The 417,431-nt window shown below is 41.3% G+C and overlaps 19 protein-coding genes, 3 long non-coding RNA genes, 1 other non-coding gene and 1 pseudogene across 62 annotated transcripts; 13 read left to right on the top strand and 11 right to left on the bottom strand.

Annotated features, from left to right (window-relative positions):
• Window positions 1-1,790: 1,790 nt before the first annotated feature.
• On the bottom strand, window positions 1,791-8,169 carry LOC111560912 (protocadherin alpha-1-like). Its single transcript, XM_023255929.2, has one exon. It carries the CDS (start codon window positions 4,669-4,671, stop codon window positions 2,254-2,256), a length of 2,418 nt encoding a protein of 805 aa, XP_023111697.2. The 5' UTR covers window positions 4,672-8,169; the 3' UTR covers window positions 1,791-2,253.
• Window positions 8,170-80,806: 72,637 nt separating this feature from the next.
• ZMAT2 (zinc finger matrin-type 2) lies at window positions 80,807-86,387 on the bottom strand. The gene is made up of 6 exons (XM_003980853.5): window positions 86,256-86,387; window positions 85,826-85,919; window positions 84,628-84,751; window positions 83,123-83,196; window positions 82,537-82,682; window positions 80,807-81,819 (listed from the first exon to the last, which is right to left on the bottom strand). The coding sequence occupies exons 1-6, from the start codon at window positions 86,271-86,273 to the stop codon at window positions 81,676-81,678; spliced, it is 600 nt and encodes a 199-aa protein (XP_003980902.3). The 5' UTR covers window positions 86,274-86,387; the 3' UTR covers window positions 80,807-81,675.
• A 732-nt stretch (window positions 86,388-87,119) lies between these two features.
• On the bottom strand, window positions 87,120-94,406 carry HARS2 (histidyl-tRNA synthetase 2, mitochondrial). Of its 2 annotated transcripts, none has more exons than XM_006927667.4 (13): window positions 94,132-94,406; window positions 92,615-92,689; window positions 91,980-92,099; window positions 91,766-91,861; window positions 90,919-91,044; window positions 90,704-90,811; window positions 90,349-90,447; window positions 90,068-90,161; window positions 89,297-89,424; window positions 88,964-89,203; window positions 88,663-88,779; window positions 88,301-88,447; window positions 87,120-87,914 (listed from the first exon to the last, which is right to left on the bottom strand). In XM_006927667.4, exons 1-13 carry the CDS (start codon window positions 94,237-94,239, stop codon window positions 87,855-87,857), a joined length of 1,518 nt encoding a protein of 505 aa, XP_006927729.2. In that variant the 5' UTR covers window positions 94,240-94,406; the 3' UTR covers window positions 87,120-87,854. The 2 variants fall into 2 exon arrangements, with proteins under 2 accessions (XP_006927729.2, XP_023111687.1); XM_023255919.2 differs by having other exon boundaries at window positions 92,615-92,767; window positions 94,132-94,401.
• A 90-nt stretch (window positions 94,407-94,496) lies between these two features.
• HARS1 (histidyl-tRNA synthetase 1) lies at window positions 94,497-108,196 on the top strand. Of its 4 annotated transcripts, none has more exons than XM_006927665.4 (13): window positions 94,497-94,562; window positions 94,925-95,014; window positions 99,396-99,515; window positions 102,356-102,451; window positions 103,109-103,234; window positions 104,137-104,244; window positions 104,401-104,499; window positions 104,731-104,824; window positions 105,037-105,164; window positions 105,258-105,500; window positions 107,021-107,137; window positions 107,311-107,457; window positions 107,789-108,196. In XM_006927665.4, the coding sequence occupies exons 3-13, from the start codon at window positions 99,423-99,425 to the stop codon at window positions 107,858-107,860; spliced, it is 1,323 nt and encodes a 440-aa protein (XP_006927727.1). In that variant the 5' UTR covers window positions 94,497-94,562; window positions 94,925-95,014; window positions 99,396-99,422; the 3' UTR covers window positions 107,861-108,196. The 4 variants fall into 4 exon arrangements, with proteins under 4 accessions (XP_006927727.1, XP_006927726.1, XP_006927725.1 ...); XM_006927664.4 differs by having other exon boundaries at window positions 94,497-94,658; window positions 105,258-105,404; XM_006927663.4 differs by having other exon boundaries at window positions 94,497-94,658; window positions 107,311-107,398.
• Window positions 108,197-108,511: 315 nt separating this feature from the next.
• DND1 (DND microRNA-mediated repression inhibitor 1) lies at window positions 108,512-111,317 on the top strand. Its single transcript, XM_023255905.2, has 4 exons — window positions 108,512-108,610; window positions 108,744-108,861; window positions 109,250-109,711; window positions 110,382-111,317. Exons 1-4 carry the CDS (start codon window positions 108,587-108,589, stop codon window positions 110,837-110,839), a joined length of 1,062 nt encoding a protein of 353 aa, XP_023111673.1. The 5' UTR covers window positions 108,512-108,586; the 3' UTR covers window positions 110,840-111,317.
• On the bottom strand, window positions 111,168-115,456 carry WDR55 (WD repeat domain 55). The gene is made up of 7 exons (XM_003980844.5): window positions 115,154-115,456; window positions 112,835-112,935; window positions 112,665-112,752; window positions 112,394-112,573; window positions 112,205-112,304; window positions 111,948-112,117; window positions 111,168-111,864 (listed from the first exon to the last, which is right to left on the bottom strand). The coding sequence occupies exons 1-7, from the start codon at window positions 115,342-115,344 to the stop codon at window positions 111,546-111,548; spliced, it is 1,149 nt and encodes a 382-aa protein (XP_003980893.1). The 5' UTR covers window positions 115,345-115,456; the 3' UTR covers window positions 111,168-111,545.
• Window positions 115,457-118,853: 3,397 nt separating this feature from the next.
• IK (IK cytokine) lies at window positions 118,854-129,698 on the bottom strand. The gene is made up of 20 exons (XM_006927662.5): window positions 129,559-129,698; window positions 128,945-129,011; window positions 126,765-126,857; window positions 126,357-126,416; window positions 125,366-125,533; window positions 125,081-125,195; window positions 124,618-124,688; window positions 124,373-124,419; window positions 123,389-123,552; window positions 122,756-122,864; window positions 122,412-122,451; window positions 122,033-122,252; window positions 121,857-121,875; window positions 121,305-121,383; window positions 120,771-120,851; window positions 120,459-120,516; window positions 119,615-119,703; window positions 119,344-119,452; window positions 119,143-119,177; window positions 118,854-119,055 (listed from the first exon to the last, which is right to left on the bottom strand). The coding sequence occupies exons 1-20, from the start codon at window positions 129,572-129,574 to the stop codon at window positions 119,028-119,030; spliced, it is 1,668 nt and encodes a 555-aa protein (XP_006927724.1). The 5' UTR covers window positions 129,575-129,698; the 3' UTR covers window positions 118,854-119,027.
• Window positions 128,943-142,492, bottom strand: TMCO6 (transmembrane and coiled-coil domains 6). Of its 13 annotated transcripts, none has more exons than XM_019833205.3 (14): window positions 142,358-142,492; window positions 140,533-141,227; window positions 137,820-137,932; window positions 135,502-135,617; window positions 135,213-135,396; window positions 134,856-134,960; window positions 134,568-134,653; window positions 134,218-134,334; window positions 133,882-133,993; window positions 133,578-133,764; window positions 133,338-133,432; window positions 132,787-132,954; window positions 129,559-132,541; window positions 128,943-129,011 (listed from the first exon to the last, which is right to left on the bottom strand). In XM_019833205.3, exons 3-13 carry the CDS (start codon window positions 137,838-137,840, stop codon window positions 132,428-132,430), a joined length of 1,305 nt encoding a protein of 434 aa, XP_019688764.2. In that variant the 5' UTR covers window positions 137,841-137,932; window positions 140,533-141,227; window positions 142,358-142,492; the 3' UTR covers window positions 128,943-129,011; window positions 129,559-132,427. The 13 variants fall into 13 exon arrangements, with proteins under 13 accessions (XP_019688764.2, XP_019688757.2, XP_019688752.2 ...); XM_019833198.3 differs by lacking the exon at window positions 137,820-137,932 and having other exon boundaries at window positions 140,533-140,693; window positions 141,081-141,227; XM_019833193.3 differs by lacking the exon at window positions 137,820-137,932.
• On the top strand, window positions 129,752-132,078 carry NDUFA2 (NADH:ubiquinone oxidoreductase subunit A2). Its single transcript, XM_003980842.6, has 3 exons — window positions 129,752-129,990; window positions 130,121-130,227; window positions 131,868-132,078. The coding sequence occupies exons 1-3, from the start codon at window positions 129,890-129,892 to the stop codon at window positions 131,957-131,959; spliced, it is 300 nt and encodes a 99-aa protein (XP_003980891.1). The 5' UTR covers window positions 129,752-129,889; the 3' UTR covers window positions 131,960-132,078.
• LOC123386130 lies at window positions 138,226-138,784 on the top strand. The gene is made up of 2 exons (XR_006599763.1): window positions 138,226-138,350; window positions 138,501-138,784. It is a non-coding gene; the product is annotated as an uncharacterized LOC123386130 (long non-coding RNA).
• On the top strand, window positions 142,041-144,191 carry CD14 (CD14 molecule). Its single transcript, XM_003980841.5, has 2 exons — window positions 142,041-142,285; window positions 142,375-144,191. Exons 1-2 carry the CDS (start codon window positions 142,283-142,285, stop codon window positions 143,494-143,496), a joined length of 1,125 nt encoding a protein of 374 aa, XP_003980890.2. The 5' UTR covers window positions 142,041-142,282; the 3' UTR covers window positions 143,497-144,191.
• An 11,767-nt stretch (window positions 144,192-155,958) lies between these two features.
• Window positions 155,959-168,818, top strand: LOC102900045. 6 transcript variants are annotated; one of them, XM_045060024.1, is made up of 15 exons: window positions 155,973-156,818; window positions 156,894-156,941; window positions 157,087-157,206; window positions 157,701-157,778; window positions 158,046-158,128; window positions 158,589-158,675; window positions 158,754-158,870; window positions 162,674-162,807; window positions 163,875-164,083; window positions 164,156-164,239; window positions 166,009-166,063; window positions 166,137-166,204; window positions 166,629-166,796; window positions 167,616-167,771; window positions 167,846-168,818. In XM_045060024.1, the coding sequence occupies exons 4-15, from the start codon at window positions 157,710-157,712 to the stop codon at window positions 168,005-168,007; spliced, it is 1,392 nt and encodes a 463-aa protein (XP_044915959.1). In that variant the 5' UTR covers window positions 155,973-156,818; window positions 156,894-156,941; window positions 157,087-157,206; window positions 157,701-157,709; the 3' UTR covers window positions 168,008-168,818. The 6 variants fall into 6 exon arrangements, with proteins under 6 accessions (XP_044915952.1, XP_044915939.1, XP_044915938.1 ...); XM_045060004.1 differs by having other exon boundaries at window positions 155,968-156,818; window positions 156,894-157,206; XM_045060003.1 differs by having other exon boundaries at window positions 155,968-156,941; window positions 166,012-166,063.
• A 113-nt stretch (window positions 168,819-168,931) lies between these two features.
• SLC35A4 (solute carrier family 35 member A4) lies at window positions 168,932-170,879 on the bottom strand. Its single transcript, XM_006927660.4, has one exon. It carries the CDS (start codon window positions 170,875-170,877, stop codon window positions 169,903-169,905), a length of 975 nt encoding a protein of 324 aa, XP_006927722.1. The 5' UTR covers window positions 170,878-170,879; the 3' UTR covers window positions 168,932-169,902.
• A 75-nt stretch (window positions 170,880-170,954) lies between these two features.
• On the bottom strand, window positions 170,955-173,357 carry LOC101095877 (solute carrier family 35 member A4). Its single transcript, XM_003980840.6, has 3 exons — window positions 173,174-173,357; window positions 172,114-172,212; window positions 170,955-171,502 (listed from the first exon to the last, which is right to left on the bottom strand). The coding sequence occupies exons 1-3, from the start codon at window positions 173,186-173,188 to the stop codon at window positions 171,305-171,307; spliced, it is 312 nt and encodes a 103-aa protein (XP_003980889.2). The 5' UTR covers window positions 173,189-173,357; the 3' UTR covers window positions 170,955-171,304.
• Window positions 173,358-173,565: 208 nt separating this feature from the next.
• APBB3 (amyloid beta precursor protein binding family B member 3) lies at window positions 173,566-179,511 on the top strand. Of its 4 annotated transcripts, XM_045060026.1 has the most exons (14): window positions 173,566-173,837; window positions 174,085-174,248; window positions 174,332-174,408; window positions 174,971-175,031; window positions 175,274-175,426; window positions 175,549-175,676; window positions 175,929-175,934; window positions 176,109-176,223; window positions 176,364-176,445; window positions 176,688-176,771; window positions 177,039-177,154; window positions 177,273-177,479; window positions 178,520-178,564; window positions 178,954-179,511. In XM_045060026.1, exons 1-14 carry the CDS (start codon window positions 173,789-173,791, stop codon window positions 179,188-179,190), a joined length of 1,524 nt encoding a protein of 507 aa, XP_044915961.1. In that variant the 5' UTR covers window positions 173,566-173,788; the 3' UTR covers window positions 179,191-179,511. The 4 variants fall into 4 exon arrangements, with proteins under 4 accessions (XP_044915961.1, XP_011280810.1, XP_003980886.1 ...); XM_011282508.4 differs by lacking the exon at window positions 178,520-178,564 and having other exon boundaries at window positions 177,288-177,479; XM_003980837.6 differs by lacking the exons at window positions 175,929-175,934; window positions 178,520-178,564 and having other exon boundaries at window positions 177,288-177,479.
• Window positions 179,070-186,089, top strand: SRA1 (steroid receptor RNA activator 1). Of its 2 annotated transcripts, XM_045060054.1 has the most exons (6): window positions 179,070-179,209; window positions 180,212-180,349; window positions 180,475-180,600; window positions 184,500-184,705; window positions 185,401-185,509; window positions 185,666-186,089. In XM_045060054.1, exons 2-6 carry the CDS (start codon window positions 180,325-180,327, stop codon window positions 185,863-185,865), a joined length of 666 nt encoding a protein of 221 aa, XP_044915989.1. In that variant the 5' UTR covers window positions 179,070-179,209; window positions 180,212-180,324; the 3' UTR covers window positions 185,866-186,089. The 2 variants fall into 2 exon arrangements, with proteins under 2 accessions (XP_044915989.1, XP_044915983.1); XM_045060048.1 differs by lacking the exons at window positions 179,070-179,209; window positions 180,212-180,349 and adding an exon at window positions 183,401-184,098.
• An 852-nt stretch (window positions 186,090-186,941) lies between these two features.
• Window positions 186,942-190,083, bottom strand: EIF4EBP3 (eukaryotic translation initiation factor 4E binding protein 3). The gene is made up of 3 exons (XM_003980835.5): window positions 188,679-190,083; window positions 187,445-187,618; window positions 186,942-187,296 (listed from the first exon to the last, which is right to left on the bottom strand). Exons 1-3 carry the CDS (start codon window positions 188,779-188,781, stop codon window positions 187,268-187,270), a joined length of 306 nt encoding a protein of 101 aa, XP_003980884.1. The 5' UTR covers window positions 188,782-190,083; the 3' UTR covers window positions 186,942-187,267.
• A 109-nt stretch (window positions 190,084-190,192) lies between these two features.
• Window positions 190,193-195,070, top strand: LOC123386110. Its single transcript, XR_006599685.1, has 2 exons — window positions 190,193-190,554; window positions 191,877-195,070. It is a non-coding gene; the product is annotated as an uncharacterized LOC123386110 (long non-coding RNA).
• Window positions 194,692-327,376, bottom strand: LOC101093912 (ankyrin repeat and KH domain-containing protein 1). 5 transcript variants are annotated; one of them, XM_006927658.3, is made up of 35 exons: window positions 326,941-327,376; window positions 297,991-298,144; window positions 292,161-292,317; window positions 290,669-290,816; window positions 289,796-289,943; window positions 287,728-287,961; window positions 285,265-285,359; window positions 267,887-268,124; window positions 267,466-267,657; window positions 262,019-262,128; window positions 251,394-251,450; window positions 242,211-242,298; window positions 238,805-238,932; window positions 238,461-238,604; window positions 237,066-237,168; window positions 228,333-229,091; window positions 222,548-222,693; window positions 222,286-222,397; window positions 220,700-220,845; window positions 220,040-220,182; window positions 219,040-219,253; window positions 217,078-217,253; window positions 216,618-216,780; window positions 214,291-214,386; window positions 213,702-213,818; window positions 209,627-209,801; window positions 207,496-207,952; window positions 206,870-207,016; window positions 204,416-204,565; window positions 202,642-204,254; window positions 198,303-198,479; window positions 197,003-197,254; window positions 196,302-196,477; window positions 195,442-195,606; window positions 194,692-195,174 (listed from the first exon to the last, which is right to left on the bottom strand). In XM_006927658.3, exons 1-35 carry the CDS (start codon window positions 327,229-327,231, stop codon window positions 195,115-195,117), a joined length of 7,731 nt encoding a protein of 2,576 aa, XP_006927720.1. In that variant the 5' UTR covers window positions 327,232-327,376; the 3' UTR covers window positions 194,692-195,114. The 5 variants fall into 5 exon arrangements, with proteins under 5 accessions (XP_006927720.1, XP_044915888.1, XP_006927721.1 ...); XM_045059953.1 differs by having other exon boundaries at window positions 195,442-195,555; XM_006927659.3 differs by lacking the exon at window positions 251,394-251,450.
• LOC111556920 lies at window positions 210,716-210,822 on the top strand. The gene has a single exon (XR_002736623.1). It is a non-coding gene; the product is annotated as a U6 spliceosomal RNA (small nuclear RNA).
• Window positions 283,620-284,915, top strand: LOC101094899 (annotated as a pseudogene).
• Window positions 327,377-327,501: 125 nt separating the features above from the next.
• LOC102899826 lies at window positions 327,502-362,294 on the top strand. Its single transcript, XR_002158729.3, has 3 exons — window positions 327,502-328,088; window positions 351,292-351,349; window positions 359,190-362,294. It is a non-coding gene; the product is annotated as an uncharacterized LOC102899826 (long non-coding RNA).
• On the bottom strand, window positions 353,318-367,224 carry SLC4A9 (solute carrier family 4 member 9). Of its 10 annotated transcripts, none has more exons than XM_045059979.1 (23): window positions 366,781-367,220; window positions 366,279-366,439; window positions 365,895-366,008; window positions 365,404-365,459; window positions 365,122-365,279; window positions 364,771-364,858; window positions 364,277-364,431; window positions 363,967-364,083; window positions 363,621-363,795; window positions 363,329-363,462; window positions 362,893-363,155; window positions 361,525-361,583; window positions 361,104-361,292; window positions 360,862-360,975; window positions 359,770-359,844; window positions 359,505-359,666; window positions 359,179-359,357; window positions 358,342-358,414; window positions 356,592-356,660; window positions 356,169-356,342; window positions 355,412-355,510; window positions 354,957-355,060; window positions 353,318-353,882 (listed from the first exon to the last, which is right to left on the bottom strand). In XM_045059979.1, exons 1-22 carry the CDS (start codon window positions 366,996-366,998, stop codon window positions 355,007-355,009), a joined length of 2,886 nt encoding a protein of 961 aa, XP_044915914.1. In that variant the 5' UTR covers window positions 366,999-367,220; the 3' UTR covers window positions 353,318-353,882; window positions 354,957-355,006. The 10 variants fall into 10 exon arrangements, with proteins under 10 accessions (XP_044915914.1, XP_023111581.2, XP_023111584.2 ...); XM_023255813.2 differs by having other exon boundaries at window positions 355,412-355,564; window positions 366,781-367,218; XM_023255816.2 differs by lacking the exon at window positions 359,770-359,844 and having other exon boundaries at window positions 355,412-355,564; window positions 366,781-367,216.
• Window positions 367,225-380,498: 13,274 nt separating this feature from the next.
• Window positions 380,499-393,401, top strand: HBEGF (heparin binding EGF like growth factor). Of its 2 annotated transcripts, none has more exons than XM_006927656.5 (6): window positions 380,499-380,846; window positions 381,034-381,207; window positions 384,263-384,440; window positions 389,854-390,009; window positions 390,809-390,899; window positions 391,885-393,401. In XM_006927656.5, exons 1-5 carry the CDS (start codon window positions 380,801-380,803, stop codon window positions 390,879-390,881), a joined length of 627 nt encoding a protein of 208 aa, XP_006927718.1. In that variant the 5' UTR covers window positions 380,499-380,800; the 3' UTR covers window positions 390,882-390,899; window positions 391,885-393,401. The 2 variants fall into 2 exon arrangements, with proteins under 2 accessions (XP_006927718.1, XP_003980879.1); XM_003980830.5 differs by having other exon boundaries at window positions 380,501-380,846; window positions 391,976-393,401.
• Window positions 393,402-417,431: the final 24,030 nt, after the last annotated feature.

The raw sequence follows: 417,431 nt of genomic DNA, 5'->3' as shown, positions 1-417,431 counted from the left end.
CTTAGACATCTCCTTAGGCAATTTAATTTAAAAATGTAAATAAGGAATAAAAAATCAGTAAGAAAAAAATTAAAATTAAAAAATAACCAATAACAATTTGTACAGTGATAGACTGTGATTCCCTCTTAGTGATAAACTGAGTTCTGGGTATACCTGGATATAGTTTTCAAAGCTTACCATTTGTCTGTAGTACAAAGGTAGGGGCCAGGCTTCTAGTAGGACAGATTCCACCTGACCAGTCATACTCTGCACACAAGTCCCAAGAAAGTAGTGAGTAGATATGAGACTCTAGGTAGGATGACTCCTCCCAAAAAAGGAGTTCCTCCTTATTTGCTCAAACCATTTCTTTTTCTCCGTAAAGCCTCAAATAAACATTTCTGATTCTCAGGAAATATACACTCCCTAAATTTTGAGGCGTATCAACTCTTAGCAGCTAAGAAGTTTACTGTAGAAACAGACTATCTTTAAAAGATTTCCCCACCTAACTTTTCAATTCCTTTAAAAGCAGAACTCAGATGAAAATGAATATCTGGCCTGTTAAATGGATAAGACCCAGATCACTTAGTGGAAGTTATTTCTACAATTCACCAATATCCACATACATCTGGGGGAAAAAAACAGCATATAGCTAAAAAACAAATAGAAGACAGTTTTAGACAGTTATTTCACCCCAACACATCTTCTTTTGAAGTGTTTAAATTCTTTTCCAAGTGTAACATTTACTTTTCAAGTTTATGTTTTAACTACCCAACACAGGAATTTCCAATTAAAATGTAGTCATTCAATATCAGTCTTTACTTTTTGGGAAAACTCCATCTTCATTAGTTATAGGGATGCTGCCAGGAGAAAGTGAGTGAGCTCACAGTTGTGGAAAATGTTATCATGGGCACAGTTTGGTGCCAGAGGCGGGTGGTCAGTCTCTGCACAGTGGGAGGCCTGTACACATTAGCCTGGTGATAGTGATACTGGGAAGGATGACTGAGCAACCCAGTAACATAACACCTGAGTTAGGGTACTCTCTACTTTTATGTAAAAAAAACTCCCACTACCTGGCCACCCACAATGTGATTTCGTAAATATTAAGATATTTTTATAGTGTTAAGATATTTTAACAAAATTGAAAGGGGGTTCTTTCCTCAGGGAACTTTCTATTGTACCTTAAAACTCTAAAGATTTTGCAAGTGTGAAATCTTTATTCCAAATCACAAGCTATGTGACCCCTGAAAGAAATATGTATCATGAGCAATTATTCCCAAGTGATGTCATGTGTTGTAATGATCTATGATAGGTATTTTTGGAAACTTTTTTTAATGTTTATTTATTTCTGAGAGAGAGAGATCATGAGCAGGGGAAGGGCTGAGAGAGAGGGAGGCAGGTTCCAGGCTCCATTAGCATAGAGCCCAACGTGGGGCTCAAACCCACCAACCACAAGATCATGATCTGAGCCGAAGTCAGACCCTTAACTCACAGAGCCACCCAGGCACCCCTGATAGGTATTTTTGCAGGTCCTGGCAATAAAAGATCCATTCAGGCCGCTTTCAAGTACAAGGAAATGTGGGGCGCCTGGGTGGTGCAGTCGGTTAACCGTCCGACTTCAGCCAGGTCACGATCTCGCGGTCCGGGAGTTCTAGCCCCGCGTTGGGCTCTGGGCTGATGGCTCAGAGCCTGGAGCCTGTTTCCGATTCTGTGTCTCCTTCTCTCTCTCTGCCCCTCCCCCGTTCATGCTCTGTCTCTCTCTGTCCCAAAAATAAATAAACGTTGAAAAAAAAATTAAAAAAAAAAAGTACAAGGAAATGAAAACCTTATTTATTCCCTGTTGCATAAACAGATAAAGACAAATGAATTCTTGATTGAAAGAATAATTTAGAAAACATCCAGATATACATATAGTCCTATTCCAATATATTCTGACAGAATGGATAGATGATGTAAATAGGAAATATGCATTATATATTCATACTCTTTAAATTTTTTCCAGTTATGAACTTTTTTAATTTTGAGAAAAAAATTACAGGTAATAAGTTTTCAAATTTAGCTTAAGTGTTTTTCAATCCTTCAAGGTCCTATTATTCATGAACAGATTTAATTATGAAAAAAAAACAAAATGTGAAAATAAGGAAATCATTTAAATTAAATTGTTCTCAGTGCAAGATGCATCTCTATTTCATACCATATAATGCACAATCGGATAGTGATTAAAAATAAGCAAATATGAATCAAAATAGAATCATTAACAAAGGAAATAGAACAATTCTAGAATCGATGGAAAAGACTCACCTTTCCTAAGTGTTCTGACTCTGAGGGTTGTTGTCTTTCATCTGCGGAGCCTGGAACTTGAGGTAGGCTGGGGCTGAAAGCCATGAGGTCGGTCTTGGGCGGACCCTCCCCAGAGCACACCCTCTGCCGCCTCTGCTGCGAGTACGACCAGCTCCCCACCGCGCTGGAACACACCAGCGTGGGCTTCCCCGGCCCGCACGCGCCCTCGCTGGGCGGCGCCGAGCACCGCAGCGCCACGTACAGCAGCAGCGTGAGCACCAGCAGGCTGGACACCGCGCAGATGGCGATGATCAGGTACACGTTGACATCCACCAGCGCCGTCTCCGCGCCAGCGGCGCCCGCCAACACCCGCGACGAGGCCTTGGGCGCCTGGCCGCTCTCCACCAGCGACAGCAGCACGGTGGCCGTGGCCGTCAGCGCCGGCTCGCCGTGGTCCCTCACCAGCACCAGCAGGCGCTGGCGCGGCGAGTCCGCCTCGTCCAGGCTGCGCGTCGTGCTGATCTCGCCCGTGTACAGCGCCACGCGGAACGGGCTGCGCGCGCCACCCGCCGCCGGCTGCAGCTCGTACGACAGCCACGCGTTGTAGCCCGAGTCCGCGTCCACCGCGCGCACCTTCGCCACCACGTGGCCCGCGCCCACCGACCGCCACACCAGCTCGCTCACGGCGCCGCCCGCGCCGCCCGCCCCAGGCAGCGGCAGCAGCGCGGGCGCGTTGTCGTTCTCGTCCAGCACGAACACCTGCAGCGTCACGTTGCTGCCCAGCGGGGGCACGCCCGCGTCGCGCGCGCTCACTTGGAACTGCAGCAGCTCCAGCTCCTCGTGGTCCAGCGGCTGCAGCGCGTACACCTTGCCGCTCTCCGCGTGCACCGACACGTAGCTCGACAGCGCACGCTCGCCCACCCGCCGCTCCACCAGCGAGTAGGACACCAGCGCGTTCTCCTGCGCGTCCGCGTCCCGCGCGGACACCGTGAAGATGTGGCAGCCGGGAGGGTTGTTCTCCTTCACGAACACCGTGTACTCGGCCTGCGCGAATGTCGGCGCGTTGTCGTTCACGTCGGCCACTTCCACGGACACGCTGGCCGTGGCCGACAGCGAAGGCGAGCCCCCGTCCCGTGCGGTCACCAGCAGCTCATAGCTCGCCACGCTCTCGCGGTCCAGGGCGCTGTCCAGCACCAGCGAATAGTAATTCTTGAAGGTGGACACCAGCTTGAAGGGGATGTGAGGCATCAGAGAGCAGGTCACCTGCCCGTTGACACCGGAGTCGCGGTCGGACACGGAAACAAAAGCAATGACGGTGCTGAGTGGAGTGTCCTCTCTGACCGGCAAAGACAGAGATGTGACTGCCAGTTGTGGAGCATTATCATTTACATCTAGCACTTTCACTAAAACCTTGCAGTGATTTGACATTGGAGGACTTCCTTTATCAACTGCTTTTACATGAATTTCATAAGATTTTGTTTCTTCATAATCCAGTCTACCAATTAGCCTAATTTCTCCTGAGCTGGAATCAATTTTGAAGTTTTTTTGAATGTTTAGGGGAACATCACTGCCAAAGGAAAAGACAATTTCGCCATTTACACCTTCATCGGCATCAGAGGCGTTTAATGTAGTCACTAATGTTCCATTTGCTGTAGTCTCTAATAAATGGATTCTATACACAGCCTGGGCAAACAATGGGGCATTATCATTAACGTCCAGCACTGTGATCAGCAGCTGAACTGTACCTTCCAGCTCTGGCTTGCCCCCATCAGTGGCCGTCAATAATAAACGAAGTTCTGGTGTTTCTTCTCTATCCAAAGATTTCCTCAATTCAAGTGAAAGTGACTTACTCAGTTCATCACTTGCCTGTACATCCAAAGAGAAATAATCACTGGGGCTGAGGGTGTAAGTTATTAGAGCATTGGTCCCAATGTCCGCATCAGCAGCACCCTCTATCGGGAAATGTGAATCCACCAGTCTAGACTCAGGAATAAATAACCTTTGTTCTCTCCCTCTGAAAACCGGTGGGTTATCGTTAATGTCCTTCACCTCCACCTCCACATGGAAAACCTGCAGCGGCCTGTCCACAATTACCTCCAGGTGGATGTTGCACTCCAGATTCAGCCCGCAAAGCTCCTCGCGGTCGATGCGAGAATTCACAAACAAAATGCCATTCTGCAGATTTACTTCCAGAAGGTCCCCACGGCCTTTGGACACCACCCGGAACAGGCGTGGTACCAGCTCTGCCAGCTCCAGCCCCAGGTCTTGCGCGATGCGTCCTACGAAGGTGCCGTGTTTGGCCTCCTCCGGGACCGAGTAGTGGACCTGACCACTCCCAGTCTTCCAGGCTGCGAGGAGCAAAACGAAGAGCAGCAGGCGCTGGGCTCCCTTGCCTCCTTGCCTAGGAAACAGCATCGCAAAACCACTACGCCTTTGGTACCGCTCTCACTTCAAAATCATGCTTTCTTTACTTTATATCTTGAATAATATGTCTCCTGTTTTTGTCTTCTCTCAGGCTGTAACAAAATGGAGCTTCCTCCCTTAGTTTTTGGTGATCTATACATTAACATTGACAAGACTTTGTGGTATACAGCGACATCATGTGGCTAATGCTGTAGATTGTAGATTCTTCATTGATTTCCAAAATAGGCTATATATTCATTTGCAATTCATTCAATGCAATCACTTTCAATTATGTCTTTTAAAGACTGTACACTCTCACTTAAGAGTATGTAATTCAATACTGTCCTTTAGCAGTGGTCACAAATATATTACAATTAGATTTTGGGAAAATCGAAATATGCACCAATAACCTTACATCTTTTCATTTAAAACAATTTATCAGCTCGTGTTTTTATTATTAAGTATTTGTAACTGAATACTGGAGCTTTAAAATAAAACACTTTGGCCACTAAAGTTCACCTTATTCTAGGATATTGTGCGTGTTAATTTTTAAAATAATATTACCAGGAACTTACTTATGATATTTTTAGAAATTTTTCTGAAATACATTTAAAATTCTTTCAGTGTTTATGAACAGCGACATCACTTTTTGATACTTGAAATCTTAGAATATTGAAATTTGGGACATTTTCCTTTGTTCTTGTTATATAACATCTAAGTGCTGAACTAATAACTTTTGCCTCTAAAAGTCATTATTCCAAATTAACTTAGTGTCCCTTGGATCTTTATTCCTATGTCAAATTTTCGCTGCACCTTTTTTTCTTATTAAGTCATTGTCATATGTCAATAAGAATAAAATTAACATTGAATCAATATCAAGTACACATATCTGAGAATATTATAATAATCTGTAGTCAAATTTTTAAATGTAAATCTAAAGTGAAGATTAGGTTTTCAGAAAAAAACTATTTGAGAAAACCCTATTAAACTTCTCTTTCAACTTTAGTGCAATTTATAATCAGAACCCCATAATTACATCAAAATTTGACTAATAAATGTGATCTGAATAAACTATCACAAGTTACTTTAAAAAGGATGGCCTTAACATTTTTACTTCAAGTACCATGGATATTTAAGGATATTAATATAAATAAGGATTCATATAAGTTCCTAATCAGAAAGCCTAAGTCACTGTTTACTTGATAATTAAAATGTAGATGAAACATGATGTTATTTAAAAAAAAACAGATTATAATTTTAATAGCAATTCCAATGTAGTAACTGCCTCATTACAAAGGTACAGGAATATAAGGTACATCAGTACCCTCTTATTCTTGAAATGAAGCAAATTCAGAACTTGATACTTTTTTAAATGCTAATAGATTTAGGCAATACTGTCAATATTTTAATGTACAAGGTAGTTTAATGTGGTATAAATTTCCTTTTATGCATTTTATTACTGTGAAGAACACACAGAATAATGCTAACTGCAATTTGCTGTCATTCAGATATTCCAAACATAAAACTGTTGAATTAAATATACTTTGTTTTCTACAGTTAAAAGCTTATTTTGCCTTTTAAAACATATCTATATTTAACTGAAAACTATAAATTATCATGTTTTAATGTTGGGAATTACAGTGATCTTTAAATATAATCTCAACCATAAGCCATATGGTAATGTTTCATCCTCTTTATTTTGATGAAAATTGTTGGATTTGAATATATTCTCAGTATAAGAAAAATGTCATTTACAATGATCAGATGACACTTAATTGAAACTTAAAAAATAGTTAACCATGGACTGCATTATCATGGTAGTTATTATGAAAATAAAAGGCTACATGATATTATGTTCAAGGAAAAAATAAATGCGGACATAAATGACTGGAAATTTTGTTATCAGAGAGAGCTGTTAAAATAGCAGAGTGTTTTCGTATATTATTGAGTTTAAGCTGGTACAAATTCAGAGTACTATAATTTAAGATATTAAATGCAATGTCCACAGTAAGCACAGAGAAAATAGCTACATCATCCAAATAGACCTATAACTAGTAAAAAGATGAATCAGTAATTTTTAAAAATCTCCTGACAAAGAAAGGCCCTTGCCCAATGGCTTCATTGGTGAATTTTACTAAACACTCAAGAAATAATACTGATCATTTTCAAGCTTTTCCAAATAGATAAAGAGGAAGGAACACTTTCTTACTCTATTAGGCCATCATTACCCTGATACCAAAGGCAGACAAAGACACTAAAAGAAAGAAAAACTACAGATCAACTTCCCTCATGAAAACTGATTCCTCCAAAAAAAATCCTCAAAAAAATATTAGAAAACTGAATGCAGCAGCATGTTAAAAGGATTATACACCATAAGCATGTGGGATTTATTTGTGGAGTGTAAGGATGATTCAGTATACATAATCAATGTAATAAGCCACATTAAGAGAATGAAGGAAAAAAAAACGCATGATAATCTCAATAGATGCAGAAAAGGCATGCGACAAAATTCAACATTCTTTCATGATAAAAACACTCAGATTCCTAGGAATAGAAGGCAACAACCTCAACATAATAAAATGCCATACATGAAAAACCCACAGCAAACATACTCAGTGGTGAAAGGCTGAAAGCTGTTCCTCTAAAATTAGGAACAAAGCAAGGAGACCTGCTTTCACCTTTTCTATTCAACAAAGTATTGAAAGTTCTAGCCAGAGCAAATAACCGCCCTCTCCCCCAAAATGAGGCATCCAAAATGGGAAAGAAGATGTACAATTATCTCTGTTCACAGATGCAATCTCATATATAGAACACCCTAAAGATTGCACAGAGAACTTGAAATTAATAAATGGATTCAACAAAGTGGCAGATACAAAGTCAACACACGAAAATCAGCTGCAACACTATACAATAAAAGTGAACAATTGAACAGGAAATTAAGAAAACAATTTCATTCATAATATCATAAAATACTTAGGAATTAACCAAGGTGAAAGACTTGTATGATGAAAACAACAAAAGCACTTTTTAAAAAAAGATTATTTATTTATTTTGAGAGCACATGAACACACGCATGCTCAAATGGGAGAGGCAGAAAGAGAGAGGGTGAGAGAGAATCTCAAGCAGGCTCCATGCTGACTGCATGGGGCTCAAACCCACGAACTGTGAGATCATGACCTGAGCCAAAAGTCAAAAGTTGGACACTTAACCAAATGAGCCACCCAGGTGCCCCAACGAAAACATTTCTGAAAGAAATTAAAGAATATATAAGCAAATGCAAAGAGATCTCATGTTCATTGATTGAAAGACTTATTAAGATGTCAATACAACTCAAAGTGATCTATAGGTTTAATGTAATCTCTATCAAAATCCCTATGATGTTTTTTGCTGAAATAGGAAATCTCATTTAAAAATTCATATGGAGGGGCGCCTGGGTGGCTCAGTCGGTTAAGCGTCTGACTTCGGCTCAGGTCATGATCTCGCAGTCTGTGGGTTCGAGCCCTGCGTTGGGCTCTGTGCTGACAGCTCAGAGCCTGGAGCCTGTTTCAGATTCTGTGTCTTCCTCTTTTTCTGACCCTCCCCTGTTCATGCTCTCTCTCTGTCTCAAAAATAAATACCTGTTAAAAAATAAAAATAAAAAATAAAAAAAAATTCATATGGAATCTCAAGGGACTTCAAACAGCCAAAACAATCCTGAACAAGAACAAAGCTGGAGGACTCATACATCCTGATTTTAAAACTTATTACAAAGCTCCTGTAATCAAAATAGTGTGGCCTAAATACACTGGCCTAAAGACAAACATAGACCGATAGAATAGAGATTCCAGAAATAAATCCTCATATATAAATAAGGTCAAATTATTTTCAACAAAGGTGTCAAGTCTGTTCAATGGGAGAAAAAAGAGTCTTTTCAACAAATGTTGATGGGAAAACAGGATGCAAAAGAATGAAGTTATAACCTTACCCAACACTACATACAAAAATGAACTCAAAATGGATCCACGACCTAAATATAAGACTAAAATTATGAAATTCTTAGAAGAAAATATAGGGCAAAAACTGCATGACACTGGTTTTGGCAGTGATTTCTTGAATATGATATCAAAGGCATAAGCAACAAAACAAAAGATAGGCAAATTAGACTTCATAAAAATAAAAAATATTTTCAAGGACTTACAGTTTCTAGTTCTGAATGTAAGGAGCTTGGAAATCACCACTCCATTTTGACAAGTTAAAAGCTGAACAGACTGAAAAACCAACAACTCTTGTTGGATGTGTAAAAGTTGGGTGGATGAGAGGACACTGGGAAAATCAATGACCCAAAGATAAGAGAGTCACAGGGAGATATAGGGAGTCACAACTTACTGGTACAGAGACTCAAGAGGAAAAACCACTGTGGTAATCAGTGCTGGAGTAGGGAAATCTGAACTATAATTGATGAATCACTGGAGACTTAGTATGGAGAAGTCTGAGAATTGAAAACTCCAGGGGGAAACAGTCATGGAATCGTGATATTTTGAGATTTACCACCAGGAACATGGACAGACTCCCATAGAGTCTGAAAGAGAAAAATCCTCTCATGCTTCTGGCAGTGGGAGCAGAAAAGGAACCATTTTGAAATATCCAGAACATTCTGCTCTTCTTATAAAGAGTCTCCGTGAGGGGAAACTAATTAATGAGAGGCTAACCTATTGAGTTATTATCAGAGCTTAAGTGTTCTGAGGGAAGGAAAATATTCAGCTCCAGAAGGCTCTAGCTTTCCATGAGGGAAAGGGAAAATACCCAATTCCAGTACACTGTAACCATCCTGTTTCACCTGGGGGTGGGGAGCAGTGAGAAAACTTGGGAAGTTCACAGTCCAGAAGCATATGCTCAATAAAAGATTGAAACCTGGGGCGCTTGGGTGACTCAATCAGTCAAGCGTCCGACTCTTGATTTTGGCTCAGGTCATGGTCTTGCAGTTGTGAGATCAAGTCCCACATATGGCTCCACACTGGTAGCATGAAGCCTGCTTGGGAGTCTCTCTCCTCTCTCTGCCCATTCCTCCTCAAAGTAAATTAAAACAAAAAGTTAAAAAGATTGAAACCTCATCACAGAAATGTAGAATGTCTCCCCTCTCTGCACTCCTCACTACCATACTATTACAGGAACATGATAGCAGTCTCTTCTACCCAGCACATCTGTCCAGCTATCAAGAAAAAATTACAAGACATACCAAAAGTCAAAAACAAAAACAAAATACAACTCCACAATTCGAAGAGACAGAATGAATATCAGAACCATATATGGCAAGGGCGTGTTTTAATTATCAAACCAAGAATTTACAACTATGATTAATATGCTCAAGGCTCTAATGAATAAAGTAGATGACAGCATTAAGGACAGGTGGGCAATGTAAAGAGGGAAATGGAAATAATAAGAAAGAACCAAAAAGAAATGCTAGAGATAAAAACACTGTAACAGAAATAATAATTTTATTATTATTGATTACATCTCAAATGTCTTTGATAGAATCATTAGTTGACTGGACATGGGTAAGGAAAGAATCTCTCAGTTAGAAGATATATAAATAGAATCATCAAAGACCAAAAAGGTAAGAGAAAAAAAGAATGAAAAAACAGAATAGAATATCCAATGATTGTGAAACAACTACAAATGGTATAACATATACATAATTGGAATACCAGGAGAACAAAGAGATAGGAACAGAAGAAATATTTGAAATAATAATGACTGAGAATTTCCCTCAAATTATTAGCAGACACCAAATCACAGATCTATGCAGCTCAGATAATTTAGGACTATAAATGCTTTTTAAAAATCTACATAAAGTCATATCCATTTCAAACTACAGAAAGTCACATATTTTCTGAAATCTGTGTCCTGAAAGAAGCCAGAAGGAAATAACACCTTACCCCTTGAGGAAAAAAAGATAAGAATTACACCTGACTTCTCAGAAACCATGAAACTTCTTTAGCATGATAAACAGTATCCATGACAAACCTATAGCTAACATTATACTTAATTGTGAAGGATTGAATCCCAGTTTTTACCCTAAGACTGGGAACAAAGCAAAGACCTGAACTCACTACTCTTGTTTAGCCTACTGCTGGAAGATTTAGCCTGTGCAATAAAGAAAAAAAAAAAAAAAAAAAAAAGAGGAGTGGGGGAAATAAGAGGCACACAGATGAGAAAGAAAGTAATAAAATTGTCCTTATTTACAGATCACATAAACGTGTACATTAAAATCTCAAGGAATCAAAAATAAATAAATAAATGAAAACTCCCAGAGTAAGTGAATTTGGCAACATCACAAAAAAAATAAGATAAACATACAAAATGAATTGTACCTACACATACTAACAGTGAAAATATACACACCAAAATTAAATTTGAAATATAATTTACATTCACATTCACTCAAAAAATATATTTAGGTATAAATGTAACAAAATATGTATATGACTTGTATTCAGTAAACTAAACACTACTGATTTTAAAAACTGAAGAATAAAATGGAGAGACAGACTGTGTTCATGAATTGGATGACTCAACATATCATAAGGAGATGAAAATTTTCCATGAATTAATATAAAGACAACATGATTCTTACCAAAATCCCAGCAAACATTTTCTGTAGCTATCAATTAGATTATATAGAATGGCAATGGAACTAGAATACCTAAGGCAACTTTCAAAAACAAGGAAAAAGGAGAAGGAATGAGTGTATCCTACTTTAAGACTTATTATGTAATGAGAGAAACCAAGACTATGTTATTGACAGATGAATAGACCTGTAGGTCAACAGACCAAAATAAGGAATCCAGAAATAGATCCATGAAAATGTGCCCAACTAACTAAATTTTGACAATGATGAAAAACAATTAAATGCAGAAAAGAAAGCTTTTTAATAAACAGTGTTGGAGCAATTGGACTTTGTTAGGCAATAAGAAGAAGCAGACGTAGCAGAGGAAAAAGGAGGAGGAGGAGGAGAAAGATGAAGAGAAGAAGAAGAGGAAGAAACCACCACTGTTGCCTTGACCTAAGTCTCACGTCTTATACTAAAATAACTCAAAATGGATCAGGAGGGAAATAGGAGGTACAGGACTCCAGCTATGGAATGAACAACTTGCGGAGATGAAAGGTACAGCATAAGGAATACAGTAATTTGTATTTTAACAGCATTCTACAGTGACAGATGATACCTACACCTGTGCTGAGCATAGGATAACATATAATTGTCAAATCACTGTACTGTACACCTGACACTAATGTAAAACTGTGTGTCAACTGTACTTCAACATAAACAAACAAATAAAATAACAAAAATGTGGTGGATCAAAAACTACAAAAACAAACAAACAAAAAACCCTAAATGGATCGTGAACATAAAGGTAAAATATAAAACACTAAAACTTAAAAATATATATACAGAGAGAAGAAAATCTGTAGCATCTAAGGGAAGGCAAAGAATTCTTAGATCTGACACCAAAAGCACAGTCTTTAAGAGGAAAAATTGATACATTGAACTTTATCAAAATTTAAAAACTTTTATTCTATGAAATGCCACATTTAGAGCAGGAAAAGAAAATCTACAAATTTTGGAGAAATTGTTGCAAGTACATATCTGACAAAGAACTTGTATCTACAATACATAATGGACACACAAAACTAAATACTAGAAAATCAAACAGCCTAATTAGAACCTGGGCAAAGACATTTTACCAAAAGTACACAGATGGCAAATAAATATGTGAAAATATTTCCAACACCAATAGCTATTAGGAAAATGCAAATTAAAACTATCAAAATGTACTAGCAAACTGTATCCAACAATACATTAAAAGAATTATTCACCACGATCAAGTGGGATTTATTCCTGGGATGCAGGGCTGGTTCAATACCTGTAAATCAATCAATGTGATACATCACATTAATAAAAGAATGGATAACAACCACATGATCCTCTCAACAGATGCAGAAAAAGCATTTGAAGGGTGCCTGGGTGGCTCAGTTGGTTAAGCATGTGATTTTGGCTCAGGGCATGATCTTGCGACTTGTGAGTTCGAGCCCTGTGTCAGGCTCTGTCCTGACAGCTCAGAGCCTGGAGCCTGCTTCAGATTCTGTCTCCATGTCTCTGCCCCTCCCCGTTCTATCTATCTCCATCTCTCCCTCTCCCTCTCCCTCTCCCTCTCTCTCTCTCTCTCTCAAATCCAAGTAAATATTTAAAAATTTATTTTAAGAAAAAAAACATTTGACAAAACAAAGTATCCTTTCTTGGTAAAACCCTCAAGAAAAGAGGAATAGAAGGAATATACCTCAAGGTCATAAAAACCATATACAAAAGACCCGCAGCTAATATAATCCTCAATGGGGAAACACTGAGAGCTTTACCCCTAAGGTCAGGAACACAACAGGGATGTCCACTCTCACTACTGTTATTCAACACAGTGTTGGAAGTCCTAGCCTCAGCAATCAGACAACAAAAAGAAATAAAAGACACCAAAATCGGCCAGGAGAAGTCAAACTTTCACTCTTCACAGACAACACGATACTCTATGTGGAAAACCCAAAAGACCTCACCAAAAAACTGCTAAAGCTGATCCATGAATTCAGCAAAGTTGCAGGATATAAAATCAATGTACAGAAATTGGTTGCATTTCTATACACCAATAATGAAGCAGCAGAAAGAGAAATCAAGGAATCGATCCCATTTACAAAGGCACAAAAACCCATAAAATACCAAGCCATAAACCTAACCAAAGACATGAAAGACCTATACACTGAAAACTATAGAAAGCTTATGAAAGAAATTGAAGACACAAAGAAATGAAAAACATTCCATGCTCATGGCTTGGAAGAACAAATATTGTTAAAATGTTGATACTACCCAAAAAAATCTACACATTCAATGCAATCCTTAGCAAAATAACACCAGCATTCTTCACAGAGCTAGAACAAATTCTAAAATTTGTATGGAACCACAAAAGACCCCAAATAGCCAAAGTAATGTTGAAAAAAGAAAACCAGGGCACCTGGCTGGCTCCGTCGGTTAGGCGTCCAACTCTTGGTTTCAGCTCAGGTCATGATCTCTCAGTTTGGTGAGATTGAGCCTCACATCGGGCTCTGTGCTAATAGCATGGAGTCTGCCTGGGATTCTCTCTCCCTCCCTGTCTCTCTTTCTGTCCCTACCCCACTCATGCTGTCTCTGTCTCTCTCAAAGATAAATAAACCATATATATACATCTATATCTATATCTATATCTATATCTATATCTATATCTATATCTATATCTATATCTATATCTATATCTACATAAAGAAAACCAAAGATGGAGTCATCACAATTTGAGACTTTAAGCTGTATTACAAAGTTGTAATTATCAAGACAGTATGGTACTGGCACAAAAACAGACATATACATAGATCAATGGACCAGGATAGAGAACCCAGAAATGGACCCAAAAATGTATGGCCAACTAATCTTTGACAAAGCAGGAAAGAATATCCAATGGAAAAAAGACAGTCTCTTCAGCAAATGCTGTTGGGAAAACTAGACAGCGACATGCAGAAGAACTGGGCCACTTTCTTACACCATGCACAAAAATAAACTCAAAAGGGATGAAACATAAGACAGGAAGCCATCAAAATCCTAAAGGAGAAAACAGGCAACAACCTCATTGACCTTGGCTAAAGCAACTTCTTACTTGACATGTCTCCAGAGGTAACGGAAACAAAAGCAAAAATGAACTATTGGGACCTCATCAAGATAAATAGCTTCTGCACAGTACAGGAAACAATCAGCAAAACTAAAAGGCAACTGTCAGAATGGGAAAAGATATTTGCAAATGACCTATCAGAAAAAAGGTTAGTATCCAAAATCTATTTTAAAAAAACTTATCAAACTCAACACCCAAAAACCAAATAATCCAGTGAAGAGAAATGGACAAAAGACATAGATACTTTTCCAAGGAAGACATCCAGATGGCTAACAGACACATGAAAAAATATTCAACATCACTCACCATCAGGGAAATACAAATCAAAACCATGATGAGATACCACCTCACGCCTGTCAGAATGGCTAAAATTCACAACTCAGGCAACAACAGATGTTGGCAAGGATGCAGAGAAGAGGAACCCTTTTTCACTGCTGTTGGGAATGCAAACTGGTGCAGCCACTCTGGAAAATAGTATGGAGGTTCCTCAAAAAATTAAAAATAGAACTACCCTATGACCCAGCAATTGCACTACTAGGTATTTATCCTAAGGACACAAAAATGCTGATTCGAAGGGGCACATGCATCCCAATGTTGATAGCAGCACAATCGACAAGAGCCAAAGTATGGAAAGAGCCCAAATGTCCATCGACTAATGAATGAATAAAGAAGATATGGTATATATATATACAATGGAATATTACTCAGCAATCAAAAATAATGAAATTTTGGGGCGCCTGGGTGGCTCAGTTGGTTAAGCGTCCGACCTCAACTCAGGTCACGATCTCTCAGTCCCTGAGTTCGAGCCCCACGTCCGGCTCTGGGCTGACGGCTCAGAGCCTGGAGCCTGCTTCCCATTCTGTGTCTCCCTCTCTCTCTGCCCCTCCCCCGTTCATGCTCTCTCTGTCTCAAAAATAAATAAACGTTAAAAATGAAATTAAAAAAAAATAATGAAATTTTGCTATCTGAAACAACGTGGATGGAACTAAAGTGTATTATGCTAAGCGAAATAAGTCAATTGGAGAAAGACAAATATCATATGATTTCACTCATATGTGGAGTTTAGGAAACAAAACAGATGAATGTAGAGGAAGATAAGCAAAAATAAGATAAAAACAGAGAATGAGACAAACCATTAGAGACTCTTAAATCCAGAGAACAAACTGAGGTTTGCTGGAGGGGTGTTGGGGGGGGTGGGCAAAATGTGTGATGGGCATTGAGGAGGGCACTTGTTGGGATGAGCACTTGGTGTTACATGTAAGTGATGAATCACTAAATTCTATTCCTGAAATCATTATTACATTATATGTTAACTAACTTGGATTTAAATTTTTAAAAAATATCAGAATGGCTGAAATGAAAATTGTGACATCAATGTAAGCAAGAATGTAGAGAAAGTAGCTCACTCATAAATGCCTAGTGAGAATGAAAAATACCACAGCCACTCTGGAGAACAGTTGGGCAGATTTCCTTTAAAGAAACATACAGGGGCTCTGGGTGGCTCAGTTGATTAAGCGTCCTACTTCAGCTAAGGTCATGATCTCATAGTTTGTGGGTTCAAGTTTCTATGCTGACAGGCTCTATGCTGACAGCTTGGAGCCTGGAGTCTGCCTCAGATTCTGCATCTCCCTCTCTGCCCCTCCCCCACTCATGCTCAGTCTCTCTCTCTCAGAAATAAACATTTTTAAAGATTTAAAAAAAGAAAACGTTTAAAAAATAATAAACATATACATATAATTGTACTCCTGGGCTTTTATTCTAGAGAAATGAAAACATGTTCACACAAAAACCTTTACAAAAATGTTGTTAGCAGAATTATTCACAGTATACAGAAAAGTGGAAACAATGCAGATATACTTCAGTGCGAGAATAATAAAACAAACTATGGTACATCCATATCATGGGATTGTATTCAGTAATAAACAGGAGCTAACCATTGATACATACAAAACATGGATGATTTTCCAGAGAACTATGCCAAGTGAAGGAAAAAACCTAATCCTAAAAGGTTACATAACGCATGATTCCATTTATGTATCATTCTTGAAATGATAATATTTTAGAAATAGATTACAGATTAGTGATTACAAGGGTTAACAAAGAAGTGGGTGTGAGTATAAAAGGGCAATCAAAGGGATACTTATGATGATGAAAATGTTCTGTATCTTGGCTATATCAATGTCAATGTCATGGATGTGTTATTGAACTATAGTTTTGCAAGACCTTACTATTGGGGAAGAGGGTAAAGGGTAGAGTGGATTATTATTTCTTACAACTGTACATATGAATGTACAATTATTTCAAATGTGAAAGTTAATTTAAAAATCAGGAGTGATGTCAGCAAAAACGTAGCCTAGAAAGCTCCAAGTTCTCATTCCACCACAGAAACATCATAAGTAAACAACAAGAAGCTGTCTGGGCCAACCTTATAGGAACTCTGGAAAACATTCAAATGTTTAGAGCAATCAAGCAAATACCCCATCAGTAAAAAGCCATCTTCAAAATGGTAGAAAATCTTTGTGTTTTACTCATCTTTGCCTCACCTCTTCCCTAATGGATCATTAAACTTACTCATGAACAGATGGCAGCCCACTTTCTAGTTGCCTCCCTTGAACCAGATAGAGCACAGCAGGACTTATTTGCAAGTTATTGGGTTTGCTGTTCTAACCTGCCTAGGTGATGCTGAAAGGACTGAAGGCACTTTTCTCTTTCAGGTAAATCAGAGTACAGGTTGGAAAAGTGGTAGGCACTGGTTCACAAAACTACAAAGTAAACTTGAAACCCCCAGACTTCTGGGGCAAAAGATTATGCATGGAGTCATAACAAAAGATCATCTGAGACCTGAAAGAGAAGCTGGAGTAAAAAAATCTTTTTATTATTTATTTTGAGAGGGAGAGTGCACATGTGCAAGTGGGGGGGGGGGGGAAGAGAGAGAGGGAGAGAGAGAGATAATCCGAAGCAGGATCCATGCTGTTAGCACAGACCCCTACACAGGGCTCAAACCCACAAACCGTGAGATCATGACTTGAGCTGAAACCAAGAGTTGGCTACTTAACCAACTGAGCCTCTCAAGCACCCCCCACCCGACGTTTTTTTTGAAAAACATCAAAATAAGTTCCTCGTATGAGAGAATTTAGAAAGCCAGGTGCATACCCAGGAAAGATGCATGCTCAGAAATGTCCTGAGAAGACCGTAAACTATCATCTTGGGTTGATCCCTAGGCGCAGAACAAGCCAAGACCAGTTAAGTGATGAAGAAGCACCTCAACATAGAGCCAATCTGGTAATACTGGGAGAGGTGGCTGTTCTCTTTTTTCCTCTTATGAATTTTTTTTGCTTCTTTCTTTGTTCATTTCAGCTCCCAGCATTCAAGGAATCTCTTTCAAAATATTAACAAAACATGAGCTATGAAAACAGAGACTTCAGTGATCACACTCGACAAGGAATAGTTTTTGAAAAACAGTTTGGGAAAGTCTCAAAGCAAAAAGTCTACTATAGCCTTTAGCAATTAAAGAACTATCAAAGTACAGGGAAAGGGGTACAACCTGATTTCTAGACTTAACACATAATAGCTAAATGCCCAATGTTCAAAAAAAAAATGGCAAGGCATACAAAAAAACAGTAAAACATTCAAAAGAACAAAATTAATTGGCAGAAATTGACTCAGAAAGCTCAGACGTTACACTTAATGTACAAAGACTTTAAAATAACTGTCTTAAATATGCCAAAAGAGTTGAGGGAAATGTGGACAAAGAAGTAAAAGAAATCAGGAAAATGATATATGAACAAAATGAGAATGCTAACACAAGGACAGAAATTACAAAAAGGAGCCAAACAAATTCTAGAGCTGAAAAATCCAATAACTAAAATGAAAAAAATTCATCACAGGGGCGGAACATCAGATTTGATTAGGCAGAAGAAAGAATTAGCAGATACCTGAAGACAGGACAATGTAATTTATCATATGAGGAACAGAAAGAAAAATTATTGAAAAAAGAAAAGTAGGGGGTGCCTTGGTGGCTCATTTGGTTAGTCGTCCAACTTCACCTCGGGTCATGATCTTATGGTCAGTGAGTTCTGGCCCTGCGTTGGGCTCTGCATTGACAGTGCAGAGCCTGCTACAGATCCTCTGTCACCTTCTGTCTTCCCTTCCTCCAGATTGCGCTTTCTCTCTCTCTCTCTCTCTTTCACTATCTCTCTCTCTCTCTCTCAAAAATTAATAACCATTTAAAAAAATTTTTAGAAAAGTAAGTGGAGCCTAAGGGACATGTGAGATACCATAAAGAATATAAATACTGCATTACTGGAGGCCCAGAAATTGAAGACAAATATAAATGGACAAGAAGATCACTTGAAAAAATGTCAGCAGGAGCCAGTACAGGGCTAATATTTGCTACCTAACTTGCTAACACTGCTACCACCCCCATTCTCTGAGTATGTTGTAGATGTGGCCCCCCCAGTATGCTCCTGGCCACAGCTCACTCAGGGTAGTACTGCAGGCCTGACAGCGTGCAAGCAGCCCCGACAGGGGACAGCACCACTCCAGGGTAACTCCTGTGCTAGAGAGAGAGAAAGATAACCACATACACCCGTACACCAGGCCAACTGTGGCCCCAGAAGTGGGATGGAGACAGAGAGACGGTCTGATTGAAGGGCCTACCCACAAATGAAAATTTCTCAGGGGACAAAACAGGGAAAACACCTTGCAGTTTTGTGTTACTGCATCTCTGGCAATCACCTGGTTTGACTCAACTCAAGTCCAAGTGGCCCTAGACTGGCCCAGTAACACCACAGGGACAAAAACACTGCCCACAACAGGCAAAGAGAGCCACTGCAGACAAATGGACTGAAAGAAAAAATGGCTCAGCTGCAAAAGCAGGGCATACACAACACACATAGGAGACATGCCTGAAATGCCAGTTTCCAGTGAACAGGGAACACTGCAATGCAAGGCACTACAGGATCTCTTATTCATAAGGCCATTACTTTCAAGCAAGAGATGTAGCTGACTGTCCTAACAGAGAAACAAACAGAGAGTTAGACAAAATGAAAAGGCAGAGGAACATGTCCCAAATGAAAGAAGAGGACAAGATCACAGCAGGAGACCTAAGTGAAACAGAGATAGGTAATACGCCTGATCAAGAATTTAAAGTAATAATTATAAAAGTACTCACTTAACTTGAGAAAAGAATGGAAGACATCAGTGAGACCCTTAAAAAAGAGATAAAAAAGAACCAATCAGAGAAAAAGAACAAAATAAATGAGATTCAAAATACACTAGGATAAATAAATAGTAGGCTAGAGGAAGCAGAAAAATCAATCAGCAACCTGAGGGACAAAGTAATGGAAAATAATAAAGCTGAGCAGATGAGAGGAAGAAAATTATGCAAAATGAGAACAGACTTAGGGAACTCAGTAACACCATCAAGCATAATAACATTTGCAGAAGAAAAAGAGAGAAAAACTTTTCAAATCTGGGGAAATAAATAGACATCCAGATTCAGGAGGCACATAGATCTCCCCATGAAATCAACCTAATGAGGTCCACAACAAGACACACAGTAATTGAAATGGCAAAAAAGTAGTGATAAAGAGAGGCAGCAAGGGAAAAGAAAGAAGTTACATTTAAGGGAAACCCCATTATGCAATTAAGGTCATTTCTTCAGCAGAAACTTTTCAGGTCAGAAGGCAGTGGCATGATATATTCAAGATGCTGAAAAGAAAATGTGTGCAGGCAAGGATACTCTATACACCAAGGCTATCTTTCAGAATAGAAGAAGGAATAAAGAGTTTCCCAAACAAACAAAATTTAAAGGAATTCATGACCACTAAACCAACCCTATAAGAAATGTTAAAGGGGACTCTTAGAGTGGAAAGGAAAGATCATAAGTAAGAGTAAGAAAAAAAGGAAACAAAAAAGCAGTAAAAACTAAGTATGTCTGTAAAACTCAGTCAAAAGACTCACAAATTAAAAGGTTATAAAGTATGACACCATATACCTAAAACTTGGTGGGGGAGAGGAGTAAAGAATGGGTTCAAACTTAAGCAAGCATCAACTTAATATGGACTGCTATATGCAGATGTAATCTACATCCCTAATGGTAACCACAAATCAAAAAAAAAAACAGTAATAGACATACAAAAATAAAAGAATCCAAGTATATCACTAAAGAAAGCCAACTAATCATGAGAGAAGAGAACAAGGGAAGAAAGTAACAGAGAAGAACTACAAAAATAACCATACAACAAGTAACAAAATGGCACTAGGTACATACCTATCAATAATTACTTGGAATGTACGGATAAATGCTCCAATCAAAAGACACATGGTGACAGAAAAACAAAAACAAAAACAAAAACAAAAACAAAAACAGTGGTGCCTGGGTGGTTCAGTCAGTTAAGAGTCCAACTTCAGCTCAGGTCATAATCTCATAGGTTTGTGGGTTCAAGCCCTGTATCGGGCTCTCTGCTCTCAGCACAGAGCCTGCTTCAGATCTTCTGTCTCTCTCTCTCTCTCTCTCTCTGACCCCTCCCCCCCCTCTCAAAAATAAACAACCATTTTTTAAAAAAACAAGGGACACCAGGGTAGCTCAGTTGTTTAAGTATCTGACTCTTGATTTCAGCTTAGGTCATGATTTCACATCCATGAGTTCCAGCCCCACGTAGGGCTCTGCATTGACAGTGCCGAACCTGCTTAGAATTCTCCCTCTCCCCCTCTGTCTCTGCTCCCCACCCCCATGATTTCTCTCTCTCTTTCTTTCTCTCTCTCAAAATAAATAAATAAACTTTAAGAAAGCAAGACCCATCTATATGCTGCCTCCCAGGGACTCGTTTCAGATCTAAAGACACATACAGATTGAAGGTAAAGGGAAAGACTAATAGGAAGATGGTGGTGGGGTAGAAGGACCCTAGGCTCTCCTCATCCCATGAATACAACTAGGTAACTATCAAGTCATCTTAAATGCCCTAGAAATTGACATGAAGACTGACAGAACAAACTCCACAACTAGAGAGAGAGAGAAATGGCCATGTTGAAGAGAGTAGGAAATGGGGAGGCATGGTTTAAGGGAGATACAGATTCTGGCTGCTGTGGAAGGGAGGGAGCCATGGTTGTGGAGAAGGGTAAGAGAGAGGGGAACACAGAAAAGAGAATGTTTCCCCATAGCAAATGGCTTTGAAAATCTGAGGGGCTGAATTTCATGAGTTCTTACAACTAGTGGAGCTTAAAGCCTGGTGTTTTAAAGGTCAGTGGGTTTGGCTGCAGAGCCTGGAGCCTCTTGGAGAAAAGGCAGACAAACAACCTGGGAGTATACATCATGAAAACAGTGATCTGAAGAGTGCCTGAGACACACATTGGACAGATTATTTGCTCTTATGGAGCATATCCCTGAAAGACAGCATTCACAGGGACATGGCTCTGAGAACAAAGGAGATGGCTGGGGCCATTTCCCTCCCCTTCCCCTCAGAATAAACAGAGAGCCACTTGTGGGAAGGAGCACAGTTCAGAAACTGGCTGCCTGACTTGCCTACATTAAGACGTACCCCCTGTACTTTGGTGGAATTGCCCTTATCAGTCACACTTACCTCAGTCTGAGCATGGCAGGCCTCTCCTCCCGAAGATTAGCACAAACCCCTGCCCACACCACGTCTCCTGACCAGAGAGTTTTTCAGGGCCTCAGTTCTGGTGGAAGTAGTGACAGATCTCATTCACAAGCAAACCAGAGCACACCTAGTTAAAATTCACCACATTTAGTACAGAGACCAAACACTGCCCACAGCAGGCAAAGTGAGGCTCTGCAAACAACTGGCCTGAAGGATAGAGCAGCCAGAACAGAAAAGCAGAGTGCATGCTGCACACAGTGTTGACACTCCCTAAAGCATCAGGCCTGGGCAATACATGATTTCTTCATACGGCCATTACTTTCAGGAAGAGATGTAACTGGCTTTTCTAAACAAAGAAGCAGGGGCACCCTGGGTGGCTCAGTTGATTAACTGGCTGACCCTTGATTTTGGTTTAGGTCATGGCCTCACGATTGATGAGTTTGAGCCCCACATCAGGCTCTGTACTGGAAGTGTGGCACCTGCTTGGGATTCTGTCCCCTTTCTCAATGCTTCTTCCCTGCTCATGCTCTGTCTCATAAAATAAATAAATAAAACATTTAAACAGAGAAGCAGACAGAGACTTAGATGAAATGAGAAGACAGGGATTTATCCCAAATGAAAGAACAAGACAAGGCCACACTCAGAGATCTAAGTGAGGAAGATAAAAGTAACATGCCCAATGGAGAATTTAAAGCAACAATCATAATGATACTCACTGGACTTGAGGAAAAATGGAAGACATTAGTGAGAACATTACCACAGAGATTTTTAAAAAGTTAAAAAAAAAAGAATCAGAGATGAAGAGTACAATAAATGAGATTAGAAACACACTTGATACAAAGAAAAGCAGGATGGAAGAAGTAGAGGAAAGAAATAATGATCTAGAAGACAAAGTAATGAAGCTGAACAAAGAGAGAAAGAACAATTATGCAAAATGAGAATGGACTTAGGGAACTCAGTGACTCCATCAAATGTAACAATATTTGCATTATAGGAGTACCAGAAGAAGAGAGAGAGAAGGGGGGAAAAATTTATTTGAAGAAATAATAGCTGAAAATTTCCCTAATCTGGAGAAGAAAACAAACATCCTGATGGAGAGACCAAAAGTGACAGTATAAAGGTAGGAAACACAAAAGCAGTAAAAATAAATATTTCTATAAAAAATTAGTCAAGGAATTCAATATTTATATGAATATTATATGAATATTATATGAATAGTATATTTATATGTGAATATTATATGAATATATTTATGAATATATATGAACATTATATTTGAATATATGAATATTATATGAACATATATGAATATTATATATGAATATATACAAATATATTTAAATATTATATTTATAATATATATGAATATTATATTTATAATATAGGAATATTTATAATATATTATATTTATAATATAGGAATATTTTTTAGCCATAAAAAAGGAAATCTTATCATTTGCAACAACATGAATGGAGCTAAAGAGTATAATGGTAAGTGAAATAAGTCAGTCAGAGAAAGACAAATACCATATGATTTCATTTGTATGTGGAATTTATGAAACAAAACAGGGGCACCTGGGTGGTTTGGTCAGTTAAGCATCTGACTCTTGGTTTAGGTTCAGGTCATACATAATCTCACAGTTTCATGGGTTCAAGCCCCATGTGGGCTCTGTGATGGCAGTGTGGAGCCTGCTTGGGGTTCTCTCTATCTCTCCTTCTCTTTCTGCCCCTTTCCCTACTCATGCTGTCTATGCCTCTCTCAAAATAAATAAATAAACTTTATTTTTTTTTATTTATTTTATTTTATTTTATTTTATTTTATTTTATATATGAAATTTATTGTCAAATTGGTTTCCATACAACACCCAGTGCTCATCCCAAAAGGTGCCCTCTTCAATACCCATCACCCCCCCTCTCCTCCCTCCCACCCCCCATCAACCCTCAGTTTGTTCTCAGTTTTTAACAGTCTCTTATGCTTTGGCTCTCTCCCACTCTAACCTCTTTTTTTTTTCCTTCCCCTCCCCCATGGGTTCCTGTTAAGTTTCTCAGGATCCACATAAGTGTGAAACCATATGGTATCTGTCTTTCTCTGTATGGCTTATATCACTTAGCATCACACTCTCCAGTTCCATCCACGTTGCTACAAAAGGCCATATTTCATTTTTTCTCATTGCCACGTAGTATTCCATTGTGTATATAAACCACAATTTCTTTATCCTTTCATCAGTTGATGGACATTTAGGCTCTTTCCATAATTTGGCTATTGTTGAGAGTGCTGCTATGAACATTGGGGTACAAGTGGCCCTATGCATCTGTACTCCTGTATCCCTTGGATAAATTCCTAGCAGTGCTATTGCTGGGTCATAGGGTAGGTCTATTTTTAATTTTCTGAGGAACCTCCACACTGCTTTCCAGAGCAGCTGCACCAATTTGCATTCCCACCAACAGTGCAAGAGGGTTCCCGTTTCTCCACATCCTCTCCAGTATCTATAGTCTCCTGATTTGTTCATTTTGGCCACTCGGACTGGCGTGAGGTGATATAAATAAACTTTAAAAAGAGAAACAAAGGGGAAAAAAAGAGACAAACCATAAAACAGAGTCTTGACTATAGACAACAACAGGTGGTTACCAGAGGGGAGGTGGGTGGGGAGATGGGTGAAATAGGTGAAGGGGATTAAGAGTACACTTATACTGATGAGCACTTAGTAATATGTCCAATTGTTGAATCAATGTATTATACACCTGAAATTAATATAACACTATAGGTTAACTATACTGAAATTAAAATTCAAAATAAATTTTAAAAGAAAAAATAATAGGCAAAAGTAGCTCAGATTTGATGGAAGACATGTATCTACAAATCCAAGAAACTCAACGAACTCCAAATGGAAACCAAAAGAAACACACACTAAGGTACAGTATAGTCAAACTGTTCAAAGACAAAGAAAGAATCTTGAATGGAGCAAAAAGAAGCTACTCAGCATGTGATGCTCAATAAAATTATCACCTGACTTCTTACCAGAAATCCTGGAAACCAGAAAATAGTGGGATAATATATTTACAATTTTGAAAGAAAACTCTGTCTCCCAAAATTCTCTATCCGGCAAAACTATCCTTCAAAATTGAGGGGGAATGGAAGACATTCGAAGATAAAACCAGGGGAGTTCATTACCACTAAACATGGCCTACAAGAAATGCCAAATATAGTATTTCAGATTGAAATCAAAGGATGGTAGGCAGTAAACGTTGAATTTGAATGAAGATCCAGCTAATGGAAATAATGACCATATATAAAAGTCAATATTATTGTTATTTTGGATAGTAAGTCCACCTTTTGTTTTCTACATAATTTAAAAGACAAATGCATAAAAATAATTTTAATATCTTATTAAGCACACAATATATGAAAATGAAATGTGTATATCAAAATATAAAGCAGGGGAGATAGAGGCACACAGAAGAAGAGCTCTTGTAAGTAATTGAGGTTAACTTGATATCAATCAAAACGAGATTGTCACCACTTCAGAATATTATATATAATCTCATACTCTCAGAGACAATACCTATAGAAAAACAAAAAAGGAAATGAGAAGGCAATTAATACATACGACTACAAAAGTCAACTAAACACAAACGAAAGTGGTAATGGAGTAAATGAGAAACCAAAATTTAAAAAACTATATGATATATACAAAATAAATAGCAAAGTGGTAGAGATAAATGTTTCCTTGTCAGCATACCATTATTCTAAAAGTAAATGGGTTAAATTCTCCATTCAAATTCTCCATTCAGCAATTAGCAGAATTGATTTTTAAAAACATGATCCAAATCGTATGCCGCGTACAGGAGATATACTTTAGACTCAAAGATACAAATAGATTGAAAGAGTAGGGGAAAGATAAATCAAGCAAACAGTAACCAAGAAGAAATTATAGTGGCTATACTTATATCAGATAAAATAGACTTTAAAGCAAAAATGTTACTAAAACTAAAGAATTATGTTTTCTATTATAAAAATTATGTTATGAATTATAAGCATATATCCACCTAACAACAGAGGCCATGCATATATGAAGCAAAGGCTGACATAATTGAGGGGAGAAATAAACAATTCAGCAATGGACAAAGACTTCAATACTCCACTATCAATATGGTATAAAACAACTACGCAGAAGATCAACAGGGAAATAGAAGACTCGAAGAGCAGTCTATACAAACTAAATCTAACAGAATTCTACAAACAACTCCACCCAACAACATCAGAATAAGCTCTTTTCAAGTACACGTAGAACATTCTCTCGGTGAGACCATATGCTGGTCTATAAATTAAGCCTCAATCTATTTAAAAGGAATGAACTCATAAAAGGATGTTCCTCTTTCATGGAAATGTAAAATTAATAACAGAAAGAAATTTGGGAAATGCAAAAGATGTGTAAAAAGTAAACAATACACTACTAAATAATCAATGGGTAACAGAAGAAATCTCAAGAAAAATAAGAAAGTAGTCTGAAGTAAATAAAAATATAGCATAATATACCATAACTTAGGGAAGACAAGTACTTATTGGTAATTATAACCATAAATTCTTTGACTCAAAAAGAGGCAAGATCTTAAATCAATAAATGAAAATTCCACCTTAAGACAATGAAAGAAAAAAAGAAGAGCAAACAGAAGCAATCAGAAGGAAAGAAATAATAAAAGATTAGAGTAGATATTGTTGAACAAGAGAATAAAAAAATAATAAATATCAATGAAACCAAATGCTAGCTCTTTATAAAGATCAATAACATTGACAAACCTTTAGCTTGAATGACCAAGAAAAAGAAGAGAGACTAATCAAATTACTGAAATCAGAAATGAAATGTAGAAATAAAAAAAGGAAAAAGAATGATAGGTTATACTATGAACAATGGTAGGCCAACAAAATAGGTAATGGAGATGAAATGGGAAAATTCCTAGAAAGACACAACCTATCAAAAGTCAAGAATAAATATAAAAATCTGAATTAACTTACAACAAATGTAGATATTGGGGCACCTGAATGGCTCAGTCAGTTGAGCATCTGACTTCAGCTCAGACCATGATCTTGCGGTTCTTGAGTTCAAGCCCCACATTAGGTTCTGGGCTGACAGCCAGAGCCTGGAGCCTGCTGCATATTCAGTGTCTCCCTCTCTCTCTGCCCCTCCCCCACTCACACATGGTCTCTCTCTTTCAAAAATAAACATTAAAAAATTTTAAATGAAGATATTAGATTAGTAATAATAATTTAAAAACCACCCACAAGAAAAGCCCAGAACCAGATAGTCATCTAAAGAAGAATTAATAAAGCCTACAGGGAAGGGGACAAGGCTGAGTCACCTTTAGGGGTCCAGGAAGGAAGTGTTTGGCCCTGGAAACCATGGCGCAATTTGGTTCAAGATTCTGCCCAGGATCTGCATCATGGCCATGTGCTTGCTCATCCCCCACATAGCCATTGTGCACATCCACAGGTTCACTAATGGGGGCAAAGAAAAAATGGTTGCCCATTTTTCAAAGGGTTTGGAGGGTATCAATTAAGGAAGCCTTTTCCTGATTGATGAAAAATAACGTGGTTATGCTCATCTACCCTTTCTAGGTTATGCAGTCTTTCAATGTAGTACATAATAAACAACAAAAAAGTAAAAAAAAAAAAAAAAAAAAAAAAAAAAGAATACAAATTATTCACAAACCTGGTCTAAAACATAAAGGATGGAACACTTCTTCGTTCATTCTATGAAGCCATTGATACCAAAATAAGACAAAGACACCATGAGGAAAAAGCCCTACAAACAACTGTCTCTTATGACTACAGAACAAAATACTCAACAAAATACTAGTACAGTGAATCCAGCAATGTTTAAAAAGGATCATGCATCATGACTAATGGTGATTTACCCTGGTAATGCAAAGTTGTTTTGTCATCTGAAAATCAATTAATGTAACGTTCTACATGAAAAAAAGACAAAAGCTTTGGATGTCTGGGTGGCTCAATCAGTTGAGCAACCAAGTCTTGATTTCAGCTGAAGTCATGAGATGGAGGCCCACCTCAGACTCCACACTGAGTATGGAACCTGCTTGGGATTCTCCCTCTCCATCTGCCTCATTCCCCTGCTCATGCTCACTCTCTCTCTTTTAAGAGGGAAAAAAAAAACTTTATAATATATTTTTTAATTATCATCTTGAAAGACACTTTTCTCTTTTCATTTTGGGATATGGAAGGTCCAAATAATAGCACAGAGATATAAGCATAACTATATGCTGAGGTATTCCTCAAAAGGAAGTATCAATTTAAGATGCATTAAGGTGGTTTTTGAAGTTAAGAAAAAGGAGGAGGAGGAGTAAATTTAAGAAATCAATGAAAGCTAGGGGCACCTGGGTGGCTCAGTCAGGTAAGTGTCCAGCTTTTGCTCAGGTCATGATCTCACAGCTCGAGAGTTCAAGCCCTGCTTGCCTGGAGCTTCCTTTGGATTCTGTGTCTCCTTTTCTCTCTCTCTCTCTCTCTGTCTCTGTCTCTCTCTCTCTCTCTCTCTCTCTCTCTCTCTCTCTCTCTGCCTCTCCCCCACTTGCTCTGTCTCTCTCTCTCAAAAATAAATAAAAACATTTAAAAAGATCGATGAAAGTTAAACATGGTCCTGGAGGTGGAGAGGGGTAGGGGAAGAGGAGGAGATCAGTAAAGGAGTAGAACAGGTTTTTGTGGATCTACAAATGAGGCAGTTTTAAGTTTCTCGTACTTTTAATTTGTTTTAGCTAAGGAATTATTTAGTGAGGCAATTTTAAAGTTCAATTTCAAGGTGGAAGACTCCTCATACCAATTAAAGAAAGCATGGCATTGGATAGCTCTTATCACGTATCTTGCATTCAGAAATTTTCTTAATATGAATCCTCTGAAGTTGAGTAATTTTATAGCCATGACTTAAGGCCTCTCCACAATATTTTATATTTATGTGGTTTTCACAGTATGAATTCTCCTTTGCAGGTTAGGGTGCCTTCCTTGACCATAGGCTTTCTTACATTCCCTACATTCATAATTCATCCCAGTATAAATTAACCAACACATATTAAGTTTTGGATTATAGCTAAAAGCTTTCCCACATCCCTTTAATTCAAAGAACCTTTTACCAATATTAATACTCTATTCTTAAGTAACCCGTTTTTGCATAATAATGGTTTTCCCACTTTTTTTTTTAACATTTATTTATTTTTGAAACAGACAGAGACAGAGCATGAACGGGGGAGGGGCAGAGAGAGAGGGAAACACAGAATCAGAAGCAGACTCCAGGCTCTGAGCCGTCAGTCCAGAGCCCGACGCGGGGCTCGAACTCATGGACCACGAGATAGTGACCTGAGCTGAAGTCGGACGCTCAACCGACTGAGCCACCCAGGCGCCCCTGGTTTTCCCACTTTTATTACATTCATAGGGTTGTTGGTTTTTTTCACCAATATTAATAATCTGATGTTGAGTTAGTTGTCTACACAGTAAAAACTTTATTAAATTTCTTACATTCATAAAGGTTTTCAGCAGTATGAATCCTCTATATTATAATAAAAAGTAAATAAGGTCTAAATATCTTTCCACATTTCTTACACTAACCAGTTATCTCACCAGTATGAATTCTCTGAATTGAGTAACTTCCCCATACACAATAAAAGCTGTCCCACATTTCTTACATTCATAAAGATTATAATCAGTATGAATTCTCTGACAGGAAGAAAAAACTGAATTAGGTCTAAAGACCTTCCCACATTCTTCATATTCCTGTGATTTCTCATCTGTTTACATTATCTGATGTTGAGTAACTTATCCACACACAGTAAAGTCTTTCCTCAGTCCTTACATTCATAAAATGTATCACCAGTATGAGTTCTCTGGATTGAAAAAAGAACTCAGTCAGGCCTAAAGACCTTCCCACATTCTTTATATTCCTATGATTTATCACCTGTAAGAATTCTTTAATTGAAAAAATTGTCCATATACAGTGACAGCTTTATTTTGTTTCTCCTATTCATAAAAAAAAAAAAAATCTCACCAGTATGAATTCTCTAATATTTAGTAAGGACTGAATTAAGTAGAAACATCATTCCACATATCTTACATTCATCAGGTTTCACATTAGTGTAAATTCTGGATGTTAAGTAACTTGTCCACACACAGTAAAGGCTTTCCCACATGGCTATTATTCATAACCCTTATCAGCAGTTTGAATTTGCTGGTTTGCAAAAAGAACTCAGCTCTAACGACCTTCCTACATTCTTTATACTCACAGGATTTCTCACCAGTATGAACTTTCTGGTAATGACTAAATTATCCAAAGAAATAATGACATTCTCACATTCTTTACATTTATAAATTTTCTACTATCTTTATTATCTATATTGGTAAGGACTGAATTAAATTTAAACATCTTCTCATATTCCTTACTTTCAATGTATTTTCCACCAGTATGAGTTTTCTTATGTTGAGTAAATTGATATTCATTACTGAAGGTCATTCCACATTCTTTATGATTATACCATTTTGGAGAAAATTTTCTCAATTTTGAAAAGGTTAGATTTATGACATTACTTATACAGAGTTTCTATTATGAATTCTGTTATAAAATTAACAATCTCATTGTGTGTCAATTTGACTGGGCCATGGAGTGCTCACATATTTGGTTAAACATTATTCTAGGTATATCTGTGAGGGGGTTTCTGAATGAGATTAACATTTGAATATATTTACATATATTTATATATTTATAAATATTATATATTTAAATAATAAAGATATATTTAATTATTTATATTAAATATATTAAAGAATAAATATATATTTAGTTATTATATATTTAAATAATAAATACATATATATTTAATCAAGAGAGAGCAAGCAAGAGAGAGAATGTGGCAAGTGTTAACAATTAACAAACTTAAATGAAGGATAAATGAATGTTCATTGTCTGATTCTTGCAAGTTCCATAGATTTGAAAAAAATACTAAGAATCTCACTATTTTATTTTCCCAAGTGCTACCAACATGGTCAAAGTCATCATAATTTCTCATTGGAATTACTGATATAGTCTCTTATCATATCTTTCTGCTTTTACTCTTTCTTCTCAGCATTATATTTTTAACATGGCAGCCAGACTGACATTAGCTATATCACTCCTGTCCTGAAAAGAAAAGTCCTAGATCCCATTTCACTCAGAGTACAAAGCAAAGCCTTACTATAACCAAGCTCAAATTGTCTGGTTCTCCCATTAACATCCTGTTCTCATTTACTACTGCACTAATGACCATTATTTTTCTGCTCTAATGACACCAGTCTTCTTGCTGTTCCTTGAACACACCAAGAACATATCTTCCTTATGGCTTTCCCTCTAGATTTCCCCCTTTTCCCCTCTGCCTGTAATGTTTCCCACCAACCCCCCCCCGCCCCCGCAAAAAAAAAAAACAAAAAACAAAAACAACAACAACAACAAAAAAAACCACTTGGCCAACTCTTTCAGCTACTTCAAATTTTTGCTTAAAATTAACTTTGTAATAAGATCTGCAATTATTTATCCTATTTAGCTATTTAGTATTGTGACATGTACTTCTATACCCCACACATTCTTGATCATCTTAATCTGTTCTACTTTGTTATGCCAAAACATAAATTATTATCACTTTATTAAACATAACTCACCATTTTCTTATTTATTGTTTGCCTCTCCTTCTTGTCCCTCAAGTGTTTGGCTTTTTTGTCTGTTTTGTTCAGTGATGTATACCTATTGCCTAGAGAGATGACTAGCATATAAAAGATGTTCTCTCTCTCTCTCTCAATATAGAGATAGATAGATAGATAGATAGATAGATAGATAGATAGATAAAAGATAGATAAAGTATTATTATCATGAAATGTATATATTCGTTTTGGCCTGAGATTTGAAAGAAAGTTTGCCAGGAATGACTCAACAGTTTATGCCTCAGCAACGAAGGTAACAGAGTTGTGTTCAGTTCAAATATGGAAGACTGTGAGAAGAGCAGATTTGTGAGAGAAAAATCAACTGTGTAATCAAGATATATGAAGTTATAGATGTATATCTGTCACTTCCAGTGGAAATGTTTACTATATAGTTGGATGTAGAAGTCTGTACTTTGAAATATGTAGAGTGGAGTTATAAACTTGAAAATTGTTGCCATGTAAACAACATTTAAAATTATGAGACTAAATGATATTGACAAAGGGATTAGTTCAGAAAAAGTAGAATATAGGACCTAAGGAATGAGTCCTACAACACATAATAATGAAGGATATTATTCAATGAAGAAACTATGGCAAAGCTAGCAGACAACAGTTAAGGATATTATAGTTGCAATGTCTAAAAAAAAAGCAACCATTATCTGGAAAACAAAGGAAAGCAACAACAAAAAGACAGGATTGACAGTAGTGATACAAACAACTGACTAAAATGGAAAATCAAAAGAAAATATGTAATTACTGCCTATGTTTTCTTCTAGGAGTTTTATGATTTCAAGTCCCACATTTAGGTGTTCAATCCATTTTTTAAAGTTTATTTATTTATTTTGAGGGGGGAGGGGCAAAGAGAGAGAAAGAGAGAATCCCAAGCAGACTCTGCACTGTCAGACAGTCAAACTGTCAGAAAATTGGCTGTTGTCTATCTATCAGTGCAGAGCCTGAGGTGGGGCTCAAACTCACAAGCCATGAGATCATGACCTGAGCCAAAGTCAGATGGTTAACCAACTGAGCCACCCAGGCATCCCATACTCTAATCAATTTTAAGTTTATTTTTGTATATGGTATAAGAAACCAGCCTAATTTTATTCTTTTGCATGTTACTGCCCAGACTGTTTATTGAAGAGACTGTCTTTTGTCCATTGTATACTCTTTCCTCCTTTGCTGCAGATTAACTATATAAATGCGGGTTTATTTCTGTGCTATTCTGTCCCACTGATCTGTGTCAAATTTTTGCACAAGTATCATATTGCTTTGATTATTACAGCTTTATAGTATATCTTGAAACTGGAAATAAATCTCTGTTACTTTCTAAAAACCTGTCAACTGTTTTCTTGGTCCTAAAGACAGACAACATCATGGAAAGAGAAACTGAAACCTCAGCTTTCAGAAGGAAGGACCAGAAATAGAGGCCCCAGAGAGTCATGGAGAGCAAGGGAGATCAGAAGAGTGACTCCATAAATTTGTGTATAAACTCATGGGCTCACCTCAAAGCTGTTTAGATGTTGCTCTAAACAGCAAACCACAGGGTTTAAAAGCTGAACTACATAGTAGACCACTATCCAGGTCCAATACTGATCACAGGGTGGAACAGTGATCACACAGGCCTTAGCAACACAACACAAATTTATTATCTTGCAGTTGTAGAGATAATAAGTCTGAAATAGGTTTCACTAGAGTAAAGTCAAGATGTTAGCATGGTTGTTTTTATTCTGGAGGCTCTCAGGGAAAAATCAATTCCCTTGCCTTTTCCAGCTTCTACAGGCCACCCAGATCTTGGCCTCTGGTCCTGTATAGCTCTGATCTGCTTCCATAATAGAATCCCTGACTCTATCTCTGGCCCTCCTGTTTCCTTACGAACCCTGTGATTACACTGGGCACACTCAGATAATCCAGAACAATGTCCTCATCTTAACATCACATCTGCAAAAACTTTTTGCGATGTAAGAAAACATAGTGATAGTTCCAGGTGTAGAATGTGAACATGTTTGGGAAGAGGCATTACTCTGCCTATCCCAGTTCATGTGTTTTACAGGGATAAAAATGTAGTGGGCTAATATGTGAATATCCTCTATTTAAATATTCATATTTTGATAATGATGCAAGGTGATTTTCTGGTCACAAATTAAGGGTGACAGGAAAATTTATTTTAAAATATTGATGCTTGAAAATTTCAGTTAATTTTGACAATTATAATGCCAGCTAAAAAAAGAAGCACTATTCCATAACATAATGTTGTTTATCTGTTGACTAGACATAGTCAAATATCTCTACTTTAATCTTTAGACTTTTGTTGCCATATGTATTTTAAAGTAACTCATTGCAATAGTCTTACCCAAAGGGTATTTCAAGAGTTTTATTCAATTACATGATATGGGATTGTCTAAAAACAAAATAATTTTGTCTTAGAATAGTGTATACACACACACACACATATATATGTATATATATGTATACACATGTATATATATAGTGTATACATTTATATACACACACATATATGTGTACACACACACACACACACACACACACACACACACACACACACATTTTTTCCTTTCTGTTTCAAGAGAATGAGATACTTTTTTTCTTTTTGTTGTCTATCAGCCAGGAAAGGCCATGGTTGATTCCAGGCCTAAGCCCCACAGATGATTACACTGTTTTCAAATGACTTAAAAATGGACTAAATAACTTTAAAATGGATTAAATTGTTTTGAGTCCACAGTAGAAGTCACAGAGAAAATCAGTTTAGTCAGTCTTGTCTAATTCCTAAGTATAAATAGTAAAGTATGTCATATAGTACATTGAAGAACTTTTTAAAACTTTTTTTCTTATCCTTAAGGTATCACTGTATTTTTAAGTTTTTATTTAAGTCTTATTTAGTTAACATACAGTGTAATATTAGTTTCAGGTGTACAATGTAGTAATTCAACATTTCCATATAACACTCACTGCTCACCACAAGTACACTCCTTAATATCCATCATGCATTTAACAAATTCCCCCACCCACCTCTCCTCAATAGCCATCAGTCTGTTCTCTATAGTTAAGAATCTATTTCTGGGGCGCCTGGGTGGCTCAATCGGTTAAGTGTCCGACTTCGTCTCAGGTCATGATCTTGCAGTTTGTGAGTTCGAGCCCCGCATCAGGCTCTGAGCTGACAGCTCAGAGCCTGGAGCCTGCTTCAGATTCTATGTCTCCCTCTCTCTCTGCCCCTCCCCTGCTCATGCTCTGTCTCTTTCTGCCTCAAAAATAAATAAATAAAACATTAAAAAAAATTTTTAATAAAAAAAGAATCTATTTCTTAGTTTGCCACTCTCTATTTTATCCCCTTTTGCTCATTTGTTTTGATTCTTAAATTCCACATGAGTGAAATCACATGGCATTTGTCTTTCTCTAAATTGATTATTTCACTTACTATAATATTATCTAGCTCTATCCATATCATTGCAAATGTCAAGATTTCATTCTTTTTTATGGCTGAGTAATATTCCAATTGTGTATATATGCCACATCTTCTTTATCCATTCATCAATCAGTGGGCTGTTTCCACACTTTGGCTATTGTAGATCATGCTGCTATAAAGCTAAGTGTGCATGTATCCCTTTGAATTATTTTTGTATTCTTTGGGTAAATACTTAGTAGTGCAATTGGTGGATAACAGGATAGTCCTATTTTTAACTTTTTGAGGAATCTCTGTACTGCTTTCCAGAGAGGCTGCACCAGTTTGCATTCCCTCCAACAGTGCAAGAGGGTTCCCCTTTCTCCATATCCTCACCAACACCTGTTGTTTGTGTTGTTGAACCGAAGAGGTGAAAGACCTGTACTCTGAAAACTATAAAACACTGATGAAAGAAATTGAAGATGACACCAAAAAATGGAAAGACATTCCTTGCTCATGAGTTGGAAGAAAAATACTGCTAAAATGTCTGAGTTACCCAAAGAAATCTACACATTTAATGCAATCCCTATCAAAATACCAACATCATTTTTCACAGAGCTAGAACAAACGATCCTAAAATTTATATGGAACCATAAAAGACTCCAAATAGCCAAAGCAACAATGAAAAGAAAAGCAAAGCTGGAGGCATCACAACTCTGGACTTCAAGCTATATACAAGGCTATAGTGATCACAACAGCATGGTACTGGCACAATAATAGACACATAGAAAATTAGAGCAGACTAGAAAACCCAGATATGGACCCACACCTATACAGACAACTATTCTTCCACAAAGCAGGAAAGAATATCCAACGGAAAAAAGACAGTCTCTTCAACAAATGGTGTTGGGAAAACTGGACAGCAACATGCAAAAGGATGAAACCATACCGCTTTCTTACACCAAACACAAAATTATTTCAAAATGAATTAGAGACCTAAATGTAAGACTTGGAACCATCAAAATCTTAGAGGAAACCACCAGCAGTTATCTTATTTGACATGGGCCATAGCAACTTCTTTCTAGATATGTCTCCTGAGGCAAGGGAAATAAAAGCAAAACTAAACTCTTGGGACTGCATCAAAATACAAAGCTTCTGCGGGCACCTGTGTGACTTAGTTGGTTGGACGTCTAACTTCAGTTCAGGTCATGATCCTGCAGTCCATGAGTTCAAGCCCCATGTCAGGCTCTGGGCTGACAGCTTGGAGCCTGGAACCTGCTTCTCTCTCTCTCTCTCTCTCTCTCTCTCTCTCTCTCTCTCTCACCCCCCCAAATAAACATTAAAACATTGTTTTAATTAAAAATAAATAAATAAAAAGCATCTGCATAGCGAAAGAAACAATCAACAAAACTAGAAAACAACCTATGGAATGGGAGAAGATACTTGCAAATGACATATTTGATAAAGGGTTAGCGTGCAAAATACATAAAGAACTTATCAAACTCAACACCCATACCCAAAAGTGAACAATCCAATTTAAAAACGGGCAGAAGATATGGACAGACATTTCTCCAAAGAAGACATCCAGATGGCTAACAGACACATGAAAAGATAGTCAACATCACACATTGTTAGAGACATGGAGATCAAAACCACAATGAGATATCACCTCATGCCTGTTAGAATGGCTAAAATCAAAAACACAAAAAACAGCAAGTATTGGCAAGGATATGGAGAAAAAGGAACCCTCACGCACTGTTGGTGGGAATGCAAACTGGTGAAGCTATTAGGGAAAACAGTATGGAGGTTCCTCAAAAAAATTAAAACTAGAACTACCCTATGATCCAGTAATTACACTACTGCAAATTTACCTGAAGAAAATAAAAACACTAATTCAAAAATATATGTGTATCCCTATGTTTATAGCAGCATTATATACAATAGCCAAAGTATGGAAGCAGCCCAAATGTCCACTGATAAAAAAATGGATGAAGAGATGTAGTATGTATATACAATGGAATATTACTCAGCCATAAAAAGAACTAAATGAGAAAAAAAAACAAATGTTATTAGCAACAACATGGATTAATCTAGAGAGCATAACAATAAGTGAAATAAGTCAGTCAGAGAAAAACAAATACCATATAATTTCACTCATATTGGAATTTAAGAAACAAAATAAATGAACAAGGGAAAAAAGAGACCAAAAAAAAAAAAAAAAGACTATTAACTATAGAGTAAACTGATGTTTACCAGAGGGGAGGTGGGGGACTGGTGAAATAGGTGAAGGGGATTAAAAGTACACTTATCACAATGAGCAGTGAGTAATATACAGAATTGTCAAATAATTAAATTGTATACCAGAAACTAATAAAACAATGTATGTCAACTATTCTGGATTTAAGTTTTTTAAAAGAATGACCAATGGGGAAAGGATAGTCTATTCAATAAATAGTACTGGAAAAAGTGGACATCAAAATGTAAAAAAGTAAAATTTGACGCCTATCTTATACTACTCACAAAATATTAACTCAAAGTTGATTAAGGATTGAAATGTCAGATATGAAATCATAAAACTCCTACAGGAAAACATGAAGGAAACCTCCCTGACATTGGTTTTGGTAATGATTTTTTGGATATGAGAACAAAATCACAAGCAACAAGAGCAAAAATCAATAAGAGGAGTTATGACAAAAGAAAATCTTTCTACACAACAAAAGAAACAATCAAAAAGAAAAACAGAAAGGCAATCTACAGAATGGGAGAAAATATTTGTAAACCTTATATCTTTTTTATTAAAAAATTTTTTTTAACATTTATTCATTTTGGAGAGACAGAGCATGAATGGGGGAGGGGCAGAGAGAGAGGGAGACACAGAATCTGAAGTGGGCTCCAGGCTCTGAGCTGTCAGTACAGAGCCCAATGCAGCGCTCGAGCTTACAAACCTAACCAGCAGATCATGATCTGAGTCGAAGTCAGACGCTCAACCAACTGTGTCATCCAGGTGCCCCATAAACCTCATATCTTATAAGGAGTTAACATCCAAAATATATAAGTAACTCATACAACTCAATAATTCCAAAACTAACAAACCATAAGAGATTCTTTTTTAAAGTTTGTTTATTTGTTATGAGAGATAGAGCAAGAGAGCAGGGGAGGGGCAGAAAGAGAGAGAGAATACCAAGCAGGCTCCGTACTGAAGCATGGAGCCTGATGCGGGCTCAATTCCACAAACCATGAGATCATGACCTGAGTCAAAATCAAGAATTGGATGCCTAATCAACTGAGCCAACCAGGTACCCCAGAGACTCTTAACTATAGAGAACAAACTGAAGGTTGATGGAGAAAGGTGGGCAGGCAATGGGCTAAATGGATGATGGGTATTAAGAAAGGCACTTATGATGAGCACTGGATGTTAGATGTAAGTGATAAATCACTAAATTCTACCCCTGAAACTAATTTTACCATATACGGTAACTAACTAGAATTTGAATAAAAACGTGAAATAAAAAAATAACAATAATAATTACAAAAACAGTTTAAAATGGGAAGATGATTTGAACAGGTATTTTCCCAAAGAAGACATGCAAATAGTGAATACATACATGAAAACGTGCTTGACATTGCTAATAATCAGGGAAATGCAAATCAAATCCACAACGACGTATCATCTTATACCTGTTAGAATAGCTAGTATCCAAAAAACAAACAAAGACAACACATAAACACAAGAAACAACAAATGCCAGCACAGATGTGAAGAAATGGGAACTCAGGGTAAGAATGTAAATTAATTCAGCCAATATTTAAACAGTATGGAGTTTGTTCAAAAAAAATTAAAAAGAAAACTACAATATAATCCAGCAAGCATTCCTGGGTATATTTCTGAAGGAGATTACATCAGTATTTAACAAAGATATCTTTGGGATGCCTGCATGGCTCAGTCAATTAAGCGTCCAATTTCAGCACAGGTCATGATCTTGTAGTGCTTGAGTTCAAGCCCCACGTCAGGTTCTGTGCTGACAGCTTGGAGCCTGGAGCCTGCTTCTGTTTCTCTGTCTCTCCCTCTCTCTGCCTCTCCCTGTCCATGCTCTGTCTCTCTCTCACACACACACAAATGAATAAACATTTAAAAAGATATCTTGGGGCAGCTGGGTGGCTCAGTTGGTTAAATGTCTGACTTTGGCTTAGGTCATGATCTCACAGCTTATAGTCCCTATATCAGGCTCTGTGCTGACAGTTCAGAGCCTGGAGCCTGCTTTGGATTCTGTGTCTCCCTCTCTCCCCTGCTCATTCTCTGTCTCTCTGCCTCTCAAAAATAAATAAACATCTTTTTAAAAAAATTTAAAAAAAAAGATATCTTCACTCCCATGTTCACTTCAGTATTAGTCACAATAGCCAAGACATGGAAACAACCTAAGTGTCCATCTGTGTGTGTGTGTGTGTGTGTGTGTGTGTGTGTGTGTGTATCACAAAAACAGGAAATTCCACTACATGCAAAAACATGGACAAAACTTGAGGGCATTATAATAGAGAAATAAGTCAGACAGGGAAAGACAAATACTGAAGAATCTCTCTTATATATAGAATATAAAGACATCAAACTAATAGAAACAGAGTAGAAGAGTGGTTGCCAGGGCTGAGGGGTGAGGGAAAGGGGAAATATTGGTCAAAGGATATAAACTCAGTTACGAGGTAAGTTCCAAGAATCTAAAGTATAGCATGATGGCTATAGTCAAGAATACTATATTATATATTTGAAAGTTACCATCAGAGTACAGCTTTAACGTTCTCACCATAACAATAATAACAACTATAAAATGGTAATTATGTAAGATGAAGGATGTGTTCACTAACCTTATTATAGTAAATATTTTGCAATATATACATATATCAACTCATCACATTATGCACCTTAAACTTACACAATGTTGTATATCAACTATATCTCAATAAGGCTAGAAAAAAAAAAGTCAGGAAAAAGCAGAGAAACACAGGTGTATGTCACAGTCCAGGAGCACAAGATCACTAAAGACTGAGATGCAATCATAGGATTATAGAATACTTTCCTTCTCCCCACAACATACTACCACATCAGTAAGGCTTCTCTAGAACAGAAGATCACAACTGAAAGAACTGCATGACTCAGACCTTATTTAAGGAGGAATATCAAGGGAAACCAAAAGACAACATAAGAGACAAAAACAAGCACATTAGAGGAAATTTTAACCTCTGACACCTACAGCTAGGTATAAAAATAGCTTCTATGTAAATCAAACAGTAAAAACAACATAACCACTATCCAGAATATTAAATTTTCACACAAAAGGCCTATTTAGTTCATTTTCTTTTACCTAGTACAACATGTCCAGCTTCCAAAAATAAATTTACAAGGTACATTAAAAGAAATAAAGACACAGACTGCAGACCTAGAGCAAGCATCAGAATCAAATTCAAACATGACAGAGATATTGGAATTACAGTACTTCAAATTATTAAGGGCTCTAATGAAAAAATTGGAAGACCGACAAGAAGAGATGGTAATATAAGCAGAGACATAGAAAATCTAAGAAAGAGGGGCGCCTGAATGGCTCAGCTGGTTAAGCGTCCAACTTCGGCTCAGGTCATGATCTCACGGTTCGTGAATTCGAGCCTCGTGTCCTGCTCTGGGCTGACAGCTCAGAATCTGGAGCCCGCTTCAGATTCTGTGTCTCCCTCTGTCTGCCCCTCTGCTGCTTGCACTCTGTCTCTCTCATTGTCTCAAAAATAAATAAACATTAAAAATTTTTTAAAGAAAGAAAATCTAATAAAGAATCTAGCTGAAACGCTAGAGATGAAACCCAAGTCAATTGTATATGTTTTTTTTCCTTAAAGTAAAAACTCAAGCAACAAAGCAAAATTTTCTCCAATTCTCCCAGGAAAACTTGCTTCCCACAGAGTAGCTATTTCAAATGCTGTAACACGATCAACTGGAATTAGAATCTTCCATGAATTTGAAGATGTGATGGGGGATAAAAGCAGCACAGGCAAAGCCTATCTTTAACAGAAACCAAAAAACAAGAATTCGAGATGCAAAAACCTCTTTCATTCCTCTTCTCCTGATAGACAAGTTTTTTTTCAAGCCATCTTTGTAAATGGCACTTAGATCTATAATGACTTTTGTAAGTATATAACATGACTCAGTACTTTATCTTCTGCTAATTATTTCCTTTTTTTTTTAACGTTTATTTATTTTTGAGACAGAGAGAGAGCATGAACAGGGGAGGATCAGAGAGAGGGAGACGCAGAATCTGAAACAGGCTCCAGGCTCTGAGCTGTCAGCACAGAGCCCAACGCGGGGCTCGAACTCACGGACCGTGAGATCATGACCTGAGCCGAAGTCGGCCGCTTAACCGACTGAGCCACCCAGGCGCCCCTGCTAATTATTTCCAATGATAGATGTAACCCTCGATTTCATGAAGTCAATTATGACAATTCACCCTGACATTTGAAGAAAAATCAGGTACTTAAGGATATGAGCCAGAATGACAGCAGTCTGTTATCAGGCTTGGCACTTCCAAAGCTCAGTAGAATCCATGTAATCACTATGTACATTTTATGTTAGGATTGTGTTTTATCTCTTGTTTAGATTTGGAATGCAAACAACCGTGACATTGTGTTTGGAGGTAAGAAAACTATTGGAAGTGTCTATTTTGAAAATATGAAGGTTAAAAGGTATATAAATATTCTAATTTACAAACAAGGAAATGCAGGGTGCCTGGGTGGCTCAATGGGTTGAGCGTCCAACTTTGGCTAAGGTCATGATTTCATGGTTCATGAGTTCAGGCGCCAGATCAGGCTCATTCCTGTCAGCACAGAACCTGCTTTGGATACTCTGCCCCCTCTCTCTGCCCCTCACTCGCTCGTGCCCTCTCTTTCTCTTTCTCTCAAAAATAAGCATTCAAAAAAAGGAAATTTTAGAAATTAATAACACTGTAACAGAAATGATAAATGATCATCAATAAGCTGGACGCAGCTGAGGAAAGAATCAGTGAGCTTGAAGATATGTCAATAGAAACTTCACAAACTGAAAAGCAAAGAGGAAAAAAAAAAGAAGTGAATAGAATATCCAAGAATTGTGGGACAATTACCAAAAAAATGTAACATATACATAATGGGCAAAACAGGAGAAGAAAGAGAGAAAGGAACAGAAGAAATAGTTAAAATAATTGCTGTGAATTTGCCAAAATTAATGACAGACACCAAACCGCAGACCCAGGAAGCTCAAATAAAACCAAGCAGAATAAATAGCAAAAACAAATCTATACCCACACATATCATATTCAGACTCCAGAAAATTAACAAGAAAAAGAAAACCTTGAACGAAGCCAGAGGAATGAATCAACCTTATCTACAGAGGAACAAGGGTAAGAATTACATCACACTTATCTTCAGAAATTATGTGTACTAGTTAGAGTTCTCTAGAAAAACATAACCAATGGTGTGTGTGTGTGTGTGTGTGTGTGTGTAAGGAATTGTCTTACAGTATTACTGAGGCTGGCAAGCCCCAAATCTTCAGGATGAACCAGCAGGCTGAAAACCAGGGAAGGGATGACACTACAGTTAAAGTCTGAAGGCCATGTGCTTGCAGAATTCACTCTTACTAAGGGGAAATCAGCCTTCTGCTCTATCTAGGCCTCCAAATGATTGGATGAGGCCCAGCCATATAATGGAAGACAATATACTTTCTTCAAAGTCCACTGAGTTAAATGTCAATCTCATCCAAAAACACCCTCTCAGAAATATCTAAAACAGTGTTTGACCACATATCTAGGCATTGTGACCCAGTCGAGTTGACATATAAAATTAATCATCACATCATGTGAACAAGAATAGAGTAAAATATTTAAAGTTTTGAAAGAAAAACATCCGATCAACCTAGAATTATGTATTCGGCAAAAGTATCCTTCACAAGTGAAGAAGAAATAGACTTTCTCAGACAAACTAAACACTGAGTGAATTTGTCACCCTAGATCTACCTTTAAAGAAATGTTAAAAAGCTCTTCAAAGAGAAAAAATAATGTCAGAAACTCAGATCTATATAAAGAAATAGAGGCATTTGATAAGGAATATATTAAGGTAAAATAATTTGTAAATTTTCTCATTCTTTATTTTTTAATGTTTATTTTTAAGAGAGAGAGGGAGGTAGCACGAGTTGGTGGGGGGAGCAGAGAGAGGAAGACAGAGGATCTGAAGCAGGCTCCACGCTGTGAGCAGCGAGCCTGAGGTAGGGCTTGGATCCATGAACCACGAGATCATGACCTGAGCTGAAATCAAGAGTCGGTTGTCTAACCAACTGAGTCATCCAGGTGCCCCTAAATTTTCTTATTCTTAATTGATTGCTCTGTTTAAAACCATAACATCATGAATATATTGGTTACAGCTTATAGATAAGTGAAATTAATGATAACAATGTTATTAGGGACAGGAGGAATGGGAAACACTCTTATATATTATACCTGTAGTTCCCATGAAGCAGTATATTTTTATTTGAAAGTTAAAGTAGAGCATCTTTTGTTGTGTCTGTTGTCAATCTGTATGTATTCTTCAGAGAAATGCCTGTTCATGTCTTCTGCCCATTTTTAAATCAGTTTGTTCATTTTTGGGGTGCTGAGTTTGATAAATTCTTTATATATTTTGGATACTAACCCTTTATACATATGTCATTTGCAAGTATATTCTCCCATTCCATCAGTTGCCTTTTAGTTTTGTTGATTGTTTCCTTTGCTGTGCAGAAGAAGCTGTTTATGATGAAGTCCCAATAGTTTGATGAAGTCCCAATAGTTTATGATGAAGTTTATGACGTTTATGATGAAGTCCCAATAGTTATGATGAAGTCCCGATAGTTTATATTTGCTTTTACTTCCCTTGCCTCAGGAGACAAATCTAGAAAGAAGTTGCTATGGCCCATGTCGAAGAGGATACTGCCTGTGTTCTCCTCTAAGATTTTGATGGTTTCAGGTCTCACATTTAGGTCTTTAATCCATTTTGAATTTGTTTTAGTGTATGGTGTAAGAAAGTGTTACAGTTTCATTCTTTTGCATGTTGCTGTCCAGTTTTCCCAGCACCATTTGTCTTTTTCCCATTGGATATTCTTTCTTATTTTGTTGAAGAAAAGTTGACCATATAGGTGTGGGTCCATATCTGGGTTTTCTAGTCTGTTCTATTAATCTGTGTCTGTTTTTGTGCCAGTACCATGCTGTCTTGATCACTATAGCTTTGGAATACGACTTGAAGTCTGAAATTGTGATTCCTCCAGGTTTGCTTTTCTTTTTCAACGTTGCTTTGGCTATTTGGAGTTTTTTGTGGTTCTATAAAAATTTAGGATTGTTTGTTCTAGCTCTGTGAAAAATGCTGTTGGTATTTTTGATAGGGATTACATTAAATGTGTAGATTGCTTTGGGTAACAAAGACATTTTAACAATATTTGTTCTTCCAACCCATGAGCAGGGAATTTCTTTCCATTTGTTTGTGTCATCTTTACTTTCTTTCATCGGTGTTTTATACTTTTAGGAGTACAGCTCTTTCATCTCTTGGTTAGGTTTATTCCTAGGTATCTTATGTCTTTTGGTGCAATTGTAAATGAGGTTGATTCCTTGATTTCTCTTTCTGCTGCTTCATTATTGGAGTATAGAAATGCAACAGATTTCTCCACATGGATTTTTTTTCCTGGTACTTTGCTGAATTCATGTATCAGTTCTAGCACAGTAAAGGAAACAATCAACAAATCTAAAAGGCAGCCTACAAAATGGTAGAAGATATTTGCAAATGACATAAAGGGTTAGTATCCAAAATCTATAAAGAACATACCAGGCACCTGGGTGGCTCAGTTGTTAAGCATCTCACTTTGGTTCTGGTCGTGGTCTCATGGTTCGTGAGCTGAAATCCCACATCAGGTGAGCTCATGTCCCACTTTGGGTGAGCTCCTGCCCTGCATTGAGAGAGCACGAGTTCCACATGGGATAAACATGGGCCCCACATCGGGTGAGCTCTGCTTCTCTCTCCCTCTCCCTCTCCGCCTCTGTTCCTCCTGAGATTCTCTTTCTCTCTCTCTCTCTCTCTCTCTCTCTCTCTCTCTCTCTCTCTCTCTCTGCCATTTGCTCACTTGCACCCTCTCTAAAATAAAATAAAATAAAATAAAATAAAATAAAATAAAATAAAATAAAAATAATTTACCAAACTCAACACCCCCCCCCAAAAAGTTAAGAAATGGGCAGAAGACATTAATAGACATTTTTTTTCCAAAGAAGACATCCAGATGGCCAACAGACACATGAAAAGATGCTCAATATCACTCATCATTGGGGAAATACAAAAGAAAACCATGATGAGATAGGACCTCACAACTGTAAGACTGGTTAAAATTAACAACACAGAAAACAACAGATGTTGACAAGGATGCAGAGAAAGGGGAAGCCTCTTACACTGTTAGTGGGAATGTAAACGGGCACAGCCAATCTGGAAAACAGTATGGAGTTCCCCAAAAAATTAAAAATAAGAGTGACTTGGTGGCTCAGTTAGTGGAGCATCCAACTCTTGATTTTGGTTCAGGTAGTGATCCCAGGTTCATGGGATCAAGCCCCACATCAGGCTTCATGCCGATTGTGGAGCCTGCTTGAGATTCTCTTTCTCTCTCTCCCCCTTGGCCCCTCTCCACCACTTGCATGCACCCTCTCTCTAAAAATTAAAAAAAAAAAGTTAAAAATATAGCTACTCTACAAGCCAGGAATTGCACTACTAGGTATTTACCCAAAGGACACAAAAATACTTACTTGAGGGGCCCCTGGGTGTCTCAGTCAGTAGAGTACCTAATTTTTTATTTTGGTTCAGGTCATGATTCCTACTTAACAGAAAGAAACCCATTTAGCAGAAACCCAATTAACAGAAACAGATAGGTTAAAATCAGATATATGGAGATATATGGAATCAACCCCTATGTCAGGCTATGTGCTGAGTGTGGAGGCTGCTTAAGATTCTCTCTCTCTCTCTCTCTCTCTCTCTCTCTCTCTCTCTCTCTGCGCCCCTCTTCTTCACTTGTGCTCTATATCTCTCTCTCTAATTAAAAAAAAAAATACTGATCCAAGTACCCTGATGTTCATAGCAGCATTATCTTTTTTTTTTTTTAATGTTTATTTATTTTTGGGACAGAGAGAGACAGAGCATGAACGGGGGAGGGGCAGAGAGAGAGGGAGACACAGAATCGGAAACAGGCTCCAGGCTCTGAGCCATCAGCCCAGAGCCCGACGCGGGGCTCGAACTCACGGACCGCGAGATCGTGACCTGGCTGAAGTCGGACGCTTAACCGACTGTGCCACCCAGGCGCCCCCATAGCAGCATTATCAACAAAAGCCCAATTATGGAAAGAACCCAAATATCCACTGATTGATGAACAGATAAAGAAGATGTGGTATGTGTATACACACACACACACACACACACACACACATACATACATTATACATATAAAATGGAATATACATTATACATATATATATATGTTATACATATATAATGGAATATTATTCAGCCACCAAAAATACTGAAATCTTGCCATTTGCAGCAATGTGGATGGAGCTAGAGTGTATTATACTAAGTGAAATAAGTCAAGTAGAGAAACACAAATACCATATGATTTCACACATATGTGGAATTTAAGAAACAAAAAACCAAACATAAAGGAAGAGGGAAAAAAAAGAGTGGGAAGCAAGCCCTAAGAACTCTTAACTGCAGAAAACAAACTGAGGGTTGCTGGATGGAAGGTTGGGGGGAGGTGGGGAGGATAAATGGGTAATGGGTATTAAGGAGGGCACTTGTTATATTAAGCACTGGCTGTTGTATGTAAGTGAACAATCACTAAATTCTACTCCTGAAACTAATACTCGATATGTTAACCAACTAGAATTTAATAAACATTTGGAAAAAGAAATCCAAAAAGAAAGTTAATGGTCTAAACATGCCAATTAAAAGATAGAGACTATTAGGGGAACCTGGGTGGCTCAGTCAGTTGAGTGTCCCACTTTTGGTTTTTGCTCAGGTCACAATCTCATGGTTTGGGAGTTCGAACCCTGCATCAGGCTCTGCACTGACAGTGTGGGGCCTACTTGGGATTCTGTCTTTCTCCCTTTCTCTCTGCCCCTCCCACACTTGTGTGTTCTTTCTCTCTCTCTATCTCTCTCTCAATAACTGAATAAACTTAAAAAAAAAATACAGGCTATCAGAGTGGATAAAAAACAAGACCAAATTATATTTTGTCTACAAGAAACCCACTTAGCAGAAACACACAGATAGGTTAAAAGCAGATATATGGATATGGATATATATATATATGTATATATATATATATATATATCCATATATATATATATATCCATATATATATATCCATATATATCCATATATATATATATCCATATATATATATCCATATATATATATATATATATATATATATATATATATATATATTCCACACTACCAGTAATCTAAATAAAGCTAGAATAGCCATTTCAATTTAAGACAAAGCAGATTTCAGAGCAAGGAAAATGATGAGGGGTAAATATGGGAATTAAACAATGAAAAAGTGGTCAGTTCTGTAAGAAGACTAAACAATCCTAAATGTGTAATCCTGAATGCACCCAACAACACAGCATCAAAACACATGAAGCAAAAGACTGATAGAAATGAAAGAGAAAATATACAAATCTACTATTATATTTGGAGACTTCAAAACCCCTCAACAAGTAATGGACAGATCCAGAAAAAAATAGTAAGAACACAGTTGAACTAAAAGCACCATCAATCAGGGGCGCCTGGGTGGCGCAGTCGGTTAAGCGTCCGACTTCAGCCAGGTCACGATCTCGCGGTCCAGGAGTTCGAGCCCCGCGTCAGGCTCTGGGCTGATGGCTCGGAGCCTGGAGCCTGTTTCAGATTCTGTGTCTCCCTCTCTCTCGGCCCCTCCCCCGTTCATGCTCTGTCTCTCTCTGTCCCAAAAATAAATAAATAAATAAATAAAACGTTGAAAAAAAATTAAAAAAAAAATAAAAGCACCATCAATCAACTGAATCTAACTGACATTCAATCAACTGAATCTGACACTTATAGAATTATAGAATATGTTATTAAACAACCACAGAATACACAATTCTCAATATCAAATAGAACATTCACCAAGACAGACCACACCCTGAGCCATAAAACACACCTCACCAAACTTAAGAGGATAGAAATCAGACAAAGTAAGCTCTCAAACCACAGTGGAATTGAAATAAAAATTACTAACAGAAAGCTGCAAATTCCCAAAGTATGTGGAGATTAAACAAAAGACAACTAAATAATATGAGTCAAATAAGGAGTCACAAAATAAATTTTAAAATACTTTAAACTAAATGGGAATGAAAATATTACATAGCAAAATTTGTGGGTTGCAGCAAAAACAGTGCTTAGACAAAAACTTATAGCATTGAAAACATATATTAGAAAAGAAAAAAAATCTCAAATCAATAATCTAATCTTCCACTTTAGAAAACTAGAAAAAATAAGAGCAAATTAAATCCAGAGTAAGCAAAAGAAAAGATAAAACTAAAATTAGAGTAAAAGCCAATGAAAGTATAAACCAGGCAAACCACAGATAAAAATCAATGAAACCAAAACCTGATTCGTCAAAAATATAAAGTGATAAACCTCTAACCAATCTAAGCAAGCAAAAAAGAAAGAAGGCACAAATTACTAATATTGGAAATTAAAAAGTCACCATTAGTAGTGATCCCATGGACATTGAAATGATAATAAATATAAACAATTCTATACCCACTAACTTGATAACTTAAATGAAATAACCCAATTTCTTGGAAGGCACAATCTGACAAAACTCATCCAAGGAGAAACAGATAAACTGAATAAGTGTATATCTTTTAAGAAAATTGAATGAACAATTAATAAACTTTGAAAACAGAAATCACCAGGCCCAAATTGTTTCAAATTTTACCAAAAATATAAAGAAGAAATGATACAAATTTTGTACAATTTCTTCCAAAAAAAAAATAGAAACAGAAGGAACACTTCCTAAGGCATTTTATGAGACACTTATTACTCTAATACTAAAATCACACAATAATATTAAAAGAAAATTACAGAAGACACAAAGAAATGGAAAACATTCCATGCTCATGAATTGGAAGAACAAATATTGTTAAAATGTCAATACTACCCAAAGCGATCTACACATTCAATACAATCCCTGTCAAAATAACACCAACATTCCTCACAGAGCTAGAACTAACAATTCTAAAATTTGTATGGAACCACAAAAGACCCCGAATAGCCAAAGCAATATTGAAAAAGAAAACCAAAGCTGGAAAACATGCAGAAAAATGAACCTGGACCACTTTCTTACACCATACACAAAAATAAACTCAAAATGGATGAAAGACCTAAATGTAAGACAGGAAGCCATCAAAATCCTAGAGGAGAAAGCAGGCAAAAACCTCTGTGACCTCGGCCGCAGCAACTTCTTACTCAACACCTCTCCAGAGGCAAAGGGAAACCAAAGTAAAAATGAACTATTGAGACCTCATCAAAATAAAAACCTTCTGCACAGCAAAGGAAACAATCAGCAAAGTAAAAGGCAACTGACGGAATGGGAGAAGATATATACAAACAACATACCAGATAAAGGGTTAGTATCCAAAATCTATAAATAACTTATCAAACTCAACAACCAAAAATAACAATAACAATAATAATAATAATAATAATAATAATAATCCAGTGAAGAAATGTGCAAAAGACATGAATAGACACTTCTCCAAAGAAGACATCCGGATGGCCAACCGACACATGAAAAAATACTCAACATCACTCATCATCAGAGAAATACAAATCAAAACTACAATAAGATACCACCTTGCACCTGTCAGAATGGCTAACATTAACAACTCTGGCAACAACAGATGTTGGTGAGGATGCGGAGAAAGAGGATCTCTTTTGCAAGAGAACGCAAGGGAATGCAAACTGGTGCAGCCTCTTTGAAAAACAGTATGGAGGTTACTCAAAAAATTAAAAATAGAACTACCCTACGACCCAGCAATTGCACTACTAGGTATTTATCCAAGTGATAAAGGGATGCTGTTTTGAAGGGATACATGCACCCCAATGTTTATAGAAGCACTATTGACAATAGCCAAAGTATGGAAAGAGCCCAAATTTCCATCAATGGATGAATGGATAAAGATGTGGCATATATATATACATATATATATATACATATATGTAAATATATATACATATATACACATATACACACACACACACATACACACACACACACACACACACACACACACACACACATACACACACAATGGAGTATTACTCAGCAATCAAACAGAATGAAATCTTGCCATTTGCAACTACTTGGATGGAACTAGAGGGTATTATGCTAAGCAAAATTAGTCAGAGAAAGACATATATCATATAACTTCACTCACATGAGAACTTAAGATACAAAACAGATGAACATAAGGGAAGGGAAGCAAAAATAATATAAAAACAGACAGGAGAACAAAACATAAGAGACTCTTAAATATGGAGAACAAACAGAGGATTGCTGGAGGGGTTGTGGGAGGGGTGATGGGCTAAATGGGTAACGGGTATTAAGGAATCTACTCCTGAAATCATTGTTTCACGATATGCTAACTAACTTGGATGTAAATTAAAAAAATAAATAAATACTTTTAAAAAAAGAAAGGAAACCAAAGCTGGAGACATCACAATTCTAGACTTCAAATGGTATTACAAAGCAGTAATCATCAAGACAGTATGGTACTGGCACAAAAACAGATACTCAGATCAGTGGAACAGAATAGAGAACCCAGAAATAGAGCCATAAAATATGGCCAACTGATCTTTGACAAAGCAGGAAAGAATATCCAATGGAAAAAACACAGTCTCTAGCAAATGGTACTGGGAGAACTGGACAACGATATGCAGAAGAATGAAACTGGACCACTTTCTTACACCATACACAAAAATAAATTAAAAATGGATGAAAGACCTAAATGTGAGATAGGAAACCATCAAAAACCTACATGAGAAAACAGGCAGCAACCTATTTGACCTAGGCTGCAGCAACTTCTTACTTGACTTGTCTCCAGAGGTAAGGGAAACAAAATAAAAAATGAACAATTGGGACCTCATAAAGATAAAAAAAATTCTGAGTGACCAAGATGGCAAGACAGCATGGAAGGTTTTTTTTTTTGTGTTTTTTTATGTTGTTTTTTTTTTTGTTTGTTTTTGCATCTCTCTTCCCTGAAATACAGCCAGATCAACACTAAACCATCCTGCACACCTAGAAAACTGATTTGAGGATTAATATAATAATCTGCACAACCTGAACCAGAGAACTTAGCAGGCACATGGCACAGAGAGGTGAACTGGGGGAGAAAGCTGTGGAGGGCAGGGAGCTGTTTTCGCTTGTGGAGATTGGACAGAGATGGGAGGAGAGTACAGAAAACATCCCCCCACACACACACCTGAAAGCAGCTGGAGACAAAAGAAAGAGTACACAAGGGACTGAACAAAAAAGGAAGAAAGGAGAAAGGAGAGGGTTTAAATTCCATTAAGACTCTATAAACAAGGGGAGTGCAGAGTCTGAAACTCTGCAGCTCAATACCTGAGGGTGCTCTGGTGGGAAGTGTGAATCCCCAGAAGCAGAGAGCAAGGTCCTTGGAGTCCTCAGGCAACAGGAGGAGAGGCAGTTCCCCTGCTGGGAGGACATTTGGTAGAGGCTGTGAGGCCTCCCCACAGGCAAAGGTCCCAGTGGACCCCAGAGAACAACCATATTCGCTGGTGCTGGAACAAGGACATTAAGGGGGAAGCCTGGTGCCAGATGTGTGTTGTGATTTTCCATAATCCCTGAAACACTGCTGCTACATGATCACGTTAACTTTTTCTGGGGCAGGCTGGGAACCAGCTGCAGTCTCTGGGCATCAGCAGCAGCATGGTCTCCCAAATGTTCCTGGGGACAAGCCAGTACCTGGTCATTGCTCAGTGAGACCCTCCCCCAGAACGTCTGAGCAGGTCAAAGCCACAGTCCCTCAGAAGTGAAGGGTTGGGAAACACAGCCACATGTGAGATAAAACTCAGGAGAAAGGTACTGCCTGGCAACCTGACAGCTTGGTCACACACAGTGTAAAAGCAGAGAGTGGATGGAAGCTGGAGACAAAGAGGGGTGTGTGACTGCTGGTCGGGGAGAGCAAAGAGTTGTGATAGTAGAGACTGGGTAGTGGGGTGAGGCCATTTTCAACCCTTTCGCACATGCACATGCACATGCACATGAACAGGCGCCACAACAATCCACCCCAGTAAGCTAAGCAGAGCCATCTAGTGGAGAACAGAGCCATTACACTAAGCCCCACCCAACTGGGCCAACATTGCTCTTTAGGAACAACACAAGTCTCTCTGCCTGCTTAGTATACAGACTATAAAGTGCTTCATAGTTTGACTTCTAGGGGAAACCAATGTAATTTCAATCATACTTCAGTCTGTTTGCTGGTACATCTATTCAATTTTTTTCTTTTCTTATTCTTGAATACAGAAAGAGAAAAAAATTTATTTTATATCCCATTTCTATTAAAATATTTTTTTAATTTTTTCTACTATATTTTTTTGTAAATTTTTCAAATTCTATTTTTTTACTTCCATCATTTCATTCTATTTCATTGTATCATTTTTTCAAATTTTCAAACATTTTCCTTTTCTTTTCCTTTTCTTATCTTTCCCTTTTTTCTGTAATCTACCAAGCTCCTTTCAACAACCAGACCAGAACACACCTAGGATCTAGCATCCTTTACTTGATTTTTTTGTGTTGTTTTTAATTTTTTATTTTTAACTTTTTTACCTTATTAATTCATTTTCTTCCTTCAAAATGATGAAATGAAGGAATTCATCCCAAAAGAAAGAACAGGAAGAAATGACAGACAGGGACTTAATCAACACAAATATGAGCAAGATGTCTGAACCAGAATTTAGAATCTCGATAATAACAATACTAGCTGGGGTTGAAAACAGATTAGAATCCCTATCTGCGGAGATAAAAGCTAGTCAGGATGAAATAAAACATGCTATAAATGAGATGCAATCTTTAATAGATGCTACAGAAACAAGTATGGATGAGGCAGAGCAGCAAATCTGTGATATAGAGTACAAACTTATGGAGAACAATAAAGCAGACAAAAAGAGGGACACTAAGGCCAAAGAGCATGATTTAAGAATTACAGAAATAAGTGCCTCATTAAAAAGGAACATCAGAATCATAGGGGTCCCAGAAGATGAAGAGGGAGAAAAAGGGGTTGGAGGGTTATGTGAGCAAACCACAGCAGAAAACTTTCCTACCCTGGAAAATCAAAATCCAGGAAGCACAGATGACTCCCATTAGATTCAACAAAAATCAACCATCAACAAGGCATATCATAGTCAAATTCACAAAATACTCAGGTAAGGAAAGAATCGTGAAAGCAGCAAGGAAAAAAAAAATCCTTAACCTACAAGGGAAGACAGATCAGGTTGCAGCAGACCTACCCACAGAAACATGGCAGGCCAGAAAGAAGTGGCAGGATATATTCAACGTGCTGAAGAGGAAAAATATGCAGCCAAGAATTCTTTATCCAGCAAGGTTGTCATTCAAAATAGGAGGGAAAAAGTTTCCCAGACAAACAAAAATTAAAGAAGTTGGTGACCACTAAACCAGCCCTGCAAGAAGTTTTAAAGGGGACTCTGAAGGGAGGAAAGATGGAAAAAAAAAAAGACCAAAAGCAACAAAGACTAGAAAGAACCAGAGAACACAACCAGAAACTCCAACTCTACAGGCAACATAATGGCAATAAATTCATATCTTTCAGTACTCACTCTAAACGTCAATGAACTAAATGCTCTGGTCAAAAGATATAGAGTAACAGAATGGATAAGAAAACAATATCCATCTATATGCTGTTTATAAGGGACCCACTTAGATTCAAAGACATCTTCAGATTGAAAGTAAGGGGATGGAGAATTATCTATCATGCTAATGGTCACCAAAAGAAAGCTGGAGTAGCCATACTTATATTAGACAATATAGACTTTAAAATAAAGACTGTAACAAGAGATGAAGAAGAGCATTATATCATAGTTAAGGGGCTTATCCACCAAGAAGATCTAACAATTGTTAACATTTATGCTCAAAATATGACAGCATCCAAATATAAATCAATTAATCACAACCTTAAAGAAACTGATTGATAATAATACCATAATAGTAAGGGACTTCAACACCCAACTTACAGCAATAGACAGATCATCTAAACAGAAAATCAACAAGGAAATGATGGCTTTCAATGACACGCTGGACCCGATGGACTTAACAGATATATTCAGAACATTTCATCCTAAAGCAGCAGAATATACATTCTTCTCCAGTGCACATGGAATGTTCTTCAGGATAGATCACACACTGGGACACAAATCAGCCCTCAACAAGTACAAAAAGATCAAGATCATACCATGCATCTTTTCAGACCACATGCTATGAAACTCGAAATCACAAGAAAAAATGTGGAAAGACAACAAATACTTGGAAACTAAAGACCATCCTACTAAATAATTAATGGGCTAACCAAGAAGTTAAAGAGGAAATTAAAAAGTACATAGAAGCCAATGAAAATAATAATACCACAGCCCAAAACCTCTGGGACACAGCAAAGGCAGTCATAAGAGGGAAGTATATAGCAATCCAGGCCTTCCTAAAGAAGGAAAAAAGGTCACATATACACAACCAAACCTTACACCTTAAAGTGTTGTAAAAGAACAGCAAATAAAACCCCAAAACAGCAGAAGACAGGAAATAATAAAGATTAGAATGCTATCAGAAATCAATGCTATCAGAACCAAAAAAATAAAATAAAATAACAGATCAATGAAACCAGAAGTTGGTTCTTTGAAAGAATTAACAAAATTGATAAACCCCCAGCCAGTTCAATCAAAAAGAAAAAAGGAAAGTACCCAAATAAATAAAATCAAGAATGAAAGAGGAGAGATCACAACCAACACAGCAGAAATACAAACGATAATAAGAGAATATTACGAGCAACTATACACCAATAAAATGAGCAATCTGGAAGAAATGGACAAATTCCTAGAAACATATCAACTACCAATACTAGAAACAGGAATAAATAGAAAATTCTAACAGACCAATAACCAGTAAAGAAATCGAATTAGTAATCAAAAATCTTCCAAAAAACAAGAGTCCAGGGCCAGATGGCTTTCCAGGGGAATTGTAGCAAACATTTAAAGAAGAGTTAACACCTATTCTCTTGAAGCTGTTCCAAAGAAATAGAAATGGAAGGAAAACTTCCAAACTCTATGAAACCGGCATTACCTTGATTCCAAAACCAGACAAAGACTCCACTAAAAAGGAGAACTATAGACCAATTTCCCTGATGAACATCGACGCAAAGAGCCTCAGAAGATACTAGCCAACAGGATTCAATGACACATTAAAAAAAATTATTTACCACAAGCAAGTGGGATTTATACCTGGGATGCATGGCTGGTTCAATATCCACAAAATAATCAATGTGATACATCACATCAATAAAAGAAAAGACAAGAACCACATGAACCAAGAGATGTAAAGAAACCATTTGACAAAACACAGCATCTTTTCTTGATGAAAACCCTCATGAAAGTAGGGATAGAAGGATCATACCTAAAGATCATAAAAGCCATATATGAAAGACCCACTGCTAATATCATCCTCAATGGGGAAAAACTGAGAGCTTTCCCCCTAAGGTCAGGAATACAACAGGGATGTCCACTCTTGCCACTGTTATTCAACATAGTATTGGAAGTCCTAGCCTCAGCAATCAGATTACACAAAGAAATAAAAGGCATCCAAATTGGCCAGGAGGAGATCAAACTTTCACTCTTCGCAGATCACAGGATACTATTTTGCGAAAACCCAAAAGATTCCACCAAATAACTGCTAGAACTGACTCATGAATTCAGCAAAGTCGCAGGACATAAAATCAATGCACAGAAATCGGTTGCATTCCTCTACACCAATAATGAAGCAACAGAGGAATAAATCAAGGAATTGATCCCATTTACAATTGCACCAAAAACCATAAAATACCTAGGAATAAATCTAACCAAAGAGGTGAAAAATCTATACACTGAAAACTATAAAAATCTTATGAAAGAAATTGAAGAAGACACACACACACAAAATGGAAAATATTCCATGCTCCTGGATAGGAAGAACAAATATTGTTAAAATGTGAATACTACCAAAGCAATCTACATATTCAATGAAATACCTATCAAAATAACACCAGCATTCTTCACAGAGCCAGAACAAACAATCTGAAAATTTGTATGGAATCAGAAAAGACCCCAAATAGCCAAAGAAATCTTGAAAAAGAAAACCAAACCTGAAGGCATCACAATACTGCACTTCAAGATGTATTACAAAGCTGTAATCATCAAGACAGTATGTTACTGGCACAGAAACAAACACTCAGATCAATGGAACAGAATACAGAACACAGAAACGGACCCACAAACATGGCCAACTAATCTTTGACAAAGCAGGAAGGAATATCCAATGGAATAAAGACAGTCTCTTCAGCAAACGGTGCTGGGAAAACTGGACAGGGACAAGCAGAAGAATGAACCTGGACCATTCTCTTACATAAAATAATTCTCTTTCATAAATAATTCTCTTACATAAAAATAAACTCAAAATGGATGAAAGACCTATACACAAGACAGGAAGCCATCAAAATCCTAGAAGAGAAAGCAGGCAAAAACCCCTTTGATCTCAGCCGCAGCAACTTCTTGCTCAACACCCCTCTGAAGGCAAGGGAAACCAAAGCAAAAATGAACTACTGGGACCTCATGAAAATAAAAATCTTCTACACAGTGAAGGAAACAATCAGAAAAACTAAAAAGCAACCAACAAAATGGAAGAAGATATTTGCAAATGACATATCAGATAAAGGGTTAGTATCCACAATCTATAAAGAACTTATCAAACCCCACACCCAAAAAACACAAATAATTCAGTGAAGAAATGGGCAAAAGACATGAATAGACACTTCTCCAAAGAAGACATCCAGATGGCCAACTGACACATGAAAAAATGCTCAACATCACTCATCATCAGAGAAATACAAATCAAAACCACATTGATATCACCTCACACCTGTCAGAATGGCTAACATTAACAACTCAGGCAACAACAGATGTTGGTGAGGATGCGGAGAGAGAGGAACACTTTTGCACTGCTAGTGGGAATGCAAAGTGGTGCAGCCACTCTGGAAAACAGTATGGAGGCCCCTCAAAAAATTAAAAATAGAACTACACTATGACCCAGCAACTGCACTACTAGGTATTTATCCAAGGGCTACAGGGATGCTGTTTTAATGGGACACATGCACCCCAATGTTTATAGCAGCACTACTGACAATAGCCAAAATATGGAAAGAGTCCAAATGTCCATATATGGATTAATGGACAAAGAAGATGTGGTGTATATACTCCCCCCCACACACACACAAACACACACACACACACACACACACACACACACACACACACACGTACAATGGAGTATTACTCAGCAACCAAAAAGAATGAAATCTTGCCATTTGCAACTACATGGATGGAACTGGAGGGTATTATGCTAAGTGAAATTAGTCAGTCAGAGAAAGACAAGTATCATATGACTTCACTCATATCAGGACTTTAAGATACAAAACAGATGAACATAAGGGAAGGGAAGCAAAAATAAAAACAGGGAGGGGGACAAAACATAAAAAACTCTTAAATATGGAGAACAAACAGAGGGTTGCTGGAGGAGTTTTGGGAGGGGGGTGGGCTAAATGGGTAAGGGGCTTAAGGAATCTACTCCTGAAATCATTATTGCACCATGTGCTAACTAACTTGGATGTAAATTATTAAAAAATAAATAAATGATAGAAAGAAAAAAACATTAAAAAAAAGAAAAACTTCTGCATGGCAAAGGAAATACTCAGAAAAACTAAAAGGCAACCATCAGAATGGGAGAAGATATTTGCAAATGACATATCAGAAAAAAAGTTAGTATCCAAAATCTATTTTAAAAAAATTATCAAAATCAACACCCAAAAGCCAAATAATCCAGTGAAGAAATGGGCAAAAGACATCAAGAGACACTTCTCCAAAGAAGACATCCAGATGGCTAACAGACACATGAAAAAATGTTCACCATCACTCATCATCAGGGAAATACAAATCAAAACCACAATGAGGTATCACCTCACACCTGTCCAAATGGCTAAAATTCACAACTCAAGCAACAACAGATGTTGGTGAGGATGCAGACAAAGAGGAACACTTCTGCATTGCTGGTGGGTATGCAAAGTGGTGCAGCCCTCTGGAAAACAATACGGAGGTTCCTCAAAAAATTAAAAATAGAACTACCTTATGACCCAGCAATTGCACTACTAGGTATTTATCCAAGGGATACAGGTTGCTATTTTGAAGGGGCACATGCACCCCAATGTTTATAGCAGCACTACTGACAATAGCCAAAGTATGGAAAGAGCCCAAATATGCATTGACCGATGAATGAATAAAGATGTGGTAGATATATACAATGGAATATTACTCTGTGATCAAAAAGAATGAAATTATGCCATTTGAAACAACATGGATGGAACTAAAGTGTATCATGCTAAGCAAAATAAGTCAGTCAAAGAAAGATATCATATGTTTTCACTCATATGTGGAACTTGAGAAAGTTAATAGAAGACCATGGGGGAAGGGAAGGGGTAAAAATAGTTAAAAACAGAGAGGGAGGGAGGCAAACCATAAGAGACTCTTAAAAATAGAGAACAATCCAAGGGTTGATGGTGGGATGGGGGAGAGGGGGAATTGGGTGATGGGCATTGAGGTGGGCACTTGTTGGGATGAGCACTGGCTGTTGTAGGTAAGCGATGAATCACGGGAATCAACTCCCAAAACCAAGAGCACACTGTATACACTGTATGTTAGCCAACTTGACAATATTATATTTAAATTTTTTTAATAGAACTACTCTATGACCCAGCAATTGCACTACTATGTATTTATCCAAAGAACACAAAAATGCTGAATCAAAGGGGCATATGCACCCAGTGTTGATAGCAGCACTTTCAACAATAGCCAAAGTATGGAAAGAACCCAAATGTCCATCAAATGATGAATGAAAGATCAAAAAGAATGAAATCTTGTCATTTGTAACAACGTGGATGGAAATGGAGTGTATTATGCTAAGCGAAATAAATCAGAGAAAGACAAATATATGATTTCACTCATATGTGGAATTTAAGAAATGAACATGAAGTAAGAAAAATTAAGATAAAAACAGAGAGGAAGACAAATCATTAGAGGCTCTTAAATACAGAAAATAAACTGAGGGTTGCTGGTGGAGTGTTGGGTAGAGAGATGGACTAAATGGACTATGGGCATTAAGGAGGACCCTTGTTGGGATGAGGACTGGGTATTATATGTAAATGATGAATCACTAAATTCTATTCTTTTTTTTTTTAACATTTATTTATTTTTGAGACAGAGAGAGACAGAGCATGAATGGGGGAGGCTCAGAGAGAGGGAGACACAGAATCTGAAACAGGCTCCAGGCTCTGAGCTGTCAGCACAGAGCCTGACGCGGGGCTTGAACTCACTGACCGCGAGTGTGGGGGGCTGGCCCCGGTGCCAGGATGAGACCGGGTCGAGCAATGTTCCCTGTTGACTCAAGCCAAACTGGTGGTTCCCCCTCCCATTCATGTGGGAGGCCGGCCCGGCGCCAGGCTGAGACCCGGTCGAGCAACGTTCCCTGTTGACTCAAGCCAACCCGGTGGTCCCCCCCCCCCCATTCCCCCACTTTCAGGGGCATACAAAAGCCTTGTCAAGGCTGAGAAAGTTAATTTCTGAAGCCTGTGGTCTGCAGGTGTTGGCAGTAATGCTACCTCCCTTTTTCTACCCCGAGTCAGATAGAAACAAACATGGGAACTGTGTTTTGCTAGCAATCTATCAACAAGGTCTTGTGACCCGTTCAGAAAGTTCACAAGGTATACAGAACTAAATGTTTTGGCTGGCAGTGATCATGTGAAACCTGTTTATTCTTAGAATGACCTGATCCATAAGAGTCTTATATTATAAAAGATTGTGTACAGCAACAATAAAGCCGTCACTTGGGCCATCAGCCCAGGGGACACTCCTGTTCCCAAACTTTCTGTCTTCTCTCTTTTTTTCTTGCATTCCCCTACCCTCAGGACCCTGACCTCGGTGTTTGTCGCGCTGGTCGCGACACGCGAGATCATGACCTGAGCCAAAGTCGGCTGCTTAACCGACTGAGCCACCCAGTCGCCCCATTAAATTCTATTCTTGAAATCATTATTACACTATATGTTAACTAACTTGGATTTAAATTTTTAAAAACCATTAACAATAAAACAAATTCAATTGACTAAAGATCCGAACACACATCTGTCTCACCAAAAAAGATATACAAACAGCCAACAACAAAAAAAAGCATATGAAAAGATTTTCAACATCACATAATATTCAGGAATTGAAAATTAAAACAATGAGACACCGAAGGGGGGAGTTACAGAGAAGGAAGGAGGCAAACCATAAGAGACTCTTAAAAACTGAGAATAAACTGAGGGTTTAAAAGAAAGAAAATTAATCATTGATAAAAGCAATGATGATATTAAAAAAAGAAAATAATTTGACAATAAATTTTATATTAAACAAACAAACAAACAAACAATGAGATACCACTATACAACGATCAGGATGACCAAAATCCAAAATACTGTCAACACCCAATGCTGTCAAGGATGTGAAGCAACAGGAATTCTCATTCATTGTTGGTAGGAACAAGACCACTTCATAAAACACTTTGGCAGTTATTTAGAAAACTAAACATAGGCTTACTGTATGATCCAGCAGTTGTGCTTCTAGGTACTTACCTCAATGAGTTGGAAAAATTGTCCACAAAAATAACTGTATACAAATATTTATGGTGGCTTTATTCATAATTACCCAAAATTGAAAGCAATCCAGATGTCCTTCAATAAATGAATGGATAAACAAAACATGGTACATTGGTAGAATACCTTGAAAATGTGGGTTTGGGGCGCCTGGGTGGCGCAGTCGGTTAAGCGTCGGACTTCAGCCAGGTCACGATCTCGCGGTCCGTGAGTTCGAGCCCCGCGTCGGGCTCTGGGCTGACGGCTCAGAGCCTGGAGCCTGTTTCCGATTCTGTGTCTCCCTCTCTCTCTGCCCCTCCCCCGTTCATGCTCTGTCTCTCTCTGTCCCCCCCCCCAAAAAAAAATAAACGTTGAAAAAAAAATTAAAAAAAAAAAAAGAAAGAAAGAAAATGTGGGTTTGGTTCCAGCCCACCACAATAAAGTGAGTGAAATGAATTTTCTCATTTCCCAGTGCATATAAAAGTTATATTTATATTATATAAGAAATACCCTCCTTAACACCCATCACCCGTGTAGCCCATTCCCCACCCACCTCCCTCCATCAAACCTCAGTTTGTTACCTATTGTTGAGTCTCTTGTGGTTTGCTTCCCTCTCTCCTCTTTTTCCCCCATCTCCGTGTTTATCTGTTTTGTTTTTTGTTTTTGTTCTTGTTTTTTATTCCACATATCAGTGAAATCCTATGGTATGACTTTCTCCAACTTATTTCGCTCAGCCTAATACACTCTAGCTCCATCCATGTAGTTGCAAATGGCAAAATTTTATTCTTTTTGATGGCTGAGTAATATTCAAGTGTGTGTGTGTGCGCACGCGCACGTCTGTGCGCGCGTGTGTATGCCACATCTTCTTCATCCATTCATCAGTTGATGGACATTTGGAGTCTCTCTATAGTTTGGCTATTGTTGATAAAGCTGCTATAAACATTGGGGTGCAGGTGCCCCTTCAAATCTGTATTTTTATATTCTTTAGGTAAATACCTAACAGTGCAACTGGGTCATAGGGCAGTTCTATTTTTAGTTTTTTGAGGAACCTCCATACTGTTATCCAGTGGCTGCACTAGTTTGCTTTGACACCAATATCACAAGAGGGTTCCCCTTTCTTTGCATCCTCAATAACACCTGTTGTTTCTTGTGTTGTTAATCTCAGCCATTCTGACAGGTGTAAGGTCGTATCTAATTGCGGTTTTGATTTGTAGTTTCCTAATGATGAGTGATGCTGAGCATCGTTTCATGTGTCTGTTAGCCGTCTGGATGTCTTCTTTAGAAAAGTGTCTATTCATGTCTTCTGGCCATTGCTTATTTGGGTGGGTGGGGGGGCTGTTGAGTTTGATAAGTTATTTACAGATTTTGGATACTAACCCTTTATCTGATATGTCATTTACAAATATCTTCTCCCATTCCATAGGCTGCCTTGTAGTTTTGTTGATTGTATCTTTGCTGTGCAGGGCTTTTTAGCTTGATTAAGCACCAATAGTTCGTGTTTGCTTTTGATTTCCTTGCCTTTGGTGACATGTCTAGTAAGAAGTTGCTCCAGCTGAGGTCAAAGAGGTTGTTGCCTGTGTTCTCCTCTGGAATTTTGAAACTTTCCTGTCTCACATTTACATCTCCCATTCATTTTTAATTTATTTTTGTTTATGGCGTAATAAAGTGACCCAGTTTCATTTTTCTACATGTCACCATCCAGTTTTCCCAACAGTGTTTTTTGAAGAGACTCTTTCGTGGGTCCATTTCTGAGTTTTCTATTATGGTCCATTGATCCATGTGTCTGCTTTTCTGCCAGGACCATTCTGTCTTGATGACTACAGCTTTGGAATATAGCTTGGAGTCCTGAACCATGATGCCTCAAGTTGTTTGTTGTTGTTGTTTTTTATTTCAGGAATGCTTTGGCAATTTGGGGTCTTTTGTGTTTCCATACAAATTTTAGGGTTGTTTGTTCTAGCTCTGTGAAAAATATTGTTGGTATTTTGATACGGATTGCATTAAATGTATAGATTGCTTTGGCTAGTATAGACATTTTAACAATGTTTATTCTTCCAATCCATGAGCATGGAATGCTTTTCCATTTCTTTGTGTCCTCTTCAATTTCCTTAATAAAGGTTCTATAATTTTCAGAGCCTAGATCTTTTACCTCTTTAGTTAGGTTTATTTCTAGGTATTTTGTTGTTTTTGGTGCAATTGTAAATAGGATCAATTCCTTGATCTCTTTTTATCCTGCTTTGTTATTGGTGTGTAAGAAATACAACAGATTTCTGTAATTGATTTTATATCCTGTGACTTTGGTAAATTCATGTATTTCTTCTAGCAATATTTTGGCGGTGTCTCTCAGGTTTTCTAAATAGAGTATTGTGTCATCTGCAAGTAGTGAAAGTTTGACTTCCTCCTTGCTGATTTGGATGACTTTTATTCCTTTTTGTTGTCTGATTGCTGAGGCTAAGACTTCCAGTACTCTGCCAAATAGTAATGGTGTGAGTGGGCATCCTTGTCTTGTTCATGACTATAGAGGAAAGGCTCTCAGTTTTTCCCCTTTGAGGATGATATTAGCTGTGGGTCTTTTGTATATGGCCTTATTGAACTTTAGGTATGTTCCATCTCCACTTTGCGGAGGGTTTTTATCATGCTGTATTTTGCAAAGGCTTTCTCCACGTCTATTGACAGAGAACCATATGATTCTTATCCTTTCTTTCATTAATGTGGTGTATCATGTTAATTGTTTTGCAAATATTAACCAGTCCTGAAGCCCAGCAATAAACCCCACTTGACCATGGTGAATAATTCTTTTAATGTACTGTTGAATTCGATTTGCTAGTATTTTATTGAGAATTTTTGTATTTATGTTCATCAGGAATATTGACTTGTAATTCTTTTTAGGGAGGTCTTTGTCTGATTTTGGAATCAAGTTAATGCTGACTTTGTAGAATGAGTTATAAGTTTTCCTTCTGTTTCTATTTTTTGGAACAGTTTGAGAAGAATGGATATTAACTCTTCTTTACATGTCTGGTAGAATTCCATTGGGAAACCATCTGGCCCAGGACTTGGGAGATTTTGATTACTGATTCCATTTCTTTGCTGGTTATGCATCTGTTCAATTTTTCTATCTCTTACTATTTGAATGTTAGTAGTTTGTGAATTTCTAGGAATTTGTCCATTTCTTCCAGATTGCCCAGTTTGTTGGGATATAATTTTTCATAGTATTCTCTTATAATTGTTTGTATTTCTGTGGTGTTGGTTGTGATCTCTCCTCTTTCATCCACGATTTTATCTATTTGGGTCCTTTGTCTTTTCTTTTTGATAAGTCTGGCTAGGAGGTTATCAATTTTGTTAATTTTTTCAAAGAACCAGCTCTTAGTTTTGTTGATCTATTCTACTGGGTTTTTGTTTATTTGTTTCTGTATCATTTATTTCTGTTCTAATCTTTGTTATGTCCCTCTTCTGCTGGCTTTAGGCTTTATTTGCTCTTCCTTTTCTAGATCCTTTAGGTGTACGGTTAGGTTGTGTACTTGGGACCTTTCTGGCTTCCTGAGATAGGTCTGTATTGCAATATATTTTCCTCTTAGGACTGCTTTTGCTGCAGCACAAAGGTTTTGGACTGTCATGCTTTCATTTTCATTTGCTTCCATGTATTTTTTTTAATTTCTTTAATTTCCTGGTTAACCCATTCATTTTTTAGTAGGATGTTCTTTAACCTCCATGTATTTCGGGGCTTTCCAAATTTCTTCTTGTGGTTGACTTCAAGTTTCATAAGAGTTGTGATATGAAAATATGCATGGTATGATATCGATATTTTTTGTACTTATTGAGGACTGATTTGTGATCCAGTATGTGATATATTCTGGAGAATGTTCCATATGCTTTTGAGAAGGTGTATTATGCTGCTTTAAAATTAAATGTTCTGGGGGTGCCTGGGTGGCTCAGTCACTAAGCATCTGACTTCAGCTCAAGTCATGATCTCACAGTTGGTGAGTTTGAGTCCCACAGGGGGTGAGCATGACCCCACTTCGGGGGAGCTCATGCCCCACTTCAGTGAGCACAAGCCCCACATCGGGTGAACACGATCCCTGCTTCTGGTAAAACATGAGCCATGGGTGAGCCAAGCTTCTCCCTCTTCCCTACTCCCTCCCCCCCACTGCTCCTCGTTGGATTCTCCCTGTCTTCCTCTCTGCTCCTCGCTCACTTGAGCCCTCTAAATACATACATACATACATACATACATACATACATACATACATACATACATAAAATGAAATCTGAATTTATCTGTTAAATCCATCTGGTCCAATGTGTCCTTCAAAGCCATTGTTTCTGTGATTTTCTGCTTAGATGATTTGTTCATTGTTGTAAGTGGGGTGTTAATATCCCCTGCTATTATTGTATTACCAATGAATTTATTTATGTTTGTGATTAATTCATTTATATATTTGGGTGTTTCCATGTTGGGGACATAAATATTTACAATTGCTTGATCTTCTTGATGGATAGACCCCTTAATTATGATATAATACCCTTCATCTGTCATTACAATCTTTGTTTTAAAATCTAGTTTGATATGGCTACTCCAGCTTTCTTTTGACGACCATTAGTATGATAGATGGTTCTCCATGTCCTCATTTTCAATCTGCAGGTGTCTTTAGGTGTAAAATGATTCTCTTGTAGGCAGCACTAGGTTGATCTTGTATTTTTTGTCCATTCTGATACCCTATGTCTTTTGATTGAAGCATTTAGTCCATTTACATTCAGATTATTGAAAGACATTTAGTGCCATTGTGTTACCTGTGCAGTTGGTGTTTTTGGTGATGCTCTCTGGTCCTTTCTAGTGTTTGTTGCTTTTTTTTTTTTTTTTCTTCAAAGAGTCCCCCTTAAAATTTCTTGCAGGGCTGGTGTAGTGGTAATGAACTCCTTTATTGTGTGTGTGTGTGTGCATGTGTGTGTGCGCACATGTGCTTGTGTGTGTGTTTTTTCTGAGGAACTCTTTATTTCTCCTATTCTGAATGACAGTTTTGCTGGATAAAGAATGCTTGGATGCACATTTTTCCCAATCAACATGTTAAATATTTCCTGCCACTCCTTCCTGGCTTGCCATGTTTCTGTGAATAGATCTGCTGCAAATCTGATCTGTCTTCTCTTGTGGGTTAAGTACTTTTTTCCCTTTACTGCTTTCAGGATTCTTTCCATGTCTAAGTATTTTGTGTATTTGACTATGATATGCCTTGGCAATGGCTGGCTTTTGTTGAATTTAATGGGAGTTCTCTGTGCTTATTAGATTTTGATGTCTGTGTCCTTTCCCAAATCAGCTATGATTTGTTCAAATAAACCTTCTGCCCCTTTTTTCTCTCTCTTCATCTTTGGGACTCTCATGATACAAATGTTATTACATTTTAATAAGTCGCTGAGTTGCCTAAGTCTGCCCTCATGATCCATGACCTTACTTTCCCTCTTCTTTTCAGCTTCATTATTTTATCTATTCATAATTTTATATCACTAATTTGCTCCTCTGCCTTGTCTATCCTTGTTTTGATGGCCTCCATTTGGGTTTGTAACTTGGTTACAAAATTAATTCTGGCCTGGATAGATTTTAGTTCTTTTACCTCTGCAGAAAGGGGTTCCCTGGTATCTTCTATGCTTTTTTCAAGTCCAGCTACTATCCCTGAAATCATTGTTTTAAATTCTACTTGAGACATCTTACTTATATCTTTATTGATTAAATCCCTGACCATGAGTTTTACTTCTTGTTCTTTCTTTTGGGGTCAATTTCTCCATCTCATCATTTTGTCCAGAAAAGAGAAGAAGAAAAAAAACTAAAACAATAAAACTAGATCCTGGTGTGTTTTGGTCTGCCTGTTAAAAGAATTTTATACAAGGTGATCACTTTTCTACTTGTAGACTTGCAGTTTTTGTTCTCTTAGACCTCTGATTGATTTCTTGGGTGTTCAATAACTACTTTATTAGGAAAAAAATGCTAATCATCATCTGAACTTTCAGAGAATTGTAATCTTTTTATTGGTGGAATGCCTTCCCTCAATGACTGGCTGCTGACTGATTAGGATGGTGGTTGCCGAGGATTGGGGTAGCTGTGGCAATTACTTAAAATAAGACAACAGTGAAATTTGTCCCATCAATGGGCTCTTCCTTTCACAAACAATTTCCCTGTAGCACGTGGTGATGTTTGATAGCATTTTACCCAGAGATCTTCTTTCAAAATTGTAATCAATCCTCTCAAACCCTGCCACTGTTTTATCATCTAAGTTTATGCAACACTTTAAATCCTTTGTTGTCCTTTCAACAATTTTCACAGAATTTTAACTCCATTTTCTTTGCTCATCCATAAGAACCAAGTCCTCAATCATTAAAATTTTACAATAAGATTGTGGCAATTCAGACACATCTTCAGGCTCCACTTCTTTTTTTTAATTTATTTTTGGGAAAGAAAGCATGAGCAGAAAAGGGGCAGAGAGCCAGAGTCCCAAGCAGGCTCCACACTGTCAGTACAGAGACCAACGTGGGGCTCAAACTCATGAACTACAAGATCATGGCCTGAGCCAAAGTCGAATGCTTAACCAACTGAGCCACCCAGGCACCCTCAGGCTCCACTTCTAATTCTAGTTCTCTTGCTATTGCAATCATATCTGCAATTATTTCTTCCATTGAAATCTGGAGCCCCTCAAAGTCATCCCTGAGGGCAGTAACCAACTTTTGCAAAACCTTTATTAAAGTTGATAGTTTGATCTCTTCCCATGAATCTGAATGTTCTTAATGACATCTAGAATGGTAAATCCTTTCCAGAAAGTTTTCGATTTCCTTTGCCCAGATTCATCCAAGGAATCATTATCTGTAGCAGCTGTAAACTTACAAATGTATTTCTTCAATTGTTATTGTTAATACTTGAAAGTCAAAGTGATTCTTTGATCCAGGAGTTGCAGAATGGATATTGTGTTAACAGGCATGAAAACACAATTAATTTTATTGTACGTCTCCATCACAGTTCTTGGGTGACCGGTGCATTCTCAATGAGCAGTAATACTTTGAAAGAAATCTTTTGTTCAGAGGAGTACGTCTCAACACTAGACTTAAAATATTCAGTAAACCATGTTGTAACCAGATGCACTGTCTTCCAGGCTTTGTTGTTCTATTTACAGAGCACAGACTGTTAGAATCATTCTTTTAAAAAAAAAATTTTTTTTTTTAATGTTTATTTATTTTTGAGAGACAGAGCGTGAGCAGGTGAGGGGAGGGGAGAGAGGGAGACACAGAATCTGAAGCAGGCTCCAGGCTCCAACCCTCATGCAGGGCTCAAACTCACAAACAGCAGGATCATGACTTAAGCTGAAGTAGGATGTTTAACCGACTGAGCCACCCAGGCACCCCAAAATCATTCTTAAGGGCCCTAGTATTTTTGGAATGGTAAACGAGCACTGGTTTAATTTAAATTCACCAGCTGCATTAGCCCCTATCAAGAGAGTCAGACTGTCATTTGAAGCTTTGAAGCCAGGCATCAACTTCTCTTTAGCTATGAAAGTCATAGATGGTATCTTTTTCCAACAGAAGGCTACTTTATCTACAGTGCACATCTGTTGTTTGGTATATCATCTTCATGACTTACCTTAGCAAGATCCTCTGGATAACTTGCTGCAGCTTCTCCATTAGCACTTACTGCTTCAACTTGCACTTTTTAATTTAAATTCCAGTTAGTTAACATACAGTGTAAGTTTAAGACATACAACATAGTGATCCAACACTTCCATGCAACACCTGGTGCCCACAAGTGGACTCTTCAATCCCCATCACCCATTCAACTCACCTCCTCATCCACCTCCACTTTGATAACTATCACTCTTTTCTGTATAGTTAGGGGGTCTGTTTTTTGATTTGCTTATTTTTCCCCCTTTGCTCATTTGTTTTGGTTCTTACATTCCACATGAGTGAAATCATACAGTGTTTGTCTTTCTCGGACTTATTTCGCTTACCATAATACTCTCTAGTTCTTTATGTCATTGCAAATGGCAAGGTTTCATTCATTTTTATGGCTAATATTCCATTGTGTATATATATCCCATTTTCTTTATCCATTTGTCAATGGACACTTGGGCTGTTTCCATAGTTTGGCTACTGTAGATAATCCTGCTATAAACAAAGGGTTGCACATATCACTTTGAAGCAGTATTTTTGTACTTTTGGGGCAAATACCTAATAGTGCAATTGCTGGAATGTAGGGTAGTTCTATTTTTAACTTTTTTGAGGAATCAACATACTGTTTTCCAGAATAGCTGCACCAGTTTGTATTCCCAACAGTACAAGAGCATTCCCTTTTCTCCACATCCTTGCCAACACCTGTTGTTTCTTGTGTTTATTTTAACCATTCTGACAGGCACAAGGTGATATCTCATTGCAGTTTTGATTTGTATTTCCCTGATGATGAGTGATATTGAGGATCTTTTCATGTGTCTGTTGGTCATTGGTATGTCTTCTTTGGGAAAATATCTATTGATGTCTACTTGCACTTCTATGTTATGGAGATGGCTTCTTTCCTTAAACCTCATGAACCAACACCTGCTAGCTTCAAACTCTTCTTGTGCAGCTTCCCATCTCAGCCTTCACAGAACTGATGAAAGTGAGGGCCTTGCTCTGGGTTAGGTTTTGGCTTAAGAGAATGTTGTGACTGGTTTGATCTTCTATCCAGACCACTAAAACTTTATTCATATCAACAACAAGGCTGTTTCACTTTTTTTAAAGTTCATTTACTTTTGAGAGAGAGACAGATAAGAGGATCCAAAGCAGGCTCTGTGCTGTCAGCGCAGAGCCCAATATGGGGTTCAAACTCACGAACTATGAGACCATGACCTGAGCCCAAGTCAGACACTTAATCAACTGAGCCATTCAGGCACCCCAAGGCTGTTTCACTTTCTTATCACTCATGTGTTCACTAGTGTAGAACTTTTAATTTCCTTCAAGAATTCTTACCTTGCATTCACAACGTGGCTGTTTAGTTCAAGAGCCTTAGCTTCCAAACGATCTTGATTATCTACATGCCTTAGTCACTGAGCTTAATCATTTCTAGTTTTACTTTTTTTTTTATTACTTGAACACTTAGGTCGCTGTAGGGTTATTAATGACTAATTTCAATATTGTTGTGTCTCAGGTAATAGGAAGACCCAAGGAGAGGGAGAGAGATGGGGCAACAGCCAGTTGGTGTAGTCAGAATACATACAACATTTACTGATTAAGTTCACTGTCTTATATTGGCACAATTCATGGTGGCCCAAAACAATTATAATAGTAACATCAAAGATCACGGATCATACCACCATGAATATAATAATGAAAATTTGAAATATTGTGAGAGTTACCAAAATGTGACACAGAAACAAATGTGAGCAAATGCTGTTGGGCAAATGGTGCCAATAGACTTGCTCAAAACAGGGTTGCCACAAATCTTCAATTTGTTATTAAAAAAAAAAAAGGCATTATCTGTGAAGTGCAACAAGGCTAAGGGCAATAAAACAAGGTATGTCTGCATTCTTGAGTGATAAAGAAATGAACTATCAAGCCACAAAAAAATATGGAGGAATCTTAAATGCATACTGCTATGTCAAAGAAGCCAGTTGAATAGGCTATATGTTATAAGATTCCGAGTATATGTCATTCTGGAAAAGGAAAAGATCAGTGGTTACCAGAAGTTTGATTTAGGGGTGGGGGAGGTAGAGTGAAACTTTTCTGCATGACACTCTAAAGTTGGAAACATGACAGTACGCATTTGTCAAAACCCAGAGAACTATAAAACACAAAGACTAAACACTAAAATAAACTATGGTCTTTAGTTAATATTACTGTATCAATTTTAGTTCATCAATTATAACAGATGTACCACACTAATGCAAGATGTTGAAAACAGAAAGGTGCAAAGAGAAAGGGTAAGTTTTCTGTATATTTTCCGCATAATTTTTCTGTAAACCTAAAACTTCTATTTATTTTTTTAATGTTCATTTATTTTTGAGAGAGAGACAAACAGAGAGCAAGCTGGGGAGGGGCAGAGAAAGAGAGAGACACAGACTCTGAAGCAGGCTCCAGGCTCTGAGCTGTCAGCACAGAGCCCAACGTGGGGCTCAAATTCAAGAACCATGAGATCATGACCTGAGCTGAAGCTGGACACTTAACTGACTGAGCTACCCAGGCACCCCAGCCTAAAACTGTTTTCTAAAAAATCTAACAAGGGGCACCTGGATGGCTCAGTGGGTTAAGCGTCCAACTTCAGTTCAGTCATGACCTCAGAGTTCGTGAGTTCAAGCCCCACACTGGGCTCTTTGCTGTCAGCAAAGAGCCTCCTTCAGATCCTCTGTCCCCATCTCTGTCTGCCCCTCCCTCACTGGTTTTCTCTCTCCCTCTCAGAAATAAATAAACTTTAAAAAAAAAGGGGGGGGGGGATTAAAAAAAATAAAGTCTATTAAAAATATTAGCAAACAAAATACAACATAAAAATCTAACACTTTATATAAAAAAGGCATCATGACCAAGTGGAATTTATCCCAGATATACAAGAATGAAATATTAGGAATTGCATTAGTATAATTTACCAAATCAGTAGATCTAAGAAAAGTCATAATTATTTCTGTGTGCTAAAAGGCTCTTCAATAACATTCAACACACATTCCAGATTTTTTAAATAATTAAAGTAGGAATTGATGACTGTATCTCTAACTTGACCATGTATATGTACATTATATTATATCACATCATAGATCATATACATATTATACATAATCATGTTAGCGACATACCTTACTTAATGGGTAAACAATGGAAGAATCCCAATAAAGGTCAGGAACCAGGAAAGGATGCTTTCTATTTTTACTACTTTGTAACATTACATTGGAGAAATTATCCAATGCAATCAGAGAAAGGAAAACAAATAAAGGTATATAAATTGGAAAAGAAGACTAAAACAAATCAGTAAGGTGTCAGGACATAAAAACTACTTACAAAAATCAACAATGTTCATATACATATGAATAATAACAAGTTAGAAAGTATTAAGGGATAGAAGATCCTATTTATAAACAGAACAAGATAAATTCTTAAAACTAAACTTGTTAAGAAATGTACAAAATCTCATGTGTGGAAAAATTAAATGCACTTCTAAAAAGCCCACAAGTGGACTTGAGCAAATGGAAAACATTCCCTGTTCTTAGGGTTAAGTCTCTTTGACTTAATATCATAAAGATGTCAGTTGTCTCCAAATCAATAGATGAGCTAGTATGATCCCAATAAAATATCAACATTTTATGGATGCAGACAATAACAGAAAAATAAACATGTAAGAATAAAGAGGAATCACCTCATACCCATTAAAATGACTACTACATTAAAAAAACAAAGTCAAAGAAAGACAAATATCCTATGATTTCACTCATATGTGGAATTTAAGGAACAAAACAGATGAACATAGAGGAAGGGAAACAAAAATGAGATAAAAACAGAGAGGCAGACAAACTATAAGGGACTCTTAAATACAGAGAACAAACTGAGGGTTGCTGGTAGGGTGTTGGGTGGGGGATGGGCTAAAAGGGCAATGGACATTAAGAAGTGTACTGGTTGGAGGGAGCACTGGGTCGTATAGGTAAGTGATGAATCACTAAATTCTATCCCTGAAATCATTATTATACTATATATTAACTAATTTGGAATTAAATTTAAAAAAATAACAAGTACTGTCAAGGATATGGAGAAATTGGAATTCTGCATTGTTGTTAGGGAAGTAAAATAGTGCTGCTTCTATGGATAACTGCATGAAGGTGCCTCAAAAAACTAAAAATGAGGGACACCTGGGTGGCTCACTCGGTTGGGCATCCGACTTCAGTTCAAGTCATGGTCTCACAGTTTGTGGGTTCAAGCCCTGCGTCGGGCTCTGTGGTGACAGCTCAGAGCCTGGAGCCTGCCTCAGATTCTGTGTCTCCCCCTCTCTCTGACCCTCTCATGTTCATGCTCTGTCTCTGAATAATGAATAAACATTAAAAAGTAAACAAACAAACTAACTAAAAATGAAATTACTATATGATCCATCAATCCCACTTCTGGTTATATATCCAAAAGAATTGAAAGCAGGATCTTGCCCTGTTTATTACTTAGTAGTTACACTTGATTCTGGCTTGATGTCAGTAATTTTTAGTGGCTTAGTGATGTGCTCATGGTAAAATGACTCTCTTGCCTAAGTTATGTGATGTACCAGTAATGACAATTCACTAATTATGAGCCAGTTACTGTTCCAAGCATATTATTTGCACTAATCGTATTATTTTTTAAGATTTTATTTTTGGGGCACCTGGGTGGCTCAGTCAGTTGAGCGTCCAAATTTGGCTCAGGTCATGATCTTGCAGTCCGTGAGTTCTGGCCCGAGTCGGGTTCTGTGCTGACAGCTCAGAGCCTGGAGCCTGCTTTGAATTCTGGGTATCCCTCTCTCTCTGCCCCTCCCCCACTCGTGCTCTGTCTCTCTGTCAAAAATAAATAATCATAAAAAAAATTTTTTTAAAGATTTTATTTTTAAGTACTCTATACACCCAACATGGGGCTCAGAATCACAACCCCAAGATCAAGAATTGCACACTCCATGGACTGAGCCAGCAAGACACCTCTCCACTGAATTTTTTTAAGGTAAACTCTACCCCCAAAGAGGGGCTGAAACTCTTGACCTCAAGATCAAGAGCTGTATGCTCTACCAACTAAGCCAGTCAGACACCCCAATCCACTGGATTTTCACAAGAACTATACAACAACACAAAATAGGTGTTATAAAGGTCAATTTCTTACAGATCAGAAAGCAGTGTAACAGAGAAGTTGGGTTATTTAGCTAAGGTTACAGAGGCTGGAGGTTCGAGAATAAGGATTTGAACTGCTGTACTATGCCTCTAAACCACAGGTCCTTAACCTCTAAAGGGCAGGGGGGTGAAAGCAGGATCTTGACAAGATACTTGTGCACCCATCTTCATAGCAGCTCTAATTCAACAAAGCCAAGGGGTGGAAGCAACTCAAGTGTCCATCGATGAATAAATGAATACACAAACTCTGGTGTAAACATACATATACATACACACGTACATACACACACACACACATACACACACAAAGAATATTATTCAGCCTTTAAAAAGGCAAGAAATCCTGTCACATGCTACAACATAGATGAACCTTGAACACACTATGCAAAGTGAAATAAGCTAGTCACTCCCACACACACACACACACACACACACACACACACGCACACACAAAGCCAGTCATAAAAAGACAAATACTGTTTGATTCCACTTATATCAGGTACCCAGAGTAGTCAAATTCATTGGGACAGAAAGTAAAATGGTGGTTGCCAGAGGCTGGGAGCTGGGCATTGGAGTGTTTAATGGACAAAGAGTTTCAGTTTTACAAGATAAAAGAAGTTCTGGAGATGGGTGGTTGTGATGATTGCATAACAATGTTAATGTACTTAATATCATTAAGTAACTGTACTCTTAAAAATGGCTAAAATGGTAAATGATCTGTGTATTTCATTACAATTAAAAAATGTCCAGGAGGGGCGCCTGGGTGGCGCAGTCCGTTAAGCGTCGGACTTCAGCCAGGTCACGATCTCCCGGTGCGTGAGTTCAAGCCCCGCGTCGGGCTCTGGGCTGATGGCTCGGAACCTGGAGCCTGTTTCCGATTCTGTGTCTCCCTCTCTCTCTGCCCCTCCCCCCGTTCGTGCTCTGTCTCTCTCTGTCCCAAAAATAAATAAAAAACGTTGAAAAAAAATTAAAAAAAAAATGTCCAGGAAAAAATTGAAGTAGCCTTCAGGTTCCCACTGAATAATGCCAGCCTGGGCTCCACACCCCAAAAATGCCTTCTATTTGGAAAAAATGCACTTCGTACTACCAACAGAAGAGCACATTCTTTATATAAGAAACACTGCCTCATCTGCAATTGCTGAAACTGGAAAATAAAGGCATTTCGAAATGAACAGAAAATGGCAGGCATTATATTATATAAAGACAACAAAAAATGAGAATATATATTGTTTAAAACCTAACTATGAAAAAGGAAAACAAACATAACACTCCAACCCAAATTAAATAACCTTAAACAGTCATTTGATGTTATGAAAAAATACTGTGAATCAAAAAAAGAAGTCACTGTATGGAACCAAAAAAAGACTCCAAATAGCCAAAGCAATCTTGAAAAAGAAAATCAAAGCTGGAGGCATCACAATCCCAGACTTCAAGGAATTACAAAGCTGTAATCATCAAGACAGTATAGTACTGGCACAGAAACAAACACTCAGATCAATGGAACAGAATACAGAACACAGAAATGGACCCACAAACATATGGCCAACTAATCTTTGACAAAGCAGGAAAGAATATCCAATGGAATAAAGACAGTCTCTTCAGCAAATGGTGCTGGGAAAACTGGACAGCGACAAGCAGAAAAATATGAACCTGGACCACTTTCTTACACCATACACAAAAATAAACTCAAAATGGATGAAGGACCTAAACATAAGACAGGAACCATCAAAATCCTAGAAGAGAAAGCAGGCAAAAACCTCTTTGACCTCGGCCACATCAACTTCTCACCCAACACCTCTCCATGACGTATCAGATAAAGGGTTAGTATCCAAAATCTATAAAGAACTTATCAAACTCAACACCAAACAGAAACAATCCAGTGAAGAAATGGGTGAAGAAATGAATAGACACTTCTCCAAAGAAGACATCCAGATGGCCAACTGACACATGAAAAAATGCTCATCATCAGAGAAATACAAATCAAAACCACATTGATATCACCTCACACCTGTCAGAATGGCTAACATTAACAACTCAGGCAACAACAGATGTTGGCGAGGATTCAGAGAAAGAGGAAACCTTTTGCACTGCTAGTGGGAATGCAAAGTGGTGCAGCCACTCTGGAAAACAGTATGGAAACTCCTCAAAAAATTAAAAGTAGTACTACACTATGACCCAGCAATTGCACGACTAGCTATTTATCCAAGGGATACAGGTGTGCTGTTTCAAAGTGGCACATGGCACTTCAAGGTCTATAGCAGTGCTATCGACAATAGCCAAAGTATGTAAAGAGCCCAAATGTCCATCAATGGATGAATGGTCAAAGATGATGTCACACACACACACACACACACACACACACACACACACACACACTGGCGTATTACTCAGCAATCAAAAAGCATGAAATCTTGCCATTTGCAACTACGTGGATGGAACTAAAGGGTATTATGCTAAGCGAAATTAAATTAGTCAGAGAAAGACAAATATCCTATGGCTTCACTCATATGAAGACTTTAAGATACAACACAGATGAACATAGGGAGGGAAGCAAAAATAATATAAAAACAGGTAGGGGGACAAAACATAAGAGACTCTTAAATATAGAGAACAAACAGAGGGTTGCTAGAGGGGTTGTGGGAGGGGGAATGGGCTAAACAGGTAAGGGGCGTTAAGGAATCTACTCCTGAAATCACTGTTGCACTATATACTAACTTGGACGTAAAAATAAAAATAAAAATAAATAAATAAATAAATAAATAAATAAATAAATAAATAAATAGGGAGGGGGAACAAAAGAGAAGTCAGAACAAAAGTGGACAGAAAAAGAAAAGATACAAGTTAGTCAAAACCAGGAAAAACTGAAGAAAAAGACAAATCATCTCGGGGGGAAAAAAAGACTAAGTTATAAGACGTCCCAGGAAACCGATTTTACTTAAAATATAATAACTGACATTAAGGAAAAAAACAGTCAAATAAAATCAAGAAAGCAACAAGGATCACATAGAAAGTTATAGATACAGAAGCAAAGAACCCAACATGTATTATATGTAGTCTCTGAAGAAAAAAAGCAAAATAATGGAACAAATGTAATATTCAAAATTATAATACAAGAAAAGTTTCTGGAAATAAAACTTGAATCTACACATCAAAAGGGTCTTCCATGAACCTAGGAAAATTGATATGGAATGGTCAACTCTGAGATCTATCTTCGAAAATCAATTAGATTTGAAAGAAAAAATCCCCCATGCCTCAGGCAAAAAGACAAAATCATTTAGAAAGGAAAGAATCAGATTGGTATTTTCACAATATACAACATATTCATACAATGTACAAAGAAAGGCAGCAAAGAAGTTTTTAAAAAACCAAGGACTCTCAAAATAAATAAACTTAAAACACTCAAGAAATTTGAAGATTTTATATCCACCTTTCCTTCAAATACCAAAGCTACAAAAATCAGTATTAAACATGCAAAAACTCAAGAATACAGCATTCAGGAACCTCTCTTGAGGAATTTAATACTAAAGAATGAGTTTCATCCCAATAAGGACTCACTAGGGGGAAATTCAGAAAACCTTACAATGGTGAGCATTAAATATATTGTTGTAGATCTCTAAAGTAAAGGTGGTAACAAGTGTGGAAAAACTGTATGCAAATTGTTTCCTAAAAACAACATGACTAAGAAAATTAGAGAGAAAAGGAAAAACAGAGTAAAATAATTCGGTTATATAATAAGAGGGAGTCAAGCTATAGCTGACAAAAAAAGGACATCCCAAATAAGGAAATTTGAGGACATGAGAAAAGATACAAGCCTGACCATAACTACTGGAATAAAAACACAAACATTACCACACACCAAACATAATTTTAAAAGTGAGTCTTTTGTTTAGGGTTGTATTTTGTTTCTGGCACTACAAGACGCTCCAGGTTCATCTCTTTATTTCCTTCCCCAGTCCTAGCATCAGCCAATTCTCCAAGGAGCCTGGTTCCTGGTGTAAAGGGAGCTGAACATTCACTGGAGAACCAGTTGCTCTGGTGCTTTGGATAGGGCATTAGTCTTAAAATACTCTCCCCGAAGCTGATTACTGGGAAAATGAAGAGAGCTGGGGCAGTGGCAAAAGGGCTAGAAAGTACCAGCAGGTCCTGAACCACTTGAGTAGCTAGGAGATGCTTTACTTGAAGAAACCACTCAGCTACGGCCAATCTGGGCACATCCTCTAGATTATACTATCTTGACTGGCAAGAAAGACTCTAAGTCAACCAGAACAGGAGTGATCTAGTGTCCAAAAATTACTCTTACTCAGCCACTCGAGGTGCCCATCTGAGGACACACAGCAATGAGGACTCATGTCCCCTTTACCTGCTAGTAAGCTCTACCAAGAAGTTGCCTTCCAAGCTTATTCTCTATTACAGGCAACAGTCACCTGGTCCCCAAGTCTCTGGACGGCCCTCCAGCCCCTCTGCTCCCAGGACAAACTACAGGGAATGCCCGAGTCAGAAGAGTGAAATCTTTGCAAGCTCCGAGTTCTCTTTCAGACCTTACTAAGAACTCTAGAGCTAAACCAAAGAAAAACCACAGAGTTCCCCTCCCAAGTGTCATAATAGGTATTATATAGTATTACTTTTTGTTACTATTTTTTAAAATTATTTTAAACCCACATGAATATTCTATTCTTTTCATGTGTACTGTTAAACAGCTAACCTTTCTCTTCCCGTAATTCCTACTTTCTCCAGTTAACCAGTTATAATTTCATTATGCATCTTCCAGACCTTTTTCTCAATCTATATATTTCACTGGACACATAATATAGTTTTATGAAGCGGGTTGGAAGTTTGTGGAAATCAGTTTGTCTGGTATTGTTTTTGTGCTTTTACTTAACAGTAGGTCTTGATCTTTCTTGTTAGTACACAGATCTAATTCATATATATAGTAATGGCTGCACTATATTCAAGAATAAATGTTTTATTTTAAATGTTTCACTGTTAAATAAACCTGCAGTAAACACCTTAGAAGTATATGTACACATACACAGGTATGTTTTTAGGACAGACATGAGTAGAAATGCTAAAGTCTCCACATTTAAGACTTTGGAGGGGGGACTATGGGAGAGGCTCAAGAGTCCCAGGGCGTGCCTGAAGCCACAGAATGATCTGAAACCATCCAATCTTTTGTCCCCTAGGTACTTTAAAAGGCAATTCCACCAGAATGTAAATTCCATGACAGCTGAGCCTTGATGCCTTGCTCCAGAAAACAATACCAGGGCCTAGAACATGGTCAGCATCTCAGTAATCACTGAATAAATGAACACATGTAGGCAAGTCACAGGCATATTCCTCAACCAAAATGCAAAATTTCCATGGATTTTGGAAAGACCACAAACATCAATTAAGTTTCTCTTCCAGAGATTTGAGTTATCTGGGATTGCTCTGGGCTCCTAAATTTCCATCCCACCTCCTCACCCCACCCCACCTCCATCCCACCTCCTTTCCCCAACCCCACCCTCCACCTTTTCAAGTCACCGCCTTGAATCCCTTCATACACTCATTACCTAGACATACCCCTTAGAGACTCAAACCACTTGTTAGTCCCAAGAGAATTTAGAGAACCTGGAATTCAGAATTGCTTTTTTAGTAGGGGTGACTCGAGTTAAGATTCCACTGTACCAAAGAGGGAGGGAAATCCTGTGAAGACAAGGTGAATTAGATGATTTCCTAAAGAGTACTGAATCATGGAAGGAATTCAGCTCACTGATATTTTCTCCAGCCTGCCTTAAAAGGGTGAGCAAAACAGCCCTAACTACTAGAGTCTGACTTGAAGGACCTGTAGAGCACACAATACTGTTAAGCAAAGAACTCACTAATCTGCCTGCAATTGGCCAACAAATATTGTATAAGATACTTTGAACCAGGCCTTGAGCCAGTAGATAACATTCATAACGCTCCCAGTGGCAAGATTCATCGTCAGAAACAATCAGTCAAGTTATGCCTGACAGCAAGGGAATTACGTACAAAAGTCCAAAGGAAAGAGTATAGTATTTTAAGGGATCCAAAGGTGACTCAGATGCTTCAAGGGGGCTACATGAGGCAGAGAACGTAAACAAGGCATATATGGTGGCAGCCTTGTTAACCCACATAGAGTCCTCTTTTCAGGATACAGAAGTTTGTGTAACTATTGTTGGTTTATTTAAGGGACTGATTTTTTTTCTTCTGTATCCCTGGGACACACAGTACCCAATCCAGGGATTTTCAAAGCTTTTTTTTTTTTTTTTTTTTTAGTTCAGCAATCTGTGTGATCTAATACTCAAGTTACACCAAAGCAGGGAAGGCAGTTTCTCAGTGGTTCTGAATGGGGCTGGGAGTAGGGATTTCACCATATCCTGGGGACACAATCTTAGCTGTCATACTTGGGGAGGAGGTGCACTACAAGCAGAGGCTAGGGATACTGCTAAACATCCTAAAATGCACAAGACAGCCTCCAGAACAAAGAATTAGCCAACCGAAAATGTCAACAGTGCCAAAATCCAGTAACCCTGTGCTTAGTCTAACTGCAAATAAGGAACACACTAACTTCAACCCTCAACTCTGCTGTTCCAAAAAAGAGACCAAAGGAGGCTAAAATTAGAGAAAAAGTTTTGTTCAGTCTCCTCCGGATACACATCCCATCAGAGGAAAATACAACTCGTGCTGAAGGAACCTAGGGAAAAAAAAGTGACAGGACTCAAATGAAGGGAGAAGAAAGAATAAGCTCTATATGTAAATACTCAGTGTATGAAGAAAAAAACAATACACAGGGAAGAATATGGAATGTTCCCACCAAATGTGAATAGGCCCAGTCAATGCCATTTATTATACATGTTGAACAGTCTCTGAGACCCAAGGGCTCCCATATGAAGTTTTTTTTCCTTTTTCTTTTTTGCATCAAACAGGTTCTTCCAAGAGCCTGCTCACAAGGAAGAAAAAAAAGAGTAATCCTCAATAAAATGAAACAAACAGGAAACGCTCAACAGTCTACATATGAAGAACAAAGGTTAAAAAACTCACCAGACAAAAACCACACCAAACACTCGTCCCATTTAATTTCCTGTTACATGCACTGAAGGAGCCAAGAACATCAGGCCCCAAGGCAGCAATGCTCTGAGGTTCTAGCTCAGGCTCCCCCTATGTGACAAATTCATGCACACACGCCCGCACATACCAGACCCAGGCAGAAATACACATGCATGCACAGGTGGCAGAAAACCAGAGGAGGTTGAGGGGGATAGAAGGCTGGTCAAAAATATGCTAGCAACTGGAAACTGGGGACCCAGAGAACCCTTCTGCTGCAGGCTAAGCCAAGAGTCAAAATTAAAACAAAGGGAGAACACAGGATCAATGTAGTATGCTCAGGTAAGAGGTTGGACAGATGAAGAGGGAAAGATGCAGGGGGAGTTTAGGGAAAGCAGCCTCAGAAGAGGTTTTTATTGGGAACTCAGGCAGAGGTCCTGTGACTCCAGTGACATACTGAGGCTGAAGGAACATGCCACAGCATTTCCTCTGCATCCTGTGCTCTTTCCCAAAGTAGAGGGAAACCACAAACACCCACCCTCGAGCCCTCCCCATTGCCACTCTTAAGGACTTTCCCAAGTACCCCGGAAAAAAATGACCCCCCTCACACACAAAGTTAGCAAAGGGCCAAGCATAGAAAGCCTCAGTAACTCTTCTTGGTGGAACCAAAGCCAGAGAAGCCCATCACAGCTGCCATCTCATCATCCTCCTCAAATGTCAAGTCCTCCTCAGCCCTCCTTTTCTTCTCCTTCTGTTTCTCTTTCTTGTAGGCTTTGGCCTTTTCCTCCTAGGGGGGAAATCACTCAGAATCAGTTCAGACTCCTGAGCCAAAGATTGAAAGAGACAAGTGAGGTCAAGATTCCTTTCTATCTTTAGGAGAAAGCAGTTAAAGACAAATAAAATTTTAAGAACAGAAGAAAAGCCACACTAAAGATTATAAGAAACAACAAAGAGAAATTTTAGCCTGTGAAGAGCACTTCTCAGTCCTACGTTCCAGGTTATCTCTGGTTCTTAAAAAAGGTTATGGAAGCAAAACCACATAATAGTACCTATCATCCTGGGGCACACAGCACATGCCAGGAATTGGTCTATGTGCTTTGTGTAGATTATATATTAAGATCTCTAATATGGGGAAACCGAGACATGGAGAAGTTCTATAACTTGCCCAAGAGTCATAGCCAGTAAGTGAAGGAAACAGAATTCTGACCCAGTCAGGCTGGTTCCACATGCCTCTTGGGGACTAGGTGTATTTAATCCCTCCTGCAGTAAGAAAAAAAGTAAGTAGGCCCAGAGAGTCCACGAAAAAAGAATAGGTTTACAGCCATATTCTTAAGATCATGAGAGTCCCAAACAAAGGCAGTAAAGGTTTCCCCCAATATAGAGAAATTCAGGATTCAATTATCCTCTGGGGGTGGGAGTGGAATGAGGAAGAATGCTTCCCCATGATTCAGAACATAAAACTCAAAGCTAGGGGATAAAAGATGAAAGAACAGCAGAGCCTTACTTCTTCTCTGAGCTCCTTCATCCTTTCCTCAAAATCATAATCCTTCTGTTTCTCTTCCATCTTCTTTTTGTTGACTTCAAAACGTTTCTTCACCTGATCCAAGGTGGAACGTTCCACACGCATAGACATGCCCAGATTTCGCTGATCTGGATGGGATCAAGAGTGAAAAAGGTAATGTCAGTACATCCCCAGTCCCTCAAAGTCTTTTCTTGACATTATATTAAAAAAAAAAAAACTTCTCATAAAATACAAAGCAAAAATAATTATGGCTGGAAAAAACTCCATTGGCTTTACTTGTTCCCAGAAGCAGCAGCTACAGATAGCCAAGATGCAAGTGGTGTTCAACTGCCTTTGCTGAGCAAATGCACACCAGTGGGGACAGCTAGGCCATGGAAAAGACCATGGTCTTCTTGTTGAAAGCTTGAAACAGTGTCTCATCCAAGGCCTCCAGAAACATTAGATAATGAAGTAAAGGATGCCCTGTACTGAAGCAATTAGAGTATTTCTCAGGCATTAAAAAAAGATCCAACAGAAACTACCCTTTCCCCAAACCCAGCCCTAAGCATAAACTACCTCCAAGCCTTACGTTTCTTTCCATTAATGTGATCCAGGAAGTTGATGGAGTCCTTCACAACACAGTCACAGACATTGCAGTAATACCTAGCAAACAGAATAAATAGCACTTGTGGTCAAATCTAGCTATAAGGATCTTTTTTTTTTTAATTTTTTTTTTTTAATGTTTATTTTTGAGACAGAGAGAGACAGAGCACGAACAGGGGAGGGGCAGAGAGAGAGGGAGACACAGACTCTGAAACGGGCTCCAGGCTCTGAGCTGTCAGCACAGAGCCCGACGTGGGGCTCGAACTCACGGACCGTGAGATTATGACCTGAGCCGAAGTCGGACGCTTAACCGACTGAGCCACCCAAGTGCCCCACTAGCTATAAGGATCTTAATGTTTTCAGCCAACAAACTCCTATTTTTTAGGTAAATTTTCTTTTTACAAGAAGGCACGTCTGATTTTCATAAAGCTTTATCTCTTGGAAGAATATGGTAGCCAACCTCCATGACGCCAAAATTCCTGGTATTCCTACCTTGTGTAGTCCCCTCCCAATTTGTACTAGGGTTAGTCTGTGACTAAAAGAATATGTCAAAAGTGATGCTATGTCACTTACAAAATAAGGTTATTAAAAAAAAAGTGGCTTCTGTCTTACTCTGTCCGTGTCTTACTCTGGGGAAGCCACTATGGAGCAGCACTATGGAGAAACCCATGGGGCAAAGAACTGAGGCCTCTAAAGCACTGCCACGTGAAAAAGCCTTCAATCAAATGATTCAGCTCCACTTACACCTCAGATGAAGGCAGACCCACCAGACACCTATACTGTAGCTTTGTGAAACCCTGAGCCAGAACCACCTCGCTAAGCCTTTCCCAGATTATTTAGATACAGAAATTGTGAGCTATTTGTTATTTCATGATGCTAAATTTTGGATTTGTTAACTTACAAAGCAAGAGAGAACGAATACAAAGAGGAATGACGTTAGTGGATTTTCTAAGCAACTCAGACATGTCATTCATTGCTATCTGTTTTGCCCTCCTGCTAGAAAGACTAAGTGAACATGGAAGTAGTAGTCGTGCGCAAAAGAATAAAGAGTTGTTGTAGGACACTTCTTACCATGGGAGGCAGGTAGTCAGGAAGAAGGTGTATAACCAAGCAATCCATAACAACTACAGCCTCTGCAGCCAGTCTGGAACCTCAACTCCCTTTATTCAACAGCTCCTCGGCTCCATTCTATCTCCACCTAATCTCTCCCCTAAATATCTCTTCAGTAGTTCTTTTCCTCATTTCTTCTTTAAAATATTAAGTAGCACTTACAGTACTAGTATGAATAAGCCTACCGAGTGACTCCTCCTAGAGACACTATTATGTTTAGTTGAGACCTTGGGGGAACAAAGAAAAACAAACTTAAAGGTAGAATTGTAGGCAACAAGGTTGTTATCCTGGGGCCAGGGAACCTCCTCAACACCTGCTAAAAGCAACACAGAGTTTATTATACCTATTCCTGGCTCCTGAGAAAGATGAAAAGTCACTCACCCTCCCATCTCTGATTGTGGTGTGGTCTTAGTAATGACAATTGTCTTCCCAAGCTTGGATTCCAGGTCCACCTTGTAGTCTCTATGCCGGAGGAGCTCCCTTTTGACTGGCTGCACTGGTTTTCCTAAAGTATAATAGAGGAGAAAGTTTCTTCAATACTTCAGTTCTTGAACCAGAAAGGAAAAGAAATGCATGATACCCAAAATACAGGTGTCTACTCTCCTTTCTTTCTTGAACCCAAAGCCAGGGACACAAGGAGCACTTCTAGCAGCACCAAGACAGAATCTCGACACAGGAAAAATGATAAGCAGTCCCTAAACTATGTACAGCTTTTACCCACTTTAAAGCCAACAAGTCTAAAAGCAAAGTTTTTTTATTGATTAACTGAATTGAAAGAAGGAGTTCTGAATTTTCACAAAAAGCGAACTTTTAAAAGAGCAAAGACACTTTCAGACAGATACCCCAAGCATTAACACAGAAAAGAATCTTCACAGGGCTGGGGAAAATTTTTAAAGATCAATATTCAGGAAATACCTGTTATGTGGCTGGCACTACTGTACAAATTACATAAAAACTAAAAGGGTTAGTGTGTACAAGATGGTGTGAAACTAAAATGAAAGAAGAATGTATACGTTTGAAAACAGAAAATAAGACATTTATTTTTGTACAGTGGAATCTCTATCTAGGAGAGGAGCACCAACTCCCAACACTGTACATAGGGAGCAGTACTACTAAGCATCAGCTTAAAAAAAAAAAAAAAAAAAATCACACACTCCTTAGTAGTACCCTTGCTCTTCTCAGACTACAGGGAAAGGTCTTAACTGAGCCAGTTCTTCTTCCCCTTAAGTGACTTGAAGGGAAAGAAGCCAGCCTCAATAGCAGAATGCACAGCAACAAAATACACTTCTTTTCTGTCACTACTAAGGATTCCACTCTCTTATCTGTACTTCAGGAAAGTACAAAATGAACCAAGCAAAAGGAGAGCAAGGAAGGAGAAGAAACAAGGGGAAAACACCTCAAAACCGCTTCAAGTCCTTCTTGCTCTCATTTTATACATTAAGAACTCAAGGGGCAGGGAGGCAACGCTCTGCCAGAGGTTACACGGCGTAAAAGGTCAATGCATTTCAACTCCCCACCGGCTCCCAGCTATGGCTTCGCCTCTACTATACCCACAGCCCTTGACGGAGCAGGCACGCACCATCCTTCTTTTCTCTCTCTTCCGTGAGCCTCTTCTCGGCAAGCTTCTCATATTCATCTTTGTCCCACTTTCGGCGAAAGTCCAAGTTTTTCGTCTGTAGAGAAAAAAGCGCTCAAGATTCGTCGCTAATCACGTCCGACCCCTAGAGAAATGGAAAGACCCGCGTCTACGCGGCACGGCGTCCCGCGGACCTGTGGAGAGCGAAGACTCTCCGGACCACACCAGACTAAGGTAGCCTCAGGACCCAAACCCAAGAGACCTCCGCGATTCAACAAACCCTGAACCAGAGCCCCACGGGGAAGCTCTTGAATCCGGGCCATTACACCACAAGGAGGTGTCGAGAAGCCAGCCGGCTGCAGGATATTCCGCACTGAGAAGCCACCCTCTGCCCCCCGCCCGACCAAAGCCTCCACACACACACAACACCTACCCCGCTGCCGGACGCCATCTTCACTGCGAAGTGAATGGGTAGCCGGAAAATGACGTAAAAAGCGGCCTTGAGCCGTAAAGCAGGCTTGCCCTCCAATAAGCTTAGAGTCTCGTGTTCTAAACGAGCTAAGGACTGGAGGGCTTCTTAAACAAGCTTGTTGGCCCCTCCTCTGACCCAAGAAAATGACGCATGCGCAAGGGGGGGGTTTGAAGCAACACGGAAGTAAGGGTGCCTACAAACGTTTCTTTCCCCAGGCTTTCAAAACGTGCGTTGAAGGGCTGATTTAGTTCGACTCGTCTATTTTACAAACGAGGCAACGGTCCAGATCAGCGCCCTCTGATCTAAGCAATTTTGCGTGCGTTTGCCAAGAGTTTCTAAGTTTTCGTTAAGGCTGAATCGGTTATCAGGAGTTCTAGGTGTCCCATTTACCTGTATGCACCACATACAGTGTTTTTAAAGATTGCAGCCTTCCCAACGCACAAATACAAAATTCTTTTTGCACACTCTCTCCTTGTTTTGAAGCAACGCTAACACCCTTTGGTTAACTCATTTTTCCTTAAACTGAGGAATCTTACAGTCTTTCAATCTATAGGGCACAATTTAATTAACATGATTGGACTTGGAAAGGCCAGTCATCAGCAACTCTGTAGGGTGAAGAACTCTGACAGATGACTCACTATGTGTTGAGTTGGGGGTTGAGGGGTTAATGGGCAGCAGTCGGGAACCGTGACTGCTCCATTCACTGAATACAGAAGCATCACCCCAGGGAGGTTGCTCCTAGCTCTCAGAATTCTCTAGTGTACACTCAAGCATTTTCTATGGTCTATGCAAACCAATCTCTTGATGACAAATCACCCAAGCTACTTCATTTAATATTTTTATTTAATACATTATCCAATCACTTCTAGAAAGGTCACCTCCATAGGAGAATATTGAATAAAGTCAGAGTAGTAATTCTGGCACAGGAAATGGTCTCCAAAATCTCAAAAGATTAGACCATTGCATCAAGTCACCTATTAAATTCAACATTCAAAATTACTAAACAGACAGCCTCACTCTATGTGGATGGGCTAGAGACATGCCATATCAATATGAGCACTACTTTGCCCTCAGGATAGCATCTCTGTCCTCAAACAAAAGAGAAAGTAGCTGTTCCCCCTTCTTTGCTGTCTTCCAAAACTCCCTGGACAGGCCAAGGGCAGATTGTGGACAAATTCCCCAGAATCTGGTTCAGAAGCCACAGTAGAAGGCTAAGATTCTGACTTTTGGTCTCAATGGTCTCAGCCTTAGGCAACTGTCCTAGAGCTTTGCTAAAAGCAACCATCTCAGTACCTACTGGCAGCATTCAATGGCACTTCAATTCTGCCTCTGCAGTTAGAGTATGTCTCTTTCACATACCAGCCATCTGCACCCATGCAGAATAGCTGCTTGCACTAGCCCAGGAGTCCTCAGGGCCTTCCACAGTTCTGTACCCAGAAAGGATGGAGGAGGCAGAGGAACTTGTCACCCATCCTGGCCAGCAGTTGTGAAGTCCATCAGCAACTCAGTTCTAGAAGAAACATTTTCTAGAAAGAGCAGCAGATGGCAATCAGGCAAGAGTCAAGACTCAGATAGTCGCTTCTGAATTTCAGCCACAAGATTTTCCCGTTTAATAGCCACCTGTAACATAAAAGAACCTTCATGTGACAAACTATAGAGTGATACTAGATTCTTAGTCACTGCTTTTCCACATGCATTTTACTCTGCATCTGCTCCCACTACTTATGCAACCAACAAGGAGAAGTATGGGCTTCAAGCTGGAATGGGCAATGTATGCCCTCAAGAGATTCTAACACCTGGGGCACCTGTCTCCTTCAGTGAATAGAGCATGTGACTCTTAATCTTGGAGTTCTGAGTTTGAGCCCCATGATGGGTGCTGAGATTACTGAAGAAATAAAATCTTTAGGGGAGCTTGAGTAGCTCAGTCATTTAAGCATCTGACTCTTGATTTAGGCTCAGGTCAAGAAAGATAGAAACCCTTGGTGCCTTCCATTTCCCCCACTCACCTCCTCCCTGCTGGCCACTGAACGAAGCTTGATTATCCCTTCTTTCATTTCTTGCTCACCAATAATGACCACCAGTGGAATGCCCATGTCCTCACAGTAGTGCAGTTGTGTTAGTAGTTTAGGGTTGTTTTTATACAGCAGCTCTGCCTGAAAACAGTGAAGACAGAGTAAGGGGCTGAGGAATAACCACACTACTCAACCCCAGGAACAAGCATTGCCAAAGAAATAAGTACCTAACCCTTCTACTAGAAGACACTTTAGCGAAGACCAGAAATTTCTTAAGTTCCACCTTGCATAAGGTAGAAATGGCCACCTGAATGTCCACATATACCTAGATGACCTGGATATCAGATTTATCATACCTTGATCCCAGCATCCCAAAGTTCTGCAATTAGCTTCAACCGTTCATGAAGAAAGTTCTTCTGTGGTGTGGCCACAAACACTTGGGTCTCTGTAGTCCGTATCTTCTGACCAAAAGTCTGATTAAAGAGAAAGGAAAAACATGAAACTAATAAAAAAAAAAAGCCAAAACTTCCTGTGCATCAGAAACTTAAGAAAAAAAAAAAAAAGGACAAAAAGAATCATCAGAAAAACAGTCCCACTGTATATCCAAAAACATGAGTTTAAGTCTCTAGCCCCACTCCACCCCAACCTAAGACCTACCTTCATCCTCTGCTCCACAATAGAGAAGATTCGCTCTACCCCAATACTGAGTCCCACACACGGCACCTTGTGGCCCTTGGGGTCAAACATGCCCACCAGCTTATCATAGCGTCCACCAGCAGCCACACTGCCCACATTGAAGGACTCCTGAGTCTGAGCCGGGGTCTGTAGTAGCACTGCTTCATAGATTACTCCAGTATAGTAGTCCAGGCCCCGAGCTAGGCTTAGGTCAAAAGAGATCTGTGGGAACAAGGCTATAGTAAGTCCCAGAAAACACTCAGGACCCTGAGAGCCCCAAAGCTCAGCAAAAGGTCCACTGCCAACTCAGCTTACCTTCTCAGCAATTCCAAATAAAGTCAGGTATTCAAATAGCAGCTTCAAGTCCCCCAGGCCATCTAGAGCCTGCTTGTTCTGTGATAGTCTAGGATCCTGGAACATTTGCTCTATCAAGGAAATCCCACCTAGGGAGACATATGGGGAGAAATAAGGTCTGTGCTATTCAACCAGATTTGTTTTATCCAAATTTATTCCTAATTTGTTCCAGCCAGTCCTCCTTACTTTATTTTTTAATGGTTATTTACTTGTTTTGAGAGAGAAAGAGAGAGTAAGCTCTCACAAATGCATGCAGAAGTGGGCCAGTGGGGGAGGGGCAGATAGAGAGGGAGAGAGAAAGAATCCCAAGTAAACTCTGCTGAGTCAGTGCACAGCCCAACTCGGGGCTCGATCCCATGACTCATGAGATCATGACCTGAACCAAAATCAGGAGTCAGACACTTAACCGAATGAGCAACCCAGGTGCTCCTACTCCTCTTCATTTTCTTATTAAAAAAACAAAACAAAACAAAACAAAACAAAACCCTCAAAAATAAATAAACATTAAAAAAAATTAAAAAAAAAAAATCCTGATGTCTTATGACCAGACTCACCTCTGCTTTTACCATCTAAGGACACAAAGTGGTTACACTAAGTAAAAGTGAAATTAAATTCAGGCCAGGTTCTGATGTCACACATCTTCAGAAAGGAGCTGTTTCAGAGGCAGAAGTTTGTACACCCATCACCCTCACTCCACTGCTATCACATAGCCCACAAAACCCTGGTTCTTACCATGACATTGAACATAGTCCCCAATTCTATCAGCCACTTCAGGAGCCAGGCCTTTCTTTGCCACCATCTCATGTCTCACATCTTTCCAAGATATCTGTGCAAACACCCAAATATTAGCCCAGTTCCAAAATCCTTCTTTATCTAACTGGAAATGTCATGAGTACCTAACATTATACTCAGCAAAGTCAGAGGCAGCTCAGGAAATCCAGCGACAGGGGTATAGGTTTGAGGGCAGGGCAGAGACTCGGATATGGTCTACTAAAACATGTCTTTTTTGTTACCTTGTCTAGTTTGTCTATCGAGGAGCAGATGGCATGGAACTTGCTTTCAGGAACACCGCAGACAGCAAACATCCCATCCAAAATCCGCCGATCATTGACCTGGGAACTCAGTGGAAGTAACACAAGTGCCTCGTCAATGCCCTTTCCCTCAAAACAATGGCAGTCCCTACTAGCCTGTCTCATAAAAATGACAGAAAAAAATTTCATAGGATGACTATATAGATATAGATAAAATTAAATAACTGTTCTGAGAAAATGCCAGATCTATAGGATTAAAGGCTGGGGTCACCTATGTTTTAGGACATAATCAGGCCAAATCCAGATTTTTCCCCTCAGTCCTTAGCCCTGGTCTCACCTTAATGATGAAGTCCCCCAGCTGCAATCCACTAAGAATTTCACACATGATCTTCAAACACTCTGCGTCAGGGATCATAGGATCAAACTGACCAGCAATGTCAAAATCCTACAACAACGAAAAAGATGGGGGAAAAAAATCTTCACTGAGTAGCCAGTTCTCAGGTTGTAGCCTCCCAAACTATCAAACCATGCTGCCCCCATCAGGTCACTTACACACTGGCAGAACTCCCTGTAGCGGCCTTGGACTATGGTTGGGCTCTCCCGCCGCCACACTTTTCCAACATGGTAACGTTTCATCTTCTTCACCTTATTCATGGCCAGATAACGAGCAAAAGGGACCTCACATAAATAAGTTAAGGAGAAAGGATACTACATCCAAAGCTTAGGCCCAGTGTGTAGACATTTGAGAGGAATGGGCCATTATCAACTGGATCTCATCCACTAGGATGAAAACAAGGACCTTCTCTGTCTTGTTTCCCACTATTCCCAATGCCTAACAGTGCTTGACATTCAATATATATAAAGGAATGAAGGAATCTCTCCAAGCAAAAGTGCAAGTTCAGTAAAAAGCAGGGAAAGCTGGCCTACTGGCCACTGAATGAAACAGAAATGCTCCAAAAACTTCCAAGTATGGGCTATTACTTCCTATTCAGGTCAATTCTCAACCATTTCAAAATAGTCAAGTTTCAGAACCTGGATTTCCTTGCAACTATGTCGATGTTTTTTAAAATAGAGGTCAAGAACCACCTGCCCCTTCATGACCCCTGTTTACAATGTACATTGCTGAGCCCCACTCCAGCTATAGAATTAAGAATATCTGGGGGTAAGGGCCAGAAATCTGTATTTCTCCAGGTTTCCACAAGAGTTTCTGATACATAATGAAGTTAAATGACAACACTCCAGGCCAGGCTCTGCTGGCAGAATTGCTTTCTGGGAGGAACTAGAAGTAAAGGCTGCTGCAAACAGTCGTAGGGGGCCCAGAGGCACTTTTGTCCCTTTTGTCAAAGAAAGTCGTCTGGGTTTGGAAAGAGATGTCAGTCTCCAACACTTAGAAAGATACAGTAAGGTCATAGCGCAGGGACAACAGCTCTCCACCCTGATCCTTCAGATCATAGATGAGCCCAGAGTCCTCTCCATACTTCTCAGTGAGCATTTCCTGCAGGGATCAAACAAAAAATGCCACAGTTCAAAGGACTCCAAAACACAGGCTAAAAGTTCTTTCAAAAACTGAAGACAGGTGAAAAAATGGAGTCCCAAAAGTTTTTCCTTCTTACCTTTAGCTCAAATGCGGGAGTATCTAACCTCTTTGCTCCATGACGTTTAAAGCAGCCAACAACCATATCAAGAATTTTCTCCCTCACAACCATCTGCTGGGGACTAAGATCTCTGGTGCCCTAGAAACCAATAGGAGCCATGGCCAAAACAAAGACAAAAAACAAGTCCATTTAAGACAAAGAGTTAAACAACATCTATAATCGAAGGTCTGAAGTTGAAATCTCTTTGAATTCAGATGAATGATCCTCATAAATATCTCAAGAATAGGGAATTTTTGGGGCGCCTGGATGGCTCAGTCGGTTAAGCGTCCAACTTCGGCTCAGGTCATGATCTCACGGTCCGTGAGTTCGAGCCCCACGTCGGGCTCTGTGCTGACGGTGCAGAGCCTGGAGCCTGTTTCAGATTCTGTGTCTCCCTCTCTCTCTGCCCCTCCCCCGTTCATGCTCTGTCTCTCTCTGTCTCAAAAATAAATGAACGTTAAAAAAAAAAAAAGAAAAGAATAGGGAATTTTTTTTTTGATTCGTCTAAAAAGACATTAAAAGGGATTAGGGAAGAGAAAAGCAGAGCAGAGGGAAGAACAGAGGGCAGTCCTCCAAGGAACCCTAATAGGACAGGGTAGGGAAAAGGGCATTACCTTTGGGGTCTTGATGATAAAATTTGTTTTCTCTTGTTGTGGTTTCAGGTGGGATGTTAACACTGCCTCTGCAAACTGTCAGAAAAAGGAATGTGAGGTGTGCTCCTTTCAAGACTGTCCAGACCTGTGACACTTCTGGCCCTATGTCCAGACCTACAAAGACATTTGGCCCTGAGCAACAGGCAGACTGAACAATGTTTTATCTACTCCAATCTCAGCGTCAGTCTAAAACATATGTTGTATGTGCATTATATATGTAATACATATGAGGTCAGGTCTTTATCATAGTTGTTGTTTTTAAATGTATTCACTATATTTGGAGATTTTAAACATCTGAAAAAGCTTAAGCACCTGAGAACAATGAAGGCACAAAACAACCCACCACTACCACCGCCAACCATCCAGGAGTAGGGATTAGTATGATCTACAATTCTCAATTCCTACTCAAAGAGCAAAACCATAAATTTTTAATAAGATAGCAGTAGTCATTAGGCTTAGAGACATGGAAAAAGCAACCTGAAGACAGAAAAGAACCAGCCCAAAACACAGAGCATGCCCATGGAATGAACAGGAATGGATATCCAAATTGAACTAAAAAAAGCCAGATTGGTAGGATGCTGTGACTGAAAATTAATAATAAGATCTGAACCCTGTTATTTATGATAGGAAAGCCTCTGCTAGGGTGTTTGACAAAGTAAAACAGATTCGGTAGTTTCTTTATTAGCAGAAGGCTGTATGCTCCTTTCTGAAATATAGAGGGTGTGAGAGTTCCATATTTTGGCGGATTCTCTCCTCCAAAGGATGACAGTTCACAATCCTTCCTCTGCAATTCCAAAATCCTAAAACCTCTAAAAACCGAAAATGTTTTTTTGTTTTGTTTTGTTTGTTTTTGGAGGGATGGGCATTGCTCATTTTGAGGTAAATTCTAATGTGAACTCAGCCCACTTATGGGCTTCAGTCATCTCATTTAATGGGAATATTCATATACTTTGCTTAAGAATGTGTTTGACTCTGGGGCGCTTGGGTGGCTCGGTCGGTTGAGCGGCTTCGGCTCAGGTCATGATCTCTCAGTTCGTGAGTTTGAGCGCCGCATCGGGCTCTGTGCGGACAGCTCAGAGCCTGGAGTCTGCTTCAGATTCTGTGTCTCCCTCTCTCTGCCCCTTTCCCGCTCATGCTCTGTCTCTGTCTCCCAGAAAATGAATAAACGTTAATAAATAAATTTAAAAAAAGAATGTGTTTGACCCCAAGAGGTTCACATAAGGGATTGTGGACCTATATTATAAATGTATCCGTAGATAAATCATTTAACCTAGCTTACTGTTTCCTCAACAATAAAATGGAAATAATCACAACCTCTCAAGACTGCTATGAGGATTAAATGACAAAGCATCTAAAACGCTTAGCTTAGTACCCCTAAACTACTCAAAAAACCCTGACAATACTAATGGAGTGCAGGCCGCGAATCCCTGCTCCGGATCTGGAGATCCTGCCCCGACAGACCACTCAGCCTGGCTCACCTGGCTATGAAAATGGACCTCCCTGATGCACACAGCACGGGGCGACCGCAGAAGCTGGCCAAACAGTGAAGCCCAAGCCCTCATGTGCAGGAATCCGAACGGGGGCATCGTGTAGCAAGAAAGCCCTTTTCCGAGACAGGCGCCAAAACCTGGGAACGAAGCAGGTCGGACCCAGTAAGGGTGCAGAGCGCTGCAGAAGGTAGCCCTAGCACCCTGGAAAAAATACTTCCGCACCTTCCAAACCCTACTGGCTGGCCCCGGACCTCCCAGGCGCACGCCCAGTTTCCGTACTTCCGGTAGTAGCCGGAAGTGATTTTGTGCTCGGCGGAGGCTCTCTAGGCGTGTGGGCCAGTGACTCGATAGCCGGAAGTTATCCGAGTTGAGGCTGCGGAAAGCCCAGACGATCTAGACAGCAGTCAGCGCTAGTTGGCGTAAGTATGGCAGAACGTGCAACACTGGAAGAGCTAGTGCGACTTCAGGGAGAGCGCGTGCGGGGCCTCAAGCAGCAGAAGGCCAGCGCTGAGCAGGTGCGACCCAGGTGGCGGGGAGAAGCCAAATTAGGGCCAGGGAGGACATAGAGCTGGGTGGTCTGCATAGAGGAAAAAGATGTGGGAAAAGAGACCGGACTGGTGGAGAGGAGCAGGGCCTGGTTGGGGAGGTGGCCGGGGTAGGACGAGGGAAGGAAAGCTGGGCCTGGAGAGCTAGATTCTGATGAGGGAGGGATACTGAATGAATGGCTGAAGAGGGAAGGGAGTGTCAGAGTGATAGACCAGCCCCTGCTTTACCCCCACAGATTGAGGAGGAAGTGGCAAAACTACTAAAACTGAAGGCACAGCTGGGCCCTGATGAAGGGAAACAGAAGTTTGTGCTCAAGACCCCCAAGGTAAATATAATTTCTTTTCAGAGTCTCTGGGAGGGCCCTTAATTCCCCTCCCAATGGTGGATGTGCTTGTTTCCCCGAACAGTTGCTCTGGGTGGTGGGCTGAATTGGAGCCTGAGTCATTCCGGGATAGCAAAGGGATGGCAGAAACTAAGCCAGCTGGTTGCCTAGGGGAGTATGCCAGCTACTGCTACTCCTTTCATTCAGCAAATATTTGTTGAGTGCCTACTATGTGCCAAGCATTGTAGGAAGTAGTGAGAGTATACCATGGTGAACAATACAGCCTGTCCTCATGGAGCTTACATTCTACTGGAGGAAACAGACTTAGGACAAATAATCCCACTCTTGAATATGTAATTTTAAATTGTGATAAATGACATAAAGAAATAACAAGAATTCTCTGAGAAAAATAAGAGAGAACTAGAGTCTGAAAAAGCATCCCTGAAGAAGTGATATACTAACTGACATAACACATAAATGGGAGGTAGCTAGAGGAGTATGGAAATCCTGAAGGAGAAAAGAACCCTAGTAGTTTCCAGGAACTAGAAAAAGACCCGTATGAGTAGAACCAAATACAGTGGGAAAGTACAGTGGAATGGAATGAGGTTGCGGATTACTAGCCCAGCCTCAAGGATTTCAGTTCAGAGGCCACACTCTTTGTAAGTTCTGTAAGCACAACTATTTACCATGGTTTATTTACTCTGAGAGGCTGAGACTAGGTGTCTGGAACTGAATAGATATTTAATAAACATATGTGAAATTGGATTCCAAAGGAGAGGGGTCTTCCTTGAGTTGACATGTCACCTTTTAAGGTTAATTCTTTAGGCTCCTAAATTCACTGAGCTATTCCTTTCCACACACAACTCATTTCAGCGGTTAAAGAGACAATGTAAAATCACAGAGCAGTGATAATCAATAGTTATTCAAACTATTTGGTGAAGATTAATGGGGAATTTGTGATCATTCAGGCTGGCCTCACTTAAATCTAACAACCAGTGTTAACATCGCTAAAAGTAGGACAGCCAGATATTATGTTGCTCCTGATGTGATGCAATAAGAAGTACACAGCACCACCTATAAAGTATTCTTGCCAAGAAAAATTGAACCTGAATCTAATCAGGTCTTCTGACCTAACTACCAGTTTACCAGAAATAAGGGAGATGGAGGAATGTGTTAAGTGACACGTTGAATATATTGTTAATAAAATCTAGAATATGAAAAGTTCTTTAGGACAAGTGATTCAATTTCCTCAACAAAGAAATGACACTTCTTTAAAAAAGGAAAGGAAACTTTTGTAGATTAAGCAGACAAGAGACAAACACAATGCATGGGCTTCATTTAGAATCTCATTAGAACAAGCCAATCATAAAAAAATATTCTTGAGGCAATTGGAGAAAATTAAACATAGCTGGAGTATTAGATAATATTAAAGGGTTGCAGTTTGTTTCTTGGTTTAATAAACGTAGTGTTTTGGCTTTTTTTTTTTTTTTAACCATGTACATTACAGAATCATACTGAAGTATTTATGGACAAACTGGTATGATGTCTGGATTTACTTTAAAATACTCCAGAAAAAAAAAAATGTTGGGGCTTAGATAAAATTAACAGATGCTGATGGTTATTGAAGCTGGGTAATAGATACATGGTGGTCTATTATACTATTCTCTATAATATGTGTTTGAAAATGTCTATACTCTTTTAAAAGAAAGTGAGACTATATTGGAGAGTTAATATCCACTTTGTTGAAACACACTGAAGTGTGATTTATATTAATAGAAAATTCAGTATTATGGGGACAGGACTCTTTCAAGAGGTTTTTGTGGTCAAAATTATTTAAAAAAATTTTTTTTAATGTTTATTTTTGAGACAGAGAGAGACAGAACAAGGGCAGGGGAGGTGCAGAGAGAGAGGGAGACACAGAATCTGAAGCAGGCTCCAGGCTCTGAGCTGTCAGCATGGAGCCCATTGTGGGGTTTGAACTCACGAACCACAAGATCATGACCTGAACTGAACTGAACTTAACTGAGAAATTACTCATTTTATTGAATATCAACCCTTGAGTACACTCTTTTTTTGTATTCTGCGTCATGAAATGGGAAGTATACATAGAGCACTTCTGCATTCTAAGGTAGGAAAAACACACCCTTGTATGAGTTTTAAGCTGGACTAGGTACTTTTTTCACATAACACCTTTTTTATTTGAGAGAAAAACCAAAAGACAAACTTTTATTTTTAAGATTTGGGTATTTGGCAGACATTTTCACGAAAATGAAGTGAGCTTTGTCACCTCAAGGAAGATATCTGACCATATTTCTGCTGGTGATAAAATTCAACCACTCAAGTGAAAGGGTTTTAGGAAACTTGTATCTTCCACCATGAACTAGACAGCTTCCCAATACAGTAAAGACTTTCCTGTCGAGATCTGTGTTGCTATTAACAAATGTGTTTTCTGATATTGTATAATGCAGTGTGTAAATATTTGGAAGATCTGTAGAATTTATCAGTGAACCAGTATTTTCCTCATGGCCAATGTATGATGTTATAAAATCAGGCATGGGTAAAAGCTCCATTTAAAGTACAACATGGAGCTGGGGCACCTGGGTGGCTTAGTCGGTTAAGCATCCAACTTCGGCTCAGGTCAAGATCTCGCAGTTCGTGAATTTAAGGCCCGCATCGGGCTCTGTGCTGACAGCTCAGAGCCTGGAGCCTCTTTTGGATTTTGTTTCTCTCTCTCACTCTGCCCCTCCCCCACTCATGCTTTGTCTCTGTGTCTCTCAAAAATTAATAAATGTTAAAAAAAATTTTTTTAAGTACAACATGGAGCAATAGGTATTTTTTAAATTATGGTAAAATATATGTAACACAAAATTTGCCATTTTAACCATTTTTAAGTGTACAGTTCAGTGGCATTAGGTAGGTTCACATTGTTGTGCAACTATCACCACCATTCTTCCCCAGAATCTTTTCATCATCCCATACTGACATTCTGTACCCAGTAAGCAGTAACTCTCCACTCTACCATTCCTCTAGCCCCAGGTAACCACTGTTCTACTTTCTGTCACTATAAATTCTGGGTACTATATATAAATAATGGATTTTAATGTAATAGTATGAAAAGTAATCAATGAAGTTTCAGAATCCACACTGCAACCAGTCTTTAAGAAATCACCATTTGTTGGATTTTGGTATAGTTTAAGAAAAATATCTACAGTTAGCTGAAAAGTTTATTAAAATATTCTTTGTTTTACAGTCACACATCTTTGTAAGGCTAGGTTTTCTTTACGCAACCAGAACAACATATCACAACAAAATTAAATGCATAAAGTGTGTATGAGAATACAGCTGTCTTCTGTTAAGCCAGACATTAAAGACTTGCAAAAATGTGAATCAGCATCACACTTTTCACCAATTTTTGTTTTGTCTTGTTTTGTTTTGTTTTGGAAAGTAGTTATATTTTCCTAAAATTTCTTTTTTTTCAATTTTTTGTTAACGTTTATTTACTTTTTGCGAGAGATGGAGCGTGAGCAGCAGAGGGTCAGAGAGAAAGAAGACAGACAATATGAAGTAGTCTCCAGCTTCAAGCTGTCAGCACAGAGCTGGACACGGGGCTCAAACTCATGAACTGTGAGATCATGACCTGAGCCGAAATCAGACGCTTAACCGACTGAACCCCCCAGGCGCCCCTCATAGTTTTAATTTCTAATATAATAAACGTTGATAGGTATAATTCACTTTGGGGTCCTTAAGAAATGGTAAGAGTTTAAAGAGGTCCTAAGACCAAAGACTTGAGAATAGAGTATAGATGCCCAGAATAGAAGCTCTGACCTGAGAGAATGGCATTCTAGTCCTGACCACCACAGAACTGCTGTAATGATTTAACTTCTCAATATCCTGTAATTCAACCATAATTTTGCCCCACCTATATCAAGGGCTATTAGAAACAAATTAGAGAAGAAATAATACTTATTAGATTTTTTTTTAAAGTTATGTTGGGGGAAAACATTACTTATAAAATTTGGAATTTAACTAGCTAAGCCAGTTTCATTTGGTTATATACATGTCATCAGGTAGGTATTTTCTATTAGGGAAATGTTCTGGTATCACATAAAAAGGTTTTAGGAAAACTTCTCAGAAAATAGCGTTCTAGAAAGTAGAACCAAGCTAAAAAGGGGATGGAATTTAGAGGGGTGATAGCAAATGGGTGTGATAATTAATAGGGAATTGTTTGTGCTTGCTTTAGAACTCAGTAGCCTGTAGGAAAATCTAAGTTTGGGACATTGTTTGCCTTCGTTATCATTGAGGTCATGCTTTTATATTTCTAAGCCTTAATGTTCTCTGTTTTTAAATCCCATCCCTGATTCTGTGGCTGATTTCAATTCCCAAGGGTACAAGAGACTACAGTCCCCGGCAGATGGCCATTCGGGAGAAGGTGTTCGATGTAATCATCAGCTGCTTCAAGCGTCATGGTGCAGAAGTAATTGATACACCTGTGTTTGAACTGAAGGTGAGGGATGGGTGAGGAGAAATTGTGTGGTGGAAGAGTGGATATACAAACAACTAAGAAGATAAAGAGACAGTGAGGGCCCAAAGGGTGTCTCTCCTGTTGTGGACAAAGACCAATATTTTCTCCAGTGAGAAAGGAGACAGGCTTGGTCTTGAAGGAGAGGCCCTGCTTTTATTTACCTTGGTAAATGGCTGGTGGCTTACAAAAAAGAGCCCTTCTCTTTAGTGGAATTTGTTATGATCCTATTTACAGTGAATTCCCTGGTACGTCTACTTGGGATGTTTTGAAATACACACAGACCATACATATAAAATATAAATATGCAACTAGTTTCCTGTTAATGTACCCTGAGAATGTTTCTAGTTCTTTACTATTAAAAAAAAACATTGCAGGGTGCCTGGGTGGCTTAGTCGGTTAAGCAACTGACACGTGGTTTTGGCTCAGGTCATGATCTTGCGGTTTGTGAGTTCGAGCCCTGAGTCAGACTCCATGCTGACAGTGCGGAGCCTATTTGGGATTCTTTCCCTCTCTCTCTACCCCTCCTCCTCACGTGCATTCTCTCTCTCTCTCTTTCTCTCTCTCTCTCAAAAATAAACTTAAAAAAACAAAAAACAGATTGCTTCCTGGTTAAAACCCAGTGACTCCCATTATATTTATCACAAAATCCAAAGTCTGTTCCTGCTTACGAGGCCCTACATGATCTGGCCATTTGCCTACCTTTTCCATCTCTTCCCTTGCTGTTCTTCCCCTTGGCTACTATGCTACTCTGGTCTTCTTTCTATTCCTGCAACATTCTAAATATGTTTCTATCTCAGGGCTCTTGTACTTTTTCTTCTCTCTTCCTGAACTCCCTTTCCCCTAACTCTTGGATTTTAATTTCAGATTAGAGATGAAAGATTTTAATTTCAGATATAAACTCAAATGCCATTTTTCAAATGGTCCTCTCCAACTATCTTGTCTAAAGTAGCCCTTGTCTATCACAGGACCTGTTTTATTTCCATTAGACCAGCTATCACTAACTGAAAGTATCTGTTCGTTGGTTACTTTGCATTAGTGTACTGTCCTTCTCTTCTCATTAGTGTGGAAGATCCATGAGGGCACAGATTACCTTTGACTAGTTCACTGATGTGTATTCAGTGCTTAGAACAATATCTGGTACTGGTGGGCATTCATCTGCAGGGCAAATTCGTAGAAATGGAATTACCGTGTCAAAAAGTTGTACTCATTTATGTTTACCAATTGTATTCATTTCCTAGGGCTCCCACAATAAAGTGCCATAGACTGGGTTACTTAACAAATTTAATGTCAGGAGTCTAGAAGTCCAAGATATCAGCAGGGTTGGTTCTTTCTCAGGGTGAGGACGGAAGGCCTGTTTTAGACCTCCCTCCTTGACTTGTAGATGGTGTCTTTGTCCCAGTGTCGTCACATCATCTTCTGTGTCCAATTTTCCTATTTTTTATAAAGACATTAGTTATATTGGATTAGGGCCTACCCTAATGACATCATTTTAGCTTAACTATCTCTTCAAAGACCCTATCTCCAAGTAGAGACACATTCTGAGGTTACTGGGGGATAGGATTTCAATATATGAACTTTGAAGAGGACACAGTTCAGCCCATAACACCAATCACTATATGAGCGTTTCTGTTTCTATACACTGGGAATTTTCAGGCTTTTAAAACTTTGCCATTCTGGTAGGTGAAATATGTTATCACCTTACTGAAAGCATCACATGGCAAGAACTACTTCAGTTTTGTCTTTTGACATTGCTCAAACCTCAGGCATCATAAAAACATTTAAGTGTGTTGATCTAATAACCCGCTCTTAGAAGTTAAGCCTCAAAAAACTATATATTCAAAAGAAAACACTATATACTGAACTATATTTATTGAAATGTTAGGGAACTTTTTTTTAATTGGAATGACCTAAACAATTAACAGTAGAACACTAGAAAGGAAGGAAATACAGAGCTGCTTCTCACTGAAGTATTATGCAGCTTTTAAAAATAATACTTCAGGGGTGCCTGTGTGGCTCAGTCGGTTGAGTGTCTGTCTTTGGCTCAGGTCATGATTTCACAGTTCATGGGTTTGAGCCCCACATCGGGATCACTGCTGTCATTGCTGAGCATGCTTGGGATCCTCTGTCCCTCACTCTCTCTGCCCCTCCGCCATTCATGCTCTTTCTCTTTCCCTCTCTCTCTCTCTCAAAAATAAATTAACATTTAAAAAAAAAACCTTCAGCTCTGTTACAAAATGGAAATGTGATAAGCAGAAAACGAAATTGATATTTCCTTTTGATTATAATTAACATCAAATACATAGGCATTGGGATAGAGAGCAGAAGCACAGACAAGTTGAAATTGGTCATGTTAGGATGGTGGGTTTTTGTTTTAATATTTCTTTTTAAATTATCATATTTGTGGCACCTGGGTGGCTCAGTAGGTTGAGCGTCCAACTCTTGATTTCGGTTCAGTTCATGATCTTGAGATTCATGAGTTCAAGCCCCACGTCGGGCTCTGTGCTGAGCATGGAGGCTGCTAAAGATTCTCTCTCTCTCCCTTTCTCTATCTCGGCACCTGGGTGGCTCAGCTGGTTGAGCATCCAATTCTTTATCTCAGCTCAGGTCATGATTTTGTGGTTCGTGAGTTCAAGCCCCTTGTTGGGCTCTGCACTAACAACACAGAGCCTGCTTGGAATTCTCTGTCCCTCTCTTAGCCCCATTGCACTCATGCTCTCTCTCTCTCTGCTGCTTTCCCCTGCTACACTGTCTAAAAAAATTAAAATTAAAAATAAATTTGTTAGATTTATCATCATGACCACATTTCTTTATATTGTCTCCAGGAAACACTGACTGGAAAGTATGGAGAAGACTCTAAGCTTATCTATGACCTGAAGGACCAAGGTGGAGAGCTGTTGTCCCTTCGCTATGACCTCACTGTATCTTTCTAAACCTGGGCTCTTGGTACTTTGGATCAATTGGTTCTCATTGGGCTGAGGCTAATTTCTAACCTCAGGTATGGGGATAGCTAGACATAGATGGGATTAAATATGATGCTTGTGGCGATCAGGGAAGTTACTTGTTTAAACCAGGAATGGGACTTTGGCTAAACAGAACATAGCCTTAAAAGTCTTGTGAATCCTGAGTGAGACCTCCACGTTATGTCAGGAACCAGTTCCAACTCAGTGATTAATCCCTTGGCTCTAGAATATCTCTCCCCTGCCATGTCCAGTGGACAAAGTTCTCCTCAGTTGACCAACAGAATGTTTCCTTTATCTCCAAGCTATGTCAGAGAATCATCTGCTCAGAAATCCTACACAGAGACTTTCTACTCTCTGGCCAATCTGCCCAGCACCTTCCCATGTTCAGCATAGCCCAAGGGAGACGCTAACCAAAGAGAAAGGAACCTTAATCTTTTTTGAGACTTCTGCTGCCCCTTGTAGTAACAAAGTTGATTCTTTTTGACTTTCAGAAATGCACTTTATCTTACAGAGGGTGGTTTTACTCACACAGAGATTAGACCCCCGCTTCTGTTGGTGGTGATAATCAACTGCCACACTGTGAGAGGAGGGGGCTTTCTCCTTAACTGTTATCAGGTTCCTTTTGCTCGATATTTAGCAATGAATAAACTGACCAACATTAAACGCTACCACATAGCAAAAGTATATCGGCGAGATAACCCAGCCATGACCCGTGGCCGATACCGGGAATTCTACCAGTGTGTGAGTATGCGGGGCATGATGGGTAACTTGGTCCTCCCTCTACTAAGTCCTCAACTTAGTAGAATCTACTGACTACTCATGGTGTACTGAACAAACTGGAAGTTCCAGCTAATGCTAACCTTTATATTTCTTTAATATTTTCATTTAGAGAGTAGGAATTATTCTCCCCATTCTACATAGGAGTAAACTTGAGACTCAGCAGGATGAAGAGATCATAGGGATAAGAAAGCCAAAGTCGGGAGTAGAACTTTTGGTCCAGTACTCTTTATATTAAACCAAAGTGATCAAATCACAGCAAAGGATGAGGAAACGATTTGACGTATCATCCAGATCATCCAGGGTGGTGGCAAAGCTTCAGAATAAATAGAGAAAATGACTAAGGATTAAGGCCATATATTTGCCTCCACGGTGTTAGGAGGAAATAAGTCAAAGTGAGTGAGTGAGATAATTAAGGAATGTAGACGAAAAGGAATCCAAACCAGTAAGAGACTCAAGAATGCTGGGAGTTTCCTCTGGGCTGCTGATCACACAGATAATGAAGAAAGTGGTCTGTGCATGAGTGCAAACAGGCCTTCATAAAGAGAGAGCAGAGCCCCCAGGAGTCCCCCCTCCAAACCATCACTTAAGAAGGTTAAATCCCTGGGACACCTGAGTGGCTCAGTCAGTTGAGCATCTGACTTCAGCTCAGGTCTGATCTCACAGTTCATGAGTTTGAATGCTGCATTGGGTTCTATGCTGATAGCTTAGAGCCTGGAGCCTGCTTCAGATTTTGTGTCTCCCTCTCTCTCAGCCCCTCCCCTGCTCATGCTCTCTCTCTCTCTCTCAAAAATAAACAAACATTAAAAAAAATTTTAAAAAGAAGGTTAAACCCCTGGGGACCTGTAGCTACTTTCTCCCTGCAGGACTTTGACATTGCTGGACAATTTGATCCCATGATCCCTGATGCAGAGTGCCTGAAGATCATGTGTGAGATCCTGAGTTCACTTCAGATAGGTGACTTCCTGGTCAAGGTAAGAATTGAATGGGTCTGGGAAGGCAGAATTGGGCTTAGCCTCTCACAGGAGAAGATTCTTGTGCAGAGAGACCAGTAGCCCAAGTGACCGAGACTATTGAGGCTCATGTCACATAAAGAGATTGTCTCCTCACTATGCCTTGGGTCCCTGCAGGTGAATGATCGGCGCATCCTAGATGGGATGTTTGCCATCTGTGGTGTTCCTGATAGCAAGTTCCGTACCATCTGCTCCTCAGTGGACAAGCTGGACAAGGTAATGACCCAAACACTTCACTCCTCTTTTCTCAGATCCCACCCTGCTCTGAGAAATGTAAAACAAGATCAGGAGAGAGGGGGGTCTGCCTCTATGCTCCTCAGAAGATTAGCCCCAGAATCTAGGTTGAAAGGCAACTTCTGCTCCAGAAATGCCTCCTCAGAATGGCCCACACTTGCTCTGCAGTGGATAAGCTACTTAAGGGTCCCTTACTGGTTTCTGTCTGCCTAGGTATCCTGGGAGGAAGTAAAGAATGAGATGGTGGGAGAGAAGGGCCTCACACCCGAGGTAGCTGACCACATTGGGGACTACGTCCAGCAGCATGGTGAGGCACAAACCCTGCCTCTCCAAAAGCCATCTATCTGGCTTAAAATCTTCTGTGTGTGTGCGTGTGTGTGTGTGTGTGTGTGTGTGTGTCTGTGTCTGTGTCTGTGTCTGTGTGTATATGCACACATACGTGTGTAGGTCAGGCAAAAACGTAAATCCTCTACCTTTTTCCTCTTGTCAGTCAGTTGGCTTACAAATATATCTCCCCAGGTGGGGTATCCCTGGTGGAACAGCTGCTCCAGGATCCTAAACTGTCCCAAAACAAACAGGCCTTGGAGGGCCTAGAAGACCTAAAACTGTTGTTTGAATATTTGACCCTGTTTGGCATTGCTGACAAGGTGAGTCAGGTTGGGGGTGGACACCTTAGCTGAGCTCTGGGGTTTCAGATAGTTGATTCTCATCTGGTATTGACCATGATCTTGTCCCCACAGATCTCCTTCGACCTGAGCCTTGCTCGAGGGCTAGACTACTATACTGGGGTGATCTATGAGGCGGTGCTGCTACAGACCCCAGTCCGGCCAGGGGAAGAGCCCCTGGGTGTGGGCAGTGTGGCTGCTGGAGGACGCTATGATGGGCTGGTAGGCATGTTTGACCCTAAAGGACGCAAGGTGCCATGTGTGGGGCTCAGCATTGGGGTGGAGCGGATCTTCTCCATTGTGGAGCAGAGGCTAGAGGTAAGTCCTAGGGGAGGGTAGAAGCAGTCTGGGCAGTTGGTGGCACATGAGCTATCTTCTTTGATCTTGAAGGGGGCAAGTAGTACTGTTTTGGGCAAGGAACATCTTTGCAAAGAGCTGGAGAAAAGGTGGTTGCTGTCCTTCACACATTCCCACCCCACTAGAGGCCAGTTTTATGGATCTCTGATCATTCTTTCTTCACAGAATTCTTTGCTCTGGGTCCCTACTTCCCTCAGGGCTGTCAGGAGTCATGTCTGGTATATCCAAAGATCCAGATCTTCTTCAGAATACAGAACAGTTAATATTTTACTACTCTGCTAGGTACTGTGCTTGGTGCTTTTTGTGCATTATCTAGTAAAATTCTTACACAGCCCTCTGAGAGTAGCTATTTTTATTATTTACATTTTCTAGGCAAGGAAACTAAAGCATTATAGATCATAATTTGCCCAAGGTTGTGAAACTTTTAAGCAGCAGAGTCACAGTTTGAATCCAGGCAGTATAACTCCAAAGTCTTACTCCTAACCACTCTGATACTGTCTCCAGGTGGTAAGCATGTGTCTGAGACTTTGGGATTCCCCAGGTGGCTATCTTGACTCTCTGGCCGCTAGAATCAAGGGAAGACCCTCAGGGCCTCAAGCACTCCTTTGCTGCTGCTCTTAACTGGCTGGTTGCATTCCCCTGGGAAATGCTCTGGCAGTAACCTTCCCACTGCTCCCATCCTTTTCTCTGGAATGGAAACCACCCATGTTTCCCAGTTGAGATCACTGTTCCAGTAGTCATCTGGTGTTGTAAGAACTATAAAAATAGTTTTCTAGAAAAAGACAAGGCACAGGGTGCCTGGGTGGCTCAGTTGGTTAAGTATCCAACTTCAGCTCAGGTCATGATCTTGCAGTTCATGAGTTCGAGCCCCACATCGGGCTCTGTGCTGACAGCTCAGAGCCTGGACCCTACTTCAGATTCTGTGTCTCCCCTCCCCTCTCTGACCCTCCCCTGCTCACACTCGGTCTCTCTGTCTCAAAAATAAACATTAAAAAAAAAAAAGAAAAAGAAAAAGACAAGGCACAGCAGCAGCATTCTCCCTTTCCCCCCAACCACCCACACCCTGGGTTGAGCCCTATGGCCGAAGTACAAGAGGGACAGTCTCTTGACTGGGCACATAGTAAGTGAGAATTAGAACTAGGTGAGCTCACAGTGTTACTTCTGTGTGAATGTTCTTGTGAACGCTTAAGGTACTAAGAGGAGACAAGTTTGAAGTTACTGTATGTAAACTACCTTTACTCTTGCCCTACATTATCTGTTCTGGCAAGTCATATGTACAAGCCAGTCAGTTCCTTTCTACATCTTCTAAACACTACCTTATGCCCAATTGCTAGAGAAGACTGGGCCCCTGTGTTAATGAAGCTCCCAGAGTTGGGCCTGGTCTCTTAGAATCCTAACAATAAACAGCCTGTTCTGTTTGCTTCTTGAAAGTACTGTAAAGGGTAGCCCAGCTCTGTGACTTTTATCTGCCCCTTCCCCAGGCTTTGGAGGAAAAAGTACGGACCACAGAAACACAGGTGCTTGTGGCATCCGCACAGAAGAGGCTGCTGGAGGAAAGACTAAAACTCGTTTCGGAGCTCTGGGATGCTGGGATCAAGGTAGAGGAGGCAAGCCCCAGGGAGGCAACAAACTTGGGAGTGCTGGGCACAGACTAAGTAAAAGCTCATCCATAGTGACTTCTTGGGAGTAGAGCTGAGCACTTGGGCCCCAAGGAGGTTGTCCCTGAGGACAATAGAAGCCGGCTCTCATCATCTGCCCTGGTCCCCTGCAGGCAGAGCTGCTCTACAAGAAGAACCCAAAGTTGCTGAACCAGCTGCAGTACTGTGAGGAGGCAGGCATCCCACTGGTGGCCATCATTGGTGAGCAGGAGCTCAAGGATGGGGTCATCAAGCTTCGTTCGGTGGCCAGTAGGGAAGAGGTAGGTAGGTGGGCAGGAAGGCTGAGGGACAGGGAATGTGTGCCATTTTGGCAGACCAATGCCCATTCAAGACCTGAGCAAAACCCTGGCATTCCCATTAGTACTCACTCATTTAACAGTTAACCTGTTAACTGTTGTCATAGTAGGGGAGGAATCCCATCTCCATCTATACCATGTCTCTGGCTCCCCCCAAGGAGCACTGTCTGTCTGAGGTGTTTGCCTGCCTTCCTTATCCGGCTGACCCAAGCCTGATGGCCAGAGGAAGGAGTGGGCCCTCAAGAGTAGTGGAGTCAAAGATGCTCATACCACCTTTTTACCTCATCCTGGCCAGGTGGATGTCCGAAGAGAAGACCTTGTGGAAGAAATCAAAAGGAGAACAAGCCCGGCCCTTTGCATCTGCTGAGTTGAGCACACTATCAGGAGAAAGTGGGACTGGCACTATTTGAAGCTAAGACAGAACTCTGCCTATGTACATCAGCAGCTTTGCACATTTCTGTTCCAGCAGGAAGACCTGAACAATGGTCAGAACACAGACTTTTTATTATCATTATTTTATTGATAATCACAGGCCAAAATGGTCAGGTATTACACCATTTTTCATAGGAGGTCCTGGGGGTTTAGTCCAGTCTGCACTACAGGGACCCATCCTAAGGTCTCCCCTGCAGGATGCTAACCAAATGGAGGGAATGCTCTCCACAGCCAACCGTCAAAGGTCCAATAAAATAACTCAACCACTGGAGCCTGCCTGTGTCACTATTGCTTAGCCCTGTCTTTCCCTGTGGGAGCCTGGGCCTCCCATTTCAACCACTTAAGCGGTGTAAAATGGGGAGAAGAACTTACATTAGGCGCCACGAGCTCTTCCCCAGGGTGAAGGGTGCCGCCAGCCAGCGCACATCCATGCCCTAGGAGGTGAGACTGCGAGCACATCCACCCGCTAAGGTTCCTAGCTTTCACCTGCGGGTAGGAGGTTTCCGCAGCGCACGTGCAGTGGATACCCCCACCCCCTTGGGAGGCGGGGTCGTGTTCAGAGCCAATGAGAGCTTGGGGGGTGGAGGGGTAGGGAAGCTTCCAGAGGCAGACGGGGGGGAGGAGGTTATAAAGCGAGTACAGAGTAGCTGGCGGGATAGCCATGCAGTCCAAGCGGGAATGTGAGGTAAGGTGGTTAGCGAGATGGGGTCGACAAGCGCCACCAGCGCTGGGAGTGGGGACTCCTTGGGCTGCAGCTCCATAGGCGAGGTGGCGGCGGCGCGGTGATCCGCCATTCCAACCAGCCCTTTCCCCTTCAGCTGTGGTGTGAGAGGGTGAATCCGGAAAACAAGGCAGCTTTGGAGGCATGGGTCAGGGAGACGGGCATCCGCCTGGTGCAGGTGAACGGGCAGAGGAAGTATGGCGGGCCACCCCCAGGTACGGTAGTCCCACCCTACAAAATCCTTGACGGTCCCGGCTGGCACCCTCTTGGGGGCGGGTGGGGGGGGGGTGTTCTATCCCGGGGCTGTGCAGTCAGAAACCTCTAACCCGTTGCACCCCTTCCACCCAAGAAGCTGAGAAAACTTGTCCGTAGCTCTCCACCCACCCCGCCCGTCCTCCCCCTCGAGGGAGGGTGCCGGTCTTAAGGTGCACCTACTCTGTGCTAGCCCCGTTGTTAGTTCGGGCGCCTAGTTATGCCTACGAGTCGGGGTGCGAGTGTTGCGCCCATTTCACAGATGTTTGCACATGGGCTCTCTCGCGCTGGGTTCGAACCTGGAACCATGCGGTAGGTTGACGGTGCCCCTTTCCCACCCACATCCCCCAGGCTGGGTGGGCAGCCCGCCGCCGGCCGGCTCAGAGGTGTTTATCGGGCGGCTGCCCCAAGACGTGTACGAGCACCAGCTGATCCCACTGTTCCAGCGCGTGGGCCGGCTCTACGAGTTCCGCCTGATGATGACCTTCAGCGGCCTAAACCGTGGCTTCGCCTACGCCCGCTACAGTTCGCGGCGCGGCGCCCAGGCCGCCATCGCCACGCTGCACAACCACCCACTGCGGCCCTCCTGCCCGCTGCTCGTGTGCCGCAGTACTGAGAAGTGCGAGCTGAGTGTGGACGGGCTGCCTCCGGGGCTGAGTCGCCGCGCGTTGCTGCTCGCGCTGCAGCCCCTGGGTCCCGGCCTGCAGGAGGCGCTGCTGATGCCCAGCCCTGGGCCCGCGCCCGCGCAAATTGCGCTGCTGAAGTTCAACTCGCACCGCGCCGCCGCCATGGCCAAAAAAGCCCTAGTGGAAGGTATGGGAGCTAGGCGGTGGGGGGGCCGCTGGTTGGGGCCAAACACATTATGCCGTGCACTTTTACACGTCAGCATATAGGGTAAAGAGCAAGATAGTAGCGTTAAGAATCCCTGAGTTTTCGACCTCATGCTATTTAACCTGAGATTTTTAAATTTCCGTTTGTGCTACCTACCAGCTACCATCTATGGTAACTTTAAAGCTTTCCAGGCATTATCTTGTAACTTAATCAGCATCCCAGTGACACACACAGACTGATCTTCCTCTTTAGATATGAAAAGAGACAGTTTTGAGATTGATTCGCCCAAGGTAGTCCTACCGAGTCTACCTTTTATCTACTGTAGAACTTCCTTCCTCGGGCTGTTTTGAGAATTAGGTGGCACTTAGCACATTCCCTGATTCTTGGCAGGTATTCGCAGTAAAGGTTAGCTATTATGATGGTTATAAGGTAGACAAAGCCCGCATCAACCAGCATTCCAACAAGGAAATTTAGGAGATAGCAGTTACTACACCCCCTTTACAAAGAAACACAATGAAGCCTGGAGAAGTTGCTCAAGGTTACACTACCAGGAAATGGGGAGGCTAGAAATTAAACAGGCTTGTGTTGATAGGGCTTGGGGGCTTAGGATCCAGGGGTTCGACCTGCCCTTGTCTCTGCCTTTTTTCTGCAGGGCAGTCACGCCTCTGTGGAGAGCAGGTGGCCGTCGAGTGGCTCAAGCCAGATCTGAAGCAGCGACTTCGCCAGCAGCTGGTGGGCCCCTCCCTGCAGTGCCTACAGCCAGAGGGCAGTCGGTTGGCCCTGGCCAGGGACAAGCTACAGTCCCAAGGGGCTCGGGGTGCCCTGCAGCTGTTGTGCCAGCGGATGAAGCTGGGCAGCCCTGTGTTCCTCACCAAGTGTTTGGGCATGGGCCCTGCTGGCTGGCACCGCTTCTGGTACCAGGTGGTGATCCCTGGGCATCCAGTGCCCTTCAGTGGCCTCATCTGGGTTGTGCTGGCCCCAGATGTGCAGAATGGGCATGAGATGGCTAAGGATGCTGTGTCTGCAAGGTTGCTAGAGGCACTGAGTGCCTCTAGAGCCAGTCTTCTACCGACTGGTGGGGCTGAGGCAGGTACCGTGGTTAAGCAGTGACCATGTCCTCTTCACAGGCAGCCCAAACGAGTTGACAGAGCCTGTGTCAGTCCCTAGCCCAGCAGGCCTGGGCAGCCACCATCGGATTTCAAAGGGGGAGGAACATGGGCTCTGCCCTACCTCTGACACAGCCTCCCCTTTGGGGCAGGGCCCCAGTACACCTGGGACAGCTCTGGTTTGGCTAAGTTGTGGTGAGGGACCTTGCCATGCCCCTCCCAGCCCAGGGACTAACCTTAGCCCTTTGGTATTCCTTGGCCGTTCTGTGTGATACATACACAAACCTTCCTCCTCCTCCCATAGCTTAATATGAATCTCACTTCTTATTTTGTTGATTTGTCATTTTTGTTGATTTTATTTGGGGGCTGGCTGAGCCAAAGGTTCAGAAATCTGCTTTCTGTCCCCAGTACTTTACATTCTGGTGTGTGATGTTGGGTTTTTCTATGCTGGTTGTATTTATATTAAACCCCTGGTTGGTGTACACCTGTGTCCGTGCTGTCTTGCCCCAGCTGCGGGTTTCTCTTACACTGGTAGAGTGAGTAGCCGCTACAGGGCAAGTGCTTTGTCACGAGCGCCCTCGGTTCTGCATCTCTAGCTATGCATCTTGTGTGCTGCACAAGAGTATTATAAATAAATAGCCTCTCTGGTATCCAGCCCAGGAAGCAAGACTTCCCCAGGGAGGACCCATCTTGAGATTGACCTCATCCCCTCAATCACTTTCATCCTCACTCTCCTCCCCTTCCTTCTGAGCTGTGGAGTCTTCTTCCTCCCTCAGTCCTGCAAAGAAGTCATCTGTGCTCCAAGCCTTACTGCTTAGGGCCCGGAGGGGCCCTCCCTTTTTCTTCCGCTGGCGGTAGTCATCCACTACCACAGTCCGCAGCTCGGCCATGTTCCAAAACTTAAGGCGCTGGTCATGGCCACTGCTGGCCAGGAAGCAGCCACAGTGAGAAAGGGCCAGCTTCTCCACAGGCTCTCCAGCATGCTGGCCCACAGTGCCCACCACTCGGTTTGGAAGGATATTGACAGCCCTGGGCAGAGAGAAAAGAATGTTGGGTCCTGGCTGGTTGGGTCTGACCCTCATGTGATCTTAGGACTCTCCAGTTTCTCTCACCTGATGATTCCATCAGTGGAGCCAGTGCACAGCAGGCTCTCTGTGACTGGAACCATGCAGTCAATAGACTCAGCTCTTAGGGCAAACCGATCACTTGTGGCCCCAAAGCCATTCCAATTGAAGAGATATATAGTACCTTCACTGGAGCCACAGGCCACCTTCTTTCCATACTGTAGGGAAATGGAGAAAAACATGTCTGTGGCACTCCTTCAGACCAGATTGCTAGCATAATCCCAAACCCTCATACCCATCTGTACTTTCATGAGGGTGACCGAGGTCAGGTCTCCAGACTGAGGCTCTGAGAGCAGTTCAAACCGGCGTCGCCTGATGTTGAAGACACCAAGGCAGCCATCCCCACTGTAGAGAGAGCAGAGCAGAAGGCTTGGCCAAAGCTCCCAGCGAGGGAGACATTTAACAGGGAAGGGGAAGCAGCTCTGAGGCTGTACCTGGCTGTCAGCAGCAGCTTCTTAGCTGGGTCCAGAGTCATGTCGGCAATATACTCCTCGTGCTGCCGCATATCCATTAAGGGGCCCTCCTTCCGCTGGTCCCAGAGCCGGATGCCACCTGTGTCATCCCCAGTGGCCAGGACATGCTCATCTACCAGCAGAAGACTGTTGATGGGGGCACTAGAGGTACAGAGCTTCTTGAGCCATTTTTGTTCCAGTAGGGACTTAACCACCTTACCCTTGACCTCAACACACAATTAGCTCCCCTTACCCATGAGCCTTGGATATGCGTCTTTCCAGTCGGCCCTGCTCCACATCTAGAACGTGGATGGCTTTGTCCTTGGAGACAGTAACAAGTTCTGGGGGAAAAGGTGCCCAGGTCATGGTGCTGCTCACTGATCCCTTGCCACCGTATCCCTGGCTGCCTTCCCCAATACTCACTCTGCCCATCTTCAGAGAAGACCACGGCTCGACAGGATTTGAGGTGGTGACCTGAAGACCAGAGCTCCTTGGTTTCTCCCTCTTGGCAGGAGTAGGAAAAGCTGGGGGCGGGGAGGGGAGAGGAGATTGAATGACCCCAGATCTTGGCAGCATGGAACATAAAGACTACTCAGCCTTCCAACATACCTAGGAACTCACACTTGCACACCACCAAACCCAAAGAGCTCACCATCCCATTTTTCCACTTTCAGTGAGCTTCAAATGTTCTGTCTTTAATTCAATATACGTTAATTCAAAGTGTATTTGCTCAGGATTTTGTAAGCTGACCCCACAACATCATTACAAAGCAAAGCCCCAGCTTCAGGAAATACTAGATCTGGACCACTATGGAGAGCATGAGATATTTACTGAAGTCACAAGAGCCCCAGGAGCTGGAAATGTAAAAATCAACAAGACAGGGGTCTTGTACCCCAGGTAACAACTGATTACAGGACACTGTGGCCACATGTCCACATGATGAAAAGGAGGTAGGATCAAAATGGAGGTGGAGCAGAGAAACACAAGACTGAAAGCTCAGCTTTGAGGCAAATACTTGTCCACAATGTATTACCAGTGCCTACCTCAGAGCAGATCTTCAAAAAGGACCAATGACTAAGTGCTTGCCAGTGAGTTTCAGATGAGCAGAACTATATCTGCTTATTGTTTGCTCTGTCCCAGTGCCTTAAAGATGAGAGCCCTGGAAAGCTAAGGTTACGAAATGAGTTGGGTCGTATAAAGCAATTCACCTTGCAGATACTGGAGGCACATATCAAGGTCTCTTCTAGGGTAGACACAAGGAATGAGGTGGGTTCCACTGGCAGGAGTGGAATGGCTGAATCCGGAAAAATGAGTTAAGACTAGACTTGAGACCATAGGCCAAGCAGGATTATTAATTTAGTCCTATGGGAAAAGGAACCTCTTTGGAATGGTCATGGGAGAAGTCAGAAACCTGCCAAAAGGCAGTGGCTGGGAGCAGAGAAGAGGAGAAAAACCTGACGCAATGAGGGTGTGAGTAAAGGTGGAAGTCCAGAGGTACTCCCAAGCGTATGGCATGAAGTATGAAAGGCAGTAGAACAGAACCCACATTTGTTGAACTCCGGTGCTGTAGTATATACACCTGACACTCTGCAACATAGGTACAGACATACCTCCTTTCATTGTGCCTCACAGATACTGCATTTTTTACAAACTGAAGGTCTGCAGCGACTCTATGGTATGTATGTCTATCCATGCCATTTTTCAATAGCATTTGCTTACTGTGTGTCTCTGTGTCACATTTTGGTAATTCTTGCAAAATTCCAAAGTTTTTCATGATATTTGTTATAATGATCTGTGATCGTGATTATGACTCAGATTATAGTTAGTATTTTTTAGCAATCAAATATTTTTTAATTAAGGTATGTATATTGTTTTTTAGACATAATGCTAATGCACATTTAATAGACTACACTATCGTGTAAACTTAACTTACACGCACTGGGAAACCCAAAAATTCCTATGACTCACTTTATTGCAATGGTCTGGAGCCAAACATGCAATATCTCAGAGGTAAGCCTCTATTATTATTCCTATTTTTGAAGACGAAAATATGGAAGTTAACTTGCCCAAGGTGACTGAAGCTAATGAGGAGGCTGAGGTTTAAATTCATTAAGTAAATCTGACAGCACAACTCTTCTGGCTAAAACCTTCAGTGGCTTTTCACTGCTTCCACCCTACTTCTCGTTCAAAATCAAACACGTATTGAGCACCTACCCTTGTCTAGAAGCAGGAGATATAACGGAGAACAAAACGGACTACAGAATACAGAAAAGTGTTCCTTAAACTCCACTCATGACCCAGTAATGAGCTGCAACCAGCATTTTATGTGTGTGCCTGCAATAACGATTAATAAACAGATACATTTAAAAGATAAGAGGATGAATAAAACAGTAAAGGGGGAAGTAAGCGAGGGCCAGGTGGTCACGACTTTAAAAGCCAGATTAAGGAGTTTGGACCTAATCCTAAAAACAAGGTAAACTATTGAAGGGTTTTAATCAAGAAAGAGAGGTGGTGGGTTTTGTGTTTTTGAAAGATTAAAACAGGCAAGAAGCAAAGTGGGGGGACCGCATTGAGCCTGTTTCAGGGTCAGGTACTAACTGGTTTAAAACCAAATGCTGTTGAACGAATAAGACCACTTCAGTCTTCTAAAACTTGTCTCCCTGCAACTTTTCTCTCCTCGTCCCCCCTCTATCCCTGGGAAGTTTCCAGATCCGGCAGCCCCCAGCCCTGCCCAGCACTTACACGTACACGTCCCCGTCCACGTCCCCCGCCGCCAGAAAGTTGCGGGTCGGATGGAACGCCAGCCCACTGGCTGGAGCTTCCAGCACGATGTCTTCCGGAGTGTCCCGGATGCGGATTGGGGCTTCCGTGGAGTTGGGGTCGTCCTCGTCGTTCTCATCCTCCACAGGCCTCTCCTCACACGTGCGGTCCATGCACCAGAGGAATCCGAACCGCTCAAGAGTGCACCGGTAAGCCCAAAACGCTTTTACACGCCTGGAGGAGTGGCCCAGATTCCGCTTCCGCCTTTGGGGCGGGGCCGGAAGTGGCGCTAAGACGCGTAAAGTCCCGGCAGGCTGCAGGTATCGTAGGTGTAGTGCATCCCAGGGACCTGGTCCTCAAGTTGTAGTTCTCCGTGTTGCCGTTGGCCAGGTAGACGGCACAACCGTCATTGCTCTCCTTGGTCAAATCACCTAAAGTTGGGAACTGCCTTTAAGTCCTTTCCCCTCATCCTGATCGATGCTGACAGGTAGGGTACTCCCTCCCGCAACTATAAAGGATGATTTGCCGCCCTCGAGATAGCAGAAGGGGACGCCAGCAGTTCGTGGCTTCGTGAAGCCCATGGACGGCCTCCAGGTTAGTCCGGCAGCAGCAAAAGCCCCACACCGCGAGAATTTGATACGCGGGGTCTTGGACAGCAAGCACCTCAAGCGCACGCTTAAGCTGCTGCGTTCCGTGCTCCACATCTTCCGGGCCAAAGGAACAGCGTCCTGCCGGTTCCTACAGTTTGGCTGCATACTCTCAGTGGGCCAGACCAACAGTGCTCAGAGCTGCCAAGGAGTTGCTGAAGAGGAAAATGGGCACAACAGTTGACGTTTTGAACATTCTGGTTACCAAAGGCTCCATAAAGATGGGAGCACTCTCTGGTGGGGAACATAAAGAGCACAGCTTCTGTGGTTGAAGAGAAGTTTCTCACATAACTGTAATGCTAAGCCTTCTAAGACATATGCTGATGCCCAAAGCCCTTAATAAGAGGTGAGTGAGGTGAGGGACCTCAGAGAAGCTCTATGTCCTGTGTGAATGGAAAAGTTGCCATGTGGTGTTGGGGGTCCTTGTCACTCACCATGTGGACAACCAGAGGACCTCGGTCATGTCCACAAGTCTTGGTGATATTTGCAGAAACTGATTTTAATTTTTTTTATATTTTTTTTAATGTTTATTTCGAGAAAGAGTGTGAGCAGGGGGGAAGGGCAGAGAGAGAGCAACACAGAACTCAAAGCAGGCTCCAGGCTCCCAGCTGTCAGCACAGAGCCCGATGGGGGGCACAAACCCCGTGAGATCATGACCCACAGATCAGGAGATCATGACCTGAGCCAAAGACCCACCCTTAACCGACTGAGCCACCCAGGCACCCCCAAAAACTTTTTCTAAAGTAAGCTCTACAGCCAGCATGGGGCTTGAACTCACACCTTTAGTTCAAGAGTCACATGTTCTACTGACCAAGTCAGCCAGCCAGGCTCCTCTGCAGAAACTGATTTTTATTATTTAACATAACCTCAAGATGTTATGGTCTTCATAATATAACTAAATATAAACCTTAGAACTGGATCATTTGGCCCTTTCTCTTATTTCCTCCCAGTTCAAAATGCTTGCATTTCTTAATAGCCAGCATTTTCTTTTTTTTTTTTTTTTAAAGATCACTTTGATTTTTTTTTTAATTTTTTCTTTTCTAACATTTATTTATTTTTGAGACAGAGAGAGGCAGAGCATGAACAGGGGAGGGGCAGAGAGAGAGGGAGACACAGAATCTGAAACAGGCTCCAGGCTCCGAGCTGTCAGCACAGAGCCCGACGCGGGGCTCGAACTCACGGTCCATGAGATCATGACCTGAGCCGAAGTCGAACCCCAACTGACCAAGCCACCCAGGCGCCCCAATAGCCAGCATTTTCTTAGATCTGCTATTGGGCTCAATACATTCAACCCTCGGCACAATCGTCTTTGTAATCTTATGCTTTTGCTAGAAAATCAGTTTAGTGTGCCCACCATAACCACTCTGCTTCCTGTCATAACGCTGCTTTCCCTGGGCTTAACAGAGAATCTTTGCCTTTCTTGTACTGTGTATACTCTGTGGGGTTGGTGCTTGCCATACTTCTTGCAGAAAGTCTGGCAGGTTTTAGGAACATTGACTCTCATTGCAAGAGCTCTGCTGCCATGGAAAGAGCCAGAAACTATTTTTTTTTTAACGTTTTTTATTTTTGAGAGAATGCAAATGAGGGACGCGCAGGCTCCATGGTGACAGCAATGATCCTGTCGTGGTGCTCAAACTCACGAACTGTGAGATCATGACCTGAGCTGAAGTCAGATGCTCGACCGACTGAGCCACCCAGGCACCCCCAGAAATGAATTTTAAACTGAGTCAACTCCCAGGTCTTTTTTTTTTTAATTAAGCTCTATGCCCAACATGGCACTTGAACTCATGACCCTGACATCAAGAGTCGCATGCTCTATGGACTGAGCCAGCCACACACCCCCAAACGCCAGGTGTTAAATTTAATGACCCTCTAGATATCTTTATCTGAGCCAGGTTTCTGTGACCCTTAACTGAGACCACTGCTTCAACCATGAGACCAGGATGTCCTTTACTGTCTGATATTAGGCATTCTAGGTGCTGTTGCAGACAAGGCCCAATTTCATCCTTCTAGGTGCCATGCACAAAGCTGGCTTCCTCAAATGATCTTGCCCTATCAAGCTAAAAGTGACCAACAGCAAGGCAAAAAGGTTAAGGTGGCCTTCTAGCTTTCTTGGACAGGTCTTGGGCTCAGGGTAAGAAGTGGCAGCTAGGCATCCAGTCAGAAGATAAATGATGACCCTATGAGCACCAGACCAAAGTGCTAGCAATGAGCAGAGAGGGGGAAAAGGTTGGGGATGGAATGATTCAGAGGCCAGGGACCCACCTGGGGCATTGACAAACATTTCAGGGTGTTGAAGGGCACCAAACCCTGCTGGCCTAGCATAGGGCCCCCCCCCCCCACAAGGCACTTACTAGGATTATCCCTTCAGCCAGAGAATCAGCAATTTGTGCTTAGAATTACTAAAAGCACGGGGGGGGGGGGGGGGGGGTATAAATTCATTTTTATTCCCATGATTGTCCTCAGGTACCTTCACCTAGAGCTTAGTCCTGCACAACCTTGAAATCAGACTGGTAGCCCATTGGGTGGACCCTAATTCCCAGGGAATCTCTGTCCTAAGAATAGGCCACATATGGGCCTGAATGCCTCTGTTATTTGAGACCAATCATCCTTATGTTCCTGTTTACCTCTTGCCCATCAGTGAGGTCATTACGTCCTTCTCCACTAGGTGTCTTGGCTAGGATCCTTATCCAGCAATCTAGAACCACGGCTTAAAGAAGGTCTGAGCTAACTTTCCACATGTACATTTTACACAATCAGTGGAATTCCTCTTGGTGATTCAGGGGTCCTGAAAGGAGGATGCTGAACACAGAGAAGACAACATAGCAGGTTAACAAGGTTTTGGTTTTTTTTTTTTAAGTTTATTTATTTTAAGAGAGAGAGGGAGAGCAGGGGGGAAGCGTTTGCAGAGAGTGAGGGAGAGAGAGAATTCCAAGCAGCCTCCACGCTGTCAGAGCGGAGCCCAGACACAGGGCTTGATCCCACAAACCATGAGATCATGACCTGAACTGAAATCAAGAGTCAGACACTTAACAGACTGCACCACCCAGGGTGCCCCCAGGTTGACCAGTTTTAATGGAACTAAATGATTATACAACATTTTATATACATTCACAGAAAGACACCTTGCAACTCTTTGGGGAATTATAGAAAGCAAACAGTGGCAAGCACATCCTTGTGGTGAATCTTTTTGCAGTTGGAACCAGAGATTAGTATTTTGGTCTCTTCACTTCAACTCTGCAATGGAAGGAAAAAGGAGTTGGCATAAGATCAGTACTCTAACCAATTATTACAGTGCCCCAGAGGAAAAATGCTACTGCTCACCCATCGGCCTCCATCTTCTTCCTCTTCTCAATGATCTACAAAAAAGAACAGTTAACACACAACAGTTAGGCTGTGAGCCTAAGCTCACCTAAGACACAAGTCTGACCGCTCTCCTTTGCTCTCCAACCCCCTGCCTGTTCCTGCATCTGTGGGCCATTGTCTCCCTCAGATGAAGTCCACCTAAGAGGCAGTCTCACTTACTGCACTAATCTTCTTCCACTGGCGATCTAGTTCTGCTTTATCATTGGTTTCCTTGAAGCGCCTGGTCTTCCGCCCTTCAGACATCTTGATACCATACTGGAATGCAGCTCTGAGAACAATAAAGGACATTTGGGAGAAAGAAGGCATCAGAGGTTGCATAGCAGTAGCAAGGTGTTCCCAGATGGCCCTGTGACCAGAGAACCTGTTCTGGTGAAGGCTGGCCCATCATCATCCCTCTCCTCAATCTTTGGCCATATTTAGTACAACTCACTTGGGCAAAGCCTCCTTGTTGTTCATATACTCGCTGTATTCCTCCTGGGTATCAAAGTCCCAGCGGCCTAAGGGGCCTTTCTTATTACCCTGTTAGAGACACAGTGAGAACAGGGAAGTTAGAAATGTCAGTGGAAACAGAATTTTAGCCCTTAATAAAGCCAGGTTCTCCCACAATCTTGTTTCATCATTCATAAATCCCACCCTAATAAATGCTTACTATGTACCAGACATTATACTGAACACTTATTTAATTTCCTCAAACTCTATTAAAAAACAACCATATTCCTCCGAATTCTCTCGATGAGGAAACTGAAGCATAAGCAGTAAAATAAGTTGTCAAGGTCACAAAACTTGGCAGAGCCAGGGTTCAGCAATTCTCCAAGATGGAATTACACCATGCTCAACCACTGCAGTAAAAACAAGGAAAAACTAGTTGAAATTTCGCCACCATTAATGGTATTATTTGTTAAGGTATTTTTGTTTTTAAGACAGAAAAGAACATTTCAATCCTGCTAGAATAAAATTCAGTTATTTTTCTCAAGACTGAAGTTCCTTCCTACCCTTTCTCTTTATGCACTAAAGGCTTGCTTACTGCCTAGTACAGAAATCAAAGCCTGGCATTTTGTAGGAAATAAATCTATTTTGGGCATATCTCATTTGCTTCTGGACAGATACGTTAAAGGTTAAGCTTCTCATGACCTCACAATGCTGCTGTTCTTAGTGCTGCAGTGGAGGAAAAGTTAAGGCCCAGAAAACGAGACACAGATCTTTTGGGGGGGGGGGGCGGATACTGCTGAAGAGTAACTACCCCCAAATCCCCACCCATCCTTCCAACTCCACACCTGATCCATTTTGCTGTAATCCACCTCCTCATCACTATCCACAGCCATGTCATCCATCCTGGAGAGAAGCAACAGTTAAAGAGATGGTGCAGACCCATACTCCTATGCTTTATCCAGAAACCCACCCAACTAAGATGCCATAAGCCTAGAAATGACAACCACCACCCCCAGACCTCCCACCCAGAGCCTCAAAGAACAGTTCATCCAAATAAGTACCCGTGGGTCCAAGTTAATGAAATTTCCACCTCATCCCCCTCCCCACAACTTATTGTCCAATTATCCCAGCCTCCCTTCTTTAACAGTCTCACATACGTGGCTGGATAACACTCAGCATAACTGTTGGACATGCCAAAGAAGTCTCCCAGCTGCTTCTTGTCCTCTGGCTTCTTCAGCATACGCTATGTCAAAGAAAATAATTCTACCTATAGCAGAAAAGCTTCAAGAAGGAAGGGCCAAGGCCTAGAAGCCCCAACATGAAAACTTGTGAGGAGAAGGCTGTGAGCTTGTGTGAATCCTCTGAGAAATGGGAAAGGCATGGGGCACCTGGCTGGCTCAGTCAGAAGAGAATGTGACTCTTAATCTCAGGGTCGTTAAGCTCAAGCCCCACACTGGGTGTAGATTACTGAAATAAACTTAAAAAAAATAATAATACCTTAAAAAAAAAGAACAAATGTGGGGAAAAAAGGGGAAGTCACAATGACTGCAAAATTCTATCAAAATTCACCATAAGAGGTAAGAGGCAGGATGGGAGCCAGGGGTTGTGGGGAAACAGGGAGGTAGGTGGAATTGGAAAGAAACAGGACAACAGTTTTCTAGAATCCAACAACATAGTGAAATAAAGGATATGATTCAGTGCCTTCCCAGCCAGCAGATCCAGCAAACTTTTCATTGATCGATTTGATCAACTCCTTAGCAGATCCAGGTCCTGGGGGGGAAAGGGAACTCTATTCAGAATGTCAAACAAGGAACTTTCGACCTCTTTTCCACACACACTTCTAACCTGTTTTCATAAAACCATTTTTTAAGTAACAGAAAAAACTCTCTTTTAGTTAACATAATTTTAATCAAATTTCAACTAATAATGAGCTACTCTGGGTGAAATGGGGTTGTGTACAAAGAATACGGCCGATGAGACCTGCCTCACGTCTTTCAGAACCGCAAAGCTGGAGGAATTGTATCTAACAGAGCAAATATGCCTGCCATTGCCCAGGAAGAGGGAGGCAACTCCAGACTCCTCTTCTTTCTATTCCATGAAGCAAGATGTGGATCTTAATGAGAACCCAGACCAGAAGTCCCACAATCCCAACCGTTGCCAGCTCTGAACTCTAGGATAGACTCTCAGCCCAGGGCAAAGCAAGACCACCAGAGCTAATTCAAGATGTCTCAGATACAACCCACCTTTGTCAACGTCCATGGGCTGGAAAGAAAAGAGAAACTGAAGTGAGTATCACCGTGAGGGATTTACACTCATTCCTCCCCACTTGACTAATCCCTGAATCAACTCCCTACCCTACCTGGCTGGGCAGGCACAGAGATGGGCAGTTCTACCACTCCGTACCAGGGTCCTATCTCACCTCATCATCCACTTTCGGCTTCTCAAAGTAGCTGTGCCTCTTCTTCTCTTCCTCTCTCTCTCTGTCCCGCTCCCGCTCCCGATCTCGTTCTCGCTCCCGTTCTCTGTCACGGTCTCTGTCTCTCTCCCGATCACGCTCTCGTTCCCGGTATCTCTCCCGCTCCTTGTCCCGAGGAGTCTTGGTTGTGGATGGCACATAATCCCCAATGTCTTCAAATATACTAGAAAAACAGAGATCCCTAGCTGCCAAAGTCACACCACTTCCACTCTCCCTGGCCATTTCTCCAGATTCTCACACCAAGGCCTCCCCAAAATGCCAAAAACAAGAAACAAAGAGCTCCTTCCTCCCTCACATCAGGTGACGGTGCTACAATACATACTTCATGTCAGCTTCAGGGGGCTTCTTCTCTTCCATCTTCCCTAAGATATAAAGAGAGTAGTGAACAAAATATTCCTAAGTTGATTCCCACTTAGCCTAAACAGCTCTGAATGCCCATCTGTTTAGAAGGTGGGACAATAAAATCTCCCAATACTCTCCCCCATCAAGTCTCAAAGCTGACCACTGCTTTCTGGGTGAGCCAAGTTAATGCTCTATTGCTCTCATTTTTTGCTGCTCTCCAGGAGCCCCCCAATGTTCTAGACACAGAAGGCTCCAGCAGACCATGGTTCCACCCTCAAATGCCCCTCCAGAGTTAAGGTTTCTCTCCCTAACTCTCCAGGTTACCTTTATCCTTCTTCTTGAGCTTCTTATTGCGGGTACCCTGCCGCAGGTAGGAAAGGATCTGGGTGAGCTTGCTGATTACGATGTCATTTGTAGTCAGTGTTGTCTGGGCCTGAAAACCCCAAGTAGCAAGGATATTATCCCACAGAGCAAGAATCTCTTCACTTCATTCACTTAACAAACTAAAGGACAAATTATAACCAACTAGGTGAAAACAGACAAAGGTGTTACAGGAGATTCCAGGCAAACAGAATAGCATATACAAAGAGATCTGTGTCAAAAGTGAATCTAGCATGTTCAAGAGAGCTGGGATTCCCTGGAGAACAACAACAGGGAATCATGGTGAAAAGTGGCTCAGAAGGCCAAAAGGTGCAAGGGCAATTTCTCCATGAGAAATCACTGAAAGCTTCTCAATAGTGGTGAGGCAAAAATGTACATGTTGAAAAAGATCACACCAGCCATTTGTAAAAATCACTCCAGTGAATCTAAATTGAAATTTAGATTCAAGTGATTCTGTGGAAAGTGAAAAGTGGACAGGACTCAGTGATGGGTTAAATGTGGTGGATGAGACCCAGGGCAGAATCAAGGCTGGTTCCCAGGTTTAAGGCTCACGTAAGAGGCTCTCAAGTCACTTACCTCCATAGTGGGGCAATCTGCTTTGCTGCGGATAAGCGTGGTGGGGATATCTGTGTCTGCATACTCGTCATCCAGGTCTACCACATAGGCCATGCGGCCTGGCAGGAACAGCTCATTGCGTTCATATGCCTTGCTCCTAAACAGTGTGCGGTAAACATTGCGCCCTACAAAAACAGGACGAGCAGCAAGCATAGCCATTGAGAACCTTCTACAATTAACAGCTGCCATTTATCAAGTGCTTAACTCTGTGCCAGCCTCCACTCAAACTTCACAATAGCCCTATAAGATGTGCCTTACTATCTCCTTTTAACTGATAAAGATACAAAAGTTGAGAGTGAAATGATTTACCTAGAATCATATAGCTACCAAGCAACAGAATAAAGAAGGGGACCCAGGCAGTCTATCTCCAAAGCCTGAGCTCCTATCCAGTCTTTTACAAAGTCTTCTCAAGAGCACTATGTGCCTCACATTGTATTAGGCCCTGTGAGGAAGAAAGATGCTTAACATGATAGGTACGGTGCATAAACTACTTTTCTTTGCCCCAATAATCCCATGAGGTGAATTAGCCCCATTTTTGCAGACAAACAGGTAATGTGAAGTGAAGTCAGGTGCCTAATATCACATGCCTAGTGCAGTTTCATTACCAAGATTCAAACCCAGGTCTCAGACTGCAAATTCTGAGCTTTTAATCACCAACCATGCTACCTCCTTTAACACATAAGCTACGAGCTATTTCCCTTAATGCATAAACCACAATCTGAAACAGCTTCCAACATAATTGAGGAGACATTAATAACTTATACACATGAAATGACTAAGTCCACATCCAATTTCTAGTAGAGCATTTTATAAGAACTAGCTACTCTGGGGGCAAGATAGAGGAAAGCAGGTTGAGGGAAAGGAGAAGCATATCCTGCTCAGAGCATTAAGTCCCTACAATTCACCTAAAATGTATAACCTTTAGCGTAGAAATTCTGTACTCACCCAAACGTGTCTTAAATTCAATTTTGTTCTCAGGATCCTCATCTTTCCTAGAAAGATAAAAATAAGTTTTTTTGCTAAATGTGTTCCTACTTTTTTATCTTTTTTTTTTTTAATATTTATTTTTGAGAGAGAGACAGAGTGAAAGCAGGGGAGGGGCAGAGAAAGAGGGAGACACAGAATCCAAAGTGTTCCTACTTTAAGTCCCACTTTTCTAAACTCTCAAGCTCTCCACAATGTTTACTTACTTGGTTTCCTTCTGGGGCTTTTCCATAAGTTCTTCCTCTTCTTTCTCTTTGCTGGCAATCTCAGCTCGTACCTAGAGTTTAGACATTTATTCATATTACATACATTTACCTAACACCACTATACACCTTGCTGTACCAGGAACTAAGGACTCAATACTAAATAAGTCAATACAGTGCTTGCCCTAAGGGAGCTTACAGCAGAAGAGACAGCAAAATGTGGTAACTATGATAAGTGAAATAGAAGAGCTATGCAAAGGTACAGGAAGTAGGAGGTGAGGAATGGGGCTTAACCATACCTAGGTGATCACTTGAAGGATGAATAGTAATTACTCCTAAACAAGAGCCACCATTAGCCCTTCTACATGGTCTGGACTAACAGAAGTCTCCCTCCTTCACCTGGAAAGGCTTGTACAAGAGCATTCAGCACTCTAGAATTACTCTCCACCCACCCACCAAGGCTCACCTTTTGAAGCAGAGCAAAATCCAAGCCTTTCACCAAATGGGTGTGTTCCATGTCACCACCCAAGAATTTGGACTCCTGGATCAACTGTCTTCTTTTCTCTGCAGCTGATTTGTCCCTATATATGGAAAGAGAACCACATTAGAATAGTCTTTTATGTCTTCAAGTCCCTCTTGAAATGGCTCAGCTGAGGCTCCAAAGTGGGTAAAGTGTTAGGTAGAACTCACACTGTGATTGCAGGACTCTGGAATGCTTAGGGAATCACACCCTGGCTGCCATGGTACTCACGCCTCAGCAGTGGGGCCCACAGCCCTGTAGTTAGCTGTGGTACTGATTAGCTCAGTTTCCTCATAATCTTTGTTTACACCATCTCGCCGTTCCTTGGCACGGTCCCGGTACTTCTCTGCTAGTTCTCTCTCTCTCTCAATTTCTTGTTGACGAAGCTTGGCATAATAACTGTGACAAGAGAAAAGCAATGCGTAAAGCTCACCAGCTGTTATCCCAAGGTCAGCAGAATTGTTCCTGCCTGTTTCCTCCAACTCTCTGGTGAAAACTCATATATGTCCTGATAGAACTGCTGGCCACCTCTTGACAGTTCTCAAAATCAGAACTACAGCATCTTCCAGATCGCAGTGTTTCAATGCCACCTCAGGACATTCTGTCAATTCAGAATTCTTCAATGCCACCCAACTCTGTAGAGATTTTTCCATAGGGCAACTAGGAAGTTATCTAAATTTTTATCACCTTCCAAATTTCAACTGAAAGTCAGTCATTCCTTGCTGGTCCTCCCCCGAAAGAAAGCAACAGCAAAATACCAGGTCCAGAAGTTTTAGTATCATAGAAATGAATAATGATGATAATGATGATGATGGTGATAACAGTAGACAAGTATTACTGGGTGGTTATCATATGCCAGGCACTAGTGCTAAGTGCTTATATGCACTTATATCAGCTGCACTTATATCGCAGCTGATCCTCATGACAACCTGATAAAAAGTTGTGAAATCACTCTCTGTTCTACCCATGAGAATACTATTAGAAAGGTTAGGCAATATGCCCATGGCTATCCAGCTAGAAACTGGTAAAGATAAGATTAAAATACTGCAGGCTGACTCCAGAGTCCTAAATTGCCACTCTATCCCTCCTCTCCAGTGAAGCACAGAACCTCAAAATAATAAAGGAAAATGTTAATCTTTATGCTCCTACTACTACCTCCTACTCCTTTCCCCCAAATACTATCCAACACTTAAAGCCCAACACTCCTCCATCCTTCCTTCACCTTTTCTTTTTTCTCCTTCGTGCAGCGGGGTCTTCGTCCTCATTGTACTCCCTTGGCATCCTAGAAGACAAAGAAATTCAATGACAGCGTTAGAAAACATCACAACCACCTGAAGCACTATTAAAATCATATATTCCCCAATATCTACCCCAGTATCTGAGTGCATAGGGCTGGAATGGACCTCTGTCCATTTAAGCACCAGCAGCAACTCTAGTAGTACAAGTGGTATGTGGAACATTCTGAGTTCCTAAAGCACCCCAGTCTCCACTGGAGCTTCAATCTCCAGCAGGAGACAATCAGAATCACAGTCTTCAAAAATAACTAGACTTCCAGTTCCTAAGACATCTAATTTGGTAGATTTTCCATAGGAAGGAAATAAGAGACAGGCTGGAAGACCCCAGAACTTACTCATGGTGACGTGATTTAGAGGGTGGTGCAGATGTGGGTGCAGCCCTCGGGGTCATGAGAAGTTTCCTGAAGTCTTCATTGGTGAGTTTTGACCTAGAAGGCAAAGATTTTAAAAATGAGTACCTAGTAAAAACTGGAAAAGAAGTATGTAAAAAAAGATTAATTTTACTGGAAACCATGAAAATACAAACTAAGACAAAAACATGCCACTTTTAATGCATCACAGTGTTAACAATTAAAAAGTCTGATAAATCAAGTATGAGTGAGAATGTGGGAAGTAAACATTCTGCTGAAGGGAACATATATAAGTCAGTACAGCCAATATGAGGACAAGTTGGCAGTATCAAAATTTACATGTGTATCTCCTATGACCTAGCAACTCCATTCACCTATATTTAGCTTTGCTAATTACTGACATAGGTATATTAGAAGGCCTGTAAAAAAGGTTCAGTTTCGGATATGAAGATAATAAAAACTTGGAAACAACCTAAATGTATATTAACTAGAGACTAATTAAATCACGTTTCTCAAATGTGGGGTAGATAGCAACAATGGTATAAGAGATAATTTTAATTGGTACAATGATAAAGACTTACTCCTTGGCCAAACTTCAGTCGGGCTCTTTCTGGGCTTGCTGTGCCCAGTTTTAGCAAAGAATCCTGCTAAGTGTTCCCAAGGAAGACACTGTTCAAGACTATTGTCATAGTAAGGGCAGTTGGGTGGCTCAGTTGGTTAAGTGTCCAGCTTCAGCTCAGGTCATGATCTTGCAGTTCATGGGTTCGAACCCTGCATCAGGCTCTGTGTTGACAGCATGGAACCTGCCTCTCTCTCCCCTTCTCTCTGCCCAACGCCTGCTCTCAGGCATGCACTCTCTCTCTGATAAATAAATTAAAAAACTTAAAAAAAAAAAAAGAAAAAAAGACTACTGTCATAGGAATAAAAACTACTGCAATAGGGGAGAGGAACTGACACTCAACTCTGAATATACACTGGGACAACTGGAAACTTATAAAAAATTACTGGGGTGCCTGGGTGGCTCAGTTGGTGAAGCGGCCGACTTCGGCTCAGGTCATGATCTCGCAGCCCGTGAGTTCAAGCCCCGCGTCGGGCTCTGTGCTGACAGCTCGGAGCCCGGAGCCTGTTTCAGATTCTGTGTCTCCCTCTCTCTCTGCCCCTCCCCTGTTCATGCTCTGTCTCTCTCTGTCTCAAAAATAAATAAACATAAAAAAAAAAAATTACTAAAAGGAACTTTTAAGCATCAAGGGTAGAAAAAGGACCCTGACTGGACCTACTTCATTACTTAAGGGGATTCTCCATAAACTGGCTTAACAGCATTCTTTGATAAACAGGAGCCCAACAGTCCTAGTCAAAAACAGACCCTAGAGAAGCCTGATGAAAATCTGGTCAAGAAGGGAGTCCTTGTTACTGCCATGAAAATAATCTCCAAACAGTGCCTGTGTGGCTCAGTTGGTTAAGCTTCTGACTTTGGCTCAGGTCATGATCTTATGGTTCGTGAGTTCAAGCCCCACATCAGCTTTGTGCTGACAGTGCAGAGACTGCTTGGGATTCTCTCCCTCTCTCTCTGCCCCTCCCCTACTGGTGTTCTCTCTCCCTCTCCCTCCCTCTCTCCCTCCCTCCCTCCCTTCCTCTCTCTGTCTCTCTCTGAATAAACTTAAAAAAATATATAATAATCTCCAAGATATGGAGTGGGGAAAACCAAGTGGCAAAATGATATATATACACAACACCGTACCATTTAATTTTAAGACTTCAAATTATAGAGTAATAATATATTTTCCTCAGACATGCAAGTATGTATATAAATGTTAAAAAAAAAAAAGGAAAAAAAAGACAAGTAAAAAAGGAACAGTGGTTACCTCTAAGAAAGGGACTGGGGATGTTATTTACCCTTATTTCTACTTTAGTTTTCTACAAGAATCAACTTCTGTATCATATGCAATTAAACATTAACTTTAAAAACTAGCACCCTCCCGGCCAGAATTTCCTCTCTAATACTTTGATGCAATTGACCTGATCCAGCTAAAGTTCACAGAGATAAAGAAGCAAGTGGCACAATTTTTTGGACCATCCTTGCTGCAACTTAGAATTCTTTTCACTGTCACCACACCACTCTACTTGCCCCCTAGGTCATTCCCATAGTCCCATACTGAAACACTCACTGGTGGAAGGAGTGAGGATCGTCCACATCGTGGCCATCTGGAGCCAAGGGGTTGGAGAAAGGCTCACCTAAGAAAAATAATAGGCACTTAAATCTCTTTCGTGTCAGGCCCTGTGCAAAAGTTGGAATGTATCAGCGAACAATACAGATGTTTTCACGTCAAACTGCTCACAATATAGTGAGGAAGAACGGTAAGAACAAAGACAGTGACAATAGATCATAATTATGTGCCGAAGTGAGAAAATGCAAGGAGCTGTTGGTGCAGAGAGGGCCCCTAAACCAGCGCTGGAGGATCAGCAAAGACTTCCTGAAGATGACATCTAAGATACTGCGTGAAAGATAAATTGGCGCAATTCAAGATTAAGTGCTGGGGATAGGGGATAGTTCACAGATAAACCATCCGTTGTCACTTGGGGCAAGGACAAGGCTTAGAGACAACAGTCCGGAGATTCCCGGTTTCACTCGGGACCCAACGGCTTCGCCAGATTCCAGCGTCACACCCCGCCCTCTCTCCACCCCCCAGATTCCACACAGGGCTTAAGAACTGAGGCGAAAACAACACGCCAAGTGTCCCAAGTCCTGAAGGTAATAAAGAACAGATGACCCGAGCCTTACTGTCTCGCTCTGGCATTTCGACTGCGGTGTTTCAACGCCACCAATGACTAAAGCTCCAGCGACAACACAGCAGCGACAAGCTTTTTCCCACAATGCACCTCAGGAACAGCCCACAGTGCTTTGCGCTCCGCAACCTTTCCGCCACCGCCAGCTAGCCCAGAAATTGGACAAAAACCGGAACGTTTCCTTGGCAATGCTTTTAAGGCATTGGCTAAACTTTAGCCTTCCCCCCTGCGTCATCTAAATATCGCGGGAACTGGAGGGTCCGCGATTGGTCGGATTAGAGAACATGACCGGAAGTCCTAGGGCGGGGAGTTAAGCGCTAGCGGAGATGGCGGCGGCTGTAGCCAGTCGCGGGATTCGGGCAAAACTGGGCCTGCGTGAAATTCGCGTCCACTTGTGCCAGCGCTCGCCTGGCAGTCAGGGCGTCAGGTGAGGCGCAAGGTAGTGGGGCCGGTAAGCTTCGGGGTTCCCAGGTCATGACCTCTGTCTCCCGGCTGTCTGGGGAGGCCGGCGCGTAGATAGCACGCACAGCTCTCTCCCGCCCCCCCTCCCCCCACAGGGAATTTATCGAGAAACACTATGTGGAGCTGAAGAAGGCGAACCCTGACCTGCCAATCCTAATTCGCGAGTGTTCCGATGTGCAGCCCAAGCTCTGGGCCCGTTACGGTGAGCACGGGAAGCGGGCGGTCTAGGAGCTCGGCAGAACAATGGTTTGAAGAGACAAAGTCATCCAGGGGTCAAGCAGAAATCTGTAGGGAGACTGGAGCTCGGACTTCGTCCTTGCTTTTGAGGTTGTTTCAGATAAATTCACATTTGCACGGTTACAGGAAGTTTCCTGTCTCCAGTAGCATAGGTGTGGAGACGGGCCCGGTACTGCGTAAATTCCAAGAGCTGTTTTCGTAATTCAGAACGGGGTTCAGATGGGGAAGAAGAGATGCTAGTCAATTACCATCGATGTGGGTCCTTACACATTAGGTGCGGGCAGTGCTATGCTTGGTAGTGTGAGAATCTCAGTAACAAAAACTTAAGATGATTCTGTTGAGTAATTAATGCTAAGGTGTGTTGAGTGCTTTCTTGCCTAAATCTCATTTAATCTTCATTAATCATATGACGGGTGTTTGGTTTTTTTTCTCATTGTAGAGATGAGAAGGATGAATAAAAATTTTGATGCAGCAGGGTCACCTGGCTGGTTCAGTCAAAAGAGCATGTGACTCTTGATGTGGGGGTTGAGTTCAGGCCCAACATTGGGTGTGGAGCTTACCAAAAAAAAATTTTTTTATGGAACATAACTAAGGTTATGCAGCTAGGATACAACAGAGTTGAGCCTTTTACACATGTTCCCCCTTTTTAGGATGCACTTCTACCAGATTTTCATGGCTAGCTAGTTGTAATTCAGGTTGTTGTTATTCAGGTCTGAATATGTGTATCACCTCCTCAATAAGGAATTCCCTGGCAAGTTATGTAACAATGCCCTTAGCACCTTTTGCTCATATTCCCAATTTAAGTTTTCCATAATCTGAAAATTAAATTGCTTGACACATAGCAGGCACACAGTACCTATAAGACTTACTGAATAATGGTATTGTGGTCACAGTTTTTAACTACACCTTTGCCTAGGAATGACAGGAGAAAATAAAATCACACTTAAGGTAGACTGGTTCTAACAGTGGGTAACTGCAGTATGTATTAAAAACTGGGGAGGGAGCGCCTTGGTGGTTCAGTTGGTTAAGCATCTGACTTTGGCTCAGGTCATGATCTCACAGTTGGTGCGTTTGAGCCCCACTTGGGCTCTGTGCTGACAGCTCACAGCCTAGAGCCTGCTTCAGATTCTATGTCTCCCTCTATCTCTGCCCCTCTGCTGCTCGCACTGTGTCTCTCTCTCCCTCAAAATAAATAAACATTTTTTTTTAAATGGGGAGTAAAAAGTCAATAGACTAGAGGAGATGGATACAGATGAGTGTATTATACTAGGACTATGGGAGCCATAGACTTGGCACCTAGCCAAGGCTAGGCCCATGCAAACTGCTCAATAGTAAATACCTACCAGGCCCCTAAAAACTGCCCCGAAACACCTTCCTTCCCATTGTGGCCACCCAGAATCAGCCAAAATTCTAGTCAGACCTGTGCTTCCTAGAGGTGTTTGACACCCAATGGATAAATTCTAGGCATCCCAAATACATCTTGGTGATATCTCATTACTTTTCCTATTCTCACAAAACTGTAAGTTAAAGACAAAGACCTTTTATTAATATCTTAGTACCCCCTCAGTGCATATTGGATATTTAATTACTTCTCTGTCTCCTCAGCATTTGGCCAAGAGAAGAATGTCTCTTTGAATAACTTCAGTGCTGATCAAGTAACCAGAGCCATGGAGAATGTGCTAAGTGGCAAAGCCTGAAGGTGAAGCCTCCACTGATTGTTAAGAGCAACAGCCCCAAAGCTTGGACTATGCTGGACTGAGTAAAATGTGGGGAAAATGTGTTCTTCTGTTATTTATAAAGCTTGTGCTGAAAAATACCATCTCTGGATGCCCTTATTTTCCCCTCCACCCCTTATTGTGCAACCACTGGGACAAACCAGTTTAATGTAAAAATAAAACTTTATTCTGTCCCTTCAAAAACCACGAGCTGCTAATGGCCGGGGGGGGGGGGGGGGGGATGATTCCAGGCCCACATCAAGTCCCCTTTGGTCCTATATGGACAGTTCTGGGTCAAAGAAGAGCTGAGCTTTGAAAGTCTTGGCTTAGACACAGGAGCAGAGAGCAGGAGATACCATTACCGTTCTAAAACCTCAAAGGGGGATCCATAGGCAAGAAAGTTGGGGCAAGGGTAGGGTGGTGGTGATGAGTAGAATGACATCAAAAAGGTCACTGGTGAAGAGCTGTCTGCTGGAGAGCATGCACACGATCCTGGAGCTGGGCCTCCTCCTGGTGCCTTTCCAGGACCTGCAGCCCTGATTGCTGCAGAAAATCCTTAGCAGCCTAAGGGCAGGGTAGAACAGGATTTAATACCTGGGTCCCTGTGCCCTAACACTTGATTCCTACAGGCTTATGGGTTAATCCACCTCTATTTGGAAGAAAGCCTTCCCAAAAAGAGGCTGGAAGTTCCGACCTGGAGTCCATATAGGCTTGCCAGGCCCAGAGAATTGACTAGAGATAGGACTGGAAGGAAAGGGGCCATAGTGAGACTAGAGGCCTCAGAACAGGGGACCAGGGCCAAAACCCACCTCTGGCTGGTAGAGGAACAGCAATTGCAGCAGCTCTAAACTCTGGCCTACTACCTCAATGTCAGGGAAGGCCAGTGTACCAATCAAGCAGGAGAGCAAGGGCCCTGGCCACAGACGTTGGCAGTAAGCAGGACCCTTCTCTGCCACGTTGCACAGAACTGTGAGGACCTGCAGAAAGACATGTATACACAGTACCCACAAAGGATGAAAACTAAAGACTAAAGATCGCTAAAATATGGAGTGCTGACCACATGGCCAGGCACCATGCCAAGCACTTCTATGCATGTTTTGTAATCCCTACAGCTGCCCTCAGGTAGGACTGCTATTCCCAATTACACACGAGGAAACTAAAGTTCAAGATGATAAGCTGATTTGCCCAAGGTTAGTAACTAGTCGTTTAAGGATTCACATCTAGACTGGTCTGGCCCTGAAGCCATCCATACCACACCACCTGCCAGCTCTCAGGTAAGGGTACTTCTGAGTGCAAAGGCCTGCTCCCACTGTTTTTACTTTGGCACCAGATCCCATACTTAAGTGACCCCAATACCTACCAATATGCTCACCACGTTAGAAACTGGCAACAACTGCAAGAGGGGCTCAATCAGATCCATGGAGAGCAAGGAGGTACAGAAACTAGGACTGTTTGCTAGAAGGGAAAATGTCACAGTAGAGTCCCCAAACAGGGAAATGAAACCGCAACTGCCCCCCCCCCCCAATCCTACCCACCTTGGCCAAGTCAGTGAGTAAGTATGTCCAGTATCTAAAGGTCCTAGGCACATTATGACACATACCAGTGAGGTTGTTAAGGAACCAGAGGCCCTCAGGAAGTAGGCTGGGCTGTTTCTGAAGGAAGAACTGCAGAAGGATAAATAAGGCAGCCACAACACGCTCGTCTTCAAGCTGATTTTGCCCTCCCACAACCTCCATTGCTGCTTCTGTTAGTAAGTTGCTTAGACACCGAAGCACAGGACATGCCAGCTGCAAAGACAAGTTGGTCTGAGTATGGTCTAAGGAGGAAGGGGCTACCTGTGCACTGAAGGAAGAACAGAGTAGGAAGAAAGGTAGCCCAGACCTTGACCTGTTCTCTTCACCTACCAGCTCCAGTCCTGTATCCTCTGTTCTCTGGACAGCTCCAGCCATGTCCAATAGCAGCAACCCCAGAGTGGACAGACCCCCATGGGAGATAAGCAGGGTATTGTCGACCTGGCTGGGCAATAAGAATCAAATAGTCACTACTCAGTCAATCCTACCTTTAAGATGGCAAATGACCTAGGTTGTAGGCTTCCTGGGCTCCAAGTAAAGAGGACTGCAGAAGGAAGAAAACTCTCTGAAATTCCGGAAACCAAAGTTCAAAAACAAGAGTGTCCTAGAAGGGATCCCTAGGGAGACCTAGGGAAGGTCTGTGGGACTTCTGCAAAAGGCCTTTGTTACCTGCAGATGATATAGTGCAGACACCAAGCAAACTCCACAGCAACCCCAAGGTTCAGCTTTGGACCAGGTTGCAACAGTCGCAGGATGTGCTCAGGGAGAGTGGAGCCCAAGACGGAGCTGTCAGCAGAAGGAGAGCTGTGAGTGGGAACCACAGAAACCAAAATGCCAGTCATTCTTCCCAAACCCTAAGAGCAGGTGGGAAAGCATTCAAATCCAAAGCTCTTCCCAGCCAGACACCTTGAGCTAAAATGTGCAACAGCTTTGGAAACAAGACTCAATCACACCTCCAGGGGTTACAATACAAAGTGGGTCACACCTACCTGCACATCTGCAGACACAATTTTACTTACGGGATGATCATCTCTGGAGCTTCCTTAACTTGCAGAAGCTGGGATAAGGCATATCCTAGGGCTTCCAGCACAGTCAGATGGGGGGACTAGAAGCAGACAGAGTACAGAAGTACTAGAAGTAGACAGAGTACAGATCTGACTCTGGAAACCGCGTCATAAGGTTCCCTGTGACCTTCAACCCCTTAGCATAGGGCAGAGGCTGAAGCTGCCTAAACAAAGCAGGGGGACCATGTAGAGACAAGTGAGGGGAGTGCTGCCCAAGGAGGGAGACAGTAGATGGACGCTCACCTGGATGCAGGCAGCCAAGGCTGGAACAATGCCCTGTGGCAGGAGCTGCCTTCTCACAGCCTCACTCTCCACAATCAGGTTACCCAGTGTATACAGACAGAGCTCCTGAGAGTGGGACAACAAAAGCACTGGGCATAGCCTATCTCAGGCTAGGGTGGGGGTGGGAGTGCGGAGGATGGAACAGCGTTGTCTTCGAGGCTCTGGGCAAAAGGGAGTGGAAGATGATGGGCATATGTATGGCTATGGACATCAGGGGAAACAAGTTTTCTTCTTCCCCTATGTGCCAGGTCAAACTATACCCAAAAGCATAATTTTTAAATCCAAGCCAAGAACAAGGTAGGAAGGGACAAGGCTTACTATAAAGTCTGAGCTGTGACCGGAGAGGTAGGTGAGAAGGTAGGAAGTGGCTGGCAGGCAGGCCTCAGCCACCGCAGACTGTTCAGAATGAGAGAGCTCATGAAGGCACCGAGCGGCCTCAAGCTGCAACAGGGCTTGGTTGCTGGTCAGAAGCCCGACCAAGGTCCGCATGCTGCCCTCCAGCCTACATGAGTGAGCACCAGAGCCCTGCTCAGCCTGTGGCCCATCCCCTCCACACTCCTGTCCATCTCTTAGAGACCCAGCCCCCACTCACACCACCCACACTGACCAGATGAAGGTCTGCTGCGTCTCAGGGTGCTGCAAGCCTCGACGAAGGCTGACCAGAGCCCTCTCTCTCTCCTTTTCTTCTGTCCCCTGCTGTGCTAATCGTAGGAAATGCTGGATCTGGAGCACAGGGCATGGAGAGAAGAGATGGCAACATAAAGTTGCCAGAAAGCAAACATGAGTCCTACTCTGCCCACTTCACCTGTGAGCACTCCAATGTTGCACCATGCCTTGAACTTGTCACACTAATATAGCTAGCTTACTAATATAGCTAGTAAGTCTCAATCTTGCAGTAGGGTAGACAGAAGAGGGAATCACAACTGGGTTTAATACCAGCCCTGCCACTTCTCTACAAGAAACCTAAACCTCAGTTTTTCACCTGAAAAATGGGAATAACATCTTTCCTGCCTTCTTAAGGGGTTATTTCAAGGATAACATTTAAACCTTTCAGTCTGGCACAGCCTATCCCTCTAGCCATTCTCCCCGTGCAACCTATACTCCAACACCTAGCATAACATGACTTGTTTCTAATGCTTCCAAGCTTTTGCACAATCCATTTTTCTGCCTGGGATAGCCTCCCCAGGTCCTCCACTCCCTTCAGATTTCTATTCCGGTTACTGCCTCTGAGAAGTAAGGTCTTCCTGGCTTCCTTTTGCACATTTAGGGGTTTCTATTGTGCCTCATGTTTCCTTCATGACAGGTGGTTAGCACACCTGTCTCCTTCACTGGGTTATTGCAAGCACTTCAAAGAAAGGGATTCTCTTCATCTTTGTGTACCTCAGTACCCAGCACAGTATCTTGGCATAAAGTAAGCACACAATGAACCAATGAACCTAGGCACGAGTGCTTTGTGAACAACATATGTAAACATAGACAATATAAACAAAGGGGATGCCCAATGCTTGCTGAATGAATAAATCAGGTAAAACTAATCATTTCATTCACTTATTCACTAAATACTGACCATCTACTATATGCCTTGATAGTCTACAGACATGTGAGTTTTCAATGACAACAACTAAGATAGGGTGTAGGTTCTGAGGCACCTAGGTGGCTCAGTCAGCTAAGTGTCCAACTTTGGCTCAGGTCATGATCTTGCGGTTTGAGCGTTCAAGCCCCATATGAGGGTCTGTGCCAACAGCTCGGGGCCTGGAGCCTGCTTGAGATTCTGTCTCCTTCCCTCTCTCTCTGCCCCTCCCCTGCTCGCACTCTGTCTCTCTCTCAAAAATAAATAAACATTTGGGGTGCCTGGGTGGCGCAGTCGGTTAAGCGTCCGACTTCAGCCAGGTCACGATCTCGCGGTCCGTGAGTTCGAGCCCCGCGTCGGGCTCTGGGCTGATGGCTCAGAGCCTGGAGCATGTTTCCGATTCTGTGTCTCCCTCTCTCTCTGCCCCTCCCCCGTTCATGCTCTGTCTCTCTGTCCCAAAAATAAATAAACGTTGAAAAAAAAATTTTTTTTTAATAAATAAATAAACATTAAAAAACAAATAAATAAGTCTCGTTGGAAAAATGATAAACAAGCAATTAGGATCGATATTCTGCAAACAGGCTGTCAAGCCAATACTAAAAGAGACTCACTTTTAGATGCTGCAAATGCAAATGACTTGAGACAGGAAAGAGCCTAATACAGTCTTTCAAGAACTAAAAAGGGGTGTGGCACCTGGGTGGCTCAGTCAATTGAAGGATCGACTTATATTCAGGTCACGATCTCCCCGTGAGTTCCAGCCCCACATCAGGATCGCTTCTGTAAGGCTTCAGCCCAGACCCCACTTCAGAGCCTCTGTCCTGTCTCTGCCCCTCCCTGGCTTGCGTTCTCCCAAAAATAAGTAAAAAACAAAAAAACAAAAACAAAAAAACCTAAAAACGGGTAATTTGGGCTAAGATGAATAAACTGGTAAGGTTGGAGGGAGGCAAAGGTTAGACAGTGCTGGACATTATAGGTCACAGGAAGGATTTCGGTCTCTATGTGTTCTTAAAAGGCACATCTGTCTGATGTATGGAGAATGAATTTGAAGGCGGCAAGCACAGATACAGATGACCTGTTAGAAGGCTATTTTGAGTACACGGAGAAGAGGATGGCTTAACCACGATGGTGAAGCACGTTAAGGACGCCAAAGCTCCTTAAGATGTTCAAAACGACTAAGACTTGATGTATCGGTGTGGGGATGAGAGACCGAGTTGTCGAGGATGATTCACCGGTTTCTGGCTTGGCCCACTGGATGGATGGAGGTAGTGAAGGGACCGCGTCCAGATGTGGGGCGGACCTCAAAAGGAATTTGGCGCCAGCCGGTGTCGACCTCACCGTGCACCCTGTGGCCTCACCTCAGTTTCCCCAAGGATCATGGCCACACATCCCCCTTCGGCTTCCTCCGACGCGTCGTCTCTCAGCAGTCTCTTACTGATCAGCTGCTGTTCCCTCCGCGCCTTCCGCAGTGCTGGGGGCAAAGAAGCCGGCTGAACGTAGGGGGGGCATCTAGGACTCTGAACCCCGTCTCCAACCCGGGAGCCTCCTTATCCTATCTCGACCGCCATAGCCACCCCGCGCATCCTGCCGTCTCCCTTGCTCGCCAGCACCTGCCTCCCGCTCCCGTCGGCGGCACCGTAGCTCCTCTACCACGCAGCCCACCGGTCTGAGGCGACCCTGCCTTCCGCTCCACATGGTGGGCCTGGATAAAATTCGCCCAAAGCAGAAAGCCAGCAAAGCGCTCCACGAGCCTAAAAGATGGCACGCACCGCGCAACCGCAGCGCTTGCCGGAAAAGGAGGTGCGAGTGGGCGGAGCACGGCGCAAAGAGAAGGCGGGGAGGAGCTAGAAGGCGCGACCAGGCTGTGGAGCAGGGCGGGGACAGAGGCGGTAACGACCGATGGAGGGGCGGGGCGAAGGGAGAGTAGAATGGGGTGGGGCAGGGGCAGGGAGGGGCGGAGCGAAAGCTAGAGGCGGAGTAGGACCTCTGCAGCCAGGAGCTTACGCAAAGCCGAACAGCGCGGTTTTTCTCCTTCCCAGTTCTAGGAAAGAAACTCAGCCTCGACTTGGACTGACAGTGCCTCACCTTCCGCTCGGCAAATACCACCTCCCCATACCTAACACATCCTAGACGAACATTCAAAACTACCCCAACCTCTAGGAAGATTTCACCAATAACTCGGCTCTCACTGATGAACGCTGGATTCGCATTACTTTATTGAATTGTTCTCCATCATGAGTTATCCCCAGTACACACGTATAAAGAAAATGAGACAAATATAATTATTTCCCTGTTCTAAGTAAAAGTAATTCTTCTTTTTTTTTAATGTATATTTACTTTTGAGAGAGAGAGCGTGTTACGGAGAGGGGCAGAGAAAGAGAGAAAAGGAGACACAGAATCTGAAGGAGGCTCCAGGCTCTGAGCTGTCAGCACAGAGCTGGAGGTGGGGCTGGAGCCCATGGACTGTGAGATCATGACGTGAGCCCAAGTCCCACGCTTAACCGACTGACCCACCGAGGCGCCCCTAGTAATTCTTTTTTTTAATATTTAATTGTTTTTTTAATGTTTATTTATTTTTGAAAGAGACAGAAAGAGCGAAGGAAAGGCAGAGAAAGAGGGAGAGAGAGAATCCCAAGCAGGCTCTGCGCTATCAGCAGAGCCCCACCCACTCAGGGCTAGATCCCAGGAACCATGAGATCAAGACCTGAGCCGAAATCAAGAGTAGAATGCAACTGAGCCAGCCAGGCGCCTGGGGGGTTAAGTAATTCTTAAACCAAATTTTGAGTGCCATTAACTACCAGGCACTGGGGAAACACTGGTGAATTTAAAAACTGTGTTCCTTACCTCTGAAATCTGAACTGTGGCCAAGTAAGCCTTGCATGGTCTAATCCCTGCATACCTCTCCAGTTTTCAATGGAAGGGATCCTCAACTAATTCATCTCTCCTGGGATCTTCTCTTTGTTCCAAGCCCTTGCTTTCTTCCTTCTCCAGGCTTTTGCACAGGCTGTTACCCTCCCTAGAGCCCTGTCTCTGCTCCACAACCCCCAATAAGCACCCTTCCCTTAATTAACACCACCCTCAGGATCTCAATTACAGTGTCCCCTTCTCAGAACTACTGTATCTGCGTCCCTGTCATGAGAGCCTATAACAATGTATACTTCATAACCCTTTTCACAGCTGTCATTAAGTTACAGTGTAATCGTTTGATGTTGTCTCCTCTCTTTCAAAATTCCAAGAAAGTAGAGTGTTGGTAGCACTTAAAAATTTCTATTGGAGGCCTCCAATTTTTATTTTTATTTTATTTTACTTTTTTGATGGTTGGTAGATTCTTTTATTAACAATCAAAAAGCTTCACACTTACAATAGGAAAATAAGTGTTTTTCTATCGATTAGTTAAATGAAAACTATCCAGGACTTTGTATGATTTCTAATGTGTGCCAGGTTTGATGCGTACCTAAGAAGACAGGACATTAGCTTACCGAAATCATTAGGTATGACTGAAAATGAGAAACAGTAATTTATAAAACATTTACCTAATAGCTTTCCCTGGAGGCCTCTAATTTTTAGAAAGCTATTACTTTGGCAAATAAAAGAGCAAATCCAGGAAAGGGAACAGTTCTTCAAACCAACTTCCTTTGGTAGTCTAGTGGTTAAGATTTGGCACTTTCAAACCAACTTCCTTCCCCAGAATTTAATTTCATCTCTTGGAGTCAGTTGCCTTCAATCTCTTCCACAAATCACCTAGTTAAATATCTGCAGACCATCATCCTGCCCCCACATCTCTCCAGGTTCAACATCCATCCAGCTCCGGGACAACCATTTACTGAGCACCTGCTATGCACCATGCTCTGGCTGGAGGTAGGGTCTGGGTCTTATCTCCTTTGTCATGGGACAGGCTGCTTTTAACACCTACATATTTCTCCTGGTGGCGAAGGTAAGACAAGTCACCAGGCAAAATGTCTGCTCAGAGAGTTACAGCTGCCCACCCTGATTTTTTTTGCACTTATCTGCCCAACAAGACTGTCAATCCTGTAAACAACAGCCCCATGTCCTCTCTAATACAGTACTCACTGTTCCTTTCTCCACAGCTCCCACAAGTCCTTGGTTTCTCCCCTCTGAGTCCTCTTCTCTATGGACTGTAGCTCTGGGTCTGTGTTTGCCTCTTCCAGTTCCTGGAGTACTTGAGGGACTGTGTGATGACCATGTCTGCATCCCTGGGTTTTGTACCAGCCCTGACATTTGGTAGACAAATGATAGATATTTGTTGAATCAAGGTGTGAGTTGGTGATCTTTGCAAGCCATCATTGCCCCTCTTCATTTGCACCACAAAGTGCTTTCCCCAAAATGATGGGGTTTGCTAAGGAGCCAGGCTTCAGTGCCCTGAGTCTTCAGAATGCAGAGGCTTTGATGACCTTACATAACCATCAGGAGTACTCTAATAGATGTGGCTCTGTAGTCATAGACAGGTACTACCATTAGGTCCATTTTACAAAGCAGGAGCGCAGAAATCTGAGGCCCAGAAACTTGCCCAAATCTTACAACCTCAGTGGTAGAGCTGGGATTCCAAGCCTGGCTGTCTGACTGCAGAGTCAGTGTATTCAACACTGAGCTATACTCACATCTTGGTCCTCAAGGAAGCACCAGTGACCTGGCCTGGCTTTGGGGCATGGCTCAGGGTATAAGGGCATGATCAACAAGGCACACAGAGAGCAGTCTGGCCTGATGAAGCCTCCCTGTTTGGAATGAGGACAGATGTGAAGCCATTCCTGAAAAATAGGAGAAGTGAGAATTCAAACATTTTTTTTGTATAGCTCTTTCCCCAGAATCCAGAGGTGCAGAACTGTGAGGGCAGTTATAGAGGCATAGCCCCTACACCACCCTCTGGGACACTTGCTTTTTTTTCTTGGCAAAACAGGTAGGTTACTAATTAATCCTCATTCAACATTGGTCCAGCCTTTCCTTTCTAGGACACAGGAATTGTGTTGGGGGGAAGGGAGGGGAGAGCTAGGTGCAAGGGGGCAAACTGGGTTAGAAATGCCTTGTTTCTCAATTTCAGGATAAGAACATGGAAACTGTAAGAGGTGGAGCTACTTGGCCAATGTGTCTCTGTTAAACACTTCTTTCTACTTTTAAGAAAGCTATTACTTTCTTAATAAAGTTTTAAAAAGAACAAGTCAGCAGAAAAAAAAAAAGGAAGAGAGTTGTTCTTCAGACCTACTTCCTTCTCACGAACCTCATCCTATCCCTTGGAGTCAACAGATGAAATTTGCAATTCCTTCCACAAAATATCCAATTATATATCTGAGGATATTCAGGTGATTGGATTTGGGTGTGTTGGTAAGTTCATAGTAACCACCAAAACTAGAGAAAAGTTAAGCAAACTACCCCAGTTGAGTCATTGGGATAGAGGCAGAGGGAGGTAAGAGTCCTGGCCTGCGGCACTGGAGATCCTTCTTTCTCAATAACTATCAAACAAGCCTGGGGTGTCTGACTCATCAGGGCACTGCCTGGAGCATTGCACTCCAGATGCCCTACAATATCCTTCCTGCAAAAGTCCCTCTCCTGGCAAAATCCCTCATTGCAAAATTTCCCAGAACCGTAGTGCATAGAGCGGTTGGGTGGCAGAGAGGTGGGGAGTGACCAGGGTTCACAAAGGAAGTAACAGAGTGACACCCCAGGGTTACATAAACTCTCAGAGGCCGCCAAAGAGGACAGATAACGTGTGGGGAGCCTAGAAACCAGGGAGTGCCGCTGCACAAGGAAAGAAGCCAGAGCCCTTCCCTGAGCTTGCCAGGACAGAGTCTCCGAGCACCAATCGACCATGGTGAGTGTACGGTCTTGGGGACGAAAGGGAACAACTCGAAGAACCCCAGGGACTAGCTGGGGCCGCCCTGACCTCCGCTCTCTTCCCAGGTGCGCGCGCCCTGCTTGCTGCTGCTGCTGCTGCTGCTGCCAATGCTGTGCGTCTCTGAGACCACACCAGAACCCTGCGAAGTGGACGACGACGATGTCCGCTGCTTCTGCAACTTCACGGATCCTCAGCCCGACTGGTCCAGCGCCTTCCAGTGTATGGCTGCCGTCGAGGTGGAGATCCACGGCGGCGGCCGCAGCCTGGAACAATTTCTAAAGGGCGCAGACGCCGACCCGAAGCAGTATGCTGACATGGTCAAGGCTCTGCGCTTGCGGCGGCTCACAGTGGGCTCTGCACAGGTTCCTGCTGTGCTGCTGGTCGCCTTCCTGCGTGCGCTCTCATATTCCCGCCTCAAAGAACTGACGCTCCAGAACCTGGAGGTAACCGGCGCGATGCCGCCGCTTCTTCTGGAAGCCACTGGGCCTGCGCTCTCCACCCTCAGTCTCCGGAACGTGTCGTGGGCAACCGGAGGTGCCTGGCTCGCGGAACTGCAGCAGTGGCTCAAGCCGGGCCTCAAAGTACTGAATATTGCGCAAGCACACTCGCTTGCTTTTCCCTGCTCCCAACTCCGCACCTTTCCGGCCCTCACCACCTTAGATTTATCCGACAATCCCGGACTGGGCGAGGACGGACTGACTGCAGCTCTTTGTCCGCACAAATTCCCGGCCCTTCGGGCTCTGGCTTTACGCAACGCGGGGATGGAGACGCCCAACGGCGTGTGCGTGGCCATGGCGGCGGCGGGTGTGCAACCCCACAGCCTAGACCTCAGCCACAACTCGCTGCGCGCCACCGCCCCAGGCGCTCCTGGATGTGTCTGGCCCAGCACACTGAACTCTCTCAACTTGTCGTTCGCTGGGCTGGAGCAGGTGCCTAAGGGACTGCCGGCCAAGCTCAGCGTGCTAGATCTTAGGTGCAACAGGCTGAACAGAGTGCCGGGGCTAGAAGAGCTGCCCAAGGTGAGTAACCTGACACTGGACGGGAATCCCTTTATGGACCCTGAAGCCCCCAAATACCAAGAAGACCCGATGAACTCTGGCGTGGTCCAAGCCTGTGCGCGTTCGGCCTTGGCTGTGGGGATGTCCGGAACCCTCGCGGTGCTTCAAAGGGCGGGGGGCTTCGCCTAAAGCCCAGGAGAGACTAATGAATTGGCTCAGATTGCCCTGGCTGCTGGGAAGCCTCGTCAGAACGTCTTAATCAACCAACCCTCTGCCCCATGTTCATTAAAACCTGAAACAACGATTCATGCCATTTACTCAACAGATGTGTGTACTGGGTGTTGTGATGTGCTAGGCACAGAGCTGGATATATTTAGACTTTCTTCATCCTAAGAATAGAACTTCAAGGGTGCAAGGGGAAGGGAATATTGCCTGTCTAGGCTGTGTGTGAGAAACAGAGGTTTCGGTGCAATCCAGCTTTCTGAAGAGATTACTGGCACCTGAGTTAAAGGATATCTGAGTGAGAAACGTGCCTAGCAAGTTACAGCACGTTTCCTCTGTGGTGCACTTTCCAAGAGCCAGCTTCTCCCCCTGTCAATGGCAATAAAACCGGAGCCACTTACTTATTCTCTCTCTCTTTATCTCTCCCACCCTCCCGGGAGAAGGGACAGCTATGCCACCTGTCCTACATAAGCTCTGGGTTTCATAATTCCAGGGTTTCTCTTCTGCTGTGTAAAGCCCCTTGGCACACACAGGTATTTTGGCTTCCACTGTGTCATTGGGGAATTTGGGCACAGAGGACTGTTGCAAGATGCTGTCATTAAACATTCTGTGTCTGAACCAGAGATCTGATCATTATGTTAGTAAATGTGTGTATAATTGTTTCTGGCTGTTTTTTTGTTTTTTGTTTTTTTGTTTTTTTTTTTTGCTGGCTGGATCTTTGAATTGCAAATAGGATAACAGCTTAGACCCTTCACAGCCTCTTAGACCTTTCACAGGGCAATTAACCACATGTGCCCTCCAAACCACATTATTTCAGAGACCCAGGGCATCGACCAAGACATATTGTTCCTTCTAGGAGTCTCTTCTGTACATCGAGGAGGCAGCCACATCCATCAGAGAGCTATACACTTGCCTCACAGAGGAGCTGGGAGAAGGAAGGGAGGGGGATATAAATAACCACAACCCACTGATCTGCTTCCCTCTAGTATCTAGAGCCACACAGGTAGGGATGAAGGATGCAAAGTAACATTGGTGGGAGAGTTACACAGGTTACCAGACCACAGATGCAGAGAATCATGGGGACAGATAAATAAACCTCCCCCCCCCACCCCCAGTCAGGAGGCCCCCTGGAGTGTCCCCAAGGGACTTCATCCAGCCTCTTGGAACATTTCTTGTCTCAGAGAACTAACCACTTGAAGCAACTCCTTTCATTTGAATAGCTTTGAGAACTCTTCATCAAAATTATGGAGCCCCTGCTCAACCTCAGGCCCCATTAGGATCCTGGTATACAAAGATGAATCCAAAACATCCATGTCCTCAGGGAGTTCTCAATCCAATAAGGGAGATGTACACAGAAAAGATAGTTATGATTCAGTGAGTGGGAGGGATCAACTATATGAGGGAAGGGTGGTTCTGTGGAAGGCTGTACAGAAAAGGAGACATTTAACCCAGCTCTTGAGAGGTGTTTCCTCAGGAAGGACATTCCCAGGCAAAAATGGCACTTCAAAAGGCTCAGAAACCTGAAAGTATAATGGCCAGATCTGGGAATTATAACTGATTACGTAGGGCTGGAGATCATGGTGATGGAAGCTGGAGACATTCATCCATTCAAGTGCTAATTATGTGCCAGGCACAATGCTAAACCCTGTGGATACAGCAGAAATCATAAAGAAGTTCTGGTTCTTACGGAGTCCAGATTCTAGTTGGATGGTGGGGGTGAGGGGAAGACAATAAACATATAATATATCAAAGTAAGATAAGTGCTGTGAAGAGAAAGAGGAGAGAGCATTGAGGATTGATATGTTATATGGGATTGTTAGGAAGGCCTCTCTGGTAAGGGATAGTTGAACAAACTCATGAGTGAATTGGGAAAGTGAGCTTAAGGATAGCTTCCGGAATGGCATTTCAGGTAGAGACAATGGCAAGCACAAAGATCCTGAGGGCTTTGGAATGTTATAGGAAACAGCAAGGAGGCCAATGTGGGGGAAGCAGGATGAGCAGGGGTGGAAGGGAAGAACAGTAAGAGAAAACATTACAGAACAGCAGGGCCAGATTATGTAGGGCCTTGTAAAGCCATGTTACTCAAAATATCATCTGAGGCAAGATAAATTTTAAGAAAGTCCAGAATGAATGTTTAGAAACTTTAATAAAATTTCACATTGCAGCAACGTTTCAATTGTATTTTATAAAAGTATCATCCACAATGGATTGCAACTTTAAAAAAGAAACTTGGTCCCTTGCCAAAGGGAGTTGGAGAAGCACCGGAAATATAGAACATAGTAAGAACTTTAGCTTTTGCTCTAATTAAGCTTAGGAGCCATCTCTCTCCTCTGGGCAGAAGAGAGATAATATAACTAAAAGCCTGTCAGGAAGGGACATAGAGGTAATCCTGCAGGGTGTGAGGAGTTATTAATGGGTTTTTAGTGGACAGTTAATGGAAGCAGGCATGTGTTTGAAAAAGCCCACAGGTGACCACGTGGAGGATGGATTAGCAGATTCTAAGGGAGCACTGAGGAGGTTTTTGAACGAGTCCAGGTGAGAAAGAGTGAGGACCTGACCGGGACAGCAGTAGACATGGGGATGTGGGGGAAGGATGGCTCCAGGAGCTCTGAAAGAAACAGAACTGATGGGTCCCAGGATGCCTGAATGTGAGTGAAGATGGGATGACTCAGATTTCCGGTTTAGGTGATGTAGGGTTTCTCAAGGGGATGGAAATTTGAAAGAAAAAGAAGATTGGGGGAAGGGCACTTCAGAGCTTGAAGTGCTTTAGGGAACTCCCTGTGGAGAAATCCAGTAGCTAGTAGGTTTTTGGGGTTTAGGTCTGACAAGATGAGTTTGGACTGGATGCAAGAATTGAGGAGCAATGCACTGCAGAAGTGCTAGCCATGTGCTATCACTGTGAAGTGATAGCCATGGAAAAGCTCCCTGAGCCCTGGAGGGGATAGAGCAAGAAGGGAGACTGCTGGGAAGGGAAACTCCGAAAACATCAGTCAACATTTTAGGAAGCAGGAAGGGGGGGGGGGCCTTAAAGGAGACAGAGATGTAAGAAGAGAATTCTGAACTTTTCAGGTGGGGGCACAGGGACAGAGTGGTCAGCAGTCTCCTAGCTTCCTTCCCTATCTTTGTCTCTGTCCCCTCCCCTCAACATATTGTAGCCACTCCACTCTGGCATTCTTTCCTTTCACACTGGGTCTTCCCTCTGTCCGGAATGCTCTGGTCATTTGTTTATTCCGTTGTTCAACAAGACTCGTTTAGTGAGTTTCCACCACATGGCAAACACTTGCAAGTGCTGAGGATACATCAGTGAACAGAGCAGCAGAGGTCCCTGTTCATAAAGTGCTTACATTGCAGCGGGGAGAGTAAGGTCTATAGTGTATTAGAAGATAAATGCTGTTGAAAAAAATAGAGCAGGGACAAAATGGGGAGAGTATTGGGGGTGAGTATTAAACATTGCAAGACATAACTAGAATGTGGCTTTTGAGCAAAGATGTGAGAGAGGTGAGAGAGTGAGCCTTGCAGTTACCTGGTGGAAACACATTCCGGAAAGAGGAATCATCCACTACACAGGCTCTGGAAGATATAGGAGATGACATCAGTGAGATGAGGGTCCACACTTTTTTAAGGTTTATAGGCCACTGGAAAGCTTTGGCTTTTATTTTCGGTGAAATAGAGACCCACGGGAGGATTTTGAGCAGAGAGTAACATAATGTGGTTTATATTTTAAAAGAGTCATTCTGGGTGCTACATTGAGAATATCTGTAGGGGGCAAATTAGAAAACCAGTTAGGAAGCTATATTAATAACCCGGTCAAGAAATGATGGTAGATAGAAACAGTTATGTTGTTGCTTAGGACTAGGGTGGTGGCTGGGATGGGAAATGGGTAGTGAACTTGAATGGGGTACTGGATTTCTTTTGTGGGTGGTGAAAATCTAAAATTAGTAATGATGGCTGCACAACTGTAGGAATATACTAAAGACCAATGACATGGAGACTTTAAAAGGGTGAATTTTATGTATTCTGAATTATATCTTAATATAAAGTTGTTTAAGAAAAACCAGATGGTGGCTGGATCAGGGTGGTAGCAGTAGAGGTATATATGTTTAAGGTAACATATGTTTACCTAAGGTATGTTTACCTAACATATGTTTACATAAGGTAAACATATGTTTAAGGTAACTTCGTTCTTTTGCATGTGGGTATACGGTTTTCTCAGTAGCATTATTTAAAAGTCTGTCCTTTCCCCGTCGAATGGTCTAGGCTCTCTCATCCAAATCCTTTGACCATAAACGTGAGATTTTTATTTCTGGGCTCTCTATTCTATTGGTCGATATATCCGTGTTTATGTCAATACTACACTGTTGTGATTACTGTACGTTTGTAGTAAGTTTTGAAATCAATGTGTTTTTTTTTAAGTTTATTTATTTATTTAGGGAAAGAGAGAATGTATGCATGTGTATGCACGCGTTTGATTGGGGGGAGGGGCAGAGAGAGAGGGAGAAAGAGAGAATCCCAAGCAGGCTCCACACCGTCAGCCCAGAGCCTAATACAGGGCTCGAACCCATTAACCGTGACATCATGACCTGAGCTGAAATCAAGAGTGGAAGGCTTAACTGACCAAGCCACCCAGGCATCTCCTTTGTTCTTCTTTTTCAAGATTGTTTTGTCTATTTGGGGTCTCTGGAGATTCCATATGAATTTTAGGGTGGATTTTTTAATTTCTGCATAAAATGCTCCTGAATTTTGATGGAAATTGCATTAAATGTGTAGATTGCTTTGATGAGTGTTGATACTTTAATAATTTAAAATCTTCTAATCCATCAAAATGGGATGATTTTCCATTCATTTGTGTCTTTAATTCTTTCAACAATGTTTTATAATTTTCACTTTACAAGTCTTTAATCTCTTTGGCTAATTCCTAAGTATTTTATTCTTTCTGATGCTATTGTAAATGGAATTGTTTTCTTAATTTCCTGTTCAGATTGTTCATTAGTAGTGTATACAAACTCATTGGATTTTGTATGTTGATTTTGTATCCTGAAACTTTGCTGACTTTGTTTATTTTAACAGTTTTTTTTGTATGTATGGAACCTTGTTTTTTCAAAAATTTTAATGTTTATTTATTTTTGAAAGAGAGAGAGAGAGAGAGAGAGAGAGAGAGAGCAGGGGAGGCGCAGAGAGAGAGGGAGACACAATCCAAAGCAGGCTTCAGGCTCTGAACTGTCAGTACAGAGGCCAACACAGAGCTCAAACTCATGGAATATGAGATCATGACGTGAGCCAAAGTTGGACACTTAACCAACTAAGCCACCCAGGTGCCCCGTGTGTGTGGAATCTTTATGATTTTCTATGTATAAGACCATGCCATCTGTGAACAGAGATAATTTTACTTCTTCCTTTCCAGTTTGGTTGCCTTTCATTTCTTTTTCCTCCCTAATTTCTTTAGCTAGGATTCCACTATGTTAAATAGAAGTGACAAAAGTGGGCATCCTTGTCTTGATCCTGATCTTAGAGGGTAAGTTTTCAGTCTTTCACTATTGAGTATGATGTTATGTTCATTGGTTTTTAAGATAGGAGAATAGCATGGTTATATGCAGATGGGAATAATTCAGTAGAGAGGGAAAACTTGATGATACAGGAGAAAGAATGGAGTCTTGCTGAAGGAAGGTCCTTGAATAAGTAAAAAATGGACTGGTACCTATTTCACGAGTAGAAGGGTTGGCCTTAGGGTAAGTACACAAACAGTCAACTTCTAGTCCCAGGCTGGGAGGCAGAGTATCTACACAAAGATGCTCTGGCGGTAACAGGAGACTGTGGAACTTCTATAAAATTGAAGCTGTAATACAGATCTTCCTATGGCAGGCACCTCATAGTTCAGGATTGAAGGAGCCCCTCCTGCCTCATCATCCTGATCACAACATCCTGTGTTATTTTCTTCACAGCTTTAACCTGAACTGGAAATCATCTTTATTCATATCTTGTTTGTTTGTTGAGTAGTATTATGTTGGAAACTCCATGAGAGAAGCAATTGTGTCAATCTTGTTTATTTCTGAAACTCTAGTCCCTAAAACAGTGCCTGGCACATAGGCACTCCATTAATCTTCACTAAAAAGTTGATTAAATGAACAGGAAGAGTGAGCTGAGGGCTTTAATGTTTCCATGAGCTAAGTGAGAAAAAAAAACTGATCAGCATTTTTCTTCACTAAGGTCAAATAAAAACTTTTGCCTAACTGAGGTTGGAGACCAGAAAATATGCGTCAGAGTTCCAGTCACAAGGCACGTGGTATTTTTCGATCTGATAGTGTACAGCAGCCTAGGAGTAGGATTTAGTTATTCAAAATTGGGGGTGGGTAGAAGTTCTTGTTCAAAATGGTGATGTGGGTAGATCCTGAATTCATCTTCTCCCACTGATAGGCTGAATCTACAGCTGTACATGAAACAGTTTCTTCTGAAAATCAATAAACAAACAACAACTTAAAAACTGGCAGAGAAAAATTTGAAGCGCTTTCGCAGGGCAGCCCAAGTGAGACCCAAGGATTGAGCAAGTTGCATTGATGAGGGTGTGGCTGAAAAATGCGCCCTAGACAGAGAAGGAAGTAACAAGGAGTAAGAGATGGATTATAACAAGCAAGGGATCCACTTCTACATACACAATGAGGTTGGATATCCGGTGTGGTGTGGTGAATTTTTGCTGCAAGAGTAGGACTGAGGCCATAGGATTTCCATTTCTGAGCCAAAATCAGTCTCTCTGTAGCTTCCTCTTTTGTTCCTGTGCCCTTATCTGGAAACAAACAGACATCAGTTCCTTTCCTCACACCCTGAGTCAAGAGTTTCCACTCTTTTCCCTGGAGTGTTGTTTTCTCTAACACCCGAGAAACCCCTTATTCTCCAAATCAGAAGTGACTCTTTGTGAGCCACATTGATTTACCTACACTGGAAGAAATTGGAATGCTGACCTGGATCTTTGAGGATATAAAAAAATCTCTAGTGTTTTTTTAGGAATGGTATTGTGTATGATAAGTATGATATTGTAGTTATGTTTAAGAAAGAGTGCTTGAGGGACACCTGGTTGGCTCAGTAGGTTGAGTGTCCAACTTTGGCTCGGTCATGATCTCGTGATTTGTTAGTTCAAGCCCCATGTTGGGCTCTGTGCTGACAGCTCAGAGACTGGAGCCTGCTTCAGTTTCTGTGTCTCCCTCTCTCTCTGCCCCTCCCACACTTGGGCTCTCTCTCTCTCTCAAAAATAAATAAACATTAAAAAAAAGAAAAAAGAAAGAGTGCTTGACTTGGGTCCCCTGGGTAGCTCAGTCAGCTGACTGTCTGACTCTTGATTTCGGCTCAGGTCATGATACCACGCTGGTGAGATCAAGCCCCACATCAGGTCCTGTGCTGACAGCGTGGAGCCCACTTGGATTCTCTCTCTCCTCTCTCTTTACCTCTCCTCCCGTTTGTGTGTGCTCTCTCTCTCTCTCTCTCTCTCTCTCAAAATAAATAAATAAATAAACTTAAAAAAATCCATATATTTTATGATCATATATATTAAAAAATCCTGTGGATTCACTAAAGTATAATAGAACTAATCAAATTCAGTGAAGTTGTAAGATACAAGATCAATATGTAAAAATCTATTGTAGGGGCAACTGGGTGGCTCAGTCATTAAGCATTTGACTTCAGTTCAGGTCATGATTTCACGGCTGGTGAGTTCAAGCCCCGCATTGGGGTCTGTGCTGACAGCTCAGAGCCTGGGGACTGCTTCCTATTCTGTGTCTCCTTCTCTCTTTGCTCCTCCCCTGCTCGTGCTCTCTCTCTCTCTCTCTCAAAAATAAATATTAAGAAAATAAAAAAATCAGTTGTATATCTATACACTTGCAAAGAACATCCTGAAAATGAAATTTTAAAAAATTTCATTTACAATAGCATCAAAAAGAACACAATACTTAGGAGTAAATATAACAAAAGAAGAGCAAACTTATAACTCCTAAAACTACAAAATACTGTTGAAAGAAATTAAAGAAGATACCTTATTCATGAATCTTAATATTGTTAAGATGTCACTTCTCCCTTAATTGACCCACAGATTCAATGAAAGTCTTATAAGAATCCAAGCTGAATTTTTGTAGAAATTGACAAGGTGATTCCAAAGTTCATATGGAATTTCCAAAGATGATGTAGACAAAACAATCTTGTAAGAGAAGAACAAAGTTGGAGGGCTCACACTTCCTGATTTCAAAACCCATTGTGAAGCAAGAGTAAGGAAGACACTGTGGTACTGGCATAAAAACAAACAGAGATCAATGGGTGAGAAGTGAGAGTCCAGAAATAAACCCATGTTTCTATGGATAGCTGATTTTGACAAGGATGTCAAGAACATTCAATGAAGAAAGACTAGTCTTTTTTTTTTTATTTTTTAATGTTTATTTGTTTTTGAGAGATAAAGACAGAGTGGGAGAGGGGGAGAGGCAGAGAGAGAGGGAGACACAGAATCCGAGGCAGGCTCCAGTCTCTGAGCTGTCAGCACAGAGCCCAACATGGGGCTTGAACCCACGAACCAGAAGATCATGACCAAGTCAAAGTTGGACACTCAACCTACTGAGCCATCTGAAACAGGCTCCAGGCACTGAGCTGTCAGCACAGAGCCCCACGTGGGGCTCGAACTCAGGACCAGCGAGATTATGACCTAGGCCAAAGTTGGATGCTCAACCAACTGAGCCACCCAGGTGCCCCGAAAGACTAGTCTTTTAAACAAATGACAATGGGACACCTGGATGTCCAGATACAGATGAATGAATTTGTATCCTTAACTCATACTGCATACAAAAATTAACTCAAAATGGATCAATTACCCAAATGTAAGAACTAAAACTATAAAGCTCTTAGAAGAAAGCACAGAAATTATTCCTCATGACCTCTGATCTGGCAATGAATTCTTAGATATGATACCAAAAGCAAGAACAACAAAGGAAAAAATAAATTAACTGAATTTAATCAAAATTAAAAACTGTTCTGCATCAAAAAACCATTATCAAAAAGTTGAAAAGACAGCCTACAAAATAGGATAAAATATTTGTAAATTATATGTTTGATAATGGTCTAGGATCCAGGATATATATACAGCTCCTATAACTCAGCAACAAAAAGGCAAACAATTCAAGTAAAAAATGGGGAAAGAAATAGCCAGTTCTCCAAAGAAAATATGCACATGCCTGACAAATACATGAAAAGATGCTCAACATCATTATTCATGATGAATTGAAAAAAACCAAACAACAATTAAAACCTGGGCAAACGGGGTGCCTGGGTGGCGCAGTCGGTTAAGCGTCCGACTTCAGCCAGGTCACGATCTCACGGTCCGTGAGTTCGAGCCCCGCGTCCGGCTCTGGGCTGATGGCTCAGAGCCTGGAGCCTGTTTCCGATTCTGTGTCTCCCTCTCTCTCTGCCCCTCCCCCGTTCATGCTCTGTCTCTCTCTGTCCCAAAAATAAACACACGTTGAAAAAAAAATTAAAAAACAAAAAACAAAACAAAACAAAAAACCTGGGCAAAGAATTTAAATAGATATTTCTCTAAAGAAGTATACAAATGGCCAAACAAGCCTGTGAAAAGATTCTCAAAATCATTGGTCTTTAAGGAAATGCAAATCAAAACCATAATGAGGTACCACTTCACACCCACTAGTATGGCTTTAATAAAAAGAAAAAAGAAATATAACAATTGGTGAGAATGTGGATAAATAAGAATGCTTAAATGTTGTTGGTGCAAATGTCATATGGTGCACCCACCGTGCTGAGCATCTTTTCTTGTACTTTTCGGGCATGTGTATATTTTCTTTGGAGAACTGGCTATTTAAATCTTTTCCCATTTTTTACTTGAATTGTTTGCCTTTTTATTGCTGAGTTATAGGAGCTGTATATATATCCTGGATCCTAGACCATTATCAAATATATAATTTGCAAATATTTTATCTTATTTTGTAGGCTGTCTTTTCAACATTTTGATAATGGTTTTTTTAATGCAGAAAAGTTTTTTTTATTTTTTAATGTTTTTATTTATTTTTGACAGAGAGACAGAGACAGAGCACGAGTGGGGGAGGGGCAGAGAGAGAGGGAGACAGGATCTGAAGCAGGCTCCAGGCTCTGAGCTGTCCGCACAGAGCCCAAGCCCAATGCAGGGCTAGAACCACAAGACCATGACCTGAGATGAAGTCTGACGCTTTACTGACTGAGCCATCCAGGCGCCCCAATGCAGAAAAGTTTTTAATTTTGATTAAATTCATTTTTTTCCTTTTGTTGTTCTTGCTTTTGGTATCATTTCTAAGAATTCATTGCCACATCCACATGATTTTTATTACAGCATATTGTTATAACTGTTCTATTTTGTTATTAGTAGTCGTTAATCTCTTACTGTGCCGAATTTATACATTAAACTTCACTATATTTACGTGTAGGAAAAAACACTATACATAGGGTTCAGAACTATTTATGGTTTCAGGCATCTACTGGGGGTCTTGGAATATATGCTCCATAAATAAGGATGGGGAGACTACTGTATTCATGTTTTTATTGTTCTATCTGTTCCGTAAATGCTATACTAAATGTAAATAATCAAACAGGTGTGATCCTTTGCTAGAAGGGATCCTTGGTGAAAAACCATCGAGTGGCTGGTCATATAATAAAGAATATATCCAGTCTTTTTTTTTTTTTCCAGTCCTTTTTTTTTTTTTTAATGTTTATTCATTTTTGAGAGAGAGAGACAGAGCGTGAGCAGGGGAGGGGCAGAAAGAGAGGAAGATACAGAACTCAAAGGCTCCAGCCTCTGCACTGTCAGCACAGAGCCCACTATGGGGCTCAAACTCAGAAACCATGAGATCATGACCTGAGCTGAAGATGGACCTTAACCAGCTGAGCCACCCAGGCACCTCAGGAGTATAGCGGGTCTTTGTCTCCAGTTGCAGGAGCAGAGCTCCAAAAACCTTTGGAATTTTTTGAAGGATAAGAATCTCTCTGTCATGCTAATGAGGTGACTTCTGGCTGGATTCCTAGATAGCTTCAGGATGGAGGAAGCTGCACACCAGAAAATTCAACCATGTAATTGGCTGGAGTTGAGTTCAGTCATATAGCCTATGATTTAATCAAACATGCCTACACAATGAAATCTCAATTTAAAAACCCAAACCTAAACAAAACAAAACAAAACAAAACAAACCCTCTGAACAGTGAGGCTCAGGGAGCTTCCTGGTTGGTGAACACACTGATGTGCTGGGAGGGTGGCACACCCTGACTCCACAGGGACAGGAGCTCCTTTGCTCAGAACTCTTCCAGACCTTGCCCTATGTACCTCTTCATCTGATTGTTCATGTGTATCTTTTATAATAAAAAGGTAATCATAAGTAGAGCACTTTCTTGAGTTCTGTGAGCATTCTAGTGAGCCTGAAGGGTGGTCAGTCATCAGAACCCCAAATCTGGGGCACCTAGGTGGCTCAGTCAGTTAAGTGTCCAATGCTTGATTTCAGCTCAGGGCATGATCTTACGGTTCTTGATGAGGACCTTGCATTTTAACTTGTGGGAGCTGCTGCTAATTCCAGGTAGTTAGTGTCAAAATTGGATTGAAATATAGGACCCCAGCTGGTGTCAGAAAATTTGTTGCAGATACAATAAGGATAATGCCTTCCTTAGTTCTATAAGTCATTCCAGCAAAGAATGGAACCTGCAGGAAGAGTGGGAACACCTGAAAATGTAGCTAACTGGTCAGAGGGAAGAAGGACTGGGGACCCCAAGCTTATGACTAGTGTCTGTAGTAAAGGCAATCTTATAGAAATTGTGCTCTTAGTTGTGAAGTTTGGGCAAACTCTGCATATTTGCTGACAGAAGTCATTTCATCTCTGTGTGGAACATCATTCAGTCATAGGAAGGTTAGTACCGATGCATGCTACAACATGGATGAACCTTGAAAACATTACGCTAAGTGAAAGAAGTCAGTCACTAAAAGAACACACACTGTGTGATTCCATTTTTTTATTTGAACATTTTTTAAGATTTTATTTTTTTAATGTTTATTTTGAGAGAGAGAGAGAAAGCATGAGTGCATGTGCGAGTGGGGGTGGGGGGACAAAGAGAGAGGGAGAGAGAGGATCCCAAGCAGGCTCCTCACTGTGGGCAGCCCACTGCGGAACTCAAACCCACGAATCCGATTTTGGCTCAGGTCATGATTTCACAGTTGGTGAGTTTGAGCCCCATGTCGGGCTCTGTGCTGACAGCTCAGAGCCTGGAACCTCCTTCAGATTTTGTGTCTCCCTCTCTCTCTGTCCCTCCCCTGCTCCCACTCTGTCTCCCTCTCTCAGAAATAAATAAACATTAAAATGGGGTGTGGTGATAGTTACACATTATCTGCAAACATACTAAGGTATGTTTGAAATAAACACTTTAAATGGGTGAATTGTATGGTATATGAACTATATCTTAACAAAGCTGTCATTTAAAAAAAGGTAGTTATCTTATAAATATATGCTGGAAAAGCTATAGATGAAATGGACGGTGTCTAGGATTTGCTTCAAAAGAATCCACAGGGGATGGGAAGGGGAAAGGAAGAAATAAGACTGGTCATAAGTTGGTAATTGCCGAAGCTGGGTGCTTGGAGGCTCATCATACTTTCTCTCTGCAGGTATATGTGTTTGACCCTTTTCAAAAGAGGGGAAAAAAAAAGAAGAAGAATCCCATGCAACATTCTGATTCACTCAGAAAAGAGGGGACTATCACCTCCTTTGATAAGTTGTTATTTAGAGGCCCTACCCAGAGCCTGCAGATCAGGGAGATGAATTATTGAGGGGAATCTGAGAGGCATAGAAGCCATGGAGTGTGGAGAGGTAGCAAGCGCAGAGGCTGGTTTGGGCCAGGGCAGCTCAGTGCCCCCAGCCCTCATGGACAACCCCCAGGCCAGGCTGACTGTGGTGGTAGAAGTTGAGAGTGGAAGAGAATCAGGTGAGAAGAAGGCCTTACACATTCACTCTTGGAAGTAACGCAGCCTGGGGGAGCCTCCTGGGAGAGGGGAAGCCAAGGCCATTTTACAGCCTTAGCTGCTGCAGATGCTTTTTGAGGACGCTCCGCCTCTCAGGGGGTCTGATCCTGTGCTCAGTACTCTAGGTTAGGAAACTGAGGCCAAAGTTGAGGGCAGGACTTAGGCACGGGAGTTAATATACAGTCCATCCTTCTCAGGCCCTGAGGACACATGTTGCCCCACACTGCTTCTGGAGGGGCCCCAGAGCATCTGCCTGCTTCAGCCGGAGACTCTAGACACTCAGGTAGAAATGGGACGGGGTGCGGGTGAGGCCCTGGAAGATGGGAGTGACAATGCTGAGCCCAGTCTTCCCCTGCAGGAACAATGCATCACCTTTGACAGAGTCCTGGGCTCTGATGCTGCTCAGGTAGGGGGTGTTGTAGGGAAACGGGAGGAGGATGGGAATCCTCAGGCGTCTGGATCCTGGAGTGCTAAGGGTTTCCCAAGCCCATTGCTCAGGCAGGCTGGGTCAGGGCACCTGTGACCGGGGGATATGTCTGTGTCCCCTGCAGGAGGCTGAGCAGGAGCTGCTAGCACGAGTCCAGTCCACATTAGGCTTGGTGGCCCGAGGGTACAGTGTGTCCCTACTGCTTCGGGGTCGGGAAACAGAGACACCTCGGCTTGTACCTCAGGTGAGTCCTGGGGGAGCTACCAAGCATAGGTCTCATGAGGCTCAGGTGTTGTTTCCTCCAGGAGACCTTTGAGAAACTTCCCTTCCCCTCCCTAGCGGACTGGGCCCATAGGGTGAGGGTCAAGATGGGGTGGTGTGCAAACATGAAATATCCAGCAAGGTCTAATATTCACAGTTTTTCATAATACCGATAATAAACTTGAAAGTTTTGTTTTCAGGGCTTCTTCAAAATGCCCCCAAGTCAAAATAGCTGCCTCAGAACTTCATCATAGGCAGGCCCCTGTTTTAGGAAACAGCAGGTCTCATTGAAAATGTCTACTCATTTGACTGGCTCGCTGTGAACCGTGAGGGCTGGGGCTGTTTCTGTCTTGGACACTGTGTCCCTGTGTCCGCAGCACGTAGCATAGAACCGGGCATAGACTTCACCGTCACGAAACTGTTGAAGGACAGATTTATCCTTTCTCCATCCGTACTGAACCCCTTTCTCCACTTTAGCTGTTGCAGATGCTGTTTGAGGAAACTCTGCCCCACAGGGGCGCTGTTCCTGGGGTTAGCACCCTTAGCCTGGTGCAGGTGAGACCCTGCATGGAGGGGAGCCCTGGGAACCAATGGTGGTGCTGTGGAAAGGGCCTGAGGCTCGCAGGCAGCCAGAAGAGACTGAGTCTAGCCTCATCTGCCACTGACCAGTGTGGGCTTGCCTCTCTGAGGTCTCCTATTTCCTGCCTGAAATGGCTGAATGTTGGTGCCCTCGTTGACTCAAGGAGCCCCAGCGGGAGGATCTGGTGAGACGAGGTCTGGGAAAGGCTGTTTGTAACTGGTGTTGTGCTTGTGTGATTGCAGCTCAGCCCCAGTGGAAAGACTCAGGACCTGCTCTCTCCAGGGAGAGAGAACCTATCGGTGTTAGACGTGTCCCCTTTGGGCTTGTGAGTCTCCAGGGGCCAACGGGATCTGAGGGTGCTTGTCTTAAGGCAGGGCTGAAACCCCCAAACCTAGCCGTGGGAGGTTTCTCCCCACTGCCATGCAGAAGGGAAGCTCTGCACTTGGGGTTGTGCTCATCACACCCACTCATCATCTTCCCTGCAGCTCGTATCCCCAGCCCTCTCACTCTTCTTACCCTATCCATCTACACCTCTTCCACTCAGTCATTACCATCTGGGTGATGTGAGCATCTCGTTGAGCAGAACTGGGTAGATGACAGGAGAAGAAAGATGATGAAGATGATAGGCTTTCAAGGGATATACTGAGCTTGGAACCTTGGGGATGGTTCTTACAGGCTCTTGGGACCCCAAAGGACTCCCCATGCAGAGGTTCTGGGGGGCTGGACAGAACCCCAGAACCTCTTAGGAGGTGCTTAGGAGTTGAGCTTGTCTCCCCATCCTCCAGGGTGGTAGAAAATGCCAGTGAGGTGGAGGTGTCCGACTCAAGAACTGCCTCAGAGCTGTACTTACAAGCTGCAGGGGATGAAGGCAGGTGAGGACAGGAGGGCACCTGTCACCCCCAACCCCTATCCCTTAGGCATTTGATCTCATCCTACCCTGTCCTCCACAGGGCCTGCTCTCTGCTCACTGTCACCATGTCCTGCCCAGGGCCTGACCCTCCTGAGGGGCCTGGGACCCGGGGTATGTGGCGAGGGGCCTTGAGGATCCTGCAGCTCCCCAGAGACCTGTAAGTCTGATGGAATCTTCTGACTGCTTTAGGGAACAGGGTGGGGGTGTGGCTGAAGTATGGATGCAGAGACCCAGGGCAGCCTCAGAGTCTCATTTCCTCACCTCTGACATGGTGAAGGACTCCCTCCTTGAACATTTCTTTTTTTTTTTTTTTTTAATTTTTTTTAATGTTTATTTTTGACAGAGAGAGAGAGACAGAGCATGAGCTGGGGAGGGGCAGAGAGAGATAGGGAGACACAGAATCTGAAGCAGGCTCCAGGCCTGTGCTGTCAGCACGGAGCCCGACGTGGGGCTCAAACTCACAGACCATGAGATCATGACCTTGGCTGAAGTCGGACGCTCAACCAGCTGAGCCACCCAGGTGCCCCATCCTTTAGCATTTCTTATAAGGCAGGTCTACCAGCAATGAACTCCCTCAGCTTTTACTAATCTGGGAATACCTTAATTTCTCACACGTTCTTGAAGGATAGTTTTGCCAGATATGGAATTCTTAGTTGACACACTTTATTTTCCCAGCATTATTTTTAGAGAGAGAAAGAGAGCAGGCAGGGGAGAGGGGCAGAGTTACAGAGAGAGAGATGGAGTGGGGGAGAGAGGGAAGGAGAATCCCAAGCAGCCTCCACACTGATGTGGGGCTCCATCCCACGACCCTGCAATCATGACCTGAGCTGAAAGCAAGAGTGGCTCAGCCGACTGAGCCACCCAGACACCCCTTTCAGCACTTTAAATATGTCATCTCACTGCATTCTGGTCTCCATAATTTCTTTCTTCCTTTTTTTTTTTTTTTTTTTTTTTTTTTAAGATTTTATTTTTAAGTAATCTCTACATACAACATGGGGCTGGAACTCACAACCTGGAGATCAAGAGTTACATGCTGTACTGACTGAGTCAGCCAGGCACTAATGGCTTCCACAATTCCTGATGAGAAACTGGTTTTCATTCTTATGGAGGATCACTCGTACCATCACAAGTTGCTTCTCTTATTCTGTTTTCAAGATTCTCTCTTTGGCTTTTGGTGGTTTGATTATAATGTGTCTTGGCATGAATCTCTTTGAGTTTATCCTTCTTGAAATTTGTTGAGCTTCTTGGATGTATAGATTCATGTCTTTCATAAATTTGGGGAATTTTTGAGCACTATTTCTTCAAATATTCCTTCTGCCCCTTTTTCCCTCTCTTCTCCCTCTGACAGTCCCATTCTGCATGTATTTATACACTTCATGCATTCACTGGCCCCTTGGGCTCATTTTCCTTCATTCTTTTTTCTTTTTGCATAATTTTTTTGACCTATTTTCAACTTTGCTGAGATTCTTTCTTGTGCCCACTCAAATCTGCTCTCTAGGGAATTTATGATTTCAGTTACTATACTTTTCAGCTCCAGAATTTCTACTTGGTTCCTGTTTTTTTTTATTTTATTTTATTTTATTTTATTTTATTTTATTTTATTTTATTTTATTTTATTTTATTTTATTTTATTTTATTTTTATTTTAAAGTAAGCTCTACACCCAGTGTGGGGCACAAACTCACAACCCCAAGATCAAGAGTCGCATGCTCCACTTACTAAGCCAGCCAGACACCCCTCTTTTTGGTTCCTTTTTATAATTTCTGTGCTTCTATTCGTATTTTCTATTCATTGAGACATCATTTTCTTGATTTCCTTTACTTTTCTGAGCATATTTAAGATAGTTGGATTAAAGTCTTTAGTGAATCCAATGTCTGTGCTTCCTCAAGGACAGTTTCTATTAATTTTTTTTTCCCCTGTGGGTGGGCCATGCATCTTTATTTGCATGCCAGATATTTTTTTGGTTGGAAACTGCCCAATTTGAGAATTTTTATTTTTGTAAAGATTATATTCTTCATTATGTTGGTCTCTTACGTCTCCATTTCTTTTCCTTAGGCTCTGACATTTTGGATATGATAATGGGGGAACTCTGAAAAAGAGATTCCCCATCCCCTCTAGGGTTTGCATTGTTGCTTGCTGTGGGCTGCAACTATCTGTTTGCTTAGTTACTTTCCAAACAATTTTTGCAAAGGCTGGATTCTTTGTTGCCACTGAAGTCTCCATTCTGTCATCTCAGTGGTTAGCTAGTGACCTGACATAGAATTCCTTACTCTACTGGGACAAAAACATTTTTTATTAAAGGAATAAAAAGAGAAAGAAAAAAAAATTTTTAAAATCTCCAGCTTTCCATAGATTGGCTCTGTGTTGGGTCAGTCCTTCTATGCTTCACCATTCCACTTACATCTCTGCCTTAGTCTTACTTCCTGCTTACAATAAGCTTAAAAAAACAGAGATGAAAACTTGCCATCTTCTCAGGTCTTTTCTCAGCCTGGATCCTGCTCTGGGCATGTGTGTGGCTTTCTAGATTCCTTGGTGCATGGGGGAATTTTCCTTATCTCCCCCCCCCCCCCAATCTGACTCCCCAACTTTTCTTCCCAGTCTTTCCATGCATCTGTTGTTTGCCCCAACTGTTATTTTTGCTTGTTCTTTCATCTTTTCAGTGTTTTGAGGGACTATCATCTAGGATAGCTGCTCTGCCCTGAGAGAGTTCCAAGGTAAGGGAAACAAAAGGAAGCCCTTTTTGTCATTCCTCTGGGGAAACCCTAGACAGTCAAAACAACAAACACAGTTCCTTGGGAACAAAATCTACTCTGCTCCCTCCAGAGCCAAGCACCCCACCACCAGAAACATGGGCTGTTGTCTTCAAGACAACCTCTGTGCTGGGGAGGAGGTTGGGGCTAGGTTAAGTTAACACACCACAAAGATCTCAACATATTTAAGTTGCTTTCTCCTGGGTAAGCATTCACTTGGTTGTAGTAAACCTTTCACTGTCCCCCAGAGTTGCTGTAAGGTTGATCCTGACCATTTTTTCCACATGTTGCTGAAAAAGGACAGATCCCCAGAGTTCCATACTCTGCCATTTTTGTGGATGTCACTTTGCTTTGCCATTTTAAATTGGGTGATTAGGGGCACCTGGCTGGCTCAGTTGGCAGGGCATGTGACTCTTAAAGAAAAAAATTTTTTTAACATTTATTTATTTTTGAGAGACAGAGCAGGAGGAGGAGAGGGAGACACAGAATCTGAAGCAGGCTCCAGGCTCTGAGCTGTCAGCACAAACCCTGACACGGGGCTCAAACTCACAAACCGTGAGATCATGACTTGAGCTGAAGTCGGATGCTTAACCAACTGAGCCACCCTGGTACCCCAGGGCATATGACTTTTGATCTCAGGATCGTGAGTTCAAGCCCCACATTGGCTGTGTTGCCTACTTAAAAAATAAATAAATAAAAAATAAATAGGGTGATTAGTCTTCTATCACTGAGGTGTAAGAGCTCTTTAAATATCCTGGATAGGGGTGCCCGGGTGGCTCAGTTGGTTCTCACAGTTCATGAGTTTGAGTCCCTTACCAGGTGAGCTCGAGCCCTGCTTCAGGCTCTGCACAGTGCAGAGCCTGCATGGGATTCTCTCTCTCTCTCCCTCTCTCTGCCCCTCAATCTCATGCCCTCTCTCTCTCTCTCTCAAAAATAAAAATAAACAAATAAAAATAGCATACATACATACATAAATGTATGTTCTGGATACAAGTCCCTTATCAGATAGACAAATTAAATTTTGCGCTATGAGAATATATTATTTGTGTAATTAAATAATAAAATTTAAAAAAGGGTCTATGCAAGGTTGCAAATCTGCCTGGTGGTGCACCAAAGTTCTGGAAATAGCCTTTCCATCAGATGTAATTTGGGTCAGTTTCTTTCCCCATCCACCAGTGGACCCCTCCTTTCTTCCTCTCTCCTTCTGGCAGAGATTGCCCCCTGCTGCAGGTGTTGGCTGGTAAGGTTATTGGTGAGGAGGTAGAGGGCTCTCTGCCCTGGATCGTGTCATGGCTCCTGGAAGGAAACAACTACACTGGTCTTCTTCTTCGCCTGGACCCTCAAGGTGGCCTGGGGAAGGGTCTGGGGTTCTTTGGGAAGCTCTGACATCTAACTTATGCCTGACCGCCCTCTCACCAAAACAGCTGCAGCCCCAACCCCAGTCCAGAGACAGCCTCACCTCTGGGAGGGTCAAGACTCAGAAAGGTCCCAGTATGGCTAGGTTGCCAAAGTCTGGAAAGGCAGGGCTGATAGTAAAAGCAACCCCTCGCCCTTCAGAGGCTTTCAACAGTTAACCAAGAATTTTCACACTAATACATTTTATTCTTACCACAACCCCATGAGACACATCTAACTTAGGGAGGGAGGCCTAATTTATAAATGAGGAAAGGGAGGATCAGAGAAGGGAGAGAACTTGCCTATTTTCATACACTCATTAAAAATCAGGCCCCTCTGAAATGATATGATGTCAGAGACTTAGGGGAGGTCAAGTAGAGGGTATAGATCAAACAAGAATGGCTGTGAGTTGACAATTATTGAAGCTGGGTGATAAGTAGATTGAATTTCCTATACTTTGTACATGTTTGAAATTTTCTACAATAAAAGTGAAAAGAAAGAAAAAGTCTGGCTCTCCGTATCCAAAATTAGTAAGCACACATTAATTTGGCTAACATAGTCCCAGACCACACACTGTGCCAGGCCCTGTGGAGTAAGGAAGAAAAATTAGGCCAGTTCATGCCCTTAAGGATAAAGCAGTGAAGGACAAAAGTATGTTTATCCATAGGCCAGTTTGGTATCCTGATTAAAGGCACAGGCTTTAATGTCAGACAGAATTGGGCTTAAGTTTTAGCTCTGCCACTCACCAGGGAGTTGCTTGACCTCTCTAAGCTTCATTTGGTTCATCTGGAAAATGTGGGGGTAGGCAGACAAAATTAGAGTTGCTGCTTCATTGGAGTGTTGTGTGGATAAAAAGAGGTGATCCACAAAAACTCTTAGCATAGTGCCAAGCCCATGTAAAAGCCTGATAGGTGTTAGCTATTTTTTGTAAGTAGTATTAATAAAAATTACAAGTATTACAGGCAGTGTGCTCTGGAGTCCAGAAGGAGTGATTCACTCCGAGTCTCCCCTTATTAGGTGGCTCCCTGAGCTTACTCAGAGCTGCTCTGTTGGGGGCCTCGGGAAGGAGGATGCAGGTGAAACAGGTGAGGCCCACCCAGTGGGATGCAGTAGAAGAGGCACGTGCCCGCCGGGCAAACCTGAAGAGCCTGCGTTCAGGCCTCCTTGGAGACACCCTCACAGAAAGTGGGCTCAGCCAGCTGGGCAGGGCACTGCGAGAGTTGCGGGTAAGCAAGGTGAGGCCTGGAGGTGCTGAAGAGAGTAGCTGTTGGAGCCTACCTTAAACCCTCTCTCCATAGGTGGTAAAAGCCTGCAGCCAGTGCCCAGGAAGCCAGATGCTCAAAGGGGTCAAAGCTGAGGCTGTGGGACTCCCAGAACTACAGGTATGTTTTCTGGCTCAACCTCTTAGGAGCCCCATTGATGTCTGCCTTCTCTCCTATCTACAGAGCACTATGAGGAGTCCCTTTCTTTGTTCACTAATTTATTGATTTCCAAACATTTTAGTGACTTCTCAGTGTGTCAGGCATAGTGCCACGTAGGCCCTGGGAAACCCCTGTCCTCATGGAATTTGCAATCTTCTGGAGAGAAGCAATTATAACACCATGATCAGTGCTTTGAAGGCTTTATCAACACAGGGTTCAGTGGGGCATCTAAACACTTCACAGGGGATGTTGATTTCTGAAGGAGGTAGCCAGCAAAGATGAGTGAAGAACAAACATTCCAGGCACAGAAACTAACAGGTCAAGTCTCGGAAGTAAGCAGGGGCTTGATCTCTTTGGGGGACTGCAAGCAGATCATTTTGCTGTAGGATATTTTGAGGAAGAGTCAAGAGAGAATGATTGAAGAGATAAGTAGGGGCCCGGTCATAAAGGGCTTTGTAAATTTATTGAGATGTTTGGACTTTGTCTTGAAGGTCAAGGGGAAGCCATAAAATTACTTTAAGCAGGGAAAACAGTATTGCTCACATTTTTCAGGTCAGCAAACTGAGGCTCAGAGAAGGGATCTGAGTGTCTCAGGGTCACTGAGATAATCAAAGGCAGCAGAGGTACAAACACCCAAGTCCTTAGGTTCAGTATGGTGCTTTTGCATCCGTTTAGAATGCATGGCCTCTCCTGTGCAGAAGGGGGTGCTGTCTTCCAGTATTTGCCAAAGGGTGGCTGGAATGCTGCTTCTGTCCACCTTCTCCTGGTCCTACCCTTTTCGTACTTACAACTTGTTTTTACAGCCCTGAGCTTCGGGACTTAGGCATGTAAGTTCCCATTTATTGAGCAGCATCTGCTACTGCTTAGCGCTTTGGGTGTCTTATTTCATGCTCTCTACAACTTTTTTTAAAAAAGGTTTTATTTATTTTTGAGAAGGGGAGGGAAGGGGCAGAAAGAGAGGGAGACACAGATTCTGAAGCAGGCTCCAAGCTCTGAGCTGTCAGCACAGAACACAACGCAGGGCTCGAACCCAAGAACCATGAGATCATGACCTGAGCCAAAGTCAGACGCTTAACTGACTGAGCCACCCAGGTGCCCCTCTACAACTTTTTTTTTTTTTAACGTTTATTTATTTTTGAGTCAGAGAGAGACAGAGCATCAACGGGGGAGGGTCAGAGAGAGGGAGACACAGAATTTGAAACAGGCTCCAGGCTCTGAGCTGTCAGCACAGAGCCCGACGCGGGGCTCGAACTCATGGACCGTGAGATCATGACCTGAGCCAAAGTCGGCCGCTTAACCGACTGAGCCACCCAGGTGCCCCTCTCTACAACTTTTTAAAAATGTTTTTTTTTTTTTTGTTTATTTTATTTGTTTTGAGAAAGAGAGAGAGAGAGAGCAGGGGAGGGACAGAGAAAGAGGGGGAAAGAGGATCTGAAGCAGGCTCTGTGCTGATAGCCGATGCAAGGTTTGAACTCACAAACCGTGAGATCATGACCTGAAATGAAGGTGGATGCTCAACCAACTGAGCCACCCAGGCACCTCTATAACTTTTATTAGTTCCATTTTACAGGTGAGGAAATGGATTCAAAAGATTAGACACCTGCCTGAGGTTATACAGCTGAGGAAAGGAGGGCCTGAGACTCTGATCTGTCTGATTTCAAAGTCCTGAGCTTAACACGTGCTATCCTAGGAGGAAGGGGATGGAATTCCCATTCTTAATATATTCTCAGCAGGTGATAGATTCAACAGCAAGCCACAGCCCAGGCTTCCAGGGAGAGCCGAAAGGTGGGTTTGGAGCTTGGGGTGGAGCTGGGTGCCCTCCACCTTTGTTGGGCTTAATTGCATTTTCCTCCAGTAGTAGGAGTAACAGCATCTCTAGGACCTGGGCTCCACCAAAAGCATCCTCCTAGGGACTCTGAGGAACAGGTAATACCTCATGTACCCCAGAACAGCTGGAAGCTCTTGAGGGCCTGAAGAGTTGCAGAGCACAGCTAACATGTCTACCACTTCTGTGCCCCAACATCAGGGACAAATATGGAGCTTCTGACAAAGAGAGGACCTGACAGGCTATGATTCCTAAGAGAGGGGCATGGGAAGGCTGTTTTCCTACTGGGTCACATTAGGAGTATAGGATCCTTAAGGCCTCCATGGCACCTATTGGCAGAGCCAATACCTTTCTCCCATGGCCCCAAGTCTCTGTCCAGGCTACAGGCTCTTACAGGACAGTTGGGTCCCAGACGTAGTTGTAGGAACAGCCCTGGTGGTGGGGTTCTGTTGGAAAGTTGGGCACCGTATCCCGAAGCTGTGGCACACACAGACTTCTGGCTGAGCCTAGACTAATGCCATGTAGGCCTGGCACGCCCCAGATGTGGCCCTGCAGTTCTTCTTGGCCCAGGCACAGAGGAAGAGACTTCAAGAACAGCACCAGATACGGATCCAAGAGGAACTGAAGCATTTGGAACAGGAGGAGGAAGAGGTGGAAGGTGACCAAGTCAAAGGCCTGGTGGCTGGAAAGGAGGTGAGGAGGGTCAAGTAGGGGACTTGAGGCTTCTTCTAATTGGTTCAGGCATTGTGTTGGGGGCTGGAATCCAGCCTCAGTCACAACAGGCTGGGCCATACCCTCTCTCATGGTCCTTATAGCTTTATGGGGGACAGATGTAGCAATTTTCAGGGCTAAGCGCAGTGATGCAGGGAGCTAGGGGCTTGTGGGGACAAAGAAGAGTGCCTGACTCAGGCAGGAGAGGAGCAAAGATGGCATCTAGGCTGAGACTTGAAAAACAAATCAGCCAGAGGAATTCACTAGACTGAACTCCATGTGGGAAGTTCATATGCATCACATAGAGGCACTAAATAAATATACTTGTTTGCCCAAATTAGGAAACAAAACTTGTGAGCATGAGGGGATGGGAGGATACGTTCTGAGGACTATGGTTTATGAGCAAAGGTCCAGAGGGAAGCAATGGCAAAGTACAGTCTGGGTACTGCAAATTGTCCATCTGGGGGGCCCCAGCAGGTACATGGTCAGAGGTGAGGCTAAAGAGACCAGTGTGTGCCATGCCTCTGAATTTGGACTTTACCCTAAGAATGATAGTGAACCATTGAAGGGCATGTGTCATCTCAGTTCTGTCCCTCACTAGCCATGCAAATTTGGGCAGGTTAGGTCACTTCTCTGATTCACAGTTTCCAAATCTAACTACCAGATTTGGAAAACTAAAATGGCAACTACTTTCCTCCCCTGGGTTTCATTGGCTAAAATGAATGAATACACATGAAGTGTTTAGGAACAAAGTCTGGCACACAGGTGGCACTGAACAAAGAATATGTATTATCACTGAAGGCCTTCGAGAGGCAGAGATGGCAGCGGGAGCAGACACTATGGAGACTCCAGCTGGAGGCCCTTCAGGCAGAGCGGGACACTGCAGAGCAGGACCTCATGGCCCTCTATGACGTGCACGTGCAGGCTGCCCGGGCTCGGACATGCCATACACTGCAGGTCAGTGGGGACAGAAGGCAGGCCTTGAAATGGTTCCAAGGCTGACTGACAAGCATCTCTGAATCTGGGCACAGGTATTTCGAGCCTGGCGAGAGCTGTGGGAGGAGCAGACCATGACCACAGAGCATCACCACCGCAGCCTGCTGGCTGGTATCCTGCAAGACACGCTCCAACTGGCCACACAGAACCAGGAGCTTCAAGCCCAGAACCAGCAGCTTCAGCAGGGTATAGGCTAGGCTGGGGCCAGTCGTGCTGGATGGCTGCCCTGGGAAGCAGTCTGGTGATCAGTAGTCTTTCAGGGGCAGCTTCTTCTCTCTTCATTCTTCACTGTCCCAGAAGGGAGAGGGAGCTGGGATAACTACGCTAACCTTCACTATGGATAATGAACGATACCACTAACCAGGTCTCATTGTGTCAGTCCCTGCTAGGTACCTGATATCCACCTCTTCATTTTAGCCTTTTTCACTACCCTATGTAGTAGGTGCCACTTGACCCCCATTTCAGAGGTAAGGCAACTAAAGCTAGGAGAGGTTAAGTAACTGCCCAAGGACAAGTCCGCTAAGTCACAGAGCCAGAATTCAAATTCAAGCCTGTTAGAACTATAGTTCTACACTGCACATGTGGTGGTTCACAAACTGAAGTGTGCAGCAGAATCACTTAGCTTATTAAAGAAAAAAGATTCCCAAACCCTACTCTCCCAGATTCTTCAGTAGGTCTGCAGTGTGTGTGTGCGTGTGTGTGTGTGTAAGCTTACTAGGTATGCTCCCATGGGAGCAGGGCCTGATGTTCCTCTGGCCATGAGAAGAGATGGCAGGAAGGAGTATCAGTGAGGGAACCAGAGGAAATAAGAATCAAAACCATATTGAATCCATGAGTTCTCTAGCCTAAAACTTGGTTTGTCCTGCCAGGTCCAGCCAGGACCTTCTATTCCCAAGAGTCCCTCCAAATTCTCCAGGGCCCAGGTTTTGTGCTTTAGAGAAATTTGAAAAGTTGTGACAGAACAGTCTCCACTCCATGGAGCCCTCAAAGGAAATAATGCTCCTAGCAATAGATAGAAGTCTTTTCTCCTAGTCTATCAGTTACTCGAGGATTAAGACATTCAGGGCACTAGGGTAACAAAATTATGTTAGAGAGAATCTACGCAACACAGGACAATCATAGCCAATTGCAGGAACCACCTGCACCCCAGAATACTTTATTAAGACCTTATTGCTTACAGTTAGAAACACTGAACTACACCAAATTTCCCTGTGCCTGGTTCCAGGTCACTCTGTGTAGAGCTTCCCTAATCTGTGTAGATTACTACACTCTGTGTAGAGTTGGGACAGTGCTAGGCAGGGGCAGGACCCAGAGTGAGAAAAATGGTACCTCCTAGGAGTTGTAGAGGGGACGGTGGGCTTTGAGAGGGCCCTTGGGGTGAGCAGAGGTCAGGAGTGTAGCCTTAAGCCAGGGCCCAGGGGCAACATTCCCTGAGATGAGTCAAGCTCCAGCCCTCTCTGGGGTCTCCAGAAAAAGGCTGGGTGGGTGTGGAGAGCAGCACTGTGGAGGGAGCAGGGGGCAATGTCCCCAGGTACCGCTGGAGCTAGGGGAGTTTGAAAGAGTAGCCTGGATGACGGGTGTATAATCTGTGGCAATTGGGCTTTCCTGCATTACAGTGGGTGGGGGCGGGGGGGGGGGGAGGGGATATCTCTTATGGGGGAGTCATGTACCACAGCTGGGCTGGAGTAGCCAGTACCAGGCCTGGGGGCAATGGGTCTGCTGGGGTGACCACAGGAGGCTAGGAAAGCCAACTGTTGCCCAAACCCACTCAAAGCAACTGTATTCATGCAGGATGAGGTGGAGAGCCTCCTCCACTGGGGATGGGGTCACTTCTAAGGCCTAGGTATTGATGCTCTCCCATTTCCTTATTCTGGAAAAACTTCAGGGCAAACCCAGTCTTCAAGTTTCCTGGGGTAACCCTTCATCCACCCACCTCCAGAGACTAACCTGGCTACTCCCACTTCCCCAGCTTTTGTCACAAGGCACTTGTTACAGGGCTGGCTGCTGAAGAAGGGTAGGGAGGCCTCGGAGGTGGCTCTGATGGTGGCGCCCAATCTATAGAGTCAGGAGTCCGGGTGGAGATGGTCAGTGACTAGCGGCTGCCATAGTACAGGCGCACAGCCAGGCCAATGAGCAGTGTGGCCAGGAAGAAGGCAGCTGTGAGCTGCAGCCGCAGCAAGGCTGCTGAGAGCACGGCATTGACCACCAGGGAGCAGGACACAACAAAGAGCCGTGTGATGCTGCTGCCATGCTTCATGACAGCTGACATGAGCAGTCCATTTAGTGCCTGGCTCAGTACCACAAGCGCTGCCCAACCAGAGAAACCCTCCAGGAGGCCTGGGCCAGGGCCACCACCTGCGTGTAGACCTAGGTTCAGGAGCACACCAAAAGTGTAGAGGAAGAGGTTCTGAAGTGCTAGGGGCAGCCGCTGTCGCTTCATGAGCAGCTCTGTGTACACGGACGACAGGCCCGAGATGAGGCAGTACAAGATGAGAAGCAGCAGTCCCAGTGGAGTGATATGCAGGGACATGCGGCCAGCAGCAGCTGCTGGAGGGGGCCCAGGAAGGGTGCTTCCAGGGTCTTGGAGGCCACCAGCTGCATAGCAGGCCCCTGCTGCCATCAGCAGCAGCAGTGCCAAGCCCTGGCGTGCAGAGAGGCGGTGCCGGAGACAGAGGCAGTAGAACAGGGCCGTGCTTCCAATCTTGAGATTGCTCAGCACCTGATAGGTGCTGGGGTCCATGTAACGTTGAAGATAGATCACCAGGTTGTTGTTAGCGCCATAGAGAAGGGCTGATAGCGCAAAGGGGGCAGCCTGGCGCCATGGAGGAGCCCCTTGGGGCCATGCTTGCCAGCCCACCAAGAGGGAGAAGGCGCACAACAGTAGCTTGGTCAGCTCAGTCAGCAGCACAGCTGAGGAGGGCCGGAAGGGCACTCTGCCGTTCACATGGCACAGTGCCAGTAATGGGGCATGGGCACCATACATGGCAGTGGACAGGAGTAGCATCAGGGTCCAGCGGGCCTGCCTGGGACGGCCCAGGCCTGGCATACCCCCGTCCTCTACACTCATGCCCAAACCAGACCCTGGGTGGCCTGTGTAGCTAGCCAGGGGACAGCGGGAATTATAACAAGTTTGGGAAAAATCAGTATGGAGCCGGCTCGCAGGAGGGAAGAGCCGTGGTACATTGCTAGAGAGAATACTGAAAATCAGAGTCAGCTGCAAACTCCACACTCAGGGCTGGAATAGGAAGGGGCCGGTGGCCCTAAAAGCCACAGTCTTGGGGCCAGTCCCATGGGGTTAAGGAGGGGCGTCCAGATTATTGGCTGATAAGCCACTGTTCACCTTTTGCAAGAAGGAGAGCAAGGATGAAGACTGTGGAAAAGTTGAAGATAGCAAAAGGGTGATAGCTGGGGAAGCCAGATATGGTGTCTGTGGTTGAAAGGCCTCTACCTGCAGGCCCAAGATGCTCATCCTTCCTCCCCCATGGGATCCAGAGCTAGTCGGGCCCCTTGCGCAATGACCGAAGATAGTCCCTCAACGTCTTCTCCACATTGGGCACAGCATATGCCTGAGCTGCGTAGATGCCAGTGCAGGTACCCACAGCAAAGCCCAATACTGCTGATGCCCTCAGTTTGGCCACCACATAGCCGGCTAAGAAGCCCTTGAGGAATGGGGAGGACAAGAGCGAGCCATCCTGTGGAGAAAAATGAAGGAAACTCAGCCAGGGTCTCCGTTCTCTACCCAAGAGCTACTGGCCTTAGACCATCCCACGACCTCTGCCTTACTCTGGAAAGCTGCAGTATTCTCTCCAAAGATTTTCTCAAGATTCTGGAGGCAGAAAAAGAACCTAGAAGTCCTGATCACACAATCTCAGAATGCTGGGGTTAGAAGGCTCCAACCACAGAACGCTACCACCACAAAGCTACAGAGGTGTCCCTGAGGAATCTGACCCCTGCCTGCTTCTCCAACCTCACTTCCTAGCATGCTCCCCCATTACTGGAGCCAAATTAAACTACTTTCATCCCCCCTGTTCATCATGCTACTTCCCACCATAAGAGCTTTGTATATGTTGTTCCATCTGCCTGAAATGATCTCTCCTCCCCTCTTTACCTAGTTACCTTCTATTTAAGATACCAGTTCAAATATCATTTTCTTAGAGAAACTTTCCTTGGGGTCACAGAAAACAGGCCATCAATAACCATTTGCTGAGTAAGTCTCTATCACCCATTCAAAAGCATATTGGGCAATGAAGCCCAAGGCCAGGGGGGAAGAGGGGGAAGGAGTGGTGGGCAGGTGCAGCTTTACCTGGCCCACACCACTGTTGACTTCGTCTTCCACACGCTGCTGCAGGCGTTCCAACTGGTTCTTGAGAAATGCCAGGTCCTTAAGCTTAGGCAGAGAATCCTAGAACAAGAAAGAATCCAACAAGTTAACCCAGCCCAATTCTCTGCTGAGGTCTGTCAGAGGCTGGGTATTTAAAAAAAAAAAAAAAAACTTCCTGAGATGATGGTGGTAAAGGAAGAAAGGCACTGACAAGTAAAGAATTCACATGGGGACCGGGGAGGGGGGTGACAGATGGGATCTGCATCTATAACAACCCTTACAGAATTTCCTAAAGTAAGCAGTGTGTAGGGAGACAAGAGGAACAGCTAGGAGACATTCAATTAGATTTATCAGGCAAGCACTACTGACTCGGCTATTAATAGCAACGTGTCTGTCTTGTCTACCGGGTCCTCAGGCCTCACACAGGGACTGGTAAGTAGTTAATAAATATGAGGATGAATGTCGCTGAACTTCCAGACCAGTGGTGAGTAACGGCCTGAGGCAGTTCCCTGGACGCTGTAGGGTAAATCTGATTTCTGCTTGGGCTTCTGTCAAACCGAATGTGTGACTGGATGCGCTGGCTGGAGTTGGGGTGGGTGGCTGTCTGCAGGAGTGGGTGAATGCACTGGGTGGCTTAGATCGCATAGAAGTATGAAATTCAATGTATGCCCAAGGGAATCTGAATGACAATGTGAGTGTCCGTGTGGCTTGGAATCATCATGTCCATAGGAGGGAAATTTCGGGGGCCAGGGAATGCAAGACAGGGAAAAGTGTGTCAGAGTGAATGTGTTTGAATGTCTGCTGGTAATTAAGGATAACGAGGGTCCCGAGAGAGGACACCTGGGAGATGCCCGGCTTTGCTTGCCTCGTGTGGTGCTCCGCTACTCCACTTCCCAATGTTGAGTCAGTCGAAAACAGTAAAAGCTAGCCTAGAGGAAATAAGGGCATCCCCACACAAGAGAGGCTCCAGTGTCGCCTCTCCCAAGGACTAAAACGGTGTGAAGACCACCCCACACTGAAGATAATCCTTACATTCACTCACCTTGTCATCCGCCATCTTCCCCGCCGAACTTGTTGCGCAGGCGCGGCCCCGCCTCCCTCATGCAAAGTACTACAGCCATCTTTACTGAGGGCGGAGGCACTTCCGGGGCATTTTTGGAAAGGGTGGAGGAGGTGCTTTCCTGGCCGCAGAGCCCTGGCGGTCTCTTGCTCTCAGGTACTGGCATGTGACTCCTCCGTCACGACCCTAACTGCGTGTCCGCGCGCGCACACGACCTGGGCGCAATGATCTCACTCCTTCGCGTGTGCGCGCTGCGCAAGTTCGTGTAACAAGTCGTCCATCCCTCGATGAGCTCATAGTTGCGCGGTGATGTCACTGGGGGCGTTGGCGTCGTGCGCCTTCCCCGGCTCCACGCACGGGAACGCACACTCGGGGATCCAGACGTCTGTTTACACGCGCCACCCCTCGGCGGGCGGCGCTGCTCAGGCCCGTCCTTTCCCGCCCCTGGGACCCGGCTCCAACCCCACCCCGTATCTGTGCGGCGCCTGTTGGCCTGGTCAGCGCAGGGAGGCTGGGCTTGCGCGCGCCGCAGCTTCGGAGGTCGAGCTGGGCTGAGATTGCCGGCCGGCAGAGGCCGGCGGGGACGCGGTCGGGGCTATGCTGGGCAAGGATTACATGCTGGCCATCATTCTGGTCAACTGTGATGGTGTGCACGGGGTCCCGATGGGAGGATCGGGAGCTGAGGGGTAACGAGGGAGTTGACGGGGTATGTTTCGGGGTGAGGACCACGGGACAAATGAATCCTGGATTTTTGTGCTGCAAAGGACCTCCTGTACCTCCAGCCTAAGGATTGCCACCTTTGAGATGGAAGGAGGGTTCTGACCGTGTTATTCTGAATCCACTAATGTGCCTTTCCAGTCCCGTGTTTCCTCTCCCCGTTTGGTGTCTTGTAGATGACTTGTGGGGGGACCAGAGTCTTGAGGGAGAGCCAGGCCTGCCCCCTGGCTGGAGGAAGATACGCGATGCTGCAGGTACTTACTATTGGCACGTACCCAGTGGCAGCACCCAGTGGCAGCGCCCAACCTGGGAGACAGGAGATGCAGAGGACCTAGGCACGGTAGGTGGAGTGTGTTGGAGGGGGTCTGAACCCATGTGCGGATTTAAGCCTGCTGCTATACCGACCTAGCCCCCTCTCTACAGAGGACGGAAGGGATTTGGGGACTTCGGCCCCCCAAGGGGAGATCCTTCTCCAGCCTGGAGAGCTCACTGGACCGGAGGTAACAGGGATAGGCCAGGCAGAATGAAAGGCTTGGGGTTTCATGGCACTCAGAGTTGCAACTGGACCCACATTCTGCATTCAAGCCCAGGTTCTTGGCTCTTTCCCATTTCTTGAGTCTCAATAGTTTGAATTTTGTCCCTAGTTCTGTGCTCTGTATTTTGCTACATGTTTTTCCCTATTCTGGGTACTGACAAATCATGTTCTACATCTTGGCCCTTTCCGGAAGGGGGAGGGTTCCTGACCTGTGTTCTAGAGTCTCTTGTCTCAGTTTGGGGTTCTGGTCCACATTTTGTATCCTGTTCCTTATTTGTAACTTTTGTTCTATGTCCAGTATCCTGAATTTTTGCTCAGATTTTAAGCCACACTCTATGTTACATTTAATTAATATGTACTGGGCCCTCTCCCACTCTGGTTTTATACCTCAAGTATAAAACACACTGTGTTCTGCACACTGTGTTCTGGGTGTTATCCCACATCTCATGCCCATCAAGTAGTTGGAGCCTCACCACTGTCCCTTCTGTAGGAGGTGTGGTCCCCTTATGAGCTCTGTTCTGTTCCAGGAACTCTTTGTCCTGGTACGGTGAGGAATCCTACATCCAGAGCATGGAGCCAGGAGCTAAGGTAGTGTCTTGGGCCTGAGAGCCAGCCCAGGGAATGGTGGTGGCGGTGGCGGATTGTTTCCAGGGAAAGGTCAGGAGTGGTATTGGGCTGAGAAGAGGTGATCAAAGGTGAAGGGAGCAGGTACCAGAAGGTTTACATGTGTGGAACCTGTGATACCTCCCATCCTATTCCACCTTCTATTCCACTTCCACGTCTGCCTCTACTCACTCAGGATCTTCCTGTCCTTTCCCCCAACCCATCAGTGCTTTGCAGTCCGCTCCCTGGGTTGGGTAGAAGTACCCGAAGAGGATCTGGTACCAGGGAAGAGCAGTATTGCAGTCAATAACTGCATCCAGCAACTGGCCCAGACTCACAGCCGTAGCCGCAGCCAGCCCCCAGATGGTGCCTGGGGTGAGGTGAGCTGGCTGGCCCTTCAAGGGATTCAGCCCAGGGCCCAGCAGAGGTAGTTGTCGCCAAATTGCCTGTTCTCCATGGCAACCACCTTCATCTGAGCTCCAGACTGACCTTTCTTTGGCAGGGCCAGAACATGCTGATGATCCTGAAGAAGGATGCCATGAGCCTGGTGAATCCTCTGGACCATAGTCTGATACACTGCCAGCCTCTGGTGCACATCCGTGTGTGGGGTGTGGGCAGCTCCAAGGGCCGGTGAGGACCCCTACATCCCCCCAAGTGAGAGTTGCTCCTCCCTCCCTCCTGCAGGCTGTGATCCCCACTGATGCTGATCCTCTGTACTTGAACCCCTGGACACAGATCCTCTGACATGGACCCAAGCTCTGCCTCCCCTGCCTGGTCCAGCCCTGGTTGGGGAGGGTGGGCCCAGCTCAGCAGGGACGGATAGGGGAGAGCCTGAGAGACTGGGCTGATTCTCTCCTGTGCTCCCACATGCTTCCGGAACAGTGACAGGTAAGCGACAACCTGGTGCTTTGAGCCCCAACCCTGATCTCCCTGTTCCCTCCCCACCATATCCCTTGCCTGACTTTCCAGTCTGCTGCTGGCACTACAGGCCCCTGTGCCTACCCAGCCTCTACCCTACCCTGGTCACTGCCCCTGCCCCAGCCCCATCTCTGCCCCTGCCAGGGACTTCGCTTTTGTGGCTGGTGACAAAGACAGTTGTATGCTCAAGTGCCATGTGTTTCGCTGTGACGTCCCTGCCAAGGCCATTGCCAGTGCCCTGCATGGGCTCTGTGCCCAGGTAAGGGCCAAGAGTGGGGCAGGAAATGTGGGTAAGGAGCTGGGTCTGAAACTTCCAAGGTGGTTGGGTCAGGGAGGTATTGGCTCCCTTACTTCAGTTCCCCTTTCGCTGTATCTCATGCTAGTTGCATTGTGTTTCAGATCTTGTCAGAGCGAGTAGGTGTCAGTGAGGATTCTCCTTGCTCCCTAGACCCCATCTCCCCTGAGGACCTGCCACGGCAAGGTATGGGGAGGGAGGTGCTGCACTGCAGCAACAGGCTACTTTGGTGAAAGTTGGCATTGTTTAGTCCTGGTTGTTTAGTACTTCTTGGAGATGTGGGACTTCTGATGTGTGCAGGCATCCTAAGCTCTGAATTGGAAGAGCAAGCTTTATGGTTTTCCTTCTACTAGCTCCAGTTCTCTGAAGGGCGGAGAAAGGGGTCATTGAGAGAATGCCCAGGCCCACTTGCTATGTGTATGTTTCAGTGGAGCTGCTGGATGCGGTGAGCCAGGCTGCTCAGAAGTATGAGGCACTGTACATGGGGACCCTGCCAGTCACCAAAGCCATGGGTGAGGACTGAGCTGGCTGAGGGGGTAGGATGTATGAGGTGAGGGAGAGGGGGTAGGGAAGGATCTACCACCATTTCTCAGAGTACACCCATGGCCCCTGTCTGGTCTAGAATGTGCCACCCTTCCCAACTCAGGATTCTAAGCCCAGCCCCAGCTATTCTAATGCCATCTCTCTGAATCCCAAGTCAGTGAGATGGAGTAGACTCTCCCTGCAGATCCCTTCTTTCTTTATGTCTGGGAGACACCATGGTGGGCATGTCCCCCCAGGCATGGACGTGCTGAATGAGGCCATTGGTACTCTCACCAACCGGGGGGACCAGGATGCCTGGGTCCCTGCCATCCTCAGCGTGTCTGACTCTCTCATGACTGCACATCCCATTCAGGTACCAGAAGAAGGTGAAGTTGGGGGCTGTGGAGGGGTGGGAGGGATGCTGAGGGGTAATTGCTTGCTGTTGGGAAAGGTCAGTGAGTCCAGCCAGTGCCTGGTCCTCTACTGACTAGGCCTGGTGTGGGCAGGCAGAAGCTGGTGCAGAGGAGGAACCACTATGGCAGTGCCCTGTGCGCCTTGTGACCTTTATTGGTGTTGGCCGTGACCCACACACCTTTGGCCTCATCGCTGACCTGGGCCATCAGAGCTTTCAGTGTGCAGCCTTCTGGTGCCAGCCCCATGCAGGGGGGCTTTCCGAAGCTGTGCAGGCTGCTTGCATGGTGAGTCAGGGGCGGAAATGGGTGAGTGGGTTTGCCCTGCAGCTGCTGTACTGGTGATGGGCTCAAGACTGGCAGTTTCTCCAGAAATCACAAACCAGTGATCCCAGGGCTGACCATGGTAAACTACCCTTTTATTTTGCCCACAGGCTGTCTTTAATAAGTTTAAATTAGTTGCCAATAGTTAGAGCCAGGACATTTCATGTAATAATTGTTCTGGTACTGGGTCCACACATATAAATTTCAACATTCAGCTCTAATCATGTAGGGGCTGATCCTGGTAGGGTGGGCACTGTTTTTCCTGTTTGTCTCATTTAGGTTATTTCCTGGCATCTGTGGGCATTCGAGTGTGGGATGCCTGCACTTCATGAGTTCAGCTCACTCTTTCTTCAATAAATACAAGTGCCTACAGGGTACCAGGAAGCATACTTTGACTTTGACTGATACAGATGAAACAGGCTTTGCCCTCACAGAACACTTAGGTTAGACCAGAGACAGACCAGAAGGGGGTTGTATGCCACAGGATGTTGGGGCTGGCCGCTTAAGGGGCTCAGGAAGGCTGCCTGAAAGAGGTGATAGAAAGCTGACAGTTGAAGGTCTTAGGAGGAAGTTAGGCGAAGGGGAGTGGGACAGGTGTGCCAGATACAAGGAACCCCAGCTGTGAAGATGAGAGCAGTAGTTGTGGGTCAGGATATTTCAAAGAATCTAATATATCTGGAGTGCAAAGGGCAGAGGAGGAAAGTGAGAGATGGGGGCAGGAAGAACAGTAGACACCATGTCATGGAAGAACTTAGAGAATGTGGTGATGAGTTTATTTTGTCTCCAGTCACTTTGAGCCATCGAAGGGTTTTAAGCAATGAATTCACATTTGTGGATTAAGACACCACCTAAGGTACATGTGGATAAAAGATTCAGAAGACATGAGAAGAAATAGGACCATTTAGCACCCCCATTGAGTTCAAATGAAAGAAGACTGGGGCAGTTGGTGGGAATGAAGTTTGGGTTGTAGACCTTCTCCTTGACTAGGGAATCCACTTTGCCAGGAGGCAGTCTGCTCCCGTGAAAGCCGGAGAGGAGTCAGCATAATGGTAGGTATGGTTAAGAGCACAGGCTGGTCAGTCAGAAATAGGGATATGAATCCGAATTCTATCATTATTTTTGCCTAGCTGACGTTGGCATTCTCTTTGAACTTAAATTTTCTCATTTGCAAAATAGTAATAACACCTGATCAACAACTTTGGATTAAGTCAGAGTATAAAAATATTTAGCATAGTGTCCAGCCTTCCTTAAATGCTCTGTAAAGGTGAAGTTTTGTGTTTGTTACTGAACTACCTGGGAATGCTGTAAGGGCTCAAGATGGGGCCGACTACCAGCCTCATACTGGACTGAAGCCTTGGCCAGTTCCCTGTTCTGCAGAGGCTTTCAGGGAGTCCAGGGGCAGAAAGGAGCTGGATCTTCACATTCCCCTTTTCCCTAGGTTCAGTACCAGAAGTGTCTTGTGGCCTCTGCAGCTCGAGGCAAGGCCTGGGGTGCCCAGGCCCGGGCCCGCCTGCGGCTCAAGCGGACCAGCTCCGTGGACTCCCCAGGAGGTCCCCTGCCCCTCCCCCTGCTCAAAGGAGGGGTTGGGGGTGCAGGGGCAGCCCCTCGAAAACGGGGTGTCTTCTCTTTTCTTGATGCCTTCCGTCTGAAACCCTCTCTGCTCCATATGCCCTAAGTGAATCCAGGAGGACTGGGTAAGGAGGCTCTGGGTCCATGCCCAGCTCTATACCCTTTAATTTTCCAGGGGCCTGTAGCCTCTCTTTCCTTGAAACCTTGTCTGCCTGCCCTCTGGCTCTTGCCCACCCTCTGTTTATTGCCCAATTTATTGAATATTTATAGGGATGATTGAGAGGCCCTGCACCACAACCTCGGCCCCTGGCTGTCCTTTCCTTGGGTCCCTGTGTTCCTTGCCCCTGTCCAGCCCTGGACAGTTGGCTCTACCTCAGCAACACTTTATAGCAAAATCAATACAAATAAAAATCCCTCAGTGACCTCACTGGGTGTGAGTATATTGGGCCTGGGACAGGGTTGGGGGTTAACCCGCAGGAGGTGAGTGTCTGTGTCTGTGCTTGGTGTTGGTGGTTGTCTGTAATCACATGAGGGCATGGGTGTGACGGAAATCTGATTTCATTCATTCAACAACTGTATTTTCTGAGGTCTTCTGTGTGCTAGGCACTAAGTGAGTCAGTGGGATATAATAAAATACGGGTTCCACCTTCTGAGACTCAGAAAGGGAGACGAACAAGAGTTAAATAAGATAGAAGATAATATGTGGTACAACTAGGAAATCTCAGGGTTGTGGGAGCACCGCTGGGTTACTTAATCTGGCATTACTCGGCTTCCTGAAGAGTTGACGTCTGTGTCCTGAAGGAAAATGAATACTAGTTACCGAGCCTACAAAGTAGAAATGTGCAGGGCAGTGAACAGAGGTGAGGGCTAGAATGCCACCTAGCTAGATCACACAGGCACATTTGTGGGGCAGGAGCTTCTGGTGGTTTAAATTTGCTCCTGAGAGCAACTGTGACACAGAGATTGAACCTATGGGGGAATAGGGCTCCTAGAGACGCCTCTCGGAAAACAGCCCCCTTTGGTGCCTTGCGATGAGGGCCCCGATGCCTTATTAGCTGGAGATTTCGAGTTCCTTAGGGAGCTGGCGCAGTGTTCCCACACGGGCTCCCGGCATTTCTGAACTACAGTTCAACCTGGAGGGCTCCTGGCAACCCGCTGGCCCGGGGGACGCCCCAGTCCGGCCCGGTGTGCGGCCGCCCCGGAAGTGACGCGCTGCGCTGCTGACCTTGCGGAAGTGGAGATGGCGGAGCTGTACGTGAAGCCGGGTGAGCGCGGCCGGCGGGCTAGGGGCGCTGGGTTTCCCCCTGCCCAGGCCTGGGGCAGCAACTGCGCGGGGGGCGGGCCCTCCATCTCCCCCGGGCTCGCGTCATACGTCCCCTCATCTCCGCAGGCAACAAGGAGCGCGGCTGGAACGACCCGCCGCAGTTCTCCTACGGGCTGCAGACCCTGGCTGGTGGTCTCAAGCGCACGCCGCTCACCAAGAGGGTCGCCGCCTCCCAGGATGGCTCCCCCAGAGGTGCGTGGGGGCCCTTTGCGCGCAGACCAGCCGAGAATGGGCGGAACCAGGGATAAGCTTGGCCCGAGGGCCCATTTTGCTCTTCTGAGGTCTCCCTGAGAGCTTGAGCTCGGTGATGAGGCACAGGGCAGGCCCTTTTCCGAGTCCGTTCTTTACTGCCTAGGTCAATAAATAGTAAGTTTCAAAAAAAAAAAAAAATCTCTTTGCTTTCACCCTAGGGGGATCTCATCCGGACCTACAGCTTTTAATATAGTTTTTATGGTTTTCAAGTTTCCAACCTGTAGCTCTTCATGGAATACCATAGTGGTATAACCATTTGTCTCGTTCTGCATCGTCACTTGGTTATATAAGCATCCAGACTTAACGTGTTATTCATTCATTTAATCAGTGTTCTCTACTGAGCATCTCTGTGCCAAGCACTGCCTGAGGGCGAACAAGACAAAAAAAGGTTTCAGTTTTCATGGAGGCTATGCTTTGGCTTTGGAGATAGACAGATTTCACACACTGGAAACAGCTAGTGCAAAGGCTTTGAGAACAAGTTTGGCAAATTCAGAGACTGAAGGAATACCTAGTGGGTAGAGCACAATGGGCTAGATAAATTAAAATCTGAGAAGTAATTAAAATCTGAGTAGACACCAGACAGTGGGTTTTGTAAACCAGAAAAAGGAGTTTGTATTTTAATCTGTGTAAAGCTGGAAGCCGTTGAAAAGTTTAAATCCGAGGAGGGCCGCCTTTACTTCTGAGCATTTCCCATGCCAACAGGTGGGGCTATGGCCCTGAGATGTAGCTCTTTCAGTACCCCTATGTTATTCACACTCATAGCACTGCAGAGGAAGGACACAAACCAGGGTTTCTTCAACCTTGGCACGACTGACATTTTGGGTCAGATAATTCTTTGTGGTGAGGGACCACCCTGTACTTTCTAGGATGTTTTGTAGCATCCCTGGTTTCTACCCATTAGATGCCAGTAGCACTCACCCTGTGGTGACAGCCAAAAATGCCTCCAGACACTTGCCCTGAGTACAAAATCTCCCCAGGTTAAGAAACACTGACTGATGTACATCTTAAAAAAAAAAAAAAAAAAAAAAAAGAAAGAAAGAAAAAAGAAAAAGACCACTGTGTCTGCTGTGTGGAAAACTGGTTTTAGGAAAGAAGTGGAAAGACAAGTGGCTATTATGGAAACACGGGCAAGATTTAATTTGGACAAAAGTGGGAGTATAGAGATGGTAGGAATTGGATGGATATGGCATATGTTACTGAGGAAATCAGTAACATATAGGATATATGGATATAGGTGAGAGAAAGAGGAATCAATATAACTTAAGTTTTTTGCTTGAGGAACTGGCTGGTATTGTTCATAGATATGGGAAGGTGTAGGGTGGGGGGAATAGGGATTTTGGGGGAAGAGGGAAAGAAAGCTTTGTCTTAGTCATGTTAAATTTGGGCTGCTACTGTGAGGAGAGGTCTAGGCCAGAATTACAGAAATGAAACACAATCATATGGATGGTGTTTGATTTCATGGGCTTAAATAAGGTCACTTAAAAAGAATGTGTGGATAGAGGCCTAAAGAGGATCCAACACAGCCCCAAAGCTCTCTAGCATTTCCAGGTTGAGTAGAGAAGAAATTACTAAAGGGGCTTGAAAAATAGCCAGAGAAAAGAAGTAGGAAGACAACTGAAATTTAATCTGGGAGATAGAGTAAAATTTTGACTCAACCATGATGGATGACGATGAGAGGTCAGGTAGGATAGAGAAAAGGGACCACAGGATTTGTCAAACTAGATTGGACACTGGTGACCTGATAGAAGCAGTCTTTGGAATGATGAAAGTAGAAACCCAGCTGGAACAGACTGAGGAGGGAATGTGGGAAAAAAAGCAGACAGAACAACTATAGACTGGAGCTCATTCAAGAAATTCTGCTGTGAGGCAGAGAGAAATGAGACTGTGTCCAAGGACAGAATGAGAGGTAAGGGAGGATTGTTGTTTCTAAGATGGTGAACACTAGAGCATGTCTGTATGCCAATGGGCTGATTCTGTAGTGGGAGAAGTGGTGGTGCAGGAAAACAGAATAACTGCAGGAGGGAAGCCTAGAGAAGGCACGATGCCTGCATCAGTACAGCTGGAAAGATGGCCTCTGAGAGGAGCAGGAAACCTTCAACCGTTCATCTTTCAGAGGAGGAAGGAAAGTGGCCACAGGTACAGGTTAGTAGAACTGGTGGTGAGAAGATGAGAGAGTTGCTGTTTAACAACCTCTCTTTTCTCAGGGAAGTATGAGGCAGTGTTGGAAGTAGACTGCAGGGAAAGGAAAGGGGGAGAAGGTAGACAAATCGAGAGGGAAAATGTGAAAATGGTTGTGGTGAAGAATGGAAAAACAAGGCAAAGGATAGGAATTCCAGTGTTGGGTACCTTTTGAAATCTGTACCCATGGATTTCAAGTGTAACTCTCAAAAGCTCGGTTCTGTTTTTCCTTCCAGCAAGTGCAGGCAAGTTGGCTTTACCAGGAAAGTGGGACAATGGGAGGGGATAAGTGAGGGGAGAGTGTTTATAAGGGAGTGATTTTAATGTACCATGAAATCTAATTGATGGGGCTGGAAGGATAGGGGAGGTGGTCGGATTTTGGAGATGGCAGTGTTGTGAACAAGACAGAGAGGTGTGAGATGCTAAGGAAGGGGTGGGGAAAATCATCATTGGAGGTGAGGAGCTCAAGAAACCAAGAGGTCAAATATTAGATGAGTTAATCATCCACATAGATGTTGATGCCTAGAATTGATTTTTCTCTTCTAATTTTCTTTTTCCACAGTGCTTTCCACCACCCAATTACTAAAGGCAGAAACCAAGAGTCATCCTTGACGCCTCTCCCTCTCACTCCCAATCCATAAAGTCCTGTCGCTGCCTCCTAAATTAATCTAAAGCCACTTCATTTCCCCTCATCTGCTCTTTCCCTCTGGTCCATGGCAGCCTTCTCTTTACTGGTCTACTCCGTTAACCTCTCAACCATTGTACATGCCTCCATTCTTGACCTATTCTCATTCATCTTTCTTGGACCATACAGAGTGATTGTCTTAAACAAGACTAGTCACATCACCCCCTGTGATTTATAAACCTGCAGTGGCTTCCCATTACCATTAGCCCTCAAGACCAAACTCCTCCAAAGCTCTGTAGGGTCTGGACCCTTGCTTGCTTTTCCAGAGATTGCACATACTACTTTCTTCAGTGTTACTAATTTCCAGCCATCCAGGGCTGGTTTGTGTAACTTGAACAAATCAGGACTTTTCCTGCCTGTTAGACACTGCCCTTATCTCTGCCTGGTTCACTGTTCCTTCAACTCTTCCTGGATGCATGTACCTCATCCGTTAGTTCTTAACTTTGTGAGGACTTTGTTACACAGAAATCTAGCACCTGCACCTATATTATGTACACTGCAACCCTGTAAAGTTAAGTGCTGCTACCAGGATATCCCCATTTTACAGAAGAGGAATACAAGCTTAGGGGTTAAAGGTAACTTGCTAAATGCCACATAGTGGATGAGCAAGGACAAACTTAGAAGGCACCTCACAAGGCCTTCCTTGAACACTCAGTCTAAGTAGTTCCCTCTAGTATTCTTCTTTTATTACATCATGTTTTCTTTGTAGCATGCAGATCGGGAATTTGTGTGTGTGTGTGTGCATGCGTGTGCTTTCCTTTCTCTAGAATTTCTGCTCTGAGGTTAGGAACCTAATCTGTCTGGTTTAGTACTCTGTCTCTCGTGCTTTGCACATTGCCTCATGGTAGACTTCATAAATACTCATTTTTGAATGAATGAGTTGTCCCAGAGAGTAGCCTTCTAGAAGAGATGAAGTTATAGTTGAGCTTCTTACCTGTTTTAGCCATGTTTGCTTGATTCCACTTTCCCTTTTCAGTCCCCACCTCACAGACTTCTACGGGGCTCCCCCCAATGGGGCCTACACCTCCTGTGAGTAAGGCTCCCAGGCCCCCACCTGTGGGGAGTTGTCCTGCCTCCAGTGTGGAGCCAGCAAATTTCTCAGTCACCGAATCTGAAACTCTACTGGAAGACGTGCTCAAACCTTTGGAAGAGGCATTGGAGGATTGCCGCGGTCACACAAAGGTAATAAGCCTTGACACACTAGTGGGTGATAGAAGGACTGCCATCGACAGCCAGATGCAGTGTGGCTCCCAAGGGTAGACCCTCTAATCCTATCAGCATTGGCTTTTACCCAGTTCTGAGTTATGGACTCCCTTCAGAATCTGCTAAGGACTTACCAGAAAAATGAACACAGAATTTCAGGTGGGTTCACAGGATTTCCAAAGAAGTTAAGAGGCTGATAGGAACAAGAATTAAATTCATCTCCCATTAGTGATGATAACTTGATTTTCCTACCTCTAGGCCATTCAGAGGAGACCCTGCTGATTCTGTGCTCAGGGAGGGAGAGGGAAACCCTCTTTTTGGATCTATGGTATTTTCTTTGTTCTCTGGAGGCAAGGGATCTGAGGAGTCTAAAAGGAAAGTAACATAGTAAGTTTTACTTCTTTGGTGCTTAGTTTTCTTATTTGTAAAGGTGTACTACAGAATGAGTTTCTGAGGATCTGAGAAACTCCGGAAATTTAAAAATTCTAGCCATACATGCATTTCTCTTGGGAGGAGATCCCTAAGTTTTATGAGAATCTCAATGGGGCTTCTAACCAGATTAAGTGTGAAGTTCCCCGGGGCCTGAGAAAGCAGGTGCTTCCTATCTGGTGTTGCCTTTCCTCTGCCCCTGTTGGGCTGGCAGCACTGACTTGGAGGGGGCTTCCGTCTCTCAGAAGCAGGTATGTGATGACATCAGCCGACGCCTGGCTCTACTGCAGGAACAATGGGCTGGAGGGAAGCTGTCAGTACCTGTGAAGAAGAGGATGGCTCTGCTGGTGCAAGGTACGGGTAGGTCACTTGGTATGGCCTAGAGAACCCCCAATTTGTTGTGGATGGCTGAGCTGGAATAGATGCTGAGGTTCTGACTAGTTGGGAGGAGAGGAGTGGGAGCTAGTTCTTTTGCCCCAAGCTGCTTGTTTAGCCCTTTTCTTTCCTCAGAGCTTTCAGGTCACCAGTGGGAAGCAGCAGATGACATCCACCGCTCACTCATGGTTGACCATGTGACTGAGGTCAGTCAGTGGATGGTGGGAGTTAAAAGATTAATTGCGGAAAAGAGGAATCTGTCTTCAGAAGAAGAGGCCAATGAAGAAAAATCTACAGACACAGCTGAGGAGAACCAGATGGTACCAGGTGTCTAAGAGGTTCCATAATCTTATGGGATCCCTAGACTCACATCATTTCCTATGCCTTGGCAGAGAGGCCTGCTCTCTCTTGGCTCCCTCTTAACCACTTGGGAGACTGCCCCCTTGGGATCCTTGGCCTGATGCACCCACCTCTGGGGGAAGAGGTGCCACCTGGGCCATAGGAAGTCACTTGTTACCCATAACATACATTTCAATAAAAACATCTCTGTAGTGGGCCAGGGTAGGAGAGATGAGCCCTTTTTGTGCCAAACTGGTCCCCTATGGTGTCCTTGACTGCCCTGCTCCTTGTATACGCTGCGGACCTCTGTTCTTCCTTCTTTCATCATGAATGGCCCTGCTAGGCATGATCACTTGCTGCCATTTCCCCCCAAAATAGACTAAACACACATTCCTTGCTGGGCTGAGTATCCCTTTTTGGATGACTTCATTTCAGTATGAGAACAGAGGCTCCATAGCAGGGGAGATTTTTCCCTCAAGGAAAGGAGACTGCCTTATTTGTACTCTGTCACCCTTGAGATAGACAGTGCTACAGAGATTAGAACGTAGCTGCATACAATGAAGGAGAAAAAGAGCAGATTGCTGAGGTAGGGGATCATGGACTGTGACTTTTGGGGCCTCAATTTGGGCTTGAAAGTATCTTCTAACCCTCTGAGAACAATAGAGCCATGTGAAGGGGCTACAGAGGTTCAAATCATGCTGGTAAGGGAAGATAGAGGTTTTCAGTGTTGTAATAGGGGGCTGATCTTCAGAGGTGGGAGGCAGAAAAGGCATGGGGAGTGACTGGAGAAGGTGAAACCCTGGGGTAGTGCCTCTTTTTTCCCCGCTTTGGAATAGATAGGGAGAGGCCCAATTACAGGAAGGCTGCTTCCTGGAAAGGATGGAACAGCCCTTGGCTGGGGTCAGGCAATTGCTGTTGGGCGGCTCCTGTAGCCTGCCCCCATTGCCTGCGTCAGGCTCTGGAAGTGGGCCCAGTGACAGCTGGGAAGGGGCTGCTGATACTAACCAGGTCTGCTGGGGCGCTCAGCTGTGTGGCTGACATGGCAAGGTCAGTGATGAGGAGAACACTGGAGTCAAGGCATTTCTTTGAATGTTTACTAAGCAGTCAGACAGTGACATACTCCATCCCTCAGTCCCAGCCTCAGTCCCTGATGACGGAGGGCTGGGAGCTGGGAGGAGTACCTACAGACCAAAGGGAAAGTAGAGCTAAGGGCTTGGCAAGTTGCCCACTCCTATCCCTGGTCTAGCTGCTTCAGAATTAAGGGAGGCCTGAAACCAACAAGTCACTCCCTTCCAAATTAGATGAGGCCAACTGACGTTTGGAATACCCCAGGAAGAAGTGATGGCAGCAGCGGCATGAGGAATTCCTCTAACTCCACACGGGATCGTCTGCACTGGATCAGATGTCCATTTCAAATTGTGCGTCATCTGGAGAAAGAGAAGGCAGTCGGAATGGTTGCTGGGCTACAAGCTCAGCATCAGTCCAGAAGCCCCTCTCAGCATTAACCTCCCACTCTACTTCACAGGGGCATCTGGACTCCAGGCATTTCTTAATTTTAGGCCCTGCTTTCCTTACCGGGTATCTCTTCCTCTGTCTCCTTCTGCTCCTTCAGCTCCTCCAGCTTGGAGGGTGGGGCTGTTGGAGGAGTTGTGACCCCGGGAATCTGAGGGAGGCAGCAGGGGGGTGTCCGGGCAATGGGTGAGTTCTTGCACTCCAGCAGGAACTTTCGGTCGTAGATGATCCTGGTGCCTGTTGAGGGGTAGGGACTAGATAAGAGGCCAGAACTTGGGGATGGAGCTATCCGGGGTGCCACACACACAAGCCTTTTAGGAAATTGGGAGTCATATTACCCCATGTATTAAAGGGCTAGTACTCTGCAGCCTAGCCAGGATCTTAGCTGACTAGCCTTCACAGCACTTTAAGACTTCCAGGTCTAACCAAGATGTGGTTCAGTGCCATAAGGCAAGTGGGATGCCCAGGGGCTTTTGGTTTAGGATAGGTTCAGGTCACAGTTCTAAGAGGAGCACAAAACCTGGGAGACTTCAGGTGGTTCAGGCTGTTCCTGTCTGGCTCTGCTGGCTCTGGAAATTCTGGGCTTCGGTGGGGGTGGGGGCCTTATCCCTTCACGCAGTTGGATCAGGAAGCCAAATAACAATGTAAAAAGGCGTTTCACCCCTGCTACCACCTGGGTTCTGATACGTGCAGGGAAAGGCTGTGTTCCTCTGGACAGCTGCTTTCCCCATGAGACACAGGGACATACTGTTCTTATCCTGACCCCTCCCAAGTCCTATCAGGCCCTGTCCCAGCCTAGAGGAACTTGGCCCCAATTCTGTCCTCAAAGGGCCTTACCCTGTTCTTGCCCCTCCCTCCCCTCAGCCTCCACGTGGCAGGAAACCCTGGGTCGGGAGCCCAGCAGCTCAAGATCCCAGGCAGCCAGCCCGAAGATCCTGGCCCCAACTGCCTGAGCCCAGTTGAGCCCGGCTGTAGCTGCTTTGCAAGACCTGGTGCTTCCTGCTGAGGCCACGCTCAGCTGGGGCTTCGGCTCCTACTCCCCGGCGGCAAAGTTGGGAGGGGCGGGTGAGCAAGGCACATAGTCACCCGGAAGCTAGGCTCAAGGCCATGTTGCATCACTTTGAGGTTTCAGGGTACTGGGCTTCAGTTTCAAACATCTCTCAGCCCCTGCGGAAGCTACAACCTGCAGAAGGGCCTGCGAATGGAGTCCAAGACCTGCACCTCCAGCCCTCCCTCGAGTCGCACGCACGCGCTGGCCTGCCCAAAGCCCCCGGACCCCCCAGCCCGGCCCGCTGACCTCCTGGGGTAGTGGCGTATAGCGTGCCCCCAGGCGTGGTGCTGTAGCAGTCGGGCAGCCGGTCCCTGCCCCCGGGAATCGGGCAGCTCGTGGATGTGGACATAGCGAACGGGACAAGCAGGTAGGCAATCGGCTCGTGCAGAGGACGCGGAGTGCAGCTAAGTCTGAAGCGGACTCAGCGGACCACGTGCGGCCTCAGCAACAACACTAGGACGACGTCACGCCCGGGGCGGGCCACCAGCCGTCACTCAATCCGAGGGTCCCGCCCCACCCGGGAGAGCGAAAACCCGACGCGGAGAAAGCTGGAGAGCCTCAAACCCCAGGCACAAGCCTTCATTTCCTCCCAGCGCATCATTGGCGGGCCTGACGCTGCTGTAGCCACTCAGCTGTTTACTATTTACGGTTTGAGCTGGGCGCCGGGACCAGTGAGGTATGGCACACATTACTGCCACGTGTTCATTCATCCATTCCTCTCAACAGTTTTAGACAGTAAAGCACTATTATTAGCCACATTTTACAGGTGAGGAAACTAAAGCCCAGAGTGGTTAAGTCCCTGGTTCCGAGTCCTATCTTGTGGGAGGGGGAGCTGGGTTTCAGACCTGAGCGTATCTGATTCCAGAACCTGTGTCCTTCACAGCTGGTCACTGCCTCCCATCAGTCAACTACGGTATATAGGGTCAAAAGTGGCCCCATGGCCTGCTGCACAGCAAGAAGGGAAAGGTCAGGGAGGGAGAGTGGGCTTTTTGGAAGAAGTGATACCTGGACTGATTAAAGGATGAGTAACTGTCGGGCGACAGGAGAGGCCTGTCCTTTCATCTCGCTGCCACAGCTAACCTCAGGAAACTAAAAAAGGGCAGGGGGCTGGTGAGAAGAGCTTTGTCTTTAGCCCTCTGGAAAGGAAGATCAGAGAGGCTGGCCTTAGAAGATTTTTTGATGTAGGCACAGTGATAGGAAAGGAGGCGGGAGAGAGGTGGTGGAAGACTAAGTACTAAGCCTAGTGCCTACATATACTACAAATCTTGATTTGGGGCACCTCAGTTGGTTGAGCGTCTGACTTTCGCTCAGGTCATGATCTCATGGTTAGTGAGTTGCAGCCCCACCATTGGGCTCTGTGCTAATAATGTGGAGCCTGCTTTGAATTCTGTCTGCCCCTCCCCTGCTAGCACACACTCTCTCAAAATTAAATAAACACCACAGAAAATCTTGATTTGATCCACTTCTCTTCTGACTTCCTCAAAATCAGCATTACCACCTACCCCATTAAGTATGGACCACAGGACTTCCTGCATATGTCAGTATTAATGTTACTTCAGTTCTGGCTTCATCTGATTTTCCCTTAGCTCTGATTTTTACACTCATTAAAAAAAAGTTGTATTTTAGGGGTGGCTGCTGGCTGGGTGGCACAGTCAGTTAAGCATCGGACTTCAGCTCAGGTCATGATCTCAAGGTTCCTGAGTTTGAGCCCCTCGTTGGGCTCTGTGCTAACAGCTTAGAGCCTGGAGCCTGCTTCAGGTTCTGTCTCCCTCTCTCTCTGCCTCTCTCCTGCTTGTGCTCTGTCTCTGTCTCTCTCAAATATATATAAACATTTTTTTTAAGTTGTATTTTAATAACTCAGTGCTTCTCAAATTTTAATGTGCACCTAAGATTCTGGGTTTTTAATAAGATTCCAGGTGATGCGGTCCCTTAGGTCTGTAGGTCCTTAGAGTAACACTTCAGGTAGCAAGGATATGTATATTTTATTGTTTCCAAAATGTTCTCGAGTTTCTTACAAAGTGGTGTATGCCTAAAAGAAGTGTCTTGACAGTGCCGGAGGGTAAGGCTTGGGAGCAGATTGTGGGAAGCCGTCTATCAAAACTCAGCTTCTAAGTTGAGTGAGGTAAGTCTGGTTGGGGGAGAGAGGGATGGGCTGGAGGACAGTGAGACTGAAGGTGAAGATTCTAGCCTAGTGAAATGGAGTGGGCAGAAGAGCAGTGGCTGTAAGGATGGAGAGAAATGGACAGGAGGGGGGAAGATAAGATGATTGATTAAGGATGGAGTGAGGGTGAGGGAGCTAAGCTAGGGTAATTACCAATCTTCTGACTTGAGAGCCTTGGTAGTATAACAGGGAAAACATGAGATGCCTATCTTATATTGGGGAATGCATATTCTGTGTGGAATGCTGAGCTGGAACAGCACAGTAAGGAGCTAGATACATGGGTCTGAAGCTCAGGGGGAGAAATCTGGGCTAGTGATTCACATCTGGGTGGAGTGAAATCCAAGAGTGTGGGATAAGATCACCTGGACAGACGATACAGCCTACAAAGAGGCCTGAGCGCATCAACAACATTTATTTAAGGGGTAGTAGAGGAAGGGGATTCACCAAAAGAGACTGAGAAAGACCAGTGCAAGGAGGAGACCTAGAAGAGAAGTGTAAAATGTTTTCAAGAAGGATCAGTGTGGAAGTGAGGTCACCCTTCTGTTAATTTCTACTACAAAGCAATAGCAACAGCTAATACTACTGTAATACTACTGCTAGGAGCTTAATTTTGAGGTGCTGTGTGCTTTAAGGGCTGGGGAACTAGAGACAGGTTGTTGGCTTGAGAGAGAAAGTCAGATATATCATGCATGCAGAGTCTCAACACTGACTTCCCATTAGAATATGGGAGTTTAAAACTAACAAGCAGGGGCGCCTGGGTGGCTCAGTCAGTTGGGCATCTGACTTCAGCTCAGGTCATGATCTCACAGTTTGTGGGTTTGAGCCCCGCGTCGGGCTCTGTGCTGACAGCTCAGAGCCTGGAGCCTGTTTCGGATTCTGTGTCTCCCTCTTTCTCTGCCCCTCCCCTGTTCATGCTCTGTCTCTGTCTCAAGAATAAATAAACATTAAAAAAACAAAAAAACAACAAAAAACCCAAAACAAAACAAAAAAATAGAACAAGCAAAAAAGCCCTGCGCCCAGGCTCCAAGATGTGATTAAGCCTATAAGGGAGTATCAGGTCCCTGCTACCAGACAAAGTACTTTGGACTTATACGAATACCATGAGGATAAAACAGGAGGTAAAACATAATCACAAAATAGGTTGGCAATCTGATGGTAAGACTCATGATCCTGTTTTCCAAATCTGGTCTTGGAGCCCAGCCTTCTGTTCTTTATTGGAAGTGGTCTTAATACGTATAAGTCTGGGTACTTAAAACCATCTTTCTCTCATTTATTTGCTACAGGAGAAAGTAAAGGTGAAGAATCTGCCCGATGGCAAATGGTGACAAATGTTTAAGGATGAACAGAAAACAGTGTTATCAGAGCCCCTCACCCCAGGACAGGGTCCACTGGGAAGACGTCACAACCAGCAACACTTCTTGGTAGAAGAGATCTAGGACTGGTTAGAGAACAACATGTTCAGAAGCTGTTTTCCTACAGGCTTATTTGCCACTTCCTGGGTTTATAGTGTGGTCCAAAGGTCTTAAACAGTGGGACAGAACCAGGTTTACTAACTATTCCTTTTGGTTTGGCTTGAAACTATAATATGACTAGCCTTTCCCCTTCGAGAAGCTTTGAGGATGAGAGGAGGATTTGGCCAGAACCTACAAGAACAGATGAAAATTGTAGTTCTGAGTCCTGAGATTTCTTACCTCTGGTTGGGAGAGGCCACCATTGGCTGTCCAACTCTCTTCTTCGTTCTGGTTAGCTGAGGTGATAGGATTTCCCCTTTGAGAGCAGGGACTGAAGGAAGCAGACTGGCCTATAAAAGGGCAAGTCAGCACACTGTAGCCACAATAGGTTTAAAGGGTCTTAAAACATCAATGATTTTATTGGTGGTCGAATTTTATTACATTAAATACTACTTGCAATAAGTGGGTCCAGAAACCTTGATGATATAGTTTTACTCCTTGAAAGAGCTGTTATTCTCATTCTGATGGGGTTTGATCTATGCCTCAGCAGGACATTTCTTAATGATTTGAAGTCTCACTATGAATGTGCAAGGTTTTCTTCTGCCTCTGTTAAAATCTCAAAATCAGTACTGTTCCCCACAATAGCAGGCTTCTGATTCCATGTGAGAACCAGTGGTAGTGGCTCTCAAACCTCAGTAATGTAAACATTCTATTCGTTTCCAGTATTCCCATACCATATATCCATTTCACAAGAAAAAGAAGTGTTAGCACTGAGAGACACTTTTGAGTTCATTTACGTTCAATTTTATTTTTAGATGAGGAAAGTGAAGCCCAGAAATGAAAAAGGACTTGCCTAAGGTCATAGAGCTTCAAGCGGCAGAAATGAAAACAGAATTTAGGCCTCTCTTATTCCACTGCACCCATGCTGCCTCCCCCCAAATCCCTTGTATATTTTGAAAGTAATTAAATTCTTACCTGAGCTAGGTTTAATCCAAGGTTCAGGTTGGTAAAATAGCAGTAAAGTAATGCCAGGAAGAGGCAAGACAGAGGAAGAAGAGATTATAGCAGGCAAAATGGGTTGGGGAGGAGGGATCCAAATAGAAAAGAACGCAGTGCTGGTAGGAGGGCAGGGAGGAGGGTATCCTGAGTAACTACTACCAACTGCACAGCTCCTGTTTCTTCCTAATCCTCCTAGGGGTTTCTCATAATTGTCCCCTCTACTCATGGATTATAGTTCCTGACCTGAGATAAAATTTCTTATCCTGTTATACTCAAGGTGCAGAAGACAGGGTTAAGGGCTCTCCCAGATAATTCAAATGCATTGTAGATTGTTAAGATAGGAAAAACATTTTTGTCCCACTGAATAATTTACTTAATATTATCTGTCACTAGTATATGTTTCACCAAGAGTAGTTTCATTCATTTTACTATTAGGTGATTTTTGTTGTTGTTGTTAGTGGTAAATACAAATAGCAAGGTGTACAGGTGACCCAAGGGGTCTTTTGTCACCCTCAAGGTAAAGGCATCTCTTGAAAATACTTGATTTGGTTATCAAGCACTAAAAAAGCAGTAACTTCAACATGTGTGATACTTTTCAAATCCATTCAAAATAGAAAATAAGAAATGAGCTTAAAGACTCATATGTAAGATGATATGGAAAACGAAAGAATCAGGTTTGTCTAACACAGAACTTGGTGTGTCCCACTTAGTGGTGGCTTTAGGAGCCAGGGAGGTAAGATTAAGAACTCCTGTTGGTATGAAAGTTGAAAAGTGCTGCTTGTATGGTTCTGCTGCTAGTTATTTTAATTTAATTTTTTACATATTCTTCTTTGCCTTGACACATGTTTTGACTTCTCTATTGGCCTTACATTTTTTTGTTTTGTTTTGTTTTCTGGATTGCCTATCCATAAGACCAGGACACTCTACTATATTAAAACATGAATAAGTTGATGACTGTTCTTTTCAGAGGCTTGTTTTTCCTTCTCTATTGCATCAGATTCTTGGCATAGCCTATAGTTTGGCCAAAGCAATCCATTCTAGTGTTCCTGTGTTTAGCTTGTTAAACATATTGGCTCTTCATACTTGGGGCTGTGGAACTAAGTCCAGAATTAGTTACATATTTATAAACATTACTCTGCTGATTCAACAATACAACAGCATTACAGGAGGTATTCCCACCCACTCCTATGTCCCAACCCAAATAAAACATAAAACACTATAACAAAATAATCTTTAGATAAAAATCAGGAAGCACAAAAGGAACCTGAAGTTGATGATTTGGGTGTCCCTACGTTTGTTCAGTGTCACCTGATTGCAGTCCTATTGTTCTTATTGACACTTGTGATCCATAAAGAGCTAAACTTCGCAAAGGCCTATCTGCTAAAGTCAGGTAAGACACATTGCAGGGGCTTAAAACTTTCCCACTTACAAAATGATAGGGAAGAGAACGAGAAAACAAGGAATGTTTAACACAGAACAGGTAGGTAACTAATCTTCAAAATGCTTTTTCAAGGCAGTCTAAAAATGATCTCCAAGCATAAAATGTGAGATGCCTGTTAGAAGTAGAGTATTAACAACTTGGTTCAATAGGATTGTGGATTGGGTAATACCTGCATGACCACTGAAAGGATCACACCCCACTTCTAAACACTGTTCATCTTTTTATTGAATATTCTGGTAAATATTTCACATTAATACAGGCTACATTAAGTAGAGCCACTATATGACAAGAAATTTACTCAACTTTTTCCTTTTAAGTATGTAAACAATTGTACATGTATTTACCACCCTAAAAGGTTGAAACATGTAATCATCTAATTCTCTTCTGCATACAAGTAGCATTCAGTATGTTTAGCCAAAGCACTAAGTTCAAAATGGCTAAACTAACCAGAGAACATAATCAGGTGGATAGGAAATCACTTTGTTCTTATACAATGGGCAATCAAATTTCCATTGCTAAGCCTCAGAGAGAATTTCTTAGTTAGGCACATTAAAAAAAAAAAAAAAATCCCCAGGGTTCTTCCAAGGTCATAGGTTTCTCAAACAAGGCTAAAGAGTAAGACCTTCTAACTTAGTTGACATATTTGAGATGCATGTTTCCAATATGAGGAGCCCACGTGCCAGGCCAAATCTGAAAAGGGGGAGGAAAAATTGGAATTTCTAATTAGGAATCTTTAGACATTTACAAAATGAATATATAAATGCAATGGCAATTCACTGTTTGTGCCTAGGAAGAATACACATACATGAGATAAAATGTTTAGTAGCATCGTATAGATATCAAAAATCTTAATTCAGATGAAGGTGGTCGGATGTCATTTTGATATTTAGAATTTGTAATACCCAAAGAATTAAAAGAATGACATGTCAAAATAAAAGACCTTTAAGTCCATTTTACCTGCTGGGCATCAGTGCATTCAGTTGAATTTTGAATAACTTTTATCATAGGGTTCCAAGCAGGATCTGGGTTGTGAAGTCCATTAAACAAGGGTCCTCCGGGAACATCAGCAAGCTGAGGATGAGAGGGTATTATGGTGCCTCCATACATGGAAATTGGCAGACCCTATGATAGCAGAAAGAAAGGTTTAATCCTGAAGTGATTATAAAGGATGATTCCATTAATACCAGCTTAGTTCTTTCTAATTTCCCTTCCTCCACAGAACTACAGAGGATCCTTTAAATACAGCATCATATGGTATTGAGAAATCAAAAGTGATAACCTGAAATAGCAACACTTTTCAACAATAAGAAAAAAACCCAACCAATGAAATCCAATAGCAAATCATCAGGCAATTTCCCAACTTTGATGAACACAGATAATACCCTCAACTTCTCCGTATTTTAGTTTCACCAATGAGCTTGTGCTAAGAAGAAGAGGGAAACCCTACTTGGTTGCCTACAGCCACAGTCTGGCTTTAGGGCAGTCAGAAAGTTCTGATAGCAGACAACAGGGCATTGGGGAGCTCACAGCCAACTTTGTAGAGGGGCAGAGGCCTCTCTCAAAGCTGTGGCAGCAAAACCCAAAGCTGAGAAGTCTAAATGTCTCAGGTTTTTTGAGAGGAGGGAAGCATCCTCAGCATAGTTTGAGGACAAACTACTGTAGCCAACATAACTCACTTTTGAAATTGGGCAAAAGATCTGGCTAAGTCATGGAAACAAACTCATTACACCCAAAGGGAGAATTATTTCAGTATAAACTATTCCTTAACATTGGCTGGCAAAGTGTTAAACACGTTACAATGATGTTTGTTGACTCACTTTAGAAAAATCCAGAAAACTGCTTGCCATAGGTTGATGAAAAATGTTAGAGGGGGCTACCATTCCAGAATCATCTCTCTCCATTGGTTGATGCTGGGAGAATGTGCTTGGGTCTGACAACTGTTGATGCATTGGATGGTTTCCTATCACAGACTGTGACCAACCTGATAAGCCTTCTGGAAAGAAGAATTGAGGACAGGGTTTGATATTTATTTGGGTAAAATGACAAAATATTACTAATCTTTTTTTCACACTAAATTTTATCGAACTCTTTCCTATGAGAAGCTCAGTGCATGTTCATGACAATCTTTGCAAGCCAAAAAAACCAGTTCCTGGAAAACTGGGTGAAGTCCTTTGAATACCCCAAATACTCTACCTAGTCCTTCAAAAGAGTAAATGCTCTCTAGAAGAACTCAAATGATTATCCCATTCTATATTGGAAAGCTTAAGAGGGAAAGGAAATATGCATTGAATCTTTTATGTCTAATCTATACTTATTATTATTATACATATTATATTATTATGTATAAAGGAAACTAACATTCCAAACTCTGAAACTGAATTCTTCAAAGGTATATACACCCCTACTGATCATTAAGTGTAGGAACTAAGCTGTTTTGTTTTAAGGAACTAAGTTATCAGGGCAAAATCCCACAACTTACTTGAGCTATCCCTCCAGACAGAGGGCAAGGTAACTATACCTGACATAGCGTTGACACCAAATGACCAGATTCCACTGTGTCCAACAGGAGCGACAAAACTGGTCCCCACAGGGGCTTGTGCGACAGACCCTCCTTGCCGAATCCGGGCTAGTCTCTCTGTTCCAATGGGGGGAGGTATCTTTCGATCTTGACTGGCACTGCCTCCTTTTGGTTGGCCCAATGTAGGTGGGGCAGAGGTGGCTGAAAGAGGTGAAGATGATCCCGAAGAAACAGATGGAATAGGAGAGTCACCTGGTGGCAAAATATTTCTCTATTGTTTTATTACATTAAAAACTAATTATAAGAATATGAGAAACCTTGTTGGAAAGATCACAACACGGGTTCTGTAAAGAAAAATTTCATTTTATAAGATCATTCAAATGAAAATATGTAAGTTGTATGAATATTTTGTTACTTCTGTGTATAGTGAGTATAAACAAATAGTCTAAAATTTTTTTTCCAGATTGATGAAAAAGCTAGAAGGAAGGCCTAGAATAGGAATAGGAGTAATTCTTATTGTAGTTCTAAATAATCTTCTCAAAACATATATTGTACAATTATGTAAAACATAATTTTAAACTAACTCAAATGTGGCAATGTTTGTATAGTAACTAGCATATTGTCTGGAAAAAAGCTGGTGGCCCTCTATACTTGGCTGTTTTCTTTTGTGTCTTTCCACAACCCTTTTTCCTCCATAAGGAAGAAAGGTTAATGTTAGCAAATATCTTGGATTTAATTCATGACTTGGTTTCTTACTGGGATTCTCAGGTCATGGTGGTAATTTTCCTTGTCAAAAGGGCCAATACTCATTGACTATGTCATGATGCTCATTAAAAAATTGAATCCTGTTCAAGTACCATTAGAACTTCATCTGTTCTGAATGTTGCAATAACTAAGAATAAAGGAATACTGTCCCTTATAAATGGCACTATCATATGGTTTCTAAAATATAAAAATAAACTAAGAAATCATACCAAACTGAATAGATACATGAATTGACTTCTTTGCAGACTTAAGAAATTATTTTGCAATACTATCCTCAAAGGGTCCTTCCTTTTATAAAACTACTTGTAGTACTTCTTCTCTTGATTCTTGACCCTTCTCCAGTTTTTTATCCCACAAATGACTGATAATTTTTGACATGACTGCAGTACAAACCTTTGGTATCTGCATACCATCATACCATTGACTTTAGTTTACTAAACTTTAGTTTACTGAAGTTACTATGCAGAGTTCCCTGAGACAAATGGTTAATAACTTATTCAAGACTCTTTGGGAAGAGTTTCTCCAGGATTCCTACATGAGTTTGAGGCGCTTGTCCAAGGATGGGGAGAAAAATGTTGTCTGTTGAAACTTGGAGTCCCAACAGGAGCAGGCCCTTGCAGGAAAACCCGAGTTCCTGGTATGCCGGAAAAACTCGTCAGGGGAGCAGAAGAGGAAGATGGGGAGCTGCCGGATGGGTCAATGGATGGTAAGCCTGAAATAAAACAGGTCCAGACATCAAATCAGCCAAGGCTTGAACATGGAAAGCCCTAACTTTACTTAATTCCTTTTTAAAAAAGAAGAAAGCATACAGTTTACTTTTGTAGATCACAGCAAAATAATCCATTTATGTGACACTGTATTATGGCCCAAACCCATTTTTTTCTTGCAGTCCAGAAGAATATCACTAAACAGCACTAAATATAGAAGAGTGCAATGTTTTTGTTGTTGTTTTGAGAGTGCACAGGAGCAGCAGGGGGTGGGGAGGAGGCACAGAGAGAGAGAGAGAGAGAGAGCGAGAGCGAACACTCTGGGGATTCTCTCTTTCCCTCTCTCTCTGCCTCTCCCCTGCTTGAGCGCTCTCTCTCAAAATAAATAAATAAACATTGGAAAAAAAAAAAAAAAAGAATGGCCTGGGGGCTCCTGGGTGGCTCAGTTGGTTAAGTGTTGGGTTCTTGATTTCTGCTCAAGTCATGATCTCAAAGTTGTGAGGTTGAGCCCTTGTGTTGGACTCTGCGCTGTTAGCGCAGAGCCTGCTTGGGATTTTCTCTCTCCCTCCCTCTCTGCCCCTCCCCTGCTCATTCACTCTCTCAAAATAAATAAACATTAAAAAAAAAAAAAAGGCAATCACCTGGAATAATGTTCTGGATAAATCTCAAAGCTTTCACTAGAGGGGACATGCAATGAGAGCATGCTGTGACTAAGTGGTCCCCATCAGTAACTTCTGCTTTTCCTTTTGTGGAAAATCTAAAAGTATAGCTGTTCATCTACATAAATACAGTTGTCTCCTATGGAAGATGAATAACACAATCTACCAATGTTTCCTTCCTAATGAGGAAAAGCATACTATTAAAGAGAAGTATTCCATTTGATAGAAAAAATCAACAGTTGCAAACTATATCAAAGTTTCTATCTAGTTTGTGTAAATCTGAATTCAGCAGTCTTCTCAAATGCCACTGCTGTTTCTAGAGAATGCATCAGGGAAAGGGAAGAGGTGTGTGCAAAAGGATTATACGTACTCATTTCAGGAAAAAAAAATAGTTAAAATCAACATGAAAAACTGTCAAACTTCTCTCAAGCAGTTCTTCATCCATTTAAAGTATATGGTTCAAAGGCTTTTAGCAGATTCACAGAGTTGTACATCCATCACTGCAATCAATTTTAGAACAGTTTTGTCTTCCCTAAAAGAAACTCTGCACCCATTACCTGTAACTCCCCATCGTCCTTTACTCCATATCCCCACTTCTAAGCAACCACAGTAGATTTACCTATTCTGGAAATTTCATATAAATAGAATTATACAGTATGTGATCTTTTTGAGACTGCCTTTCTTTCACTTAGCATCAGGTATTCAATGTTCATCAATGCTGTAGCATGCATCAGTACTTCATTTCTTTTTACTGCTGACTAATAATCCCATTATATCAATACACTACGTTTTGTTTCATATTTATCAGTTGATGGACTGTGGGCAATTTCCACTTTTGGGTTATTATGCTGCTATGAACATTTGTGTACCAGTTTTTTTGTGTAGATATAGGTTTTCTGTTGGGGAGACCTAAGAGTGGAATTACTGGATTGTATGGTACCCTTGTGTAACTTTATGAGGAATTGTCAAAAACTGTTTTTTTCAAGTTGCTATGTTACTTTGAATTTCCACTGGCAACATTTGAGGTTTCCAATTTCTCCACATCCTTCTCTATTTTCTTCAGTATTACTATTTCTTACCTGTGAAACAACCAGGAGAGTAAACTATATCCATGAAAGAAGAGAAACAAAAGAAGCCATACAGGCAGTTAAGATATAAGGCCAAGCTGGGGCGCCTGGGTGGCTCAGTCGGTTAAGCGTCCGACTTCTGCTCAGGTCATGATCTCACAGTTCGTGGGTTCCAGCCCTGCACTCGGCTCTGTGCTGACAGCTCTGAGCCTGGAGCCTGCTTCGGATTCTGTGTCTCCCTCTCTGTCTGCCCCTCCCTGCTCATGCTCTGTCTCTCTCAGTCTCTCAGAAATAAATAAAAAAAGTAAATAAATACATAATATATGTATATGTATATGTACATATATGTAAGCCAGGCTTACCAATCCTGGACCCCAGAGGGAAGTCCAGGATTAATGCTTGCTTTCTAAAAAAAATGATTATTTTTTTATTAGCAATAAATAATTTTGATGTTTTAGATCTAAATAATTAAGGTTCCCAAACCTTGTTTTCTACCAAACTAGATAGCAGATATCCTTGATTTTTTTCTTTTTTCTAGAATTTCATAATCTGTACATCTTCTGGGAGGCAGCATGTGGAATGCAAAGAGCTCAAACAGGAGAATATGAGAGTTCTGAAGTCAAACTGGCTAAGGCATTCAGAATTCACATGTCAGTGCCAGTCAAGCCAAAGATAAATGCTTTCTACACTGATTGCCTGAGCACTGGCAATGAGTTCTTCTTTCACCCTGTGTGTGGCCTTTGAAAATCTTTTAGTTTCCTCCAAACAAAAAGTGAAAACAAATATCTATTTATAGAAAAAAATAAAAAAATTAAGAAAAAAAAAATCCTAGAGAACATTTGGACCACAGTTGATCTTATGTAGGCTTATATATTTACTTGAAAGATGATATAGGGGCACTTGGGTGGTTCAGTCAGTTAAGCGTCCGGCTTCAGCTCAGGTCATGATCCCACGGTTCGTGGGTTTGAGCCCCACATCCGGCTCTGTACTGACAGCTCAGAGCCTGGAGACTGCTTTGGATTTTGTCTCTGTCTCTTTCTCAAAAGTGAATAACATAGAAAGAAAGAAAGAAAGAAAGAAAGAAAGAAAGAAAGAAAGAAAGAAAGAAAGAAAGAAAGAAAGAAAGAAAGAAAGGGAAAAAGAAAGGAAGGAAGGAAGAGAGGGAGGGAGGGAGGGAGGGAGGGGAGGAAGGAAGGAAGGAAGAAGGAAGGAAGGAAGGAAGGGCTCAAGGATGATATAACAGTTGTTTTCCTGAAAAGACAAGTAAATAAAAGCATACCTGAAATGAAAAGTAAGGTCACACCATATCCATAAACTTCCAGATTTAAACACCATAGGTCAGTTTGTAATAAACAAAAAGGAAGGCTGGGTTATGAAAGACGGTTTTCTCACTGGAAGGAAAATACTACGAGGCAACAGAGCCTCTTACACCATTCTATGTCAGTTGCAATTTCTAATTTGTTTTTCAGAATAGTGCACATTAGACTCAAATTTGGCTCTTTGACTCTGGAAAAAAGACTGGTTTTCTAAATATATCCAAGTCAATACCAGACTCATATCTATATTTTTCTTATAACGCCTCAGCAGCTAATTTGTAATTTCAAAAAACCAAAGAGCTGAATCTAAGTTGGTCTTTTTCCATTAAGAGCCCACAAATGACTGGATCTCTAATAATAATATTAACATTGAGCCTGAGCACCCAAGACTGAAATATTGTAGAATATTTCAAAGAATAATGTAGGTTATGGACTGGTACCTAAACGCTTCTGTAACACAAACTTTTTAAATCTGAGAAATGCAAACATTCATGATGATTTTAAAAACGTCTATAAATTTGAAATCCTTAAAGTATCCTGAGTCCCTTTCTATTAATATCATTATACCAATTCTTAGAAAATGGACTGACACAAGGTATAACCTCCTTGCTATGAGGGACAGAAACATCAGATAGACCATATAAGGCAGCTCATTGTATGTGAGTGATTATCTACAGCTATATCGCTGCCCCCTCAAACAGCAATCATTAAAGGGTCTTTAGTATTTATGACACAGTCTTTTTTCTTTCTTTCTTTTTTAATTTTTTAAATGTTTATTTTTGAGAGAGAGAGAGAGAGAGAGAGAGAGAGAGAGCATGAGAAGGGGACAGGGGACAGAGCATGCACAGGGGCAGAGAGAGAAGAGACACAGAACTGGAAGGAGGCTCCAGGCTCCATGCTTTCAGCACAAAGCCCAACACAGGGCTCAAACTCACGAACTGGGAGATCACAACCCGAGCGGAAGTCGGAGGCTTAACCAAATGAGCCACCCAGGCGCCCCGACACAGTCTCATTTCTTTAAGATCATGTGATATGATGTACAAAATAAGTGTTTTATTATCTTGAAGGATTCAATTACACTTAAGAGCCCCATACTGAACTGCAGTAATAGTTATAATAACTTACCAACTGGACTAGTAGAAACTCGCTGAGAAGGTGGTCTGAAGCCAGGTGCCTTGGAGTTGTCAGGGTGCACATTTTCCAAGTGTCCAAGTACAGAGTTACCCAGGAATGCTGACTGAACAGTGAAAGAGGCATCTGCAGCAACTCGTGAGGACAGCGGACCATCTCCCCAACCCTGGTTAGCAGGCACCTGACTGCTATCAAAAAGACTACTGAAATGATTGAAAAGTGTGGCCGGGCCGAATGTAGGCGGCAAAGATTTATTTGCTGGGTTAATGTGCATCTGAGAGCCATTCATAATGTTCATGGCTGAAGAAAGCTGCACTGCAGCCGGTGGGCCTTGAGGTGGTGTCAAAGGAACTGGATTTGTAACAAAAATAGACTGGGGATCCTGGTGTATAGTTGCATTTGGTACCACTGAGTAAAAAGAACCTCTGGGCTGCATTCGATGAGAAACTCGAGGTGCTGGTACAGCTAACTGAGGTAAGTTATTGGTGTCCTGATTATCAGCAGCAACCAATCTGGGTGATGCCAAAGTCAATGGAGCAGGTTCTGAGTTGGATGCGAAAGGCATGGACATAGGACTTAAGTCAGATCCACTGGGTGGCTGTGCCTCCTCCTGTGTGTTAGTGGAGGGAGGAGCGGGGCTACTGGATGGGTGAGTTTCTGGAGCTCCTGGGGTGTTGCTGGCAGAGCTACTGCAACTATTTGCAGTTGAAGATGGGGTGCACAGGTTGGCCATGGGCTGCTCCTGTGTGGACGCTTTCTCTTTGGGGGGTGGCATGGCAGGGAAAGACTCCATCTTTTGTGAAGAAAGCTGTGTTTGAGGAGTACTTGCAGGCAGAAAGGTGGTGGGAACCTGCCCGCTGGGGATAGGTGCAGAGGAAACAGAAGGCAGGGAACTACAAGTGCTCGTCACAGAAGAGATCACTGTTGCTGGAGGGCTCGTTTTAGGCACACAGGCAAACAACTGCTTTCTGACCGATGAAGGAGTCCGGGTATTAGTCACACACAACTGCTGGCTGGCAGCAACTACGGAAGAGACAGTGATAGGACAACTGGCAGTAGCTAGCCCCGCAGACTCTGAGGGTAAGACAGTCCCGTTCTGGTTCGGTAGACGGCCTGAATTATTATGCTTTGGAGAGCTGTTTGTGTTGCCAGGATTCACAGGTCTCACTGGGAATGGTCCCCAAGTGTTGGGAGAGGGTGAAAAGGTTCCTCCAAATTGGGCCATGGGTAAGCGAGGATGCCGAATCTGTTGCATAGTCTGAGCAGCCAGCAGGGCAAAATGAGGGTGGGGATAAGCCAAGGGTAGAGAAACTGGGAAAGAAGAACGTACGTTTGTTGGAACGTTCTTGTTAAGTTTATTAGTGGGCTGGAACGTAGATAATGTTGTCGCCTGTGACGTAACAAGAGCTGGAGCTCCCAAAGGAAATGCGTTTTTACTGGAAGCTGATGTGGTGCCTACTCCAGATGAGAAGTTTGCATGGATGGACTTGGTGCTGGCAGGTGTTCTGATATGATTTTTAGGAATCAAGTCTTCCAGTTCCTTAGCAGGATCTTGAATAAGTGCATTGATAAGCTGAACCGCATACCTTGTTGACTCCGTACCACCCCTGGGGAGAAAACCAACAAAACATAAAAACAGGATCAAAGAGATAAAAACAGAGGTAATTTTAACCTTAAAATTCTTGATTGTGCCATGCGTAACACAAGTATGCTTCTAAAAACATTTAATTTCCATACAGAACTACTAATATATATTTTCCACAATTACCTTATTGTGATCATTCTCTCGCCATTCTTATCTTTTTGTTTATCCACATCAATATGGGCTCCAGTAACATCTTGTATTGCAGTGATGTTGCATCCTCCTCTTCCCATTATCCTGGAAACCACGGAAGCTGGAACAGACAATTTCTTTGACCTATAAAATGAAGACTTATGAGCTTATGAAACAAAACATGAGCTTATGAAAACAAACGTCTTTACTTAAAAAGATGTCTCAGCTAGTATGTTCATGTAGAATAATATGTCCCAAACCTTAAAGGGGAAATTACTATAACTTTTCGTTTTAGAAACTGACTCCCTCTCATATTGAATTTAACTTAGTGAAAGTAAATATTACTTTGTCATTTAAAACAAAATTATATTTTAAATAACTCATGATCTAAGCATTCCAATCTGCTGAAAACATCACACATCAACTAAACGGCAATGACCATATGGACTGACTTTTTCTAAACGAAAACAATGCATAACATACTATTAAACTTCATACCAAGTAAGAGAGACCAGCTTATCAATATCAGTAATTTATACTTAGCAATAACAAGTATAAATGCAGTTCAGGTTTGAACTACATAAAAAGCAACCCACAAGTGGAGCCTGGGACTTGACTTCCACTTACATGTGAGCTGAGCAGAGCCGAGAGATGACCAGAGGCTGATCTTGGGATCTAATAAGATGGCCTGGCCTGGCTGTCCCTAAGGACTATCAAAGAAACCCAGTGTTTGCTGGCAGAAGCACTTTTTAAGTAAAGCAGAACCAGATGAGAGCGACACCCATTATTTTCAAGTGCTCAGTGCTGGACCCCAGGATTCCCCTTTTCAAGGAGGGACCTTCAAACTTGAATTATTCCATCTAGAAGAGTATCAGAGGCAGCCCTTAAAATACTCTTCATGCTCAAAATTTATTATCTTAATGCTGGGAAGAATATATTCGGGTATTTTGAAAGCTAGAGCATAGACTAGGCTACATGCTGTAACATTTAAATCGATCTGATCATCAGGTATCATCACTTCTCCTATTTTGCCAAGACTTCTTTCTGTTTGCATTTAATGGACACAAACTTCAAAAGCAATACAGAATAAAAGCCCAGACATTTCAGTCCTTTGGTGACTTAATATGATTTGATATACATTAGCATTTCTGTATCTTGTCCTGATTCCCTGTTGTAAAGTATGAACAGAGGCTAAAAGTATCATCTGGATTGTATAAAACATTTGAAAGCTGTGGCCTGTCTGCTTTTATTCATTTCTCCCATCCTAGCTTAAATATAAACACTGTGACTGAAGGTGCAGTAAAACCTAGGATTGTGAGTAACTTGTTCTGCAAGTGTTCTACAAGATGAGCAAACCTACCTTTCTTTCTCTTTCTTTCTTTCTTTTTCTTTCTTTCTTTCTTTCTTTCTTTCTTTCTTTCTTTCTTTCTTTCTTTCTTTCTTTCTTTCTTTCTTTCTTTCTTTCTTTCTTAATGTTTATTTATTTTTGAGAGAGACAGAGACAGAATGCAAGTGGGAGTGGGTTAGGGGCAGAGAGAGAGGGAGACACAGAATCTGAATCAGGCTCCAGGCTCTGAGCTGTGAGCACAGAGCCCAATGAGGGGCTCAAACTCATGAGCTGTGAGATCATGACCTGAGCTGAAGTCAGACACTCAACCAACTGAGCCATCCAGGCGCCCCTAGATGAGCGAAGATTTCTAATAAATTTTAACTTGATAAACAAGCCATGTCCTGCAATATGAGTAGTATGTGATACCAAATATCACATGATCACAACTGAGCCAATGGTTCTTGAAATTTGCTTTGATACACACAGGCTTTAGATGACAAGCATGTTTCTGGGATGAATTATGCTTTCAAACCAAGGTTTTACTGAACTTTTCTTTCTTCTTTCCTTTTCTTTCTTTCTTTTTTGAGGGTGAAGGTAGTTTTATTTTAATTTTATGGGCTCTTTTTCCCCCTTATCGGGATAGCAACTGCACTAGTTAATAGCAGCTAGCCAGTTCTTTAGGATATGTGGTTCTCTAGTGAAGTCTAACTTTATTTAAACACTGTATACAGATAAATTTGATTGTTTGAACCAAAATGGGATCATTAAACAAACCTTGTAGTCCTCACTAATAACACTGTGATTTTCCTGTCAAACGTAGAATCTTCCCTGTAAGAAGCTTGTGACCATTTTGTATGGTATATCTGGAAACATCTGTAGATGTTATGTTTTAATAAAACATTTTTTGTTATTGTAAAGTCAACATTTTTTTGTGTCATATAAAATATATATGCAAAATTTACATATGGCTTCTCATTTTACTTTAGCCTACTCTGGATTTAGTGTGGCACAAATAATAACCACATTCAAATGATTCACTAATTAACTGGGTAACTACCTCATTAGATAGAACTTACATGGTCTATGAAAGTTAAAAAGATAAGACTAATTCTACTTACCTTCGTACAACTTCTTTCCACCCTTCTTCTCTTTTCTGTCCCCTTTTGGGGCTAGTCAGATTTAGCTTTATGTTAGGAGAACTTAATGGCAATGGCACTGACTTATAGCTTGTTGATAAGGAATTAGTATTTGTTTCACTTTCAAGTCTGAGAAGAAAGAATTATCAAGTCCAATAAAACACATTTTAAGATAGAAACTCAAGAGACTATTCATTTATACACAAAGTTACATTGAAATACTTGAATTAAAATTTGGCACATCAAATTATCAACAATTTGGAAAGGCAGAAATAGGACAAAGAGTTCATCATCTACTTTAGTATTTAAATGGACTCAGAAGCTCAAAGTTGGACTACAATCAATAAAAATGACACAGTTAAAATAAAATCAAGGTATGCTAACTTTTTCATTTTCAAAATTGAATCATAAACATCTCTAAAAATCTCACTTCATAACGTGCACATGATTAGGATATTAGTGAATTTCAGGTTTGAATACTGCAGTCAGGCAATGTGGTAGCCTTACTTTGTGTAACGTAATTTGTGCTAAAAAATGTACTTTAAATTCTTGTGCCAGGCACGAGAAAGGAAAGGTGGATGGAGAGTGAACAAATCAGAAAAATTTACCGTGTTTGAGTTTTGGAAGTGGCATTACTTGTCTTTTCTTCTTGGGAATGGAGAAGAAGTGACGGGTATCTCCTATCACTGGAGGAATTCACATCCATGGTGAAATTGAACTCTTGGCTTTTACCGCCACTGCTACTCTCACTGTTGCAGTCTGTGCTGTCCAAGTTGTCGGAGTCACTATTCCCACCTGTACCACCACCTCTGGGTTCTCCGTTTATTTTATTTTTATCAGCTTTCTGCTGTGCCAAGGGTATGTGTTGTTCTGGTAATATTAAATGTGCAGTGGGAGGGGTCTCCTTCGTTTTGTTCTTCTTATTTTTCCGATTGGTGCTGGGGGTCGTCACCACATTGGCCCTTTTTTTCCCAAACACATTTGTAAATGTTGCAGATGTTGCAGAGATTCCAATGGTGGTGGTGGTGGTTGCACTAGGAGGGTCTATGGGAACTTCTTGCTCCGCTGAAATTAGCAAAAGGATAAAAATCACACTGAGAGCACAGAACTCAGAACAAGTTGTGACAAGATATACATAATAATTCAGAGTAATTCACTTCCTTAAGTCATATTTTCCTTTCATCAGTATTCACTAGTAAATAAAGAAATCTTTATTGTTGTTAGAACAAAAATACTATATCATATTTTGATGTGTAACTTGGTATAAAACATTCACACTATAACATTCTTTTTTTTTTTTTAAGTTTTTATTTATTTATTTAAGTAATCTCTACACACAACATGGGGCTCGAACTGATAGCCCTGAGATCAAGAGTTGCATGCTCTTCCGACTGAGTGAGCCAGGTGCCTCTTATACCATAACATTCTTTTTTTTTTTTTTTAATATGAAATTTATTGTCAAATTGGTTTCCATACAACACCCAGTGCTCATCCCAACAGGTGCCCTCCTCAATGCCCATCACCCACCCTCCCCGCCCTCCCACCCCCCCATCAACCCTCAGTTTGTTCTCAGTTTTTAAGAGTCTCTTATGTTTTGGCCCCCTCCTTCTCTAACCTCTTTGTTTTTTTTCCTTCCCCTCCCCCATGTGTTCCTGTTAAGTTTCTCAGGATCCACATAAGAGTGAACACATATGGTATCTGTCTTTCTCTGTAGGACTTATTTCACTTAGCATAATGCTCTCCAGTTCCATCCATGTACCATAACATTCTTAGGATCTGAGGTGTTAGTCTCATGAGTTAATCAAAACTCACAATACAGTTTGAATTCAGGGAAATTTTTAGTCTGACTACTGTAGATAATGCTGCTGTAAACACTGGGGTGCATGGATCTTTTTGAATGAGTAGCTAGAGAGTATTATGCTAAGTCAAAGAAACACGAATACCATATGATTTCACTTATATGTGGAGTTTAAGAAACAAAACAAATGAGCATAGGGAAAAAAAGAGAGGCAAACCGAGAAACAGACTCTTAACTATAGAGAACAAACTGATGGTTACCAGAGGGGAGGTCGATGAGGGGAGGTGGTGGGGGGATGTGTTAAATGGGTGATGGGGATTAAAAAGTGCACTTGTTGTGATGAGCCCCAGGTAATGTGTGGACGTGTTCAATCACTAAATTGTATATCTGGAACTAATGTTACACTGTATATTAACAAACGGGAATTTAATTAAAAATTTTAAATTCAGGGAAATTTTCACATAGTATTTTAGAATTAGAATTCAAATAGAGAACAATTATTTGCCTATTACAAACACTACTAGAATGTACAAAAACAACTCTGAGAATAATGAACCTGTATAGCTTTGGGCCCAAGTCTTAGCTCAAAATTTATTGAGGAACTGGATCTCTCCCCAGTTTCCAAATGGAGGAGGAAAGGGTACGGAAGAACCTGAACAGAAGCTGGCAAATCTCTTTACTGTATTACATGTAGGACATACATGATGTTTTACAAAGGGACTTAAATTACAACTGAAACTTCAAATTACATGCTTGCCTTTACCCTTTCTGTTTCTATCACTTTACAATGTAAATTATTTAGAAATATTTACTATGAAAGCCAGTTGTCAATTCCAGATTAAAATAATGAATATCTAACTAGAATTAATTAGAGTAAAAAGTACTCAAAATGAAGTTGATGAACAGAATTTTATCATTAATTTGAAAAAGTCGTTTCTTACCATCTTCATCATTCTCCTCTTCATCTTCATCCTCTGGTAGTTCTGAATTCTCCTTAGGTTTGTTTTCCTCATCTTCTTCCTGTTTCCTTTTCTGCTCCTCTTTTTTCTTTTTTCTCTTTTCTTTCCTTTTTTCTCTTTTAGCTGCAAGAGCCTGCTTTCTGCTCTCCTCTCTTGACTGAAAATTAAGTGCAGGTGTATCATTTCACCAATAATACAATTATTTAACATAAGGAATGGGTGGGGAACCTGGGTGGCTCCAACTGTTGATTTCAGCTCAGGTCATGATCTCATAGTTTGTGGTTTGAGCCCCTGTGTCTGGGCTCATGCTGAAAGCCTGCTTGGGATTCTCTGTCTCCCCCTCTCTCTGCCCCTCCCTGGTTCATGCTCTTTCTCTCTCTCTCTCTCAAAATAAAGAAATGAACAGTAAAAAAATAAAATAAAATAAAGAATGGGTATTTTTGCTTATGACACGAGGCTTCCCATGGATACCAGTGTTAAAACACATTTATAAAAGCACCAAAAGAAAAATATAGATAAGCTAGACGCCATCAAAGTTAAAAGTTTTTGTGCTTCAAAGGACCCATCAACAGAGTAGAAATACAACCCATAAAATGGGAAAATTTTTTTTTTTTTGCAAATCATACATCTGGTAAGGGATTTGTATCAAGAATAAAGAACTCTTATGACACAGTAATAAAAAGACAAATATAACTCAATTCAAAAATACACAAAGGACCTGAACAGACATTTTCCTAAAGAACATATGAGTAGCCAAAGCATATGAAGACAGTTGCTCAATATCTACTAGACATCAAGGAAAAGCAAATCAAAATCACAATAAGATACCCACTCCATACCCACTAGATGGCTATACTCAAAAAGACAGATAATACCAAATAGCGGTGAGGGTATGGAGACATTAAAACCTTCAAACACTTGCTGGTAGGAACATAAAATGGTGCAGCTGCTTTGGAAAACAATCTGGCAGCTCCTCAAATAGAATTACCACATGCTCTAGCAATGCCATTCCTAGATATACATATATACCCAAGAGAAATGAAAACACATTCATACAAAAACTTGAACACTGTGCTTGCTTTGGTAGCACATACACTAAAAACCCTCTAACAATACAAAGATGAGCATGGCCCCTGCGCAAGGATAGCATGCAAACTCATGAAGTGATCCATATTTAAAAAACAGAAAGAAAGAAAAAAGAAAGAAAGAAAGAAAGAAAGAAAGAAAGAAAGAAAGAAAGAAAAACTTACATACCTATGTAGTAGAAACAACCTGAATATCCATCACCTAATGAATGGATGTATGGGTGTGTATGTGTGCATGTGTGTGTGAGAGAGAGAGAGACAGAGAGGAGAGAGTGGGAGGGAAAGAGAGAGAGTGTGCTAGAGAGAGACAGAGAGATGGGATATTATTTAGGAATAAAAAGAAATTAAGTATTGATATATGTGACAACATGGTTGAACCTTGAAAACATTATGAAGTGAAAGAAGCCAGTCTCAGAGGAACAGATACTGCATGATTCCATTTATGTGTAATGTCCAGAATAGGCAAATCCATAAAGACAAAAAGCAGATTAGTGGTTACCTAGGATGGAGAGATTGAATAAAGTGAGTGACACTTAAAGGGTGTAGGGTTTCTTTCCAGGACAGTAAAAATATTCTAAAATTGGCTGTGGTGAAGAATGCACAACTCTGAATATGCTAAAAGCCACTGAATTGTATACTTTATTTATTTAAAAAAATTTCTTTTTTCAACGTTTATTTATTTTTGGGACAGAGAGAGACAGAGCATGAACGGGGGAGGGGCAGAGAGAGAGGGAGACACAGAATCGGAAACAGGCTCCAGGCTCCGAGCCATCAGCCCAGAGCCCGACGCGGGGCTCGAACTCACGGACCGCGAGATTGTGAACTGGCTGAAGTCGGACGCTTAACCGACTGCGCCACCCAGGCGCCCCTATACTTTATTTATTTTAAAATATTTTTTCTATTTTAGTTTTTGAAGTAATCTTTGCACCCAACATGGGGCTTGAATTTACGACCTCAAGATCTAGAGTTGTATGCCTACTGACTGAGCTAGCCAGGCACACTTCAATCGTACACTTTGTTTATTTATTTATTTATTTATTTATTTATTTATTTATTTATTTATTTATATATTAATGTTTATTTGTTTTTGAGAGACAGAGAGAGAGAGAGAGAGAGAGAAAGAGAGAGAGAGCAGAGGAGGCACAGGAAAAGAGGGACACAGAGAATCCCAAGCAGGCTCTGCGCTGTCAGCACAGAGCCAGATGTGGGGCTCAAACTCACGAGCTGTGAGATCATGACCTGAGCCGAAAACTGAGTTGGGACACTTAACTGATTGAGCCACCCAGGCACCCCTCAATTGTATACTTTAAATGGGTGAATTGTATGATAGATGAATTGAATGTACATGTATGCAGTATCTGTTTATTTGACTAAAATTCAGCTATCATGATCTTTATAAAATTCTAAAACATTTCACTTTAAAAATATTAACCAGAATCTATTGTAAAAATTATTTTTCTACCTTATAGAATTTTTTAAGCCACATACAGAATTCTGATCACTTTTAGATTTTGCTGTGATTAGTACTATAAAATGTCGTTTTTTTCGGAAAGGAAAACATGGTAGTAAGTTGCCTAGCATCATGATGAGAGTTTGAAACAGATCAAGTTATTCGTTCTTCTATGGTAATCAGGTAAAGCATTTTCCTCAAAACTATAATTTATCATTTTGAGGCATAAATTGATTACTCTTTGATTTACCTAAATGAGAGGTTGGCAAACTATGGCCTGAATACCAAATCCAGTCTGCTATGTTTGATGGCCTAAAATCTAAGACTGACTTTGATATTTTAAACGGTTGAAACAAATAAAAAGACTATTTCGTGACACTTGAAAATTATACAAAATTCAAATTCCAGTGTTCATAAATAAAGTTCTATTGGAACAAAGCCATGCTTGTTCATTTACCTATTGCCTATGGCTGCTTTTGTGCTCTGAGGGCAGAGATGAGGACATATGACAGACACCATATGGCCTGCAAAACCTAAAATATTTACTATTCGACATTTTATAGAAAAAGTTTGCCAATCCCCTACGTAAATGAGAAACGAGTGAAAGAAGACATTGCACATTTAGCTAAATACGGAATTTTATCACTCTGTTGGCATAAGAACAAACTGGCTACCTATTTAGAGAACTGCTGACCATATCCTTGAGAAGTTACACAAAAATCAAAATTATAGACATGAAAACTATCTTAGTAATCATCTAACTATGAACTTCACTTTATTTTAAAATGAATATAACTTTTTTTCCCTTCTGATCTTACCTGTAATCAACTTTATCATGGAGGTGCTAAATTTTAATTTTCTGATGTTAAGACTTTAAGGTTTACAAATTTCCCCCTATTATCAGCAATGAATGTCCTTGTAAGTTCACATCTTCGAGCATTTGTCTAATTATTTACCTGAGGCTAAATTTCTGCAAGTGGAATAGCTGAATAAGGGTAACCACCCTTTTATTTGTGAAAGCATTTCCATTAATAGTCATAGGAATTTATACCATACAACAAAAATCATTCGCTAGAGTGCTAATCTATCCACACCTTTGCCATCAGTAGCTATTACCAAATCTTTTAAGTTTTTTTTAAGGTGTATTCATTTTTCAGAGATAGACAGAGGCAAAGCGTGAGTGGGGGGGGGGGGGGGGGCAGAGAGAGAGGGAGACACAGAATCTGAAACAGGCTCCAGGCTCGAGCTGTCAGCACAGAGCCCGACGCGGGGCTCGAACTCACAAACCACGAGATCATGACCTGAGCTGAAGTCAGACGCTTAACCGACTGAGCCACCCAGGCGTCCCTCAACAATTTCTTTTTTTTTTTTCTTTTTAAAAATTTACATCCAAATTAGTTAGCATACAGTGCAACAATGATTTCAGGAGTAGATTCCTTAGTGTTCCTCAAACATTTAGCCCATCCTCCCTCCCACACCCCCTCAACAATTTCTAATAAGAAAAATTATTTTTCTTACTCACCTTTTCCAGATCAAGCTCTTTCAAAAGAATACTTGCATTCTTATTTGCTTCTGCAGCCTGTTGGTCTTTAGCCTTCACAATTGTCTCAACACACTGGTGACATTTTTTCAAGAGTTCCTACAGTGGAAAATGGAATAATATAAATATAGGAACATAGAAACAGGCCAAATAAAACTTAAGTTGATAAGCACACTGAAGTCCAGGGCATAAAGCCCAAACAACTGAAATTCATTGAGCCAAATATAAGCAATCCTTTGAGTGTAGTCATGTATCAATCTTTCATGAAAAAAAAATAAAAAAGCACTATTTCTTAAAGTTTGTATTCTTAGAGAACTTTCTAATCAAGGTAACAGTGTAGTTATAAATTTTAGCTGCATTCACTGTAATTATAGTCCATAACAGGAAGGAATCCTCAAAATAATTTATCAAAATTATTATATCCATTCTTCATTTGCAAATAGAGAAACTAAAGCACAGACAGATGAGGTGATCGGTGTCACAGAGGACAAAACAAAGGTTGCTAAATGTACACTTTGGCATCTAATTCCACAAAGAACACAAATGTGTTTCAATGTTCTAGTGAACCTACCTTATCTGTAATTGTTGCTATGTATCGCATGCATTCAATATCAGAAGGGAACTGATTGACTTCCTTCACCAAATACTGAACAACTTTCACATGACCCTGTGAGAAGTACAACAAAAAATGCACAGAAGAATTCCTTGAAAATTTGCTCATATGCTTAAAAACCTAAGAGTAAAAGGTATAAAGATACTTCCAGATCATTTACTAAACTTAAAATTGAAATTATGAAAATAAAAACAACATGCCCAGGTATTTCTCCTAAATTTAACTTAGCATTTCCCATTGAAAATAGAAAAACTTTTGTAGAAAACAAGTGTTTCCTAGAATAAATGTATTAATAAAAATTGGCAGTGTGAAATGAACCTTTATTTAAAAAGGAAATAGGTCCTAAAACAGAGAGATGTTCTACCTTGCAAAATATTATTTTGGGTCCATCTTAGTTAAACAAGGTAGATTCTCACAATTATCTGAGACCCATGACTTCAATCTAGGGAAAATGTTTTCTAAATGCTATGATCAGAGGTGAATGATCTATAATTAATTCTAAGTGTCATCTACCTCAATATAACCAAACTTGCATAGTTTTCCTTCCTACCAAGTTCTAAAACATCTTCCAGAATTAGTCTGATGGCGACAAAAATCAGAAAAGTCGTTGTCTCTAGGGCAGGAAATTCACTGAGAATGGGCATGATGGAACTTTCTAGGATTACAGAAGTATTTTATGAATTTATAGGGGTGTGGGTTACCCAGATGTATACAGTTATCAAAACTCATTAAACTATGCACCTTTGGTTTGCATATTTCACTATATGTAAATGATGCCTCAATTAAAAGGAAAGGGCAAAAACTTAAAGAATTAAGTCTAGAAAATATTTTAATATTTTTAAAAAATATAATTTATTATCAATTTGGTTTCCATACAACACACAGTGCTCATCCCAACAAGTGCCCTCCCCAGTGCCCATTACCCACTTTCCCCTCTCCCCCACCCTTAAGATTTTTTTTTAGAAGATTTTATTTTTTAAGTAATCTCTACACCAAACATGGAGCTCAAACATATAATCCTAGATTCAAGAGTCGTATGTTCCACTGACAGAGACAGCCAGGCGCCCCTAAGATTTTTTTTTGTAAGGCCTAAAACTTACACCATTCTCATTCAATAGCTATTTAGTGACTGCCTAATATGTGTTGGGCACTATGCTAAACAATGTGCATAAAGAGTGATATTCATAAAGCTTGGTCTTCCTGGATCTTCCAGTCTAACTGGTGAGATAAGCTTTAAAAAAGTAAATACATATTTGAATGCATAATTACAAATTGGTATAAGGAAAATAATAGGGTACTATAAAAAAGAGCAAGAGGACCTTTTCAGACTGAGTGCTAGGGAAGGACTCTCTAAGTAGTGACATATAAAATGGGAGCTGGGGCACCTGGGTGGCTCAGTCAGTTAAGCTTCCAACCCTTGATTTGGTGGCTCAGGTCATGATCTCACGGTTTGTGAGACTGAGCCCCTCAGTGGGCTCTGCACTGACACCACGGAGTCTGCTCAGGATTCCCTCTCTCTCTCTCTCTCTCTCTCTCTCTCTCTCTCTCTGCCCTTCCCCCATTTGCACTCATGCACGTGTACTCTCTCTCTCTCAAGATAAATGAATTAGCTTTAAAAAATAAGATTAAAATAAAATAAAATAAAATAAAATAAAATAAAATAAAATAAAATAAAATTGGAGCTAAAAGATGAGCAGAAGTGAGCCAGTGAAGAGCAAGGGAGAGAAAACTCATAGCAAAGGCCCTCTGGCAGTTAAAAATATAGTGCATTCTAGGCCAGCAGCTAAAGTGTAGTGAGCAAAGGTGAAGGGTAGCATAAATGACTAGTATGGGGATGTGGGCATGAACCACATCCTGCAGGGCTTTGTAAGCCATGGTAAGTGGTTTATACTTTATCATAATTGTAGTGGGAAAGCTTTTAAAAATACAGCAGACAAGCAAGCTTTAACATACATATGAGACACAGTAAGTTTTTATGAAAGAGACTATTCCTTTTTGTTCCTTTTTAGGTAGAGAAGACATTCACCCACATACTTAAATCTCGTGTTTTGCATACAACATGACAAAACTAGTCAAGATGCCAAGTGCTTTACAAACAAAGTTGCTTATGGCGAGCTACCACCGTAGCTCTTAGATTTGGCCACAAAGAGAGTGGAAAGATAGCAGTGATTTATGTATGGAAATGCAGTCTATTCTCCAAGAGCAATTCATTTTTCTCACATGGTTTCAACTTAGAACTAGTTAAAAATGATTGCATTTAGCTTTCTTCCCCCACATTAAATTACCTTGCGAAACGCTGACATAAGAGGTGTGATCTTCCGGTTATCTGCTGCATCCACATCGGCACCTGCTTGCACTAGCAATTGCACCACATCAAAGTGACCACCATTGGAGGCCAGCCAAAGTGGTGTGTTTCCCTTCTTGTTTCGAACATCAATATGGGCTCCCCTATAAAGTCAAAGAATAGTATAGTTTGTTACTATTAGTAACAAAGAATAAAGTAATAAAGAATACAAAGTAACAAAGTAATAAAGAATAGTATAGTTTGTTAGTATAGTTTGTATCCTATGAGAAGAGGGTGACTTTCTATTTCCTCTATTTTTCTTTTATCTTCTATAAAATAGCATACAAATAATCCATTCTTTAAAATGCCAATAAAGTAAAAACAATCTGATTAATTGTAAAGGTGCTGAAAAGTAAAAAGGATCACAAAAACTTCTATATGTAAATATAAAATTTACCCACCTATTAATCAGGAGCTCACAAAATTTGTAGTGACCTTTGTCTGCTGCTATTGTGAGAGCAGTATCTCTTGAGGAAGGCACAGGGGGGGCATTGACATCTGCTCCTTTATCAAGGAGAACTCTTCCAACCTCTGCATATCCTCCAGAAGCAGCTTCCATCAAGGGGGTAAGACCAGTCTGTTTAAAACAAAAATTTATACAAGCAAATGAATACAATTATCTTAACAGACTAAAACAACTGACTTATAAGTGGATTCTATTTCTGATTTTCTCTCATAAAAGAAGTAAGCAGTATTCAGCCTTCAATTTCACTAAACAACAAATGAAAATTGTTGAATTGAGTTAGACATGCTGGAACGAACTCACTCATCCCAACTCATAAAAAAACAATTTCGCAACTTCTATACTGTTATAAATTTATACATGAGACAGTAACTTCTCTGCACAATGAATACAGATAATGAAAAATGAATAAAAAGAAAATTAAATAAGGCACATCACTGTTCAATGGGAAAATTCTGTTTAATGTTTTTTTTAATTTTTTTATTTTTGAGAAAGACAGAATGTGAGTGGGGGAGGGGCAGAGAGAGAGGGAGACACAGAATTTGAACCAGGCTCCAGACTCTGAGCTGTCGGCACAGGGCCTGACGCAGGGTTCTAACTCATGAACTGTGAGATCATGACCTGAGCCAAAGTCAGACACTTAACACTCTGAGCCACCCAGGCACCCTGGGAAATTTTTGTTTAAAATATCTAACTGAGAATGTTAGTTTGCTAAATAACTCTGGATAAATTCCTTTAATCCTATTCAAACTTGGGAAAAGTAGATTAAAATAGCACTTCTTAAATTTTATGCATAGGTGTCTTTTGCTCATTAGTTTTCAAAATATTTGCCAAGAGACATTTCCTACTGGTATCATTTCCAAAGTAATACGGGTTTCTCTAGGACATCTAATAGATAATTGGGCCACACTAAATACGCATAATACAAAAAGATAAACTGGATAGCGGGAAAGGCTCATTTTTCTTTGTGCTATGAAAAATTTAAGGAAAACTACACTCCCTAATTTCATAGATTAAAAAAATGTAAATGTTGCATTGAATTTTAAGAAACATAACTAATGCAGTTCAGAGAGAAAATATGAGAATTTCATTCAGATCTTTCAAATATGAAATGACTAAAAATTTGGCCATTCATTGTGTGATTATAATGAATTCTATATAAGCTACGCTTTTCTAGGGTTGTAAGTTCCTAATAATTCCAAGCATAACAATTAAAAACGCCAAGATACTAACTCCTTTCTAAATGCCAAACACTCATGAAATTGTCAGAATCTGTCACGATCAGATTAGATTTTAGCTGTCTTAATTTTATAATCCACGCAGTTCTTTAAAAATCTACATTAAAGGACTCTATATGGGACACCTGGCTGGCTTAGTTGATAGAAAATACAACTCTTGATCTCAGGGTCGTGGGTTCAAGCCTAATGTTGGGAGTAGAACTTACCTAAGAAATTAAAAAAAAAGAACTCTACAAAATAATCTTAACACAAAATCTTATTACAGTCAAAAGTGCAAACTCAAAGATTCATAGAGAGCTACTCAAGGTTGAGGTTGGAAAATGTGCCGATTCTACTTTCTTCATTGTTCTTAACGAAAGTCACAAATGATGATATTGTGCCACTGACCACTGTATATAGCACAGTTCTCTGGTCCTGCTTTGGGTTGTCAGTTTTAACTTACAACAATTTAAAATAGCACATTCAATTTGAGTTGAAAAGTGATATATTTTTTTAAGACTTTATTTTTAAGTAATCTCTACACCCAATGTGGGGCTTGAACTCAGAGCTCCAAAATCAAGAGTCCCACACTACACCAACTGAGCCAGTCCAGTGCCCCAAAATGCCACACTTTTTACACTAGAAATATACTAGAAGTAGTTGACAAGTTATAAAGTTCTTACCTTTGCCCTATGTTCAACATTGGCTTTTCGGTCCAGAAGCAAACTCACGACTTCTGCTCGGCCTTGAAAACAGGCCAAAGTAAGAGCCGTGTTCCGATTGGTCTCTATTTGGGCATTAATGTCTGAACCCATATCAAGCAGCAGTTTCACTGCAGGAACGTGTCCATTCATGGCAGCCAACATCAGGGGAGAAATACCCAGTTTACTCCCAGTCCTAAAGGGAGAAATGTGCTTAGAAAATTAGGTAATATGTTGCCTATTGCATTTTAAAAAGCATAGAGAATATAAAAGATGAAAATGATTCAGTAAAAAGAAAGGTTTCTAACACCAGTGTAAATTTTATTTGTGTAGACTACTAATTAGGAATAGGAAAATCTAACTATTTATCTATAGATTAATATTATTTATTGTTTATTTATTTTGAGAGAGTGACAGCATGGGGGTGAGGGCAGAGAGAGAGAGAGAGAGAGAGAGGGAGAGAGAGAGAGAGAGAGAGGGAGAGAGAGAGAGTGTGTGTGAGAGAGAAGAAGAGAGAGAATCCCAAGCAGGATCCATGCTATCAGCATAGAACCCAATGCAGGGCTCAAACTCATGAACCATGAGATCATGACCTGAGCTGAGATCAAGAGTCAGATGCTTTAACTGACTGAACCACCCAGGCACCCCGGAAAATTACACAATGTAAAAGATAACCCCTATTTAGAGGTTATAAATTTCCAACTACACATAATGAAGTACTTTCCGAGATGACACCTCTCTAAAAATAGCCATGTTAGCATTTTGAAGTAAGCTGTGATTACTTATAAGCACATTACAGGAATAATTGTTGGTCTTGTAACTTTAATACAATCTTTAAAAAAAATTTTCACTTTTAGTTAAAGTATACTTGATTTTAATACTATCTTAATTAAAAGTGGTATCTGTCCAGATATATAGAGGAAGACATTTAACCCCAATGTAGTAATGTACTAATCATGAATAATAAAATGAAGATACATACCTTGAATTAATCTCCGCCCCAGCATTAAGTAGAATCTTAATGATATTAACATATCCTCCAGATGCAGCTAGACTCAGTGGTGTATAATCAGACACGTTCCTGTGTTCTTTATTTGCACCTCGAGCCAGCAGCAAGTCTACCACCTACAAAGTAAAATATAAAAAAACAAGTGTTCAACTTATAATGAAGGAAGCACAGAGAAATGGAACCTGTAACTTCCTTGCCTGAGTATCTGGCATTTTAATTATGCCCTAGATATTCAAGTATCAGCAACTGGAGAAATGGATTAAACTTCGTATCAGGAATTTGGAGCTTTGAAATCCCAATTATATTACAATAACAAGATATTACTCTCTCTTTTTTTGTTTTTAAAATGTTACTCTTCCTACTCGTCAATTGTTGAGTGACGAATTTGCATTTCATATGTGTTAGGGTTATGGTTCATTCAGCCCCCAATAAATGTAAGGATAAACAGAAATTTTTTTGCCTAAATGGCAAGAAACAGATTCTATGAAAGGTGATTCACTACTCCCATTAAACTTAGTATATGGAACATGTCAAAACACAGGCAAGTTTTATTCATGTAGCTAAATTACTTAGTATATGCATATTTAAAATATGAGCATAATGGTTACAAAGCGAAAATTAATATTAACACACCTCCTGACGTCCACCAGAACATGCTAATGAAAGTGGAGTATCCTTAGTTCGTTCAGATTGTGCTTCTATATCGCCACCTTTATCCAAAAGGATTTCAACAACTCCAACATGCCCTGCTGTTGCTGCCAGGATCAGTGGTGTGAAACCTAAAGGAGAAATAAAAATGTCAAATTTGTGTTTTTTGCTTATTGAACCATTGTTTTCAATTTTCTATTAAAAATTTTGTTAAGTTTATTTATTTATTTGAGAGAGAGAGAGAGTGAGTAGGGGAGGGGCAGAGGGAGAGGGAAAGAGAGAAAATCCCAAGCAGGCTCCTGGCTGTTAGTGCAGAGCCCAATGCCGAGTTTGAACTCATGAACGGTGGGATCATGACATGAGCCAAAACCAAGAGTCGGACACTTAACCAACTGAGCCACCCAGGGGCCCCTCACTTTTCTATTATTTTAATAGAATAAGGTCATTAAGGTAGATAATTATAACCATTTAACAAACTGCTCTAAGCTCTCATTTGTTAGTGACAAAACCCCCAAAATACCTGATAAAAACTAAATGCTAAGTCAAACAAAACTACTAAAGTTTATACTCATAATGAGCTCTGGATGTTATACTTTTGGATTAAGAAGAAAGGCAACCATGGGGTGCCTGGGTGGCTCAGTCGGTTGAGCGTCCGACTTCGGCTCAGGTCATGATCTCACGGTTTGTGAGTTTGAGCCCTGCGTCGGGCTCTGTGCTGACAGCTCAGAGCCCGGAGCTGCTTCAGATTCTGTGTCTCCCCCTCCCTCTGCCCCTCCCCCGCTTGTGCTCTGTCTCTCTCTCTCAAAAATAAATAAACATTAAAAAAAAATTACAAAAAAAAAAAAAGGCAACCACAACTTGCTGTATTTCACTCATGATATACAGTCTTAATTTAAAAAAATTTTTGAGAATAATTTGGCTCTGTAAATGAACAAATCTGGATATTCCTAATTGAAATATGCATATCCACCTTTTAAAAATTTATTTATTTTCAGAGAGAGAGAGAGTGGGCGCACGCACGTGCATGCGCACACACACACGTGCAAGAGCAGGAGGGGCAGAGAGAAAGAGGGAGAGAGAGACAATCCCAAGCAGGCTTCACACTGTCAGACCAGAGTCCGATGCAGGACTCGAACCCACAAACCATGAGATCATGACCTAAGCTGAAATCAAGAGTCAGACACTTAACAGACTGAGCTGCTGCCCAGGTACCCCTGCTTCTCCATCTTTTCACTGAGATAGTTTAGGAACTACTTATTGATAATAAAAAAATAATTGTTTTGGGGGCGCCTGGGTGGCTCAGTCAGCTAAGCGTCCAACTTTGGCGCAGGTCATGTTCTCAAGGTTTGTGAGTCTGGGCCCCATATCAGGCTCGCTAATATCAGCCATGAGGCCTGCTTCAGATCTTCTTTCCCTCTCTCTCTCTCTCTCTGCCCCTCCCCTGCTCGCTCCCATTCTCTCTCTCAAAAATAAATATTAAAAAAATAACAATTATCTTCTAAACAGGCACACACACACAAAAACACACACGAAAAAACTCTTAGGCTTTACTTCTGACTGACATGTCTTACCTTTTTTGTCTCTGTGCTCAATTTTAGCATCTCGTGCAATGAGTACAGACACAAGTTCTTCGTGGCCACCTGCACAAGCTAATGTCAATGCTGTGTCATGATTGCTCTCAGTCTAAAAGGAAAAAAGGTTGGTTTTTGTTTACAACGGGATTATCAATTGAAGGGCAAATAATTCTTATTTGTACAATGAATGTACAATAATTTTCTTTTCTAAAGAAAATCAGAAGTTGCAAAATAAGTTTAAATAAAGCAATCTACTCACATGTGCATCAATGTCAACTGAAGGATACACAGGGGGCATACACTGGGAAGCCACATTGCTTGGAGACTGTGAACAGGGTTCAGGTGTAAGACATTCTGTGGTCTGAGAGGAACTGTTTGAACCAGTGGGCACTCTGCTACTCACAGCTGAAAAACAATATTCACATTGCTGAATGCTACTTGAAAGAATGAAGTCATTTGTATACAGAAAAACACAAAAAACAGAAAATTTTATAGCAGGAATATAATGTAGTAGTCAAATCACAAGCTTTGGAGTCAAACGGACCTATGCTTAAATCCTAGTTCCACCACTTTCTGATTTCGGGCAAGTAATTTAACCTCGGAGAGTCTCAATTTTCCTCATATGTAAAATGAGGATGATAATAATAGTACCTGCCTTGAAATATTGTTGGAAACACCACTTGAGATGATGCAGGTAAAGTACTTATTAGCATGGTGCCCATTATTTAGTGAATATACGACAAATGATAGCCTTTTATGCTGTCAATAGGGAAAAAGTAGTTTCCAATAAATAATAAATTTTGTATCTTAGTTTGTAAAAGGTAATTAGATAAAAACATCCTAAAGACAATACAAAAAAAGGGGGGGGGGAGAGAATATATTAAAATATTTCTCACATAAATAGCAGAGAATATGTTTTAAAATTCAATATTTACTTTGAAAATTTGCTAAAATGCATCAATGTCTGAAAATAAAACTATTCTTAAAATGAACATTGGAACTTTTATTAGAGATATCAGTCTGGTGTTTGAAAACTGAGTTAACTTACATTCTATCTTTATGTCTCTGCATATTGCTTATGTTTCTTAAGAGACAATGTTAACCCCACAGAGGGAGAAATGGGACCTATTCAGAGGGATGTTATGAGTTGTCTGCTAGGTAACGAACAAAAAACATTTAAAACACACGGTGTTTGGCACATGTTAAGTGCTCAATAAATGTAAGTATCAGATATTTTATAGGACTTTCAGTACTATAGTTCACTGTATTGAAAAATATAAACATTACTACTCAAGAAAATACTCAGAAAAAAACATATAACCATTAATAATATGAAAAAAAAAAAAAAAAAGACAAAGCTTCAGTGATAACAATAACCTTCTCTTACCTAGACCAAAAATCAAAAACACAGGTCTCAACAGAAAATGTAATCATTTCACATGCTGGAGAATGTTTAGTCTCTAGAATTTTGATATGACTGGATCCCAATCAAGGATACCATTCACAAGAAAAAATGACTAAGTTTAGTATACTACTTCTTAAATAACTTGCAAACCTAAGATGTTCGGATATATTTCTACATGATCTGTCCCGCTCTTCTACCCACCAATATATATAAAATTGTCTTGGTCATATGAATTTCTATAGTTTCTATCATGGTTACGAATAGGAAGAATTATTATGTATTTTTGTTTCACATATAAGAATGTGCACAATGGAAACAAAGTTTAATAAAAAAATGTTTTGTCATCAACGAATTAAAAGCAGATAGTATTTTGCTATACCTCCACAAAATAGCAGATACGTTTGGAAAACAGCTCTAGAAAATAAGACACTAAAGAGTAATATGTAGCTTCTCTGTAATAATAAGCTTTTAACAGTAGTCTCATAATTATCCACATATACCTTACTAACATAACTACTTTTTTTTAATCATTATTAATGTTGTCTATCCATGTTATCTCCTTTTGTTATTATGAAAAACAGATACTTAAATTTTTTAAATAACTGATTAGAGCACTATGTCAGATGTGATACAAAAAAGACTTCTTCACAGAGATGGTTTTTAAAAAATACTTTTGTGCATTTAACAGCTCTATTACCAAAAATGTGTTGTTATATCAGCTATCATACATTTTTGTACAATATTATCCTAGAAACATTTTTTCCTCTTTGCAATAATGACAATCAGAAACATTCCACAAAAGTGACTTTAATAGGGTTAATTACATACGAAAAGTAATGAAGACTAGAAAGTAGCAAGATTTAAAAAGGTACATGTGGAATAAAGGTTTTATTAACATAAAATTACACCAGGACTATTACATTTTCATAAACCCTAAAACGTTTCCTACCTCTGAATGAAATGTCTCTGAAAATGACTAATACAGATTGCTGCCACAAAAGTCACTATACAATTCAAATTAAATTTATGCACTATCCTAAAATGGGGTGATAGAAGAACTAACTGCAATATTCTACTTAATTCTTTATGAAATTTAACATGGTTTTGTAGGCAATATGGAAGACAATAATAAACTTTACTATATAAAAATCTCAGATACTACGGGTACATAAACTATGCTGTGAGAGTTTAGAAAATTAAATTACCATAATCTGTTTTATATAATAGTAACTTTAGTAAATATATACAAATAAATAAAAGCCTATAAGTAAAATATTAACATTAGAAGAAATTATTTAAAGATATTTTATTGCAAATTCTCTCAAAAATAAGAGGATTTCCTAAGTACACTTTTGAACGAGAATTTGTTTTAAGAGAACCTATTAAGGTGCCAACAACACTAACAATGCGCTAGCCACAAAACTATATAAAACTTACATATATATAAAATCTTTATATAAAAATAAGGGAAACTGTTCATTTTTTTAGAAGTCCAAGGGAATAACAAATATCTTTAAGATAAATCCAGAACTTCAAGATGAATCAGATGCATGCATATCACACTTAAGGTTTTTAAACATGGCTGAACTGAGTTTAAATCTTGGCACCTAGTAGTAACTTAATATCCGTATGTCTTAGTTTTTCAACAGAAAAACAGACGTGGGAAAAGGACCTATTTTATAAGATTATTATAAATAGCCATGAGATAATGTACATAAAGCATTGAGCACAGAGCTTAGTACATGGTAAGTGCTCAATAAATGTGAATAAATTGATATTACTTGATTTTTAATTGATCTTTATATATTAATGATAAAATTTTTGCTAGATGTTTCTAGAAATGCTCAATTGTCAAAGCTAATTTTGAATTTTAGATTTCCAAATCTTAGTTCTATACATTTGAACTGAGAATCACTTGTCATTATGATAACTTCTAAAAGCCCAACACTTATTTTTACAAGGAAAGGACCTGAAGAACCATGCTCCCAATCAAGAGTTTACATACATTCTGTCTGGGACTATATCAAGTATGACACATATAAGACTATACACTAAAATACTAAGTCAATCAAGTCACCGTCTTACTAAATTACTTATCTAACCAACTCATTTACATGAAAATATTTTGCCATACAGGCAATAAAGAAAAAAATACTCCTATATTTAAAGAGCAAAATTTATTGCTATTATTTAATGGATATTCTCTAAAGTAAAACTGTAAGATATACAGTATTCTCTCCTTTATTAAATACAAGGGATGAGAACTAGATTTAATTTGGGTAAAATTAATTACATCTTTGGCCTGATCTATAATTATTATTAATATACTAATATAGCATGCAATCGTAGAATTAGGTATTCACCTAATCCACCCTTGTCTGATTTCTTTCACCTTCAATAAAGAAAATTAAAAGAAACCGGGACTTAATAACATTTTTTAACTTTAAGTGAGAAAGTTTGTCATACTGAAAAAGGAAATTTAATTGTTGCTATATATTTTAAAACAGATAACCTTCATAAAAATAGAAAATATTTATATGAAGATAACTTTTGTATTTATTGGTTGATTTATATGTGAAAGCTTGTTAATAAAAGAATATCGTACAAAATGATAGGCCAACTATCACTAGACTAATGTCTAACAGAAATTAAATTTTCATAGTTTATATTAACATGTATAAATAAAAGGTGTTTCTAAACAAATATTTTGAACTTTATAAAAGACCAATTCAATTTAACAAATAGTTGAATGAAATAAAATTTCACCTCCCATACAAGAACCACCCATAAATACTACCATAAAGTTAATATCTTCAAGTTCCTTTTAGAACTGTTTCTACTTTATTTAAAAAAAAAAAAAAAGACAGGTTCTAAGTTACAACAAAGCTAGATTGAGCAGTAATGTGGGTTTCATAACTGCAAACTGAGTATGTAATTACAAACATTATAATGCTACTTATAGAATCCTAAGTCTTAAAAATTTTATTCCCATATGATTGGTTTCATTATTATTATTCATATTTGTACTTGACACTCAAATATCTGCTTATATTAGATTAGAAATTAGAACTATAAATGAACTCTTAAGAGTTTATTCATAATTTATAACAACTCTCAATGCTAATGACAAAAAGTTCATTTGAGTTAAGCGACTGTTGGCTGCAGGTATAAAAAACCCAAATTAAAGAATAAAGAATCTAACTTCTTAAAACCTTTCCCAGCATTTTTATTCTCTTTCTAGGAAACTAAGATATTCCTCTTCTGCACAGTGATACTAATTACGTATCAGAGGAAACTCATAGGCAGTATCACAGTTCTATAACCATTACAAGTTATATACAAGCCCAATATAATTCCTGATTTAAGTAAGCTTATTCCACATTTTTAAAGATTCAGCAAAGATTAGGAAGGCTAAAAGCTCACAAAAGAAGAAAGGAAACTGGGATAGCATAATTGGGATGGGAAGAGGGGAGGAGAATATGACAAGAGGAAACAGACAACAGTAAGGAAAAAAATGTTGCAATCAAGAGACAGAGGACTGGCCTGCCTTTGAATATCACTCCAGCTACATCTTAGTTCTTGGTCTTCATCCACTGTCAACAGCCATTCTGGCTGCATTTCTGAACTGGGCTCTCATGGAGGTGATACATTCACCAGCCATCTTTAGGAAGGTAAATGATTAATTGCACTGTTTTCCCACTGCTGCAAGGACAATGAAAGGGAAAGTAAACTTGTGCACCTCATTTCAAATCTAGTTGTAATTTTCCACACAACAATAAACAGAAACATATACTTTAAGGCTATCAGGCCTTTCTTTTTCTCTTTTCCTGTGTGTATGTGTGGTGTCTTTGTCTGTGTGCTTTCATCAGGATAGTAAATATGAAAATCCCAATCTCCAAATCATCATCCAGTTGATGATAACTTCAGGGTAATTTGAATCTTCTGACCAGATACAAGAACATGGAATGCGTAGTTTTCTCTGAACATCCCTTTTAATTACAAATATTAAAGTGATCTAATATAATTATAAATAAAGAGAAAGCCATGTAATTTAGAATTACGATTTCCACATATGAAAATCAATAGCAGGAAAATTTAACGTATAATCTTACGTGAATATCTCTAAGGTCTACAAAGAAATTCTATTTAGAGGTCTCCTACCCAAGATACAACACAGGGTATGTTTTTGCTTATTTGTTTAAAGCAGTCTCTACACCCATCATGGGGCTTAAACTCACAACCTGGAAAGCAAGCGTTGCATGCTCTACCAACTGAGTCACCCAGGTGCCCCCACAGGGTGGTTTCTTTTTTTTTTTTTTTTTAATTTAATTTAATTTGTTAATGATTTTTTTCCCCCCACAGGGTGGTTTTGATATCAAAGTTCTAAAATAAAAGATCATGTCAATTTTATTTCTTTGCCTTTGCAAATAACGAAAAAGAAGAGGGGAAAACACACTTTTGTGCATTAGTGCTGTCTGGCTTAGTTAAATTCACTTCCAAAACACCTCTAGGAATAAATAATTTTACAAAGATAGGTCTAAAATGGAAAAGTACCAGGTTGGTGTCTTTGGAGGGTCGTGTAAAGAAGTTGATCACACAGATTAAAGAGAAATTATTACAGATATATTTCTTAACCCACCTGCTATCAGGTCATCAAGAGTGTCGGTAAGCGTCTGGGCTGGAGTTGCAACCATTAGTCCATCTGGTTCTTGAACTAACAGCCCCTGATCATGTCCAGTAATAGCAATCTGAGGCTGTCCTATAAGCTGATGATTACCTGATACTTTCTGAAGTTCAAGAGAACTTGTCCCATTAGAACCTAAGTCACCGGAAAAGTTACACTGTGGAGATGATAAAGGCTGGACTGGGACAAAATCAATTTGTGCTGCCGATGGTGGAGACTGGTGCTCATCATCAACATCGTTATCTTTAAATAAGAGTGTGTCAACCTGAGGTAACTCTGCAAAGTGATCCTCTGGGAGACTACCATCTCCTTCCCCTTCTGGGAAGACTCCGCTATGAGAGCACTGCTGCTGTGGAGATACTGTGTCTTTCTGACCTTTGGTTTCCAAGTATTCTTTGGTAAATTGCTGCTGTGTTTTCATCTGCAACTGCCTTTCCACTTTCTGCAGTTCCTTCAGTATTTTCTTCTTCTTCTGGACTTGCTCTTCTCTGTTCTTTTTAAGTTCTTCTATCTTATCTTTGTTCAGAGGTTCACCTTGAATTAACTCCAGTGACTTAAGCTGTGCTTTTTCAATAGCACTAATTCTTTGTCCCAGTTCATTCAGCTTGCCTTCAGTCTCCTCTACTATGCACTCCAAAGGCTGGTATGGGTGAAAAGGTGGCAGTACGTCCTGATCTGCTACCTGCAGGGAACTGGACTTCTGCTTGGATGTACCTAAGCACATGAAAAATGTTTGAAAAAGTGCCATGCTAAAAAAAAAAAAAAATCAGCTCCCCCTCCCACACACACGGACCTCCCTCCCAAAACCCTTTTAACTAAGGCTGTAAAATGAATGTTCAAAGACTCACACCGGTGGGAGGCAGAATAAAGGCTAGACTCCTCTATTTCACATAGCACACGCTGGGATGTTGCCAATTCAAAAAAATGGGAATTTTTTAATTAAAAAATCGAATCTTTAGGATAGGAGGATTCTGGAAATTAAAACAGGTCCGGGAGAAAGGAAATCAAAGAGGAAAAATCTCGAAATTTTGCTTAGTAGATTGGACTTTTAAAGAATGTCAAATCTAAAATAGTGTCAAAATAGCGTTGAGGATATCATCAGTATTAGCTTAACTTTTCAATTGTTTCTTCACAATATTAACTGTGCAAGTAAAGGTTACTACAGGAAACTGTAACTTATAAATCAAAGTAGTGAAAAGTATTTTTCAAGTGGCCAAAACCTTTGTCTTGTTACATTAAAATACAGCATGAAATCAGTTTTTTCAGGACCTATCCTAAAATTTTCCACTAATAAGTCTTTAGCATTTCTTTACCTGAAAACTATATTAAACTTCAGTCACAAAGGACAATTATTCTGAGTTTAAATAAACTCTTCATGTAAAAGTCTACAAGAGAAACTGAGTATTACCTAGGAGAAACCAGGCTTCTCATATAGGATTTCCATACTGACAGTGTATGTTAAAAATGAAGTAAATGTGTGTTATTTTAAGATTTTGGATTGCACTTAAGTTACTCCCCTCATTACAAAATAATTATCAATATTAACAATCCTAACATTGGGACATAAAATGGAAAAAAATATATACAGTAACTACTCTGAGGCATACTCAAGGCTTAATCCTCCTGTTTAGGGACTATTCAGCAATAAAAAGGAACAAACTACTGATACATTTTATAAGGGGGATGAACCTTGAAAACATTACACTAAGTGAAAGGAGACAGTCACCAAAGATCACATATTATGCAATTTCATTTATGTCAAATCTATAAAGAAAAAGGCAAATCTATAGAGACAGAAAGAAAAGTAGTGGTTGCTCGGGGTTATAGTAGTGAGAAGGAAGATTGATTACAAACTGGCATGAAAGGTCTCAGAATGATAGAGATTAAAACTAGATGGTGGTGATGGTTACAAAATTCTGTAAATTTACTAAAACTCGCTGCACTGTACACTTAAAACGAAGGACCTTTAACGTATGTAAATTAAACAACAATAGAGCCGCTTTTAGAAAAGATCTGGGGGGGGCGCCTGGGTGGCGCAGTCGGTTAAGCGTCCGACTTCAGCCAGGTCAGGATCTCGCGGTCCGTGAGTTCGAGCCCCGCGTCAGGCTCTGGGCTGATGGCTCAGAGCCTGGAGCCTGTTTCCGATTCTGTGTCTCCCTCTCTCTCTGCCCCTCCCCCGTTCATGCTCTGTCTCTCTCTGTCCCAAAAATAAATAAACGTTGAAAAAAAAAAAAAAAGATCTGGGTAAAAAATAGTTGTTTACTATTTTGAATTGCAGTCAACATATGAATAATATAAGTAACTTAAGGTTTTTAAAAATAAGATCATCCAATGTATTCACAATGATTCTCAAGTCCAAAGGAAAAAGTCATCACCCATTTGATGTTAAAATACTTTGAATTACAAGAGGGTAATGAAACCACTAGGGAAAAAAATTAGAGCGTCAACTGTTTTTTGTTTTTTTTCTTCTAGAGTCGGAGATCTCAAAACTGCATATACCTCAAGCATCTTCAACATGTTATTAATGAAAAAGTCTAACAGTTTTCCCCCTAGATATTGACTTTAACAGGGTCAGGATACCACAGTTCTGAAATTATGGCAATCATTTTAAGAGAATTATTCTTTGAAAGCAACCCTCATCAAAATGTATTGCCCATATTTAATTTTGTCTGAACTAAGAGATGGGTAAAGACTTTAATCTTCCTGAGCAAAAGCTGTTATATTTGTGAGATAATTTAATAACTACTATAAGATCTTACAGGAATTCATGGTTTGGTTTATCTGTTCCAAGTACCTAATAACAATCAACAGGTAAGAAAAAGGAGATTTACTGCCACAAACAGCAATGTAGACATCTGCTAGTCCAGCAAAGAAATTTTCAATTGTGTAATAAATGCAATAACATCAGCAATTTAGTAGCTCTGCAAAGAATGAATGTTCCTTTAAATGCTCATTAATTTTATTTACAACACGCTAGTATACTTACTAACAGGAATACGCCCTATCTTTTTTTTTTTTCAAATTTATTCATTTATTATTGAGACAGAGACAGTTCAAATGGGGGAGGAGCAGAGAGAGAGAGAGAGAGAGAGAGAGAGAGAGAGAGAGAGAGAGAATTCCAAGCAGGCTCTGTGCTGTCGGCACAGAGCCCAATGCTGGGCTTGAATTCATGAAACTATGAGATCATGACCTGAGCCAAAACTGAGAGTCAGACACTTAACGGACTGAGCCACCCAGGCACCCCAAGCCCTATCTTGTTAACAAATAAAATCCAAGAAGTTTAGAGTACAAGATTGCTAAAAGTAACTTATGTAACGGAATATAAAGACTATAAGCTGAGGACATATGTAGCAGGAAGAACACGATGGTAGAAAATAATGGACAAAAAACAGTTCTTCCCAAAATAGCCAATGGCTGAGTATCTGTAATCATGGAGTTAGTGGGATTGCATAGCTACACATTAGAGCACTAATTCAAGCTATAAATCAAGAATAAAACAAGGCGGTGAAGCACAAATAATGTCACCTAATTATTCCTAGAAGTTAAAGCAACACTTTCTGTGTTTGGGAAAAGAAGAGAATGTGACAAGCATCCTTCTAGCAACAAAAATTTTAGTAGGTAGGAAGGCAGTTGTGTAAGATGCCAGAAAATAAGAGTTCCACCTCTTTAAAACATCTCCCACTGTCACGTACAAATAAATCTATTCACTGGCAGCAGTGAGAGACATCATAAAGTACTATTTAGGAATATAGGTAAACCAACATCTAACTCTTTGGTCTGGTGTTTATCCTACTTCCTCAGCTTTCCCTTTTGTACCATCAATAAAACTAAGAGTTTGTAATAAGAAACCGTAACACAGAGACGGTTTCAAACATAGCCTTTCTTTTATGTGCAGTAAGGGAATGAGGTAGACATATATTTGACAAAAATTTAGTTTACTACTGAAATGAGCTTAATTCCATCAGTTATTTTCATGTATAAAATAGTATAGTGTGCAATAAAAAATAATGGTCAAAGGGAAAATTATAGGACATACAGATGGGTCTGGATTTGGTTTCATATTTCCTTACTTGATTTTGTCTAAGGACATTTAAGCGCTGTTCCACAATTCCCTTGCTTTCTTACATTACTACACAGCATCTTACTAGAATGAAATAGCACTCCCAACAAGGTCTTAAATGGAAAAAAAGGTTGATGAAATACAGTTGAAAATAACACAATACATCAAGTGTAGTAGAGTATATATTATCTAATGGAATTTATATTTGGGTAAACAGATGTATATTGTGTTCTGAGTTTCAATATAAAATATTTCCTGTTATGGTCACAGTCAAAATGTGTCAAAAATGAAAGCCACTGGCCTAGAAAAGACTTATTTTGCCTTTATGCCTAAATTTCTATCTCAGAATTTCCCAAAGTAACATGGCATGCTATACAGCTTTAATACAGTAAGGATAACCAAGCATGTCCAAAGACAGAGCATCTGTGTAACATCCTAAAAGATTAGTTCAACTTTCTGCCTTTTACTGTAAACAGCTATATGTTAAAAGATTAAATTCAGGCATATGTAAATCCATAAGCATGATTACATGGAAATCTGCTAAACTAGAGAACATTAGGAGTAAAATTTCCAGAGGAACACTCAATTTCATTCACTGTACATGTAATTTCTATATGATTTTACTGATTTGATATAAAAATAAGAACTTCTCATGTTACCTACTCTAATAAACAATTCTAGGATATAAAGCAGCATGTTAATTTCTTAGTTTATGTTCAAATTTTTTTCAATCTTGTCCGAACCACTCTAGAATACTACTTCTTAATTTTTTACACATCCTCTTTAATTACAATGTCTCTCTTCTTAAAAAAAATTCTTAATAATTTTCTTTTGTCTTCAGAATAATCTAAATTCTTAGCCTGGCACCACTAATTTATTCAACAAATATATGAGCATCTAGTATAAGCAAGGCATAGTGAGCCATACAAAGATGAGCAACATAAACCCTGCCCTTGAGGAGCTTACAGTCTAAAAGGGGAGATAAAGATGTACAAATCCAAATGTAAGAATTAAGTCAAGGGTTGGAAGGCATGGAAATGGGAAGGAGGGTGTATAATATGGGAACCCTTATGCATTACTAGTGGGAGTGTAAACTTCTATAGCCATCCCGGAGAGCAAATTTGCGGCACTTTGTCAGATAAACATTATGCATTCCTCAGACAGGTAATTCTGCTCCTGATTATATCCCAAAGAAATTCTCACACAGACCCACAAGGGGACTGTACCATGACTTTCATCACAGCGTTGTCTGTGGTGGTGGGGAATGAGAGGCTATTTGGTATACCCATCACTGGAAAAGGAGAAGTAAAACAAGAAAAATATACAGGGTGAAGCACTGTGTTGCCAGTAGAAATAATCTAGAGGTGGATACACATCGATAGATCTTTAAAACAGTGCTGAGTGAGAAAAGTAAAAAACAAAACACGACCTATAGCACAATACCAGTCATGTAAATCAAAAATACACACAAAGTAGTAAACATTTTATAAGAACAAAAGAACTCACATCAAACACAGTAGAGTCACTGCCTACAAGGGAAGTAAGGGAATGGGAAGATGGAGAAAAGAGAATAAATAAAACAAAAGAGGATCCACGACAATAAAGCAGCAGGAATGGAGTATGATTAACTCAACCTTCTTTCTACACTTTGAAGTCCAAGGGGAGGGGAAGAGGCAGGAGTGACCAGAGTCTGAAGGAAGATCCCATGAAGTGTTGTTGGACTCCAGAGAAAAGAAATTACTCCTCAAGAGGGCCTGAGGTACACACAAAGATGTGTTTTGTTTATCCTGACATCATTTTAGTGTTTTGCAACAGATTAGTTCTAAGATGTACAACCTGCAGAAGATAATTAGGAGTCCTATCTTTTAGAATTCCTGGAGAACCAGTTACAACAAATAAGTTGGATGCAAGAGTGGCTTTAAGTAACAAATTTATTTACAAAACTGATTTGGAAGGGCAAAAGGTTGATATTATTTACATATCCTTTCCCAACTGAACGTTCAAAACTATAGTTAGTAAAGCTAAATAATGCTAGAAAACGGAGCATACCACTATCACCTGGTTTCACATTTTGTTTATAGAGGTGATCTTGAGGCCTCTGTCAGATACCACCTAGAATGCTGATTCCTTTGAAAACCGACCATGGATAAGTGAGATTAGTTGCCTAAAAAAGGAGAATATGGGTCAAGATGGATGGAGCCTAGGCAAACGAAGCACATGGATCATGAAAGAAAAGAATATCTGAGTAGGATATATATAAAATACCTGGGTAAGTCTTTTTTTTTTTTTTTTTTTAATGTTTATTTTGAGAGACAGAGAAAGAGAGAGACAGAGACAGAGCATGAGGGGGGAAGGAACAGAGAGAGGGGGAAGCACAGAATCCTAAGCAGGCTCCAGGTTCTGAGCTGTCAGCACAGAGCCTGACGCGGGGCTCAAACTCATGAACTGTGAGATATTGACCTGAGCAGAAGTTGGACACTTAACTCACTGAGTCACCCAGGTGCCCCAAAATACCTGGTTAAGTTTTAAGGGCATGATATGTTCTAGAAGGATACAGATATGAATAATAAAAAGACTTCAGACATAAGTGAAATGTTCTAAGAACTTAAAAAATGATTGCTAGGAAAGGAAGAGAGTCCTAAAGAGTAAGAACTCTTCCTCCATCCCTAATCAAACATGCAACACAGAGATAGTCTAAGGACTTAGAAGAAACAAAAACACGAGCATTGAACAGAGATTTCACCACTCAAAGAAATTTCTTTAGAGAAATAACAGAGTTTTGAGGAGAAAAAGACACTTTGAGGAGAAAAAAGTAATAATATTTCTTCCATAATTTAAGATAACGTTTTCCTATCTATCTGGATACTTCAGTATGTACGTTTACAACACCAACTAATTTTTCCTAATTCATAGTGATATAATACTCTACGATGCACATGATTTATATTAAAATAACATCTTAATACAGTGGATTATCACAGTTGGCTCTATGTAAAGAACTACTAGGTTGGCAATGCCACTGGCAGCTGACAACATCAAGTACCCAAGGGTCTAAATACAAGTGTTAATTTTTTCCTTCTCTAATAATTTAGTAAAATGAAAGATCATTAAAAAATTAGTTCATTTTTATGCTATTCAGTAAGTAATAAAACATCAGAGTGAAGAAAATAAGTAGATACTCAGTAAAGAAGGTCTTTCAGTAATTAAAAAATATGATTACTCACTTGAGCATCAACTTAAAGAAACCTTACCCAAACGTTTCTGTTGCCTTACATATTAAACCTGAATTTAAAATGTTTTACTTCTTCTCTGTTGACACTTTATGTCCTTCCTAGCTTATTTCTTGATTCTTTTGTGCCTCTGTGTTATTAATGTATTTTTTAATCATTTCTTATTTAGTACTGAATTTCTTCAGCTAAAGTTACTATAGTCTTCTACAATGTATAGCCAAACAAAAAATTATAAAAACAGAGACATTTAGGTTTAAGTATTTTACTAAAGGCTGTCAGTCAGTTAGGATACTCAGATTCCTTAACAAGTACATGCTTAATTTGTTTTTTATTTGTTAAGATTAAAAAAAGCAGTCTTAAAAAAAAATAGCAGTCTTATTTTTTGAAGAGTTTGAATAGCTAAGTGTCCAAAAGAAAACTCCATAACTACCTTAAGTCAGAGAGATTGCAGATATTTGCTCTCTGAAATTAATAGTTTAGAAATGAACTAATCCTTGATCATGGCCCTCAATACTCTAAATTACTAAAATTGACATAATTTAAAAGTAGCTTCTGTTTGCTGCTATAATAGTCACCTCTAACCAACTTTTCTCAAATCATAGTATTAGAGGTACTAACATATACTTACACACTTCACTGTAATTTCAAAAATCTAAAGCTTGGTTATTATATGTTGAATGAAATACGCTCATAAATTTGTTTTTACGTAGTTTTTAATACCTTACATATTACCTACTTTATTTCAGAGATATGACAACTACACGATTATCAAGCGAAGGTACTTTCTATCTACAAGTGAAGACAGCAGGAAAATATGAGAGCTCATAAACTTAAGTCCTTTAAATAATATATGCTCCTTCTTAATATTCACTTGGATATCATTTATATACTTTTTGATAGTTATTTGTCCAGGTTCACATGACAGATGTAAGCCCACCATATTCAGCATTACATGAAAGAAACTACATATAATTCTTAAACTTCTAACTCCCAGAGTTGAAAAGTGCTACTAAGACTTAACTAGACAGCAAACATACATTTTCATTCCTCATATTTTACTGTTGTTCAACAAAAGAATTGTCAAATGCAAAATGAATGCCTGATAAATTTTTGCTACTGTAATATAATCAACAGCCTGATATGCTTTTAAAGTATTTTCACCTGTGCAAGATGAAAACTCCAACTAGCAGTATGTTAGCAAGAAAATTAGAAATCATTTTTCTTAGTATTTATGTTCTTTCATTTATAAATAATCTGTAGGACTACTAGCATTTGTCAGAAATCCCTAATTCAATTAATCCTGGGTACACAGTTACGGTGTACCATTAAAGTACTTTTGTGAATTCATTAATTAGGTGATGAAATACCCATTTTAAGGAAAATAATTCAATAACTAACCTTTTTGTACTCCTAAAAGGGCAGGAGAGTTCTCCTGTGACGTTCTATCAGGTTCCTGGGGAGGTACAACCATGGCAAGTGTATGCATTGGTACACGTGGAACCTAAAAAATTAACTCAGAAAAAATACCATCTCAGACCAAAGAATAAAAAGGAGGCCCTTAAATGAAATGGAAATTTAGATTTTATTTATATGCCACCAAATTCATTTTTTTGTTTCTTAAAAAAAAAAAAAAAAAAAAAAGCAAGCCTCACCAAAGAATAATTTCTGAGAATAGTGAATAGTGAATTGGACAAGCTCCGGCAATCTATAAGCCGTGAATGATTTAAGCTAAAGAGAATTAGTATTACTCTCTTGTTAGAGAGAAAGCCTTGTTGGGGCCTTGTTGGTTCTGATTATAGTTAAGAGTACAAGTCACATATTAACTGGCCAATTTACCCTTGTTCAAATTCTGTATGGGTCAAAAAAAAGAAAAGCCAACATAGTCGCCAAATTGTGGTATTTTAGCAGTTCTCAGGGTAACATTGTGGAAAAAAACTTAAGATTTCACTGAATTTTGTATACTTAGTATACTCTACAGTCTCTCCATATTTTTAGGTAGGCTTATAAATTACTTTAATGAATTTCTGATGCATATATCCTAGTTAACTATACCCTGGTTGACAAAAGTAGCTATCTCTACAATAATTAATACTGTATTGGGAGGTACTCAGGAAGAAGTTATCTCTTGGTTCAAGATTATGCTTAAGGTATTTATTAAAAACAACCCTACAGTATGATGACAACTTGGAAAATTTGTATTTATATTTGGTATTAAGTGTTTTGTAAAAAGGATTTTTTTTTCAGTAAGATAATAAGAAATTTTCATGTACTTTCGAAGAAAATAAACCTTAAAGATTTGGGATCATGTTTATCTCAATAAGTAATAGAAAAGAGAAACAAATCCATTTTGCTTAAAACTAATTTTATTTTGGGGTGCCTGGGTGACTCAATCAGTTGAGTGTCCAGCTCTTGATTTTGGCTCAGGTCATGTTACCAGGGTTATGGGATCAAGCCTCACATCAGGTTCCTTACTGGCATGAAACCTGCCTAAGATTCTCTCTCTCCCTCTGTCCCTCTCCCCAGCTCACATTCTTTTTCTAAAATTAAAAAAAAAAAAAATTGTTTTAAACCTAATTTTATTTATTTATTTATTTATTTATTTATTTAATTTTTAAGTTTATTTATTTAAGTAATCTCTATACCCAACGTGGGGCTTGAACTAACGACCCTGAGATCAAGAGTTGTGTGCTCTTCTGACTAAGCCAGCCAGGCACCCCTAAAAGTAATTTTAAACAAAAACTCCCAATCGATTTGAAGACCCTATATTTATAAATCAACTCTGTTTTACTTTACCTGAGCTTGATCTTGAGAAGGTGAGGTGAGCTGAGACACATCTGTAGTAGGAACTGACAAAACATTGTTTGGATAATCCAACAGATAAGAAACAACATTTGTATGGCCACCTTTTGCAGCTTCAATGAGCATTGTAGAGCCATCCTGAGAAAAATTGATGCTATTAATTAATTATCTGCAAATTTCTGCTTATGACTGCTATAGACATTTAGTTTCTTGGCAACCTGCCTACAACCAACATTCATTTATAAACAGTAATGAATATTAAGGACCGAGATGTGGCAAGCATAGTTTCATTATCTTTTAATAAAAACTATTTATTTACTTATTTTTAAGTAGAATACCTTGAGTCGATGAGTAGGGTCAGCTCCATGAGCCAACAGTAGCTCAACAACTGCCAGATGACCTCCCGCACAAGCCAGTGACACTACCGTATGGTCATTATTGGCTGTAGCCCTATTCACATTGGCACCTTCAAAGAAACATCAACAGCAAAATTAGAGAAAGCTGGAATCAAGTCAAGTTTGCAGATAATAATATCACTTTAGAGTTTTTTTGAAGTATGACATAAATTTAAAAAAAAAACAAACAAATCCTAAGTGTACAGTTGAAAAATTTTTACAAAGTGAACACACCTGTGTAACCAGCACCCAGATAAAGAAACAGAACGCTATCCACATACCAGAAGTCCCACACCTGTGCCCTCTTTCAGTCACTACCCACCCTTCCAATGGTACTACTATCCTGACTGCCAAACTGGTATTAGTTTTTGAACTTTATATGAATGAAATCATACAGCGTACTCTTTTGTGTCTGGCTTCTTTTGCCCAATTTAATTAATTTTCTTTTTTTTTTTTTAACATTTATTTATTTTTGAGACAGAGAGAGACAGAGCATGAACGGGGGAGGGGCAGAGAGAGAGGGAGACACAGAATCGGAAGCAGGCTCCAGGCTCTGAGCCATCAGCCCAGAGCCCGACGCGGGGCTCGAACTCACGGACCGCGACTGAGCCACCCAGGCGCCCCTGCCCAATTTAATATTTGTGAGATTCATCCACAATGTTGCACATAGCTGTAGTTCATTCATTCAATATCACTTTTAAAATGGAAAATCTGGGGGCGCCTGGGTGGCGCAGTCGGTTAAGCGTCCGACTTCAGCCAGGTCACGATCTCGCGGTCCGTGAGTTCGAGCCCGGCGTCGGGCTCTGGGCTGATGGCTCGGAGCCTGGAGCCTGTTTCCGATTCTGTGTCTCCCTCTCTCTCTGCCCCTCCCCCGTTCATGCTGTGTCTCTCTCTGTCCCAAAAATAAATAAACGTTGAAAAAAAAAATTAAAAAAAAAAAATAAAAATAAAATGTTGGAAAAAAAACTTTATAAAATGGAAAATCTAGAAGACTAAGATTAATAAATATATACAGGTTAATGAAAGCCTCAAATAATATTATATGTCACTCTCAAAATGTTTCAAAGACATTAAGAGATATATAATTCTTCATACTGTATAATTTGAGAGTCAGAGGGACCTGGATATGGAGAGAAGACAATATCCAAAAATGTTATCTGAAAGGCTATTTAGTAAGTTGTTCAGAAGCGTTGTTCAACATGACCTGAAGAAAGTCTAAATGCAAAATCTTTTCTTAGACACAGAATCTGAAGCAGGCTCCAGGCTCTGAGCTGTCAGCACAGAGCCCGACGCGGGGCTCGAACTCACGAACCGTGAGATTATGACCTGAGCCAAAGTCGGACACTTAACCGACTGAGCCACTCAGGCGCCCCACTGCTATAATTAATTTACTTAATTTTCAGAAATATCCAGTTGAACCTAATCCTAACTCACATAAAAGTACCTTTTGGGAAGGGCAAGACACACCAATAAACATTCTTACATTAGCAACATGAAATTAGTTTTAAGGTTGTTAATAATAATAAAGTTAGATGGTAGGATTGGTTAGCAGCTACTATAGCCTAGGAAGGCTATAATCAATGTGTTCTTCCTCCTGACAAGCCTAATTACATGCTTAGCAGAGTTGTCACAGGGTATGATTAGATAACTTCCTCAGTAAAGGCGCATGCGAGAATTCCAAAGGTTACCCATTTGTTTATTATTACTTCAGTATGTTTGAGGTAAATTGCTTTTACAGACTATGTTATAGCATTGCGTAAAGATATGCTTTATTTGACAACAAAAATGTGACATTAAGAAAATAAACCTAGAGGAGCCTGGGTGGCTCAGTCAGTTAAGCAACTGACTTTGGCTCAGGTCATGCTCTTGATGGGCTCTGTGCTGACAGCTCAGACCGTGAAGCCTGCTTCAGATTCTGTGTCTCCCTTTCTGCCCCTCCCCAGCTCGTGCTCTGTCTCTCTTTCTCTCTTTCTCAGAAGTAAATAAACATTAAAAACATTTTTTTTAAATAAAAAGAAAAGATGGGGCGCCTGGGTGGCTCAGTCAGTTAAGCATCCGACTTCAGCTCAGGTCATGATCTCACGGTTTATGGGTTCGAGCCCTGCATCGGGCTGTGTGCTGACAGTTCAGAGACTGGAGCCTGCTTTGGATTCTGTGTCTCCCCCTCTCTCTGCCCATCTCCTGCTTGTGCTCTGTCTCTGTCTCTCAAAAATAAATAAATGTAAAAAAAATTTTTTTTAATAAATAAAAAGAAAAGAAACCTAGTTGTATCCAATTAAAGAAGAAAAGTATATTTAAAATGATAAAATTTTATACTGCTTTCTAAATAACACAAAATGTCCCAAGTTTTGCTGGAATGTAGATATCAAATTTTTATTTTTATCTAAAATTTTTATTTCACAAAACATAACATCACCTGAGCAGACCTTCCTTGCATTTTAGCATCCTATCCCAGGATCTTTCATCAGATGCCAGAGTACCTTTAACACTATACACAGAGTTAGGCTGAACCAAATGAAATTGCTGATATTACCATTTTTGATATATAAAACGACAGTTTTATATGGTTCAACCTAACATGGCTTTAGCAGTGTTTCACTTTTTCATAATAAACAGTCTTGAACTACCTTTTCACTCATCATTTGAACTTCTTTGCTTGAATATATTTTAATAATATAATCTCTAGAGGAATATAAAATTAATAAATAACAGCCTTGCATACTTGGTTAATTCAAGTGTATGGTAAACAACAGTAGTGGACTTTCTTCCACCCCTCCCCACCCAACCTTCCAGCAAAACTTCCTTATCATTAATTGTTGAACAATACTCTATTAAATATAGCTGGATATTTTATATTTGGCTTTTCCAACTTTTGGGAGCAATAATATGCTACTTGGTTGATGAACTTCAAACTCAAAACTAATAAAGAAAAATCCCAATAAGTACCTCATGAACTCTACACTTACTAAATAAAAAACAGCAAGAAAAGGTGATAATACGAGGTGCCTGCTTGGCTCAGTCGGTTAAGCGTCTGGCTCTTGATTTCGGCTCAGGTCATGATCTCACAGTTGTGGGTTCAAGCCCCGCACTAGGCTCTGCACTGACAGCGCGGAGCTTGCTTGGGTTTCTCTCTCTCTCTCCCTCTCTCTCTCTGCCCCTCCCCACTTGTGCACTCTCTCTCTCAAAAAATAAACTTAAAGAAGTATTTTCTAAAAAGACTAGAATACAATGCTTGTACTGTAGGAAAAGTCGCTTTCACATAAATAAAAATAAACAAACAAACAAACAGTTAAGGATTTTTTTTTCCCAGAAATCACAGCTTCTTACAAATGACTTATATTTTCCTTACCTTTGCTAATAAGAAACTGCACAGTGCACAAATGACCAGCTCTTGCAGCTTTCATCAAAGGTGTTCTTCCACCTTCAGATTCATGTTCCTATTAAAGAAACAAAAAATAATCCATCAGTGCCAATTCATTAACCATCTATTTTAAACACTTAGTACAAATGACATGATAAATAAGAGATTTAATACTTACTCAATGTAGCCACTTATACTACCCATTTCAATTCCTACAAAATGTAGGATTAATTTCAGTCCACACTAGATGGTGTAACTTTTTTAAGGGCAAGTTCAGTTTTGCATACCAAACAGCATTTAAAGATAATACTTATGTTCAGTTTGATCCTCAAAGAGAAATAGCTGCATTTTTCTAAGCATAAGGCTAAAAAGATGTTTTCCTAACTATTCATATGAATTATGAAAAAGGAACCTTAGTCATACAGGTGAGCAGGAAGATTGTGATCCTAACAGATTAGAAACCAATAAGAACTCTATCAAAGGGCAGAAACCAGTCCCTAAAGTAAAACACTATGGTATTTCAAGAAAAAAGGGAAAAGAAAAATATACCAATGAGCAGACATTTTTTTAGAAATTAAATATGTAAGTAGTGAAAGGCAAAAACAACAGTTTTATAATAGCAGAAAGATTGCTGTTCCTTTTAGGAAGTTTGCCAGCAAGAGAAGTGAACGATAAAACAGCTTCCAACCATCCAAATATCAAATGCCACTAAAAGGAGCTTGCTTATATTATGTAGTAAGCAGTCCTGCTGGAAGAACTGTAAACTCTTACTATATTCATCTCAGTATGAAAATGTAGCTGATAAACTGCTTCCATGAAAAGTTCACTCACCTATCCCCTCTTTCATTATCTATGCAAGCATTAACTTCTGTTGTTCTGGTCCTCTTTTGCTACTAAGAAAAACTTGATAAAGAACAGTAATTAACTCAAGCTTTACTTCAGCTCTATTCTAGTTAACTCAGAATCCTTTAGCTACCACACAGTCAACTTAAAAATAGTGTGCTCTGGAGCGCCTTAGGTGGTTCATTCGGTTAAACATCCAATCCAATTCTTGATTTCAGCGCAGGTCATGATCTCACACTTGTGAGATGAAGCCCCTCTTCGGGCGCTGTGCTGAGCATGGAGCCAGCTTGGGATTCTCTCTCTACCTCTGTCTCTGCCCCTCCCCTACTCGCATGTGCACACATGCTCTCTCTCTCAAAATAAATGAACCAAAAAACTTAGTGTGCTTTGCCAATAGGATGCAGTTTAGTCAGTTTATATAACTATACCTAATCTACAACATGGGCAAACTAACAACGAGAAATAAGTAGATTGTCAACCTAATGGAAACTTCAAACTGGTCTGCAGTGATGGAAATTACAGTCTAAAAGAGATTTTAATATTTTTATCTTGATAGTGTAGAATCTCTCAGCCTCTAATAAAAATTAATGTTTCGACTTCTTGATTGTTATGTACAGATAAACCCATTTTAAGTTGAAAATGTCTTAAATTGAAAATGCACTTAGGGGCTCCTGGGTGGCTCAGTTGGTTAAGCATCTGACTTCGGCTCAGTTCATGATCTCACAGTTTGTGAGTTCGAGTCCCGCATCGGATGAGCACGAGCCCTGTATCGGGTGAGCACGAGTCCCACTTTGGGTGAGCCCTGCTTCTCTCTCTCTCTCTGCCCCTCGTGAGATTCTCTCTCTGCTACTCACTCACTTGCGTCCTCTAAATAAATAAATAAACAAATAAATAAGAAAATGCATTTAACACACCTAACCTATTAAACATTATAGCTTAGCTAAGCCTACCTTAAACATGCTCAGAACATTTGTGTTAGCCCACAGTTGGAAAAAATCACCAAGAACAAAGCCTTCTTCATCATAAAGTACTTAATATCTTATGAAACTTATTGAATACTGTACTGAAAGTGAAAATGGTTCTATGTATAGAACAGAATGGTTGTGAGTGCATTGGTTGTTTATCCCTGAGATCCTTGACACCACGTGGCTCACTGGAGCTGCTGCTCACTGCTGCTTCCCAGCATTTTAAGAGTATCTTACCAAATAATGCCAGCCCAGAAATAGGTCAAAATTCAAAATTCGAATGCTTTCTACTGAATGCCTACTGCTTATTGCATATTGCAATTGCATCACTGTAAAGTCGAAAAATCCTAGGTGAACCATTATAAATCGGGGACCATCTGTATGGACGTAGCTATATGAACCGCTCCTTCATCTTTCAATCATATATTAGTTTGTATAACTATTTGGCTAACAAGTCTCTGCCACTAAATTGTAAGCTCCATGAGCATAGTAATCACATCCATTTTTGCTTACCATTATATACCTAATGTCTAAAACAATGACGTGTTTCAATAAGGTTTACCGAGAAGGAACCTAAGTGTAACTGACCTCTCAAATCTTCCCTTTCATAGTACTGAGGTTTGAAGTTTTAATTTTCTACTAGGTAAATAAGAGAAAGAAAAGTTAATTTGACAAGAAATTAAGAGTAGTAGCTAAACTCAGAGTAAGACATTCATTATCTGCATTTGATAATACATTGTTACTAGAACATGGGTGGGCAATAACAACATCACTTTTCCTTTTTTTTTTTTTTCTTTCTTATCTCTTAAACCTAGCAATGACACCCATCAGCATAACAAGGTCCTGTGAATAATGGCAAAGACAAAAGACTTTGAAAGCCCTCCTTTAAAATAAACTTTTAAAATAACTGTTAGGTCTGCATATATCAAACATTACTACAGCTGTTAAAGGATAAGAAATCACAAAAGTACAGTCCCAAGATCCTCACCCCAAGTCAAATTCCAAAATTCAACATACTAACCAAATTTCTGAAATGAAAGGTGTGAAAAGATGCCTGTTTTATTTTCCTCCCTATAAAGACATATACATGCACTTTTTGGTTTTGAGAAACATTATTATGTTTGAGAAAATGGTTGATAAAACAATGCCCCAACTTTATAAGGCATTATAATATTTCACATCTAAAATCAATACTGTAAATCCCACAACATATATCATTTGCCCCAAAACGTCTGACCATTAAATCTTTCTTTTAAAATAGGAATGGGGCAGGGAGCACCTCAGTGGTTCAATTGGTTAAGCACCCGATTCTTGATTTCAGCTTAGGTCATGATCTCAGAGTTTGAGAGTTCTAGCCTCCCATTGGGCTGTGTGCTGATGGTGGGGAGCCTGCCTTGGGTTCTCTCTCTCTGTCACTACCCTACTCATGCCCTCTCTCAAAAGATAAACTTTATTTTAAGATAAACTTAAAATAATAATAATAATAAAAATAGAATAGGAATCGGGGTATCTGGGTAGCTCAGACGGTTAAGCATCCTACTCTTGATTTTGGCTCAAGTCATGTTCTCTGTTTCCTGTGTGGGCTCTGTGCTGACAGCATGGAGCCTACTTGAAATTCTCCCTCTTTCTCTGCCCCTCCCCCACTCACACTCTGCTTCTCTCAAAATAGATAAACTTAAAAAAAGTCTTTGCCCCCCTCCAAAATAGGAATCAAAGTAATATATACTACTTACTTATGAATGTTGGGTTTGTTAGCACAGCCAATATTTGTTCAAGATCAATCAAACTTTAACATATAAATTATGATTATTTTTCCTTCATAAACACAGAAAATTATTTTCCAAGGTTATAAACGTAATATTGACATTGTAATATTGCTTCTTTCTCTGTTTTGGGGAATAGCTAGAATAATAAAGAGTTCATTTGTTCCTTGAACATTTGGTAAAACTCACCTATAAATCCATCTGGTTTCTTACCTTCATTGGATTAGATTTTAAACTACTGAATTCAATGTGTAACACTTATTGTTCTATTGAGGTTTCCTGTTCATGAGTCAATTTTGATAATTTACATACTCACAGAAAAAAATCAGTACTTATCTCATGTCAGCATTCAAACTTATTCACTGTTCATATGACTGACTGCCTTATACATTTTAAAGATCTCTAATGTATCATATAGTTATAACTACCTTTAAATTTCTATCATTTACCTGTGCCTTTCCCCCTTAAAAAAAAAATAGTCTGCCTTATTTTATCTATTTCAGTAGTTGTGTTTTGTTGTTAAATCAGCTTTTAATTTTGCTTTTTTTCCCTATTTTTCCTTTTTTATCCCTATTTTTTGTTGTCTTCTATTCTATAAATTTTGCTTTTATCTTTATTCCTTTCTTGTTTATCCTGTTGTTTTTTTATTAGCCTCATTTACTTTCATTTTATATAATATAAAAAATTTCCTTCTAAGGACCACGTTAGCTGTATCCTCTTACCTAAGTTTTGATGTGTAGTTTTTGTGATAACTTCTTTGTAATTTTTACTATGATTATAACTGTGATTGTCTCTAACCCATGCACTATGTAAAAGTATCTTTCTTAATTTTACAGGTGTATGGGATTTTAAAAAAGTTTTTATTGTTGATTTGTAATTTTAAAGCAATAGAGACCAAAGAAATGTAGCCCATATGACTAGTAAGTTTGTTTTAAAGACTTTTTGTGGCATAAAACATGGACAATTTTTATACGTGTTCCATGTGTTGTTAAAGAATATATAGCATATATAGTGGAAACAATGTTAGCTCTTTATTTACAAGACCAAATTTGGGGCACCTGGGTGGCTGTCAGTTGAGTGTTTGAATCTTGGTTTGGCTCAGGTTATGATCCCAGGGTCATGAGATCAAGCCCCATGTCAGGCTCTACACTGAGTGTGGAGCCTACTTAAAATTCTCTCTCTCTCCCTCTCTCTCAATCTCTCTCTCTCTCCAGCTGCTCCTCTTCCACCCTCTCTCTCACTCTAATTAAAAAAAAAAAAAAAAAAAAAAACTATTAAAAAAAAGAAAACTTGAGTTTTCTATTCTTAACAATTGTTTTGTCTATTTGATCAGTTTCATACAGAAGAGTATGGAAAAAATCCTATCACCACAAATGTAGACTTATTTTTCTTGTAACTTTGTAATTTTCTATTTTACTTAGAGAGAAGATCGTTAGTTACTGATTAGTAACTGATTGTTATGATCAGTTGGGAGCATTTATCTCTAAAAATGCTTTTTACTTAAAATTCTACTTCATCTGGTATTAATACTGCCTTACATACTTTTTCCATCACTTTGTCTACCTTTCTCTATCACTGTCTTTAGATTTATCCCCCGAAAACAGAATTTGCTAGATTTTGGTATTATTCATCTAATTCAAAATCTCTGCCTTTAACAGCTGTGTCCAATAGGTTTACATTTGTTCTGATTACTGATATGTTTTTTTAAAAAAAAAAAGTCAAGTTTTTCAGTACCTGATCCTCTTCTCTTGAACAACACAGGGGCTCTAGTGTGGCCTTTCCACCTTCTAACACATCCTTCTGAATTTCATGCTATTGCTGCCTAGAATTTTAGTATTACTTTGGTTTTAAGCATAAAAATTTGGGTTTTGTATTTATAAATTTTTATTTATAATATGTTTCACTAATTTCTTTGCTTACCGTAGCTTCTTGCATCCCACGCCTTCCTCCAGGATATATTTCTCTCCTTATTGATGTACATATCTTTTAGTAGTTCTTTTGGCAAGGATCTGAGGTGATAAGCTCTTTTATTCTTTGTAGATCTTAAAATAAGCTTATTTTTCCTTCTCTGGAATAGTGGCTGAATACAGAACTCTATTTTTTTTTCTTGGTATGTGGAGGATATTACTTCCCATTGTCTTCTGTGATTATTACTGTTGATGAGAGTCTGCTGTCAAAGTTTGATCGTTGTTCCTTTGAAGTAACGCATTTTTTTTTCCTCTAGTAGCTTTTAAGATACTGTTCTTTATCTTTCAAATTCTACAGCTTCATTTGTTCTGCTTAGTGATTAATTTTTCAACCAAGGATTCATGTCTAACTTCAATTCCAGAAGATTCTCTACCATTAGTTCTTCAAACATTGCCTCTGCTTTGTTTGCATCTCTATCCTCTCATTCAGGAACTTCAAAGAGATGTGTGGTAGAGCGTCTCAATCTACCCTTTCTCTCAGTTTCTCTTTCATATTTCCCATTTCTTTATCTTTATGCTATATCTTGTTATTTGTTTTGTCATCTGATTCACTCATTTTTTTTATTCAGCATGTCCAATATACTACTTAACATATGTTGAATTTTTATTTCCACAACTTTCTCCCCAAAGTTTAAATTTTTTATTTCATACCTGTCTGTTAATTCATAATTACTGTCTTTCATTTCATTTTCTCACATTGTTTTATGGCTATTGGTTATAGCTTAAAATAAGCATGTTTAAAGTCTTTTCTTTCAATTGCCTGGGCTTGTATTCTGCTGCTTTGCTAACTTTTTGTTTGTTTGCATTTTGACTATCTCTTGATGTAGATTTGGTCTTGAACGCCGTAATTTTTTTGTTTGAAAGGCTCATTTTGCGTGGGAGTTGTTTCTTTTATTTCCATCCACAGGTTTATCCCTTCTCATCAGATGGTTTGAAACTTGCCTGAATCTGGTCCTTAAAGTCCATTTCAAAAGTAGATCTTTCATTGGCAACTTAAATTTCCAGTCTTATGGAGTAATTTCAGTTCTGCTCACTAAATCAAAAACCAGTGGCCTCCCAGTTCTTATTTAGAGTGTTATGTTTGCATCTTCATTCTACCAAGAACAAGTAGATAATTTCTAATCGCAACCAATGGCAGTTGCTTGGAGGGTTTATTTTTTTTTTTCCATCTTTGTTCATAGGTAGGGCAATAAGGTCCAGTTCCTTGCTTCAATCTAGCAGAGTAGATCTGCTGGCCTCTCTGTCTATTATGCATTCGGTCCCTATGTCCCTACAGAAACTGACATGCCAGTCCCCAACCCCTCCCACCCCGTTTTGTTTTGGTTTTTTTACTCTTAATTCTCCTCGGGCCTACAGCTTCAGCTGTGGGGCCATGATCCATTTCTAGTCCAGACTCCAGACTTTTAAAATCTTGTTTCTAATATAGCTACATATTTTTAGTCTAATATAGCTCCCATATTTTACTTGTATCTATGGACTTGAAAACGACAGAGAGCAGAGAGGTTTCAAAACAGACCAACACTGACTTTACCTTCTTGACTGGAAGTCATTTGTACCTATATTTAAACAAGTTTGAAATAGCTGAAAAGGACTCATTAAACACACAATAACCTAGACAGAGAGAACTTGGCCTTTAAAAAAATGTATTAGGAGTTTTGTGTATTTCACAAATAGTTTTAGACCAAGAAAAAAAATAGGTAAAAGTTTTCCAGCTTTCAACAGTTAAACTAAAAAAATATGTATACGTTATTCTTTAATAAAAAGTTAATAGTTAAAAAGTGGGAGGTCATATTTAAAGTTAATTAAGGTAGCTAATCACTCATGGTTGAAATATACTGATAAATGAATAATTAGAACTGATAAGTCCCCTAAAATCTTATCCGTGAAAAATACACTGCAAAGTTCTGGTTCTGATGAATAAGCACTAGGAGAAAAAAGGCGTAGTTTTTTTTTTTTTTTTCTTTCCCATTTGGGCTTAGATAACAAAATTTAATTGAAAATAAACTTTATTATTTTTGTAAATAAGTGATTTCCTTTAAACTCACAGCCATGGATATCCAAGGTATACATCTAAGGATTGTAATTATATCACAGAGGCAGCACTTCTTGGAGTTGGAGGAGGACACTGTCAAGGGAAGGACCAGAATCACAGGGAAGTGAGGGAGACTGTTTTATACCATATATGTACTAGAGGATTCTGATGGACTTCCCTGGGGGGTATGTTCTTTCAATCCACCACTGTTATTTTAATTATTACCTGAGTGATGTGCTGTTACTTATCTTATTCACATCCCTCAGGAGAACATGAAATGCAAAAAAGATTGAGGCACTAGTCTAGGGCTTGTGTTTAGCTCAGTTTCTAAAAATCACAAATAACAAAGAGAAAAACCAAACTTCTCAGTTTGGATGGAGGAAGAAGGATGGATTATAAAGCCAAGATGGAAAAGGAACAGAACTCAGCAGTGATACAGAATAATCTATGGACTCTAGCAATGTCTCAAAGTGTGGAATATGGAAAACTTGTCATCAGAATCTCCTGGGATATCATTTATAATGCAGATTCCCCATTTCGGATCTTCTAACTTTCAACTTCTAAAAGGGGGGCCACAAACCTCATTTTACAAAAAAAGTATCTCAAGTTTTGAGACTTACAGCCAGAGAGAGAGACTTATAATCAGATTTCCTATAATAAATCTAGGGAGAAAGAAATACTTCATCTGAAATAACACTTAGCTTTACATTCTTGATCGGAGCCTAAGATAGTATACAACTAAAATTCGTATTTTCACATAATATTCTGTGAAATATATTTACTTTTTTCAAAATAGAATGAATATAACAACTTCGTACTCAATAAGCCAATAATGAAGATGTTTAATAAGCATTGTGACTAAGAGCAGCTTGATACTAGGAAGTTTATTTTAGAAGGTCTAAGCTAATTGTGATACAATCACAATTTATTCTGAATTTTAAAATTAAGCACTGCTCCTTAGTTTAAACAAATCTCTCTGCATTAAAATGGATACTAAATTTGCTTAAAATCATCAGTACAAATTTAACACATTTTCTCAAAAGAAAAGTTTGCTTACACATTCACCTTCTTAAAAACCAATTTCAGAATGATATTACAGGGGACAATTTTATGAAAATAATTTTAACTTTATAGAAATTAACGGCATGAATAATAGAGTCAATGTTTCACTAAACTAATTTTTTTGTTTGTTTGAGGATTATATAAAAAAGTCTAACATATCTCCCTGCATCTATCTGAGTTTTGAATTTTTGATGAAAAAAGTTGAAAGCAAAGGATTTGGTAACTGAGACTTTCTCTCTGGAGTATGTTAAATGTCCCAGTAAGGAAGAACGCAAAAGAAGTATCTGAATAAGAAAATCTATTTTCACCTAAGATTTCTTAGGAATACCACATAAAAAGAATACTAAGGAAGCAAACTACTAGTAACATAAAACTCTTTTTATTGGAACTTCATAATCTTTTTCAATTGAAGAGGATTTCTTTTGTCACCCAGCAAGGTCCTGGAACTTCTTGGCTGGAATTCAGATATCCAGAGTTCTGGTTACCTATAACATCTATTCTTTATGTAGTAGCTTACAAGCATCAAAGGCCTCCCTCACCTGATGCTTGGCCGGATCTATGCCCTCCAAAATAGTCTTCATGTCCTCCTGCTTGTCCTGTGAAAGGAAAAAGAAGAACTCACGGATCTTATTCCAAAAATGAAAATCACATTTGGCCATGAAGACCTTGTGACTGGTATTTCAGGTGCTGGGTTTTGTAAACTCAGGATCTTCAACTAAAAGGAGTCTCATCTACAGAGACCATAATCTCAGAAGCCGACTATGATTTTATTTTAAGGGTATGATGTGGTTCTCTACAAAATAACTTTAATATAAACTTTAACACATGCAGATATAATTCTGCTGAATTTCTTGAACTTGTGCCTTTGTCCTCAAATACAACTAGAGCCACAGAATCAAAAGCAGTGTCTTAGTATCTAACCAAGGAGAATAATTAAATCAAATGATTTGGGAATATCAAAAGTTGGGAGAAAAAGTAAGGAAAATACTAGAAGATGACTAAATAGTTACATAGCTTTCTCTCCAATTATAAATGCATTTGGTGCTCACACTTTTCAACTAAAACAGGAACCTCCAAAGGACTTGAGAGATGGAACAGACCTATTTTCTCTTGATCTAGACTCATGACAGAGAGAAAGTACTTAAAGGTAAGACAGGGATACAATAGAAGAAAGTGTAATAAGCCTTGCAGTCAACAACCAGGGTTAACTAAGTCTCCAAATGAAAGAAACATGGCCTAAAGAAAGCTTTACTTCTTAAGTCACCTCTGCCTCTTACTTGGGTGGTAGGCTTACCTAAGGGGATGTGTGCTCCTATGGTAGAGATGTGGTGAGAAAGTATGCTGAGACAACTACAGGACTTGAAGAAGCTGACTCTTAAGGCTCACTTTCTCTCCCTCCTTCAATGTCATATGATTTTCAACAAATAGCAAGCCTCACTCAAATATAAATAATAAGTACAAAGTATCCAACAGAGAACCTATTGAGAAATTCTCACAAAAATGCAAACAATAAAATTTTAGCCAAATAATCCCTATACTTCCAAATAAAGAGAACCTGAACTCTTAAAAAACTTGAACAAAATGATACAGCAGCAAGAGATTTAAAAGTAAGTTGGAAGAACCAAAGAAACTAAGTAATAATGAAATAATGAAACCATGAAAACCACATAGAAGCACAAGAAAAAAAGTGACCCGGAGGATGGGCTTAAGAAAGAAACAACGCAAAAGAAAAGAAGAAAGAAATGAATTGGCCACAAAGATAATAAGAACAAGAAAGATCCATTATACAAATAAATATCCCAGAAGAAAACAGAATAGAAAAAGGAGCATAGAAGGATATAACAGAAGAAAACTGAAGGAGGGGGAAGAGGGGAAGACCTGAGGGAATGACCCAAAATCTTCAGACAGAAAGCACTCACTAATTTCCAGGAAAAAACTACTATAAAATAATAAACACCAAGACATATTCTGATGAAGTCACAGAGGTTTAAAAGTACAATGAAAGACTCTTATGATAATCCAGGCAGAAGAAAGTTTACTTACATATAATAGGGAATATTCTAGCAAGCTTTGGAAATATTCAGTACCAGAAGAGAGAATAGAGGGCTTAAAATTTTGAGGAGAAAAAAGCAGCAGTTCAATAATTTGCTATATGGCTACATTCATTTATAAATACAACATACAGTAGTCTTAAAAATGCAAGTACCTGTAAACTCCTTTTTTGAGGGGGAAGAGAGTAATTTCAAATCAAAGTACCAGTATCAGCTAGCCAAAAGGTGAGTCAAGATTAGGAACTCAGGAATTAAGAAGCTACATGCTATGAAAAAGTAGTAAGGCAAACACTAAATCCTCTAAACATACAGTTAAACAACTATGAGAAACTGGGTCATAAAATGGATTGTAAATATAAATGTTATAAAACTATGACAATGCAAAAATAAAATAACTCATGCAAATCCTATGGTAGAAGATACATTATTTTCCTCTTTTAGAATGGAGTCAAGTGGTGCCTGGGTGGCTCAGTCAGTTAAGCATCCGACTCTTGATTTCAGCTCAGGTCATGATTTCACAGCTCACGAGTTCAAGCCCCAAGTCAGGCTCCATGCTGATAGCATGGGATTCTCTCTCCCTCTCTCTCTGCACCTGCCCCGATCTCTCTCTCTCTCTCTCTCTCTCTCTCTCTCTCTCTCTCTCTCTCTCTTTCTCAAAATAAATATATAAACTTAAAAAAAAAAAAAAAAGAAAAATGGAGTCAATATTGTCTGAATATTTGAGTTTTTAAAAAAATCATTTTGTTAAAGAAATTAACAAACTATTTCAAAATTTGCATTTGTAGATGATGTCTGAATAGTTTTTCAGAAAGTAACTTTATACCAGGCTTCAACAGTTCACAAAAGCTTTGGGAGCAATTAATGAGCAGCTCATAGGGCTACTTGGAACACAAAAAGATTTTTTTAGATAAAATAAACATGGGGGTTATGATCAGAGATTAGAAAATTAAACCATCAAGCAAGCAAGCAAGCAAGAAAGAAAGAAAAGAAAAGGGAAGAAGAAAAGGGAAGAAGAAAAGAAAGGGGAAGGGAAGAAAGGGGAAGGGAAGAAAGAGAGGAAAGGAAGGAAGGAAAGAAGGAAGGAAGAAACAAAGAACTCGAATTCATGTTTATAAGAATGTGGAGAATCAGATTTCAACTGTTAACAGAGATATAGACTGGTTCAGCATTTTTTAACAATTTGGCAGCAGCTATCAAAATCTTAGATGTGGACCCTCTGATAACCAGTAATTTCATTTCTAGTGATTTATCCCTATATATACATTCACAAAAGCAGCGAAGATACGTAAATATGTTTAACAGTATTTAGTGTAGCACTACTTACAATAATTAAAAAACTGTAATAACCCAGAAGTTTATGAATAAATACATGGTCGATAAATTATATAGAACACTGGGTATCTGTGAAAAAGAATGAGAAATCTGTAGGAACCACCAGAGAAAAATATTTTAAGAAAAAAGTTACAGAACAGTCTATGTGATAACAAATCTGTTCATATAAAAAAAGACCTATAGCTCACATACGTGGACTCTATATATGCTTGGAGGGTATAGAAATGTCTAGAAGGACACACAACATATTGCTTAAATAAAAAAAAATTATGAAAGAGGAACTGGTTCACATTTCTATTCATATTTAATATAGGTAACAAATTAATTCTTCAAAACTTTTTCTTTTGATGAACTCCATATCAAATATCATTTCAAAGAGATTGAGAACTGGAGAGTGTTAACATATCTATGTTCAAAACACTCAGTTTCAACTATTCTAAAAAAATGCTTGAAAAAGATTCTTTGGCTGGCAAAATACAATCCAAGGAAAGCAAAAAGAGTCAGACAGCCTACTTCATGGTTAGGGATGAAAATTAGTGATACACCATTATGACATATTCAAAGTGCCGAATTTCCTCATCAGTGCAAAAGGGCTTCAATTTTTATTAATATATTAAAAACCCTTAAAAGCTATGGTCAAAACTACAGAGAAAATCAATGTAATAAAAAACAAGGGTGCATGGGTGGCTCAGTCAGTTAAGCATCGAACTTTGGTTCAGGTCACGATCTCACAGTTCATGACTTCAAGTCCCGCATCAGGCTCTGTCCTGAAAGTTCAGAGCCGGGAGTCTGCTTCTGATTCTGTGTCTTTCTCTCTCTCTGCCTCTCCCCTACTCATGCTCTGTCTTCTCTCTCTCTCTCTCTCAAAAATAAACATTAAAATTTTTTTTTTAATTTATAAAAAAAAACAAAATTCTATCTCAATAAGGAATTTATACAAAGCATTGAGCAGTGATGACTATTTCCGTCAACATATGTGACTTTTCATCATACACACATAAAATATCTCTGGAAGGATACAGGAAATGAACAGTATTGATTGTCAATGGAAACTAAGTGCCTATGGGACACTTTTATATTTTGTGAATTTTGAACCCTATAAAGAAATCACCTATTTAAAACTAAGAAACAAATTTTTCAATCAATTATAAACTTTAGTTATACAATAATTTAGCCACAATAATGAGGAAAATAACTGATTGGCCCAGGACCAACTACTCCTCAGTACAGCAGAGATATCATAATTAGCAAGGCTGTGTACCTACCACACTTCTTTAGGTTGGTTCTATTTATTTATTTCTTCTAAAACAGATTCATTGTGAGCATAACAAAAAACCCATGTTCTATCTCATGTCCTTGGTATCCTTTCCTTCCATCCCTTATCTTCAAGGTGGCAAATATCTTAAAGTAAAATGGCATTCTAAATCCTTTGTCTCTCATTGAACAATGTCTACATATACTTGAAAGCCAAAGCTGTAAAAAAGAATCCTATGCAGAGGACATTTTGAAAAGTTTTAAGGTATATAAGATGAGAAGATGTAACACAAGTTTATCTTGCTATTTGAAATAAACGTCAACTGTAAGAAAAAAAGAAAGTATTTATAATTGAATAATTCCAAAGATAACTGGAAAGACTTCTATTCTTGAGCAAATAGATTACTTAAAATAAAAATCCACGTCAAGGAAATTCTTCCTATTTCTTTAACAGCTTTTAGGATAAAATATTGATAAAAGACTTAGGGTCAAAGAAATAATGATTTATCATTATAATGCCAGATTTTGCTTTATTGGCATAGTCTAAGTTAATTGTGTATTTTAGGGATTAATAGCTTTTATCTAGTAAGATAATCTATACAATGTTATGACAAGTTAAATCTGCTATTAATTAAAATTAACAACAAAAATAATGTTGAAGGTAATTCAAGATACATCTAATCTATATAAATATTTTAAGAGAGAGAATAATTTATATAACACTTATCACCATTACCAGTGATGGTTTATAATCTTGAAAATTCATTTTCTTTGGGGCATCTGGGTGGCTCAGTTGGTTAAGCTTCAACTTTGGCTTTGGTGATGACCTCACGGTTTGTGGGTTCGAGCCCCACATCACGCTCTGCACTGACAATGCAGAGACTGTGGAGAATTCTCTCCCTCTCTCTCTCTCTGCTCCTCCCCGGCTTACATGCACATGCGCCCTCTCTCTTTTACTCTCAAAATAAATAAACTTAAAAAAATTCATTTTCTTTAAGGATTTCATAGCACTTTATACATTCTTGGACTAACAAACCACTGAAGATCATCTAGTCCATCTAATTCCTCCAAATAGGTAGTTCACTTGCTCTTCAGAAATTACAAAATTAATGTTTATTTATTTTTGAGGGAGAGTGAGTGCAGGGAAAGGGAAGAGAGAGAGGGAGACAAAGGATCTGAAGCAGGCTTGTGTTAACAGCAGAGGGCCCAATGCAGGGCTCAAACTCACAACTGTGAGATCACGACCTGAGCCCAAGTCAGCTGCTTACCCAACTGACCCACCCAGGCGCCCCAGAAAATTAGATTTCTTAAGCCAGGTTGTTAAAGATCATCTAGTCTACACCCCTCATAAAAAAAGGAAAAGGAAGAATAGGAGGAGGAGGAGGAGGAGGAGGAGGAGGAGGAGGAGGAGGAGGAGGAGGAAGAGGAAGAGAAACAAAGAAACCTAGAGAATTTAAGTGATTTGCCCAAGGACACCCAGCAGAGCCAAAGAAAGAATATTTACATGACTTGGTACAAGAGTTCAGAAAATAATACTAAATTTCATTTTACAAATGAGAAGATTGAGACAAGTATTTGCTTATTGTATCAGTGACTTGATGGCTATAATGAAAACTTATATGCACTCTCTAATGTTCCATAGCATAGTTCTTTTTAAACAACTAAGAGTAGACTTTGTTACTCATTAGACCTCCAGTCAGATACAGGATTATAGGATGCCTTCCATAGGTACTTCTTCCTAGAGTAAGTTCTACTTTTGAATAGCAATGCTGGCCTATAAAATGCTAAGTTGGGTCACTAAATCTCTTTATATGAACATAACTAGAATGTACTTACAGTTCCTATTAGCTGTATTAGTTGTTTATTATAGGAAGTACTCCTTGAGTTCAGAACTTACTGATCAGTTATACTACGATATAACTCTTCTAGAAATGAAAGGCCAAGGAGCTGGAGACAAGAAAGAAATACTTATTTACCTGATTTATATATCACTCTTTTTCCCATTCCAAAGTTGGCCTTGGTGGCAAATACACGTGAAGGAAATTCTACAGATGACAATTACAACTTATATCTTACAAATGGTCAAAGTTTTAATACTGAAATGAACATGTCACGATGAAAAGAAAAAGATTCTATCATCTTCACAAACGGTTTGAAAAACATAAACACCAAATCAAAACACCTCTGACATATTAGCTAACACAAAGTCAAAATTAAAAGCAAGCCAAGAGGAAAAAAAAGAAGCAGAGTTTTATAATCAAATTATACTATTGCATAGTTAACAGCGCAAATTCTCCACCTTAAACATGAAAAGTAATAGTAATGGGAAGACTGTGGTAAAACAAATAAAGCCATAAGTGCTTTAGCTGAAGCTGGATAGCTACAGAGATGAGAACAAGTATGAAATACTAAAACTCTGCCTTCTGGTCTAACGACCAGTAATTGGGGAGAATGGCCTAGAGTAATAATGTAGGATACCAGAGCAGTGTCAAAAAGACTAGAGGAGTTAGTCAATTTCAGTTATTAAATGGTGTTATTAGTAATTTCTGATCAAAGAGTTAGGTAATAAATGTGCCAGGACATGAATAATATAAAAATTTCTTTTCAGAGAAACAAGATTAAGTAGTTTCCAAGGGCAGTTTTTAAAAAAATATTTCTTTTAAATTTTAAGTAATGCTAATGTGTTTTAATATAAACTTTCTTACAATGGGTTTACATCATATACCTGTAATCACATCAAATACTAAACACAAACATGGGCCCAATAAACAAAGATGGTATGCAGAAAAAGAAAACATTGTATATTTCAATATACAATTATTCCCATTACTGTGGTAATAAGAAACACAAACACCAGGAAGATATGGATTAGATGATCTGCTCAGAGATTTCTCTACTTTTAGGGTAGTTAAAATGATTCTCCTTGTTAAACAGGAAGAATTTTCAAAAAATTCTGGAATCAATGGATGATTTTTCATTTAATTTTTGATTTTCAAAAAGAACATTTTAAGTGGCCTATTTAAGGATAATAAAAAGCCTAGGTTTTAAATAGATTATTCAAACGTATTCAATTATGAAAAAGCTAGACAAGCTACATACCAATCCACAAATTGATATGGATGAATATGATGAAATATTAAATGTCCTTTTTTACTAGAAATACCCATAAATATTTTTAATTTAAAATATTTTTTTAAACTAGGAAAAGTGATGTTTCAAATAACTAAGTTTCAAATTAGAACATGCACATATTTTGGAGGATCTACCTGAAAATGCTCAAGTATGCCATCAGCTCTGGCTGAGAATGTTTTTAAAGCAGTAAATAAGAAAATTTCTAGATTTCCTTTAACATTAAGCCCTCAATTATATCTACTAAACATTTAGAATAAAAAGCCCTAAAACTTCTCAGTTTCATCTCAGGCTACAATATAAGAAAACCAAATTGTTGCATTAAATTTTTATAAAACCAAAATTAATATGCTACCTGATTCTGGTACAAGATATTTTAATGAACGGGAAACAGTAGCTTTTAAGCTCTTCTTTAAAAACTGTAATATCAAGGGGCGCCTGGGTGGCGCAGTCGGTTAAGCGTCCGACTTCAGCCAGGTCACGATCTCGCGGTCTGGGAGTTCGAGCCCCGCATCAGGCTCTGGGCTGATGGCTCAGAGCCTGGAGCCTGTTTCCGATTCTGTGTCTCCCTCTCTCTCTGCCCCTCCCCCGTTCGTGCTCTGTCTCTCTCTGTCCCAAAAATAAATAAACGTTGAAAAAAAAAAAATTAAAAAAAACAACAACTGTAATATCAAAACCTTAAACTGTGGCAAAAGTTAGGCTCCAAAATCTAACAAAGCATAGGGGTTTGTTCAAACTGTGTTCCAAAGGTTGACTTGTATATCTTTATTTAAAACTGAAGGTAAAAATAGTTGCCCCCAAATGAAGGTTCTCAGCCAGCCCCCACACACCAAAATATTCATTTAACTTAAACAACTAGCAAATCTAGGTATCAGGAACACAATTATGGGATGCCAGGAATAGAAGGGGAGTGCAAAGTCTTCCGTCTGCAAGCCAATGGAGGAAATCAGTACAGTCCAAAACACATGCTAGGAGGTGGCAGCAAAGAAGGGAGGACAAGAGAGAAACTACTGCCTTGCAAGGTTCAGCTAGTAAAAATCATCAGTCACTTTTCCTCAGGATTCGCACTGATCTGCCTGCTTTACTCACTTCTTATTTTTGATTATGTCCTGTTTCCCCCACTCTGGCTTATATAGTAAGGCCTGAAATCACAATTTACTTATAGGTTTTAATTAGCAAATTTACTATACTTTCCCATACTTGCCGCATTTTATATAAAGAACAAGTACTGCTTCTTATTAACCAAGAAAAGAACTGGTATTAACATTAAAATGTCTTTACACAGACAGCAAAAGCATGGAATGGGCAATATATTTTTAAAGTTAAAATCAATATATGAAATTATTCAAAAGAAAAAAAGTTATGCACATGTAGGTATTAAATCTTAACAGTATTTATAATAGTGAAAAATGAAAAGCAAGTCAAAAGTTCAATTTAATAAGTGAATATTATGGGTCATTAACTTAACAGAAGAGTTATAAATATAGAGACTATGTAGCAATATGGAAAAGATTATGATAGAATGCACAGTGGAAAAAAATAGAGAACTATATTACACTATGGTTATAATTACACATAAATATAAATGCAAAGACAGATTGCAAAATAGAAAAATAAAGTTATATTAGAATAACAGTATTACCTTTCTACTTAAGATATATATATATATATATATATATATATATATATATATATATATGTTTATGTTTATCTGAGCCACTTCTTAATCTTACAGTTTGAATGTACAGGTATGATAAATTCAAATCTTTCTATCTGCTAATGTAATTGTCCTGAGGAATTTTAATCACACCCTATTTATGTAATTACAGAAGATTATAAAAGTAAAACATTTAAAAATATTTCATACCAGATTTTTAACTCAGTTAAAATCCCGTAAATTTTGCTATATATTAGATTCTATTTAACAGACAGTACCTCTTTTTACTATTTAACATTTCCATAATAATTTTCAATAAACAGATTAAGAAAATGACTGCTATAGAAAGATGGAAGGAAGAGAGAATTCAGAGGATAAAAGTATTAAACTTTGCATATAGCTTTTATACTGTATCTTATTTCTTTATTTCAAATGATGAAATACTTCAATTTCTAATTTTTATGGATGACCCAAAGCAAGTGTAAAAAAGGAAAAAGATATAGAAAGAGGGCAGAATATTAAGATCTACTTAACATATCATTCTGCGTAATTTTCAAGCAAAAAAGGTACACCTCTCAGAAATTCTAACTGATGGGGCAGATCCTGATTACTGAGAATGAATACCAGTGTTATCAGTATAATATTTAGTATTAGTAGAAATGATAATAAATAGGACAATCATACTATGCATTTATGTTAACCCATAATTATTTTCCAACAATGTTCTCAGGTATCTATGTGGGAATGTCTATTATTAGAAATGGTTTAAAAGGCAATATTTGCACAGTTTTTCCAAAATAACTTTAATATATAAATTCTCTAAAACACTCATAGCTGTGCATATCACACACAGATTTTTAAGAAATATATAAGGAAATTCAGGGAGGGGTGTCTGGATGGCACAGTCGGTTAAGCATCTGACTCTTGATTTCAGCTCACGTCATGATCCCATGATTGGATTCAGGAGATCAAGGCCCACAGTCAAGCTCTGCGCAAATAGCGCTGAGACTATTCGGAATTCTCTCTCTCCCTCTCTCTCTGCCTCTCCCCAATTGACGCAGATGCATGTGCACACTCGCTCTCAAAATAAATAAACTTAAAAAAAAAAAAGGTAATTCAGGGAGAAACTCTAGAAAGCAGTTTAAAGTACCCTCACAAAATGAAAATTAGTCAAAGCACACATTTCAGGAAGAAGTAGTCATCTTTAAAGTGAAAAATTATGTGTAATTTTCCACATTTGCAACAATTATTGCACAAATGAAGTTGCCATCTAATTTGAAATTTTGAAAAACCAAAATAGAAAATAAAAGAACAAAAAAGAATAGAATACTATACTAATGTTGTTAGGAAGAGGATAGTAGCTTTGTTTTTATATGTCAAACTAATTAAAGAAACAAAAGAAATCACTCAAAGTGATTTGATAGGTTATTCTATTCTGTAAACATATCGCTGAATTTATGATATGTCTAATAAAGAGCCGTTTAAAAAGTTCGGGAATGACAAATGAGATTGGAGTAAGTGGAAGAAACCAACTAATAGTTTTACCCAGGAAACAAAATGACCTATTAAAAACTAAGTACTTTCAAATATATTTAATAAATGCAACAAATAGCAAAACTTTTTTAAAAGTTATTTTCTACAAAGTATGCAAACTATTGATTTCTTTTACTTGTGTTTTCTAAATGTTAAAAATAGATGTAGCATCAACATTCACAAAAGAAATTTAAGAATTGTATCTTACTAAGTCAGCGCCTGCTTGAAGTAAAACATCTGCAACATCCGTATGTCCATTTTCACAAGCATAGGTTAAGGCTGTGTCTCCTGTTGCTGTTGTAGCATGAACATTAGCACCTAGCAAGCAAAAAAACCAAACGTTTACTTCATAAACTGTAAAATTATATTAAATGGTTAAGTTTTATAATTTCGTGAAATTGATGAATTCAAAATATGAAAATATTAGAAAGTATTTTAAGTATCCTAATTTTTTTTTTAACATATTTTTTAATGTTTATTTTTGAGAGAGAGAGAGAGAGAGAGAGAGAGAACACAAGTGTGAGAGTGTGGGGGAGGGGCAGAATCTGAAACAGGCTCCAGGCTCAGAGCTGTCAGCACAGAGCCCCACGCAGGTCTCAAACTCAAGCTGTGAGATCATGACATGAGCCAAATTCAGAAGCTTAATTGAGCCACCCAGGCGCACCTTAATTTTCTTTTCAATCTGCTTTGTAAAAATGCCTTTGAGCATACAGAAAGGGACTAAATCAAATTATTTTAATATTAGTTTATGTGCTGCTGAAGCACATAAAGCAAATTATTTTAAAACACAGTAATTCCCCTATATGTCCCCAGTAAGATACACTCCAAGTGGAGGGGAGAGGAGAGAAGAGCTGAAAAACCAAAAAATATCAGTTTTCAGAAATCATATTGGTGGTAGTGTTGGTCTGTACTCTGAAATAGTTCTGTGGATATTACGGTAAAATCAAATGAGCAATCCTTTGGTGAGGAGTGAAATTTTGGCACGGTTGAAAGAAAACAAAGATCGAAGATTGTTGAGGTTAAGTAAAAACTCTATGGTTCTGAACTGCAGGCACTGACATGAACTGTTTAAGAGTTCAATTTATCCGTAAGAAAAATAAATATTTCCTAACTCTGACAAACCAAAAAGTCCTAGACATAATGACAGACCAAACAGAAACAGTCTCTAGCTTACAGTGTGGTCTCTGCTACATACCATTTCCTACAAAATGGAATTAGGGCTTTTTAGAAAAATGATTGGTACCAAGACTAGGGCAGAATCTGTACTGAGATGTGTCTGAAATACCTCGCCATAGCAGAAAGCAAGGAAACTATCAGAGACTATATAGCGAGGTCACATCAAAAGGATTTAGGACCTAAGCTTACTGACCAAAATTTATCAAATGGTCTCACCTTTCCACAGTTTTTGCTTCTAAAAGAATAAGGACTGTGATGCAGTACAATCCATCATATAAGGACTGTGATGCAGTACAACCCATCATATATGTTTAAACTCGAAAGTTCAAACGATGTTCAAACAAAAAACAAAAAACCACTTCATTGGTCACCACTGAAGGATGCTAGGGGATCACCTCATTATTTTGGAAACTGGTAAATAAAAGGGGGAAAGATTAAACTGCTGTTTTCATATGATTTATACCTAAGGGTAACCAGATAGGTGATGAAGGGAAGTTTCTCTTTATGGACATATTCCAGCTATTAAACAAGTAAGGAATAAAAGAAGTGAGAACATCACCACTTTGTAACTCCGAACGAATTAATGGATATAAGCAGTGATCATTTATGGCTAACAATATCACAAAAAGAGATAATCACACATTTACTACTGTCTGAAGAAAGTATACAAATACTACCTATGAAGTAGTCTAGTAAAACAAACAAACATGTCATACCCAAATTTTTTCTAGATCTAACTACTACTTTGAAGGAAACCCAAGAGACAGAAAAACAAGTAAAATAAAATCATGGAGATACAATTAGCAAAACCCATACTGTGGGAAGCCTAAAGGATTAACATTCCATTTCTTCAATCAAAACTTGCAAGGAAATAGAAAGATGGAAGAGAAGCCTGGAAGGGGAGCCCATAGACAAAAGAGACTTAAGAGACATACTGATCAACAGTTGTATAAATCTTACTTGAATCTTAATTCAAAAAAGCCATTAAACATACACACTCACATTTGTAAGAAAAATGTGAAACTGCTTAGACATTTAATGATACTAAGGAATTATTATTTAAAAATTTTAGGTAGGGGGTGCCTGGGTGGGGCTCAGTCGGTTAAGCTCAGGTCATGATCTCACCATCCTGGGAGGGAGCCAAGCTGGTGTCAGAGTCTGCATTGACAGCATAGAGGATACTTAGGATTCTTTCTCTTCCTTTCTCTCTGGCCCTCTGCTGCTTGTGTACATATTCTGTCTCTCTCTTAAAATAAATAAACTTAAAATAAAAATGAAAATAAAAATGTTTCTGTAAGTATATATGGTGACAGATGGTAGCTAGACTTAGTGTGGTAATCGTTTCACAATATATACAAATATCAACTCATTCGGTTGTATACTTGAAACTAATGTTATATATCAGTTATAGCTCAATAAAAAACAATATTATAAAAATAAATGGGAGATATGGAGAAAGTATAGATGAAATGAGATGGGCCATAAATTAAAAATTGGTAAAGCTGGGTGACAGGCTCTAAGGGTTCATTATACTATTTTCTGTGTTTGAAAAAATGCCATAACAAAAAAGTTATTAAAAAAAAAAGGTTCTTGAATTTTTTAAAATGGTATAGGCAATGTATTAAAATATCTGTTGGGTGTTTTTTTAGTGCTATACTCTAAAAAGAACTTCATGTAAGTTAAACACACTCTAATATGGAAAAATAATTTTTTTAAATAGTGATCATATAAAAAATTGATTCTCAAACCCTGAGATAGTTCTGGAAACTACATACTTCAAATTACCATAAGTAGCTAAATATGAGACTCCATGGTGGTACAATAGAAAAAACAATGTCAGGAGTTCTAAGTTTAAATATTGTCTGTCACTTATTAGGTTAGTTACCTTAGGGTAACATGATTGAGCACTGTTTCCATATCCATAAGAATGTGTTTAATATTTCTTACTATACCAGGACCAATGGTAATTAATAGAGATCACATGAGAACTAAGCAGAATGTCTGGTGTTCAATAACTTCTTAGTAAACATTTATGCCTTCTTTTAAAAGCCTCTCAAAACAGCAAGACTTTACTTAGAGGGACATGGGAAGACCATAGAAAGGTAACCACTGGTAAGGACTCCTACAGGGGACACAGACAGTTACTGAAAATGGTGGAGGTATAATGACTGATTAATGCATACAATAACTTCAGTGATTAATAACATTTGAGTGCAAGAAGAGTTCAGCTTTTAGGTATGATTGGTTTGTACTTTTGGTCAAAATCTAAACAATCATCTGACCCATTAACAACGCTAAGAAATTATTTCAGTAATAATTCAAAAAAAATTGCAGCTGAGCTGTAATGAAATTAATGTTAACAGTGAAAGGATGAATAAAGTAATAAGGATGAATAAAATTTTGCTATATATTTTATTTTCCTTTACATATTAATTTCTTTAATATATCAAGTTTTAAAGAATATATCAGACATGGATAAAAAAGAAAATTTTTCTAAAGAATATATAAAGGTATATATCTGTATCATTTTTTTTTCCTGGTATATTCTTATTTTGCTCTATAAACTACAAATATTTTGTTCAAAACTACTTATCTCTTACTAATGCTCAACAATGTATAAAACACAAATTTTTTTTATTTTTTATTAAAAAACTTATTTAAAGTTTATTCATTTTTGAGAGAGAGAGAGAGAGAGAGAGAGAGAGAGAGAGAGAGAGAGAGAAAGAGGCAGACACAGAACTTGAAGGAGGCTCCAGGCTTCACGTTTCAGCACAGAGCCCAAGGCGGGGCAAGAACCCATGGACCCCGAGATTATGACCTGAGCCAAAGTCAGATGCTCAACTGACTGAGCCACCCAGGCACCCCTAACCACAAATTATTTTAAAACTAAGTACTTCTGCCAAAAATTAAATTCCCACTAGTTCTTTTTTTTTTTTTTTCTTTTAAGAAGACTTAGAAATGTCAAGAAATCAATAGGCTTAAAAGTATCAAATTATAGGGGTGCCTGGGTAGTAGCTCAGTCGGTTCCGGACTTCAGCTCAGGTCATGATCTCAAGGTCTGTGAATGTGGGCTCTGTGCTGACAGCCTGGAGCCTGCTTCAGATTCTCTATCTCCCTCTCTCTCTGCCCCTCCCCCGCTCATGCTCTGTCTCTCTGTCTCTCAAAAATAAATAAAAACATTAAAAAACCCTTTTTTTTAAGTAGCAAATTGTAGTCAGTCACTTAAACATCTGACTTTAGCTCAGGTCATGATCTCAGGGTTCATGAGTTTGAGCCCAGCATCATGCTCTCTGCTATCAGCACAGAGCCTGCTTCGGATCCTCTGTCCTCCTCTCTCTGCCCCACCCCTACTTGGGCGCATGTGCACACGCTCTCCGTGTCTTTCAAAAATAAACATATTTTTTAAAAAGTATCAAATTATAACCTCTTATAATGTCCTCTCCACCTCCATCTCTCCAACAGAGACTTGAAGAAGCTAACTTTTCCCTTGCAGAAAGAAGCCTCAAACCATTCAATGGAAAGAGAAGGTCAATGAGAAGCCTATGGTCACTAAACAAACATTAATAACAATAAGAAAACGTTTTTAAAATGACATTTTGGGGGCACCTGGGTGGCTTAGTCGGTTAAGCATCTGACTTCAGCTCAGGTCATGATCTTGCAGTTCCTGAGGTTGAGCTCTATGCTAGGCTCTATGCTGACAGTTCAGAGCCTGGAGCTTGCTTCAGATTCTGTGTCTCCCTCTCTCTGCTCCTCCCTTCCCCCTCTCAAAAATAAATAAACATTGGGGCGCCTGGGTGGCTCAGTCGGTTAAGTGTCCGACTTCAGCTCAGGTCACGATCTCGCGGTCCGTGAGTTCAAGCCCCGCGTCGGGCTTTGGGCTGACAGCTCAGAGCCTGGAGCCTGCTTCGGATTCTGTGTCTCCCTCTCTCTCTGCCCCTCTCCCGTTCATGCTCTGTCTCTCTCTGTCTCAAAAATAAATAAACATTTAAAAATAAAATAAAATAAAATAAAATAAAATAAAATAAAATAAAATAAAATAAAATAAAATAAAATAACAAACATTAAAAATGCCTTTTTTCAGGGCACCTAGGTGGCTCAGTCAGTTATGCGTCTGACTACTGGTTTCGGCTCAGGTCATGATCTCTCAGTTCTTGAGAATGAGCCCGGTGTCGGGCTCTGTGCTGACAGTGCAAAGCCTCCTTCGGATTCCTTCTCTCCTCTCTCTGCCCCTCCTCCCATTTGTGCTCGCGTTCCCTCTCTCTCTCTCTCTCTCTCTCTCTCTTTCTCAAGATAAACAAACTTTAAAAATAATAATAATAATAAAAATGACATTTCAGAGGTTTAGGAGCCCAAGAAGAGCAATTCAATTGTGGAGCTGGCGTTCACCTTTTATAGATATAAAACAGTAAGTTTCATTGATAAAGTTACAAAAGCTATATAAAAAGCCTTTTTTTAAAAGGCACTTTTAAAGCCACATACCGGCAGCCAGTAAATATTTAACCAACTCGAGGTGTCCCTCCTGTGAAGCTTCCATTAGAGGTGTGGAGCAGCCAAGTTCTATATCAGCCCCGGCCTTAATCAAGAAGTCTGCAACTTCAGAAAATCCTCCACAGCAAGCCAAAGTCAGAGCAGTTTCTTGGGTTTCTTCCGTCTGGGCATTTATATTTGCTCCTGAGAAAAGCATAAAAGTTTGTAAAACTAGCGGCAAAAGACTTACAATAAAGATATTGCTCTAAACAGCGTTAATGATCTCTCCCAGCTTCTGGGATTCCTTTCAGGGCATGGAAAATTTACTTTATCATCAATGCAAAAAAATATGTTAGTAGTAGTAAACTTGACTGATGACACAAAACATCCAAAGGAAATAGACCTTTTAATTAAAGAAATAAAACTACTTTACCTTGTGCTAAGAGTAGTGCCACCATCTCTTCGTGTCCTTCCCGAGCAGCTTCCATCAAGGGAGTGTATCCTTCATCATTAACCTCTTCAAGATTTGCTCCCCTTTCAATAAGTAGAGCTGCCAATTCAACGTGTCCTCCACAGGCAGCTAGCGTCAACGGAGACTCGAATGAATCTGCAGGCATGTTCACTTGAGCACCACTATCCAAAAGCAAACGTGCTACCTCAACATGTCCATCCTGCAGATTTTCAGAAGTAAAACAAGAAGAAACGTTTTTGTTTGGTTGTTATTTTGAGTTTTTAAAATTGGAAGAACAGAAGAGATTGAGAAAAGTCAGAAAGGAAGAAAAGGAGATGCACCTTAGATACATATATACTATTATGCCCAGCTGAGAAGTGAGCTGACTTTATCAAAAACTCCATTTTCTTTCCCTTAGTTTTGAGCAAGCCCAAATATTGAAAAGAATCAGACTTATGACATATTTACAATTCTAAATAATTTCAAATTTCCACATTCATTGAAGTTCAAAAAACTGTTAAATCCATAGTCAAGAGTAATAGTACCTCAAACAATTATTGTTTATACAACCGCCAGGTAAAATATACCTATACCCTCAAACCTAGGTGTCATGTTGAAGCATAGAAACTTTGTTAGATCTGTTTAAAAAACAAAGACTTGGCAAAAAAATAACAATAAATTCTATGAAGTCATTACCACTAGGGATTATGTCACCAAGGAAAACCCCTGTGGTCTGATAGTAACCTATAATTTGCCTCAGCACTAGCTTGTTACAATGAGGCAAAGAATTTTACAAAGATAAAAAAAATCAGTATCGGGGCGCCTGTGTGGCTCAGTCGGTTAAGCGTCCGACTTCAGCTCAGGTCACGATCTCGCAGTCCGTGAGTTCAAGCCCCGCGTCGGGCTCTGTGCTGACTGCTCAGAGCCTGGAGCCTGTTTCGGATTCTGTGTCTCCCTCTCTCTCTGACCCTCCCCTGTTCATGCTCTGTCTCTCTCTGTCTCAAAAATAAACATTAAAAAAAAAAATTAAAAAAAAAATCAGTATCAATTCACTTGTAAGTAATATTACCATGGGTCCATCTGCACAGACAGTAACGCAATTAATAAGTCACTCTCATGGAGGGTATTCATTCTACCCTTCTATCACCATAAATATCCTTCTTTAGTTTCAAATTCTTTACTTCAAAATTTTATGTAGGCCTTAATTCTTATTGTGCCATATAAAGTCAAATGCTGTGTTGTTCTGTATTTCAAAAATGACGAAAATATTGCTAATGAAAGGCAAAGACTGGGTATAAAAACAAGGTTTTATAAGGTTAGGCAATTCTTTTATTAAAGAATTAATTAAAGAAACCTTAATTAGGTGTGCCTGAGTGGCTCAGTCGGTTAAGCATCCGACTTTGGCTCAGGTCATGATCACACGGTTCGGGAGTTCGAGCCCCATGTCAGGCTCTGGGCTGACCGCTCAGAGCCTGGAGCCTACTTCGGATTCTGTGTCTCCCTCTGTCTGCCCCTCCACTGCTTGCACTCTGGCTCTCTCATTATCTCAAAAATAAATAAACATTAAAAAATGTTTTTTAAATAATAAAAAATAAAGAAACCTTATTAAATGTTAGATTTCAGTATCCAACAAAAATTTCATTATATTTAACTAAATGACTAGCCCAGCTTTAATCACTGTTGACATGATGTCAAAAACAAATAACTTGGCATTAAAATTTCAGTTCTACTAAAACAAAAATAAAACTAAAATTCTATCTTTACTATTAAACACTAACCCTTCAAATATATGTAAAATCATGCACGCGCGTGCACACACACACACACACACACACATATTTTTTTTAATATGAAATTTATTGTCAAATTGGTTTCCATACAACACCCAGTGCTCATCGCAACAGGTGCCCTCCTCAGTGCCCACCACCCACTATATATATATATATATTTAAGGTAGGCTCCATGTCCTGCACAGAGCCCAACCAATGCTGGGATCAAATTCACTACTTTGATATCATAATCTGAGCTGAGATCAAGAGTCAGACACTTGACTGACTAGGCCAACCAGGTGCCCCTAAAATAAAATGTATTTTAACCAAATTACTGCATTAAGTTATTTGGCATTTGAAATACATTTCTAATTTAAAAGGAAAAAGAATTTATGAGTATTCACAGATCAGGGAACTACTGTTGTGCATAGCTCCTCTAGCTCCCAATAGTTTTGTGTGAATTTACTTCAATTTCTTCATTGACTCTGCTACTCTGCTGCCATATCTTGAGTACATATATTAAGAGAAAAATTACACTAAGCACTTTTTGCTTTAATAAACAATATTTATTTTGCCAAAGGAAAATATAAGAAGTAAAAACAGAATAATCCAATCTCAAAGGTCTAATATCATTATTAGAATTTTTTAAAATTATAAGACTTTAGGGGCGCCTGGGTGGCTCAGTCAGTTGAATGGCCAACTTCAGCTCAGGTCATGATCTTGCAGTCCGTGAGTTCGAGCCCCGCGTCAGGCTCTGTGCTGACAGCTTGGAGCCTGGAGCCTGCTTTGGATTCTGTGTCTCCCTCTCTCTAGCCCTCCCCCGTTTGTGCTCTTTCAAAAATGAATAAATGTTTAAAAAAATTAACAAAACATATAAGACTTATAGTCTTAACCATAGATCTGTAGCTGGTAATGCACTCATTCTCTTATAATAAACAACTGTAAAAATTGGGCAAAAGAGATAAAGCAACTGGAGGAATGAACCACACCCAGCCTAAGGCTAGGCACTAATAAAAGGCAGCGCATAAGTTGAACCCTACATTCACTACAGCTTTCTCTCTTTAGGCATCTCCCAAACCATGGTCTAAGGAAACTGAAAGCTAAACAAAGAGTGAAGATCTCTTTCAGCAAAGAAAACAAAGATGAGAATACAAGGCAGCCAAAACAGGACCTGGAGAGATGGGCAGGATACCTGAGGAAAAACAATACAGAGAAGAAGTCTCAAAAATCTATACAAAATTATCTTCTTCAGAAACGTGGGCAACTCCTGAGTTGAACACACTGAGGATGATACTCCAGGATGCCTAGTAGAGATTGGGTACTGAAAGGTTGGGGCTTTGGGAGTTCAGACTCAGGCAGAATAGAAAGATCATGGTGAATATACAGGATGTCATTTGAGATGGTACAGATCCATACTAAGGAATACCCAAAGATCAAGGAGGAAGGAACCAGAAATTTAAGAGAAAAGATGAATTAGGGGCACCTGGGTGGCTCAGTTGGTTAAGTGTCCGACTTCAGCCAGGTCATGATCTCGCAGTTCACTAGTTCAAAGCCCCACATTGGGCTCTCTGATGTCAGCACAGAACTTGCTTTGGGTCCTCTGTCCCCCTCTCTCTGCCCCTCCCCTGCTTGCATATGTCCCCCCTCCCCCTCTCTCAAAGATAAACGTAAAAAAAAAAAAAGAGTAAAGATGAATTTAATCCTCAATATGATTAGAGTGATCCATTGGTAATTTAACTGCCTGCTAGAACAAAATTTAACAGTTTAAAAAGAATGACAGGATAGGGGTACTTGGGTGTCTCAGTCGGTTGAGCATCGAACTCATGGTTTCGGCTCAGGTCGTGATCTCATGGGTTTGTGAGATTGAGACCCACATCAGTCTCCATGCTAAGTGCAGAACCTGTTTGAGATTTTCTCTCTCTCTCTTTCTGCCCCTCCCCAGCTTGCATGTGCACACGTGCAGTCTCTCAACATAAATTAACTCAAAAATATTGTTTTTTTGTTACAAGACAGGATAATCACGATCCATGAAAAGGAATAATCCACAGCATGTGACTTAAGCTAAAAATACTAGACATATTAAAAGGCAAGAAAATATAATTGTCAAGATATAAAATAAACAATAAAAATAGACCTAGAAGCAAATCAAATATAGATGATTTTTAAAAAGGGGCAATTAATGATAAATTAAAGAAAATAAAGGGGAGAAAACGAATAAAAAATAAATTGCAGGGGTGCCTGGATGACTCAGTCGGTTAAGTGTCCGGCTCTTGGTTTCAGCTCAGGTCATGATCTCACGCTTTTGTGAGTTTGAGCCCCACGTCAGGATCTGTGTTGGCAGCAGAAGCCTGCTTGGGATTCTCTCTCTCTTGATCTCTCTCTGCCCCTTCCCCACTTGTGCTGTCTCTCTCAAAATAAACTTTAAAAAAATAATAAATTTCAACAAAGAATCAGAATATAAGAACACCACATCAATAATAATTATTATATTTTTAAGTAAGCTTCATATCCAGCACAGAGCTCAACGGCTTGCACTCATGACCTTGAGATCAAGACCTGAGCTGAGATCATGAGTCTGACACTTAACCAACTGAGCCACCCAGGTGCCCCTCATTAAATGTAAATGGTCTAAACAAACCAGTTAAAATACTAAGACTGACAGAGTGGATTACAAAACATGACCTAAAAATACACTGTCTGCAAAAAAAATCACTTCAGCATAACAATATAGGCATATCAAACATATCAAAGATTGAAAGGAAAGGGCAAAAACATTTATCAATGGAAAACAAGAGTAGCTATAATAATATCAGGAGCCATATTAACAAATTAGACCTCAGAACAAAGAAGATTACCAGAGAAAAACTTCACATAATGATCAAAGTGCAATCGTGAAAAAGACAAATAGCAATCCTGAAAATGTGTATGTACCAAACAACAGAGCTCCAGCATGTGAAAAAAAAAAAAAGAACCAACGAAAAGAAACACACAAATCCATAAGTACAAGTACAGATGAAGATTATAACACACCTCTCTCAACAATTGTTTGAAAAACTAGACACAAAATAAAAAAAAAAAATGTAGAATTCTACCATCAATCAATAGGATCTAATTGATATTTATACAACACTCCACCCCTAACCAGCAAAATATACATTGTCCTCAAATGCACAGGGAATATAAGTCCACATCTTCGCTATGAAGCAAACTTCAAACATTTTTAAAAACTAAAATAATATAGAATGTACTTTCTGATCACAATGGAACGAAACTAGAAATCAGTAACAGAAAGATAACAGGAAAATCTTCAGATGTTTGGAAACTAAATACACATCAAAATAAACTATGAGTCACAGAGTAAGTCTCAAGTGGAATAAAAAAAAATACATGGAACTGAATGAAAACAAACTACAACATATTAAAATTTATAAGACACAGCTAAAGTAGTGCTGAGAGGGAAACTTATACCTCAAAGTGCATAAAATTAGAAGAGCAGAAAAAAAAAAACATCATAACCTAAGCTCACATTTTATTTGTTTATTTTTATATTTATTTATTTTTTTTAATATATGAAATTTATTGTCAAATTGGTTTCCATACAACACTCAGTGCTCATCCCAAAAGGTGCCCTCTTCAATGCCCACCACCTACCCATCCCTCCCTCCCACCTTCCCATCAACCTTCAGTTTGTTCTCAGTTTTTAAGAGTCTCTTATGCTTTGGCTCTCTCCCACTCTAACCTCATTTTTTTTTTTCCCCTTCCCCTTCCCCATGGGTTTCTGTTAAGTTTCTCAGGATCCACATAAGAGTGAAAACATGGTATCTTTCTCTGTATGGCTTATTTCACTTAGCATTACACTCTCCAGTTCCATCCACGTTGCTACAAAGGGCCAGATTTCATTCTTTCTCATTGCCACGTAGTACTCCATTGTGTATATAAACCACAATTTCTTTACCCATTCGTCAGTTGATGGACATTTAGGCTTTTCCCACAATTTGGCTATTGTTGACAGTGCTGCTATAAACATTGGGGTACAAGTGCCCCTATGCATCAGTACTCCTGTATCCCTTGGGTAAATGTCTAGCAGTGCTACTGCTGGGTCATAGGGTAGGTCTATTTTTAATTTTTTGAGGAACCTCCACACTGTTTTCCAGAGTGGCTGCACCAGTTTGCATTCCCACTGACAGTGCAAGAGGGTTCCCATTTCTCCACATCCTCTCCAGCATCTATAGTCTCCTGATTTGTTCATTTTGGCCACTCTGACTGGCGTGAGGTGATATCTGAGTGTGGTTTTGATTTGTATTTCCCTGATGAGGAGCCACGTTGAGCATCTTTTCATGTGCCTGTTGGCCATCCGGATGTCTTCTTTAGAGAAGTGTCTGTTCATGTTTTCTGCCAATTTCTTCACTGGATTATTTGTTTTTTTGGGTGTGGAGTTTGGTGAGCTCTTTATAGATTTTGGATACTAGCCCTTTGTCCGATATGTCATTGGCAAATATCTTTTCCCATTCCGTTGGTTGCCTTTTAATTTTGTTGATTGTTTCCTTTGCTGTGCAGAAGCTTTTTATCTTCATGAGGTCCCAATAGTTCATTTTTGCTTTTAACTCCCTTGCTTTTGGGGATGTGTCAAGTAAGAAATTGCTGTGGCTGAGGTCAGAGAGGTCTTTTCCTGCTTTCTCCTCTAGTGTTTTGATGGTTTCCTGTCTCACATTCAGGTCCTTTATCCATTTTGAGTTTATTTTTGTGAATGGTGTAAGAAAGTGGTCTAGTTTCATTCTTCTGCATGTTTAAACACACATTTTAAAAGCCTACAGGGTGCCTGGGTGGCTCAGTCGGTTAAGCATCTGACTTCAGCTCAGGTCATGATCTCACAGTTTCTAGGTTTGAGCCCCGTGTTGGGCTCTGTGCTGACAGCTCAGAGCCTGGAGCCTGCTTCAGATTCTGTGTCTCCCTCTCTCTCTCTGCCCCTCCCTGGCTCACACTGTCTCTCTCTCTCTCAAAAATAAATGAACATTTAAAAAAAATTCAAATGCCTAAAAAAGAAGAGCAAAATGTATCTAAGCAAGCAGAAGGAAGGAAATTCTAGAGAATAGATTGGAATTATACTCAATGATGAAAAACTGAAAGCTTTCCCCCTAAGATCAGGAATAAGACAAGGATGTCCACTCTCACCAATTTTATTCAACATAGTATTAAAGGTCCTACCCACAGCAATCAGACAACAATAAGGAAATACAATTTTGTATCCAAATTGGTAAAGAAGAAGTAAAACTTTCACTGTTTGCAGATGTTATGATACTACATATAGAAAACCCTAAAGACTCCACCAAAAAACTACTGGAACTGATAAATGAATTCAGTAAGGTCACAGGATACAAAATCAATGTACAGAAATCCATTGCATTTTTATACACTAATAATGAAGCAACAGAAAGAAAAATTAAGAAAGCAAACCTAAACACTAACTGATGACAGAAATTTAAGACAACACAAATAAATGGAAAGACGTTCCAGGCTCATGGACTTGAAGAACAATTATTGTTAAAAAGCCCATATGACCCAGAGCAATCTACAGATTTAATGCAATCCCTATCAAAATACCAATGGCTTTTTTTTCACAGAACTAGAATAAATAATCCTAAAATTTGTATGGAACTACAAAGGACCCCAAATAGCCAAACAATCTTGAAAAAGAAATACAAAGCTGGAGGTATCACAACTCCAGATTTCAAGTTATACTACAAAGCTGTATTAATGAAAACAGTATGGTATGGGAACAAAAATAGACACAAAGATCAATGGCAAACCCGCAATTATACAATCAATTGATCTTCTGCAAAAGAGGCAAGAATATGCCAGGGGAAAAAGACAGTTTAAAAAAAATTTTTTTTAATTTAATTTATTTTTCATTTTCTAAAATTCACATCCAAATTAGTTAGCATATAGTGAAACAATGATTTCAGGAGTAGATTCCTCAATGCCCCTTACCCATTTAGCCCATCACCCCTCCCACAACCCCTCCAGTAACCCTCAGTTTGTTCTCCATTATTTATGAGTCTCTTCTGTTTCGTCCCCCTCCCTGTTTTTATATTGTTTTTGCTTCCTTTCCCTTACGTTCATCTGTTTTGTCTCTTAAAGTCCTCATATGAGTGAAGTCATATGATTTTTGTCTTTCTCTGACTAATTTCACTTAGTATAAACCCTCCAGTTCCATCCACGTAGTTACAAAGGGCAAGATTTCATTCTTTTTGATTGCCGAGTAATACTCTATTATATAGATATACCACATCTTCTTTATCCATTAGTCCATCGATGGACATCTGGGCTCTTTCCATACTTTGGCTATAGTTGATAGTGCTGCTATAAACACGGGGGTGCATGTGTCCCTTCGAAACAGCACACCTGTATCCCTTGGATAAATGCCTAGTAGTGCAATTGCTGGGTCATGGGATAGTTTTATTTTAGTTTTTTGAGGAACCTCCATACTGTTTTCCAGAGTGGCTGCACCAGCTTGCATTCCCACCAACAATGCAAAAGAGATCCTCTTTCTCTGCATCCTCGCCAACATCTGTTGTTGCCTGAGTTGTTAATGTTAGTCATTATGACAGGTGTAAGGTGGTATCTCATTGTGGTTTTGATTTGTATTTCTCTGATGGTGAGTGACGTTGAGCATTTTTTCATGTGTCGGTTGGCCATCTGAATGCCTTCTTTGGAGAAGGGTCTATTAATGTCTTTTGACCATTTCTTCAGTGGATTATTTGTTTTTTGGGTGTTGAGTTTGATATGTTTTTTATAGATTTTGGATACCAACTCTATCTGATGTCATTTGCAAATATCTTCTCCCATTCTGTTGGTTGCCTTTTAGTTTTTTTTTTTTTTTTTTTAACGTTTATTTTTGAGACAGGGAGAGACAGAGCATGAACAGGGGAGGGTCAGGGAGAGGGAGACACAGAATCTGAAGCAGGCTCTAGGCTCTGAGCTGTCAGCACAGAGCCCCACGCAGGGCTAGAACTCACGGACCGCAAGATCATGACCTGAGCCGAAGTCGGATGCTTAACCGACTGAGCCACCCAGGCGCCCCATTGCCTTTTAGTTTTGCTGATTGTTTCCTTTGCTGTACAGAAGCTTTTTATTTTGATGAGGTCTCAGTAGTTCATTTTTGCTTTTGTTTCCCTTGCCTCCAGAGACGTGGTGAGTAAGAAGTTGCTGTGGCCAAGATCAAAGAGGTTTTTGCCTACTTTCTCCTCGAGGATTTTGATGGTCTTACAGTGAGGTCTTTCATCCATTTTGAGTTTATTTTTGTGTATGGTGTAAGAAAGTGGTCCAGCTTCATTATTCTGCATATCACTATCCAGTTTTCTCAGCACCACTTACTGAAGAGACTGTTTTTATTCCATTGGATATTCTTTCCTGCTTTGTCAAAGATTAGTTGGTCATATGTTTGTGGGTCCATTTCTGGGTTCTCCATTCTGTTCCACTGATCTGAGTGTCTGTTCTTGTGCCAGTACCATACTGTCTTGATGATTACTGCTTTGTAGTATAGCTTGAAGTCTGGAATTGTGATGCCTCCTGGTTTGGTTTTCTTTTTCAAGATTGCTTTGGCTATTCGGGGTCTTTTCTGGTTCCATACAAATTTTAGGATTATTTGTTCTAGCTCTGTGAAGAATGCTGGTGCTGTTTTGATAGAATTGCACTGAATATGTAGATTGCTTTGGGTAGTATCGACATTTTAACAATATTTGTTCTTCCTATCCAGGAACATGGAATCTTTTTCCATTTTTTTTTGTGTCTTCTTGAATTTCTTTCATAAGCTTTCTACAGTTTTCAGCATATAGATTTTTCACCTCTTTGGTTAGATTTATTCCTAGGTATTTTATGGTTTTTTGTGCAACTGTAAATGGGATTGATTCCTTGATTTCTCCTTCTGTCGCTTCATTGTTGGTGTATAAGAATACAACCGATTTCTGTGGGTTGATTTTATATCCTGCAACTTTGCTGAATTCATGAATCAATTCTAGCAGTTTTCTGGTGGAATCTTTTGGGTTTTCCATGTAGAGTATCATGTCATCTGTGAAGAGTGAAAGTTTGACCTCCTCCTGGCCGATTTGGATGCCTTTTTGTTTCTTTGTGTTGTCTGATTGCAGAGGCTAAGATTTCCAATACTATGTTGAAGAAAAAGACAGGTTCTTAACAAATGGTGTTAGGGAAGGGGCACCTGAGTGGCTCGGCTGGTTGAGTGTCTGACTTCGGCTCAGGTCATGATCTCGCGTTTTGTGGGTTTGAATCCCCCATCAGGCTCTGTGCTGACAGCTCAGAGCCTGGAGCCTGCTTCAGATTCTGTGTCTCCCTCTCCCTCTGCACCCTGCCCCCCACTCTGTCTCTCTCTCCTTCAAAAATAAATAAACATTAAAAAAATTTTTTTTTAATCATGTTAGGAAAACTGGACAGTTACATGCAAAAGAAAGAAATGGGACTACTTTCTCACACAATACATAAAAATAAATTTAAAGTGAATAAAAGACAAAAGACCTAAATGTGAGACATGAAATCATAAAAATTCTAGAAGAGAGAACAGGCAGTAGTTTCTGTGACATTGGCTATAGCAACATTTTTCTAGATATGTCTCTTGAGCCAACGGAAATGAAAGCAAAAATAAACTAATTGGGACTATCTCAAAATAAAATCATCTGTACAACAAAGGAAACAATCAAGACAACTAAAAGACAACCTACTGAATGGGAGAGAATATTTGCAAATTTCATATGCAATAAAGTGTTAGTATCAAAATATATAAAGAACATTTACAATTGAACACCCAAAAAAACAAATAACCAAACTAAAAATGGGCAGAAGACAAATAGATATTTTTCCAAAGATATACTGATTGCCAACAGACTCATGAAAAGGTGCTCAACATTACTGAAATGCAAATCAAAGCTACAAAGAGATACCACCTCACACCCATCAGAATGGCTAACATCAACAACACAATAAACAGCAAGTGTTGGCAAGGATGTAGAGAAAAAGGACCCCTCATGCACTATTTGGTGGGAAAGCAAACTGGTGTAGCCACTGTGGCAATGAGTATGTAGGTTCCTCAAAAAGTTAAAAATAGAACTACCCCATGATTTGTACTACTGGATATTTATCCAAAGCATACAAAAACATTAATTCAAAAGGATATATGCACTCCTGTTTTTATTACAGCATTATTTACACTAACCAAATTATTGAAGTGGTCTAAGTGTCCATCAATAGATGAATGGACAAATAAATGGTACATATATACGATGGAATATTATTCAACCATAAAAAAGAATGAAATCTTGACATTTGCAACAACATAGATGGAGCTAGAGAATCCACTCATGTGAGGAATTTAAGAAACAAAACAAATGAACAAAGGGGAAAAAAAGAGAGAGACAAACCAAGAAATAGACTCTTAACTGCAAAGAACAAACTGATGGTTACCAGAGGGGAAGAGGAGTGGGGAGAGCATGGGTGAATAGGTGATGGGGATTAAAGAGTACACTCACCATGATACGCACTAGTACACAACTGCTGAATTACTTTATTGTACACCCAAACTAATCTAACGCTGTATGTTAAATATACTGGAATTAAAATAAAAATAAAAACTTAAAAAATTTTTTAAAAAATTACACAAACTAGAAATGAATTAAAGTAATTGAAAAAAGACTAAACTCAAAACTGGCAGAAGGAAGGAAATAATAAAGGTTAGAGCAGAATAAATGAGACAGAGAATAGAAAAAGAGAGAAAAGTCAAAGGGGGCACCTGGGTGGCTCAGTAGGTTGAATGTCTGACTTCAGTGCAGGTAATGATCTCACGGATTGTGAGTTTGAGCCCTGTGTTTGGCTCTGTGCTAACAGCTCAGAGCCTGGAGCCTGCTTCAGATTTTGTATCTCCCTCTCTCTCTGCCCCTCCCCTGCTTGTACTCAGTCTCTCTCTTTAATAAACATTAAAAAAAAAAAAAAATACAATCTAAAGGAACCCTGAAAACAATCTTGAAAAAGAAGAATAAAGCAGGAGGATTCACACTTCCTGATTTCAAAACATGTACAAACCTATAATAAATACAACATTTGGTATGGGAATAAAGACAGACACCTAGACAAAAGGAAGAAAGGAAAGATTCCAGAAATAAACCCTTGCATATATGGCCAAATGATTTTTGACAAGGATGTTAAGACCATTCAATTAGGAAAGGTCAGGTTTTTTTTAAACAAATGATGCTGGGAAATCTATACAACCACATGCAAAACAATGAAGCTGGACCATTACCTGACAACATATGCAAAAATTAACTCAAAAGGGATCAAAAACCTACAACTATAAAACTCTTAGAAGAAAACATAGGACAAAACTTCATGACATAGGATTTGGCAATGATTTTTTGGATATAATACCAAAGGCATAGGCAGCAAAAGAAAAAATAAACAAATTGGATTTCATTAAACTAAAAAATTTTACATACATGGGCGCCTGGGTGGCTCAGTCATTTAAGTGTCTGACTCTTCATTTCAGCTCAGGTCAGGATCACACAGTTCCTAGGATTGAGCCCTGCGTCGGGCTCTGCACTGTCAGCAGAGTGTGATTGGGGTTCTCTCTCCCCCTCTCTGCCCCTTCCCCGCTGTCTCTCTCTCAAAATAAATAAATAAACTTTAAAATAAATAAATAATAAAAACTTTTATATAAAAGGGCACTATTCAACAGAGTAAAAAGGCAACCAACAGAATAGGAGAAAATACTTGGGTATATTTATAATGGGTTTAAGAGATTAATATCCAAAATATGTAAGGAAATTCTAAAACTCAAAAACAAAAAACAACCAACCTAATTCAAGAACAGTAAAAGGATCTGAATAGACATTTCGACAAAGAAGATACTCAAATGGCCAATAAGCACATGAAAAGATGATCTACATCACAATCATTAGGGAAATGCACATCAAAACCACAATGGGATACCACCTCACAACCATTAGGATGGCTGCTATCAAAAAAAACCCCAGAAAATAACAAGTGTTAGTGAGAATATGGAGAAATTGGAACCTCCGTACACTGTAGAAATATAAAACTGGTAAAACCTCTGTGGAAAAACAGTAAGTGGTAATTCCTCAAAAAATTAGAAATACCATATGATCACGCAATACCACTCCTATGTATATACCCAAAAGAACTGAAAGCAGGGACTTGATCAGATACTTGTACAGGTATGTTCAAAGCAGTATTATACACAGTAACTAAAGCACGGAAGCAACCCAAGTGTCCACCATAGGATGAATGAATAAGCAAAATATGTTACATACATAAAATGAAACATTATGCAACCTTAAAAAAGTAAGGAAATTCTGACACATGCTACGATTTGGATAAATCTTGAGAAAAATATGCCAAGTGAAATAAGGCAGTCAAAAAAAAGACAAATCCTGTAAGATTCCTCTTTTTTAAATTAATTAATTACAGTAAAACCTTGGATTTTGAGTAACTTGTTCTGCGAGTTGGTTCCACAAGAGAAGCAAACATTTCTAATCAATTTTAACTTGATAAACGAGCGATGTCTTGCAATACGAGTGGTACGTAATGCTGAACATCACATGATCAAACTGAGTCAATGGTTCTCCCTCTCCCTTTCTCGCTTGCTGCTGGATTGTGGGTGATCATCTCTCATGCTCAGATGCTTGGGCTCAAGCCACGGTATTTGGCAGAAAACAGTGATTTTTCAGAACACAAGAAAGTGCCCACAACTGGCCCAAGTGTATTTTTTGTCACTTCAAAGCACCTATGGACAGTCCTTTGCTTTTCCATTCAAGTGGAAGTTTAGGAATGCTTTGCTTCATTCCAGGTCAGGCTGCCTGCAGATAGATATAGACCCTTTCCTGTGCTGTCTTATTGCCAGTTACATTAAATACAGCATACGACAAGAGTTTATTAATACTGTACTATAGTCAACAGCCATGGGAGCATATAAAATGGACCCCATGCAGAAACAGGTTGAAAAGAAAGGTGTTAAGAATAAAGAGGTGATTACAGTGGAAGTTAAGAAGGAAATCATCAAGAAGTACAAATGAGGTATGTGAGTGGCCGAGAATGCAAGATTTTATAAGTCTACATTTGCATCTCGTCTGCAGAGGAGGAGAAAAAGCAGAGGAATCCCTCACTTGAAATGAGATTAAGGAGCTGTATAAAATGTGGGAAACTGCAAAATTTTGTAGAAAAGTACCACCCATACAAGGCTGTAGCAGTGTGAGCGATGAATGTGTTTAATGACAATGCAAAGTCACATTTCCAGGAAATCCTCAAAATGAGGCAAAACCAAGTGTCATTGAGTAGGTTACTTGTTAAAGTTGCATGAAAAGAAAAAGATTCCACTGAGCAAATAGACAGCAGTGATTCCATTAGTGATAGTGAAAGTCGTCCTACACAATAACCCTCCTCTCTCATCTCCCTCACACCAGCCACGAATGTTTTCAAAGGGAAGTGCAGGTTAATTTGTTTATCTTTCTTTATATTTTGTATTTTATTTAGTATTTTTTATTATATTACTGTATTGCAATTATTTTTATGTGAATATTTTTTGGTTGTGGAACGAATCATCTGAGTTTCCCTTATTTCTTACAGGGAAATTTGCTTCAATATACAAGTGCTGTGGATTATAAGCATGATTCTGGAATGAATTATACTCACAAACCAAGGTTTTACTATAATTACGTTTATGATTACTCTTTCATTTTTTATTGTAGAGAGAGAGAAAGAGCAGGAGAGGGGCAGAGAGAGGGAGAGAGAATCTTAAGTAGGCTCCGTGCTCAATGCAGAGCCTGATGCAGGGCTAAATCTCACAACCCTGAGATCATGATGTGAGCCAAAATCAAGAGTCAGACACTTTAACCAATAGAGCCACCCAGGTGCCCTGTATGATTAGTCTTCAGCAAGATAATTAGAGTAGCCAAAATCATAGACAAAAAATAGAATGGTGATTGCCAGGGGCTAGGGAAAGCAGGGAATGGGAAATTGTTATTGAATGAGTACAGGATTTCAGTTTTTTTTTTTTAAACTTTTTTTTTTTTTAACATTTATTTATTTTTGAGACAGACAGAGAGCATGAACAGGTGAGGGTCAGAGAAAGAGGGAGACACAGAATCCGAAACAGGCTCCAGGCTCCAAGCTGTCAGCACAGAGCCCAACACGGGGCTCGAACCCACGGACCGCGAGATCATGACCTAAGCCGAAGTCGGATGCCCAACCGACTGAGCCACCCAGGCGCCCCAGGATTTCAGTTTTACAAGATGAAAAGAGTTATGAAGATGGACAGTGGTGATGGTTACATAACATTATTAATGTATTTAATACCACTGAACTGTACACTTAACAAAAAGGCTACGATGGGGGAGGCAGCTGGCTGGCTCAGTTGTTAGAAATGCAATTCTTGATTTTGGGGTTGTGAGTTTGAGCCCCATGTTGGGTGTAGTGATTACTTAAAAATAAAATATTTATTTATTTTAATAAAATCTTTTAAAAATGGCTAAGATGGTAAATTTTATGTTATGTGTCTTTTTAATTTTTTTAATGTTTATCCATTTTTGAGAGACAGAAAGAGACAGAGCACAAGCAGGGGAGGAGCAGAGAGAGAAGGAGACACAGAATCTGAAGCAGGCTCCAGGCTCTGAGCTGTCAGCTCAGAGCCCAATGCAGGGCTCGAACTCACTGACTGCAAGATCATGACCTGAGCTGAAGTCGGTCGCCCAACTGACTAAGCCACCCAGGCGCCCCTGTTATGTGTCTTTTAACACAAAAACAGAAAAAAGGGGGGGGGGGGGGGAATAAGTCTATCGGTGTGTTGGAAATGACAGAGCCAAGCCTGCCTTTTGTAGTGCTTCCTACATTGACAGATTTCCGATTAAAGTTAAACAAGTCTCCTCCAGCCATCCAAGATGCCAAAAGGAAAGAAGGTTACAGGGAGGAAGGTGGCTCTGGCCCCTGCTGCAATGAAGAAGCAGGAGGCCAAGAAGGTGGTCAATTCCACCTGAGAAAAGGTCCAAGAATTTTGGCATCAGACAGGATATCCAGCCCAAAAGGAACCTTACCTGCTTTGTCAAATGGCCCCACTACATCCACCTATAGTGGCAAAGGGCTATAAACTCTATGAACATTTAAAAGTGCTTTGGGGCGCCTGGGTGGCGCAGTCGGTTAAGCGTCCGACTTCAGCCAGGTCACGATCTCGCGGTCCGTGAGTTCGAGCCCCGCGTCGGGCTCTGGGCTGATGGCTCAGAGCCTGGAGCCTGTTTCCGATTCTGTGTCTCCCTCTCTCTCTGCCCCTCCCCCGTTCATGCTCTGTCTCTCTCTGTCCCAAAAATAAATAAACGTTGAAAAAAAAAATAAATTAAAAAAAAAATAAAAGTGCCTCCCGAGGGCACCTGGATGGCTCATTTGGTTGAGCATCCAACTCTTGGTTTCGGCTCAGGTAATGATCTCAGAGTTTGTGGGTTCAAGCCTGGCATCAGGCTCCATATTGTGAGCATGGAGCCTGCTTGGGATTCTGCCTCTCTCTCTGCTAATCCCCTGCTCATGCTCGCACACTCTCTCAAAATAAATAATAAATAAACTTTAAAAGTGCCTTCCGCACAAAAAATAAAAATAAAATAAAAGTACCTCCCGCAATTAACCAGTTCACCCAGGCTCTATACCACCAAACAGCTACTCAGCTGCTTAAGCTGGCCCATAAATACAGAACAGAGACAAAGCAAGAGAAGAAGGAGAGACTGTTGACCTGGTCTGAGAAGAAAGCTGCAGGGAAAGAGGGTGTCCCCACTAAGAGGCCACCTGTCCTTCAAGCTGGGGTTAGTACTACCACCACCTCAATAGAAAATAAGAAGGTTCACTTGGTAGTAACTGCACATGATGTGGACCCACTGAGCTGATTGACTTCCTACATGTCCTGTGTCTTAAGATGCGGGTTCCCTACTGCTTTATCAAGGGGAAGGCCCAGATTGGGGTTTCTGGCCCACGGAAAGACCTGTACCACTGTTGACTTCACACAGCTTAACTTGGAAGACAAAGAAGCTCTGCCTAAGCTGGTGGAAGCTATCAGGACCAATTACAACAACAGATATGATGAGATCCACTATCACTGGGGAAGCAACGTACGGGGTCCAAAGTCAGTGGTTTGCATTGCCAAGTTGGAAAAAGGAAAGGCTAAATAACTGTCCACCAAACTGGGCTAAGTGTATGCTGTTGAATTTTCTGTACATAAAAGTAATAAAAAGTTCTCTTCTGGGGTACCTGGGTGGCTCAGTCGGTTAAGCTTCCTACTTCAGCTCAGATCCTGATCTCACAGTTCCTGAGTTTGAGCCCCACATCGGGCTCTCTGCTGTTGGCGTCGAGCCTGCTTCAGATCCTCCGTCTGCCTTGCTCTCTGCCCCTCACCCACTCACACTCTATCTCTCTCTCAAAAATAAATAAACATTAAAAAAAGTTCTCTTCCAAAACAAACAAAACAAAAACAAAAACAAAGGTTAAACAAAACATTGTTTTTCAATAATGTTGTTTCAAGTGAGTGCAATTTAAAATTACCATGCAAGCCTCCATTAAGGCAGTGTGCATCTCATCTGTTTTGTGCTCTTGATCTGCACCAGCGTCAAGTAGAAAGCGAACCATATCCAGATGGCCTTAAAGAAAAGAACACAAATTTTAAAATTGTATTTCTAAAGAACTGAGTATTAATTTAATACGTAAGAATTAAAATGAGGAATCATTTTCTTTCAGGTATCTATACAAAAGTTTATAAGAGAATTAATTTTTCATTCAATAAAGCAATGACACTTTTACAAAGCCAATCCAAACTAATAAGCAGGCTCTCGTCAAGGTATCTAGGTTTTAAAGATTGAATTAGTTCAAAGCACATAATTCAAGTTAAATAAAGCAATAATAGTATTATATATTCTATTATAAACTACTTATCAAACTATCAAATCAAAACACCGAAATCAAATCAAATGCCAGGTAAAGTATGTTTGCATCATATTTTTCATAAAAACAGCATTAACATAATGACCATAAACTCACTGTGGAAATGAACAGGCATAGAATAATCCTTTCAAAATAATTTCAACCCTCTGGATACATTTAATATATAAAAAGCCTTAATAGTCAGCAAGAAAAAGACAAACACTCCAGTAGAAAAATGGATGAAGGACATGAAATGGTTATTAAAAAAGAAAAGCAAATGATTACTAAACTGAAAAAAAAAATTAAACCTTCCTATTAAACAAATGCAAATTAAAATGAGACACCATTTTCTATTATCAAAATGGCAAATATTAAAAAGAATGATAATACCCAGTGTTGGTGAGGGTGTAGGGTGGGATAAAGGGCACTCTCAAACACTGCTGGTGGGAGTGTAAATTGGTTCAACCTTTCTAGAAGGCAATTTGGCAATATGTATCAAAAGCCTTAAAAATGTCCATACCCTTTGACCCAGCAATTCCACTTCCAGGAATTTATCCTAAGGAAATAATCAGAGATTAGGCAAAGATGTCTACACAAGGATGTTATTACAGTGTTTTTAATAATAGTGAAAAACTGGGAACAATTCAAGTGTCCAACAATAGGCATTATGGTGCATCCATCTGAAGTATTTGCAAAGACTACGAGTTCCCTACCCAATACCAACTCTTTCAGTCTTCCTTAATAGTAGAACTCTGATTTTATCTGAGTGGCAACATGCCTGACTAAAAGACTACATTTCCCAGCCTCCCTTGTTATGTGTAGCCGGTGAGATATAAGTGGTAGCTATAAGGCAGAACTTCTATGAAGATTCCTTAAAGGTAGCTTACTAAATTGAAGGACACTCCCCATTTTGCCCTTACCCTTTCATCCTTCCTAGAATATGGATTGCTGGGGCTCTAGCTACCATTTTGGAGTGTAGGTAACTTTGAGGATAGAAACCACATACTAGAAAGGTAGAGCAGAAAAAAGAGAATTCTGAGATCTTGATAGCAGTGGAACTGCTGCTAAACTAGCTCTAGACAGCCTACCCTTGGACTTGATTTATGTAAAAAAGAAAAAGCTTCTCTTTTGTTCAAATAATTCTTAATTTAGGTTTCATGACATGTGCAGCCTAACCCACTCCTGAAATAGTGAAGTACTATGTGACCACCAAAAGCTGTGTTAGAAAAATATTTCTTGAGATGGGAAATGTTCATGACATATTGCTAAATAAAATAAGCACACTACAAAACAGTTAAGTTTGGTTGTTTAGTTTAAAAATTATACATATGTTTATATATATATATGCTTAAAAAACACACTGGAAGTAAATATACTAAAATACTGTTTACATGCCTTCATCTTTAGGGGGTAACATTACATGTCATTGTAAAATTTCTTTTCCTTACCCTATTCTGTGTTTTTCAAGTTTTCTATATCAACTGTGATTATTATTTTTACTGTTATCTGAGTGTGCTTTATTTTTGAAGTAATAGTTGGAAAAATCATATAAAACAAAAGTTATTAAATAACAGAAACCTTCAAGTTTTATGCTACAAGTTTTTGTTGACTTCATAGCTACCTGAATAAATAGAAATTAAAATAATAAACACACTGTTAAATTATGCTTTATGAGATACAGACTAAAATAGACTTTCTATATAATCTCTTAGAAGCTAGATAATTTGACAGCACAAGGAAAACCTAAGTAATACAAAATTAATTCAAATATTTAATCCTCGGGGCGCTTATGTGGCTCAGACAGTTGAGTGTCCAACTCTTGATTTCGTCTTAGGTCATGATCTCATGGTTTGTGACATCGAGCCCTACATTGGGCTCTGCACTGAGAGTGTGGAGCCTGCTTGGGATTTTCTCTCTCTCTCTCTGCTCCTTCCCCAGCTTGTGCACATGCACATGCACGTGCTGTCTGTTCTCTGTCTCTTGCTCAAAATATATACACACTAAAAAAGAACCCTCAAAATTCAAATATTTAAATATTCAAAGTTGATATGAAAAATATATATAAATATTCATATATAGAGAGAGTACCTTTGTAGCATGCAAGGGTAAGAGCACTTTCTTTGAATTCATTTGAATGAGTGTTGATGCCTGCCCCATGATCCAGAAGAACTCTTGCAACTTCCACATGACCTGCACTGGCTGCTTCCATCAAGGGGGTATGTCCATTTTCATTATGATCTTCTATATTTGCACCTTCATTAAGTAGCACTTTCACAATGTCAACAAATCCTCCAGCACAGGCGTAAGTTAGTGCAGTATTTCCTAACAGAAGCCAAAAATATAGAATTATGATAAAATGGAGACAATTATAATTATGCCATGCTCAAGCTCTACCTCTTCAGTTCCTTTACATAAACCACTAAAACTATCATCTCAAGTTTTTTTGTTCTATTGGTTAGAAGTAGCAATCTTAATTTTCTTACTAATTAAAAGATTTATTATAAACAGGTCAATTTACTTCTCTTCCTGCTAAAGATATGTGTCAGATGGAAAATGTACCTAAAACAATGAATTGTCTTATGAATAAAATGTATAAAGGAAAGGTAAAAGAAAATTAAGACATGAATATACATAGAAAGAAAATGTTAAATATTCATAAATTGTACTGTACTGAAAAAAAAGAATCATTTTGAATGATACATAGAATATTTTAGATAAAAATATGCTAAAAGGGGATTTTTTTTTTAAATGACACTTAATCTCACTTGACAAGCTAATGAAGTAGGAAGATATAAACCCCCCTCAGCATAATTCCTTCAAAAGAAAAATCTCTTTACAAGGTCATTATCCCTTGGTTTGCCACTTCTTTCTTTCCTGATTTTATTTTGAGGATTTTTATTTATTAGAGGGGGTAAGAGAAGTGGTTTAACTATCCAACAGTATGAGACTAAAGAAGACTGTTTTAAAGATTCAGCAAGAAGAGTAACATTAAAGAATCCAATGTGTTCAGAATTCAACTGTTCAACCATGTTACACATTAAGCATATTACTATTATTACAACTAAGACAAAGTGGTCAGCAAAATGGTCTACAAATCCTTCTGGGAAGTCTTGCTTATTTTATTATTTTTTTTTTTTGAAGTTTGTTTGTTTATTTAGAGAGCGCATGCACGCAAAAGCGAACATGAGCAGAGGAGGAACAGAGAGAGAGGGAGAGAGAGAATCCCAAGCAGGCTCCATACTGTCAGCACAGAGCCGGGGATGGGGCTCAAGCTCATGAACCATGAGATTATGACCTGAGCCGAAACCAAGAGTCAGAAGCTTGACTCACCGAGCCACCCAGGCATCTCACCTAATTTATTTTTAAAATGAGCAAGACTTCCTAGGGGCTTCCTCCTCACTGTTAGTACAGGGCCTGCTTGGGATTCTCTCTCTCCCTCTCTCTCTGCCCTTCCCCTCTTGCATGTACCCTCACGCTCACTCAAAATAAATAAATTCACTTTAAAAAATCATTAAAAAAAATAAGGCTACATTTAATATTCACTTAATGGTATGAAACACTGATATGCTTTCATTATGCAAATTTTTAAAAATTATGTTGTTGCCTCATTAAATCCAAGGAATCCTACTACTAAAACTATGCTTATAACTCAAGACACATGACCAAGGCTCCTCCAGTCTGTGTGTCTAGGAAACGCAAATAACTAAAAGAACAGCCCTTACTATAATAACTTTCATTCTGCCACAAGAATATCTTAATAGTAAATGCATTCGGTATGCCTGACATGAAAATTATTTACCACAGGGTAAATAATCTCAGGTTAATTTATAATCTAAAGACAAGAGAGGTGGATTTAAATGAGATAAAGAATTATAAGAGATACAGTTCATAATTTTGCCTCTTTATATGTTACATATCATTATGGCAAAAAAGAAAGTGTCCCCAAAAGAAAAACTGTCACTCTTAGGCAAACACAATCTCAGTCTTTTGATATCAAATTAATTTATATTTTACTCAGAGATCCTGAACAATGGTTAAGATTTTTCTGTAGGTTCACTACTGTTGCGCAGATGTAAAAATCAAATTTTTATCTCTCAGGTTACAATTAAATGTATCAGTTTCCTTTCCTCAAATTTACACATCACTTTCTACTTACCTGTTGCTGACTGGGAGTTGACATCTGCATCATGAAGAAGTAATAATTTCACGATATCTAAGTAACCTCCACTGGATGCTGCCATTAGGGGAGTTATATCTCCTTTATTCCCTCGATCTTCAACATTAGCATGCATAGCAAGCAATACCTTTAAAACACATACACACAGAGGGAATGTCAATTCTTACTATTAATAGTACTTCTAGAGAATATACTGAATCTGGAAAGATATTCTTTTAGAGTAGGGGTGAAGAAAAATAAAAAAATAACCACCTTTTGGGAAAATATGCCAGTGCTCACCACTTAAAACACTAAGTTAGACATTATTTTTTACAATTCCATTACATATTAATCTTTAGGTAATGTAAGTAATCACATTAGCCAAACCATGATAAAATGTTAACTGCTCTTTTCAAAGAATTTGTGTTATGCTTGGGATTATCTAGCAAGAGAATGGCAAAACTATACTCCCCAAACAGAAACTATCTGGTAAACACATGGGTATTTCCCAATACCGCTAAAACAGACAGAAAAAAAACTATAAGAATTGAGGTAATCTGGATGAAATGAAAATAAATCACTACTTTCTATTATAGCTGTGTATTATTTCTAGGGATGAGTTTTAAAATATTACTATTATTTCTATGTGCTTCTTATTCATTAGGAACAGTTCTGAGTAAAAAAATTTTTGAGCAGAAAAATGGACCATGCCCAATTGCGTGTGTAGGCAACAAAATTAATTATGTACAGTTTCTATTTTACCCACTGCCTGAAAGGAAAGAACTTGCCCTCTAATTATAATTTCTTTTATTAGTGATAACAAAAATCAAAATCTTTCCACAATTTCAATCACTCAAGATAATTTCTGCTTACTTGTGCTAATTCATAATACCCTGCTGAACAAGCCAAACACAGCAGACTTTCTCCTTCTTCTGTATGTTCATTTACACTTCTGCCTTCATCTAGCAATTTACGAACAGCATTCACATCCCCATCTGAACAAGCTTCTGCCAGACTACGACTGAAAACAAAACCATCAACAATTAGCCAACACAGAAAGACTCAGAACCCTCTCAAAATAAATTACATTAAATACAAAGAGTCATACATAGAAAAATGTTGATATGGTAAGGAAAAAAAATTGCATGAACATTTTGTGTGCTGAGCATCTTGTTTGCAATACTAATTATTCAGGTAGGCCAACCAAGCCAGAAAGGCAATAAGTGAATATGAAAACAGCTGTCATTTTTATTTTGTGAAATGTTCTAACATATTGTCATATTAAATTTTAAATAAAGTACATGTACAAGTTTTTAAACTCTACCAATGCAATAATCCCCAAAGACATTTGGGATATAATTCCATGGTTTAAAATTTTATTTGGTAACAGAAGTTTCAATCTATGTAAAAATTTTACTACAGAATGTTTAACAAAATCAGGGAGCCTGGCTAGCTCAGTCAGTAGAGCATGCAACTCTTAATCTCAGGATTGTGAGTTCAAGCCCCATGTTGGGTGTAGAGGTTACTTAAAACAACAACAACAACAAAACCCCAAAACTTTAAAAAAAAAAAAAAAGAGGGGTGCCTGGGTGGCTCGGTTGGTTAAGTATCCAACTTTGGCTCAGGTCATGGTCTCGTGGTTTGTGGGTTTGAGCCCCGCATTAAGCTCTGTGCTGACAGCTCAGAGCCTGGAGCCTGCTTCCAATTCTGTGTCTCCCGCCCCTCTCCTGCTCACACTGTCTGTCTGTCTATCTGTCTCTCAAAAATGAATAACCATTAAAAAAAATTGATAAATCTCAAACTTTAATATGCACATGAATCACCCATTTTTCTTGTTAAAATACAGATTCTGATTGAGATTCTGAGGTGAGGTCTGGAATTCTGCATTCTAATGAGATCTAAGGAGCTGCTTGCTGCTACTGCTACTTACGAATCATATTTGAGTAGCAAGCACTTGGATTGGAGCAACCTATTTCATTTATTATTACTTAAGCAGTCAGTTTAGAGTGTACTAGGATAATCATTAGAGTAAGTAACTGCCTTAGAAATAGAAATCAGATCTTTATTCACTTTGGATTTTTCACTTGTGGTATTTTCATTCCACAAGAACGCTCAATGAATATAAGTAGAATGCAAGAATAAAGATATAATATCTATTTTTATATACATATATATATAACACCATATATATATACATATATATATATATATATATATACTTAAAACATTAATAGCCATTCTAATAGCCACTTAGCTACAGATTATAATTCCCTCCAAAAGATATACTTGACCAAAATTTGTTACTTCCCCAAAGTCCACTCCAGAAAATGTCTAATATCCAGAAGAATTCATTATATACACATACGTGTCTACTTGTCCTGCATTGTGGCTGTTTTCTGCTCTCATTCGGGTCAGTGCAGCAGCAGCTTCATCTAGTGCACAACTTACTGAGGATGTCAGTCTCCGGAGTACCTCAGGGTCTGCAAAAGCTTTACCATCAGCAGTTGACAATTTGCCAATTCCTTCAGCATGCGTCAATGAATCAGACAGCACAGGGGAAGAAAAAACATAAAGTGCAAATTGTAATTACATTTCTAAACACTACTATGTAGGGCAGAGTCGCCATAATAAAGCTGACATTCAGAACATAAGGCTGATATCAATTTTGCCACTAATGTCAAAAGGCCATCACATAACCACCTGTTTTAGTCTTTCCATCTTTACAATGCACATCATATTAATTTGTTCCCTACCTAATTCCAAATGTAACTTAACGTGAGGCTCATTGAGGAAAATGAAAGTTCTTTCAAAATATATAGTCATACTGTAAGATCTCTAGTATAAGATCATATTTATCTATACTCTTTTCAGTAGTAATAAAGGGAATATTCTGTACTATTATAACAAACAATCCAACAGTTTTTCCCTTTGGTTGAAGAGCCACCTAGAACCATCTTCTAGGATAACAGTATAAACTGAAATAAGTTCATTCTTATATTTATTATGTGCTTGTGATTTGCCAGACATTGGGAAGGCAAAAAGGGATAAGGCATAGTTCCTGTCCTTACAGAGCTCACAGTCTAGTGGGGCTATTAGGTGTCTAAGTTGCCAATAAATCTTTTTATCTAGATTCAGTGAGGAATCAGATACTGCTGTAATAGAAAATTTTGATGATAATATCATTGCCTGATCACTGCTGCAAATGAGAGAAAAATAATGAAGTTTTGGAGAACAACAACAAGGAAAGAAAGAAGGGAAAATTTTCCCAATAAGATATAAAATGTATTAGGATGCCATGAAAATTATAACAGCATGAGGGGCACCTGGGTGGTTCAGTCGGTTGAGTGTCCGACTTCAGCTAAGGTCATGATCTCGCGGTTTGTGAGCTCGAGTCCCGCATCAGGCTCTATGGTAACAGCTCAGAACCCAGAGCCTGTTTCAGATTTTTTGTCTCCTCCTCTCTCTGCCCCTTCCATACTCATGCTCTGTCTCTCAATAATGAATAAACATTAAAAAAAAATTTAAAAAAAAGAAAGAAAATTATAACAGTATGTTATCTGCACAGAAACAGATAATTATATCAAGGATATACAAGAGATGAGGTGTCTACGTGGCTCAGTCGGTTGAGTGTTCGACTCTTGATTTCAGCTCAGGTCATGATCTCAGTTTGTGAGTTTGAGCCCCACGTTGGGTTCTGTGCTGACAGTGTGGGAGCCTACTTGGTATTCTCTCTCATTCCCTCTCTCTCTGCCCCTTCTGCATGCATATGCATGCTCTCTCTCTCTCAAAATAAATAAACTTAAAAAAGAAAAAAGCCCTAGATCATTTGTAAATTGACATTTCAAATCAAAGGAGATGGGAGGGCTTATTTCAAAAACACTGTTCAGAAAGTGATTATCATTTGAAAATTAAGACGGATCTCTAATTCACTCCATTCCCAAAAATAAATACCAAGTAGACTGAAGATCTAAATGTATAAAATTTTATATATATATAATTTTTTAAATGCAAAACTTTAAGTGTAAACATTCTTTGACACAGTGATACCACTTTCTAATAATTTGTCCTATAAAGATACTTGCACAAATAAGAAAAATTATAAATGAATATCAACTACATCATTATTTGTAATATGGGAAAAGAGGAAATAACCTAAATATCCCTTGATAAGGAACTGTAAAATAAATCATGATACATCTAAGCAAGAGAATATTATCTTACCCTTTAAAGAAAGTGGGGCACCTGGGTAGCTTAGTCGGTTAAGCATTTGACTCTTGATTTGGGCTCAGGTCATGATCTCCCAATTCATGAGATCGAGCCCTGCGATGGGCTCTGCACTGACACCCTACTTAGGATTCTCTCTCTCTCCCTCTCCCTCTCATTCTCCCTCTTTCCCACTCTTTCCCAAAATGATTAAAAACAAAACAAAACAAAACAAGGAGAAAGAGACATACCATGTTATACAAGGATGCCCACAATAAATTAAGTGAAAAAAAGGGAGTTACAATACATTTTGTGTAATGTGACGCTTACTTCATTGTTTTAAAAATTATGTGTTTAAATATATACACGCATTTATAAAGCTACACAGGAAAAAGCCTGGAAGTATATGTAAACCTTAACAACAGGAAGGTTTTATTATCTACTTAATACATTTCATATTGCTTTACCTACCTTTGATCGTATTATATTTATAATTTAGAAGAACATAATTTTTAAAAATTATTCTTGTGGGGCACCTGACTGGCTGAGTCAGTAGAGCATGTGACTCGGTATCAGTGTTGTGAGTTTGAGCCCCAAATTGCATGTGGAGATTACTCAAAAATAAAATCTTTAAAAAAATTAAAAACGGAGGTGCCTGGGTGGCTCAGTCGGTTAAGCATCCAAGTCTTGATTTCGGCTCAGGTTATGATCTCACGGTTCCGGAGTTTGAGCCCCGTGTCAGGCTCTGCTCTGACAGTGTGGAACCTGTTTGGGATTCTCTATCTCCTTCTCTTTCCCTCCCTCTGCACCTCCCCTGCTCATGCTCTTTCCCCTCTCAAAAAATTAAAAATAACAACAAAAATAAATAAATAAATGAAATTCTTGAAATAGCTTTAAGATTCTTCATTTTCTCTAAGAATATCAAAGAATCTTAAAGAAAAAATATTTTCCATTTCATTTTTTCAGTTAAAATAGTGTCAAAAATTCTATTTTCCTTAATAAGCCTAGTAATGCCTAATATAGTCTCACAATTAGAAACACAGAATCTAGGAGCACCTGGCTGGCTTAGTTGGTGGAGAATGTGACTGTTCATCTTAGGGTCATGAGTTTGAGCCCTACATTGGGTGTAGAGACTACTTAAAAGCAAAAACAAAAAACCACAGAGTCTAAAAATTCCTGAAACCAATGTCCAAAAAGCAAATGAAAATGCTCTAGGACAAAAAGAAAATATTCATTAAACAGTTGACTTGCACAGTTCTTAGAAAGAAGCACATCATTTTAAAATACATTTGACAATTTCTTTGGACACACCAAAGACATATCTAACTGTGTATGGAGTTTAAATTGTCAAAATAAGCAAAATTTTTAAATTCAATAGTTTTTAACACCTCCTGAAAGGCAGATAAGCATTACTTTCAAGGTTTCTTTTCTTTCTATCAATATATGTATGAAAAACAGGCAATTCTAAGGTATCTCGCTGCTTTTTCTAGACTTCTATGAATTAAGAGAAAACAGGGAAAGAAAAGTGCTTAATGTACCAGAAAACAGCCCTGAATAAGAATCATGAGGTGCCAGAAAAAAGGAGAAATTAGTTTAAAGCCCTTAGTTAGGAATTAAGGAATAGTACGCTCAACATGAGTGAAGTGTCAGCCTAAACCAGAGAGTAAAGATATGCTACCACCAGAAAACAAAGCCTAAACCTTTTCTAAGAAAAGGAAAACAGAGAAGACTTTTCTCCAAGTTTCTCTCTGCTCTAAGCAAAAGAATGTAAGATTCCAAAGCAAACAAACAAACAAACAAACAAACAAACAAAAAAATTAGAGGGTGGTCATGGCACTCCCATTTCAGGAATCTTATACAGTATATCCCTAAATCACAAGTAGGAGATTTACAGGAAATCCAGACTAGAAGGGAAGGACATTCAATGTCATTATCAATGTGATGTGATCTTTATACCTTTTTTTTTTTATTACTAGTTCTGCCCTAATTTAAACAGTCTTATTTTGTTCAATTTAATTTTAAGTTTCTATCAGTTCCAAAAAGATACAGTAAGGTAGACTAAAAGTCAATGGGTTACAAATTGTACCTGTGCTTTTCCATAACAGGACAGAATTAAAGGAATAACAAGATGATAACAAGTAAGGTCATTTTTAGCATAACATCTGTCTTTCCAAGAATAATAGAAAAATGCTCAATTTGGGGTGCCTGGGTGGCTCACGTAGTGATCTCACAGTCATGAGATTGACCCCAGCATCATACTCCACACTGAGCACGTAGTCTGCTTCGGATTCTCTCTCTTCTCCCTCGGCTCAACCCCCACTCTCTCCCACTCCCTCTCTCAAAATAAATAAATTTGAGACAGAGAGACAGAGCGTGTGCAGGAGACGGGCAGAGAGAGAGGGAGACAAAGAATCTGAGGCAGGTTCCAGGCTCTGAGCTGTCAGCACAGAGCCCGACGCGGGGCTCAAACCCACGAACTGTGGGATCATGACCTGAGCTGAAGTCAGACACTTAACTGAGCCATTGAGGTGCCCCTCAGAATAAATGACTAAACTTTACCAAAAAATGTTCAATTTATTTTAGCTCTTGTCCTTGTCATTATTTGATGAAATTGATACTGTATTGTTCAGTCAATATGAAATGTGCTAAAAAGCTGCTGTGATTTTTCTGAATTATTCATAATCTGAATATTATGCTTATTAGAGTACTCAGTAACTGAATCAAATTTCTATACTTTAAAACTTTTTTATTTTGAATTTTCTGGAGTTTAATAGCTTTAACATGGTTTAAAGTATATATGGCACTCTAACAAGTTTTTAGGCACTATTTTTTTATTTATTTTTTAGGCACTATTTTAAAAAATAACCTATACATTCCTCTAGATTAAATTCTTACATGTATTTAACATACACATATATTTATGCTAAATAAGTAACTAAAAAGAGTGTCACACAAAGTGAACATATCTCAAAAGCAATATAAAAAAAAACAACATAGAAGATTTAAAAAAGTTAACTTCCTTCTTAAAACAATTTTAGCTGATAAAAAGCCTTTCTTTATAGTGGAATGGAGACTTGGTACAGCAAATAATAAACAGGGTGTTCAATATAAACAATAGTAATAAAATAATAAATAAAATAAAATAATATAATAAAAAATAGCAACTTATGAGGCACCTGGGTGGTTCAGTTAGGTGTCAAACTCTCAATTTCAGCTCAGGTCATGATCTCACAGTTTGTATGATTGATTCCTGCATCAGGCTCTGCACTCGCAGCTCTACCTCTCTCCCTGCCCCTCTCCTGCTCACATGCATGCATACCCTCTCTTTTTCCTTCTCTTAAAATAAATAAACATCTTTTTTTAAACAATAGCCACTCATAGGGGCACCTGGCTGAGTCAGGTGGTTGAGCATCTGACTTTGGCTTAGGTCATGATCTCACGGTCTGGTCCGTGAGTTCAAGTCCTGCACTGGGCTCTCTGCTGTCAGTGCAGAACAGAACCTGCTTCAGATCCTGTCTCCCTCTCTCTCTGCCCCTCCTGCACACAAGCGCATGTGCAAGAGCGTTCTCTCTCTCAAAAATAAATAAACATTAAAAAACTAGCAACTTATAATAATTAAGTTATTCCTAGACTAAAATGAGTAAAAAATCACATGCAGAATACCCTTAAATCAGTTCAGATCAAAGATTCATAATTTAAGGAACCAAATTTATCTCACACATTTATAATGTAATTGGAAATAGATAAGTTTTCATTGATAAGTATCTGATTATCTAAGACCTTTAAAAATAGGGTTGAGCCCAGAAATCATTCTCTAAAAACTTTCAACCAAGAATTTTTTAAATATAAAACATGAACAATAAAAAACATAACACATACTAAGAGTTCAAATCTCATATAATGTTATATAATTTTGGGGCAATCTTGCACAGCTTTGTACAGAGATCTAGACTTTTAAAGAGATGAAAATAACAAAACAAGAAATAAATTACCTGCTGCTTCCAGCAATGCTTCTAATCGTGCCTGTGTCTCTGGATCCACAGTGCGTAAGTCTGCTCCTTCTGCAGTACTTGATAAGAATATCTCTGATGTTGTTTTAAGTACTGGGTTATCCAGATCTTCTTGGTCCAAAATAAACGATTCAACCTGTTTATGAGTTAAAAATGCAGTATCTATGAAACTAATCTCCATATTGTCAGAATAACTATAATTTAAAGTAATATGATTTCTGATTTAGAATTTAAGTACAAGCAGATAAATTACCGTAGAAACATGAGGCTGTGGGAAGGGTCTTTGAGGGAGCGTCCTGCCTATCTGCTTATCTTCAGACATGACTATAGTCTAATTCAGATACACCAGATTCAAGTTTCCTGAAGAGCATTTCATCTTCTGTGCCTAGCACAGAGCTTGGTTTCTTTTTGTTTAAAAAAATTTTTTTTAATGTTTATTTATTTTTGAGAGAGAGAGAGAGAGAGAGAGAGAGAGACAGCAAGTGAGCAGGGGAGGGGCAAATAGAGAGGGAGACACAGAATCCGAAGCAGGCTCTAGGCTCCGAGCTGCCAGCACAGAGCCTGACGCGGGGCTCAAACCCATAGACCACAAGATCACGACCTGAGCCGAAGTCAGGCACTTAAACCGACTGAGCCACCCAGGCACCCCTGTTTTTTGTTTTTAAATGAAACAAGTACATGAATGTAGCCCCTGGGAAGATGAAAATTGGACTAGATAGTAAAAAAGACTAGATAGCATGGATAGGTCATTAAGGCACATTTTTTCCTCTCTTCTAATCAATTTATTAAATTCTGATTCTTAAAAGAAAATAGTATTTAAAACACTGCCAAATATCTAGAGCCCTACAGACAAGAAAGTTAAATGAGGTTAGGAAACATACCTGTTTGTTCACTGCTGTATCCTCTGGCCTAAGAATACATCATATAAAGTAGGTATTGAAAACATAATCGTTGAAATGAACGAATGGTATAAGCAAAAGCAACTGATGAAAATAAACATGTAACCCTCTAATTTCAAAACAAGTTAATTCTAAATTAATTTTCTCAACAAGTAACATATGTACAATCTTTCTGGGAAGCAATTTGGAAATGTGTACCAAAATGCTTTAAAAGGCTCATGCCCTTTGATTCAGTAATTCCATTTTAAGGAATCTATCCTTTAAAAAGTATCTGAAATGGCACAAAAACAGACACATAGACCAATGGAATAGAATAGAAACCCCAGAACTAGACCCACAAACGTATGGCCAACTCATCTTTGACAAAGCAGGAAAGAACATCCAATGGAAAAAAGCCTCTTTAACAAATGGTGCTGGGAGAACTGGACAGCAACATGCAGAAGGTTGAAACTAGACCACTTTCTCACACCATTCACAAAAATAAACTCAAAATGGATAAAGGACCTGAATGTGAGACAGGAAACCATCAAAACCTTAGAGGAGAAAGCAGGAAAAGACCTCTCTGACCTCAGCCGTAGCAATCTCTTACTCGACACATCCCCAAAAGCAAGGGAATTAAAAGCAAAAGTGAATTACTGGGACCTTATGAAGATAAAAAGCTTCTGCACAGCAAAGGAAACAACCAACAAAACTAAAAGGCAACCAACGGAATGGGAAAAGATATTCGCAAATGACATATCGGACAAAGGGCTAGTATCCAAAATCTATAAAGAGCTCACCAAACTCCACACCCGAAAAACAAATAACCCAGTGAAGAAATGGGCAGAAAACATGAATAGACACTTCTCTAAAGAAGACATCCGGATGGCCAACAGGCACATGAAAAGATGTTCAGCGTCGCTCCTTATCAGGGAAATACAAATCAAAACCACACTCAGGTATCACCTCACGCCGGTCAGAGTGGCCAAAATGAACAAATCAGGAGACTATAGATGCTGGCGAGGATGTGGAGAAACGGGAACCCTCTTGCACTGTTGGTGGGAATGCAAATTGGTGCAGCCGCTCTGGAAAGCAGTGTGGAGGTTCCTCAGAAAATTAAAAATAGACCTACCCTATGACCCAGCAATAGCACTGCTAGGAATTTATCCAAGGGATACAGGAGTACTGATGCATAGGGCCACTTGTACCCCAATGTTCATAGCAGCACTCTCAACAATAGCCAAATTATGGAAAGAGCCTAAATGTCCATCAACTGATGAATGGATAAAGAAATTGTGGTTTATATACACAATGGAGTACTACGTGGCAATGAGAAAAAATGAAATATGGCCTTTTGTAGCAACGTGGATGGAACTGGAGAGTGTGATGCTAAGTGAAATAAGCCATACAGAGAAAGACAGATACCATATGGTTTCACTCTTATGTGGACCCTGAGAAATTAACAGGAACCCATGGGGTAGGGGAAGGAAAAAAAAAAAAAAACAGGTTAGAGTGGGAGAGAGCCAAAGCATAAGAGACTCTTAAAAACTGAGAACAAACTGAGGGTTGATGGGGGGTGGGAGGGAGGAGAGGGTGGGTGATGGATATTGAGGAGGGCACCTTTTGGGATGAGCACTGGGTGTTGTATGGAAACCAATTTGTCAATAAACTTCATATAAAAAAAATAAAATAAAATAAAATAAAATAAAATAAAATAAAATAAAATAAAATAAAATAAAATAAAATAAAATAAAATAAAATAAATAAATAAAAAGTATCTGAAAACCACAGGGCACCTGGCAGACTCAGTTGGAAGAGCATGTGGCTCTTGATCTGGGGGTCGTGAATTAGAGCCCCACATTGGGTGTAGAGATTACTTAAATAAGTAAAACTTAAAAAAAAAAAGTTTTTTTAGTATCTGAAAGCCAGACAAAAATATGCAGGGGTAGTCACTGCACATTAATTCAAATTCCAAAAATGAGAGAAAAAAAACTACAACGGGGAATTTGGTAAATACATTTTGTACATTCACAGCATAGACTACCATGTAGTCATTAAAAACAATGTTTTTAAAGCATAATTTAGTTACATGAGAAAGCATTTATAAAGTTAAATGAAAATCACAAAATTCAAAACAGTACGATCTTTACTTTGCTAAAAATATACGTATATGATTGTAAACATGAACATGACTACTCATGTATATAATGAATATATACTTATATACCTAGATACATCTGCAATATGTAAATATGTATAACCAGGGAGGTTAACATATTTGTAGACAGATAGAAAAATAGGAACAGAAAGGTTAAGTACTTCTCCACGGTCACACAGCTAATAAATAACAAAGACAAGGACAGGTTTCAAACCCAAGCCACATAGCTACACAATCTGTGCTCTTAACTACTAGACAAGGCCACCATACAGGACCACAGTACTTGGACTACATTATTTGGCATATTTGGCTGTTGTCATCAGTTTCATAATGGACACCAAAAAACATCCTAAGAAAGACTGTAAAATGAAAACGATTTGGTTACATTTTATTATCTGGTGAAGTACTAAAATTTTACAAAATAAACTTCAGATCTAATAACATGGAGCCACATGACTATCCTGTAACACAGCTTCTTTAATATGTAATTACAGACAAAGATGCCATTCTAAATCCATGCCAAAAGATAAATGCAGCCTACCAGTTGTTAAATTATATTAAAAGATAACTGTGTGTACAATAAAAATCTTCCCACGGGCCCAAGAAATTATTAGGTATTACTAGGAACTTACCAGTGATGAGAACAGAAAAACCATCATTCCAAATTCTAGAATTTTTTATTACAAATCGTACTGAGAAGTTAACGTTTCTATTTTATAAAAAGTATTGGTCTAGTGTGGTATTACACATATTATGAAGACAAACAGAGATTATAGGTACCATGGAACATTTTAAAAATCCAAGTTAAGGATTTTCTATTCTCTCCCATTCATTTCCCCAATGAGTAAACGGTATTTACTCAAGTACTATTTTATATGAAGCACCCTGACAGTACAAAAATATGGTAGAAGATAGAAGTTAAAGGCACCATGACTATCACAAAAGGCCCCAAAGAGAAACAAATGGTACAACTACATGCATTAAACAGTGAGAAATCACTTCCAGCCCCAGTAATCCAAGACTTTGCACAAGCAGCAGCATTTAACTTAGGCTTTGAAGGATGAGTAGAATTTCACTAGGTAGTCAGACATGGGGATAGAGGTAGAAGGGAATGAAATAAAAAATGGGCTTGAAGATGCATTTGGAAAGCAATGAGTGGTCCACACTAAAAAAATACAAGGTCCTTCATATACTGCTCGTGGGAATCTAAATGACACGACCCCTGTGGGGAACAGTTTTGCAGCTTTCCAAAAATTAAACATAGAATAACCATATGACCCAGAAATTTCACTTCTATGTATATACCTAAGAGGATTTTATGTTTATTTATTTTTGAGAGAGAGAGAGAGAGAGAGACAGAGAGACAGAGAGACAGAGGATGAGTGGGGGAGGGGCAGAGAGAAAGGGAGACACAGGATCTGAAGCAGGCTCCAGGCTCTGAGCTGTCAGCACAGAGCCTGACACATGGCTTGAACCCACAAACCACAAGATCATGTCCTGAGCAAAAGTTGGATGTTTAACCAACTAAGTCACCCAGGCACCCCTACCTAAGAGGATTTAAAACATACAAAAATATGTATACAGAAGGCCACACCTGTATTATGCACAATAGACAAAAATTAGAAAAAAAAAGTCTATCAACTGGTAAATGGATAAACAAAATGTGGTATATCCATATAATGTAATATTATTCGGCCATTAAAAGGAGTAAGTAATGAGGGGCGCCTGGGTGGCTCAGTTGGTTGAGCATCCGACTTCAGCTAAGGTCAAGAGCTCACAGTCTGTGGGTTCCAGCCCCATGTCACGCTCTGTGCTGACAGCTTGGAGCCTGGAGCCTGGTTCAGATTCTGTGTCTCCTTCTCTCTCTGCCCTTCCCCTGCTCATGCTCTGTCTCTCTCTGTCTCAAAAATAAATAAAAACATTAAAAAAAATAAATTAAAAACACAGGAGTAGGTAATGACACATGCTATAGAATGCAAGGCGAACCTTGCAAATACTATGCTTAATGAAAGAAGAAACAAGAAGTCACATATTGTATGGTTCCACCTACATGCAATGGCCAACAGAAACAGATTTATAGAGATAGAAAGTAACTTAGTGGTTAACTGAAGAGTCAGTCAGAGAGGGAGGAATGAGAGTGAGTACTAATAGGTCTCAAGTTTCTTTCTGGAATAATGAAAACGTCTGGTATTAGATACTGGTGAAGGTTGCTGTACAACCTTGTAAATATACTAAAAAACTACTGAATTGTACACTTTAAAATGCTAAATTTTATGGTAAGGTAAACTTTAGATCAATTTTTTAAAAAACTATAAAGTACCTAAAGTACAACTACAGCTTTAGGCTACACAGAACAACCGGGGAGAGATTTGAATAACAACATGCAAAAGTTGATTTGCTCATGGTCTATCTGGTCACCACCAGGAGAAGGAGAGAACATCAGTAGCAATGTCATCCTGGATGTCAGTAATGTTAGTATCACATACACAAGACAGCACATGCCTAAGTGCTTGGGAAGAATCAAGTTTGGAAGAAAAACACAAAATAGAGATGTGTCCCATGCCTTCAAAAGGCTTACAACCTCTCTCCAAAAATTAAAATTCATAAAACAACTTACTCAGTTTAATTCTCCTACATCTTAAAATGCATGTAAATTCAAGTTTCAATCAGGCAACATGACATAATGGAAAGAATATTGTACTAGAGGTCAGGAGACTTAGGTTGAAGTATCAGTTTCATCAGGCACTATGTGTGATGTTAAGCTGTCACTTTCTGCATTTCTGACGTTCCACTTCTTCCTCAATCAACAAAGGTAATACCTGCCCTACCTATCTTACAATGCTACTGAAATGATGAAATAAGGTAAAATAACTTGAAAATAATAAAACACTATATAAATGTAATTTTTAAAATTTTATGTAATTATAACTCTTTTGTCCTGTCACTCACCAGTGTCTATATTCTATGCCTTTTCAAACTGGAAGAGTGATATTCATGAAGAATCTCACATGATACATTTTCATCAGCACTCACTTGAATTCCTTTTTTTCATTTTATTAACTTTTTCAGTTTCATTAAGATATAATTAACATACAAGACTTTATGAGCTTAAGGTGTCCAACATAATGATTTCATGTACGTATATACTAAATGATTACCACAGCAAGTTCCATCACTTCGCATAGCTATAATTTTTCCTGTGATGATCACTTGAATTTTCAAGTGTAGTTTTAGGCATTTTATATTTAAATGCTGGCCCAAAAGATCAAATTCTAAATATCTACAACACTTGTTAGAAAAGTGTTAAGTTTCTCAGAATGAGTTAATAATTATACATAACTATATACACAAATGATCTGAATACATTTATGTCAATCAGAGGTACCAAAATGCACTCAACTCTAATATATCCTTTGTCTTGTCTTCTCCAAAATTTTATTTATTTTTTTATTAAAAAAATTTTTTTTAATGTTTATTTACTTTTGAGAGAGACAGAGACAGAATGTGAGTGGGTTGGGGCAGAGAGAGAGGGAGACACTGATCTGAAGCAGGCTCCAGGCTCTGAGCTGTCAGCACAGAGCCCAACGTGGGGCTCGAACTCACAAGCTGTGAGATCATGACCTGAGCTGAAGTCGGCCACTCAACCGACTGAGCCAGCCAGGCACCCCCTTCTTCAAAATTTTAAAAGCCTGTCTCAATGTGCACTCAATAAAAGTAAAAAATATCCAGTTATGTCTATTACTTTGGGAATACTTGGTGGCTTGCTTTTGGCAATTCATAAATATCTCACCTGATAAACCTGTTGAAATACATACACTTATAATTCAGATTGTAATAGCATTATCTCAAAATATATCTGGTCAACCAACATGAAAACCATCTACAGCTCTATGGAAATAGTAAATTAGACAAATTCTGTATATTTAACATAAAAGGCTTGGTGAGATAGTCTCCAAAAACAGGTCCACAAAATGGATAAGTCCAAAATAATGTTAGATCTAGTTAAATTAGTCTTTATCATGTATAAATACAGAAGGCTCATAGTTTTTTATCTTATATACAGCTAAAGGATCACAGAAATGTCTCTACTGCCCAGTGACAGTTACATAGCTCATCTCTATCCAGCAACTACACTGAGCAACAAAACATGAAACTTCCACTTATAATGGTACTGTTTTTGACAATGACAATAAAGTTTATTTGAAGCCTTTTTAAAATTAATTTTTAATGATTATTTATTTTTGAGAGAGAGAGAGGCAGAATGCAAGTGGAGGAAGGGCAGAGAGAGGGAGACAGAATCTGAAGCAATCTCCAGGGTCTGAGCTGTCCGCCCAGAGCCCGACACAGGGCTTGAACTCACAAACGGTGAAATCATGAACAGAGCCAAAGTCGGATGTTCAACCAACCGAGCTACCCAGGCACCCATAAAGTTTATTTCAAGTCTTAAAGATTGCAAACTTTTTTTTTCTATCTTTGATTAGGTACAAAAATAAACGGTTGAAGTAAAAAGATGAGAGGAATTCTGGTTCACAAAAACTGTTGTTTTTTTATAAGTAATCTTTTATAAATGCTAAAGGCAAAAATACTTTAAGTCTTCCTTCCCAAAAGTTTTTTCTCTCCCTCCCTTCTTTTTAAAAAACGTAACTATAGTCTCTTCAACTAGAATTTATGCAAAGGAGGGCAAGAAGGAAAACAGAAACAAGCATTTTCTCCTATTTTTTACCTCATTTGACATTTCAGAAATGAACAACCGGACAGCAACAGTTACCAGGAAAATTAACCACAGACTCAACTATTATATTATCACCTGAAAAAAATGATGTCAGTTACATTACCAAAATCTAGTTAGAAAAACCATTAACCCAGCTATGCTTTGGCCAAAACTCAATTCCACAAAAAATAAATAGGGGCGCCTCAGTGGCTCGGTCAGCTAAGTGTCCAACTTCAGCTCAGGTCGTGATCTTGTGGTCTGTGAATTCAAGCCCTACCTTGGGCTCTGTGCTGACAGCTCAGAGCCTGGAGCCTGCTTCAGATTCTGTGTCTCCCTCTCTCTCTATCCCTCCCCTGCTCACACTCTGTCTCTCTCTCTCTTGCTCTCCCTCTCTCAAAAATAAATAAACATAAAAAAATAATAAATAAGATTTAAAAAGTTAACAAGTTTAAGTAAGCAGTGTTATAATTAAAACTTTTATGATATTAGTGTTTTAAAAAAGACTTATAAAAGCAAAATAATAAAACCTCACCTATATATTCATCAAGAACCAACTGCTACTTTCTCTAAGGTATATTTCTGGAAAGAGCAACTGCTAGTTAAGAGGTAAAAGTTAGTGAAAAAAGAAACATTCGATCATAAAAAATGCACATATATATGTTTGTTTATATATTCTCCAGTCACGTGGTTATATCAAATAAAGACTATCAAGCTCTCAAATACAAGTTGAAAACACATTGTTTTGCATAGAACACCTGTTAATGTAACAATAAATTATGAAGCTTTTCTCTTAAACATGTTAAATAAATTTGTATTTTGAGTTAGAGACTAAAATATTAGTAGCCACAAATTTTGTTCCTGCTAACTTTAAGAGTAATCATCACTCCCATGAATTCCAACTGGAGCTATGAGAAAGCTCAAGGGAAGGCTAAATTTTTTATACTCCTTTTCCTCACAAACTTTCAAAAATAGAGCTCCCTTAAGAGGTTCAGATTTGATCATTTAAAATGTAAAGCTAAGGGACACCTGGGTAGCTCCGTAGGTTAAGTGTCCGGCTTTGGCTCAGGTCATGATCTCACAGTTGGTGGGTTCAAGCCCCGCATTGGGCTGCACACTGGCAGTGTGGAGCCTACTTGGGATTCTTGCTCTCTCCTTTTTCTCTACCCCTCCACTGCTTGCGCTTTCTCCCTCAAAACAAACAAATAAATAAATAAACTTTTTAAAATAAATAAATAAATAAATGAATAAATAAATAAATAAATAAATAAACAAATAAATAAAATGGAAAGCTAAATAAAACATTTTAAACATCTGAAAATTTTTTAAAAATCTATTTGCTATTTCTCTTCACTTTTGTACAATTTATATTTGGATAGACCAATATGTTTTACTTTTCCCCACTCAAAGTAAGCCCTCTACTTTAAGCCAGAATCAGCATTTACACCAATTTTAGAAAGTAGGTGGCTTACTATTGATTTCTACTTGGAAGGGCAAAAAAGGATGGATCAGTGTTCCAAGAGATAATTACTGAAGGACATAGCAATTTCTTTTTGCAAAAAACACAGTATTCAAAAGTTTCAACCACAGGGGCGCCTGGGTGGCACAGTCGGTTAAGCGTCCGACTTCAGCCAGGTCACGATCTCGCAGTCTGTGAGTTCAAGCCCCGCGTCAGGCTCTGGGCTGATGGCTCAGAGCCTGGAGCCTGTTTCCGATTCTGTGTCTCCCTCTCTCTCTGCCCCTCCCCCATTCATGCTCTGTCTCTCTCTGTCCCAAAAATAAATAACCGCTGAAAAAAAAAATTATAAAAAAGTTTCAACCACAAATATGCCCCAAGATGTATTCAAAGGGAGAAAGTAATACAGTTGCAATTTAGGACCAAATAATGATAAATGTAGGAATGAGTTTTGCTGATCCTGTAAGGCCCAATAAAATCAGCAAAAACATCTTGGAATACTGGAACAAAAAAGGCTGTATTCTTTAACATATATGCTTTTCAAGTTTCTTTCTACAAGGAAAACTGTATTGCCAAATTCAGACCCACATCTTTTTCTCAAAAAAAGGCAACGGTAGGGCACTTAGGTGACTCAGTCAGTTAAGTGCCCACTCTTGGTTTCAGCTCAGGTCATGATCTCATGGTTCATGAGTTCAAGCCCCACATCGGACTCCACAATGACTATGGAGCCTGCTTAGGATTCTCTGTCTCCCTCTCTCTCTGCCCCTCCCCTGCTTGCTCTCTATTTTTCTCTCTCAAAATAAATAAATAAACATTAAAAAAAAAGGCAACAGTATCTTCGGATTTCTGAAGTTGATTAGTTTCACACAGCACAAGAGAGAACCATTGTGCTTTTCCTAATTCTAAGTTAAAGCTGGAGAAAATTAACTTCACTTTGTTCAGCTACAAAAACTTAACTTCTAAACTATACTTTTAATACAGAATCTACTTTTTTTTTAAGTTTCTAATGAAAGATGGCAGAAAGGAAGGTCTTAAAAATAATAGCTACTTGAGGGGGCTGGCAGGCTCAGCTGATAGAGCATGTGACTCTTAATCTCAGGGTAGTGAGTTCAAGTCCCACATTGGGCATGGAGTCTACTTTAAAATTAATAATAATAATAATAATAATAATAATAAATCTGCTATTTAAAAAAAATAGGGGTGCCTGGATGCCTTAATCAGTTAAGCATCTGACTCTTGATTTTGGCTCAGGTCATGATCTCATGGTTGTGAGACTGAGCCCAACATCAGCTTAGCACTGGGCATGGAGCTTGCTCTCTCTCTGCCCCTCCCCTGCTTGCATGCACCTCTCACTCATTCTCTCAAAAAAATAAAACAAAAGCTCCCATGAATCAAGTGCTTTTAAAAAAATAGGCTACCATTAATAAAATGCCTCATATCTATCAGCATTTTCCATATGTTATTCCATTCAATCATCTTACCTACTCGATGAAGTAGACTAACTGATCATCATTTTAAGGAACTGAAACTCAGAAAAATTAAGGGACTAGCCCAAGATCACATAACCATACAGGTATCTGAAGCCACGTATTTTGGACCCCAAAACTCATACCCTTTTTTACTACACCAAACTGTATTAAGCGAATCTTCTAAACAATGGAGTATAATGGGGTGCCTGGGTGGCTTAGTTGGTTGAGCATTTGACTTCAGCTCAGGTCATGATCTCATGGTTGGTGGGTTCGAGCCCTGCAACAGGCTTTGTATTGACAGAGAGGAGCCTGCTTTGGATTCTCTGTCTCCCTTTCTCTCTCTACCCCTCTCTTGCTCATTCTCTCTTGAAAATAAATAAATATTTAAAAAATTATAATAAACAAACAATGGAGTATAACTAAAACAAATACTAACCAGTTAAGTAAATAAAAAAAAAAAACTACAAGTATGGTAATACCTCAATTTAGCAATAACAGTAATGTCAGGAAAAAACTTGTCTAAATAAAATAAATGTAATCAAGATTATCAAACCCACTAACACTTCTCTGCCAGAGTCTTAAGACAAATTATGCTTTCATTTAGTAATTTGTGACACCCAAAACTGCATTATTTCTAATGCATACATACAACACGTATACAACAAAATGTTGTGCCACAACAGGTTTTTTAAAAAGAAGACTGCTCACAAAGTCGTTAGAAAAGTCACAAGGAATGAAGTATATGGGAGTTAAAGCCAAGAAAATCTTACTGTTGAAAGGAAAAACTTCCTGTTTTCCCCACAGTTAGACAAAGTCCTGGCTTCTACTCATTATCCCAAATAGAAAATAAGTATTCAACGCTTGAAAGAAATAATTGATTTTAATAAATTAAGAGGAGCCTCAAACACCCATAAACCTCCAATTAATACTAGTAAGGGGAAGAAAGAATAATGACTAAGAGTAAGGACTCTTAGAATACCACTTCATCTCTCATAGTGTGATCTTAGCAAACTTGTTCTCCTTCTCTTAAACTCATTTTCCTCAACTATAAAATAAGGAGAGCAGTAACTACATCACAGGGTTACTGATGAGTAAGCAAGATACTGTATCTAAAATTTCACAACAGGGCTTAACACATGGTAATTGCTCAACAAATATTAGTTGCTATTATTCTTATTAATATTACCACTACTACTATCATTAAGGTCAGTTTCCTTCCTATACTCATACTCTCTACTCCACAAAAATAATATAGAATCCATTATATTCATCTTAGGCTAACAAGTAACCTGAGCATATTAAGCACTACAGACACATTCATTCAACATTTATCAGGCATCTACTATGTGCCAAACATTCTACTGTATACTGGCAGCACAAAAACAAATAAGACAAAAACAAATAAGACATGATTCTTGCTCATTAAGACAATCAAGTAAATGCAATAAAGTATTATGTATGCTGTAATAGTTATATACGGACAACATGGGAACACAGAAGAAGGAATGGTCAATTCCACCTAGGCTAGTAATGAAGGAAAGGAGTTAGAGATGACAACTCTGGAACAAGAAGGTATCCAACAGGATGGGGAAGAGGGACATCAGTGACAGCAGCATCAGTGTATAGCAGTAGTTACAAACATGGGCTTTAAGTTCCAAGATAGTTGAATTCAAATCCTGGCTCCATCATCAACTAGATATATGACTTTTGTGTATGTTACACAATGTCTCTAAGCTTCAGTTTCCTCATCTGTAAACTGTAAATATCTATAAATAATGCTATCTTCAAATGGTACTGGTTAAGTTTATTTGATAATATATAGGTTAAGTACTTAACCCAGTGGACAATAAGCACTCAGCATATAGTAGCTATTATTACAATTCTAGAAGCCAAAGCAGTAGAAGCAAATTAAAGCAAGGCCTATAATAGCTTGATATGTTCAGAGAACTACAACAATTTGGTATGGATAGAACACAAAAAGCAAATAAAGTAGGGCACAAAAAGGATAGAGTTGGGGTGGGCTTAGTTGGTAAAGCATCCAACTCTTGACTTCGGCTCTGGTCATGATCCCAGAGTCCTGAGATCGAGCCCCATGTTCAGCTCCACACTGGGCCTGGAGTCTGCTTAAGATTTTCTCTCTCTCCCACTATCACTCGTGCTTGCTCTCTTTCTCTTTCACTCTAAAAAAAAAAGGACAGAGTTGAAAAACTAGACAGAAGCCAAATCCTAAATAACACTGTAAGCCACATCAAAGAATTTGATTTATCCTTTCTCTAAGAAATGAGAAGGCTTTTTGTCAAGAGTCACATGACTGAACTGCCATTACAGAATTTACTCTGATAGCAGGGTAGAGGAAGAATTAGAGAGGTATACTCTTGGAGGTAGACAGAGTCAGGGATTACTGAAATAACTGCCAGGGAAAGATGATGTTTTTATTTATGGCAGAGCATTAAGGATTCAGAAATAGGGACAAATAAACAAGATGTTAGGAAAGAACCTACAGGACTCAGTGTCTGCTTAAATGTGTATAATGAGAAGAAAGAGCAGGTGCGAGCTCTGAGGTTTGACTACAGTAACTAACTTCAGGGCAATGTAATTTACAAAGGGGCAGGGGGAGATAGGGGTGGAGGGGGAAATGATGGGTTCAGAATTAAAATTGGTGACCTGAGATGTTTATGGAGCATACGTATAGTAGGCAGTTAGAAGGCATCTTGGTAGACTGCTAAAAGAAGTAAGAGATAGAAGCCACATGGATAACTAAGAGAAGAAAGTTTCTGAGAAAACAACCTGCAAATGCCAAATGCTCTGAAGCAGGACATGCTTAGAGAGTTTATAGAACATAATGAAGCAGTTGTGGTTTTGCTTAAATATGAGCACAAAATAATCTTAAGCTGATGGACTTTGTATCCTTTCATTTTTAATCATTGCCCCTTTAAACTTGCCACTTAAAACTCATCAAACTCCTGAAATAAGACATCCAAACATCAACCTTCATAATGATCATCCAATTTACACAGGATAGTGTCCCATACATTTGTGTTTAAGATCCTGGACTGTCACAAAACCATGAAAATATTAAAAGAGTTAATGTAATTAAAGTACACAATGCCTTGACACACTTAAATATAATTTGTTAATATGTAAAAGGATTTTGGAAGGTCAAATATAATTTGAATAAATAATTTACCTTGTTTTAATAAGTTCCCTGAAATGTTCATGCTTGTGAAAATGCTGATGTTGTTAAGGGCAGAGACCACAGTTTTTCATCTTTGTAATTCCAAACCCTAGCACAAAGCTTATCAAATAGTAGCCTCTATATAAATTTTTGTTAAATGAACAACTCTACAATACTAACCAGAATTAAACAGACTGCCAAGGACTCTAACTTCTAAAATACATAATTTTATTATGCATGATGTGAGTTCAAGAAGAGGTCCTAACCTAAACTAAACTCTGACTTTCTCTTCTAGAGAATGAGTAAACGATTGTTACAGATTAGCAACAAGGGAATAATACACAATGGTGCACTTGGTTGGCTCAGTCAGTTATGTATCCAACTCATCATCTCAGCTCAGGTCTTGATCTCAGGATAATGAGTTCAAGCCCCATGGTGAGCTCCATGCTAGGTGCGAAACATACTTACAAAAAGGGCAGGGGGCAGGGGAGATAATACACAACAGAAAGTACCTTTAAAACTCTACCATCACATTATTCTAAATAATAGGAGGATAAGAGGTCAAATCCATGCACCTGAGTTAACTAGAGCCTTAAATAATGCCCTCTTCAAACTAAAAGAAAATAAACTTTTCTTTATCAAATCCTTAGTAAAATAGGTACTAAAATATAGTACAAACTCTCCCTGTTCATAGAGTCAAAATAACTAATAATTTAATATAATTGCAGCCATTTGAGCAGTGACATCTAAGATTTGTTTTTGCAATTTAATCACATAGGTGATAACGCTGGCTTAGGTGTCAAGCAAATTGTATGTTACTTAAATATTGGAATCACACCTCTTAAGTAGTTGTTAGAAGATACCAGATGCAAAAACTCTAATTACTATGGTTTATATTTTATGCCACTTATTCATTTACCTCTATTATCCTGAAAAAAGAAATTCTGTCCATATTTTTCACACAGACTATAGTCTATTTCAGGTGCATTCAGATTACAACTACCGAAACCAACCATCTCCTCCCACTTCAGTTTTCTTCCTCTCAAACATATATCCATGGTTTGTCAAGAAGAGGACACATGAAAAAAATCAAACACTAATATTATGACAACTTGTTCTTGTCATAGCCTAGCAAACACAGGTTTAAATCACATGAGTTGTTCCTCCAGTTTGAAAAAAATTATGTATAAAAGGGGTAGAAATTTCAAGAGCTAGAATATTATTAATGGAAGAAGTGGGGAGCTTTTGTGTGTGACCACAAATTCTATAGCATATTAAATACTCCCTATTAAACTCTTCTGAGGACCAGATCAAGAGAACGAGACCATATCCAATAACTCAGAATAGCAAAAGCAATCTTGAAAAAGAACAAAGTTAGAGGACTTACACTTTCCAATTTCAAAGCTTACTGCAAAAAGCTACAATATGCAACCAGCATAAGACATCCACAAATGGAATTTAACAGAAACAAACCCTCACATCCACAGTCAACTGATTTTTGACAAGGGTGTCAAGACAATTCAATGGAGAAAAAAACAGTCTTTTCAACAAATGGTGCTGGGACAAATTGGTTATGCACATTCAAATAAATGAGGTTGGGGCACCTGGGTGGCTCATCAGCTAAGCATCCTTCAGGTCATGATCTCACAGTTTGTATAGGTTCAAGCCCCACATCTGGCTCTGTACTGACAGTGTGGAGCCTACTTCGGATTCCCTTTCTCCCTCTCTTTCTGCCCCTCCCCCTCCCTCCCTCTCTCTCTCTCAAAATAACCCTCTCTCTCCCTCTCTCTCTCTCTCAAAAATAAGTAAGTAAACATTAAAAAAAAAAAAAAAAAAAAAAAGAATGAGGCTGGGCCTCTACCTCAAGCCTTATATAAAAGTTAATTCAAAATGGATCAAAGACCTAAATGTAAGAGCTAGAACTATAAAACTCTTAGAAGGAAGCAGACATAAATCTTCATGACCTTGGATTACACAATAGTTTCTTAGACATGACACCAAAGGCACATGCAACAAAAGAAAAAAAATAGATAAATATAAAAATTGAGCTTCTCCAAAACTTAAAATTGTTAAATACACAAACAAGTGAAATGACAACCTATAGAATGAGAGAAAACATCTGCAGATCATGTACCTGATATGGGACTAGTACCCAGAATATATTAAAAACACTTACAATTCAACAATATGGCAAATAACCCAAACAAGAAATGGGGAAAAGATAGGCATTTTTCCAAAGATACACAAATAAGCACATGAAAAGATACTCAACTTCACTAGTTACTGAGGAAATGCAAATCAAAACCACAATGAGATACCACTCCACACCCACTAGGATGGCTATTTTTTTTTCTTTTTTTTTTTTTAAAGGGAGGGGGAAAACCCCTGGGTGGCTCAGTGGATTGGACTTCCCTGCTCTTGATTTTGGCTCAGGTCATGATCTCAAGGTTGATGGGACCGGGCTGTGTGTTGGGCTCTGTGCTGACAGCTCAGGAGCCTGCTTGAGATTTTCTCTCTGCCCCTCCCCTGCTCTCTCTCTCTCTCTCTCAAAATGAATAAATAAAAAGCAAACAAAAAAAGTGACCAAGGTTGTAGAGAAGTTGAACCCTCATGGGAATGTAAAATGGTGCAGCAGCATAAAAAGCAGCTTGGCAGTTCTTCAGAAAGTTAAACACAGAGTTATATGACCTAGCAATTCTACTCCTTAGGCATACACCCAAGAGAACTGAAAAGAAATGTTCATGCAAAACTTGTACAAAAATGTACACAGCATCATTATTTATAGTGGCCAAAATGTAGAAATAATTGATGAACAAAAATGTAGAAATAATTGATGAACAAAATGTGGTATATCCACAAGATGGAATATTTTTCCAATGAAATACTGATACATTATACAACATGTAGAAATCTTGGCAACAATATCTTAGGTGAAAGAAGCGAGGAACAACTGTACCATTCCATTTATATGAAATACACACACTGTCTCTGGCAAATCCAGACACAAAATCATATTAGTGATTATCAAGGAAAGCGGGGTGGGAGTAGGAAGATGGACACAAAAATGACTGCTAATGGAGACGTTTGGGGGGGGTGATGAAAATTCTTTCAAATAGATAATGATCAATGTTGTACAACTTTGTGAATATATTAAAAACCACTGCGTTGTACATAAAGAGTGAACCTATGATATTGGATTATATTTCAATTTTTAAAATTTTAGGAATTAGAATTTGGAAAGTACTTCAGAAACTTATTATTCCTTATTTTGATAAACGCACTGTGGTTAGGTAAGAGAATATGTAGGGAATGTACACTGAAGAATTTAAGGGTAAAGAAGCATGATGCGTGCAACCTATTTTCAAATGATTCAGAAAATAAATTATTTGCTTATTTGTTTACATAGAGAGAGAGAATAGGACAATATGGACACAACTGGTGAGTCTGGGTAAAGAATATATGGGAGGAGTTCTCTGTACTATTGTTGCAACTTCCTAGTAAATTGGAAATTATATCAAAATAAAAAGTAACAAAGATAATGTATCCAATATAATTGGATTATTTCCCCTTTGGGGATTACTCTTTAATAATGATATTTTGTTTCACATGTGTTGCTGAATTTAGTGACTGTACAATTTTTAAAAGGCAAAAATAAAAATGTACAGATGTAGCAGAAGAAAAATAAACAGAAAAAAATTAATTAGAAACTGATAAGAGCTGAAAGCCCTTCCAAAGTGTACCTCTCGAAGTATCAACTGATGTGGCCAAACCTTTATTTTCTGACTCAGATATCATAAAAAGCACATGTGAAATTTTTTTCAATTCCACATCATTAAAGAAAATACTACAGGTTCATTTATCTAGCTTTAATACCATATTGAGATAACTGTTACAAAACTGAACTCATCTCTAATGATATAAAGGATAAAATGTATTCTTCCTAGCATTTAATCAATATATGAAGCATTGTATTCAATCACAAATTAGTCAATATGAGGACAAATCAGGGAAAAAAAAAAAGGATTATATTACAGAAACATCTACTCAGAACATTACCATGTTAACTGGGTTCAAGGCTTTAGGGAAGCCATCACTCAGTGCTCACACAGTCTATCCCTATTATACATGATTTTTATTATTTTGTCAAACTCAAACCTTTTGATTTGCTATATCTAATCTGATAAAAAAAATTACATAAGATTTGCATCAAAACTTGTTCTCACCAAAGGGTCCCTGGGTGGCTCAGTCAGTTAGGCCTCCGATTTCGGCTCAGGTCATGATCTTGCAGTTTGTGAGGCAGAGCCCCAAGTCAGGCTCTGTGTTGACAGCTCAGAGCCTGGAGCCTGCTTGGGATTCTGTGTCTCTCTCTCTCTTTGCCCCTCCCTTGCTTGTGTTCTTTCTCTCTCCGTCTCAAAAATAAATAAATGTTAAAAAATTAAAACAAACAAACAAAAAAACCTAAAACTTGTTCCCACTCAAAAAGTGATCTACAAACTCAAAGCAATCCCTATCAAAAGCCCAAGGGCAATTTTTGCAGAAATACAAAGGCTCATCCTAAAATTCTTGTGGAATCTCAAGGGACCCTGAATAGCCAGAACAATCTTGAAAAAGCACAAATTTGGAAGACCAACATTGCCTGATTTCAAAACTTACTACAAAAGTTACAATAATCAAAAGAGTGGGATACTGGCATAAAACAGACCAATGTAACAGGACAGGCCAGAAATAAACCCTCCAATATATGGCCAATTGATTTTCAACAGGATGCCAAGACCATTCAATGGGGGAGATGTCTTAAATAATGGTGCTGAAAAAAATGGATACCTACATGCAAAAAAGAATGGAGTAGGGCCCTGACCTTACATTGTAAACAAAAATTAATTCAAGATACATCTAAGACCTAAATGTAAGAGTTAAAACTATAAAATTCTTATAAGAAAACATTGGAGAAAATCTTCATGACACCGGATTTGGCAACAACTTCATGGATATGACACCAAACACACAAACAAAAGAAAAAAATAAGTAAACTGGACTTCATCAAAATTCAAAATGTTTAGGCACAAAAGGACACTACCAGTGGAGTAAAAAGGCAACTCATGGGATGCAAAAAAATAGGTGCAAATTAGATAAATGATAAAGGATTAATACACAAAGAACATCTACAATTAAACAATGAAAAAACAACCCAATTAAAAATGGGGGAAAGATTTGAAAAGACACTTCTCCAAAGATATATGAATGGCCAAAGGTGCATAAAGATGCTTAACATCAGGAATCATTAGAGAAATGCAAATTAAAGCCACAATGAGATACCACTTCACACCCATTAGGATGGCCATTATCAAAAACAAAATAGAAAGTATGGGCTAGAATGTGTGAAAAGTGGAACCCTTGTGCAATTCTGATGGGAATGTGAAATGGTATAGCTGTTTTGGAAAACAGCATGGTGATTCCTCAAAAAATTAAAAATAGAATTACTAAATGATCCTGCAATCCCACTACCAGGTATATACCCAGAAGAAGTGAAAGCAGGGACTTGAACAGGTATTTGTAAGGCATGTTCACAGCAGCATATTCTTCTTTTTTATTTTTTAAAAAATGTTTAATGTTTGTTTATATTTGAGAGAGAGAAACAGCATGAGTGGGGAAGGGGCAGAGAGAGACGGAGACACAGATTCCGAAGCAGGCTCCAGGCTCTGAGCTGTCAGCAGAGCCCAACCTGGGGCTCAAACTCACAAACCGCGAGATCATGGCCTGAGTCAAAGTCAGACACTTAAACTGACTGAGCCACCCAGGCACCCCTCTTTTTTTTTCAAGTTTATTTATTGAGAGAGAGAGAGAGAGAGAGAAAGAGAGCAAGGGTGTGTGCACACACATGTGCAAAGTTGGGAGAGGGGCAGAGAGAGAGGGAGAGAGAGAATCCTAAGCAGGCTCCATGCTGTCAGTGCAGAGCCCGATGTGAGGTTTGGTTCTATGAACTGTGGGATCATGACCTGATCCAAGATCAGGAGTCAGATGCTTAGCCAACTGAGCCATTCAGGCACCCCTCACAGCAGCATATTCTTAACAGCCAAAAGGTAAAAGCAATCCAAGTGTCCATCAACAGATGAATGGATAAAAAAAGGTGGTATATACATACAATGGTATGGTTTTCAGCCTTTAAATGGAATGAAATTCTGACGTGTGCTACAACATGGATGAAACTTGAATGCACAATGCTCAGTGAAATAAGCCAGTCACAAAAGTAGAAATACTGTGGGGTGCCTGAGTGACACGGTCAGCTGAGCAACTGACTCTTGGTTTCAGCTCAGGTCATGATCCTAGGGTCGTGGGATTGAGCCCCACATCGGGCTCCCCACTGAGTATGGGGCCTGCTTAAGATTTTCTCTCTCTCTCTCTCTCTCTCCCCCCCCCCCCGTCCCTCTCCCCAGCATGCATTAAAAAAAAAAAAAAAGTAGAAATACTGTATGATTCCACTTACTTCACGTACCTAGGGTAGTTAAATTTATACAGAAAGTAGAACTGTGGTTGGTAGGGGCTGAGGAAGGGCAGATGGGGATGAATACAGAATCTCAGTTTGGGAAGATGAAAACATTCTGGAGATGGCTGCTGTTGATGGTTTCACAACATGAATGTACTTAATGCCACTAAAACGTACACTTTAAAATGGCTAAAATGGTAAATTTTGTGTTAGGTACATTCCAACACAACTAAAACAAAAAAAAAAACAAAAAAAAATGGTTAAAATGGTAAATGTTGTCTATTTATATTCTACCACACACAAAACAAAAACAAAAAAAAAAGTGTTCTCGATCTAACTGTCCTCATAGAAACAGTTAAATCAAATTTACCTTGACAACTTAATAAACTGCTCTCCTGTACAATTCTTTGGTTCTTAGAGCTAATCCCTGGGGGGTATACTTGCCTTTGTCTTTTCAAAACTGCACACCATTGCAGGTGAATCAAATAGCCAGGACACGCTGGGTATCTACTTTAAACAAAACAAAATAAAAGAATACAAAACAAAAACACTCTACTACCGCAAATATTCACTAAGGGAAAAATTTTTAGAAGAACAGAAATATATGTAAAGGATTAAGATCAGGGATGCCTGGGTGGCTCAGTCAGTTAAGCATCCAACAGCGACTCAAGTCATGATCTCTCTGTGAGTTTGAGCCCCGCATCAGGCTCTCTGCTGTTAGCACAGAGCCTGCTTCAGATCCTCTGTCTCAGTCTCTCTCTGCCTCTCCCCTGCTCGCACTCTCTCTTTCTCAAAGATAAAATAAACATTAAAAAAAAAAAAAAAGGATAAAGATGAAATGTGTTCTTTGACAAACAGGTGCTAAATTTCAGTCTAGCAAATAAAATACAGCCATATATATATATACATATGTGTGTGTGTGTGTATATATATATATATATATATATATATATATATATATATATATATAAAAACTTTACTTTCTTTCTGGTTTAGGTAAAGTTGGCCAGAAGAAAGGTAAACCAGTCAATCATCATAAGGCAAATGATCTTCATTCACAGGAACTACACACTGTCATTAACTACCAATAGAATAGCATACCGGTTTTAATTTCTACAAATTAGAGTGTAACAATATACAAAACCAATGTTTCCCAAATTGACAAAGGTGCAAAGTTGGGTATATGCCTTTCCATATCAGTAGTTTTAATATTTATTTAATAATTTTAAGATGAATAATGACAAGGCCTGAACTTTTCAAATAAATTCAATTACAAAACTACCTTAGAATAGTGCTCCTCCTATACTCAAGTGGTGTACTTTTTAAATTTTTTTTTTAAATGTTTATTTTTGAGAGAGAGAGAGCATGAGCAGAGGAGGGACAGAGAGAGACAGGGAGACACACAGAATATGAAACAGGCTCCAGGCTCTGAGCTGTCAGCACAGCTGACAGGGCTCAAAATCAGGAACAGCAAGATCATGACCTAGGCCGAAGTCAGACACTTAACCAACTGAGCCACCCAGGCACCACAGTGGTGTACTTTTAATAGCCTTTTTTAATATAATGATCTATACGGCAGTCACCAATTTCATTAAATAATATAAAACTTTTCCAACAAGGCCAACTATGGTTTATGTGCTAGTTTGAGATAGGCATGTCTTAAGCAACTAATTAAATTCACTGGTACAATCCATTAGAAAAGAAACAGCAGGACAAGTAAGATAACTAGAACGGGAGTCATATAACCTATTTCAACTATTCACAACTATGAATTAGCTGTGTGATCCTGGACAAGTCACTAACTCAACTGTTTCCAGACTTGTGAGGCTTTACCCAGAGTCCCAACACGAAGTTTCTAATGTGATAGTTGGTCAAATACGGATAGTTTAAAAATTCATTTTGTAACAGTAAGAAGTGCATTTTCTCAAAATATAAAAAAAGTAGGAAAAAGTACCTTTACGAGAAACTCACTACGCTATCCTTACTTTTCTCATTTCACTTTAGATAAACAATAACTTCTATAGGGACTAAGTAAGCATTTATTGGAGAAAGAGCATGTTGTAACCCCAAACTGCCTATTTCTTAATCTGAAGAAGCAAAATAATAGCATGAGTTCTAGATTTAAATCTTAGCTGGGGCACATGGATAGCTCAGTTGGTTAAGCATCCAACTATGGCTCAGGTCATGAACTCACAGTCTGTGAGTACAAGCCCCGTATCAGGCTCTGTGTTGACAGCTCAGAGCCTGGAGCCTGCTTCAGATTCTGTGTCTCCCTCCCTCTCTGCCCCTCCCCTGCTCATGCTTTGTCTCTCTGTGTCTCAAAAATAAATAAAAACATTAAAAAAATAAATCCTAGCTTTACCATTTACTAGCTATGAAACATTTTAACCATTTTTTTGTTTGTTTGTTTTATGGATTCATCATTTCTCTGAGCCTACATTTATTCATCTATAAAAATGCAGATACCTACCTCAAAGGGGTGTTGAAATGATTACATAAAATAACGAAAGTATCTAGTATGGTACTGGCATATAATATGCATTCAATAAATGGTAGCAGTTAACTAAAAATGAGATGAGACAGGATTATCACCAAGATTCTACGACTTTACAGACAAGCAACAAGAGAGAAAAACTGAAAACGATAAGGTTCAAAAAAATAGATATACTGAAATTGTTAATTTATAATTGGTAAAAAAAAAAGAATTTCTTATACCTTTGGTTCTCTAGGAAGGTAAATTAGGCAAAAAGCAAAAACAAAAACAAAAAATGGTAGACTTCTCATTTTTTTTTCTTTTACTTGCCAATTCAAGACTAATACTTTTTAAAAAACTGCTTTGCTTTCTTTAAAGCAAAATATTTTATTTATTTTATCTATCACTAAATCAGAAGACCAGAAGTGATTTTCAGAGGTCATCTAGTACATTATCAGATCACTACCAGACAGACTCAAAAAGGAATGTGCTTAAACTCATTTCCAACGCTTCATTCTTAAAATATTTTCACTCTGATTAGATTAAAAAGTCTAGGGGCACCTGGGTAGTTCAGTCGGTTAAGTAACTTTGGTTCAGGCCCTGATCTCACGGTTCATGAGTTCGAGCCCCATGTCAGGCTCTGTGCTGACAGCTCAGAGCCTGGAGCCTGTTTCGGATTCTGTCTCTGCCCCCCCCCCCCCCCCCCCCGCTGTGCTCTCTTTCTCTCAAAAAATGAAGGTTAAAAAAAAATTTTTTTAAGCCTAAATTGCTTCTCTAATTTACCACTTACAAATCTCACGTGAAGAGTATCTTTTGTATCACAATAGGGAAAATAAAAATACATGTTTGTATTTCCATAAAGAAATTCTGAAAGGAAAAAAAAAGACATTCAAAGTGTAGAGGGCAGGATACTTGGGAGCAGGAGTTAGATCAAGACTTTTCACTGTATTTTCCTTTATGTCACCGTGACTCACAAACTGTATGCATGTAATCACCCAATGTAATGTACTAAATAACAACCAAAAGAAAACCCCTACAGCCTTCACACTTCACAATAAGATTTTGCTCTGCCCAAATCCAATCAACTCTGGTTTGGCCCACCATTCATATAATCATATTTATCAACACATCATTTTGTATGTAAAGCCTTAAGGCTTTATAGAATGAAACTTGTGCAAGGTTGATACTCATGCAATGTAACAAATTGTTACAGTGATAACATATAACTTTGCTTTATGTAAACATTTCCTATGTCTCCAAAATTTGCTCACTAGAATACAAAGTTATATTTCCTAGGGGCACCTGGGTGGCTCAGCTGGTTGAGCATCTGACTTCTGCTCAGGTCATGATCTCACAGTTTGTGAATTCGAGCCCCACATTGGGCTCTGTGCTGACAGCTCAGAGCCTGGAGCCTGCTTCAGATTCTGTGTCTCCCTCTCTCTCTGTCCCTCCCCCACTTAAGATCTGTCTCCCCCTCTCTCAAAATAAATAAACATTAAAAAATATTTTTAAGTTATGTTTCATATGTTATCACTAATATTAATAATTTATGGAATAAAGCCCCTCCTACCTTGAATAAAGTCCCCATAAAGATTTTTTAGAAATTAATTTTTAAGAATAAATTTTTAAACAATAATATAGTATTTTAAGTGAAATTTCCCCCAAATGGTAAATTTACTACAGAAAATTGACAGCATTAAACCTTTCACTACTTTTCAATTTCTCTCTTGTCCAGATTATGAGCATAAGCCTTGAGATGCTATTAAAAGTACTGACTCACCTTGTTCACCTAAAGTTTGAATACAGAGTATTCATGACAAAATTGCCATCCCTGTCGATACGAGTGGCCCCTAGACCAGTGGTTCTCAACCAGGGGTGATTTTGTCCCCAGGAGACATTTAGCAATGTCTGCAGACATTTATGGCTGTCACAACTGGATGGGTTCTACTGGCATCTAGTGGGTAAAGGTATGTTGCTAATACCCAGGATGGCCCCCCACAATAAGAATTATCTGGACTAAAATATCGATAGGTTACTGTTGAGAAATCTTGCTCTAGATTATAAATGATAAGAAACTCCAAAGGAAATGATACATCTCTTCTCCAACTAGAGAAAATCAAAATGGAAATTCCGTATGCCTATACTTTTGCCTCTAAAAATAATTTTCAGGAAAAAAAATTCCCTACAAAGCTTTTGCTATAAATTGCTGTATACAGTTTTAGTGTGCTTTTGCATAACTGTAAATATGGCACGTGCCTCAAGGTAAGAAAAAAGCCTCAATATGATATCAAGCTATGCTTTCTAACTGGATATTTGTTTCTACAGTGTGTATATATGAAGAAACACACACACATACATAGGCTTATATAGGCTTAGAAAATCTCTGAAAGAAAAATTTTAATACTGGTTGTCACTGAAAAATGAAATTTGAAGGGTCAGTGGGGATGAGAATGGCTTTTACTTTGCATGTTATATCTTCTACCTATACTGCTGAATTTTTCACCAGGAGACTATATGATTTTTATAACTTAAAAATATATACAGTATATGCACACATCCTTATGAGAGAAAATTAAAAGTCATAAATCTTACAAGAGTCTTTTCTTTAGGAATTTTCTTCTTTTTACTTAAAAAAAATCAAAACACTTATAGAGGCTCCTGGGTGGCTCAATCAGTTAAGCATCTGACTCTTAATTTCAGTTCAGGTCATGATCTCACAGTTTATGGGTTCGAGCCCTGAGTTGGCCTCTGCGCTGACAATTTGGAGCCTGCTTGGGATTCTCTCTCCCTCTCTCTCTGCCCCTCCCCTGCTTGTACTCTTTCTCTCAAAATACATAAATATTAAATTTTTTTTTCCAACATGACCTCTATTCTGAACAATGGGTACATTTAATAGCATCCAACGCAAGTTCCAATTTCTATTCAAGGCCTTGGACAGCTAAGGAACATGCTTGCTATGCCTGAAGAAATACAAAACAGGTATTTACCAATGTTTAAATTTTTTTAAAATTTTATTTATTTATTTTGAAAGAGAGAGCAAGTAGGGTAGGGACAGAGAGAGAGATAGAGAGACAAGAGAGAGAGAATCCCAAGCAGGCTCCACATTGCCAGCACAGAGCCCTATGTGGGGCTCAAACTCACGAACTTTGAGATCATGACCCGAGCCGAAATCAAGAGTTGGATGTTTAAGTGACTGAGCCACTCAGATGCCCCTAAAATTTTTTTTTAACATTTATTCATTTTTGAGAGACAGAGAGAGATGGAGAATTGACGGGGGGTGGGTACTGGGCAGAGAGAGAGGGAGACAAAGAATCTGAAGCAGGCTCCAGGCTCTGAACTGTCAGCACAGTGCTGCACACAGGGCTCGAACTCACAAACCTGCGAGATCATGACCTGAGTCAAAGTCAGATGCTTAACCAATTGAGCTACCAGGCACTCCACGAGTGTTTAAAACAAGAACCAAAGATCCCAAATGGTGGTATTCTGTAAGGTGGTACCATTCTAATAAAAATTTTACAAAAATACTCAAGCTCCTTCCAGAAACTAGGTTTTTTGACTTAGCCAGCAAGGAAAAACAGCCTGTTTTTTCAAATCTATTGGCTCTAATAATGAATTTTAAAAAAGGTCCTTGGAGTATCTATGCCTCTGTACACAAAATGTATAGAACTTCGACTTAATCTCAAGCAAATACACTAAGCCTCCACATTTCTTACTTATTTCTCACCAAGTCCTGCCCTATTGGGGGAACATGACAAAGTTTACTCTCAAACTAAAATAACTTGTTATTTCTCTGGATGTCTAGATTCTAAATACTTGGTTCTAAAACATCTAGGGAAGGTGAAAAAAAAAAAGATTTTAGGATTATTCATAAAATGCCAATTGGGTGAGTGTTTTTTGAAGGACATTATGGTCTCTTCATACCAAGAATTTAAAGGCAATAATATGGGACAAGATATTTCATTTCACTCCCACAGAGATTGTAGTCTACCACACACACTGTACAGGAGAGACTAGATACTCCAGGAATTTCTTCTTTATATGGTATGGGAGAAAAAAGACATAGAAACAAAATTTCCTTTCCCCACAGGTTAAGAAAGATATACACACTGACCATCATCTTAGACCTTGGTAAAGTCTCTGGGTATCCTAGACACAAAATGAGACTCACCCATATACACTTAAATACCTAAATTTTTCTTAGGCACAGAACAATTAAGTAACAGGAAAATAAGTTCTTCTACCATTAGCCTAAATGGGTAAAAGAATCATGAATATATAACTTCCATAATAAACATCAAAAAACCAAAGAGCTGTGGATTCTGCCCACAGCTTTAATCGCATGGTAGGGAGACTCCAAATGAAATACAGTAAGGTAGAGACAGAAAGAGAGACTGAGAGTGGGTGTGTGTGTGTGTGTGTGTGTGTGTACAAGCCTTACAGAAATGGTTACTACAAAAGCTCATTTCCCAGATATATTTATGTAAAAAAATACTATTTATGTAAAAATATTATTTATGTGAATTAGTGATCTTTTACCTCACTTATGATGATTATGTGAAAATGGTCCAGAAAATCAAGGACATCACATTTAGACCAAAGCAAACCTTTTCAGTCTAACAAGTTAAACAAACAAACAAACAAACAAAACCTCTAATGTTTAGAGTCTAAAGAAATTCCCACTTATTTCCTAGGTAAAAAGTACATGTGTTTTAGGTTCCTAGTCATCAATTTCCATTGAAAGGATAAAAGAAAGCCTTCCATAAGTACAAGAGTGGAGGTGCTCCACAGACTCTCCCCATAATTGTGTACTCAAATAAAATTCTGTCCCACTTTGGCTTAGAAGTTACTTATAGTGAAATTCAAAGATATGGACATTTAAGGGACTAGCTCCCTTACATCCCACATGCTTTTTTCCAAAGCAAAATGTTGGAATGAAAATGTACTAAGGTTTTAAATCTAAATGAACCCCTGTTCAGGCATGGTAAGACAATGGTAGAATGGTAAGACAATGCACTAACTGTATTCAGCAACTCACAAATAGTTTCTTATTCCTCTCAAATACAACAGCCAGGATAGTTGTACACAGAGAAATCTCTGTACTTTAACACCAAGATCAGAGGTTAAAATAATTGGTCATAGGGGAATGAACCAGGCACCTTAGAACCAAAACAGAATACTCTTGAGCACTTAGAACAATAGCCATAAAGGAACAGTACCATATCCAAGTCATGGTCAAGAGAAAAAAGTACATACATAAAATATCTCCTTCTTCCCTAAAGCCCAAAAGATAATGATGCCTTGCATCCCATGTTGCTCAGACCTAAAAACACACAGTTAAGAGTTAAAGAGTTAAAAGAAATGAAGGATCTAATCATTAATCTCTGCAAAAGGTGTCCAGGGTTTCACCTTCCCCAAGCCTAAAAACCTACAGACTTCATCTACCCAACTATTCCGAAGCTCAAAGACGCACTGGAATTTCCTTTTCCTGCATAACTTCACAAAAGGTCCCAGGTGAAAGGCTCACGAGCTTTTTCAGAGTAAAAGCAGAGAGCTTCTTCATACTAACCAGTTTCAAAGTAAAAAAGGAAATTAAGAAGTCTTCTTACATACACAGGTAAGGCACAAGGCAAATAAATGTCAGACAACTCAACTTTGGGCACGGGCATGTAGTGGAAATGGTCTTGCAGCTAGCAAACTCGGTTTCTCGGTCTGTCTCTCCCTCTGTCTCGCTCTCGTGCTCTCTCTCTCTCTCTCTCTCTGTCTCTCTCTCTCTCTCTCTCTCTCTGTCTCTCAGTACCAAGGGCAGGGACTCTGGCAAGACCCCGCCCCCCCATCTCCAAAGCGGGGTGGGCGGGAGGTAGCCAGAGGAGTCCTTGTTCCCGCGCGAAGCTTGGAGACCAAAGGACTCCCCATTGTGGGTCTACGGATGGTGACGGGAACCGGTCCGGCTCGAGCCGCCGGCTGAAGAGTAAGCTGAGGGCGCACTAGGCCCGCACCGCTGCCACTGCCGCCATGGAGCCGATCGCTGTCAAAGAACGCCGGCGGAGCGAGAAGGTGGCCCCGACCCTATGCTGGCCCAAAGAGAATTCATGCCTCGCACTGTATGGGAGACGGGGGTCCTGGAAGCGTACCTCGGACACCTCGTCCTCGTCGCTGCCAGAGGCACCACCTCCACCCCCGGTCCTCAGCACCGCCGCCGCCAACTTGAAATCCAGCGCCGCGTCCCCTCCGGCCGCTCCGCTGCCGCCGCCACCGACTCCAGGCGCGGGCCCGGCCTCCCCAAAGAGTCTCACGGTGCGAATCCCCAGCCCGACCCCTCCCGGCGGAGGCGGCTCCGAGGCCCCGGCTGGGGCGGATCGCGGAGCCACCGAGTCCAGGTCCTCCTCAAAGGAGGTGCCGCCGCCTCCGCCATCGGTCAGCATGGTTCGCACGCGGAGCCGGAGACGCTGCCGAGTCACCCGCAGCCACCGCCGCCGCCGATCCCGGGAACGAGAGGAACAGCAGGAGGAAGAAGCTTCTCCTTCCCCCCGTCCCAGCAGCGCCACTAACTTCTCACTGCCTAACCTGCTGCCTCCCGCCCCTCACACTCGCCACTGGCTGCAGTTCCCCAGCGGCTGCAGATCATTGGACAAGGTGACCCGTCGCTCAGGCTCTTCGTCACGCGCCGCTTGCTGGCTCGCGGCCCCCAAGCTGCGTTGACCCGCGCAGGCCTAGGCGGTTGCGAACACCCGCCTCCTAGTCCCCACGCGCCGACTTCCGGTCTTTTTCTGCATCTATTGGTCAACCTCTGTAACCACCGCGTCACGACCTTAAAGTGGATTAGTTGGCCTTGTGGTCAGTCATAGTGACCCCTGACAAGGGGAGGCTTCATTGGCGCCATAAAGTGTCGATCACTTTGTCACAGGACGTCGCGTGGTACAATTGGCAGGCAATAGTACCATTCATCCCGCCCCCGTCTGAGGTGACGGGAAAGGGTTGGGGAATTTCCACTTCTGATTAAAATGACGGCTGAGGTGACGACCCGCCAGAATTAGTGAGATTTGGAGTAGAATTCACCCTGAGCTTGGTGAGGCTTATACGTTAAGGATGCAAGAGGCACAGAGGCTACCAAGCTCCCACCTGTCGCTCTCCGCCAGACGCCGAGACTGCGGCCGGAGAGTTGCTGCACGGGGATTGGAGGAATGAAGCAGTCAGTCTCGTCTAGGCCCCACCTTCCTCGCAGGCTCTGGTTGGAGGAGCGGAGCGTCAGTCACTAGAGCGGTCGCCACCTCTGGGACAGGTGAGATTGTGCAACCTATCTGCCGCCTGCTCTTTGGGAGGGGGTAGGGGGCTGGGACAGGCGAGGGGGCAGGGCGGTTCCTGCTTGGCGCCTCCAGCCTTTCCGAGTGGAGGAGCCCAGCGCCTGGAGCTGAGGGCCCCGGGGCGGGGGCTGCTTGGGATGGCCGCCCCGGGGCGACTCGGCCCGCCCGCGTGCCGGGACGTGGCCGGGCGCGGCGGTTCTGCAACCTACCGGCGGGATGGCCCCGCGGGGCCGCGTTCTCTTGCTGGAGGAAGGCGGCGGGCCTGAGGGCTGGACAGCGCCATGCCTCAGTACTGGGAACTGTCCCACGAAGGACGGTGGGAAGGCCGCTAACACCTCGGGGGAATCAGACCACAGGGCTGAAAGCGGTGGTTAAGAGAGTACGCTCTGGAGCAGTTTCCAGTACTGGTGCCGCCACGTATTTGCTGTGTGACCTACGAGCGTTTGGTGTTTAATCTGTGTGCCTTTCAGTTCGTTCGTTCATCTGTGAAATGGGACTAATATGAGTGCGTCCCTCGTCGCATTGTTGTTATGAATACATTAGCTAGCTAACTAACAGAAAGCGCCTAGCAAAGTGCTAAACTTAAAGCCCCATTTTAGTTACTCTTCCTTGAGGAGTCTTCCACCTGCCCCTGGGTCCCGCCAACTAAACTAATTCTTGTCAGTTCTTGGTGATGCAAAACAAGCTAACTAAGGCGGGGGCTGGGTGGGGGTGGCAGAGGTATCCCCCCACCCCCACCCCACCCTAAGGATCTGTCTCTACTTCTGTTATCTCTATCCGTCTATCTCCTTTGTCAGTGAAGAAGGGTTTTAAAATACTCAAGCTTCAAGTAATCCTATGATCAAAGATCACCAGAAGAAAGGCATTTGGTGAAGTTTGTATGGCAAATGCCCCTTGACCCAGAGAAAGTCTATATGACTTAGGTTGGCTCAAAGCAAAAGATCTGGCACGTCTCCTCTCTTACAGCTCTAACAAAGGGCTGTGTGTATCTTGATTGTGCAATTTTTAATATTTCAGCTCCCTTGAAATTGGAATCTGATAATTCTATAAAGAATATAACAATGTTAAAAAAATGGATCCTGCCAAACATTTATTTAAAGAACATTTTGAAGATTGTGAACATTTCATTGGCTTGGTAGTTGCTAATTTTGGCATTTCACATGCAAAAGGGGGGGGGGAGTGTTTTCTATAAGCAGAATATATTAGGTGAATGATCTTTCTAGATAATAAGTTGTAGGAAATGGAAAGAACTCTTGTAGCTTTTCTACAAAACTATTTTGATATAAATGCCATGTGTCCTGTCTTTAGTTAGAATTTGTGGAACTTAATTAATTAACCTGTTTCCTTGGTGCTGTTTAAATTTTCAAGGTATGTGTGACTAGGTCACAACACAAACTAATAGCACCAACGAAAGAAACCCAGCTCTGCCCAACCCACTTCAAAGCTGGATTATCCAGAATTGGTATGGATACATCCTTAGGCAAAAACAGGTATTGACTGGTACAACATTACAAAGGAACTGCTTGTCATTCCTACCATTAATACAAAAATAATTTCTGATGCAACTCCCTGAACTCATTAAATTCTTTGAAGAAATGTAATGAAACTCAAGAACAGAGAGAAAGGAAATCTATGCATTTTCCCCAATATATTTGAGAGAGAAACATACAATCTCTACTCACTGCCTAACAATCAACCCTGTATATAGCCAGGAAAATATGAGTAAGCAATAATCTTTGTTTCACCTGGATCTTTACCTGAGACACTTGTTGTCAGGAGTTTGACAACAATTGAGTAGTCAGTTTAGGGTTTAGGAATACCAATCTCCTGGATTTTGGTGACTGCTATTATTGAGACTGTGTTAATTATGAACTTAATATTACTGTATATACAGCATCGTCTGGTGTTTCAAAAGTGAAAAATAATTGAGAAATCATCACTATATCAAGTAATACATTAGGTGAATATATCAAATCACACTCAAAGTATTCAGTGTAAAATATCAGTAAGTTTAATATGAATTGTGGGTAACATTGGTTTTGATATATTGTTTCTTAAGATGATATTTACTACTAAACGAAAAAATACACTGATTTTTCAAGTGATAAATAAACAGCAAAATTCCTCTTTAAACCATATATATTTGGGGACGCCTAGATGCCTCAGTCAGTTGAGCATCCGACTTCCGCTCAGGTGATGATCTTGCAGGCCATGAGTTCAAGCCCCGTGTCAGGCTCTGTGCTGATAGCTCAGAGCCTGGAGCCTGTTTCAGATTCTGTGTCTCCCTCTCTCTCTGCCCCTCCCCCACTCACACTCCTCCCTGTCTCTCAAAAATGAATAAATGCTTTTTAAAAATTTTAAGTATACATATTTGTTAGAAATGAGCATTAGAATAAAATGTTTTCCTCCAAAAAGCCAGTGGGAGTATTTATTAGATTGTAGCTGTAGTGTGTTTCAAAACATCCTTATCAACTTTTGACCATCTTTTAGACAGATGAGGAAAAGGCAAAAGGAGAAACTGTATATCCCAAGGATTTTTAAAACATCTGAGGTAATAAAAGTCGTCATTTCTTGTAAGAAATATGAGATTGACAAATGAAATTATAGATACAGGGACTTAAACTACTTTAGCTATAGTTCTTTCACATGCAACTTGCATTCTCTCAAGACATTTATTTAATTTCTGTATGTCAGTGCATCTCAGTTCAGCCCATCTATAGAAGGAAAGAAGTAAACCAACAAATTTGTTGTACTTGGATGTTATGTCACTTAACCTTTATAATAAATTTATCAAGATTTCACCCATTTTATAGATAAGGAAGTTGAAACTCCAAAAATGTTAAGTGACTTACCCAAGCTTATAAGACCAGTATATGGAAAGGCTAGGGTTTGAATTTATTTCTGCCTGATCTCAAAACCCATGCTCTTCCCACTATATCACATTGATCCCTTGGTACTCTCAAAGGCAGAGGAACTTCATCAATGTGATAAACTGATGTAATAATCCAACCATTATATCTTTCTTACAGACATGCTAATTAGCACCTTAAGTGGATTTATCCCTGACTGCCACCAAATTTAGTATCTTTCTCTTTTTAAATGGAAACATTTCATTTAAAACACTTTCTTGTTTTTTCCAACTACATTGTTAATTTCTGAGACCATATAATTTTACATTAAGAAATCTGAATAGTTAATATGTTCACATGGTTCAAATCTCAAAAAGAATTTTAAAAATACAATGAAAGCAGTCATTTTACTTTGCCCATTAAACACCAAGATCCTCTCTCATAAGCAAACCATTTTATTAGCTTTTAAATATGCTTCCAGAAATACAAATCAAAACCACACTCAGATATCACCTCACGCCAGTCAGAGCGGCCAAAATGAACAAATCAGGAGACTACAGATGCTGGAGAGGATATGGAGAAATGGGAACCCTCTTGTACTGTCGGTGGGAATGCAAACTGGTGCAACCACTCTGGAAAACAGTGTAGAGGTTCCTCAAAAAATTAAAAATAGACCTACCCTATGACCCAGCAGTAGCACTGCTAGGAATTTACCCAAGGGATACAGGAGTACTGATGCACAGGGGCACTTGCACCCCAATGTTTATAGCAGCACTCTCAACAATAGCCAAATTGTGGAAAGAGCCTAAATGTCCATCAACTGATGAATGGATAAAGAAATTGTGGTTTGGGGCGCCTGGGTGGCGCAGTCGGTTAAGCGTCCGACTTCAGCCAGGTCACGATCTCGCGGTCCGTGAGTTCGAGCCCCGCGTCGGGCTCTGGGCTGATGGCTCAGAGCCTGGAGCCTGTTTCCAACTCTGTGTCTCCCTCTCTCTCTGACCCTCCCCCGTTCATGCTCTGTCTCTCTCTGTCCCAAAAAAAAATAAATAAACGTTGAAAAAAAAATTAAAAAAAAAGAAATTGTGGTTTATGTACACAATGGAATACTATGTAGCAATGAGAAATAATGAAATATGGCCCTTTGTAGCAATGTGGATGGAACTGAAGAGTGTGATGCTAAGTGAAATAAGCCATACAGAGAAAGACAGGTACCATATGTTTTCACTCTTATGTGGATCCTGAGAAACTTAACAGAAACCCATGGGGGAGGGGAAGGAAAAAAAAAAAAAAGAGGTTAGAGAGGGAGAGAGCCAAAGCATAAGAGACTCTTAAAAACTGAGAATAGGGGTGCCTGGGTGGCTCAGTCGGTTAAGCATCCAACTTCGGCTCAGGTCATGATCTCGTGGTCCACGAGTTCGAGCCCCGCGTCAGGCTCTGGGCTGATGGCTCAGAGCCTGGAGCCTGCTTCCGATTCTGTTTCCCTCTCTCTCTGCCCCTCCCCCGTTCATGCTGTGTCTCTCTCTGTCTCAAAAATAAATAAACATTAAAAAAAAATTTTTTTTTAAATAAAAAAATAAAAAAAAAAAACTGAGAACAAACTGAGGGTTGATGGGGATTGGGAGGGTGATGGGTAGGTGATGGGTATTGAAGAGGGCATCTTTTGGGATGAGCACTGGGTGTTGTATGGAAACCAATTTGACAATAAATTTCATATATTAAAATAAAAAAATAAAATCAGAAGGGAATAAAAAATCAATCAATCAATCAATAAATATTCTTCCAGAGGTGTTTACGTATATAAGTAATTTCATATATATATCAATTTATTTTTTCCCTTTTAAACACAAATGGCAGCTTATTACTATACATGCTTCTATATTTTGCTTTTCTCACCTGATTTATTCCAGAGATATTTCACGTTAGTCTATAAAGAGCTCTGTCATTTTTGTTTACTACTTCATAGTATTCTGTTTACATGATAATGTTGAATATTTAGATTGTTTACTTTTTTCCCCTTAACAGTGATACAGATGTGTAACTTTCTAATCTGTCTGGCCTCAGTAAGTGGTGGGCACAAATTAATTTAATTGAAAAGTTGTAAAATTGCAACTAGAGGGGTTCCTGGGGGGCTCAGTCTGACTCTTGATTTCTGCTCAGACCATGATCCCAGGGTCGTGGGATTGAGCCCCCACAAAGAGCATGGACCCTGCTTGGGATTCTCTCTCTCCCCTGGCCTCTCTCCCCTGTTTGCTCTCTCTCTCTCTCTCTCTTTCTCAAAAATAAAATAAAATCAATAAAAATAAAAATAAATTGCAATTGGACTGAAGGCAACTACTTATTTGAGCTATAGTTGAATATACCTGCAAGAGGGATGTCTAGCGACATCCAGGAAGTGGGCATATATTTTTTTTAATTTTATTTTTTTTTCAACGTTTATTTATTTTTAGGACAGAGAGAGACAGAGCATGAACGGGGGAGGGGCAGAGAGAGAGGGAGACACAGAATCGGAAACAGGCTCCAGGCTCTGAGCCATCAGCCCAGAGCCTGACGCGGGGCTCGAACTCACGGACCGCGAGATCATGACCTGGCTGAAGTCGGACGCTTAACCGACTGCGCCACCCAGGCGCCCCTATTTTTTTTAATTTTAATGTTTATTTTTGAGAGAGAGAGAGAGACGGAACGTGATCAGGGGAGGGGCAAAGAGAGAGGGAGACACAGAATCCGAAGCAGGCTTCAGGCTCTGAGCTGTCAGCACAGAGCCGGATGCAAGGCCCAAACCCACAAACTGTGAGATCATGACCTGAGCCGAAGTCAGACGTTCAACTGACTGAGCCACCGAGGCATCCCAAAACTAGGCATATTTTAAAAAATAAAGAGTTATGCCTGCATGCAGCTGGACTAACACACCACACAGCCTAAGAAAATTTACCAAATTATTCAGAAAGTTGCCTAGAATTCTGTTACTGAGCCTATCCTTCCTAAAAAGGGACAATATAATATATATTCACACAAAAAGGCCTGCTTACCTCCTAAAAGTTCTGTCCTTACTGCCTGCCCAACAAGAATGAAGGCAGTAAATGATGTTGCTCCATTTGATTATACACCTTTCATGCCAGGGATTTTTTTTTTTTTTTCAAACTTCTAAAACTAATGAGTATATAAATACCTCTTGTGGTGGAATCATTCAGGTTCTCAACAAAGGAGAGATGATGGAACAATTAATATCCACCTTCTTCCTTGGGGCTCTGCTAGAACTCCTTAATCCTTGAATTGTTGGATAAAGGACAGCATGTCAAGGAGAATATGCATTAAGGTTATGGAGAAGAATTAGGTTTTGGTGGGAAGATCTCTGAGCCAGGAATCAGAAATACAAGTCTACTTCAATTGACTGGTATAGTGCTCTTAGACCTAGATAGTTTGTCCACTTGACCTTTAAAGGTATACTTTAAAGGTACATAACTTAAGAAGCATTTCATTACAAAATGTAGTCATCATTTCAAATCAAATACCATGCACGCATAGAAAAAATACAGTCATTTACATGTAAAACCAAGGTTAATAGTAATTATCTCTGGGTAATGGAATTATACAAAGATTTATAATTCTTTTTCTTTTTTGAATGTTTGCATTTTACAGGCTTTTTTTTTTTTTTTTTTTAGTTTTTTTCCATAGTTAACATGTTTTTTGTGTAATAAAAAATTAAATGTTTAGGGGCGCCTGGGTGGCGCAGTCGGTTAAGCGTCCGACTTCAGCCAGGTCATGATCTCGCGGTCCGTGAGTTCGAGCCCCGCGTCAGGCTCTGGGCTGATGGCTCGGAGCCTGGAGCCTGTTTCCGATTCTGTGTCTCCCTCTCTCTCTGCCCCTCCCCCGTTCATGCTCTGTCTCTCTCTGTCCCAAAAATAAATAAAAAACGTTAATTAAAAAAAAAATTAAATGTTTAAATTAAATAAACTATATCACATTGTGCAATGTTCTCATCTGTTCATTCAACCAACATTTATTCAACTCCTGCTATTTGCAGGGCACTGTGCCAAGTGCTTTAGAGAAAACGTAAAAGAAAAAGAAGATTTAATGTACTTCCTTTCAACTGTGCTGATGCACATATACTTATTGACTGATGGTTAAGTAGATAAAATGCACATGGAATAATAGACAACAGAAAGACATTCAAGACAGTATAACAAACTATTTTATAGTGTTGAGTAGATAGGAAGTAAAAGAGAAATTAACATGGAGTAAGTTTATTTAGGAAAAAGCTTGATTATGACCATTTTGAGCTAGGATAATGACAGGGAAATAAAGGAGGTAGAGCATCCCAAATGGAAAGAAATGATGGGAATGATCACAAAGAAGTAAAAGTCTTCAAATTGTATGTCAGGATGGTAAAACGACTAACTTGCACCATACAGAGAACTCAAAATGGGGATTAAAGAGAAATTCGGTTAAAGAAATCTTAAATACTGGACTCAATGCTTTAAATTTGGTTCAATAGGCCACATACCATTGTTCTTGAAAAGCAAAATTATCAAGATAAAAGTTAAGGGACGATTACAATTTTGTTTTATTTTGGCTGCATTGCATGGGTTTTGTCAGAACAAGGAAATGCTGGAGTCTGGGAAATGAGCAGTCTTGCTGTTGTGCTTAGTCCAGGTGTGAGATCATGAAGGCCTGGATCAGGGTAGTGACTGTCAGGTTAAGTAAAATGTACTATCAGCAATCGTAAAAAAATCAGCATGACTTGGTGCCTGATAAATGTGGGGAGCAGTAGTATAAAAACAAAGTTACTCCAGAAAAATTGATACAAACGTTCTGAAGAGAAATATGGCATTAGGTATCAAGATCCTTTCTTTACAGACACCTGGCTCAGTTGGTAGAGCATGCAACTCTTGGTATCAGTGAGTTCCAGGTGTATTCTGGACAGAGTTCACTAAACAAAATTTTTTTAAAAGATCCTTTCTTCAAGTTTTTATTTCCATCTATTAGAATGGCTAAAATCCAAATAACTGACAATACCAATTGTTGGTGAGGATGCAAAGCTAAAAGAACTCACTCACTGCTAGTAAGAATGAAAATGGTACAACCACTTTCAAAGAAAGTTTGGCAGTTTCTTACAAAGCTAAATGTAGTCTTGCCGTGTAATCCATAGTTGCAATCCTGGGTATTTACCCACTGAGTGGAAAACCTATCCACATAAAATTCTGCATGTGAATGTTTACAGCAGTTTTATTCACAATCACCAAGATGTGGAAGCAACCAAGGTATCCTTTGATAAGTGAATGAATAAACAAACTGTGTTATCACTATACAATGGAAGATTGTTGAGTAATAAAAACAAATGAACTATCAAACTATGCAAAGACATAGATGAATTTTAAATACATATTGCTAGGCAAAAGAAGCCAGTCTAAAAAGTCTGCATACTGAATGAATCTATATGACATTCTGGAAAAGGCAAAACTGTGGAGATGGTAAACAGATCAATGACTGCCAGGGTTTGGAGTGGGGGAAGGGTTGAACAGGTGAAGAACAGGGACTTTCAGATTGGTAACATTCTGTATGATACTGTATTTTGTACGGAATTATAATAGTGGATACATGACACTATGCATTTGTCAAAACTCATAGACTTCATAGTACAAAGAGTGAACTTTTTAATTTTTTTACTTTTATTTTAAATAGTCTCCATACTCATTGTGGGGCTTGAACTCATGACCCTGAGATCAAGAATCTTATGCTCTACCAGCTGAGTCAGCCATGCACCCCAAGAGTGAACTTTAACGTATGAAAAAATGTTTTCATTTGTTTAGTAGGTCAGGATATGTTAGAATGGAATGCAGATGATGACAAAAATATATATAATTGTATTACAAATGTGTGAAACAACTTCAATGAAGGGAGTGAAAGAAAAAGCAACTGACCTATGTAAGTTTGTAAAGCAGTTGTCACTCTAAAGGCAAAAGGAACAGCACATAAGCAATGTACAATAGTTGATTAAGTTATTTTCCCTTGGGGATGTGCATTAACAAGCATTTCTAAAACCATATATGTGTATTGGAATTGAACAATTATGTAAATGGCTGGCAGTTTCTGTTTCTCACCGTGGAGTGGGTGATTACAGATAAGCAAGGGGAGGGAGCTAGAATGATCTATGTGGTAATGGATTAGAGTTGGAGACATCAGAACTTCTAGTTAGTTTAATATAATTACAAGTGGATACATGTAGGAATATGTATAGGTATGTGCATATACACAAGTTAGTATACACACATATTTTTTCTTGGTCTCTCAGCAGAGAGGAGCTAGAAATGATATTCCAGTAGCAACATGCACACCTTGCACCCACATCTTGGCTTTTAATAACATTCTCCAATGAGAGGAACCAGACTCCTTGGAGAAATCTAGGACTGGGACTGAATCTGGGACTGGACAGGAAATATACATGATGAACCCGGAACATCTTAGAGTGCCAGAAAGTAAGAAATTACTAAACATGCATGCGCACATGTGGGCGCACGCGTGAGCGCGCACACACACACACACACACACACACACACACACACACAATAATGAGGGTATTTCAAAGAGATAATAGGAGCTAACTGAAACAATTCCCAACGGCCAAAGCTGGAATAATTTGAGCAAATAAATAATATTGAATTATAGCCCAAAGTATAAAATAAATGTCCTTGAGTCCATATGGGTAAATAAATGTTTGAATGAATAAATAAATAAATGGGACAATAGGTAAGTTTTCCATGCAGAAGAAATCCAAATTGGTGTAGAAACTCTACCCTTGAGGAGGTGAAGCATTAGCTCCCCTCTCCTTAAGTTTGGGCTGTGCATAGTGATATCCTTCCAAAGAGTAAAATATGGAAATGGGAGAGGGACAAGTGACTTGATAGTGGAGGAACCTGACAAACACTACCTCAGCCAGGTTGTCAAGATTAACATCATCAGTGATAACTCCTGTTGATAGTATATACCCTTGATACTACATGCAAAAGTCTGAGAAACTGTCATGGTCAAGGGGAGCCTAAGGAGATGTGATAACTAAATGTAATGTAGTATCCTGGATGGAATACTGGAACAGGAAAAGGACATGAGATAAACCCAAAATAAACTTGAATAAATAAATTATGGATCTTAGTAACTATGTATTAATTAGCTAATATTATATCAATATTGGTTTATTAATTGCAACACATGTACCATACTAATATAAGATACTAAGATATTAGTATAGAGGAGATTGGAGATGGGCTATGTGGCAACTATACTGTCTTCCCAACTTTTCTATAAATCTAACACTATTCTAAAATTTAATTTTTTTATTTTTATTTTTTCCAGTTTTGCCGAGATATAATTGATCTATAACATTGTATTAATTTAAGGTATACAACATAATGATTCGATATACATATATATTGCAAAATGATTGCCACAATAAATTTAGTTAACATACATTACCTCACATAGTTACAATTTTTTCTTCTTGTGTTGAGAACTTTTAAGATCTCTCTTGTGAGCATTTTTAAAATTTTTTTATAATTTTTTTAAATGTTTATTTATTTTTGAGAGAGAGAGACAAAGCATGAGCAGGGGAGGGGAAGAGAGAGAGGGAGACACAGAATCCGAAGCAGGCTCCAGGCTCTGAGCTGCCAGCACAGAGCCCAACATGGGACTCAAACCCCTGAACCGTGAGATCATGACCTGAGCCGAAGTTGGACGCTTAACCAACTGAGCCACCCAGGCACCCCTTTTCCAATTTTTTAAAATGGTTATTTTTGAGAGAGAGAGAGAGAGAGAGAGAGTGGGGTTGGTACAGAGAGAGAGGGAGACACAGAATCCGAAGCAGGCTCTAGGCTCTGAGCTGTTGGCACAGAGCCCGACATGGGTCTTGAACTCACGAACTGCAATATCATGACCTGAGTCGAAGTCAGCCGCTTAACCAACTGAGCCACCCAGGGGCCCCTCTTGTGAGCATATTTAACATGCTTATTCCTTTGGACTTCTAGGAATTTATGTTTATGAGTCTAGGAATTTATGTTTATGAGTTGGGTCACTTGTGTGGCCAGTCAATAGATGGTATGACTCTCGATCTTGGGGTTGTGAGATCAAGCCCCACGTTGGATGTAGAGATCACTTGAAAATAAAATCTTTTTTTGAATCTTTTAAAAAATGCTTATTGGGGCACCTGGGTGGCTCAGTCGGTTGGGCAACCTTCTTCACGGTTGCTGGGTTCGGCCCCATGTTGGGCTCTGTGCTGACAGCTCGGAGCCTGGAGCCTGCTTCTGATTCTGTGTCTCCCTCTCTCTCTCTGCCCCTCCCCAACTCGTGCTCCGTTTCTGTCTCCAAAATAAATAAATCTAAAAAAAAATTTTTTTTTAAATGCTTATTTATTTTTGAGAGAGAATGCACACACATGCGAGCAGGGGAAGAGCAGAGAAGGGGACGAAGGATCCAAAGCGGGCTCCATACTGACAACAGAGAGCCCAATATGGGGCTCGAAACCACAAATTGTGAGATCATGACCTGAGCCGAAGTGGGACGCTTAACTGACTGAACCACCCAGGCGCCCCTGATCTTTTTTTTTTTTTAAGTAGGCATCTCACCCATTGTGGAGCCCAGTGTGGGGCTTGAACTCACGACACTGAGATCAAGACCTGCTCTGAGATCAAGAGTCAGATGCTTAACTGACTGAACCACCCAGGTGCCCCCAAAAATCAAAATCTTAAAAAAAAAAAAAGTTTAATCAGACATAGGAACAAAAATATTGTATAGAAAAAAATGAAGTTCACAGGGGTGCCTGGGTGGCTCAGTCAGTTGAGTGTCAGACTTTGGCTCAGGTCATGATCTCAGGTTACTAGGTTTGAGTCCCGCATCTGGCTTTCTGCTGTCAGTGCAGAGCCTGATTCAGATCCTCTGTACCCCTCTCTCAATGCCCCTCCCCCACTCATGCTCTCTCAAAAATAAATAAACTTCAAAAAAAAAAATGAAGTTCATATTATGTTAAATAAAAAATAAGGTTATAAGACAAGATGTATATATATTCTCAATACACTACAGTGAATAGAAAATGACATACCTCAAAATGACAAACATCAGGGGCACCTGACTGGCTTAGTTGGAAGAGTATGTGACTTTTGATCTCAGGGTCATGAGTTTGAGCCCCATGTTGGGTACAGAGATTAAATTTAAAAAATTAAAATTAAAAAAAAATAACAAATATCAGACAGAGATTATCTGTGGATGGTGGAATAGTGGGTTATTTTTATTTATTTATGTTTCCAATTTTTGTATAAGTAATGTATTACTCTGGTGATCAGAAAAAAATTAAGGTTGTAAGAAAAAATCACTATAGGTGTAAAATCAGAAGATTCATCAAATTGGGATACTTATTGGCAATAAGGAACTGGGAACGAATTTTTAAAAGATGTTGAGTTGTAGCTTTGGTTTTCATTAAAAAAACATCACTCTGCAGAAAGATCATGTTAGCAATGAAGATTAAGTCACTTTTCCACCAGGTGAATCCTTGGTGAATATATTTTGGGTACTGCCTACACAGAAAGATGCATACTTAAAATCTGAGTACTAGCAGCAATTCTGTGTGTTTTCCTCCACCCCTCAGGAGTAATTAAAAGGGAAGCCCAAGAATCACACTGATGAATAGGTATCAGCAAGTGTGTAGGCCTTCATCCCAGATACCTTGATCCGCAGTTGTACAAGCTCATTTGACAAGAACAGGCTACTAACAACCTGCAATCACAGATCCTTTGAAGAAACCCAGAACCTTACCAAGTGCATTGCAGTGAAGCCCCTACCTCTGCAATTCCACACATGTGGGAAACCCGAGGCTGACTACTCCAAACACCTTGTTTCATATGTCCTCTTCTACACTGCAACTTGGGCAGCCACACCTACCTTCTCTAGAAGCTCTCCTTGGCAGGTACCTCTGCCACAGACTCTAGAAGTTTCCAGGACTGGTGAAAATTTAGAATCTCATTGTCTGAGCACTTTCCTGATAAGATAATAGTTATTTAGAAACCCCCACATGAAGACTCAGCTTATCTTCCAGGTCATGGTGGTCTGCCTCATAGTGAGTCAGTACTTTTGAATCAGAAGGGCCCTTGAGGAGTCCTCTAGGCTTCATACTACCTGTTTAATAAAGAAGAAACTGAAGAACTGTGTATTAGAGTCAATACCTCCTGGAAAAATCTCTAAGGGGACGTTTCCATCCATCACCTTCTGATGTTTCCTGTCAGAATCAGAAGTACATCATTGCATTGCTTACCAAAGTGAGAAGAGAGCAAGCCTGGGGTTCCTACTCGGAGAGCAATTTTGGCTTATAAGTGAGAACTGAGTCACTCTGAAGGCTGATCTTAGAGACTCTTTTGGAGTGTTTGAACTCACCTTCGTTAACCACACCCCTTGCTCATCAGGCAGGCCTATAAAGCAAGAGACGCAGCATGGCGTTCACCTGCAGGGCAGGTAACAGTGCCACCTCCCAGATGTTCTTCCCCAAGGAAGTGGCATGGTCTTTGCTGTGGCCCCAAGAGGACTATAGACAGTCTAGCTGAAACATGAGCCCAGTACAAGCTCACAGAAGCTATAAGAAAAATTGTGGTCAAGACTCTACCCTGAAACTTTTCACCTAGAAGGACCTCTTTAACCCTGGCATTGGCACCACTGGTGACAAGAAAGAAAAAAACAGCCAGGGTTGGACTGTTCCAGCATAGATTTAGTAGATGAAAAATGTTTGCCATTTGAAGAGGATTGCTTCACCCTTACAAGAGTTATGTAGGGCAAATGTCTGAGAAATGGGCAAGCCTGTCAATGGCCTCTGGGATTTGGTTAAAGCCCTAAACTGTCCTAGTGCCTCTGCCCTTAAGCTGGAAGGATTTTTAACCAAGATTGAGCCATAATAGTGTCCAAAGGAAGCAGCAATACTGTTCTGTGTACTAGGGATTTCATATGGATATTAGAATTCCTAGAGAATAATTGAAGAACTGTGAAATATATTTTTTAATTTTTTTTAGTTTATTTTGGTAGAGAGAACACATGATCAGGGGAGGAGCAGAGAGAGAGAGAGAGAGAAAGAGAGAGAGAAAGAGAGAGAGAGAGAATCTCAAGCAGGCTCCACACTGTCAGCAGGTAGCCAGACACGGGGCTCAAACCCATGAACTTTGAGATCATGACCTGAACCGAAATCAAGAGTCAGACGCTTGGGAATGCAAGCTGGTGCAGCCACTCTGGAAAACAGTATGGAGGTTCCTCAAAAAACTAAAATAGAACTACCCCACGACCCAGCAATTGCACCACTAGGCATTTATCCAAGGGATACAGGTGTGCTATTTCAAAGGGACACATGCACCCCCGTGTTTATAGCAGCACTATCAACTATAGCCAAAGTATGGAAAGAGCCCAAATGTCCATCAATGGATGAATGGATAAAGAAGATGTGGTATATCTATATAATGGAGTATTACTCAGCAATCAAAAAGAATGAAATCTTGCCATTTGCAACTACATGGATAGAACTGGAGGGTATTATACTAAGTGAAATTAGTCAGAGAAAGACAAAAATCATATGACTTCACTCATATGAGGACTTTAAGAGACAAAACAGATGAACATAGGGAAGGGAAACAAAAACCATATAAAAACAGGGAGGGGGAAAAACAGAAGAGACTCATAAATATGGAGAACAAACTGAGGGTTACTGGAGGGGTTGTTGGAGGGGTGATGGGCTAAATGGGTAAGGGGCACTAAGGAATCTACTCCTGAAATCATTGTTGCACTGTATGCTAACTAATTTGGATGTAAATTTTAAAAAATAAAAAACAAAATTAAAAAAAAAAAAAAAGAGTCAGATGCTTAACTGACTGAGCCACCCAGGCGCCCCAGGACGCAAATATTTTAAAACCCTCAAGAGCACTGGTGAGACCACTTAGCAGAGCCTGATCATCTCATGCCCAACAATTATTCTCACAAGTTCCCTGTTGTCCTCTCATATGCCATTAGCAGGATTATAAATTGATAACATCTTTAGGAAATCAGTTTGGAGTTGCCTTCAAATTTTTAAATGCACATACCCTTTAATCTGGCAAAATCCACTTCCAATTCTGGGAGAATTGGCATAGAGACACTCACACATGAGCTCAGAAATATGTGTGTGAAGATGTTCACAGAAGCCTTACATTTGTCCATCAATAAGTGGTTAAATAAGTAGAGGAACAGCTATAAAATGCTAACCATCATCTGAGCTTTTAGCAGGTCTTTTTTTTTTTTCCTGATAGAGGGTCTTGCCTTGATGCTGATGGCTCCTAACTGATCAACATGGTGGTTGCTGAAGGTTCAGGCGGTTGTGGCCATTTTTTAAAACAAGACAACAATGAAGTTTTTCTCATTGAAGGACTTTCCTTTCTGTGAACGATTTTTCTGTAGCATGCGATGTTGCTTGACAGCATTTTACTCACAGTAGAGCTTTTTTCAAAATTGGAGTTAGTCCTGGGTGTCTGCCTGGCTCAGTTGATAGAGCATGCGACTCTGGATCTGAAGGTTGTGAGTTCGAGCCCCATGCTGGGTGCGGAGATTACTAAAAATTAAAATCTTTTTGGGGGGCACCTGGGTGGCTCAGTTAAGCATTTGACTTCGGCTCAGGTCATGATCTCATAGTTCATGGGTTCAAGCCCCATGTCGGGGTCTGTGCTGACAGCTCGGATCCTGGAGCCTGCTTCGGATTCTGTCTCCCTCTCCCTCTGCCCCTTCCCCACTGATGCGCTGTCTCTCTCTGTCTCTCTCGCTCTCAAAAACAAACATAGAAATTTTTTAAAATAAAATAAAATAAAATCTTTTTAAAAAGCTTATTTATTATGAGAGAGCACCTGAGCCAGGGAGAGAGGCAGAAAGAGAGGAAAGAGAATCCCAAGCAGGCTCCACGCTGTCAGCACCGAGCCCAGTGAGGGACTTGATCCCATGATCTGCAAGATCATGACTTGAGTTGAAATCGAGTCGGATCCGATGTTGACCCAACCAACTGAGCCACCCAGGTGCCCCCAAAATTAAATCTTAAAAAAAAAATTGGAGTCAATGCTTTCAAGCCCTGCTGCTGCTTTATCAACTAAGTTTATGTAATATTCTAAATCCTTTATTGTCATTTCAACAATCTTCACAGCATCTTCACTGGGAGTAGATTGCATTTTAAGAAATTATTTTCTTTGCTCATCCAGAGGAAGCAAGTTCTCATCCATTAAGGTTTTACCATGAAATTGTGGCAGTTCAGTCATATCTTCAGGCTTCACTTCTAACTCTATTTTTCTTGCTATTGCCATCACATCTGCAGTTACATCCTCCATTGAAGTCTGGAATCCCTCAAGGTCGTCTATGAGGGTTAGAATCAACTTCTTCCAAATTCCTGTTAATGTTGGTGGTTTGAATCCCGAATGTTGTTTTTTTTTTTAAGTTTATTTATTTATTTTGAGAGAGAGAAAAAGAGCACTCATGCACATGGGGGATGGGCAGAGAGAGAGGAGAGAGAATCCCAAGCAGGCTGTCAGCGCAGAGTCTGACCCAGGGCTCAATCTCACAAACTGTGAGATCATGACCTGAGCTGAAATGAAGAGTTGGACCCTTGACTGAGCCATCCAAGTGCCCCTTGAATCCCGAATGTTCTTAATGGCATCTAGAATGTGAATCCTTTACAGAAGGTTTTCAATTTACTTTGCCTATCTTGATTTTCAACATGCCTTCCTCACTAAGCTTAATTGTTTCTAGCTTTTGATTTAAAGTGAGAGATGTGCAGGGACACCTGGGTGGTTCAGTCAGTTAAGCACGTCCAACTTCGGCTCAGGTCATGATCTCGCTGTTCGTGGGTTTGAGCCCCGCCTCGGGCTGTGTGCTGACAGCTCAGAGCCTGGAGCCTGCTTCAGATTCTGTGTCTCCCTCTCTCTCTGCCCTTCCCCTGTTCACGTTCTGTTTCTCTCTCTCTCTCGAAAATAAATAAACATTAAAAAAATTTAAAGTAAGAGACATGCAAGGGAACCTAGGTGGCTCAGTCAGTTGAGCATCTGACTCCTGATTTCAGCTCAGGTCATGATCTCATGGTTTGTGAGACTGAGCCTGGCATTGGGCTCTCTGCTGAGTGCGGAGCCTGCTTGGGATTCTCTCTTGCTGCCTCTCCCCTGCTTGCACACACGCTCTCTCTCTTAAATATTTAAACATTTTTAAAAAGTCCTTAATGGGGCGCCTGGGTGGCGCAGTCGGTTAAGCGTCCGACTTCAGCCAGGTCACGATCTCGCGGTCTGTGAGTTCGAGCCCCGCATCAGGCTCTGGGCTGATGGCTCGGAGCCTGGAGCCTGTTTCCGATTCTGTGTCTCCCTCTCTCTCTGCCCCTCCCCCGTTCATGCTCTGTCTCTCTCTGTCCCAAAAATAAATAAATGTTGAAAAAAAAAAAATAAAAAAAAAAAAGTCCTTAATGAAGAAGTAAAAATTAATTTTATTAATTAAATCTCAGCCTTTCATTACATGTATTTTAATATTCTATTTGAGGAAATGAGAAGTATACATAGAGCACTTCTGCTGAACATTGGTTGTCTCCAGGGAAAACACTCATGCAACTATTTTTGTTGTAAGTTGAACTAACCATTTTTTCATGGAACATCATTTTTACTTTAAAGTATGACTGACATAAATTTTGGTAATTCAGACTGGTGTATTTGGCAGACATTTTCTGGAGCCTGCCATTTGAAGGAAAACAGCTGACAGTATATTGTTTCCAAATATAAAATTCAAGTTTTGGGGCATAAATGCGGATTTTGGAAAGTTGCATCCACTGTCATTGGTTGACAGTTTCCCAAAATTTAAAGACTTTTTTGGTGAGATAGGAGATGATATTGCAAAATGTATTTTCTGATATTATTTTGACATTATATAATAAAATGTGTCAGTATTTGCAAGAACTGCATAACTCAGTGAACTGTATTTCCCAAATGACCAATACATGATGTTATAAAACCATGAATGAATAAAACAAAATTCAAAGCTAGGCTAGTGGATTTTAATGTAACAAAGTATGAAAATTTTATAGTTATGATTTCAACCTTTAGAAAACTAACAGTTGTTGAATTTTCATGTGGTATTAAAGATAATAACTGCAATTATCTGAAAAAAAAAACATTAAAATATCCCTCCCTTTCCAACTACATATCCATGTGAATCCAGATTTTCTTCATATTCTTCAGCCAAAATACTAATTGCAGTTGACTGAATTTTGAAGTTGATAGGATGGACAATCCATCTGTCTTTTATTAAGTCACACATTAAAAATTAACTCTTACTAATTTTTGCGTCAAAAAATAGATTTTTTTCATAAAAATATGTTACTTATGTTCACATTTATGAATTAAACTTACAGAGTTTTGTAAATTCCTGTTTTAATTTCCAATACACTAAACACTAATAGAAAAAACCCACATATATAAACAAGAGCTCAGGATGCTCTATAAACAAGGGCTCAGTCGGTTGAGCATCCAACTCTTGATTTCAGCTCAGGTCATGATCCCAGGGTCATGGGATCGAGACCCGGGTTGGGCTCCACGCTGAATGTGGAGCCTGCTTAAGATTCTCTTTCTCCCTCTCTCTCTGCCCCCTCCCCTGCTCACACACTCTCTCTTTCTCTTAAAAAAAAAAAAGTACAATCAATATTATAAAAATTAAAATAAAGAAACAAGAGCTCTTTGGGTCTTTAATAATAAATAAAAGAACTGTAGGTCTTTAATAATTTTTAAGAGTGTACAGGGGTTATGAAACCAGAAAGTTTCAGGACTGCTGCAGTACTATATAGCAGTTGCAGTGGAGGCAGAAGGATGGAGGAGATGATCTATGAAGTCTCTGCTGGGTTTTCAGTCTTTCCTTACTCAGCCAACTCTCGTCTTTAACTCAGCAGTCAAAGCTTGGGAGCAAGAGCTCTGAATGTGCTCTGGGCATCTCTGATGTGAATCTATGAAAGGGAAAAGATACTCCTTTCCCTGCTTCTCTCTCTTTCTAAGTCTCCAGATAAAACTTCGTCTGCATAGGGTGAAGAGAGAGACTAGATAGGGCAGACGACAGGGACCTTCCCAGCCATGAGGAGTTTATTTAGAAAACCTGAAGTTAAATGGTAGGGACAAGCTGTAGGGGCCACAACTGGCCCACTTGGGCTCAATAGCAGGAACTGGGAGGAGCCAGGGACATCTCCTAGAACAGTGATACTTGTATTTCCTTCCTCCTGTGCTGGCCCATTTCTTAAAATGACCTAAGCCCTTCAATGAGTTTTAAGAACCAACAATTCTTCCAGGCCACAGCCCCATATGGTTAATTAGAATAGACAAATATGGATGGGGCACGTGGGTGGCTCAGTCGGTTAAGCGTCCGACTTCAGCTCAGGTCACGATCTCGCAGTCCGTGAGTTCAAGCCTCGCGTCGGGCTCTGGGCTGACGGCTCAGAGCCTGGAACCTGCTTCCGATTCTGTGTCTCCCTCTCTCTCTGCCCCTCCCCCATTCATGCTCTGTCTCTCTCTGTCTCAAAAATAAATAAACGTTAAAAAAAATTTTTTTTAAAGAATGGACAAATATGGAAAGAAATCAAACTTAGAAAAAAATGTAAAGCAGCATAATAACTACTTTGCCACATATGTCACTTTCCACCTCCACATCCACCCGCACCTCTCCCTTGCTCTCCTACCATCCATCCCTTCCCCTTGGCCTGACAGCTGTCCTTCCTTAGGCTATTACTGATTCATTAGGGATTTAGTCACTAGGATGGGGAATTTAGGGGTAAGGTGTTTCACCGTAATTTGGGTCCCCTCTATGCTGTTTACTGGCTGTGTGATCAAGCAGGTAACTCTCCTCTGAACCCTCAGTTCTGCATCTTTAAGAGGAGATGATCTTCCAGCTCTATGATCCTGTGGTTATTAATAAAGAGAAGACAGGTCAGGCTGGAGCTAAGGACTCTGACATTAATATATTATCATTGAGAAGAGCAGAGGATCTAGAAAGAGAGCACAGCTCTAGTTTGCATCATTATACATTTTCCCCTTTGGACACGGATATATTCGCAGGAGATGAACAAACACAGGTCTCTAAAAACAACCTGGAGAAATCTCCCAAGACTGTGGTTCTTCCCTTGGGTTCACTTAACTGTTAGGTTCCTGGAGTCAGTATTGGAGAATTCCCCCAGTTCTTGCCCAGCAGTGGTAATTCCTTTGGTCTTGGAGGCCCTAGAGGTTTTCAGCCTCCCTGTTGTGACCCTGCTAATTAGATACCAGGCTCTGGCCCCTACCATTCTTTTTATTATTTTTTTTATTTTTAATGTTTATTTATTTTTGAGAGAGACACAGAGCGTGAGCAGGGGAGGGGTAGAGGGTGAAGGAGACACAAAATCCAAAGCAGGCTCCAGGCTCTGAGCTGTCAGCACAGAGCCCTACGTAGGGCTCAAACTCATGAACCACGAGATCATGACCTCAGCCAAAGACAGATGCTTAAACAATTGAGGCACCCAGGCGCCCTTCTTTTTATTTTTTTAAATAGGTTTATTGAAATATAATTTACAGACCACATAATTTTGTGGCTCTTATTGTATTCACAGAGTTGTACAACCATCACATCTATTCTGGAACATTTTCATCAGCCCTAAAAATAAGTCCTATACTCCTTAGCCATTACCTTTAACCTCCCCACCCCTTCCCTCCCAGGTGCCAAACCTTTGGCAACCAATAGTCTAATTTCTATCTTTATAGATTTGCCTATTCTGGATAGTTAACATAAATGGAATCATACAATATGTAGTCCTTTGTGACTAGTTTCTTTCACTTAGAATGATGTTTTCAAAGTTCATCAATGTTGTAGCATGTATCAGTGTTTCATTACATTTTATTGCTGAATTATATTCCACTGTATGGATATAATACATTTTGTTTATTCATCACTTTGCATTGTTGAGTCATCAGAGTTGTTTTCACCTTTTGACTATTGTGAATAATGCTGCTGTGAACATTGGTACAAAGTATCTGTTTGCGTCCCTGCTTTTAAATCTTTTGGGTATATATCTAGGAGTGGGATTGCTAGATCATATGATGATTCTATATTTAACTTTTAGAAGGACACAAACTATTTTCAGGGCTGCTGCATCATTTTACATTCCCACCAGTGATGTGTGAGGGTTCCAACTTCTCTGCATCCTCACCAATACTTGTTATTTATAGCCATCCTAATGTGTGTGAACAGTATCTCATTGTGATTTTGATTTACATTTTCCTAATGGCTAATGATGTTGAGCATCTTTTCATGTGCTTATTGTCCATTTGTATATCTTCTTTATTTTTTAAGTTTATTTACTTATTTATTTTTATATATGTTTATTCATTTTTGAGAGAGAACGCAAGCAGAGGAGAGGCAGAGAGACATGGGGACAGAGGATCTGAAGCAGGATCTGTGCTGACAGCCGCCAGCCCAATGTGGGGCTTGAACTCAATGAGATTACCTGAGGCGAACTATGAGATTACCTGAGGCAAAGTCAGACACTCAATTGACTGAGTCACCCAGGCACCCCTAGTTTGTTTGTTTGTTTGTTTTAAAGTAATCTCTATATCCAACATGGGGTCAAACTCATGACCACAAGGTCAAATGATCCCACTCTTCTGACTAAGCCAGCCAGGTCCTCCCATTATTATATATTCTTTAGATAAATGTTTATTTGGAGGCCTTGTCTATTTTTTTTTTTTTTTTTTTTTTAGTAAGTGCTTCACCTAATGTGGGGCTGAAACTCACCACCCTAAGATCAAAAGCCGCATGATCCACCGATTAAGCCAGCCAGATGCCCCTTCCTTTGTTTTTGTTTTTGCTTTGTTTTTTTTTTTTTTTTTTTTTTTTTTTTTTTTTTTTTTTTTTTTTTTTTTTTTTTTTTTTTTTTTTTTAAGAGAGAGAGCATGAGCCAGTGAAGGAGAGAAAGAGAATCCTAAGCAGGCTCCATGCTCAGTATGGAACCTTACACAGGGCTCAATCCCATGACCCTGGGATCATGACCTGAGCCGAAATCAAGAGTCCGACAGACACTCAATCACCGAGCCTCCCCAGGTGCCCCTTCCTTTGCCTATTTTTAAATTGAGTTATTTGTCTTCTTGTTATTGAGTTGTAAGAGTTCTTAATATATTCTAGATACAAGTCCCTTATCAGATGTATAATTACATGTATTTTCTCCCATTCTGCTGGTTGTTTTCACTTTCTAGATAGTGCCAGTTGGAGGATAGAAGTTTTAAAATTTTTATGAGGTCTAATTTATTTTTTTATTTTGTTCCTTGTGTTTTGGTATCATTCTAAGAAACCATTGCCAAGTCCAAGGTCATGAGGATTAAGGCTTATTTTCTTCTAAGAAGAGATGATTTTAGCTCTTATATTTAAGTTTTTGATGCATTTTGAGTTAATCATTGCATATGGTATGAGGCAGGCGTCCAACTTCTTGCTTTTGCATGGAGATATCCAGTTTTCCCAGAAACTTTTGTTGAAAAGACTATTTTTTTTCACCATTGTCTTGGCATTCTCGTCAAAAATCAATTGACCGTAAGTGTGAGTATGTGTTCCTAGACTGTCAATCCTGTATGTATTTCCTTCTGCAAGTACCACACTGTCTGGATTATAGGAGCTTTGAAGTAATTTTGAAAATCAGAGGTTGTGAGTCCTATAACTTGGTTCTTCATTTTCAAGATTGTTTTGGCTGCTCTAGGTTGGCCTCTACTATTCTTACCCAAAGGGACAAGGCCTCATCCATATTGCCTCTTTCAAAGTATTCATTATGTAGCCTACCACACTGATCCTCATCTTTTCCAACCTCACCTTCCCCTGTTCTCTCCCTCACTCCTCCACTCTAGCTCTGTGGGCCTTCTCAAACATTCTGAAGCTCTTCCTGCCTGAGGGCCTTGACACTGATATTACCTTGGCCAAAAAATGCTTTCTTTCCCTCCACTCCCTCTCCCCTATTCCCAAGGCTGACTTCTTGTCATTCAGGTCTCTGCTCAAATGTTATCTTCTCAGAGAGGCCCTTACTAACCCCCAATCTAAGACAGTCACTTGCCAAACTCTCCCTCTTTATTATGTTATCTTGTATTATTGTACTTACCACTGTCTGAAATAGTCTTACATATATATCATTGTATTTATTTATTTGCTGCCTCCCCCTACTAGAATGGAAGCTCCAGGAAAGCAGAGATCTTATTTCACATTGAATTCCTACACCTAGTAATACAATAGACTACATTGCCTGGCATATAATAGACATTTAATATATATGTATTTGTTGAAGGAATTTGTTGTCAACTCCTGGACAGCTCCTACAGTGGAATTCAGCACCAGGAAAAGAGGTAAGAAGCAGTGAACTGGCCTCACACCAGGATTATTTTCCTTGTACTCACCTTCTTTTCTCATTTTCGACCAGTCGGCAATTCCTCCCTTCTTATTCAAGGTTTTCTCCTAATCCTCCTCCTAATATCGGTCTACATTTGAGAAGTAGATACAGACACATTCCTGCCTTCCCCAATGTCTCCTCTTGATTGCTCTTAGGAAAAATGACCTAAGATGTCTCTGACCACAGTATATATGGACAAGTACATACTCTGGTCCATTTGCAAAGACAGAAATCTAGAGTGTTGGGAAACATGAGGTCCTGGACGAGGGGACAGAAGGACACAGAACCTCAGGGAAAATCAGAACCTCAGGCCAAGAGCCCAAGGAATTCACATTATAACAACCTAATACCCACAAAAGTGTGAAAGTCATTGTCCCACAGCTACAGACTAGAGAAGAGAGGACCTATGTTACTGATATGGAGAGATTTTCCCTGGGGCTAGGGAGGCTCTCATAACCCTCCATACAGCCCTGAGTTTTTCATCTAAACATCTTAAAAATGTTATAGGCATCAATTAACCCTTATAGCACCCTAGAATCAGGACTGTGGCCCAATTTTACTGACAGAAAACTGAAGACTGTGGGTTAGAGCCAGGAAAGGAATGTTTCAGGCTCACATGGCCTGGACTGAGCAAGCTAAGGGCTACAACTGAAGCCAGAGCTCACCTCATAGTCTTCCCCTTATGACAGTGGTTCCCAATCTGGGGACTGTAGGACACTTAATGTTTACCATGTCTTGGCTGCAGGCAGATGATAATTTAGTTGGTTCCTTGTCATGCAGGTGCCAGCTTAAAGATCACCTACTCAGAGAGGCCTCCCTTGAGCATCCATCTCTAGTAAACTTCTCCCAGTCCCTATCATATTACTGATTTTCTTCAGTGTACTTGTCATTATCCCAGATAATGTTTTTGTTTGTTATTTCTGTCTTTCAGTATAAACTCCATGATGTTAGAAATTTTACCTGACAAGACATTGCTGATGTTCAATAAGTATTTGTTGAATGTTTAAATAAGTCTAAATACAGATGTTTTCACCATTATGTAGATGCTGCTGAAATGAGTAAAATACATAACTATCTAAGTTTAAATTATACTTTTGGTATATATTTCTCTCAATCAATAGGTACTCAGGCTGTAATGTTAGGAGCCTTTTTAAAAAAAACATTTAGAAGAGCTGGGCACCTGTGTGGTTCAGTCATTATACATCTCACTTTGACTCAGGTCATGATCTCACCGTTAGTGAGTTCAAGTCCCACATGGGTGAACTCAAGCCCCACCAGGTGAGACCCACTTCTCTCTCTCTCTCTCTCTCTCTCTCTCTCTCTCTCTCTCTCTCTCTCTCCCCCTCACTCACTTGGGTACTCTTGCTCTCTCAAAAATAAAAAAATAAAAAATAAAAAATAAAAAAACAACATCTTTAAAAAAAAAAAAGGCACTAAAAAGAGCCTTCAAAATTTCTACTTCTGGGGCACCTGGCTGGTTCATGGTGGAATGTACAACTCTTGATATTGGGGTTGTGAGTTTGAGCCCCAAATTGGGGGGAGAATTTACTTAAAAATAAAACATTATAGAAAAAAGAATTTCCACTTCTGGCCTTGTATAGATTAAACTTTTTGAATAGCCTTCCTGACTAAAACAACTAAAATGCTAGATGCTAGATTAAATGTAATTTTTAATTTTAAAATTCACAGATGAACTGACATACACAAGTGCTCTATCATTACTCTTTAATTTCACTCCTACGTATGTACTCTGAAGAAATTCTTGTACTTGCAGAAGACATTTTATATACTCTCTTGTGTATATGATACCTTTTTCAGATTATAAGGTTATTCATTCTATGCAGATTACAAAAAGAATGAGGTAGATAAAGGATGTATGTACCAACAGGGGAACATATTCAACTCACATTAAGTGACAAACATGTAGAACTCAAGAGTATAATCCCATTTTAATAAAAATATTAACGTGTCCCTTGAAATAAATCTGAACAATATACACTAAAATGTGAACACTGGTTATCACTGGCATGGTTTTCATTTCAAAATTATATGTGTCTTTGATGTTTTGATATTTTCAATAACCTCATTTACTTTTGTGGTCAAAAATCAGTAAAGTTTTTTTTTTTTATGTATAGAAAACTTTTAAATAGAGAAATAATTTTTCTGGAAAGTTTGTTTCCCCTTTTGCAAACTGAAGAAAGTTTGCTGAAGACCCCCAATTCTGTAAAGAAGAATTTGTAAGGGCAGAAAGTTTAAAATAGGAAGGGCTTCCAGGTCCCTTTAATGGGATAGAGAGTGAATAGGGCCTAGTCAGTCACCAGGGCTTACCAGCAGACCTGCTTGTTCCCTGCCACTCTCTACCTCCTGCTCAAGAGGGCAATACAAGTCTTGGCCAGCTGCCCTCCAGTCCTGCCCCATTGTTCCCAGACGACTGAACATCTGGCTGTTAAGCCAAAAACCAACAATGTCCTAACTTCCTGAGTAAACACCTGTGAACGAAGAGAAGACATAGTTGAGTCAGAGCAAGTGCTCAGGGGCACAGTAGGGCAAAGAACAAGGCAAAGGAGTTGGTAGGGGATAAGGAAAAATTGGATCTTATTCTGGGCTTGCCACTGAATTGCCCTTTCTCCCTCTGGCCTCTAGAATTTTCCATTGCAAATGGTGGGGCTTCTTGCACTCTAGAGCTTGGAAAAGCATGGATAGAAGGGGGTTCTATGACCCCAGAAATTCAGCTTATCACAGGGGAAAAACACCAGGCTTTTGCACATGCTGCACCCTCGGCCTAGAACATGTCCCTCCATCTTATCCTGCACAGTGTTTATTCATTCTTCAAATTTCAAGTTATGCACCCTTTTCTTTTCTCCAACTCCCACCACCCCACCTTCGCCACCCTCCAAGAAGGGCTTAGAGGCCTCTCTGCTCCCACAGCTGGTGCTTCCCTTAGCCACCTCTATCCCACTCCAACAATTGCGTGTTGGTCTTTCCCAGTGGAATTTAAACTGATGAAGTTAGGGACCATGATTATCTTACCCCTGTCTCTCTAGTATCTAAATACTCCTTAAGTACAGTATTCATAAAATGTTTTCATAAGTGGAGGAATAAAAATTGAAGGAATGGCAAAGTGGGCAAGTGACAGAATCCCTCCACTTGTCTGGAGTGTGGTTCTCAGCAGCCTAAGGAAGTGGCCTCCAGGGCGAAGGAAAGCAGCAGGGACATTTATCTTCCTTTCATCTCCTCCCCAGTTCCCTACATTCTTTCATCATCTTACCCCTTCCTCCCACCAACCCCCCCCCACCCCCCCCCAATCTCTACATCTAATTTGGTGTGAGCTTCAGCTCCCTCTACTGGCCAGACTTCAGTGCCGCAGGGAGCCAAGCCCAGGTACCCTGGCTTATTTCATTCTTCCCTCTGGGGAGACGGTTCTATTCCCTCCTCTACTTTGGGGTTCATGAGGGACTGGAACATGAAGGCAAAACAGGCTAGTCAGCACACTGGAAGTTTCCAAGGTCTGAGCGCACACTTCCCCATCCCTGACTACAGGGGCACTTCCCTCACATCCTCACCTCATGCTCAGTTTCCTGGAGTCTCTACTCCCAAATTCCTCCTACTCCAGCTAATTCACAGAGATGTTGATTTCTGGAGCCCTTGGCTGATACATCAGCTCTGACTGTGGAAGAAAGATCCCAAGATGAGTTGGGAATAGGCAGAGACAGAGCAGAGAGAAAGGGACCCAGAAAGTGAAAGGATATAAACCCACACTGAGACAAAGATCAAGGTTGAAAAAGCCCACCAAATTGTCATCAGACCTTTCCAATCCCATGGGTTGATAAACTAGGGCCCTTGCCCTATAAAGAAAGATTTCCCTCACCCCTTCGGTGTACCTGTGTCAGTGAGGAGCTAAGGGGAGTGATTGTGTTCAGGCTTAATAGAAATATTAGACTTTAGGGATAATTCCTGGTCAAGAAGGTCCTCCCCACTCCTGCCCTCTTCTCCTGAGAGGGCCCATCCTGCGGCTTACATCTTCAGTGTCACCACTAAGTGAGTACTCTGGCTCCAGTCCCTTCTCAGGGATGTTCCTTTCCTTCTCTGGCATCAGCTCGTCCAGCCAAAGGAGTTCCTGTGGTGAGAAGACCCACTCCAGTGCCTTTCGGACCCCCACCAGGCCCAGCAACTGCAGGGATGCAAATAAAACCCAGAGCTGTCAGCAATAGCAGCAGAAACATGAACTACAGTAACATTCGTTGAGCACTTCCTATGTACTAGACACTGTGTATTGTTTCACTTAATGCTAACACATTCCTACGAGGTAGATATAATTGTTCCCATTGTATAGAGAAAGAAACTGAGGCCTTGAGAGTTTAGAAACTTCTCAGAAGTCACATAGCTGGGATGTGGTTGGTCCTACTACAAAGCCTATGGCTCTTAACTTCCTCAGAGCGTAAGAATAAGGCCAGAAGCCACCTGTGTTATCACCTCACTGAGTAATAAAAGTGCCTGTATTGCCTCTCCCAGGACCTCAGTTTTCTTTTGGACTTTATATTCCTGCTTGTGGTTGATCAGCCCAAAAAGGTTAGAAAAATGGAGTTGAATCAGGTATCCCAAGACTAACCTATCTGTAGGCAGCTCTCGGCCATCTTTCTTTGTCCTAAAACTCCCAACCAGAGCTAGGGCAAGTGAGAGGGGAATGTCTTTCTCCTGTGGAGGCTTTGGCCACCATCCCAGGCTCAGAGTCTCCCAGGACCCCCAGGACATTACCCAACCTTGCCCCAAGTTACCATGAGGGGGAAGATGATGGCTGCAGGAGTAGATTTGATTATCCAAAGCAGACCCAGGCAGGCAAGCTGGATAGCTGTGAAGAGGTGGACCCTGCTCAGAGGCACATGTCTCAAGAGGAGGAGGTCTGGCTGGTGTTTTGCTGGCATCAATAATAGCTGTACCCTCTTTGTGAACTAGGGGAATAAGAGGAGGAGAGCAGGGTGTTCAACCTGGAGGGTGTCACTGTTAGCTGTCCAAGTCCAGCGGGAGTGGGAAGTCAGAAGGCTCCCTTGGCGCCCTCCCCATTCAGAGCCTGGCATCAGAGTTCCTGAGCCCAGGAGAGACAGGAAGAGGAGAGGAGAGGACTTGGCAAGTATAAGCAGAAGGCACCAGCAGGAAAGAAGAGGAGGAGTGAGACTGCTTGGTGATTCTAATGGGCCCACCTGGATGCTGCTAATCGCTGCCACTCCCATGTACAGGAAGATTCCATAGAGCACAGGCATCGGGATGAACTGGTAGAAAAAAAGTAGAGAGCAGGCAAAGGAGTCCACTTCTGCTAGCTGCCCAGACCCACACTCCCCCACCTCCACCCCCACCCCAGCCTTAGGCTCCAACCCCAGCCTCCAGCATCCACACCTAAGCCGACCCAAGTCTTTCTCTTCCTTTCCCACTTTGCATGCCTGATACTGAAGCTTCAAGATGGTCAGATGAGGTAAATTTTATAATTTCCATTTCACAAAAGGGGGAAATGGGTTTCAGAGAGATTAAGTTAACTTGTCCACTCCCTGGCCTACTTCTCCTATCTTATCTATCACTTTCTTCTTCGCTCCCTCTGTTCCTGCTATATGGCTTCCTTTCCTTCTCTCAATATGCCGAGGTTTATTTCTATCCTTTGCAAGGCCTTTGCTTTGCTTTGCTATTTCCCTCTACCTAAAATGTTCTTCCTTGACTTCCTTCTCACTACTCAGGCTTCTCACTGCTCATCTCTTGAAACCCCAGAAGTGGTGGGGTGTCTTGACACCTTTCAATCTAAAGTAGACCCCTGGCACTCTTAATCACCTTACGCTCTTATATTTTTCATTAGAAGTAATCACTATTTGAAATTTTCCTGTTTTATTGTTTTAATTTTTTTTTCTGTCTCTTCTCACCAGACTTCAAGCAGTGGATGGTCTCTTTTGATCACCACTATATCCTCAGTCTTTGGAACAGTGCCTAGCATATGGTTTATGCTCAGTAAATATCTGCTGAATGAGAGTCACCTAGTTAGCAAGCAGCCAATCCAGTCTATCTGGCTCTTTCAACTACTCTACTCTCACCCAGCCTCCATGACCTTTCCCTCCCCAAACCTTTCCTCCCTGGTGACTCTTGTATGCCATTCTCCGTGTCCTCGCCTTAGCTTGTTGAACCTTTCTACGATTACTTATTACTTAATTTTTGTTCATGTGTGTATGTTGCTGATAGGGGCTTGGCTCCATATCTCTTTTCAATACTCCTGCCTCCCCTTCCTCCCTGCCACTTCTCCCAAGTGCCTAGCAGAGCCTTGCACATGGCAGGTGTTCTATAAACATCTGGTAAGGGAGAAGTGAAGGGGTTTTTCTCAAGGTTTTCCTGGGATGTGATGATCACACTGTTAGTCTGAGGTTTGTTGGCAGGCTGGAGCAAGACTGCCATACCTCTTGGCCCATAGGGGATGGTAGCGTGCCCATACCCGGCTCCACTGGGTAGAAAACCCACCAGGTAAGAGTTTGGATTCTCAGATCTGAGAAACTAGCTCTTTTGGTGGCCTTTTGTAAGCTACTTAATCTCTTTAAACTTCAGTTTCCTTGGGGCACCTGGGTGGCTTAGTTAGTTAAGCGTCCAACTCTTGATTTCGGCCCAGGTTGTGATCTCACACTTGTCAGATCCAGCCCTGCGTTGCACTCTGAGCTGGGCGTGGAGCCTGCTTAAGATTCTCTCTCTCTCTCTCTCTCTCTCTCTCTCTCTCTCTCTCTCTCTGTCAAAACAAACAAGCTTCAGTTTGCTCATTGGTGAAGTATGTATGTCTCTCAGGGTTCACGTGAGGATCAAATGAGACCAAGTGTGGAGAAAACTTAACACAGTGCCTAGTGCACAGTAAGTATTTAGCCAGTGTCAGTTCTTGCTGTATTTGTTATTATTACTGCCCTGCCCCTGATGCCAGCCTAACAAAGGTACCTTCAGTACAGGTGCCAGGAAGATGGAGGCTCCTGTGAGGATGAACACCACCAGGCCTGTCAGCCTCTGCTCCCTGTGGGGTGAGGGAAGAGTTAGCTAGGGGCTGGGAGAGCCCCCAGGGTGCCTGGCTTGGAGATGCTGACCAGACGCCACTACAAGGCACGGGCAGGAGGGAAGTGGAGAGAGCCCTTCCCCCCCCCCCCCCCCCCCAGTAGTAGCCTGGCAGGGAGGGGGCCTTAGCATTATGTGCAAAATTGGTGGAAAGGAAGGGGCAGGGCACTTGAGCTGGGATGTTCCAGGCCTCTCCGTCAGCTCAAGCTCATAGTTGCTCTTTGTTTTTATTTTTTATTTCGGTGCAACGTTAGCGATTTTTACACTGCCATAAAAACTTTCATTTCACAGTTTCAAAGTTGATTTCACAAACTTTCCACGGATTGTATTTCCAACGGTTAGAAAATTGTTTTTGTGACAGTAACTTTGTAACATCAGTGAGGCACTCCTACCTTGCGGGGCGGGGGGGGGGGGGGGGGGGGGCAGGGGGGGGTGGTTTGTTAGGTGGCACCTCACCCTCCCTTGGCCCTGGCCGCCTCTGCCTTTGTGTCCATGAGGCTCCTCCCACGGGCCCTCCCACACCCATGGCCAAGGAGAAGAGGGAAGACCTGACATGCCCATCTCAGCCCGGAACCCACCCATTCACCCCACTGCAGTGCTTATGGAGTAGTGAGAGAGCCCTCTGGAGGCTTAGAATTTAAGCTGTCCAAATCACTCTGCCTTGTACTCCCCTACACCACCTTACTGACGGATCTCTCACTCTGGCCTCCTCAATATTGGCCTCACCTGATGCCCAGGAAGCTGCGGGGTTCCCCCAGGACACAAGCTGTGCTCTCTCTCCGAAGACTGTCCATATGGGCCAGGGAGATGACTGTGGCTGAGACATACCAGGGCAGCCCAAGCACTGATGTGAGCAGCAGCAGCACAGCCACACAGAAGAGGTCCAGGTGGAAGCCAGCTCCCTTCTGCAGGTAGTGGTGGAGCATCGAGGATGAAACTAAGCCAGATCTGGGCTCTCTGTCCTCTGGAGTGGGAGAGGGAGGGCCTGGACCCCACCCTGGAGTTTCTGTACCTTGGTCTAGGGGCCTCTGGTCCTACCCAGCAGGTCTTACCCGCAGTTTATATTCGGCACGGTTGAGGATGACCGCTGTGATCTGCTGGTCCATGAAGATGAGGATAGACAGCAGCAGAGCAGGGAGGGCGGCTGCCACACTCAGCCACCAGGGGTTGGCTCCAAAAGGTGACACCAGCCATCCACGCCCAGGGAGTGTGGGCTGGGAGAGGGCATTCCGTGGACAAGTTAGAGAGGGTCTCCCAAGAGCACCTCACCTGCACACCCCGGCTTTGGCATTCCTCCATAACCCCCAACCCCCTTACCCCAGTTCCAAGACCCTGGGTGGTAGGTGGGAGCAGTACGTGTGCATGTACAACTGGTTGAAAGCATTCCAGTGCCTTAAAAGAGGGCAGAAGAAGGGGAACCAGCCTGGGAGTTGGGCTGGAGCCAGGGGCTCTGGATTTTGGTTCTCAGGTGCCCTCCCTCCCTGCAAGAGGAGGAGATGGTGGGTGAGGCCTGCCCACATTTCTTGATGTACAGAGCCCTCCTCCCTAGGCACCCCCCGCCCCCTACAACCAGGGTGGGGCGACTCAGGCTCAAACCTGCCTTGATCTGGGGCCAGGGCAGGGCTGGGTGTGTCTGCGTCTGCTCTGATTATAAGCGTCTGTGTCGGGGAGGGGACCCCAGTTGCCATCTCAGATTCTGAGCCCCTGAGGCTACCCCAGGTGGAGTCTCCCTGCTCTCCTGTCCTGGGGGAAGCTGGAGAGGAGGTCTCCAAATGCACAGGCAAAGTCTAGATGCTAAGTCCGTGCTAAGCCTTGTCCTGTGCGCTGCCGTGCCCTTGGGAGGAAGCTCCAGCTTTAGCAGATCAGAGCCGGCAAACAGGGGTGCAAAGAAGACAGTGCGGAGTAGTAGGGTGGGTAGGGCCAACCTATGACAACAATAAGTAACATTTTTTGAGATCTTGGTATGTGCCAGATGAGTGACTTACACTCATCTTCTGTGAACCTCAGAACAACTTACAGAGTAGCAGCTATTGTTATTTATTATTTCCATTTTACTGGTAAATAAATTGAGGCTCATTGATGAGAAATGTGGGTTGGCTTGCCTAAGGTCACACAGCTAGGAAGTGGCAGAACTGGATCTCGAGCCCAGGGCTGGCTGACTAGAACCCAACCTCTTAACCCCTAATTTATAATAATAACTCCCATGTTTTCTGTACCCACTGTGTTGGCAGCAACACCTCATTAATCCTCACAACAACTCTGTGAGGTCATTATTATTACTATTTGTATTTTATGAGCAAGGAAATGGAAGCTCAGAGGAAGAAAAGCATGGTATCCATTCATCTTCCTCCTCCAAAGTCCTGTCTGCTGGCCCTGCTCTCCCCTCTGTTCTACACTCCCAGCTCTCACCTTGAACTCGCTGGGCACCATGAGCTTTGGTGTGGCTAGACCCAGGAAGGAATCGAGGCTACAGCCCAGCAGCATGGCCAGGACTGAGGAGAAGTCACCGAGCACTTTGCGCACCTGGCCACACAGTGGACACTTGGTCAGGTTCAGGCCTCCCAGCCCCCTCCCTCTTTACCCTTTCCCATTCACAGACAGGGCCCAAGGCCAAGAGGCAGTACTCTCCCACAGACAGAGGTAACACTCACCACAGAGGGGAAGAAGCGGCTTGTCTTTACATGCTTGAGGGCCGTGGCTATGAGGAAAGAAGTAAGGAAGAGGAGGACAGAGAAGAAGGCGATGTCTGGGACTATATGACAGCCGGGACCACGAGGGTGGCCTCCCCGTCGGGCACACTCAGGTGGGGGCAGCAAGGAGGCATTGACCAGGCCTAGGTCCTGTATGGAAGGGTGTTCAGGTATGGGGTTATGGGTGGCAGAATAAACATTGACTGACACTCACTGAGACACCAAGGGCCCAGGATAGGAGGTCTCCAGCCACAGCAAATGTCTGGGCCTCTGTGAACTGTAAGGGTTTCCCTAGCCTGTGGGGAGGGAAAAGCCAGGAACCACTGACTTCTTTGGCTTCCACCATGTCTTTCCCAGGACTCTCCCAGGAACTGGCCCTCACCATGCTTGAGATGTCACCTCTGTCTTTTGGTTCTGTCTTCTTCCACTGAGACTCATTTCCTGGGAAGCAGAGAACAATTTGGGTATATGTGCCTCCTCTGGAAACCTTCTCCAGCCCCTCAGGAGCCTGATCTCATGGATCCAACTGAACCAGAAAGTTCTTAGTTCTGACTCATCTGTCTTCTGACCCTAAATGCTGTGCTCCTCAGGACATCTCCCAGTCCCTACCAATTCCTTACGTCTCTGTATCCCTGGTGCCCGGCATAGGACCAGCCAGAGCAGATGCCTAGCAAATGTTTGCTTAAAAGATGAGCACACCAATCTGTGGGTTTCTATCAGGACCAGAACTGGTTTTGCTCATGCCTAACACAGAGTCTGGCGCTCTTGAGAAGATATTTCTTCCCCATTCCTGCTGCTTCCTTGTGCAGGGGTATGTGCAAGTGTAAAACTCTGAGCTGCTCTCCCCCTCGGTCAGTCACTCAGACTAGGGGAAGAGCCGCAATTTATTTGATTGGTGAATTTGAGAGAAGGAATGGAGCATGCCTCTCCCTGTCCCTTCCTCTCCCCACTCTTGGGAATAAGCTGCCTGCCCTGTGCATGCAACTTAGCTCTGCCCTTCTGTGGCAAGACAGTCCCTGTCCAGGGCAGCCATGACTGGGTGGGTAAATCTATTTAATTTTGGTTTCATTGTTAGGAAGCCCGTTTCCCCATAGATATAAGCATGTTCTTCTATCAGCACTGTCAGAAATAAAGATGATATTGGGGCACCTGGGTGGCTCAGTCGGTTAAGTGTCTGACTTTTGGCTCAGGTCATGATCTCGTGGTTCGTGACTTTGAGACCATCTTGGGCTCTGCGCTGACAGTGAAGATCCTGCTTGGGATCCTCTCCCTCTCTCTCTGCCCTTCCCTGCTTGCTCTATTTCTCAAAATAAATAAATAAACTTAAAAAAAAAAAAAAGATAATACTGGGCCTGCTCTGTTACTTCTCAATGGATTCAAAACAAAAGTGGGGGGGGGGCGCCTGGGTGGCTCAGTCGGTTAAGCGTCCGACTTCAGCTCAGGTCACGATCTCGCGGTCCGTGAGTTCGAGCCCCGTGTCGGGCTCTGGGCTGGTGGCTCAGAGCCTGGAGCCTGCTTCCGATTCTGTGTCTCCCTCTCTCTCTGCCCCTCCCCCGTTCATGCTCTGTCTCTCTCTGTCCCCAAAATAAATAAATGTTAAAAAAAAAAAAAAGTGGGGAAGAGTGCTGCTGGTCATTGGGAAAGTATTCAGGATTTTGTTGAACTTAAACAAGGGGGACAGCAAGGGGACATCCCCTCCCCCTCCCACATCCTCCCCCATCTCTTCCAGCTCCGTATTCCCCTCACCCACCTCCCAGGTCTGGGTACTGGCAAAAGCAGCCGTAGGCAGGAGAGCCAGGGCTCTGGATGGGATAGGCACTGGTCAAGCTCAGCATTTTGCCCACAGCATCGTAGATGAAGATGAGGCTGATGAGGGCACAGAAGCCTTCTTCGGTGAAGCGGGTAAAGTAGCGTACCAGCACGCTGGCCTCTGTGGCCACTAGTGTCAGACAAAAGGTGGCCACCCAGATGCCCACCCATAGGCGGAAAGGCAGGTAGTCCAAGCTGTAATCTCTGGGGGAGTGAGACAGGCAGGGATTGCCAGGGCTGTTCTGCTCCCCACCTACCCCAGGTTAGGTACCCCTGGAGCCAAACAGACAGCTCCCTCCCTTCCCTATTGACCCAGCCAGGATCAGGCCAAGAGTGCAGCTAGTGAGGGTCTGATGAGGGTGGGGGCGTTCTCCTACCTGCTGAAGGAGAAGAGCAGGCGTTCAAAGACCAGCACTGGCCCCGTGCTGCTGAGGATGGTGAGGGGCTGGCCAGCCATCAGGCAGAAAGCAGCTCCAGCCACTGCAGTGCCCAGAAAACTTTCCAGCACCCCCTAGAAGCCGGCAGAGGACCCTGTCAGCACAGGACACCGGAGTCCTCAGTACAGCCACCCAAGCTTCCAGGGAGCCTCCACGGCCCACCCATTGCCCCAGGGGTAGCTAGCAGAATACTGAAACTTGTGCCTGCCCCCCCTCACATCTCCCGATTCACCTGAGCACCATCGGTGGCTTCCCCCAGCAGACCCCCAAAAGTGATGGCGTTAGTGATGGTGGCCAGGTAGATGTAGAGCACAGCCGAGAAGCACTGGGGATGCAGCGCGTCCAGGAAGTCACTGGTGTACCACAAGGCCTTCCGACGCACATCCTGGACAAGGCCCCCAAACAGCCTCCCACCCATGGTTTGTCAGTGACCCAAGTGCCCACACCCCACGCCCCTATCCCTGCTACCTTCCCTGTGACTGGCTGAGCCCCTCCATCGTGAGCATACACCTCTGTGCCCCTGTGACCTCTCTCCCCTCCCAGGACCCTTACCCCTGCTCTCACCCAGCTCACCTCACCTGCCTGTCCGCTGTAACTCTGGGCTGGGCGCCTGTGGCCAGTGACCATGTCTGTCCTCAGCCAGGGCCCCATGCTGGGCAGATGGGCCCTTGACCTCCCTCAGTTGTGAGAGGAGCCTGAAGAGAAGGGGAACCCAGGTTGCCTGAGGATCTCCAACCAAAACGTGACTGGGCCTGCTGCCTCCTGGTGGCCGCTCTTATCTCTGCCAGCAGACCCTGAATCCAAAGGTAAGTATCCCTTTCCTGGGATCCCCTCCCCTCCTCAACAGTGGAACTGGACCCAAGGTCTGTGGAGAAGAACCCCATATACCTTTTGTGCTGGGAAGGCAGACATTTGGGTGGGGCGATCCGGGCTGTCGGGTCCCACCGACCTGGAGGAAGCACTGTCACCTCCTCTAGGAAGGCATCCAAGGCTGCCAGAAGGTCATGAAGGCTGCTGGCCCGACGAACTGACCACTGGAATTGCTAGGGATAGGGGCAGAAAGGGGCAGTAAATGCCGATCTGGTCCTTTACACGAATCTTTACAATCTCAAAGCTAGACACAAGTCATTCAAGCATTCCTTCATTAATACATGCATGCAGTGAGTATTGGGGGCCTACCGTGTGCCAGCAGTGTCCTAGTTAAGGGGGCTACATTGGTAGTCAAGAAAACTTAAGTCCTCATGTGCACAGACACAAAGCCACACTCTGCCTCATTGCTGTATTCAGTCACATCTAGAGGCCACAGTGTGCACTCTCACTGGCAAAAGTCTGCGCGTGCGTGCACACACTCACACACGCACGCGCTTGCCTGCCCAGCTCACCCGGTCACTGAGGAGGACGGCCATGGCCCGGCCCATCTCATGATAGCCCCTTCCCAGTGTGGAGGGACCAAGGAGGAGGCAGAAAAACCTGAGGGAGGAACCAGGCGCCAGAGAAAATAAGAGACTGCTATCCCACAAGGCAGCCCTGACCTCTGACCTTCCTACCAGCCCCCATTCATACACTCATCATGTTCACACCTACTTTGCAGCCCTGACCACCACCCCCTCCCCAGACCCCTGAGCACCATCCCCACTCATGCCCCCTCAGAGAACTGAACCAGAGACTTCTCAACCACCTCCCCAGTAGAGATCCTTCTGGGCTCCAGGACCCCCGACTCCCCACAGCCTCACCTGCTGGGAAGGGGCACCTCAGTGAGGGGCCCCAACACCACTGGATCCCTCAGTCGTACAAAGGCCCCCAGGGGCCGTACCAGGAAGCCCAACTCTCCTGCCAGCACAGCCCCTGCCTCAGCCCCCGGAGGCAGCTTCCGTCTCAGAGGGTTCTGACGCTGGATGGGGGTTCAAGGAGACACATGGATGAGTGGTTACGTGGGAAGGCAGATTTTGGTGGGGTAGTGATTAATAATGAGGCCTGACTCCTCTCCCAGCCCTGCCCAAGGAAGGACCACAAACCTGTTCCTTCAGCGGGGCTTCCTCATTGTGAGAAGCCTCTCTTGGATGAGCAGACCCTTCAAAACATGATCAGGCAGCGAGTAAGAGTACAGGCTTTGGAGGTGGACACACCAGGGCTCCCTGACCAGGTTTACCCGTGATAAACTATGAAAACTAGAGTTCCCCTCATTGGGCTTCAGTTTTCTCATCACTAAAATGGGGCTAATTGTGGTACTGCCTCACCGGATGGTTGTGAAGATGAAATGAGAATATACTGCATGTAAAGCTCCTGGCACGGTGCCTGTCAAGAGCGTCCCTTCACAAAACTCTGGCCCCTCCATTCTTCTCCCCTCACCGTTACCTCCACTTCTCACCCACGAGGCCTGGGTTGAGGCCCCGGGTTGAGAGGTCTGAGCCAAGGTTAGGCTGCTCTTAGTCCAAGAAGCGCAGGGGGGATCTGGGACCCTCCCACCCAGGGCTTTTGGTCCTGGGCCCAGGGAGGGGCCTCTCACCCTGGCAGGGCCTGGTGCCTGTGGGCTGGATGAGATGCTGGGGTCTCTGCAGCAGTAAGGCCTGCAGCTGCCCTCTCAGCTCTGGGCTCAGCGACTCCACTCTTGTCACCTGTTCTAAAGAATAGAGATGGGCCTTCAACCCTCTCCTGAGAGCTCCCTGTCCCCACACTCTTCCCCTTTCCCCTCTGCCTGGCTCCCTTTCCCTTCTGGGAATCTCAGGAAAGTTGCTCCTCCATTCTGCTTTTCCATCTCCTCCCTGTGACAGGGACGGATAATCCCTAGGGTGCAGTGGGGTGAGCTCTGGAAAGTTCCAAGGCTTTGGGGGGAAGTCTTAGGGAAATGGCATAGCTACTCAGGCCCTCCCTGTACAGGCTCCCAGCATACCCACGAGTTCCAGGAAGCTCTGAGCTGGACAGTCCAGCAGCACAAGGCCCTCGGCCAGTAGGCTGCGGAGCTTCTGAAGGCTGGGCAGTGCCAGGGTGGGCACGTGAGGGACACTCCACCGGCCTGCACCCACCTCCAGCTTCTCCTCAAACAGCACCCACCTGTGGTGGAGAGGAATAGACTGTGTTATTGGGGCCATCTCTCCCAGGTCCAGGTTGTGGGAACACAGGAGATCCAGGGAAAGTAGAGCAATGGTGGGGGGGGGGGAGGCTGGGCCCAGTGGTGCATAGCATGCCCCTTCCTGGACATTCACCCCTCATCTGGGGTCTTGGGGAACTCAAAAGTAGACTGCAGAGAAAACTGAGCATCATGGAGGGTGAGGGCCTGAATTGGAGAGCACAGAGAGGAACTCTTAATTGGGGCAGAGCATCTCCCCAAACAGGAGGAGTCACCAGCCGGGGAAGGGGCAAGACCCCATAAAATTGCCCTGGGTCCCACTCACCTGCCTGTCTCTCTCCACTCCAGTGCCTGGGGCCAGCCCAGAAGTTCATTCAGCTGAATGAAGAGCAGAGGGTCCGTGGGTACCCCCCGATCCCCTCTGTCTGTGTCTGAGGTGCCGTCAGGGCTGGGGCAAGAGCCAGGGCCATTCTCCAGCTCTCCTGTGGGCACATTTTCACAAGCACTGGAGACTTCAAACTCTTCCTGGCCTGGCAGCTTCATCTTGGGGAGGCTTGCACAGACTCCCAGGGATGGTGCAGTCCTAAGTTTTGAGTCCTAGGTTTTGAGCCAGGGGCCCTCTGGCTGGCTGCATTTATAATGCACCCCCACCCTCCATGCAGCACAACACAAACAGAGCAGGGCCTGCTGACTCCAGAGCCAGCTGGGTAATCCCCTTTCTTGCTTGCTTTCCCCAGCCCTTGCTGCCCGAGAATGTTTGTAAGGCTAGCTTGATCTTTCCCAGGCTCTAAAGAAATGCCCAGCCTGGGGCAAAATTGTTGTGTGCATTTTCTGTGGGATCAGGTCTGACCCCACTGTGTTTTGTGTAAATTAACATGAGTAAGTCACTTGGCCTGGGTCTGAAGACTGAGACCATCAGATGATCCTGCCCCCTACTCTGTATCAGATACAAACACCACCACCCCCAGGACTGTTTTGGGTGTCACCAATACACCCTAAGGGCCCCTATTTGGATAAACAAATGTCTTAATGAGTAACTGGGGGTATAGAAGCCAGGCTAGATCGAGTAAGGGAGACAACAGGCAGAGTCCCCTCCCATTAAATGGGCTAATAATGGAAAGTGGAGACAGTTCATGGAGAACACAACGCCTGAGTCTTAAATTCCTTTGTTTGATCCTGGAAACTTTGCAATTTAGCTGGGTCCCTGGGGTCTGCCTCTGTAACCCAGACCCCCAGTGAGGATAGAGGAGCCAACTAGAGTGTGTGTATGGAGTTCCCAGGGCCAAAGGAGCAGAAGAAAATGTGGTCTATTGGCAAGTCCTCTTGGCTCTACCTTCAAAGTAAACCCAGCATCCAACCACATCTCCCACATCCTCCACTTCTACCCTGTTCCAAGCCACCACCATGTGTCACCTGAATTATCTCTATAGCTTTTAATCTCTTGCAATAATCCCCCTGCCTCCACTCTTCCTTGGCCGAAGTTCATTCTCTGCACAGCAGCCATAGGAATTGTTTTAAAAGGCAATCAAGCTATGTTACTCTTCTCAAACCTCACCCAATACATTCCTATTACTTCTAGAAGAAAAATCAAACTCCGTCATGACCTATAAAATCTGTAGTCTGGCCCTAGCCTACCTCCATGACCACATCTCGTACCATTCATTCTCTCTTGCTGATTCCTTTCTAGCTGTCCTGGTCTTTGTCTATTATGTAAAGCCTGTTCCTGCCTGGGGGTCTTCTAGTTCTCATCTCTGCAAGGGAAGTTTTCCTTCCAGATGGTTACATGACTGGATCCCTGTCACCTAAGTGTCATCTTAGACGTTACCTATTCAAGGAGACCTTTTTCTTTTTTTCCATCCAACCCTGTTTTTCCATCACATTTCTCAGTTTCATTTTCTTTCTAACAGTTATCACTACTAGTATCTGCCTCGTGTATTTGTCGTATATTGCCTGCACCTCCCCCCACCCCCCACCCCACCCCACACACCTACACACACACTGGAATGTACCGTTCACAGAGCAGGTATTTTACCTATCTTCTTCCCCGGGGCCCCCAGAGCAGGTACCTAACGGCACTCAATAAATTCTTGTTCAATGAGAGCATAGAAAGGGACGGGGGTGGGGAGGGGGGTTGGGGGGGAGGGTGCTGGGAAATAAACGCGTTTCTCCTGGAGGCCACACGAGGGCGCTGCTCCCCGCGGACAGGATCGCTTGGTCCACTAGGCTGCAGGGTTTGCTTCCCCAGTGGACTTGCCAGGGCGATGAGGTGACAAGAGGAAAGGGAGGGGTCCTTAATGCTCCAACATTCCCTGGATTGGCCCGGCGGGATGGGATGTGGGAGCCGCGCAACAAGGATGGAGAAAGAGGGCCAATCGTGCTCTTTTGAAAGTGGGTTAAACCCTCCACTAGATACATGGGACACCCCTCCTCCCTGGGAAATGGGACTTGGGCTGATGACCCTTCCCACCAACCCCAAGTCTGGACTTGGAGCGATTTGCCCCAAGTCCAAGGAGGTCCCAAGATAGGAATGGAGTGAGTCATTATATTACCATGTGGAAACCGGGTGCTGAGTCTGAGGTGGGAGTTGGTTTCAGCCCCAGGAAGAATAGAAACTGGCCTAGGGCCTGAGAGGGCCTGGAATCCCTGTGACCATCCCCTTCAAGAATGTGCCCCAACCTCAGAGCAAGTGACTCAGGAGAGCCTGAGGGGGGACAGGAACAGGGACCTCTTGCACATAGCCTCCTTTCCCATCCCCATTCCTGCCAAAGTTCAGAGGGTCTGCCCTTGCCTTCTCTGTGACCCTAACTACCCTACTTCTCAAGGCTGCCTGCAGTAGAGGGTCACCATGCCTCCACTCTCCCAGGGCCCCACTCCTACCTTTGGGTCCCGAGTGGCCTGAGCTGTGTGGGTGGGTGAGGGGTGTGAGTGAGAACCTGCAGGTCTATCTGTGGGCACCAGTTGTCTCCAAGGCAGGGTTCAGAGGAAGTATGCTATATGGGTGAGCAGCCTTGCCTGTGGGCACTGGAAAATACCCTGATCCAGGAATCCCAACACTGGGTTCTCATCCTGGCTCAGTCACAGATTTATTAGGTGTTCTTGACCAAAGCCCTTCCCCTTTCTAGCGTGTTTTCTTTGTATAAACTGAGACAGTTGGGGTAGATGATTTCCAAGGTTCAAAGCATACCTTTATGCAATACTCTGAGCTGAACCTGGAGGGGATGGAGTGGTGTCATGAACAGACTGCCTTGGTGTAAATCCAGACTTGGTCACTTTCTAACAAGTGGAGAAGAGATTTGTCACTGCAGAACCTTAGTTTTCCTATGAGCAAATGGGGAATAATAAAAGGACCCATGCCTTTTAGGTTTTATTAAGTGAAACAATGCATGGAAATTAAGCCTAGCACATAGAACACACTATATGGAGGCCATTATTACTATATCTGTGAAAATAGTCACTCCCAGAGTGGGGAAGAAAGAAAATATATATTGAAATGTCAATTGAATCCAACCCTGTGTTCTAGGCACATTATCTCATGTAATCCTTGTAATCCTAAATAATCCTAAATAAGCTTTAAAAAAAAACTTTTAGTTTTTAAGAACTTTTTAATTTTTGACTATATATTTATCAGAGTCTATAGAATAAGAAATGAAGAAGTTGCAGGAAAAATAAAAAAGCTACAGAGAGGTCTTCAGCTGGACCTCACCCAGCTTTCCCCAATGGTAATATCTTACATAAAGATAGCACAATATCAAAATCAGGAAAATGACATAGGTACAATACTGTTAGCTAGACTGCAGGCCTTATTCAGATTTTACTTGTTCCTACATGCATTCATTTGTCTATGTGTATATCCATGTGTATGTATACATCCATGTATGTATGTATCCATTATAGTTTTATGAAAGTGTATCACATGTATAGATTCACTCACAACAAGCGGGGCAAGTTGCTCAACTTCCTTACACATTGGTTTTCTTGAACTACTGGGACCTCATCAAAATAAAAAACTTCTTCACAGTGAAGGAAACAATCAGCAAAACTAAAAGGCAACGAACAGAATGGGAGATGATATTTGCAAATGACATATCAGATAAAGGGTTAGTATCCAAAATCTATAAAGAACGTATCAAACTCAACACCCAAAAAACAAATAATCCAGTGAAGAAATGGGCAAAAGACATGAATAGACACTTCTCCAAAGAAGACATCCAGATGGCCAGCCGACACATGAAAAAATGCTCAACATCACTCATCATCAGAGAAATACAAATCAAAACCACAATGAGATACCACCTTACATCTGTCAGAATGTCTAACATTAACAACTCAGGCAACAAGAGATGTTGGCGAGGATGCGGAGAAAGACAATCTCTTTTGCACTGTTGGTGGGAGTGCAAGCTGGTGCAGCCACTCTGGAGAACAGTATGGAGGTTACCCCAAAAATTAAAAATAGAACTACCCTACAACTCAGCAAATTGCACTACTGGGTATTTATCTAAGGGATACAGGTGTGCTATTTCGAAGGGACATATACACCCCAATGTTTATAGCAGCACTATCAACAATAGCCAAAGTATGGAAAGAGCCCAAATGTCCATCAATGGATGAATGGATGAAGAAGAAGTGGTATATCTATACAATGGAGTATTACTCAGCAATCAAAAAGAGTGAAATCTTGCCATTTGCAACTATGTGGATGGAACTGGAAGGTATAATGCTAAGTGAAATTAGTCAGAGAAAGACAAAAATCATATGGCTTCACTCATATGAGGACTTTAAGAGACAAAACAGATGAACATAAGGTAAGGGAAACAAAAATAATATAAAAACAGGGAGGGGGATAAAACATAAGAGACTCTTCAATATGGAGAACAAACAGAAGGTTACTGGAAGCGTTGTGGGAGAGGGGATGGGCTAAATGGGTAAGGGGCACTAAGGAATCTACTCCTGAAATCATTGTTGCACTATATGCTACCTAATTTGGATGTAAATTAAAAAAAATAAAATAAAATAAAAAACCACATTGGTTTTCTTGTCTCTAAACTGGGGATGAACATACTATCTTCCTCAGAGGACTGTTGTGAGAACTAAATTTTTTTTTTAAGTTTAATTTTGAGAGAGACAGAGTGCGAGTGCAGGGGGGGCAGAGAGAGAGGGAGACACAGAATCTGAAACAGGCTCCAGGCTCTGAGCTGTCAGCACAGAGCCTGACACAGGGCTCAAATTCAGGAACAGCAAGATCATGACCTAGGGTAAAGTCAGACGCTTAACAGACTGAGCCACCCAGGTGCCTCAACTGTTGGGAGAATTAAATGAGATAATGTATATAAAGGGCTCAGAGCAGGGGCACCTGGGTGGCTTGGTTGGATAAGCATCTGACTCTTGATTTAGGCTCGGGTCATGAATTCACCGTCACATTGGGATCTGTGCTGACAGCTCAGAGCCTGCTTGGGATTCTCTCTCTCTCCCTCTCTCTCAAAATAAACAAACAAACAAACAAACATTAAAAAATAAATATCAAAAAATAAAGTGCTCAGAGCAATGCCAAAAATGTAGTGAGCACTCAGTAAATTTAAGTTGTTTTTTTTTTAGAAAAGGCATGTTTTGAAATGACTTACAATACATAAATAATTCATGTTTTTTAAATTCCTATTTGTTGTAGAAAAAACAGCAAAAGCCCATATGCATAAAACATAACACATTTTCACAATGCCCTTACCCCAAAATAACCACTGTTAATAATTTTACTCACGCCGCCAATATGAGGCACATTTCATTATTCCCACTTTATTATAAGAACAGTGAGGCTCAGAAAGTTTAAGCCATTTGCCATAGCTACTGAGTGAGGAGCTGATATTTAACGCAAACTCTTGCCTCCAGGCGCTCCCAGCTGGGGGTGGCAGACTGGTGCAAGATTAACACTGACCCAGGGCTGCAGGGCTGCCCCCCTTCCCCCTGGGGAGCAGTATCCACTGGCTTCTGACTGCTTCCAGCACTGTCTTAGCACCTCTCAGGTCACCTCTATGAGTTTTCACCATGGCCCCTGGAGGTAGGTATCCGTCTGAATAAGGAAACTGAGCCTCAGAGGTACCTTGGCCAAAGTCATAGCTGCGGGCTAGTGGGCCAGGGTTCAGGAAGGGGTCAGTTGCATGCCTCAGCCCGAGTTCCAAAGCCTATGCTCTGAGGGATTCAGACAAGATGCTAGCAGAACTTGTGTGGAGGGAGAGTCTCTCCAGTTGGAGGTCTGGGCTTCTCTGATCCTGGAGCTGGTGCCCTTCCCTGATACGCAACTTGACCCCAGACCACCCAGATCCAGCCAACACTTGGAGTGGGCCCTGACAGTTGGATCCTGCTTCTACTCCTCATCTCCTCATAATGCCCACTCTCCATCTGGAGTAGAGGGGTGAGGGCGTTTGAAGGAGAGGAGGAAGAGGTATCAGAGAGACTGAGTCTGCAGCACAAAAGCACCTGCACCTGCCCTAAATTGCTCTGTCTCAGGCTTTTCAGGCCCCCCGAGATTTCCAGACTCGGGAAGTGTTGGGAAGACAACTGCAGGTATGTGATTTTTGAGCTTCACATTAATTATTTATGCTCCCCTTACTTACAGCAAAGATTTAAAGACAATAAAAGACATAGATACAAGTAAATATTTAAAACACGATCCCTCATAATGAAACCAAATTGGAGAAGAAAGAAATAGTTCTCCTCAAAATTCTAGGCTAGAGATAATCATTGCAGCTGAGAATCAAAACTTAATTGTGAGCTTCCTGGAGGTGGAGGCAAAAAGGGAACACATGAATTCCACATTTGTCATTATCTAATAAAAGGAAGGAGCTATGCCAGATGGTCATGAGAGTCAAAATTTCTAACATTCAACTACAAGAGGAATTCATTACACCTTATTCAGGCAATGGCCAGGGACCTTATATGTAATAGTATCTAGAACAGCAGTTTTACAAAGGATACATAGAAGCTTCTCATGTGACTACCTCTGGTTTCAGTGGTCCTCAATCCTTTCAGAATCAATTTTTTTAGAGCCAGTACGGTAACATTCCTTTACTATCCTGAAATAAAGTTCACAGAGAATATGGCATCTACACATTTACTTTTTTCTCTTTTGTAGAAATCTGTCCATGTTAACATTTTGATGTATTTTTCCAGGTTTTTTTCCTATACGTAGGTTTTGAAAAGTATTTTTATTTTTTTGAGAAAGCAAGAGAGAGTGTGAGCAGGGGAGGGTCAGAGAGAGAGGGAGACACAGAATCTGAAGCAGGCTCCAGGCTCTGAGCTGTCAGCACAGAGCCTGACACGGGGCTCGAACTCACAAGCTGTGAGATCATGACCTGAGCCAAAGTCAGACGCTTAACCAACTGAGCCACCCAGGTGCCCCCGGTTTTCAAAAGTATTTTAAAATAATTATAGAGGGGCGCCTGGGTGGCTGAGTCCGTTAAGGGCCTGACCCTTGGTTTGGGTTCACGTCATGATCTCATGGTTTTGTGGATTCAGACCCCACATGGGGCTCTGTGCTGTCAACACAGAACCTGCTTGTGATTCTCTCTCTCTCCCTCTCTCTCTGCCCCTCTCCCACTCATGCTGTCTCTGTCTCTCTCAAATAAATAAATAAATAAACTCAAAAAATAAAATAAAATAATTATAGAGAGGGGCACCTGGCTGGCTCAGTTGGAAGAGCATGTGACTCTTGATCTTGCGGTTGTGAGTTTGAGACCCATATTGGGCGTAGAGATTACTTAAACAAATAAATAAATAAACTTTAAAAAAATGTGAAGTTTAAAAAACTGAAATAATTATAGAGATACAATTCTGCATGCTTTATTTGTACTCTTTACAAAGCATGTGGAATGTAGGACAGTGTGGTGGGGGGTGGGGCACATTTTAATTGAGCCTGACATCTTTTCCTCCAAATGCCTGAGGACTCCCCGCAGATTTGTAGAATGACCCTTAGGGGGCAGTATCTCTTCCTTTGTGAATCATTGTCTTAGACCAACCCTCAGTTTAAAAAAAAAAAAAAAAGCAAATAGATAAGGTTAAATTGCTAAATTTCAGCTCTCTGATCACATTTCTTTTTTTGTTGTTGTTGTTGTTTATTTTTATTTTATTTTTTAGAGAGAGAGATTGAGTGCAGAGGAGAAGGGCAGAGGGAGAGAGAAAATCTCAAGCAGCGTCCACATTCAACGTGGAGCCCAGCACAGGGCTTGATTTCAAGACCCCAAGGATCATGACCTTAATGGAAATCAAGAATCAGACGCTCAACTGACTGAGCCACCCAGGAGCCCCTGTGATCGCATTTCTAAGAGGAACCAAACTTACACATTTCTGGTACAGGATGTGATGTGACCTCATTCCAAGGCTGAACCCTGGAGAAGTTAGTAATAATGGTACTGACGTATTTACTTAGGGCTTCCCATTTTGCCAAGCACTTTCAGAGGTGCTACGTCCCTAGTCACAAGGACCCCCTAAGTAGACTGTTATTCTCCACACTGAGAGACGAAGAAGCTGAGGCACCGAGAGAAATGTTATCATGCCTCATAGATCAAGCACTGTTCGTTGCCATAGAATTGTCTCAGCAGGCCTTTGGATAGCAGCATGCCTGCGAACAATTCATGATGGACCTTATTGGCCGGTGCCTGAATACAGAACAGTTGTTTCAACCTCTCGTTTTCCGTGTGAGGAACCTGAGGCTTAAAGAGGAGAGTGGGTTGTGTGTTGGACAAGAAGAATCACTTGCCCTCTCTTTGATGACAGACAGCCATCTGTGCTATGGGACAGCCAAAGTGACAAAATCCTAAGACTGGAGATGTTAATCCCTCAAAGTCCCAGAAATGGGCCCAGAAATGGAGGAGGATGGCTTGAAATCCAGGCCTGAGCCAAGCACCTTACAAATATTCCTTCCTCAACATCTGGCGATGACAGGGACTCCTCATGCCCCTGTACCCCCTCCCCAAATCACCAGTTCCTAGTCTTCATCCTATGCAAATAGATCCTGACCCCAGGCAATCAGACAGGAGATCCTGTTCACTCCTGGGTGTGCACGAAGTATGTTATCTGGCACTATCTCCAGGAACCTCCAGTCAGCAGAGGAGGTACAAGGGGGCTCCAAAGGGCAGATCTGAGTACAGATCCAGCTGTACCCCCAAAACTGCCTGATCAACTGGCTCAGATGGGGATGCAGAGCAGGGATGAAGCCAGACTGAGGCAGGGAACAATGACTCCTTAACTATGAACTTTCAAGTTTAGGTAACTCTGGGTTCATGGCTCCTGGTGATAGTAGTACCCTCAGTGGAGGTGCCCTTTCCCTGGCTGCCAGAGCTCTGGGTCTGATTAGGACTCACTCCTCCTGGTCAGAGTGGAAGGGGAAGGTGGCTGAGTCCCCTCCCCCAGGGGACACATGCTATTCTCTGAGAACTGAACCAGGGTTGCTATCTTGGGTAAACGTTTTCAAAACTCTAGGAGGCCTTGGAGTCCACCCTCTCATCATAAGCATGGCCATCTCTGAGCAGAGAGAGACCACTTCAGCTCTGAGGGAGGATGGTTGCCCCATGACCAAGCAGCACCTTTTTAAAGTTCCCGCTTAAAGGAAGGAAGGGAGGGAGGGAGGGAAAGAAAGAGAGAGGTGGGAAAGAGAGAAAAGAAAAAGAAAGAAAGAAAGAAAGGAAGGAAGGAAGGAAGGAAGGAAGGAAGGAAGGAAGGAAAGAAAGAGAAAGAAAGAAAGAAAGAAAGAAAGAAAGAAAGAAAGAAAGAGAAAGAAAGAAAGAGAGAAAGAAAGAAAGAAAGAAAGAAAGAAAGAAAGAAAGAAAGAAAGAAAGAAAGAAAGGGACCATTTGGGGATTTGGGGGTGGGCGTGAGGTTTGAAGCAGTTGTTAATAGCAGCCGTCACCAAGTAAGCACCTACCATGTGCCACCCATCATATTCTGCTTTATATACATGATCTGATTTAACCATCACAAAGCCCTATAATAATAGGGCTTTATTATTACTATTATTATTCCCATCTTGCAGATGAACAAACTGTAGGTCAGAGAAGTTGAATAACAAGTCCTAAGTTAGAAAGCTAAAAAATAGCATGTTCAAAATTTGAACCCTTGACTGTCTGGCTCCCAAGGGTATACTCATTTCACTAGCTGCTCTGCTGTCCTACCTGGTCCTTTTTCCAGCCTGTGAGGCAGACCCTTATCACCATCCCCCTGCAGGACAGGTGGAGACCTGAGCTTCTGTAAAGCTGATGATGTTACTGTCTGTGGAAGCAGAGAGAGGGCAGCCATTGTCTCACCCATTTGTTAAGGGCAGTGTTGAGCTTAAGAACACAGGCCCAAGAGAAAAGGAAGGAATTCAAATTGAGGCCTAGATTCTCACTAGCTGGGTGACCTTGGACCGTTGCCTGTTTTAGCTTTAGCCCCTTAGAGGATGGAGGAATATCTAGTCTGAGGGCAATTATGAGGCTCATGCAAGAAAATGTGTGTGAGGTGTTGAGCACAGAAGTATCCTTACCAAAAGTGCCTCTGCCTCTGCCTCAGAGGTTCAGATTTTGTTCAGATGCTCGGTATGTTACCCCAGTGAATCATACAGACCGGTGCTTCTGAACCTGGCTGATGTCAGGATTACCGACAAAAGTATAAATACCTGGGCCCCACCCCAGGAGGTTTTTGAATTAGGAGGACTGGGAGGAGCTTGGACCTTTTTATCTTTAATACATTCCCAGGTAATGCTGCTGCACAGCCAGGTTTGCAGGAACCAACCTACTAACATAGACATCTCAGCCACATTGGACAAGGGTTTCAGGCTGGTTCCCGCTCCAAGTCCCTTTCTCCCCTTTCTTCTCACCGCCAGTACACCTTGCTCCCACCTCCTCCCCCTCGGTTTGTGAGTCCTCTCCCCAAATCAAGGTCTGTATGGCTTAGCAGTGAGTCAGTGTCCCATGGAGCCTATCTTTCCAGAGACCAGGGAACCTAGCACGGGGCTGGAGATTAGGATGCCAGGATTTCTGCTCTGGATTTGCCTCCTTGTGACTCACTGGTGGCCCAGAGCCAGTCTCCAAGCCTCAGTTCGTTCATGTTCCATAGACACTTGGGGAAATGGAGTGGCCTGTTTGGACTCTGCTTCCTTAGGAGTTTATCCACGGCACTTGACAGCTGGAGAGCAGGTGAAGGAGGAGGACATGAAAAATCCTGCATAGTTGTGCTTTCCCATCAACATCTATTTGATGCTCACAGGGATAGAGAATAAAACCCAGCATCTACCTCAGCCTGTAATGTCTTCTGTTATCTGTCCCTAGCCTTTGCTTCAGTGTCACCTCATATCCATCCTTCCTTTCTGGCCTTCTTGCTGTTCCCTGAATGCTCCAATTTGTTCCCACTGTAGTTTTTGCACGATTTGCATGACTTGGAATGCTTTTGCAACGGATGACCACAAGTCTGTTTCCTTCTTTTTACTCGGGCCTCAGCCTACATGTCCCCTGCTCAGAGAGGACTTTGCTGATCAGTCACCAAATCTCAAGTGTCATCTCAGGCACTGGGACACATCATCCTACAGGATATCATTGTATTTTAACTTTCCTTATAACATTTGTAATTGTATCTGCTTTTCCTTTTTTATTGACTTAGTACGTTGCCTGTCTCCCTTTCTGTAGAACATAAGCTCCCTGAGAACATATTCTTAGTCGTCTTGTTTACTGCTGTGTCCCTAGTGCCTGAAAAGCATTCAGTGTATGTTTGTGGAATAAAGACGACAATGAGGCTGCCCCAGCGTGAATCGTGATTCTTTTTTTTTTTTTTTTTGGTCAGAGGACACTCAAGGTTCTCAGAGGGGAAGTGACTGTCCCAAAATTATTCCAGGCCTTTTGTCTTCTTTTTCCATGCCCTTCCCGTAAGACCTGGCTGACACGCAAACCAAGGTGGGGTGAGGCTCCTAGGTGTGATGAAAGCTTGGAGTTGCCCCATGAATGGGGCTAAGGCTGATGTGGAGGTGAGAAGGCGGAAGGACAGAGCATGCAAAGGGAGAGGCAGGCTGGGACAGGAGAGTGGGGTGTGAACCTGGCAGCGGCGGGGGGGGGGGGGGGGGGGGGAAGGGGGTGACTTGGCTGTGTGTCAGGAAGTGTTTCCCTCCGCCCTCCCCTGGGGAGAGCCCTGACCCTAAGGTGGCTTGGTTTGGGGGAAGGAGGTGGTCAGGCAGCTGCTGAGAACTAAGGTGTGGCCTGGGTGGTGATCATCCAGAGAGGTACTAATGATCACCCAGAAGAATAATCCCAAAGTGGCACTTGGCCAAATAGGTGATAGGTGAGCTTCCGCCTGATACCAGCCCAACATATAGCCTCAGACCTGGGGAGAAGGGAAAGAAAAGAGACTTCTAAGGGAATGGAGTAGTCAGGATAGAATGCCTAGTGATAATAAGATAACAGGTCACATTTACTGAGGGCTTATAATAAGACTGGCAGTGTACTTACTGCTTTATATATGTTTCTTTGTAAAGTCTTTATTTTTTTAAAGTTTATTTATTTGCTTTTGAGAGAGAGAGAGAGAGAGAGAGAGAGAGCAAGCATGAGCAGGGGAGGAGCCGAGAGAGGGGGAGACAGAGAATCCCAAGCAGGCTCCTTGATTTCAGCACAGAGCCTGATTCGAGGCTCTAACTCACAAACCATGAGATCATGACCTGAGCCAAAACCCAGAGTTGGATGCTTAACCAACTGGGCCACCCAGGTGTCCCTCTTCATTCAATCTTTAAAAAGTTCTCTATAAAATACACATTATTATCATTCCCATTTGAGAGATTTGGAAATTGAGGCACAGTGAGATTAAATATCTTGTTCACACTCACTCAATAAGTGGCAAGGTCAATATTCCAACTTAGATCTGTAGTGATTCCAGATAGTGATTTCCACAGTGTTTCCTATGGAAACCTCAGCCTGGGAGTGGTTGCTAGGGGCAAGTCAAGAGGGCAGATCCCCTGCAAAAGTGGAGACGGAGAGAGACAGTGGGATAGCCTGTGTATAAATAGGAGGCCTGTTTTTATCCCTACACATGGGCTGAATCAGGCAAGCAGCTCTATCTGGCACAATCTGAGGGCTCTGAATGCCAACCCAGCCCTATGTCATACAACTCCCTCCCCAGTACGTCCCTGGGAGCTGAAATATCTACTGGGAGAGTAATTTCTTTGGGTCAGGACACCGACTGCCGAAGACCCCTGTAAAAACACATAGGTTGGAAGAGAAACGCATCAATCTCCTGGCACCTGTTGAAAATAGCAACTTAGGCTAACCAGCTGGGTCCTGTGGAAGAAGGTCTCAGTTTTTACGTTGGAGAAGAAGGTGCTGTTCCAAGTCAAAAAAAAAAAAAAAAAAAAAAAGTATGAGGCTTGCTGCACAACCGTTGTCTTTCCAATCCCAGAAGCCTGGGAATTATAATCCATAGTTCAAAAATCTTAATGAAGACTTTATCCCCCTGCGAGAAACATGGAGGGAAGCCACTCTAGCTGCTGGAGGAATACTAACTTCCTTTGTTTTTGCTGCAACTGCAACTCTGATTACTTGTAGCTCATGAGACCTGCTGCCGTTCGTGTGTCTAATTTTTTTCATGCGTCTAATTTTTAAACGATAAAATAAATTATCATTTACTATTTGCTGTATTGCTAGGCAAAAAAGGAAGTGTCTCCTTTCAGAAGGTGACATGGGTGCAGATCCCTGGTTTGGAGCAGGGATGGCTGGAGGGACCAGCCTGGAACCAGCGCAGAAAGAGAGGTGTCCAAGGGCAGAGCGTAGCAGTCACAAGGCTGCAGCGCGACAAGCGTCTGGGGAAAGGTAGGAACTAGTCCCCGCCACCTGCCGGTCAGTAGCACTACCCACAGCCTGGCGACGGCTGCCCTGGCCTTGTCCCAAAATATGTGAGCGCCGCCCCCTACTCCCGCCCCTTCCCCCGCCGCGCCCGCGGAGTGGGGGGCTGCGGGGGTTGCGCGGCCGGCGCCGGGAGCCGGGCGAGCGGCCCAGCGCGGGAGGGGGGGAGAGGGCGGGGCGGAGCTTCGGCGCCTCCCAGAGCCTTATTCCCAGCCGCGCGCCGGGAATCGTTCAGTCGACCGAGGGACCTGCGGGTGGCGCGTGGCTGGCCAACCTAACCGAGACGCAAGGGCTTGGGCGGGCGGACTGACTGAGCAATCGGACAGACGCCCGGCGGCCGCTAGCTCCACGCAGGTCCCAGCCAGGCTTGCACCCAGAGGCCCGCAGCAGACCGTACCGGGCGCAATCTCCTGCGCTCCGCCCGCCCGGGCTCCCGTGCCAGCGCCCCGTGGCCGCCGCCTCCAAAGTGATTGCTGCCTCGCCGCCTCCGCCGGGTCCAGGACCATGAAGCTGCTGCCGTCGGTGGTACTGAAGGTCTTTCTGGCTGCAGGTGAGAGGGCTGCCAACGCCCCCGGAGGTCGGGGGGTTGGGGACACTGTGCTGGGGGCACGGGGGAAGGTCGCTGCGGCGACCCCAGCGCGGGCCACTTGGTGGGGCCCGTGCTCCCTGGCGGACGGGCGCCAGCATTGGTGCGTGGTGACCGCGGGGTCTAATGCGGCCTTGCCCCTCACCCGCAGTGCTCTCGGCATTGGTAACTGGCGAGAGCCTGGAGCGGCTTCGAAGAGGACTGGCAGCTGGAACCAGCAACCTGGACTCTCCCACTGAATCAACAGACCAGCTGCTGCCCTCGGGAGGCAGCCGGGGCAGGGAAGTCCTGGACTTGGAAGAGACAGACCTGGACCTTTTCAGAGGTGGGTGTGAGGGCTCCCCCATCCTCGGACCCCAGTGGGCAATTGAAAAATAAGTGGATACAGGATTCATGCTGTTTGGGCACACTTGTGGGTTGGAGGTATTCACGGAGGACTTCAAGGAAAAGCTGCGGGGCCTGACAAGCATACTGGGGGATTCTGAAATGTGGGTCCCAGGGTCTTTCTTGCTGTTGAATTTCACATGCCGGGTTGCTGCCCTTCTGGGCACATTGAGAAGGCAGGGGTCTGGGGTCTTGTACATTCCTCTGGGGTAAGCTGGAGTAAGGAATAAGTCATGATTGAGATGCTTTCCCTAGAGTTTCTATACAAAAATGGGTGCAGGTCTTGATTCCTATATCCAATGACTATAATGTATAAAATGACAGAGGTGGAGGTCCTAGGAATATAGTAGGTGTGTAGTCTTCTCCATCTACCTGTCTCCAGGTTGGAGAAACAGAGGGGAATGAGGAACACTTGGCCCTCCAGGTGAGGCCAGCACCTCCTGGGGAGGCTATGAATGGTGGGCACTAAGTCCTTAGGGAGATATACAGAAATGCTGTGTGTCCACAAATCCTACACAAAGCCTGGAGACCTCCTGACCATCCTGAGTCCTTGAGAGAGACTCCAAGGGAGGAAGGGCCAGGTGGGATCCTCCAACCAGCAGATGTGGCTGTGGTTGAGTACTGGCACAGGGCAGAGTCCAGAGTCTCCAGCATTGCCCACTGCCCTGCCCCAGGCCACCTGCAGTGATTCTTGAGGGTGGAGCAGGGATCGAGCCTTGGGGCCCCAGAGTTACTGTATTTGGTTGGAAAGATACCCACCTGTTCTAGCCCTGCTGCTAGGCCGGCTCCTCAGCCACCGTTCCCTCTCCTTACCCAGAACTTCCCTCAGGTGCTGTCTCTGCTTGTATAAATCAAGGGTCAGCTCTAAAGCTGAGCCTGGGCTGCCACCCTTCGTCTCCTCATAGTAGCCTTCTTGGGCCACCCTGGCCGGAACAACCTGGATTCTCCTAGCCCTCTCCTCCTAGTCAGGGCAGAGCTGGGCTGTGACTCACCCTCCACCCACACGGCTGCTCCTCATACCTCTGCAAACCTGACTCACTGCTCTCTGTCCCTGGCAAGAGCCTGGCTGTCACCCTGTCACTCTCTTCCTCCCCTCTCTGATTGACTTGGCCCTCCTGCCACAATTTCACCACGGCTCTGGTCACTCGATTCCTCTGAGCATCTGCCTCACCTTCTGAGCTCTGAAGGTGCTTGGGTCTGCACCAGAGGAAACTGAGGACTACTGCACCTGCCTGCTTTCCCTTCTCTTGGCTTTGCTAGGTGAGGTCTGAGGATCCTATCATCTAAAATGAATAGCCATTACCATTTATTAAGTACCTACTGTGTTCTAGGCACTCATTATGCTATTGTGGGTTAATTAATCCTGTAGCAACCCTCTCAGATTGAATTCCTGCTATCCACTACTCACTAAGAACCCCAAGGTTCAGAGAAAGTAAGCCATTTGCCCAAGATCGCAGGAATGAAATTAGAGCACAGATCTGCTGAGTTCAGAGCCCATTCATTGTTTCATTCCTGGTTCAACATCCCAGGTGCTGTAGACTTGTCCAGGGGAAGGGACAAGGGTGTATGAGGCACCTTGGTATATTGGGAAAGAATACAGGATATGGATGGAGTCCAGAGACCACATTTCTGATCTCAACCCTGCATGACTTTTACCAAGTCATGCCTTTGGGGACCTCAGGTTTTTTATCTGAAAGTGGAAAGCCATGATATCCTTTCTTTTTTGTATATATTAATTTTTTTTTAACATTTATTTCTTTTCAAGAGAGAGAGAAAGTGCAAGTGGGGGAGGAGCATAGAGAGGGAGACAGAGGATCCAATGCAAGCTGTGCGCTATGAGCACAGAGCCCAACGTAGGGCTCAGACTCACAAACCGTGAGATCATAACCTGGGCCTAAATCAAGAGTCAGCTGCTCATCTGACTGAGCCACCCAGGCGCCCCCATGATATTCTTTCAAGTCACTTCCAGCTTGAGGATCCTGAGTCTCTAATCTAATATGTGATGTTCACCCTTCTGCCAGACACATGGCTACAGCCATGGAGAGTGGGCACATTTTTTTCTGCTGGGAGCAGGGGATGAGGGGACTGGCATCAGACCCCCGATGGGCTGATGGGTGTAGCCCATAGTCAGTCCCAGCTGGATGTGTGAGGCTATTTTTCCCCCTTTGAAGTGTGGAAAGAATGGGGGGGGGGGGAGTCATCATTGTTCCAGTTCCTTCTGGATAGTTCCTTACTTTCCATATTTCTCCCCCTTGTATACACCATACTCCCCATCCTGGAAAACTATAAATGGGACATTAGGGGATAAATGTAAATAGACATTTGAGAGAAGTGGTGAGCTGCAAAGGGCACAGAGCAGGGTAAATATTCTGCTTGAAGTCAAAAAAGCAAGGCCCTGACCAGGCATGGCCTGCTTGTGGTCCCCAAGCCTGGCTCTGGCCTGAGCTCATGGTACCCTGGTGCTAATAGGTGCCTCAGAGGGGGCCACCTGGACATGTACACTGTTGTTATTTTAGGAGCCCCCCCCCAAAAAAAAAAACCCTTCCAAGTACCTTCTCCAGAAGCAATTTTTATCTCTGACACTGTCTTCCTGCAAGTGGGTCACTGAGTGCAGCATCAGGAAATGAGGCTGATTTAAGGCCAAAATAGAACCAAGTGGGTGTGGAGGAGTAGATGGGGACGGACGGTGGAGTGAGGTTGGTAGAAATGCCCCGTCAGCTGCAGTTACTCAATAGAAGCTAACATTGTTAGAATGAAGTTCTTAAACTGAGTTTGCGAAACGTGTTCCTTGGGACCCCTGTAGCCTCTACTTCCTCCTCTGCTTTCTGGTTGTTCTGCCCAGTCCTCCTTTAGCCCCTGGGAGGCCCTGAGCCAAGGGGTCTACCCAAGTCTTCTCACTTCAGGTGGGGTCACAGAGTATGTTTTCCGTCCAGACATGGATGGAATTCTTAACCCCCGGAAAGTCAAAAACTTAACAGGGTACTTTTCTCCTGCAGCCGCTTTCTCCTCCAAGCCACAGCCTCTGGTGACACCCAGCAAGGAGGAGCGTGGGAAAAAAAAGAAGAAAGGCAAGGGGTTAGGGAGGAAGAGAGACCCATGTCTTCGGAAATACAAGGACTTCTGCATCCACGGAGAGTGCAAATATGTGAAGGAGCTCCGGGCTCCATCCTGCATGTAAGTGTCCCTTTCCGGGCTGACTCTCCTCAGCACACTCTTTGTCAGTCACGTGGCTGTTCCTCGTTGTCACTGTTCCTTGAATTCATAATTCTACTCAGTTTCTTCTCAATCTTTAGGCGGAAGTTGGGAGGAGGGGAAATATTTTTAGTCAGCGGAAGGGGCTCTCCCCCGCATAGGATGTAATTTCCTGTGGTGTAGGTTTGTGACGCTCTTTCATCCTTGGGGACATTTCCTGCTTGCTCAGACACGAGCATGTGGCTAGGAGAGCTTATACCTGCAGGCAGGTCCTTCATTCCTACCTTATGCCCTACTCCAGATGGGAGAAGCCAGTAGGACACATGGCAGAGTAGGCTTCCTGAGGGGGAGTGGAGCTCCTGTGGCCTCCTTTCCCAAGCCCTGCAGGCAGGTATGAGGTGCAGTCAAACTCACACTGTGCAGATGTGTGTGCTTGGACATATGTCCACTCATATGAGTGAGCACGTATGGATTGATTTGAAGGAACGGCGGGACTCTACGGGAAGTGATCACCATGAGAGCAGGGAGAAGCCCCTCCTCTCTTCTTCCTCATCCCAGCAAGGGCCAGGAGGTGGGGGACATGGTAGGTATTGGCCTTTGGCCATGGGAATGGGAGAACACTTCCTTTGTGCCAGATTAACAGGAAATGGAACCCAACCCAGAAGGCATCAGCCCCCCGTCAGGCAGCACCACCCCTTCCCTGGGTGGAAGGGCCATGGGTTCCGCAGCTATTCTGCTAGGCCAAACCCAGCAAACGGCAGCCTTGGCGACCCCTCGGGGGTGACGGCACAGCCATGCTTTCTGGCAGGCATAATGTCGCCACTGTGCCTGAGGCCAACACCCACATCAGACTACAAACATCCACTCTTCCTCTGGACACAAGGTCCCTACAAAGGACAGTCTTTGTGACCTGGGAGACTCTGGACAGGGCCAGGAGATGATTAGGTGTACACCACCTCTCAACCTGTCAAAAAGGCTGACTGCCTGGCATCTCTTCTGTTGTGACTTGTAAAGATCCCTTGTTTTAAGTTTCCTTGTCCTGTCTGATCTTACATAGCAAAGCTGCCCTATATTTGGCATTTGGCAAGACATCACTCTACCCTGTCCATGATCACTTGTGTGTCCTCTCTTATAACGCCCTTGTCAGGAGCTTGGTATTGGAGGGAGTTGCTTTAGAGTAACATAGACAGTCCTCATAGGGTCTTGGGATAGGGTAGGGAATATTTGTCTTAAATTTGTAAAATGCTGTCATTAGCACAGGGTGGAGGCAGTGACTCTGAGGGTAGGCAAGATGGATTGAGGCCAGGAATCTGTCTGGGCCAAACCGGTCCAGAGCTTTGGTGGGTGGTCTTCCACTGCTCAGCTGAGAACCTTTGTAAGGCTGCTGTCCTAGAGGGCTGGGCTTGACCCACCAGCTAAGGCCAGTAGATAAGGGTGCCCAGAGCCAAGGTGGCCCTAGGGATAGTGATGATATTCATGATGATGCCTTCTCTCCTTTGCCCCATAACTTCACTATTAACATTTAATATGAGCTGAGCCCTGCAGGTATGTGTTGAGTGCCTACTTGGTGCCAACTATTCTAGGGGATAGGGAATTACAGTCATGTCCTAGGATTCTCAAAAGCCCTAGGGAAGTTGGCAAGGGCTTGCTATCTCTAGTTGAAAGGTAAGGAAACTAGAGCCAGGAAGTAGGAAGTGATTTGCCTGAGATCAACAGCTAAATAAGTGGATGGAAACAGGACAGGGATTCAGGTGCCTGACTTCCATTCCAGCGTGCTTTTCATGCCCCCAGGCTGTATTGGATGTTGGCCTGTGTCCTTCTTCCCTATCTGTCCTTACAGAGTTTGAATAGGATTTTATAGAGGGCAGCTGTTATGTTAGAGGTATCTTAAGGCTTTTACTAGCCTAAGGGCATGCCAACCTGATTTGAAGACCTTGTCTCTGCTTCCTAAGCAGATTTTCAAGGGGCTGGATTCAGTGTCCGATTTGGCTGCCCCCCTCACTCCGGCCTTTGGTACTCTGGGCAGAATGCAGCAAGAAGACACATAGTTCCTGGTTTGGGCAAATGTGATATCTGGTCACCTACCTTTGGGGCCCTTTGTTGCTCCTCCTTCCCTCTAGACCCAGGAACCACCAGCTAGGGTGTGTTCAGGCTGCCCTTGTGAGCTTGAGGCTAGCTGGCTTCCTAAGCCGGTCCTCCACAGCCACCATTCACAGGAAAGCCCTTTTGTGTCACCAGCCAACGCTGCCCTCAAAGAGCAGTTTCCTGGGGCTCCTAACTAGCTGCTGACCCAGCAACTGGCTGTGAAATTTCCTGTGGCTGGAGGAAACCTTGGGGCAGTCAGGCTGAGGAGAACTCAGTTGGAAGAGAAATGGGTCTGGAGCCTCCCCTTGGCCTCATTGGCCAGATCCTGAAAAGGGATGGTGAGCCCCCTTCTCTTTGGCTCCATCTGACTTTGGCCGCCCATACCTCAGGGCAGTACCCTCTGGCGTCTAATGATACAATAAGTCACAGTTTGGTGAGACTTGGTCTTTTGCTAAGTGATTTTACCTGTATAGTCTCATTTGATCTCAAAATACGCTAGCGAGGCGGGTGTTTATTATTCTTGTGTTTCACACGAGGAAACCAAAGCTTACAAAGGTAAAAGTAACTTGCTCAAGATCACTTGGCTAGAAATAGCAGTGGGACTGATCTGGAACTCATGTATTCTGACATCCAAACTGGAGAAACCCAGTTTGGAAGATGTCTTTAGACCCTAGAGGGTTTTAACTTCTATTGTAACACAAATTCTGAAATGGGTCACAAACATTGGTAGGAGGAACATGTTCCAGTTTGGTGGGTTGCTGGCTCTGGGTAAGACACATGATCTTGCCCCCACCCAGGATGCTTGGAACGTTCTCATCCCCCCTCCTTCCCAGGGGAAGCCAGGAGTCATCTGCAAAGGGAGGGGGAGGTGGGTAATATTAGGATGTTTACATTATTATCCTTTTGACTCAGGGTGGGGGTGGAGGGATTATGTAACTGAATTGCGGGACTCTGAGGCCAAGCTTTATTTCTATCATCTGAGTAACTACCTGTGGGGTTTGAGTGATGGCTGAAAGTGAAAAACAGACTGAGCTTCGGCTTCCCTTCCCCCGAGGGAGCACAGTCTCTGAAGTCATCTAGACTGCTGGGTTGAATCCTGGCTTTACCACTCACTAGCTGTGTAACCTTGGGCAAATTAGCTAAACAACTTAAGCCTCAGTCTCTCCATCTTTAAAATGGGGGTAGTAACTCCTACTTCAGAGAGATGTTTTTAAGATTAAATGAAATGATTCTTTTTTTTTTTTAAGTTTATTTATTTATTTTGAGAGAAAGAGAGAGAGAGAGGCAGAGAGAGGAGAGAGAGAATCCCAAGCATGCTCTGCGCTGTCAGCTTGGAGCCCAACATGGGGCTCAAACCTATGAACCATGAGCCTAAGTTAAGAGTCAGATGCTTAATTGACTGAGCCACCCAGGAGCCCCTGAAATGATTCTTATAAAGCAATTAGCACAGAGTACTTGGCTCACATAAGCCTTTAATGTTTGGTATTTATTATTCAAGTTAATAATAATAATAGTAAAATAGTAAGTCAAAGAGCAGGGTCAGACTGCCCCAGGAACCCATCACCTCATCAGATATGTGTTTCCTTGGGGTAGCCTGCATTGTTCAGAGTAGAAAGAATCATGAATTGGAATCTGCTATGACTACTTTCTAGTCTTAGCCTTGTTGCTTTTTAGTTGTGTTACTTTTGGCAAATCACAATCCCTCTGACCCTTAATCTTATTCTTTCAATCTGTAAAATGGGTCTGTACCTGTCTACCAGATGTTGAGTCTCAGCTGAGCTAGCAGGTAAGGCTAGTGTCTTATCAACTGTAAACTGTTATGCAGATGTGATTTCCCAAGGGCACTCCTAAGAGTGTCTTCCATAAGAGCAGGGGGAGGGTTATTGTTTTGCCCACCTTGGCTGATAGAACAGATTAGATTCATGGAGAGGCTGGGTAAAGAGCTGTGTGCCCTGCTATGTGTATATGGGCCTGACCCACATTTTATCCTTCAGTGAGGTGGTTCCCCAAAACACCCAGGAGGATCCAGGGCAGGGAGAGGTGCTTGGCACCCCACAAGCACAGCCTGGCCTGTCTGTTGCTGCCAGGTCTGGAGAGATCTGTTTCCCAGGTGCCTCTCGGCAGAAGGAAGGATTTCCTTGCTCTGAGGCACCATATGCATAATGTACTTCCCAGAGGAGGTGCAGCTCAGGCTAGAGGCCCACCAGGTTCTCAGTGCTTCCTTCAGCAAGCTAGTGGCCTAAAGTCCCCAGGCAGACAGTGCCAGTGCAGTTGTGGGTGCAATTGGGGAGCAAACTGAGCTCAAAGTCAGACAAACCAAGACCACACCTCTGCTCTGCTGAGTGACCACTGGGAAGATAGCTCGGCCTTTCTCTAGCACGGGGCTTCCATCTACATCAAAGGGCCTCTCGGGTGCTCAGATAAAGAAAGGAACATGAATGTGCTTGTTCAACTGAACGCACTTCTGAGTCTTCCTAAGAGCTTCCAGGAAGTGCTTTATGTTGGAAGAGGTGGCTGTCATCTGATTTATTTCTCGAGTGTGAAAAGCTAGGGGGTTGTTTCTGACATTCTTCCACACTCTGGCAAGACAGCTGGGCAAGAAGTTACCTTGGTTTGTTTGCTTTGTCCTGTGATGAAGGAGGCCAGATAGCCCAGGGTTCAGAGGTCAAAAGTTGATGTTAAGCTCTCAAGTTGGGCTCTGCACCCAGGGGGAGCTGGGAGTTAAATGGAGGGAACTTGAGAAAAATGACTCCTGGCAAATGAACAGGACCTATTAATAGGCTGGGCCGTGGCTGAGAGGGACTGAGTGCTGGAAGCAGTGGTGGAGAAGCCTGGGTTTATTTCTAGGTCAGAGTTGAGGGGCCTCACTAGAGGGAGTGATACTCAGTCCCCTCAGCTCAACCCACCAGCTCATGGGCCTAAGTCTTCTGAAGGCCTTAAACAAAACCTCTTAACACACATGTAATAAATCATCCACACATGGAACGTATCTAGCTAAGACCTTCAAGTCCACCCTCACTTTTTCCCTGCCTGGAGTGGGAATCTCCAGCCAGACAGCCAGAGGAAATGGAGAAGAGGGTGAGGAATTGGGAAGGAAGGCCACAGAACCTTCAGAAGGGCTCCCCAAAAGTCTTCTACTGAATTCCTACTAGAAGGATAGAGGAAGGGCAGGAATCGGGATAGGAATCGAGTCAGGGGTTGATAGACTGAGGCTGTGAGGACTGGGGTTTGGCTTAGGTAGATGGGCCATTGCCTATAGAGAGAGGCCAAACCACTAACCTCCTCTCTGCTTTGTTCTGTCTTAAACCAGCTGCCACCCAGGTTACCACGGAGAGAGGTGCCATGGGCTGAGCCTCCCGGTGGAAAACCGCTTATATACTTATGACCATACGACCGTCCTGGCTGTGGTGGCTGTGGTGCTGTCGTCTGTCTGTCTGCTTGTCATCGTGGGGCTTCTCATGTTTCGGTGAGTATTGGGCCCCTGCAGGCTGTTTCTGCGTGTCACTTCCATCCTTCCTCCTGGGTCTTCTGCCTGTGATCACATGAGCCCTCCAACCTCCCAAACTCGGGGCTAGGCATTTGACCGACATTCTGGAGTACAGGTTCTCTGGGAACCCGGCTTCTCTGGCATGACATGAATCCGGTGTCCAGAGCACAGGGCAAAAATTGTGAGGCCATAGCAGCTCCTGCTTCTCATAGCAGGCACAGTAACCCATCCATGGATCCACCTCTTCACACAGTTCTTTCTCTTTGCCCTGTTCTTTGGTGGCATTAGTATGTGGTTTGATAGAGCTTGGGTGGTATATGGTTATTGGTATAGTCTTCTAATTCTGAGGCATCTTGACCCCAGGCCATGTTTCTAGTCCAGGTTATGTTCTAGACTGGGAGAAACCTGCCAAGCACTCTGTGCCTGTTTTCAAGCAGTGTAAATTATCTGTCGTGAGACCTGGACCAAGTTGCCTGTCTTTCTGAGGGTTATAATCTTACAGTGATTGTAATCTCTGTCTACCTACCTCATCAGGATGTTGTGAGGATCCTGTAAATGAGGTGAAAGTTCTCAGCAAATTATAGCTTTTGCTGTTAGAGACAGGTATTCCCTGGGGCAAGTTGGGCGTTTGACCAGAGGTCTGTTGGGCTGCCATACCCTCTTGGCTTATCCAAGTAACGGACAGAACGACCATTGCAGTGTCCTTTAGAAGGACCTTCTCTGGACCCACACCCTATCAAAGCAGGCAAATCTTGCTCACAAAACTTGTCTCCTTCAGGTACCATAGGAGAGGTGGTTATGATGTGGAAAATGAAGAGAAAGTGAAGTTGGGCATGACTACTTCCCACTGAGAGAGACCAGTGCTCAAGGTAATGGTCCATCCTTTGCCCCCTGGCACCATCACCATCTTTCCTAGATCTGTTTCAAGGCATGCTGAATTCTTTTTTTTTTTTATTTTTTTTTAATGTTTATTTATTTTTGAGACAGAGAGAGACAGAGCATGAATGGGGGAGGGGCAGAGAGAAAGGGAGACACAGAATCGGAAGCAGTCTCCAGGTTCTGAGCCATCATCCCAGAGCCTGACACGGGGCTCTGAGCCATCAGCCCAGAGCCTGACGCGGGGCTCGAACTCATGAACCGCGAGATCGTGACCTGAGCTGAAGTCGGACGCTCAACCGACTGAGCCACCCAGGCGCCCCAAGGCATGCTGAATTCTTCTCTTGACCTACAGGTTGGAGGATAGGCTACTGTGGAGTTAGGGTCTCCTTGCAGAATGGTTTTCAAAAAGGTTTTTGGTAGGGTCACCTGGGTGGCTCAGTTGGTTAAGCATCTGACTCTTGATTTTGGCTCAAGTCATGATCTCGCAGTTAGTGAGATCAAGTCCCGAGTTGAGCTTTGCTCTGTCAGCATGGAGCCTGCTTGGATTTCTCTCTCTCTCTCTCTCTCTCTCTCTCTCTCTCTCTCTCTCCCTGTCTCTTTGCCCTTCCCCTGTTCACATGTACTCTTTTTCCCTCTCAAAATAAATAAACAACAAAAAAGTTTGTTTATTTTTTGGGGGGGGGGAGAGTGCACAAGTGGGGAGGGCAGAGATAGAGGGAGAGATAGAGAGAATCCCAAGCAGGCCCCACACTGCCATTGTGGAGCCCAATGCAGGGCTCGTACCCACAAACCACGAGATCATGACCTGAGCTGAAGTCAGACGCTTAACCAACTAAACCACACAGCTGCCCCTGGCCAAAAAGGTTTTCAGTGGGTCATCTCCACTTGGGGTGACAGTTGCCACAGAAATATCCAAGAGAGATACCTGAGACAATAGCATCTTCCATCTTTGTCGCTTCTTCTGCCCCTTCACAGATGATCTTCCTACTTCCTGAGACTGGACCTAGGAAACTCTTAAGACCTATTAACTGGATCCAGCATTAAATGCCTTCCTCTTATGCTTTAGGAATCTTCTGGGGACTGCTACCTCTGAGAAGACACAGCTGATCGTAGACTCTGCAGAGGGAAAGAACGTCACAGCTAGTCAGGAAGATTCCTTCGTCCCCAGTTGCTATCTAGATTGGGCCTCCCATAATTGCTTTGCCAAAATACCAGAGCCTTCAAGTGCCAAACTGAATGTGTCAAAATGGGATCTTGATCAGAAGAAAGCAAAAGTGAGAGACCTTCATGCCCTTCGGATTCTCTCCACCAAACCCCACTTATCCCCATAAGTTTGTTTAAACACTTAACTTCTGGATTAAGATGCCAGTTAAATTCCATATGCTCCAGGATCTTTGACTGATAAAAAAGGAAGGAGAGGAAGAAGGAAAGATTTGTGGATTGGAAGAGAGTAATAAAGATTGAGAAGCCATGTACTCAAGTAGCCACCAAGGGATCTGCCATTTGGACCCTCTAGCGCTGGATTTGATGAGCTAACTGTGAAATACCACAAGCCTGAGAACTCTGAATTTTGGGACTTCTACCCAGATGGAAAAATAACAACTATTTTTTGTTTGTTTGTTTGTAAGATGCCTCTTAAATTATATATTTATTTTATTCTATGTATGTTAATTTATTTAGTTTTTAACAATCTAACAATAATATTTCAAGTGCCTAGCCTGTTACTTTGGCAATTTCCTGGCCCTCCACCTAATATGCCCCACCATCTGGCTCAGCATCGCACCCCTCTGCCACAAACCTGAGATGGTTCTGTGACCCATCTGTAGTCATCTATTATCTGTCTACGTTTCCGAAGACCTTCCGCAATCACAGTGCCAAAGGGGGAGGTCTGTAGGTCAGGATATAGGAGTTAACTTTGTCAGATCCACTCTATGAGTTGGACTGCAGTCTTGCCTAGGCGATTTTGTCTACTGTTTGTGTTTTGAAAGCCCAAGGTGCTGATGTCAAAGTGTAACAGATACCGGTGTTTCCCTATGTCCTTTCCCTGCCAAATCTCAGAAGAGGTTGGGCTTCTAGCCTACAGCTTTCCTGGCTCCTCACCCCCCCTGGCCCCAGGCCCGCAGAGTGGGCACTCCCTCTTCCCTGTGTCAAGACATTTCTCTTACTCCTGCCATTCTTCTGGTGCTACTCCATGCAGCGGTCAGTGCAGCAGGGGATGATCTAGAGAAGGTATTAGCAAAGAAAAAGGCTGAGGAGGAACAGGAAACATTGGAGCTGTTGTTGTTAATTGATAACCTACCAATTGCTACAGAGTTTGGAGGTGAGGAGGGTTTTTGTGTAAACCCACCCACCTCACCTAAACTAAAAAGACATGCTGTCATGGCCCCTTCTGGAAGTTTCTGGTGCCATTTCTGAACTGTTACAACTTGTATTTCCAAACCTGGTTCATATTTATATTTTGCAATTCAAATAAAGATAACCCTTACTCCATAGATTTCTGTCTTCTTGTTTTAACTGGGAACTGGTCTAACAGATATTTCCTAAGCCCCGACTCAACATTAGGCTCTATGCCAGGCCTTTTTATGTACACTATCTCAGTATCCCTGACAACATTGTGATGGAGGTACTATCATTGTCCCATTTTTCCAAAAGAGAAAACTGAAGCTCTTGGTCAGAAGAAAGCAAAAGTGGGAGCTCAGAGAAGTTATATAACTTGCCTGAAGATACACAGTTGGTAAGTGACAGAGCTGGGACTGGCAGTCTGACTCCAATTATTTGTCTTAATGCTTATATTTACTACCTCCGAGACAACAGAGAATAAACCTTTCACATAGAAAGTTTGGCTGGCTGTAACCAGGAAAGACGTCCACCCATTCAGCCAACAGACTCTGGACTCAGAGCCTTGTCCTACGGTGTATATGCAAAGAGGCCTTGCCCCTGGTGGAAACAAGGTACCTTTGACTTCGTCTCATGCTGTACAGCCATCTATCAGCAAACCTTTATCTATCACTCCTACCTTTAGAACGTATGCTGAATGCAGCCACTTCTCATCACTGCTCCTACCATCACCCTGGTCCAATTCACCATCATCTCTTGCTTGAAATCTTGCAATGGCCTCCTGTGTCCTTTCTTCCTCCTGCTCCCATATAGCCCTTTCCAACATAAAAGCCAGAGTGATCATGTAAAACATAATCTAGATCCCGTCTGCATTGCAGGCTTTCCCTGATGGACTATGAGACAATAGCACATCCCTTGGCCACGCTGCTCTTCTTATTCTTACATCGCTTTCTTTTCCACCAGAGCCCTTATCACCACTAACATATTCTTATTTGTTTATTGTCTATCTCTTCCTGCTACAATACTAGCTTCATGGAGGTAGGGGTGTGTACGTTGCTCTGATCCCAGATTCTAAAACAATGCAATTGAGTTGTAGGCATTCAATATCTGTCACTTGGATGAGTGAATAGAAGAAATGACTAAAATCCAGTCAAAGGCCAGCAAGTGCACAGGTGTGTGATCCAATGCTGGCCTGGAAGTGTGGTTGGGCCTCTGTCGGGGAGGGTGGATGGGGATGTCAGGATAAAAGTGGAATTTGGAGCAGGTCATCTTGCCATGGTGTCCTAGGTAGACTGGAGGCAGAGGGATCCATGGGAAGGTCATTAGACAAGCACCGCCGGACTGCCCTTTCCTCATTCTCTTCTCTTAGAGAGTTGTGGTACTCTAAAATGTCTCCAGGAGCCCACACAGAGATCTTGCTTTTAAAACTTTGTGCGGTAGCAACTACCAGAGCTGAACCTATGTACATCCTACAACCCAGCAATTCCACTCCTAGGGGTGTACAAAAGAGAAATGAATACATGTATGTACCAAAAAACGTATATAGGAGTGATCTTAGCTTTACTTACAATAATTAAAAACTGGAAATTACCCTCAAGCCCATCAATATTTGACAATGAAATGAATAAATAAATTGTCATGTATCTATGCAATGAACTACTAAATAGCAGTATCATTGAATCTTACAACATAACACTGAGTGAAGAAAGCCAGACACAAAATAGTATATTCTTAGTGATCGTATTTGTTTAAAATTTTAAAATAGGTAAAACTAATCTATGGTGAAACAAATCAGGAAAGAGATTCCTGTTGGGCTCTGTAGTGCCAGGAAGGGGGCAAGACAGGGCAACTTGTGGAGCTCTGATTAACGTTATGTTCCACAATCTGGGTGCTGGCTACTGGGAGTATTCACGATGAGAAAAATTCATCGAATATGGCTTGTGCGTTTCTTCTCTGTATGTATTAAACTGCAATAAAAGGATTTTTCAAAATTTGGGTAGGGGACTCTTTTGCTATTTGCATCATATAAAGCTCTATAACGTACCAGTATATTAATTTGGTAATCAGAGACAATAGTACAGATATCAGAAAAAACCGTGGAGCAGTGACTTACTTTGAACTCTTCACGGGGCTCTCTCTCCTGCTCCAGTTTTCAAGCCTCCAGCCCTTAACCAGGCTTGGCTTTTCAAACCCATTTTGTTTCTCCAGCTCATGTTTCCTGCGGCCTCGAGGCTTCCTGCCTTTCAGGGGCTCTCTCCTGCCTCTGCTGCGGCTGCTGGGAACTCCTTTACCTTCTGCGGAGCCTTCCTGGGCCTCTGTTTGGTTGATATCAGGCCCTGGGAGCCTCTGAACTTGCAGTTGGTTCTCCAAATTGGCTAGCAGAAGTTATCTGGCCCCCCTGTGCTCTGAAAAACATCCGCCTCTTCTCTTATGGTCCTCCCTTTTGGCCGCCTTTGCAATACTTTTTTTTATAGCGTTCATCACAATCATGATTAGGCTAATAAATATTTGATGGTCATAGAGTGCTCACTGAGCACAGCCCACTGGGCCACACACTGCACAGGCTTTGTCTCAGGTGCATCTCATCACAACCTAGGATGAAGGTGCCCTGACTACCCGTGTTGTTGATGCCTAAGAACTTTAACCCAGAACTTTAACTTCCAAGCCTTCACTCTAACCACTAAACTACGTTCCCGAATGAGTTCTTAGGGCCAGCCTTGTTTTCTCTTCTTCCCATATTCATCCTGAAATAACACTATAGTGAGGAAATCATATGAAAGGGATCTTAGAAAGCAACTCCTCAGATCCCAAGAGTTTTCTTCCCTGCCCCCAGTTTACACGTTCACAGGAGAAGATGTGGGGTGCCTCATCAGGGGACAGGGGGAGGAACAGGAGAGCAGGCTGACACAAACTTGGATCTGAGTCCTGTCCCCGGTGTTTATTAGGGAGTGCCCTCATGCATGACACCTGACTTCTCTGAACCTGTTTCCCTGTCTATAAAAGAGATACTAGGTACACCCACCTCAAGGAATTGCAAAAATGTTATGTGTGAATAAAGCCAGGGCCAGGCACATGCTAGATACTCACTAAATGTTGGTAATCATTAGCTACTTGCCCAAGGAACTGATTAGTGGCACATGGGGGATTGAAACCCAGTCTTCTGATTCCTAATCCACAATTTTTTCCTTAGATGCAAACAGTGCTTCTCAACCACTGTTTTACATTTTAATGTCAACTTTGGTTTCAAAGGAGCATTAAAGGGTCTTAATAAATTTTTGTGGGTTTAAGAAGCCATGGAACAGCAAGCATCTCTGTCCAAATATATCACTCAACTTGGCTGGCCTGAAATTCTTCCCTTTGTCAACAATGCCTGAAATTCAAGCTTCCTGCTTAAGAATGCTAATACTTCTGGGAATAGCTAAGCATCCAGAGGCTGGCATTCTTTGTTGATGTAATTCATTTCAGCTTCATTCATTCAGCAAATATTTGTGGAGGCCTCCCTATCACCTTCCAAATGAAATCTGAAATGAAATCTCTGAAGAAGAGTACATTTTGATGGGATGAGGGTGAGGGAAGAAAAGAAGGAGAAATACTTCTGGAGCAAAGGCACTCATTCATTCATACAAAATGTTGAGTGGGCACTTATAACGTGCCAAGTACTATTCTTGTCACCGGAGAACAGTGGACAAGACTGATACATGGATCAACAATATATGTATAAGTAAAGAAATAGAATAACTTCAAAAATAAGTCGCACACACACACACACACACACACACACACACACACACAAGAATGATATGCTGAAGAGTCACTGGGAATTAATTTATATAGGCAGCTCAAGGAAGGTCAATCTGAGGAAGTAATATCTGGACTGGGACAAGATCAGATGAGGCATAAGTGAAAGTCTTGAGACAATAATAAACATAGTTTGTACGAGGGACAGAAAAAGACCCCCAGGGTGCAGCATAGTCATTGAAGGTTGAAGAGGAAGGCAAGGACCAGATCATGTAAGGCCTTGTAGACCATGGTGAACCATTTGGAAGCCAATGGAGTGTTTGGAGTGGGAGAGTGATATGATTTGATTTATGTTTTACGAATATGACTCTGCTATACACAGAAGAGGTTCTAGGGGACAAAAATGGAAGGAGTAAGACCAGTTGGGAGACCCATGCATTCATCCAGCATGCAAGACATGCTGGTGGCCAGAATTATGGCAGTAGCAGAGGCAGTGGTGAGAAATGATCCAGTTCAGGATATGTTTTGGAGGAATTACCTGTAAGATGTGCTGTTGGACTGAATGTGGTTGTTGCGGGTAAAGAGGAATCAAGGATGACTTCTTGGATTTTAATCTGAGAAACTGGGTAAATGATGGTTCTATTCATCAAGATGGGAAGGAATGAGGGAGGAGTTCACAGGGGCCATAGAAATAAAAAATTCTGGGGTACCTGGGTGGCTCAATTGGTTAAGGGTCTGACTCTTGGTTTCAGCTCAGATCATGATGTCATGGTTCGTGGGATTGAGCCTGGCATCAGGCTCTACACTGACAGCGTGGAGCCTGCTGGGGATTCCCTCACTCTCTCTCTCTGCCCTTCCCCTGCCTGTCTCTCTTTCAAAATAAATAAACTTTAAACAAAATTTTTAAAAAATGAAAATAGTTTTCTGGACATATTAAATCCATATGGGGCTAAAGAGGGCACTACAGAGAAGGCAATGAAAGGATGGGAGATGCAAGGAGGAAAAAAAAAGAGGCAAAAGTGTAAATAAGAAGGACCTGAGGGGCGCCTGGGTGGCTGAGTCGGTTGAGCATCAGATTCTTGATTTTGGCTCAGGTCATGATCTCGTGGTTTGTGATTTTGAGCCCCACGTGCACTGATAGTGCAGAGCCTGCTTGGGATTCTCTGTCTCTCCTTCTCTCTGTTCCTCTCTCCCTCCCCCCCCCACTCAAAAACAAATAAATAAACATTAAAAAAAAAAAAAAGAAGACCTGAAACCGGAAGCAAATAAGGACACCTGACATTTATATGTTGTTTCATAGTCCAAAGTGCACTCCTCTTATAGAATCTTATTTAATGCTCATGATGCCCTAGGGATGTGGTGGTATAATTAACCCCAGTTTCATGAATGAGGGCCCCGAGGCTCAGAGGAGTAAAGTACATTGCTCAGGACTCCTGCTACCTAATGTAATTTTGCTTCTCATCCTTCCCAGGAGGCCCCAGGCTCTTCACTGACCATCAACGCCTATCTTGGCCACCATTCTCTGAAAAGAGAAGAGAGGAGAAGGCGTGTGTTTTCCTCCTTGCTGTGATAAGGTGCCCAGGCCATGCCTCCAGGGAACAGAACACCAGCTGGTGGAAATCTCTGAAAACCAACACTGGAGAAACTAAAAAAGGCTAACCTCAACCAAGAGCAGGAGGAAGAAGCTAGAATTGCCCCTTCCATGATTGGTTTCCGGAGTGTGAGGCCACCACCAAATTAATATAATTTGGAGGTTGTTGTGGTTTGGATTTTCTTTTTGAACTTTGAAAATTGCACATTTTTTCTTGATTGCCCCTTGATTGATGGAGAAGAGATCAGGGACCTCTTAGCTCACTGCCACCCACACAGCTGCGAAGGAAGCCAGCTGCCCTCTTGCTCTTCGGAGAACATCCCTCCCTTCCTCCCTCCATTCTTCCCTCCCAGCATCTTGGCCATTACTAAGCAACAGGGCATCTAAGGAAAAGGCCTCCTTTCAGGGCTGGAGTGCTGTAGTTAATGGATCATAGCCTGTGTGGGAGGCTTCCCCAAAGACATATGATGTGGGTGTAGGAACCAGACAGACGGGAGGAATTAAGTCACCCTTTTCCCCAACCCTTATTTTCTTGCCTAACCTAGAAGTCACTGGGTTGGCTTCCTTTTAATGAGGGACTACTTTTGTTTCTGCTGACCCTGGCTTTAAACAGCAGGCAGGCTTCATAGGGACTATGAAAGAAAGAAGAAACTACCAGCTTGTTCTTCATTTATGCTCCTAGTGTCTGAGTTAAGGCTATGTAAACCATGACCTCAATCCAATTCCCTCTATGAAGGTCTGACTTCTTCTTTGGGGGGGATACTGAGTGAGTTTGGTGGCCCTGGGAAGCCCTGTGCCTGGGAAGGAGGGCCTGATCGGGCTCATTTGGGAGTAAGTATTCTCTCCTGCCCCGTGGATGTGACTCTGGACCCCGAAACTCCAGGCCTGAGAAGCCTGACCCAAGTTCAACCCTGCAGGTACAAACATCCTCTTGCAGGTGTGTGTTTGGGCACCTTCTGGAGAAAGTCTGCCACCCACACTCGGTCCCGGTGTGTTAGTCACCTCCTCCTCCATACTTCCATAGCACTGAGCCTTGGACACTGTAAGGAAAATTAGTCCTTTCCATGGCAGCTTTGGTGTTCCTCTCCCTGGCTTTCATCACACCATGTATTGTCATTGTTTGCTCATCTGTTTCTCCCACTGTGAACTCTTGGAGTCATGGAGCATGTCCTTTTGCACCTCTGTGTACCTGCACCAAGCACAGCTCCTAGCATATCAGAAGTTCTCACTAAATGTTTGGTGCAAGCATGAATGAGAGGACAATGGAACAAATGAATGATGCATGAGTAAATGAATGAGTGAAGACAGAGTGGAAGTGAAGGGTTTAGACTCTGGATCAGACAAAGCTGGGTTCAAATCCTAACCATGCCACTTTCTGGTTGTTTAGTGATCTTTTATAAAAAAAATTTTTTTTTAATGTTTATTTATTTCTGAGACAGAGACAGAGCATGAGTGGGGAAGGGGCAGAGAGAGGGAGACACAGAATCCGAAGCAGGCTCCAGGCTCTGAGCTGTCAGCACAGAGTCCAACGCGGGGCTTGAACTCACAAACCATGAGATCATGACCTGAGCTGAAGTCGGTCGCTCGACCGACTGAGCCACCCAGGCACCCCTGGTTGTTTAATAATCTTGAACAAATTATTTAACCTCTCAAAGCCTCCATTTTCTTAGGGTTTTTGTGAGTATTATAAAGCATATAAAGCACTTCTCACAGGGCCTGGTGTAGAGTAAGTATTCAACCCATGATAGCTATTAACAAGCTCTGACTTCTAGCCCTCTGCTCTTTTTATGCTCATGGGTCTTGTGAGCCCCTCTTTTCCAGATTCTTGGTCCAGCCTGCAGGATTGTCCCAGCGGATGCAAGTTGGAGTCGGGATGTGTAAGTGATTGCAGCACTGGGCTTTGCCGAGAAGGGGAAACTGTGACAGGGGCCTGCCTAAAGCCAGCAAACAGGTCAGCTGCCACCCCCCATTGTTTCAGGGCTTCTTTGCTGGCGGGTGTCCTCAGGAAAACAGGAACAGTGCTGCCTTTAAGGTGCCCGGATGACAGCCACATCAAATATGTGACCTTTTCCTAGGAAGCCCAGTTTCCATGGTGAGTGGGGCCTCACACTCTTTCTCAAGCCACGTTCTGTGGTGCTTGGCCTGCTCTGGAATGTGATGGCAGTGGCCCCAACAGCTGGGTGGGGACATCTTCCTAGGGGCTGCCCCTCCAATATGTCCAGGGTGGGTGAGAGGCTTGAGGTAGCCCTTGGGCTCTCTGATGCCCTCGCCAGCTCTCCAACCTGGAAAGATTTTGCACTGAGGCCCTGACGCTATTCCCCCACCCCCATCCTGTACACACACACTTAATGATGGCTCATGGCCAACTGGCTTCCAGGCTGGGCAGAAAGAAGGGGACTCTTTCTGTGATTCCCCATCTTAGGCCAAGGCCCTGACCTCCTCCACCTCATCTTGGCAGCTTGAGCCTGGAGAGAGAGCCTGCCTCCCTGGCCTTGGCAGAGCGTGTGTTCAGTCTCAGCCTCTGCAGCTGCCAGAACAGGAGCTGAATGCCCAGTGCTTCTGCCAAAGCTTGCTAACTTCTTTCTTCTTTCTCAGAGCTATGCAAACGGAGGCCGCTAAGGAATGCGGCAGTAACCTCCCCACCACCCGCCTCCCTCCTCCTTTGGCCTATGCTCCCCCAAGCTGCCAGGCTGGAGTCACATCAGAAAAATGCAATGAAAGAAAGAAATCCCCCAATGTGTCATGACATTACATTTCCGCCTGGTGCTCAGAAACAAGAAAAGTGGGAGAGGGAGGTGGAGTAGTGTGGTCATAGCTGGAGCCCTGTGACTACCTCACCTCTGTGTCTCCCTGGGGCAGATCACCTGCACCCCTGGGGCTCTGTTTCCTCATTAATAAGTAGGAGCTAATCACACTGACTCAGACTGCAGAGAAACTCTGAGAATTAACTATTTGCTATCATAAAAGAGGCCTGATATTCCTAAGAGGCCGTCAAGAGTGTCTACACAGCAGGTTTAAGTTGGCAATGATTGAACTAGTTCACTGCCCTCACATGCATTCGTTTAACACACATACAGTGATTCCTGCTCTGTTCTAGAAGCTAAACATGCAAGGGTGACCAGGACCCAGGCCCTACCCTCTAGGAGCTTGCGCTCTAACAGGGAAGATAGACAATCAACACGTCATAACAACCAAACGTGGAGACAGCTTTGATGAGCATAGCCCAGGGGTCAAGGAGGCCGCTTCCTTGAGGAAGTGAAATTCAAAGTAAGGCAGGATGAGCAGCTATGGTCTAAGGGAAGAGGGGGTTATTAAGAGTGTTCTAGGCAGAGGTAACAGAACAGAGAGGGAGGATGATGTGAAATGAGTTTGGTATGACAGGAGTGTAGACATTGGGATGGAGTCAGAAGAAGAGGTTAAGAGACTGCAGAGTGAGACCAGGCCGGATTATGCAGAGACCTTCACAACTGTGCCAGGGAGTTTGGACTGGTTCCTCAGAGTGTTGGGGAGCCGGTGCAGGGTTCTAACATAAGTGTAGGTAGGAGGTGGCATGATCAGATCTACTTTCAGGTAGACGACTCAGGCTGCAGTGTAGAGAATGGACCAGATGGGAAGCTACAGCAGCATAGGGAGACCAGGTGGTTGGTGGCTGTTACAGAGTCTGATGGTAGTAGCAGTGGAGAAGAAGTACAGGAATTTAGGAGATATGTAGGAGGCAAGCAGAGGATGACAGAAAGGGAAAAGGAGTCAAGGATGACTGAGTTTTAGGCTTCTATGCCTGGGTGGAAAGTGGAGCCATCCACTGAGATGGGCCGTTCTGGAGAAGGAGGAGCTGGTTGGGGGTGAAGACAGCTAGCCTAGTTTTGGTCGCGTGAAGTCTAAAGTAGAGACCACCTTGTTGGCAGAAATGATCGGAGCACAGTTGTAGAGCCAAGTCTTGAGCCCAGGGATGGGCTCTGGGCTAGAGATGTATCCTTGGCCTGGAGAGAGTGAGGAGCTCTATAGTTATGATAGTGCTATAGCTGCTCTAACAGGCAAAGCCTCATCCTCAGGGGCCTGTCGCAGTAGTTTATTTCTCACTCAGGTTAAGTCGAAAATGGGTGGCCCTAACCCTAATTAATGGGAGATACTTTTCCAAGTAGCAGTTCAGGGACCCAGTTCCTTCCATCTTGTGTCTCTGCCATCTTTAACACACAGCTTCCAAGGTCACTATGACGGAGGAAGTGCATGAAGGATGGTGCATGGGAGATTCTATCACTTCCATCCACATTCCACTGACAAAAGCTGATCATGTGGTCAAACCTAACTACAAGAGAAGTGGGGAGATGTAGTCTAGATAGATGTCCATGAGAAAGAGGAAATGAGTTTGGCAACCAGCTACCCAGTCTCTGGCCCAAGAAAGCACAGGAGTGGATAAGATCACTTAGCAAGTCTGGGGCTTGTTCCCATTCATTTGTCCCCATTTTTACAGGCCTACACAGGCACAGGGCACACAGAAGTGAAGATTAGCAACTGCTTCCCCTGCCTACACTCACATTCCCTAGACCAACGGGAGAGGGTAGGCTCCAGCCCATGTTGGTGCCTCTGGTAAGTTGGGCAGATCTTCAGGCTGACATGGTCCTGTGGTTGTTAATCATGTTGGCTCTGACACTGGCCACTCCTGCCTCTTCCCTGAGCCTAGCTGCCACTCTCTCTCACTTCTTTTCCTTCACCTCAACAAGCATTTATGGAGTATCTGCTATGTGTTGGGTACAATGTCCAGTTCCAGAAATTCAGCAATAAGTAAGGCAGAAATCCTTGTATTAATTCATCTATTTGTTTATTGTCTGTCTCTCTCACTAGAATATAAACATCATGAGCACGGTGCCTGGGTAGCTCAGTCGGTTAAGCGTCTGACTTTGGCTCAGGTCATGATCTCACAGTCCGTGGGTTCGAGCCCTGCATTGGGCTCTGTGCTGACAGCTCAGAGCATGCAGCCTGCTTCAGATTCTGTCTCCCCCTCTCGCTGCCCCTCCCCTTCTCAAGAATAAATGAAACATCAAAAGAATTTTTTAAACATTATGAGCAAGGTATGTGACTTGTCTTGCTTATCTTGCCTATCACTGCCTCCCCAGCTGCTAGGATAATGCCTTGCACATAGTAGGAATTCTGGAAATAATTGTTGCATAAATCCATAGTTGAATGGAGGCATTTTGGAGACTCATATCTACAATGAGTGCTATGAAAAGGGGAAAACAAGGTTCTATAGGGTGGCCTACAGCATAGTGACCTAACCAGGTTCAAGGGGTGAAGAGAGGTCTTCCTGAGGAAGAAATATTTAAAGTTGGAGTTATGGGATAAGTGAGTGACAGGCAGATGGAAGACCATATACAAAGGCCAGGCATCAACAGTGTGCATGGAGGAACAAAGGATGCTCAGTGTGGCTGGAGCCTAGAGGGGAGGGAGGGAGTCACCTGCAAGATGAGACAGAAGGGGCAGGCAACGACCAGACTGTTATGGCCTTGAGGGACCTCCCGAGTCTCTGTCCTTAAGGATGCATCACTCAGCAGTTTCTCTGACATGCAACCATTATATTTCAAGTCATTGCTGCAATGACTTGAAAAAAAGTCGTTGAAAAAAAGAGGACGATTTTTTTTTTTTTACTTTATTAGTGATTCTCATCTCATTGCCTCAATAATGTTTCAACTGGGATTGGAAATAAAGTTCCTGTTTCCCAGGGGCACCTGGATGGCTCAGTTGGTTAAGCTTCCAATTTGGTTTTGGCTCAAGTCATGATCTCAAGGTTTCATGAGTTCGAGCCCCACGTGGGGCTCTGAGTGTGGAGCTTGCTTGGGATTGTGTCTTCCTTTCTCTCTCTGCCCCTTCCCCACTTGCACTGTCTCTGTCTGTCTCAAAATAAATAAATAAACTTAAAAAAAATAAAAAATACACACAAAACTATGCTAAATGCCCTGAAGGAAACATGTAAGGTGCTCTGAGAGAGGATAACAGGGGTGAACTACTTTTATTTTTTAATTTTATTTTATTTTATTTCACTTTAGAGAGAGAGTGGGAGTGGGAGAGAGGGGCAGAAGGAGAGAGGAGAGACATTTAAGTAGGCTTCCTGCTCAGCATAGAGCCCAATGTGGGGCTCCATTCTTTGACCCTGGGGCCTGAGCCGAAATCAAGAGTTGGATGTCCGACTGAGCCAGGGAGGTGCCCCAGGGGGAAACTACTTTAAACTGAGGAGTCAAAGGCCTGTCCATGAAAAGCCCATTTAAGTGGACCGCTACAGGTTGCATTGCAGAGGATGCGGCAAAGTGCCAGGAAGAAGGTGCTAGAGAACAGGCAAGTGGAAGGTCTAGAAGAAAGAAAATGTGTGGTGTGTTCTAGAAATAGGAGAGAAACTAGTGTGACGGAGTTGCTAAAATAAGGGAAAGATCTCTTTTTGACCCCAGCGCTCAGTCTGTGAAATGAATCCCACACCCGTTCCAAACTGAAGATCCCGAGGACTGGGAGGTGTCTAGTTTGTTCACTGTTAGAATAGAACCCACCACCCTGTAGGCATTGAAATATTTATTTCACGCATCAATGAAAAAAAGTGTACATAGCTTTTTTGTTCAGAAACTATAAAAATGCCAAGAAGTGACGGATTTGCACTAACGCTTTACTGACTTGAGCACTGGGGATTCACAGAATCTGACAATCCCTGGAGGGTAGAGTCAGGGAGGCAAAGTCTGGGCTAAGAGCTGATTTCCTGAGGTGTAAGTTGTGGTGACAATGCAATATAACAGGATCTTGGCCTTTTGAATTCCGTTTTCTCCATGGCTTCTTGAGTTCCAGATCTCCCTTCTTTCCAGGAATTCTAATTTTTCTTTGTCCTAAACATCTGCGGCATTTACATTAGAATGGCTTTGAAGTGATAAATCCACAGATAGTTTTTCCTCCTCAGTTCCAGGAAAGCATTTCCATTAATATTTTCTTCTAGAGGTACAGCTACTAAGCCTGGTGAGCTTCTAAAAGATGCATATTCTTTGTGTCCCAGCACAGATCCTCTGAGTCCGCCACTCTAGGAGGAGGGGCCCAGGTATCAGTGCTTCTAAAGCTTCTTAGGCAATTCTAACGACGAGCCACATTTGGAAGATCACTTTTAGTGTGGTGTTTCTTAACTTTTTGAGGGGGACGAGATGCTGATCCGGATCCAGACAAAACACCTCACAGTCACAACACTTGGCACACACTGCCAAGGATACCCTAGACATCTTAGTGTGTTTATGGAGTACACAGAATTCCCAGGGCATAGTGTATGTCTGAAAGAACACCAGGTTCATCCTGCTTCGAGGGCATAGCTCTTGAGCTTTTTCTATCTTATCTCTGAGCTCTGGGATAGATCTTTTCAAGATCAATGCAAGTTTCAAGATCTGCATGTTTAAGTGCTGTTGAAGGTATGTGGCTGGAAAAAAGAGTCCTATATTCCCAAGACAAATGGAGCCTTCTGTTCGAAACTCAATAGTCTTGCTGGAATCTACCCAACAAAGGCCACAGGGAAGAATGGAAGGAACTCTGGAAGGGATTCTAAGACTTCTGGGCTCCAGTATTAGCTTGGACACCAATTTTCTATGTCCTTGGCTAGTCACTTCTCCTTTGTGAGACTCCTTTTCCTCAACTGTAAAGTGAGGTGGTAGACTAGAAGAACTCACAGATCCCTTCCAGCTTTTTGAGTCTAGGATTCTTTCCAGGAAGTTTTACACAGGATCCATTTCCGATGGCAGAGCACAATGGAGATGTGTGATGAATGGATGGATTAATAGGGACCTTTGGAAAGCTTGCTCCCTGTTTCTGTGTGGCTTTCTGCCTTCAGATTCCAGGATTCCAGGATAAGTACTCCTGGTGGTACCACTTATGTATTCCACTAATCACTGTGGTTAGAAAGGCAAAGACCTGTGAGGTCACAGAGGCTGCTCACCTAGAACCAACCCACTTTGCCATCTTCCCAAACCCAGGCTGAGGCATTTGACCTTAGCTGAGGGGACAAAAGGAAGTGGTAACTTCTGCGTCCCTATCAACTGCTCCATTTGGCCTTCAATGAAACAGAGAGACAGTCTTAGTTTCTCTGAGTTAGAAAAGCTAAGCAACATTAAGTCTTAGATCCAGTCCCCTTGGACGGTACTCTTCTCATCCAATGGATCCAAGGACTCCAGTGCAAAGCAAGACTGTTTTCTTGAGGTCCCTGGCAATCATTATCTGGGGAAGAACTTCACAATCATGAAACTTATGTACCCATTGAAATGGAATTGACCTATTCATTAGGAGAGAAGATTGAAAGGGCAGACAACTATTTTTTTTTCTCCTTGTGGTACCCATTGCTTTTCCTTTCATAGTTATACTTTACTCTTTTGTAAAGAAGACACTGTGCTCACCCTCAGTCGATGTGTTTTTTTGGGGTGAGGGTGATACCCCTAACCTTCCAGGAATGGCTTATACCTGACCAATCAGAGCATTCCATACCTCTAGCTATTGTGATTGTTTTAAAGATGGACACATTACTCAAGCTGGCCAGCAAGAAACAGAGAAGTCCAACCCTAGGACTCTTTCTGGAGCTATGAAAGAAAAAAGCATTGTCTCTTTTCACCCTGAAAGATAACCTAAATGTGAGCCTGGAGTTGCTTGTGGATATTTATGAGACTTAGTAACAAGGTGGAAGATGTGGGGTTTCCTATTTCAACTAAGTTTCTTGCTTACCAGGTGCTATACTCATTTATGGTCTTCTAATATGTAAAAGAAAAAAAAAAGATTAAATTTTCTAGCTTCTCACAATTAAAAGAAATCTTTATTTAGAAACTTTTGGAGGGGTACCTGGCTGGCTCAGTCAGAAGAACATGCAACTCTTGATATTAGAGTTGTGAGTTTGAGCCCCACGTTGGGTGTAGAGATTACTTAAAATAAATAAAAACTTAAGAAACCTCTACAACTTTGGAGCTTCTATGTGTGAGTGTTCTGGGGTAAAGCTTTAGTCACCTTGTCTTAGGTACAGCTCTGAGGGTGGAAAAACATTTCTCTGTGCTGGTACTTTTTGGTGCCTATTTATAAAATGCATGTAGAGTTTTGTCCAGATTTTGACCCAACCCCATTGTATTCCTCTTCCTGTTCTAACAGACCGTGAACTTTTTCCGCTTGGGGTGAGCCAGGGTAATGGAGACATGGATTCTCCACTAGGCTTTGATTTCTGGTTTTATTCCTTTTCTATTCTTCGTCAGAGTCTCCTGTCCTTGGCTTTGACCTTTGGCAGTCCCCACACCCTCACTTTCTCTGGTGAGCTGTGGGATAAATAACCCAGATTTTGTTATGCTCTGTTACCCAGCCTCATCTCTTACACAGGTTTAAATAATCAGATTGACTGAAAATACTCCCTTTCTTTGGACTTTTTGTAAACAGACTGAATCAGATGTGGCAAAGTGCCTGGGAAAAGCCACCACCAGTTCCTGCTTATGATGACAACGACTCACTTCCTCTCCTTGCAGAATTTCCAAAGACTGTGTCACTTAGTAGGCACAGCTAAGGCTCCCCTTCCTCTCCTAGAAAGGTCCCCTTTCAAACCTTACTTTGTCAGCTAGAAGAGCTACCTCAGAGTTTCTTGGCAAACGTGTCACTTGGGAAGGATCCCCCCCCCCCCCGTCCCTGTTCCTGAGGCCCTCACAGAACTACCACGTGAGCCTTACAGATGCCCTACCCAATCCCATCCTACTCCTAGGCAGACTGCTGTGCAGAATTCATTTTCAAAGGTAATAGGTGAGATTTACCCATTCTTGGGGATATCAGGAGGTAGCCTCGCTTGGAAGAGAGTCTTAAAAGGCTTCAATTATTTTTAATTCAATTTAATACTCTCAGAGGTTACCCATAGACCAGAGTGTCTCCAGTGTCACAGAACTACTTTTTCTCACCACCCTTAGGTTGGATGACTGTGAGGTTGAAGTGAAGGGTCTGGAGGCATCCAAGAAAGGATGACAGAGCAAGGGGATGTGTGGGACAGAAGTGAAATAAACTAGAAGGTGGTAGGTTTATAACCGCTGAAATTTCAGAATGCTTATAACAAATAGAATGTTCCCACCACCATTCTAAATACTCAGTATATATTATGTAATCCTCACGATGTCCCTGTGATGTAAATACTATACTGCATCCTCCTGTTTTTCATGTGGGGAAACTGGGCTACAGCAAGTAACCTGCTCAAAATCCTGTACCTGATACAAGATGGGGCTTGGAATTGAATCCAGGCAATTCCAGAATTTGCTTTTAACCATTATACCACACTGCCTCTCCATAAACCTCTGAAGGTTGGGCTACCAATATCCTGGCTACCCCAGGATTGAGGGGTTTCCCAGAACAGAGGACTTTTACCATAAAAACTGGTACAGTCTTGGGTAAACCATGATGGTTGGTCACCCTTATATAGAAATGTTATCAAAGAAGAGGTTTCTCTGGGCACCTGGGTGGCTCAGTCAGTAAAGCATCCAACTTCAGCTCAGGTCATGATCTCATAGTTCCTGAGTTTGAGCCCCACGTCAGGCTCTCTGCTGTCAGTGCAGAGCCCACTTCGGATCCTCTGTCCTCCTTTCTCTCTGCCCCTCCCCTGCTTGTACTCTCTCTCTCTCAAAAATAAATGTAAACACCTTTTTTAAAAAAGAAAAAAAAAGAGTTTGTTTAAAGAAGATATTTCTCCAATAATTTGATACAAACGAGTTGTGATAAGGCAGAGTTAGGAGAGAACTTGCTCAAGACAGGACAGAAATTTTGAAGACCAGATGAACTCTAAGGCTCTTTTCTTCCACTTAGTTGTGACCCCTTGGCTAGATGTGGATGGCTGCTTCAGTTCTTTTTTTTTTTTTTTTTTTTTCTGCTTTAGTTCTTTTCTTTTACCTTACTTTTACTTAATTTTATTTTACTTTATTTAATTTTATTTTTAATTCAAGTTAATTCAAGTTAGTTAACATACAGTGTAGTATTGGTTTCAGGAGTAGAACGCAGTGATTCATCACTTACGTGTAACACCCAGTGCTCATCCCAACAAGTGCCTTCCTTAATGCCCATCACCCATCTAGCCCACCCCGCACCTGCCTCCCTTCTAGCAACCCCCAGTCTGTTTTCCATATTTAAGAGTCTTTTATGGTTTGCCTTCCTCTCTGTTTTTCTCTTATTTTTCCTTCCCTTCCCCTATGCTGATCTGTTGTGTTTTTTAGATTCTATGGGGTGCCTGGGTGGCTCAATCAGTTAAGCATCTGACTTCAGCTCGGGTCATGATCTCATGGTTCATGGGTTCAGGCCCTGAGTTGGGCTCTGTGCTGACAGCTCAGAGTCTGCAGCCTGCTTCAGATTCTGTGTCTTTCTCTCTGCCCATCTCCTGCTTGTGCTCTGTCTCTCTGTCTCTCTCTGTCTCTGAAGAATGAACGAACATGAAAAAAATTCCACATATGAGTGAAATCATCTGACATTAATCTTTCTCTGCCTGATTTATCTCACATAGTATAATATGCTCTAGCTCCATCTACATTGTTGCAAATGGCAAGATTCCATTCTTTTGGATGGCCAAGTAGTATTCTATTGTACATGTAATATACATGTGTATATACCACATCTTCTTTATCCATTCATGAGTGGGTGGATATTTGGGCTGCTTCAGTTGTGATCTAGCTTTGCATCTTCTGCCTTCTGGGAATCACTCCACATGAAGTAGCCATGGTAATCTTCTGGAGTATAAATACCCTGCTTATAATACTCCACGGAACTCAGTGACCAGAAGATAGAATCCAAGCTCTTGAGCTTGACTTGGAAGGGCCTCTTCCATTGGCCCTCATCGATCTCTCTGGCCCTTTCTTCATAGTTAACACATTTTCACACTCCAGCTACACCAAAAAACTCATATTTCCCTGAAGACACCAGGCTCTAACCTTGGTATCGTTGTCTCTTCTAGGAATATTAGGCCTAATCCTTCTTCCTTTTTTGGCAGAAACTCCTCTCTCTCTCTCTCTCTCTCTCTCTCTCTCTCTATATATATATATATATATATATATATATGTTTATATATATATATGCGTTTATATATATATTTTATTTTATGTTTTGGTTTTCATCACTGTGAATCATGTATTTATTTATTTTAATGTTTATTTATTTTGGAGAGAGAAAGAGATTGTGCGTGTGCACAGCGGGGAAGGGGCAGATAGAGAATGAAAGAGAATCTGAAAGAAGGCTCTGTGCTGACAGCAGAGAGCCTAATGCAGGGCTCGGAGTCATGAACCATGAGATCATGACCTAAGCCAAAGTTGGGCATTTAACCGACTGAGCCACCCAGGGACCTCTGTGAATCATTTACTTTATAACTGGAAGTTTGTACATCTTTTCTTTTTTTTAAGTTTATTTATTTTGAGAGACACACAGAGTAGAGGAGGGGCAGAGAGAGAGGGAGAATCCCAGACAGGCTCCGTGCTGTCAGCGTGGAGCCCAGTGTGGGGCTTGAACTCACAAACCGTGAGATCATGACCTGAGACGAAACCAAGAGTCGGACGCTTAACCGACTGAGCCACCCAGGCACCCCGGAAGTTTGTACATCTTAATCTCCTTCACCTAATTGGCCTATCCCTCCCTCCAGCAACCAACAAAGCCTCCAACCTATAAGACTCCTGGGTTAGGAGGCCGTTCTCTGTTTCTCCAGCTCCTGGAGTCACTTCTTCTGCAGTGGAATTTTCATATTCTTTTATAACTCTCTACCTGTGACCCCCACTGTACTATGAACTGCCCTTTTATTTCTCTGTAGTTTTGCAAAACTTGACACATAATAATAGCTAATGTTAATTAGGTACAACTATATACCAGAAATTTTGCATGCATAATCTCATTTAATTCACATGACAACTCACAAGTACTATTATCTCTAATTAAGCTCTGTGAAGTAAATAATTTTCCTTAGATCTTATAGATCTCACTTATAGCTAGCAAATGTTTTGAAAGTGCTAAACTTCTTCTCAAATTGAACGAACCCTTGGGGATCTATCTATCTTACAAAGTTGCAAAGATCAAATAACCTGACGAATAGGATCTGGCCTTGTAAAGATGAAAAACTCTGGTATCAGAAACTCCTAATTCCCACCCTTCCAATATTTGTCTTCTATTTTCCTTTTGTAATAATAGAATCCCTGGTATTCAACTGGACACATAGTTGCCCATAACAATAACTACATTTCCCAGACTCTCTTAAGGCCAGGAATGGCTGTGTGATTCTGTTTGGGTGAATGTGATATGAACAGAACCACATCTATAACGTCGAGGACCTGCCTTTAAAGAGGAGTGAGCCTCCTCCTTTGTTTTCCCCTTCCTTCTAGCTAGGCTGTGGACATGGCGGTGATGAGTCATCTTGGATCATATGGATAAGATAGAAGGAGCCTGGGAACTCTGGCCTTGTGGAATTCACATACTTACCCTATACTGCTTCTGTATGGATGCTTGTGACAGGGAGAAATAAGCTTCTATCTTATTTTAGCCATTTGAAATCTCTGTTACAGCACTTAAACCTATACTTTAACTTACTGTAACTAATGTAGTCTATTCACAAAGGGGAGGCATTATTCTTATTATTTCTATGCAGAGGCTTTGAGACTGCATGCAGGCTATATCCTAAGAGTTAATTTTTCCTGGGGTGCCTGCGTGGCTCAGTCAGCTAAATGTCTGACTCTTGATTTTGGCTGAGGTCATGATCTCACTGTTTGTGAGAGATCTGCACAGTTCTGCACACTGGTGGCGCAGTCTGCTTGAGATTCTCTCTCCCTCTCCCTCTGCCTCTCCCTCTCTCTCTCTCTCAAAATAAATAAATACTTAAAAGAAAGAATTAATTTTCTCTTTTCAGTAAAAGACATTACCATTCAACTAGTTTGCTCAGGTCAAAAACCTAGCAGCCTTTATTTTCCTTTTAAAACAAGCTTTCTTGGGGCACCTGGGTGGCTCAGTAGCTTAAGGGTCTGACTTCCACTGAGGTCATGATCTTGCAGTTTGTGAGTTTGAGCCCCCACTGGGTTCTCTGCTGTCAGTGTAGAGCCAGCTTCAGATCCTCTGTCTCCCTCTCTCTCCTCCTCCTCTTCTGCTCTCTGTCTCTCTCTCAAAAATAAGTATACATTTGGGGCACCTGGGTGGCTCAGTTGGTTAAATGTCCAACTTCTGCTTAGGTCATGATCTCATGATTTGTGAGTTTAAGCCCCACATTGGGCTCTCTGCTGTCAGCACGGGGCCTGCTTAGCATCCTCTGCCATCCTCTCTCTCTCTCTGCCCCTCCCCTGCTTGAGCCTACATGCTCTCGCTCTCTCTTTCAAAAATAAATAAACATTTAAAAATAAATAAAGTTTAAAAAAGCTTTAAAACCCCATACACCCACAATAAACAAACAAATAAATAAATCAGCTTTCTTGAGGTATGATTGACATGCAATAAACTGAATATGTTAAAATGTACAATTCGAGGGGCGCCTGGGTGGCTCAGTCGGTTGGGCGGCCGACTTCGGCTCAGGTCATGATCTCGCAGTGTGTGAGTTCGAGCTCCGCATCAGGCTCTGTGCTGACAGCTCAGAGCCTGGAGCCTGCTTCAGATTCTGTGTCTCCCTCTCTCTCTGCCCCTCCCCTGCTTACTCTGTCTCTCTCTCAAAAATAAATAAAAACATTAAAAAAAAATTAAAAAAAAAGTACAATTCGATAAGTTTCCAGCCAGGAAACTGTCTCCACAATCACAATAGTAAACATATCCATCACTGAAAAAGTTATGTAATGCTCCTTTGTTATCCCTTTCTTCTATCTTCTTCCCAGTTCCCTTCATCCTCATTTCTGTCTGGTAACTACTGATCTTGTTTGTTTGCATATTCTAGAATTTCACATGCATGGAATCATGTAGTAGAGTAATGATCTTTGGTTCCTCCCTTTGTTTCTTTTTTTTTTTTAGTTTGTCTATTTGCTTATTTGTTTGTTTGTTTATTTATTTACTTATTTTTGAGAGAGAGAGTCAGGAAGGGACAGAGAGAGAGGGAGAGGGAGAGAGAATCTTAAGTAGGCTCCATGCTGCCAGCACAGAGTCCAATGTAGGGCTTGACCCCACAAAACTCAAGATCATGACCTGAGCCCAAACCAAGAGTTGGACGCTTAACTGACTGAGCTACCCGGGTGCCCCTGGTTCCTCTCTTTCTTTCATTGCTTCTACCCTGATCCCAATCCATTCCTTCATCAAATTCAGTAACCTCTACTTAAATCTATCTACTTCTACCTCCGTTGCTATCATCCTCACCCAGACTACCATCATCAGCCTCATACCACTTCAATAGTCTCCTAATTGGCTCTTTGTTTTAATTCTTGTTTCTTCCAATCCATTCACCACCTAACACCTACAATGACCTCTTTCAAATGGGATCACATCAGTCTCTTCATATCAGATCAATACCCTCTTTGAATTCATTCTGTGCCTTCCAATCACACTCAGAATAATAGTCTAACCCCTGACTGTAGCTTGCAAAGGGCTTTCATGTGCACCCCCTTCCCACACCTTGCTGCCAATTCTCCAACCAGGGAGTTTGTCTCCTGTTATTGCTATACTCCAAAGGCCTAGATCAGTGTCTAACAGATATTTAACAAATATTTGTTGAATGAATAAATAAGTGTATTGAGCATGCATAAACAAGGCTGAAGGATTATAAATCACCTTTTTAAGTTCCTCAACTGTGGATTGATTAAATCTTGGAAGGAGTACTATGGAAAGAGTCCATGTACTTGTGAAGCCGTCAGCATGAAGTCTATTTGCTCTGTGAAAAATAACAGAAGTCAGCACATCATGGCTATTCTGTGGTAAGTGTCTAATGACTGGAAACACTTCAGGACTTTTATAGTCTCTTCCTGCCATTTTAGAAGTTCCAGAGAGAGAAAGGAAATAATTTATTTTGAAGACCCAAATGAAAGGGAGAAATACATTACAGTGGCTCCCAGTCCATAAATATATATCACATTCTGCCAACTTTATGCCCAGGGAAAGTTTTATTTTTTTCCTGGATTTGCTGCTCTCAAGTGGTGTCAAGAATTAACATAAAAACTGATCTGGAACCCGTGAACTTCAGAGGGCTTTGGTAGAATTGATTATGAAGCCATGTGTAAGGACATTTCTATAGCCTAAGACATGCCAGACATTAAGGATGCATTCTTTTAAAAAAATTTTTTTTTCAATGTTTTTTATTTATTTTTGGGACAGAGAGAGACAGAGCAGTACAGTTCAATGGTATGAAATGGTTACAATGTTCTGCTACCACCATCATCATCCATCTCCTGAAGCCCTTTCATCATGTAAAACTGAAATATGTACACTACCTGTTAAACAATAACTTTCCATTCCTTCCCTTCTCCCCATCCTCTGGAAACCACCATCTTACTTTGTGTCTTTATGATTTTGGCTACTCAAGTTCCCTCATATAAGCGTGATCATACAATATTTGTCTTTTTTGTGACCGGCCTATTTCATTTAGCATTATGCCCTCATGGTTCATCCATGTTGTAGCACGTGTTAGAATTTCATCCCTTTTATTGTTCTTTGTTGTTGTTGTTTATTAGAGAAAGAGAGAGCATGAGCCAGGGAGAGAGGCAGAGGGAGAGAGAGAATCCCAAGCAGGCTCCATGCTAAGCAAGGTTTTATCCTACAACCCTGGGACCATGACCTGAGCCAAAATCAAGGGTTGGACATTCAACTGACTGATCCACCTAGGCACCCTAAAGAGAATAGATGTTAACTTATTTAAATGTTTGGTAGAATTCACCTGTGAATCCATCTGGTCCTGGACTTTTTTTTGTTTGTTTGTTACTCATTCAGTTAAAAAAATTTTTTTTTAATGTTTATTTATTTTTGAAGGAGAGAGAGACAGAGCACGAGTAGAGGAGGGGCAGAGAGAGAGAGGGAGACACAGAATCCGAAGCAGGCTCCAGGCTCTGAGCTGTCAGCACAAAGCCCGATGTGGGGCTTGAACTCGCAAGCTGTGAGATCATGACCTGAACTGAAGTCGGACGCTTAACCGACTGAGCCACCCAGGCACCCCACTCACTCAATTTTATCACTAGTTATTGGTCTCTTCAGATTTTATATTTCTTCCTGATTCAATTTTTGAAGATTGTATGTTTTTAGAAATTTATCCATTTTTTGTAGATTGCCCAACTTATTGGCATGTAATTTTTCACAGTACTTTCTTATAATCCTTCCTATTTTTGTGGCATCAGTTGTTACTTCTCTTTTATTTTTGATTTTATTTATTTGGGTCCTTTCGCTTTTTTTCTTTGATGAGTCTGGCTAAGGGTTTATCAATTTTGTTTATCTTTTCAAAGAACCAGCTCTTAATTTCTTTTCTTTTTTCTTTTCTTTTAGTTTTGGCTCAGGTCATGATCTCTCAGTTTGTGGGTTCAAGCCCTGCATTGGGCTCTGGGCTGGCAGCCCAGAGCCTGCTTTGGATTCTCTCTTTCCCTCTGTCTCTGCCTCTCTCCAGCTTGTGCTCTCTCTCTCAAAATAAATAAAAATAAATGTAAGAAAGTACGTTTCTTCAGGGAGGCTGAAGTGAGGCTTGAACTTAAGAACCGTGAGATCATGACCTGAGGCGAAGTCAGACACTTAACTGAGCCAGCCAGGTGCCCCGAATTCTTGACACGTCTTTGATACAAAAAGTTCTTTTTTTTAAAATGTTTTTTTTCAACGTTTATTTATTTTTGGGACAGAGAGAGACAGAGCATGAACGGGTGAGGGGCAGAGAGAGAGGGAGACACAGAATCAGAAACAGGCTCCAGGCTCTGAGCCATCAGCCCAGTGCCTGACGCGGGGCTCGAACTCACGGACCGCGAGATCGTGACCTGGCTGAAGTCGGACGCTTAACCGACTGCGCCACCCAGGCGCCCCAAAAAGGTCTTTTTATTAACGCACAGGGACAAGACCTGTGGGCAGAAAGAGCTGCGCTGGGATTGTCAGGGGTGAGTGATTATATACAGTAAAACCTTGGATTGTGAGTAATTTGTTCTGCCAGTGTTCCGCAAGATGAGCAAACATTTCTAATACATTTTAACTTGATAAACGAGCAATGTCTTACAATAAGAGCAGTATGTAATGCCGAATGACACATGATCCCAACTGAGCCAATGGTTCTTAAAATTCGCTTTGATATATGGGTGCTTTGTATTATAAAAATGTTTCCTGAACAAATTATTTTCTCAAACCAAGATTTTACCATAGTTGGGGAGTTGGGGGAGGTAAAGACAAGGTGAAGTTTCCAAAAGGACTTGCATATGCTAAAGAACACTTACAAGGTTTTAACTATTTTTAGCTAAGGGTTTTTCCCCTCTAGCAAAACATTAATAAGACAGTTGGGAGTTCCTGGAGGAATGTCATACTCTGCCTGTCTCAAGTATTTGTCAATGAACTTCAGGTTATAAGGAAATTTATCTACATTTCCTCTTGCCCTTGTTCTCCACATCAGGTAAAACATCCATTTCATCCATTTCTAAAGTCTAATTACTATTCATCCTTCTGGTTCAAATGCCAAAGCTTTTACAGCAGATTCTCAAAATGTGGTCTGCAGGTGACTTGATGGGTGACTTACAGGTGATAAGGGGAGTTTTCGAAAACACAAAGTTCCTGGCCCCAGTGTCAAAGATTCCAAATAATTAAGCTTGTGATGAGGACCAGAGAATCTGTACTCTTTTAATAAATTCATTTGGCCACTCTTGAGAACTACTGTGTCTAGAAAGTCTTCCAGGGGATTTCAGTAGAAATAAATTCTTTGGAAGAACATTTCAACGAAGACCTCTGGTCTCCTCCACACTATCCTGCCTGA

Source organism: Felis catus, chromosome A1, assembly GCF_018350175.1.
Source record: "Felis catus isolate Fca126 chromosome A1, F.catus_Fca126_mat1.0, whole genome shotgun sequence".
Taxonomy (NCBI): Eukaryota; Metazoa; Chordata; class Mammalia; order Carnivora; family Felidae; genus Felis; species Felis catus.
This window is presented reverse-complemented; position numbering and strand designations above follow the sequence as displayed.

Bases quoted from the DNA above. Each gene is read 5' to 3' on its own strand.
- LOC102900045 (XM_045060000.1), top strand. From the start codon at position 156,825: ATGGGACGGGGTGCGGGTGAGGCCCTGGAAGATGGGAGTGACAATGCT. The intron at 156,942-157,086 runs GTAGGGGGTGTT...TGTCCCCTGCAG, and splicing joins TGGGCTCTGATGCTGCTCAG to GAGGCTGAGCAGGAGCTGCT. The intron at 158,676-158,753 runs GTGAGGACAGGA...TGTCCTCCACAG, and splicing joins GCTGCAGGGGATGAAGGCAG to GGCCTGCTCTCTGCTCACTG.
- DND1 (XM_023255905.2), top strand. From the start codon at position 108,587: ATGCAGTCCAAGCGGGAATGTGAG. The intron at 108,862-109,249 runs GTACGGTAGTCC...CACATCCCCCAG, and splicing joins GTATGGCGGGCCACCCCCAG to GCTGGGTGGGCAGCCCGCCG. The intron at 109,712-110,381 runs GTATGGGAGCTA...TTTTTTCTGCAG, and splicing joins CAAAAAAGCCCTAGTGGAAG to GGCAGTCACGCCTCTGTGGA.
- APBB3 (XM_045060026.1), top strand. From the start codon at position 173,789: ATGCTGGGCAAGGATTACATGCTGGCCATCATTCTGGTCAACTGTGAT. The intron at 173,838-174,084 runs GTGTGCACGGGG...GGTGTCTTGTAG, and splicing joins CATTCTGGTCAACTGTGATG to ATGACTTGTGGGGGGACCAG. The intron at 177,480-178,519 runs GTGAGTCAGGGG...CCACTTTGCCAG, and splicing joins CTGTGCAGGCTGCTTGCATG to GAGGCAGTCTGCTCCCGTGA.
- SLC4A9 (XM_045059964.1), bottom strand. From the start codon at position 366,998: ATGAAGCTGCCAGGCCAGGAAGAGTTTGAAGTCTCCAGTGCTTGTGAA. The intron at 358,415-359,178 runs GTGAGGCCAATA...CTCACCCCACAG, and splicing joins CGCAGCTTCCTGGGCATCAG to GGAGCAGAGGCTGACAGGCC. The intron at 355,565-356,168 runs GTAACTTGGGGC...GCATCCCTGCAG, and splicing joins CCATCATCTTCCCCCTCATG to TTGCTGGGCCTGGTGGGGGT.
- WDR55 (XM_003980844.5), bottom strand. From the start codon at position 115,344: ATGGACCGCACGTGTGAGGAGAGGCCTGTGGAGGATGAGAACGACGAG. The intron at 112,305-112,393 runs GTACAGCCTCAG...CTCTCTCTACAG, and splicing joins AAGCTGCTGCTGACAGCCAG to TGGGGATGGCTGCCTTGGTG. The intron at 111,865-111,947 runs GTGAGAGAAACT...CTCTCTGCCCAG, and splicing joins TCCACTGATGGAATCATCAG to GGCTGTCAATATCCTTCCAA.
- EIF4EBP3 (XM_003980835.5), bottom strand. From the start codon at position 188,781: ATGTCCACATCCACGAGCTGCCCGATTCCCGGGGGCAGGGACCGGCTG. The intron at 187,619-188,678 runs GTCAGCGGGCCG...ACCCCTCAACAG, and splicing joins ATACGCCACTACCCCAGGAG to GCACCAGGATCATCTACGAC. The intron at 187,297-187,444 runs GTAAGGAAAGCA...CTCTTTCTCCAG, and splicing joins GACAGAGGAAGAGATACCCG to ATGACGCACAATTTGAAATG.
- HARS1 (XM_003980846.5), top strand. From the start codon at position 94,569: ATGGCAGAACGTGCAACACTGGAAGAGCTAGTGCGACTTCAGGGAGAG. The intron at 104,825-105,036 runs GTGAGGCACAAA...ATATCTCCCCAG, and splicing joins GGACTACGTCCAGCAGCATG to GTGGGGTATCCCTGGTGGAA. The intron at 107,458-107,788 runs GTAGGTAGGTGG...CATCCTGGCCAG, and splicing joins CGGTGGCCAGTAGGGAAGAG to GTGGATGTCCGAAGAGAAGA.
- SLC35A4 (XM_006927660.4), bottom strand. From the start codon at position 170,877: ATGAGTGTAGAGGACGGGGGTATGCCAGGCCTGGGCCGTCCCAGGCAG.
- HARS2 (XM_006927667.4), bottom strand. From the start codon at position 94,239: ATGCCCCCGTTCGGATTCCTGCACATGAGGGCTTGGGCTTCACTGTTT. The intron at 91,862-91,979 runs GTAAGAAGGAAA...TGATCCCTGCAG, and splicing joins CTCCCGCATTTGAGCTAAAG to GAAATGCTCACTGAGAAGTA. The intron at 90,812-90,918 runs GTAAGTGACCTG...TCGTTGTTGTAG, and splicing joins ACAGGGAGTTCTGCCAGTGT to GATTTTGACATTGCTGGTCA.
- LOC101093912 (XM_006927658.3), bottom strand. From the start codon at position 327,231: ATGCTGACCGATGGCGGAGGCGGCGGCACCTCCTTTGAGGAGGACCTG. The intron at 267,658-267,886 runs GTAAAGTAGTTT...TGCTTTTCTCAG, and splicing joins GGCACTACTCTTAGCACAAG to GAGCAAATATAAATGCCCAG. The intron at 219,254-220,039 runs GTATGTATCTTC...TTCTCCCTTTAG, and splicing joins GGGGCGGAGATTAATTCAAG to GACTGGGAGTAAACTGGGTA.
- LOC101095877 (XM_003980840.6), bottom strand. The intron at 171,503-172,113 runs GTAAAGCTGCAC...TTTTCTCCACAG, and splicing joins TCAACAGTGGTGTGGGCCAG to GATGGCTCGCTCTTGTCCTC.
- SRA1 (XM_045060048.1), top strand. From the start codon at position 183,936: ATGCATGTACCTCATCCGTTAGTTCTTAACTTTGTGAGGACTTTGTTA. The intron at 184,099-184,499 runs GTAACTTGCTAA...TTCCCTTTTCAG, and splicing joins TACAAGCTTAGGGGTTAAAG to TCCCCACCTCACAGACTTCT. The intron at 185,510-185,665 runs GTACGGGTAGGT...TTCTTTCCTCAG, and splicing joins GATGGCTCTGCTGGTGCAAG to AGCTTTCAGGTCACCAGTGG.
- HBEGF (XM_006927656.5), top strand. From the start codon at position 380,801: ATGAAGCTGCTGCCGTCGGTGGTACTGAAGGTCTTTCTGGCTGCAG. The intron at 380,847-381,033 runs GTGAGAGGGCTG...CCTCACCCGCAG, and splicing joins GAAGGTCTTTCTGGCTGCAG to TGCTCTCGGCATTGGTAACT. The intron at 390,010-390,808 runs GTGAGTATTGGG...TGTCTCCTTCAG, and splicing joins GTGGGGCTTCTCATGTTTCG to GTACCATAGGAGAGGTGGTT.
- IK (XM_006927662.5), bottom strand. The intron at 120,852-121,304 runs ATATCCTTTATT...GACATAGCGTAT, and splicing joins GGCTGGGAAGGCACTGAATC to GCTGAAGAAGCCAGAGGACA. The intron at 119,453-119,614 runs GTGAGTTGTACT...TATTGTTCTCAG, and splicing joins AACAAGGAGGCTTTGCCCAA to AGCTGCATTCCAGTATGGTA.
- NDUFA2 (XM_003980842.6), top strand. From the start codon at position 129,890: ATGGCGGCGGCTGTAGCCAGTCGCGGGATTCGGGCAAAACTGGGCCTG. The intron at 129,991-130,120 runs GTGAGGCGCAAG...CTCCCCCCACAG, and splicing joins CCTGGCAGTCAGGGCGTCAG to GGAATTTATCGAGAAACACT. The intron at 130,228-131,867 runs GTGAGCACGGGA...CTGTCTCCTCAG, and splicing joins CAAGCTCTGGGCCCGTTACG to CATTTGGCCAAGAGAAGAAT.
- TMCO6 (XM_003980905.6), bottom strand. From the start codon at position 138,156: ATGTGGAGCGGAAGGCAGGGTCGCCTCAGACCGGTGGGCTGCGTGGTA. The intron at 134,335-134,567 runs GTAAGTAAAATT...TTCTGCTGACAG, and splicing joins GCTCCAGAGATGATCATCCC to CTCCGTCTTGGGCTCCACTC. The intron at 132,542-132,786 runs GTGGGTTTTGGC...CCCTGCCCTTAG, and splicing joins TGTTCCTCTACCAGCCAGAG to GCTGCTAAGGATTTTCTGCA.
- ZMAT2 (XM_003980853.5), bottom strand. The intron at 84,752-85,825 runs GTGCGTGCCTGC...ATTATACTTTAG, and splicing joins AGAGAGAGAAAAGAAGGATG to GAAAACCAGTGCAGCCAGTC. The intron at 82,683-83,122 runs GTAAGGCTTGGA...GATCCCATCCAG, and splicing joins TCACATTAATGGAAAGAAAC to ATCAGCGAAATCTGGGCATG.
- LOC111560912 (XM_023255929.2), bottom strand. From the start codon at position 4,671: ATGCTGTTTCCTAGGCAAGGAGGCAAGGGAGCCCAGCGCCTGCTGCTC.